The 576716-nt window shown below is 42.0% G+C and overlaps 3 protein-coding genes, 2 non-coding genes and 2 pseudogenes across 5 annotated transcripts; 2 read left to right on the forward strand and 5 right to left on the reverse strand.

Annotated features, from left to right (window-relative positions):
* Positions 1 to 474: 474 nt before the first annotated feature.
* On the forward strand, positions 475 to 23679 carry RNF20 (ring finger protein 20). The gene is made up of 20 exons (XM_075560253.1): positions 475 to 611; positions 1630 to 1784; positions 5579 to 5746; positions 5859 to 6006; positions 6145 to 6327; positions 8340 to 8458; positions 10688 to 10834; positions 11002 to 11079; positions 11275 to 11394; positions 13498 to 13677; positions 14620 to 14755; positions 15011 to 15132; positions 15541 to 15917; positions 17727 to 17844; positions 18390 to 18539; positions 19073 to 19285; positions 21246 to 21371; positions 21518 to 21658; positions 22277 to 22378; positions 22645 to 23679. Exons 2-20 carry the CDS (start codon positions 1656 to 1658, stop codon positions 22819 to 22821), a joined length of 2934 nt encoding a protein of 977 aa, XP_075416368.1. The 5' UTR covers positions 475 to 611; positions 1630 to 1655; the 3' UTR covers positions 22822 to 23679.
* A 1000-nt stretch (positions 23680 to 24679) lies between these two features.
* On the reverse strand, positions 24680 to 255408 carry GRIN3A (glutamate ionotropic receptor NMDA type subunit 3A). Its single transcript, XM_075560251.1, has 9 exons — positions 253875 to 255408; positions 191813 to 192417; positions 164660 to 165707; positions 92059 to 92204; positions 86875 to 86990; positions 77488 to 77639; positions 41141 to 41305; positions 39731 to 39807; positions 24680 to 33296 (listed from the first exon to the last, which is right to left on the reverse strand). Exons 1-9 carry the CDS (start codon positions 254571 to 254573, stop codon positions 32954 to 32956), a joined length of 3351 nt encoding a protein of 1116 aa, XP_075416366.1. The 5' UTR covers positions 254574 to 255408; the 3' UTR covers positions 24680 to 32953.
* PPP3R2 (protein phosphatase 3 regulatory subunit B, beta) lies at positions 53666 to 54598 on the reverse strand. The gene has a single exon (XM_075558997.1). The coding sequence runs from the start codon at positions 54244 to 54246 to the stop codon at positions 53734 to 53736; it is 513 nt and encodes a 170-aa protein (XP_075415112.1). The 5' UTR covers positions 54247 to 54598; the 3' UTR covers positions 53666 to 53733.
* Positions 220488 to 220631, forward strand: LOC142460611 (small nucleolar RNA SNORA48). Its single transcript, XR_012786785.1, has one exon. It is a non-coding gene; the product is annotated as a small nucleolar RNA SNORA48 (small nucleolar RNA).
* Positions 255409 to 276346: 20938 nt separating the features above from the next.
* Positions 276347 to 277205, reverse strand: LOC142458489 (transformer-2 protein homolog beta pseudogene; annotated as a pseudogene).
* Positions 277206 to 361177: 83972 nt separating this feature from the next.
* Positions 361178 to 361353, reverse strand: LOC142460333 (U2 spliceosomal RNA; annotated as a pseudogene).
* A 133247-nt stretch (positions 361354 to 494600) lies between these two features.
* On the reverse strand, positions 494601 to 494764 carry LOC142460264 (U1 spliceosomal RNA). Its single transcript, XR_012786508.1, has one exon. It is a non-coding gene; the product is annotated as a U1 spliceosomal RNA (small nuclear RNA).
* Positions 494765 to 576716: the final 81952 nt, after the last annotated feature.

Genomic DNA, 576716 nt, shown 5'->3' on the forward strand with positions numbered 1-576716 from the left:
TATAAACGTGCATATTTGTAAGGTAGAATTGGGATCATGATAGGGGGCTGGAGGGGGGAGGGAGAGGAAGCATTAAAGAACTAGAGCACTATGTATATATAACATTTCGCAGGTGCGTCTGAGGCTAGTTCGGCTGTCCAGGAGCGTCACGGGCCTCGGGCCTTCGGTGCTATGACCGAGCCTGTGTAGTCTAGACGCAAGAGGTCAAGGAACCCCGACTTTAACTCGGTGCCCCACGCCCCCAGCAAAACACCAACAATGAACAACGCCCGACTGCAGTCGTAAGGACCAATCCGCTTCTAAACCCGGGTGACACGCCCCCTCGGGCGGCAGCCCTAACGATAGAGACGAGCCACGCCTCCAACGCAAGGCTTCCTAGAGAAGCCGCGCGTACTCGGGCCGCCGGGCGCCCTAGCCTGTCGTCACTTCTGGGGCGACCGAGTTGAAGCGACTTCCGCTTTCCTTTCCCCTCTCCGCTTGGCCCCGCCTCCCGGAAGCGTCGCTCGCGCTCCGCGGGGCCCGGGTCAGGGGTGAGAGGTGGGAGGGCGGCGCGGGCCCGGTGAGAAACCGCCGCGCCTCGGCTCCGCGCTAGCGCTACTTGAAGGAACCAGGTAGGTCTCGGCTGAGGGCGCGGTCGACTTGTGCGGGCTCTCGGGGAGTCTCCGGTTTGGGGGCTCTTCTTCCCGGGCCGGCCACCGGCCATCGCCAGGTCTCGGGCCCCTGGCCCCGCGCGAGGTGGCTGGTAGCCTTTGTCGCCGCTCCGCTTTCCACCGTGCGGGCGCCTCCGGTTGCCGCCGCCTGGCCATCGGCACTGCGACGGCACAGCTGCTCTTGAGGCGAGCAGAGCGCTTTCGCAGCCATTGCGCTTCCCCGGAGCCCCGAACCCGCGCGTGACAGGTGGGGCAAATGCGATGATTAGCCAACTCCGAAGGGCAGGTGAAGCGGAAGCGCTTGGAGAACCCACTCTTTCAAGGGAGCCTCACGCCGAGCTTTAGCTTCCCAAGGGGTGCACCAACTCGTGGGAAGAGACTCTGGAAGTAGAGAAGCCGCAGGCTGGAAAAGGAGAGGTAGCGTTTCCGAGTGTCTGGCAGAATGCTACGCGCTTTCTGTGGCTGTGTCGCCCGTTCCTTAGCACAGTCTTAGGAAGTACATTCTGCTAGAACTAGTTTAGGAAGCTGAGGCCCAGACGTGACAAGCGAGGTGTGCAATGGTAATGACTGAGTGGACATCTCTCGAGCCAAGAACGCTTCAGCGCTGTGGTTACTCAGTTCGCTTTCTTCCGAATCAAACTGTACTTTCCTGGCTTGGCCATCGCAGGGAATGCAAAGAAGTAAGGGACAACGTCCTGAGATCTATTCTTGGTCTCTTCACCCCTCTCCCTCCTATTTGGAAACTTCTGTTCATAGCAGTCCAGCCCTGACTCTTCCTTCACAATTTACTTCCTTCCCAAGAAGAATTTGGGGACTGTATTGCTTGGGTGTACGTTAAATACCAATGGATATCCGTTAAAGGGCTGGCTGGGAAAATCGGCAGTTTTTGTATCAATGGGTGGTCGCATTGCAGACATTTTTTTAATTGCCCTTTTCTCTCTGTTTATCTCACCTCAATCTATGCATTTTTTCCTTCCAGGAAAGAGGCGATCTTCTTCTGACAGGATGTCTGGAATTGGCAATAAACGAGCAGCAGGAGAGCCAGGCACATCCATGCCCCCGGAGAAGAAGACAGCTGTGGAAGATTCGGGAACCACGGTGGAGACAATTAAGCTTGGTGGTGTCTCTTCGACGGTATGTGGAAACAGTGTTTCTCTCGTGATGGGAAATTCAGAATGCCCCTGAAGGAATGTAGTGGCAGGTATAAGAGGAACTAGAGCAACATCATTAAAAGCCTGGTGAGTGAGGGTCTGCAGCCAGACTGCCTCAGTTGGACCCGCAGCTCCATGACTTTTAAGCTGAATAACCATTTGGTATCTTTCTTGTACCCCTGTATCCTTGTCTGTAACATGTAATGACCTCTTTAGGTTGTGCAGCAATGATGAAAGTCTGTGTCAGGACTGACAATATTGTCTTAAAGTAATTGCCTCAGCAGTGTGTGCAGACTATTTATGGTTATTATCGAGCTAAATATTATTGCAATTAATGATGAGCAGAGAGGTGGTATCTTTGCTTTTATGTACCTGACAGTTTGATTAGACTATTATAAATGGAAAACTCGTAATGTTATATGTTGATTACATATCAAAATTAATGCATTTTCTATAGACAGGGTTCTGTCTTTTGGGGCTTAGCTACGGGAATATGATGCAAAATGTTTTAGATTTTTATAGTTTACAAAGCCACATGGATTCCTTGTTTAATGATGAGGCTGAGACTCAGAAATTTACCACCCTCTCCCTGCACAGCCCGGAGGCTAAAAGAATACTGGGAACACCCGGAGCACAGTGTCCATGAAGACAGTGCCATTTCTGAGGCCAGGCCAGACTACTGCCAAGAAGTGGTTTTGCCTCGCCATCGCCTCACAGTGTACACCTGAAGGACATCTATTCATTTAGTGCTTAGAATATCTATCGAGCATCTGCTCATTTTCAGACAGCGTGCTTTCTACTGAGAATAGACTTGGACTTAACTTTGTGGGCTTCTGTTGTAACACAAGGAGACAGCTCGTTACAATAAAGCTGGAGATGTCCTGCTCGCAGGGGTGAGCACGTAGCGTACAGTATGCACTTTCTCCAGAGGGCGCTGGGGAGGCACTGGAAGGTTTTAAGCGGCAAAGTGACCTCTCTGGCTGAGGTTTGGAGCACACTGTCGGGGAGCAAGTGCTTTAAGCAGGAGTCCATTTAGTAGAACAGTTCGCTCTTGCCCTTGCCCCAGCCCCCCAACCCCAGAGGTGGGAAACTGATGCATGATTGTGCCTCCATGTCTTGAAGCTGGCCTTGTGGAAGTGGTCAGTCCATAGTGCTTCCAGGTTCTGAAGTGAACCGGCTGAATGTAGGACTGAAAAAATGAAGAGATACCAAGGTATGTTAGAAGTGGGAGCCCTGGCAGTGGCAATGGTGCTGTCCATCATTCGTGTGCTGAAAATGGCTGGTCAGCAGGACGTGGCATGGGACACAAAAGTGTCAACTGCAGGTGGCTATTGTCCTAACTGATTATTGGGCTGGACTCTCCACGGAGGTAGTGCTGACAGGGTTTCTTGATGGATTGCATGAAGCATGTGAGAGAAAGGAGATAAGATCGCCTGAGAACTTGGGGAGGATGGAGTTTTCCATTTACTGAGCTGGGGATCCCATGAGAGGTGCTGATTTGGGGCTGGTGTGGAGGATGAATCCTGCAGGGGGGGTTGACCATGATTGTTTGAGGTAGGTAGTAGCCCTCGGATTGGATCAGCAGTTGGATCTAGTAATCTGGTTCAGGTGGGCTAAGGTTATTTCCTTGGACGTTATTGTTTGTAGGTGGTATTTTCCTAAGTGCAAGAGACTGAGGGTCTTCTCTAGGCACAGACAGATCTGTGTACCACGCTGTAGGTTTCTGCAGCGCGTTCACCTCCAGGAGATGAGAAGGAACGAGTCCAGAGATAGTGAAAGCGGGGCCTGTGGGAGAGTGGTTTCAGATGCCTGATGATGTTGAAGGTGTTTCAAGGAAGAGTTGATCGGGTGCTGCTCATGGCTTCAGTAAGGTGAGGACTGGTGATGACCGTTAGATTTAGTGCCCGGGAGTTCACTGTTGACTTAGCAAGCACAGTAATGGTGGGCAGTGGGAGCAGGACAAGGAGAGAGGACAGGAATGCAGGGAAAGAAGTGTCTTCATGTAAAAGTAGAGCAAAGAAACGGGGCAGTAGCCAGAGGGAATGTGGGCATGAGGGAAGGCTTTTGTCTGTTTTTCAAGTTAGGAAATATTACAACTTGCTTCTTTTTTGGTTGTTATGATTTGGTAGTGAGGCGAGAGTTGATGCAGCAGGAAGAGCGGACAGTTACTGATGTGATGTCCTTGGATGGGAGAAAGGGATTATAACGTAGATACAGGTGGTGGGTGGCGGCGGGGAGGTGTTGACAACCAAAAGGGAGGCAGGGATATGGGTTCATGCACGGTTGGCGGCTGTGGTTGTGGAGTTAGGTGTGAAGGTTTTCTTCTGATTGCTGTTGTGTTTTTCCCCAGTGAAATCAGAAGCATGACTTGTCTGAGAGTGAGGATGGGGGAGGAAGTTTTGGAGGTGGGAAGAGACGGGAAGGTATGAAGCAGTCTTCTGAAGAGCCAGGGACTAGAGATGTCGGGCTGCTGGGCAGCTCGGAGCACCCACTTGAGGATTGTGATCATGGACCTGAAAGTGAAGTTAGTCAGTCTGATGCCTCACTTTCCTCCTGTCACGTTCGGCTGGATGGGTTTTGTCGGCGTAGTTGGAGAGGCGGGCGCTTTCAGAGTTGGGGTTCTGGTTATCAGGCAGGTCTGATGAAGGAGCAAGCAGAGAGATGAAAGTAGATAAAGGGGGTGTCTATAATGAATTATGGAGTTTAAGTTTGGTAAAGAAGAAAGTGAGAGGAAAGATTGTAGGATGAGTGTCTTGTAGATCATAGTGGGATGGAAAATTGGTGGAACTGGGAAACTAGAGAATGAGATGGAAAAAACAGTTGGCAGTTGTGAAGAATAAGGTTTTGAAATTGCCCGGATAGAGAACGTGCAGATCCTGCTGAGAATGGGAATACTTGTAGAGTTGGTGGCTGAGGACAGTAGAGGGGATTTTGTCTGAGCATTGCCTTAGCATTGTCAACTAATCACTGGTTCAAGATGTTGGAAGGGTTCTTTACGTGGAATTTGATGGTTGGCAGAATGTGGCATGCGTCGTACTGGAGAAGGTGATAGAACAAGCCAGGCACTAGGTCCTCCACATGTGGGAAGTGACTGCACACATATATATATGCCCACAACAAGGCAGGGGCAGGTAGAGGAGAGCTAAGAGGTTCTAGGGAAGAGGATAGTCTAGAACTTCCCTTGGAGAACAAGGAATGGGAAGTCGGAATCTCGGGTTTCAGAGGTGGCGCATTTCCAGGTCAGACGGAGGTCAAAGATGTGGTTTTTGAAATGCATCGCTGAAGCCCAGGGAAGGAGATGATCACTGGAGTCAAGGCATCCAAGGAACGGACAGGCGAGGTACTAGAGGACGCAATGGTTTATCCACTGAATATTGAAGTCACTGGAGATGCTGGCAGTGATGGGGTAGACATGGAGCCCGGTACCCAGTCGTGGGTGAATGAAGGGGAGTCCTTAGGAGATTATCGTGGTGATGCGGTAGAGAGTGACCCAGCTGTATGGCCGAGCCTCCTGTGAATAGAAAAGTGATGTGGGTAGGGGTTGAAATTGCATAATGCTTGTGTTCCTCAGCCTCTCACAGACCCTTATTCCCAATCGTAGACCCATTCCTTCCTCTCACTGCACCTACTTTCTATCTACTTCAAGTGTTGTAGGATTTGAAAAGGGGGAATAACGTCACAGGATGTACCTAATGAATTAATGTGGTCTTGTTGAGTTTCATAGTAGCTTTGTCTTGATTTTTGTGTGGAGACTGATAAGATGGGTTTCCTGGGCAGGAGGAGTTAGACATCCGAACACTGCAAACCAAAAACCGCAAGCTGGCAGAAATGCTGGATCAGCGGCAGGCCATTGAAGATGAGCTCCGGGAGCACATTGAGAAGCTGGAGCGGCGACAGGCCACTGATGATGCCTCCCTACTGATTGTCAACCGCTACTGGAGTCAGGTAGCTAACAGTGCAGGCTGTGGTGTGAACGGTGAAGATCTATTTTACCCCTTTCTCCATTTCCAAAGTTGTCTCCTTCGGTTCATTAATGCTTGTGCATACCCTGTCCCAGTTTGATGAAAACATCCGTATCATCCTCAAACGCCACGGTCTGGAGCAGGGCCTGGGAGACCTGCTCACGGAGAGGAAAGCCCTTGTCGTGCCCGAGCCAGAGCCAGACTCTGACAGCAACCAGGAACGCAAAGACGACCGAGAGCGAGGTGAGTGCTGTCAGGACTCTGCCAGCTGCAGGCCAGCTGGGTGTTTTGAAGCAGAATCTTGCTTTTACAGGGAAAGGCGTCTTTCGATATTTGCAGTTTCATAATTATGGCGGGCTTCTTTTCCCCCCATGTCCGCAGGGGAAGGACAAGAGCCAGCTTTCTCTTTCCTCGCTACTTTGGCCAGCAGTTCCAGCGAGGAGATGGAGTCCCAGCTCCAGGAGCGCGTGGAGTCCTCCCGCCGAGCCGTGGCGCAGATCGTGACCGTCTACGATAAGTTGCAGGAAAAAGTGGAGCTCCTGTCCCGGAAGCTCAATAGTGGAGGTGAGGCAAGACCAGAAGTGGAGGAGGGGAGGGGCTGGAGGAGGAAGCCCTCCCCGTCATCTCTGTGCTCATCTCTGTGCTCGCGGACTTGTAGCAGGAAGCTTGCGTGCTTGCGCTTCAGGACATTCCCTGGACTTGTGTTCGTCCGCGGCCCTGTGGCGTGCTAGGACTTTATCAGTGCTTCCCATGGTGTTTGTACCGAGCCATGTGACCGCCCTGTACGAAGTTGAGGAGAGATTTTATCAGCTCCCTTGTGATGGTCTTTGATTTCAAAGAGTTGGTTTTTAATGTGCTGCTATTTTTTTGGGTTTTGGTTGTCTCTAATTCGTTTTCTGACAGAAGTTAGGTTTTAGAGTTGTTAAATGCTGTGTTTCTCTGTTTTAAAGGCAAAGTATTATATTCATGGAAAAGTAGCCATTTGAAATGAAAGCATTTGGAAAGTCACACGACTGTTCAGTACTAGTGCGGTAGTCTATATTTGTACTGTATGTGTGACAGGAAGGTTTAGCTAAGTTATATTTCTTTTAGTCATTTGTAACAAACGTTTTGCTCAAATACAAGTAAATGCCGTGATTGTATGTTTTTAAGAAATCCTGGTCTATTTGAATTGTGTTAAACATTAAGATGTTTAACTTCTGAAAGAAATGAGCTGAATGGAGTGGAGGTTGAATCATTGGCGCATGGATAGGGATTGTCCTACTTTGTAGTTTTGTTTTAAAGGCTATACTCAAAAACTCACTGCCATCAAATCCATTCTGACTCACAGTGAGAGACCCTGTAGGACAGAGCGGAGCTACTCCTCTGGTTTCTGAGAAGACACATCTTTACAGAAGCAGGAAACCTCCTCTCTCTCCTGGGGAGTACCAAACGGGCTTGACCCCCGACCCCCCTGGGCTTAGCAGCCCACCACCAGTCCACTCAGCAGAGTTAAAAGAAGCAAGCAAAAGACATGTAAACATTGGCTAGGAAAAGAATTGGGACTGACCAGTGACCTTTTTTGCTTCTTCATCAGGGTTTGTGTATTTCTGTATTAAAGAATAACAGATACTTAAGTACAAATCCGTAAAAGTCATTCCATCTCACTTGCGCAAGATAATCATAAATAATTTGGTTCGTGGCCTTCCACACTTTTGGAGTCACATATGAGCTGCGTGTCTCTGTGCTTCCAACTCCACTGTCTTGCGGTGCCCACCTCAACCCGACCGTGTTTCCCTAGTTTCCAGCCTGAACCTGGCTTCAGTGAGTGCGTACGTCATGCCGATTGAGTGACTGCGGGTCCTCCCTTTCACCTAATGTCAACAGGTCCTGTGACTGCTTCCTCCTCCGGCTCTCCTTGAATGGTTAGGTGGAAGATCCGCTTAACTCCTAGCAAGGCAGATAGTAAGCCATACACAGAGACTGTGTTAATGTTAAATGTTAACATTATTAATTACAAATGATATGAAGTAAAATAATTGCGATATCTTAAAAAAAAAACTAAAGCGAGTTGTGTGTTAAACAGTGCTTTAAATTACTCATTTTGATGGTATGCATTTTAAGGTAGGGTTTGAAAATTTAAAACATTCATTACAAACTTAAAAATAACTAAGCTGTTATTTAGAACGTAAAAGACAATGAAATGCCATTGATAAGCTGACTGCTAAGAGATACAAATAAATAAAATATCTACTACAGTGCCTTGAAGTTAGTTTTCTCCCATTTGTATATGGTCTATGATTCAAAAGACTTGCAAAATTGGCCTATTTTTCAAATCACTAAACATTTATCAAGCTGTTCTCCTTGCTTAGGATATCGAGATTGAGTGTAAAGAAGTACAATGTTGACTCATCTCTTTAAGCAAATCCTCTTCATTCTGAGTGTTTAACTGATCACAGGAAGATATAAAAGCAGATAAGAACTAGCCTGCGTCTTGGACTTGTAGGGGAGGAAGTGAGGTAACATGTTAATGTGAGGTGCCCCATTTTAAAATTCGACACTGAAGAGACTCAACTAATCCAGTTCTTCTTCCTCAGATAACCTGATAGTAGAGGAAGCGGTGCAGGAGCTGAATTCCTTCCTGGCACATGAGAACATTCGACTTCAGGAATTGACGGACCTTCTTCAGGAGAAACACCGCACTATGTCTCAGGAGGTACGTGAGCGCAAACAGAGATGACTGCTCTAGGTCACGCTGTGGCCAGCCCTGACTCAGAATTCAGAGCATTTCAAGGATTTTATCACGCTTGAAAGCTTTTTGTTACATGGAAGGGCATATAGTAGCAGCTAGTCTGAAGAAAGGTTCAGGGAAGAGAATAATGGGATGTTTTTCATTTATTTCTGTTGAAATGCCCATTTGAGTATATTAGTCTGGATGCCGAATGAACACAGTATCAAAGACTGAGTGCAGTGTGCCCGGGGTCAGCCCGAGTTGGTTGAAGTTAAGCAGAGAATGGGGCATAGATGATGGCCTAAGAACTTGTAGAAAGCAGGTTTTCAGTCCAAATTTGGGGCAAAAATAGCATGACCAAAGCTTGCCAAGATTTTGGCATTCATTCATTCTTCATTCATTCAAAATGAGCTAGATAAAGTGATAATAAATGTCCAAAGATTCTTCTGACAAACCTGACAGGCATTTTGGTTTCATTCAGAAGGATCACTTCTGAAACGTGGCCTTCCTTAGTTTACCTGCTCAGCTCGCATGTGAACTAGTGCTTAGCACTTCGACACTTGATGAGTATTGTTGCTAATGGTCAAATCATAACCATTTCAGTGCCAAGGAAGAGCGATCCCGAGTTGAGTGGCTTGGTCTAAAGGTACACAGCCAGAAAGTGACTGAGCTGTGGGCTTGAATGCAATTTTGTCTTAGCTTCAAGCACACATTCTTTGCTACCACCATGCTTCTTCCTAGTGCTAGTGCAGAGCTCTTGGTGGGCTGGTGGCAGGAAGTTTATCTAGGGTGTTGGTTGATGAACGAGGATTCTGAGACATAGCACAGTTGCTGCCAAGATGGAAAGGGCTTTCTTTTCTAGCCGTTCCTTAAGCTCAGCAGTACTAAGCTGGAGGGACATATTGTTTTGCTTAACCAGACTGAAGCCCAAGATTATGCTCGTGCTGACTCTTGGTGCTGCCAGTCACCCGGTGCTCAGCTGTGCTGTCCACTGGGACACCTGCACATGGCCTCGCCAGCACACCATTCTCGCACTAGTCAAACTTCTAAATTGAGTTCAATACTGTTGACTATTTTTTCCTAGAAAATAAGCATCCCACCAGCACCGGGCAGAACCGACCTGGCCTTTCTAGTACAGATCCAGAAGTTAGGCCATGTCATTTCCACTGGGTCATAAAGTTGACCCACATTCAAGACATGGGGCCTATAATTTGGGGATGAGGTCATATGGCCAATATAAAGGGTACATGTAGATTAATCTGAACATGTAACAATATCATGATTGAAATACTAAATTGCTTTAGTTATATAATCCCCAAGTAAATGGAGAACAACAGAGGTTTTTAAATGTTTGCGTAGTCCTGATGCTAGACTGTTCCAGCATCATCTGAAAAGGGAGAATAGAAGTTTTCCTTTTGTTCTACATGGAATATCACTTGTGAGAATGTGGGGAGCAGGGGCAGGGGATAAAGACAGCTTGTAATATACATTTATCTTTGCTGATATTTGGCAACACGACGAGATTATCTTTTGTCTTTTTTTTTAAGTACACATTTTCTAGTGGTCTTCCTTACAGAAGAATGGATAGACTGACAGTTTTATGATTGTAGCTGACCCAGGACTCTGAAAGAATCCGTGACTTCATTTTTGTAGCGGGTGAAGAGGAGCCCTGGTGGCGTAGTGGGTTATGCACTGCGCTGCTCACGGCAAGGTCAGCAGTTTGAAACCTTCAGCCAGTCCTTGGGGGAAAGATGACCCTTTGTGCTCCTGTAAAAACCTATTGGCAGTCTGAGAAACCCTCCGGGGCGGCTCTGCTCTGTCCTGCAGTGCTGCTAGGCGTCAATGTGCTCGATGGCAGCGACATTTTTGAAAGGATGAAGTTTCCTTTGTTTAAATCTTTTCTTCCTTGACACAAAATTCATTGCCTTCGAGTCGGTTCTAACTCATAGAGGCCCTGGAGGACAGGGTAGAACTGCCCCCGTGAGTTTCTGAGATGGACTCTTTAAAGAGGAGAGGCCTCTTCTTCCCCTAGGCAGGGAGCAACAGCTGGTGACCGCCCGGCTAGCTGCCCATCATGAAACCACTACGCCACGAGGGCTCTTCGTGACATAAGCGAGGGCCAATTTTGTGGGATTTGGGACTTTAGCTAGTGATAGAAAGCATACCTTTCGAACTTGGTCGTTTATTTCTCTAATCTGTTGCATGTTTTTGTAGTTCTCCAAGTTGCAGAGTAAAGTGGAGATGGCTGAGTCGCGGGTGTCTGTCCTGGAGTCCATGATTGATGACCTACAGTGGGATATTGACAAAATTCGAAAGCGAGAGCAGCGACTCAACCGGCACTTAGCAGAAGTCCTAGAACGGGCAAGTGCTGTTTTCCTCCTGGTATAGCGGTCAGACTTAAGCGTCTCCTTAGGAAGTATAATGTGGGCAGTGTTGCTTAGAGAAGGAAACGGACTTCTTTGAAAGTATTTGGTTAAGCAGACGAAAATCTTAAGGTTTCTCACTACAGAATCTTGTTTCTTTGGTAGGTGAACTCCAAAGGCTATAAAGTGTACGGAGCTGGGAGCAGCCTCTATGGGGGCACCATCACCATCAATGCCCGGAAGGTAAACTCATCGATTGCCTCAGGAAACCGTTATTTGAGCTGCTCTCTGGGCCTGGGGCCAGGGGCTTAAGATTATCAAGTGGCCAAGTAGGGCTTTTCTAGAAGAGGGAATCAGTGAACATTGGAAGCTTAGAAGTGGGAAGGATTTAAGATTTCTTTTCATACTCTCATGTTACTATTTCCTGTTTCTCTCTAGTTTGAGGAAATGAATGCTGAACTTGAAGAAAATAAGGAGTTGGCCCAGAACCGTCATTGTGAGCTGGAGAAACTTCGGCAGGACTTTGAGGAGGTTAATACACAAAATGAAAAGCTGAAGGTAGGAAAGATATACCTGAAGGGCAGTAAAACTAAACTCAACTGATCGACTCACATACCTGCTTGTGAACCCTCATCGTATGAGAGAGAGGAAAAATGCAGGCTTTGTTTGTATGTCTTTTTATTGACAGTACGGATTTGATGTTTTGTTTCATTTTATTATTTGTACTCTGACTTGCTCCAAAGAAGATTTTTTAAATCGTTTTATTGACCAAAGAAGGTTTAAAACAACTTACAAAGATGTACAGCTTAAGAGGCAATGCTCAAACAGAACAAACTGAATGGTTTTAAATTAAGAAAGGTGTATGTCGGCCTTGTACCCTTTCACGGTACGAACTCCGGCTGTGTGCTGAGCAGATAATCTGAGAGGCGGGGCTGTGTGATGGACACCGCTTCAGGGTTGTGGGACAGCCTGCTTCCTGAAGAGTGAAGGGGACTTGAGCTTACTGCAGCCTTCATTAGGGGTCACACCTCAATGGAGAGAGAACAAAAATCTGCACAACCTGATCAATGGGGAAAAGATTGGGATTGTCAAGGATTTCATTTTACTTAGATCCACAGTCCATGCTAATGGAAGCAGCATTCAGACATGAAAGGATACATTCCACGGGGAAAATCTGCTGCCCAAGACGTCTTTAAAGTGTTAAAGAGCAAAAATGTCGCTTTGAAGACTAAGGTGGGCCTGACTGAAACTACGTGTTTCCATCGTGTCATATGCATCTGAAGGTCGGAGTGAGGAAGGGAGCCTAGGGAAGACTGGCGCACTTGAATGGTGGTGATCAGAAAGCACACTGCATACAGCACAGCCGGCCGGAAGAACACACCTCTGCGTGCAGGCAGTGCGGCCAGAACGGAGGCTGGGAGACTTGTTCCGTGCACTTTGGCCATATTATCAGGGTGAGCCCACCCCTGCAGAGGGCGCAATTGGTAAAGTAGGCGGTCAGTGAGAAAGAGGAAGACCCCAGTGAGGTGGATTGATAGTGGCTGTGCCCATGGACTTAAACACGGGAACTGCTGTACAGATGGGCAGGACTGGGCAGTGTTTTGTTCTCTTGTACCCAGCGGAAAGCTATGCATCGGAACTGACTGGTGACACTTAACAGCAGCAGCAAGAGCAGTAAAGAAATACTCAAGGCACTGTAACTTAGAAGTTGTTAAGAAAAATGAGGGGTAGAGTTAACTCGGTTGAAGATCTGAAATAGGTTGAAAAAATACAGTCTTGCCAACAAGATGCTCATGGGAAGCATGCGTGCACATCCTGTGGGAGTCTTGCTCATTCGCGTGTCAGCCCCTGCCAGCGATTCCTAGCAGGCAGGACAGAGAGACACGGGATCAGTGAGCCCACCCGTTCCCAGCACGCCCAGCAAGCAGCGTGTTCTCCCTGTTGTTGTGGGAAGGAAGCGGGTCCTGGGATCTCGCCATCCCTGCTTCCAACATAGCCAGCTGCCTTTTATAATTTGATTTGTTTCCAGGGAAGTCTCTGAATAAAAATGTTTGACTTTGAGAACAACAACAACAAAACCTGGAGTTAAATTAATTAAGGCATTTGAATATTTAAAGCAAAACAGTTACTTAGGAAAGCGTAAAATGTACATCCTGACAGATTTCACAGTGTTCTTCTCATTCCTCTCTGTTTATAGGTTACGGCATCCTGCAAAAATACATATCAATTAAAAGAATTCCTTAAGGAAGATTACTATGTATCCAATATCACCTGTCTTTCTTTTTCTGTAATACACATAAACATCAGACCACCCAGGCCCATAGCTGTGAATTGCAGCTGCGGGCGCTGTGTGTGGGTGATGGACGGTGATGGCTAGGCTAGCCGCTCTGCTGATGGACCTACAGCGTGCCTCTAGCAAATCAGAAACACCCCTTTTCTCGAGATGAGAAACAGAAGAGAGGGAAATGTGCATCAGACATCACTCCCTCTCTGGTGGTCTGATACTATCTGGGGCAAATCTTACGTAACTAGAGGAATGGCAGGCGGTCCTTCATAGAGCTAGGCCTTCAAAAATGATGTAAGTCCAAGGTTTTCTTTGCCGTCTAGCGTCCGGGCACTGGCGCTAAGTTCCGCTCTGCCTTTCTGCCCTTCGGCCCTCAGTTGGACTTAGGGAGCGCGGTGGAGGAGGTGGTGAAGGAGACGCCCGAGTACCGCTGCATGCAGTCTCAGTTCTCCGTCCTGTATAACGAGAGCCTGCAGTTGAAAGCACACCTGGACGAGGCTCGCACCCTGCTGCACGGCACCAGGGGCACCCACCAGCGCCAGGTGGAGCTCATTGAGGTAACGTCTTTGCTCTGTCTGATGTAGGTGAGTTTTTCTGCCTCAGAGATTTCACTCTCTTGGGTTCCGTTTCTCTCTCGTTCATTCAACAACGTTCATAGAGTGACCGCGTGTCTCTACATTGCTGGGGGCTGGGCGTAAAAGATGGGAGAACAGAGGTCCTGCCCTCCAGGATCTTAGGGTGTAGTGGGGATGAAGGTGTCCCTCAAAGGGCAGTGTGGTGGAGTGGAGACACTGCAGAAGGTGCAGCGATCCAGGAAAGGGGTCTGATTTAGCTGTGGAGTTTTCCTGATTGCACTGCAGGGACCGAAGGCTGGGTTTAAGGTGAAATGGAAATGGACGCTGCCTGGTAGCTGGAATTGGAAAGGGCGTTCTTAGTAGTGAGAACAGTGCGTGTAAAAATGTGGGAAAGCGTGACACATACTTGTCTGCTGAAGCCTTATGCACATGGGGGAAAGCTGCATGGAGACCATGCCACTACTTACGTGCCGGTAGAGCTTGTAATGACTTGTGTAGACCTCTCTTTGGGTTTTTTAGAGGCCGACTCCTATTAGTCATTGATTTAGTCCAGTATACCCCCTACTTCTGAAGGTAATGTTTGATAGTAAGCCGCTTCACAGATGTCTATGCGTTGAAGTTAATCTGACGTGGTGACGTGCTTATGTACTACTTGTGTGGTTTAGTTCTCCAACTCAGTTGTTAACATGCTCCAAGCTAGCGTCCGTTTCCTTTATTTATTAAGTATCCTGCCAGTTCCCAACAAAGTATTTGGTAGCTGGCTGGTGCTCATTAATTGTTGATTGAATCAGAACATTTTCAGAATGATCGCTCTGTCTCTTGCCTCTTCCTTCCCCCTTTCTATCCCCGGTCAGGTTGAATTTAGAATGTGATGGATTTCCACACTTTGATAAGAGTTTCTGACTGGTTCCCTTCTCTGTGTAGCGAGATGAGGTTAGTCTTCATAAGAAGCTGAGGACGGAAGTGATCCAGCTCGAAGATACCCTGGCCCAGGTCCGCAAGGAGTATGAAATGCTGCGGATCGAATTTGAGCAGACACTCGCTGCCAATGAGCAAGCAGGTAGGCTTACTCGGCCCCACCCAGCAGTGCTTTCCTTGGAAGACATAATCGGAGCTCAGAATTTCCAAAGCCCTTAAGTCTAATCCTGTCATTCATTTTGGTTCAGTCTAGGGCCTCGTTTTAACTCAGGTTGACCCATTGTGTTTTCATTTTCTGAGTGGAATCTTTCTGGTTCCTGACATGCCCTGCACTTTGTCTCCTTGTGCCTTTGCCATGCTCACAGTCCCTCATGCCACTGCTGTTGCTGTGTTTAAGGCCCCATCAACCGGGAGATGCGCCATCTCATCAGTAGTCTCCAGAATCACAATCACCAGCTGAAAGGGGAGGTCCTGCGATACAAACGGAAGTTGAGAGAAGCCCAGTCGGACTTGAACAAGGTAACCAGAGGAGCACAGTCCATGTCACAGCCCTCCCCCTGCACCCACAGGACATAGCCACCCACAGATACCAGATCCTCGGATGCTCAAGTCCCTGATATGAAGTGGTGTAATGTTTGCACATAACCTACGCACACCCTCCTGTACTCTTTAAGTCATCTCTCGGTTATGTGTGAAGCCTTAGCCCCATGGAAAGGCTATGGAAAAACCCTTTTTGCTCCCTCTTAGCTTTAGAAGGCTTGCCTTGAGCACCTAATTGGTGGGTTGAATCTGCGGGTGTGGAACCTCTGGATCTGTAGGTCGACTGTGTGTGCTTTTCTTCAGTTGGAAAAGCATTCATGGGTAGGGAAAGCTCTCCGGACCCTGCACGTTCTAGGCATCTGTTCCGTTTTGCCCCCCACGTCCCAGACACGTCTTCGCAGTGGCAGCGCCCTCCTGCAGTCCCAGTCGAGTACCGAGGACCCCAAGGACGAACCTGCCGAGCTGAAACCGGATCCCGAGGAGGCATCCACCCAGTCCTCGGCATCGAAGGCTTCTCAGGAGGAAGTCAGTGACGTCAAATCCAAACGGGATGAAGAGGAGCGAGAACGGGAACGCAAGGAGAAAGAAAGGGAGCGGGAAAAGGAGCGAGAACGGGAGAAGGAAAAGGAGAGAGAACGAGAAAAGCAGAAACTGAAAGAGTCGGATAAAGAGCGAGACTGTGCCAAGGATAAAGAGAAAGGGAAGCATGACGACGGAAGGAGAAAGGAGGCAGAAGTTCTCAAGCAATTGAAGGTGGAACTCAAGTAAGAGCAATAGTTACAGTATCTGTGTCTGACCCCAAAGCTAAGGCTCCGTCGGACATCATGCAGGCAGGCATTGTTCATGAGGTCTGATTATTGTAAGGAATACTTTGATGAAAATGTGTAATGCTTTAGGTACAACTAATGTGGCCCTAACTTTTCATCAATTTTACAGCCAAAATAGCCTACATAGCTATTCTGTGGCCTGTTTTAGGGGTCAGATATCAGTCAAGCCATGACAGTAGCCTTTTTCTTCATGAGTCCAAATTAAAGGAAAGGTGTTAAGATTGTAAGTAACATTTGTGAAAATTAAGTTCTGCTACTTAGGGGATTTGGACAGATGACTGGCATTGTAACTATAGTTTCATTATGCTTAGTGGAGTATGTAATTTGAACAATAACTGATCTGTTTGTTTGGAAATTAACTAGTTTGTGTGCATGCCAGATGATTTTAAGAACTATTTAAGGAGTTTACTGTGATAGGCCTTGAAACAGTACCTTTGTCCAATTTCACGTGGTGTTCCTTCTGTGTAATTAATAACTTCTCTGATAGAAGTGGTTAGGTTCAGTACTTATTGCTCCCCAGGTTTCATGGTTGTCTCTTGATGGATCTCTGAATTTGGAGGACCACTGTGTTGGAAACACCTGAATTCCTCTATCTGTTTCAAAGTTTAGGAAAATTGCATCCTTGCCGTCTGACCAGAGGAACTAAATGGTGCCCACCTACCATTACTGAACATTTTGATCAAAGATTCTAGAAGAGTCTTGATCAAAAGCGGGGAAATGCATAACAATCTCAGACGAGATTGAGCACATTCAGGGTGGTATGGCCGTAGACGATGCATAACAATTTCACATTCTCATGGATTCTAAACTCTTGGGAGCCATGATGTGAGGATGAATTGCTGAAACGATTGTACTAAGATACTCTTTAAAATTAAAGCCAAAACCGTCCCCTGAAGTCTTAAAAGCAAACAGTAGTTTTAGCTCATAGGTCTGCCTTCAGCATTGTGATCTCTTAAGATCTCTCCGTGTGGGACCAGTGGTGACTCGAAAGGTTAGATAGGAACTGTAGTCAGCAGTGAACGCACGTTAACGAGGGAGGAACAGCTTAGAGAAGAGAGCAGAACAGAATCATTCTCTATGAATTATCTGTGTAAAAATGCCTGAATTGGGGCATGCTTTGTTACGTATCTTCTCAGCACCGATAGGAAAATACAATTTACAGCTTAAAAAAAAGATTACAGGCTAGACAATCTATAGGACGGTTTCTCTTTGTCACATGAGGTTGCTATGAGTCTTGATGGCACTTAGTAATAACAGAAATATAGATTTGATAGTTTAGTAAAAGCTGCAGTTTTCATCTTCATCTGATGGTTAATCAGATAACTACCATATTTAGGATTAGCAATATAATTTTAAACTTTAAAATTTTTCCCTTGCTCTTTTTAAGGGAGAAAACCAATTTTTTTCCAAGTGTTGTATCAGAATTATCTGATGATGATTTAATTGAAATAGGTTCCTCATGCATCTCCCGATAGCTTAGTTTCTAATAGTGAAGCCTAGAAATTTGCCTATTTATTATGATGGTTATTTTATAATTGTTGAAGAACTTTAAGGGAGAAATGATTTCTAGTGTTGAATATCCAGAAGTTGGTCTATGCAAATGTTTCATCTTTTAGTTGTGTGTTACAAAGTATACAACAGTTTTAAATCTGTGTGATTCTCAGTTTCCTTGGGCTGGGGGCACCCTTTGTTTTACCATCATCCTGTTCCCCTCCCCTGTCCGCTCCACCCCACACCTCATCACAGGAAGGTTCAGGAGAGCCAGAAGGAGATGAAGCTCCTACTGGATATGTACCGTTCTGCGCCCAAAGAACAGAGAGACAAAGTGCAGCTGATGGCGGCGGAGAAGAAGTCGAAGTCAGAGGTATTCTAGTCTGGTTTTACTTGTTATTCTTGTTAAAATCTCACATGCGGGTTTTTGGGTTGTTTTTTGTTTTTGAACTTCTGAAGGTTATTGTTTCTTTTTCAAGTTAGTATTTAACTCAACATTTTCTGCTCCTTCCAAGACTAAGGAATTTTCAGATTCTCCATAAGATATAATGACTGGGCACAGGGCTAGCTTTTCCAAGTCTTTTATTATCTTCTCTGCATTCAACTAGTGCTGTAGTGATTCTCTTCTTATGATTACTTTTTGGGAGGGATGTCTTATACTCACTCTTAAACTAGGGGCCAAGGTACCCCACTAACGTAAAGATACGTTTTTCCGTGCATTCTTACTCAAAACCATCGCCTCTGGAAGCATGAGCTGAAGTGTTGTTAAAACAGTGCTTTTATGTTGCAGATTAATGAGCATGTTAATTATCCTTTCTACAACACTGTAAAGGTTCTTTTGGTGTTTGGGTCATCACGGTATTAAGTTTTGAAATTGTAACAATTGTCTTCATTTTCTATAATTTTTTCTTCCTGTAGTTGGAAGATCTAAGGCAAAGACTCAAGGATCTAGAGGACAAGGAGAAAAAAGAGAACAAGAAAATGGCCGATGAGGATGCCTTGAGGAAGATCCGGGCAGTGGAGGAGCAGATAGAATACCTGCAGAAGAAGCTGGCCATGGCCAAGCAGGTGAGTCCACGGCCCTGGCGTTTTAACAGTATGAAGTGACTGCCACTGAAATTGGTTCTTCGGTTCCAGGCTTAAAATTTTTTTATCAGTATTTTTCTCCTATGGGTTTTCTTGATTGCTGACATTGAACTCTTCATTTTTGTGAGGCAGGAACTTTATTTTGAAAGGATGGCCAGTTCCAAAACGGTGCTTTGTGGGCTTTATCCTGTCCCCGCGGAAGTCAGGGGACGTATTGTAGTGTCGTCGTTAGGGGCCGCCGAGCAAGTCCTGGCTCATGGCAGCACTATGTACACCAGAACGAAGCACTGCCCAGCCCTGTGCCATCTTCACAACTGTGGGTGAATTCGAACCGCCAACAGTTCCATTAGCAGCCAAGCAAGCACGTAACCATTGTGCCACCAGGGTCCCTACAGTTTCTGAATGAACCCGGGGAAATGATCTGTGCTTATGTTTTTTGGAGTCAGAAATAAGTTGACTCTTTTTCGAACCCCTCCCGTGCGATTGAAACGAAGGGTTTGTTCTCCTGGTTGTAGGAGGAAGAAGCTCTCCTATCGGAGATGGACGTCACCGGGCAGGCCTTCGAAGATATGCAGGAGCAAAACATCCGATTGATGCAGCAGTTGCGAGAGAAGGATGATGCCAACTTCAAGCTCATGTCAGAGCGTATCAAGTCCAATCAGATACACAAATTGCTTAAAGAGGAGAAGGAGGAGCTGGCAGACCAGGTTTTGACTCTGAAGACTCAGGTAATTGGGAGGAGCAGAACTTTCCCTTCTGATAAATCAGAGTGCTTTTTCCATGAAGATACAGGTATAAAAATGATGGTTGTGATATTGCTTAAATAACCACCCCCAAACAACTGCTATCAAGCCAATTCTGACTCATGGATCCTTTAAGGCAGCAGTTCTCAACCTGTGGGTCGTGACCCCTCGAGTTGTCCGATTCATAGCAGTAGCAAAATGACAGTTATAAAGTAGCAATGAAAATAATTTTATGGTTGGGGGTCACCACAACATTAGGAACTGTGTGAGAGGGTCGCAGCACTAGAAAGGTAGAGAACCACTGCTTTATGGCATAGTTTCTGAAACTTACTTGGCTTACTGCCTCCTTTTCAGAACAAATAAAAATGACTTGGTGTCCCTCTGGCAATTAAAAACGTTTGTACTGTAGCCCATAATCCAGGATAAAGTGTAGGTCACGGAGTCTGCAGCCCGCTGGAGCATGCCAGTGCCCTGCAGGGGTGGGTTTGCTCCTGAGGCTGCAGAGCTTGAGGGAAGCAGGCGCCGCATCTTTCTCCCTCAGCGTGACCAGTGGGTTTAAATCGCCGACCTTTGGGGGTCGCCGCCAGTGCCACAAACACTGTGCCATCAGGGCGCCTCTTTATTTGTAGTGTGTCCAGGCTGACTAGAGAAACAAATTCCTAGACTTTCACATGTGTCCAAGAAAGAGCTTTATATCAGAGAGCATTTGTATGTTGAGGAAACATCCCAGTCCAGCTCAGGTCTCTAAGACAATATTATCCCACATGTCAGATGCTCGTCCATAAATTCTTGTTTAGACTCGTGCAGCACATGCAGTGATGCTGAATGCAGGGAGATCACAGGCCGGTGGGTAGAAGGTCTTGCGGATCTCGTGGCTGTGGAAGCGTCTCAACGCTGGTGCATTGTCTCCTCCTGCTCTCTTGTTCTGAGTGTTACACAGCCGGAAAGGGAAGGCAGAGAGAGTGGGTCTGGCCTCCAGTGAGCTATTTATCTCCATTGTACCCCCAAATGAGGCCCCCAAGCTGCGACCTTATTGACAAACTAGACTCCACCCCTTCACTCAAGCTGACAGGAGATTATGCAACTGCCTCATGTAGTGTGGTGAAAATTACTGCAAAATAAAATGTCCACCATTCGTGCACTCGTTAAGTAAAGTGTACGGCCCTACAGAGGAGGATCATGGAGCCCTGGTGACATAGCAGTTACAGGTTGGACTGCTAACCTTCAGATCAGCAGTTCAAAACCAGCAGCCGCTCTGAGGGAGAAAGACAAGGCTTTCTAGGCCTGTAAAGAGTTCCGGTCTCGGAAACCCACAGAGGCAGTTCTATCCTGTGCTGCAGGGCTGCGCTGAGTCAGAATCAGCTTGATGCTAGTGGGTTGCTTTTCTGTTTTCTTGTCTGAGTTTGGTTAAAACAGATATACTGTTACTATGGGAAAGTATCGATAGCATCATTAAGTTATTTGTTTTATGATCTCTCATATTTGTACGAGTGTGTTGTGTAGAAAGTTGCTGGAAGGCTACCTGAGAAATTGTCAGTGTTCACAGGATTTTAGGGTAGGAGTTTGTGGTGTGGGATTAGGAACGGGCTGTACTTTTGAGGTTCTACTTTGTGCATAAAGTTCAAATAGAACCTCTAGCCATTCAGAAAGAGAGACTTGAACTTTTGTTTGAACTGTAACAGCCCACTATGAATTGCCAGGCTTTAAGGAGTCAGTCACTGGAATTTCTGTCTAATAAATAGCATTTTCTCTGTTTGTTTGTTTTTTTTTTAATTAGGGGAAGATTTCTTTTTCAGCAGTTTCCAAAGCAGCTTTTAATTGTGGCTTGCATGTGTTTTGAAGTGTTGTGGGTAAAGTCAGTCGTAGTTTGTCGGCATGTGGAGTCATAGCGTAGCAGTCTTACTGTTTTCCTTCGCGCGTGTGAGAAGCTGGCGTTTCGTTCAAGGTGGACGCACAGCTGCAGGTGGTCAGGAAGCTGGAAGAGAAGGAGCACCTGCTGCAGAGCAACATCGGCACCGGGGAGAAGGAGCTGGGCCTCCGGACTCAAGCCTTAGAGATGAACAAACGCAAGGTACGCGGCACTGCTGGCTGGGAGGTCGGCCCGCAGTGAGGACACATCAGCACACGGGTATGGCGTCTTCCCGTGGCCCTGGGTTAAGACTGCCGCTGGAAGGAAATGGGTGTCAGGAGGTGATGGCGCGGGCACGTCTCTCGTAGGCACTGGAAGCAGCCCAGCTTGCAGATGACCTCAAAGCACAACTGGAAATGGCTCAGAAGAAGCTTCACGATTTTCAGGAGGAGATCGTGGAGAATAGTGTCACCAAAGAAAAGGACATGTTCAATTTCAAACGTGCCCAGGCAAGAGCAATGGCCTTTTTCTTTACATTTTGTCTTTTTGGCATTTCCTGAGCTTTGATGTGCTCCATGATACAAAAGAATACTGTGTGACGTGTGTCTGTCATTAGACTATTTGTTTCTAGAGGAAAGAGAGAGACTCTTCTTAATCCCCTAAACGTATGGCAGTTGTTTACTAAATGAAGGGAAGAGTGGATTGTGGGCAAGGTAGCAGTGTAACAAGAGTAGAGGTTTTTTGTGTTGAATAAGTTCGCTACCTTTTGAATGTCAGTTATTTTTCACATTGCCTTTTAATTCTTATTCCTAAGTCTGAATTATTTGAATCACATCTACCCTCAGGCTAAAAAGCTAGTTACCTTAAAATAAAATGACCGATTGGGTTGTTTCAAATTCAACCTTTCTGAACTCTTAGGCGCCAGTTTCACAAGACTGCATTGGGGAGAGTTTCATAGAGCTCTGCTTTTGAGACAGGATTATGGTTGCCGTTCTGAAACAAAGCATCTTCCTAAAGGCTAGCTGGATGTGCCAGGGCAGAGCCTGGCCGTGGTCGTGGGTATTGCCCTCAGAAATGGCAGGGAGTAAGGAAGTGTGTTCAATGGCTGTGGTGCTTCCCTGTTACAGGAGGACATCTCTAGACTTCGACGGAAGCTGGAGACCACTAAGAAACCAGACAACGTGCCCAAGTGTGATGAGATTCTGATGGAGGAGATTAAGGAATACAAGGTTAGAAAACTGCCCCTCTCATTTCCTTGTGTTCCTTGTCAAGGCTTGAAGGGGCCAGCTCATAAACTGAGAGACTACGTGCTCACCTTTTTTTCCATGTAGGTCATCAGAGACTGGGGTGTTTCTTAGGAGACTAAGGGGCTGGGTGGGGAGATGGTACTCTGGAGATCTTGGCAGGAGGTTTTTTCCTTGCTGGTTTGCTTGTGTGTGAGACCTATCGGCACATGAACCTATGTGGCTCCAACTCTGGCCGTTTGCTGTTTCAGGCACGCCTCACCTGCCCCTGCTGCAACATGCGTAAAAAGGATGCGGTGCTTACCAAGTGCTTTCACGTTTTCTGCTTCGAGTGTGTGAAGACCCGCTACGACACCCGCCAGCGCAAATGCCCCAAGTGTAATGCTGCGTTTGGTGCCAATGACTTCCATCGCATCTACATCGGCTGATCCACGTCAAGAGGAGGAGAGAGGCTGGCTAGACAGGCACTTATTCATTCACTACCAACCCTCTACCTCTTTCCTCATGACTGTCACCTGCTCTGCAGACTGCACCTCCGGGGCCCCCTCTGATAGCTGGTGGCTCTCGAGGATAGGGCTGGAAAATGCAAGACTTGGCTTCATGATGAAGTAGAAACAAACAACTCTTTCTTGTCTTCCCTGCCGGCTTTGTCTTTTTCCTGCCTTTAGACATCAGCATTGTCCTGCTCCGGGCCCCCGTGTGGCCCAGCTTGTCCATTCTTCCCAAATAAGTCACAATGGGGTCTTTGACTTGGAACAGGGGGCAGAGAAGAGGGGAACACTGCTGTTTGGGAGAGGAGTCTTTTAGAAATAAATTACCTGTGGGCACAACCTTTCCTTGGCTCGGTTAGTGAACTTTTTTGTGAAGTTGGATTATAAAGGGAGGCGAGTGTGCTACTCTTGCCTGGATGGGTTGAGGCCTTAATGAAATGACATCCATTCAATCCATTTCCATTCTCTAGGGAGTTAACTGATGATCAGCTGGCTTCCTTGTGAAACGTTACTGAGGTTTTGAATGTTTGGTTCATTAAAGACATAAGTTGCGTGAGGTCAGAGACATAGTTTCAAATCACATAGCTTTTTTTTTTTTAACCTTCGAATGAATCAAGATCAGAAAGGAGACAGGACTGGATGGTGGTGATGAGACCTGGTCCCGTGGAACTTGACACAGAGAGGCTGTGGTGAGCTATGTGGCTCTGTCTCTCCTCTGGACAAGAGTTTGATCCAGAGGGTCCTCTGTCACAACTCTGCATTTCACAAACGTCCATTAAAGCAGAATTCAGTTTGTGTTTGTAGTTCTTTCTGTATTTATATATATATTTTGAAACTTGTCATTTTAGGTATAATTGCTCCTCAAAAGATTGCTTAGTTCGTCTACTCAGTTGTCTTCCCTAGTTCACTATAGGGCTGAGAGATTGAGATTTCTTCTCCAGGGTGTGCAATGCTGCCTAGAGTTCGTGGATTATACATTTTGATAGCAGACTGTAAGCCAAGCGGTTTTAATAAGCCCCTGGTAGGTGTACATTTTCTTGGTTACCACTTGTCCTAGAAGATGGACAACGACCAATTTCATGTCCCCATCTAGTATCAGTAGTATGCTTTCTACAGAATCATATGGTCTGGTTGAGAAATGCGATCTGGTCTACCTGGGGAATGTTAAAAAGCAGAAGTCATCAAGAGGGCATGGGTGCCTTACTTCCCCTCTGCCTCCCTTTCCTCCCCACCTCCACCGAACCATCCTGAGGCTAGGGCCTGTTCCTGTGCCTGCTGCTTGCCAGGGCTCATGGTCTGGCCATCTCCCCGTTTGGAGGAAGCCACTGTATCATGGGACACTGGGTGTCGTGAACACTCCTCCAGTTGGAAAGAGCAGAGAACCTTTAGTGCCAGACCTGCTCTTGGTCCAGGCACCCCAGTAAGCTCCCAAAGTCATGTTTGGAGAATGACCAAAAATAAGTTTTTATTTTGGGGCAATTAGTCTTCTCTGACTGCAAAAGAAGTCAGTGAAGCAAAGCTCCCTAAATGGCATGTGAGGTGTCATTTAGGATGTTTGTACATTATCCATGTATGCTCCTTTCAGAGCTTTAAAAGAATTTGGAGCCTTGCAAATCCCACAAAAGTTAACTGTTGCTTTGGATCCTAGCAATTACAACGAATTCATATATATGTATGTATATATATATATATATATATATATATATATTTTAAGTAATGTTTATTAATACTGACTTCAACACTTGAGATGTTGTAGGGAAACCACTTGTATTTTCCTACAAGGTGGTGTTACCTTGGAAACAATCACCTGTGTGCTTCTAGACCCAGAGGGATACTCTGCTGGCAGGACGCTGGTTTCGGATCTCACCAATTCCCTCGGCGTGTTCTTGTGTGCCAGGCCCCGCCCAAGGATTCTCAACTGTGCAATATGCCCAGGATTCAGTGGTCCTGCCGAAGTTTTGACTATTTCTGGACACAAACTCTACTTCACGATGACAGCTACATGGAGGGTAAGCAGGCAATTGGTGGGCTGCATGGGTGCTGGATGAGGTTCAGAGAATAGCACATTGCTGCCTGGGATCACTGGGCCTCCATCTGTGGCGTCACGAAGGAAACGCGGGCTTCACATGGGGGTTTCCACCCACGTTTGTCTTCTTCCTAACTTTAGCTACTGCGGTGCTTTCCCTAGGGCACTTCACAAATACCAGCATGAGGATAGGGAAGAGAGCCTGTCTTCACGATCTCCCCGACCCAGTGTCTAGCAGAGGGCCCGGCACCCGCCGTCCAGTACAGACCCGCATGATTCTGTGAAGGCCTGGCCATGCTTCCCCTGCTTCAGAGTTTGTCTTCCAGGCCCAGCTTGTGAAGTCGTCCCTTGTTTGTTTTTTTCCAAAGTGGCAACAACTTGTCCTGGTACATTAGTCACTCTTCAGATACTGATTATCCGAAAATACGACAATTTCAGATTTCATTTGGTGCATTCTGAAACGAAGTCCCTAGAAGTCACCCCTGATAGCCTGGATTTCTCCGACTGGGGGTGTAGCACTGTTTTTCCCCGTCCTTTCATGTAAGGGCAGCAGTGAGGAACATTGCGAACCAGAGTATGTTCCACAGTAATAAGCACAGGGCGGATGTCGAATGACTGCAGTTTATGTAGCGGGAGGACTTGACGGGGTAGGAGCTGAGAGGCACCTTGGCATGACCCCTTTGTGGAGATGAGGAAGGGGGTCCCAGGCCACTCCATTCTGCCACGGGATCAACATGTGACTGTTAGACATGGATGTTCTTTAAGGAGTCCTGGTGGCACTGTGGGCTAGGTATTGGGCCACTAACCACAAGGTCCATGGTTCATACCTACCAACTGCTCCGTAGGAGGAAGATGAGGCTGTCCATGTAAAGACTTACCGTCTCAGTAATAGCCGTAGAGTGGTTGTTGCCCTGTAGTGGAGACCTCTTAACCGTAGGGTGGTCATCATCAAGGAGATAAAAACGGAATCATCTCAGTTATCTTGAAACTTCCTGACGTGTTCCTCCTGGACATGTCTATAGTTTCAGTAGGAAACCTTTCCACGCCCTCGCCTGGGACTGTTCTGCTATTCATGAAGAGTTCCTATCATTCATGATGCCAGAATAGAATTGAACCCCACAACCCCTTGCTTATCCTATCCTAGTTGGTATCTGGTGAGTGTATTATTGTTCCTAGAACTGTGAAGCATATTTCTTAGGGAGTCAGACTTGCCCAGGTCTGGCCCTGCCACTTATTAGCAAGTGCTTCTGTTTGTGAAATACTAATAAAGGCTTCAGGGTCCTACTGAGGATTAGCCGAATCAATATAAGCAAAGTGTGTAGCACAGGGCCTGGTACATGGTAAATGGTCAATAAGATATCATTATTGTTGTAGATAAGAAATTGAGCGGCTGTGGTAGTTACATAATCTGGTGTCAATTTGAGGATTAAGAGTGAAGAGATGGAGTCCACTCTTGTCAATTGGGTCATAGCCAATGAGACTTCTGTGTAGGCATGGCCTTTCCCTAAGATTCTGGAGATTTGGTATTTCTTCCTTGGAGGCGGGAGACACTTCTCTGCTCATTTCCTGTGACACAGCCTTGAGGAGAAGCCACATGGACCTACCCTGATGCAGCCCTGGGCGCTGGAGCAGTCCTGTGGAGACCCCTGCCAGCGCTGAGATGTTGACACCGCCACTGGATCCAAAGACTTTCTGCCCACTGGCCTGTGGTCCTCCTGCATTCGGGGTCATTGCATGTGTTTCGTGAGTCTGAAGAGGACTATATAGATTGGTATCGGACATGTGAGCTAATATCGGACTTAGGGGCTTCGACTGGGCTAGGTTGGTATGCTTTCTTAATGTACAATTACCCTTTATATAAACCTCTCTTATACACATATGAGTTTCTATGGATTTGTTTCTCTACCTGGATTAACTGAGTAATTTTTCCTCTACATATCTATTTTGTAGAGGAAATAAAACAGACTTCCTTCCTGGAATCCAGGCCACGTGTATTAATCTGCGTCTGTCTGTCTCTGGTTTGCCCGTTCTGATTAAATGATCATGACCACATCATTCCAGAACATCAAGAAGGTACCATTATCTGCCCGTTGCCCCACAAACAAAATACACTTGAATGACAGCCACTTCCACCTAGTGCTGAGGGTTCTGTAGGATGTCTGTCTTTGCCTTGAATTTCTGTAATGGTCCCTCTTGCCCTCAAGATGGGGATTCTATCTAGCTCAGAGGCCATACCTCTGCTGTTCACTTTTTGGCCCTTGGGTTTGTCGTTCACCTTGTGCTTTATGCTTCCACAACGCTATTTAAAGTACTTAAGCAGTTGACCAACTCTGGAACGTTGTGCATGCTACTTCTTCTACCTGGGATTCCAACCAATCTCTCTACCCTATGTGTGCGCGCGCACACACAAACACACACACACACAGGTGCCCAGGGTTAGGAGTCTTCTCTGTTCTCATAATACCCAATGTACATTTCTTTCTTTTTTAACGCCAATGTGCACTGACAGTTTGCCTGTGTCCCCAGCCTTCCCATTAGCGCATGGGATCAGAATTTCTTCTTAGTTTTCCATCTCCAGAAGCTAGCTCAATGCCCAGCTCATCATTGTACCCAGTAAATAAATGGTTAAATGATGCACAATGTCTTTGGGTAAGTTTTCAGTTGGATTATCTTATACTGAGTTTATGCTCTCGTGATTTGACTTGACTATATTCCAAAAGAATGAATGTGAAGAGGAGGTTGCCAGTAGTTAAAAGTGCCTGGACTGTCAGGAACGGCCAGATGCTTGAGATTGCGGGACTGCTGTGTGATACAGCTGGGCTCCCACCTGCTCCGAGGTGGACGAGAGAGCAGAAGGAGATACGGAAAGCCTATGTGAGACTTGGGCTGGGGTGGGGGTAGAACAGGCAGTGTTAAATAGACCGCTGCAGGTGTGGTCATAAGAGCTTCCTTCTCTATTCTTGGGGCTGAAGACCAGACAAGCATGGTAGGAGGCACGAAGGCCAAATGGCGGCAGGGAGGGTGGGGAAATGGCAGTTGGAAGGCAGTGATCTGGCTGCTCTAGAACTGCGCTGTCAGAGTACACCTCTCTTCTACCCTTTACAGCGACATTCTCTTGGGTAAGTTACATAATGTCTTGGACTCTTGGGTTTGGGCCATCTGTTAACTAAAGGTCATAGTCGTGCCTATCCTGTGAGGTGGTTTTGAAGATGAAAGGAGATCAACAACATGTACTTTGTAACACGTGTTGTATAAATGCCAGCTTCGGCGTTGCTTTTTGTATTGGCTGTGAAGAGGACAGATTGTGATGGGGACCATCCCTTGCTCACGGTCCCTTGTCCAGCGTCTGACCTATGAATGGAATGTGCTTGGCAAATGTTGAATTGAAGGAGGGTGGCCGAGGCAGAGGTTTTCGGAAATCCCTGAATGTGGTGTCATTTCCCAGTCTTGCCTTTGATTAAGCCATTTCACTTGCCTTTCCTGTTGCCTAGGCTCTGGGTTCTCTGGGTGTATTTCACGCCACTTCTCTAGAGCAGGGAAGAGAACAAGCATGAGCAGCGGCAGTGGGGAAGCACCCTGTAGGGCAGGGGTTGGTACCACCTCAATACTTGAATCCCCAGAGACAATGCCAACAGGACGTCCCATGTGAAGTTTCTATCCGAACATTTATTCCGCAGTTATGACTGGAGATGGCAAAGACCTGAGGCCCCCTACTCCATCCACATGGTTGGTTGTACACGAAAAGTGGGTGGAGCAAAACCGCCCAGTCACTGCATGCTCACAAGACAGCAGCTCTCAGGTCCTCCTGGAGCGAAGCCATCAAAACACAGGGAAATGAAGACACTGCCAACGTTCTTCACAAACGATAAGAAAATACTTGTAAGTAATTTTCATATAGCGATCAGGAACTAAAAATAACAATAATGAAACACACAGGGAGCCAGAATTACCCGGATGGCTTCGTGGGTGAAGAGGTACTAGAGTAACTCAACAGTGCAGAGTGAAGTGGTTTGATAACCAGAAAGCGACTTCGCCTGCGGGGGGCGGGGACGGGGGCGGGGTCTGTTCACCCAAAACACGTGAGGCAGGAGAAAGGGAGGCAGTCGTTTCTTTCCCCTTCATTGCTTGTCACCCCAAGGAAGTGCTTACTTGCGCCCAGCCTCTCACAGACATGGTGCCAACATTCCGAAACCTGCGACCTGCATGGCAGTACTCGGTTCTGATGGCAATTGCTCCATTGACCACTTCTCTGATCAGAACGGACACAGCAAGAAAGCCAGTGGCCTCACTTTCCTGTGTAGTCGTGCTTCTCCCCTGGCTCTAAGGGTGGGAAGGCGCCCCTGTGTCCACTGCCCGGAGGGAGACACATTCTGGGGCCCAGGCGGTCATTGCTATCTACCCAATCCAATCGACGCACCCAGGCATGCTTGGTCGCATGCCACCATGGGGGGTGTGACAGTCACGTCCTGCTCCTGGTTTCCTAGCACCAGAGCTTGGAAGCAGATTGGGGCCTTCCTGGTCTCATGGAATAACTAGGAGCTCACTGGACAAAGCTACGTTGTGCCCTTTCTCTTCCACACTTGATCTTAGCCAAAAGGCCGAGAAGCGATAGCCCTTTCCTTCCAAATACCACCCTCCGCCTCGGCTGACCCTCGTGCCTGCGGGGAGCTGCGTGAACAGAGGTGGAGCCGAACAGACAGGAGATTGTCAGAGGACTCACCGTTCCATGAATTCTTTTTACAAAACACAACACACTGTTTCACAAATTGCAAAACACTGGTCAAGTACTACTAATAAAAAGAACCATTGCTATTTAACATGAACAGGGCTTCTTGTTGCCACAAGCAATCATGGTTTGTCCTCCTGCGCCCCGGAACAGTGCAGTGTTGGGGGCAGTCCGCCTGCCCTCGGTTCCTGCTGCTGCTGCTGGCGGCAGCCTGGCCAGGAGACTGGAGGAAGAAACGTGCCTGGTCATCTACACGGCGGCGAGGCAGGATGGTCCGGCACGGGCTCACCACTGCTCAGAATGCCTCCATAGAGAAGCTTAAGGGAAACCCAATATACAAAAATCCAAACTTACAAAACAGATACATTAAGGGATAATGAACTGCATTACAAAAGGATTCTTTACAAAAAAATTCACCTCTCGGGGCCCTTAACTAACTAGCTTCTCAAGTACAGTCAGCATGGGAGTTGATTTATAAAAAGGTCCATGTATAACTTCTCAGGAGCATGGCTGTTGTGTGAATTGAGGTACACCTGTACATCAGCCTTCTGGTTCAGGGGTGTGCAGAGCATGTGGCCGGCGGAGTCTCTACAGCGTCCTTAGGTGCAGATGGGTGGGGATGGCTAAGGGGCATCATCTTCCAAAGGCAGTTGCAAAACTACTTCTGGCCCTGGGCCTGGGGTGAGAACACAGGGAGACAGGCTAGCATGTCAAAGCAGAATTTCTGTTTCCAGGGCTCACCTGCTCCCTTGCTGGATTGTTTCCTTGGTCAGGTTGTTGTGACTCTTAACTTGAGGGCCTGCTCACTTCTCTTACCAGTACCTCGGCCCAGCTCCACCCCCTGGGTTTTCTTAGACAACTGATTAACTGCTAAGGTGTTATCTAATTACAGCTTAAAATGTTATGCTCCCCTGCAGGAGCTGGCGAAAATGCCGGCATTGTATCCAGGTGGTGGTGGTTTTGTGCGGTCGAGCTGTTTCTGACGCATGGTGACTCAGGTGGCAGACAAGAACAGCCCCATAGACTCTCATCTTTACAGGACGGACTACCTGGTCTTTCTCCTGTGGAGCACCTGGTGGATTCAAACCTGTGACCTTTCAAAGTGTCAGTGGCCTCACACATAACAACTGTGCCATCAGGACTCCTGATCTGTCAGCCCGAGAGGAGGTGGTGGTGGTGTGTTGAGTCGGTCCCCGTGCACAGTGAGTCCACACCACAGAAGGAAATACTGCCCTGCCCCGTGCCAACCTCACAACAGGCCCAAAGGGATGGGGAGGCCTTTCTGATCCTCTGCACCTGTTGACACAGTGCTTGGCACTGAGATAAAGTCACTGTGGGCAGTGGACTTAATCGGGGCGGAACAGTGATGCTGCAAAGGCAAAGTAAATAACATAAATAAACAAGGAAGACAAAGCCTGCATGGTGTGGGGTGGGAGTAGGGTGGAAGGAAAACAAAGGAAGATGAGTTAGCAGGTACATGCTTAAATAAACAGAACAACCCCCCCAAAAAGCAAAACAAAAAACAAACCACCCCACACTCTCAAAAAGTTTCCTCTCTCCTTACTTCTTCCTACGCCTAGAGTAGCGAAACTTCCTGAACAGAGGTTCTTCGAGAGTAATCTTTGGACCTTAAGTATCACTCGTCTGCGGCTACGCGGGGGTTTCTGCGTCCACTTCCAGGATGCCCGCCAGCCAGTCTCTGGGGAGGGGCATGGCAAGGAGCATTTCAGGGAGTTCCCACGGGAAGTCTTGATACGCTAGCATTTAGGAGCTGCTGTTCTAGAGAGTTCTCCCATTCCTTTCCCGTTTAGCTGTTGTGCAGTGGGGGAAGGGATGCCTAAGTGGGAGTGTGAGGGCCTTATGGGAGGCGGGGTGGGGCTGGAGGATAATGGGGGGGGCGGGAGCCAAAGCCCATTCGGAGATGAGTCGGGGGAGCATGGGAGGCTGTCAGTACAGATGTGAAAGGCCCCTGGATGTGGAAGCTTGGGAGACTCGGACTTGGCTTTCTCTTCTGGGGTTCCTGCAGCTCACAGCTAGGTGGCTACGGATCTGAAAATGGCCTGGCATAGGGCTTTCAGATCACCTGCCTGTAAGCCACAGTGCCAGCTCCGGTGTCCTGGCATAGGGCTTTCAGATCACCTGCCTGTAAGCCACAGTGCCAGCTCCAGCGTCCTATTCAAAGGTTCTTTCTCTGCCTTCACTTTGCATTACAAAAGGCCCGTGCTACAGTGGAGATGTTGGGTGATAGGAGAAGCTCAGTCCTATTTACTTCTTAGCCAAGTTGCCTGGCTAGTGCAAACCTTTTGTTCTGAAAGCATCCGTATGTGTGAAATGCCTCTGTTCCCATCACCACCTCCTTGTCTGCTTTTGTGCCGGCAGGTCAGCTATTTCTACTCAGTGCTACTTGGATGGAGTCGAGGGCACTGGGGTCTTACCAGTTATTTTTAACGTATCCAGCCCTCCAAGCCTAAATTACTCTAGCTCCCACTCTACATCCCTGTTCGGAATATTGGGGCACATCGAGATCGGGGAGTTTGAGGAAAAGCTACAACCTTGTCTTCTCCTGTTATACACAAAGATTAAAACCACAACCCGAGGAAGCCCCGGTCAGAAGGGCAAGCTCATCCCTTGTTCACAGTGCAGAGCAAGGGCGTGAGGTGGCACCTGGGGAAAAGGCGAATGGGAGCCGCGGCTGCCTGGGGACTCAGGTCCCTTCCGCTAAACCGTCCCCTCTTCTGGCACGTCCATCGTGACTCCTGGCCGGAGTACAACTGCCCTGTGTGGTTCCACGGCTGACATCGTACAGAAGGAGGCTGCCGCACGGTTCCTCACGGGGTGCCTGGGGGTTTCAAACTCCCCCGGATCTGCGAGCTGTGGTTAGCATCCAAGCACTTTAACCACACTGCCACTACAGGCTCGTTCAGATGCCTTACCAGCAGTTCTCAACCTGTGGGTCGGGACCCCTTTCCTAACAGTAGCAAAATGACAGGGATGAAGTAGCAACGGAAATCATGTTATGGTTGGGGGGGGGGGGTCACCACCACATGAAGAACTGTAGGAAAGGGTCGCGGCGTGAGGAAGATTGAGAACCACTGCCTTAGCCTTACTGAGCTACCCCCTGTGAAAAAAGACTCCCATCCTGGAGGCCTGGGAAGAAAGTGCTGCTGCTGCTCCCCAGGCTCAGGAGAACAGACTGGACCTCTAAGAGGACCCGGAGCCCCAGCCTCCCCACAGCTGGGCCAATAGGTACAAAAGAGCATTCAATACAAAGTGTCTCCGAGGAGTGCCAAGGACAGAGAAGGGGCCGCTGTGACCGCCTAGGACTCACAAGTCCGGTTTGTCCTTTGAAACTCTTCCAGCTCTGTTTTCCTGCTCACAGCCGCCTGCAGCTCCTGGCGGATCACCTGGATCTGCCGCTCCAGCTCCGAGAGTTCCTGCCTCACCGCATCCCGGGCCGCCATGTGGAGGGCATCTGCTTTCCCGTTGGTGGTCAGGGAGGCAGGGAGCTCCTTTTGCCTGGGAGGGAGAGGGAGGTCCTGGGGGGCCCGGAGGCCTAGCTGGTTGGGGCCTCCCTCCTCGTTAAAGATGTATTTGCCCCGGTTGTCATGACTCAGATGGGAGGTATTCCACACTGCGAGCTGACGGGGCCCCATATTGGACCTAGGAAGCAAAGAGAGAATTGGAGATTTACCTTCCATTCCTCAGCTCTCTGCCAGCTGCTTCCCTGGTGATCAATAGGGAGCTTCCCCCGTTGTCCCCCCTCAAAGGGCTCAAGGAGAAAGAGAATGCTTAGAAATTGTTGATGCCGACCATTCTACGTCTGCTTGATATAATGAGCGTATGGACTGGCATAACATATGAAAGCACCCCAATGAAATGATTTATTTAAAAAAGAAAAAGGATCCAGCTGGCATGCACTGTAGAGAGGAAGTCACAAAGCCTTGGAGAGACTGCCTGCTAACGCGCCCTGGGGCCCAGAGTAGCCATCAAATCCCTCTGCTCTGGCGTTCAGGGTCTGTTCAAGACGGGGGTCTCATTGGAAGGGCTGCGGCACATTCTTTTATGACGAACCTCATGCCTTTTAATTCCCTTCTCTCAAGTGGGGGTCAGCAGGCAACACTGCCTTGAGACGTTCCAGGGCCATAAAGACGATGCTTTCTGAACAGGGAAAATCTGTGTGCTCAGCTGTTGGACTGTGTGCATGAGCCTGCTGAGAGAGCTTAAAATATGTCTGCTGCCTGGTCCCCAGGCCCGCCCCGGCGATGCTTGCTACTTGATTTAGGGGAGAATGGAAGCAGCACAGGCAGCGGGCTTCAGGAAAGTGCCCCATTACAGAGACGACGACATTATGTGGGTTGAAATGACAGGTTGGCCTGCAGCTTGAAAAAGAAAACCCTCCTGTTCTTGCTGGGATAATGAAAGTCAAATAGCAACTGATTTGCAATTCTCTTTGGGGCTGGCACGCTGCTACCTCCCACTACCTTCTCAGGGAGTTGGCCATGGACAGTGAGTGAGTTACTGCCAGGAAGGCCCAGGAGGGGCTGAGGCTGTTTCAGGAGCACACGTCTACAGTTAGATATAAGACCAGAGATGAGCCCCCCCCACAGCAGCTGGTTTCTTTTGATCTGGTTTCAGGAGGACGAGGAGAAGGAAGCAGAGAACCACCACAGTCAATCCGAGTATGTTCTGTTCCCGTCCTCTGACTTTTACCAGGAGGATGTGTGGGAAGGATAATTGAATCTTGATTCAGGCACATCGATAAGATTGGCCATGCAAACTGGCTGGCTGACCCAAAGATTCATGAGCAACTTGCTACTGATTAAAATGTTAAGTATTTTTTTTTTTAAATGTTAAGTATTGAGATGGTTTCGCACAACAAAAACAGGCCTCCGAGCCATTAAAAGACACGGACTCCAAGCTACCCTGCAGGGCTTTAGAATCCCTCATATCATTCAGCAGAGTACACCAAAGCGCAGTTTTCATGTGCTCTGGCTTGGTGAAAAGATTCATAATGAACCCACTTATAGCCCACCTGGCCTCAGATGGGACTCAAGGAGAAGAGGCCATCATGATTTCCTTCTGGCCACTTTTCAAGTATTCTCCTACTGAGTCTCAATGGTTTGACAACAGTCATCGCGCGCGCGTGTGTGTGCGTGCGTGCGCGTGTGCGTGCATGCGTGTGTGTGTATTATATGGCCGTAGTTTCTATGTGTCTCCACTGGGGGGAGAGGAAAGGGATCTAGGGGGGATGTGTATCAAGGACCCAGTGAGGTGAAAGATAGAAACTAACATCTAGTAATCACATGTCGAATACAACAAAGACTCTAAGTAATCATGTCTGATGGGTGTTGGTAGCAAGCAGAGAATACCACAAAGATGTTCATGCGTGTTTTACTGACTGTGCAAAAAAGCATTAGAAAAAGCCATGGATAAAAATTCCCATGGCAAAGAATGGGAATTCTGGAATGCTTTATTTGCCCTGTGGAGTCTGGACACAGACGGGAAGCACTGTTGGAACAGAGCAAGGGGATATTGCAGGGTTAAAAATGGAGAATGGGGCTTGGCAGGGTTATTTCCTTGCACCAAACTTATTTGATCTGTTTCCTGAGCAAATAATCAGAGAAGCTGAATTACACGAAAAAGGATTTCGCATTAGGATTTGAGGAAGATTTAGAAGAAGTCCACACCAACTTGAAAGCAAGCAGTACCAACACCAAGTTTAAGTTGCCATATGTTTTAACCAGTGGTTCTCAACCTGGGGGTTGAAACCCCCTTGGGGGTTGAACGACCCTTTCACAGGAGTCACCCGATTCGTAACAGTAGCAAAATTAGTTATGAAGTAGCAATGAAATAATTTTATGTTTGGGGGGTCACCACCACATGAAGAACTGTAGGAAAGGGTTGTGACAATAGGAAGGTGGAGAACAACTTAAGCCTTCCTCAGCTCCAGAGGGATATTCTATGTGCTATCTGATCAGTGAGTGGGCTATATTTCTCTCTCTCTCTCTCTCTCTCTCTCTCTCTCTCTCTCTCTCTCACACACACACACACACACACACACACACACACACACACACACACACACACACACACACACACAAACAAGGCCTCACAGATAACCGGTTACCATTGAGCATTGAGGTTTGACCCTTGAGTAGAGGGAGAACGGGGAGGGTGGGGGGCTCTAAGCCCTCATTGTGTTTGAAAAGTTACAGCTGTTGAGTTGCAGGAAGGTGGACATAGGAGATAGGGATTCAAGATAAGCCAGGGGATATAAACAATACCCTCCCCTTGGGTGGGTTAGTGCCCTGTGCCCCCACTACCCATTTCTTTTTAATTTATTTTTCTTATTCATTCATTCATTCATTTGTTTGTTTGTTTGTTCCTTCCCCTTTCCCCACCTTCTTTTTACTTGTTTACCATGTGTATCCCTGTATTTGATCTGGCCCCTGCCATATTACCTGGCCCTCATCTCCACAGGGAAAGAGGGACCAGACTTCAACCCAGTGCTCCAAGATGTGAATGCAACATGCTGGCGTGGAGTAGGGAACCAGTGGAGAGGTCTGGGGGGCTGGCCCCAATCCCAACTACTAAGTGGACACCTGCCCCTCCCCCCAGAAGAATTTATTTCAAAAGATGGCATTGAATCTGCAGCTCCAGGAGAGGGACATATCTGACTGTAGCACATGGGAGCAGATGAAGGGGGAGGAGGATAGCGTGGAGCCCATCCTGGCCCACCAGGCCTTGAGGACGATGTTCCCGACTAGAGCAGCCAGTCCACAGAGAGGACCACATTGCCGGCCCCACTATGAGACACGATGTCCCTCACTGACCTATAGCCCTACAGGGGACAACACTGGAGACACAGTGTGGGCATTGCACCCAATCTGATCCCGCCACACCGATTCAAAACACTAAGGGCTGCAACAGAACAGCAAGGGAGCGGAGTGGCGAGGTCCCCAGGGAATGCTGAAGGTGGACTTTGGGGTCAGGGGGTGTGCTCCCACAGACTGGATGGTAAAACACTCCTAAAAGCCAACAAATTATCCTTGAACTAACTACAAACTTTTCTTTCTTGTGTTTCATTTTGTTTGTTTTTTTGTCATTGGTTTGTTGTTATTATTTGGTTGTATGTTTTTGCTTGGTTTTGCTCTGTCTTGTTTTTGTGCATGTTATTATCTCCGCAGGTCTGTCTAAATAAGATAGTCTGGATGAACAATCTGGAGGAGAAAACAATGGGCCCGACAGTTCCGGGGGACATGGGAGAGGGGGAGGTGGGGGGAAAGAAGTGGTGTTGACAAACCCAGGGACAAGGGAACAACATGGGATCCAAATTGGTGGTGAGGGGGGAGTGGCAGGCCTGGTAGGGAATGATCAAGGGTAAGATAATGTAAAGAACAGGTATAGCTATAACCCAGGTGGGGACGGAGCATGGTAGTGGGGCAGGAGGAAAGTCAAGGGAAATAGAGGAAAGAGCTAGGAGGCAAAGGGCATTTATAGAGTCTAGATAAAGACATGTACATATGAAAATATATTTATATACAAGAATGGAGAAATAGATCTATGTGCATATATTTATAGGTTTAATATTAAGATAGCAGAAGGACATTGGGCCTCCACTCAAGTACACTCCATCAATGCAAGAATACTTTCTTCTATTAAATTGGCATTCTATGATGCTCACCTTCCCTACACAACCGCTGAAGACAAAGTGGGTGAATAAGCAAATGTGGTGAAGAAAGCTGATGGTGCCCGGCTATCAAAAGAGATAGCATCTGGGGTCTTAAAGGCTTGAAGGTAAACTAGCGGCCATCTAGCTCAGAAGCAACAAAGCCCATGTGGAAGAAGCACACTAGCCTGTGTGATCACGAGCTGGCAAAGGGATCAGGTATCAGGCATCAAAGAACAAAAAATCATATCATAGTGAATGAGGGGGGGAGTGCAGAGTGGAGATCCAAAGCCCATTTGTAGACCACTGGAGATCCTCTTGCAGAGGGTCTCAGATAGGAGACGAGCCAGACAGGGTGCGATGTAGCATGAGGAAAAATACAACTTTCCTCAAGTTCCTAAATGCTTCTCCTGCCCCGCCCCCCTCCTGCCCCACGATTATCATGATCGGAATTCTGCCTTGAAAGTCTGGCTAGACCAGAGGATGTACACTGGTACAGATAGAAACTGGAAACACAGGGAATCCAGGGTAGATGATCCCTTCAGGGCCAGTGGTCTGAGTGGCGATACTGGGTGGGAGGGGGGTGGCGAAGGGGTGGTAGAGGGAGGCAGGGTTGGAAAGGGGGAACCAACTACAAGGATCTACATGTGACCTCCTCCCTGGGGGACAGACAATAGAAAAGTGGGTGAAGGGAGATGTCGGACAGGGCAAGATATGACAAAATAATAATTTATAAATTATCAAGGGTTCATGAGGGAGAGGGCAGTAGGGAGGGAGGGGAAAAAAGAGGACCTGATGCCAAGGGCTCAAGTGGAGAGCAAATGTTTTGAGCATGATGAGGGCAATGAATGTACAAATGTGTTTTACATAATTGCTGACTCTGGTAATAGTTGTATGAGCCCCTAATAAAATGATTTTAAAAATAAGCCAGGGAGATGCTCTGCCTTAGCTCCTTCTGAAAATAACAGCTTCCAGAAGGCAGTCTATCAAAAAAAAAAGTGGCTAAGTGGAGTAGAAGGCACATTTGGTCCTCAGTGTAGGTGAGAGAGGCGAGGCGATGGACCACATCCCTCTTGGATGGCGCGGTTGAACTCTGTGTCTGCGATCGCTGGGAACCAAGCATGCTCTCAGTTTGTGCTGATGTCTTGCTGCTGTAGGGGCTCCTCCTGCTGCTCCGGCTGAGAATTCACGTTAACAATCATTATAGGAAAAAACATACCTATGAATGATGACAGAACAGCTGCAGCCCGATTGGTCTGCAGCTCGTCACGAACAGGGCCGCAATCTGACCGAGGAATGGCACACACGGAGAGGCAGAGGGGGCAGTAGGCTCAATGGTTGGAAAGAAACTTTACGAAACAATGAAGATGATTGTGATGAGTGAGATACAAACTGGGAGAAGATGAGGGCCACAGTCTCAGGGGAAATAGAAACAATAAAAACATATCCTCTTTTTTCCTCTTCTATTTAAAAATAAGAGGTGTGGATTTCAGATGGTAAAACTGCTCAGAAAGCCAAGTTTTGCTCTGGAGCAATCTCATCAGTGATGATGGCCCACCCTGAGGGTGGCCTCTGGAGATCTGGAAGAACCAGCAGGACACCCAGTCGAGGTTGGGGAGGAACCAGATCCCAAAGACTGACCTTTCAGGGACTACAAACAAGGCCATGGCCACCAGAGACTCACAGCCAAGGTACGTGTGGACCTTCCGTTTTCATACGTCCCCAGTTAAGCTCGCCACTTCCTATGGAGATGGATGAGGCAGACCATGTGTGTGGCATATCCTTGATATCCTGTGGAGGCCCAGGAAGGACTGGGGAGCGGACACACACCAACACAGGCTGTGTCACAGGCAATGGATCCCCTGCAGTCCTCAGGACTTAGATACGCCAGGGGCTCTTTTGAAGTCCCCTCCTGTTTTGCACACAATAGGAATGGACCACAGTTATCAAGGAGTTGCTTGTGTTCAGAGCTTTGTGTGTATTATTTCATTTTAGCCAAAATCTACATGACATAAGTACTGCCCCCAATATTTTGACTCTACTGTATTTCACTGTCCCTGTGTGTGTATACACCTGTTGGTGGTGTAGTGGTGACATGTTGGGGCTGCCGTCTGCAGGGTCAGCAGTTCCAAACCATCAGCCACTCCTGGAGACAAAGACTGGGTGTTTAACTCCCATAAACAGTTCTGGTCTCAGAAATCCTCCAGGGGTCGTTATGAGTCAGCAATGATTTGATGTCAGTGAGTTTGGTCTATATACATATAAATTTTATCTGCCCTATTTCTACCTGTGACTACATGCATTTAAAATGATCTTGTTTATCTTGAATCATCCCAAGTTCATTCCCCCTTTGAGCACAGCACCTCAGCCACATCGCAACACTTTCACTGTGGCAAATAGACAGGGACCTGGCACCAGCTCTTACCTTTTCTCCACATGCTTGGTCTGGAAGCACTGCTGCGTTTCCTCCACAAAGGACGTGTTCAGTGCTCTGTGCAGTCTCTGGGGGAAGACAGACACACAGGCAGAGGTCGTGAGAGACACGTGGGGCATGGGACAAACTATGTCCTGACTTAACAAACCTTGGCCTCTTCACAGTTTTCCAGGAATGCCCCCAAACAGATCCACATTCAGCCCCAATCTCGGAAGAACAAGAACTTGATTTATAGGTTGACAGCCTAGAAAAGCTCAGGGCTTGCAAAAAGGAATGTGATATAAAGTAGAGCTATCGCCGATAATGTGTAGCAAAGGGCAGTGTGTCACGAGTCAGAGGTGGGGCCAGCACTTCAAGCCTGGACTTCCAGAAGGGGAAGAGTTAAGTGAACCATCTTCCTATACACCGGAAGGGGTCAGTTGTCTGCAGAGTGTTAGGAGACAAAATATGTTTAGAAGACAAAAATCCTTCTTGGGCTGAGAGTAGGAAGAACGAGATTCCACTGTGAGCCAATCACCAGTAGTGACCCATCGGTGATTAAAATAGAAGAAAACGCACCAGGCAGAGCAGAATAACTGTGTTCACCGTAAGGTTCCCACTTGGCTCTTAACCTAAAGGTTGTCGATTGGTGGAGTAGTGATTACACATTGGACTGCTAATCACAAAGCCAGCAGTTCAAAACCACCAACCACTTGGAGGGAGGAAGGTGAGGCTTTCTATTCCCGTTAATATTTAGAGTCTGGGAAACTCACAGGGACAGGACCCCCTGCCCTCCTAGCAGTGAGCTGCCAGTTCTGCCGCTTTTGCCCCGTCCGTGTCCTCTCACCGGCAAGGGAAACCAAACCCACCGCCAAGAGGACATGTGTTTACCGTAACAGGTATAGCAGCGACTCAGAGGCCTCCAAGCCCATTAAACCCATTGCTGGGGGTTGATTAACTCACAGTGACCCCAAAGGACAGAAAATAACTGCCCCCCAGGGGTTCCATGCCCATGGGGCTACTGTTTATGGGAGCAGACTGCTCTCCTCGATGTCCCTGGGAGTGGCTGATGGTTACACCCTCGGCACTTGGTGAGGGATTGGCAGTTGGTAATACAAGAAAGAAGAAAATGTTCTAAGACATAACTCTTCTTAATAGGATTAACCCATTGACTTGTATGATACGTAAATTAGATGTCAACAAAAATGATTTTTTACAGAAGGCGAGCGGCATATCACTCAGGGTCAAGGGGAGTGAATGAGACCCAGGGAACTGGACCCTGCGCTTGGAGGGTGTCCGCAGTATCCTCATTCTCTTGTAACCAGTCCTTTGTCAATCGACCTGGGGGTCTGTAAGGGGGTCGTCCCATCACAGGTCGTTCTAAAGGTTAAGAATCTTGACCGAGAGCCCCGGGACACTCACCTGACTGGTGTGGAGCCAGTACTTCAGCTTGGACTTATTTTTGATTCGCGGCAGCAGGAGCCTGTGCACGATGTGTTCCCCAATGGTGGTCAAGATGGACAAGCCGAGTCCAATGCACAGCATCACGAAGAGGCCAGAGAAGTGCTTGATGCCCATTTGCAAAGTCTGGGGCAGAACAGGAAAGGAGAAGCCATGAACTTCACACTTGTCACTCTTGGACTCAAGAGTCTGCTTCTGGGCCCAAGGGAAGCTGGAGATGATCCGGTTCATCCCTGATCTGCCCCTCCCTGCGGTGAATGCTACAGACTACCCCGAAAAAGGACTTCAGCCTGTGTCAGGCTGAAGATGGCTGCAGAACACACTGCAAGGGTCCCAGTCACATATACGACCCAGTGTATGAATGTTCCCAGCAGCTGTCTAGAGAGACCCTGGGCCTATGTCACACACACACACACACACACACACACACACACACAGAGAGAAATATTTAAAACAGTAGGGCACTGACTAGTCATCAATGGAAAGCTCTTCCCTATGGCTATTGAATCAATCGGGCTTGGAGGAAAAGATGAGGTATTCAATAATTTTGGTGTTTAGAACTGGTAGGGAACACGGAGATATCTCGTTCAGCCTTCTTACTTTATAGATAAGGATCCTGGAACCAGAGAAATTAAGTAAGTTGAGCTGGCTACAAGTGGAGGTTTTCATGGAGGAGAAAGAGCTAGGACCTAGTAAACCTGCTTACTTTGGCTGGGTATGTCGCGTTGAGGTGGTGTCAGGTGCTGTCCAATCGGTTTCTACGTAAAGTGACTCAAACCACAGAAGCAAATTCACTGCCATCAGTCATTGCTGACTCATAGCAACCCCGTGAGTTTCCGAGACTGTCAATGTTTACAGAACTAGGAAGCCCAGTCTTGAAGAGCTGCTGGTGGTTTCAAACTGCTGACCATGCGGATGGCAGCCCAACACATCACCACTACACCACCAGCGCTCCTTCATAGGGACCCAGAGTCCAGCAAAAGGAAACCCTGCTTTGTTGTGCACCATCATCACAATTGTGATGCTTGATCCCATTGTTGCAGCCCCTCATCTCAGTGAGGGCCTTCCTCCTTTATACGACCCTCAACCTTACAAAACACATCGCCCTTTCCCAGGTACTAGTCTCTCCTGATAACAGCTTCATCGTGGGTGAGATGATGTCTTTCCAAGGAGCTGGTACTTGGCACTTGTTCCAAACAGCTTGGCTTGTTCTTCAGAGCAAGCACACACACATGTACTGGAAAATTGCCTTTGGTCACTTGTACCTATTACAGTGTGTATTGTAATATGGCTATTGTAGAATAATTCTATGGCTTATTATCTTACTGGATCAAGGTCAAATACAGAAATTCATTCCAGAAATTAACACTAACATTACCGAACATTTAGCCAAACTGTAAGAAGATGGGCCCAAGCTCACTGCTATTGAGTTGACTGTGCCTCTTTGGGTCTGTACAGAGCAGACTAGAACCTCCCTGTGGGTTTCTGAGACTGTAACTTTTTGCAGGAGTGGAGTCTCATCTTCCTTCCACAGAGTGGCTGGTGGTTTCAAACTGCTGACCTCATGGTTAACAGACCACAGAGTAACACATATGCCACCAGTACTTCTAAGTAGATGGGTAGTACTTGCTTATAGGCACTGCCAAGATGAGAAAGCAAGATGTAACTTATAATGAATCATGGTGCCTTTAAACACATACTTTTCCATTGCTATTGTGCACAACAATGATGATTCTCTTTTTCCTCTTATTACCTGAGAACAAATAGGCTGTACTCCATTTATAGAACACAGACCTTTCCTTCATGTTCTGTGCTTTACACCCACTCACTGTCATGAAAGCAGAGACTGCTTCTTGACTGGCCATCCAACATGTGTTTATGCACACACATAGCTAATCTTATAATAAAGTCTATAAATGACATTTCATGATTATGTCACACTGTGGGGACCTGAGCCTCACAGAGATTAATTTATCTACTTCTGATCATATAAGCTAACACTTAGGGGAGTCAGGTTCTGGACCCAGCAATACCTGAGGCCAAAGCCTTCCTGCTTCTCAAGCACACACCGTTTTCATTGGCCCTTGTTATGTGAGCTCACACTGCTGATCCTAAGGGGAAAGAGGAAGCTGCTGTCTCCCGTAAAGATTGACAGACTCGGAAACTCCATGGAGAGGAGGTGAATATTCACGTTAGCAGCGGGAACACAGTTTTTATTCAAACATCCACGATCACCTGGCTGTGAGCACCATCGACAGTGGTTTCCGCTCTGTCTGAATCTGGGTGTTGAAAGTACAGCCACCGTTGTCACCAGCTGTGCTTTCTAGAGGTTGGGATGTGTTTCACCCCATTATACACGAGATATTTGCACCTTCCCCACAGGATCGTGTGCAAACTTTTCCCCTCATAAAATACACCTTGTTCCGCTGAACACTCATCTGGTCCAGGGAGGAGGAAGAAGAGGAACCAAGGACCATCAGTGTCAGATGGTTGAAATGAATTTAGCTCGTGCAGACCGCAGGACAACTGCTGTTGCCAAGCAGGAGCAGACACGTCACAGCCAGAAATGTAATCAGAAGCCTAGTCGCAGGTTGTCAAGAGCCGTACAAATGACAGCGAAGAGAAAGCAAGCAGCCCTATGCTTTGAGGGCCTCTTTTCCTGCCACGGCTTCAGCTGCAACTTCAATTGATAGCTCACAGCCACACTCTTCCAGCGTCAAGCTTCCAGGAGAAAAGATGGGGGAGTCGTTTCCGGGGGATTCGCTATAGTCTAACCCCCGGCACAGACCACTTCATCTTTCACCAGCTCCCCTGAATCCACCAGATCACTTAGTCAGCTCTTTAATCACTAAGCAACCTTTCAAGACGCTTCATAACTAAACAACATCACTTGGCTTGCTTATTTAATTTGCTGTCATCAAACAATTGTTTCTTTAACAGTCGATTTACGGTTGCCTTCTACTGTAATAGATATTCATTGCTACACGGAGGGAAACTCGGTTTGCGTTTGAAAGTGTCCCCTGCGTGCATGGTAGTTTAAATGCTTTATATTTTGTAGAAACCCTTCGTGGCATGCTACCCACGACAATCCCTCCATTGAGCATTAAATATTAAACAGTCAGAGGTGGTGAAGGGTCTTTTAATAGCAGTCTTGTAATAACATATGGGGGCTCTTGCTAAGGTGGGGGGGTAGGTAGTTGTTCCATCTAAAGCAATGGGAAGGTTCCCACCATCTGAAATCTCACTGGCCAACACATTTCATGGAAAGGACGAGTGTCAGCTAGAGGGGCTTCTGTGCGTCACATGCTCCGTTGTGGTTTCTGCCCACCCAGATCACCAATGCTATACAGAGGCCACAGACCACCAATTGTTTTTACATCATTTTATTGGTGGCGTGTACAACTCTTATCACAATCCAAGACCACCAATTTTATTGCTACCGACACCCTGCACCTTTCCCAGAAGTGGATCCTGAACCAGAAGCTAATTAGCTAATAGCTGACTAGGTTGTCACACCTCCAGCAAGAAATACAGTTAATGTATTTCACTTACCATTTCTCATAGATGTTATGGGTCAAGTCCTATGCAACTACTCCTCCACTGGCCCCAGGCTATACTTCTCCAACAGAGCAACCAAAACCAATGGGAGGGAAATACATCAAAGAAAATGGAGTGATCAGTGGTCTCCAAACCACTGATGCACCAATTAAAGGAAAGCCTGATCATTGGATTTGGGCATGGGAAGGCCCGGATGACTTTGACGAGCATCGTTTGGCTAGCAGGTAGAGACAAAAGCCTGAATGAAACTAGCTTACACGAGAGTAACCAGAAGCTGAAAATAGACAGCTTTAAAAATATCATTTTATTGGGGCTTGTACAACTCTTATCACCATCCATCCATCCATCGACTGTGTCAAGCACATCTGTACATTTGTTGCCATCATCATTCTCAAAACATTTGCTTTCTACTTGAGCCCTTGGTATTAGCTCATTTTCCCCCTCCCTCCCTGACCACCTCACTCATGAATCCTTGATAATTTATAAATTATTATTTTGTCATGTCTTACACTGTCCGATGTCTCCTTTCACCCACTCTTCTGTTGTCTGTCCCCCAGGGAGGGGATTATATGTAGATCCTTGTGATTGGCTTTCCCTTTCTACTCCACCTTCCCTCCATCCTCCAGTATCGCCACTCTCACAACTGGTCCTGAGGGGTTCATCTGTCCTGGATTCCCTGTGTTTCCAGTTCCATTCTGTAACAGTGTACATCCTCTTGCCTAGCCAGATTTGTAAGGTAGAATTGGGATCATGATAGTGGGTAGGGGAGGGGAGGAAGCATTTAGGAACTAGAGGAAAGTTGTATGTTTCATCATTGATCCACTGCACCCTGACTGGCTCATCTCCTTCCCATGACCCTTCTGTAAGGGGATGTCCAGTTGTCTACAGATGGGCTTTGGTCCTCACTCCAGACTCCCCCTCATTCACTATGATAGGATTTTTTGTTCTTTGATGTGTGATACCTGATCTTATCGACACCTCATGATCACACAGGTCGGTGAACTTCTTCCATGTGGGCTTTATTGCTTCTGGGCTAGATGGCTGCTTGTTTATCTTCAAGCCTTTAAGACCCCAGATGCTATATCTTTTCATAGCCGGGCACCACCAGCTTTCTTCACCACATTTGCTTATGCACCCACTTTGGAACAGACAGTTCTTTTGAGGACCAGATAACTGGGTGATCGCTGTCATTTCTAGACTGGATGGGATTGGCGGGGTGTGGTTGGGCATTCAGGGAAGGATGTAGTTAGTCATAGTCATGTGCATTGCTTATAGCACAGGTGAGCCTGAACAATAAGACTTGGCAGATTCAAATGCTCATTTGTGTGTACAGGTGGGAGATGCATGCCTGTACGAGGTGTGGTGACCTGCTTGAAAGGCCACATTTAAAAAGAGAAGCAAAATAGATGATCTACTAAACCCAGGGAAACACTACATGAGCTGAAGTGAACGGTACTCACACTTTTGATTGAGCAAAAGGATCTGACTGATAGCAACCAGGGTCTGTTTATGTTCGCCATCTCTTGCCAAGTCCTGGAAATTGGTATTGCCCATATTGCTTAGGTGAAGCCAGCTCCCTCTGTTGCTGGCACTCCCTGTGACCCCGTCCCTCCAAGGTTTCAGCAACCATCTTTGAAGTGTTGGACGAGTACTTACCTTGCAACATGAGCTCCACTGTGGGGTTTTTGGGGAAAATTTTAAGTTATTCACTTTACTCACTCACTGCTTTTGAGTCAATCCTGACACATAGTGACCCTATAGGACAGAGTAGAACAGCCTCTATGGATTTCTGAGACTGTAAGTCTTTAGGGGAGTAGAAAGCCACAACCTTCCATGGAGGGCTGGTGGATTCAAACTGCTGACCATGAGGTTGACAACCCAATGGAAAACCACTGTGACCATAAGACTCCCATTTTAATTTATTAGAGACAATTGATAATTTTCAGGAAAATATTTTAAAAGATTAGCATTGAAGTGAATACTCATAATCATTTTTCTACCAAATGATGATTTCAAATGTTTATTTTTCTCTTCTGAACTACAGACATATACAGATCTTTCAGAGCTATAACAACAGGACATATAAGATGCACTATATTGGGGAACTTCAATGGCTCATGGAAACATGGAATGAAAAGACAATGGAATCTTTCATTAACTTAAATGAAAAGACAATGGAGTCTTTCGTTAACTTTTTCAAGGTCTCTCACACTTAAAAAAAAAATCCCTGGACATTATTTTCTAAAACTCTCTGGGTTTTCAGTCATTCAACGTGTTATTTTTAATGGCTTTGTGTTCTCATCTATTGTTTTTTGCATAACCAACTTAACTATTTTCAAGTAGTCTTACGTTTTATTTGTTTTTAGTCTTTATCATGATACTATTAATATTGGGGCAATTAAAATCTTTTGTGCATAATTGTTAAAGATGATTTTTGATTCTTTTTTTGAGCTCTGTATGAATTGATGAGGTTTTAGCAGGCCAACGAATATGAGTGGCCTCAGGACTTATAGGTAACTTTCAAGATGGGCTGACACCATTCCCAAAGCCCATGAAGAGGCCCTAATGCGCAGGATTCATACACCCTCACCCACCTGTGGTTTTGCAATGAATCACTTTCTCCTTTTTAGATATTCAAATCCATATTAATTAAACTAGTGAGGCTGGATATCCTTCCATGTTTACATTTCTGCCTCCTTGGTGTGAATCATCCCCTCATTATGCTTTCCAGTCATGGCATGGATTTTTCTTGAAAAAGCTATTAACCCTTCCCTTCAATATTTAGTTTTCCTGTTATCTTTGCTGTTAGAGTCTACTATGGAGGAGTTTGAAATGCTGTACATTGGGTTGTATTTTTGCAAGATGCACGAGTGGCGGGAAAATATCAGTCGGTGGTTACTATAAATATTTGTAACTGCTGCTGCATTTTTGGAAAATAGTGAAGAATTCAGTCCATCTGGAGCCTTTGTGCTAAAGAGTGGAACTCTGTAAGTTTATCTTCACTGGCGCTGTTCATTTTCTCCCCATCTTTTGGAGGAAACGTGTCCAGCAAACGGCTGCTGTCATCTCATCCTAGGGCTGCCTCCAGTGTTGTACCTTGGTTTTTACATACGATCGTCAGAGTTTTTAATAATGGCAAACAAAACAGTATGATGAGACTGAACAGACAGAAAACAAAAAATCCTAATCCATTGCCATGAAGACAATTGTCCAACTCAGAGCGCGCCCAGGTGTCATGGAGTACGACTGCTTGCTGAGGTTTTCTGGACTGTAATCTTTACAAGAGGAGATGGCCAGGCATTTCTTCTTTGGTCCCTTTGGGTGGGTTCAAACCTGTAGCTTACAAGCTCGCGGTTGAGCACAAAATGGCGGTGCCATCCATGGACGCCATATTGTAAGAACAAATACCATACAGAACCAACAACAATAACAAAAGTTAACATCTGAGGGCCGGGTTTAGCGTATGAGCTGTTGAATTGTGTCCTCTGGTCAAGACAGCTTTATTACGGCGACAATGTGCCTATAGTGTTATGATCCTCATGAAGTTCAGCCAATCTCTATAAGGTGGATGCATGATTTATACTGCAGTTGTGCTCTCCTCTCCCTCCCCAAACTATACACACACAGAGAGAAATTGATTTTCTCACAGTTTAAGAGGCTCAACTCACTCATTGCCATTGCAGTCTGGTTTCAGGGCTCTGGCTCTCAGGGAGGTGTGCGCTCCCTCTCTTGACTTCAGTGAAAAGTCCTTCTATCTCCAGCTTCACATTCCCGGTTCCTTAGCACTCTCTCCGTAGCATCTATCTTGCCCTCTCTCCTCTGTTCACTAGTTTAATATCTTTGTTATCTCAAAATGCATTGACTAAAGTTATTAGATCCTATTTGATTATTATAAAATAAACTCAACTCAGCCCACTGCCATCAAGTCAATCTGACTGTATATAGGCTTTCCCAGACTGTAAATTTTTCCCTGAGCCAATACCTCATCTTTCTCCTAAGGTGTAGTTGGTGAGGTTGATCCTGCAACCTTCTGGTGAGTGCCACTAGGGCTCTTTATAACAAAGACAGCCATAGGCATAGAAGTTAGGATTTACAACACTTATTTTTTGGGGGGCATGCTTTAATTCCTAACACATAATTCATGCCTATTTATTTATTTATTTATTTATTTTTGCACTGCTTATACATAAAAAAACGGGGACTTTGCATTTGTCTTCTGTTTGCTTCTTGGCAGAAAACTTCATCTTTTCTTCTTTTTAATTAATTACTTTTTTGGGGGGGCTCTTACAGTTCTTATCAAAATCCATACATTTATCCATTGTGTCAAGCACATTTGTACATATGTTGCCATCATCATTTTCAAAGCATTTTCTTTCTACTTGAGCCCTTGAGATCAGCTCCTCATTTTCCCCTCCCTCTCCCTCCTTTCCTCCCTCACAAACCCTTAATAAATTAAAGATTGTTATTTTCATATCTTACATCATCCTCTGTTTCCCTTCACCCACTTTTCTGTTGCTCGTGCCAATATATCAATCCTTTTGATTGACTTCTCCCCCCACATTCCCCTCATCCTCCTGATATCTCTATCCTCATTATTGGTCCTGAGGGGTTTATGTGTCCTGGATTCCCTGTGTTGCAGGCTCTTCTCTGGTCTAGTCAGATTTGTAAAGTGGAACGGAGGGCATGATAGTGGGGTGGGGGGGGGGGGAGGAAACAGCAGAGAGCTAGAGGAAAGGCCTACGTTTCGTTGGTTCTGCTCTTCCTTGTGACCCTTCCGTAAGGGGATGAAAACTTTATCTTTTCAAGCTTCTCTTTTGTGAGACTGGAGGTCGGATTTGATTACACTATCAGAAATACCCCAAGGCATATAGAAACAGTGTTGTTGGGTGCTGTTTCACGGGTTCTGACTCACAGATACCCCATGTGCAAGGGGAGGGTGCCCAGGGATGGCCGCCTCCTGGCCAGTCCTCTAGTCATCTGAGTCCCTTGTTGGCAGCCACTGTGTTAATCCATCTTGTTATGAAGGGTCTTTCTCTTGTTTATACGGATGTCCTCTTGTCGGAACTGGTCTCTCGTGACAATCTGTCCAAAGCACGTGAAACAAAGCCACGGCATCCTAACTTCTAAGCAGTATTTTGGCTGTATTTCTTCCAAAAGAGATGTGTTTATTCTTGAGTCAGTCTATGGTACTTTAAGTATTCTTGGCTAACACCATAATTCAAATGTATTGATTCTTCTGTCTTCCTTATTCTATGTCCAAACTTTCACATGCATGTAAGGTCACTAAAAATATCTTGGTTTGGGTCAGGCACACCTTAGTTCTCAAAGTAGCAACCTTGCTTTTCAACACTTTAAAGAGGTCTTGTGCACCAGATTTACCCAATGCAGTGTGTCATTTGACCTCTGAAGTGCTGCTTCCATGAACAATGATTGTGGCTATTTGGACAACGGTAAAAGCCCATTCCTTAGATGGCAGAATGCCCACACTGAGGGTTCAGTCTTGGAATGTCCACAAATGCTTCATATAAATATAGGAACCATACAAATGAAAGCCGGCGCAGGAAAGTAGAAAGGGGCTTAGAGTTTGGGGTCAGGAGGTCGAATTCAAGTCTGTGTTTTGCCACTTGACCTGGTGACCTTGGAGATAATGTTAAGTGTCTGTGAGCATCACCTGAACACCGGAACAGAGGGCGCCCACTGCACAGCCTGGCTATGGTGATGATGAAAAGAGGTAAGCAGACACAACTGCACCTGGCCCCCAGTAACCCATCAGGAAATGTCAACTGCTACCATCACTCCACATTTGTACTGAGCTAGATTTGTTGGCAACTAGCAATTAATTGAGAGATTAAAAACCAACAACAAATTGAAAACATTTGAACTTGGAAGTGAATGTGACCCTTCTCCCAAAATATTCATACACTCAGATTTTTCTAGAGCTGAAGCCAGAAATAGACTCTCAAGGTCATTTCCACAAAGTCTTGGGGTAGGCATTGTGAGGTAGACTCCAAATGGGCAATTAGCTTGGCACTCCCTCTCCATAGCAAATTTGAGCACGTAATTCAAACTGTCACAAACCCTTGACCACAATTTCAAACTGTCCAACGGTTTAGAATGCACATAAATAATGTCTCTCTTTAAGAGTCCTCTTGGCAAGCAGCACGCACGCTGGCTTTCCTCGTGGAGTATCATAAAGCGTCCTTCAGAAAGTCTTGGCTAGGGTAAAGGCTTGTTTAATTTTCTCCACTTCTAAAGTCAAGAAATCTACTGTCCCCTCCACAAATAAGGTGTGTGTGTGGGGAGGGGAGGGGGAACCCTCCCATTGTTCCCATTGTTTCCTTTTTGAGCTGGGTCCACACCTGGCCAACTAGTTTCCCAGTGGGTGTGCACTAAGATGCAGCAGGAGCCTATACACCCTCAGTTTCTCCTTAACATGCTGATATTATCAGAGAGGAAGCAAGAAGACCGAGGAATTAGTAAAATGAGTTCGAAGTGATCTCGGTATGATACATCTTTTTTGGAATCATCAAAATCACCCTGTGATACGGAGATTGTCTTCATTTTAATTTGAAGAAAGTACCCTAGCCCAGTAAATTGCTCCTGCTGGCGCAGCTATGAAGAAGTGGAGACGTGATAAAAGCAACCAGACATACACAAAACCTGGTGTGACTCGGTGCGAACCAGTGTGTCTGAGTGTGACTGTCCATTATCCTGCACTGTTGGGAGAACTCGCTGATTATTGAGCCACATTTCAGGAACCCATGGGAATGAAAGGGGCAGGGATTCCTATTCTTGGTGGCTAAGTCATCTATTATATAATCAGCGTGGCAGCAAGGGGTTTCTTGCCAGTGATTATATCCGTGGGCTACTTTTCCTTTATTTTTAAGTCTAGACTGGTTGCCAATGTCTTCAAAGTCTAGCGGGGGTCTTCAAACTATGGTCTGCGGGCCACATGCGGCCCGCCGAGGACATTTATCCGGCCCGCTGGGTGTTTTTGTCCATTTTGTTTTTTTAACTTCAAAATAAGATATGTGCAGTGTGCATAGGAATTTGTTCATAGTTTTTTTTTAAAAAAACCAAAACTATAGTCCGGCCCTCCAACGATTTGAGGGACAGTGAACTGGCCCCCTGTTTTAAAAGTTTGAGGACCCCTGGAAGGATAATAAAATTTATGGAAACGCATCACGTCCTGAGAAAAACTACGTGACATTTCTCGGACCTGGTGCTTGGGAGCCTCAAGCACTGTAAGCAGCCAATGCAGTACCCTGAGGAGGAGGAGCGGGTGAAGAAGTGGCAGCTGCTGCAGCCAGCCTGCTCTTAGGAAGCCAGCTGTGTCCCCAGACCAGAGTGTGTGTGACAGGCAGGGGGACTCAGTGAGCTGTGGGCACAGGCAGTGAGTGAGTGGTGTATCTGCTGACTGACCGACTGTCTCAAAACACATACTGTACTCTTCCCTCCATGGCGGGGTTCAAGGGACACGCACCTAATCACTGAATGCAGAGTGGAGAGGGAGGCACACATGTGGACTCTTGGGGAGCAGGCTCCAGCACAACCCAGGCGCAGACCTGCGTGAGTGTGGCCTGAGGGTTACATCAGGGACAAGGCTCTCTAAAATGAGGAAGTGCTCAGCTTCCCTGCTTGGTGGATGCAGGCAACCCTCCCCTCTGATGTGGAGACCTGCTTACATATCTCCGCATCTCTGGAAACCACGACATCCTCCTCCTCTTGGGCATCTTGGGGAGGGATTCCAGAAACCTCTATCTTTATTGCCTATGTCCTGGAGGGAAGACTAACTGTATGGGTCATCCTGGAGTGGGATTTGATTGTTGGCAATGAGAGATTTTCCCCGGAAGATCTTTGCTCTGTTCGCCTGAAAACCCCTTATCTGAACTTATGGCTGGAGGTAGATGGGCCAGCTACCCTGAAAACCTGCCTCTGTGGGGCTGACACGTGGTCTGGGCATCTCTTCCCAGAGTCTTGGAATCAGTTCCTTTTCAGGGTCTAGTGCACAGAGCTCCGAGGATCCTAGCAGACCCCTAATTCCTTTGAAATGGTCGGAGATTTCTAGAGGCATCATGGGGGTGGGCAGGGCCAGGGAGAGATGAAAGGTGCTCAGTAAAGAGTAAGACGCTTTGCACAGTAGGGCCAATGGGCACGAAAGAAATCAGACAGAAGGCGGGTCCGTGGGCGGGGCCAGCAGCTCTGCTTTCAGCTGCTAACCGAAAGGTGGCACACTCCGCTTGCACCCAAGGGGCCTCCAAAGAAAAGCATGCAATGCCCGTTTGAAACATCAGTCCTTGAAAAGCCTGGGAGCACAGTCGCATTCGGATGCCCTTGCGGTGGCCCGGAGTCAAAGTCGGCTCAGTGGCAACTGGTTTCTAAAAAAAACGTCATCAGGCAAACACTAGACAACATCGAACTCTCCATTAGGAGTTGGGTTGTAAGCTGAAAGGTCAGTAGTTCAAAACCACCAGCCATTCTGCTGTGAGAAAGGAGGCTTTCTCCTCCTTGGAGAGTTATGTCTCAGAAACGCACAGGGGGAGTAGGGCCACCCTGCCCTGTAGGGTCGGTACGGGGGCAAACAGCGACGGTGATTTGTTGTAAGACACGCGAACACCTGCGGAAAACCGAAGATTTGACTTAATTGTCTAATTGTCTCCGATATCGAAAACTTCGAGAGGTAAGTCCCCATGGTCTCGGGGAATCAAACCAAAGGGGAAAAGACGTTTATAAAAAGTCCTTTCTTCTTTTTTCCCTGCCCACCAATCTCCTGCCACTGTCATCCCTCCCCCCTACCCAAGCCCCACGTCCATTCCCCCGGGCGTTACGCTGAATGCAGTGAGAGGAAGGACTCAGTGACACTGCGGTTTGTTGTACTTTTCGTGTTAGAAAATAAGGCTTTGACAAGGAGGCACAATTCCGGGTCACTCAGAGCGGCGGCGGCGGCGGCCGGGGTACCGGGTCTCGCAGGAGGAGCGAGGCAGCAGACGGACCGGTCACAAGGCCAGCACCAGCTTCTTGTGGATTTCCAGCTGTCGGACCACCGCCGAGAACTCCTCGAAGGATATTTTCCCGTCGCCGTCCCTGTCCAGGAGGAGGATGGTTTTGTCCACGAGCTGCTGCAGCTGCGGCTCTCGCAGGTTGTCGCCCACCATCATCTTCAACACCTGGAAGAGCTCGCCGTTGGAGATGTAGCCGTCCTTGTCGATGTCGTAGATCATGAACGCGAACTTCAACTTCTGCTCCTCGTCGCCGCGGACGCTGAAGTGGGAGGCCCCCACGATGAACTCCTTGAAGTCCACCTCGCCGTTGCCGTCCGTGTCGAAGATGTCGATCACTCGCCCCAGCAGCGGGTTTTGCTGCAGCTCGGGCAGGGCCAGGAACTCGTCTACGCTCAGGGTGCCCGACTTGTCCAGGTCCAGCTTCCGGAAGCTCCGGCCCAGCCGCTTAATCTCTTCGTTGTCAAAGTGGGAGCATATCTCCGGGGGGTAGCTCTCCTCGTTTCCCATGGCTGGGCCACTGCCACGGCCACGGCCACCGGCTGCGTGGACAGGGGCTCGCGTGGGGACGGTTGGCACTCAGTTCTGAGACTCCGAAGGGGGAGGGACCACGGCGGGGGGCGGGGCAGAGACAGGAGAGACGGGGGAGGGGCTTGAGGGAGAGGGGTGAGGGGAAAGCTGGGCCTGGGCTGGAGCCAGGGGGTCCCCGGAGCACAGTGGGGGTGTTGGAGAGAGGAAGCGGTTCCTCACCGCGCTTCCTTCTTGCAGCCTCTCGGCGGTTTCCTCGACGACTTCTACTCCCCTGGAAATGATGTTCTTTATTTTATTGTGTGCCATGCCTTCAGCTCCCAGCCCCCACTTGGGTGGCAGCCCCTGGGTGGGGGATGGGGGGCAGGAACCGTTTTGATATTATTCATGGCAGAATCCCGGGTGCAGTGCCTGACCGACCCAAATCAAGAAACCCTATGAATCACAAGGCTATCTAGGCTCCATAAGGTGTCCTCGGCTGTACTCTACTGAGAGACTGCGTGGTGCGCATGGCATGTGGCCCTTGGAAACACCTTCCCCTCCCCCAGGTGCCTGGGAAGACAGAGGGGCAGGCAGCTACCTATGAGCTTTACAGAACTGGATCGCCAAGCCTTTCTTTCATAGTGAGTTTGACTCGCCAACCTTGAATTTAGCAGTTGAGGACGCATAGCTGTGTCATTGATGGTAAATATTTGTTGAGTGACTGAGTGAACGTCAACAGGGCTACTTGTGCCTAATTCACAAGTCTATCATAAGGCTTAAAGGAACCTAAATGTGGATGATTGTATATATGCGCACTCAGACACACACACCGTTCTGGTACAGGGGTTACCGACCGCTTTTCAGGACCGAGCCAGCGTCTTTCCAAGAAACTGGCTCAATATCACATGGAATTTCTTACCCAGATTCCCTGCTCAAACCACCACCTCGGTCATCCAGTTGGTTTCAATAGAGCAGAGCTGTGCCGTGGGGCAAATCATGGCAGGATCAGATAGACTCATCTCTCTTCTGTGAAAAGGTTAGTCGGTGGCTTGGAATCGTGCTCCTTGCTGTTAGCAGTCCGGTGCCTGGGTCAAAGTGCCATCAGGATTTCTTAGATTATCGGTAGATGCTAGCACACCCTTGAAAAATACACAGCGCACTGCAAGGGGCATCCTTCAAGAAGACACAGCCTAGGTCCGGAGCGCATGGCCTCTTTCACCACGTTACTTCGAATCCATCATTGAATGCTCAGTCCACTTTGTTGTTGGCCGGGTGCCTGGCAGCTGTCCTCACAGGACACGTGGAGAACAACCCTCTGTGCCCAGAGAAGCTTTCTGTGTGTTCTGAGAGTGCTGGTGGCCCTGGGCGACGTCATATTTCCCCACTTTGCTTCACCTGGATTTGCTCTTTTTGGCTGGAGATAAACTGCGCACACTCCCCCATATTCCACCTCCCTTTACTGAACCCATCAATTGCTCCGAATGCATAAAAAATAAGTTTGGTTTAAGAGGAATTCATTCCAAAGGGACGTCGGGGAACACAAGGCCACTAAATCAAACTGAAGACAAGTATTTCCTGGTTTTAAAACATATTGGCAGGTCCCCCGTTCTTTCATCCAAATGACACACCTAAAGGTAACCACATTGAACTTGGCACAGCTAAGCCACAGGACCCGTGCCACTAGCTAGAGCCATTGTCATTGTCCTCCATAAACACATGGCACGTCAGGGGCTTTCTATTACAGCTGTTCACTGATACTATGTTCAGGAGGGGAGGTCATTCCTGCACGCGTTTATTCCCAACAAAACCTGTTTAAACATGTCTCTGCGATCAGTGGATGGCTGTAGACATGTTCTCTCAGTCATACACTTGTCTAGGCCTCATTAGGGTGTCTTCAAAAGAATCGAGTCAAAACAGCGATTTCTAAGGGATCTGTTAAGTCAGTTAAATTCAAGGCAGAGAAGGCACAGCTCAGAAGGTTAAGATAAACTGTGTGTTTTGGGGACCCCAAAGGGGTAATTTTGGTCATGGTGGTTTATTGTGGAGAAGTTTTAAGAAACTGGAAAACTGCATGGGTGATAAAAAGGCCCGGACCGATGAACCAAGGAATTCCTATCCCTTCCCCCCATCATGACAGAACAACAAAACCAAACAAAACAAAAAGGAAGAAATCACAGGGAATCCAGAGTCAATTCCAGCTCAGCAAGCCTGCAGGACAGGGGAGAACTGCCCTTCAGGGTTCGCAAGACCATTTCTAAGTCTTGGAGGGCAGCAAGGCTGGCAAACCTCACCCCGTCCATGTGCAGCTCCAATCTGGCCCCTTCAGACTTCCTTTTTCTTCTCTGAACTTAAAAGAATATTTCAAAGGATCACAATTTGAGACCCTTGGCGATACCAAAATTGTGTTTTGATGCAGAATTCCCCAGGAAAAAGGTATAGAAACGAAAACACTGCCTTCAGAAGTGTATGGACCCGAACGGAGGCTGTGCTCCATTTTGATATTTCTGTTTTCTATGGTTCTGTAGTAATACTTTACTTGCCTTCACGTATAACCCCTTTCTCCAAGCACACTGTAATGTTTACTTGGAAACAACTTTGCCGTATGTATACACTTGTTTAGCAGCGAATTGTTAAAACGCACAGGACACAGTGTGGGCGTAAAGGCTTCGGATTTGTGGTGCTAAAGGGGCCATCTGCAAAGGTGAACTGCTGCTTCTCGGCAAGCCGATATACTTCTGAAGGCAGTTCTTCCATCTCTCGAAGTCCTTCCCTGAAGAATTCTCCACTCTTCCATGTACCCATGTCGAAGTGGCTGGTTGGCATCGTGGAGGGACCCAGATAGAGTTCTTTTAGGAGTGTCTTTCAGTTGGGAGAAGCAAAAGAAGTGTGGAGGGTAAGATCATGCCTGGAGGGGGACTGGGATAAGGCTTCCCAATGAAGTTCCTGAAGAATAGCCCCTGCTACCCTTCATGAGTAAGCAGATGCATTGTCATGAGGAAAACAATCCCCTGATGTGATCTTTCTCCATCACTTGTCTGGCAGTTGGTCATACTGCGGTGGCTTGTGTGCTGCTGTGATACTGGAAACGATGCCACTGGTATTTCAAATGCCAGCAGGGCCATTCAAGGTGAACAGGTTTCAGCAGAGTTGCCAAACGGAGAAGAGACAACGAGGAAGGACTTAGCTCCCCATTTCGGAGGAAGGAGCCACTGAAAACCTTATGCACAACCTTGAAACATTGTCAGATACCGAAGGCCTACTGAATGGAGCAGTACATTGTCCTCCGACCGTGTTTTTATTATTGCCAGCGGATGGGTTGGGCTGGAGGGCACTGGAAATGAAATTGAGGAGTAGCTGATTTCTTGGGGAGCAATCATGCAGACATGAATCTGTTAACACGTATGGGAATGGAGCCCTCGGGATCTTCATTTGTTGTTGGGGTACGACTCAAGAGATGGAGAAATAGATCTCTAAATCTTGGAATGGTCAGAACTTGGAATGGGCCAAGTATGAATCTAGAAATTGGAAGTGGCAAAAAATGATTGGAACACATAGATGAATATTGTACGCATTTGTGAGGTGAAATGGACTGATGTTTCCCATTTTGAATGAGAAAATCTTATGATTTATTATGCCATGAATGACACCATCAAGAGTAATTGGGTGGCATTCATTGTCAAAAAAGGCATTGCAAAATTAATCATGAAGTTCAATGCTGTCTGTGATAGGATTATATCACAGACAGCCTTCAAGGAATCCAATCAATTCAATACAACTGTAACTCAAATGCATGCACCAACCACAAAAGCTAGTGATGAAGAAATTGAAGAATTCTACCAACAAATCCAGTCAGAAGTAGAGCAAACATGTAATCAAGATGCATTGCTAATTATTGGTGATTGGTAGGCAAAAGTTGGAAACAAAGAGGAATACCAGTCAGAAAATACGGATTTGGTGATAGACAGGAAGCTGGAGATGGCGTGATGGAGTTTTTCAAAACTAACGACTTGTCCGTAGCAAATACCTTTGTGTCAGCAACACAAAAGGCAACTGTACACATGGACTTGTTCAGATGGAAGACACAGAAATCAAATTGACTACATCTGTGGGAAGAGGTGATGGAACAGTTCAATATCAGCAGCTAAAACCAGGCCAGGGGCTGACTATTGAATAGAGGATCAATTGCTCATGGGCAAGTTCAGGATAAAGCTGAAGAAAATGAAAACAATTAGTTGAGAGTCAAAACATGACCTTGAGTCTATGCCCCCTGGATTTGGAGAACATCTCAAGCTTTGATGCAATGAGCATTGACAGAAGAAGACCCGCCGTGGGAGGACATCAAGAGCACCCTTCATGAGGAAAACACAAGGCCATGAAAAAGACAGGGACCCCCTAAAAGTTCAAGTGGTGTCAGAAGAGACTCTGAAACTTGCTCTTTGTTGCACAGTAGTTAAAGCAAATGGAAGAAAGGATGAATTCAAAGAGTTGAATAAAAAATCTCAAAGGGATCCCCTCATAGAGGGGTTTAGGAGAGGAGATGGGTCAATTAGGGTACGAGGTAGTACCGATGAAGAACACAGCTTTCCCCCAGATCCTGGATGCTTCCTCCCCCCCAACTACCAGAGTCCTAATTCTACCTTGCAGGGCTGGATAGGGCAGAGGCTGTACACTGGTACATATGAGGGTTGGAGGTACAGGGAATCCAGGGTGGATGATACCTTCAGGACCAAGGGTGTGAGGGACGATGCTGGGAGAGTGGAGGGTGAGTGGGTTGGAAAGGGGGAACTGATTACAAGGATCCACATGTGACCTTCTCCCTGGGAGAGGGACAGCAGAGAAGGGGGGAAGGGAGACTCCAGATAGGGCAAGATATGACAAAATAACGATGTATAAATTACCAGGGGCACATGGGGGAGGGGGAAGCAGGGAGGGAGGGGAAAAAAAAAGAGGACCTGATGCAGAGGGCTTGGGTGGAGAGCAAATGCCTTGAGAATGATTGGGGCAGGGAATGTATGGATATGCTTTATACAACTGATGTATGTATATGTATGGATGGTGATAAGAGTTGTATGAGTCCCTAATAAAATGTAAAAAAAGAAAAGAGGAGAAAAAAAGAAAATGATTAGGGCAAAGACTGTACAGATGTGCTTTATACAATTGATGTATGTATATGTATGGACTGTGAAAAGAGTTGTATGAGGCCCTAATAAATTGTTTAAAAAAAATCTCAAAGGGCAGCTCGAGAAGAAAAACCAAACCAAATATAGTGAAATATGCAATGACCTGCAATTAGAAAGCCAAAATGGAAGAAGGCACTCAGCCTATCAGGAACTGAAAGAACTCAAGAAAAAATCCAAGCCTCAAGTTACAATCTTGAAAGATTCTAGGGGCAAAATATTGAATGATGCAAGAAACATCAAGCGAAGATGGAAAGACTACACAGTCACTGTACCAAAAATGACATTTCACCATTTCAAAAGTCAGCATATGAGGAAGAACCAGTGGTGCTGAAGGAAGAAGTTCAAGCTGCACTGAAAGCATTAGGCACAAAACAAGGCTCCAGGAATTGATGGAATAGCAATAACAATGTTTCAACAAGCTGATGAAGCACTGGAAGCACTCACTCGTTTATCCTAGGAAATTTGGAAGGCAGCTACTTGGCCAACAGACTGGAGGTGATCCAGACTTGTACCCATTCCAACAGATTGCTCAAACTACAGATCAATGTCATCGATACCACAAGTAAGTAAAATTTTGCTGAAGGTCATCCAACAATGGTCACAGCAGAACATTGACAGGGAGCTGCCAGAACTTCAGGCCAGATTCAGAAGAGGATGTGGAACAGGGGATATCCTAGTTGATATCAGATGGATCTTGGCTCAAAGCGGAGAATGCCAGAAAGATATTTCCTTGTTTTATTGACTATGCAAAGTCCTTCGACCGTGTGGACCATGATAAACTATGGATAACCTTGAGAAGAATGTGAATTCCAGAACTCTTCATTGCCTCATGTAGAACTTGTACATGGATCCAGGGCCCCTTGTGTGTGAACAGAACGAGTGATTACTGCATGGTTTAAAACCAGGAAGGGTGTGCGCCAGGGCTGTGTCCTCTCACTATACAGATTTAATTTATATGACCAGCAAATCACCACAGAAGCTGGATTCTATTAAGAAGAACGTGGCAACGGATTGGAGGAAGGCTTCTTAACAACCTGTGATATGCAGCTGATCCAATCTTGCTTGCTGAAAGTGAGGAGGAAGTGAAGCACTTGCTGATGAAGATCAAGGACTGCAGTCTTCAGTATGGTTTGCACCTCAGTGTAAAGAAGACCCAAACCCCAGATGTCATACCTTCTGAGCTGACCTCTCTGCTTTGAATTTCAATGGCCCAGCAGATCCTTGGAAGTCTGTGTTTTGATTTGAATGTTTTTTTGTGTGTGTGTGTGAAGGCTACAGCCAATCCCCTGAAAGCAGATATATGTTTAAACATATGAAGTAGACATATCTTTAAACATATTTCATTAGAATAAACACATGCATCTATGAATGGAAACCCTGGTAACAATGCCCCCCCCCTTTGGGCGTTCTGTGCCCACCTTTTTGTGTGTGTTTACCTTTCCTGTGCAGATTCCAGGAAGCCAGAGCTGGCCTCATGGGCTGTTCCAGGCACCCGTCCAGAGTCCTCTCTAATTTTCTCCTGAGCTTCGCCCTGGAAGTCAACGTTTACAACAGGGTTTCCCAAGTGGGAGACACCACTCCCCGAAGGGCACTAGGACCATCGGAGGGGGGTGCAGAAGTAGATCCCTAGGCTTCTTTCTGGATTACAGGCTATAGGACAAACGTTTTTTCATTGCCAGAGGGTGGGGGTGGGAGGGTTTTGGGGGAAATTTTTTTTTTCCTGAAAAATAGTGGTACCTAAGATTTGGGAACCTAAGATTTAGATGAGAGGAGCCACCGATGTGGAAACTCAGTAAGTTGCCTTGTTTTGTGCAGGGTACCAAGAAAGCACTGTGGAGAAAACACAGGCGCCAAGTAACCTGGTTCTAGCCCCACTTGTCCCCTTGTTAACTGCGAGTCCTTAGAAAAACAATGGCCGTCTCAGCCGCATTGGTAAAAGGCTCATCATTTTGTTTGCACTTATTGTTAGAGTCAGATGAGTTGGTGTATAAAGACATGCAATGTAAGAGGTGTCATCCTATCACGAGCGTTAGCTAATCTTATGGGGGAACAGACAATAGTGGGTTGATGGCACCCCTTCATGGGAATAATTCAAGTGGGCAGCCAGAATGGTTTTCCTCCAGCGTGGTTCCGGATACACAGCTATGCTGGAGACGGACTTTGTTCTCCAGAGGCTGGGCTCCCTGTAGTTCTGCGTTCATGTACTCTGCAGCTCCGCCGTCTTACCAGCCTCACGCCGTGGTCAGAATTTGCCTTCACTCTGGGCATTCACTGCTGTGGAGGGATCTGGGCTGTTGGGCCTTCCCATCCACAAGGGACTTCAAAGGGTCAATGGATGGTTTCAGAAGACACCAGGGGCCTGATGACCTGCCTACTGTACCAAGCCATTTTTCTCCCCTTGAAGAATTTTCAGGCAAAGAACCATGAGAAAGTGACGTGCAAAAAATTGGAAACTAGAACCCACCAAAGTGGAGGTGAACCTCATCTTCCTAGGAAGTCAGGGGGGCGTGTTTCCGAACTGTTATGGAAGCTTCCTCTGGAAGTGGGTCTCACTCCTAGGTTGGAAGCGCCCACCTTTCCGAGGAGTTGCCTGTCCTCTCTTTCACATTCGTGGGCACGGGAGGAGCGAGGCATGCCGCACACGGTGCCACCACACGGCCCCGGTTGAGTGCTTTACTGGGCACGCGAGTTCCCATCGGGAAGTATGTGTCTGAGGTTACTGTGGCTTTACATTAGGTAACGTAGGTCAGCTTCTAACTAGCTGCCCACAGCATGGGTGCTCGCGCTGTTTGGGGGCCCGCTTCCTTTGACCTTTGCCACGCTCCTATTTGCTTTTTCACGGCAGAAATTTGGCTCTGGCTGCAGGGGTCTCCCCTTGGGCTGTGACACACCTCGTTCCAGGTGTATATCCACGTAACAAGCACATATTGAGAGCCTACTCTGTACCAGCCACAGTGCTAGGGGCAATGGGGCTTAGGGGTCAACAAGACACAGTGCTCTGAGAGAGATACTTTAGGCTTTGGGAGTCTGTACATTAGTAAGGAGTAGGCCCTTAGGAAGGCACTTGGTTATTATTTTCTCATGTATACTCATGAAAGGATCAGGAGATTGCTCTTGAAGTTCTTAGTGCTTATTAAGAGCTTTGGAATATTTGCTTTTAAGTCTTGGTCTAACGGTTGAACAATTCTGTGATCCCAGGCAGGGACACTTATTTGTGTCTCGTGTCCTTATCTCTAAATCAAGAATCACCGCTTACGTGTAGCGTCGTCTTCAATGGGACAGGACAGTCCGGGGCTCCATGCCTAGAGGAGAACCAGTGGCTGGCCAGTCAGGAGAACTGTGCTGTGCAGGAGTCTCAGTGGCTGGCTCTTTGAAGTGGGCAATGAGGCTTTTCTTGCAAAGCACCTCTGGGTCCACGCCCACCTTTTGTTTAGCCCCCATCTGCACGGTTTGCACCGACCACTTGTACTTTCCAAGGACTTGGCCTAGCTCCTAGTAGGGACTCTAGTGATGGAAGCTGTAAGTATTACCTACTTTCCTATTGTCTGGAAAAGTTTCAGAGACGGTATCCTCAACTATTCATTTGCTTTGTCAACTGAAGCACCTATTATAGGAGAGAGATACAACAGTGACTTCAAGCATATTATCCTGAGCTGTCCCTGTCTTTCTGGAGCTGATGGTCTGGCAGTGAAGGGGGACGTGAACTGAGGGATCCAGTCCCAATGAGAAAAAGAGCCCCCTGTGATGATTCTAGGTGAGCTGTGGGGACTATGTAGTGCCAGGAGAGGCTGCCTATGTGAACTTTGACCTGGCCCAACCCCCCAAAGACAAATAAAGATACTGATCATCAAAGGCAACAATAATGATTTTTAAATGAGGTATTTGACTTAAGTCAGAACCAACTTATGCCAGAATGGAGCCCCTGAATTAGTTGAGGCCTCTTTGCATTTGGTTTCTGTCTGGTGGTAGAGAGAGCACAGATTTAGTCAGCAGGGTGACAGAACCAGAATTATATTCTAGAAGATTCATCATGATGGAGAGATTGAACAGACAGAGAACAGCCTTATACGTGCTTGTCTGGAAACTGAGGGTGTGAGCTAGGATGAAGGGATCTTAAAGGGAAAAGGGAGGCTGCAGTCTTATTGAGTGGAGGGACCCAGGGAGCAGGCAAAGGTGAGGCTCCGGATACGACTGGCACGGCCAGCCCAGGGCTGTGACAAGAAGATGCTTCCTCCTCATCTCACTTGTCATAAGATTCCACCAAGTCCTCCCAAGTAGATGAGGGCAGAGCGTCTTCGGAGGCTTGGCAGCAACAGAGGAAATGTCAGGGCAATGTCTCATCGTCTTGGACTTGGTTAATGCTGTTTCTGAGGAATGAAAACCATGGTTTTTCTGATATCCTAGAGTACTGCACATTGTAGTCACTAGATGGCAGGCTTCCCACATCTAATGCGGGCTCTTCAGGCAAGCTCTGGAGAGCCAGGAGGCATCCAGGTAGGTGCCTCTAGGGAGATGGAGTTCAGGGAAGGGCTGTTTTCTATCCGCCCTGCCCCACAGAGTTCAGTGTAAGGATGTCTTAAAAAATGGGACCAAATGTCGTTTCTCACAGTGGTCCTCATCAGTTCATGCACTGTCCGCTCTTTTCAGTTGCATAGTAAATGCATCATAAATATTCATTAGCTCACTGGCTTGAATCAGGAATAAAGCAAGAACTATTAACAGTATGCAGTCTTGGGTGTAATTTGTGCCCAAGCAGCTCTGGAAGGGTCTGAAAAAGGAAAGAGAAACACTTCATCGATGAGATATTATGGCCAGTAAGTAGTACAGGGGACCTTGATTTTTTTTTTTTTTTTACACAAATACCACATTTACTTGCAAGCTTGTGTTACATTTCCTGTGTAGATGATGAGTCTAGGCATGGGATCATTACATGAGCACGCTATAGTAGGAAAAACAAGGTGGCTGTCCTGGCTTCAGATTCAAACCTCTGCTATTTTCAGTAACCCAAGTAACAGTGGTGTGTTGGGTACTGGGCTGCTCACCTCAAGGTTGGTGGTTCAAGCCAACTAGCCAACTGGGAAGCTGGAAAATTCTACTGAAAACACCCTAAGAATAAGGGGAGTGCCAAGAAGAATTCAGTTGATAAACTACAATAAAACTTAGAAACTCAAAGGCCCTGAGATTAGAGACGGCTCACTCCCACGGAGAATGAACGGTGGGGAAAGAAAAGTCTATTAGAACCATCAAAATGACACCCACTGGCGCCATGACAGCTTACCCGCGACCTGGGAGATCGCCTGCTACCGCCAGCCTGACTAGATAAGTGAGGAATGGAACCCCAAACTATCAGAAGTCCCCTCACCCCCCTGGGACAATCATGAATATTCATCCCATTAGTTATTACACATTTGACAAAACAGAACAAATATCTTTGTACTGTGCTGCCCTGTCATCTCCACTCCGTGGAGATGGAATGATTTATTTCACTTTGAAATAAATGCTTGGCTCAAGTGAGACACTGTGTCCAGTGGTACTTTCCCACCACCGTTGGGCCACTGACCCTCCCTAAATGTGCCAAGGGAAGTGGAGTGGGGGGTCAGGGGCTTCTGGAGAGGCCTACAAGCCAGAGCTTTCTGGTCCCCTAAAGATCCACAGGCGCAGAAATGCTATGAGTCAGAATGGCACAACGTCAGCGGTGGCTGCGAGCGATGGTGGAGTTCCTGGTGGTGCAAATGACGCTTAGCTGCCACTTCGGGGTCTGGAGGGTTGAGTGCACCCAGGAGCACCTCCGAAGAAAGACCTGGTGCTCTGCTTCCCAAAGATCAGCCATAGGGTGGTGTGTGTTTGTGTAACTTATGGAACATACATGTGCTCAGACAGACCACGGGGTCACCACGAGTCAGAATCTCCTAACCACATGGGCTGGGAGAAGCTGCCGAGAAACAGGGCTACCTCGGCAGTGATGGCAGGGAGGGGAGACCACGATGGGGGAAGTTCAGGTCAGCCTGACGATGAAATACCAATGGCCACACTGACAAGAGAGCAGCCACGTTTGCTTCTTTAAAGGCAACCCCTCTCCGTGCTTCCCCACTCTCATCTGGAAGCGGAGCTGGAGGATCAAAACCCCAGGCTACACTGGAAGGAGGTTAACTCGGCACTCCACAAAGTACAACAGCTACAATCATGCGTTTAAAGTCCCCCAGTGAAAAGAAGGAGGCAGTGCTAAGGCAGATATCAACAGTATATAAAATGATGTCGATGCCAAGGAGATGGGATGCTCGCCAGAGCTCCTGCTTCTTTGCACAAGGCACCACCATCAGTTCTTGCATGTGGTCTATTCTTCACCAAATCCTTTCTCCTTTGTGTGCACTGCTCTCTACTGAGGGAGGGAAGGGCGAGGGGGCACTTTTTAGCCAGGTGATCTCTGTGCATGACTCCTTAGACATATCCCACCGCTGGGAATATGACTAGTACTTGTTGGGGCCAGTGGTGGCTGCAGATCAAGCAGGCCAGAGAAGGAGTCATGTGGAAGTCCCGGAGGAAGTCACTACAGGGGGGCCACAGAGGCCTACTCATTCAACCTGATGGGGCGCCATGTCTTAGCGAGTGCGGCCGAATGGCCTTGCTGACAGGTGGGGGAGAGCGTTACGTGTTGGGCTGCTAACAAACAGGTTAGCAGTTTGCACCCACCAGCCACGCCACAGGAGACCAAGAGGGCTGTCTCCTCCCATGAAGAGTGAGTCTCAGACAGCCACAGGCACCGTGCCGTTCTGCCCCATGCGGTCACTCTGCGGCGGCCTCTACTGGATGGCACTGTATTGAGCTGAGCTCAGGCCTTTGCTCCTGGAGCCTCGGTGTCAGAGTAGGTTACACGTGGAACTGTCACCCACAGGGCCAGCAGTTCGACACCACGAGGGGCTCCAAGAAGAAAGATGAAGCTCTCAAGGCCTGCAAAGATCCAGGGTCTCAGAAACCCACAGGACCAGGGCTGCTCTGTCCTGGAGGGTCCCAATGATGCCGAATAGAAGTGGCGGCAGTGAGTTCGGTTTGGGTTTGTTGCCTTGCTCATGCTGAGCATGGAGGCCTCTTCCCCGACATCAGCTGCCTCCTCCGGAAAGCGTTCCCTGGTTCCTTCCCGCTCCTGCTCAAGGGAATCCTCGCTGTCCCTGCTCTGCCTTGTGCCTTCTTTTATTGCTGCCCGGTGGCAGGGGGGTGTACGGGGCTTGATCACAACTTTCATCTCTGCATCGCTGCAGCTGGCGCGGAGCCTGGTGCACAGGAGTTCCACGCACGTCTTTGTTTTAACAGCCAAGCAGAGAAAGGCGGGGCCTTTTTGAGATGGGCCCCTTCATTGTACAATGACACCTGTACAGCTTTGTGCTTCTTCAGGTCTCCAGAAAGAGCCTTCTGGAGAGGTTCCAGCTGACCCTATGCTTAACTTAAATATTAAACCTAATTACGGAGGCTATTCTAAGGGATACGCTCAGCTGTCAAGGCAGCTCCCCACCTACACGGGCTTTCGATTTGGAGCAACCGGCAGTCATTAACTCTCCCTGCCTTGCCATGACTTCCGTCAGGTTGACGAGCACACAGTGACATTATGAATTGAACAGGGATGGGGCGGTGGGGGAGGGGCAGGGGGTGTTTGGATGTGACCTTGTCAAGAGCAGAAGAGACTGCATTAAAACACAGCTCCCCTACCCCCAATCCCCCATGCCTCAAGCCAGTCCACTGGGTTTTTAACAGAAATTAAAGAAAAACTGGATGGGAATCCAGCCGTCATTGGAGCTTCTGGATAAGATTTTTATGATTCCCACCGCCCCCCCCCCCTGTTTTCAATGTATATCGTTGGCTAGCTTCTTCCCCTTCCTGTCCCCTCACCCAAAATTGAGGGGAGCGTGGATACTAACAGATCGACGGTTAGTGGATCTGAGAGGTTCTTGGGAACCAGACCTGGGCAGTGCTTAGGGACGGAAAGTCTAGGTCGGTGGCCAGTTTGCTGTCCTTCTGAGGGTCCCAGGGTCTATGTCGTCAGCAAGTGAGGAGAGGACACCTCTGTGGATCCTCTGAGCTGGCCATGCAACTAGAAACCCCAAAACCAGCCCCAAGCAGTTGATGTCGCGTGTCAATTATGACTCATGGGAACCCTGCATAGAATTGGTCCCTTTACTTTAAGGCAGGGAAATAAGCTTCGGAGAGTTAAGTGGTTTGCCAGAGGCCATGAGGTTGGTAGAGGGCAGAGCAGAATACGACAGCTACCACGCAAGCGGCAGCCACCAGAAACCGGTCACTTTATTTACCTTCCTTCTGTTCCTCATTCCAGGTCAGAGGCCTAAAATATGGTGAGCTCTAATTTTCAGAGGAGAGAAATCCAGAAAGGATAAATAATACATGTCCATGACGTTCAATGCACTTTTTTTTGATATAGACATTTAGATACCAGGGTTATATTTACAGCGAGCATCTATACAGTGATCGTAAAAACCAACCTAAAATTTCAGGTTTTAGAATGCCCTAACAAGGAGCCGGTCTCATCCTTTCGGCCACAGCATTCAGGACAAGGGGAGGGAGGGGCCACAGACAGCTGACCAGCCAGAGGGGGAGACCCCAGGATGGCTTTAGGGTTGTACTCAGCCAGGAACCAAGGGGAACGGAACAAGAGCACACTGCATGGTTTCAAATTAAGAAAGGTGTTGGTCAAGATTGTATCTTCTCACTGTATTTTTTCAATGTGTACACTGAACAAATAGTCAGAGAGGCTGGACTATATTAAGAAGCATGCGGTATCAGGTTCGGTGGAAGGAGTATTAACAAACTGAGTTATCCCGGTGACCCAATCTTGCTTGTTTACAGTGAGGAGGACTTGAAATACTTTCTGATGAAGAACAAGGATTATAGCCCTCAGTATGGATTACAATTCATTGTAAAGAGGAACTAGAACCATACAATTAGGCCAATAGGTAACATCAGGATAAATGGAGAAAGGATAGAAGCTATCAAGGACTTCATGTAGCTTGGATCCACAATCAATGCTCATGGAAGCCGAAGCCAAGAGATCAAAGGACACAGTTCGTTGGATAAGTCTGCTGCATACGACCTCTTGAGAGTGTTGAAAAGCACGGTTACTTCGAGGACTACGGTGCGTGCACCTGACCCAACTCATGGTATTTTCAATCGTCTCATAAGCATGTGAACGCTGGACACTGAAGAAGACAGACTGAAGAAGAGTCAGTGCCTTTGAGTTATGGTGCTAGCAAAGAACATTGAAAGTACCCTTGACCGTGAGAAGAACAAAGTACAGCCAGAATGCTCCTTAGAAGGCAGGAGAGTGAGCATTTGTCTCATGCACACTGGACATGTTACCGAGGGAGAAGTCTCTGTTGGCACAGCAGAGAGTAAGCCCCCAAGAGGAAGCTCCTCCACACGATCGATTTCCACAGTGGCTGCAACACTGGACTCAAACATACGGGTTTTGGCGATGGTGCAGGACCAGGTAAGGTTTCATTCCATTGTACTGTGAGTCAGAACCAACATAAGGGCACCTAGCAATACCAACAGTAACCCAAAGTTACAGTCCGAGCCCACTCAGCTACACAGAGGAAGACACGGGTGTGGGAATGTCCGTTGCTAAAGGTTACAGGCAGAAAACAGCATGGAGCTTTTCTCCGATGAAACACTTGTGGTCTCCAAAGTCACCAACCACCAATAAGATCAGAAACAGAGACAGGCTAGCTGGGGCTTGATGGCAGGAATTATGTGAGGTCAGGGACAGATTAAGCTCAGGGACCGAGTGAGGGTCTGCGTGGTTGAGAGGTGAGGGCTGCAATGGGACTAGCGTGGACTCCGTGTCAGGAATTGAGCAGCGCCTGTTGTGGCTCAGGCTCCTTGATAATAAAAGCCTGGATGTTTAATGACTTCCTTTCAGGTTGCTTCAAAATATCCCCCCTCAGGTCCCTTCCCTGTGCCGTCTGGACCTCTCTATTCCCAGCAGAGCGCTCCCTCCACTTGCATGTTCATTTTCCTGCTCAGCACCCACTTCTTTCTGTCAGTCCTCAACAGCAATACAAGGATGCAGAATCAGAAAAACTGATAAGAACCCAGCGAGATATGCATTAAGCTGAGTTTTGACGAAGTTAAATACAATTTCCAAAGGCACAACTGCCTCTTCCTAGGCATGGCAGAGTCAGGGCATCTGATCCAAGGACCCTGGTCATCCGAGGGGCTTGGGTTTGCACACCTCTCCTTCCTGACCTGTGTGAAGCATGGTCTCTCAGTCTGCCTGGGGGCCAGACCTCGGTCTGAGGGAGCAGAAGTTACACAGATGCTTAGATGGTTAGGTTGTGGACTCTTTTTAAAACTAGTCAGTCCCTTGCCCACTTCATCTGCCATGGGAGGCTGTGCTGAATTCTTTTTAAAAACGAAATTTTATTTTAACAATATTATCTGCATATAATTCATATATCATACAACTCAATAGTTCAATCTCATGAAGAAGTGTTGTAGAGTCACCACCATAATCGGTTCTAGAACATTTTCTTCATTCTTCTACTCATCCTTATTAGCTCCCCACTTCCCCCCACCCTCCCCTGTCCTCTCCCCAAGGAACCCTAAATCCAGTTACTCTCTCTGCAGATTTACCTAGCTTGGATTTCATATACTGAAAAACAAGCAAACACACACAAACGAAAATTCACAGCAAAAATAAAACAGATAACAACCTACTTGAAATGAAAGCAGACAAGATGAAAAACTAGAACAGCTTTAAATGTATCGTAAGGGAGTTCACATGATAGGGAACTAAGTTTTAGCATAAACGTGTCTGCAGCAATCCACGTCCCAATGCACTGGGCACGACAGACAGCGAGCCCATTCACCTCCCTGGTCCATCACCAGAGGGGAGTCGCCGGGGTCTTCTCCCTTTTGTCCTTCCAGGTCTACTAATCCTTTCTCCATTCCATTTTGTGCCCAGAGTGACTGTCCTTTCTGAACAATGTCCACTAGGTCCCTAGACCCAAGACAAGGTTGGAAGATGGGGAGAGGCATTAGAGACTGCAGCCTGCTATTTATTCCCTGGCTCTCTTCATTCCAGGTCAATATGGGTTGGCTGTGTCCCTTACTAAAGTCAGACCACTCTTTCCTACGCTCCCCTGGATTCTAGGGGAAGCGCTCTTGCCTTGTCCCTGCAGGTCTTGGCAATGCAAAGGCTCTCACACTTCCCCTGCCTTGACAGACTACACCATCTCCACCGTTTCCTCAAACCACATCTTTGCAAACCGTTCTTTTTCTTTAACATTGCGATTTGGGTGATGTTTACAGAGCAAATAGTCTCACCATTCAACGATTGAAAGACATGTTGTTTTGTGACATTGATTTCAATGCCCACAATTTAACGGCGTCCTATTGACATCCTTCCATGCTTACCATTTTAATTTCTCACTTTCCCTATTCTTTCCTACTTTCTGAGCTCTCCCCCTGGGAAAACGATGTCCTTTTTATCTCTTCTGGTTGATTGTTCTCTGGAGTTCCTGTCCACCCGATCAGGGTTGTCTTTTGCATGTTGGACCTGGTGGTGGTGTTGGGTAAACTTTGGACTGCTAACAGCAAGGTCTTCGGTTCAGACTCAGCTGTTGCATGGGACAGGATGAAGCTGTCGACTTCCATACAGATTTATAGCCTTCGAAACCTTATATGGGATCTCTGTGACCCAGAAATGATTCTCTGGAAGTGGGCTTTGGGTGGGATTACTTGGCTGAAAGTTGAGCTACTGGGTGAGTTCTGTTGCGGGCCTGCAAGGTAGCTGAAGCCCTGTCCCAGGCTGTTTGAATGTGCCAAGAGCTCTGGGTCTTCTGCGTTCTGATCTTCCCAGCCTCGAAGATGCATTATTCAACTGCATTACCCAGAGGAGACTTGCAAAACGAGGTATCGTTATATATTTTAATAGTTCCTTAAAGGATGTTGAGAGCTCACTAGACCGTGACTTGCTGTCTTCCTTCCTTTCTCTGGTTTGTGAATAACAGATTTGACAAAACTCTGACCCAGAAGCTCTTAAATTCACTCAGGGGCTTGAAAAAAGTTGCATGTTTTTTGCTGAGTCAAAGGAAAATGAAGGAAATTGAAAACCCCGTCACACATCTCCCCCAGTGGAACTGATCGACAAGTCCATGGGCAGAGGTACAGTTGTGCCAGGAAGAAGCTGGGGAGATATCTGAGGTCAATTTAAAACTCCTCTCTGAAAATTGCTGGAGACTGGTCTGTCTGCAGAATTGGACCTGCAATTTTCCTAGGTGACTCTGGGGAGCAGATAAAGCCCTGGAATTAAAAAAAATGAGTTTATCCTTGAGAGAAGCCGTAGCTGGACAGCACTGGGGCTGCTGAGAGATGGGAAGTAGACAGTTCAAGGTCGTCACAGGAGACGAAAGATTTATGCCCAACTACAGAAGGGAAAGAAAAGGTATCTTTCATATCTTTTTACTAGGTTACTATATAATTTATTATTCAAATTAGGATTTTTTTTTAATGTTCAAACTCAAATTCGATTCATTTTAACTCACAAGGCAGAATCAAACTGCTCCCTCAGGTTTCTGAAGCAGAATCGATGCATTTGAATTCTGGTGCTGGCCTAGAATATTGAAAGTACTGTGGATCACCAGCAGAACAGAGGGATCTAGAAGTATAGACAGAATGCTCCTTCATCTCACATACTTTGGACATGCGCTATTGGGAGAAAGCAGTCTCGGGAGAAGGACATCATATTTGGTAAAGCAGAAAACCAAACTGGATTAACTTCCATTGACTGAGTTGATTCTGACTGATAGCAAGCCTGGAGGACAGAACAGAACTGCCCCTGTCGGTTTCAGAGACCCCAGAAGTAGAGCAGCTTCTCTGGACCTGAGACCCCAGCAGAGTGAACCGCCTGGATCCAGAAGACAGTTCTAACACCAGAGGAGCAGCAACAGAACCAGGACCCGAGTATGGAAAAGAGAGATGAACTTCCCAACCACGGAGCAAATGAAACCGAGTGCTTTCAGACTTGGTTACCTCTGGGTACTTAATTGGGGAAGGTGGGCTTGCTGGCCCACGGGAGTAAAGCTGAGCATCTTCGGACTGAGGCTGACTGGAGAAGGGTGTTACTGGGCACTTAACTAAGGGAACCGGGTTTGCTGACCCACGGATCTTGAGCCCAAAACCTTTGGGTTGAGGCTTCCAGTGGAGTGTATATGCCCTTTGGGCATTGATTAGCAGACCGGAAAGAACTTTGTTAACATGTCTTGATAAACAACAGTCCTGATCATTTCTCAGTGGCATTCCAATTTGTTAACTTCCTTAATAAACCGGAGAAGCAACAAAGCTCACATGGAAGAAGTACACCAGCCTGTGTGATCATGAGGTGTGGATGGGATCAGGTATCAGGCATCAAAGACTCAGAACAAAATATGATATCAATATGAATGAGGGAGAGTGCAGAGTGGAGACCCCAAGCCCATCTATAGACAATTGGACATCCCCTTACAAAAGGGTCACAAGGAAGAGACGAGCCAGTCAGGGTGCAGTATAGCACTGATGAAACATACAACTTTCCTCTAGTTCTTTAATGCTCAAGACTTCCCCCCCCCCATGACCCCAGTTCTACCTTACAAATCCGGCTATACCAGAGCATGTATACGGGTACAGATAAGAGATCAAAACACAGGGAATTCAGGACAGATAAACCCCTCAAGACCAATAATGAGAATAGGATACCAGGAGGGGAAGGGCAAGGGAGGGCGAGGAGAAAGGGGGAACCTATCACAATGATCTACATATAACCCCCTCCCAGGGGGCTGGACAACATAAAAGTGGGTGAAGGGAGACAGTAGTCAGTGTAAGACATGGAAAAAAAGAGATAAATTATTAAGAGCTCATGAGGGAGGGTGGGAGGGTGGGAAGGGGGACTGAGCTGATACCAAGGGCTCAAGTAAAAAGCAAATGTTTTGAGAATGAAGATGGCAACACATGTGCAAATGTGCTCGACACAATGAAGAGGTGTATGGATTGTGAGAAGAGCTGTACGAGCCCCAATAAAATGATTTAAAAAATGAACTATTCCTTTAAGTTTTCAAGTATGCAAATCATCATCGGAGCAGAAAGTATCAGCTTTCTCCCAAATATTCCTTACAGAGGGCAAACGTGTCAACCCTTCTATTATTTTTTACTTGCTGTGGTGAGTCTCTCTCTACAGGTTGACATCACTGAGCTCGGATTCTCGGAACAAACCGGCACACCAGGCGATGCCGCCCCACCACACCCGAGGACACGGCAGCTCCAGTGTGACAAACTCATTCGGTTGGTTCTTGGTAGAGCCACGATTAAAACCCGGAACTGTCTGGCTTCAAATTTATCATGTTGCACGTCAGATATTTTACATGGGAATACACTGGCTGTAGATTTTTAAGTGGTGTTACCCATCATTGGCAAGAGCTACTGCTTTGAGTGGTGCGTTAAGTCTCCAAAAACCGGTTCTTTTGGCATGTCTGGGTGGAGTTAGGTTTTGTGTCACCCTCTGGGCCCTTGCAGGCTTGACACTGAAGCCAGATGGCTCTTCCCGTAGACATCTCTGTCTGGCGGTAGCTGGGGGTGGTAACAGTGCAGAGGCACAACTCATTTATGTAGTTTTTCTGCATTCGGGACAGTCAGTGGGGGGCTCCTTTCGTCCCATCTCTTGATGTCCACTTGGAGAATTTTATCTTAAGTAGCCATCATCATAACAAATGGTAGATAATGCCAAATGATCGTTGCTTTGCATAATCTTTGCAGCGTGTTTGTTTCCTTTCTTGGCCAAATTAACTCAGCTGACCAGTATTAGTCCACTTTTATATTCTTTAAGAAGAGCCACGTAAATTCTTCCAAATTAAGATAAAAATAGCTACCTTCTAAGATGATGGTGAGGACCAATGTGTAGATGTCACTAGGACAGTGTTGTGCGTGGCAGGAAATAGAACATGCTGGTCGTCCCCACCCCCCCCCCTTCTTCTTGAGTTCAAATCTCTGCTCAATCATCACTGTTTCCATGCTGCCTCCCATGACCACTGCCGTCACTCTTGTCCTGCTGGGTATCCCTTATCTCTTCTTGAGATAATGCGACAGCCTGATGGCAGGGATCTTGTCTCTTTTGCTGAATGACACATCTAAAGTAGCTAGAATAATATCAGGCACATCGTGGGTGCTCAATAAATATTGTTGAATGAGCAAGTATATTTTACCAGATGGTTTAAGTTCACAGAAGCTGACTGAGTAGGCAACAAAGGATACACATTATACAGTTTCTTTGAGCCTTATCTAACATTAGCCCTTGAATTTTATAAGGATCAATATAAAAGCCAGAGGGAACTCTTTTTTATATCATACAAATGTGATCCACACTGTTATTAAATGTCAAAAAAACAAAACAAAGAAATTTCAGAGTTTAATACTAAAGATTGTCCAAAATCCCTTTCTTTTTTTTCTAATTAGAAAGTTTTCTGATCCATTTTATATTTCTTAGGGCCATGATTGCCAGGAAGAGTCTCAGTAAATTGAATTTTCAAGGCAGTGATCATTTTGCTCCAGCTCTCAGTAGAAATGATTTACTTTTCTTATGCAGATTTTAGAAAAGTCTCTGTCTTGGAGAAAAACCCCCAGCAACATTTTCTGTTGCTCGCGCTTTACCTACCTACCTACTTATTTTATTTCTGTTCGATGCTCTTACCTTCTGTTACCAGATTCTTAAGTATATTGTCTTTATTCATTTGTTTCACAATTACTGAATACAATAGAAAACCAACTCTCTTGCTCCAGGGCTCTTATAATATGATGAAAGAGAAATATATTAAACCATTAAAATCAGATGAAACATATATTAAATTTATTACCAAGTTTATAAATTATGATGTCTGAGATAATGATCAATGTTAATGGAAACAGCAGTCAAGAAACCAAAACAGTTTTGTATTAACCGAATCTGCTGCACAAGACCTCTTAAAAATGTTCAAGAACAAAGATGCCAGTCTGAGGACTAGAGTGCACCTGACGCAAACTGCAGTATTTTAAATCTCCTCTTATGCATGGGAAAGCTGGGGCATGGATGAGGAAGACTAGAGAAGAAGAAAAGTATTTGAATTATGGTGCTGGTGAAGAACATTGAAAGGACAAAGGATGGTCAAAAGAACAAACAAATCTATCTTGGGAAAAGTACCATTGAGGACGGATAGATTTCATCTCAAGTACTTTCAACAAGCTATCAGGAGAGACCAGTCCCTTGAAGAGGATCTTCTACCTGGTGAACTAGAGGGTCAGCAAAAAATAGCAAGACCCTCAAGTAGCTGGACTGGCACCAGGGCAGCAAGAGTGGGCTCACACTTGAGGCTGGTGCCGACCTGGGAGTGTTTTGTCCCGTTGTGCATAGGGGCACTGTGAGTCAGAACTGATTCAACAGTGTCTAACAACAACATGAAGCAATGGTTACACCAGGGAGGCATCATTCAGATTGGATGCAGGGACTATGGGCCAGCGCTGAAGAAAGGCTATTTGGAAGAGGGTTTGTAATGAGGAGGAGGAATTAGCTGGGAAATACCAGGAGAGCATTTGAAGAGGAGACATGTGTCGGGACCACCAAGCAAGAAAGCCACTTGCATATCTCCACCTGAACACTGGCCATCTGGTGAAGCTGTAATGAGCGAGGAGGAGACTAAGAAGCAGTGAGCAGGTCAGGCCCATAGGGCATTTTAAGACATGCTCAGCATTTCAAATTTGGCCCACATTACCATGAAAGGCCATAACCTGCCATGGAGCAAACAGATTGGCTCAAGGCAGGCGTGAGAGCAGAGAGCAGTTAGGAAGCTCTCGCGTGGTCCAGGTAATGGCATGATCCCAATGGCTTGGACTCAAGTGATGACACTGAAGCTGGCAGTAAAGGAGCAGATTTTCAACTTACTAGATAAGTGGAAAAGCCATGGCCTGTCGATGGATGCTGAAGGTGGGCTATGGGAGACCTTGCGGACCTTTGCCCGTTTCTGGAACAAGTAACTGAATGGACAGAGGTGTCATTGACTAAGAGAAGCAGAAAGAAAAGCCTACTTAGGAGGGAAGCTCAAGAATTTAGTTTCTGAAAAGTTAAACTTGAGATGTCTGTAGGGTATTCAAACAGACACGTCAAATAAGGAAGTAGATAGGTGGTTTGGGGATTCTGGAGAAGCGTCTGTGTTGAAATATAAATTTAGGTGGTGTTGGCAAGTACATGCTGTTTAAAACCATCTAGTGCATTCTGGATTTGGGTGCTGCTGTTTTATTAATATCGGTCTGGTTGATGTTGTCCTGGTTTATTTGGCTACTTTTTAAAATATTTGAGACCAGGGTTCTGAGTAGATCTTTTACTTCATCCACCATTCAAATCTGGCTCACCTTGCAGGTTTCTAATTATGTCTGAAAAGCAGTATCCTACAACAAAGAGAGCAGGATTTTGACAATTTATATGCCTTGGGAAAACCACTCCATAGCTCTGTGTATAGTTTTCCATCTATAAAATGTAGGGCAGCTGCTGCTTTTAGCATTAAACCAATAAAAATAGATAAAAACGATGATTCTGTAGTCTATGAGTTACTGGTTAAAGTATATATCCTTTTCTAAATCCACAAGGAATTTGTCATTTGTCAAGCATCCTTGGGAAGTGAGGCAGCTCCGAACAGCTCTTGAAGGATAATCTGAAGTCCACATCCTGACCATCAATTAATGGTTAAACCAAACACTGCTAATGTTAATCTCAGATGCCTTGGCTTTAATTCAGAATACCATGTCTGCTGCACTTGTAAAAGCAAAGGGAAAAGCAAAACAAATTAGACGTTACTTATCAAAATAGCTTCGCATTTAAATCTAAGACCAACTTGTCTCACTGGAAATTAAGAATAACCACTCATCCAATGGAGCTAGGAAAGGCCTGGTGGATCTCATAGCCCGGACTGCGAGACACCGGCAGGCAGAGCATACCCTCACATTGCTCAAGGTGGAGCTGCACCCAGTGTCCACACGTCCAGCAGCGCCCTCTCCTTACCTCGGTGACCGCGAAACTTCTCTTGCCACAGGGAACCACCTTGTACCACTTGTCATGCAGCACATCCATAAACCCGTGTGACTTGTATTGACTGATTAAGTCAGATATATTAGAGGTCAGGAGAGAGTTTGGCGGGAGACCAATGCCGTATCCTAAAGAAAAAACAACAACACAATCTCAGATGAACTTTGCAGACTGTTTTGCCAGGTTGCTTGCCTATGATTGCTATCAGACCTGACCACAAGGACGTAGTGAATTTTCAAAGGACTCAAAGTGTGGGGGAAGATATGGATTTGTACAATCAAACACATGGTATTTGTGACAAGGTACACTGATTTAGCCATTTTGGAAAACAGCTCAGTAATATCTAGTGAAGTTGAACCTTCACGTACTTCCAGACCATCTATTCTATGCTTGAATACATTCCGAAATAATTCTTCTACAAACCAAAGATATATGTATTAGAATGTTCTACACCAAGATATATGTATTAGAATGTTCTTAGAGGCACCACACATAATAGCGAACACCGGAAACAACCCAACTGTCTACGAGAGAATGGATGAACCAGGTATGAAATATAGAGCACTTCTATCTCCTTGGGTTCCGTATATGAGGATTCAACCAACTGAAAATCAGAAATATTTGGAGGTAGAAAGCAAGTAAGTGGGCAAAGCAACCCCTCAAAAGTGAAAAGGTCATGTAAAGTCCCTTTGATAGCACGGGTAGCACTGTGCGGCACCACATTCGCAGCATCGGGATGCTAACCACAAGGTTGGAGGTTCAAGTCCTCCAGCTGCTTCTTGTGAAGAAGATGAGGCTGGCCGCTTCTGTTAAGATTTAGTCTCAGAAATCCTATATTGGGTTGCTCTACATTGGACTAGATTCAACGGCAGTGTAATCTAGAAATCATTCGAAGTACAGGGGAAGATATGCATAGGCTCTATGCAAATACTCAAAACAAAAACAGCCCCCTACTTACTGCCATCAAGTCAACACTGACTCATAGCAACCCTATTGGACAGGTCGAACTGCCCCTGTCCCTGGGCGTTTCCGGGAATGTAACTTTTTGTGGGAGGAGAAAGCCCCGTCTTTTGACTTGAGGAGCGGCTGGGCATTTCCAAGTGCTGACCTTCCAGTTAGCAGGCTCACACGCCCCCACCATGCAACCAGGGCGTTAAAGAAGGAATCTGAAGCCTACATTTCTATGAGGGATTTTAGTCTTCTCCCTCGAGATGGAGGAACACCATCGGAATGTTAGTGTGAAATATATGAACTACAATGACAGAGAATAAATGTACAACCCTTACCTATACGTTACTGAGTAAGCAGGGTCAAGCTTAGAAAATGATGTAGCATGAATTCACCTGATAAATGTAGTCATTTAAAATAATACTTTTTAGGAACCCACGTGTAAACGATGACCCAAAGCCTCCGGAGCCCGGCCACTCAGGTGAGAGGAGGAGGGCTACGGGCTGGAGCCGGAGCACGGAGATGGACATGATTTGCTGTCAGAATTGTATTCAGTGGCTTGGACTCGCTCTATCCTCCCTTTGGCCCCAGAATGGCTTGATTTGCTTTCCAAACGGTTACTACACTGTTAATCTCCATATGAAAGCCAAATGGAAGAGGCTAATTAACTACATTTTGTTTTTAGCTATTGCATATCATAGTTGAGGAAAGATTTATTTCCCTTAAGATGATTGAAGAAGATAAATTAAGAAAATGGCTCACTTCTTTTTCACAGATTAAAACGAAACAGCTGCCAAGGATCCAAAGACACTTAATGGAAACAAACATCCATAATTATTTTATCTTGCCATTTATTTCCAAGAACATTAGATTTTTTGTTTCTTTTATGCAGAAACACAAAATCCTTTTTTTAAAAAAAACCCACGAGGCTGAGACGTATGGATAACGAATGAAAGAAAACAGTTAATAATGTAGAACATTTTTCTTTTTAAAGAACTGTATGATTTTTTTCTGGACAATTCTTTTCTGAATGACAGGAAGTCAAGGGAATGATGAAGGTGTCAAAGAATCATTAGAAGTTCCCATTCACTGAGCCATTCTCAGCACCTGTGTGCTTTGTAGCTTTTGTTTAAAAGGCAAGCCAGATAAGAAAAGACTTTTAGCAGCTTATTCTTCCACTGATGTTATCACTAGATAACACTTCTCTAATGGGTAACACGCAACCAGCTTTTTAAAAGAAATTTAATATTATAATGAATGTTATTGACAATTGAGTTCCAAAAACATGTACTGAGTGTCTACTGATGTGTCAGGCACCATTCTAGGCACCGTGCATGGTAAGCATCACTTTCATGCAGTAAAGTTTACTCAGTGAAGAGGCTCTAAGGTAAGTGGCCAGGGCTTAGCAATGAGCAAGGCAGACACGGTCGCTGCTGTCAGAATGTGCACTCTCTTGGGAGACAGATATTGAACAATGCCGGGCATCATGCTTTCTTTCGTTACAATTGGCATAACTGCTGTGAGGGAGAAGCATGGGGGCACCTGAGCATGTGACAGAGGGACTGGGAACTACCTGGTAGGAGTGAGATAACTGAACTCACTGTCCTTGACTCACTGGTGATTCAGCAACCCTATACGGCAGCGTAGAGCTGCGCCTGGGGGTTCTGAGACTGTAAATCTCCCCCTACCCCACTATATTAGAAGGTAATCTAGACACATTACCGTTCCATAGTCCAATCACATCAAGCAGTATTGCACAATTGCTACCACAATCAGTTTCCAACATTTCCTTCTCCTTGAACTCCTCGATATCAGCTCCCTCTTAACTCCCTTTCCCCCCAACACGCCCCCTGGACCCTTATTCTAGTTATTGTCTCTATAGGTTCATCAACCCTGTGCTCCATATACTGAAAAACACATAACGAAGACTCAAGAAGGCGACCCACAATGACAGAATACACCAGAGACAAACCCCAATAAGAAAACAAACAAACAAAAAGCAAACACAGAAAACACTGAAAAACAGAACAAGCCCAAAGTGTGTATCAGAGGAGACATCAATTGTTCAAGTCAGGGTTATCGTTTTAATCTACTACAGTCATCTCCAGTACTCTGTTTGGTAACCAGTTTATTTCCATCTCTTGAATTATAGTTAGAGGGAAATCACCAGAGGCTGGATCCCTGGGTAGATCCTGCAAACGTATTTTTGCACACCGCTGTCATCCCACACACCAGAATCTCATAATTCGGATACTATTCCCTCCTTCAGATTTGGATTAAATAATGTGCGATCCTTGAGTCATAGATGTCGGTGTGCTTCCTCAATGTGGGCTTAGATGACGTCTCACTTAGATGGCTGCTTGTCTTGAACAAGCCTGTAAGACTCCAGACACCATTCTATCTGATAGTCAGGCATCATCTGGTTTCCTCACCACACTATGCTATAGCACCCATATCTTCTGTGTTTCTTTCATGAAGGCAGGCAAGTTTCAAGGAAGGCCATGTCATAAGAACAAATTGTTCCTAGATTGGAGCAGGGATTAAGTGTGAGCTCAAATCCACTCATGAGTCTGTTTTATCTGCTCTGGTTCCCCGTAGAGACCTCCTTGTTAATGTTTGGCAGAGAATCTTATTGATCATCTCCTTGGAGCATAAGGACCGTCTGTTAATAGTGAGACTGTAAATGTTTATGGGAGCAGAGCGCTTCATCTTTCTCCAGTGAAGCAGTTGGTGGGTTCAAACTGCTGACCTTGCAGTTATCAGCCGAATGCATAATCCACTCAGCTACCAGTGCTCCACAGTGGGATGGTAGTCCAGATAGTTAGGCCATAGTCAGATGGGTTTTCCCTTGAGACAACAGTTTCAGCAACAACAGCATCATTGATAACATTTATGAGGGCTTATTACTACATATCAAGTACAGCCTTATAATAAACCTTTTACACACTTTTTTCCATTTTGTAGACCATGTATTAGACCAAGACTGGACACTAGACTATGGTAGATTGTGTAAATTACTCTCGGCTTCTAATCATAAGAACAATGGCTCAAACATACAATTGGCACTTGTTGTTCATACAGGCGTTATGTGTTGATTTTGACACGACTGCACTAACAACAATAAGAACTATAGCTAGCAAACATGTGTTTACCATATGCACTTGTGTCTAATCCCTAAAAGCACCCATACAGAGTAGTTACCATTTATGAGACGTAGCGTTTGAGTACGTAACCTGCTCAAGGTCACACACTTAGAAGAAGGCAAATCTGGTCGTTTGGAAGTAGGCCTGTCCCAGTCTAATGCGAACGCTCATAGAATGATGCCCCGTGGGAGGTCGACTTTCTCCCCTTCAATACAGCATCACCACAGCCACATTGATGCAATCCCTCCAAACCCAGCCATTCAGTAAAAAGTGACACTTCTTGAAAATGGTGATTTGTGTTTAGCAGACACACATGCACATTATTGCTGTCAGGTTATTAAACAAATGAACAAACAACCAACAGCTCTACAAACTTGGAATCGGTTGTGTGGCTTTACGATAATTACTCTCATCCGGCACATGAATGTGTCCGGTGAAGAAGCTCCTTTGACTCTCTGCATTGCCTGCTCTCAAAATCCTATCCAGTCCAATCATGCTAGCCCAGAAGAAGAGAATCATGATAGAATTATTGTTCATTTTTGTTTGATAAGCCTTTACTGCCCACCTATTCATCCGCATACTCATTCCACAGATACTTATTCTATGCCACATGGTCTAGGCTTAAGAAGCTTATGGTGGAATGGGGGGGGAGATGAGGCACACATGAATAACGACCCAACATGGTCGGACGTTACATGATGCTGTTTTGGAATACCAAGGTAAATGAGGTATGTATACAATAAAGGTAAAAGTCTCGTGATTGGAACTCCATGAGGAGGCGAGGGAAGTACGGAGGAATGAGAGACGGCTATGAGATCAGAGGGTGGGGAAGACACTCGGAGAGCAGACCGAGGTAGAGGTATTTCGGTAGTCGAGCGAATACATAGACAGAAAGCTCAAAAATTGGAAGCTAATACTTAAGATAAATCTCGTACATATTCTGAGAATAGAATGTTGGCACTACAACCAAAGTATTAAAATTACCCTAGGGGAAAAGCAAGGCTAAAGTTTCAGTGACATTTATAAAAAATTGTTACGCAGGAAATAATAAATATTAAATTACCGTACTCCATCATGTCTAGGTTAAATTGCAATCGACTGCTAAAAATACATTACGATCATTTAAAATTTTCCCGTTTAATATAGAATGTTAAGATTTTCATGTTTTTTCCTAGCTTTAGTTATAATTATTTGATAATTAAAGCAAATGAGGCACGTGGAAGCAGGAGAGAACTAGGGGGAGGAAACTGCACAGCAGAGGACTGCGTTAAACGAAGTAAAAATCCATTTCCTTCAGAGTTGTAAGAAAGTAAAACCTTGACTGTTTCATTTCTGTTTTACTTTTAATCTGTCGCTTTTCAAATTTGATTGTGTTCATTGGTTAAAGAATTCTTATTTTTCAAATTGCTGACTCCGCTCAGGGCAGCCCGCCTTGGTCTCTTTCTCATTAGAAATGCGGCTTCGCAATAAGACAAGGTTGACAATTTTGTGGCTGATGGATGAAGCAAAGTGGAATCCTTCAACCCTAAAGATGAAGGCATCAGACTCCCTGGAAATTGGATACAGCTTAATAGCCCAAGAGAACAATTTCCAGAATCTTTTCTTCATGGATAACTCAGCTTTCCTCACCCCGGAGTGGGAGGAACGCGATGTGGCTAGTACATGTGTGCTTAGAAATTGACCGACCAGCAGTATCTGTCCAAGGTGGGGCAGAAAGTAGCTCTTTCTGAAAGGAAGTCTCACAGAGGGTTAAAAAAGACTGTAGTAGACGGAGGTCCATTCAGCTTTGCAGTCTGTCCTTGGGACACTCCAGGCAGCCTCTCTTGGCCTCTGGAGCTCTGGCTGCGGGGCCCTGGAGGGGCTATGGGAGAAGCGCCGAGCTGCTAACTTGTCAGGGGTTCAAACCCATGAGCCAATCCATGGGAGACAGATGGGGTGTGTTCCCGTAAGGCGTGCAGTCCTGGATTTGGGTTACTTGACTAAGAGCACATTGTGATAACCCTAACTATGAAGAAAACTTAAAAACGTGATGAGAAGATTGTGAGAGCAACCAAGGTACATGGAAGGTATCGTGGGGCATTGGGTAGGTGGTTAGTTTCAAATGATCACTTCAGGATACTGGATAACACTAATTTATTAAGCATTTCCTGGTGGCATAATGGGTTGCCAGTTGAGCCACTAATGGCAAGGTCAGCAGTTTGAAACCATCAGCCACTCCAAGGGAGAAAGATGGGCATTCTACTTCCATAAAGATTTCTGTCTTGGAAACCCACGGACCCAGTTCTATTTTTCCCTATAGGGCCGCCATGAAGCAAAATGGACGGGACAGCAGTGGGTTTGGTTTTGAGTGGAGGCAAGCTTCTGCATGCCGTGGAGGCAGTCCCCTCAGAGATGTTCCATTAGTAGCCTCGTTACGCAGATGAGGAACCTAGAGAACACATGTGTTTCACCCAACTAATGCCACCCGACTAGACAGAAATGCTATTCCAACCCAGGCACTCGGCCTCCAGAGCCAGTACTCTGAGGACTGCAGTAACATAGTTACTTCTAAGCACATGAAAGAGTAAACTCAAAACAGACGATCCTTTGACCTCTGCCAGCTGGTTCTACTGCCTAGCTTTAGAGTTTGTATCCATTTATTTCTTGAACACATGTCATTGGGCCCCTAGTGTTTTGTATTTAATATGACTAAAGGTTTCCCACATGCTTTGGAATTCTTAAGAGTTTGCTCTATGGTGTACCTAAGAGTGCCCTTGAGGGGAGCATGCACTGTCACTCATTTGGCGTTACCTTTCTTTACCTTTAAAGCTTAAATAAACGCAGAATGGTGAAGGGGGGGTGGTGGTATTCAGAAGTCACACTGGGTTGGGATGATATCAATACTACATAGAGTGAATCAATGAACTCTATTTTCCCTCTTAAGTAAATTCCTTAAGCCATTTAAGTACTTGGAAAGGATATACAGATTATGAGGGTGCTTTCAATGAACTACATTAGAAAGTGAATGAAGTACTTGTTTTAAAATTTAACCTAACGAGTTATCTAATAGGTAACACATCATTTAGCCCCTAACTTTTATAGACATAGTGTTGTACCAGGACCCCGTGAAGGGTAGAGACAGGCATTTCAAGCATTCCCATGTGCTACATGGGTATTGTCCAGTAATGTGTTGACGGTTTCTATGTCTATGCAATCTATCTTACTACTAATAAAGTCATTTTTAGAAGGTCAAGCATCCTAAATGGTGTTAAAGGAAAGCACAAAATACTTAAGACATTTTCACTGAAAGGGCAATAGAAACCAAAAATACCAAGCTCCCTACCATTGACTCAAAGTGACCATGCAGGACAGGGTAGCACTAGCTGCTCGCCCCACTCCCGCCCCCACCCCACCGCCACCCTTACCCCCACCCCTACCCCCACCCCCACCCCCTCCGTGGGCTTGCTGGGCCAAGGAGACTTTCGCTAGGAGCTGCAGCATATTGTTGTTTGTAATTTGTAAGTCTCCTCCTTTGCTTTGCCCAAGCTCTGTTTTCAGGTTGCAAGCTTGTTGAAAAGGTCAGTGTTGATTCAAATTTCTGATTTGCTCCCCTGTTGTTTGGAGAAGAAGCCCACCAGGACAACAGCACTCTCCACTTACATCTGCCCTCGCTCCTCCTTTTCCCAGGGAGAACTCTGCCACGCGCCATTGTGTGTTTATGCACTTTGGAAACAATATGGTGTCTAGAGAAGATGGGAACTGCATGAAACTAAGTCTCATGAACACAGATGGAATTGTAAACAGGAAACCAGTGGGGAGTTAATTGTGTGGCATCTGGCACTGGGGTCTAGCAGAGGCAAACAAGCCATCTCCCCACTGTCTTCTGACAAGAGAGGCCTACCCCCTGAAGACAAAGGTGGAAAACGGAGTCCCTCATTCTTATCCCTGCTATCCATGATTCATTCTTATTAGCTGCTAATGGCAGAAGGGAACTCAATGACTCAGAGCATCTAGGACAAAGAGGAAAATGTAACATCCATCCCATAGCCCTGGATGCCACAAACATGGGAAGATTTCCATTGTTTCATCAAAATGAGGTTGTGCAAGGATAACAAATATTCGTTTGGTTGCTTCTTCTTTTTTCCCTTCTGTACTTTTACTGGCTCAGACTGTCGTCACAACAGGCCACCACCATGAGATGTCTCTTTCCCTGGTTCAGGTGGGGAACACTGGGACTGGAGGGGAGATTGCTTTCTACTAGAAGAAGGCAGGAAGACACAGCATTTGTTGTTCCGCTCTCATTCGCTCCCCCCCCCCCAAAAAAAAGACTAAAGGGAAGACAGAAACCAAAGCACCCGAAACCTGGATTGTCTTGAAAGGACGGTTAAGATACCGGAAGCACAGCTTTCTGGAAACAGGCTGTAGGCACTCGGATGGGATTGCTTCAAGGCAAAGTGCTTTCTGGCAAGTGAGCGAGGCTGTCTTGAGAGCCAGCATGTACTGTCAGGGGGAGCTGGGAATTCAGAGATGTGAGATTTGCTGGTTCAAACTATCGGGTCCATAGATCAACTATTGTCCAGAATGAAAGGTTCTACTGACAGTGCAATCCCTCTTTGATCCCGAAGTTTGATTGATTGGTTGATCAAGTTGGAAGCAAAAGTTTGCTACTCATGGGATGGAAGGCCAGTTTAAGGTCTCAGACAGGGTTTTGTTTAGGGTTTAAACTATGGAATGGGATATGTATGTGTATTTTAAAAATATCTATTTCCCACTTTTTAGAAAAGCACGGAAGACCCGTGAGATTTGGATTCTAAGCCTAGTGGTACCATCTCCTTGCATGAGCCTGAAGACTTGATGTCATCGTCCTTGGCTTTCTTGTGCATAAAACAAGTGGGTTGGATTAAATGGACAGTGGGTCTTTCTGGCTATAAAAGATAATCATTCTAGTGTGTGCAGCAGTCTCTTGATAGGCGCTAGTAATTAGTAAACAGATTAAATTTAAATCTGACTCCTCATTGATTATCCCGTGGGACATCGCCCAGATATTTGAAGCAGCATCTTTGGGGACCACGTGTTTTTTTTCTTTCCCCTTAAGCAATGGGCAAATTAATGCTTGTTGAGTAGGTGAAAAATTCCTAAATTCAGCAACTTAATAGCGAAGTGCTTAAGAGTTGGAAATGGAAACAAGGGAAGATGACTAGCTCTCTGCCTCTGGCATGGGCATTGGTGAATTGCTAGGTTTGCAAACTGAGCACACCCTGAGCAAAGTGGCTCAGGAATGACTGCTTCATACCTTCTATGGCAAATGGCTTCCCCACTGTTAGAAGTTTGCAGTCAGCATCTATTGACACTTCATAATCCAGAAGGGCTTTGTCCATGATGAAGGCGTCTAGTTTCTCCGGATCATTCCTATATTTAAGACCAAGAGAAGAAAAGATTCATGAGTGGGCAGGAAGTGCTAAGGCTGACAGTGGGCTTTTGTTTAAGGGACAGAGACCTGGACGCTGAGGTCTGCACAGACGAAGCTAGTGCTGACTCAGCCTTCCTGGCATCTCACTGGGCTGTCGAGTGCAAGCCAGCCAGGGGAAACAGCGCTCTTTTTGTAAAAATCATTTTATTGGGAGGCTCTTACACATCTTCTAACACTCCATCATTCAGTGGTATTAAGCACACTTGTACCAATGTTGCCATCAACATTTCCAAAACAATTTCTACTTGAGCCCTTGGTGTCAGCTCCTCTTTTTCCCCCTCTCCTCTCCCAATCTCCAACTCTCCTAAAATCTGATCAATTATATATTATTATTGTTCTTTTGTCTCCCTTCACCCACCTTTCTGTTATCCGTCCCCCTGGTGGGAGGCTATATATATATATATATCTCCAACCTTGTGATGGGTTTCCCCTTTCTCCCTCTTCCTTCCCCCCACCCCTATCTCCATCGTCCCCCTCCCCTCATGATATCGCTACTCCCACTACTGTTCCTGAGGGTTGTATCCATCCTGAATTCCATAACTCCCTATGCCAGTGAAAGGGGAAGCTCTGCCTCTGTAAAGACTGCCATCAAGAAACCCTCAGCTCCGCTCCACTCTGCAGCACGTGGGACTGCCCTGAGTGAGAAACAACTTGACCGCAATCCATTTGGTTTTTTTGCTCATTGCTTGAAATCCCGAAAGAAAGCCAAAGGGACTCTGACGGGAATGAGATATATAGACAAGTCTAATTTCTCTTACTGAGAAGTCACTGAGCGATGTCTTTGAGGGAGGGATTCTACTCATTCCTTTACATACATTTCATCACTAAATCACCATAAAGATCATGTGGTAGTTCTACTGTATCGTGTGGCAGGTGTTTACTACTATAAACGATGGTACTCTCTTAGCAAGTAAGACAATGGAGGCACAGAGGGTTCCAATAACTTGATCCACTTTGTATAACTAGTAAGTGCTGGAGTCAGGTGGTCTCATCAATCCGTATATGGAAATCCTTATTTTTTTTCATGATCACTGCCATATTCTTCAGAGGTTAGGCATTATTTAATGTTTAAGAGTAGCTGTATAGGAAATTAAAAAAAAAAGAGAGCGAGAGATCTGGACTCCTTGGGAAAAGAGAATTGCTGCCTCTTTAAAGCCCCATTTGTTAGCTTTTAACAAATGGAAGGGGGAGCTTAGATAATAGACCTCAGCAACCCAGCTTCTAAAGGAGCCAATAGTACCCAAATGACCATGGAGTTCCAGCCTACATATTCTCCTTTTTTTAAAAAGTTCTTCTTCTGATTACATTTTGTCAGTATCTTTAAGAATCCAAATATTTGAATACTTTAGTGATAAAATCCAAAAATCATATGCTGTCACACTGTCTGTAGAACATACAAGGGACTTCAAAATGTTCATGGAAAAATTTCATTATCTTTTAAAAAATCATTTTATTGGGGGCTCGTACAACTCTTATTACAATCCATCCATCCATGCATCCATTGAAATTGAATTATCTTTCATTTCTATTTTCCACGGCGTTTTGAAAGCCTCCTTGCCTTATAGATGATGGGGTACATGAAAACATAAACAAAAATAGGTGGTTGTAAATCTGGTTCATTGTAACTTTTTAAGTTGGGGACATTTCCCAGCAGGCAGTTCAGGCAGGAGTTAGGTAACATACACATCCCTGGTCTTTACCAGTGAAGGAATGGGCAGTGGGCTGGTCGTTGGGCACAGTTCATGAAAGTCTCCCCTACTTTTGAACATGGGTGCAGGATGGGCCTCAGGAAGTGGATAGGCTTCCACTTACCCAGAGGGCACGGGAGAAGATATTGAAGCAGGTACACGCTTCCAAAGAGGTGCAGTGACTCGTTTTAATATCTTAAATCCTTTTTGGAAAGGCTTTACTGCCGTGTTTCAAGGTTATACAAGTTATCCCAATAGATCTGCAAGGAGAAGACGTCTCTCTTTCACGTGAGCTCAGCAGCCTTCTCTGTGAGCCATGGATGAAGGTGTCAAGTTGCACCAGAGCGGAGTGGTTTCCAAACTCAGAGCCGTGTTTATGGCTCGGCTCCAGCAAAAGTTACAAAGACACCCAGGACCCTTTGAGGAGTCTTCGTCTGGCAGGAAATACATTTCCACCTGCATGCCTTTGGCTGGACTCCCACGGGCACATAGAAAATAGGTCAACTTCCCTTTTTAGCTTCCAAAGACCATTGCTTTCTCTTTCCGTCCTTATAGGAAGTGAAACGGTTAATCCCAAATGCATCCGCTTTCCCATAAGTAACTTTAACCCAAACAAAAACACCTCCGAGTCCCAGAGCAGTTTGTTTCCCACAGGGCTGCGGATCTGCCTGGTTTCCTGGGGCCTGCTGCTGAGCAGCCCTGCGGAATCCTGGTACTCGCCACAAGCTGAGGTGACAGGTGTTCTCCAAGCACAGTGTTCCTACCCCAGGAGCACACTGTGCCTGGGGAGCCGCGGAGCAACCAGCTACCACTTTCTAATCCGTCACAAATATTTGTGGTAGCAATATGAAAATTTTAAAAATGGAGATCCCATTCAGTTTTGAATACCAGTAATTCCCGAGGTCCCATCTCACTGGTAACCTTAAATAACTACTCACGTTTGGGGACTGCAAAGTGCAGTTAGCCGCGACAAGTCCCAATTGCCAAGCAAGGTGAGAGGAAATGAACTCACAGGCCCCTGGGTGGCTCTGAGTCAAACGGGTCAGGAAGTGGTTGGGGTGACTCAGGGATAATAAGTGGCCCCTAGACTGGCTAAGTCACCCTGTCCTTGGCTGGGCCTCCATGTGTCTCTCTCACTATAGAATCATACCCTGTCCCTCTTGGAGAACTTATTTAAAAATGCATATATCACAGGTAATAGACATATATTAACATACTAAAAGAAACGAATACTTTCATAAGGACTGTCATGTAGGACAACGCTCACCTGACAATGGTAGACATGGAGGGAAAAGGAGCGCACCCCGAGGACTCTGGGTGGGGAAAGGAAGAGACGGACAGTGCATAGGAATAAAACATAGGAGCCTGCGTGTACAGAAGCTGCTCTCTGCAAGTTAGGGAGATGGCATGTTGGGGTCATATACAGCTAGTGGCTGCTTGCAATCAGTGGAATGGCCAAGAGTGTGGGGCCGAGGACCAGACCGAATGTGGGGAGGACCGTGAGAGGGAAATAAGCGAACAGATCCTCTGCCTATCTTCAATTTCTTCTTAATCCACGAGTCCTCTGGGCAGATGTTAAAATGCAACTTCCGATGCAATAGGTTTAGGTGGTGCCCGAGAATCTGTATTTTTAGCGAGCTCCAGGCGCTACGGATGATACCGAAAAATGACTTCTCCTTTTGAACAGCAAGGACCCAGTCTTCCGTTACGGTTCCTAGACAAGCCTGCTGAAGTAGTTGGAGTCCAGAGTCCTGGCTCTGCCACTTGCTCACTGGGTTGCCTAGGAGAAGTCACTGCCTGAAGACCTCATCTTATAATGAGTGCTTCTCTTTGAACTCCAGTAAGGAACGCTGGTGGTGCAGTGGTTACACACAGGGTTGTGGCCTGTATGGTCGGCAGTTTGAAACCACCAGCAGCTCAGCGGGAGAAAGACTGGGCTTTCTACTCCCGTAAAGAGTTACAGTCTTGGAAACCCACAGGGGGTCGATCCGAGTCAGCATTGACTAGATAGCAGTAAGTGGGAGAAGGCCAACCTTTGGCATATAGCCTCCTTAGATGATGACTCAGGAGTAGGGGGAACTCATCTCATCCTTTCACACTTCCAGCACCGTCCCGTTTGCCGGCCCTTGCTATCCCTCTGCCTAGCAACCATTGCTAACTCTGACATTACCTCTCAGGCATAGGTTTTTCTGGATGGAGAGAATACAGAGGGGAGGCCGGGAGGCCAAGGAGCTCTAAACTCAGCATCAGGGAGGAGATTTCGTCTTTTTATGTTCTTGCAATATTAAAAGTGCCATTGGATAGTACTTGAACATCATATATAATTTTGCAAATCCGGGAGTACCAGGCTTCCTCTCGAGGATCTAGTTAAAAGTCCATAAAATTATTTAAGGGGCCTATTACTGGAGCTCTTGAGAAACACAAACCTCATATGTCCCATGCAATTATTTATATTTCGTCCTTCTTACAAAGAATCTGCGGCAGCGGGTCCTGTTGTCCGCTGGCTCAATTACTGTGGCTGACCATGAATAAGCCAGTTTCCTGATGCCGCACAATTCTAGGGATTGGTGGTCTGTATATCTGTCATTGTCCTGATGCCGTCAGGCAGGAGATAGAAGATTGCTCAGCGCCATGCAGTGGTGCTTATCAGGAGCAGTTCATTCCCTTCTCCCGGGCAGCCTCCAGAAGCAGAGCCAGAGCAGCACATCCTCCTTTGCTGCACATCCTCCTTTGCATTCAGCTGAACTGAATTACAGGCTCCAATAATCCACCATGGCAATGTGATTTCTCTTGATTGCTTCTCATAAATTCTGATGAGAAGTAGGATGCAGCCTGGGAATCATTGCCTTCTATCCTATTTCTTTCTACAGGAAATCTCTAAGATGGATTCTGTTTTCTTGTGGCAAGAAGACACATTCCATGGGCTCAGAATTTCGCTGTCAGCGAAGGCTTGCTCGGGACACTTTATCCTCTGGCCACAGTCCCTGAGAGTTTGATCATTTTGGCACCATTGTTTTCCCAAGTGATGTCAAGGCAGCATTTGCTTCCCCCACCATCTGCTACACTAATGACCCCACTGGCACTTTGAGCAAAGCTACTGCCAACTTGGCTTGATGCAGGTAACTAGTAATCTAGGTCACATAATGCAGCACCCACTCTTCCACATGGCCTCCTGGCTCGCGCACAGTGGGAAATGTTAGTGAATACGCTGGATGTATTTAGCCATTAAGAAACAAACAAACAAACAGCAAATACTGTGTCAGTAGCCAAATGAGTTCTCTTTAATGAGAATCTTTTTACCCAAGAGGTTGACACTCACTTTAGATACTCCACTCCATCCGGGGTGGCTGGTACATTGTACCTTCTCATATACTCATGCATCTCTGGGAAGCTTTGTCTCACATATTCTTCAGCACTGCTTTCCCGGACAGTTCCAAAGCGGAAGCCTTGAGAGGGATGATGGAGCTAAGAAGAAGAACAGAAACCTTCAATAGAAATTACTCTTAGAATGGATACATTGAAAAGAAATTCATTTCCCAATCACTCTTTGGAATCAAATCATGGTTTAAATTGGAAAAACCCACAGAGTGTAAACACATACATAGAAATGTGCAGACACAGGGATGTGTGCTCTTCTAGCCCAGTTTTCGCATCAGTAATTATTCTGTCTTCAGAAAAAAAAATTACTTCAGAAACAATAGGGAAAGAACACAAAAGGAAAGTCACAAGACAATCTTCTCTCTCAATCTTCTCCCTCACATTAAGAACCTCTCAGATTTCTTTACAATCTGTACACATAGAATTGGTCTTGTCACTGTACAGTGCAAGGCACACAGGGTATACCCCCAGGCTCACACATCATCTTATTTAATAAGCAAGAACGCCAAACAGCCAGGTTAAGACCTTGCACCACGAGACTACCATAGACACGATGCAGCAGCAGTACATCTCTTTTATGCCTATCTGACTTACTGCTATCCTGTACTTTGGGTTTATGGATTTGTTTTTGGTTTTTAAATGAAATGGCTTGTTACCTTAAATCAAGTGGATTATTAAATGCTGATTCATGCTGCATATCTGCGTGGCTGCAATGACATGTAACGTATGTAATTAGAAGTAACTGAGAGAGAGGTAGCAGGAGAGATCCGGTAATGTTGTACGTCTGCAGGATGGCAGAGCTCACAGGGAGGAGAGGATGCACATTTGGAGCCCGGAAGGGATCTCTCTGTCCAATAAAGCTAGAGCATAGGGAGCATTATTGCTCCATGAAAGTTGGAGAGACGAGTATATCCGGAATTTAAGATTTGAACAATTTCAAATATAAGACGACATTGAGACTGGACCTGTGGTGAAGTAAAATGGTTTCTTATGGCTCTTTGATCCATAGGCTTTGTAATTCCCACCCAGGGATGGGTTGGAGCATGCAATCAGGGTACTGAGGAGTCTAGCTTAGGGGTTGGTCAGTCTGACCATTTTCCTGGTTATGAAGATCAGCCTTCACAGAAGGAGGTGAAAGAAACTCCATGACCATCAAGAAAGCAGAGCCAGTAGCAGAGCGTGTGCAAGATTCCTGCGGGACATGACAGGCAGCAGGGGCACTAGCGACCCCAGCACTGAGCTCTCAAGTGCAGAGGAAACACCCGGAGACCACGAGACAGAGCCGTGGGCTTCTCACCCCACAGAACTCATACAGCTGAGTGCCACTGGGCAAGAGGCTGGCTTGCAAAGTGGGGTGCCCTTTGAGTATTTCTTAGGACTGAAGGAGCTTTGAAACACTTGTGGGCATGGGGCAGAGGCTACGGGACCACATGACTGAGAGAGGCATGTTTGGCAGCATGGCTGGGAAGAGGTGCTGTGGAAAAAGGACTATATTCATAACATTTCATAACACGTTAGCTTCCCTACGAAACCCCATCCTAGTGCGTATAGACTATGAATTCTGCGTGGCAATTGCCATGAACTATTGAGCCCATCAGAGAAGTTGAGTGTTATAAACAGCATGGTTGGTGTCAGAACAAGATCTATAAGAACGGAGGGTGGAGGCATGTCTGACTTCTGCGTCAGAGGAACTGCCCTTGGGGAGATGTGGAGTTGGATTCTCCTTCCCGTTAATGTGCCCAGAGGATGTCAGGCCTGGCCTCTATGCCATTTCATCAGGGCCATGTGAGGGAGAGCAGTGCGGCTGCAGTTGTTTCCGCTGACTTGCTTCTCACTCATCCTGCCCCATGCACTCCTAAAGCGGAATGAAGCACTGCACAGTCTTGCGCCCTCGTCACAGTCGGTCCTACGGGTGAGCTCCCTGGTGCAGCTATGCCGATCAATGTAGTTGAGGACATTCTTCTTCTCCCCCCCCTCCCCCGAGGCTCTACTTTACCAAGCATGGTTATCTTCCCCAGGGACTAGTCCCTCCTGAAAACATGCAAAGTCTTGCTAGATGTCACTTCTAAGGAGATAGTATACAGTCACCACTATTTTAGGACAGATTCTACCTCTGCAGGGAATGAAGATGGCTAACAGACTCAGCTACTAAAGGCCAATTCAGCCACTGAAAACTCCACGGAGCATAGTTCTACTCCAGCCCCCACCCAAAACCTGGGATGCACACATACTGACATGCATTCCATTGACTCAGAATGGATTTGACAGCGAGTGATTGGGTAGGAGCATGCAAGTAGGGTGCAGAGGATTCCAACTCAGGGATTGGTCAGTTTTGCCATTCCTCTGGTTATAGAGGTGAACCATCTCAGAATGGACTTCTCCATAATTGTTACAATGCTTTGTGTTACAGCACTGGTTCTGACCTGGGTCTGAAATCAGTGGGTGTGCTTCATGGAGGTTACGAAACTCCTAAAACTGTTGGCAAGATTTTGCATAAAAATGTGCTCCTAATTTTCTTCTATGAAGGGAGATAATACAGAGATTTTTCACAAAATAATTAGGTTGTCAGATTGTTTACCACCCCAAAGTTTAAGATGTCACTGGACATGGTAACAATATGGCAATAGTTAAAAAAGTATGCTCCATCCTTAGAATGCTATGCAATGGAAGATGAATCATATTTGTGAAACATAATTACCCAAATAAGTCACATGACTAAATGACAGATGAGAAAACGTCTTGTATTGTTTGATACAAATCAAATATGCACATTTATTTTGTATGTCATGATGATATTTCATCATATATATAATATATGATCACACATTTTGGAATAAAACATAAGAATGGCTGTTGAAGTGGTGGTGAAATAACAGGCATATTTGCTGATTTACTTATTAATTCATTCATTTTTGGGTCTTACACAGAAACATACATTATGTTTATTAGTAAAAGAAAGGACTTTAAAACCAGTTAAATAAATCAGTCATTTATTCAACTTTTGACGAGTGCCGAGTCTAGTTCTTAATAGTTTATTGGGGACCACAAAGAGAAATACCTGCAGACACTGCATAAAGGACTCCACCCTCTGATTTGTCATGGTGTTTCTTTGAATCTCCCAGGACTCAGTAGGTGATGGGGCAGAGCCTTAGGCTTAATGTGGTTATTCTATGCCCTGAACACATTCTGGGGTTTTATAACAATTTAACCTCAGTGAAACATCAACAAGAGCTGCAGCTAATATTTATTGAACATTCTTTTTCAATCCTAACAGCTTCATTTACAAGGAGGACTTATTAATGTTACTTCTTTTTCATGAAAAAAAATTTTATTGTGGTTTGGATGAAAGTTTACAGGGAAAATTCTTTTCCATTCATCAATTCACACATACTTTGTTTCTCTACGTTTATTGAAATGTACGTCCTCCCTGTGTTTCCCCTTCCCATTCGTCCTTCTTTCTGTCCCTTCTTGTGCATGTCTCCAGGCAAATTCTGCCCTTTTGGTCACATGTAGTTGATGATTTTCCTTGGTAAACCTGTGAATTGTTTGGCTAAAAGTTGATCCCTCAGGGTAAGTTCAATTCTAGGCTTGAAGGGTATCTAAGAGCCATGGTTTCAGTTTCACCAGTTTCTAGCAGACCAGTACGTCTTGTTGTTTTTATGATTTTGAGTTTTGTTCCCCCATTTTTCATCCACACTGCCCAGGACCTTCTACTGTGATTGCTTTCAGAGCTGTCAGCTGGGAGAGCACTTTCTAGTCTGGTCTCAAGGATAAGGGAGGCTGGTTTGCATCTTCCGTGAGTCCTTTGGACTCGTGGTTATCCTGCGTCCTTGACTTTCTTCCCTATTCTTTGCTTCAGACTACGGTTTCTCTTTTAAAGATAAGTAATTCAAGCTCACAAAAGTGAAGCCATGGCCTAAGGTCCCACAGCTGGAAGTAGTATGAACTGGTAAGAACCCCAGTCTGTCTGATTTCAATGCACAGTCTGTGGGATCCAGCCCCCATCTGGCTGGGTCCTTAGGGATGGTTGTGTGATTGAAGGAAGACATTGAGAGGCAGACAAACGTTTTAGGGTGCTCACCTCCTCCCTGGTTTCAGGAACCAGGTCTGGGAAAGAGAGAGAGACTGTATTCTTACACCAACTTATGTACATAATCTTGGGGCATGCAAGCCTCCCTAATTCCAGGTAACCACATATGTAACCCCAGGTCCCCGAGTTCATTACAGGAGTAGCCTAACACCAGTGTCAGGGCAGGTTAGGGAATAACACCTGTCTGCTCCTCTAGCTGAAGCTGCCAGCCAGAGAGCAATCAGCCAGGAGCTCGTAAGAAGTAACTGTTCGGTGGCACTATTACAGGAGGGGCTTGTGGGGATGATTTTTAATTGGGAGAATGTGACTTGGACCCTTCTCCAACTTACAAATGTGGAGGTCTTCCTCCACTCAGAATCCTGGCCTGCCAGACCTCTGTACCCGAGAAAGCAACCTTTCTCCTTCTTCCCAAGCATGAGCTCCTTTGTGCTTACCAACACATCTCTGAAGCCTTTCTGTGATCTCCTTTTTAGAGATGAAGAAAGTAAAGGTAAGAAAATCTGTTAGTTGCTCAAGGTCACAGAGCTAGTGCGGAATGTTGACTGGATTTAAACGCAGTTTGATCAGAGATAAAGCTTTCGACCACCGCAGGACTCCGCTTCTGACACTATGCTGCATGGTCTGGTCATGATTGAATTTGTTGCTCTTATGTACCACATGGTAAGGAAGGGGATCTAAACACTTGGGATCCTCACAGTAATCCTGTAACTAGATATTATTTTGGGAACAAGACAGTGAGACTCAGATAATCAAAGTAACAACCGAATTCTAACGGACAACAGGCAGCAAAATGCTGCCCACACGCTTTTTCCTAGCATCCCAGTGAGCTGTCTTCACGGGTGTCTCGCAACTCCCTAGCGTGACACTTGGCCCCTGGGAGGGGCTCTCTCCACGTTTGTCAAGCTCATTAATTGCACTGTTACTCTCCCATCCTCCTTTCGCTATTCAACTCTTATTCATCTTGTGACTCTCAGTGGGATCCTCTCTTCTCCAGGGAAGCGTCCACTAATTGGCTGCCTAGGCTACATTCTCCTTTTGTGAACCTTCCGATTTATGACTCTTTATTTTGTAGAGCTTACATTGAAGTGTGCCATAGTTTAATTAACAGCTAGGTGGTTAGCTTCTTCATTGGACCGGAAGCTTCATGTAAGTGGACTCCCATCCGTTTTAATTCACCATTCTGCTCTAAGTGCCTTCTGCGGCAGGGCTGCGCAGTCAAAGGCTGGATGACTGATGGGTTGGTACTCTCTGAACCAAGAGGGAGATGAGAACTGTGTCAGCCCATTGATCACCAGAGAGTTGAATACCTCCTTTTAGATGGGAGAAGGCATCCCTGTAGCTCATAAAGCAAGCTTTCTGAGTGAACTCTCCCTTGAAGGTAAAGGGCTATAATCTATAACCCCCTCCCAGAGGGACAAATAAGGGAAAAGTGGGTGAGGGGCAATGGAGGACGATAAAAGATATGGAAATATAACATCTCAAGGGTTTGTGAGGGAGGGTGCAGAGGGGAGGGAGGGAGAAAACATGGGGAGCCGATATCAGGGGCTCAAGTGAGAAGAGAATGCTTTGAAAATGATCATGGGACCATGTGTGCAAATGTGCTTGACACGCTGGATGAATATATGGATTGTGATAAAGATGTAAATATAAAAGTATTTGGGGGAAAAAAGACCATAGCATCATGAATTAAGCTACTCTCATTTTATAGCTGAAAAGAAGCCCTTTCAGAAATCTGTCTCCCCCTCCCTACACTGTGACAATATTTTAGAGAGCCCTGGTGGCAGAGTGACACACTGGGCTGCTAACTGCCAGTTCAGTAGTTTGAAACCACCAGGTGCTCTGTGGGAGGAAGAGGAGGCTTTCTACTCCCGTAAGAGTTACAGTCTTGGAAACTACAGGGGCTGTTCCACCTTGTCCAAGGGTCGCTATGAGTCTGAATTGACATGATAGCAGTATGTTTGGTTTTTGCTTTGTCTGTTTCTGGACCTCAGCTTTTGTGTTCTGCACATCAGTGCACCCCCACTTTCCAAGGCCCTGGAGAGAGTGGGCCACCAGCAGAAGCCAGTTCACAGGTCCGTGGAGGACTGGCCTTGGCCTCTTCCCTTTCTACACCTGCCTCCACCTCCCTGCTTGCCCCGTGGAGCTTGAATGCCTGGGGCAGAAATCAGTTCAAGTTTTCTTTTTTAAAAAAAGAATTAATTTTAATAAATCATTTTATTGGGGGCTCTTAAAGCTCTTATAACAATCCACACATCAGTTGTATTAAGCACACTTGCACATGTTACCAACATCATTTTCAAAAATTTTTTTCTACTTAAGCCCTTTGTATCAGTTCCTCTTTTGTCCCCTCCACCCCCACCCTCCTACCCTTCTGAATCCTTGATAATTTATAAATTGTTTTTATTTTCATATTTTACCTTGTGTGCTGTCTCCCTTCACCCATGTTTCTGTTGTTCATCCACCCAGGGGAGGAGAGTAAGGATTCTATGTCAATCATTTTGATTGGTTCCTCCTTCTTCCTCGTTTCCCCACACCTTCCCCCTACCCTCATGTTATCATTACTCACATTATTGGTCCTGAGTGGTTCATCTGTCCTGGAATCTGCGTGTCGAGAGCTCTTGTCTGTACTAGTGTTCATGTCAGATTTGTAAGATAGTGTGTGTGTCTGGGGAACATTCAAGAACTAGAGGACTATGAAACTGGCATTCCATGATGCTCATCTTCCTGACACGACCGCTGAAGACAAAGCGGGGGCATAAACAAACGTGGTGAAGAAGCTGATGGTGCCTGGCTATCAAAAGATATAGCATCTAGGGTCTTAAAGACTTGAAGGTAAATAAGCAGCCATGTAACTCACATGGAAGCACACCAGCCTGTGTGGTCACGAGGTGCCAAAGGGATCAGTTATCAGGCATCAAAGAACAAAAAATCATATCATTGTATACTCACCTTCCCAATATGATCACTGAAGACAAATGGGTACATAAGCAAATGTGGTGAAGAAAGCTTATGGTGCCTGGCTATCAAAAGATATAGAGTCTGGGGTCTTATAGGCTTGATGGTAAACAATCTAGTTTCTAAATGCTTCACTTCTATCCCAACTCCACTATCATGATCCCAATTCTACCTTACAAATCTGACTAGACCAGAGGCTGTACACTGGTACAGATAGGAACTGGAAACAGGGAATCCAGGACAGCGGATCCCTTCAGGACCAGTGCTGAGAGTGGTGATACCAGGAGGGTGGGTGGAAAGGGGGAACAGATAACAAGGATCTACATATAACCTTCTCCCTGGGGGATGGGCAACAGGTGTGTGAAGGGAGTGGGTATGATATGACGAAGTAATAATAATTGATAAATTATCAAGGGTTCATGGGGGAGGGGGAAAATGAAGAGCTGATACCAAGGGCTCAAGCAGAAAGCAAATGTTTTGAGAATGATGATGGCTGCAAATGTACAAATGTGCTTGACACAATGGATGAGTGTATGGATTGTGATAAGAGTTGTAGGAGCCCCCAATAAAATGATTTTAAAAAAAAGAACTAGAAGAAGGCTGTGAGTTTCAATGGTGCTACACTACACCCTGGCCGGCTGTTCCCTTCCTTGTGACTCTTCTCTGAGGGGACATCCAATTGTCTACAGATGGGCTTTGGGTCTCCATTCCGACCCCCCTCGTTCACATTGAAATGGTTGTCTGTTTTGGATCTTCTGATGCCCGATATTGGATCCCATCAATACCTCATGATCACATGGGTTGGTGTGCTTCTTACATGTGGGCTATTTGCTTCCCTGTTAGATGATCAATTGTTTAACTTCAAGCCTTTAAGACCCCAGATGCTATATCTTGTAATAGCCGCCACCTTCGGCTTTCTTCACATTTGCTTATTCACTCATTTTGTCTTCACTGATCGTGTTGGAAAGGTGAGCATCACAGAATTCCAGTTTATTAGAACAAAGGGTTCTTGCATTGAGGGAAGACTTGAGTAGAGGCCCAATGTCTACCTGCTACCTTCACACTTAACCTATAAATCTATGTATCCCTCTCTTATATATTAATATATTTACATATGGACATGCCTATGCGTATACCTCTATAGATGTCTTTTGCCTCCTAGTTCTTTCCTCTATTTCCTTTTTACTGTCCTCTTGTCCCACTATCATGTTTGACCTTCATTCTGCTCTCTGTACTTCCTCTGAGCTACACTGCACTCAACTGAATCACACCAGGCATTCTAGAAGACAGGGCTCCTCTAACATAAATAACAAGATGTGTTTCAGACTAATTGCTGAAGGCAAGCATTTTCTTGGCCTGACTGGCTGCACTGTACCTTGGGATGTTTTACAGACATCGCCACCTTTCCAGTTCAAGCTGCTCTCCCAGTCCATCTGGATTCCTTCGCCTCCTCTCCAATCCATTCAGAGCAATTTTCTTGAACACAGATCTATTCATAACTATTACTTGCTTAGCACTCACTGATGGATTTCCATGGTCCTTGATAAGGTCCACACTCCACACAATGCCTTTAAGCTGTAGCATGGTCTTCCTTCTGCCTTCCTTCTCCCACACTTTCTGGACCTCCCAAGCTTTAGCCAACTCTCTTCCAATAGGTCATACTGTTTACTTGCTCAGAGCTCTCACACACAGTCTTCCCTCTGCCTGGAATTCTCCTTATCCCCATCTTTGCTTCCTCTTTGTCCAGCTAACTCCTAAATTACTTCTTCAGGGAAACCTTCACTGACCCTGAGACCAAGTCAGGCTACTTGTAACACCCTCCCATTTCCCACTGATAATTCAGAACGCTCTGATAACACTGGCATTTCTTTGTTCGTTGTCTACCTTCCTGCTGGATGATGAGTCCAATGTGGGCAGGACCTATGCTTAAACCTACTGCGTGTGCAGAATTCCTCAACAAATGTAAGCCATTCTGATTATTGATACCAAAATAGATGCTTGATAAATGTTGGTGGGCTAAAAGGAATCATTATAATCAATATGAAATTCGCCTAGCTTTTATACATTGTAGATCTGATATTTTTCTTCATGCCTCATGTTGCTTTTCTTCTTAAATTTATTCCCTCTGTAATTGTTTATTTAATGCTTTCAACGATATATTCCTTTTTAATTTCCGTACATGGTATTCTACTGGAAAACTACCATGGGCTATGCAGCAGTCACAGAAAAATAGAATCAGAACAGGGATCTAAGAAGCAATTGATGCCACCTGATGGAGCAGTATAGGCTGTTATGTGTGACCACGTGGTGTGTCATTCCAACAGGCAGGGCCACCAGAAAGCCTCCACCCAGAAGGAAAGAAAGAGTATGCAAAGAGCTAGAGCATTGGAGCCGCACTGCAATCAGGACTAAGAAGTCCCACAGAGAGAAGCACTTCTTTAACGTTTTAGCTAAATACTTTACCAGATCTTCCAATCCTGTTTATATTTGTGTGTCAACCTGGTGAGGCCTTGGGGAAATGTTCAAGGTTAAACTATCTATCTGTATGTGAATTGTTCAGAATAAATGGGATACTGCATGCTACCTAGAGCATCTACATGGAGAATAATCAGATGGGCATTTCCCCGAAGGCAGAGAAATGACTCAAAACAAAATAGTAAACTCAAGAAATAAGCAAACAGCTATGTCCAAGGCAGATGTGATCTCAGATTTTAAAGTGATTTCAACACTATGCCAACTTAAGGTCTACATTTGCGCCCGTTGCATCCCTCTGAGCATACAGAAATGGAATGTATTCCCTGGACCGCACATATTGTTCTTTGGAGTTGAGTGCAAGGGCCATTCCTTTGTTGTCCAACGAAAATAGGCTATTCTAGGTATTAAGACCATAGTTCCTCCACTGTATCCTTATTTTATCTATTTAAAATCTGTAGCCTCTAGAATATCAGGTGGCTCAGGGTTCAAAGGGTCTTTAAGGGTCACCTATTCTAATCACCTGGTATACATAACAGGAAGACAAAATGAAACCCCCACTTGACGATATTTTGAAAATAACGATTGTGATTCATTAGATTTAGCCTGGGGTCTAAGATTTAAAAAGGTTCAAAATGATATCACCAGACCACACTCGTAACCTTACTATAATGCTGGTTAAGCCTCTACTAGCATGAAAGCCACCCCTTGTACTCTTGGAGTATAACTTCTGTCTATGAAGGGCGATTTGGTGACTCCACCGACCCTACTTCTTCCATTTGAATTTATACTGTTACAGCTACTAATGAAAGAACAGCTGATATTTTTGACTATGCATGAATTGGAATCCACTAGATGCCAGTGGGTTTAGAACAGTGCATTCTAATGAAATGGCTACTTTTATTATTCACTATTATCTAAGTGGAAATTGAGCTCCAGAAGATTTGGCATCTGTCTAATATCAGCAGAAAGTGATAAAGGTAAGATTAGAATCAGGTCTGTTTAACTTGTATCCTTTGCCCTTATTCATTCTGCTTTCTGAGGAATGGGCTTGACTCATTAGCCAAGTGTTGGCCAAGGATTTTGTCTTGCATGTATCTTGTAGATTTTGTCTTGTCTTGCTTCTAGGTATAAACAACGCTCATGGAAGCAGCAGTCAAAATATCAAATGACACAGTGGACTGGGTAAATCTGCTTCATGAGATCTCTTTAAGGGGTCGAAGAGCAAGGATGGCAGTTTGCAGACTGAGGTATGCCTTATCCAAGCCAGGCTATTTTCAACCGCCTCATATATATGAGTAACTTGGACCTCGAATAAGGAAGCCTGAAGAAGAATCAGTGCATTTGAATTAGGGTGCTGGCAAAGAATCTTGAAAGTACAGTGGACTGAAAAAAGAACACGCAGATCTATCTTGGATGGAGTACAACCCGAATGCTCCTTAGAAGCAAGGATAGTGAAAAAAGAGAGGCCCCTTAATGAGATGAATCGACACAGTTGCTCCAACAGTGTGTTCAAACATAACAAAATGATCAGGGTGGTACAGGAACAGGCAGTGTATCCTTCTGCTGTACTTCGGTTTGCTATGAGTTGGAACCAACTTGACAGCACTTGACAGCAGCAAAACAAAGCATTGGTGATACCTTTAACGAATACACAAATCTTGGTACTATAATTTCTGAATCATTTTGGTTATTATAGATACTATGGATTGAATTAACACACCCCTTCCCCAAGATAAGCTGAAGTCCTAACTCCTGGTACCTGTGAGTGCAATCTTATTTGGAAATGCTTTTGCAATGTAATTCATTAATTTGACATCACACTCAGTAGGAACAATGTCCTCATACATAGAGAAGAGCTATAGAGATTCAGAAGGATGACCCCCATCTCTCTCTTACACACACACACAGAGAGAGAGAGAGAGAGAGAGAGAGAGAGAGAGAGAGAGAGAGAGAGAGAGAGAGAAACTCACTGCCATTGAGTCCATTCTGAGTCACAGTGACCCTACAGGATTTCTGTGACTATAAATCTTTACATGAATAGAAAGCCTCTTCATTGGCCTAAGGAGCAGGTGGTGGTTTCAAACTGGTGTCCTTGCCACTAGCTGCCCAACACGTACCTCACTACTCCTTAGGAGTCTTCCTACAGAGGGAAATAACTATACAAAAAGAGGGCTAGATTAGCGTTATGCCATGATAAATCAAGACATTCCTGGGACTAGAAGAAACTGGGGGAAAGAGATGGAAGTGCCTACTCTTTGAAACACCAGAAAGAGCACAGACCCTCACTCCAGGCTTCTGGTCTCTGAGTTTGCTTTTAGCCCCAGAACTATATTTCTGCTACTTCACTGTTAGGAGCCCAGTGGTGTAATGCTGATGTGTTGTGCTGTTAACCCAAGCCAGCAACTGGAAACCACCAGCGGTGCTGAAGGACAAAGACGGGGTTTCTACTCCCCGTGAAGATGGGGTTTCTATTCCCGCAGGGGTTTCTACTCCCCGTGAAGATGGGGTTTCTACTCCCCGTGAAGATGGGGTTTCTATTCCCGCAAAGACGGGGTTTCTACTCCCCGTAAAGATGGGGTTTTCTACTCCCTGTAAAGACGGGGGTTTCTACTCCCTGTAAAAATGGGGTTTCTACTCCCCATAAAGATGGGGTTTCTACTCCCCATAAAGACATGTTTTCTACTACCTGTAAAGACGGGTTTTCTACTCCCCGTAAAGAGTACCAGTCTCTGGAATTCACGAGGGCAGTGAGTCCTACCTTGTCCTTTTGGGTCACTATGACTCAGCAGCAACTGAAAGGCAGTCAGTTTATTTCACTGTTGTGGGTGCCCTGGAGTCAGCTTCTACTCAGAAAAACCCTTTGTACAGAAAGGAGACACTGCCCGTCCTGTACCAGCCTCATCACTGATGTGACCTTTGAGGATATTGTTGCAGAAGCTGCGTTAATCCATCTTGTGGCGGTCTTCCTTTTCTTCAGTGAACCTTGACTTTACCAAGCATGATGTCCCTTTTCAGGGACTGGTCTGTCCTGTGAACACGTCCAAAGTAACCGAGATGAGGTCTTGTTGTACTCGCTTCTAGGAAGCATTCTGGCTCTGCTGCATTTCCTCCGTTCCGAGGCATATTGGCATCCTGCTTTCAGTGTCGCTGCCAATGCCACAGTTCACATGTGACCTTCCTTGTTCATATGTGGTGGTTGAAAGCATCATGGTCAGGGTCAGGTGCACCTTTGTCCTCAAAGTGCTCTCTTTGCTCTTTAGCACTTTAAGGAGATCTTGTGCGGCAGATTTGCCAAATATAATGCACTGATTTCTTGACTGCTGCTTCCATGAGCATTGATTGTACAGTCAAGTAACATGAACTCCTCAACAACTTCAGCCTTTTCAGTTTAGGATGATGTCTGCTGGTCCAGTTGTAAGGCTCTGGGCTTCCTTCTCATTGAGTTATAATATATACTGAAGGCCGCAGTCTCGGATTGTCATCAGTAAGTGCTTTAAGTCGCTTTGTTTTGAGCAAGCAAAGGTGCGTTACCTGCATATCACAGATTATTAAAGCGCCTTCCTCTAACCCTGCCGGTGTGATCTTAATCACACAGCCCCGCTTCTTTATTTCCTCGGCAATGGATTGATCAAGGGTGAAAGGATACAGCCTCGACACACCTTTCCTGATTTTAAACCTTACAGTATCCTTTCCGTCTGTTTGAGAGACTGTCTCTTGGTCTATGTATAGATTCCACGTGAACACAGTTAAATGCCCTGACATGTCCATTCTTCACTATGTAATTAGTTTTGACTACTTTGAGGTGGCAGCTCTTCCGCAGTCATATGGTGAGTGTCTCCCAACCGGAGGAGCACATCTTCCGGCGTTATATCTGACAATCACTTCCTGATATTCATAAGGTTTTCTGTGGCCAGTTCTTTCAAATGTGGGCTGCCAAGTTTTTTCCCTGGCCTGTCTTAGTCTGGAAGCTTTCCTGAAAGCAGTCCACTATGAGCGACCCTGTTGATACTTGAAATGTCCATGGCAGAAATCCCAGAAACAGAGCAACACTCCATCACCACGTACAGAAACTGACAGCTACGGGATGGCAGTGAGTGGAGGAAGTGAATATCTGTGTTAAGGTAATGCTGCAACCCCCCCCCCTCCCCCGGTTATTCCTGTTTTTTACACAGAAGCCACCTGCTTGGTTAAATTTGAGCAATTTACTGCCTCTTTCTTACATTTCAGTCTGAGACGCTCTATTTTGGGTCACTTACTCTCCTACCAGCAGCATTCTTCACATCGTGTCTGTCTGATCACCTGAATCTCTTTATAGATGAGGGGTCAGCAAACAGGCTTGCCACATAGCATTGGAAATAAAGTTTTATTGCAACATAGCCAAACTACTTCATTTATATAGTGCTATGGCTGCCTTTGCACTACAGTATCAGAGTTGAGTAGATAAGAAAGAGTATTATCTACCAAGCCTATGATATTTACTCTGGCTCTTTCTGACAACTGGTAATGCCACTATTAATCTAACTAATTCTTTAACTCCCAAATTAAAAAAATTCATTTTTATGCTAAAACTCCAGGAGGTGACACCTTTGCAGGTGAACACACAGAGGAAGGGCTGGTGAGCTTCATCAGGCTGCAGGGCCCTTGTGGGTCTAAGTGTTGGTTTGACGACATGCTTCCGTTCCAGCTCCACCAGGCAGGAGTCTCACACCTAAGCTCCTAACTATTGAAATTCTTTGTTTTCGTCTGGAATTTCCATCATAAAGCAGGAAAGCTCAAGGTAAACCAGAAAGGTAAGCTCTAGTCACCACCTTTTGAATGAAAGCATTAGTATAAAGCTTGGATTAATTTTAAATCCTGTCTGGGGACAGTGCCCTTGGGCCAGCCACTACAGACCAGAGGCTCTGAGAGCAGGCTGCTCACCCTGGAGGGATGACTGCCTCTTCTTCTTTGTCATTTCCCTCCAGTCCTCATCTTCTCGATCCTTTTGAAAGTCAGGTAGATGGGCTTTGTGTCTCTGGCATGTCCCCAAAGCTGACCTTATTTATTATTTTGGAATCATTTAACAATGTTTTTTGTTTTTTTTAAAGCAGTGACTGCCAGGGCAGATCCAACTCCGAACAACTCCATGTGTCAGAATAGCACCGTACCCCAAAGGGGTTTTGGTTACTGAATGTTCAGAAGTAGATCACCAGGCATTTCTTTCTTTTAAGTCACTCTGGGGTGGACTGTACCCACCATCCCTTGGAGGCAGCCGCCGATGGCACTGACTATTTGTGTCACCCAGGACATCTAGGCACTGCTAGCTAACCCTTACTGATTCCTTCCTGCTTTCCATGCACACGCACTGGGCCAACATCCTCATGAAGCCCTCACACCACCCCTCTGGAGCATGTATTATCACGATTCCCATTTTAAAGATGGGCAACTGAGACTTGGAGCTGTTAAGCATCTTGCCTTAGGCAGAATGTGGCAGATCAAAGAACTGAATCTGGAACCCAGAGAACTTGTACGATTAATCCTTTCCTTTCGGAAAGGCTCTTCCTTCTGGAGAAAGAATACACAACACAGGCATTCCTGAAGCCTAATGATCAATTGCATCCAAACAACTCGTGCCAACCTACAGAAAAAAGACACACAGCCCATTCCCGCTGGGTTTTGAAAACAAGGTGTTTATCACAGTTACAGCAATAGCAGCAAGAGCAGCAACATTTGAACCATGCTGTTTACAAAACCCGCTCATGTGTGTTATTCCATTCACGAGGCACTCACAGTCTGATGGCTTCAGCGCACTATTCAGAAATGGGACATAAACAAGCTAAATGGATTAGCCAGATCCCTTAAAGAAAGCAAGTTCTTTCCATGCCCCTGGGGGCCAAGTGCTGGTGCCCCATGGAGGCTGTAGGGGGAATGGACCCTGGTCCTTTTCTTGTCCTGAGACTCCAGCACCTGTGTAACACTCTTCTTTCCTTACCACAATCCAAACATGCATCCACTGTGTCAAGCACATTTGTACATATGTTGCCACCAGCATTCTCAACACATTTGCTTTCTACTTGAGCCCCTGGTATCAGTTCACCCCCTCCCACCCCATGAACCCTTGATTATTTATTTAAAAATTTTTCATGCTTTACCCCGACCACCCGACCACTGCCTCCCTTCACCCATTTTTCTTTTGTCCATACCCCTGGGAGGGGGTTATAGGTAGATCATTGTGACTGGTTCTTCCTTTCTACCCCACGTTCCCTTTATCCTCCTGGTATCTCTACTCTCATTATTGGTCTTGAAGGGCTTATCTGTCCTGGATTCCCTGTGTGTCCAGCTCTTATCTGTACCAGTGTACATGCTCTGGTCTAACCAGATTTGTAAGATATAATTGAGCTGGGGGGTATGGCAAGGGGGAGCATTAAAGAACTTGAGGGAAAGTTGTATATTTTGTTGGTGCTATACTGCACCCTGACTGGCTGGTCTCTTCCTTGTGAGCCTTCTGTGAGGGGATGTCCAATTGTCTACAGATAGGCTTTGTGTCTCTACTCCACGCGCCCCCTCATTCACAATGATATGATTTTTTGCTCTGGATCTTTGATGCCTGATACTTGATTCCCATTGACACCTCACAATCAAACAGGCTGGTGTGCTTCTTCCATGTGGGCTTTGTTGCCTCTTCGCTAGATGGCTGCTTGTTTATCTTCAAGCCTTTAAGACCCCAGATTCTGTATTTTTAAAAATCATTTTATTGTGGGCTCATACTACTCTTATCACAATCCATATATACATCCATGTGTCAAGTACATTTGTATCTTTTGATAGAAGGGCACCATCAGCTTTACCCATTTTGTCTTCAGTGATTGTGTTGGCAAGGTTAGCATCACAGAATGTCATATTATTAAGACAAAGTGTTCTTGCATTGAGGGAGTACTTGAGTAAAGGCCCAACATCTGTCTGCTACTTTAATACATAACATATAAATATATGTACATAGATCTATTTACCAATAATTATATATAGATATATTCACATATGTATATGCCTATATTTACACTTCTATAGATGTCCTTTGCCTCCTAGTTCTTTCCTCTATTTTCTCTTACTTTCCTCTTGTCCCACTATCATATTTGGCCTTTGTTCAGGTTCCAGTAATTCCTCTCAACTACATTGCCCTTGATCAAGCCACACCAGGTATCCTACACCCTCTTCGCCATCGATTTTGTTCCCTTGTCCCTGGGTTTGTTGAAACCTTCCTTCTTTCCCCTGCCTCCTTGTCTCCTGTCCCCCTCCCCTGTTGTTTTCTCCTCCATATTGTTTATCCCACCTATCTTATCTAGATAGACATTCAGAGACAATAATAAGCACAAAAACAAGGCAGAGCACAACAAAACAATGAAGGAAAACTAAACAAAAAACCCCAAATAACAACAACAACAACAACAAAAAAGAGAAAAGCCTGTAAATAGTTTGTTGACCTTTAGGAGTGCTATCTAGTTAAGTCTGATGGGGTGCCATGCCCTGGCCCCAAAGTCTGTTTTTGGTATTCCCCGGGGGCTTCATTACTTTTCTCCCCTTGTTGCTCTGTTGTACGCCCTTAGTGTTTGCTCCAGTGTGGTGGGGTCAGATTGGGCACCATTCCTACACTGTGTCTCCAGTGTTGACCCCGTAGCACTGTGGGTCAGTGAGGGATGTCGTGTCTCGTAGTGGAGCCAGGCCTATGGTCCTCTCTACATTGGCTTCTCTGAGCAGGAACATTGTCCTCATGCTTGGTGGGCCAGGATATGGTCCACGCTCTTTCTCTCCTTCCCTCTTCATTTGCTTTCTTGTGCTCTGCTCAGAGGTACCCCTTCTCCTGAGCTTTAGCTTCAGTGCTGACCTCTGAAGTGCATTCTTCTGGGGCAAGGGGTGGATGTCCATGTAGTTGTGATTGGGGCTGGCCCCGCAGTTCCTTGCTTCATGCACGAGAATGCTACAGTCTTTAATTCTTTCTGCAATTTATCTAATAAAGTAACTGAATTATAAATTATAGTTATAAATTAAATTTGTGTATCAATGTCTATGAAATGGCGCTACCAAACCAAAACCCACAGCCACTGAGTGGCTTCAGACAGAGGAGAACTCCCCCCTTTCGATTCCTAAGGCTGTAAGTCTTTATGAGAGCAGACAACCTCATTTCTCTCCCATGGGGTGACTAGTAGGTTCAAACTGCTGACCTTGTGCTAGCAGCTCAGTACACAGCCCGCTATACCACCAGGGCACCAGTATTTTTTAAATGGCACCTACTACAGTACTTCTGTAAAGGGCCTCTGGCAGCCCTTGGTATCTTTTGGTCTCATTTATGGTAATATAAGGGTATAGTCTCAAAGAGAAGGGCCTGACCTGATCCTCAGACAATATACAGACCAGAGAAAGCTTTATAGGCCTCCTGCAAAGGAATTGTTACTATTCTGCTCCTAATGTCCTATCTACCTCTTTGTTTTTCACTCTTTCCTTTCGTCCATGCAAGTCACGGTCAACACTGGTCTCCATGTGTTCTCATGCAATTCATTGGGAGCAAACTATTATTATTATTTGTTCATTAAGCAACGTTCAATGGTTTTAATAATGTCCTTGTTCAAGTCCTGCTTGAAATGGAATGACCTTGAGTGGAGCTCCATCTATCTCCCTTTCCGAATGATTCTTGGATTACTAGGCTGCTGACAAAGGAGCTCTGGTGGTGTCGTGGGTTATGTGTTGGGCTGCTAGCCTCAAGGTCAGCAGTTTGAAACCCTCATCTACTCCATGGAAGAAAGAGGAAGACTTTTTGCTCCCTTAAAGATTTTCATCTTGGAATCCCACAAGGGCGTCCTACCTTTCCCTAGAGCAGTGGTTCTCAGCCTGTGGGTTGCAACTCATTTGGGGGTCGAATGACTCTTTCACAGGGGTCACCTAAGACCATTGGAAAACACATATTTCTGATGGTCTTAGGAACTGACACACCACTGCTCTATCCTTCTCCGGGTCCGCCCACAGGCAGGTCTGCCCACATAGGAGTACCCAGCATGAAGACTGTGATCCATGCCACACCGTGCTTGAAGACAAAATTTCATTTATTTGTAATTAGAAATAAATATTTCACAATATATAATTACATATTGTTTTTGTGATGACTCTCCATGCGTTGATTAGGTTAAATTTGCCACAATGAAACTATAACCTGCATATTAGATATTTACATTATAACAGTAGCAAAGTTACAGCAATGAAGTAGCAACAGAAATAATTTTATGAGGAACTGTGTGAAAGGGTAGTGGCATGAGGAAGGCTGAGCACCACTGTCCAATAGGATCACTGTGGGTTGGAAATGACGCAATGGTAGTGCGTTTGGTGTGGAGCTGAGTGCTACCAACACTACTGGTGTTTCCAAGCCAAGAGCCAGGGAGCTGGGTTCTGCAAGAAAGATGGGTGGTTTAAAATCACAGGAAATTATTGCCTCAGTTTGGACCTTAAAACTCCTCAACCATGGAGTCAGCAGCATCGTGACCCCTCCAAAGACTCTAGGGAAGCACCTTTCCTTGCTTCTGCTGATAACTTGCTTCTGCTGAATCCTTCGCATGACTTGACGTTGGCAGCATAACCCCTGACTCTACCGCCCTACCCCCCTCCATCCCCATTGCGACATCTTGCTCTTCAGTCTGTCCAAATGTCTGTCTTCTTATAAGGACACCAGTCTACCACTCATATTGGATTTCATGCCTACTCGAATCCAGTATGACTTCATCTTAATTTGACTAATTATATATGCAAAGAGTCAAATAAGGTCACATTCTGAGGTTCTGGGAACAACTTATATTTTGGAGTGGTACAAAGGGTGCACTCATTATCCTAGTACAAATAATCATGATAGAAATGACAGTGATGATGATGATGATTAGCTCACCATGTTCCAGGCACCACTTAAAATGCTTTAGACACATCAACTTCTCTAATCCTTCCCCTACGAGGCAGATATTGTAATCATACTCATTTCACAGAACAAGCAGCTAGTTAGCTTGCCTGAGTATATGGAGTCCGTAAACATCAGAACTGAGCAGGAACTACCATGCGAATGCTTACACTCTTGACTACTATACGAAACAATATAGAAGTTTTGGGTTTGACCAGCTGTTCCCTTATGGCTGTGAGACTCAGTTTCCTTATCTGCAAAATGAGTAATTGGAGAGTTCACATATGAATCCAACAGCTCACTGTGGGAGCTCAGCAAATCCTAATAACCTATTAAAACTAGTCACTGTCATATTGTGCAGATTACGTGCTTGGCTCTCAACCTTCCTGTCTCCCTTCAGCCTTACTACAAGCCTGTGAGAGCGATGCTGTTATTAACTGTAGTTCATGGAAGGTGGAAATGAACTCAGTGATAGAACATTTTCCCAATCTCTTCAGTCCAGACAGCAGAGTCAGTTGATCATACACACTTATGTGCTTACTCTAGCAGCCGGTTATGATGGAAAACATTACTGGACAAGTGATTTTCAAAGGTAATTATGGTCATATTCCGGTTACTTTACAACCACAATTCCTTCTAAGATGCGATTCTATATTTTGGAAAAGGATAATGATAATCATTACGCAACATGAAGAATATGATCAATGATGCTGTAAAAATTGTTAAATTGGCAAATATGTACTGGTATGTGTATGAAAACCCCCCAACCTCTTCACCTACCATCTTATCACCACCACCCGCCCCCCCCAAAAAAGAGAGGTGATTCCAGTTAGTGGCAGAACTGGGACCCATGCCAGGGTAGCTGCGGTCGGAAGAGATGGTACAGAAGCTCCTTTGGGAAGAAGGGGGCGTCCTTTCAGTGGATGGCATTCGAATACAGTGGCCTTTTGTTTATATAATTAATTTGCTACCCAGCCAAACTTCAAGGTGGACAATGATGCGTGAGCCGTGGGACTAAGACCTTTCTCTTGAGTCACTGGCCGTCACCAGCAGTGTGCCACGCCCTGCAGACTGGGCGGGCAGGAAGCCTTGCTGAACTGAAAGTCAGCAATTCCAGGCTGAATAAATGCAAATGAACGAAGAGGCCTATAAATTTACCTTCAGTCCAGTGATGTAAGCTTCTTGGCCCAACTCGACCCACATCCTCATGGCAGAGACACTTTTCTTAATGCCAGTTTACACTCATTATAAAATTCAGAGGAATAAAATATTAAACCCCATACAACTTGGCTTTCATTCCATGGTGGGTTGGGTACAGAAGTACTAATAGGAAGACTAATGGAAAGGTCAATGATCCCAGCCTGGAACCCCGAAAACCAGCCTCGTAGGGAGGTTGGGAAGGCCAAATAGACAAACATATATCCAAGAGAGAAATTCTTCCCTTTTGGCTGATTTTTCACCAACGTTACCCCTTGGGGATGATTTGGGTTGTATTTAATCATTTTGCTTGCTAGGGTTGAATCATCAGTCTGTCTTCGCTCTGGAGTGATGCAGCCGTTATGCGGGAGGAGCTTGCAGAGGTGCAGGTGTGTGTTCTGCATGACTGCTGGAAGGAGGAGGTGGACACCTACCAGTCTTCTCCCGCTTTTCCCTGGGCGCACTGATCCTCAGTCTTTGCTCCGCCTACCACTGAGCTCCTGCTAGCTTATCTTTCCTTTCTGTTCAGCACAGTTGCTCCTGTGAAATGAATTACAGGAGCAACACCGCAAAAGTAGCCTTCTGCTTTGTGAGCCAAGCATCAGAGGGCAGCCGTCAGCCGCGTCAAAAAGGCGCTTTCTCCTTCTTTAGCAAATTGAAAACATTTTCATGCAGCATTAAAAACAAAGCCAAACAACAACCCCAAATGCAATGATTCATAAGTTTTGCAGCGGAGAAAAACGAGGATCGGCAAGATTAAGCAATCTGGCCAAGATTGGCCAGGTAAGGAGAAGTAGGTTATAAACACGTTTAACATATTCAATTTACATGCTGCTTCTGGAACTGAACCTGAATGTAAATCCAGACTCCACTGCCTTGAGTACTCCTCCCAGCAAACAAACTAGGGCCTTGAAGTTAGCGGTTTATCATTCTAAGCAGAAAGCGATTAGGTGCAAACTGGAAAAGTTGGTCAGCTCCCCAAGTTCTCTACGGACAGGCTGGTGGTACCTAGCAGATACTTCGTGTTTGATGAATGCCTGTGTGTACAATGCCAAGCAAGGGAAAACAAAAATTGACTCCGAACCTGAGACTCTACAAGGGTAATTAATTTACATTGAGTTTACAAACCATGTATTTAAAAAACAAGTTAAGTGTATCTGGCTAGTTTTAGAAAGTAAACACTAACTTGATTAGCTATTCATTCGGTCATTTAAAAATCATTCTCTGTTTTAAAACTGGTGTCCATTGAAACACAAACAAACGTTTTTAGGGGGAAAAACCCCAGGTTTAAAAAGATGTGCTTTTATTTTAAACCTAGAACCAACTCTTCCTTCTTTATCTTGGGTTTTGGTTGTTCATGTTATAAGAAATGGGGTCACTTGCAAAAGAACCATTCCTTCCTGCAATGCTAAAGTATCAGATGTAAAGTAATGTTTGGAGCATTTCGTTGAAAATTCTTACTTTACAGGGGAAGGAACCAGAGTTGACTAAAGTTAAATGACATAGAAGATTAAAGGCTTGAATTCTGGCACCATTAGGATCAGAACCTAGTTTCCTGGGCTTTTAAATCACACGGGCCACATCAGCAAATAAAATAGAAGATGACTATATAGATACGTAAAGGGTAGAAATTGGACAGAAATAGTGTTGAAAATCCAGATCAATGTTTGAACTCTTGAAAGGGGAGTTATGAAGAAAAACTAGCTTAACTTTTTGAAAAGTTTTAAAAAGCATATTTATTTATAGCCACTGGTAGCACCAGAATCTGTCTCATTGTAAAAAAAAAAAGCCAAGAGAAGTTTTATAAAAAAATATGTTTTTATACTTTTCTTAACTCTACTGCCTTCCTGAGAAGTCGCTGCTTTTATATTAGTGGTTATCAGGAGTACTCTTGAGCTTCTCTCTCCCCCCCCCCCCATATCTTCTATTGTTTTGCAATGGAGTGTGGGATTTACGTGTCCTTTTATGGATTACGGTCTATGAAAGCGCTAACCTGGTTTGAGGCTATTATTCTACCTCAGGAACATGAAATAGACATGTAAGTTTTATAGCATGAGTGGCTGATATGCACACCACAAGCAGAATGACAGCAGTTCCTGTCTGTTATCTGTTTAAGAACTTAAAAAATACCTTCCATACACTTCTTCCCAACAACCCTGAACCAGCAGAAGGGAGGATGGCTGTGTTCCTCACTTGTAGAGGAGGGCGCCTACCTCTTACAGTAAGTGGGTGTCGTCGATTCAGTACTTGAAGCTCCAGTTCTTCCGGCCTCCAAAATTCACAGCCATTGTCGTCTCATGTGAGCGGCTTCCCTCTCTCACTCTGGATCTTGACTGGGTCTTGACTCTGATAATTGACTTGGTCCCAGGAATGGTAGCAGACATCACTCACTAGTAGGGAGTCTTGGGAAGTGCTTGTACCTCTCTGCTTGGGCGATCGTTTTTCTGCTGTCCTGGAAAGGTCATGACTGAACGAGCCTTCCAGTAGGTGAGACAGGTGGAGCGGGGCCACATGACCCAGCATATTACCAAAGCCCTTCTAGACCAGTCAACAGCTAGCTGATGCCCAGATGTGCCAGTGAGCCCAGTCCAGGTTAGGTGGTCTCTGCAAGCCGAAGGCTCCATCAATGCCACGTGTTTGCATGACACTGAGGTTATTACGTGGCATTATTGTGGCAACAGGGAAGTGAAATAATGATAACATTTAGATTTAAGTACTCAGATATTGAACAAAGATCTCCTAGAACTTCTATTATTTGGGTAAAGTCTTAACCTTTGTGCATTTTCACATGCTGTCCCTTCTGCCTGCAAAGACCGCTTCCTCTTGGCTCCTGGGAAAACTCATATTCTCTCTTTAAAACCCAGGTTCCATACCATCCATCCTTCTAGAACTCATCATGATAGTCCCAGGAAATATTTCTGGGTGTCACATATCCCTGTTACATACCTTTATTATTTCATGAATCATACTGTTTGATAAGCTATTGACTTGTATGCATTTCTTAAAAGAGCATAGTTTCTCTGAATGATGTCAGGACCTTCTAGAGTGTCTCATTAATGTATATCAATTGGTAGAAAGAAGAACACAGAGAAACAAATGAACAATTTCTTGCTGAAAGATTAACAGGCACTTTTTTAAAAATTTGGTTTTACTGCCATCGCAGGATCTCCTGAGCCACTTAGTAGGGTCAATAAGAAGGGGTTAATTCACTGCATGTGTTTTAATATATTTTGTAACAGTAGTTAATCCTTATGAATGACAGAAGACCGTACTCATGTGGAGAAACTGGCAAATAAAAAGAAACCAATGGCATGAGATTCAAAGGCCATTTTTGAGAGGGTGGTCAAGGCTTTTGACGTCCTCCCTTCATCTCACTGGGTACTCAAGAGTGAACACATTTCTTTTCCTAGTGAAGAATTCTCATCATAACTTCATTACACATTTTATGAGGACAAGAATTGTGTGCAATGTCCTTTGTATCTCCCTCAGTCGCTGGGCAGAGAAAATAACTTGCTGGTTGACTTACTTATAGAAGATTAAGGGCACAATCAATTCCGTGTGTGTGTGTGTGTGTGTGTGTGTGTGTGTGTTTGCTCTCTTGGGTACCATCTTCTCCACTCCCAGAAATGAAAATTTATGCTACTTCTTTGGATAATTATTACAAGTTTTTAAGTTCTACACATATATTTCTTATGATTTGCTAGTACTTCTGGGCTTTTTCTGAGATTTCCCATTTAAAAATAGGTCAGAAGCGTTATTTATTTTCAAAGATGTGGATCAAAGCATAAATCCTGAACACCATAAGTTCTGGGCATAATTCTTCTTGGGCAAGTTAAGGGTATGCTTGGTCCTGGCCTACATAGCTAGAGATATGAAATAAGTAGCTAACGTGGGTGCCCAGCACTTTTATTTGATAGAATCTGTCCTTCCTTCATCTGGACGGCTACAACTCTTTGATTATGGACACGTGGGGAATTTGGAATCAACAAATAGTTACATGTCCACCGCTGTGCTCGGCGATCTTATGGGCATGCTCTCCTTATGGTCTTGGGGCAGTTCTGCCCATAGATGTTTTCATTCCTGCTTCTCAGGTGAGGAGCCTCAGGCTCCGAAGGTTTAAGTACCACTCCTAGGATTACACACAGTTCAGTTCAGTGGCAAAAACAGGGCCCAGATCAAAGGTTTCGGACTTGAAATTAGGATTTGGAGACCTTTGATATGCTCAGAAAATGGTGACCAAGTGTCTGTAACAGTCAGAAGGATCCTGGTGACATAGTGGATTACATGCGGCAGCTAACCACATGGTCAGCAGTTTGGAACCACAGGCCCTTCCATGGAGAAAGTTAAGGCTTTCAATTCTCATAAAGCTGTGAAGTCTCAGCTTTACTGGAAACACTCCAAAAGGCCAAAAAACAGTCCTTGAACTCACTACAAGCTTTTCTTTCTTGTGTTTTGTTTTTTTGTCATTGGTTTGTTGTTGTTTTGCTGTATATGTTGCTTGGTTTTGCCCTGTCTTATTTTTGTGCATGTTATTATCTCCGCAGGTCTGTCTAAATAAGATAGGCTGGATGAACGATCTGGAGGAGAAAACAACAGGACTGACAGTTCTGGGGAAACATGGGAGAGGGGGAGGTGAGGGGAAATGAAGTGGTGTTAACAAACCCAGGGACAAGGGAACAAGTGATCCAAATCGGTGGTGAGTAGGGTATGGGAGGCCTGGTAGGGCGTGATCAAGGGTAATGTAACCAAGAGGAATTGCTGAGCCCCTAATGAAGACTGAGCATGATGGTGGGATGGGAGGAAAGCCAAAGGAAATATAGGAAAGAGCAAGGAGGCAAAGGACATGTAAAGAGGTCTAAATAAAGGCATGTACATATGTAAATATATTTATATATGAAGATGGGGAAATGGATCTACGTGCATATATTTATAGGTTTAGTACTGGGGTAGCAGAGGGACATTAGGTATCCACTCAAGTACTCCCTCAATGCAAGAATACTTTGTTCTATTAAATTGGCATTCTATGATGCTCACCTTCCTGACACAATCACTGAAGACAAATGGGTGCGTGAGCAAATGTGGCTATATCAAAAGATATAGCATCTGGGGTCTTAAAGGCTTGAAGGTAAAGAAGTGGCCATGTAGCTCAGAAGTAACAAAGCCCACATTGAAGTAGCACACCAGCCTGAGGGATCACGAGGTGTTGAAGAGATCAGGTATCAGGCATCATCAGAACAAAAAATCATATCATAGTGAATGAGGGGGGGATTGTGAAGTGGAGACCCAGATCCCATTTGTAGACCACTGGACATCCCCTTACAGAAGGGTTAGTAATGATGAAAAATACAACTTTCCTCTAGTTCTTAAATGCTTCCTCCCCCTCCCAGTATCATGATCCCAATTCTACCTTACAAATCTGGCTAAACCAGAGGATGTACACTGGTACAGATAGGAACTGGAAACATAGAGGGAATCCAGGGCGGATGATCCCTTCAAGACCAGTGGTGTGAGTGGTGATAATGGGAGGGTGGAGGGTGGGTGGGTTGAAAAGGGGGAACCAATTACAAGGATCTACATATAACCTCCTCCCTGGAGGGCAGACAGCAGAAAAGTGGGTGAAGGGAGACGTCGGGCAGGGCAAAATAGGACAAAATAATAATTTATAAATTATCAAGGGTTCAGGAGGGAGGGGGACCGGGGAGGGAGGGAAAAATGAGGAGCTGATACTAGGGGCTTAGGTGGAGAGCAAATGTTTTGAGACTGTTGAGGGCAATGCATGTACAAATGTGCTTGACACAATTGATGTATGTATGGATTGTGATAAGAGTTGTATGAGCTCCTGATAAAATGATATAACATTTTTTAAAAGATTAAAAAAAAAAGATTTGCAGTCTCAGAAGCCTACAAGTGCAGTTCTACTTTGTCCTGTAGGGTTGTTAGGCATCAGAGTGCGTTTGGGGTTTTTATATAGTACAAACGTGATCACCTGGCATGGGACGACTTGTATGGGCCGTTTCCCATGACACCCTATGAATCTGTGACGAAGACAGACAAGAGAGATGGAGAAGGGAGAAGGCAAGCCTGAGGCCCTCTGGGTAGTTGGTGTACAACAGCAACGTTTGCGCTGCATTCCCAAGACAGTTCTCGTTCCTCAGAGCTCTTCCTCTGTGGACCTGTACTGCTCTGACGGCGGGCTCCTTCTGGGGTGACCAAGGATCTCAGGCAGTAAATCCTGTGCCATGTGCTGACGAGTAATTGCCATGCAATTCCTCACCTATTTGGACAGGCTAGTCGGCTTTCATATTTCCTACAACAAACTAGTCAACATGTCTTTTATGAGGTTGACTTCCTATCAGCATTTAGTAGTTATATATTCAGACTTTTTTCTGATATGCAGAATCGCTGGAAGAAAAAGGCTGCCGAGCAGTCATGAAACATGGCTTTTAAGGGGATGAACATTGCAGTTAATGTTACAAGACAGCTTCCATTATAAACCTGTTTCCCCATCTTTGTGATTTTTGTAGGAGGGTGTATGCAGAAGGAAGAATTTTCCTTCGAGCTAAAATTTGCCATGGCTTGAGTCAGCCCAAGGTGATCTTCAAAGATGAAAAGTTTTTACAATATTTCCATTTATCTTTGACTTATTATATTTGGAAACTGCTGTTCATTTTCACTCCAGTTACTATTAACATAAAAATTTCAAGTGTGAATGACTATGAAAACTTCAGTCACCACTGGCCTCTTGTCTTGGGTATGACACCGAGTTAAGATTTTAAAAGAATTATAATCCCCAGAGGGTAGATTTTTTCCTCTTTTTACAACTATATTAAATCATTTAGTCCAAAATGGTTACTATATTTCATGATTTTCATAGTTTGTTTTTCATGCTCGTGTAGCACATGGCTTTTCAGAGAGTAAATGCATGCTTAGATGGTTTTTACTACTGTTTCTGCATTCATCATAGACTCTTAAGTGACAAAACACCTTTCACATGGAGGAAGTTTTGATTTTTTTAGTCTGTCTATTTTAAGTGTGCCTCTTAAAAATTTTTTAGTGTGCCTCTTTTAAATGGCACATTATTGAGAATATTTCCCAAAACATTGCCTTCTTAGTGAAAGCTGTGCTGAGGAGCGAAATTACTAACAATCACCAGGAAAAAAACCAAGGTTAACTTCCTGTGTCTGAGGGTGTCTCTGTAGAACGTGGGGCATGGATTGGGAGAAATGCTTTCTACTACTGGTTGCACTTCTAATTAGTTTTCTCCTTCCTCCCAACTCTTCCTGACATACATACATACTGACATACATTCTGAAACACAGTCTTTCTTGTGTCTAGTTTTCATTTGATGTCGATAGCTTTCTCAAAACTCATTGCCATCAATGCCGGCTCACAGCACCCCAATAGGACAGGACAGAATGACTCCTGAGAGTTTCCTAGACTGTGACTGCTTACAGGAGTAGAAAGTACCTCTCCCTACCCCCATCTTTCTCCAGAGGAGTGGCTACCTGGTGGTTTCGAACTGTGGGCCTTGAGGATCACAGCCCAACGTGTAACCACCATACTCCAAGGCTTTAGATGATTCAATCATATTTAACTATGGTAAAACTGCGCCTAACCACCAAGCTGAAAAAATACATCCATATTGTAAAGTATGATACAAATGTGCTTTATACAATTGATGTATGTATGGATCATGGTAAGAGTTGTATGAGCCCTGCGGTAGTTTACTGTGCCAGCCTGGCTGATAAACACAAGTAGGATTAATTGAAGGGCAGAGAAATAAATGGCTCGGTGAGCCTTGCCTTGCTTGTTCTGTGCCTCAATTTAAAGGGGACACTACCTGTGGGATGCCTAGCCTGTGGACTGTGTTGCTGTAAGTTAAGGTCCCTTTAAGCCCACACGATTGGAATGTTCATCTCTGGAGCTGGGGACCAACAGTTGGTGACAGTTGTTGACCTGCCTTGGTGTTTGCTGCTTGGGTATTTATAGCCCAGCTCTTTACAGAAAAGGGACTGACAGCTCTCAAGACTTAAAGGACTTCTAGTGTCTCACTGCTTTATAATTTATAATTTAACTGTTAATTTCTTGTATTATCTATCTGTATATAATTTAATGGTTCATTTCTTGTGTTATATCTATCTTTATAAATATATTTATATATAATTACTAGCAATCTGGTTTTGTCTCTCTAGAGAACCCTGTCTAACACAAGCCCCCAATAAAATGGTTTTTAAAAAATGTAAGCTGGTATCATCACTGAAAATATTATCCTTTTAATTGTTTGAAATGATAATGAAATGTTGTTGAGAGATGACGTGTGTGATCAGTAATCCTGGGCTTTCCCCATGTGGTGGCAATCTTTATATTCTCCTCCCAAACAAACTGCATCTGCACAGGCTAAATGTTTCACATTGAATAACTTCCTGGTTTCAATTACACTCCTGTACCTATTGTTCCATTCTATACAATATTTCATGATCTTATCTGATTTTGTCACTCTAATTAGTTGTTGTTGTTTGGTGCCATCGAGCCGGTTCTGATCCATAGCAATCCTATGCACAACAGAACAACACACGGCATGGTCCTGTGCCATCCTCACGATGGTTCCTGTGCCCGAGCACATCGATGCAGTTCCTGTATCAATACATCTCACGGAGGAGGGTCTTCCCCTCCTCTGTTTCCCCGCCACTTTACCAGAGAATGGTCTCCCCTGAAAGCACGTCCAAACGATGTGAGAGGAAGTCTTGCCATCCTAGCCTCTAAGGAGCACTCTGGCCTTACTTTTTCCAACACAGGTCAGTTTGTCCTTTTAGCAGACCATGGTGCTTTTAATGGTCTTCTCCAGGCTTCCTGATCGATTCTTCCTTATGCAAGGTCCAACTTTCCCATGTGGCGGTACCATGGCACGGGTCAGGTGCACCTGGCCTTTAAAGGAACGTCTTTGCTCGTCAATATTCTAAAACGGAACTTGTCTTTTTATCTCTTGACTGCTGCTTCTATGAGCAAGACAAAATTCACGACAACTCCAACCTTTTCTCCACTTATTTTGATGTTACCTATTGGTCCAGTTTTGAGGATTTTGGTCTGTTACAGTGAGTTGTGAGACATACTGAAGGCTATAATCCTTGATCTTCATCAACAAGTGCTTCAGTTCCACCTCACTTTCAGCAAGCCAGGCGGTGTTCTCTGCACACCACGGATGTTCTTTAGCCTTCTTCCAGTCCCAACGCCACATTCTTCTCCATCTAATCCAGCTTCTTGGATGATTTGCACAGCATACAGATTGAAGACCTTTGTTCAATCAATCCTAGTTAGTTGCTCTTTTATGATTATCCCAAGAGTTTTTGAACCCTGAATAATGTCTTTTTTATGTGATTAGAGATGAGACACTTTATAGAAAATGGTTTTGTATTTTTTTCATCACAAACTCGGCTCTGGTGTATACGCACATTTATGTACATATATAGCCTATCTCACATTACATATATCATTCATGTATATGTAACCTAAAAAACCAAACCCACTGCCATTAAGTTAACTCTGATTAATAGAGGCTCCAAGGACGAAGTCTGTAAATATTGAGAGAAGCAGACGGCCACATATTTTTCCTGTGGAGTGGTTGGTATACCGTAACCTTTGGGTTAACCATATATGTATGTGTGTGTGTGTGTGTATGTGTATGCATAAAATTGTGTAAAGTGCCTCTATTTCTTACTAATATCCAGGTTACATCATTATTCTATCCAGGATTTCCTGTTTCTGTTCCACATCTTCCTCTTGTTGTTGCTATCCGGTGGAAAAAGGTCGACACCTGTGATTTCTCAAGGATTCCTTTTTTCTCTCACTCTCTTTAGCTGCCTTTTGAGTTCCCCTTTCCTGTTCGCCTTCTGTTTTCTGATGCACTATTCAGAGTTCAGCTCTCTGCTCACTTCCACGAGAGCCATCTCTGCCTGCCCTGCCTCCTCTGGGGCTGACAAAGGTCCTGAGAATGTACTGACACAGCGTTCTGGTCATCATCCTAGTGCTTGGCACATGGAATGGATGCTTATTGTCTGGTCCCCGGGCTATAGGGAGAGTCCCTGAGCATTTGTCTGTGGGTATAACTCTACCCTTCACCGTCGTGGCAGACATCTAGTGATTTATACATATTTATAGACTGGATGGATGAATGCATGGCTTGGCTGCCATTCTGATTTTAAAAAATAATTTCTATCTTTGGAGTCATTAGTCAATATGACTAGACATTTAATATAGTTTTCCCTATAATTGCTCTAGAGGACAGGCTAGTATGGTACTCAATGGTTGAAAGCATTCAACAACTTTTGCCCTGAGGGAGCTATAATTTCACCTTATGGTATCATAAACCACTCAAGGATTTCATGTAGTTACCAGAACCTTGGGCTGAAATTATGACCCTGAAAGCACTTGCTACCCATTAGTCACTTGGTACATGACACAAAGCAAAATATATTCAGCATTCTTGGACTTCCGTTTGGCTCTCAGTATATTGTCTCTTTGATTTCATATTTGACCTGAAAATTAGCTCCCTGAAAGTTAAACCATCTAAAAAAACCCGCGGTACATCACAAGGACTCGATGTGTATTGACCAGTAGTTAAATGAACATATTACACATTTGTTCTGATGACTAGTTTTCTCAAGCAACACCCCTGAAACGGGGAAGGAACTTTGGGGACCAGACGCATCCCCATCATTGTGTGTGTGTTTGAGTATAGTGTACTATGTAATGAAACTTGGGATGGAGCTGGGCACATAATTTAACCCCTCTGGACCTCCCTTACTGTGGTCCTCTAGTCTTTCTGCCTCTCAGAGGCGTGCAGGGTAACCAGGAGGACTGGCCTTAAAGTGTTCAGGAAGAGGGAGGGACTTTACGCTTGGTAAGTGCCATTACTCATTGTCATCTTATTGGAACAAAACTGTCACTTTCTAAAAGCATATAAAAAAGGAAAAGCAGGCCCTGGATCAGGGCCAAGCTTGTATTTCCAATCAGTAGCACCTCCCCCTCTCCCAGCACTCCACTGCTGAGAAGGAGCCATCAGATAACGCTGAGGGTGAAATTACATAACTAGAACGGCAGTGCCTGTCACTCCTCCGGAGATGCGGGTGGTTTGTCCACTGACTTACAAGATGCAAAGAGCAAGATGAGAAACAAGTTAATAACCGGTCAACGAAGAAGCCGAAAAGCTTGCTCCTCTCTCCCCAGAGAAAAGAGCAACAATAAAAAAGGTTTTGCAAGGCAACGCAGGGAGGAACCTATTTACAATGAGGAAAGCTAGGCAAAGAGGCCAGGGAATTGCTTCTGCAGCTTTTCAGAGGATAGATTGGTGCGTTGCAGGTGTGACTAGCTGGAGAGTTTAGTGCCAATTGTTTGACAGTCAGTGCGGGGGTGACTTCTGATTGGACAATGAAGAAACAAGTAATGGCTTCCGTATTTGCAGATTACAGCTGGCAGGCTGGGTCTCCCCAATGTTGAGGGAAAGACAGAGCTAAGTAGAAGACCAGTGTGGAAGTCACTGGAACATTGCACGTATTATTAAAGCATGAAGCCAATGATAGGATCTAAGTGTACTGTGGGTTCAGTGAGAGCCCTGAGCTTTAGTCTCCGCTCTGTGGGGGCTAGTGTGTTATCATGATGATGAGCAAGTGTCTGTGGAGCCTCCAGACTAAGGTGGCTTAAGAAGGAAGGTGTGACGATCTACCTCTGCAAATGTGGCAGTGACAACCTTGTGGATTACCAGGGTCCAAGGGCCGACTTGAAAGCAACTGACAACACAACAGCAACGGAGACAGAGTGTAGCCTTGGGACAAGCCACTGGTGCAAGGGAGAATGTAAGAGTGGAGCCAACAACAAGAAAGATCCTGTTTGGGGCTCACCCTTACTGAAAGCCCCAACCTAAGAACAACGAGTTCTTATGACATGGCCCTACTCAATACTCACCCTCCCGAAGCGATCACTGAAGATATGGATACTTTAGCAAAGTATGATAAAGAAACCACATGGTGCCCAGCGAGCAGAGAGAATGGCATCTGGGGTCTTTAAAGACTTGTCTTAAAACAAGTGAGGCATCAATGAAGTATCCATGGAAGAAGCACACCAGTCTGGACAAGTCAAGGATTGTAAACCATTCTGAAGGAGGGAATGCTATCAAAGTTTACAGAAGATTATGGAAGGCGGGGAAAACCCAAGACCCATATTCAGAGTCCTCACATGGATTAAGCTACTGGTGAGCCTTCCCTACCCATACTATAGGGATGCGAATAGCCTGGCTATCAGACAGAGATCCGTGTAAAGACGATTATGGCACATATAGGGAGGTTACGTTCTGGAGTCATAGCAGTTATTCTATGGGCTGCTAGCTGCAAGGTCAGCAGTTTGAAACTACTAGCCACTTGAAGGGGGAAAGGGCTCTCTACTCCATTAAAGAGTTACAGTCTCAGAAACCCCAGGGGCACTTCTCCCCGGCTCCATAGGGTCACCGTGAGTTGACATCAACTGGATGGCAGTGAGTCTGTTTGCTTTTTAGTCTAGTGGAGGTGATGGGGGGTGGGGGAGGGGAGGCATGGGTGGCCGGAGAGTTCTGGTGGCCCAACAGTTAAGCACTTTGCTACTAAGCTTCAGGTTTTGGGCTTGAGCCATCCAGCACTGCTTGGAGAGAAAGACGTGGTGAGCTACTCCAGTTAGAGAGTTCAGGTAAGACACCCGAGAGGGCAGGCTACTCTGGCCTGTGACATCATGCTGTGTTGGACTCCATCTGCAGGAGAGGGAAAAGGAGAAAGGTTACTGCTATTTCAGGGAGTGGTGGCAGGGCAGTAGGGCACTGCTGATGGGTGGTGGATGGAAGACCCTACGCAGACTAAGTCCCTCATCTTGTTTATGGAGTCTCCAGAAGGGCATGTTCCTGCTGCAGCCCATGTTTGGGCAGGGTGGCAGAGAAAGAGATGGGGGTGGTGTGTCAGTCTGGGTACTTTAGAGAAACAAATCCACAGAAACTCATCTGTGTAAGACTGAGTTTGATATAAAGGTTAACTGCGCATCAAGAAAATATCCCTACCCAGTGCTACCCAAGCCCGCAAGTCCAACATTAACCCATTAACCCATATGTCTGACTCCAATCCACAAAGTCCTCCTCCATTTCACAAAACACGCACTATGACGCTGACTACAGGAGGAAAGCTGAGTCAGTGAATGTGTAAGCATCTCAGTGCTGGCAGGGGTCTCCACATGGCTGCTCCAGCACCCAGGGCTTCATCGGGGTAGATCCAGTGGCTTCTCCTTAGGTATGTCTTGCAGGAAGTCAGCCTTGCCAGCAGAAGCAGGAACTGGCTAAGGCAGCTGCACCCTGGTGCGACCATCACAAAGCAAGAGACCCGAGAACTAGAAAGGCGAGGCTCACTGAGCCATTTATCCCTCCGCCCTTCAATTAACCCCACATGTGTTTATCGGCCAGTTTAGCACAATAAACTAACTACCTCAATCCACCCCTTGCCAATTTGGCACATGTACATAATTCTTTAGCCTCACAATTGCAATTAAGTAACACCTATACCTTAATCCTAGAATGCTGTGAATATGTTCCCCACCTATGAAAGTTTGTAAGCCCACCACTTCATGCCTTTATCTCCCCAATTTTGGGTGCCCAATTTAGGTGGGGTGGGTGGGTATTTAGCCTTCATGGACTTGTGTCTCTCCAGCTCTTTCACCCTGCATACAGTCGTACATTGTGTGTGTACAATTTCAAAGGCCATAGCTTCACCAACAGTTTCTGTCTTTGAATCATCTTTGTGGTGTGAGTAGCTTTCTCAGCCAAGTCCAAGGGTGGAATAACCCAGGTTGGAGCATAGGTGTACATGAAACTGTGTAGGAACATTTCTTGGTAGTCAGGTATCGCTGGGCATGAATTCTACCATTGCCATTTAGTACCTGGTTACTTGTGCACAGGTGACTTCACCTTTTTAAGCCCAGTAGCCTTTTTGTGTGCCTGTAGTAAATTTAAATGAGAGAAAAAAATCCATGCAAAACAATTAGCCTCGTCCCTGGAACATAGCAGGGATCCAATACCTATTCTTCTTACCATCATTGATTGCCATTGCTATTGTTAGGTGATGTTTCTGAAACGATATCTCAGGTCTTATTATGAAGCTCAGTGGGTCATGTACAATCCTGATTGGTCACTTTAAATGCGCCCCAACGACAAAAGAAAGAAAGAAAGAAAAGTCTGTAAACAGTTCAAGGTCTGTTTGTTGACCTTTAGGAGTATTTTCTGGTGGAGTTTGATAGGGTGTCATGCCCTGACCCCAAAGTCTATTTTTGGCATTCCCTGGGGACTTCTTGCTCTGTTCCCCTTGCTGTTCTGTTGAAAATCCTTAGTGCTTTGTCTCAGTGTGTTGGGGTCAGATGGGGTGCAATTCCCACACTGTGTCTCCTGGGTCAGTGAGGGAAGTCATGTCTCCTAGGGGGACTGGCCCTATGGTCTTCTCTGCGCTTTGGCTGCTCTGAGTGAGAATATCATCCTCAGGGCTTGGTGGGCCAGGATGTGTTCCACTATTTCTTCCTCGCCCTTCATTTGCTCCTGCGTGCTCCGATCAGGCATGTCCCTCTCCCTGAGCTGTAACTTCATTTTCTTTTGTTGCTTTGTTTTGCTCTGTCTTGTTTTTTGTGTATATTATCATCTCTGCAGGTCTAGCTAGATACAATAGGCAGGATAAACAAGCTGGAGGAGAAAACAATGGGACTGATGGATCCAAGGGACACGGGAGAAGGGGAGCCAGGGGGGAAAGGAAGTGGGTGTTAACAAACCCAGAGACAAGGGAACAAGTGATTCAAAATTGATGGTGAGGAGGGTGTAGGAGGCCTGCTAGAGCTTGATCAAGGACAAGGTAACTGAGAGGAATTACTGAAACCCAAATGAAGGCAGAACATGATAGTGGGACAAGAGGAAAGTAAAAGACATCAAAGAACAACAACAAAAAAATCATTTCATTGTGAATGAGAGGGAGTGCAGATTGGGGACCCAAAGCCCATCTGTAGGCAACTGGACATCCCCTTACAGAAGGGTCGCTGCGGAGAAGAAATGAGCCAGTCAGAGTGTAGTACAGAACCATTAAAACATAAAACTTTCCTCTAGTTCTTAAATGCTCCCCCCACCCACTATCATGGTCCCAATTTTACCTTAAAAATTCAGCTAGGCCAGAGGATGTACACTGGTACAGATAGGAACTGGAAACACAGGGAATCCAGGACAGATAAACCCCATCAGGACCAATAATGAGATTACCAATACCAGGAAGGAAAGGGGAACGTGGGGGACAAAGGGGAAACCAATCACAATGATCTATATATAACCCCCTCCCTGGGGGATGAACAGCAGAAAAGTGGGTGAAGGGAGAGATCTTTCAGTGTAAGACATGAAAAAAATAATAAATTTTCAAGGGGTCGTGATGGTGGGAGGGTCGGAGAGGGAGGGGAAAATGAGGAGCTGATACCAAGGGCTCAAGTAGAAAGCAAATGTTTTGAGTATGATGACGGCAACAAATGTGCAAATGTGCTTGACACAATGGATGTATGTATAGATGTAATAAGAGTTGTATGAGCCCCTAATAAAATGATTTAAAAATAATTTTAAAAAATCTTTAGCAACAATTAAAAATGCACTCCAAAAGACACAGCTATTTATAAGCCTATGTTCACTTATATTCTTATTTGTCAATAGAATGCTTTCTCCTGACTCTCTGTCTTCAGATTATGCATGAAAAAAGCTCTGGATCAGACATAATGTGAGGCGACATTGATAGGTCCTGTGTCGGTTGGCACTGCTAAAATTTTCTGGCACTTGGCATTTTGTAGGCAGCGGTTTCCTGATAAAATGTCACAGCAAGTGCATTTCTTTGTAAAATATTAATGGAGTCTGACAAAATGTCTTTCTGAGCTTAATCTATGAATAACATCACATTATGATTTACACGCCTGTGCAATTGGTGGGAGCCAGCTTGGTTCCAGTTGCAATTAGGAAATCTGACGCCAGCCTGGCCCACGCACCCAGTGTGAGTTTCACAGCAGAACTGAACTCACAGTGAAGATTCCTAACTTAGGATCAAATGTTCTGGTGACTGGATCACACTGACTCCTTGAGCTGATAAAGGATTGAATTTCAATTTGAGGCTGAATCATAAAAATCCAGTGTTCTGCTTAATTACCATTGTACATGTCGAGCTAAAATATCTATCTTAAAGAGAGAAAGAGCCCCTTTGGGAGACTGGTTGCAACTTCACACACACACACACACACACACACACACACACACACACACTCTCTCTCTCTCTCTCTCTCTCTCTCTCTCTCTCTCTCTCTCTTTCTCTCTCTCTTTCTCTCTCTCTGTCTCTCTCTCAATCACACACACACTCTCAATCACACATACACTCTCTCAGTCACCCACACACGTTTTCACACACAATCACACACATACTCTCTCTCTCTCTCTCTCTCTCTCACTCACACACACACACACACAGGTACTCTCTCTGTCTCTCTCTCAATCACACACACACACACTCACACACACACAAACTCACACTCTGTCTCTCTCTCACACACGCACACACACACACACACACACAGGTACTCTCTCTGTCTCTCTCTCACACACGCACACACACACTCATACTGACACACATATTTTCAGGAGATGAAAATGAGATTCCTCCCAGGACTAATCATCATTAACTCACTTCTCTCTCATTTCAAACATGTGCATCCATTTTATCGGCCTTAATTAAAAAAAATAATATCACTCTATGATGTAAGCACTCTGTTGTTAGTTGTTGACGGGAGGATTCAGAGTCATGGAGATGGCATGTGCGCAGAATAGAACTTCTCCAGGGGGTTCTCAAAGCTGTGGCTCTGACTCAGATCACCTCGCCTGTCTCCTGAGGGGACTCCTAGTGGGTTGGAAGCACCTGTCAATCTTTCTGCTAGCAGCTGAGGCCTTCATATCAGGCAGAGGCGCTCTCTCTCTATATATATACTCACATACATACTATCTATTCTATATGTATAGACATGGTACTTGCTAAGCATATAATAATGTAACAAGCTTATAAACCAATTTCTCCTTGATTTAAGAGAAATATATACAAAATTTGGCACATCCTTTGTTTGTATTCAAATGAAGCAAGTGATCTTAGACATTCATTAAAGCAAACCCAGCATGGTGTCTAATTGAAAACACTTTAGTGTAGTTAGTATGAATTACTGTATCTGTTTGAAAGTAATGAAACTGCAGTTATTTCCAAAATGCTGCAAAGATGCCATCCAAAAATTATTTTAGCAAATGATCACATGCTCATTTGTTCAGTTTCCCATTAATCAACTGGAATTAGCAAATTCAGTAAAGGAAGGCAATCCCCTAAAATTTCAACCCTATCGAATTCTTTTGTGCTGTACGTCTGTTCTGTACTGTACCACCAAATGGACCCCACCGTCAACTGCAGGGGAACCAGAATGACTAGGCCACATAAGCCTTATCTCTCTCAGATAAGGTGATTTAGCTGAGATTTATCTGAGGTGATTTCCTGCTTGAGCAGGAAGTCACTGATCCTTGTCTCTATTATGGATCACCTGGTCTTCGGTTTTCTTAGTGTTGGCGATTTAATTATACCCAGTCTCGTGATTCAAACACTCAGGCCATTCTTGGATCTAATTTAGAATCCATCTGGCTCTACTCTGCAGCTGAAAATGAGTGGTGCACCCACCGTCTACGTCTACCTCTATTCTACTGCACTCCTGTTGACCACTCTACCTGGTCTGACAACCAGGTCCGTTTATTCACCCAATTATTACCTACCTGAGGATTTGCTATATGCTTACGCTTTAGGGAGGCGGGTGTATAAAGGAGATCGGGACTCCATTCTGACAGTTTATAATTTAGTGGTGGATGGAAGTAGAATTTCAGCTTGATATTCCCTACCCATTTTCTCCTGCAATCTTCTCAAACGAGGGCACAGCAGGAAAATTACCAGACATCACAGAGCTTGCACAGGGTGGGAGTCAGAAGTGACACTAAGATATCTCTATACAAGGACTCTGCTCCTTGCAACGTGCTAGATTGACCCATCCTCAAACCTTGTTTCTATTCATTCCCTAGTTGATGGTATAAGAATAGTTGTGAATTTTCATACCACATACCTGGATTTTCAGATGGATCTCTGGAGAAGGCTATATCTTTATTCCAATGATTTTACCACTTTTTATTCCCTTATTAATTGCACAATGTTTATTGAGTAGTATTTACCGCTCATTCACTATATGATAGGCTTAGAGAATATAGCGGTGAGCCAGAGAGATAAACTGGGTCAGTTAACAAGTAAATGCATAGATTAACATGGTAATTATGAATTGCAGTCAATCCTGAAAAACAGAAACCAGCGTGGGAACAGAAATTTGATTGTGAAAATCCTTGTGGACAGTCTGGTATTTCAGAGATGAAACCATCTCAGCTTGGGAGTGCTAGTGTCTGAGTGACTCACTGCACCTGGACTTGAAAGGCTACAGAAGTAAGAGTTCCTGCAGAGAGTTCTCTCTCTTGCGTGACTTCCCTCATGTCTCAATTAATTCTGTTTTACTTGGCTTATTATTCACTTTCACTAAAAAATTACTGTCTGACCATTGTAGAAAATATAGAGCAACATAATCAGATAAGCGTTTCCTTTTCAGATCTCTCTGCTGTTGAAACACGCGCTTCCTTCTCTCCAGCCACTTCTCATTATGGCATGCACGGATGTGCACTACAAAATTGGAAATTCAGTAAATGGTCTTATATCCTGACTTTTCATTTGATATAATTTTTTTACATTTTAATAGCTCTTCAAAATCATCTACACTGATCATATTTTTATAGAAATAAGAATGCTATAATTTATTTATTGTGCTATTGTTGGACATTTACATGGTTTCTAAGTTTACAAGAAAATTTGAGTAAGAGTCCAGTGAATCTTTGCAGTAACCTGTTGTCCATATATTAAATTATTTCCTTTGGACAGATGCCTAGAAGTAGAATTCAAAGGTAAAAGGGCATGAACCCTTTTAAGGCTCTTGATACAAATGGCCAGATGGATTGATGAACATTCCACATCCGCTTACCCCTCCAACAGCCCTGTCTACTGGTGCCAGTCTTAATATTCTGTTTTTGGGAACCATCAATAAAATATTACTGATATGATAGGGAAAATATAATTTTATTGTTGTTTTAATGAACATCCCTTTGGTTATTCATAAGATGTAACTTTAAAAAAATAATTATTGGTCAGTTTTATTTCTAATATTTTGTTTATTATTTGATTTGAGCATAACCTGATATATACCTTGCTATGCTCCTGAAAAGATTTAAGACAGCTTATGTTGTGTGGCATCAAATTGATCCTGACTCATAGAGCTACTTTGCATGACAAAGTACACTGTCCACGAAATTCCGTTTAGAGTCACTATGCATTGGAATCAACTCGATGGCAATCAGTTTGACTCCTGTGTTTTGGTTTGTTTTTTAATCTCGATGGGAGAAGTTCACGGGGTCTTTTATCTTCTGGAGCTGTTGCATTTGGACTGCTGGCTTTTCTGGGGGAAGTCAATCACTAAGTCATTAAGCCACGATGCCACCGGGTGTTTAAAACACAAGAGTTTAACTTGAAATAGAGTGAATGAAGAACAAGGGATTAAAAGCCAGAACTAATTTTTAAAATAGATACCACAATGATTATTGATGTACATCTGCTATTGCTGGCCAATTGCCTCTAAACTTCCTGGAAGTAGCACAAAAAAGGAAGCTTGACATTAACCAGTTCACAGTGACAATGGAAGAGAGAAAGAAAGACTTGTGAGAAGAAGGGAAGAAGAGTGAAGTAGAAAGAGAGAGAGAGCGAGAGAGAGCGAGAGAGAGGAATTCAAGTTATATATAAATAATATTGGTATGCTTAAACCCTGGGACACTAAAGCAAGGTTGGCAGTTACACCTTTGTGGTTGATCCAAGGGAGAAAGTTAGGGTGTCTGCTCCCATAAAGTTTTAGACTGGAAACCCTAATGAGAAGCTCTACTTTGTTCTCTGGGGTTACTATGAGTCAGAATTGACTTCATGGCAGTAGGTACGGATGTGGGATATTATTATGATGTCAGCCACTAAACAGGATGCTTTATGTAGATTATTTTAATATTCATAGCAATTTAATGAGATGTGGTACTATAGGAGTATTAACTTCATTTACAACAGTACCTGGCACATGTGGATTGATAAATTAATATTAGCTTTTTGTCATTATAACTCATGTTAAGTACTTTAATGTCTACAAGAATTTTTTAGATTAAGTTGATTAAATTTATTTTCAAGATTTTGCAACAGAAACCTGAAAAAAAATCCCTTAGATTTTTAAATTAGAATTGTCTTAAACTTTTATCTAACCAGAGAACATTTGGCATCTTTAAATATATAGTCTTTCAGTGTTGGTGATATAGCAATTAGCTTATTCAAATTATTTTTATAATGTTGTACATTTTAAAAGATTGTGTCTTTCTCTCCCAATTTGCAGATGGTATGATTAGATATATATATTTATAACCCTAAGAACTTCTAAAAAGACTGTTGGAAACAATTGAAGGGTTTGGTAAAGTAGTAGGATATAAGATTAACAAGAAGAAATTAATTGGACTCCTATATACCAGCCATCAAGGAAACCATACCATTTATCAAGAAAAACATCAAGAAAACAACCATTTATAGTAGCCCAACAAAAGATGAAATACTTAAGAATAAACCTAACTAAATATAAAACACCCGTACAAAGAAAGCTTTAGAACATTACTACAAGTAACCAAAAGAAACTACAAAAATAGAAGAATAGCTTGTGTTCATGGACAGAAGGACTTATCTTATGAAAATGTCCATATTTCCTGAAACAATCTACAAATATAATACAATTCCAATCCAAATCCCAACTTGAGTCTTTAAAGAAATGGGAAACTGAATTACCAACTTCATATAAAGAAGGAAGAGACCTAGGAAAACCTCAAAAAGAACAAAACAGAAGAACAAGCACTACCTGACCTCAAAACCTATCACACAGCCACAAGAGTCTAAAAAGCTTGGTACTGGTACAATGATAGATACACATGCCCATGGGACTTAACAGAAACCCAGAAATAAAGGCATCTACAGGACGCCGACTTCCAACAAAGGATGCCGCCCTGCAAAATAAATAAACAACAACAACAACAACAAAACCAAAACATTCAATGGGAAAGGGACACCTTCTTTAATAAATGGTGATGGAAATTGAATTTCCGTCTGCAAAAGAATGAAACAGGACCCATACTTAGCCCTATGCACAAAAATGAACTGAAGATGGATTAGGGACCTAAATATCCACCTCAGAGCTTTAAGCACCATCAATGAGAAAATTGGGACAAACGTAAGGATCTTATTGCAGGGCATAATATACTACCAAATATAATAAAGGCAGCACGCACAGTGGAAGACAAAATAGGTGACGAAAATCTATTAAAATACAACATTTATACTCCAAGTCTACCTTACAAATCTGCCTAGACCAGAGCACGTACATGGGTACAGGTAAGAGCTGGAAACACAGAGAATCCAAGACAGATAAACCCCTCAGGACTAATAATGAGAGTAGTGATACCAGGAGGGGAAGGGGAAGGTGGGAGGAGAGAGGGGAACCGATTGCAATGATCTACGTATAACTCCTTCCCAGGGGGGCGGGGTGCGGACAACAGAAAAGTAGGTGAAGGGAGACACTGGTCAGTGTAAGACATGAAAAAATAATTTATAAATTATCAAGGATTCATGAAGGATGGTGGGGAAGGGAGGGAGGGAAAAAATGAGGAGCTGATACCAAGGGCTCAAGTAGAAAGAAAATATTTTGAAACTGATGATGGCAACAAGTGTACAAATGTACTTGACACAATGGATGTATGGATGGATTGTGATAAAAGCTGCATGAGCCCCCAATAAAATGATTAAAAATATAAAACATTTATGTACGTCCAAAGACGTCATTAAAAGTGTAAAATGAGAGCCCACCAATTTGGCAAAAATGTTTAGCAATGACATTATAGACAAGGGACTAATTACTAAAATCTGCAACAGCTAAATTAAAAAACCCACAAATGGTTCCATTAAAAAGTGAGGTAAGGACATGAATAGATGGTTCATCAGGGACAACACTTGAATGACTAACAAGTAACTGAAAAAATGCTCATGATCACTAGCCATCCTAGAGATGCAATCAAAACAACCAGGAGGTATCGCCTCACACCCACAAAAACCACCCATTTAGAAAGAAAACGGCAGAGCACTCTGCCGGCGGGTGTGTAAACACGTGCAACCATGGTTTTAGGACGCTGCCTAAAACAACTGGGAATAGAAGCACCATACAACCCGGCAATTCCTCGGCCCAGAATGTTCCCCAAAGAAGTACGAGGCAGTACACAAACAGGATAGGCTCGCCCATGTTCAGGGAAGCACAGTTCATAACAGTAAAAAGCTGGAAACAGCCTCAAATGCCCATCAGAAGAGACTCTGGTAGTAAACACAGTGGGATACTGCGCATCCCTTTAAAACAGGGATGAAACCATGAAACACCTTACGACATGATGGACCAGGAAGCCATTATGCTGAGTGAAGTTAGTAAATCAGAAAAGAACACATACTGAATGAGTCCGCTACTACAAGGGAAACATCACGACAAAGACAGGCTTCTGCTCTCGGGTCATGTCGTCTTCACATCTAGTCTCCCAAGCAATGCGGTTGCGAGCCTGCCTTGTGTCCAAGAAGCACATATCACATAGTTTATTGGTACATTTTAGATCCTCCTCTGACAGAGGAGGCCTCACCTCAGCTAGGGTCAAGAGGAGTAGGGAGGGAAAAGACCAATTCCTTGAAGGGGACCCCAAATCAAACAGTTACTCCCACAAGAGTGCTAAGCAAACCTTACTGGAAATTCAAACCAAGATCTGCGGTAGGGGAGCACATCTGTCTCAGAAAAAGGGATTGCACTTCAGTTGCTGGGCAATCTGCCCTACTTTTGTAGGAACAATGGGGAGAATGTGCCCAGTATTCCTTTTTTTCCCCCTTTGGGGGGCGGGAGAAGCATTAAAGAACTAGAGGAAAGTTGTATGTTTCATCGTTGCTACACTGTACCCTGACTGACTCGTCTCCTTCCTGTAAGCCTTCTGTAAGAGGATGTCCAGCTGCCTACATATGGGCTTTGGGTCTCCATTCCACACTCCTCCTCATCCACAATGATATGATTTTTTGTTCTTTGATGCCTGATCCCATCAATATCTCATGATCACACAGGCCAGGCTGCTTCTACCATGTGGGCTCTGTTGCTTCTCAGATAGATGGCTGCTTGGTTTATCTTCAAGTCTTTAAGACTCCAGACACTATATCTTTGGATAGCTGGGCACCATCAGCTTTCTTCACCACATTTGCTTATGCACCTACTTTGTCTTCAGCGATTGTGTTGGGAAGGTGACCAAAATAGAATGCCAGTTTAATAGAAAAAAGTGTTCCTGCATTGAGGGAGTACTTGAGCAGAGGCCCAATGTCCATCTGCTACTTTAGTACTAAACCTATAAATATATGCACATATATCTATTTCCCCATCATCATATATAAATATATTTACAAATGTACGTGCTTGTGTTTAGACCTCTATAAATGCTCTTTGCCACCTAGTTCTTTCTTCTATTTCCTTTTACTTTCCTCTTGCCCCACTATCATGCTCAACCTTCATTTTGGCTTCAGTGATTCCTCTTGGTTACATTGCCCTTGATCAAGCCCTACCAGGCCTCCTACACCCTCCTCACCATGGTCTTGGATCACTTGTTCCCTTGTCCCAGGGTTTGTTAACACCGCTTCCTTCCCCCCCATCCCCTTCTACCACATCCCCCAGAACCGTTAGTCTTGTTGTTTTCTCCTCCAGATTGTTTATCCCACCTATCTTTTCTAGATAGACCTGCAGAGATAATAATATTCACAAAGACAAGATAGAGCAAAACAAAGCAACAATGAAAAAAAAGCAACAACAACAAAAAGCCAATGACAAAAAACCGAAAAGCCTGTAAATAGTTCAAGGTTTGGTTGTTGACCTTTAGGAATGTTTTCTGGTGTAATGTGGCTCCCAGCTATGGCCCCAAAGTCTATTTTTTTCCAACTCTTATCATAATCTATACATACATCAATTGTGTAAAGCACTTTTATACATTCATTGCCCTCATCATTCTCAAAACATTTGCTCTCCACTTAAGCCCCTGGCATCAGCTCCTCATTTCCCCCTCCCTCCCTGCTCCCCACTCCCTTATGAACCCTTGATAATTTATAAATTATTATTATTTTGTCATATCTTCCCCTGTCCAACATCTTCCTTCACCCACTTTTCTGTTGTCTGTCCTCCAGGAAGGAGGTCACATGTAGGTCCTTGTAATCAGTTCTCCCTTTCCAACATACCCTCCCTCTACCCTCCCAGTATCGCCACTCACACAACTGGTCCTGAAGGGATCATCCGCCCTGTATTCCCTGTGTTTCCAGTTCCTGTCTGTACCAGTGTACATCCTCTGGCCTAGCCAGACTTGCAAGGTAGAATTGGGATCCCTAACTGGACACTAGTGGCAAAACCAGTGCCCCCATCTGCCACAAATCAGACCTTTTTGTCACACGCTGTTACAAAATCTCTTCAGAACCTCTAAATAGAAAGCTTGATGAACAGTGTGATCAGGTGGAATGAATTCCAAATGCACTACGAGTCGACATTTTTCTCAGTATGGGAAGTTGATGGATGTCCAAAATGAAGTTTGTCATCAATCGACATTTCACCTTTTTTGAAATGAGAAAACCACTCATACATTTGAGTTTTTTCCATAGCTCTGTCCTTTTAAGCTGTGTTCAACATCACAACAGTTTTTGTGGCATTTTTCCCTAGCAGGAAACAACATTTCACAGCTGCACGCTGTTCTTTTATATCAGCCATCAAAGAAAAGGAGGTTCAAGCATAACTGCTTTTATGAAAAAAATTCACTGTGACCAGAGAGGACCTTCCCAGGCAATGCCACTGGGTGCACTAACTCAGAGCGAGGTTTTCAATGCTTGAGGCTCGCCAGCAGGAAAGATGCATACTATGAGAGCTGTGCTCCACCCAGCACAATTCCATATTTTTTGGTTTTCGGGAGTACCCCCTTGTCCTCTCATCTATTAAATGTGGATGATATAATATGATGAAAAAGTCTGAGCTATTGTGAAAATTACCAACATGTGAGGCAGAAACACGAAGTGAGCACATGTTTGAAAAATGGTGCTTATATTCGCTCGTAATGCAAGATTGCACAAACCTTCAGTTTGCTAAAAATGGAATGTCTGCAAAGTATGACAAAACGAAGTGGAATAAACGAGGTAAGCTTGTATAGTTTTTGTAGGGCTTCGCTTTTTTTGGGAAGTGTTCTTTGAACAAAGGCTTCTACCATGTTCCTTGTCCTATTGTTGCTCTCCTTTCCCTGATTCTCCAATCTCTTAGTTTACAGTGGAGTGTTCAGGATTACATCTCTCTCCCTCCAGTGTCAGGGTCTTTGTATGTGCTTCCAAATCACCCTGAAATGCTTGCAACACCCCACCCCATGTTAGCCTGTTCACCTCAACCTCCTTCAGATCTCAGCTCAGAAGTTCCTGTCACGAGGGCTCTGGCGCCCCCTTCAGATCAGGTGTCCTTCGAGGCTCTCAGATGATGTGCTTCCTGCACTACAATGTAACCCAGTCCCCATCAAGCAGATTCCAACTCACGGCGATCGGATGGGCCAGAGTACAACTGCACACCATCGGGGTTTCCGGGGCTAAATGTGCAGCAGGACAGCTCCAGGCCTTTCTTCTGGGTAGAGTTGACTGACTTTTCAGTTGGCAGTCACGGATACTAACCACTTGCACCAGCAAAGTTCTCAATATGACTTTGAAGTAAAGCAAAACCATGCAGTCGATTCCAATTCAAAGTGATTCCTTGTGTTACGTAAAGAAATGCTTCCCATGGTTTTGCCGCGTCCTCGGTTTGCCTCCAGATTTCCTGCCTGTCTGTCTTAACTCTGCTTTGGGGAAAATGCTGCCCCACCGGTCTTTTATAGTTCATTGCTCCGAGGAGCACGCAGCTGAACAGTGATCTCTGGAAGGGGCTTCAGTTCTAAGATAGAATGGTGTCCACATCTCTATTAGACCAGTAAGCCTGTTGTTTTTCTCCTGCCATTTTCTCCCAACACATCTGGTACCTGCATTGTGATCCCATCAGGACAACATCAGGGGTGGGAGCCAGGAGCCACTGGTCTCAGGCTGTGGCGCATGTGATCCGTTAACCCTTTTGGATCATTATTTCCTTATGTCTTTTCTTTTCTTCACCTTTCCTTACTCGAATAGAAAAAGGTTAATAGTTGGAATTTAGATGATTAGTTACTGGGAAGCTTTTAAGGTTATGTTGTGCTGACTGCCCCCATATTGCATATTTTCTTTCCCTTTGGCAAACTAGATAGATCCACTACCTGTCTGTCAATTAGTCATCCTGAGGCTTGTGTGTTACTATGATGCTGTATTTAACTATGAAATGCCCCTGGCATTTCGCATTTCACATGCCAGCAGGGTCACGCAAAGGGAACTGGTTTCAGTAGAGCTTCCAGAATAAGAACAGACTATGAAGAACTATCTGCTTGATAGGAACTGGAAACACAGGGAATCTAGGACGGATGATCCCTTCAGGAACAGTGGTGAGAGTGGGGATACTGAGAGGGTGGAGTGGAAAGGGGGAACCGATTACAGGGATCTACAAATAACCTCCTCCCTGGGGGATGGACAACAGAAAAGTGGGCGAAGGGAGACAATGAACAGTGCAAGATTCATAAGGGAGGGGGGAAATGAGGAGCTGATGTCAAGGGCTTAAATGGAGAGCAAATGTTTCACGAATGATGAGGGTAATGAATGTACACATGTTCTTTACACAATTGATGTATATATGGATTGTGATAAGAGGTGTATGAGCCCCCAATAGAATGATTTCTAAAAATTAAATCATAAAAAATAACCTCCTTGCTATTAAAACAAAACAAAACAGAAAACCAAAAAACTATCTGCTCTTCGCTTTGGAGCAAGGAGCCACAAAAACCTATGCAAACCTTCCAACATGGTTAGGTACTGAAGGTCTAGTGAGTGGAAGCAGAACATTGTTGGGGATCGAGCTGGAGGCTGGGTCCCTGGGGTCAGAGGGCATTCATTCTACAGGAGACTGAGGAGGAGCTGAGTCCTTGGGAGTGGATTCCACCGTGGTGACGTGAGCTGGGAAAAGCCTGGGAGAAGAGCCTTCTGGATCTTCATCTGCGGAAGGGGCACGACTCATGATAAGGAGAAACAACTGCAACTATTTTCTGATGATTGAAACTTGGAATGGCCAAAGTATGAATAAAATATGAATCTAAAAAATTGGAAGTGATAAAAATGAAATGGAACACAAATAGATTGATATCGTAGGCATTTGTGAGCTGAAACGGACTAGTATCGGCCATTTTGAATCAGCAAATCACATGATTTCCGATGTTGGAAATAACACCATCAAGAGGTATGTCATGGCATTCATTGTCAAAAAGCACAAGCAAAGTGAGCCATGAAGTACAATGCTGTCCGTCATAGATTGATTATATCTTTCTGCCTTTACTACAGCTATTATTTAAATCGATACACCAACCATAAAGGTAGTGATGAAGAAATTGATGAATTCCACCAACAACTTGATAAAACCTTCCATCAAGGTGAAAATGGAATTCAAAAGCTGGAAACATTTGAATTGATCTAACATGACCTGGAATGTTACTCCCTCCTCACTGCTCCCCTCTCCTCCCCTCCTCTCCTTCCTGACCCCACTCCAATATGGTGGTCGCTTCACTGTCTCTTTGGGATTGATTATTCTGCCGATCTTGTATAGTTAGACAACACACACACACACACACACACACAACCATACAAATAGTTTCAAGCTTAAATTTTATCCTGACCTAGAGTAGATGGGTATATATGATGGGTATATATCTCTGTTAAATAGAGAGCTGGACCTGTTATAATCCATCAGTCCAACTGAAATGTATCCAAGAGGAATTACCAAGAGGTGAACAGTAGTGAGAGTGGATTAGGATGAAATAAAGAAGAAAAAGAGGAAAGAAGAGAGTAAAAATGATATATAGGCATAAATATAGATATGCATATATAAAAATACATAAATACAGGTGAATTTGTCTATGCACAAGGGGTTCCCACCCCCAAAAGACTAGAAAAAAGCTCTGCTGGGCAAAACTTTCGTCGTACACATTTTTCCCGTTAGGTGAGCATCTAGCAACTGGTTCTGAGTGAGTGTAACCAGTGGCAACACCTGAGAAGGTTCTCTCTGGTCACAGTGAAGATTTTGTAAAAACAGTTTCTCTTGAACTTCGTTTTTTTTGTTCTGGCTGATTTCAAAGAACAGCCTGTGGCTGTGAAATTTTGCTTCCTACTTGGGAAAAATGTCACAGAAACTGTTGTGATGTCGAACAAAACTTACAAGGACAGTGCTATGGGAAACACACTAGTGTATGAGTGGTTTTCTCATTTTTAAAAAGTGCAATGTTGTATGGCAACCTCACTATGAGACACGACACCCCTCACTGACCCATAGCCTACAGGGGACAACACTGGAGACACAGTGTGGGAATTGTGTACTATCTGATCCCACCACACTAAGGGCATGCAACAGAACAGTAAGGGGAACAGAGAAGTGAAGTCCCCAGGGAATACCAAAAATAGACTTTGGGGCCAGGGCATGGTACCCCACCAGACTCAACTGGAAAATACTCCTAAAGGTCAACAAACAGACCTTGAACTATATACAGCCTTTTCTTTTTTTGTCATTTTTGCTGTTGTTGTTTTGTTTTCTTTCGTTGATTTGTTTTGCTCTGTCTTTTTTGTGTGTGCATATTATCTCTGTAGGTCTGTCTAGATAAGAGAGGCTGGATAAACAATCCAGAGGAGAAACAACAGGACCTATAGTTCCGGGGGGATTGGGAGAGGGGAAGGTGGGTGAAAGCAAGTGGTGTTAACCAACCCAGGGACAAGGGAACAACAAGTGATCCAAAATGAGTGGCAAGGAGGGTGTCAGTAGCCTGGTAGGGATTGATCAGGGCAATGTAACTGAGAGGAATTACTGAAACCCAAATGAAGGCTGAGCATGATAGTGGGATGGGAGGAAAATAAAAGGAAATAGAGGAAAGAACTAGGAGGCAAAGGACATTTATAGAGGTCTAAATGCAGGCATGTATATATATATATATCTATATATATATGATGGGGACTAGATGTATGTGCATATATTTATAGGTTTAGCATAAAGGTAGCAAGATGGACATTGGGCCTCCACTCAAGTACTCCCTCAATCCAAGAATACTTTGTTCTATTAACCTGGCATTCCATGATGCTCACCTTCCTGACATGATCGCTGAAGACAAATGTGTGCATAAGAAAATGTGGTGAAGAAAGCTGATGGTCCCTGGCTCTCAAAAGATATAGCATCTGGGGTCTTAAAGGCTTGCAGGTAAACAAACAGCCATCTAGCTCAGAAGCAACAAAGCCCACATGGAAGAAGCACACCAGCCTGTGTGATCATGAGGTATCAAATGGATCAGGTATCAGGCATCAAAGAACAACAACAACAAAATCATATCATTGTGGGGGACCCAAAGCCCATCTGTAGGCAGCTGGACATCCCTTACAGAAGGGTCACAGGGAGGAAATGAGCCAGTCAGAGTGCAGTGTAGCAACAATGAAGCATACAACTTTCCTCTAGTTCTTAAATGCTTCTCCCTTCACCCCCGTATCATAATCCCAATTCTACCTTACAAATCTGGCTAGACCAGAGAATGTCCACTGGTACAGATAGGAACTGGAAACACAGGGAGTCCAGGATAGATGAACCCCTCAGGACCAGTGGTGAGAATGGCGATACCAGGAGGGTGGAGGGAAGGTGGGGTAGAAAGGGGGAACCGATTATAAGGATCTACATAAAACCTTCTCCTTGTGGGACAGATAACAGAAGAGTGGGTGAAAGGAGATGTTGGACAGTGTAAGATATGACAAAATAATAATAATTTATAAATTATCAAGGGTTCATAGGGGAGGGGGGAGGGGAAAATAAGGAGCTGATACCAAGGGCTGAAGTAGAAAGCAAATGTTTTGAGAATGATAAGGGCAACAAATATACAAATGTGCTTGACACACAATGGATGTATGTATGGATTGTGATGAGTTATATGAGCTCCCAATAAAATTATTTTTAAAAAAAGTTGTTCTGGAAATCCATCAACTCCCTGAATAGATGAAAATGTCAATAAGAGTCATGCATTTGTGCTCAAAGACCATTAAAAAGTTGGGGAAGTTATCTGAACTAACTTGGCACTTGATTCATTGACTTTTAATGGAAGATTTGGGAAAGAGAAGTGTTGCTGTGAGATTTCTGCCTTGGGTTTTGACTGAGCAGGAAAAACAGCGTCGAGTGGAAACATACCATGCATTGTAAAAACAGTTCTGAAGCGGCTCAGCCTTTCTTTCCCCAAGGTCATTACTGGTGATGAGATATGGTGCTATTCTTATGACCAGGAAAGCAAACATTAATCAAGCCAGTGGAAGACACCATGCCACCTTGCCCCCCAAAAGTTTGTCAAGTGAAATAAGATATCAAGAAGATGCTCATTTGTTTTCTCTAACGTGAGGGGGATAGTGCATTTGGAGTTTATTCCACCAGGTCAGACTGTTAATCAAGTTTTCTATTTAGAGGTTCTGAAAAGACAGGGTAGCAATCTTTTGTGACAAAAAGATCTGATTTGTGGCAGATGGGGAACTGGTTTTGCCACCAGGACAATGTACCTGTTCATGTTGCCATCTCAGTGTGCCAAGTTTTGGCAAAAACAGCATGCCTCACATGCTCCCCACACCTGACTCACCTGACCTCACTCCATGTGACTTCTTTTTGTTTCTGAGAATGAAGAGGGATAGGAAAGGACAGCAATTTGAAGATATAGAAGAGGTGAAGAACAAAAATGAAGGAGGTGCTGTCAGCTATCCAAGCAGATGAGTTTGAAAAATGTTTCCAGAATGGAATAGCAGATTTCACAAATGTATAAAGTGTAATGGAGAGTATTTTGAAGGTGATAAGGTTGTTTTGGAAAAAATTCAAATACATAGCTTTTGGGGGAAAAATTCCCGTTTTTTGGTGGGGCATCCCTTTTTATATATGTAAATAGAACCAGGAGGCAGATGGGACTCTACTTAAATCTTGTCTCAGTACAAAATGTTTGTTCTAATAATGTGGCACTTTAGACTTACCTTCCCAACATGATTGCTGAAGGTAAATGGGTGTACAAGCAAATGTGGTGAAGAAAGCTGATGGTGTCCAGCTATTTGAAGATATAGCATCTGGGGTCTGAAAGGCTTGAAGTTAAGCAAGCAGCCATCTACCAGGGTAGCAACAAAGCCCACATGGAAGAAACACACCAGCCTGTGTGATAATGAGGTGTCGATGGGGACAGGTATCAGAAGTTCAAAAACAGGCAATCAAATTGACGTGAAGGAATGTGGACAAAGTGGCGAGACACAGCCCACCTGTAACATAACTGGACATTTCCTCACAGAAGGGCCACATGGGAGGGATCATAAATCTAGGAAGCAGTATAGCACTGATGCAACATATAACTATCCTCTAGTTCTTTAATATTTCCTCCTATTACTACTGTGGTCTTTGTTTTACCTCATTAATTTTGTTAGACCTGTGTATGTTTATTTGTATAATTAAGAGCATTTGGTGCATGAAAACCAAGATAGATAAACCTTCAGAAACAGTACCAGGGGAATGATTTCCCTGAAGGTACAGGATGAGAGGAGGGAGGGGGGAAATGGGGAGCTGATAGCAATGATGACTGTATTACCCCACTCAAGGGAATGAATAACAGAATTGCAGGTGAAAGGATACATTAGATGGTGTAAGATATGACTAATAATAGTAATATATAATATAATATTAAGGGTGTCTGGAGGGTAGGGTGGGGGAGGGAGGGGGTAAAGGGGAGCTGATATCAAAGAGTTCATGAGAAAAGAAAATATTTTGAAACTGACGGTCATAACAATTTAAAAATTTTGCTTGATCTAACTGAATTATGGATTGCTATAATATCTATAAGGGCTCACAATAAAATGCTTAATAATAAAAAAAAGTTAGAAACAAAGAGGAAGGAACAGTAATTTAAAAATATGGACTTAGTGATAGAAATGAAGTTGGAGAATGCATAATAGAATTTTGCAAGACCAATGACTTATTCATAGAAAATTCCTTTTTCCAACAGCACATGGACTTCTCCAGACAGAAGACACAGAAATCAATTGACTATACCTGTGGGATGAGAGGATGGAGAAGTTCAATATCAGCAGCTAAAACCAGTCCAGGCACAATCACAGAAGACAAATGGGTTCATAAGCAATTGTAGTGAAGAAAGCTGATGGTGCCCGGCTATTAAAAGATATAGTGTATGGGGTCATAAAGGCTTGAAGTTAAACAAGAGTCCATCCAGCAGAGAGGCAACAAGCCCACATGGAAGAAGCACACCAGCCGGCAATCATGAGGTGTTATTGGGACTGGATAACAGACATCAGAAGACCCATAACAAAGAAACAAAAACATATCTTTGAGAATGAGAGGGGTGGAACAGAGACCCAAAGCCAATCTGTAGACAATGGAACATCCCCCTACAAAGGGGTCACAGGGAAGAGATGAGCCAAACAGGGTGCAGTAAAATAACTATGAAACACACAATATTCCTCTGGTTCCTGGAGGCTTCCTCACATCCCACTATCATGAACCCATTGCTTCCTCTCACTCCACAGCATGCACACAGGTAGAGATAAGAGATAAGGACTCAGGACACATGGAATCGAGGAAAGGAATGGGAAGCATGATATCAGAAGGGGGTGGAGAGTAAGGGGGAACCAATCACATGATCAACACATAACCACATCACATCCCCGTTACGGGGGGAGGAACAACAGAAACCATGGGGGAAGGGAGACAGTGGTCAGTGTGAGATATAAAAATAATAATAATTTATCATCTATCATGGAATCACAAGAGTGGGGGGAGGGAAGGAGCTGATACCAACGGCTCAAAAGAAAGTAAATGTCTAGAAAAGAATAATTGCAACACGTGTACAAATATCCCTGATATAATTGATGTATGGATTGTTATAAGAGTTGTAAGAGCCCCCAATAAAATGATCTTTTAATACAAATAAAATAAAGATAAAACCAGGCCAGGAATGGATTGTGGAAGAGACCACATCAATTGCTCATATGCAAGTTCAAGTTAAAGCTGATGAAAATGAAGAGATGAAAACAATTCCATGAGAGCCGAAATATAACCTGAGCTTATGTCACCTGAATTTCAAGATCATTTAAAGGACAAGTATGACACCTTGGCAGAAGACCTGATGAATTGTGGGAAGCATCAGAAACATCATTCATAAAGGAAGCAAAAGGCCATTAAAAAGTCAGGAAAGAAAGAAAAAAACCCCAAAGCAGACCTCAGAAGAAATTCAGAAACTTGTTCTTAGTCATAGAATAGCTAAAGAAATGTAAATGAAATCAAAGAGCTGAGTAGAAATTTTTAAAAGGCAGCTTGAGAAGACAAATGTGTAAAGGCAGAATTAGAAAACCAAAAGGGACATGCTCAGCCTTTATTTCAGAAGAACTCAAGAAAAATTTCAAGTGTTGAGTTTCAATCTTAAAACATTCTATGGGGAAAATATTGAATGATGTAGAAAGCATCAAGAGACGATGGTAAGAATACAGAGTTATTTTTTGGTAAAGCGAAAAGCAAAGTTACTTTTTTGGTAAAGCAAAAACACAAACAAAATAAAAAACTAGTAGCTATAGATATCCTACCATTTCAGGAGGTAACATATGAGGGAGAGCAAAAGGTGCTGAGGAAGGCACTTGAAGCTGCAGTAAAAGCATTAGCCCAAGACAAGGCCACAGAAATTGATGGAACATGCATTTAAATCTTTCAACACGCCGAAGAAGCACTGGGAACACTCACTTGTCTATGCCAGAAAACTTGGAAGAAAACCTGGCCAACTGGCTGGAAGAGATCCATATTTGTGCCCATTCCAAAGAATGGTGATTTCTAATATAATGTTCAAATTTATCACATACAAGTAAAATTTTGCTGAAAATCAGCCAACAAGTGTTGTAGCAGTCCATTGACAGGGAGTTTGCAGAGATTCACAGGAGGACTTGGAACAAGGGATGTGATTGCTGAAGTCAGCTGGATCTTGGCTGAAAGCAGAGAATATGAGAAAAAATGTTTACTTGTGTTTTATTGACTTGCCAAGACATTCGGTCGTGTGGATCATAACAAACCACGGATAAATTTGAGAACAGGAATTCCAGAACACTTCATTGTGCTGCTGCAGAACTTGTACATGAATGGAAAAAGGGAATATCGTATGCTTTAAAATCAGGAAAGGTGTGCATCAGGGTTGTACCCTATCATCATGCTTATCCAATCTGTATGGTGAGCAAGTCATCAGAGAAGCTGAATTATAGGAAAAGAATGTGGCATCATGGTCGGGAAAAGGCAATATGCTGATGACACCACAATGCTTGCTGATGAAGACCAAGGATTATGGCCTTCAGTATGGATTGCAACTCAATGTAAAGATGATGAAAATCTTCACAAGCAGACCAATAGGTAGCATCATGATGAATGGAGAAAAGGTTGAAGTTGTCAAGGATTCTGTCTTGCTTGGATCCACAACCAATGCTCATGGAAGCAGCAATCAAGAGATCAAATGAAAAGCTGCGCTTGTGTACACAATCTCTTTAGAGTATTGAAAAAAAAAAAGGTGCTTCGAGGACTAAGCTGCACGTGACCCAAACCATGGCATTTTCCATCACCCCTAATTCATGCGAAAGGTGGACACTGAATAAGGAAGACAAAAGAAGAATCCATGTATTTGAATTATGACGCTGGTGAGGAATATTGAAAGTACCATGGACTGCTAAAAGGACAAACAATCCAACCTGTTTTGGGAAAAGTATCGACAGAGTGCTTGTTCAAGGCACAGTGGGCGAGACTTCCTCTGACATACTCTGCGCATATTGTCAGGAGAGACCAGTCCCTGGAGAAGGACACCATGTTTGGTAAAAATATAGGGGCAGCAAAAAAAAGAGTAAGGTCCTGGGTAGAGAATAAATTCATAGACACTCATGTGTATAAGAAAGAAGTTTATATACAAGAGGAATTGAATATTGAGAAAATATCCCAGCCCAGTCCAGATCAAGTCCATAAATCCAATATTAGCCCATATGTCTGATACCAATCTATAAAGTCCTCTTCAGATTCATGAAACACATGCAATGAGATGTGAGAAATGCAGGAAGATCACAGGCCAGTGGGTGGGAAGGCTTGTGGATTCAGTGGTATTGTAATAGCATTTCAGTGCTGGCAAGGGTCTCCATGTGGCTTCTCCAGCTTAGGGCACTAGCTCCATGTGTCTTGTTAGCTGCTCTATCTCCCAGGGTGTGAGCAGAGAGAGAGTGAGAGTCTCCCACCTCCAAGGCAAAATACAGGAATCCTCAGAATCCTCAGGAGGCCATGCCCACACATTGGCTATGGCATGATTGACAGACTAGACTCCACGTCGTCATTCTTAATTCTCTCAAATCCCAAACTGACACCAGATTACGCAACTACCACCGCCCTCAAGGAAATGGAAGGACACCATGGCTGCAACAATGGTCTTGAGTATGGAACGATTGTGAGTGAGGACAGAGCAGGACAGGGTCATGTTTTGTCTTGCTCTGCTAACGTTGCTATGACTCGGAATCGACCCAATGACATCTAACAACAACAAGAACAACTACCTCGTTACTGACTGTGATCTTTACAGGAGCAGATCACCAGGGCTTTCTTCCACGGTGCTCCTTGATGGGGTTGAATCATCTGTTTTAAATCACGCTATCACCCAGGGACCACTCCATCACAACAGAAAGTTTAAATGACTAGCTGATCTGTACGCTCATTTGATTCAAGTTTCCCTTTCCCACTAAACCCCTGGGTGCAAGGACCGTATCAGCTCCACTCAGTGATAAAGTTCTAGCTACTGAGCATGGCGCCCGGAAAGAAGCTGCAGTTATTGCATAAATCAAGAATGAATAATCAAATGGTTTGGTGCATTTCAATTGTTGACCCCTCAACTCAAGAAACATTTTCAGTGTCTTGTTTACCTTGGACTTTTGGCACGTCTCCGTTCTTTGTGGCCAGCTTTTATGATTGGGATCTGTACGTTTTATTGGGCAGACATATGCTATTATATGAAGATCCATAAAGGCATATTTTATTATTTGGAGAACGGCTTCTCATTTCTTACTGTGGACAGGCCAGTGTCCTCTGCGTCAATAATTCTGGTTAAATCTTGCTCTGGCCTTCACACAAGGTCTATTTAATTTTTAATGGTTACTTGACTGTTCACTCGGAATGTTTTCCCAAAGGCTTCACTGTAAAATCACCTGCACAAAAATGACAGTTGGCTCTTTCTTACCCCTTTGGAGAAGCTGGCTTAATTTTTTTTTAAAAAATACGAGAAGTACAGATACTGGAAAAGAAGAACCAAAAAGGACTTTAAAACTGTCAAATAGCTTGCTTTGAGTGCCTATGTAGCCTTTCAAACAGGTCAATTCAACTCTAAGAGGGAGGTGGGGATTTATTTTTCAGTATATGCTGTACTTTGCAAAGTGATTTTCCGTCTTATGTTATAGGGCAGAAGAATAAATGCCACTGGCTGGAATTTCCTGTGAATGCTCAGATCGACTCCTTAGACTATAGAGGCCAGATGGAATCTTAGTTGAATCAAATAATAGAGCCGTTTGCATCCTCCTGTCAATCATCCCAAAATGCTAAGAGGAAATAACTTTGGATGATGAGGCAATGGGTGCTTGCTTCCATCTGTCTATTTGACTATATTTTCTGCCTTGCCTTTAATGAATAGTGCTAGGTTTATGTTGGAGAAATATCCAAATAAGCGCTATTAAATATATCACTCATAAATTCCTGCTTTCATGGTCTCCTGCTTCAAGAGCCCACCCGCTTTGAAGCATGGCACTTGGCTCCCAGGAGGGTCAGTGGGAGACTGTGAGAAGCTACATAGATTACGTTTAGTGTAAAATAAATTATTCTGGCAAAAACAGTTTAGTTAAGTGATGCTGGAACCATCCTTTTAAATTTCGTTTTCACAGCAGGCCGGTCCCTCTCCCTTGAGGTTATCTGCAGGAGCAGCTGCAACAAGATTCTTCTTCTCCTTTGACCCACAATCAGAAAACAGAACCCCGTCTCCCTGGGCTGTTTCACCATGTAGGCAATCACAAATGGGTCTGTCCTGTATAAGTCTTCGGCTTTTAATTTTATTTCTGATTGAATCTCAATCCTGAAATGGTGATAAAATGTGCTCTTAACAGTTTTATTAATTGTGTTGGATGGATAGCCAGCATGCTAAACAATTATGATCAAGAAGAAAAATGGAGCTATTACATCCATTGTAAGTTATCTGACAGCATGGTTTCAGATTAGCTATGCAGCCAGGGCTCAATTTACAGAGAGACTGTGTATAAATACACACCACAAATCTTCCTGCATAAGTCAACAGGCTTTCGCCCAAACACATATTCCCATCGAAATGTTTTCTAAGTGGTGTGAAGCATTCCAAATGGATACCAAAAAGCCCACAGCCAAAAGCTTGGGCTGGAATTCTGTGCAGCTTACACAGAAAAGACAGAAACACCATTACTGTGATTTTACATATGACGTACCTCAGGAAAGTGGGTTGAAGAAGAGATGCTTCTGAGTTGTCTTTTCAGAACTGGAGTCTTTAAGGGCTAAAGGCATCAATTCTTTGAATTTCATTGCTTAAGAAAATGTTTCCAGGAAGTCTGCAAGACGCCGTTTTCAGAGTTTTGGTGTGCACAACTAGAACACACAGTCACGGTGTGATCCTCTTGATTAACTAAGGAGGCATTCGAGGAGACGAGAAGGAGGCAGAGCATTCGAAATAATTCACGTGCAGGCACAGGGAAGTTTTGCTGAAGGTGAACTACCTGAAAGCTCCGAGGAGTGGAAATGGGATGAAGAGGGCAGTTGAAAGTCAAGTGCAAACCTTCCTGAGAGTGTGAGTTGCGGGGGAGGAGAAACTAGGATGTGTAATGAGACCGACAGCATGTTCAGGACGGAAGGCTGTTCAACATGTGAACAAGACTCTGCGCGACACATTCATTCTCTCTTATTTAGAATTTGGGACAGATATCCTAAAAGAACAACTTTGTGAAATCTATGTAAATGAATAGAAATGTTACCAAATGAGTTTGAGATACGGAAATGAAATCTTGGAAAGTACTGGGAAAAAGTAAATGACATGAACTCAGTTTCATTTTACACACACACACACACACACACACACACACACACACACACACACCCTCATTTGGACTGAACATGAACTATGTTTCTCTCTGATAACCACTGGTGAGCAGCTAAGCATGACAGGTGAAATCCAATCAATCTTCACCTCAAACAGTCAAAACTCAACCCATCAAATGACATTGGTTGGCCCGTGTGACTTTGCTCCATGACTCCTTATTCTCCTTATGGTTCACCTCACTTCTCCACGAAGCCTGCACTGTAACTCCCTGGGACCTGTTTTATGTTGGGTCTTTCCTCTGAACAGCAGTTCTTATTCCTACCACCTTTAGCACAGGGCATCTCTTCTCTGGCTAGGATTCTCCTTAGCTTCAGTTTCACCCCTAAGCTTTGTCTCCATGACTTCCAGTGCCTGTTGGATGGCTTGTATGCTCAAAACACATTTTAAGAGGCCCAGTATGGCCCTGAACTGATCACCATATTTTCTAGCCCCTACACTTTCCCCCTCCCTTTCCCGAATGGATTATCATCTTCTTAGACACTCACACCTGCAACTTTGCGAGTCTGACCCTTTGCGGCCGCAATTAATGGCCAGGCCCTGCTGTTAGATGACAACAGTATTTCTTGCGGTCGATCTTCCTTCGACCAGTGATCGGAGCCATAACATCAACTCTTTTCAATTTCGTTTCTTTCCCATTGTGTCCACAGAGTGCTGCTGAAGTAATCCTTGCACCAGTGTGCCGTTGCATTGTTCAAAACTGCCAATAGAGCCCTGTTGTTAGATGAAGTCCACATTTCCCAGTCTGATGGTAGAGATCTGAACCTATTATCGGAAGCTAGTTTCCCTTTAACAGACTGAGATTTCATCTCTTTCCCGTCATGTAATATATGCTGGGATTAAATGGCCTGGAAGAACAGGGTGGCCAACTCCGGCCCCTGGTGACTTCCTGTGCATCAGGGGGGAACTGTCCTCCACAGGGTTTTCAACGGCTGAGTTTTCCAAAGTAGCTCAAGCCTCAGGCTTTTGTTCTAAGGAATCTCTGCGTGGGAGCCACTCAGCCAGGCATATCAACCATTCTCACCACCTGGGGATTCCAACCAAATGGAGCTCTTCCCGATGGCCTGACAGTGCTGTGCTCTTTGACCTCTTCATTCTGCTCCTTGGCTTGGAATGTCCCTTCCTTGCCTCCTGTTCCATAAATCCAAGTCCTGAGTATTCCTCAAGGGAACGTGCGGATTTTATGGAGTCAGCTTTGCCTTGATGCATTGAGGTAAAAATGATTGTTCCTTTCTAGAATTTCCACTAGTTCACAGACACCCAAACTTCAGTATGTTTATAATGTTGGACTGTGTTTCTTTTTTCTCTCTTTGATTGGACTGAAACTGTGTTATTTCACGTGTCTACCCCTGAATGCCTCTGTATAATGCAGTGTACACAAAAGGGTGCGGCCCTCAAGGAGCTCAGCACTGGTAGGAGAGAAACGACCTTGCACGAGGGACTACAATACATTGAATACAAAAGCTGAGGGCCGTGAGGGGCTCGTGCCTGAAGGGGGGTGGAAATTATTTCTATCACATCTCTCTGTGGGAGCGTGAGCGTGTTACCCAGTCTACATCAGACCACATGGCTAGATGAAAACAGAAAAATTTATTCATCAATATTATACCCCCAAACTTCAAATGTCGATTATAATTAGCTAAACAATCTGGGTATCTTGAGATGGGAACAAAACATCTATAAATGAGTCTTTTAACAGAATCAGTTCCTGTAAAGATGATACCGTTATTGAGGAGAGGGGGAAGATGGCCGACAGGGACACCCGCATACTCTGAGAGCTCCTCCAAACAAAGCGGGATTGGCGACCAGGTAGCTGAATAGTAAGAGTCTGGTGAGTGAAATATCCCCCTGGGACAGCACCCCAGTCCTACCCCACGTATTTGTCCGGAGCAGGGGTCTAGGTCAATGAGGACCGGACTAGTGGGACATCTCTGGCCACTAAGCTGCCGTGAGCTCACTGGCGACCGGCTTAGGCTCCATCCCCAAACGGACGCCAGCCCAGAGCCACTTGCCTGCCCTGCCTACTCCAGCGGCCCACTCCCCACTCCCCATACGCGGATCTCCACTGGGAGAGAAGCTTTCCTCTCCCGCAGTTCCCCTCTCCCCGCAGGGCAGCAATCTGCCCTCCGGCCCACGTCCCTCCCTCCATTCATCCAAGCTCAGGGGAGCGGACCCGCGGGTTGTCTGGCGACCCCCACGGGGGACCATCCACCCGCACCGCTGCCGCGGACCTCTCCACCTGCCCTCCGTGCGCTGGCCTCCCACCCCCGCCCGCCCCCGCCAGCCCCTGGCAGCCTAGTGCCAGCTCCACTCCTGGCCGGGACCCTGCGCTGAGCACTTCCCGCCAACAGGAGCCATAGCCCAACCCGCGCCTGTCCCGGACCCTGAGCTTCCGCGGAGCGCCGCGCCCCGCGCTGCTGAGTCTGCCCACCAAGGGCCCCCCCCTGCACAAGGCACAAGAGTAGGTGCCCTCCCCAGGGTGCTGCGGGGACCCCGGCGGCCGCGACTCTGAGCCTGAGCAGAGGAAGGGCGCCATTGCCCCCTGCGGTTTCGCGCCAAGCCTCCTTTGCCGGCACCATTACCCCCTGCGGTTTCGCGCCAAAAGGGCGGAGAGCGAACACCATTGTTCCCTGCAGTGTCCAGCCCGGGCAGATCAAACACTCCACCTGCAGTCTAGGCTTTGCAGTCCCTGAGGAGCCCTCAGTGAGCTCCAGCCAGCTCTCACCACCTGGGGCCCTGTTGGGTCCCCAGTGCCAGCCCTAAGCCTGCCGCAGCCCGCCCCAGCCACCCCAGGAGACGGCACAGTGGCCTGAGCCTCCACACAATAAGGTTACTCCTGTCTCCCAGAAGCATGGGGCCTATTAAAGGATCAAGGAAAAATCAACAGACCACATCACTCCCAACAAAAAAATCAGAAAAACGAGGCACTTTAACAGACCTAACGTCACTCATAGAAGAAACAGATATAGATCAGCCACAAAAGGAAATCTTCAGAACTCTGCTTGCAGTAATACAGGAGCTAAGAGAAGAAAACCAAAATAAGGATGCAACGATAGAAGGGATGAAATGCACAATAGAGGGGATGAAGTCCACAATAGAGGGGATGAATACTATCCACCAAAAGGAACTGCAGAAACTAACAGAGGAGGTAGCAGAGGCCACACAAAAGGTCACAGAAGCTATATCTAGGCTTGAGGAGGCTGAGAACCGTATCAGTGAACTCGAGGACGCTCAAAACAAACGAAGCAAGCGAGAAAAACAATCAGATAGGAAAATTAAAGAAACAGAAGACAGCCTGAGATCAATGACAGATGCTATGAAGAGGAATAATATTCGAATAATTGGTCTACCGGAACACAACATAACACACAAATCGACCGCCAAGATAGCAAAGGAATTCCTGGAAGAAAATTTCCCCAACCTAACAAAGGAGAATCCGACTCTCATACAGGAAGCAGAGAGGACGCCGGCTAAGCTAAACACCAAGAAGAACACGCCAAGGCATATAATTGTAAAATTATCCAACTTAGAGGAAAAAGAGAAAATTCTACGAGCATCAAGAGAAAGGAAGACAGTCACATACAAAGGAGCGCAGGTAAGGGTATGCTCAGACTTATCAGCTGAAACCATGAAGAGGAGGAGAGAATGGAGCAGCATCTTCCAAATTCTGAAAGATAAAAATGCCTCCCCCAGAATCCTATACCCTGCCAAGTTATCCATTAAGATAGAGGGTAAGATAAGGGTCTTCCAGGACAAGGAAGAACTCAAAAAATATACTGCAAGTCACCCGACCCTGCAGAACATACTGGCTGACTCACTATGGCCAGAAGATCAAGCTCCAACTAGAACCTCCAGGAGACCACCATATATCCCATCTCCATCTAGAAGCCAACATGCCAGCAACACGTACCAGGACAACACGGTCTCAGATGGAAAAGAGGACAGGATAGAAACCCTCCACTCAAACGCAGTACACTGATATGAAGGAAGATAGGCAAAGACCCAAAACACAAAACAGAATATGGCAACCATGAAGCCAGAGATTGTAATAATCACTTTGAATACAAATGGGCTCAATTCATATGTTAAAAGAAAGAGGCTGGAGGATTGGATTAGAAAACATAACCCATCAATCTGCTGCCTGCAAGAGACACACCTTAAGCAAGCAGACAAGCATATGCTGAGAATAAAGGGCTGGCAGAAAGTTTACCAAGCAAATGGTAACTCCAAGAAGGCAGGAGTGGCTATCTTAATCTCCGACAAAATGGATCTCAAGATCCAAAACATAAAAAGAGACAAAGAGGGACATTACATAATGCTCAAAGGCTCAGTAAACCAGGAAGCAATAAGCATACTGAATATTTACGCACCTAATAATGGTGCGGCAAATTTCGTCAAACAAACTATTAAAAAAATGACAGAAGAAATCACGGAAACAACAATAATAGTGGGGGACTTCAACACTCCACTATCAGAGAAAGACAGGTCACAGGGAAAGAAGCTCAGCAAAGAGGCCAGAGAGCTAAACAATGTAATTAGGCAACAGGGCCTGATAGACATCTATAGAGCCTTTCATCCAAAAGCAAAAGGTTTCACATTCTTCTCCAATCCACACGGATCTTTCTCAAGAATAGATCACATGCTGGGGCACAAGGCCAGCCTGAGTAAATTCAAACACATAGATATTATCCAGACGTCTTTCTCAGACCACCATGCCATAAAGCTGGAGATTAATAGAAGGGCACCCAGAAAAGCAAGGGCCACCAATTGGAGAATAAACAACGATCTCCTGCGACATGAATGGGTTAAGGTCCAGATCAGAGAGGATATCAGGAAATTTCTAGAAACTAATGAGAACGAGCATACAACATATCAAAACTTATGGGACACTGCAAAGGCAGTTATCAGAGGTAGCTTGATATCACTGAATGCATACATGAAAAAAGAAGAAAGGCGTATGACAGATATGTTAACACAAAACCTCCAACAACTAGAACAGAGTCAACAGAACTACCCCTCCAATAGCAAGAGAAAAGAAATAATAAAAATCAGGGCGGAGTTAAACCAGTGGGAAGACAAAAGAACAATGCAAAGGATTAACGCAACTAGAAGCTGGTTTTATGAACGAATTAATAAAATTGACACTCCCCTGGCAAAGCTTACCAAAGATAGAAAGGAACAATCATCAATAGCCAGGATGAGGGATGAATCGGGGGCAATAACAACAGACCCCAATGAGATAAAAAGGATAATCACAAAGTACTATGAAGGTTTGTATTCTAATGAATTCAGAAACCTGGAAGACATGGATAAATATTTAGAAAAACAATCTATCCCTAGATTATCTGAGACAGAGATCAAGAACCTCAACAAACCCATAGCGAAGGAAGAAATAGAGAGTGTCATCAAAAACCTACCAAGGAAAAAGGCCCCAGGGCCAGATGGCTACACAGCAGAATTTTACCAAACATTCAGGGAAGAGCTGACACCGATCCTCCACAAAGTATTCCATAACATAGAGAAGAACGGCAAGCTCCCAAACTCATTTTACGAAGCCAGCATTACTTTGATACCCAAACAGGGAAAAGACCCCACAAGCGTAGAGAATTATAGACCAATATCTCTAATGAACATAGATGCAAAAATCCTTAACAAAATATTGGCCAATAGAATACAAAGGAACATCAAGCATATCATTCACCACGACCAAGTAGGATTCATCCCAGCGATGCAGGGATGGTTTAACATCCGAAAATCCATCAATATCATTCACCACATCGAGAAGAAAAAGGATAAAAACCATATGATAATATCCATAGATGCAGAAAAAGCATTTGACAACATCCAGCATCCATTCCTAATCAAAACACTCATGAAGATAGGATTGGAAGGTAAGTTCCTCAAGCTCATACAAGCTATCTATGAAAGACCAACAGCCAACATCATAGTCAATGGAGAAAAGACAAGAACAATACCACTGAAAAAGGGTACAAGACAAGGATGCCCCCTGTCCCCTCTTCTATTCAATATCGTTTTGGAGGTTCTGGCTAACAACATAAGACAGCGGAAGGACATCAAAGGGATCCAGTTGGGAGAGGAGGAGGTGAAACTATCGTTATTTGCAGATGACATGATCCTATACATTGAAGACCCACAAAACTCCACAGTTGGAATACTTACAGCAATAGAGGAATACGGAAGAGTAGCAGGATACAAGATCAATAAACAGAAGTCGGTAGGGTTTCTATACACATCGGACAGGGCCATGGAAGAGGCGATTAAGAGGGAAGTACCCTTCACAGTAGCCAAGAACAAACTGAAATACCTAGGAATATACTTAACAAAAAATACTAAAGACCTATATAAGCATAATTATAAAACCCTATTACAGGAAACCAAAAGTGACCTTCACAAATGGATGAAGCTCCCCTGCTCATGGTTAGGTAGGCTGAACATAGTAAAGATGACAGTTCTTCCTAAAGCACTCTACAAGTTCAATGCTATACCAATCCAATTACCATCAACCTTCTTCAAAGAATTGGAAAAACTGACCACCAACTTCATATGGAGAGGGAAGAAACCCAGAATTAGCAGAGAACTCCTCAAGAAGAAGGACACAATTGGAGGACTCGCCCTGCCTGATTTTAATGCCTACTACACAGCTACAGTGGTCAAAACAGCATGGTACTGGCACAATGATAGACACTCAGACCAGTGGAAAAGAATAGAAAGCCCAGGAGTAAAATCATCAGCATATAGACAACTGATCTTCGACAAGGGCCCCAAAAACGTCAAGTGGGAAGCAGATGCCCTCTTTAATAAGTGGTGCTGGAAACAATGGATATCCACATGTAGAAAGTTGAAACAAGACGTCTACCTCACCCCATGCACAAGAATACACTCAAGGTGGATCACAGATCTAGAAGTCAAACCCCAAACCATCAGGACCATTAAGGAAGGAATTGGGACTAATCTCAGAGCACTGGCCCAGGGAGCACATAGGCTCACTGCAACAGGGAAGGGGACACACACAGGTGATCTGGAAATCGACAAATGGGATCTAATAAGAATAAAACACCTGTGCACCTCGAAAGACTTTGCCAAGAGGGTGACAAGGCAACCCACAGACTGGGAGAAGATTTTTAGTAATGACACGTCAGACAAAGGGCTCATTACTAAAATCTACAACACCATCATGACCTGCAAAAAGAGGAAAACAGTTAACCCCCTAAGGAAGTGGGCAAAAGAAATGAGAAGAACTTTCACTAGAGAGGAGATCAATATGGCCAATAAATATATGAGAAAGTGCTCCAAGTCCCTTGCCATAAGAGAAATGCAAATCAAAACAACCATGAGATACCACCTAACACCCCTGAGGCTAGCCCAGATCAGTAAATCAGAGAGCAACAAGTGTTGGAGGGGCTGTGGTGAAATAGGAACCCTCCTCCACTGCTGGTGGTCGTGCAGATTTGTACAGACACTGTGGAAAGCAATCTGGCGATACCTAAAGAAAATGGAAATCGATCTACCTTACGACCCAGCCATCCCTCTACTGGGCATATACCCGGTTGAAGCAGCAAATAAAACACGACCAGTCATATGCGCTCCAATGTTTATTGCGGCACAATTCACAATAGCAAAGACTTGGAAACAGCCTAAGTTTCCATCGATAGACGAGTGGATTAGCAAACTTTGGCACATACACACAATGGAGTATTATGCAGCATTGAAAAGCACCGATGAGCACATGAAACACGTTATTTCATGGGAAGAGCTGGAAGGAATTATGCTAAGCGAGGTAAGCCAGTCCCAAAGGGACAGGTACAACATGAGTCCCCTGAGGTAAGTACAATCAGCATGACAGAAATGGGGCATTAATCCACCCAAGGGGAGGGTATTGTTTATATCTCCACAGGGAAAGTGGGACCAGACTTCAACCCAGTGTCGCAAGGTGTGAATGCATTATCCCGGCGTGGAGGACGGAACCGGTGGAGAGGTCTGGGAGGCAGGCCCCAGCACCATAAATTAAGTGGATTCCTGCCCCTCCCCCGAAAAGAACTTGTTCCAAAGGACGACATTGACCCTGCAGCTATGGGAGATGGTCATATTTGACCAGAGCACACGGGAGCAGATGAAGGGGCAGGAGGAGAGAGTGGAGCACAGCCTGGCCCACCAGGCCGTGATGATGATGTTCCTGAGTAGAGCAGCCAGTCCACAGAGAGAACAACATGGCTGGCCCTACTATGAGACATGATGCCCCTCAGTGACTAAGGGCGATACAGGGGACAGCACCGGAGACACAGTGTGGGAATTGCACCTGACCTGATCCCACCACACCGAGGCAATGCACTGGGGGAGTGCAGCGGAACAGCAAGGGAATGGAGTGGCAAGGTCCCCAGGGAATGCTGAAAGTGGACTTTGGGGCCAGGGCGTGGTGCCCCAACAGACTGGTCTGGAAAACGCTCCTAAGGGCCAGCAAAGATCCCTGAACTAACTACAAGCTTTTCTCTTGTGAACTGTTTTGTTCTGTTCTTTTTCAGTGGTTTGTTTTGGTTGTTTTGTTGTCCGGTTATATACTGTTGCTTTGTGTTCCTCTGTCTAGTTTTCGTGCATGTTAGTGACTCCACAGGTCTGTCTGAATAGGACAGGCTGGATGAACTATCGGGAGGAAAAACAACGGGACCGACAGTTCCGGGGGGACTTGGGGTGGGGGGTAGGGGGGGTAAGGAAGTGGTGTTAACAAACCCAGGGACAAGGGAAAAACATGGGACCCCAAAGGGTAGAGAAGGGGGAGTGGCAGGCCTGGTGGGAAATGATCAAGGGTAAGGTTGATTAGAGAAGAGGTATACTCTAGCCCAGGTGGCAATGAAGCATGGTAGTAGGGCAGGAGGAAGGTCAAGGGAGATGGAGGAAAGAGCTAGGAGTCAAAGGGCATTCATGGAGGTCTAGACAAAGACATGTACATGCAAATATATATAGGAGGTTGGGGAAATAGATCTTTGTGTCTATATTTATAGATCAAGTATTAAGGTGGCGGAAGGACCTTGGGCCTCTACTCAAACACTCCCTCTATGCATGAATACCTTCTTTTATTAAATTGGAACTCTATGATGCTCACTCTCCCGACACAACAGCTGGAGCCTACATGGGTGAACAAGTAAATGTGGTGAAGAAAGCTGATGGTGCCCGGCTATCAAAAGAGATAGTGACTGGGGTCTTAAAGGCTTGAAGATAAACAAGCGGCCATCTAGCTCAGAAGCAACAAAGTCCACATGGAAGAACACACCAGCCTGTGTGATCGAGTGGTCCCAAAGGGATCAGTTACCAGGCATCAAAGAACAAAAAATCATATCATTGACTGCACACCTCCATGATAGGATCGCTGAAGACAAATGGGTGCATAAGCAAATGTGGTGAAGAAAGCTGATGGTGCCCGGCTATCAAAAGAGATAGTGTCTGGGGTCTTAAAGGCTTGAAGGTGAACAAGCGGCCATCTCGCTCAGAAACAAATAAGCCCACATGGAAGAAGCACACCGGCCAGTGCGATCACGAGGTGCCCAAGGGACCAGATATAAGACATCATGCAAAAAAAAAAATATAAGTGTGTGTATGTATGTGTATTTATGTGTATATGTATATATGTATGTGTATATATATATTATATTAAATGAAGGGGGAAGTGCAGAGTGGAGACCCAAGGCCCAAGTGTCAGCCAATGGAGATCCCCTCATAGAGGGGCTTAGGAGAGGAGATGGGTTAATTAGGGTGTGAGGTAGTATCGATGAAGAACACAGCTTTCCCCCAGATCCTGGATGCTTCCTCCCCCCAACTACCATGATCCGAATTCTACCTTGCAGGGCTGGATAGGACAGAGGCTGTACACTGGTACATAGGAGGGTTGGAGATACAGGGAATCCAGGGTGGATGATACCTCCAGGACCAAGGGAGTGAGGGACGATGCTGGGAGAGTGGAGGGTGAGTGGGTTGGAAAGGGGAAACTGATTACAAGGAGCCACATGTGACCTCTTCCCTGGGAGAGGGACAGCAGAGAAGGGGGGAAGGGAGACCCCGAATAGGGCAAGATATGACAAAATAACGAGGTATAAATTACCAAGGGCATATGTGGGAGGGGGGAAAAGGGAGGGAGGGGGGGAAAAAAAGGAGGACCTGATGCAAGGGGCTTAGGTGAAGAGCAAATGCCTTGAGAGTGATTGGGACAGGGAGTGTATGGGTGTGCTTTGTACAATTGATGTATGTATATGTATGGATTGTGGTAAGAGTTGTTGGAGTCCCTAATAAAATGTAAAAGAAAAAAAAAAAAAGAAAATGATTAGGGCAAAATATGTACAGATGTGCTTTATACAATTGATGTATGTCTATGTATGGATTGTGATAAGTGTTGTATGAGCCCCTAATAAAATGTTTAAAAAAAAAAATAAAAAAAAATAAAATAAAATAAAATTTTATAGAGCATTTAAAAAAAAAAAAAAAAAAGATGATACCGTTATTGAGAACCGCAGTGGAAATGAATTTTTCAGTGATATTAAACATGGCCTAGCTCGTGGCTTGGTCTGTCTCATTAATGGTGTAGCGCAGAGTGGACTTTGTCCGATTCAGCTGGCATTGTTTGGTGGGTTGGGTCAGGTTTCATTGTTTTGTGCTCTGAGAGGTGGGGATGAAATGGTTGGTTCTCTTCTCTTAAGGTATTGTCTTACTGATGTTTATGCTTTACAGTAAATATTGTCTTTTTTAAGCCCCTAAAGCAATCCTTTCTCCAGACATTGCATGTATAGCACCTGTGACTTAATTATGGCCAACTGTGTTTCTGATGAATGAAACTCTAGTTAGTATTGTGTACAGCATTTAGATAAGCTAATAGTAGAGAATTTCTATAATGACATGGGAATAGGAGATTCCCCCTTCTTTTTGTACTATGGACTGAATTCTTTCCACCTGAATTTTCAACTTAAGAGACACCTTATCAATAGTCTTGCAAAACACCTGGTAAGCCTTTGGTGAGAATGGACCTGAGGGAGCTCTACGGACTTACTAAGGCAAAGAACAAACATAGGCCACGAATAGTGGGCAGCGTCTGGGTGCTGAAGAGTCACCAACGTCTCTCTTTGATGGTGACACATTTTTTTATGCTAAAGGACTTATTTGCATTCACTGAATTCCAGGTCATAGCACAAATCCCTGAGCATTCATTGAGAAGCAACACACCCCTTGTCCAGTCAGGGAGCTCTTGCTACTTCCATCTGAGGTTTGCAGGTTTGTGGATCAAATGGCTCATGTTCTTTGTGTTTCGGAACAGACCTTACATCTTAATCCAAACTCCCCAAGAATTCTCTAGAGCTCTGCCATCCCATCCCTTGCTGAAGACTGTGGCAAATGTCCCATTTACCGGCATTAACTTCATCTCCAGGCGCCGAAATCGATGTTAGGGCTTAACAGAAGTTTCTAATGAATGGTTCAGTCCTTTGAGGCCTGGTATGACAGGGATACTTGAAAAGTCATGGTGATTTTTCACAGTTTGAAAATGCTTAGCTTAGCTCACAGTGCCTAAAAGATGGTACATCCTGGGTGTGTCCATTGAACGGCCAGGTCCCCAGTTCCCAGTATGACTGGATGCCCATCCCATGCACACAGACTTCTGCTCGGAACCAGCAATCGCCTACCACGATGGCGCTGTTCCGTTGAGTCCGATTCCATGTCTACTAGGTTTCACAGTTTTCTGTTTCCCTACCACAGAAAAGGACTCTGTTTCAATGTAAAGAGAAGACAGACACGCCTGTCCATACCTGCCTCTCACTGTTTACATTCCCATTCCCATTCCCATTGACAATACATGCATATTCACATTCCTCCTCCCATCTGCTCTGAACAACAGGTGTGTAGGACATCACAGGCAGCCTGGAGAGAAACAACTTTCTTGAGGCTCCTTGGACATTGTAATGTGACCACAGGAGCCCTCTTGTGAACCCAAGGTGACCCCTGGCATAGCATTTCTTATTTTATAAAAAGACACCTGTCACCAACACTAGGTCCTAGGATCTAGGGGACAGAGGCACTGTGAGCTAAGCTAAGCATTTTCAAACTGTGAAAAATCACCATGACTTTTCAATTATCCCTGTCACACCAGGCCTCAATGGACAGAGGGCGTTGGCACCACAGGACTGGCAAAGGAGCAGCATCAGAAGATGCAACAGCCAGAGTCTGAGGCACAACACGAGACAGAGGGCTGGGTTCCTGGCCCATAGAGTGAGTAAGGCCGAGTGCCTCTGAGCAGGAGGCTTGCTTACAGAGGGGAACAACTGCAGACACTCAATCAGGGTAGCTGGGTTTGCTGACCCACAAAGCTAGAACTGAGTGCCTTTGGGTAGAGGCTTAATTAAGGTGGAGTGAGATACCTTTGGGGTGTTATTGGCAGTGCCAAATGAGCTTTATAGCAGTGCAGAGGCCAAGGTGTAGCATGGCGGAGAGGCCAAGGATCAGCGAGAAGTGTGCCTGCCAGAATTTCTGGGAAGAGACTGCAATGACTGAAGAATTGTATTCTGGGCATTTCTGATCCCGAATTGTAGCCTGTTAAATTCCTCAACAGGCTGCATAAAGAGGAATATTGTCTGAGTTCTGTGTGGCCATTGCAATGAATTATTGAGCTCAGAAGAGAAGGAAAGAGTGTTGTGGGAGAGACAGTTGATGTCAGAATTGGTGAAAAAGGAATCAGAATCAGCCTTCAGCTGCTGACCTTGATTCTCATTTCCCCTTACAGAATCACAGTAGTTTAGATAGCTTCGCAACACTTTTTTTTGGTCGGTCCTTTAAGAAAATGTTAGACCTACTGACCTTAGTATTTCTTTCAGAGTGAAAAAGTATGAGTTGTTACCTAAAACAAGGCCTATACTATTTATTTCCATTAATTCCCAAGCGAAGAATTTTGCTTTGGGTGAAAATGCTTTATACTAGCGGTTAGAAATGGCTAGTTCTTAACAAGTGTTCTTTTAGATGGTCCAAAAAACCCAAGGGAAACCTGCACCAATAGGTATTTTCATCAGAGAGGTTTACTTTGGCACACACACTTCTTACAACCCTTTACTCTTTGTGTGCCAATTAATAAAACAAACATTTGGTTCAACCAGGCAACACGTTATGGTTTGCATCTGTAATTGCCTAAGAGAACATTCTTGCGTTATAGAGAACACAGGCATTCTATAGAATGGCATGCATTTGGAGTTTTCATGAACAATAAAGAAAGCTAGAGTAAACAGAAGTATTACCTTCGGGTCATGTATTCCTGAAAGTTCTTCATAGATCTTCTCACCTACCATGACAGCAGCCAAGTTTGCCGTGTAAGTAGAAAGGCAAAACATACAAAAAATGGCCCAGAGGTTCATGAGAAACCGTCCAGTCCAGCATTTGGGGGGCTTGATGGCCGATGTTCTGCCAAACAAGAGAGCATAGCAGACATTCAAGGCTGAAGATAAGGAGAAAACCTTGCTTCTATTTCTTCCCTTGGGCGTCATGCCGAAAGGGCTCTTCCATTCATACAGAGTGAGGAAGATGGCAGTGATGTGCAGAGCCACAAAAATCCCCAGCCACATGGTCCAGTGCAGTGGCCACATGAAGGCTCCAATGGGAGCTGCTGTGTCTCGGGTCCTCACTAAGATGCCCAAGCTGGTGGAGAAGAAAGGGCTGGTGAAGTCTATCACCTGGCTTCGAGCAGTATTGATGCTGAAGGAAGTGACTGCCATGTGGGCTGTCCCACTCAGAAGATCTCCCACCAGCCCAGTCCAGTGCCCATTTTTCCAGGCTCCATACTTCCCATCCCCAACTATGTAGAGGTCAAAGTCAAAGTTCATGTCTTCTGCTAACTTTTCCAGCAGATCAATGCAATATCCATAGCAGCACTTCTTGAACGCCATGGGCACTGTATCGTTAGTGCTGTGGAGGCTGCTGAAAAGGCTGTCCAATACAGAGGAGTTCGTAGTCATGGGGTCTAGACAGAGTTGGCCAGCAGGGCACAAGCCTTCATCATCTACCTCTCGAGTGAAAACAAAAGGGTGCTCAATCAGGGTAACCACTCTCAAGTGCAGCTTACTTGGGTGCTGGAAGTGGGTTTTGTGCCTCTGGGACTGCTCTGGCCACAGCCCGTAGTCCACAACAATTTTCCCCCCCTGCCAACTGCCCAAGCGAGTCCACATTGGCTTTCCCAAAGGGTCGTGCTGCAGATTCCAGATGAAAAAGTTGTTTTCTGAGCTGATGATGGTGGAACCTTTCACTCTGATGGACCCACTGAGGCCTCGGAAAGTGGTATTGGCTAGGAACCTGGCAGAGAGGAGGAAAGACAAAAGTCAGGGAGAGAAGTGAGGTAGGAGACAGGAAGCGATGCGACTCTGCTTCTTTGTAGGAATATAAAGAACCATAAGCGTTGCCGACAATGTCTTTCAGAATAAATAAACGGGACTCTTTGCAGAAGAAGAGACCTATTCCACAGGGCAATTGAGAGATCTTACCCTCATGTTCTATCCCAAACCAGATATTTGACTCTTGGATTTCTTCCAAAGCTCTGCAGTCTGCATTATGCAATGTAGTATTTACTTTCTGTTGCAAACTGTCAATTATATATTCTCAAATTTTCCAAGTTATGGAGATCTTTAGCATCTTTAGCATGTTTATGTCGACTCATCAGTATATTTGATTGCAGCTAGATCTGCTCACAAATATTTGTGTTTCTGGGGATGACTTTTATAATAATTAAGCGTAAACTTTAGAAATTGCTTAACAATTGCATCTGTAGGTATAGAGCACAGCCAAAATCGTATCTGCAATGTTGCTCTTTGTGGAGTGGAAACCGTCATCCTCACTGTCCCTGGGAGGCCAGGCCAGTCCGACCTGCATGCTGGAGCTCGTCCACGACACGACGAAAAAGATGATAAATAGGCTTGTATTCTCAGGGCAGCTCCCAGAGACTCTCCCTCTAAGTCATTTAGAGAAAAAAAATGGGCTCTCACTTTAGAGAGAGCTGCGATCAGAAGCCAAAGGCAAGAAAATTACCAACTGCAGGATACACTCATCCCCAACCCTGAGAAGGAATCCTAGTGGGGCAGTGGTTTAAGCAGTCAACTGCCAACAGAACGGCTGACACTGGGACCCACCAGCTGCTCTAAGGAGGAAAGATGCAGGGGGTTCTTTGAAGCATCTCCAAAGATTACAGCCTTGGGCACCTGTGGGGTAGTCCCATTCGCTCCTTCAGGACTGCTATGTTTCAGCATTGATTCCAAAGTCAAAGGTTGGGTTTCTATTTTTGAACCGTGTGAACCAGGTCACCAGTACTGTGTTTGATCTGTGCTGAATAGGAAAGTCCTTGGTAGGAAAATACTCAGTCATAACCTCTATATATTTTGAGTCTGGGAAGATAAAGCATTAAGAGGCAACCCAGAAGCTTCTGGCATCAGTATGACTTTAATTATAACCCAAACACACTGCTAATAAGTCAATCCCATCTCAGAGTGACTTCACAGGACAGAGAACTAACTGCTTCTTTGGTTTTCCAAGACTGAAAATCTTTATGAGACCAGGCAGCTTCATCTATCTCCCGAGGAGTGACTAGTGGGTTCAAACTCCCAACCTTTATGTTAGCAGCTCAATTCATAATGAACTAAGCTACCAGGGATGCTTCATCCTTCATTATAAACTCAAAATCAAACTCACTGCCATCGGGTCGATTCTGACTCATAGCGACCCTATAGGACAGAGTAGAACTGCCTCTTCAGTTTTTTAGGACTGTAAGTTTTTACTGTAGCCCCAAGTAGCCTCATCTTTGTCTTGTGGAGTGGGTGGTGGTTTTGAACTTTTAGCCTTGAGTTAGCAGCCCAACTTATAATCCACAATGCCCCCCCACCAGCTCTTATCCTTAATAATGGCCTGTATTAAACCAAGCTCAAGGCTTAGGCATCAGACTCACCTGCACTTGAATATTGGCCCACTCACCTTCTGGCACTGACATTGGACAACTGACTCTAATCTTTAGTTCTATTTTTACCCACAAGGTTTCAAACGACTGATAGTCATGATGACAGTGCAGGACCAGACAATGGTTCATTCTGCCTCATTCATAGGGAGGTCAGCAGGTGTCAGAGGCAAATCAACGGCAACTCACAGCCAGTAGCTCCTCTTCCTTCACCAGGAAGCTGGGGCAAATAATACTTCCTCCATTACAGGCTTTGTAAATAATGCATGTAAAACGTGTGACGCCCTCTGACAAGAGACAAACGTTCTGGCTATGAGGGCTATTATTTAGGGCCCTGCAAGTGTGCCTTGGTCACAGTGCCAAGAATTTATATAGCTCTTTTTCCGTTGGAGGAGCCAAGTACTGCATTATGATGCATCCATAACGGGTACTCAAGCCCATTTCAAAAGAAAAGGAACGAAATTGAAATGTCGAATGTAACATACCAGGGTTTTTGTTTTAGTAGAAATCAGAAGGTACACGCCTAAAGTCTCAGTAAAACATCCACTCATTGCCTGTCGCAAACATGACTCTGCAAATAAAAATAGTCAGAAGTTCCACTCTTGCTGAAGGGACATGGGAAAGAAACCAAAAGGTGTAAAGAATGCATGAATTCTCATTGGAGACTGAAATGCATTTTGAGTTTAAGATGCTACATCACCGGCTGCAGGGCATGATGGTAATTATTTATGAGAGCACACCCTCGGGGGCTTTTACCCTTAAAATGGATCCTGCTTTGCAATAAGTAATGGAGTCTTCATGACCTTAGATTTGAGCACAAGTCTGTTTGTTTAGAAAAGTAGGGATCCACGTCATTAAAACATATCAGTCCATTGATAATTACGAAGAGAAGGGTTAATGCAAGTATGTTTCCATTGAGAAACCTATGTTTAGATCCATGAGCACACACACGTGCACGCGTGCACCCCACTCGCTGACACAGCCTAGTGAATGAAGCGGTGAGTAGCAAATAGCTCGATTTCATTTGGTCGATTTAGGGATCAGGAAAGGAAAGCGAATGTTGAGAAAGAGGGGCCCTTCATTATTTTTTGAATCTGTGAGGCTTCATGATTACACATCTAACTGGCTTTCAGACATGACACACGCGCCTCATGAGAGTAGAATGGCGTCCTCGGGGTGCTGCCAGTTGCTGGTCCGTTGATTCTGGCAACCCTGCATGTTCAGGGTAGAAGGTTCCAAAGAAGATTGACCCTTTGAACCACCCCGTGGCTGCATTCTCGCTGTGTGTGGTATATAACATTCAAGATGGCCTTGACTGAGGACAATGCTTCATTCTCTGAAGACAGTTATTTGTCATGGAAAGGCATCCTGATTGGGAATCTGAATGCCTTCAATGTTCCTGACCAGTCAATCGAGTGCTTATCTCACCAGGCCATTTACACACACACACACACACACACACACACACACACACACAGCGTTAAAGTTTATTGTGCCAACTTGGCCAATAAACACACGTGTGGTTAATTGAAGTGCTGAGAGATAAATGGCTTGGTGAGCCTCGCCTTTCTAGTTCTCGGGTCTCTTGCTCTCTGATGGTCGGAACAGGGTGCAGTTGCCTTAGCCAGTTCCCTGCTTCAGCTGGCAAGGCTCGCTTCCTGTGAGACATCCCTGAGGAGAAGCCACATGGACCTACTCCAATGCAGCCTGGGTGCCGGAGCAGCCGAGTGGAGACCCCTGCCAGCGCCGAGATGTTTACACTTTCACTGACTCCGCTTTCCTCCTGCAGCCGGCATCATAGTGTGTGTTTTGCGAGACCAAGGAGGACTTTGTGGATTGGTGTTGGACATATGGGTTAATGGGCTAATGTTGGACTTATGGGCTTGGGCAGCACTGGGCTGGGATGTTTTCTTGATGTGTAACTACCCCTTATATAAAACTCTGTCGTATACATATGAATTTCTGTAGATTTGTATTTTTAAATACCCAGGCTCTCTCTCTCTCTCTCTTTCTCCGCCCCCCCCTCACACACACACAAAACACACATTGCATTCCAGAGAAGTCTCATTTGGTACAGCTTACTTGTATCAATCTTATTTTTAATCTTACCATGAGGGAACATTCAAGTCATCTGGCTAATGGTGTTTACTCTAATCTGCCTTATGATCACTCTTTGGCAGGACCATGGGCAGCCACGGTTACCTCCTCCCTCTACTGGAGAACAGAGCGAAGCGCCAAGACCCCACTCTTGCTTAGACAGAATTCCCCCAATGTTCCTTCTGCTCTCACTCTGGACTTGGGGAATTTTGAAAGAATCTTTTTGGTAAGATATATTGACACAAATCCTGGGCACTGCTCCTAGCACCAAAGTCACAGAGATGAAAGCCACACTTGTTCTCAGAGACTCCGGATCTAGGTAAGGGGAGGAAGAGACATGAACAAACAGACAATTCTAAATCAAGGTCATGGGAGCCATGCTACAGGTCAAGCCCGGAGCACTGGAAAGGGGAGCAGAGGCGTTTGCACAGGCTGCTATTGGGGCGCCAAGGAGGCTGCTTAGCAGAGGATGTTCCAAAGCTGAGTCTCGGTAGAGGAATTACAGTTTCCTGGGAACAAAAGCTGGGGAACAATGCTATCAACCTAGGGACATATGGGTGCAAAGGTCAGAGGCCAGAGAGGACAGCTGTCTGGAAGCTAACCCAGTAGTGAGGAAGAAGGCTGGCGATGAGTGTGGAGATGGGTTACGAAGATTTGGAGGCCAATATGAAAACACCAGAGAGCCAGGGGAAGAGATTTTGAGGAGGTACAAGGTGACTTGAGTTGATTCTAGGATTTCCCCGACATGCCAGCTAAAGAGGATGTGGTTTAGAAGGAGGAAGGCTAAACCTAGCCCCACAGATGAGAAATAATGCTTTGTTCTACGCCCCCCCCCCCAACTTTCTCTGTCTCTGCTTATTTCATAAGGGGGTAGCGGTAGAAATGAAGAGATGGCACCATCAAGAGAGATTTAATCTTCAAGAAGACAGAGAATCTGAAAGGCCCAAATGCACTAGCATGAAGAAAACATGGTTTTAGGGAAGGTTATAAAAATAAGACGTGGAGTTAATATTTGAATATAAACCTAGTGTAAGACTATCGAGCAAGTGACTTTAAGGAAGTAGAACGAAACATTTGTTTATTAGAAATTGAGCGCCTGGATCACAAAGAACAACAATACTCCCCCAAACCAATTGTCAATGTGTTGATTCCAACCCACAATGTAGCCCCATGTGGTTTCCATGATTGCTGTCTTTCAGAAGCGGACACCAGGCCTCTCCTCAGTGGCACCTTTGAGTGTCTATGAGCCACCACCTCCCCATGAATAGTCAAGTGCACAGCAGTTTGCTCCAGCAGAGACTCCACTAGTCCCAGCATCCTCTCTGCTGATGAGGCTACGGCTCTATCTGGATGTGAACTCTAAAGAGAGCTTCCAGATTCTAGGATGTTATACGGAAAGAAGGCGAAACTATCATCAAGAGGTAGCAAACACATCAATGAGATGGGCTCGCAGGGTTAAAACCAATTCAAAAAAATAATATAGTAGGAAAACCAGGTTTGAGTCAGACTACTGAAGCTTCACAGGTTTGTTTTATATGATGGGATTTTATTTCCTAGAGGAATCGCAGCTATGAAGATTTCTGAGCAGAGGAATGACATAACCAGAAGTCTTCATTAATAAAATTGATTTGGAAACAAATAAAGTGTGGATATAGGCAGGAGGAGAAGGTGGCCAGGAGATCACCTGTTATGACTGCTGACTGCCAGGAGTCTGCATCTCTTTCACTTTTTGAGGGACAACCTGCTTTCCCATAGGGCTCTGCAGGGTGAATGCTTTTTGTTGTTGTTAATTAGCAAACCTCCCAAGTTACCACTCTGTTCAAAAGGATGAGGCACTCTAGTTCATTTGCATTGAAGTAACTTATTACTTCAGTAAAAGCTACCAATTATGCCGCTAATTTGGAAGATGTGTTGATGTGTGGAGGAGCGGAGATGAAATTCACACTGTGTAAATTATGTAAGGATGCCTTTGAAACAGTTCAATGTATAAACAAGATCAATGTTGGCTATATCTAAGATACATTTTAGGATCCATATTTGCCCACAAAATCTTGGTATGTAGTTAAAGGATTTTCTTATTTATTAAGAGAAATGAATGAAGACATTAACAAAAAACATCATCCATCCTATCATTTATTTCTCTAACATTATTGCATGTTGGATACTGGACTAGGTGCTGATCAGTGTACAAAACAAACAAAAATCTTGGCAGCTTATACTCTATTGAAGGAGACAGAATAAATGTGATAAATATTTAATGTGTATGGGATATTTGACAGAGATAAGTGTAAAGAAAGATACAAAAAGCAAAGTGAAGGGCTAAAAGTGTCAGGCTTGTGGTCATCAGGTGAAATTTTTTCTCAGAGGGGCCAAAAGGCCTCTCTGAAAAGGTCCTATTAGAATAAGGGGCAGGAGAAAGGGAAGGAACCGGCCACGAGGATATTGTGGGAACGAGCAGCCCATGCGCAAGGAACAGTTACTGCAATATCCTTGGTTGGCTCTGGTATGTTTGAGGGACACCCCGGGGGGTGAGAGGAAGGAGAGTTGAGAACATAGGATTTTGTAGGTCACCACAAGGACTTTGCTTTCCCTCTGTGGTAGAACATCACTGGGAGCAGAGAAGTGTCATGGCATTCTTACGTCTCACTTACCATCTGTCTATCTGTTGTTCTTTGTATTGTGCCATGATGCTCTAACCTAAGCCACTGCTATTTTAAATGTCAGCAGGGTCGCCCAGGGTGGATGGTTTTCAGCGTGGTGGCAGGCAGGGAGTTGGGGGCACAGAGGATTAGCCATGACTCAAAAACTAAGGCAGACTCATGACAGAAAGAACTATTGAACGGCGTCCTAAAACTTGTCATTGGTAATCCTGTGGATCTCAACAAAAAATTGTCTGAGCTATGAAAAATAAACCCTCTAGGCCAGCGATTCGATTCTCAACCTGTGTGTCATGACCCTTTCATAGGGGTTGCCTGATTCATAACAGTAGCAAAATTACAGTTATGAAGTAGCAGTGAAGATAATTTTATGGTTGGGGGGGGGTCACTACAACATGAGGAACTGTGTTAAAGGGTCGTGGCATTAGGAAGTTTGAGAACCACTGCTCTAGGCTATAAGAATACACTCGTGAAGATGGCATTGGAACAAGCAATCCTTTATTCTGCTATGGGGTTTTCAGGAGCGAGAGAGATTAGGCAGCAGCTAACATTTGAACACTGCTGGGCTGAGAAGAGGAGCTCTGGTGGCATGGTAGGTATACATTGGGTTACCATCTTCAAGGTCAGCAGTTAGAAACCATCAGCGGCTCTGCAGGAGAAAGATGAGGCTTTCTACTACTCAAAGAATTACAGTCTTGACATTGGGCCTCTACTCAAGTATTCCCTGAATGCAAGAACACTTTGTTCTAATAACCTAGCATTCTGTGATGGTCACCTTCCCGACATGATTGCGGAAGACAAAATGGGTGCATAAGCAAATGTGGTGAAGAAAGCTGATGGTGCCCAGCTATCCAAAGACACAGCATTTGGGTCTTAAAGGCTTGAAGATAAACAAGTGGCCATCTAGCTGAGCAGCAACAAAGTCCACATGGAAGAAACACACCAGCTTGTGTGATCATGTTGTGCCAATGGGATCAGGTATCAGGCATCAAAGACCCAGAACAAAAATCATATCAATGTGAATGAGGAAGAGGGTAGAGTAGAGACCCAAAGCCCATCAAAGCCAATTGAACATCCCCTTGCAGAAGGGTCACAAGGAAGAGATGAGCCAGTCAGGGTGCAGTATAACACTAATGAAACATACAACTTCCCTCTAGTTCTTTAATGTCCCCCCCCCCCACTCCACTATCACGATCCCAATTCTACCTTACAAATTCAGCTAGACCAGAGCATGTACACTGGTACAGATAGGAACTAGAAACACAGGGAATACAGGACAGATAAACCCCTCAGGACCAATAATGAGAGTAGAGATACCGGGAGGGGAAGGGGAAGGCAGTGGGGGGAAGGCAGTGGGGGAGCAAAGGGGAACCGATCACAAGGATCTACATATAACCCCAACCTAGGGGGACAGACGACAGAAAAGTGGGTGAAGGGAGACAGCGGTAGTTGTAAGACATGAAAAAAATATATAAATTATCAAGGGTTCAAGAGGGGAAAGGGTGGAGCAGGGGGAAATGAGCTGATAACAAGGACTCAAGTAAAAAGAAAATATTTTTTTAAATGATGGCAACATATGTACAAATGTATCTATGGATTGTGATAAGAGCTGCACAAGACCTCAATAAAATGATTTAAAAAAGAATTTTAGTCTCAAAAATGCACATGGGCAGTTCTACTGTGCGCTACAGGATCACTGTGAGCCAGAATTGACTTGATGGCCGTAAGGTTGGTGACTTTGCTGTTGAGAATTTAGCAAAGTGAGAGCAGGACAGAGACCAGTGAGAAGGCAATTTCAAGCACCTGGGTGAGTGCTGATCGTGGGTGAGCACCAATAATGTGTGAGCACTGATAAGGTGGAAGCAGTGGAGAAGGCGAAACGTATGTTGGGTTCTAAATATATTTTAAATCTGGAACTAATAGGATTTCTGATGTCTCAGATACGATTGCTGAGAAAAGGAGAGCCAAGGATACTACCACGCTATTTATTTGCCGGAGACATTGAAAAGATGAAAAGTTGTCACCGCTGGAGAGAAAGAAGGTTGGGATAATTATGTTGGGGATGGGGGAGAAATATCCAGAATTCAGTGTTGCTAAGGTTATGCTTGAAATAAGTTATAGTCATTTAAATGGAGATGGCAAATAGGCATTTGAATCTCTGATATTCAGGAATGAGACTGGACAGGATACATCAATCTGGACATCACCAGCCTAAAAATGGCATAAGTAGACCAACTGAAGTCACAACGGGACAATTTTAGATAAGAAGAGGTCTCAAGATTAGGCCCTGGGGCCATCCAACTTTTAGAGGGAACCCAGGTGGAAAGAAGTAGCAGAAACTGAGACGTAACTAGTGAGGCGCGAGAGAAGGCGACTGTGCTGCATTCTGGAAGCCAGGTCTAAAAGGTGCTTCAGGAGGGGCAGTGACCAACTGTGTCAAGTGCTTCTAAGAGACCAAATAAAATGACAATTGAGAAGCAGTCATTGGCCTTGAAAATGTGTAGGTCACTGGTGATTTCCAAAGAGTAATTTCTATAAAGTGTTGGAGCCTAGTGTCTATTGGAGCAGATTCAAGGGAGAATGGGTAGGGATAAATGAGAGATGATTCTTTAGAAATTTATGCTATAAAGAGAAGACATAATAAATAATGGTTAGAGGAGTGAATCAACTAAGCCTACATACCCTCCTGTGGACTGAACTCCGTCCTCCAACATACATTGTAAATCTTAACCTCTATGCCTAAGTCCTCACAACTGGACCAAAAAACATCATGATAAACAGAGAAAAGATTTAATTTAACAAACATTTCATGTGACTTGGATCCACTCCTGGAAGCAGCAGTAAAAAAAAAAAAATCAAACAGTGCGCTGAAAATCTGCAACAAACCTCTGGAAAGTTAAAGTGCATAGGTATCACTTTGAGGACTAAGGCGCCCCTGATGGAAGCCACTGTATTTTCAATCACCTAATATACATTTGAAAGCTGGACAATAAATAATAACGACCAGAGAACAATGTTTGCCCGTGAATTATGGCATTGGCGAAGCATACTGGAAGCACTCCGGACTGCCAGAAAAACAAACAAATCTGTCTTGGAAGAAATACAGCCAGAATGTCCCTTAGAAGCAAGAGTGGTGAACGTTGTATTAGGGACACTGGCCATGTTATTGGGAGGGGCTAGTCCCTGGAAAAGATCTCATGCTCGCTAAAGCAGAGCGCAAGCAAGCAAGAAGTCCTTCAACCAGACGGACTTACAGAGTGCCTGCCTTTGTGATCTGAAGCTTAACCACTGCGAGGGTGATGCAGGATTGGACAGTGTTCTGCTCCGTTATACACAGGGTCGCTAGGAGTTGGAACTGGCTTGGCCGGTGCTAGCAACCGCCACATGCCGCGATTATAGCATCATTCGAGAATGTATTTTTTTTGCCACATTAATAAGACAGAATTTGTGTAGAATGTCTCTTGAATTAATCTGTTTTGAGACATAAAAATTACTGAACAGGAGTTAGCAGATCCACAGGAAAGATGTAATTTCCTACTCCAGTACAGAGTTATAGTCTTGGAAACTCACAAAGGCAATTCTACCCTGTCCTATATCACCCCTTTGAGTCAGAGTTGAGTCGATAGTGGCTAGTGGAGCTGAGAGAGCAAGCCAAGATAGGGCAAGACAGATGCTAAGTCATATAAAGATCACTCAGAAGCAGAAGCTCAGAAGAAACAACAGGGAGAACACAGAGAAACCTTTGCCCTACAGCCAGCATCGTGGATTCAGATGACTAACCTCTTAAACGGTGGGAAAATAAAATTCTGCATGTTAAAGTCTACACTTTGTGGTATTTCTGTTATAGAAGTACTAGAAAAGTTAACAGGGCAGTTGGCACCAAGAAGTGCTGCTTTAGCAGATACCTTAAATGTGCAGTGATTTTGGAATTGGGTAATGGCTAGCGGCTGGAAGACATTTAAGGTGATTAATAGTAAAAGCCTAGAGTGCTCTGAAGAGACTGCTGGTAGAAATATGTATGTCAGAGGCAATTCTGGCAAGCCCTGAGAAGGAGCCAGGTGAGCAATAGAGAAAGCCTCTATAATCTGTCAGTGTACATGACACCGAATACATAGAAACATTGCTAGAAATATGGAAACGTGTTTTTGGTGAGGCTTTAAAGAAAATGCTTAACATGCGATTGGAACATAGAGGATGGGTGACATTCTGATTCAGTGCAAAAACTTGTTCGAATGATTTTCAAGTGTTTGGTGTAAGGTCAAATTTATAAGTGACGAACCTGGATACTTGCAGTGGTGGGACTCAAAACCTTTAGCAAACTGGTTCACTATCCTCATGACCTTATTAAGTATGAAAAAACAATCTATTGAAAGGTCGTTTATGATTCCAACATGTTCTCAGCACACCACTGTCAGGAAAATGAAAGTTAAGGAAGAGTAAGGAATGTAAATTTGTAACTTCCTCAATGGGCAGCGGCCACCTTAGAAAAAGCCCTGGCTACAAGTGCTAGGTTAACCACTGGTTTGCTGGACTCAACAAAAAATTAGGAATGGGGTCTGCTGAACTGGTGTGAACCGGCTGTAGCCCACTACTGGACACTGGTTGTGAAAATTTCTATACAAGGTCTTCAAGAGGCCACATGATTTTTATTATTTTTTTGTCCTTGCTAATTATAGTAAAATGTGAGCCCAAAGAAACTGAAAAATGAAAACAACATTTAAGAACTGGAAAATTCTTTAATACAAACTAAGAACATGTATCCTAGAAGTTTCATCAAAGGCATGGAAGTTCAATCTTTTGTTAAAAGAGCTTAAGCCTGTGACTGATGGATCTAACCAACCAGCACAGCGGAAACCCCATCATCATAGACTAAAGGGGCAGAGAAAGAAGGGGAGAAAGCGGTCTGATTTTTGGAATTATACAGGCAGGCAACGTGCCAAAAGAGGTATGTCTGTTTTCATCCTAGGAAAGAGAGGGACCATCCCCGGAGCAGTCCAACTATGAAAAGAATTGTTGGAAGAAACATGGGAAGGAGGCTCTGACTGGTCAAAAGGTGGGATCAGAGTTACTTGGATCTCAAAGGATGAAGCCACGGCGGGGATTAAGGGGAGGGCAAGAGACTGTCATTTCCAAGAAGCGGACACATGAGTCAGTCCTGCTAGGGTTAATGGGGTGGGGTCACCACTCAGATACAATAAGAGGGGCTGCTAAGGAAAGATAGTTGCCAGGTGAAAAAGAAGCCCAGGGCATTAGGACCTCCACCCGGAATCCAGGAAGTTCGGCCAACACCAGAGGTTGGAGGTTGGGGTTATGTCCAGACTATTTCAGAGAACAGAGGATTGTTTTTAAGCCGTGAGACACTTGCTTGGTGCCTGCTACCCCTTCTTTTCCACTAATGTCTCCCGTTTGTAATGGAATACCAATGAGAATGCCTATTCTGCCAGTGAATTTTGGGAGCAGGTAGCTTGTACTCTAAATTATATAGTTTCAAGAATGAAGAGGAATTTTGCCCCAGGATGAGCTATGCCTGAAATCTCACCCATATTTTATTTAGAGGTTCCAGATGAGACTTTGTACTTGGAGTTGATCTAAAACATTTGAAACCATGGAATGATGGTGCTTTGAATATAGAAAGGATATGAATTTTTGGAGGCCGAAAGGGTGGCATGCTATGGATTGAATTATGTTCCTTCAAATTATGCACTGTAAAGCTTATGCAACTTTGATGCTTGATGGGAATGGGTTGTCTCTGTTCTCCTAATGAGATATGATCAGTCTAGGGTATATCTTGAGTCAGAGCCTTTTGAGATAAGTTAAAAGAGATATTGATTTTTTTATATTGAGATATTTAAATAAAATTAAATACAAGCTTGAAAGTGGAGCTGGGGAAAAATGTCAAGCCACATGAAGATTGCCCAGTAGAGGCTTCGAAGGCGGGCATCAGAGAGACCAGAGAGAAAGCCTTCTCCATAAGGCAGCACCTTGAATTTACATGTCTGACTTCCAGCACTGTGAGGAAACAAACTGCTGTTTGCTAAAGTCACACATGTAAATAACAACACGATAAACACGATACATGTGTTATATACATTTATGTGTGTATGTGCGTGATGGAAGAAATAATCACAGGACTTTACGCTAATGGGAATGATCTGGTAATGACAGAGAAATTGATGATGCAGGAGAGGTCATGGAGAACTCTGGGGTGATGCCCTTAAGAGAGTGCGCGAGGTTGTGAGCTAAGGTGCAAGGGGAGGGTCAGGCTTTGCTATGAGACTAGTGTGACAGAATGAGGATCCCAGAGGTAGAGGAAGGCGGGTAGAGCTGATCAAGGGAGTCGGTGGAAGTACTCTTCAAAATTGCCTCAAAATGTTTAGGGCATTTCAGAAGTAAACTATAGCTCTCCTTGTACTTTCCTTCTCGAATTCATGTGAGAGGTTTCGCTATTAAAAAATGAAATAGAAACTATTATGTAAAGTAAAAAATTAAACAAGTTATTTTCATTTAAAGCGAGGGACTTCTATAAAAATGTGTTAGATGAATTTTAGTAGAAATGTTCAATTTTTTCTCCTACTTAAATTTGTCTGGGTAAACTGAATTTTCTGTAAAATTCTTTGGATTGATATTTATATCTATATCTAAAATTATAATTATTTAATCACCTTTTCAATCTCTTCTACTTATCTTTCCACTTCTTTGGGTCAATATTGGAGAAAGTTTTTGGTTTTGTCTCCCCCAGGAATAGCTTCAAGTGCCAATTTAAGGGTCTCTTCAATTAATTTAACTTTATATGATATGAATTCCTTCTTTTGAGCCTCTCCTAATTCACTTCCTACATTTTATTTACTTGTTTTATAGAAAAGATGTTTTTCTCCATAGCTCCTTCTTTAGTAATAAAGACATTTAAAGTTATGAGTGAACACAACAGATACACTTTTTTCATATCAAAATTTCTCCTTTGCTCCATTTTTTTATCTTGGAGCTGTTTATAATTTCTACGTAATTAAGATTTATCATCTTTTTCATGATCTATTTTAAAATGCATTAGGATCTAATTAGAGGAAGTAGTCCATGAATTTTTTTCATTTAAATATGTGCTGCGATTTCCTTTGTGACCAGGCCCATAATTACTTTTTGTAGACGTTCAATGGACAAGCGAAAAGAATTAATTTTAGTTGTACTTGTTAAATGAAACTTTTTGATGATTTTGCTCATGCTTTTAATTTTTCTAGAGTTTTCTGTGTGCATGGAGATCTAACAAGTGGCCTATAGAAACCTCTCACTCTGTGTTTATGTTCATTGATGTTTACACTAGGTTCTTCTGTGTATGTATGTATATGTATATATATATATATCTTAGCTGCCATATTGTTTGGTGCACACATTTTTAATTTATACAGTCTATCAAGTTAAGAGAAGATTGGTCTGCTCCTTTTTAGATGTGCTTCAATGTAAATAGATGTAGCCTTTTAATTGTTTTTATTTTTAAAGGTGAAGTTGTGAAACTTGTGGCCTACTGTAGTTCAACAATTGTGTTAAATCATCTATGACAAGATCTTGAATAATCATTTAACACAGTATTCAAAAGTTAAGTGATTGCGTAATCAGAGCTTCCTGAACGAAAAATTGATGAAAACTCTGGTGGCAACGAACCTATATTCTGGAATCCAGCCACTGGATGAAATCGAGTAGCGGCTGCCTTTTTGGATGAGGCGCAACATCGGGTCCCTAGCTCCACACAACCTGCTCTCTTGCCTTGAGCCTGGTACCATGCCACTCATTATTATTTATTAGAAGTCTGGCATTTTTATTATGACTTCTATTTTAGGTGGTTATGTTATTTAAATTAATCGTGATGATATAGGTGTAACATTATTGACAATATTTATATTTGTCAATGGTAACAAAAATGATTTTTTACAGAGCTAATCTTCAATTATGAAATAAATATTATTGGCTATAGACTGTATCAAGTAACTTGATACAGTAACATCTTTTTTTTCTCCCCACCAGAAAGGCTATGTATATCATGGGAAAGAGGCTGCAAACCACAAGGTAACTGGTTAAAATACACTAACCAATCTATAGGGGAAAGATGATGCTTTCTATTGCTGTCAAGATGTATAGCCTTGGCACTAACCCACCCAAGGGGAGGGTATTGTTTCTATCTCCACAGAAGAGGGAGCGAGAGACCAAGCTTCAACCTGATGCGCCAAGGCATGAATACAACATACCAGCATGTACCAGGGAACCAATAGAGAGGTCTGGCGGGCCGGCCCCAATCCCAACTATGTGGATCTCCCTACCACCTGCTCCAAAGAATGCACCTCAGAGGACAGGACTGAAGCTACAGCTTGGGGAGAGGGGCACATCTGATTAGAGCACACAGGAGAAACAAAGAGGGGTGGAGAGGAAGGGGAACCCATCCTGGTCCACCACGTCCTGAGGATGATATTCCTTCTCAGAGCTGGCAATGCAGAGAGAGGGCCATAGGGCCGGCCCCACTATGAGACATGGCATCCCTCACTGAACCATAGTGCTATGGGGGACAACACTGGAGACACAGTGTGGGAATTGTGCCCAATCTAAACCCATCACACTAGGGCAAAATACTAAGGGCATAGAACAGAGCAGCAAGGGGAACAGAGTGATGAAATCTCTGGGGAATACCAAAAATAGATTTTGGAGACAGAGTGAGACAACTCATCAGACTTGACTAGAAAACTCGTAAAGGCCAACAAAGAGATTTTGAACTATTTATAGGCTTTTCCATTTTTGTCAGTGACTTTCTTTTCGTTGTTATTTTGATTTGGGTTTTTGTTGTTGTTATTGTTTTGACTTCCTTTGTGGTTTAGTTTGTTTTTTTGTGCTTATTAATGTCCCTGCAGGTCTATCTAGATAAGATAGGCAGGATAAACAATTCAGATATGAAAGGTATGGGACAGAAGGTTCTGAGGGGTTATGGGGAAAGGGGAGGTGGGAGAAAGGAAGGGTGGGGTGAGGGGTAGAACCAACTCAGGGACAAGGGAACAACAAGTGAACTAAAATCAATGGAGAGAAGCGCGTAGGATGCCTAGTGGAGCTTAATCATGGACAATGTAGCAGCAAGGAATTACTAAACCCAAATGAAGGCTGAACATGATGGTGGAACAAGAGGAACATAAAAGGAAATAGAGAAAAGACCCAGGAGGCAAAGGACATTTACAGAGGTCTAAATATAAGCATGTACATATTTAAATATATTTATATATAATGAGAAGGGAATAGATCTATGTACTTATATATACATGTTAAGAATTAAGGTTGCAGATGGACATTGGGCCTTGACTCAAGTGCTCCCTGAACATAAGAACACTTTGTTCTAATAATCTGGCATTCCATGATGCTCACATCCCCGACATGAGTGCTGAAGACAAAATGAGTGCATAAGCAAATGTGGTGAAGAAAGCTGGTGGTGCCTAGCTATTACAAGATATAGCATCTGGGGTCTTAAAGATAAACAAGTGGCCATCTAGCTGAGAAGCAACAAAATCCATATGGAAGAAGCACACTAGCTTGTATGATTATGAGGTGTGGATGGGTCAGGTATCAGGCATCTAAGACCCAGAACAAAATCATATCCAATGTGAATGGTGCAGGGGGGTGGTGCATGGAGTGGAGACCGAAAGCCCATCTGTAGACAATTGGAGAGCCCCTCACAGAAGGGTCACAAGGAAGAGATGAGCCAGTCAGGGTGCAGTGTAGCACTGATGAAACACACAACTTTCCTCTAGTTCCTTAATGCTTCCTTCCACCCAATATCATGACCTCAATTCTCCGTTACAAATCGGATTAGAACTAAACATGCACACTGCTACAGAGAAGAGCTTGCAACACAGGGAATCCAGGAGAGATAAACCCCTTAGAGCCAACAATGAGAGTAGAGATACCGGGAGGATAAGGGGAAGGGGGGGTTAGGGGGGATCGATCACATGTAACCCCCTCCCAGGGGGAAGAACAACAGAAAAGTAAGTGAAGGGTGACAGAGGATGATTTAAGATATGAAAATAATAGTTTATTACTTATCAAAGTTTCATGAGGGAGGGTAGGCAGGGGAGGAAGGGAGAAAAATGAGGAGCTGATATCAATGGCTCAAGAAGAAAGAAAATGCTTTGAAAATGATGATGGCAGCATACGTGCAAATGTGCTTGACACACTGGATGAATGTATGGATGTGATAAGAGATGTAAGAGTATTAAACAAAAAGATTTACAGACTTGGAAACCCACAGGAGCAGTTCTACTAGGTCCTAACGCGTCACAAGGAGTCAGAATTGACTCAATGGCAGTGAGACGTTGTGTGAGCTTTAGTAGAAAGCTACCTACTTTGCTGCCATTTCTGATAAATCACTATATTTATGTGTATCATTTTCTTATAATTGAAAAATCCATTTTATGTTATGTTCACTTTCTTATTTGTAACTTAGCCTTTGGTCTTCATGAGATTAAAAAGGAGATTTGTCTGTTTTAGTTATTTATTATTTTTTTTCAAAAACAAGCAGCCCTTGGATGCACTCATTCTGATGCTTTGGTGTTTTACTTTCTATTTTAATTAAGAAATTTATTTTTTGCCTATTCCTCATGATTATCATTTTAAGCAATTGGTTTATTTTCTCTTTTAAGAATTTAGTCACTGTCATCTATTAATTTGGCTATGAAAGTGCTTAGATCACGTGTAAATGATTTTAATACAACATGTTCAAGGTACCAAGTACAACATAGGGTGTTTGCTGTGATTGCTTTCTCTGTAGCTAATATTTGTGTTCTTTTATTCTGACCTCACTCCAAGCTCATTTCAGAGTTTGCTTTCTTATCATTAGTGATTTGAGCTACCGCAACATACAAATGGGCTGTTACATTGAAAGCCTGTTTTGTGTACTAGAATACTGTCATTTTGGGTAAATATTATATGAACTAATTGAACAGAACACTAATTATCTGTAGAATGTTAATGGCAATGTCTATCTTAATTTCTCTGATTAATTACATTGTTCATGTGCAGCTTTATTTTTCATTAACTTGCTCTAAAATTTACTAAAGTTAAATGAAAATCTACTGCAAATAATGTCATTTACATAAAACATTTAAGACCTCTTGCTTCCTGATTATATTATTCAGTGTATTGTTTTACCCACATTGTGTTTATGACAAACCTGTATGTTTTCCTAGTTATTCAATAATTTCACTGTTCTCAACTTTCATTTGAAACCTATTCATCTGACACTAACTGAAAAAATCAGAGGTTCAAAACCACCAATAGCAATGTGTCAGAAGAATGGGGTAGCTTCCTTCTGTAAAGATTTACAGCTTTGGTAACCCATGGGGCAGCCGTGGTGGTGTCAAATTGGGCGGGTGTTACAAACTGGGTGGCTACCTGCAAAGTCAGCAGTTCAAAACCACCAGCTTCTCCGAGGGAGAAATGTGAGGGTCTCACTCCCGTAAGTAGTTACAGTTTCAGAACCCCCCAGGGACACTTCTGCTGTCCTCTAGGGTCACTATGAGTCAGAATTGACTTCATGGCAGTGAGTTTGGGTTTTTGAGTTAGAATCAATGCAGGAGAAGTGGGTTTGTGTTGTTTAACTGCTTCCACATACCCACATGTCTTTTTCTCGTCTCTTGTTTATAGGCTATTTGTGAGTTTCTTTTTAGTTGGTCTTTTTGCTACTTATCCACTCATCTCTTTGAATCTCTTACATTTCTCATTTAAAAAGTGTTTCAAACTGGCCAATTGTCTCTGCTTTCCCCACTACACAGTTGCTTTCCTTTAATTATGTTGGTAGGTGAGAACATCTACTTGGTTTAATATGTATATTTTCTCCTTGAAAACTTTCTTTGTGTTGTTAAATGACTAAATAAATCTATATGTTATATCTTACCTATTTCTTATGTCTCAAAAATGAGCTGAATATCTATTCTCACGATCATCTGAAGATATTTACAATTTCCCCTTAGGAATGAGAAATTAATTAATCAGTCATAAATCTCGATAGAAATTTATTTGTGATTTTGCCTATGCTTGATTAGCAGTCTTGCTCAGAACAGTCTCCAGAAGGCCCTCAGCTCTTCACAACGAACCACAAGCTAACTGCCTTCCATGAGCCCCTCAGACTCCCAAGGACCCTCTGATCGAGCACCCATGTCCCCTGGGTTTCCAAGACCGCAAACCTTTATGGGGGCACACAGCTTAATCTTTCTCCCGAAGAGTGGCTTTTGGATACGAACCATTGACTTTGTGGTTAGCAATTTGGCCCTTAACCAATGGTACCACCAGGGTTCCTTCCTGCCATCTAATTCTTGCCACATTGACTGTATGCATATTTCAGATATACTTGCTTTGTGCATTTATTATAAATATGTTTATTAGGCACTTTAAATTTAGCTCCCACTCAATCAGTACATATCAGAACATGTATCTCAATGAAGTATGTATATGTATGTATATAAAGACACTAGTATTCCTTCTCTAAAACATCCAGTTAAGTACAATATTGATTAAAATCTTTTCAAAATCTTACACTCAATTCTATTCCACAACTCTATAAGATTTCTCCACTCAGCTGAATTATTAGTTTATATTTTCTGCAAGATTTATGTTGGTATTTTGATCCATAGGCAATCTTTCTACTTGCCAAGACTTTTCCTATTTCTGTTGACTCCTAATTTATTTCAATTTTGTGTCTCCTTATTTTCTTAGAACTCTAAATCATCTCTTCTTTCTCCGGCATTCATAGTTTCTAGCATCTGGGCTAGTCTATGGTTAAGTCCTGATCCTTTCCATGTTCTTTATCTTACTACCTGTTCTTGGACTTTCCCCTTTCCTCTCTTCCTTTGCCTTTCTCTTTTCCTTTTGGTCCACTCCGTACAGTTAGCAACCCAATTCGTAACCATGACGCCACCACGGCCGCCCCATGGGTTTCCAAGCCTGTAAATCTTTAGGGAAGGCAACTGCCACATCCTTCTGCCACATTGCTGTTGGTGGTTTTGCACCTCTGACTTTTTTAGTTAGTGTTCTCTGTGGTCCCTTAACACAAAGGTTCATGACTAGGTTGCAAAATGAAGGTTGGGAACAATGGAATTATTGAATAACTAGGAATTATAGAATTACAAAGGAAATGCTAAGTGATCTGAACTGTCAGTAAGGAACTTCATCTTATGTGAGCTTTTAACTATTCTGTTGTGGCTACTTCAGCCCCCATTCTCCCACCCTGTCTTCAAGTCCATTTTCCTTACTTCCTTTTAGTTTTTACATGTCTCTTTACCATCTCATCCTTTTCTCATACCCCCAGGGGATCTTTCTCTGTTAGTCTGGCCCAGGGGTCAGCAAACTGCAGTTGTGAGCCATATGCGGTTCTTTTGGTACCTGAATGTGGTTCTGAAGTACAACTGGGAAAAAAAAGGATATGATTCAGATCATGGTGATTTTATTTGTTTGTATTTATGGGTCTCCAATAACTTTTAAATTATTGTGAGGGACAGGATTGGCTCTTCTGTCTCCACAGTTTGCTGACCTCTGGCCTGGCCAGTTGCTATTAGTTCAGCCTCCATTGTGTTGAAGGCGCACATTCCCTGCCGTAGATCCCTGCGGCATCTGCCTCCCTGGAAGGCCAATGTCGATCTGTCTATCTTAGCCACAAGGTTGTTCTGTAGTCCAAGTCTATAGGAAAATATTGCTTTTTATTTTTTTCTCCATCCACAAGGCAATTTTACAAGTTACACTGGAGATAATTCCTTGAACTGCATATACAAGGACCCCTTCGCTGTCCTCTCTCACTTTCCATCTGGGTGCCTGGGTGTAAGGGGATCCAGTGGCACACTGTTAAACTAGGCATCTATCGACCGGAAGTTTGGTGGTTCTAGCCCGCGCCATAAGACACAGACCAGCGCGTAGGCTCTAACAAAGGTGGCGAACCCTGGGTGGCATGGGGTCATTACGAGTTAAAGACTCCATGGCTCCTAACTACAACACCAACCCCGGAGCATACATTTTGGGCTGTTGATTGACTTTACTACTGACTTATTAGATTATCGAGGCCAGAGGTTTCGATACTTATCTCCTCATTCTGAGTGCCGTATTTCCTCATGGCTTACCATTAGGAATGAGCCTGTTTCCTCCAATACTCTGCTTCATTACACTGCAGATGGTCAGGCTACGTGAGATTTCAGCATTCATTTAAGCACCTATCACACTGAGGGATTGTTGAATGTTGGGCACAGCACAGTGCCTGGCCAGAGTCACTGTATGGCAAATGCAATTAAACACATGTTTTCTGCTCACATCTGACATGTATCTCCTAAAGAACTCTTCATCACTCTGCCAGAAGAATGGGGCTCCATCAGCCAGGAAACATTTGCATTGGCAATTTACAGATTGTTTGAAGCATTGAAACTCCAATACATTTTCGCTAGAATAATGGATAGGATGAAAAGTAGAAATTAATTCGATGGGAACCTCTCTGATGATAAAGAATTTAATAGGAATTGGTAATTGCTAAATTCTAGCCCTGGATTCCACACATTTGAATGACTGATTGTATCATCTGTTTAAAGCAGCATATAACGCTCATCTTTTAAACAGATTTCTATCAGTTAATGGGCAAGAATAATTTAATATATTACTCTTTATTAATATGCTATACAAATTAATCACTAGAATATATGTTTTGCTAATATCTGCCCAAGTCAGTCACTTGCAAATAAAACTGTAGGGTGGAGGGAGTGTTCTGGCTCTTGGGTCAGATCTGAACACAGAGTGTGGCTATGTTCCTATTGGTGTGCTTGAGAGAGTCACCACAGTAAGACATCAGACACGGGCACAGCATACTCTTTTTCTGGTGTCTGTGTGGCTCAAGTGGTAGGACACTAGCATTTCTCTCTTCACTTCCATCTCTCACTGTCTAGTTCTGTCCTTTGAGTGCTCCTACATCTTTGTCTCCATCCTTGGCTGTGAGCTATCACCAGTGACTCCTCTTTGAAATTATAGTCTATGCCCATTTTCTGGCACCCGTGGCCACTCTGTGTCCTAACCTCATTGGTGATGAATCAGTTCCAACCCACGCCAGCCCAGAGGGACCACAGTAGAGTTTTGTCCCATGGGATTTTAAATGGTTGATTTTGCGGGGGAAATAAACCCCCAATCCTTTCTTCCTGAAGACTTCTGGGTTAATGAGAACCTCCAACCTTCTGATGAGCAGACAAGTACAAGGACTGCTCACAGAAATGCTCCAACTTAATTCACCCTGGTTCTCTGAATCTAGTTCCAATGTCAACCAAGTGGCATATACCTTTCCAGGCTTGTCAGGTGCCTGGCAATGGGGGCATAACACAGGACACATTTATCAAGCCACCCTGAAGGGCTGAGGGCCTGGAGAGCAAAGTGGCCTTGCAGACCGAGCCAGCATACAGAGCAGAATGGCAGAGTGGCCCGCTAGTGCCTCACACATTTTTGAGGCATCTCCGAATTGTACAGTAGCTGCATATTAACTATGAAAGTTAGAGAAAAAAAAAACAACCCCCAAATCCCAATCTCCTTTGTGGCAAATGAAAGTTTGGAAGCTCTTCTAATGTGGCAAGATTCCCCTGAAATCTGCCGTATCTGGGATACGAAATGACCTGCGAGCTGGGTTCATCAAAATAAGGTCCTAAGGGAATACACATTTCCTACAGCCTCTTACTTGAGGCCCCAAGATTCAGTGAAGTTTTAGATGCAGCTCCTGGCACCACGAGTGACATGGGAGAGGTGAGATCAAAAGGAGTCCATCAAATTAGCCTAGTGACAATATTTCCTTTTGGAAACATCTAGAAATACATACCTGAAGTGTTGGTCCCTGAGCTTAACGAAGCTATGGTTTCTAGAAGGATGAACTCATCAATGAGCCAAGCAGAGCATGCTCATTTACCTTAGGGCTCCAGGGAGCTGCTACCACCAGGATCCTGGCTGCCATGTTCAATGGAACTAGCACTTTCAAAACCCAAGTAGAAGCATACAGGTTAACTAGTTTGGCTTGGTAGAGGATCTTACAACAAGAAAACTCCTCCCCGTGTATCCATGCCCCCTCATTTATATAATGAGTGAATATAAATTATTAAGTAATAGGGGTCCAATAAAGGAAGGTTTATATTAATTCTGATAGAGCCTGGGATCTAAATTAGATGAAATGGTTGAAATCTTTTCCTACAAGGTATAGCTGAATGGCCTTAGGGGTGCCGCTTAGCTTTTTGAGTGGAAATCCTAATAGACAGAGAAATTAAAGTTCACAGAGTTGCAATAACTCTTCCAGGATCACAACTTCAGGAAATGATAGTGATGTGTGGCAGGGGTTTCCGGCAGAACTTGAGCTCGCGGCCTCCAGTCTTCTGGGGCTCACCTGACATCTGACAGGTAGTCTGTCGCAAGAAAGGATTCCTGTCAGCTACAAGCCGGTGCTGAAAACGTCATGTTTTGGGTGGTTTCATGAACATTTTCAATGTTCACAATTCTGTCAGCCCAAACGAAAGGCTGCACCCCGGTAGCTGACATCCTCCATTCTTGGCTCATTGTCCTGGCGACTTCCGCCGTGCAGGGAGGAGTAGGGGCAGCCTCACGAGGCTTAGGGACAATTAAGAAAATTACTGTATGCAGGCGCGACTTATGGGCTGAGAATAAACTCACTTGCTAAACGACTGCGTTAAGCAAAATCAATAAAGATGATGGAAACTCCATGGAGGTCTCATGGCTTCCAGCAGCTGTTCAGTTATTCAGAATCAACATTCCTTCTAGGCTTTTGCCCCCTTCCCTTGACCCCCTTCAGAACGCTTGGAAACGTTCTCTTTCGCTGTAGTCCCCAGGGAGTTTTCGGGGCCGGGGCCTGTTCTCGGAAGCTCTTTGAGTCACTTCTCAAGCACACCCAGAAATCTCGGCCCCGACCCCGACACATTACGGATTGCTGCCAGGCTCCAAACCTCACCCGCTTCCTCTTTAAAAAGTAGAATAAACCCCGTGCACAAACAGCAACCATGACAGAGGCCACTCATTCATCTAACAGCCCCCTCACCAAAAAAACAAAAAGAGGAAAAGAGAATCACATGGGGAGCATTGATAAGAACTGAACAGAGTTGTTTTCTTACTTTAGACAATATTTTATTGATCGACCAACCCCCCATTGTCCTGCTACAGCAGCAGATGATGGAGGGTGCCAATAAAACATAACACTTCCTTGCCTTCCTCTTAAGCCAATTTCAATAACTATCCTTTGAGGCCTGCTGTACGCAAGGCATCAGATGAGGCTGAATCATCGTGTCTCTGCTTAATGGAATTTATATTCTAGCTCAGAAGTCAGACACATAGACAGATAATGATGATGAAACGGGATAAGTACCTCCATATGATTTCATGTGCAAAATGCCATGAGACCTCGTGGCAGGAGGCCCAGCATTTCATACAGATTATCTTTCAGGTGCCAAGCAGAACAGTATGATCTTTATGAAATAAGCCCAGCCCCCAAAAGGCGCACTCAGCCAAAGTCAAAAGGTTCTCCTCTTGGTGGCTTCTAGACAGTTTTAGGATCCAAAGAGAACCAGTTTTATTCTGTTCTTCATTTTACACGGGACAGAAAGATACTAAATAACTAATGTCATCTTACAAAGTGATTTTTTTCTGTGTCTGCTGTTACTAACAGTCCTTTCAAAAGAATGGCCTCTGGAAATTATCATCAAGGTTTGCTTGGATGTTTCTCAACACAGAAAATGTTTCCAATCTGAAGCTAAAATATTGAGCCCTGATTATGTGCTACTAAAGAATTAGTGGATTATATCTGAATAGCAGTATAAAATATGATGTGGAGACGTTAATTTTATAGAAATTGAAATACGATAGTGAAATAACGGAATGGTCAGATGATGATAAACCATCTCATGTTGTCATGATTAGAGTCCCACAAATTAATTTTGAATTAATTCATTGGATTAACATAATCCTTAAGGCATTTATAAAGTATGTGCCTTGCACATAGTAGGTATTCAATCTAGAGTACGAAAGAAGGAACCCTTAAATACATATATAATTAAGGCATCCTGGTGGTGTAATGGGGACATGTTGGGCTGATAACCACAAGGACAGAAGTCCGAAACCACCAGTCGATCCACAGAAGAAAGATGAGGCTGTTCTTGCCTGTGCGCTCCCTGCAGGAGCAGTTCCACCAGTCTTATAGGGTCGCTCTGCATCTGAACTGGCTCTCTTGCTGTAAGTTTGGTTTTAGGTGTGATTAAATGGAAAAGGTTTACACGTTTCTCAGTCCTTATCAAACTGTCATGTCTTCTCCACCAGCAAGACCCAGTGAGGCTGCCTGGGTTCCTCCCTCCAATACAACCAGACGGCCTTGTCCTGAGAAAACTGACTGAAAATGGGCCTGAGCCTAGAGCTAACTCTTCACTTCTGAAATAGCAGTGATTCTCTGACTCAGCTCAGCATCTCTGACCCATCGGTGGCTCTTTCCAGAAGAAATTCTAGATCTCTATGAAATATCCCTTAAGGATATTTCTAGTTTCTCAGGGATCACGAACATAATTTCTATATGAGGAGTTATTCTTTAAGTTAAAGGCATACCTAGATCTAGTTCTGGAATGGTTTGAAGAAGCAAGATCTATAGTAGTAATAATAATGATTATGATATCAACAATAACAACAGCAGCAGTCTATCTTGTGGAGTTCTTGGTACAGTCTATACATGCCTGTCTTTCTCTCTCTCTGCCTACCTAATTACCTATCTATATGCCCAATCTATCACAGCAACTCCATGGCAATAGAATAAACTGTGACACGCATTCTGTACAAGGGAAACCGAGGCTCTGAAAAGTTAAGCACGTTCACCAAGTAGTAAATGGCAGACTAAAATTCAAGGTCAGATGGTCTGACTCCAGAGTCCTTGGCTTTATATGCTATTCTGTTCTGGTTTACATGCCAAGGGCTGAGAAGAGAGAGATGTTCATTTACTGCTTGACTCGTGGTTTTCAATTTTTAATCTCACTAAATCATCTATAGATTTACAGAGATTTATCTAAGCCTAATGCTATGGAAGACAGTGGGCAGAAAAGTAGCACTGTGGTGCATCGACTATTAGTCCAAAGAGGTGCTAGGTATTTTTCCTATACAATCTCATAGCACCGCTCATCTGGCACATCAAACTATCCAGGAGTACCCCAGTTTACTCATCAGAAAACGGAGGCTCTGACTTTAAAAATAACAAGAATATATTTTTTAAAAGCAAGAATTGAAAAGCAAGACTGTGGCCCACTACATATGCATTATAAGCCTATAGTTCAAATTAGAGATTACTGTATACACTTGTGTATGAACTGAGTTTTTTAGCACATTTTTAATGCATTTTTTGTGGTAAAATTAGGTGCCTCGGCTGATATTCGGGCAGGTTTATACTAGAGTATATACGGTTTGCAGTTAATGATCCCCACAGACATCTTATTAGAGTTTAGATTTACTTAGTCAAGATTTTTGCAAAGCGAATAGACAACAAAGTTTACTTCTGTCTGTTCCTGTCGAGACGTACAGTCTCAGAAAACCTAAGAAGCAATTCTACTCAGTCCTATAGGATTGAAATGAGTCAGAATTGACATGATGGCAGCAAGATTGGGGTATGGCCCTATGAGTGGGGAGGCCAAACAGGCCTGCCATCCTACCTTGATAAATATTGTCCCGAAGTGATATTTGTAGTTTTCACATCCATGCAGCTCATCGTGCTGGGAATGAGAGCAAGCTCCGGCTGGATCATGGTGGCGGTGGCGACCGCTCTGGCCACCAGCTCCATAGCATCTTGGACGTAGTACTCAAAGACAGACTGCGTTGTTTTCCCATGAGCAATGAGCCCCAGGGGCAGACCATCGGTCCTCAGCTCCTCCACGTTCTGGGAATCCCCCAGCACCCAGTGGAGCTCGGGGTGGGTGAACCCAAAGTGGGTGCCGATCTCAAAGATTTGGCGGATACTTTCCATGCTGCAGCCAAACATCACCATGGTGGGCGTGCTGTCCTTGATGCTCTCAAGCTGGACCTGCAGGAAACCCATGAGGTCGTCCGTGGAGGAGAGGTTGGTGGTGATGTTGATGATGGACCCGAGGCGGAACTTGGGATTATTCCGGGTACGGAGGAGGAAGTCGGAGATGTTCCAGTCTTCCTGGCACAGCAACAAGCTAAAGTTGTACCAGTTGTTCATGGTCAGGACTGAGACAGTGACCTCAGCATCAGAACTTAGTGAATTTTCTAAACTCAGTTGTAGGTGAAGGGGATTCTGTATTTAAAGATATGAAAAAGAAGAATTAGAAAGCATTGGCCAAAGACTATTAACAGAGGGTGTTTTAAAAAATATTCTTTATACAACATAATCCTTTCATCTTCCCTGGCATATACAAATGTCCCTGGAGAAGATTCCCTCTTGGGGAAAGTTTTGCTTCTTGTCTAATTGAAGAACGTATTATTGACAACTGATTCCTTGACAGGTTTTCTCAGAGTACCAGAGGACAGATGGCTCCTGGTGTACGTGCCGGAGGTGACACAGTCATGCAGTCAGCCTGTGATTTTTATCAGGCTTCTCCACTCCCACACAGGCCCCTTTATGCATCCCATTTCTTAATATTACCATTATGATCTCATCAGTTAAGGGCCACTCTCAGGTGAGATAACTGAAATAATTTTTTTGGCTTTCTTTGAAATGAAAATTTTCAATAAATCTTACAGATATAGCCTAGCACAGTGCACATGCTTGTGTACAGATGCTATGGAAAACAGATGTAACCTTATTTCTTAAACCTCTTCTCTCCCCATCCTTGGGAAAATTAGTGATAATGAATCTAGATTAAGTATTCAGTCCCATATTGAAGACTTGATTGCAAATACACTCAGTCTGAATTCTCGCTGCGGAATATGTGCCATTTAAATACGATTTTTAAACTTCCATCATCATTTCATGTACTTATGGGGCTTGCCAGCCCATGAAGGAAAAATACCGAATTTGAAAATTACATTTATCAATCACATAGGTGAAGTGGAAATAGTCTCTCAATAAGTAAAATAAATAGTTGATTTTGCGGGCAGACCTTTGATCCATTCATTTACCACACCGATATCCTGAGAATGGGTAGTACAGCGTCTTACATATCTTAGAGGCACTATAAATATTGATTAAATTGAACGCAGCGTGTTGCCGTTTGTGAGAATGTCCTCAGCACTTAAGTCAGTGCTACGTGTAAATAGAGGGAAGACCTTTCACAGTCAGGTTTAACACTCTTCTCCACGGAGGCGGGGTGGGGTGGGGGGAGTGGTAGATTCGCGTTCCTTCCCAAAACTGTGTAGCAGGAAATAGGAATTGAGCTGAGCTTCCAACTCTTCAAAGGATCAAAGAGATTTTGATAGGAGTAGAAGGCATTCGCCTGAATCCATATTCAAGAACTTTAAAACTCAGCTCGCCTCTGCAGATTTCCATGTTTTTTTTTTCCAGGTAGTGTTTAGTTTACTAGAAGGAAACCATGGCCAAAGGCATGAATGGAGAGCAATCATGGTGGTCAGTCGGAGGTAAAAAATCAAATCTATAGCCAGGACTTGGTAATCCCAAAGTGCAGAGAACTGCCCCATAGTGTTTTCAAGACGGTAGCAGACTACTACATCTGTTTTCCGGAAGCGAGTTCGAACTGCCACCTTTTCAGGTGGCATGCCTGTCCCAACCACCAAATCAACAGTGCTTCTTGGTTGGGACCATGACAGCAAGAAATGTGCCGAGAGTGTGACTACGGTGCTTCCATATTAGGCTTGACAGGAAAGGTTTTGGAGGATTATCTCTGGGCATCATTCACCAGGGAATCTAGATTAGGGACTAAGGGTTTGAGTTGAAAACTAGTGTTGATAAGCGGGGCAGTGAGGAAATGTTTTATTTTATTTTTTAATCTGTCTGCGAGGCAAAAGAGTAGGGAGGTGTCAAACACCAGAGAGAGCCTCTCAGAGGTGGTCCCTAGTTTTCCAGACCAGCCTTGTCACTTTGGCTTTTATACATGCAATATGCTCCAGAGGATTCCTCTCTTCCTCTTTTAGTTTATTTCCTCCACCCCCCCCCCCCTAACTCCTCTGCCTTAACCCGCTTCTCAAAACAGAGAGCAAGGGAAGGCAAGTGATGTATTTAGCTGGGAAGAACAAATTATTCCCAACTCTTTTCTTGGCCTTGGCTCCCTATTTTGCTGCCAGTTTTCTTTCTAAAACACAACGATGACCATGTCATTCTTCTGCACCAAAACTCCTGAATCACCCATACGGCACATTTCAAAATCACTGGTATGGCTGAAAAGGTCACTCCCAGTCTTAGACAAGACCCCCAGCAACCCAAACACACTAAGGCAAGCCACACGGGACAATGTGTGGTCCCATACAAGAGGCACGCACTTTCACACCTAGACAAATTGGATGATGCTGATCGTTTTCCTGCATTCATATTCAAAGTTTTCAAAATCCATCTCACTTAGGAAGATTTCCACAGTGAGTGTGTGTGTGTGTGTGTGTTAGTGTTTACTAGTGTTTCTGCTGATGATCATTTCTCTTCTCACAACATGAATTCCCACAAGGGTGAACTGAGTATTTGCCGCACTTTGCTCCTCTGGCTGCTGCCCAAGTAGCATGACACATCTCTCATCTGTGTCACGGGGGCACTTTGATCACCCCTCCAGTACAGAACTCTCTCCACTAGATTATGACTATTTGCTCAAATGTTTATCCTCCACTAGACTGGACACTTCCTTAGGACAAAAACCATATCTCAACCAGTTCTGCTAGCAGAGTGAACAGTTCATCGGAGATCCTACTTGTCAGATGCGATTTCCCTTCACTGTAAGCCTTGGGGGATGGTCGGTGTCTCTTTCCTGAAAGACTGGGCAGAAAACCATTTCTTGCAGAGCTTGAATGCTTATACTGTGGCTGCAGGTGGCACAAAGGACCATCCAACAACTGCCTCCAGGGGACCTCACTAAATTAGTGAGGAATGAACTCTAACGGAGGCAGGGGTGGGGCTGTGGTCCATTTGCTGGACAGAGAAATGAAATTAGACTCCTCAGATCAAGCATTTAGCCAAAGACAGAGAAACACATGTGTTTGACACAGAGCGAGGCACGGGGTGAACTGTGATTCCACTGAAGTGTAATGATTAATCCATATAATCACACTAGTCCCTAAAAATAACTCTATTGAGAAATTGCAGATGGTGCAGTCAATCTTTCACAGACTTAAAGGACCCAATTCTTCAAACAAATGTTATGTAAACAGTAGTTTAGAGACACCAAGTTAAATGCCATTAATCTAGCAGCCTCAGATGCAGCAGCTGCCAATTTCTCTCCAAAAAATGACAAAGGTACACGCACACACACACACACAAAGAAATATGTAAAAACTCATAATACTAATATTCAAAGCTGATAGTGAAACCTCTGCTAAAATTTGCATCAAAATCAAACCAGACCAATGAAACTAAATTGAGAATCAAAATGTGCATCTGACATTAGTCTTTCATTTGCATGTGCAGATCCGTGACCCGAAAGAAGATGTAAAGATTTTTTTTTAATTCACATGATTTGCTTCCTAACTCAGAGACCCAGAAACAACAGCCTAAGAAACTCGAATCCTCTTTCTACTATGCAGATAGATTGGAACTCCCTACTGAATGCATTAAGTCGATAGTAATTGAAATACATATTCAGGCTTAGGAGAGGGAGACAAAGAATAAGAATGAAAATAGGACTGGTAATTCTCATTCCCCTAATTGAGTGTATCCTTGAGGCAATTCCCAACAGCGTGGGGCAGGACGCATGGACTGGAAACGGCAGTGTCGCTGGGCACTGAGAGAGCTTTCTTGCAACAAGTCAAGTGAGAAGTTAGAGGAAGCGCGGGTTCATCAAAAGGCGATGCAGTGGTTTCCGAGCGGCAGAAAGCCACTGAGTGGTGGAGAGAAAGCCTGCTTATCCTGCTATGAATCCGAGCGTATTTTAACTAATAAAAGCCAACGTTCCACTGATACACCATCAGACCACAATGGTAGGAAACTTGGAAAACCAAAAAATGGCAGAGCCCTGGCCTTAGAGGATATTCAAAGACAACAGAAAAGCATATTTTCATAAAACAACCATAATTAAGCTAGAGCAGCACGAGTAAAAGACTGACCAGCAAACAGTAGAACGGATGCTATGTTATACACAAATAGTATGTAGATTTAATACAGAAAGTTAACCTTATAAACAAAGAAGAACAAAGAAATACAGACGACACATCATATTTGAGATTAGGAGTTGGGAAAAAAGATGCTGTAGCACAACGATGCTTAAATTCCGAATTCAGTCTGAAGCCAAAGAGGAGCCCTGGTGGCGCAGTGTGTTCGTGCTGAGGTGCTTATCGTTTGGGACCTTCCAGGTTCCCTGAGGCAGAAGGATGAAGCTGTCTGCCCCAGGGAGAGATGTACAGCTCCTGAAACCAGAAAGGGCCGTTTTCCACTGTGATGTAGGGTCCATATGAGTCAGACTCGACTCCATGGGAATGAATTTAGTTCCACCAGATATTTTAAAACGTCCTAAGCACAATATGAAATAATTAAAAGATAAATCAATAAGGCAAAAATGTCTCTGGCATCACAAATATAAAAAGAAATAGATTAAACAATGTATTATATTATATTGCTGGCATTAAACTTCCTCATAAAGAAAAAAATAAAGGAAGATGCGAAACAAGAGAATATGTGCAGCACATTGGCTAGACAAACAGTTCAGGTTCACAAAATATAAAGAAAATGTACTAATCGATAAGGAAACAGAATGCTTAACTAGGAACTCAATCAATCAATAAAAAATAATTTCAAGTTCCTACTATGCACCATGTGCTCTATTAGGCATTTTCTGCAGCCTGTAATCAAGTGGGTGAGAGATGAATCATATATATACCTAGAGAAGTAAATATTTTATATAATTATAGATTATAGAAGTCACTCTCAAGGAAACAAATAAGCATAGCAAGTGTGACAGAGAGGAAAACATGTCCTAGAAAAGTTTAATAATTATGATGAGTAAGGTCAAGTTGATTCAAGAGTCTGTTTTTTAATTAATTCATTTTTTATAATAGAGACCTTTGGGAAACAATAGCATGTGTATTTGACAATGAAAGCTCATCACATCAGTAAGCACTGATGCTGGCTCATACAAGACCCTGTAAGACCGGGCGGAAATGCCCCATAGCATTTCTAAGACTGGAATCTTTCCTTAAGGAAGCAGAGTACCCCCTCTTTCTCCCTTGGAGTAGCTGATGGGTTTGAACCACTGACCTTGCAGTGACCATACCGTGACTCAGGCCACGGTATGTTTCAAAGCTGGCTCTTTCATGTATGAGCCGTGAGGCCGTCTAGACATCATGTAGGGTCTCGGAGTCATAAATTCCTCATTTCTAACAGGAGGACAATACTCCCTTCCAATCCGGTGGACACATTCTGAGATGAACGCAAACGCATGGTAATAAATGGAAAGTGCTGGCATGGAGTGAGGAGGGCCCAGTACACATTAGGGATTACAACTTTCTCAGTGTTCATTCCTTGTGTTGGAACTGCTTCCTGAACTGCGCTTGCTAAAGTAACCGCAAAATAGTTTCCTCTTTGCTATTGCCCTTTCCTCTATTTTAAGTCCATTTTCACACAACAGTCTCTGCCATGGATATCTTTCACAAACTCCAATGGCCCCACTGCCTAGCAGAGCAGCAGCTGCATGGCACACTGGGCAAGGCTATTACTGGGAAGATTTTGTGTCCACACTAGGTTCCCGGAACCTGCCCTCCCTGGGGTAACTAGTTCCAGCACCACTTCACAAGGAAATGTTGGCACCAACTGCTGGAGATTCTGCACTCTGACCACACCATCAATCTTTGTTCTTGCTGAGAGGACACATTCAGCTATTTCCTAGGTCAGTAAAAATGTCCAAAGGAGGGTTGGTGCAGAGAAGAATTTGCCAGAGAGCTCTGAGGTATTCCCTGACGGGGGAAAAGAGGGAACGAAGTCGGGGTTATGTTCAGAATGGAAAAAAGATGAAATCTTCTCTGTTCTTGGCTGGGCAAGCGAATGCGTTTCAGTTCACTTTCCAGGCCAAAGTTCAGAAAGCCCAAGTGAGCGTAATATTTCCACTCCTTTTAGCTGAGATAAAACTCTCTTTCTTTCCTAAGGCTGCTGATTACTACAGAAGTTCAAGAGCTCAGAACAGGTGTCTGATCTCTTCTCAAAGAGGCTGGAAAGCTTTCTGTTTCTCATTACCCGACACCTCTTTGGAACTCTATGATGGAGAATATTATCTCATTCTGAAATGAAAGCTTAATCTTTTAGCATCCCGGGCTTTTAAATAAATGAACTATTTTTAGGGTTGCATTAACAATTCAAGCAAATGAAAGGCGTAGTCCCTGCGAGAAACTGTAATGTAATAATAATACAAATGAAGAGCCACTACCTGCTGACGTCCCTAGTGCCTTCTTACCACTGCTTTAGCCTGTGCTCACGATGGCCGCAAGAGATGACAACAACGATTCGCCTTGTTTCACACACGGCAAAGTGGAAGCTCAGAGAGAGTGAATCTTGTCCCCAAGGCCGCACGACTGCTAAGACATAGTGTGGATGTGGAACCCTCTCCCCTAGAATGTTCCTTCTATGTGCGTGGTAAGAGCAACATAGGAGGTAGGCCCTGGGTATTTTCAGATATAATATTTTTAGTTCTAATTACCTCCAAGGGATCCTAAGTGCCCGTGGCACGAAGCCACTTTTAACATAGATCCAAACTTTAAACAAAAAATATCCCCCGAAGTCTTCTTAAAATCAAGCAACAGCTTAACTAGTGAAAAATGTCTGCCTGGGGCACTATGCTCCTGTGAACAATCCTTACCTGGGATGAAATTGACCGGAGCAATTCAAAAGACGGGATCGGGAACCTAGGGGACAGAGAGTGTATGTTCCTGGGGGAGGAGCACCTCACAAGAGGAGGGTGAGGATATTTGCACAAGGTGAAGGATGAGATCTGGAGGTCACTGCATTGTAGACTTGTACACGTACACTTAGGGATTGATGTCTTTTGCTGTGCATGTTCTCAGTACCAATTATTAAACAAGCAAGAAAAGGTGGGCCTGGGCACGGTTATAATCATGTGCCCGTGGAGTCTTTAGGGCCTTGCCTGCTGCCCAGTGAGACAATGGCTTCCCAGGTATTTTCTCCACTGGCCGATATCCAGTAAGTCCATGACGTGATAAGAAATCGTGCTTGTTCATTAACCAGCCCCCACCCACCCCCCCAAAAAAAGCCAGTTTCATAGCGAATGACAACAGAGAGGCTGGAAAAGGGCACATGAATGTTTCATGTAGGTTTTCAGAATCTCATCCTGGAAACTATAACCATGATATATAAGGATGCCAACAAGATCATGGAATAAATCTCTCTGAGGGATTTGAGGGTATGCTATATAAAACAATAAATAACAGAGTAGTGTAATGTTAGATTGCCGTTGTGTAGGTACAGTGCATGATGTCATATCCTGGGCTCACGGTGCAGTTGGCACGATGTGCAGATCACGCTGCTGTGCTCTGCTTCACTGCAGGAATATGGAGGAGGGGAGAGGGCAGGAAGCTAAGGTTGGGCTCACTTCCTGGAGTCTGGCAGACGCTGGTTGCTATAAATGGAACTAGGTCCTTCCCCTAAAATATATGTCAACTCGGCAAGGTTATGATTCTCCATATTACATAATATAATTATTTTATGTGTTGTAATCACCCGCTTCTGTGATAGTAAGGAGGGAAGATTAGAGGCCTGCTAAAGAGGCAGGATGCAATCTCACAGGATTAGGTAAGAACTTGAGTCTCTTTTTGAGATAGAAAAGGGGTCAAACCAGGGAGCAGAGGTCAGAGGGACCTGCTACCATGAAGAAAGAAGAGCAGAAACAGAGTTTGCCCTTCAGGCCGGGGTCCCAGTGCGGGGACCTCCTGGATCCAGGGAAGAGTGGTACCCGGGCCGTGATATCATGGAAGAACACCCAGGCCACGAATGCTAAACGGAGACAAGGGCATGCTCCTGAAACAGCGAGTACACAGAAGGTCTTCCTCTAGAGGGAGTGTCCTGCATTTAGACTTCTAATGGCCGACATCATGAGGTTTTCCGTGACTACCTCTCAGAAGTGGGCAGTTTATTCCTTCATGATTGGAGGACGGCGAATCAAGAGCCTTCCCTAGGCAGATGATACAACTTGCTAAAAACGAGAAGGACTTGGAGCATTTGCTGATGGAGATCAAGGATTGCAGCCGTACAAAACTCTTCGCCTCTATACCAATAGGTAACATCATGATAAATGGAGAAAAAATGGAATTATTGAGGATTTAATTTTGCTTGGATCCACAACCAATGCTCGTGGAAGCAGCAGTCAAGAGTTCAAATGATGCATTTCATTGGGTAAATCTGCTGCACAAGATCTCTTTAAAGTGTTGAAGAGCAAGGATATCATTTTGGGCACTAAGATGTGCCTGATCCAAGCCCTGGTATTTCCAATCACTACATATGCATGAAAGTTGAACATTGAATAAAGAAGACCAATGAAGAATTGATACATTTGGATATGGTTCTGGAAAAAATTATTGAAAGCATCCTGGACTGACAAAAGAACAAATATATTTGTTTTGGGCGGAGGAGAGCCAGAATGTTCCTTGGAAGTGTGGATGGTGAGTTTGTTCGTCTCGTGAATTTAGGGAATAAAGAGAATAGACCATTCCCTAAAGGGGGACATCACACTTAGCAAATGGGAAGGATGGGGTCGGGGGGAAAGGAAGGCCCTTGACAAGCAGAATGGAGCCTGTGGCTGCAACAATGGGATCAAGCACAAGAACAACTGTAGGGACGGCGCCAGAGCAGGTGGTGTCTTGTTGGGTTGTGCGCAGGGCTGCTGTGAGTTGGAGGCAACTCAACAACACCGACCGCACCACAAAGACCCGGGGGAGCAGTCTGTTTACTAAAACCACCCACCTGCAGCATCTGTGTTATAACAGCACTAAATGCTTAAGACACAGGTACCAGCACAACCCTAGTCAGCAGGAAAAAGTTGCGCTTGGCACACACTAGGCTGTTTCCAAAAGACAACGGCCTGATTTATTCATTGAACAAAATGTGTTAAAAGCCCATTCTATGCTAGACAAGGGATGCAGAAACACACGTCTTTGGGTAGAAGAAACAGCAGAAGCATGTATGTGCTACTTTTCAGCCCATCCGAACTTGCTGAGCCCAGTGTGATTTTCAGAAAAGGAAGTTAATTTCTTCCACTGTACCCTCAAGCTTGCAGTTTTTCCTCTCCGTCTCGTTCCATCTAATTAGCGAAGCTCAACTCCTTACTGATACGCCATCCTGATCATGCCTTTTGTCCTTGATGATTATACTTCGTTTCTCTCACTTGACCCTTGGTGACCCTTAAAGCCTTTGGCTGCCAATCACTCTCTGCAGCCTATTCCTCGTCCACTCATGTAGAACATACTCTGGCACCTGAACATGGCCAAATGTGTGCTCGGGGGTTAGAGGACTATGATCGTGAATGTATGGCTACAGAGAGATTAGTAATAATAGGATGGTCTAGAGCAGTGTTCTCAACCTTCCTAATGCTGCGACTCTTTCATACCGTTCCTTATGTTGTGGTGACCCCACCAATCATAAAATTATTTTCATTGCTACTTCATCACTGTAATTTTGCTACTGTTATGAATCAAGCAACCCCTGTGAAAGGGTCGTTTGCTGCTCAAAGGGGTTGCGACCCACAGGTTGAGGACTGCTGGTCTAGAGAAAGCTGTCAACTCAGGCGAGATGTCTCAGCACAGAAAACGTGAATTCAGGGACAGGCAACATTTTGGAAATATGGATCTTTGCCATCAGAAATGACTTACCATCTCCATCTTGCAATACAGTTGAACATCTTGGTTTTTGGCTCATAAGGTCACTGCAATTCCCAGGAAAGTCTACAAGTGAGAATGTGATGGAGAACAGATCTTGGGGTTATATTGCTCTGTCATTGTCTAGTTGTGTGTGTCTGTGAGAGAGAGTTTGTGAAAACCCTTTAGCCTGAATAAATGTCGTTTTCCTCTTCTGTGCAGTACAAAGGGCTCTTGTGACATAATGTGCCAAACGTTGAGTTGCTAACCACAAGGTCAGTGGTTTGAAACCATGAGCCACTCTTCAGGAAACAGATGAGGCTGTCTGTGCTTGTAAAGATTTAAAGCTTTGGAAACCCAAAGGGGGGAATTCTCCTCTGTTGTGTAGGTTCGCTATGCTTCAGGATAGGCGGGATGAAGGTAGGCTTTGTTTTGGAGTGCCATAAAAAGAATATACTCTACCATGAGAAGTTAGTGAGATAAATAACACATATATACAACATCAGCACATAGTAAGAACGTCAGCAAGTGGTAGTGTATAATGACGATGTTGGGATTTAGGCAAGTTACAACAGGGGGACTGGAGTTTCAGGATGAGAGTGGGAACACATTCAGTTCAGTTGGGAAACCCTGGCACAGCCGGTCTTTGCTAGGTAGTCAGAGGCTCCAGTAGAGCATGGGATCCAGCTGGTCTTTGCCTTCGTGGGTTTTGAAATGGAGATCTGACTGTCGTTAATGTCAGGACAAAAAATGAGGTATTGTTTAGGAATAAGGCAGTAGGACAGTGACATAAGAAATAGGGACCAGATTACTTCTTAGGTCTGAAGTCAACTCAAGTGTGGCTTCTTTGAATCAAATTTGGAGCTAGGTTAAAAGGAAGAGTGAGTTTTATAGTCTGAGATAAATATCTCCACAACTTTCCCACCTACGTTTTAGACTAGCCCTGGAAAATGGAGCAAGACGGTGTGTGCGGATGGCCATCAAGGGACCATAGCTGAGTGGGAAGGGAGGAAACATTTAGAAGAAGCCAGAATCTGACAATTAGGAAAGCTTCGTTGCTTTGCACTAGTTCCTGGTACATGGTAAGTACCTGGTAAATGTTAGCTCTACTACTATTATTGTTGTTTTTAATAATAATTAGTACATTTTCTTGTGCTGGCACAATTTTTTCCTGATGACTACACAGTGTTCTAATGTCACTACCAGTCATTTTGTCTGGCTGCAGGGCCATGACATACTAGAGCAGTGGTTCTCAGTCTTCCTAATGCTGTGACCCTTTCATACAGTTCCTCATGTGATGACTCCCAACCTTAAAATTATTTTTGTTGCTTTTTCATAACTGTCATTTTGCTACTGCTATGAATCGGGCGACCCCTATGAAAGGGTCATTCGACCCCCAAAGGGGTTGCAACCCACAGGTTGAGGACCACTGTAGGAGGGTTTCCATGTCCACTGCATCAAGAGGATCTGAGCTGGCAGGAATGTTGGAGTTCTTGTGCGTTTTCACAATATGCATTTTCTCTTTCAGGGGCAATTTATCTACTATCTCTTTTTCTTGTGTTTGTGTGCCTGCACACCATCCACTCCTTGTAGCCCTTCTATGCTTTGAGCTAGAAAAAGAGCAATAAGGAGCAAAGACACGAAGGGCCATACAACGAGTCCAATGGATCCACTTTAGTCGCATGGAGGAAGTTGAGGATGGACTTGAACTCAGCACTGCTTTGGAGAATCCCAGATTTCTGCTTCTTTGTCAACAAGCTGTTTCAGGGCAATGTGCACTTTGATCTTATGCATGTGAAAGTGTTTTATGAAGTAGGGTTGCTATTGCTCATTGTCATTGAGTCGATTATGACTCCTAGCCACCCCATTTGACAGTGAAGAACCGCCCCTTGGGGCTTCCTCGGCTGTAGCTTGTATGGGAACAGATTGCCAGACCTTTCTACCTTGGAGCCAAACTTCCAGTTAGCAGCTGAGTGTTTAACTGTTGTGTCACGGAGCCTTATAAAGTGCTGAGCACTGAAAACGCAGACGACTTATGCATGGATCCGTCTCTTAGACAGATGGTGGGAGGAATAACACAGGAAGGAGGACAAAGGAGGCATAGCTGAAGTAGAACAGCAAAATCTGCTATCATTTTCAAATTCTATGTGAACGTTTCCTCTTTTATATAACAAAGGACCTGATTGTTTGTTAAAGTTTAAGGACTTTTGGAATAAAGATGTTGGTTCAAGAGCAATTTTAGTTCTTATTCCACTGCCTCACTTTTGATCAACCTAAGTAATATTTCAATGAAATTCATATTTCTGTGTATCAGCAAGCAGCTGATTTATAAGATAATTAAAACTTATTGAAGTATTCAAATGATTGTTATAGACACTCTCAGAGATAAACTCTGGCATATTTTCTTATAATGGGAACTACTGAAATGTGCACTAGATAATTAAACTGTCTAGTATGCAAGTTAAATTTCCTATGGAAATTTGATTACTTTATGTCAATACAGCTGAAACTATTATTAAGAGATGGCTTATGCCACATGCTAATTTGCTTTATTACATGAAGAGTAAAAACTCAGCTAAATGCTGATTATTTTTATTTTTAAATACCCTCCAGAACTGACACCACAGTTGACATGAATTTTCTTTTTCCTCTCAAATCTGTGAGCAAGTTTTTTATTATCAGTAGAAGCACATGTTCTACAAATTTAAACCACTGTCCAACTAATTGTGATGTACTTTGCCTTTTACAGGCTTATCAGCCTCAGTTAATTCTACAACAAATAAACCACTTTAATCGAATGAACCCAAACCTTCGAGTTGATTCTGACTCTGCTACCCTGCACAGGATTTCTGAGAATGTAAATCTTCACAGGAGCAGGCAGCCTCAGCTGTCTCCCACTCAATTTCTTACGGGCTTCTGATTTCATTTGGGAATTATAAACAAGTATTGCCTTGCATTCTTTGTTTGCTGACCTGACACTGACCAGCTTAACGCTAACAAATAGTATTAGTATGCCAATAAACAACATCTCGGTAAATTTCTATTTCAGCATTTTATCTCAAAACGTGTGATCTGCTAATGATGATTAAGCTTTACTGCAGTGACATTTTATCACTTGAATTGCTGGGAACACATTAGTATAATTAATATCTGTACCTTTCAAATCCACGTTCAAAGTAAGAAGGCATTGGAGATGTTATATTTAGCTCTTAATATCTCTGATCACAGAGGCAATCGTTCCCATGGACTGGCGACCAAATACAAAGGCTCTCTGAGCAGCAGCTCTGGGGGTCTCAGGTCCGGACAATGAGTCATGAATGAACAGGTTTACATTTTTTCAGGAAGATCGATCGATGTGAGCAATGGGACTGAATATGAGAAAGTAAAAAAAACCTCGCTGGCTAGTTTCCATTTCCATGATTCGGGTTACATTTTATCCCTGTGGTGAACTCACTTGTCAAATCATTGTCAATAGCCATTCAACCTCAGGATAATCAGACAGGGCAGAAATATGAAGGCTGAACAAGCCACCAACAGCCAGTTAGTTCGCTTATGATTTTATTATTTATTTGGTTGGGACGGGACCTTAAAGTTCACCCAATGGAAGCTCCTGTATAGCTTATGGAATGTCATAAATTATAGGAAAGGAATAAATTACAGCCATCTCTTTCTCTCTCTCCTTTTACAAAGGTTAATAATTTATTTAATTGGGGTTGTCTGTCATTATCTTAGCAAATATGACTAAATGTATGAATTTATCTCAGTTTAGTTTTATCTTCTGAAATTTGAACTACCGATTCAGGTTCAGTCAAAATGTCCTTCATGAGATGTATAAAGAGTATACTGACTTATGAATTTGTGAATTGTTCTTCTCCATGGTGAGAGACATTCAATAACAGCATTGCTGAGAGCACAGATATGTTAATTACTAATATATTTAGTGCTAGGAGGAATCAAATCAAATCAGATAATTTTCTGGATTTACATCTGATTTATGAAATGAGCTCTCTCTAGAAAAATTTACTGTCCCTATATATTCATTCTTTTAGCATTATTTAGCATCGATTGGCATTATTTTCTTTGAAAACAAAATGGGAAGAATCTTCAAAGAGGACTATTATATTTTCTTTTTTTTCTATTATATTTTCTAAGTGAGTCCATGGTGTATAAACCCATAAAGATGACAGGGACTTTTGAGAAATCGTTATAATTTGCAGGGAGGTAATAAAAACCAATTGCCTAAATTGCCAGTATCCCCAAACGCTAAATCCACCATATTGATGATTTTCTCTCTTTTTCTGGTCAAAGCAGATCCATGACTCTCATTCTCTAGCCCCTTTTGGGAACAGCAAGGCGCCATCTGGTCCTGCTCCTTCAGTTGCCTAAATACATGTGTTTCTGATTACTCTGTACACCATTCCCCAAGCCCAGAAGTCCACAACTGCTCCAACCTATCTTGCCTCCACATCCCTGGGCAGATGGTTTCTCTGCCCAGAAAAGACACTTACCTCTCATCCCATCACCGACTCTCTCATCATTCAAGGATGTGTTCTCTGATGTGACATATCCTCACAATAGGTAGTTTGCCTTCTAACTGCTGCCTCGCCATGCTCTGTACCCACCAACAAGTTATGACACGGCACAGTCATTGCAAGGAGCCCCGGCTGCTCCCTGAGGAAGCACTTTGCTGCTAACTGAAAGCCTGGCCCTTTGAACCCACTCAGTGGCTCTGTGGATGAAGGACCTGGCCGTCTGCCTCCCCACAGTCACAGCCAAGACCGCCCTACAGGACAGCTCTATGCTGTTCCATGGAGCCACTAAGGGCCCAAAGGGACTTGGAGCCCAACACTGATAACAACGGGGGAGTTGTTACACTTCCCGGGCGTGAAAATCATTTGGGTTTGACTGCTAACCCAAAGATTGATGGCTTCTCCCCACTCAGTGGCACTGGGACAAAGTACTCATGATGTGCTCCTATCAAGACATGAGCCAGCAGAACTCCTGGGGGCTGGGCTCCTCTGTAACACATGGGGTCACCATGAAACAGAATCCACTTCATGGCCCCTTTGTAGTCATGGTGAGTTGATGACTCGTCCCTCTCTGGACTGATGGGGACAGCGATGCTTCCTTTTATAGTTCAATCCCGAGTAAAAGGTACTCAGAAAATAACACTCACCGTGAAGGTTTATTGGCAAAATGAATAGATGAATGAATACATGTTGATTTGTAGTTAAAGTTAGACAGAAAAGTCTGACCTTGAACCGTGGTGGGGGTTTATTTTTTAGGAGTCATTTTCCTTCCGATTTGAGTAATTATTACCTGCTTTCTCATAAAATTTTAGCCTTGCAGATGGCACAAAGCTTTCTGATGTCAATCAAAAAAGTGGCACCTGAATGCCGAGAGGATTGACAGAATTGCTCAAGCACATTCATGCCCGAAGCGCTGGTTAGAAATGCATGTGAATCTTGATAAGCACACACTTCATGTGTGTCAGTCCATTTTCTTTACCCTGAAGCCAGTTTGGGGGAAGTTATTTATTGTGCCTTATAAATTATTCATAATTGATTTTGTTTAAACACGAAACCTTGATGTGTTTAAAACACATTTCTATATACAAATGCTTCAATATTCAGGGAGCTTTTCATTTATTTATCGGCTGTCTAACTCAAAATACTGTTACTTAATAGGAGAAATGACCTTGGACATTGTTGACTAATATGGAACGATGTCCTAACATGATGACAATGGAAGTTAGACTAAATGAAGCAGATTATGTTAACAGAAAGAAGCCAGATAAAGGAAGTTGATGGCAGTCCTTATCAGGATTCAAAATCCTTTCACTTGAAACTTCATGGTGGTGGAGCAGATTCCAACGCATAGGGAGCCTGTGAGACAGCGGAGCACTGCCCCTCGAGGTTTTCAAGGGTGCAAATCCTAATGGCAATATCTTTCTCTTGTAGGAGAGCCGGTGAGTTTCATCAGCTCACCTGTCAGTTTACAGCCCAAGCAGTTAACCACGGTGTCACTAGGATTTCTTAACCATACAAGAACCACTTGTAATATGCGCAACTACCTGCCTGTTTTAGATGACAATGTAATGAGGCTCCGTTCATGGGAACTTGAAGACATCTTCGATAAGGGCCCTGAGGATGGGGAAGGCAATCTGGGCAGCTACAGCACCGGTCTTCTCCTCTCAGGTCCCCTCCCTTACGCAGGCCAAGCTATTGCCAGCTGTGTCATATGCCTGTGAAAACTGGACCATGAACAGGAACGACCCGGAAAGAAGAGAAGTGATGCATCTGAATGATGGTGTTGACAAAGAATACTGAAAGCCCGAAGGACTTCCAGAAGAAATAAATAAACCTGTGTGGGAAGAAGTACACCCGGAATGCTCTTTTGAAGTAAGTCTATCAGGACGTCGTCTTGCTATCAAGAGGAAGCAGTTCCTGGAGGACTTCATGCTAGGTCAAACACAGCGCCAGCAATAAAGAGGAAGACCCTCGGGGACGCTGACGGGCACAGTGACAGTAACAATGACTCAAAGGAAAAACCCGTGAGATGGCAAAGGCCTGGGTCGTGCTGTATTTGCTGTGGCCACGGCTGGAACTGACGAGAGATCCCTAACAACAGCACCTGCCCTGTTCAATCTGGTTCGACATGGAGGGTCCATGGTAGAAGCGCAGGAAAGGAGTTCCAGTTTTCGCCAGGAAAGAAGGTAAAATCACTATGGCTTGAAATGAAGGGTGACCCTTCTTCAGAATACTAAAAACAGAATTATCGTGTGGCCCGGCAACTCTACCTGTGAGGATATATTCAAAAGAATGGAAAGTAAGACTCAAAAAGAGAGTTAATCATCAATATTCACTGCTGCATTATTCGAGCCAATAGGTAGAGAGATAACCTAAATGCCTACCAGCAGATGAAAGGAAACAAGTTACACATATAAAGGGCCACCTAAAAGGTTTATGGAAAAATTCAATGATCATTGAATTCCATTTTTTTCACATGCTTATTGAAGTCCCCTTATATACAATGAATATGCACTCAGTCAGTAGGAGAAATGGAATCTTGATACTTGGATAAAGCTGGAAGGCACCGTGCTGAGTCAAGTCAGTCAGTCATGAAGGACAAAGACTGCATGGCCTCATTTATATAAACAGACAAGAAAAGGCAAATGTTCAGAAATCAAAGTTTATTAACAGTTACCAGTGGGAGAGAAAGCAGGTGGGTTAAAGGTGGAGGAAAAATCTCCTTGGTTAAGGCAGACTTTTACAGGCTATTATTGTGCATCTTCTCACTACACTTGTTCAATCTATAAGCTGAACAAACCACCAGAGAAGCTGGATTATATGAGGAATGTGGCATCAGGATTGGAGGGAGGCTTATTAACACCCTGCAGTATGCAGATGACACAACCTTGCTTACGGAAAGTGAGGAGGAACTACAGCACGTGCTGATGAAGGTCAAGGGCTGTAGCTTTCAGTATGGATGACAACTCAATGCAAGGAAGACCCAATTCCTCACAACTGGTCCAATAGGTAACGTCATGATAAATGGGGAAAAGGTTGAAGTTTTCAAGGAGTTTGCTTTGGAGCCACAATCAATGCTCATAGAAACAGCAGTCAAGAGATCAAAAGACGAGTTCCATTAGGTAAATCTACTGCACAAGACTTCTTCAGAGTATTGAAGAGCAAGGATGTTAATTTGAGGACTAAGGTGTGCCCAACCCAAGTCATAGAATTCTCCACTGCATCACAAGCATGTGAAAGTTGGACACTGAATAAGGAAGACCATAGAAGACTCTATGCACATGAACTGTGCGGAAGAAGAATAGTGAAAGGACCACGGACTGTTAAAAGGACAAACCGATTTGTAGTAGAAGCGAGGCCAGGGTGCTCCTCAGAGGCCAGGATGGCGAGACTCTGTCTTACATACAGACTTTGGACATGTTGTCAGGAGAGGCCAGTCCCTGGAGAAGGACATCACGTTTGGTAAAGTGGAAGGGCGGCAAAAAGAGGAAGGCCCTCGAGGAGACAGATGGACACACTGGCTGCTTCAATGGGCACGGGCATGGCTGTGAGGACGGCACAGGACTGTGCAGTGTCTCATTCCCTTGTACACAGGGTTGCTATGGGTCATAGCCAACTTGGTTTCAGCTAACAACAACAACAACGGCATTGTATGGTTGTCAATAAGTTGCACATTCGTAAAAAGTTGAATCAATCAAAGTTATGTGATACATTTACAATGCCCAAATTTGTTTGTTTGTTTTAAAGGGAGATGCTGGATGTACAGTCAAATGCCTATGGGATTTGGTTCTTTGATTTGGAGGTTTAGGGTCATGGCTTCATGGAACACCCAGTTAATTGGCTAATAGATCACATATCTTTTATAGCATATATTAGTTGTGTAGTCTATGGGATCTTAAAAGTTTACAAGCAACCATCCAACTCACAACTGGCCTCTCTTCACGAGGAGAGGCAGCGGAAGAAGGAGAGGCAGGAAGAGGAAAAGGATGTGGAATGTGTGGCCAGTTGCTTCCATGAACAACTGCCTCTTTTACCATGAGATCAGGATAACTGGATGGTGTCCATCTACCATTTATGCATATTTTGATCAAGAATTGTGTACAAGAATCCAGATCAAAAATGGAAAATGAAAAACAGGATTTCAAATGATCATGGACTCTAAACCTAATGGAGACATGTGGGTTGGATGAGCCCTTGAAACTACTGCCTTGATAATCTTTCAACTTTGTATCAAATAGATCCCTGAAGTCTTCTAAAGTCAAACAAAAGTTTAGTGCATATTGTAAAAAAGGATTGCCTTGAGCATTATGATCTTTGAAGAACTACCTATATGGGCTCAACGTTACATGAGCAACTTGAAATACTAGATAGGAATCTAAAGGGATAGTAAGTTTATGTTCATAAGGGAGACACAATTCAGTTAAGAAGGGCACACAACTAAAATAATATAACCGCTGTCACAGAATTATATGCGTAAAAAACGTTGACTTGTGGTTTACTGTGTATCTTTTCAACAAGTAGAACAACATAACATTTAGGGGGGAAATTACTGTCTGGAGAGCCCAATAGGGGCAGACAAACCCCGTGGGCCAGTTTTGCTGTGTCACGGGATGATGCTGTCAGTTAGAATAGAGCATATGGCCCCAGCAACCACCACCCTTTGTCCAAAAGAAATTCTGGCCACCTGCTCCCCAATTTGCTGCTGAAACTTTGTAGATCACAACCGAGTATTGCCTGACTCACTTGCTTTGGACATGCATTGGGAAAGGTCAATCGCTAGAGCCTTCCCAATGACTTAGTGAAGCCAGCCAGAGGCAGAGAGACTCTCTATGAGATGGATTGACACAGACATGCCAAAGACTGTAAGGCTGAAGCAGAACCAGGAGCATATTCAGTCATACTGTCAACATGAGTCAGAGTTGACTTAATAGCTGTTAATCCACCTACATCTCTACCCCAACTCCAGGCACTTCTACCAAACCCATTTGTCTCAAAGTCTTCCCAAAGGCATCTTGTGACCCCCGACCAATTGCTCAGCCTTTACTCCTTTTTTTGTTTTGTTTTTCATATTCCTTATTAGATAATCCATCAATGAACTCTCCTCACGTGGAACAATGTGACAGTTTCCATCACTAGACCCCCTGCCTCCACCACTGCCTATATGACAATCAGTTCTACACTGATAGAGTTATCTTTCCAAAAAATCTAAATTTTCATTTTCCTATTGCTTAAACCCTCTTTCAATAGGTTTCCATTTCAGGTAAAGCAAAATGCAAGTTCTTTATCCTGTGACCTAAATGATCATACCCTGTCTATTATTCTAAACTCACTCACTCAGGCACTCCCTCAGCCCTGGCTGTACCCATCCACTATGCTCAGACTTCCTATCCAGTCTCATATTTGCTGTTCATTCTGATGGGAGCACTCTTCCCCTGAGATCTATCCATGGCGGATTCTGCCTCAACAGTCAAGTCTAAGCTCAGATTTTTCCTCTTAGCTCTTGCAGGCATCAAAACATTTCAGTCTATTCTGATAAAACCAGTTCCCTTTCTTCAGAGCATTGGTCAATAACTAAAATTATCCTATTTCTTTTTATATGTACTTGTTGACTATTCTGCACCCTCCACTCCATTAAAATTAAGTTCCTAGAGAGTCCTGCCACTGTTATCTTCAGAATTTAGAATAAGGTTAAATAGCATTCTTAATTGATTAAGTTTATTGACTCTAGATATCTCTGTATCGTGGATTCAGTTTTACCTTTCTTGAGAGACGTCATGAAGGAAGCACGGAAATATGGGTGGTATAGCAAACTATGGTGAAGAAATTAGATGGTGTCTGACCGTCCCAGAAAGAACAGTACCTAGGGCCTTGATGGCTTGTTTTCAAACGAGTCGCCATCTAAGTGAGTCTTCAACTAAGCCCACTTGGAAGAAGCATACCCACACGCATGATCGAAGGCTTGTAAATAATAAAATCTGAATCCAAAGGAGGGAATGGTATAAGAGCCTAAATTGTGCAGTTCTGGTGTGCAGAAGGCACTGGAGGACAATGAAAGCCCAAAACACATTTGCAGGATCCACCCAAGGAATAAGCCTCCAGTGATTTCCCTCTGACCATAATTGAGGGATGGGAGTAGCCTAGTTATCAAACAGAGAGGATGGTAGAGATGATTACAGTAGATTAAAGTGAAAAATATTACTTGAATGGTTAAAACCTTATCATTTGATCTTCACTTTGAACATGATCTGGTTTTTAATGTTTTCTGATATTTTTTCCAAATGGGTTAATCTCTGTTGTCTTTTGTTATTGTTGTCCCTCTGTTATGTGTTTTTCTATATTTTTCACTCAGGATGGGTGAGTCTACAGAGATAGTAACTAGATTAAGGCTTTCTGAGGGTGCAGGGGAGGGGGAGGGTATGTGTGTGTACTGCAGGGTTAATATCAAGGAGGATAAGAAGGAAGAAAATATTTTGAAATTGAATGTAGTAGCGACTGTACAACACTACTGTAAGACCAAACAATTGAATGGTGTGATGTCTGGATTATGCCCTAATAAAGTGGTTTGAAACAATAACAACACAAATTTATCCTCCTACTGAAAACTGCAAAAGCAGTTATAAACATTTGGATATAAACATTTGGATATAAACATTTGTCAGAAATTGTCTCAGCCGAATATTCAGGGAAGCTTGACTTTGGATATAAACATTTGGATATAAACATTTGTCAGAAATTGTCTCAGCCGAATATTCAGGGAAGCTTGACTTTTCAAAATCTTTCTTTTCACTCCTGCCTACCGTCCCTGTCATTGACTTCCTCTGTCTCCACTCTGCTTCTATCTTCATGTCTATCTTGGTTTCTAAATCTCTTTATCTAAATATATGACTCGTTTAGGGCTCGATCTCTATTGCACGTTCTTGTTTAAGCACAAGGTGAAGGGCTTCCTCTAAAATGAACATAATAATGGCAAGTGACTGCGTTTGCTGAGCACTAGGAACCATTACCATCACATCCAAACAGCTTGCTGCTTTGCCTACTGTCTGAAAAAGATGAGGTATTCTAGTTCTTATTAAAAAAGCAAAGCAGAACAGAAAAAGCCCAGTACAGCACAACTCTACTGCAAATGGAAAGGCCTGTGGATTAAATCATGTCTCCTAAAACAGTCTCATAGGGTTAGTCCATTCTATATCTTAAAGTGATGTGATACCTAACATTAATCCTACATAATTTTGGGTATATGGGATACTATTCACTGGACAATAGATCTTGAACTTATTGCTTTGTTCTGAAAGTATGAGCCCTAGGAGGCCTGATGATGTAGTGCTTGTACATTGGACTGCAATATGCCCCAGAAGCTCTGCAGGAGAGAGACTGGGCTTTCTACTCCCATAAACAGGTAGTCTCGGAAACCCACAGGGGGTTGCTATGAGTCAATATTGACTCAATGGCAGTGAGGTATTCATTTTTGGTTTTGTTCTGATTTATTATGAGCCCTGGTGGCACAATGGGTTACTCATTTGACCACTAACAACAAGGTCAGCAGTTCATAACCTTGGGGGGAAAAGGAGCCTTTCTACTCCAGTAAAGTGTTATAATCTCAGACAGCCACAGTGGTGGTTTTGTCCTATCCTGTAAGGTCGCTATGAGTCAGAATTGACTCAATGTCAGTGAGACTGTTGTTGCTGTTTGGACTATGTGCCCAGCCTTGTGATATATATACTGGAAATAAAATTGAGTAAAACAGACATGTTTTGGTAAATATTAATAAAATAATATGAATAATAAGACTGACAGCTAACATTTAGTTGAGGAATGCTTACTGTGTGTCAGACACTATTCCAAGAGCTTTAGAACTATTTACTCATTTAACCTTCTGAATGACGCTATGGCATAGTCTTCATAAATACTTCATTGGGATAACTACTGATCTCCCCTTTCACAGAGGATACTAAGGTCATGCAGGTAGTCCCCAATTTGCGATGCATTCAAGTAACAACAGGCTACATTTTTGACTGTCTTCTGTTTTTGTTTTTCCCTCAACTTATCTTTAGTAATAGGTACTACATACAATGTTGCAGTAGGCAATTTGATGATATTATTATTCCCAATGCCACCCCTAAAGACAAATAAAGGTAATATTTATAACCATACTGATAATAAAAGGCAGTAATAATGAAAAGGAAAAAGAAAAAAAGACTTTGACTTCCATAAGAACTTGGTACATTCTGTTATACTCACCTTCCCGACACAATCATTGAAGACAAATGAGTGCATAAGCAAATGTGGTGAAGAAAGCTGATGGTGCCAGGCTATAAAAAGATATAGCACCTGGGGTCTTAAAGGCTTGAAGATAAACAATCCTTTTAGACCCTAGATGCCTTCTCTAGCTGAAAAGCAACAAAGCCCACATGGAAAAAGCACACCAGTCTGTGTGATCACCAGGTGTCGATGGGATCAGGCTGCAGGCATATAAGACCCAGAACAAAACCATACCCAAGGTGAATTGGGGTGGGGGGAGGCATGGAGAGGAGACCCAATGCCCATCTGTAGACAATTGGACATCCCCTCACAGAGGGGTCACAGGGAAGAGATGAGCCAGTCAGGGTGCAGTATAGCACTGATGAAACACACAACTTTCCTCTAGTTCTTTGGTGCTTCCTTCACCCCAATATTATGACCTCAATTCTACCTTAAAAATTGAATTAGATCAGAGCATGCACACTGCTACAGATAAGAGGCTGCAACACAGGGAATCCAGGATAGATAAACCCCTCAGGGCCAACGATGAGAGTAGAGATACCAAACGGATTAGGAGAGGGTGGGGGGAGAAAGGGAGGATCGGTCACAAATATCAACTTAGAACCCCTCCCAGTGGGACAAATGGGTGAGGGGTGACAGATAACTATGTAAAATGGAAATAATAATCTATAACTTATCAAAGATTTATGGGGGACGGTGGGCGGGGAAGGGATGGGGAAGAAATGGGGGCTGATTTGGGGGGCTCAAGTGGGAAGAGAATGGTTTGAAAATTATGATGGTGGCATATGAGCAAATGTGCTTGTCACACTGGATGAATATATGGATTGTGATGAGAGATGTAAGAGCCCCAAACAAAAGTATTTTACAAAAGAAGAACTTGGTACAAAGTCATTGGATGAAAATTCTATCATAAATTGGATATTGTACTCATCACATAATCTGGTGTCAATTTGAGACTTGAGAGGATTAAGAGTGAAGGGGTGGAATCTAGTCTGTCAGTTGGATCATAGCCAATGAGGCCTTTGTGTGGGCCTGGTCTTCTCCTGAGGATTCTGGGAACCTCTGCATCCCCTCCCTGGAAGCAGGAGACACACTCTTTCTGCTCACTCTCTTGGAGACACTCTACTGACAAGACACATGGCACTATGCTGATAGACCCTGTGCCCTGGGAAATGGAGGAGCTACACTGAGACCCCTGCCAGTGCTGAGTCTTCTACTACCACTGGATCCATAAGACTTTGAACCCACTGGACTGTGATCATCGGGCATCCAGCGTCATTGCTTGTGTTTTGTGAGTTTGAAGAGGACTTTATATGGACTAATATCGGACTTATGGACTTGATCTGGACTGGGCTAGGATGTTTTATTGATATTCAACTGCTCTTATATATAAAGCTCTTTCTGAAACACATTTTTGTGTCCATGAATTTGTTTCTCTAGTCTACCTAGACTAACACAGGTACTGTGGGTTTCAAAATCAGACTCTAGAGGCTGGACTTAATCATGGCTATTTTACTTCCTGGTAAAGCTTGATCATCAAATGAGAAGCAGAAAAATCCTAATCCTAATTGTGGTAGTTGTTAGATGCTGTCAAGTCGGTTCCAATTAATCCTGAGGCATCCTCACAATTGTTCTGGTTGATCCCATGGCCGCAGCCGTCGGGTCAGTCCGTGTTGTCAAAGGCCTTCTTCTGCTCTGCTGCTCTTCCGCTTTACCCAGCACGATGCCCATGTGCAGGGGCTGGTCTCTCTTGACAAGAGGTGCAGAGTGTGTGAGACAAAGCCTTGCCCTTTTCGCTTCTAAGAAGCATTCCGGCTATGCTTTTTCCAAGACAAATTTGTTTGTTCTCCTGGAAGTCCATGGTACTTTGAATAGTCTCCGACAGCACGACAATTCAAATGCCTCCATGCACCTCAGTCTTCCTTATTCAATGTCCACTTCACATGCACACGAGGCAATCAAAAACTACCATGGTGTGGATCAGGGGGACCTTAATCCTCACAGTGAAATCCTTACTCTTTAGCACTTTAAGGAGGTCTCGTGCAGGACATCATTTCATTCTTAATTCTGCTTTCATAAACTGATTCATAGATTCTGGCAAAATGAGATCCTTGACGACTTCAATCTTTTTCCTTTCATAAGGACTTTGTCTGTTGGTCCAGTTGTGAGGAGTGTTGTTTCCTTTACTTTGAGTTGCAGTCCATATTGAAGGTTGCAGTCCTTGATTTTATTGACAAGTGCCTCCTCTATATAAATAGAGGAACCATAAAAACAAGAGTTTTTATGAGAAAGGGTTCAGAGTCGGGTCAGTAGTTTGTGTCAGCTGCATAATTAATAACTGCGATAAATTCTATGTACTTAGGGTGAGGAGTGTGAAAAGAGGCTGTTCCAGTGTGACATAGTCTGGCTAATTGGGGAAGGTTTGTAAAAACGGCATGGAGGAAGCGTCACAAGGCAACAGGAGAATCAGTATCAGCTTCCATGGCCCAAGGTTGCTATGAGGTTGGGGTCCGACAAATCTCCTTTCTCTAACCTTTCCACCAATTCAGACACCAGCTCTCCCTCCCAAGGCATGCTCTACTTCTCTGCCGGGTTTCATAATTTGTCGCAATGGTGACACAGGCCTGACTTACAGCTATAGGGTTTCTTAGGAAAGTAATAAGTGACATTTCAGAAGCGACTTAGGAAATTGATCTTTAATTAGGAAAGCCTCTTTTCAGTTATGCCAACCCCTTTCTGGTCCACAGTGCCTCTCGGCTCAGACTCTGACCTGCTTAGGTAAATGTTCCCTAGTGCCTGGAGTACCCTACTCTTTCGGTAGCCCAAAGGCGCTCCGCTCTCTCCTCTGCAGGTTGCACGGGCACTGGAACAGGCCTGGAGCCCGCTGCGCCATCCTCTCTGGGTCTCATGGTTCAGCAGGAGCCATTTCTCTGCATCTGCTTCTTCCCACCTTGAGCTGTCTTTGGCATTACAACTCATGGGTCTAGTGAGTTCTCAGCACAAGGTCTCTGTAATCAAGGGATGTATACACGCCCCTCCCCTCTCTTCTTGGTGGTGGTAATGAGGTTCCCATCCCATGCTACCCCTTGCTCTGGGGCGATATTGATGAACCCCCTTCCTATGGTTCTATATGCTTTTTTTGGTTGTTGTTGTTGTTTTGGCCTGGATCCATCCCCAGAGAGGTTCCAGGCACCTCATTTGTATTCTTAGCTGCCTATCCAACCCCGTTAGTGGGCCAGAGGACCTTACTCACCTAGTCCCACCCAATTATTTGGTGGAAGTTGTAGGGCCAAAGGAAGAAAGGTCATTGAAAGAGATGCATCACTCCACAGGTGAGAGCTGAAATCAACAGGATTTGATGCCACTGTTGTTCACTCTTTCTAGTCCTCTGGAGCCCTGCTGGCCTCATCGCGGTTATGCACTGGCTGCTAATGTAGAGCACGGCAGTTTGACCTCAGCAGCCACTCTGGGAGAACGCTGGGTAATCTGTGTTCACAAAAAAGACAGTCCCTGAAACCCGATGGGAAGCTCTACTCTGCCCTATAGAGTGACTATGAGTTAGAAACAACTGAATTTGTACTCAACAGCAAGGAGTTTGATTTTGTTGTTATTGCTATTAGCTCTGCTCTGTCCTGGTATCACTATTCTTTTCAAAGGAATGCAGAAGATCCTCATTGACATATTGGTAGCTGATACATCCTTCTTTTCTACTTCCTCTGATATAATCAATCTCTGTTGTTTCTCAACATAATGCAAAGCCAGAACAGTGGGGTGTGCAGCAGATGTGCTTAAGCCACGCCCCTGAGCGGCCAGGCTTTGTTTATATGATGAATGGGATCTTCTGTCACCTTCAATAGAAAGATGGCCTGGGAAGTGAACTATATTAAACCCAATTCTTTTTGTGATTCATTCTGGGAGCTTTTAGATAAAGCCATAGTTTGGAGAGGGATTGGGGGTGTTTAAGCACAGTATCATCAAATTATGTCATGGGACCACTGGAATGATTGCTATTTCTGCACAAAACTTATGCCACATTATAGATTCTACCATTTCAGGGAAATGGTGCCTCTCCTTTGAATGCTGCTCATTAGGAACCACCTCCTGACTGCCCGGGTGGCAGAGCACAGGAATGGGCTTCCAGGGAAGGAGAAGGGATCATGAGCTTTTTCTAAGCAACAGCTCACGGAATTCCCTGGAGTTTCCACTTGTTCCTTGAACACAGACTCCATTCTTCATCCTAGTACTTATCTAAACACGTAGAGCACCACACACAAGGGAGACCAAGAGAAAGAACGAGAATGAATGTGGTGGCAAATGGCCAAGTGTTTACAGTCTTTCAAGTCCAAGTAGATGGATCTTTTTACCCCCCCATTTGCAAATGAAACTCACAGATTTCAGAAAGAAATCAAAGAGTTCTAATGAGGTGGTGTGACAAAATCAGCAAATGAGAAGCAAGAAATATCCTGGCAGCAATTAGTCAGCAGCCACTGAAATTTGCAAAAGATGCCTGTATCTCCCAGGAGAGTAAACAATCGTGATGGTGAAATGTCAACTGTGGAAATAGCAGGATAAAAATGCAGTGCAGACTTTCCCAAAAGTGTATTTTGTCTTATGGAGTGTCGCATTATGCGCAATAGTTCAGAAGTAGCCTCAGGGTTGTAGCTACATCAGCAGAAATTTCTTAACTTCTCTGTCCACGCTAATCATTAATGAACCAAACTGAGCTAGCTTAATTTATTATCCCCAATAATTGTGTATGTCTAATTAGTTAAACAGTGGAATTCAAACCCATCTTCTACAAAGACCCAATCGACGGTTCCCTTTTATGGCTAGTTTCTTGTATGATCTGGTGTAGCTTTGAAAAAGCCCTCCTGTTGGCTTTCCTTCCTTCTTTATGGCTTCTAGGGGATCAGACTGGTCTACGGGCATTCCACCCTGGACACGCCTGCTCTCACCTCAAGTACCCCAGACTGGCAGCCTCTCAGACATAAGAAATGGCTATCAATGGACGTCACATTTAGAACATGGATCAGAATGATCAATGTGCTTGACTGTCGAGTTCTTGCCAACCCCTTTTTTGTTCTGCTGTAGCTTTTCCCACTGGGTTGACACTGCATATGTTCCTGCGGTGGTAAGACAATGGGAAGGCATGTGTTTTCACCCTGAACTTTGACTGGCAAACTATCTCTGGCTTTGGAGTTAGTAGATAGTGAACTCTGATTGCCCGCTTAGGATCCTGGGTGGGGATCTTGGGATCTTGGGGTGGGGCTGGGGGGAGATTTGTGTTAGACTCTTCTTCATGCTGAATGTTTCTGCTGGGGAAGAGAGTGGGAGGGAACATTCCGTCAGAAATGCTCCCTGTTCTTTGGCAAGGCTTTCCTCTGAATATACACAAGCTGCACCCTGAAGTTTACCAGGAAAGGAAAAGGGACTCCTTGGTGTAAAAGGTTGTGGGGTGCTCTGAACTGAATTATGCCCCCAAGGATATGCTGACGTCCTGATTCCTGGTACCTTTGAGCATGTCCTTGTTTGGAAACAGCGTCTCTGATGATGTCATAATTCAAATGAACATGAGGTTATACTGGAGTAGAGTGAGTCTTAATCCAATATGAGTATGTCTTAGAAAAGAAAAGCGATCCCCTGGCTATGGGCAAAGAGACACCTGATTGGTGGTGGTGCTCTTATATCAGTCAGGGGCAGAGCAGACTGGCAGCCCTTTGTTCATCCTAGCTTGATGCCTAGATCGTGGCCAGAGCTGTTTCATGCCTAGGGCACATTAAAAAAAAAAAAGAAAAAGAAAAGAAAAGCGACAGAAGGAAGATGATCGTGTGAAGATGGGGCAGCGATGTACTTGCAACGCCCAGGGCGACTAGAAACTGGGAGAGGCAAGAAAGAGCTCTGCCCTAATGTCTTTGGAGAAAGCTCGGCGCTGCTGACCCTCTAACAAGACTGAGTGCCTTCAGGGTGGCATGGCCACAGACCCTGCCACTCTGAATTCAAAATTTTAGCCTCCACAACTATAAAACAATGCATTTCTGTCAGTTAAACCACCCACTCTGGTCCTTTGCTATACCATCCCAGGAAACTAACAGGGGTGTGTGGAGGAGGAGGTCCATGGGGATGTACAATAGACAAAGGAAGATGGTGACTAGTATAACCCAGACGAGGAGTCCAAAATGAATTGGCTAATAAAATACTTGTCATTCAAAGGCTCCTGAGACATGTCAGTGACTGATTGCTAAAAGTGGTCAATTGACCATTAAGTGAATTATGAGATCCACATTTACGACTTGAGTAACAATTTGGACTTTTGGATTTTCAAGGATTTAACGATATTCACTATGAACCATGCATTGTCCAGTGGGAGTGAGACTGGCCTCAGGTGCTCTGGAAAGGTCCTTTCCAATCAGAAGACGCAAATTTTATGATGGCTTTATCCAAACCCAAAACTAGCTATCATCAAATCAATTCTGGATAGGTTTTTAGATAAAGCCCAAACTCATTGTCTTTGTGTCAATTCAGACTCCTGGCCACCCTACAGGATGGAGCAGAAATGCCTCTGGGTTTCCTGGGCTGTAGCTCCTTAAGGGAGTAGAAAGCCCCATTCTTCTCCTTTGGGGGAACAGTGGGTTTCAAAATGTTAACCTTGCAGTTAGCAGCTCAACACATAACCAGTCTGCCACCAAGGGGCCTTGGGTTTATAGACAGAGCCTATTAACGTATATTTTGCTCTATTGGCAGTGGGGAGAGGTGTGCTGTACTATTGTTACAGCACAGACCAAAGGGAAAGCTCTATAAGGAAGGAGTGGCGGGCTCTATCGCATGCTCCCCAGGAGCCCAGGCCATGCCTTCATGGTGTCTACTTATATCATTGATGCTGTTCTCAGTTGTCCTTGGCTGGTTCATGGTGACCCCATAGGTGCGGAGCAGAGCTGGGCCTTATAGGATTTTCATGCTGTGACCTTTCTGAAGCAGATTGCTGGGCCAGTCCTTCAAAGTACCTCTTGGTTGGCTTGAATCACCAACCTTTCGGCTGAAAGTGGAGCATTTACTGTGTACACCACCTCAGAACTCCTCTGTTTGGAGTGGCCAGTCGATAACAGCACAGAGATCTGGAGTTAAATTTATCATCTGTGCTCAAGCGTCAATCTTCAGAACTAATGAGGTGGCAGTTTGTCTCCTACATGTCTGTGGCCCTCTCAGCATCTTTATAACTAGATGAGTGAGCAGCACGTTCTAAAATGGTCAGATCTAGATCGGCTATTGTCTCTGAGACATGTCTTAAAAGCCTTCGAAGCAACTCTGCAGACGCTCGCATACAAGTTGGCAGTAAATCCCCAATAGATGACTTTACCCTAGGACAGAGTCTATGAATCCCATATAAGAGTAGAATGCTCCTGTTTAAAATTTTAACTGTTGTAAATGTTTCCAAAAGCCTCTGGACAGAATTGGAGGGGTGATAACTCTCAGGCAGGTTCAAATGCTCCCAGCACCCTTGGCAATGGACTCACTCGGCAGCGTGCTCACAGTTTCCCAGCCGGAACTGAGGGCTGCAAGGGCTTCGGTTTTTGTTTCATTTTTCCTCTTTGGAAATTGATTTTTACTGGGAAGATGGTTTGCTTAACATTTCCTCAGCCTAAACACGAATAAGGGGACTGAACGGTAAATATGTTAATATGTATTCAAGGGCAAATGGGGCTCAGAAAGGTCAAATCACCTGCTCTGTAAAGAAAACGAGTCATTATTCACCCATTTTAGCGGCTTCAGATGATACTAAACAATGCCTTCAGATGCCAAGGGGTCATCTAAAAGCAGCGTTTGAGATGTACCATGTTTTGAACGTGCTTTCTGCATCTGGGATCTTTGGAAGACCAGCCCTCGTTTTGCTGAGGACACACAGACCCAGGTCAGGACGTTTGGGTTTTGAAGTTGATGCCACGGCAGTTCACATATTTGCTATCTAAGCTCCCAGAACAAGATTTTCTGGATCTCCAGGGATCCAAGACAAACAGGACTGGACTTGGAATTAGAAAACTTCATTTTAATATTTGCTTGGCCAAAGACGTTACTGGAGGCTTGGTTTTTCTCATTTGTCATTCTTGAGGCTATAGGTTGTGACGTGTGTGTGAGGGTATACGATGAAGGTTACTTTATAAGTTGGAAAACCCTCATCAAATAATGGGAGTGACTGTTTTTGTTGAACAGATTTAAACAGAAGAAGAACAAGAAGCTGGTGCCCTGGCACAAGACACCAAGGAAATGAGACACTTTGCCCTGACGATGCTGACTTCATTGCTCTTGCAGTTGTGAGTGGATTCGAGAACAGGGGTGGTGTTGACACGATGTGTGCATGGTTTGGTCTAGGAACTCACTGCTATCAATCGAGTCAATGCCAACTCACAGCAAACCTATGGGACAGGGTAGAAAGACCTCCAGTGTGTTTCTGAGATGGTAACTCTTTATGGGAGTAGAAAGCCTGTTCTTTCTCCTTTGGAGTGGCTAGTGGATTCACACTGCTGACTTTGTGACTCACCACCCAATGCCTGACCTCTATGCCACCAGGGAACTTTTGTGGTCAGAAGGCTTTTCTAAAAGGTTTGTGTGGGAATCCCACACTTCAAACTTATTCTACACATAATCTGATGGTTTTCTTCTTCTAAATTGTCTTCCATAGAAATCTTTTATCTTAGAAATTCTGTGAGCATCTCAGCGGGGAAGGGGTGGCGTAGGGAGCAAATACAACGGGATTAAATGGAAATAGTAGCAGCCTCAGTGCAATTTTTAAAAACAGAAAGGTATTTTTATAGAAATGATAATTAGGAATCCTGGCAGAGTTGGGATGAATGAGTAGAAAATAAGGAGCTAAGGTAATTACAGCTGTGTTTCAACTATCGAGAAACCGTGAGTGACAGGTAGTAGCTGGTTTATAATTCAGCAAAATTCTCTATATAAGAGAATTACACTACTTTTATTCTTAGTCCCAAGCATAAATACAAATTAAGACAAAAAATACCATTTATTATTATATGGAGCATGCCAAAATATGTGCAAACTTTGATAGTCTTTTGAATCATCAACAGGTACACTGAGTTTAGCAAATGATTGCTATCCTAAGCCTATGTTCAGGAGCCCTGGTGGCTTAGTGGTTACCCGTTGGGCTGCAGTCTGCACGGTCTGCATTTTGAAACCAGCAACCGCTCCGCAGGAGAAAGGCAGGGATTTCTACAGCTGTAAATAGTTATCGTCTCAGAAACTCACAGGGGCAGTTCTAGCCTGTCCTATAGGGTCACTAAGAGTCTGTATCAACTGAATAGCAGGTTTAAAAAAAAATTTAATCATTTTTTTAAGTTTACCTTTGAGAGCAACTAGTTTAGTGACCTCAACTAGTTTAGTGACCTCAACTAGTTTAGTTTAGTGACCTCAACTAGTTTAGTTTAGTGACCTCAACTAGTTTAGTGAACTGCAGCAGGAGGATGCTTTCTACTTGCCATCCTGCCTACAGTTTCACATTGTGACTCGAGGGTTAGACGTGTTTATGGGAAACATGTACAATCAGCTTACCCAAACCACTTTGCTAATGGAGAGGATACTGGGGAGCTGGTGATGAGGAACCCAAGGGAGGAACTTTACCCAACAATTATAATGACATTACATGGCATGAAGTCAATTGGCAACCAGACATTGCTCCGGGCAATCCAAAAGACAAAGTAGATGGCCGGAGCAAATCATTCATATTAATGTATTTCTTCTAAAGCTCCAATTGTCTGTTGTGACGATCTATTTAGTTTGTCTGGATTGGAAAACTGCCCAGTCTCCACAGCTCTCAGCAGTTGTGTACACAGGCCTCACATACTAAGTTCAATGTTGTGAAATAATAGCTTCATTGAGAATAAAACAAAATCAAACAGTGTTGAGCAAAGAGACATCAATCACTCACAACAGCCACTTGGAGTAAGAGGAAACCATAATGCGGACGCAATCCACTGTGGGAGACGGAGATGGCCAGAGGATTTAGAGTTTCACAAACCAGAGCCCAAGGCCTTTGACTCATGTTGTGAGCGGCGTGTTTGCCATCAAATCCCTGGCAGCGCACAGTGGTTCTATAGCACAGAGTACAATGGCCGCCCAGGCTTCCCAAAGCTGTGATATTTACAGGAGCAGGTTTCCAGGCCTATTCTTCTGGGAGTCACTGCGTGGGTTCGAACTGTCAAACTTTCAGTTAGCAACCGAGCTCTTGATCATTGCATGACTAGGGCCTCCTTCTGTCTGAGTTTGGAAAGTTTTGTTTGTTTGTTTTTAAATCTCCCTAGCCCTTAATTAAAAGAGGGTTGGTGGCATAGTAATTTATGCACTGGGCTACCAACTGCAAGGTCAGCTCTTTAAACCCATGAGGCATTCTGAGGGAAGAAGAGGAGGCTTTCTCCTCCCATAAGGATTTACAGCCTCCATCTAGCTGAGAAGCAACAAAGCCCACATGGAAGAAGCACATCAACCTGTCTGAGCACAAGGTGTAGAAGGGACCAGTTATCAGACATCAAAGAACAAAAAATCATATCAGTGGGGGCCCACTTTCCTGATACGATCACTGAAGACGAATGTGTGCATAAATAAATGTGGTGAAGAAAGCTGATGGTGCCCGGCTATCAAAAGCTATACGTCTGGGGTCTTAAAGGCTTGAAGATAAACAAGCGGCCATCTAGCTCAGAAACAACAAAACCCACGTGGAAGAAGCACACCAGCCTGTGTGACCACGAGCTGTCGAAGGGATCAGGTATCAAGCATCAAAGAACAAAAAATCCTATCATTGAACATGTGGGTGAGTGCAGAGCTGAGACTCAAAGCCCATCGGTAGCCAACTGGACACCCCCTTACTGGAGGGTTGTGGGGAGGAGATGAGCCAGTCAGGGTGCAGGGTAGCAACGATGAAACATATAACTTCCCTCTAGTTCTTAAATGCTTCCCCCCCCCGCCACTATCATGATCCCAATTCCACCTTACAAATATGGCTAGACCAGAGGATGTACACTGGTACAGATAGGAATTGGAAACCCAGGGAATCCAGGACAGATGACCCCTTAAGGACCAGTGGTGAGAGTGGTGATGCCTGGACGGTGGAGAGGGAATGTGGGGTGGAAAGAGGGAATCCATTATAAGAATCTATGTATGGCCTCCTCCCTGGGGGATGGACAGCAGAGAAGAGGGCAGGGATGAGATGTTGGACAGTGTAAGATATGACAAAATAATAATAATTCATGAATTATGAAGGGTTCATGAGGGAGGGGAGAGTAGGGAGAGAGGGGGAAAAAAGAGGAGCCGATATTAAGGGCTCAAGTAGAAGGCAAATGTTTTGAGAATGATGATAGCAACAAATGTACATATGTGCTTGACACATTGGATGTATGCATGGTTTGTGGTAAGAATTGTATGAGTCCCCAATAAAATGATTTTAAAAATAAATAAAAATAAAATTTATAGCCTCAAAAAACCCTGGGGAGTTCTCCATGCCCTGACAGGCTGCTATGAGTTGGAATCAAGTCAATGTCAGTGATTGTTATTGTGGTTTGTTTATCCCTTAATCTAAGGAGCCTTGGTGGTGTGGTGATTAAGCATTCAGTTGCAAATCAAAAGGTGCATGGTTTGAGCCCAGGAGGCACTCCATGGGAGGTCAGGTAATCTTTGTAGCCTGCAATACCTGGAAAGCTTTAGTAAGAATCAAATACAGTAATGCACACCTTGCACATAGTGATGTCTCAATGAGTGGTAGACCTTTTGCGAGATTCACGGTTGGCAGATTTCAAGGCTCAGCTATAAATCCACCTTTCTATCCTGTGCTTTGGGATGCTGCAGCTAGTACTTGACAAACCACGCTTCTGTTTCTGAGCAGAATCCCTGGCAGGTCCTATGTCGAAGCATCACTAGAGGGAGGTTGCTAGCCTGGAGAAGGGGGCTCCTTCTCCCGCGTGCTCTGGTCAGTGCCTGGGGTGTTCTGGTCAGTGCCTGGGGTGTTCTGGTCAGTGCCTGGGGTGCTCTGGTCACTGCCTGGGGTGCTCTGGTCACTGCCTGGGGTGCTCTGGTCACTGCTTGGGGTTCTGTCTGCTGGTGACTCCTGCATGCTATACCTCACAAGGCAGCGTCCCTTTCCAAGCAGCGGTGGGTCCTACCTAGAGCAGTAGCTGGATCCAGGGTGAAGCTTCCTGCACACTGGCATGACTACCTGCACAGCCACCTGGCAGTCAGCAGCGTCCACTAGGAAGCAATGACCCTCCCTAGAAGCAAGCACATCATCCATCAGCTGAACGGCAGCTCCTTTCCCGGAGGTCTGCATCTCAGCTCTCAGAGCGGCTTCTCGAGAGCTTTGAAGTTTCACCATTTCCTATTCCAGTGGTGGTAACTGCTCCCAGAATTCGTTATGTTCATTCTCCCCTAGAATACTCATTATCCATTCAGTTTCCTAGCCTAATTTACACGTTCATACCTAGTTGGCAATTCTTTATATTAAACTCTCTCTCTTCAGATAGCTGGGGTGCTTTATTTTACCCAGGGCAGCTTAGGAAACAATCTTAGTTTGTGACTCAACTTCCCCAGTGATTTTCATCCACAGGAGATCCACAGGAGAGCAACTTTCTCCCTGGACCTCCCTGGTTCCAGAGTGTCATGCTTCAGATAGGCTTGCAGGCTTTCCGTCCTGTGGTTTTCCCTAAGTCACAGCACTAGGTGGGAGAGGTGAAGTCGTGCAGGCAGTCCATAAGAAATGGCACCGAGGCACGGGGAGAAAGGAAATGAGTGACTGCAAGTTCAAACCCAACCTACAGTGATGGATCCCTTTTCAAGGACTTACCCAGGGAATTCCAATAAAATGCAAGGTCTGATCTGATGCAGCGCCCCTCAACTTTCCTCTAAAATATCAAATAAGATGCACAATAGGAAAGCTCATACTCTACAATTTTCTATTGACAATCAGTGTGCCACTAGAATGAAAGGGTATTGTATGGACTACAATATTGGTGGAATTATTATAAAAACTGGTGGGGGCATTTGGAGATAACAATAGTTGTCTCGAACATTTAGTATGTGCGAGGTTATTCCTTAACACTGTTTAGAAATGACTCCCTTTATTATCTTTATAACTTAATTAGATAGGCCCTATCGTCTCTGTCTTATAGACGAGGAAACAAAGGAATAGAGAGGTAAAGTGACTTACGTTGCATTGAGCATTACGGAACAGAGCCCTGGTGGTGTAGTCGTTACTTATGTGCTGGGCTGCTGAGCACAAAGTAGGCAGTCTGAAACCACCAGCCACTCCATGGGACAGAGATGAGACCTTCCGCTCCTATAAAGGTTTAAAGCATGGGAATCCACACGGAGAGTTCGACTCCATCCATAGGGTTACTGTGAGTCAGAATTGATTTGACGGCAGTAAGTACATACAAGTATAGTGAGTGGCCGTATTGGGATTCAAAGCCAGATACTCTGGGTCCTCTGACTCTTAGCTCCAGCAATATATGTAATAGGGTATTACGTTTAAATTCTGTCTCTTTGATCATTTAGTTCAACTGGACGAGTCACTATGGCTTCTCATGGAGCACACCGAATCAGCCATAATGGCATTTTAATCATTTCCACACCTCTGCTTAGTAATTTTTATTCTCGAGTCCTGATAGAAACTTCATCTTTTCAAGAGGAATGTGTATGGGAGAAATGCAGTCGCCTTAAGAAAGCCACCACAGCAGGTGGCAGAATCAACCACCACCCCAGTAGACAAACCAACCGGCAGCTTTTTGTTGTTGCTGTTTTCTGTGTACTCCTTTGGTTCAGGTCAAAGGTTCTCAGATAAGAGGGTACATCAGAATCATTTGGGACATCCTGAATACACACAAGCCTATGTCTTGTAAGAATTTGAGTCAAGACATGGAGGATCTGTCTTGATGGTGCATTGGCACAGGACCACTGGTTCTGAATATTACAAAGCATTGGGGGGGGGGGAAAGTAAATTCTAGTTCAGGACAGCAGAGGCAGGTCACGTGATCAGTGACTGCTAAAGACTATGAGTTGAGGTAGGTCATGTGTACAACCACTACTACCCAGCTGTATTCATTAGCAGGGGGCTCACTCAGCGTATAAATCAGGGAAATGAACAAAGAATCTGAGCATCCTGTTGGCTGCCAAACAGACACTACAGATGAATGTCTATTGTTTCAGAATAAAAACCTGATAAAATACGACAACAAAGTGACATGAGCCCTATATAAATGCTGCACAATAAGGTAGAGGAAAAAGGGGGTGTGTTCTACAAGTATTTATCTAAGAAGCTCAAACAAAAAATTGAAATATATGCAAGATGACACGATTTTGAAATGAAAATGAATAGTGTTAGATGGGCAAAAACTAGGAAAAAACCAAGTTTCAAATATGTGTGAGAAAGAGAAACGATATAATGCACATTACTAAACACTGAATTGATGATCTGGAAGACAGTAATAAAAAGAGGAAACCATCCAGGATATAGCAGAAAAGGACCAAGAATTACAAACACCAAAGGAAAGGAAACATTGGATCTACTTCTTAGTGCTGTTTTATTCCTATTATCCAGTGTAATTATTAGCAATGAGTGAGAATCCTCTCATTAGTTTGATATCAATGTTTTGATCACCTAGGTAGAGGGACGGAGGATAAAGCATCAATCTCAGTATTACAGAATACCTTCAAAAGAAATCAGAACAAGGATAGAAGCAACTATCAGAAGACAGAACTGAAGGGAAAAAAATCATGAGCTTATAAAAACACAATAACGATAACACCTCAACTTGATGGACTCTCCTCATTCTTAGTAAAATCAATAAAAATGAACTCTATCTAGACATATTTGGCAATAAAGCAAGGACAAACAACTGAATATCCAGGCAAATATAAAAGGGGAAAAAGATGAGTTTAAAAGGAATAACAATAAATATCACTGACTTTTCTTTTCTGCTATGTTAAATGTCCCCAAAGAGTCAAGTGATATCTGAGTTCGTCTGGGAAACCATTTTATACCTTGTTAATGTGCCTTTTTTATTTGTAAGAAAAAAATATGCTGGGATCTATAAGGATGTATACTTATTCATTCATATGCCTCATTTTAAAAGTATCATTGAAAATGCTCCAATTAATTAGTATTTATTTTTCCCTTTCCGAAATCTGGACTAAGGGAAAAATACATCAAGTGCACAGATATATTATATCTTTACACTGGAACATTTTGTGTAAAAACATTGTTTAAAAACTTACGTGGCAACTTTGTGGCGTACCTAAGGGAGTAGGCTCATGTGCAGCTAATACAAAAATGGTGCCAGTGAGTTTCCCAGATCATGGGAAAAGAACACCATGCTAAGTAAAAGTGAAAGTTTTATGACAAATCTTTTTTTTCCTTTTCTGTTATTCTTTCCTGAATCCTGGGACGTTTTTCTTTCTTTTCAAAGAGAAAATTATGTGCTGCAAAATATTAGGAATAGTACAGACAGAAACAAACAAAACCAACAAACCGGAACGTGAACGTACATTTCAACTTGAATGCGTCTGATGTGACAAACCACGGGTACATACATGTCAGAAGCAGCAGCTAATCCACTTGCTACTACCTATCCGACTAACGCAAGCCCGCCGGCACGCTCTCCTTGCTGTTGAGTTGATCTGCCGCACGAGGGCGCCCTAGGGATCCTAGGGCCAAGGGCACTGGTAACCTTCCTGTTAGCGGCTCAACCGCCATGGGTTTCTCCAGGGAAGAAAGAGGAGGCTGCCCTGCTTCCTCAGCGACCCACAGTCTAAAGACCATCTGGAAGTGGCTACGACCTGAGTTACAGTCTCAGAGAACACAGTCGACACGAGGCAATATGAACTCAGCGAGTTTGGGTTTTGAAGGGTTGTGATGCTCTCGGTGACAGCCGGCCGGGTAATCTGTATGGAAGCAGACTGTCAGGGGCTTTCGCCATGGCGTCCCCGGTGGGTTGGCACTACCAGCATTTAGCTCAGTGGTTGGGGGCAAACAGTCTGAGGCACACGGAGACCTTGGACAGTGTGTGTAGGTCTTGTGTCTACTTTCTGGATGAAGTCTCTAGGACTCATTCCTGGGCCAATTTACAGGGATTAGACTGTATGCTTTTTACATGCATTATCTGAGTGCCTTTTAATCTCTTTGTTCTTGCTTTCAAATGAGGCTGGCCACCTCATTTGTACCTATCCTCCGTATATGTGCTTATTCCAGGACTTCCAGCAGACCGTAAACCTGCCATACGTGTCCTGGTTATAAGTCTACAGCACCTTCCATCGTTTGCCAGGCACTAAGGCGTTTCTGGTGACTGTTTGCCAGTTTAAAGGGCCAGGGCATGGAATAGGTCACAAGTGTCAAATGGATGGCCCTCCAGCCATAGCAGGCCTACAGATTGTTTGTTGAAAATTGAGTTTGTTATCAATATTTGGGGAGATTTGTACATTAATAATGAAACAAACTCGGTTTGGCTGCTTTTAAAACCTCGGGGCATCTGGCGGTGTCTACAAGAGTACCAGCTGGTTGCAGCACCGTGGTGGCCGCTGCCTGCTTGAGAAAGGCCAGACCTCCTCCATTATCTTCAAATCTCACTACTCCCTCGTGTAGTATATAGGACTGGTTCTCACATCTCAGTCATCTTTTTGGCCCCGGTTGGTATCTCTGGCGATTGTTCCTCATACTGAACTGTCAACTTATGGATCACTTTGGGAGTTCCTTTTTAAAAAACTGGTTATAGGGATATATCAGCTAATTTGGTAGAACTTGGTGAGGCTGGAGATTCGCACTTAAAACGGACATAATGCAATGTTGCTTCAGGTGGTTCCTAGTCATGTTTTGAAAAATCACATCAGGTGAGGTGGTCTCAGAAAATGATATTCAGAAGCACCTGTGGACCAACCACCTGGAGTTTTCTGTCTTTTTTAAGATTGACACCGGTGCCCCAATCCCATGGATTCTGATTAAAGAAACCTAAAGAATCTCTATTTGGAAAAGCTATCTGTGGGTCACCAACAGAAAGAGGCCACCCCCCTAGGGCTGAAAGACTAAGGAATTACACCGTGACTGACGTGAAGTGAGGCCAATATGAAGCCAGAAATAGAACTGGCTAATCTCAGCCAGATCTGAACTCCTGTCTGACTTCTGATACCTTGTTTGATGTGAGATGACAAGATAAAGTGCTTTTCTCCTTTTCACTGATGATTATTTCCAGTAACTTTACTTTTCATCCATGTTGACTTTCTCTAATTTTAAATGTCAAGGATCTTTGACTACAGGATAGAGTGAAATTGACCGAGAGAGAGAGCGAGAAAGAGAGTGAGAGATAACATTTGGGAAAGAAGTGGCTCAAAGATAGAGAAGCAATGTCACTTTTCTGTCATGTGAGCCTCCAGGAAATTAAAAAATGATTTGAGGAAAATGAAGACAGTATGAAAACTTTAATAGAGTAGTAGAAGCAGGGTTCCTATTCTGTACAAAATCAATTTCTCCAAGGATTTCCTCTTCCAGCTTAGTCCTGCCTTTTATAGGAAATTTCAGCGGGCATGAACTATGCAATTCAACATTCAGTGAAGGTTTCCTCTCATAAGTGGTGCACTTTCTTAGGTTTGCAAATCTACCCTAGCAAAGCTCAAAGCCATTGCCATCCGGTCAATTTCAACTTCATCGTGACCCTCTAGGCCAGAGAAGAACTGCTGCTTAGGATTTCTGAGACTATAAATCTTGAAAGGAGCAAACAGCTTCATCTTTCTACCCTGGAGTGGCTGGTGGGTTTGAACCACTCACCTTGTGGTTAACAGCCCAGCACTTAACCCACTGTGCCATCATGGTGCCGCCACTTTGACAGACAGTGGGTTTATGATACACTGGAAAGGATGGGAGTGAACCTTGCAGTTTAGTCAATATTCACTGGCCATCTCTCATCAGCTAGGGGCTTAAAGCTAAGTCTATACTAACAAACAATTCCACTAGGTCAGTGGTTCTCAACCTTCCTCATGCCGCGACCCTTTCATACAGTTCCTCATGTTGTGGTAACCCCACCTGCCAACCATAAAATTATTTTCATTGCTACTTCATCACTGTCATTTTGCTACTGTTATGAATTGGGCAACCCCTGTGAAAGGTTCGTTCAACCCCAAAAGGGGTCATGACTCACAGGTTGAGAGCCGCTGCACTAGAGTGTGACTCGTCTAGGAAAGAAAAGTGCACAGCAGCACACGCACACTGAGGTGGTTAACTGAGGAAGGGGGAGAGTGGGAATCACTGAGGGAGGGGGAGGGCGGGCAGTGAATCATGCATGAGAGAGGTGCTATTTGAGTGTGGACAGGTTCGAAGGTGGAACAGGAGCTTCAGGCAGATACAGGCAGAAAGTACATTTGAAGCAGTAGAATTGGCTTGTGCTAAGGCTCAGGAAAAATGTGTGCCTTTGGGCATCATTACTGCACAGAGTGTAAAGGGTGAGTTAGAATCATGAAGAAATAGGAAGCGTTAAGTATGGACCAGGCAAAGAAAGGCCTTCAATGCAGAATGTAGGCGGTTCACGAGACCGTGCTAGGTTATTTGCGGACTTGACATTAAATAACAGTGAATCGCATAATGAAAAAGTTAATCCCTTTCAGTTAGCTTTGCTCCTTGTTCAGTGAAGGAGAAACCCTCACGTTGGTGTTAGCATGCCTTCAACACTTCACGTTTTAAATGGGGACTCAAGCTCAAAGCCTTTGAGAGGCCAGGGTACCTCACCAGAATCGTTTTATTTTCATTTGGATATTTATTCTTATTCATTGGCAAGTGATACCGGATTTTAATTTTGCTAGTGATGAACTGATTTTATATATATATATATTTATTTAGATGGTGTGTTAGGGTTTTCTAGAGAAACAAAATTAGGACACTTATGATTAGATAAATAGATAGATAGATACAACATAAGAAATAAACAGCTAATTAGTCCACAGAGCAGTACAACTGGCTCAGTTCAACTCACTTCCATGAGACAGTTAATACACTGGCAGTCCTTCATCTCACAAGGACTGCTGGGTTACAAGTCAAGGAAACAGACAGTTGAGTTTTATGTAGAGCAATATAGGCAGTCCGGCTACAGGCAGCAAACAGCAGGGCAGGTCACCAACAGTCAGCCAGATGACAGGGTCCGACAGTCCCCAGCTCAAGAGATGTATACTCCAGCAGTATGGAAAATCAGGTATTTCAGGAACCTCAAACTATAGCCACACAATCCATGGGTTGGGTGTCCCGCAGGTAGTGTAGCTCACAAGTTGAGACAGAGAATTTGCTAAGGGAGCGGCACCCTGGTTCAATCATCAGAGAGCAAGAAACAGAAAGGCGAGACTCAGTGAGCCATTTATCTCTTTGCCCTTCAATGAAGCTGCAACCTTATTAATCCCACATGTGTTTATGGGCCAGGTAGGCACAATAAACCTACCTATCACAGATGGAATAATGAATGCTATTAAAATTAACATCACTAGGAAGATGAAAAAATTATGATGGCGGTATGTAAATGACACTTAAGAGGCATCGCTACATTTTAGGGGACAATGAATGGATTTGAGCAGGCTAGTGCACTGGTCCTCTGGGGGTAGTTGGGAGTCTATTGGAAGGACCAATCACTGAGATAGAGGGATCAGTTAGGGAGCAGAGAAATAGGCTAAGCATAGAACAGAAGGCCAGAGTCTATCTGATGATCTATTCCTGAAATTTCCTACTGTTATTTTTTTCTCTAATCCTGCAAGAGAGGGTTTTACTGGTTTCTCTGGCCGGGCTGTGTGATTCTTGAAGCTGGAGATGTGGTAGCCTTTAAGGGGTTGCAACCAGCAAATGTTAAAGGTAGACTTGAATGAAATGGAGACTAGAGTGGAAACTGATCCTAATCCACTATGGAGCATTATTTAGAAATGGATGCAAGATGAAATTTAGCTAGTGCATTTATGTGAATCTGCATTGGCTATCCTAACTTTACTATTTGATCATGAAAATGTCTCCATTCTAACCTGCATCCCGCTGTCACCCTCCTTCCCTGTTTCCGCTCCGGACATTCATTTTCCTCCCTCTGCTCTTCCCAGAGTTGAGGTGGGAAACTGAGTCCCTTTCCTGCCTATGGGCACATTTGGGATAAACCCATTTTGAATGACCCGCTAGGGACTGCTCTTCCATTCTGCTCTCCGGCAGCTATTGAGCATGGAGAAGCGAGGAAAGACCATTCTGATCCCATGCAGAACAATGAACTAAGGGCACAGCTGTTTCTCCCGCCAGCTTTCAAAACCTGGAAATGGCAGTGATATTTTTAGTCATAAAAAGAAACCTCTTTTAATAAAATTTCTCCCATTTGCTTTCAAATTTGAATCTGTGTTTCACTGAAATCTGAATCCATTTTTAAAGGCAGCATAAACCTACCACCACCAAATCAGCTTTAACTCACAGCGACCCTCTAGGACAGAGGACAACTGCCCCGCAGAGCTTCCATGGCTGCAAATCCACGAGGAAGCGGGCTGCTTCATCGCTCCCTGGAAGAACAGTTAATGTGTTTTGAACTGCCAATCTTTTAGTTAGAAGCCCAAAGATTTAATGCACCACCAGTGCCAAGAAACAAACAAACACATCAAAAACCAAAAAAACCCAGGAACACCCCCCAATAAAACTAATGAAACCCCCAGCAATAGTAGGCACTTAATAGATAGCTTTTAATTCAGTGACCATAAACTTACAATGACGGCTCAGAGAGGTTTTCAAGAACATACAAATGATTCTGCAAGTATAAGTTGTATCCAGGTTTTCTGGTTCTTCTCTTGCTCCACATTCCCTCGACTCAAGCAGAAAGAGCCTTTATAGATGGTGCTTGGTGGCTCCAGAGCTCTTAATCAGAGGGGGGGATTATATCATGGGTCAAAGAGGCTTTTGTGGCATGGCCTGAGGTCTTATCAGTCACAGATAACATTGTTTCAATGGAAAAATCAATTTTGAATTGGAGCAGAATTCATTTGCAAATCTTGAGCACTTGAGTATGTATCTATCTTTTTATACAGCTGTCTAATAGAGAAATGCTTTTTAATAGAATGATTTACATGTATTGATTTTTAATAAACTCTTACATACATTTCAAGTCCAATTTCTTGCCCTTTCTGGTATCTCAATGGAATAATGTCCTGAATGATAAAGGCTTTGCATTCATTTTTTGGAATACCTTGAGGATCACACTTAGTAAGTTTGCTGATACTTCTGGACCGGTGCCTCTCTCTTTTTTTAGGGGAGCGACAAATCAGAAACTTGGAGTGGGGGTGATTTGAAAGGTTTGGCAGAATCTTCCACACATAGAAAATCTGATGTGTTCTCTTAATACATCCCACTTCAATATTGAGATTTATTGTGGCCATGTGTCATTGTTATGAACGTGTGAATGACTTTTATCCTTCAGGAGTATCGGGCTTGGGAACCGATTGAGCAGGGCGGAGCATGCAGGGCAGCACATTGCACCGGATAGGTCTTTGTTAGATGAATGAGTGAAGGAATAGATGAATGAATGTTGCCGAACAGCGATTTATCTAACAGCAGCATCCAGAATGGTTTGGAGAATTGAAGCTGGAAATATTGAGGTGATTCAAGACCACTAGCGGAGGACATGTAACTCTTTGCCAGAATTAGAAGGAACGCATGGGAATATGGGAAATACGCGGTGGAAGGCAACAGAACTCATGAGAAGAAGGAGAAGTCCAAGATGCCATGAGAATCTTGTCACGGGTAAGACCGAGAGAATGGAATATCTAGTTCTAAATTCCAGGGGACAACTGTCCTCAACACATGTAAAAGGGCAACTTCAGGAACCTAAACCTTGGGCCATGCCTTTAGATGGGGGTATACAAAATACGGTTATTTTCTGTAATTTTCACATTCGTTGTGAAATTCCACCCACTATGATCCATAGTGCCAGCCCTGCCTTCATCCATTTACTCAACAGATAGTCACTGCTGTGCTCTTTCCAAACCAACGGGCCTTCGCACCTGATGCTCACCTGCTTGCGGTGCTCTTCGCTCGGACGTTTGCAAAGCTCACTCTCAATGCCGTATTTGAATCTGTTCTGAGTGTCACCTCCGCAGTGAGACGCATGTGGCCAATCAGGATCATTCTCTACTTCTTTTCCCTGCTTTATTTTTCTGGACTGCAATGGTCTCGATCTTTTTTCTCTTCTGAACTTGTTCCTCTGAGGGAATTTCCAAAAGTTCACAGCAAAATGGGGACAAAAGATAGTGAAAAATTTCCACAAACTCCTTTTGAAGCCCCCTTGTATTTATCTGTTTCCATGTCTTATTGCATGTCTTCTCGATAGAAATCAGAGACTTTGCTACTTCATGTAGTAAGGTAGGAGAGTATTTCAGGATCCATGCTGAGCACCTCAAAGGAGCCATGGTGGGAGAGTGGACTAGCAGTCTGACTGCTGGCTGAAAAGCTAGCAGATCAAATCCACGACTTGCTGGGAGGGAGAAACACGAGGCTTTTCAGACAATAAATATGTAGCTATAACCTTGGAAATCCCAAAGGGCCATTCTCTGCCCTATAAGGGTGATATGAATCATAATTGACTCAGTGACAGTGAGCTTGGAATTGAATTGATCACTTACCTTTGGAATCTGGTCATTTCTGGTTGGATTAGGAAGAACATGTAGTAAACCAGTCTGTATACTGGGTCAAGCCAGACAGATGTCTGGAGAACTTGAACTATGAGACACACATAGACTAAGAGATGAGTGGTGTTGATTATATACTGTTTATATAAAGGGGAAGCAATGCAGCCCAACTGTCTGCATGGATTTTTGTGCCCTGTTATTTTCCTGTAGAATTTCAGCAAATCCCCTTTGGAAAGTTATTGAATTTCTGTTCCTTGTAACTGCATGTTTTTTGACCATGGTATTGGATAAAAGTTTCTTGAAGATGGAAATATTCAATGTATAGTACTGTAGTCATTGAGTATGTGAAAAGTGGCTGCTGAGGAATGTTTAATTTTATATAATTTGAATTACATTAAAGTTTAATAGCCATATATGGCGAGTGGCTATCAGATTGAGCAAGCAGTCAAAGACAAGCATAACCATAAGTAAAATACAAAAAAAGAGGGGGGAAAGGAAAGGGAAAGCATGATAGGGAATCTCAACAGAAAGTGGACCACGACATCAAAAACTACAAGAATTTTAAGGAGGGCGGACTTGATAGGTTATTTATTTTTGAATGGGAAAAAATGAATTTAAACAATTTTTGAAGAAAGATGAAAGAATTCATTCAAAAGCCAACTTCTAGTCATTCAAATTAATGAAGGAAAATATTAATGTCATGAGAAGATGACATTTACAACATGTTGATTTGTTAAAAAAAATCCACAAAGTAAAATGCCTCCGGCCCACGGGCCCCCAACCCCCATTTTGTAACACGTGTCTACATCTCTGGGTTGTGGATTTATGGGCGATTTTAATTTTCCTCTTTGTCATTTTGTTATTTTTCAGAATTATCCACAAGGATCATATTTTTTGTTCATAATCAAGAATAAAAGAATGACATGGTTAATAAAATGAAATAACTTCTGTGTCATTATTTCAACAACCTGCACTCACTTTGTGTCTGTGTCCCAGTCTGTGTTGGCAATTCTCACAATATTTCAAAGTTTCTATAATGGTTCTACATACTTAATAGACTCAATTTTATGTTGATGATCTGGAACAGAGCCTCCGGAATTTTTGAAGTATGCCTATATAATGACTGGTGCAGACTTTGCATTTAATGACTGTTTTATGATGAATGACTAAATTAATTAATTCTGGTACATGAAAAAATGACTCCGCCTTTCCACGGTGATTATGAACCACAGCGAGAGTAAACACAGTTACTAAAAATATGAACCATTCTACATTTCAATAATTGACAAGAGTCACTCATATTTTTCTCTCTCTCTCTTTGACCAGTTTTTGAGATAGCGTTCCTCATGGTTGAGAACTGCAGGTACAGACGGGCTGGGAGCAGAGCAAAGGTTGTTGCATTTCTTCCTAGGAGACGGCAGGAGGTGGTCTTCTTCTGGAGCGATCAACCTAGAGTTCCTGCCTTTCACTTTCCTTGACTCAAAAGAACAAGAAATGGACCCAAGGCTGCTTGGAATTCATTCTTGGTTTGTGAGACTGGATTCTTTATGATGCTCTATTTTCCAATATTTTAGTGACCACTAGGCGGCTCTCTGTGCCCAAGACCAGGTGTAGGCACCATGGATTAATTCGTTTGGATTTATTATTTATTTTTAGAAATACTTTGAAAAGTCTTATTGTACTTGTGCTACACATTGGTGTTGTTGTTAGGTGGCACTGAGTCGGTTGAGACTCATAGTGACCCTATGTACAACAGAAGTAGACACTTCCGGGTCTAGTGCCTGGTGTTATGTTTGAGCCCCGTGTTAAACTTATGTTCCCTTAAGTATATAACACAATGTATGATATGCCCTTTATTATAACAGCTGTGTGTGCATGCTGTGAATACTTCTGTATTAATACTTCTACTAAGTATAGTATATATCAGTATATATGAGGAACTTGTACATAGATCAAGAGGCTATTGCATGAACAGGGAATTTTGCATGGTTTAAAATCAGGAAAGTTGTGTGGCAGGATTGTATCCTCTCACTATACTTGTTCAATCTGCATGCTGAGCAAATCATCAGAGAAGCTGGATTATATGAAGAAAAATGTGGCATCCGGACTGGAGGAAAGCTTATTAACCATCTGCGATAGACAGATGACACAACCTTGCTTGTTGAAAGTGAGGAGGACTTGGAGCACTTGCTGATAAAGATCAAGGACTGCAGCCTTCAGGATGTAACTCAATGTAAAGAAGACTAAAATCCTCACAACCAGACCAATAGGTAACGTCAGGATTAATGGAGAACTGGTTGTTGTCAAGGATTTTGTCTTCCTTGGATCCACAATCAGTGTTCGTGGAAGCAGCAGTCAAGAGATCACAGTACGAGCTGCACTCTGTAAGTCTGCTGCACAAGACCTGTTTAGAGTATTGAGAGGCAAGGATGTTACTTTGAGGATTAAAGTGAACCTGACTCAATCCATGGCATTTTTCCATTACCTCATATGCAAGTGAATGTTGGCTACTGAATAAGGAAGACCGAAGAAGAATCTGTGCATTTGAGTTGTGGTCAAGAATATTGAAAGTACAATTGATTTCTAAAAGGACAAACCGATCTGTGTTTGAAGAAGTAAGGCCAGAGTACTCCTTAGAGGCAAGGATGGCAAGACTTCATTGTACATACTTTGAACATGGTGTCAGGAGAGACCAGTCTCTAGAGAAGGACAGCATGTTTGGTAAAGTAGAGGGACAATGAAACACAGGAAGGCCCTCAACAAGGTGGATTGGCACCGTGGCTGCAAAGATGGATTCAGGCATAGGAAACATTGCAAAGATGGCACCGGACTGGGCAGTGTTTCATTCTGTTGTGCACAGGGTCACTGCAGGTTGGAATTGACTCTATGGCACCTTACATCCATCCATCCATCTATCTATCTATCTATCTATCTATCTATCTATCTATCTATCTATCTATCTATCTCAAATATACTATATAAGTGGCTTTACTAAACAGTACATAGAAGCAACTTCTTTCTTTGATGTTTAATTCTCTGCTTAAGAATTTCTGGTTGGAAAAAAAATTAAGAATTTCTGGTTGGGATTGATCAAAAAGAATTCTACTGCTGAGTCAGATTGTGACTCCTTTAGATAAAGTCATGAGAAATATCGAGATTTTATGGAAATAACATTTTTTCATTTCTTTTTTAAAACAGTTTTAATTGTATTTCACTTACATATTCTATAATTCAATAGTTCAATCATATCAAGAAGAGTTGTACAATCTTTACCACAATCAATTTTAGTACATTTTTTTCTTCCTTGTACTCATTGTTATTCATGCAGTTTTCCCCCAATATTTGGCAAAAGTATGCACAACAAAATATTTCCAATTCAATAACTTCTACATGTATGATTCAGTGCCATTGATTATGCTCTTTGTGTTGTACAATCATTATTGATATCCCTCTCCAAATAAAATTTTTATTTTTCATCTAGTGTTCATTAACTCAACCTTTGTTTAGATTGTATTGAAGCCTTCAATAAAACCTTTTCTCAAAAGGTCAGATAAAACTGTTCAGCCCCAGCTGTCGACCTTGCTTTGGTGAGGTGCCATCGAGCCAGTTGCAGCCCGTAGAGAGGCTATGTTGAGCAGAAGGAACACTGCGACATCCTGGGCGGGCCACCCGTGCACTCATGCCTGTGCCTGGGTCCATTGGGTTCACCCATCTAGTGGAGGGCCTTCCTCGTTTTTTGCTGCCCCTTCACTTTATCAAGCATGTCTTTCTCCAGGGACGGGTCTCTCCTGACAATATGTCCAAAGTACAGAAGAGGAAGCCTTGCCATCCATGCCTCTAAGGAGCACTCTGGCTTTACTTGTTCTGAGACAGATATGTTTCACCCTTTAGCAGTTCTCAAAATGCTTTGTCCTAAAACTCCAGCTAACCATCGCCCCTAACTGAGACAATCATAGTAGCAACACATGTCTAAGATAGCCATAAGAATTTTCTCAAAGAGCTAGGATAGACTATTATTCAAAACCACAGGTATGCATTGTTTAATGCCCAAGATAGATTCTTAGAAATAGGATAGCATGTGATTTCATAGAGCGAGGCTATTACATTAATGGAAAGCCTAGAACATTAACTTTCATAAATGAAAAAGCAGGGAAAAGTTTTGAGACTGTACTACATGGCATAAATATACTGTCACACATAACTGAAAACACACAAACAGTATAAGACAAACTAGAAAACTCAAAACCAAAGTCACTGCCATGGAGTTGATTCCAACTGATAGAAACCCTAAAACCAAAGACCCCCCCAAACAACCGCTAACCAATCAGACAAACAAAATCCCCCCAAACTCAAACCAAACAACTGCTAACCAATCAGACAAACAAAATCCCCCCATGGAGTCGATGCTGACTTAGAACCACCCAACCTGTCAGAGCAGAATCCCCTGTATGGATTTCTGAGACTGTACATCTTTACAGAAATAGGAAGTCTCATCTTTCTTTCCAAGATCAGCTTGTGGTTCTGAACTGCTGACCCTGCAGTTACCAGCCCACCTCCTAACCTACTACGTCATCAGAACTCTGGAAATAATCCTAGGACCTTCTAAAAAGTAGACACTTACTCATCTAAATAGTTCACCAAGTGAATCAAAAGAGAAGCCACAGACCTGGAAAATAAAAGTTTGGCAGTTGCAAACTGGGCAGGGATTAATCTCTAAAATTTATAGAAAACTTCCACACCTTAACAAAAAGACAATATAATTTAAAAACTGGCAGAGATACAAACTTTACCAACAAATACATTCAGATGGACATCAAATACTTAAAGCTATGATGCCCAAAATACATCCATTAGAAAAATGCAAATAAGAACAATGAGATATCACTGAACCCCAGCACTGATAACAAAGTTAAAAAAAATTAAGGCCAGAAAACAATAAATGTGGGTGAGCCTGTGGAGAGATGGAAACCCTCACGACTAGTGGGACTGTGAAGTGGTGCAACCACAGTGTGGGCACTTCCTCAAAGAGTCGGAAATAGAAATACCACACGATATAGTAACCGTCTACTTGATATGCATCCCTAAAGAATACAGAGTCACAATAAGAACAGACAGATGCACATTCATGTTCATTAAAGGATTATTCATAATAGAAAAACATGAAAACCCCCCAAATGCCCATCCATGAAAGACTGGAGAAACAAAATATTCAAGATAATACTACTCCATCTTAAAGGATAGCCCTGGATCTGCAAAACACTTTATTATGTGGATGAAACATGCAGGACATACTGAGTGGAATTCATCTATTGCAAAAGGAGAAATATTGATGAGGCCACTGTAGTAAAATATCAAGAAAAGGTTTTCCCATTAAAGGGCCAGGAGATGGGGAAAGGTAGTTCACAAGCCAGAGGGAAGACACGTTTGACTTGGACAAAGTAGGAAGCACCATCATAGAAGAGGAATGTTGGAAAAAAATGATGGCAACATTGGAAGGCATAGGAGGGAATGCCGGAGCGAAAGCCAACAGCGGAGGAAACGACTACATACTCACTCCGATAATAACAGTGGCCTGTGAGAGGCGCCTGGATAGACACCCCCCGCCCCCCCTGCCCCAGGTGAACGGAGTACGAGGTATCTGGAAACATCCCCAGGTAGGTAGACTTGACAGAGCACCTCAGCATTGATGTCTCCTGCAAATATAGCCACACATGTAGTAGATTCGCCAGGAAGGCAGAGTGAGGAGAACTTGTAACTGTTGTCAGGGGTCATCGAGTCGGAGCTGGCTCACGGAGACCCTGTGTCCATCAGAGAGAACGCTGCCTGCTCCGTGATCCTCACACTGCCTTGTTTAAACCCGTTGCTCGGCCTCCTTGGCAAGTGCTCTCAGTGAGGGTTGGCCTCTTTTTCTCTGACTGTCCACTTTAAGAAGCACTACGCTCTTTTGCAGGGGACTAGTCCAGAGACACAATCTAATACCTTGAGGGAGTGAGTCATTGGCCTGCGGGAGTCTGTTAGATTCTCTCCATGTGTCTTCCATCCAGCCTGGGAGTGACCAATCCTTGTGCCTTAGATGGTAGCTCTGACTGCCCTCTTGACTAAGCATGATGCCCTTTCCCGGGGGACTCAAAACCTCTCAAGAATGGCTCATTAGCCCTGAGCCTTCAGAACATAGGTCAAGGGACACCAGGTCAATTGGCATAACATAGTCCACAAAGACGGTGTTCTACATCTCACTTGGGTAAGTAGAAACTGGTACCTTAAAAGCTCATGAGCGACCATCTAAGACACATGGAAACGATTAGTTAAATGGACTAAAGGGCCAAGACATCGGTCTCCATGACCTTGAAACTAGATAGTAGTCAGTTACTACTATCACTGTTTTGATATTGGAGTCGGAGAAAAACACAGAACAAAACTCAAAGGCATAAAAAAATAGCAGGCTCATTAGGCAGACAGAGCTGGGTGGGCTCGCTGGGACTATAACCTCTTGCCACCCTTTAGATTTGGCAATGAACTCATGCCCACAGTTTAACTGCAGACAGACAGGAGGCACACCTGTAAGGCTCACAGTAACACCAGTTAGGTATGCATACTTTGGAATAATCAACCCTTTTCCATCTAAAAGGGCAGTATTTACCCAAGGAAAGGGTTCAGACTGATAAATAAAGAAGGAGGGATGGAGACAAAGAAACACGGAGGAAGTGGGATAAGTTAGGTTACATTATGGGGACTGCAATCAGTGAGATGGAACAAAATATGTATGAACTGCGGAGTGGAAAACTGATCTGCTCTTTAAACTTTCACCCAATTCACACACAAACAGACCTTTACGGGAGCCCACTTCTGGTCGTCCTCTTCTTCATTGCTGCTACTGTTGCTGTTGGAACTACTAATGGAGGCCAGCAGGATTGGCAGTGGCCGCAGTGACAGGAGGGGAGCGAGAGGAAATAAGTAGAGAGAGCGAAGCTTGCTGCCTGCCTGCTAGTCCACCTGCATGCTCAGCAGGGGCACCCAGCCCAGTACTCCACCTGCTGCCACCGCCTGCCCACCAGGCAAAAAGTCTGAGAACTCAAGTCCAAAGGTATGCCTTCTACCTGAGCCATTTCTATCCCCTTGTGGACCAGTGCTGCAAGAGTCAGGGGGGTTGGGGGGGGGGGCTTTACAGCCATTGAGGGGGAAATAATAAGCATAAGGAACGCGGTTTTCCATTTATAAAACAAACAACCAAGAAAACCTTAGGGGACCCTGAACTTCTGTGTAGTCAGATGTCCAAACAGGTGTCCTGTGCACAGACTCAGCTTTGCTAAAATAGGTGAAAATATAAAGCTAGACTGTAAATAGTAAAGGAAAACAACCTTTGAATATAAAAATACCATCAACTCAAAATGTCCATGCTTCAAAAAACAAACAAAACATGCCTAGTCTCAAATTTTGAGCAAATTTAAAAAATTGAATGCTTCTTCATCACTCCCTTCTGGTCTTCAATGTATGCCTAGCATGACAATAATATTATCTTTCATCGCACCCCACTGTTTTAAAATGTTGAAGCAGATGCATGTTGGACTGCAAACCCAAAGTAAGTGGTCCAAGCCCACTAGCAGCTCCACAGGAGAAAGCTGAAGCTGTCTGATCCCCTAAAGATACTAAAACCTGAACACCTCTATGTAACGTCACTCTGAGTCATAACTAACCCACAACAGTGGACATTTTAACTAATTAAAGACTTGGAGTCACTTGGTGGCACAGAGGGTTAAGTGCTGGTCTTCTTGGGAATCAAAAACAACACATTAAGAATGACCTCTTAAAAATTTTTTAAAAAAACCCAAAACATACTTCAACTGGTTTTCTATTAGGCAATTCGTACGTCTTGTTTTGTGACATTAATGGCAATCCATACAGCAGACCAGCGCTCTTCCCATTTGCTCTTTGCGTTTATATTTTCCATTTGGACTTCGATGATTCTCATGACAGTGACCAACATCTCCCTACCTATCATTGGCTCAATCTTAACTTTTTCCAAAGTGCTTTTACTTTTCTATTTGATTCTAAAAACAGTTCTGGCAACTACTTGGCTCTTTAGCCGATTCTGACTCATGGTCACCCTATGTGCCAGAGTAAAGCTAGATCTACAGGGTTTCAATTACAGACGGAGATTTTTGAAGTAGATTTCCAAGTCTTTCTTCTTGCATGCTCTTTCTATCACCTGTGGACTACATCAGATGGCTGTTACCATTAGAGAATGACTTCTGAATCATCCCAAAGGATATGCTGTAAATTATAACCTGTTTGCCTATGGTTATAATTCCACTAGGGAATGAGTTGTATTTGCTATGTAAATGAAGCAGGTTAGAACAGGGTCTAATATTCCCTGAGAGGATGAGTTGCTCAGGTTGGGAAGTACTCAAAATATGAGTGGGGCAGAGGTGCCTCTTCAAAATAGAGTCAACCTTAACCTTGTGGATGGAACAAAGCTTTCAGGACCATCATTTGCTAATGGAGAAGGGTTCAAAATAAGAAGCAACTAAAAATAGCCATTAACAATCAGAATGTGGAATCTCTGAACTATAAGTCTAGGAAATCTGGGAGTCCTCAAAAATGGAATGGCACACATAAAAAATCAATGTCCTGTGCATTAATTAAATGAAATGGACTGGTATTGCTATTATGAGTCAGAAAAATCATAGTTTCCTATTTCAGGAATGACAAATTCAAGAGGAATGGCATTGCATTCATCCTCAAAAATAATATTTCCAGGAGCTGATACCAAGGGCTCAAGAAGAAAGAAATTGTTTTGGAGATGTTGATGGAAACATATGGACAAGTATGCTTCATACTATTGAATGTTGAATTGTTATAAGATTGGTAAGAGCCACCCCCCAATAAAATGATTAAAAATAACATTTCAAGATCTACCTTGAAGTACACAACTGTCTCTGATAAGATAATTTCTAATCACACCTACAAGGACATCCAGTTAATACAATTACTATTAAAATGTATGCATCAACCGCTAAATCCAGTGATAGAGAAATTGACAAGTTCTAACTTTTCAGCCTGAATTTGATCAAACATGCAATTAAGATGCATTGCTAATTACTGAGAATGAGAATGAGCTAGTCAGAAAGAAAGCGAAAAGATCAGCTAGTTGGAAACATGGCCTTGGAGACAGAAAGGAAACTGTAGATCACTGGATAAAGACTTCTTCAATGAAAACACGTTTTTCTAAAAACATAAATTACTACCATACACAAGGACCTTGCTAAATGGAATACACAGGTATCGAATTAAGTACATTTGTGTGAAGAGACAACCCAGTATCATCAGCCAAAATGAGGTCAGGAGTCAATTATGCACCAGATTACCAATTAATCATATGCAATGGCAGATTGAAGTTGAAAAATATGAAAACAAGTCAACAAGGGTCCAAATACAACTTTGAGTATATTCCACCTGAATTTAGAGACAAGCTTAAGATTTTTTATGTACTGAAAAATCATGACTGATGACCTAACGAGTTGTAGGATGACATCAGAAGTACCACGCAGAAAGAGAGCAAAAGGTAATTAAAAAGAGGAGAAAGAAAGAAAAGACTAAAGCGTATGTCAAGAAGACACTCTGAAACTTTTAAATTTAGAGTGGCCAAAACAAATGTCACAAAAGAACTGAATGGAAAATTTCAAAGGGCATCTCAAAAAGACAAAGTTAAGTATTAAAATGAATGAACAAAGACTGAATTAGAAAGCAAAACAGGAAGAATCCATTCAACATTTCTTTTTTAAAATTATAAATCATTTTATTGGGGGATATTATAGCTCTTATAACAACCCATACATCAATTGTATTAAGCACATTAGTACCTACGTTGCTATCAACATTTTTAAAGCTAGAAAAACTGAAGGGAAAATTTCAAGCCCTGACTTGGAAGGTTGAGGACTCTTTGGGCAGAATATTGAATGATGCAAGAATTCTCAAAAGGAAGATGGAAGGAATGCACAGTCATTGTACCAAGAAACTTTAAAAGAAAAAACAATCTCCAAACATCAGCTGAATACCAACGGAACTGTTTTAACAAGCTGATGCAACACTAGAAGCATTCACGAGTGTATGCCAAGAAACTGGGAAAACAGTAACTTGGCCAACCATGAAAGTCAAGAAAGGCATGCATCAGGACCGTCTCCTTTCACCAGACGTACTCCGTCTGGGTGTTGAAGAAATGATCTGAGCTGGAGTGAAGAAATAACCTGAGCTGGAGTAGGTGACTAGCACAGCACCAGATTAGCAAAAGGCTGACTAAATCCTGAGTAAGAAGGTGACACAACCTTACTTGTTGACGGGACTTGAAGCATTTGTTGCCGATGAGAATCAAGACCGCAGTGTGTAGCATGAATTTCAATTCAATGTTAAGAAAACCCAAATCCTCACAACTTGTTAAATAGACAACACCATGATACATGGACACAAGATTGACATTAGCAAGGATTTCATTTTCCTTGGATTCACAATCAATGGTCAAGAAATCAATAAAACCATATGTTCCACTGGGCAAATTTGCTGCATAAGACCTCTTTAAAGTTTTAAGAGCAAAAAATGTCACTTTGATGACTAGGATGCACTCTACCCAAACCATAGTACGTTCCATTGTCACCTCATATACATGTGAAAGCCAGACAATGAAGAAGAAAGACTGCAGGAGAAATTATGCATTTGAGTTACAATGTTCGTGTAGAATACTGAAATACCATGGACTTCCAGAGAACAACTGAATCTGTCTTGGAAAAAGTACAGTCAGAACCTTCCTTAGAAGAGAGCAGACCAAGAGCTAGTTTTCATATACTTTGGACAGGTTATTGTGTGGGACCGTCATGAGTGGTGAGGGCGAGGGACAGCAAAACAGAGGAAGATACTCAGCGCAGATTGATTGCCACAGTGGCTGCAACAATGGGGCCAAACATTCCACTTGTGAGGAAGGCAAAGGACCAGGTCATGTTTCATTCTGTTGCATGTAGGGTCACTATGAGTGCAAACTGACAATGCTGGCACCTAACAGCAACATATCTCGTGTCAATTTCTTTTGAAACATAAAAGGGATTTAGCCAGCAAGCAAAACAGAGATGGGAATAAATATGCCAAGCCACAGTGCCAACAGAGATAAATCATTCCCCTATGGCTGGCACCCTGAATTCAGGCTTCTAGACTCTTCAACTGAGAAAATAAATTCTATTTGTGAAAGCTAGCTTCATGTGGTATTTCTGTTATAGCAGCACTAGAGTATTAAGACCCACCATTGCCATTATGTTGATTCAGGATCATAGCACCCTTTAATGTACACAGGTTTTGAGGTTGTGAATCTTTACAGATGAGCAGAAAGCCTCCTCTTTCTCCCACAGAGTGACTGAGGCACTCAAAGTGCAGACCTTGCAGATAGCAGCTCAATTGGTAAGCCAGTACATCACCAGGGCTCCCACGGTTACTAAGACAGGTACCTTCTTCAAACAGATAGGCATGGAGGAGGAGCTAGAGTCCCCTGTCCAAGAGTGTTGCTTCTGTGGGTTTGGCATTGGGCTGCTAACTGCAGGCCTGGTGGTTCCAAAGCACCAGTTACTGCATGGAAGAATGATGAGGCTACCTGCTCCCATAAAGAGTTAGTCTCAGAAGATATATACAGAACTATAGTGGGTCGGAACTGATTCACTGGTGGTGGGTTTGATTTTTTGGTTTTGGAAGAAACAGAGGTGGTCTGGGAGTCCTTTGACACAATTTTATATACTTTCCATTACATTGAACTCTTCATCCAAAGTGGTTGGAGGGTGATTTATAAGATAAAATCCAATGTCAAAATTACCCATGTATACTCATGGATAAGCCAAGTTTTTCAACACATTTTTAATGCAGTCTTTGTGGTAAAATTAGGTGCCTCGGCTGGTATTCGGGTCGGCTTATATATATGAGTCTATACAGTACTGTGTTTTCTACAGAACCAGAAGATAAAACATGAAGGAATTAGACATTAAATGTGGTCTTCAAATGATTCAGATTAATGCCAGTAATAATGGCCACTGAAGACTCAGAGCAAATCTGCAGTTTACATTACGATGTTGTGACTAGGCCAAAGAAAGGTGGTTGAGATAGACAATGAAGGATATTTGCTAAGCTCTTCTGCATTTTGTTACGTAGACAAATATTGTGAATAATTAAAAAAAACCAAACCTAGTACCTCATACACTGTCAAATGGACCCCGGGTCTGTCTTTTTCAATAGTCACTTATAAAAGAATACAGCTAAGGAAAGTTTTGCATCACTTGACATTTAACTTGAAATCATTTATCTTCAAGTCAGCAACAATTAGGTACTACTATTAGCAGACTGCATTTTCCCCAGAGGAGAGGATTGTGCTTTGCATAGCGCGAGTCAAGGAAAACTAACACAGTTGCGCCCAGATACTTTAAAAACAAACGCCCTTTACTTATCCCCTCTTAAGGAACCCAAGGTATGCATTGGCATCATCTTTATGGCCTGTGGAACATACAAAAGTGGTTCTCTGCTATCCAAATTCTACTAAAGAGGCTTTAACACTTAGCCCTCTACTGGCAGAGAAAAACAGACCACCTAAAACACTGAAATCTGCACGAAAAACCCACTATTGGTGTGTTAGTATGCATGCCTCATGAGCTAATGGGCGAAGTTGTCCTTGGTGCAGTGAGCAAGAGTTGAAAAGAGTGTAGCCATTTTTCAATTGCGTGGATTTGGATGTAAGTGAATTATAGTGCCCCATTAACCACCGCTAATAGAAACATTATGGAATTCACATGAGAGAAAAATCCTAGGGGGGGAAAAATCTGTATCTGCTGCTACATCAGCAGGTAAATGTTAAGGAGCTAATTTCAGGGAGGACAAAAACCCAACCTGGGAGGAAAAGAAAGGACAACTGTAGGAATGTAAGGTAATTAACTCTTTCATGAAGGTGGCGATATCGAGTGCCTATCTACATTGACCACCTCTGTTATTAGTGGGAATCAGCTATCCCACGTTCAGTGAGTGTTGCCCTTTAGTGGGGGCTTCTATAACTCGTGAATATGAAGAAACAAGATTTCATTCCATTCCATCAATTTATGGATAACTCTAACACCAGATTCCTTGGGACATATATGTCCCACTAATTTTATCAAAATGCCTATTACATAAAAATTCATGTTAGTTTCTTTCAAAATGCCTAATGACACTAATGACAACACATGATTTCAACAAAAATTCCATCTTAAGAGGGTTAAGTGTACACAGAGGTGGGTCCATATGCAGCATCATTATTTAAAGGTCCCAGGGATAGAGTTTAGAATAAGGGCATGTTCATTTGAATAAAATTGGTTAGTCTCAGAGATTTGAGTGTAGTAGTGAAATAAGAATGTTTGGATCGAGAGCTGCATTGATACATTCTATACGTAATGTGTTTACACTACACTTTCATTGCTTAGACAAGTTTTCCATTAATTTACTTGTAATGGATTTCCCTGCCTGAAGGAAGTTGCTGTCTTCTAAGCCCATGATCTGATGTGTTTATATCCTGAATAAATAGTGTGTTGAATAAGACTATTACGTCGTTCTTAGTGGCTGGATCATCCCAGTGCCATCCTTCTGCATTTACAGCCTGAGGCTGTGCGTTATCAAAACCATTACTTAGAACCCGAAGGCTTTATGTGTCATAAGTCAGCAGCCCAGAAGGAAGTGGGAAAAGCAGCTGTAGCTATTCTTCTTCTAGAAACAATTTTGATATTTGCTTCTGTGAACAGTTTACTTGGATGTATGAAAAAGTTCACTTTCTTCTAAAATACTTCTCTCAAGCACTGGCACAATCAACCAAACAGGTCACTGGGCAGTTGACTCAAAAGAGTCAGCAGCTCGATGATATCAATTAAATCAGTCCTATTAAATGTGCAAAATAACTCTGGTGTCCCTTTCCTATTTATTCAGTTTTTTAAAAAAAATCATATCAGTCTATTAGACAAAAGACCACTTATCAGGAGAAGCAAGAAAACACTCTGCTTTTATTTTTGCCGAAAGTAGAGTATGGTCCTACCCTAAAATTACCTATTACAGCGAATTGGCATTGAAATGGTCATTCTTAATATAGAACGTTAGAGGATGACATTCAAGTGCTACAGTAAGAGCAAGCCAAATTAGATATATGTTTGAATTTCAAACACAGAGGGAGCAGAAAGAAAATGCCTTCAGCTGGGCAACCCAGATCTAAGTTAATATGATAATCTCGCTTTTACAAGACGTGCACCATGAAGGTACTAGTGACAACAGCGATTTAAAGTACATTTGTGGGTTGGAGTACAGAATTAAATGTGCTCGGCAGAGCGTTTATTTTATTGTCAGCTTGTAAGGGCCGTCTCGGGAGGATTCTGCTCCCCAGTGGTCTTAAAACTTTGACGTCTACAGCTTCTAGACGCTGCTTTTTATGATTTCTTTGCTCCCCTCGTGGTAATGTGCTGCTGTAGTGCACGCATCCATCATGGGCCACAGACAATTTCCTTTCTAACCAAGGGACACTAATTTCGGGGAGATTCTTGCCATTTGAGACTCTTGCCAAGCAATCTACAAATGGAAAGGAGTCTGGAGACTCCTCCTGGCGTTTAGGAACTTGGTGTTCCTAGTGAACCCTATTGGCAACTGATGAAATATTAGGTAATAAAGAAGCAGTGATGAGAAGCAAGCGGTGCTGATGCCTGCATTTCATTAGATGTGATTCTGCATATATATTAATAACGATGCATCCTATGGATGCAATTTCGTGTTTATAACACTTTGGCCATTGGCAGTATTGCGCACCTGTGTTTCCCGTGCCTTCCCATCTGCTGCCTACAGTCATTCAGATTCAGGTGACAGAAATATTTTAGATAAAAGTTAATTAGCCTGTGCTCTGCAGAGCCAGCCTCTACAGCTCAGCACGGAATAAGAATCTTCTGGGAAACTACTGCAACTAGCTCAGACCCACCTCTCCCAAGGGGAAACAACCGTAAGATTAATTTCTCTAGAACAAGAGATCTTTAGTACTCCCTTGATATTTTATGCATAGGCTCAATCAAACTTGTGACTTATACATTACTCTTTGTCATTTGAGTTTTTATATCTACATACATCAAGAGAGACCGCGAGAAATGAGAAATATTTCTCCAGCTAAAGGTGTAAAGTGCAAATGATACAGGCAGAAATCTCCCAGGGTCTGGGCTCTCTTCACTGAACATGCCCCAGGCATGATGAAGCTCCAGAACACCCCTTAGTTTCTCAATCTTTAAAATGGGTCCAATGCCAATGGCCTATTTGCACCATAGCTACTTTGTGCCATGTTTCATAAAGTTTGCTATTATAATAAATACCTAAAATGCAAGAAATTCCTGTTGCTAAAAGACTCCATTCTCCCCTTATCTCTTCATCATTATTTTCCAATAGTTATGTTCCAAAACAACTTCTTTGACTCAAAGTATATTTGATCATTTTTGTTTAACCCAGAAGAAACTCAATCATTAGATCCCTCTTGCTTTATTCCGAGATAATGTGAACAGAACCGGGTTGAACACAACCACCACAGCACACCTGCCTCTGGATGGCACTACGAGGTAAAGACAATGAAATAATCCTCAAACGAGCACCCCCCCCTTTCCATTCATAAGCTATTTCTAATACATGCTAGTCCAAGTCTCATCAACCACTCCTCTTCACCTACTGCTTCTGTACTAGACAGATTCTCTTTGCTGAACGGAAGTGAGAGGGAGGTGTTTTCTTTCTTATGCCATTGTCCAAGGCCCAAGCCACACCTTCTAAAAAAGTCTGGTGAAGCAGGCCCTGTTCTTTCCACCAGCAACTGTGAGAGTTCATCAGGGAGGACCAGACCTGGAAGCAGAGACAGGTGTGCCCATGCCTCATCCCAGCCCCTACACTAGTCTTCAGGACCTGGGCGCTCTCCACCCTTCTGAACACAGCATTCCACACGTCTGTCTGCCACAGGCTAGATTGCCCCCAGTGGCTCACTTGCATAGACTTTTGGCATCCTCTCTCCAGCTTCCTTCCCCCTATCCCTGACCCCCTACCTCACACATAGCTTTGACCTGCACTTCACATAAACTTCATGTCACTTCCTCTGTAAGTCCCCCTACCTACCACGTGAGGATAGGGTCTGGTCCTGGAACAATATCAAAGTTTTCCAGCCCCAAGTCACTCCGGACTTCAGTCTGCTCCTTGTCTCCCCCTTCCCGCCTCCGCCCCCCACCCCGCCCCGCTCCCACCCATGGCCCCCGCCCCCGCCAGCTGCTGTCCCAGCCCCCAGCGTCGCCAGTCTCCACTCCATGCGCCAGACTCCGCTCACCTGACTCTCCCGCGGAAACTCGCGGCGCAAGATGCTGATCACCGGGATGTGCAGGACAGAGCTGACCAGGTCCAGCTCCAGCATCTCGCCTTGGCTCTGGGGGAAGGCGAGCAGCGCAGACACCCCTTGCACCACCACGGTGTGGCACACGCTCTGCAGAAAGGAGAAGGGGTCACTGCTCCACTGCGAGCTAGGGGACGAGAAGGGCATGAGCGGAAGGTCGCCCAGGCCCGCCTCGATGGCCATCACGACTTCCAGGGACAGGTTGTAGGGCAGCAGTCCCTCCACGCGGTTCAGGTTGTCCACAGCGAAGAGGAGGGCGTCCCGCGGCCACAGGGTCTCGGCCCCAGCGCTCTCCCCAGGCTTGCGTGCGCCTGGCGGACCCCGGCCAGGCAGGGCGCTCCCCAACCAGCGTGCGCCCTGCGAGGGCGCCGGAGCCCGCCACATCCCCAGGCCGGGCTCATCTCGCGGGGCGCCGGGTCGCCCGCCGTCCTGAGCGCGGCTGGCGGCGCTGGGGGCTGGGGTCCAGGGCTGCAGGTGCACCGCGCCCACCCTCACCGCGTGCCCGATGCGCTTGAGGATCTGGCAGGGCTGCGGGTGCGAGGAGGAGCTGGGCACCCGGGCCAGCACCAGGGCGCAGGGCGGGGGCAGCAGCAGACAGACCCTGCTCAGCAGCCACCACAAAGTCAGTCTCCTCATTCCGGAGACCCGCGGGAAGGAAGCGCGCCCCCTTTTGCGCCCCGCTCGCCCCTCGGCGGCCGCCTCCTCCGGTGTCCGCCCCCCAGGTCCCGCGCGCTGCTCACGGGAGCGGTCCCACGAGCTGGCGCGGTCGCCGGGCCATCCGAGTTGGGGCGTTAGCACGCCCAAGGCTGTCTCCGATGCCGCTGCCGGCCCCTCCGCGTCTCATCCTCTGCCCGCCCGCTCCCTGCTCGGAGCCTGGCAGGCGGGCGGGCCAGCGCCGGTCACCCGCGGCTCGGGCGCCTGCTCCCGGCGCGCCCCATCTGCAGGGCGCCGCGGGCGCTGCGTCCAACCCGGCGGGGCGGCGGAGCTGAGAAACGGCCGGAGATCCGAGGGCTCGGCGGTGACAAGAGGGGGGGTCACACACTCACGGGCAGTCTTTTCCCTTCCTTTTCCGTCCAAGCGAAGACCACTTGGTTCCCGGGGGAGCGCGTGGGAGAGGGCGTTCACGCCCCGGGGGCGCACGAGAAGCAGCCAAGCCCGTCTCGCTCCACCGTCGGCCACTCGGTCGCGGGCTCCCGCAGTGCTGGCTTCATCTTTCTGCCTCTCACTACTTCTCTCTCCCTTTCTTTCCTGCTCTTTCCGCCCAGTCGCCGCCGCCGCCACTTGCTTCCTCGGAGGAACGACGCGACTGGCCAGCAAAGGGTGGTTCGGCTCTGAGCGCCAAAGTTCTCCCCGCCTCAGCCGCGCGGCGCCTCCCTGTTGCTGAGCCCTGGCGCCAGCCAGTCGCTTGGCTGCGCTAAACGCCCACTGATGGTGAGGTTCCCGCGTGGCGCAGCCCGCGCCCCTGGAAAGCCCTCTCCCCTCCCAGACTGGAAGTCACAGTTTCCGAAATTCCCGGCGACCCAGGGGCTGAGGACTGAGAATTAGGAATTTGAAATCTGAAATCCAGCCTTTGCTGGAACAGGTTCAAAGAAGCCTTGTCATTAAGGAGTGTCTTTTCCATATGTTGCCTTGAAGATGTTTGCAGCGAAGAAGGGCATTAAAGAAGAATCCTTTACTCGTTTAATCTCATCTTCCTTCATGTCAGCATAGGAGGTTTTGCAGTTTTTAAAGGTTTTTAAAAAGTATCTATATAAAGGATCCCTATTTCTCAGGTACTCCGAATTAACACAAAGTCAATTGGAAGCAGTGTTTTGCATATGCAACGAAGAGATTCAAAATGCAGCACAGTAGTTCCTAGTTTAAATGATTTCATTTGCCAGGTCACACTGTGAGGTCAGTGGGTCCTTTGCCGTTTTTCCTCCAGGAGCTTGCCTACGTGGACTGAGGAAACTAGAGGCTTACAGCCTACGTGATGCAGACAGTTGATTTAGGACTGTATTTTACATCCCGGTGGTACCCGATACAGTATGGAAGAAGAGTGAGAAAGCTCACCACAGAACAAGCACTGGGGTCAGCTCCGAATTCCAACACGACGTCACTGAAACCATAACCGTGGCAATTTACTTCTCCTGGCTTTATTTCCCTTGGTTGCCTCCATCCTTGGGACGAAGCTCACAGTCAGCAAGTCAATTGTGACAAACAGTGACCCTGTAGGACAGAGCTGACCCTGTGGGTTCCTTACAGGGGCAGAAAGCCCCTTTGGTCCAGGGGCAGCTGGGTTTGAATGCTGACTTTGCAGTTAGCCACCCCACTTGTAACCTGCTATGCCAGGCAGAACCTATAGGAAAGGAACAAATCTGCCTCATAGGATTTCTGAGGAGGTAATACTTAAGCAGACAGCCGCATCTCTATTCAACAGAGCAACTGGTGGGATCCAGCAGCTGACCTTTCAAGTAGCAGCTCAGTATTTAACCCACGGCACCACCATGGCTACTCCTGACATGGCTCTAATTTAAAAAAATCGAAGAAGGTTGCAAAGTGAACTGTGTTTTCCTCAGTACAGACTAAAGCCATTTCAGAGCAAAACTTAGCAGATGCTAAACAGAGTTCTTGCAAAGGAGCTTCCCCTGCAAGGGAAAAATGCTACCTCTAAACCAACAATCCCCCCCCAGGGTCTCCCTACCCCACCTCCCCCCCCATCTCACCCCCACCCCCCACCCCCCACACACCCTGAGAAAGCAAAAACAACTCACAGCCTTCTAGTTGATTCTAACCTGTTGGAAATCCTCTGGCCCCAGAGGAATCTATCTGCTGACTGGGGTCCAAATAGAAAGTAGTATTCTATGGCCCTTGCATTGAAAGAAGGAGCCCCGATGGCCTCATGAGTGGATTCTGTATTTAGCTACTCACCACCGTGTCAGCAGGGTGACCCCACCAGAGAAAGAGGTTATTAGGAGTCAGCATTCAATCAGTGCACGTGAGTCTGAGTGTCCTCCATGCCAGTCAGTACTGGAGGACTCTACTGTGGCTATATGTGAATTAGACATTCTGTTCTGAAGTACTTAGTTTATAGATGCTTCCGTCTACATTCCAAGCTCAACTTCCATTTTGAATTTTGACCTAAGTTCAAATGCCCTCTGCGTTCTTTCTGACCATTAAACCAGCAATGTAGATAAAGCTTAGACACATTGGGGTAAAAGTGAGGGAGGGGCAGTTTTACCCTCAGAAGTCTATTTGAAAATACTAGATCACAATGCCCAGTAAGAGTCGAAAGGGGCAGCCTGCCAACAGGCTTGCACAGTCGATTCTCGTTGGTCAAGTCCTGGGTCATACTCAACCACCACTACCATGGGCCGAGTGGTCAAAGTCCCAGAACCAAGCCTACAGGGGTTTTCAAACCTGAAATGATGATGGTAGCAGTCCAGCCTGCAACCACTAAGCCTCCTTCTGTAATAAATGAAAGGTGGGCGAAGGGGTGGAAGTGAGGAGACAGTCCATTAATGTACAAAAGATCCTGTTATTATAAAATCATGACTATCAGGTTAGTGTTAGAGTTTCCACCATATTTTTGAGAAATTGAACAATTTGCATGAAGTCACATAGTCAATGGTAGTTTGGATTTGAAATCCTAATTTTTCCCAGCTGCATCACTGGTAGCAAGAATGCCAAATTTAAAAATTGGCTCACCCAGAGAAGATGAAGCTGCTTTTATTACCTGATGCAAATGAGAGCTACTGATGTAAGAACCCATGCCGTAGAGTCAAATAAACAAAAATTAAATCGAAATCATCACAATTTAAAATGTACTTCTATGCACATCTGTGTTTCCTGGGACCCACAACAGACAGGCTAAAAGCTAAGATATTTTGGAGATAGCCCAGGGAAGCCTATGGTGAATGGTGTTGTGGGAGTTAGAAACTTGCTTTTTATCGCAGCACCATTCCCAATGGGTGTGACATTTAACCACCCAGAGCCCGAGCCTCCTCTTTTGTTCAGTGGCTGTGGTGACAGCTCTTGGCAGTTGTCTACATAGACATGGCAGTGTGCAGACTCACGTGACCCTTTCAAGTTCCAAGGGAATGGGAGGCTTCTTGGGTTATAGGCTCAGTCCCTTTTTAAATAAAAGCTTCAACACTGTCTTTTCTTTGCCTTTATAGTCACATCTTTCAAGTTCAACCCGTATGTAACTGTTTTTGTGGATGGCATTCATATTAAAAGGCATATCTCTAACTCTGGGTCAGCTTTTTTAAAATTACATTTTAATAAATCATTTTCTTGGGGTTCTTACAGCTCTTATAACAATCCACACATCAATTGTATCAAGCACATTTGTGCATATGTTGCCATCATCATTTCCAGAGACATTGTCTTTCTACTTGAGTCCTTGGTATCAGCTCCCCGCCCCCACCATCATCTTACTCTCGTAAACACTTGATAATTTATAAATTGTTTTTATTTTCATATTTTACACCATCCACTATCACCCTTCACCCACATTTATGTTGTTTGTCCCCCCCCCAGGGGTGGGAGAGGGGTTGTATGTTGATCATTGCAATCAGTCCCCCTTTCTCTCCCTGTCCGCCCACTTTCTCTCTACCTTCATGGTATCGCTACTCTCATTATTGGTCCTGAGGAGGTTATCTGTACTGGATTCCTTGTGTCCAGAGCTCTTGTCTGTATCAGTATATATGTTCTGGTCTAGCCAGATTTGTAAGATAGAACTGGGGTTGTGATAGTGGTGGGTAAGAAGCATTAAAGAACTAGAGGAATGTTGCGTGTTTCGTTGGTGCTTTACTGCACCCTGGCTGGGCTGTCTCTTCCTTGTGACCCTTCTGTGACGGGGTGTCCAATTATCTACAGATGGCCTTTGGGTCCCCATTCTGACCCTGCTCGTTCTAATCAAAATAGTTGTTTGTTTTGGGTCTTCTGATGCCTGATACCTGATCCCATCAACACCTCCTATCACATGGGTTGGTGTGCTTCTTTCATGTGGGCTTTGCTGCTAGATGGCCTCTTCTTTAAGTTCAAGTCTTTAAGTGGGTCAGCTTTTTTATGTAGTAGAAGCGCTGTAGGTTTTACCAATATTCAAATGAAAGACGAAAGTCCAACCCTTACCTAACAATTAGCATGGATACAACAAATGGTGCCTTCTCTTCCTCAACCTCTTTGTCTTTATTTTCAGAGTTGCTATTTTGACGGTAATCTTTATGGGGAGAAACCGACAAAAATATATACTGTTTCTAGAGGATCACGGTGTAATGTTTAATGAGGTACTGGATCTATAAAACTCAAACTGATTTCTAAAGAGTCAACTATCTAAGGTCTAATTCTGCTATGCTTATCCCCCACCTGCCAATGCCTGGAGTTACTTGTCACCTTATAACCATGCCCTCCAAAACTCACTGCCATCCACTCAATGCCAATTCCTGGGAACCCGATACACTCCGCTCGTGGACGTTAATTTTGGTGACAATCATGTCCTCCTTTTTTGTAACCCCTTTTAATTGTGAATTAGGTGGGGGTGGTTATATTTCAGACCATCCATTTTGTATTCAATTACAGCAACTACTAATAATTAACACTCCATACCACCACCCCTCCTCCAGCCAAAGAAAAAACACCGAACTTGACTTGCTCACTCCCCTTGTCCTTTTTGTGGATTACTGTCTTCCCTTATCCTCCTTAACACCTCTCTACTGTCTGACCCGTGGTTTCACCTTCGGTTCCTTTGCCCCACCCTGTAACCTTCAAAGTCTGCTTCTTTTATATGAACACCTTTTTCTCATTGTTTCTTCTTATAACCGTGGTTTTATACAAGATTTGTCCTTTCATGCATGGCTAATCTCACTCATCATCATGTTCTGCACATTCATCTACTCCATGAAATGCTTCACACTTTAGTCGCTATTCTTCAGTGATGCATCATATTCCACGGTATGTATGTACCAAAGATTATTTATCCATTCTCCCATGGATGGGCACTTCGATTGCTTCCAGTTTCTTGCCATTGTGAAGAGTGCATAAGTTTGTCTCTGCTGTGTCTCTTTCTTCTTTGGGGCCCATGCCCAGCAGAGGGGCTGCCGGATCACATGGAATTCCTATTCCCAGTTGTTTGAGGTGGTGCTATACGGCTTTACACAAACGGTGCACATTTTTTATAGTCCCACTAGCAGTATATGAGGGTTCCAATCTCTCTTCATCCTCTCCAGAATTTTTTATTTTTTGTTTTTCATATCTTCTTTCTAGATTTGCTGTTAATGCTGGTTTAAGGTAGTATGTTATCTTTGTTTAGATTTGCATCTCTCTGATGGAGATTGAGAGCATTTCTTCATGCTTGTTGCCTTCCAGGATGTCTTTTTGAGATAACTGTCTATTCATGTCCTTTGTCAATTTTTAACTGAATTATTCATTTTTCTCTTCTTGATGTGTTGCAGGTTTCCAGAGATTTTAGAGCTTAGTTATTGCCCAATGTATCATTGCCAAAAATATTGTCCCAGTCTCTTTTCACTGGTTTGATAAAATTTCTTGGTGAGTCTGAGTCTTATTTTTTTGAAGATCCCAGTTATTTATTTTATCTTCTGCTGCAGTGTGTGCTGTTTGTTATGTTTGGTGATACGGTTTTACTCTTTACTGGGGCTCTTAGGTTTGTCTTTGTTTTCTCATTGATGATATTTATAGTTCCATGAACAATCACGCTCTATTAGAATGGACAGATAATTGTCACATTGGTGAGACTATCGGTCCTTCCCAGTTTAGCATCAATTATTACCTTTATTGTTGTAAAAATTAATACGGCCTGTTGGAAAATTTTTGAGGAGAAATGGAGAGAAGGAATTAATTTTCCATTATAAATTTATTTTCCACTTGGATATATAGGGATGAACTCAAGTATCTCACTGAAGGAGTTTTCGACAGCCAAGGGACTAGAAACAACCAATGGAGTCTTAGCAACAAAGAGTCTGAAGTGCAGTAAGAGAAGGGAGAAACAAGTCAACCATGCTCATACTCTGGCTTTACTTCTACGCAAGAAAATTAAAGGTGACATTTCTTCTACATTATGTGATCACCTATACTCAGAAAACGAAGTTCAAGTTAGGGCTGTTATATATGAAAACAGAAACCAAACTCACGGCCGTCTAGTTGATGCCAACACATAGGGGCCCTAGAGGAGAGCTTCGAACTCTCCTGCCAGTCTCCACCACCTTAACTGCTATGGGAACAGAAAGCCCCCTGCCCTCCTCGGAGCTGCTGGGGGGCACCAAGCCAAGCTGCTGACCTTGTGGATTGCAGACTGATGAGGAACCACTGCCCCGACAGGGCGTAGACAATACCTCAGTTGTCTGTCTCTCCGCTGTAACAAGGGCATTGTGAGCTCCTTCTACTAGTTGTTGTCAGAGGACTCAGTTATCAGTAAGCTCTTGGCCTTTTCAGCATCTACCAAGAGTACAAGCTGAGTGCTTGGATCTCCCCATGCCTCTCCTAAACTGCACACTAAGGAATCTCAGTTAGGGTTTGGAGAGGCCAGAGTGGCAGTTGTCGCTTTCTTTTGTTTTTAAGTGGTGTGTGTGTGAAAATCATTCCAATGTAGTGTTTATCCAAATGAGTTATAGACTAAAACATGGCCCAGCACCTGTCAAAGCCTTTTGTTTAAGAAAGATAGTTTGGGTTGCTTTAGAAAGAGACTTGAGGGAGGTCACTTGGGGGATGCGTCAGAAATGTGAAATCCATTGTTCCAGAGATTATGGCTTGAGAAAGAAAACAAAGAGCCCTGGTGGCACAGCGCTTAAGCACTCAGCTGCTAACCAGCAAAGGCTGGTGATTCAAAGCCACCAGTAGCTCCTGGGGAGAAAGATCTGAGAGTCTGTTTCCAGGATGATGGCAGACAGAGGAAACCCTGTGGAGCCATTCTGCTCTGTCTTGTGGGGTCATTTTGAGTCAGAGCTCTACTGCAGTGAGTCTGGTTTATTACATTTTTGTCTTGAAGGGTTTCCCAGTGACAAACCCTTGGCTTACATGATGCCATAATTCACTGAATGGGCTTTGTTATCTTCATTGTGTACATGAGGAATTGATGAGGTTCAGTCATTTGGCTAGATCTGAGTTTGGATCTACTAACTGCAAAGCCATATTCTTCTCACCTTCATTTCGAGTGTGAGTGGAAGCATTATGGTCAGACTGGCTGACTCTAGAAACACTATTCTAATTAATACGCAAGCATGCACAGAGGCACCAAGTCTCTTGATTTTTAAAAAATAATCTTTCTAGATGAATAAATGCAAACTCCAATAGTTTTAATATTTAAGGACATCGTAGGAAATTATTTTCTTAATGTTTAATAGTACCCATAGATAAGCATGGATAGATAGTTTTCTAGTGTCTTATTGGGCCACAAAACACCTTGTCAGATTTCTTTTGTCAATTTCATATGTGACATGAATCCTGCCTAGGCTGCAGCTGTCATTAGAAATAGTACCTTATAACTCAGGATGCTCATTAGGGTCTCTGTTCAACAACCATATACTTGGGGTGTGAAGAAATATTTAAATATTTGAAACCTGGATGGTTTAGCATGGTGCCTTTGGAATAGTCTCACTGAATTGTGCATGTAAAAGATGTTGTAATACCCAATGTTTCATTGTGTGTCTATATCAGAATACAATTTTTTAATCTTCATAGTTCAAAGGAGCCTTCCCTCTGACTGGAGCCTCTTATTTGTATAGTCTGATTGAGTAAGACTTCTATCTTGATCACAGAACAAAAGGAGTTGCCTGATAGAAGTGAACTCATTACAAAATGAGTTTGAATATATTTCAGATTGAGATGTATGAGTTTTTGCTAAACAGATTTATCCTTTGTTAAATAGTCATTCTTGAATGATAAAACTGATACAGGCATTTAAGAAAATTCTCATGAACTTGTTGAATGAAGCAGTATCTTCTTGGAAGTGAACCACTTTTTAAAAATTAAGGGCCACCATCTAGATCTTGTTATTAAAGGAAGAATCACCACTTCCTGAATGTGAAATGCCTTCCAAATGCCTTGACCTTTGTCTTGTGGAATGCTATCATTGAGCATCCCCCCCACAGCAATGCCACCAGGCTGAGCAAGCCTGAGGTGATAGCTGCCCTGATTAGAATTTGTCCAAATGGAACGCGGCCAAGAACCCAGTGGGAAGCCATATTCATCCATTAAAAATGTTGATCAAACGAGGCTGATGTGGGTGAGACTCTACTTATGTAATAATGGCTGCTTTCTTCTGGATTGGGATGACACTTTTCCTTTGAAGAGCTTAAATCAGGTTCTCAACATCCACCTTGCTCCCCATCCCCCCAGCCCCTGCCCTGTGCTAAGGAAAAATGGAGGCAAACATAAATATATTAATATCATTTTAGACAATTATGAATAGCTGATGCCTGAGGCATCCGTTGATAAACGAAGAGCTCAAGGTTTCACAGCTTAAGGCAGACACAGGACGGAAATCCCATTTCTCTGATGGCAATCAGAACTGGGTGGCGACATGCCCTGCTATGACCTTGGATGGTGGCAGATGCTGTGTACGCTGCTTTTCCCGCTCTGAGCCTCCCTTCTTCTTCTGTTTGTTTCTGCTGTGTATTGACACTAGGCTGAGGACGAAATCTTTCTGATAACAAACGCAGTTGCTGCTCATTTGTTTAGAGCAGCCATATCAGCTTCTTCATGTTTTCAGTAACTGACAATATGTCTGTGCTAGCCATGGATTTTCAGGGACCAAATCCACTGAAGTGGACAGCCTAGTCTTTCATTAGAGTCTGGAAGCACTGCCGAAACCTGTTCCCTTTGGGTGACTGCTGGCATTTGAAGTACCGGGGATAACGTGTTCGCCATCACACCAACACAGAAGTCACCAGAGTCCGTTAAACTAACAGGCTCCCAAAGACAAATGGCGAGGATGACAAAGAACTGGGCAGTGTTTTGTTCTGTTGCGCATCGGGTCACTGTGCGCTGGCACCAACTCCATGACCTCTTACCACAACGAAAGATCAGCTTTAACCATTCCTCACATTTCCTCACAGTGGGAGGGATTTGGAATTTTCTCTTGCCCGGATATGGCTTCTTCCTGAAGTCCTTCATCTAGTTGGTGCAATCCTGTTTCTGCGGAGCTTTGAAAATGGTCTGCAGCAATGGCAATCTTCCGTTTTCCAGTGGACCGGCTATTCAATCTCCCTCTTTACGTTTCCCTACTAGCTGCCTGCTGCTTTCTAAATCAAGCTGTGATTTTCCTGGTTTATCAGCCTCTCCATCATGAGGATTAAATTTGCTATTACTGATTTCTTTTTCCCTTTCTTCTTTTTTTAAACTGGTATCTTCCCTAGTGCCCAAATACATCAGCCTCCCTCTGGACGGGGGTGGCTGGAGTGGAAGATATCAGGCAGTGCTAGCAACTCATGCTGAAGACACTTACGGACGGATGGGGTGGGCAGGGGAGGCTCTTATACATTGTTTGATTCTACTTCTACCGTTTGCAAATGATTAAAAATGTCAATAGAGAGTACATACACCATTTCATTCTGATTCTTTCAATACCGATAAATCTGACTTGTTGACATAGTTGGGGACACGTTTTAAAGAAATGAAACTAGCCAATACAACCTTGGGCTATATTTGTCACACAAGAAAAATACGATGATAATAGGAGAGTTATTCTGAATCTACTGAGTGCATTAGGAAAGGCTTTAGCAAAGCATTTGTGTCTGCCTGGGTAGACTAGAGAAGCAAATTCACAGAAACTCATATATGTATGTATGTATGTATATATATAGTTATCTTTTATATATATGAGTTATATATATATGAGTTTTATATAAAGGGTACGTGCACATTAAGAAAGCATCCCAACCCAGTGCTGTTCAAGTCCATAAGTTCAACATTAGCCCATATGTCAACATTAGCCCATATGTTGATTAGCCAGCAATCCACAAAGTCCTCCTCCATCTCACAAAACACATGCAATGATGCTGACTGCAGGAGGAAAGCCCAATCAGTGGGTGTGTAAGCATCTCAGTGCTGGCAGGGGTCTCCATGTTGCATCAGGTTAGGTCCATGTGGCTTCTCCTAAGAGATGTCTTGTAAAAAGTGAGCCTTGCCAGCTGAATCAGGGAACAACTAAGGCAGCTGCACCCTGGTCCGACCATCAGAAAGCAAGAGACCTGAGAACTAGAAAGGTGAGGCTTACAGAGCCATTTATCTCTCTGCCCTTCAATTAATCCCACATGTGTTTTTTGGCCAGGTTGGCACAACAAACCTTAACTATCTCAGCATTTATATACAATGTAAGGAAGAATATAATATATAGAAAATGTAACTTAGAATTTTTTGTATGTTGTGTTAGATTGAATTATTTATCTCAATTCTTCTTTCCTTCTTGTAGAAGTTATATGACCTCATGCCAAGTGAAGTATATTTCTCCAGGCCTTTACTTTGGGCTTGACCAAAGCACTGCTCTGGCTAATGGGATATTAGTGGGTCAAATGTAAATGTACACTTGGAATGTGCTTCCATATCAGGGCTTGCTTGCTCCAACCCTTGTTGTTTAGCCAAAGGAGAACATTCTTTGGAAAGATGCTGGCTCAAGATGTATGAGAAGTGTTCAAATCCGTTCTGGAACCAATCACAGCTAGGAGCCCAGTCGAATTGACCTCAGCTTAAATCAGATGATTTCTAGTGATCTGCAGTTCCATGAGTGAGAAATAAATGCTATATTTTATGTTGCTAAGATTGCTATGCTGATATGGTGGTCATCTATTGTGTGATAACGTAACTAATTGTTATTGCTTGGTACTGTAGCTTTGGTTCCTACTCATAGTGACCCAGCATACAACAGACTGAAACAATGTTCTTATGTTTAAGCCATTAATGCAGCCCCGGTGTCATTCCACATCGATGGCAGCCTTCCCCTTTGGTGATGCTCTCCTACTTTACCAGACATGAAGTCTGTGGGGAGAACTAAACCCCCCACAAAACTTCATTCAGATGCACCGTGTCCACTTTTGGGTATCCTGTGCGGTGGTGTAAACAACATCATTGATTGCTAACTGACAGGCTGGAGGCTCGACTCCAATCAGAGGTATCTTGGAAGAAAGGCAAAGTGATAGCCTTTTGAATAATTAACTGTTGAAAATTCAAGGGAGCGCAGTTCTTTTATAGTACACATAGGTTCACCATGTTAGAAATAACAGAGAAGTACATGGGATTTCAGAAATAGAAAAAGGAGAATGTGAACATTTAGAGCCACTTCAGCCTGCTTCACACCACACGCACACACCATTTGTCAAAGTCAGATAGAAATTTGTACACATTATGCTAAATAGACAGGATTTGGGATGGCAGAAATGTTACTTGATTTCTCAGCGCTGAAAATCACCAGCTTTCAAATTTCCATTTCTACTGATGATGAAAAACTTCAAAGGGTAAATTTACGGAAATTCGGTCTCTTTGGATTTAACACATTCCCTGAGGGTTCTTTTTATTTCCCTGTTCTTTCCTTTTCTAGGGTGGTGTGTTAGTCTGGGTAAACTAGGGAAACAAATCCACAGGAACTCATATGTGTAAGAGAGAGTTTTATAGAAAGGGTAAGTGCACATAAGAAAACATCCCCACTCAGTGCTGCCCAAGCCCATAAGGCCAACATTAACCCATATGTCCAACATCCCAACCCAGTGCTGTCCAACACAATAAATCCAATATTAGCCCATATGTTCGATACCAATCTACAAAGTCCTCCTCAATCTCAGAAAATACATGCAATGATGCTGACTGCAGGAGGAAAGCTGAATCAGTGAGCAGGTAAGCATCTCAGCACTGGCAGGGGTCTCCATGGGCCTCCTCCAGCACCCAGGGCTGCATTGGGGTAGGTCCATGTGGCTTCTCTTAAGGGATGTCTTGCAGGAAGTGAGCCTTTCCAGCTGAAGCAGGGAACTGACTAAGGCAGCTGCACCCTGGTCCGACTATCAGAAAGGAAGAGACCCAGGAACTAGAAAGGTGTGGCTCATGGAGCCATTTATCTCTCTGCCTTTCAATTAATCCCACAAGTGTTTATTGGCCAGGTTGACACAATAAACCTTAACTATCTCAGATAGAAATGGGCTTATGAATACTTCTCATGTTAGAGGAGGAGAGTTGGTACTTTGGGCACTATTTCTCTCCTCCAGTGGCTCCTGTGTTGGCTCATACCATTTACTGAACCCTGCCTTCTGTGTCCTCCTTATTCCAAGTCTGGGCTTTAGCCCATTGGTAAACACCTCTGTATTTCTCTCAGAAAGCTATGGGGCTTTTCTGATATTTGTCTACTCAACAATAAGGGGTGTGGGATTTGATGAGGTTGCCCAGGAGGCACGATCTAAGCACTTTTTTCACCCACATAATTTAAGGTCTAACGCTGTTTCCTCTTTTGGTCTTGGATTTTATTCTTTACAAGTCTTGGGTCACACAGGCTGGTGTGCTTCTGTGTGGACTTAGTTGTTACCTTCCTTGGAGGACTGTTGATTTTAAGACAAGCCTTTAAGACCCCAAATGCTATTCCGATATGTGGCTGCCATCTGATTTTTTCACCACATTTTTCTACAGCACCCATATCTTCAGTGATATCTTCATGATAGCAAGTTCAAGTAGGACCACGCCATAAGGACTAATTGTTCTTACATTAGGTCTATGATTACGTGTGAGCTCTAAATTCATTTGTGTATCTATGGTTTGTTTGTATATGTCCCTGATCCACTTCAGAGATATCAATATTGTTTTATTGAGGGTTATTAAAAATCATTCCAATGGGGCATATTGTAATTCTATTGATAGTGTCATTAATTTCACCAGTTATAGACTTTTAGATATTGTTTGGAAAAAGAAAGTATACATGTATAGGACAGCTTTATAGAGCAGAATACATGGATTGTTGATGATGTAAAAATAGCAACAACAACAACTCAGGTAACTGGACACTATGTATGCAAACAATGAGGGTTGGAGATAAAGCAAAACTTTCAGTAATTTTTGATATCAATTGTAATAATTCAAGCCAAACAGTCAGAAATGCAAACACATGCTTGCTAGAAAAGACGTGTCATAAAAAAGTAAATAGAGCATGGAAATAGCAAATATATGATCGACTCAAGCTCCCACTCACTGGGCGCTCTCAAAGCAAGAGATCTCTGTCAAGAAGTTACCCAGACACTTCTCAAGTCTCGCGACCTCCAAATCTATAACATTGGGTAGATTTGGCTCTTTTTACACTAGGGTGTTGCAGCCTGAAGTCCAAGGGCCTATTTCAGCTTCTTAAATCTGCTACTGGTGAGTTTAAGAAGTCCAGTCAGCTTCGTAGGGTTCCTAAGCTTCTGCCTTTTGGTATGGAGAATGTCATGCACCTTAAAAGGTCAGAGTCTAAAGTCCTGGTCCCTATAGCATAAGGCCTGGGTCAGCAAGGGCCAGATGGATATTAGGTCCAAAGTTTGGTTGCATTCTTTTTTGGAGGCTTGGCTTGTGAAGAGCCAATTTCTACGCCAGCTCTGGAAATTATGCCTTTCCATATTGGTTGCCTCTGTAATAGCTTTATAAAAATATATTCAGGAACTGAAAACAAAGACATGAATCTATCGTCTCTCGTTTCTTAAATTAGGCATTAAACTTTATCATTTTGATAGGGGAACAGGTGAAGAATTACAAATGAAATTATACAGAGAACATATCAGGTAATATTCAGGATATTATTTTGTAGAAGGCATAAAGACAAGGACTGCTCTCGTTATTTAATGACTGCTTCTTGGAAGCTGCAAATTGATATTGAGAAAAATTACTTTTTACTGAGGTTTTAGTTAGGGATAAATAAAACCCCATGGGTACAAATCAGAGTGCACATGACTCCACTGCTGATGCTTTGAAGAAATAGGAATGCTCCTATCCTGACAATCAAATCAAACTATCAATTCCGTTTGATGAAATGACCCACTACATGAATATTAAGGCTAAAAACCAAGAAAAACGGGAAGACAGAAAGGAACATAAAACAGTTAATACATATGCAGGACAATTCAAACATTTTAGAAATCCAGAAAGCAACAACATAAATATTTAATAATAAAGGAATAATGTATTTACTTATGGAATATTATCCATATGTAATTTTAGTCAATTTTAAAAACTGATTAATATGGTAAATCACCTACAAATATGAGGAAATTAAGTATGGACTACATGCACTTTAACATAACTGCAAAAATCCTCATTTCCATGTTGATACAAATTATAATACAAAAATAAATAGTTGTCATTTCTTTTACATTAATTATATATATTTATGAAGTTTAATATGAAAATAATATGTGAATAGAGTTATAACTAATATATCAAGCAGTTACCCAGACACTTTTCACATCTGAAACATCTTTAAGAATCAGAAAATAAGCAAATACATATCCAAGAGCCAAAATAGACTCAGAGTGCTGATACTCTGAAGTTCACACATTTTATTTATAGAAAAACCTTCCAACTTTCACTCTGAGCATTCTAATGAGCCTGATTCCTATATCATAACAGAGCAGAAGAGACGGAAAATCTCATAAAATTTAACAAATAGTAGTCGTAATAATTATCCAAAGTCTTGTACTCTATAAAGTGCATTCCCATGCATTGTTCCATTTGATTCATATAAAGACCTTGGTGGATGGGTCTTGTGTGCGTGCTTCTGCTACAGAAGAGGAGCAAGGCTCCAAAGTGTCTGCCCAAGATGGCACAGCTTACACTGAACAATTCGGACTCACAGAGATGCCATGTCTTGCAAAGCACTTCTGCCTTCCTCAGTGGTTGTCAGGCGGTGACCTTTTACGCAGGCCTGTCCCAGGAGTCCTGGTCACAGAGTGGTTACGTGTTGGACTGCTAGTAAGGTCAGCAGTTTGAATCCACCCGCTGCTCTGAGGGAGAAATATAGGGATGATACTCCTGCAAAGTCTTGGAATTCCTAGGGAGCAGTTCTAGACTGTTCTGTAGGGTAACTCTAGTGACTCAATGGCACTAACTAGAGCCTCTGCGGCATCTGTGGGTGGGTTTGAACTACTAACCTTTTGGTTACTAGTTGAGCACTTAATCATTTGCACTATCCAGGAACTCCTTAGCTTACATCTTCTAAATCTGCATTCTTAATCTTTTTAGCAAACTGCAGTTTCTGCCTTAAAATTGTAAGCCATGGTATCTGATGTATGGTTGTCCATGGTTTCTGGATCAATCACTCTTGGTTTTGCTTCCTAGTTTATCTACTGTGTGCTACTCCTAAGCCTCAGTTTCTTCACTATACCTATAAAATGGACACAATAGCCATAGGGCTTTTGTGATGATTCAATGAGAAAAAGTAGGCCAAGTGATTGGCTTAGTGTCTACTATGGAAGAGTTTGTATTAAATGTTTACAGTAAATAATATGTTAGCTTAAACCAGACTGGGCTTACCTATTTCTACCATCGTGTGAACCATTTCTTGATATAAATCTCTATAAACAACCCATAACAGTCTCAGTACTTTTGCTTCTCTAGAGAATGCAAGTCCAGACACCGAGCTGCTAACCTTGATCGAGGTCAGCAGTTTGAAACCCCGAGTCACTCCTTGGAAGCAAGATGGGACTTTCTCTCGTGGGGTCACCATAAGTCAAGATCAACTTGGCGGCAGTGGGATTTTGAGGGTTTTGTGGCATCCTTTCACCGCAGTGCAGTTTCCTACATTGAATAGATCGTGGCTTCTTTCCTTCCCTTGGTTCCTTCTCTCTGAATCCTCCTCACTCTCTTCCGGGTGCTTTTCATTTCAACAGTGTACTGGAAAAGTTCGGTGGGAGGGAAGAGGACCATTTATGGAAAAGCTGCCAATTTCATTGCAGAACTTCATAATGAAGGGAAACATCTGGGACTTTGCTCCGTGCTTCTTGATGTTATGGATATTAGGAAGAAGACAGGGCCTTGGGAAAATGTCCATCAACAATTTCCATCGTGGGAACACACTGTAGGACGTATATAAATCACACAGTATGCTTTGAGATGAGCTCAAGGCCTCCCTGTTCCCTGTTCAGGCTGTGATGAGACTTACTGAGGTTAATAATGTTTTCTAATGCCTTTGAGCCAGAATAGGTGGTATATATTTTTTTAGGTTATTCTGGGACTCAAAAGAATTGCTTAGGGAAATAGTTTTGGTACTGATAATTCTTATTCACTTTAAAATAATATTTCATTGTGTTTCTGGTAAAGTTTTCCATTGACAATTTTCGCCACTCGTTCAGTGACTTCAATTACATCTATCACAATATAGTAACATTTTCTTTAGTTATGTCCCGTTTGTTCTCTTCCTGGTCCTCTAGTTTCCCCTTCCTTCCCATCTTTATTTTGGGGTAGCTACTGACCTTTTGGTCTCATGCTGATGGTTTTTAAATAGGGTCCTGATCTTATGGGTAATAATCTTTGTGTGCCACTTTACTATTTTACTAAAAGGTAATCTCAACAGATAAGGTTAGTTCTAAGATGGTCTGGAGGAGTCTTCTGTTCTCTACTATTTCAATTTTCCTGGCTTTCTAATAAGAATTTGGATTCTGTCCTATATTCTTCTCATTTTTCTAATTGGCACCAACTATTGTGAGCCCTGTCAGAATGGTCTATGGTGATAGCTGGGCACCATCTAGTTCTTCTGGTCTCCAGTTTGGGCTCATGGACACTTGTTTTTTCTAGACACGTGCTTATGGTTACCTTCTTATTGTTTTGCTCCTGATTAAGTAGAGACTTGTAATTGTGTGTTTGATGGACAGACCCAAGCTTGGAAAATCTCGGATGTCACTCCCTTCCTTTGGATGCAGATCATGTTTTTAATGTACTATCTGATGGTAATTAACCAAGTTGTCCCAACCAAGTTGTGCCTTTAAACACAGAGAGCAATATTAGAAGGTGTTTGCTTAGGTCTATATTCATATTTATGTCTATATTCATATTATGTCTTCTATGAACATGCTATATGTTTATAACCATGTGACATTTATACATCCCTACAAATATTTCTAAGACTCCATGGTAGCACAATGGTTGAAACATTGTGCTATTTGCCAGAGAATTGGTGGTTTAAACCCACCAGCCACTCCATGGGAAAATCATGAGGTTGGCTGTTATTTTAAATACTTACAGTCTTGTAAACTTTACCGGGCAGCTCTATTCAGTCCCATAGGATCACTACAAATCAGAATTGATTCAATAATAGTGGGTTTATTTTGTTATAAATATTTATATCTGTTCTTACGTTTGTATAAATTTGTAAATACCTATATGCCAATTTGTCTAAACCCATCCATCTGTGCTAAACACTTGTTTTTACTTTTGTTGTTCTATGTGCACGACATCCTTGATGCCACTTTTCCCATCACGAAGAAGAAGCAGCCTTTACTTCATAAAACATGCTTTATTCCTCCACCCCTCCTCTTCCTTGGTAGTCAACAATGATCATTGGTCTTTCTAAATGTATCGATACTTTTCTTATACAAGTGGGATCAGACAATATTTGCCCTTATATACATGACTTACGTTACTTAGCATTCTGCCATATTACAAGTTGTTTTGTGAACTCATCATTGTATTAAACTGGTTTCTCTAGAGAAGCCAAAACAGCAATGTGTATATATATATATGTTCATATTTATATCAAGAAAATGACCCACACAGTTGTTGAGGGGAGCAAGTCTGAGACCAGGCAGGTCCCACATTTGTAGGTCAGGGGCTTCTCCTGACTTGAGTTGCTGTGCAGACTAATACACTCAAAATTAGCAGGAGGATCACAGTCTCATGGCTACAGAGGCAGATAAACCCCAGGCCATTAGATCAGGCTTGTAGGTACAGCATTGAATGAATTCAAGTTTGACAGATCAGATGGCAGACTTTTGGGAACTCCCAGGATCAGCAGGCAATATGGCAGGCCATCCACTGGAGGCTGATGAGTCAGATGGAGGATCTAGACTCAGCTGAAAAAAAAGCAAGCTTTCCCACAGCATTCTTATTTTGGAAGAAGCCCACACTCTCAAGGAACTTTTCTTTTAATTGTGTCGGAGCTGTCCCCTAAGTAAGGGTGTTGCATTCCTTAATGATTATCTTTGGTGGAAGTGTGTTAAGTCAGGTCATGGAGGATGAATGGGTGTCAACTGCCAAAACACTGAGAAACCTGGCTCAGGCAAGTGGACCCAAGACCCTAACCACCACATTTATGATTGTGTAGTGTTACATTGTCGTACGTACTACAATTCACTTTTCAAGTCATCTGTCGATGGACACCTTGGTTATTCCATCTATTTTCTATCGTGAATAAAGCAGCAAAGAATATAGGTGTGCACATTTCTGTTCATATTAATTTGGGGGCTTTGCTGTATATACCATTAAGCATTGGGCCATTAACTGAATGGTCAGCTGTGTTAGACCAGGTTGACTAGGGAAATTAATCCAGGGACACTCATATATGTGTAAGGAAGAGATTTATATCAAAGAGTAATTGTAGATTAAGAAAACATCCCAGCCCAGTCCAGATCAAGTCCATAAGTCTGATATTAATGCATAAGTTCAAATACTAGTCCATAAATCCTTCTTCAGACTCACACAGCCACATCCAATGATGCAGAATGCAGGAAGATCGGAGGTCAATGGGTGCAAAGTCTTGTGGATCCAGTGGTGGTGGACGTATCTCCAGGGCTTGCACTGGCCTCAGTGTGGCTTGGACAGCTTGCCTAGTAACTCAGTAGCAGGAATGTGAAGCAGAGAGAGAAAGGCTTTCACAGGGCTCAGCAAGTCTCCCCATGGTGTGTCAACAGGAAGACAAAGGCAGAGAGAGAGAGAGAGAGAGAGAGAGAGAGAGAGAGAGAGAGAGAGAGAGAGAGAGAGAAAGAGAGAGAGAGAGAGAGAAAGAGAGATATCCAGAATCTACCATAAGAAGGTTATTCCCACAAGGTGGCATCATTAGGATGTGACCTGATTGAGAGATAAGACTCCATCTTTTCACTCTTAATACCCTTAAGTTGACATGAGATCATGTAACTAACACACCAGCAGTCTGAGTCCCCCAGCTACTCTGGGAGGGAGAGATAAGGCAGTCTATGTCCATGAAGATATACAACCTTGGAAACCTCTTGGAGTGGTTCTACACTCTCCTGTAGGATCACTCCACTATGAGTCTGGGTTGAATGGACAGCAGTGGGAGGTACCAGGAGTGGGAGGACTTGTCCATAGAGCAGTTCTATTTCTGCTCCTTTGAGAAAGTGCCATGGCGTTCTCTGTAGTGTGCCAATTTATATTCCCATTAGCTAGGAATAAAGCTTTCAGTTCTTCTACATCATCACCACATTTGTGCATTCTCTCTCTCACACACACATGTATATATTGGATTGCAGTTTTGCTTTGCCTATCTCTAATACTGAACGATTGTGAACATCTCTTTCTGTGTTTTCTTCTTGCTTGAATATCCTCTTTCCTGAAAGTTTTGTTCATCTCTTTTGCCTGTTTTGTGATTAGATTATTTTTCTTCTTGTTGTTTTGTTTTAGTTGTCTATAGATTTTAAGGACAAAATGGACTTGAAATAAAACTCTATTACAAGAGATAAAGAAGGACATTACATAATAATAAAAACAATCTAGCAAGAAGACATTACTATTATAAATATATACGTCTAACAGTAATGCACCAAAATACATAAAACAAATACTGACTCATATGAAAAGTGAAATAGACAATTCCACATAATCCCATGAAATGAATACACTACTTTCAATTACATGAAAAGAACATCTAAAAAGATCACCAAGGATATTGAAAAATTAAATAAAATCATGAGCTAATTGGACCTGATAAACATATTTAGAACACCCGATCAAGATCAGAACAATACACATTGTTCTCTAGCACACATGAATAATTATCCAAATAGACCATGGGCTAGTACATACAAAAGTCACCAAATTAAAATTTTTTAATTGTTCAAAGCATCTTCTCTGACCATAAAGGTATGCAGGTAGAAATGAACAACAGAAAAAATAATTAAAAAGTTAAATACATGAAACTAAACAATATACTACTAAAAGTTATTAGAGCATTGAAGAAATCAAAAGTAAAATAAAAATTTTTCTAGAATCAAACAAAAATAAAAACACAACATATCAAAACCTGTGGGACACAGCAGAAACTGTATTTAGTGGAAGATGTATAGCAATAAATGCTTGAATTTAAAAAGAAGATTTGAAATCATTAACTTAAACTGCAAATTTGAAGAAATAGAAAAAGAAAAGTAAAGAAGACAGAAACTAGCCCTTCCTTCCTGCCCCCTCCCCAAAGCAACTAATAAAGGTCAGAAATAAGGGGAAATAATGGAAAAAATAACTAAGCCAGAAGTTCATTCTTTGAATGGATCAATCAAATAGGCAAACCACTGGGTAGATTGACAAAAAGAAAACTTTAGGAAGTAAACAACCAAATAAAAAATTAAATTAATCACATTGCAAGTGAATCAAGAGAGATCAAGACAATCAGATACTATGAAAAATTGTATTCCAAAAATTTGCAAACTTAGATGAAATGAACAAATTTGTAGAAGCACAGCAACTACCCATATGAACACAGAAAGCTTAACTAGACCCATTACATAAGAAAAGAGCTGTGTTAGTCTGGGTTGACTAGAGAAACAAATCCGTAGAAACCCTCTTCTGTGTATAAGAAAGAGGTTGATATACAAGAGCAATCGAATATTTAGAAAACATCCCAGCCCAGTCCAGATCAAGTTCATAGGTCCATATGTCTGATACCAATCTATAAGGTCCTCTTCAGACTCACGCAACACAGACAAAGAAGTCAGACACTAAGAAGACTTGCTGGTCACACTGGAGAAGAAAACCAAACACTCAGAGAAAAGTTGACAACAACCCTACTCCTTGTCTTTGACAACATACTTTCAATGAACTCGAGGACAAATGGGTATTTCTTTTAAACTTTACGACCAACAATTTACTCCGAGCAGGTCTGCTAAGTCTTGAAATGCTAGAAAGAAAAATCATACTATTTTCACTTTTTGGGGGGCCATTTGGTAGCAATTTACAACACAGGCTTTGATTTTCAGAATACCCTGGATTCAGTAGAAAAACCCTCTGAATGAAGTTTAGTACAATAGAAGCTTCTTAGCAGTCAAAATTTAGACTGTAAACAAATACATGCAAAAACATACTTATCTGAAAACACTTAACTTTGAACAAAGCCCAAACTACACAAATGCAGAATGAAACCAGCATTTCAGCTCCTCTAAAAGTAGTCATCCTTAAAGGTGTAAAAGCCATCTAACTCCGTCACTAGGCACTGTTCACTTTTTCACAGGAGACAATAAAAAAGATATTGCCCACAATCAATATCCCAACTCTAGGGCATGTTTCAGAAAGTCTTCAACTTCATGGTTTAGTAGCTGCGAGGAGGGACGTGATCTGTACCCTCCACGACTACAGTAGGGGACGGTGACGTCTTCTATAAATTTGCTCCCGGTCTTGAGCGGCTGTCCCTCCTCCTCTTCCATCTCCTCCTCCTCCGTATGGTCTGTACAGTAGTCCTCACGGCGTGAACTGCCCATATAAATGCCAGGCGCTGGGGTGTGTGGTCTTTTTGTAATGGAGAAATCAACTCTGATCCTGCAGCCATCAAGCTCCATTCCCGTGGCACGCTCTTTAGCTTGGCCTCACCTACATTTTCAAAATATGTAAAGGCAAATCCTCTTGAACGCCTAGACTGCTAGTCATGCACACTAGACACATCAGCAACGGGGCCATATTTAGAGGACACGTCTCTAAGGTCTCTTTCTGTGGTGTATAAGCTTAACCCAAACTCTCCAAGACAACAGTTGGGTTCAGGGTTTTCCCGATTCCCAACAGAATGCCTGGGAGTAGACGTGGGAGGACTGTGGCCATGCCTCCTGCTATAGTCTCGACCATAACACCTGCTACGCGATGACTATGCTTGGCAATGAGACCGAGGCCTTGATCTTGTGAACTTCTTCTGCACCTAGACCTAGACCTAGATTATTCAGATCTGGACCGGGACTTTGATCTGGAACGCCTGGAATCTTCCTTGGAGTGAGACCGTGCAGAGGTATGCCTTGCCGATTTCCCAGATCCAGGAGCACTTCCACTTCTGGAAGCAGAACGGGATTCCCATTCGCTGTAGTTCTGCTCGCCGCTGTCGCTTGTGACTCCGGGCTGCAGTCGCCGCTGCATGCGCTGCGCTGCCTTCAAAGCTTCAACCTCCTGGGCCACTGGGCCATAGCAGCCCCAGCTTTCAGAGCGGCTCAGAGACAAAGCCCTCCACGCTGTCTCCTCATAGATGCCGGGCGGGCATCCAACATAGTTCTTCAATGGGCTAGAAGTCCATTCGGTGGAGCAGAAAGCCTTGTTTTAAAAACGCGGCTCGCAAAACTGGATATATGCCTGCAGAAAAACAAAACTGTACCTATACTTCACATCACACACAACAACGAACTCCAATTTATCCAAAGAATTAAATGTTAAACCTAAAACTACAACCTTGCTGGGAAGCCACCTAGGAAGAATATTATGGGATCTGGGTTGCTAACCGCAAGGTTAGCAGTCTGAAACCAACAGCCGCTCCCTGTGGGCACGTGCGGCGGTCTGCTCCCGTGAAGAGTTCAAGTCTCAGAAACCCACAGGGGCACTTCTTCCCGTTCTAGGGGGTTGCAATGAGTTGGCATCGACTGAAGGCAGGGAGTGCGCGCATCGGCCGTAAAACAGGATGATAAACTTTCCAACAAATGCATGAATGCTGCTGCTGTTAGGTATCATTGAGTCGGCTCCAACTCCTTGCACCCCAACGCACAACACGTTTACACCCTGTCCAGTCCTGCGCCATCCTCACCATTCCTGTAGTGTTCGAATCCTTGGTTACTGCCACTTTGTCAGTCCATCTTGCTGAGGATATCCACCCCCCCCCCACTAAGCGCCCCCCCTTCAGGATTCTATACCAAACGTGATGTCTTTTGTAGGGACAGGATGGTTCTCATTTAAATTAAGGTAGCAATGTTCAATAAAGATCATGTAAATCACAGCATATCAAAAGCTTTCAATTAAAAATAAAAATGCTTTGATTGCTTTTATTTTCCTCCTGGCGTAAGCATTCATATGCATTCTAAGGTCCATTCAAGCCACTTGTTCCTGAATTATTTGCATTCAGCTGAATGCTGGTAAGTAAGAGTTATCTATCAAATTAACATCCATGTTGTGCCTTTGTAAACTTAGTTCTTCAGCAGTAGGGGGGGAGGGGAGTAAAAGTGATATATTGCACCACGACTGAAGTTTTGGTCTCAGCTGAAAATGTACTAAGTTGAAACTTGGTAAATAGCTAATAATCCCCAGATACAAATAGCTGTTAACATTTTGCTGTATTACAGGTCTAATCAGTTACCTATATCTAAAATTTTTTTTAAATTTAAAGATCTATTTCCCAGTCCCAATGACTCCTCATGATCAAACCGGTGGTGTGCTTCTTCCATGTGGGCTTGTTGCTTCTCAGCCTGACGACCGCTTGTTTAACTTCAAGCCTTTAAGACCCCAGATGCAATATCTTTTAATAGCCAGGCACCACTCACTTTCTTCACCACATTTGCTTATGCACCCCTTTTTTCTTCTGCGATTGTGTCAGGAGGGTGAACATCTCAGACTGCCGATTAGTTAGAACAAAGTGTTCTTGTATTGAAGGAGGCTATGAGCAGAGGCCTGAAGTCCATCCACTACCTCAGTGTATTGCCGTACAAATACATGTACCTAGGGCAATACCTCTATTTTTGTGGATTAATGTATTTACCTATGTACACTTCTATGTGTATGCCTCTATCTATACCATGCCTTTCTGCCCCAGTCAAGTTGCAGACAATATGGAAAGATTGTTCAGCAGCCCCAGAAAATCTAACTGAGGAACGAGGGCCATTTGAATCATGAAAGTAGCTGCCGATGAAAATACAGCTGCTGGTTCTGGTTTGTTCTGTGTAGGAATAGGGCGTCAGCACAGCTGAGTTTGCTGGACTTGGTTGAGAGAAGAGGTTTCTGTTAGTTGCTGTGGTAAACTCCTGCTCTTTCAGTAAATCACCTTCCTGATTCAGCAAGGCTCTGTAGAAACATGAGTGGTGTTGTGGGAAGGCTGGGCTTTAAGAAATCTTGAGTCACGAGTACACGGCGTGACAGTCCCTTTCTCTGATTAGAAAGGGAGGAAAGTTTTTTCCAGCATGTTTGCAGAGACTTAAACTTGTGCTTTCAAATCAAATCCAAACTCAGAGCCATCGAGTCCATTTCAACCCACACAACTCTGTAGGGCAGTCTAACTGCCCCGGGGCGTTCCTGAGACGAGCACATTGTGAGAGTCAAAGCCTCATCTTTCTTCCAAACATGTCCTAAGTGACACAAATGGTAAGTGCTGGTCTGCCAGCCAAAAGGGTGGGAATCTGACCCTCACCCGAGACAGGTTGCAAGGCCTTGAAAACTCGATGGATCTCTTCTACTCTGTACACTTGCGGTTGCCATGACTTGTAATTGACTTATTGGCAAGGAGCCGCGACAAACTAATGATTCCTCCCAAGAGCTTCATTGGGGGTATGGAAAATACTTTACATGTGGGACTTCTTTGCAAAATGTTTCTTGAGTCCTCGAATTTAAATTTTTATCACTATGAAAAATAGACCGAATCATACCCAAATAGAAGAGCCTGGGGATTTCATCATGGGCAAACGTCTACTCATTTTCTCCATGGTTTGCAGTTTGCAGATAACAGCTTGTGTTTGCTCTTTTTTTCCTCTTATGTTTCTGCTTTGTTAGTATCACTTCAGTATGTTACATATTTGGTTAGCCAATTAGTCTAAAATAACTTTATTGTTGTATGTGGAAGCATTTGGGTGTAGATAAAAAAAAAACAAACCACAGGCTTTCCCCCCGCCTAGCATAATGTCAATAAAAGGTGACTTGAAATTAATATTCTAATCATACTTGTGCAATTGTCAAGTGAGATGATACCACTTGCTAGAGCCTGGGTTGACACATTTAATCCATCAGCCAGAAAAGAGTAGCTCATGGCACTATTGTATCTGGTATTGAAACCCAAGGACTTCCCCCTTGGTTAATCCTGTGGTCCTATGTATGACTCTTTGCATAGCCTATAAGGCTGGATGACTGATGGACACTTGGTAGATAGAAGGGCAACTGAGACACAGCAGCTGTAAAATCGCTGCCTCTCTTGGGCTCAACCAGGGATTAACTGAAAGTAGTGACTATATTGTCCCCATCAAATTTAGGGAAATTACAAGATCGTCACCCACTATGTGTTTAACAGCTTGAGTTTTAAAGTTCCTATTATGAGACATTCATATTTGCTTGTGCATATGTTAAATCTAGATTATTTTGAGGTTGCTATTCCATTTCTGGGACCAAATAAAGATGTAGGGGTATTTTAAATTAAAAACAAATTATATATTTTCTTGGAAACTAATATTGGCATGTTTTATATTTTTGTCTATTTTCAGTCAAAATACATAAATTGATACCTCATGGCATTTAGTTTCTTAGTATGGGGATTTAGGATCATGGTTCAAAAAAAATCCCACTCAATTGGTTTATTATGTGTTTAGTGTTTCTGTTCTGTTTTCTAGAACATTGTGTTGTGTAGGATGTCTTAAAAGCAGCCATCCAAGGTACAATTAGTCCCTATTCACCTGGAACAACAGAAAGGAGATTCAAGAGGAGGAGGAGGAGAAGGAGAAAGTGGAACACAAAGCTAGTTGTCTCCGTGAGCAACTGCCTCATTTGCCAAGAAACTAGAACCGGACGGTTTTCAGCATGGTTGAGCGTGTTTATCAAAGATGTTCTGAGAGTCGAGGTTTTGTGTTAACTTGGTTGGGTCAGCATTCCCACCAGTTTGACAGTTAACACTAGTAATTCCCCACAACCTGACCTACCACCATGTCACCAAAGCCAATCAGCTGTACGCCTCCAGAATGGGATAAGGTTAGGGCGGAATACGCCCCCTTTCCCTAGTCACAGCCCTGAAAGAATTCAAAGGAAGCTTCTTAGGGGGTGTGAGCTCCTTTCAATATAGAGATGCTTTGGAAAAACTTGCTTTTCTTTTTGCTGGGTCTGGATCTTGCATCAGGTTCATCTGCCACTGGTTCTTTGAACTTTGGCCAATGGCCTGCCATGCTGCCTGCTGGTCTTGGTCCTCCTCAGAGGCCTGCCCTCTGACTGTCCAGCTTTGATTTACTCGCCTTTCTAATCACAAGCCTGTCCTGCTAACCTGGGATTCATTTGTCTCTGCAGTCACCAGCCTGTGGTCTTTTTTGCTGATCTTGGGCTCATTGGGTTTTGAAGCTACTCAAGTCAGGAAAAACCTCCAGCTTCACATCTGATCTACAGGTGTGGAACTTACCTGGACTTGGACTTGCCTTCTTCTGCAACCCTGTGAGCCATTTTATTGATATAAATTTATCTCTATCCATACATACATGTGTCACTGGTTTTGCTTCTTTTGAGAACCCAGACCAAGAAAGATGCCATGGAAGAATCTTCATCAAAAGGAGGAAAGAGTCAAACAGAATTTAAAATTTTCATAGGAAAAAAAATTCATAGGATTAAGCATTTCTGGAGCCATGGAGCCTGGATGAATCTCTGAAACTATTGCACTGAGATAGTCATGAAATCTTAAATAAAAATATTCCTCAAGCTTTCTTAAACCTAAATAGCAGTTTAGCTTAAATAGACAAGAATGTCTCCCTTAAGCATTATGTTCTTTTAAGATCTTTCTATATGAGATCAAAAAAGCCCTGATAATGGAGTGATCAAGTGCTTGGCTGACCAAAAGTTCAGTGGTTTCAATCTACCAGTCACTCCTAAGGAGAAAGATATGTAGTTTGCTCTCATGGAGAATAAAACCCTGAGAACCTTATGGAGCAATTCTACTGCATCCTATTGTGTTTTTAGACTACACAGCACTGGGTTTATATGGGATCAAGTTGATAGAAGGAATTGAACAATTAGACGCGAACCTTAGGGACAATGAATGCATGTAAATGGGGGGGGGGACAACTCAGAAAAAGAGGCTGAGGATGGTTACACACCTCAAAAAATGCATTCAAAAGTACGGACTCATACAGGTAGAAACTTGAACTAGTGAAGGTTTTTGCTATAAATTGTCTCAAGAACAACAAAAATTACTAGAAACAAAACAAATGTGAAAGTAAATAAATGGACTCTATACTCACTAGGTAACACATATTTTAGTCGGTTTGCAATTAATAAATTGAAATGTTAAAAGACCTTTGAAAAATGGCAGATCGGGAAAGTTATATATCAAGAGAGATGCTTTGATCAGAACATAACAGACAGGGACAGAATGAAGAGCACGCCCTCATCGGAGAGTCTGCTTTCCTGCTCTAAAGAAATAGAGGGCATGCTTCACTGTGAGAAGCAAAGATTTTAGTCACTGCTGTGGAGTCTTTTGGTATTGTAATTGCTCAAGTTCTCCAGAAAGTGGCCCTCTGTGAAACACGGAGTGTGAGACATTTAGTGCGCTATGTGCTGCTGGGTGGCCCCAAAAGGGGGTGTGGGAAATAGGATAAAGCAAAGGGTCAGGGCCAGAGGACTCTGCCAGCTTAACCAGGAGCGTTAGCCTGAGGAGGACCTTTCAGAGTTGAACCAAATTAAGATCAAGGGATAGCGCTTTCCTGCCTCCCTCATCTATCAGTCGTTGGAATGGGCTTGCCCTGGAGAGGACGTGAACCTTTGTCCATGCTTCTTCATCAGGGAACAGTGTCTTAGTCTCCAGCCACCAGTCACCAACATTCTTGACAGCTGCAGGGGTGATAGAACCTGAAGGCTGAGGGCGATCTAGGCACCATGCACACTATGGTCACCGTGTTCTGCTGAATGCAGAACAGGTTAAATATTATGATTATTGTCATTCTTGGCAATCAGAGCTAATGCTTTCCGAGAGCCCCTTTCCAAAAGACATTGTGCTGAATTCTTTACACAAGGGGTCACTTTGAGCATGACCATCCTATAGGAAAATATAAAGCACAGTTACAAACCCAGACTTTGGGAACCAATGTTCTTGGGTTAAACTCCAGCTGTACTTTCTGCTTTTTAGCTGTTCAATCTTGAACAGGATTAAACTCTGAAATTTACAGCTGCTACCTTACAGAATGTTCAGGAATGTCAAATAAGACTAATAGTATAAAGCACTTAAGCAATGCCTGCCCCACAATTTGTACTTAAGAAATGTTAGTTACAATTATTATTTTATAGGGGCAGCTTTGAGCAACTAGGTAAAGGTCGGGCCCATGAAACACACACAATTGCACTTCTGAGGCCACAACCGCTTTTGAATGTTTTTTTTTCCATAATAAAAAGCTAGGCATATTTGGTAGGTCTAATGTTTATGAATTGGGTGTTAATTGCATAGTCAGCAGTTCAAAACCACTAGCCACTCTGAGGGAGAAAGAAGATACTTTTTATTCCCATAAAAAGTTACAGTCTCCACAATCCACAGGGACATTTCTGCGCATCTTTATGGTTGCTATAAGTTGGAATTGACTCGATGGCAGTGAGTTTGAGTTTTGTTTGTTTTTAGCATATCTAATAATTCCAAATAGAGAGGGTCAAACTGAGTGAAATGTACCCACAAATAACCTGTTGGGCTGACGTTGCAGCAAGAGTCTAACTTTAAAGGGAACATAATCATTTCTTTATTTTTTTATTAGAAAACAAGGAAACCAAACCCATTGCCATCCTATCATTTCTGACTCCAAGTGACTCGGTCGTGTTTTAAAGGCGGTAAATATATTTTAAAAATACTTTTTCTATTTATATACTCATTTCATAAAATTTGTTCTACTTTTGGTGAAATTCTACATTTTTCCCCTTTGGTAACTGGGATTTTATTGGTTGTTTTGAGGATCGGTACGGAGAAATTATAAACAATCTGGACATAATTCTTTTTTGTTGTTGTTCAGAGTCACACTGGCTGTATTTCTGATGTTTGGGGTTGGCAGGGGGATGTTCCCAGAAACTAACTCAGCTCGGGATCCACTGCCAAGTGAAGCCAAGAGCTCTGCTCCGGATGTCCAGCCTACTCAGGGATCTCTGAGCTGCTGGTGGGTGTCCGGCCCATTCATGGGTCTCCAGTAAAGGAGTTTGCAGCCTTAACTTTCTCCCATGGAGAAGCTGGTGGGCTTGAACCTTGGAGCTCGCAGTTAACAGTCCAACACTTGTGTTCCAGGTCTTCGACTGGCCTCTGGGATAAAGTAGTTAGCAAGACAAACATTGCTTCTGCTCATGTGGATTTACGGTCAAGAGCAACGTGTGTGAAGTTCTATGGAAGAGAAGTCTCAGCTGTGGGGCTATGAAAGGGGAAGTGAGCTTCAGAGTTAGTTAACACTAAAGGACCTGCAGTAGTGATGACAAAACTGTCACTGTGGGACTGATAACCTGCATGACATCCTGAGGATGGCTCCATTTCCTCTGGCCTCTAATGCAACTTCACAGTATGGAGCAGCGAAACACAAACATTATATGGGCTCCAAAAAAATGGTAAAAATTGACTAGTCCAGGTGAACCATTTCACGTAATGGCGCTATGCCCCGAGAGAGCATGGAATGGGAGCCAGTACTCTGCTATCCAGCCAGTTGACTTCAGTTTCTATTTACATCTTATAGTATGAACATTCTATCCAGCTGGAAATGATTCTTGTGTTCAGATACTTACTTTTCAGAAACATGGCCTCTAAACATAAGCTATTTCATCTGTGCTGAATTGAAAAAATAGCAATCTGTTCCAATCCTGGAGGAAACATTTCCAGTGTTGAGCTTATTGGTCTCCAATGTAGAATGGAAATACACCCAGGCATGGTAAGTTTTCTGTGATTAAAGAGCTTTTCAGTGATCGTTTTGAGTATATACAATTTATGCTTTTTGTGCTGCTGTTAAAATTTCACTTTTAAATAAGATGTGCCGTCATGATACTGTAGCATTGATCTTCAGTTCATTGACACCAGAGCCTAATAGAATTGGGTTCCAATATGTTCTCTACTAAGTGGCTGTGTGGCATTGGGCAGTTCATTTTCCTTCCCTTTAAAATGAGATTGGCCTTACACCATGTGGTTGTCCATCATCCAAAAGACCAAAGAACACGTTAAGAACAGTTTTGAACTAAAATGTGGTCTGCGATTAGTTAATATCCATACACCTGCCAGGACACAAGTTAAAATGATTATAAACATGTATGTACTAGCCACTAATCCAGTGATGAAGAAATTGAAAAATTCTACCAGATCTTCAGTCAGAAATCAGTGAACTACGCAATCAAAATGCATTGATACTTATCGGTGACTAGAGTTTGAAAGTTGGAAACAAAGAGGAAGGATCTTTGTAATTAAAAACATGGCCTTGCAGATAAAAATAAAACTGGGCATCACGTGAAACAGTTTTGTTACACCAATGATTTTTTCATTGAAAATATATTTGTTTTCAACCACAAAACAGTAAAGGTCCACATGCACCTTGACCAATGGAATACACAGGAATCAAACCGAGCACGTCTGTGGGAAGCGAGCAGGAGAAAGACGAGGCTTTCTACTCCTGGAAAGAGTTCTAGTCTCAGAAAATCTCAGGGACAGCTCTGCTCGGCGTTAGAGGGTCAGCAAGAGTCAGAAATGACCTGAGAAGGGAGGGTGGTGAGGCTTGTCTCACATGCTTTGGACGTGTAATCGGGAGGGACTAGTCCCTGGAAAAGGACCTCATGCTTCGTCAAGTAGCGGGTCCTCGAAAGCGAGCCAGACCCTTGACAAGATGGGTTGACACAGTGGTTGCGACCGTGGTCTCCCGCGTAACCACACCTGCGCGGATGGCGCAGGCCTGGCAGTGTTTGCCTCTGCTGCACGCAGGGTCGCCGTGACTTGGAGCCTGCTCGGTGACCCCACCAACAACGTGCACCTGCTGAGAGAATGCATCGAACTGTACGCAGAGTGTTAGCACCGTGATTCACTCAGCGATAGCTAGCCCAGTAAGAAAAATCGGTATTCATCAGAGAACTATTTAGACTCAGAATTTATATAAAGGCTAAAACATTTTTGTGTGCTGACCTGATATTAGAAGCCAATAAAACAGAAAATAGTGGTATATAAAACAGTGATTAACTTTAATTTTGGAGGTGGTGCTGGTTTTGAAACTCGATGGACTATACATACTATCTTTGGAACTTGGGACAGGCTATTTGACTTCTCTAAGTCATTCAAATGTAAAATGGTGCACATAATAATTCTACCCCACATGATTGTTTGGAGGATTAAATTAAATGGTCCGAATAATGCACTTTGCTGAGTTTCTGGCACATAGTATGCACTCGAAAGTATGAACTATTATTGTGAGGAAATATCGCATACGTCTCTTTTAATCTTCACAGAGATGCATCCTCTCAGTAGAAGAAAGGGCACTCGGTGGCTTGCGACAACCATGAATTGCCATGTTTAAGTTCAGAACCTGCTTCTTGCTCTCCTCCCACTCACCTGATTCAATCTGGCAAAGAAATGGCTACAGTTCCTGCTGCTGATATAATTTTATAATCGTACAGATTTGGAACTCAAAATTAATCTTATAACTAAAATTAATAACACAAACATGACAAGTGCAGAAGGTCACAATGCCAGGATGAGGCTCCAGAGATAATTCAGATAATGTGTCAAACCAAAGGATTCAGACAGAATTTTAAAGAGAAAAAGAGCCATTTTTCTATAGATGTAAAACGTAGACTAGAACAACAGACCTCTCATTGTGGGTCTCTTAGCTTGCCGGGTGGCATCTATCACCATGATTTCCCGTCCTGGTTTAGAAAAATAAACGAGTACAAATTCTTGTTTTCTCATTAATGTCACACCCCCCCCCCTTTTTAACTACTTACAGAGGCCTCTTGATTTTTACAGTTTTAGCAGATTTTTAGGCAACGGGAGACTTTACACATAGCAACGACGAGGAGGATGGCACAGGGCTGGGCAGTGTTTCGGTCTGCTGTACACCGAGAGTCGGGATAACTCGAGGCCCCCAACATCATCAACAACAAAAGATGGCCTGCCTTGCATACCTGGTGAAGCTGTGCCCCAACTCTGCTGACCATAGCGAATATAAAGTACTCTAGGCAGCTGCTTTCCTGCGGAGTTTTCTGACCCAAACTCTTCACCTTGCCACTGAAGGACACTGCCTAGATGCAATGCCGCCTCTCCGCTTCCCTTCACGGTTGGGGTTCCCGTGCTCTCTTGCCTTGCTCTCCTTTTGGGGTCCCCTGCTCTATTAAAGGTTGCTTGAATTTTGAGGGTCTTTTGGAGTGCGGAGCTCTGGGGGTGTCATCGGTTGTATGCTGGGCTGCTGGCTGCAAGGTCAGCAGTTAGAAACCAGCATCGGTGGAAATCCACAGCAGCCGTTTCGTCCTATCCTATAGGGTCCCTATCCGTGCAAATCAACTTGATGGCCCTGTGTTCTGAAGTAAGGGACTGCCCTTGCAGGCCACAGCTGTCAACTTGTTGGCCCCAGTAAGTAGCTTCTTTTGATACACTGCCACCTTGTGGTCATACCCCTTTACTGGCGCAACCCTGAAATCCCTGGACTCATTTGTTGATAAAGGCAGAATGCGTTTCAACTCAAAGCAACCCCATGTGAGAACATTTCCCTGGCTCTAATAGTTGAGAATGCAGACCTCTAGGTTGTTCTCCAACAAAGAGACTTGGTAGGTACCAAAGGCCAACCTTTTGGTTGAAAGTTAAGCATGTATTTAGCCGGTGTGACACCAGGGCACCTATCTGCACACATGGCCGATACCTAACAGTTGGTCTATGTCTTTGAACCCAAGAGTCTAGTATGATGAGCAGATACTTAGTATCATCTGCAGAATGATCAGAGACCCGGAGTCAGAGAGCTTATTGAATATCATGCCTGTTACATTAATGAAGTTAATGATAGTTTTGACATAGTTCATCTAGATTATAGAAGTTCCCACTCAGTCTCCAGTTCGGATCTCCTTCCCTTCTTTGCATTTAAGCCTGCTCATTATCCAAAAAGTTTCCAGTCTTAGAAAACCTATAGAAGGTTGCCATGAGTAGGAATCAACTCAGCGGCTGTGAGCTTGGCTTCTAACAGCAAGGTGGCGGTTCAAACCTGTAAACCACCCCTGGGGAGCAAGATGAGACTGTCTGTTCCCATCCACATCCACAGTCCCAGAAACCCTATGGAGCAGTTCTCTTCTGTCATACAGGGAGGGCTACCATAAATTGGAATGGGATTAAGGGACTGTGTTTGTTTTTCAGGCTTTTATTATCCACTGACTCATAAAAGAGAGGAAAATAATTTCAAGAAGATTGACTCGATCACCCCTCCTCTCCTGTTTTCATCCTGTACTATTCCTGTACAATTCCCAGCACTTGGCTAGGTCTTGTCTCACTCTTGACAATTTCTATGAAGAACTCTTAACTCTCAGGTCATCCTCAAGGAGTTTGGTTTTCATGTTCGTGGATCTCCCTGCTTCGAACATCCTCTGCGAGGACACTCTGTCCCAGTGTGCCCTCTTTGTACCCTCCCATTCACCTACACCCACAGCAAGACAACAGAGTCAAGGCTGCTGGTTAGTAACACCAGGTAGACTTTTTCTTTTCTGACCTCTCTTGGGAGATTTCAAGCCATTACTCACCACTGTCATCTTCATTCACATAGCAAGAATTCCTCACATATGAGTCTTTGTTTTTAAGCGGTTATTGCTTATATAACTCCAGCTTAACTCTGCATGTGTAGAGTTCTTTGCATAATCTTCCTCCTGAAAATAACAATCATCATTATTTATTATTACACAGCACTTACAATGTGCTGTGCCCTAGTCTAAAAGCCATAGATACATCAAACTCACTTAATCCCCACAGTGACTCTCTCTGGTAGATAATGCTCCTATCTCCGTGTTCACATGAAAGCCACAGAGGAGTTAAGTAATTTGTTAAAAGTCATTGGAAGCATTATGAAATGAAACATATACAGGGCTAGTACATAGAATCTCAATCACTGGCAATAATGACTCATGTTAACTTCAGCTAATAGCTCTGGGGACACTATTCATTAATGAATGATGCAAGATACAGTTGTCTATAAAGCTTGTCTCTATTTTCTGAATTTATTGCCCCATCCTTCCTCTAAAAATTTAGTGCTTTCATATGTGCTTTTTTGCAGAAAGAATTCCTAATAGAACATGTAGAGTAAGAAGGTTATGTGACTCTGAAGAAATGCAAATGCCCTGTAAGCCGAAGAAAAGACGCTCAACATCACTAGTGATCAAGAAAATGCAAATAATAACAATGAGACTTTTTTTCATCCAAAATATTAGAAAACTCATAAAATATTGATAGTTGTGAAGTCATAGAGGACTGGAAGGACCATTTATATTTTGTTGCTTGTTGTGTAAATTAGTATAGTCTTTTTGAGTGACAATCTGGCAGTAGCTAATAAAAAATTAAATATGTAATTTTCAGGGCAATTCTCGGGATCTCTCTGAGGGAGATATTCAGATGTGGGCATTGTAAGTAGAAAAATGTCCACCACAACCTTTTTACTAAGAGCACAATCTATCAATTGGCAATTAGTTGAGTAAAGTGTGAGTTCTGCATTCATAGAGAACCAAGTATGCAGCAGTTTTAAAGAATAAGGCAAATATAGTTGTACTGATGTTTGAAGTGCTCCAAGACAGATTATGTGAGAAAGGCAAGTTTTAGAATAATAAAGATGCCGTTAGTCAAAATGAAAAATAAGCACAACACGATGTATGTTTATGCAAACATGTGGCATAAGCATATGAATCAGGTAGACTAGTAGTCAGTTACCTGGAGGAAGGCATCCAGAAAGTGGAGAGACTATTTTTTAAGTGTCTACATGTTTACACATGAATGCATTCATGGCTTTTTGCGTGTCCATTTTAAAATTAAGTAAATAGAAAATGTATTACTTTTTTTAAACTGAGAGTTTATGTATTTCATATCACTCTTTGTTTTATGTGCTTTCAAAGAGGCTTTCAGGAGGTGTGTTAGTTGGGGTTGACTGGAGAAACAAATTCATAAACACTCATAAATGTGTAAGAGAGACTTTTATATCAAAGAGCAATTGTATCTTGAGAAAACATCCCAACCCAGTCCAGATTAAGTCCATAAGTCCGATATTAGCCCATATGTTTGATACCAATCTAGAAAGTGCTCTTCAGACTCATGCAACCTGGCGCAATAATGCCCAGTGCAGGAAGATCGCAGGCCAGTGGGTGGAAAGTCTTTTGGATCCAGGGCAGTGGAAGCATCTCAGTGATGACAGGGGTCTCCACGTGGCTCCTCCAGCTTTAGGGCTGTGGCTACATTAGCATAGCTCCCTCAGGCTTGTCATCAGAAATGTCTTACAGAGAGGATGTATGTCCCGATTCCAGCGAGCTAATTATCTACATAGCACCTCCAAATGACATCAGCAAGCTGTGACCTGATTGGCAGGCTGAACTCCACCCCTTCACTCTCAAATTGGCCCCAGATTATGTAAGTACCATAGAAGGCCCAATCTTTCCCATTTACTCAGCGATTCTACGGCCAGAGCAGGACCAATGTCAACAGCTACTTGGCATTTCAACATCACTACCAAGGCAAAGCGAACTTAAACACGAGGGCAGTTGCAACACTCAGCACAATTCATTACAACAACCCATTGTCCTGCTCAGTCCCATTGTCCTTGTCTATATACTCAATTACCCAATATTGCAGTATGTTGGATCCACTCTTAACCCATCGACACGGCTCTACCACTGAGGTGCCAAATAGACTTAACACTAACGAGCCCAGTAGCAAGCCCTCTGATTGTGCTTTGTATTGCCCTTCTAAACTACCCGCATCAAGGAGTATTCGTCAATGGAAATGGAAGAGGGTGGGAGGTCAGTATAGAAAAAGGAACCAGTGTACATGGGTTCAACTGTCTATTCCAGAGGCTAAGCTGGGGGTAAGGTGAGATGCGTTCCATGTTGTAGACCAGAAGTTTTCTAGGGCAAAAAACAAAGAAAGAAAGACACGGACAGAGTGAGGTTGATGCCAAGGACATGGATGAGGGCAACACAAGAAGGTCTTGGTAATTAAAAGCATTGGACATGTGTGATGGAGTGAAGTTTCTTAATATGGCTCTTCCATCCATGTCTCTCTCTCACCAAATGGTTGGTGGTGAGTGAGCAAATAGGGAGTATCACACTCATAGAGAGGATTGGCCAGTTTTAGTTGCCACCTCCTTGGTTTTAAGGCTGAGCCACGTGGGCAGGAAGAGAGGGAATCCCAGAGCATCAGAAGAAGAACTCATTAGAGACCTCATTCAGAAGTGACTGAAGCTCAGATGAGAGGCACAGAGACGTTGCATGAAGACTATGGGGCAGAGCAAAGGAACCAGGCCACGACCAAGATCAAGGCAAGGAATCGTGAGCCAAGGAAACCAGAGACTAGAGTGCCGAGATGACGGGACTGTGAAGCACCGTGACAGGCTTTCTGGTCCACGGAGGCCGAGGCCAAGGAACTGTGTGGCTGAGAGATTGAGAACCAGAGAGACACTTGGCTTTAGGCTGAGGAGAGGTGTTGCTGAGGAACAATGACTAGTTACTGTTACTGATTGTGACTGTGGCGACCTACAGAATTACTTGATACCCTCCCCTGCCTTGTAATGAGTTATTGATCTCAGCATAGAATTAGAGAGAAACATGGTTGGTGTCAGAAGAGGGTAAAGAAGGAGGGAGGGTGAAGGCATGTCTCACCTTTGCCTCTTGGTATTAGAGAAGCCAGAGGAAGTCTGATATGGCCCCGCCCATCTCCTCATCATTACACAGCATGATTACCAAAGTGACCTGATTCTGCTAAATGGCCTACACACTTTTCCCAAACCCCGAGTAGTGGTGACATGATATTTTATAGACATAGCCTCGAATCTTCTATTACAGCTCTGAAAAGTCCTATGTCTTTCTTCTTCTCTTCTCTCAATACTTGGGTTACTTTTTGACTTGGATGGCGGTGAGAAGGACTGCTGCGGGGGAGGCGTCCTAGGCCTGCAGGTATGCTCTTCAGGATTCCAGGCAGGAGACTCTGTCCAGGTGGCTCTGAGCATCCAGAGGAATTGATGATAGCAATATTCTTCTTATAGACAAGGAGCAGTAGGGGTCCTGGCTATAACATAGCCAAGGTAGCAGTTTGTAGATGCCACAATTTCCTTTTACACTCAGGAGTTAAGAATCTTGAAGTCCCCAACTTCTTAATTAATCTAAGGAGAATGAAGAGAAAGATTTCATTCATTCCGGGTCTTACAGGAAGCGTCATACAATCAAAAGAGCTGATCTCTGGTGACTGTAGGAATCTCAGGGTGGAATACGGCAGGGAAAAGTAAGACTTACGGAGAACATAGCTGGAAACCTTTGATCCTGCTTGGAAATTCTTTTTTCAGAGCTACACTTTGGAGGGTGCAGGTCGCTTTAAGAGAAGGCGTTCCGTTACAGCTGCCCTTTGCAGTGTTTCAGTAGAAGCACGGTGACAATTCCTCAGGCTTATCATAGAAAGGATGAAAGAAGCAGATAAAATGGGAACCTTAGATAGCACCCCAAGAGAGGGTTTAAAACGATCCAATGTTCAGTGTCAGCCAAACATTATATGGAACAATGAAATAGAGTACATTTTGAATTTTTTTAAAAAGCTATGCATTTGACCATTGACCTGGATAGTAGACCTTAGGTTACTCGTTTAAAGACTACTCTTGGAACCTTCAAGTTTTCTATAAAATTCGCTAGAGGTAAGAAAGTGCTTATTTGTTTGTTCTTACCGTGAAGACCTTATTCCTATAACTTAAAAAAAAATCTTCCTACATGCAAATCTCCAATAAAGACGTTTTTGTACCTTTTAGAAGCAGTAATCTGAAAATAAACATACAGAAAATATGTTCGTGCTGTTTGTATAAACAATCTTTAAAATAATTGGAAATATTGAAGATTAGGGCATTCCCAACACTTGTTCTTTTATCCATAGTCACTGAACTTTGTTTTCTTTCTCATTTAGATTTAAAAGATTTGGTCCCACACCAGCGTCTCAGAATGTACATGTTAACATGATTTGGAAGCAATAGAGTGCTTAGAAACCATAGTGATTTGTGTTGTTAAAAGATTTTTTAAAGTAATAACAACTCTTGAACTTAAGCTCCACTCTGGCAGAAGCTTGATTAAAAAGAAAGCATTTGTAGCTTGAAAATCAACTTATTTTTTTGTGCTCTACGGATAATGAAAGGAGCACTCCGCATAACGGGCTCTCCGGGTTTAATGGAATGCAGTGCGAATGGAAGGCAGTCCCACAGTGTATCACGTTCCTGGAATTTAAAAACAAGGAGCATCCTTTGTGCTCGGAAAATGTAACTTGTTTGGGCCACCCGCTCTTTGTCTTGTTTCCATCCCACGTTGTAGGACCGTTTTCAAAGACAATCAGAGGGATAAAAATGAGTTTTTAGTCCCCACTAGGAGGCATCTCAATTGAGCCTGCATTCAATCATAATGTGAGCCGAAGAATTTGCTCTTTGTACCTAATATATGTTGGCGCTTTCTTAATGGAATTGGAAAAGCCTCTAAATGCCTGGTTTGCTTCTTCACAATAATAATGTATTTGCAGGGCAGGGATCATGTTCCTACATTAGCAGGAGTGTCTGTGGTCAAGTTTGAAGTAGCTCATCTTTACTGAATGCTTACTTACTCTGCACCAAAGGAGTACTGATTCTGTTAGGTTTCACGGATGAGAAATCCCTCGGTCCTTGGCTTCCCACGAGAAAGAATTCACGCTGAAGTCTGGTTTGTGATCCAAGTGGGCTTTTATAGAGGGGAAAAGTTTCAGGCTGGATTTACAGTAACTGAACACACGCACCCTCGGGGAGTGCACATCCACCCGTGGCGGCCTGAGGTCGAAGACTGTGGCAGGACAGAGTGGAAGGTGTAGGAGAGCTGGGGGAAAAGAGCCATGGCCTCCAGGTTCTGACCTTTAGGGCGTTTCAGGGAGGTGTGGTCGATGGTACTGGTTGACCCCATTGGCAGGATTAAGCCCACCTGTCCTAGTTGGGCCCACCCAGGTGTACTGCCTACCTATGCGTACTGCCCACCTGGCTCAAGGGCCTGAAGTAGCGCATGTCCTTTAGCCTTTATTGGCTTCCAGCTTCCTGTAAAGGGCTGAGGGATTGGGGTTTAGGGTAGGGTAGGGTAGGCTGGGCTTGACATATAAAGGAACAACCCCTGGTTCCTGTTCTGCTACCAAACAATACCCCAAGGTGAAGTGCTTGACCGCTAACCCAGGCTGATGATTTGAATCTTTCAAGTAGCTCCACAGGAGAAAGATCTGGCTATCTTCTCTGGTAGAGATTACAGTCTAGAAAACGCTGTGAATTGAAATAGACTCTTGGTGCCTAGAATTGCAAAACTATACACCAATTGTCTACCACCCAAACACCAAAACCAAATGCATTGTCAAGTTCATTCTGATTCATGCCCGCCCATGTGTTGCGGAGTTGACCCTGCCTCACAGCATTTCCTTTATGAAAGAACATTGTGAGGCCTTTCTTCCACGGAGCTGCTGAGTGGGTTGGATTGCCAGCTGTTGGGTAGTAGTCAAGCACAGAGTTTTTGCATCACCTAGCGACTAACTATTTGCCAACTACTCTCCTCTTTACTTCTTGATATATCTCTATCTCTTTCCCTGGTTCAAACCCACCAGCTAGCCTGCAGGTGAAATAGGAATGGTCTGCTCTGGGAAAGATTTACTGTCTCAGAAACCCAAAGGGTTTCCCTTGCTCCTACTGAACAATTATGAGTCAGAATCTATTCAATGGTGACTTGTTGCTGTTGTTGCTGTCCACACAACAACCTTAGGAGGCAGTTACTACTACTTTAACTTGTGTGTGTATATACATACTAGGGGGGGGGACACCTCCCTCCCCCCCGCCCCTAAAGAAAACGAGAAAAAAAGCTCTGCCTAGTGGATTGTAGTATGCATTTTCTCCTGTAGGTGAGCATCGAACAACTCACTCTGAATTAGTGCACCCAGTGGTGTCTACTGGGAAGGTCTCTCTGGCCACAGTGAATTTTTTAATAAAAGGAATTGCACCTGAACTCATTTTTTGTGATGGCTGATTTAGGTGACAGTGTGTGGCTGTGAAAAGTTGTTTCCTTCTCAGGAAAAATGCAGCAAAAACTGTTGTGATGTTGAACACAGCTTACAAGAAGAGCAGCTATTGGAAAAATTCAGTGTATGAGTGGTTTTCTTGTTTCACAAAAGGTGAGATGTCAATTGATGACAAACCTCAGTCTGGGCGTCTGTCAACTTCCCAAAGGGACAAAAACGCCGACTCATAGTGCATTTGGAGTTCCTTCCACCAGGTCACACTGTTAATCGAGCTTTCCGTTTTGAGATTCTGGAAGGATAGCATAACCAGGTGCAGCAGAAAAGGCCTGATTTGTAGCAGACAGGGGACTGGTTTTTACCACCAAGACAATGCACCTGCTCATGCAGTCATCTGAGGGCACCAGTTTTTGGCAAAAATCAGCATGCTTCTCTTGACTTCTTTTTGTTTCCCAAATGCAAATACCAGGGGCATGAAAGGACAGTGATTTGATGACAAAGACATGAAGAAAAAAATGAGGGAGATGCTGTCAGCCATCCAAACAAATGAGTTTGACAAATGTTTCCAATAATGGAATCACAGATTTGACAAATGTATTAAGTGTGATGGAGAGTAGTTTGAAGGTGAGAAGGTTGTTTTCTAAAAAAATTAAATACATAGCTTTGAAAAAAAATTCCTTTTTTGAGGAGGTACACCCTCATATATTTCAATGATGTATAAGTTGAATACAGCTGAAGACATGCAGTGTTTGAATGACTCATCTGGAAAAGCCCTCCTCCCGCCCCATCTACACGTTCATTTTACACTGGTTTGTCCGTCATCTCTTTTATGCAGACTCTGATCCATTTTCCAAAATGGAAACCCATGGGATCACGTTCGTGTATTATCCGACACCGGTAGTGGTCTCTCAAGTTGCCTAAGAATATCATCCCCCAATTTTAGACTCGGCTATAGGGCTTCCTTCTGGCTGTGGCTCCCTTTAATAAATGTGTCCTCTCTGGTGGGTGACAGCTATTATGTAATCTATCAGAGGGATGATGTTAATGACGTGTAGCCATTCCCTTTCAAGGGTACTTAGTTAGGACATTTGAGATGATGTCTTTAATCTTCAGCTCTTGGATATTCGTGGGGTATTCATTTTTCTAGAAGGTACTATTACCACACCCTTGATAACGTCTCCCTTTATTATGATGCCAGTTATTGGACCATCTGTGAGACTTTTGGTTTCCTTTTTCATTGAGTTTTTTTTTATGTTGCTCATCACCGGGGCACTTATTTTTTTGTGCTTTAGTTTTTTTTGTTTTGTTTTAAATGTTTTATTAGGGGCTCATACAACTCTTATCACAGCCCATACATATACATACATCAATTGTATAAAGCACATCTGTACATTCTTTGCCTGTAATTTTTTATCTTCATCTGCAAGTGCTTCAAGTCCTCCTCACTTTCAGCAAGCAAGGTTGTATCATCTGCATAGTGTTAAAAGCATACCTCCAATCTTGATGTAACGTTCTTCGTCTGATTCACTGTCGATGGTTATTTGCTCAGCATAGCCATTGAGTAAGTATAGTGCAGGACTACAACCCTGCTGCCCAGCTTTCCTGCTTTTAAACCTTTCAGCATGCCCTCGTTTTATTTACACAGTTGCCTCTTGACCCATGTACTTCTGCAGAAGCACAACGAAGTGTTATGAATTCCCACTCTTCTCAAGGTTGTCCATAGCTTGTTATGACCCACAAAGTTGAATGACTTGGTATAGTAAAAAAAAACACAAGTAAACATCTCGCTCGTATTTGCTGCTTTCAGCCAACATCTATCCGATGTCAGCAATCATGTTCCTTGTCCCACATCTTCTTTTAAACCCAGCTTGAACCTCTCATAGCTCCCTGTCAATGTCCTGCTGAAACCATTGTTAAATGATCTTCAGCAATGTTTTACTTGCACGCGATATCAATGATATTGTTCTATGTTTGCACGTTTTGTTGGGTTATCTTCGTTTGGAATGTGTAGACATTTGGATCCCTTCTGGTCAGTTGGCCATGTAGCTGTGTTTCAAATGTACTAGCAGAGGCATGTAAGTGCTACCAGTGCTTCATTAGCTTGTGGAAACATTTCAATGGGCATTGCATCAATTCCAGAGCCTCCCTTTTGTCTAAGGCTTTCAGTGCAGCGTGGACATCTTCCCTCACTACCCTTGTCTCTTGATCATGTGCTATTTTTGAAATGGTTGAATGGCTACTATCTCTCTTTAGCACAAAATTCTCTGCATTCTTTCCGTTTTCTTTTGGTGTTTCCTGCATCATTCAGTACTTTGTCCACAAAATTTTAAAATATTATAACTCGAGGCTTGAATATTTTCTTTAGTGCTTTCAATGGAAGGTCTGGTGAGCATTGTTCTTCCTTGTGATTTTCTAATTCTACATCTTTGCACATTTCTTTATAATATCTGACCTTGTCTTCTCCAGCTACCTTTGAAAATTTCTACTCAGCTCTTTGACTTTATCATTCTTCCATTTGCCTTAGCTACTCTACAATGAAGAGCAAGTTTTATATTCTCTTCTGACATCCACCGTGATCTTTCTTTCCTTCCTGTCTCTCTAATGACCTTTTGCTTTCATCAAGGATGCTATTTTTGGTGTCACCCTGAAGCTCATCATGTCTTCTGTCTTCACTGTTCCATGCATCAAATCTGTTCTTGAAATATTCTCAAAATTCAAGTGGGATAGATTGACAGTAGTATTTTGGCTCTCATGGATTTGTTTTAATTTTCAGTCTCAATCTGAACTTACATATGCACAATTTGTGTTCTTTTTCATAGTAGGTCTCTGGTCTGGTTTTAGCTACTGATATTGAACTTCTCCATAGTTTCTGCACACGGATGTAGTAATTTGATTTCTGTGCATTTCATCTGGAGAAGTCCTTGTGCACATGGCCTTTTGCGTTTAAAAAAGATATTTGGAGAATTGTTGATCTCATAAAATGTTGTCATTCAATCTCCAGCTTTATTTGTATACCAAGATCATATATATATATATATATATATATATATATATATATATATATATATATATATATATATATATATAAATCATTTTATTGGGGGCTCTTACAGCTCTTATAACAATCCATACATCAATTGTATCAAGCACATTTGTACATATGTTGTCATCATCATTTTCAAAACATTTCCTTTTTGCTTGAGCCCTTAGTATCAGCAACTTTTTCCCCTCCCTACCCCGCCCTCCCACCTTCATGGACCACTGATAACTTATACACTATTATTATTTTCATATCTTACACCATCTGCTCTCTCCCTTCACCCACATTTCTGTTGTCCCTCCTCCTAGGGGAGGTGTTACACGTTGATCATTGTAGTTTATTCCCTGTTTCTCCTCCTCCTCCCCCACCTTCCACCTACCCTCATATATCGCTACTCCCATTGCTGTTCCTGAGGGGTTTATCTGTCCTGGATTTCGTCTGTTTAGAGCTCTCATCTGTTCCAATGTACATGCTCATGTCTAGCCAGATGTGTAAGGTAGAACTGGGGTCATAATAACGGAGAGGAAGCATTAAAGAACTAGAGGAACGTTGTGCGTTCTGTGAGTGCTATGCTGCACCCTGGCTTCTTGCTCTTTTCTTGTGACCCTTCTGTGAGCAAATGCCCAATTGTCTATAGATGGGCTATGGGCCTCCACTCTGACCCCCTTCATTTGTGTCAATATATTTGTTTGTTTGGGGTCTTCTGATCCCTGATACCTGATCTTGTTGACACCTCATGATCACACAGGCTGGTGTATTTCTTCCATGTGGGCTTTGTTTCTTCCCTACTAGATGGCTGCTTGTTTAACTTCAAGCCTATAAGACCCCAGATGCTCTATCTTTTAGTAGTTGGGTGCCACCAGCTTTCTTAAGAGCACATTTGCTTATGCACCCATTTTGAATCACTGTTCCTTTCTCTTTGTTTCCAACTTTTGCACTTCAATCACCAGTAATTATCAATGCAACTTGGTTCTATATTTAATGAATTTCTGACTGAAGACATTGGTAGAGTTATTTGAGTTTTCCAATTCTAGCTTTTGTGGTTGGTACAGAAATGTGAATAATGAATAATAGTCATATTTACTGGATTTTCATTTATGCACATAGATGTTATCCTATCACAGACAACATTGCATTCATGTTAGATCTTGAAATGTCCTTTTTGACAAAGAATGAAACACCTTTCCTCTAGAATCTGTCATTCCTGGCGTAGTAAGACATGTGATCTTCTGATTCATAATGGCCAATACCAGTCCAATTCAGCTCACTTACACCTGAAACATCGATCTGTATGCATTCCAGTTCATTTTAAGTTTCCAATTTTCCTAGATTCATACTTTGTATATTTGAAATTCCAATTATTAATTGAAGTTTGCAACTGTTTCTTCTCAGTTTGAATCGTGCCCAGGCAGCAAACGAAGGTCTCTAAAGCTTTACTCCCCAAGACTTTACTCCATCCATATTGTTACGGTTGGTTATATCCTGAGACGGTAACTGTCCCTCAGTCATATTTTGAGTGCCTTTGACATGAGGGGCTTGCTCACCTGGCACTATTTCAGAAAATATTCTGCTTCTATTCATTTGCTTTTCAGTCTCTGACAATGTTTCAGTTCTATCCATAAGGCTTCCAGAGGCTGATTCCTCAGAAGTAGAGAGCATCTTGCTTCTTAGTTGTCTGTGCTTAGTCTGGAAGCTCCTCTGAAAACTGGTCACCTTTGGTACCCAATACCAGTGACATAACTTCCAGCATCACAGCAACACACAGCCACCACAATACAACAAACTGACAGACGAGTGGTGTTTTAGTTGCTTTATATATATGTGAAAACTGGATATTGAATAAAGAAGACAGAAGAAGTTTTGACACACTTGATATGCAGTGCTGCCAACAAATAGTGAAAGTATCATGGACTGCAAAAGAACGAACAAGTCTGTCTTGGAAGTTGTAGAGTCAGAATGCTCCTGAGAGCAAAGATGGTGAGTGTTAATCTCATGTTGTGTTAGTCCGGGTACTTTAGAGAAACAGACCCACAAAACTCATGTATAAGAGAGAGTTTTATATAAGGGTAAGTGCACATCAAGAAAACATCCCAACCCAGTTCTGTCCAAACCCACAAGTCCAACATTAACCCATAGTCTGACACCAATCCACAAAGTCCTCCTCCATCTCACAAAACACATGCAATGACGATGACTACAGGAGGAAAGCTGAGTCAGTGAATGTGTAAGCATCTCAGTGCTGGCAGGGGTCTCCACATGGCTGCTCCAGTACCCAGAGCTACATCGGGGTAGGTCCATGTGGCTTCTGCTCAGGGATGTCTTGCAGGAAGTGAGCCCTGCCAGCTAAAGCAGGGAACTGGCTAAGGCAGCTGCACTCTGGCCTGACTATCACAAAGCAAGAGACCTGAGAACTAGAAAGGCGAGGCTCACTGAGCCATTTATCTCTCCACCCTTCAATTAACCCCACATGTGTTTATCAGCCAGGTTGGCACAATAAACTACCTCACATGTGCTTGGACCATATTGTCAGGAGAGACCAGCATTAGTGAAGGACATCCTGCTTGGTAAAATAGAGGGGAAACAAAAAAGAGGAAGACTCCTGATAAGATGGATTGATAGAGTGGCTGCGACAGTAGGCTTACACATAAAAACAATTGTGAGAATGGCACAGGACCCCCCTCAGTGTTTCACTGTGTCATACCTAACACAGCACTATTATGATGCAGAATGCACTCAACAGTACATAACAACAACACCGCTATTCACTGTCCTCAAGTGAACGGTAATTCATAGCATCTGTATAGGACAGAACAGAACTGCCCTATGGGATGCTGAGGCTGTAAATCTTTACAGAGCAGAAAGACTTACCTTCATGCAGCAGAGGGACTGGTGGTGGATTGAACTGCTAATCCAACAGTGAGCAGTCTGACATGTAGCCCATACGCCACAACAGCTCCTTTTAATAATAGCGCTGTGTTATAGCTTAAATTTGATATTGATCCTAGTAATATTTTAGATTGAATAATAATTGCTCAGTCATATATAACTTGCAATTTTTCAAGTAGTTTTAAAATCTCTTATTTTTATCATCCCATTATCCTTTTGAAGGAGATGGAGATGATATCCCCATTACCCTGCTTTGCAAATGAGGAGTTTTACTAACTACTGTTCTGAGTATTCATTGCATGGGTCTAATCTCTGCAGAACAGACAACCCTTTGGAAGCAAGGCTTTTTGATATCTGGCTCTAAGCCCTCTGGCCTTAGTTAATGAGGTTGAGGGATGACATTGATCCAAGGTCAACCAATCAATGAACTGGCGTGGTGCACAAATACAAATTAAGCCCATCAGATCCTAACTATGGAGAAAAATTGGCTGAGTCACATAGAACCAAAGTTATTAGGGTATAGAAACCATAGGCATTTGGCACAGGGAGTATAAGAAAAACTTTGAGTAGAGGGTGACAGAACTACTGAGAAGGAGTAGACAGGGCAGCAGAGTGCAGTTGAAGCATAAAAATAAGTAATCCTGAGAGAAAAGGGGCAAGAGATTCCTAAAACTATCATGGACCCAAAACAAGCCTCAAGTTTCTGTTGTTCCTGAGGACTCCATCATGCCAAGTCTTCCCAAGGCACTCCTACTGCCTGCAAGAACTTGAACGCGTTGCTATTTGCTGTAACCACAAGGACTGTGCAGTGGTTAAGCATTCCGATGCTAATGGGGAGGTTGGTGGTTTGAACCCACTTGCTCCTCGGTGGAAGACAGGTGTGGCGATCAGTTTCTGTACAAATGATAACCACGGAACTTAGCGGAGGAGTTAGAGGGATGCTATGAGTTGCCGTTGATTTGAAGGCAATGAATTTTATGACCACAGAACTTATGAGAAGAGTGATCAATCATGGAATAGAAGTTTTATGAAAAATTCAGGAATATTACTAGGATCAGGCTGAACCGAGGCTCACCAGAAATGATGACAATAACGGAAGTCCTAAGAGTAGGATCCCCGCAAGGAGGAAACTAACAAGTGACCCACTAGACAGACTGGGATATCTGGTTTGGTTCATGAGCATGGACCTACGCAGAGTGAGTCTGGCCATGAGATCACACCGTCAGGCAGTGGGTGGTGTGTGTCTGCTCTGAGACCTACTCACTCTTCTGAACTTAGTTCAAGGTTGCAACATTGGATGAAGTCTAAGTAGCTTCAGTTGTTCTTCATCGGCGTCATCTCTTTCTCTGCTATTTAGCATAATATTTTTAGCCATGTTGGTCATTTTCAGTCTAGGGAAAGACCTTATTAAATGCCCTTGTTGCTGCCTGCACATCCTCATCTCCTCAAAATAACGTCTGTCTTTCTTCACATTTCCGGTCGAAGGGGCCTTCCTCAGAAAAGCTTCCGTGAAGCCATCATTATCAAACACACCCCTCCTCTATTTTATCTGAGTGCTTTGTAGTGTTTCCACAGTCCTTCACAAAAATTCTACTTATATTTTAACTTTCACATTTGTACGTTCAGTATTTCTTTCTCCACTAGATCATAAGTCATCCCTTGGCAGGGATCGCGTTTACCTCTGCGACATCTGTATGCCCAATACCTAGCCCTGCTAGCATGAAATTATTCTTAGTAACATTTGATGAACCAACAAGTACATACATGGGAAGAACATGTATGTAAGAGTAGGGCTTGCCAGTTCATTATTGAACCAAGTATTTATTTCCCTTCAATACAGGATCCCCCCCCCCTTTGTACAAAGCCGCATTTCTTTTAAAACTACTGCAAGTCTTTTAAAAGGCATTTTAAAAGTTTATATTCAAGCAAATGTCTTTTCTTGTATGATCTTTTCTTGGGTGCTATATGACTATCATATACTATTACATTCTTAATGGCTATCTTAAATAGCTGTCTTTTCAATAGTTCTTCAAAAAGCTCTACAAAATAAAACCAGAACATTTACAATGCTATTTGTTCCTGATGTCTCTTTTTCCTTGAAACACTCTTCATTTCTTGATTTCAGTGGGAAATCTGGGTGGCATTAGTCAGTGTGACTCAGAAGTTTCTAGTCGTTTAGAATAGGATTCTAATCCTGATAGTCTCGTTTACGATGTTCCAGTAGAACCCAGCATGTCAAGAGCCATTTATCTGTTTTTCATATCAGATTCTATACCAAATTCACAGCTGGATCGATCAGAAGGGAAGGCAGACATGTCAAAGAAACAGATGTTGGCATTGTGAAAACAGATGCTGTATGCTTAATTCTATATGCCTAGGAAAAAAAACCCTGTTATTAAGATTCAGCATCTGCCTTTTTAGAGAAATTATTCACCCTCCACCAGGTTGAAAGTAAGTCCTACTGTTCAGTTATGTGACTTTTTTGGACTCAGAATGTTATATTTTTGTAAATCAAATCAATAAACCAGATGCAAACTCTTTCAATATTAGACTTTCACTGTGCCATATGCAAGTAGATTCATAAGTGAAAAGTTTCTTAAATGAATTGCATCTAATTTATGCTTCTGAAACACTCTCTTTCCCCTACAGAGTCTGGCAATGACAGGGATGTTGCTATAAGACTCCCGAGAAGCAAGCTTGAAAGGGCTGCTCCGGTTTCTGAGAAACCGAAGTCTGAGCCCAGGCGGGTTCCTGAGGAGACCTTTGATGGCCAATGAAGGGAGACCTATCCGCCTATCCGCGTGTGCTTTGAAATCCTGCATCCTTGATAAGGTCAAAGACACAGAGCTAGTTTCCCTGGGAACCCAATTACAGCCCTGCTTGGCTGAGAGAAATTAGACGCTGCAGGCACCAACAGGTGTCAGGGAGCCATTTCTTCAAGGACAGCAGCCCGGTGACAGCACTTGAAAAGTGCTTTCCTCGTCGACTCTGTGAACCCTACAAGTCAGTCCTTCCATCTCTATTTTGACAGCTGGCCTGGCCCTGAACTATGTGGCGCATATGTTTCTTCCCACCCAGGAAGCCCTGGTCACCTCGGGATCTTCTCATCGGTGGCAGCTCAAAATTACCGTGATTGGACGATGAAGCAATGGATGGCTGTTCATTAGGAGGCAGACGAAGGGCAAGTGCCGTATTCATCAAGGCACCCGCGTTCCCACTCTAATGCATTTCTATCACGCCGGCGGAGTTTCAGTGCAGGTCCCCTTGGTTCCTAAGACGGAAGGTTGGAGAATCCCTTTAACTTCATGAAGGCTGGCTAACAAAAGGCGCTTAGGCACTGAAGATGGGTTGATTCGCTTTCTGATGTCCCATAGGCTTGGAGACTAAACAAACAACTCACCCCGCTGCAAACAAAACTCCCTGTCGTTGGTTCGATTTTGACGCGAAGACCTTATAGAACAGGGTCAAACTGCCTTTGTGAGTTTCTGAGGCTGTGTGTCTCTCTCTCTTTCCGAGACTGTGTTTCTTTACTGGAGCAGAAAACCTCGTCTCCCGTGGAGAAGCTGGGGCTTTTGAAGGGCTGACCGTACACTTAGCAGCCCAACGTGGAACCGCTACGCCACTAGGGCTCCTTCATAAGCTTGGAGGCACGGCTATCAAACCTCATGGTGTCCCACAATCTTTCCCACATGGGTTCTTTGAGTCTCCTGGGATTCCATTTAAAGAAAGTTCAGAAAGAAAGGGCTCTTTATTTGTGGGTTTGACATCTAGATATTGCTGTCAAGTAGGAGAGTCAGGGTTTGACAATGATTTAGGGAGTGAAGAAATCCACAAGCAAGAAATCTGAGGGCAAAAGAGTATCCCCTTACAGAAGGGTCTCGGAGGAGACAAGCCAATCAGGCTGAGATGTAGCAACGATGAAAAATACAACTTTCCTCTAGTTCCTAAATGCTCCCCCCCAACCCGCCCTCACCACTATTATGATCCCAATTCTCCCTTGCAAGTCTGGCTAGACCAGAGGATGTACACTGGTACAGATAGGAACTGGAAACACAGGGAATCCAGGGTGGATGATCCCTTCAGGACCAGTGGGTTGAGTGGTGATACTGGGAGGGAAGAAGGTGGGTGGGTTGGGAAGGGGAAACCGATTACAAGGATCTACATGTGACCTCCTCCCTGGGGGATGGACAACAGAAAAGTGGGTGAAGGGAGACATTGGACAGGTCAAGATATGACAAAATAATAATTTATAAATTATCAAGGGTTCATGAGGGATGGGGGAGCAGGGAGGGAGGGGGCAAAATGAGGACCTGATGCCAGGGGTTTAAGTGGAGAGCAAATGTTTTGAGAATAATGAGGGCAATGAATGTACAAAAGTGCTATGGATTATGATAAGAGTTGTATGAGCCCTTAATAAAACTATTAAAAAAGAAGAGTAAAAATAAACGCTATTAGAGAAGTCAGAAGGAAAAAAAATAGAAATACTTCGACTTCCCTTCCTGGTGAAGCCTGAATTGGAAAGTTGGGAGGTCTGAGATCTGTAAGTTTGTTCAGATGCGAAGGTCATTGAAAGAAATCACTGACATAAGGACTATTGTAGTGGACTGCCCTATCAGGAGAGTTCAATAAGAGAATGTGTGGGAAATATCCAGGAGTGTCTGCTAACAGAAGGCTGACAGCAGCTTTAAGAACAAAAAACAGTCCAATAAAATATCAAATGTGAGGCTCACCGGTTACACAAGCATTTCTTTTAGCATTTGATACTGTGAAGTTAGTTCTATAACTGTTGAGTTGGTACTAGTCGTTGGTTTGTATAGAAATGGCTGTGACCACTTTAGAAAGGCCCCTGGTGCTTTTATCCAGCTTCACCTGGTGGGGCTGAAGTCAATTGAGGGAGAGTGGCAGGTTCCGTGCATTCTCTATTATATAAAGAGAGTGGCAGGTTCTGTGTTTCTCTATTATATAAAGAGAAAGAATGCAGACACCAGGTGTGTACTTTATTTTTTTGTCTTCCAAAGGGCAGTGGGCTCTGGCCATTTGCTTTGGCTCCCTTTTATACAAAGGGATACTGGAGAAAGATGTACTCATAGCTTGCTGAGTGAGTGAGATGGCTCCACAGAGGGGCTAATATTTTGGCGAAGGCATAAAGGATAAGCTAGCATTTGCTAAATGGTATAATACAGAGAGGCTCAAGCAAACTGTATGCCAGGAATCTACAAATTCTTCTGCAAATTTGTCCTTTTAAGGCACAGTCTGGTCATGCTACATCCCGGCTTTGAGCCCTCTTTTGCCTCCACAATGCCAATTCCCTCTTGTTTTGTGGTCTATTGTTGCTTTCTCCTGCATCCCTCAGTTACACTGGCTTCGTTTCTGTTCCTTGACACTGCAAACCCTTATTCTTTACCCTATTTTCTTCTTCCAGAATGTTCTCTTTAAAAAGTTGGCTCCTTTTTATCATTTAACTTTTTTAATATAAATTTTCACTTAACTTATCCTAAAGTACTTTCTCCAATTTATATTGCCTTCTAATATTAATATATCTGTATCTGTTTTAGTCATAGCCTTTTGTTTCTCTCTGAATTTATTAATCCTGTTACTTATTATTTCATGAAAGAGAATACAAACACCATGAAAATAGGGATGCTGGAGTCTCAGAAAACTTCCTGTTGTTAATACATAACTGTCACATATGGTACACACTCCACAAGTGCTTATTGGATGGAAGAGGGAAGGATGAAGGACTGAATAATTTTGTAAATTTGCAAGGCATCTATGTGCATATATTTATAGATTTAGTATTAAGGTAGCAGAAGGACATTTGGCCTCCACTCAAGTACTCCCTGAATACAAGAATACTTTCTTCTATTAAATTGGCATTCTATGATGCTCACCTTCCCCACACAATTGCTGAATACAAAGCGAGTGAATAAGCTAATGTGGTGAAGAAAGCTGATGCCCAGCTATCAAAAGATATAGTGTTAAAGGTCTTAAAGTCCTGAAGGTAAACAATCGGCCTTCTAGCTCAGAAGCAACAAGCCCACACTGAAGAAGCACACCAGCCTGTGTGATAACGAGGTGCTGAAGGGATCAGTTATCAGGCATCAAAGAACAAAAAGTCATATAATTGTGTGCTCACTTCCCTGATACGATTGCTGAAGACAAATGGGTACATAAGCAAATGTGGTGAAGAAAGTTGATGATGCCCAGCTATCAAAGGATATAGCATCTGGGGTCTTAAAGGCTTAAAGGTAAACAAGCAGCCATCTAGCTCAGAAGCAACAAAGCCCACATGGAAGAAGCACCAGCTCTGCGATCATGAGGTGTCGAAGCGATCCGGTATCAGGCATCATCAGAACAAAAAAATCATATCATTGTGAATGGGGCGGGGGCGAGTGTGGAATGGAGACCAAAAGCCTATTTGTAGGCCACTGGACATCCCCTTTTGGAAGGGTCTTGGGGAGGAGATGAGGCAGTCAACGTGCGATGTAACAATGATGAAACATACTACTTTTCTCTAGTTCCTAAATGCTTCCTCCCCTTTCCCCCCTCACTATCATGATCCCAATTCTACCTTACAAATCTGACTAGACCAGAGGATGTACACAGGTACAGATAGGAACTGGGAGGGTGGAGAGAGGGTGGGTTGGAAATGGGGAACCGATTACAAGGATCTACATATAACCTCCTCCTTGGGGAACAGACAACAGAAAAGGGGGTGAAGGGAGACGTTAGACAGGGCAAGATATATGACAAAATAATAATTTATAAATTATCAAGGGTTCACGAGGGATGGGGGAGCAGGGAGGGAGGGGAAAATGAGGAACTGATGCCAGGGGCTTAGGTGGAGAGCAAATGTTTTGAGAATGGTGAGGGCAATGAATGTACAGATGTGCTTTACGCAATTGATGTATGTATGGATTGTGATAAGAGTTGTATGAGCCCCTAATAAAATGATTAAAAAATACTTTCAATAGGGGCTTTTACATCTCTTATCACAATCCATACATTCATCCAGTGGGTCAAGCACATTTTCACATATGCCACACTGTTTCAAAGCATTCTCTTCCCACTTGAGTTCCTGATATCAGCTCCCAGAAATAAGCTTTAAAATCTAGACACAAGCCGAATAATTAGGGCTGTATGCTGTGCTAGGAACTTCAGATTTCATTCTAGAGGAGTAGTAAAAACATTGAATAATTTTTAGAAGGAAGGTATCCTTCATAATTTTGCTTTAGAAAATATGATTTGGTTTTAGTGTGAAAGGGCGAATTGAGGAACAAGGCTGGGAGTAAGGAGAGAAGTTAAAAGTATGTTCCAATACTCTTTGAAGAAGGGATGAAGGAAGTATTGCCTGGTGGTGGGTTGTAAAAGTTGTGAAGTCATACTGAATAGATTTGAATAATGCCTTCATATTTTTTCATCTGTGAAATCTTGGCAAATTACTTGAGCTCTCTGGGATGGATATGAGAACGTGCCTCTCACATCTTTGACTGCAGGGAGTGAAACAGCCCCAGCAGCAGTGCTCTGAAATCCATCTCTGTGTTCCCACTGAGACCATGCTTGCCTGGGCTACTCCCATCCAGGGAGTGAGCACAGTGGGGACATGAAGGCAGGACATTTCCTGGGAGATACGACTCCTCTGATCTGAGAATAGGATTTGGGATTCTTCATCTGTTTTTCTTTTATAATATTATTTTATTGAGGTTTTTTTGGGGAAAATTTAAAGAGTAAATTAGGATCCCGTGACCATTTCTAGCAAACTGTTCAGTGACATTAGTTATGTTTTTAGCAATGTGTACACCTTCTCATTTCAATATTCTTGTTTCCAGGCTCCCTCATCTTCCCCGTCAACCTTTGGGCCGTACATAGATGGCTTCTTCTAATGGAGCATCTCACTCACATGTAATCTCAGGGGATAGTTTCACTTCAAGGTTTAGAGTATCTCAGGGTGGTCATATCAGAGAGTCCTCTACACTCAACAAGTAAAGTAAGTCAAGATTTTTAAAAAAGAAGTTGAGTTGTGTTCTCATTTTTCTCCTGTTTGTCAGTGTCCATTCTGTGGCCCTGACCAAGATAGTTCATTATCCAGGCACTATTTAATTCTTGGGGCCTCAGGGTAGAGTCCACTTGCTTTTTCAAATGAACCTAGGATTCACTGCAGTCTAAGAAAGACCTATTCAGTCTTCCTTTCTATCCTCTTGTGATGGGGTTAGGACTGAATCCTGGTCTGGCACCCTTCCCGTGTCCGTCTGTATCCAATAGCATTTTTTCTCTCATGGCTGTTTTTCTTGTGACTGTCTAATCTTGTCCTGGTTTTGGCTTCTTCAGTTGGATTGGCATACTTCATAAATCTTAATGTCCTCACTGATACAAGGAGAAGATATAATACCTATACCATAAGTTACTGTGAAGATCCAAGGAGAAGGTATGTCAAAATAGTTGGCAAATTTTACTGATTTATAGATCAATAAGCATTACATTTGCTATTTTCATTGTTTAAATGATATTTTGAGAGGGAACATTGTAACTGCCTGGATATTTGGAATAAAGTAGAAGAAAGACTGCTCTGAGCTTTTTGATTATTCACTATTAAGTATCTATTTGAAGGGGCAACCTTTCACAAAAACCAAGAATTTAGGAGAAGAACTTCATTTGAGGGAAAAGGGAAAAACACTGGTGGGTTTTAGGACAGGCTCCTCTTGAGTCTTCAGTAGGCTATCTTGACTCACGTGATGGAATGGACACTGGACTCATCAACTTGGCGCTCAGAGACCTCTTTGGGGTCTAAGTTAGGGTGTAGGTGTCGTCAAGGTCTATCAAGGTCTAGCTGACGATCCAAACTAGGGGAGTGAACCAGGACTGCTAGGGAGGAAACCAAGACCGAGAGAGGTGCAGGGAAGAGCCGTGCATAAACTGCCCTGAAAGGGGCAACAGGTAAAGGAGAGAGAAAATGGTTTTGTAATGTGACAAAGCAATAAATAGAGAAAATTGTGGGTGACTGGGAGCAAATAATTCAAATTCATACTTTACACCATATACCAATGTATACATTAAGAAGATCGATAGTTGTTTGGTGCCCAGTCCTTTCAGACCCATAGCGACCTTATGCATATGCACAACTGAACAAAACATTGTGTGGTCCCGCGTCATTCTTGCAAATGTTCATATGCTGAGCCCATTGCTGCAGCCACTGAATCAATCCATCTTCTTGAGGTTCTCCCTTTGTTTTCTTCTCCTCCTCTATTTTACCAAATATGAGGTCCTTTCCTAGGGACTGGTCTCGCCTGACAACATGACCAAAGTCTTTAAGATGAATTCTGGATATCCTTGCCTCTAAGGAGCACTCTGGCTGTACTTCTGAGACAAACTGGGTTGTCCTGTTAGCAATTCATGGAACTTTCAACATTCTTTGCCAGCAACACAATTCAAAAGCATGATTCTTCTTCTGTGTTCTTTGTTCAGTGCCTAACTTTCACATGCATATGAGGCGATGGAAAATACCATGGCTTGGGCCAGGTGCACCTTAGTCCTCAAAGTAACATCCTCAATGTTCAGTGCTCTAGAGAGGTCTTATGGGACAGATTTATAAAATTGTGAAATATCCATGTGCAATGAGATATGAAAGGAACATCAACCTTGTTCAATACGATATTCAAAGTTAGTAAATAAATGAGCAAAATACACAGAGGTAACTCACAAAAAGCAGAGTCAATTATAAGCAAACATATGGAAGTTTCTACCTCATTAGCTATCAAACATATGGAAGAGTAGTCAACCTCTTTAATTATTCAGGTATAAAATTTAAAAGAAAATGTATGGAAGTAAAATTTCTCCCTATGAATGTGGCAAAATAACACAACCTGAAACAATTATTGTAAATGTCTTTGATAGCTCATAGTTTAGCCAATTTTGCATTTATTTATTCATTCAACAAATATTCATTAGATATTTACTATGTACCAGATAATGTTTTAGGTTCTAAGAATACAGTGAGTGATGAACAAGATAAATTAGGACTTCCTTTATAACATTCTCCAAAATGTTCCCTTCTGTTTCTCTCATTAATATTTCCTTATGAGTTCAGTCATTCATTAGATTTTGCTTAAGGCGGTGAGTAAGATTTTCACACGATTGGCTTTACCTTTCTCTGTCTGACAAACACAGTCATCTGAAAAAAAGGTTTTATTATCAACTTTATTATGCAGAGTATAAAGCAGTGAGTCATTTTGGGAAAACTGAATAAAGCATTAAAATGATGAAGCTAAGACCTAAGCCCAGAGAAAAGATCACAGGCGTACCGATAAGCAAAGGGGGTTTATATTACTAGTTCAAACATAGCCCATTTCCAGTAGCACTAATTTAATATAGTGTGTCATATACATATTACATGAGCAGGTACCCCCCAAAACCCCATAATTGTTTTTCAAAGCTATGAATGTATTTATTTATTTATTTTACAGAACACCTATCATCTTCAGAGTACTCTGCAGTACACTTAATACATTTGTCAAATCTGGATTCCATTCTTGGAAACATTTTTCAAAACGCATCTTTTTGAATGTCTGACAGCACCTCACTCATTTTTTCCTTCACTTCTTCTATGTCATCAAATTGCTATCCTTTCATGTCCCGTTGCATTTGCAGAAACAAAAAGAAGTCTCACGGAGTGAAGTCAGGTGAGTAAGGTGCATGGGGCAAGAGAGGCATGCTGTTTTTTGCCCCAAATGGACACACTCAGATGCATGCATGAGCAAGTGCATCATCATGATGGAAAAATCAGCCACCCATCTGCCACAAATCAGGACGCCCCCTTTGTTTTGTCCCACACGATTAAGCAATCTTTTCAGAGCTTTTAAACAGAAGCTTGATTAACAGTCTAACATGGCGGAATGAACTCCCAATGCACTGCGAGTGCACATTTTCATCCCTTTGGGAAGTTGACAGATGTCCAGAACAAGGTTTGCCATCTATCGATATTTCACCTTTTTGACACGAGAAAACCATTTGTGCACTTGAGTTATTCTGATAGCGTTGTCCTTGTAAGCTGTGTTTATTTTATTTTTTTAATTGTAATTGCAAATTTATTTTTTATAGTTTCTACAGTTTCTATTTTCCTTTAAACTATCTTAATCTGTCTTCCTGCTGTGACCTATTTCCAGTAATGCATATTCAGTATAAAAATAGTAGATCAAATCATATCAAAACTCAAGTTACTCCTTGTCGAGCAGAAAGAGATATTTGCATAACACTGCAATCCACTCCTCTCATACTAATTGTTAAATTTCCATATATCCTGACAGTATTCTGCCATTAAGTGTTCACATTTAAAACTTGTTTTGTAGTATTGTAATAAGATCACACCAATTTCTGCATCATTTTTCCCAAGCAAGAGACAAAATTTTGCAGCATCATGCTGTTCGTTTAAATCAGCCAGCACAAAAAATGAGGTTGGAGCGAAACTGCTTTTACAAAAAAATTCACTGTGACCAGAGAGAACCTTCCCAGGCGATGTCACTGGGTGCACTAACTCAGAGTGAGTTGCTTCATACTTGTCTATTGGGAAAAATGCATATTATGAAAGTTCCAGCAGAGCTTTTTCCATTTTTTGTACTCTATCATATATATAATGTATATAAAGAACCTTCAAAAAGTTAATGAAAACTGAAATGAAAAGATAATTGAATCTTTCTATGAAATTTTGAATCTCTACTACATATATACTCAGAATTATTTTAATTTCTTTTTATTATTACTAATATAGTAGGGAATTTCTTCATTTGATTACCTGTGTTTTTTTCTTTCTATGAAATGTTTACGTGCTCTTGATCAATTTAGTTGTCCTTTTCATATGAACTTGAATATATCTTATGCTAGGAGACTTCATGGCACAGTAGTTAATTCACTGTACCACTGCTAGCCATAGGGTTTGCTGTTCGAATCCACCATCTACTCGTTGGGAAACTGATCTTTCAGTCTGCTTTCCTAAAGATTTACAGTCTGGGAAATCTACTCTTTGGGAAACGATATATCAGTCTACTTTCTTAAAGATTTACTGTCTGGAAATCCTATGAGGCAATTCTACTCGGTCCTGTGAGGCTGCTAGCCATTGAATTGTCTCCACAGCAATGGCTTTTTAAAACGTGCTCCGCTTGTTCTTATTAAGTGCTGTGGAGTTCGCTGTGACTCACGGAGATCCTCCGGACGACAGAGCAAAACATTGTGTGGTCTTCATGGCTGTTGTGTTTGAGGCCATCGCTTCAGCCACTGGTCAAAACATCTCACCGAGGGTCTTCCTCTCTTTCACCGACTCTCTACTTTAATACGCGTTGTGTCCTTATCCAGAGCCCGGGCCCTCCAAAAACAAGTCCTGAATAAACGGGAGGAAGTCTTACCAAACTTCTGTCTAAAGAGTATTCTGATTGCCCTTCTTCCAAGACAGATGCATCATTGTTCTGGCAGCCTAAGGGATATTCAATATTATTTGGCAATACTGTAATTCAAAGGCCTGTGCTCCTCCGAGGTCTCCCTTGTTCACCATACAGCTTTCACCTGCCTATGAGACATTTGAAAGGATCATGACTTGGGTCAAGTTGACTTTAATCCTCAAAAGGACATCTTTGGATTTTAATATTTTAAAGTGATTTGGGGCCGCTAGGTAAGGGCTGGACAACTAACTGAAAAAAGAATGTTCAAACCTTTTAGGCACTCCTTAGGAGAGTGGAGTCTAACAATTTCCTTCAGGAGTCCCTGTTCTGCATGGGATCGCTATGCGCCACATCAACTCGATGACGGCGGGATGTCTGGGTTGGGCAGCAGAGTTGCCCAAGTGCAATATGAAGACGAATCAAAAAGTGTCGCTACTAGGGCTTCCATTCATACACGCCTGAGTTCATTCTAAGTAAAATGTGTTTAGACATCTCTGCGGTTAATGTTTAATTGTAGACAAATTCTCTCAGGAAGAGGCATCTCTTCGTCTTGTTAAAGTGTCCTTTCAATGATAACGTGTTTTTTGTGCCATGGGGAAAATGATTTTGAGGCAAAGCTAATATAAAAATTGAAGCAAAACTTGAATGGACATTTTTTCAAAGCATTGAAGCTTTGCAAAAATGTTAATGGGAATCTTTCCCATATAAAGCAAATTTGTAGATTCATAAATCATTAAAAAAATTGGGAGAACCTGACAGATTAGCCAAGTGTCCTCCTGAATGAAGGAACTGTGACAAAGCCCAGAAACGGATGGAAGAAGGCCAAAGAATTCCCACTGATCTGACAGCTCGAGAAGTCGGGATCTCACATGGTTTGAGGTTGTCAATCTTAAGCTAACATTTGGCGTCAGAAAGCCTTCCGTGCAATGGGTGCTAAAAACAACGGGCACCCTGTGTTTCAACCACCTTTTAAGCAAGAGCAAAACGAATGAAATCAATTTTATGGAGTGGATAGTGACCGGACACGAGGCTTGGATTTATCAATATCATCCAGACCGCAAGGTCTAATTAAAACAGTGCTCTCCAAAGGGATCTATTGGACTTCTTAAATTCAAAGCAGAGACGTAAGCTCGGGAAGCACAACTGGCTGTTTTATGGGGGATTGCCAAGGGGCTAACTTCACAGAGTTTATTGAAGAACACAGGATAATCATGGAGGCTTATCATGAAGAAGTTTTAAGACAATTGAAAACTGAACTGGTGAGAAAAAGGGCTGGAAAGTTACAGGTGACATTTTTTCCTTCAATTATACAATATAACTGTTCATTTTTTTTACAGGGCAATGAGGGTGGTCTGAGGAGAATCCTCTTGGGAAACCTAATCCCATCCACTTACCAACTCTGAATTTTGCTCTTTCAGATATTTTTAGTTCCTAAACTCACAGAACATTAAAAAAAGAACACAAATTGATTCCCTGCAGAACTCCAAAATGCCATTGCTACAAAGAGAGCTGGCAACGCTATCTTCGGAAGTGTATAGATGGAGGATATGTCAAGAAAACATAGCTTCCCAATTAAAAATTTTTGTTTGATAAAGATGTCTCAGGAAGTAGCATTGACCTTTGTCAAAAATCTCATTTTGTATCTACCGAAATGATAATGCGCTTGTTTTTCTTGTTTTGTGTTTGTCCTCTGCCAAACATTTGGTTTTAAAATATTTTTTCCAAGTTTGTAGCTCATCTTTGCAAGTTCCTGATAGGTCCCTTTACTAGAAAAATAATTTAATTTTGGTAGAGTCAAATTAGTTTATTTATTTTTTCTATAATTTTGTATATGTTGATGGATTTAATTTGCTATAATTTTGTTGAATATTTTTGCATGTACATTCATCAGAATATTCAACTTAATTTTATTTTATTGTGATTTTTGTGTCTGGGTTTGCTGGTTTCATAAAGGGAATTTTGGCTTCATAAATAAATTGGGAAGTAGTCCTTCCTTTTTATTTTTGGAATAATTAAAAAATAATACATATGACGTTTTGTTTAAATATTTGGCAGATTTTAACAATACAGTCACGGAGGCTCATTTTTTTTGTCTGTGTGTGATTTTAGAAAAATTACCAAATCAACTTTTTTATTTATTAAAAGTTTAGTTATATGTTAAAAAAAAGATGTCTGTGAATTTGTAGCAATACTTTTTACCCACTAATTCACTTGATATTTTGGATCCCAGTAAAATGAAATCACTGACAACTTCAATACGTTCTTCATTTATCCTGGTGCTGTTTATTGGCCTAGTTGTAAGAAGGTTTGGTTTTGATCAAGGTATACGAATTTGTGGTTTCATCATGTTGTGGTAGAATCCACAATGCAGGATTTGACCTCCATCAGCAAGGGCTTCAAATCCTCTTTGCTTTCGCAAGCCAGCCTGCTTTATCGGCATATTACGGGTTGCTAATGAGTCTTTCTTCAATGTTGTCGATGGTGTTCTTACTATCCTCCAGCTTCTTTGATTGCTTTGTAAGCACACATGTTGAATCAATGTGTTGAAAGGATGCAGTTCTGACACACACCTTTCCTTATTTTAAATCATGCAGTCTTCCCTTGTTCTCTTCGAAGGACTACCTCTTTTTCTATGCACAGGTTTTTCATGAACATAACAACGTGTTCTGATATTGCCATTATTTGTAATATGGTTCATTTGTTATTAATTATAAAGTTGCATGGTGGTTCCTCAGGGTAGATTTTTAGAAGATATTTTAGAAAATGATTGAGATATTCTTCCTCTTCAATTTGTCATTCCTGGAATAGTAGACCATATTATAGTTCGATTCAAAACAATATCAGAATCAATCCATTTGTGCTCACTAATGCCTAGGATATCAATCTTAGTCACATATTTCATTTTATGTTTGACAGCTTCCAATATTCCTAGATTCGTATTTGCATATTTCATGTTCTGATTATGAATAGATGTTCGTAGCTTTCATTCTCATGTTCTCTGTGCAACATCAGGAAATGAAAGCCCCCAAAGCTTTATGTCACCCTGCCATTACAATCGGTGCTACCTGGGGGAGGCAGCTCCTCCACACTCATGTTTTGTGTGCCTTCCAAACTGAATAGTTCACTTCCCAGCACTATGCTAGACAATGTTCCAGTGGCATCCAGAAGCTGTTCCCTGGCCATTTTCCATCCTACCTTCTTTCCTTCCTCTGTCTCTTCCTCCTCCTCCTTTTACTTTTCTTCTAGAAATAGAGCAAAAGGTCCCTCTTCTTATTCTCTATTACTTAGGAAGCTCCACTGAATTATATTTACCAGGGGTGACCTCACTAGCTCTTGAAATTCCAGTAGCATCCTTTCCAGAAGCACCACAACAATATGTACAAATGACAACTGAATGGTGAATTCTATACTTACTGACCCTTTAATTCATACTGTTGCATAGACTCATAGCAACCCTATAAGACAGAATAGAACGGCCCCCGTGTGCTTCCAAGACTAACTCTTTTTTGCTGCTGTTGTTCTTAAAATCATTTTATTTGGGGTTCATACACTCTTATCACAATCCATCCACCCATCCATGTGTCAAGCACATTTGTACATTTTTTGTCATCATGATTCTCAAAACATTTGTTTTCTACTTGAGCCCTTGGTATCAGCTCCTCATTTTTCCCCTCCCTGCCCACCATCCCTTCCATCATGAATCCTTGATAATTATAAAATATTATTATTTTGTCAGGTATGACACTGTCCAACGTCTCCCTTCACCCACTTTTCTGTTACCCATCCCCCAGAGAGGAGGTTATATGTAGATCCTTGTGATCGGTTCCCCCTTTCTACCTCACGTTCCCTCCACCCTCCTGGTATTGTCACTCTCAGCACTGGTCCTGAAGGGAGCATCTGTTCTGAATTCCCTGTGTTTCCAGTTCCTATCTGTACCAGTGTATGTCCTCTGGTCTAGCCCAACTTGTAAGGTAGAGTTGGGATCATGATAGTGGTGGGGGCAGGGAGAGGAAGTATTAAAGAAGTGGAGGAACCATTAAAGAACTACAGGACAGTTGTATGTTTCATCGTTGCTGCACTGCACTCTGACTGGATCATCTCCTCCCTGAGACTCTTCTGTAAGGGGATGTCCAGTTGCTTATAGTTGGGCTTTGGGTCCCCAATCTGCACTCCCCCTCATCCACAATGATATGATTTTTTTGTTCTTTGATGCCTGATTCCTGATACCATCAACACTTCATGATCATGCAGGCTGGTGTGGTTCTTGCATGAGGGCTTTGTTGTTTCTTAACTAGATGGCCATTTGTTTATCTTCAAGCCTTTAAGACCCCAGATGCTATATCTTTTGATAGCCAGACACCATCAGCTTTCTTCACCACATTTGCTTATTCACCTGCTTTATCTTCAACGATTGTGTCAGGAAGGTGAGCATCATAGAATGCCAGTTTAATAGAGCAAAGTGTTCTTGCAATGAGGGAGTACTTGAGTGGAGGCCCAATGTCCATCTGCTACCTTAACATTAAATCAATAAATATATGCACATAGATCTATTACCCCATTATCATATATAAATATATTTACCATGTACATGCCTGTATTTAACGGTCTATAAATGCCCTTTGCCTCCTTATTCTTTCTTCTATTTCTTTTTACTTTTCTCTTGCCAAGACTAACTCTTTATGGGAATAGAAAGCCTCCTTTTTCTCCTGTGAAATGGATCATAGTTTTGAACTGCTGACCTGGTGGTTAGGAGCTCAACATATACTCTTGAGTTGGCATCTCTTCATAGTAGTGAGTTTTGAGGGTTTCTTCCCCTTGATTTTGTTGTTACTTAATATATTTTCTCCTTGTTTCTGACTTTGTTTAAAATGCAAATTGATATAATGTCATTATGAATTGGAATAGACTCAATGGAAATGAGTTTCAGTGAATTTGATTAGTAGACTATTTTAATTATAATGAACTTGAAATTTTAAATCTTTTCTTAGTGGTCTGCATCTCTGGGCTCTTTTATGAAGTATTTTCTTATCCCACAGTCATAGAGTATCTACGTTATTTTCTAGTCACTTGATGGTTTTGCTTTTCACATTTATCCTGAAATTTTTAAGAGTCAATTTTTACATATAATGTTCAGAAGCAATCCGATTTCATTTTTTTCCATGTAAATAAACTATTGTCCTTGAATCATTTGTTAAATAATATGTCCTTTTCTACTGCTTTCCAATACAATCTGTGTGAGACATCAGATATGTGAAGGTAAGATATGCTCTATTCCATTGGTCTATTTCTTTAGCCATGCTAAATCACTACACTGCCTTTAAACCTATAGCTTTAGAAGATGGATTTGTAAGAAGTATGGCAAATATTACACCTTGGTTTTCTTTCTACAGGAATGTTTTGTATAATTTGGATGGTTTGCACTTCCATATGAATTTAAAAATCTGCTTGAGAAAATCAAAACAAAAACCCTGTCATAATTTTGATTTAAATTTCACTTCAATTTGAATTGTCCCTTTTATGATTTTAAACTTTCCTACCCAAGAACATGGTTTATCACTTCATTTAATGGGGTTGTCTTTAACAGCTTTAAATAAACTTTTATAGTTTTATCTATAAAGGGTCTGCACATCATTTGTTAGGTTTATTCCTGGATACTTTATGTATTTGTTTCTATAATAAATGGTCATATTTTTAAAGCTACATTTTTCAAACTGCTTCCCTTAAAAACAACACTGGGCTCTAGATGAAAATTTATAGAGCAAATCAGTTTCCACTCTATTGTTTCTACATACAGTACTCCCTGTCATTTGCTTCTGCCTCGAGTGCCTCATTTCATTTTGTCCAAATTTCGACCCCTTTGGGGAAAATGTTGCCCCTATGATCTCATATAATTGATTATTATAAGGAACATGCTACTCTTCCCCCATACTTTTAACATTTTAGGGCCCTACTATTTGGTAGAAGGGTGGATTTCTAGCCTGACTTCAGTTCTGGCTCAGAAGAGTATTAGGGGGCCACAAACTTGGGGTTTCATCCAGTCTCTGTAAGTCAAGTGACTTCAATTTTTTGTTTTACATTTTCCCCACCACTGGATCTGGGCCCCTCAATTATGATGCCTCCAGAACAGTCAATAGTGGTTGTTGGCACTAGCTCATCCTTCTGCTCTTGAGGCCATGGAGATTGCATTTAATGTGGTCTATTAGTCCTTTGAACTAATTGGTTCCTTAAGTCTGGTTTTACGTGTTGTCCTTTCCTCTGGAGGGGAAGAGAACCAATAGATGAATCATAGATGGCTCCTTGGAAGGCTTTAAGAACCCAGGCTGTCCTCATCAAAGTAGCATGTAATGTCTTTAGAAATGATATTTTACCAATTGTTTCAGGTGTTCCTTGAGTCTATGTTCCTTCAACTTCAAGTCTAAGGACTTGGATTTCTGAAGGGTTTGGTTTTATCTAAGGAGTTTTCATAATCGTGCCCCTTGTGTGCACGACTGTTTCTATTAATAAACATGCAGCACTTACAGTCGTGTACGTAGAAATATCCGTAGCCAAATGTCTATCTAAATGTGGTTGTGTTCCCTACACCCTCCCACATATACTTACGTATCTATTTGTAAGGTATTATTTGTTAAGAAATTATTTTTGCAGGTTTGTGGATGCTGTAGTAATTCTCACAGCTGCCCGCTAAGGTTGCTCTGTCTTCAGTCTTCCCTTGTCTTGGTTGTGTGGTGCCGACTTCTCCACATTGTGCAGTACCATTCTCTTCTCCACTATTAGCGCAGATCCTAGTTAATTACTGCTCTCCTTTCATTTTCTTTCCCATCTCTCATAACCATGAAAAATCTTTTGTTTTATTTCCCTTTAAAAAACAATAGTGATCTCATATAAAATGTGTCCTTTGGGAGTGGCTTATTTAACTCCGTCTAATGTCCTCTAGATTCAGCACGGTCATTTATCATTGCCTAGTATTCCATTGTGTGTATGTATCAGTTTGCCTATTCATTATTTGATGATGTTCATTTATTTGCTGATGGAAAACTTAGAAAATTACTTCCATCAATTACCTATTTTGAATAATTCCATTGTGACTAATACTGTGTACATATGTCTATTCATGCCATTGTTATAACCGTAAGACATATACCTGGAGTGGCGTTGCTGGATCATAAGCTGCTTCTATTTTTAGCTTTTTAAGGAAGTGGATTAACATTTTTGATACTGTTGTACTGTTTTATATTTCTACCTGAATTGTAGGTCTCCTAATCTCTCCACAATAGTTGTTCATATCTTTGCATATTTAAAAATGGAACTATTTAAATTCTTGTTGTTAAGGTGTTGTGGCAAAGGGATATTATGAACCATCTGACGATGCCATCATCTTGGGCCCTAAGCACAAATTGTTTCTAGTGCTATCCCTCTGTCCACAATGGAAGGATAGAAGGAAATAGGTCACTGAATGGGGTGCATCGGTGGCTTGACTCTAGATGGTCAAAGGCATAAGCCTGACTTGAACAGTTAAAACTTGTCAGCAGATCCCCCCTAGGGTGCATATTGGTCCTAATCTGGTTTCCAAAATCTTATTTATTTGGGGGTTGTATTGTTTTGCTCAGTTTTTTATTTTACATATTACGGGGTATCTCAGGAGTGCTATGTCATTGGGGTCACCCTCTTAAAGTTGTGGTAGTTGGTTTTTTTTTCATTTTTTGGTGTATGAAAACCAGGACTGATGAACCTATAGAGTCAGCAAGTGGACTAAGGGTTTTGGGGGGAGGAAGGTACAGAGGTGGTGGGAGGGTGAAAGGGTGATGACATCACGGGGTCTATGTAGAAAAAGAATATTTGGAGACAGATTGTGGTAGTCAATGTACAATTCTGCTGGACGATATTGAACTATGGAATAATTTCACACATGTATTAATCCCAATTAATAAAAAAGAAATGCAACTGGTTTTTATTAGTGAATCCTAGATTCGGCAGTATTTCTATCAATTTGTTTGTAGAATCTTTTTAGTTTTTCAACAGAGCTAGTTACAGCGTTTGCAAATTCTGACCACGTGTTTTCTCTATTTGCTATCCTTATCGTTCGCGGCTGTCAAGTCAGCAAATGATTTCACATGTGAATGAAATTCTGTCTACTCCTGGATTGTCTCCATGAGCAGTCGGGGATCAGACTGTTGTGATTTGTAGGATTTCACAGATTGGTTTTCCAGAAGTATATGTCTGGGCAGTTTTTCCTGGTTTGTTTAGTTTGGAAGCTCTGCTGAGATCCAGTCAGTGTCACAACAGTAGACTGTCTTTAGTGATGGACTGACAGGTGGGGCTGTGCATGAGACAGGCATGGAAGGGGACAAACCCACTGAACCACTGATGCCTCCTGGCAAGCACTATTATTACTATACAACTTGAAATCAGCATCATATCTTTTCCTTAAGTCATTCTGAAACGCAAGCAATTTTTCTTGAGATTCTGTTAGAAATCTTATTTTAAAAGCAAGATCTCTGAAAGGGTGCAAATTATCTCAGGGCTGTGCAGTGGGTGGTGGGCCATGATCCCCAGTCTAACTCACAAATGGTCTGGGAAACAAGGAGGGCACTGAACTTAAGCCAAAATTAAAAACAAAATAAAAAAAACCCAACCTACTGCCCTGGAAGTTATTTCTGACTCATCACTCACTCACTCACTGCCATCAAGTGATGCCAATTCAGAGTGACCTCACAGGATAAGGCAGAACTTCTCCTGTGCGTCTTCAAGACAGCAATCTTTATGGGTGTAGAAGACACCATCATTCTCCTGCAGAGCAGCTGCTGCTTTTGAACTGCTGACCTTGTGATTATCAGTCAATGAGCCATCAGTAATAAGGATAGGATAGAATGACCCCATATCATTTCGGAGACCGTTTATTGAAGCAGACGGTCCTACCTTTCCCCCACTGAGGAGCTGGTGGGTTCTTGCCATTTGGCTATCAGCACAATGCTTAAACCATAGCACCACCAGGGCTCCCCATGACTCCTCAGACAGGTGTAAAGACCCAAAGGGAGATAGCCAGCAACACGTGGGGGCGGGGAGGGGGCGGCAAGTAGAAAATGACAATACAAGTTTTGTCAGAAGCTGGTTGTGGTGGTTAGATGATTTTATGTCAACTTCAATTTTTATGAAAGTGTAGGTGGAGTCCAACTTGTCAATCAGCTGAGGATGCCTCCTTGTGGGTGTGGCCTTCTTATAAGAAGAACCTGGGAACCCCCTCTCTCTCTGTGACTTTGCATTTCTGCTTGCAGGGGCTCTGGCCCCACCACTGAGACTTGTCGGTGCCCTGCCATGCTTCCACGGACTTCGGATCCAAGTGGCCCTGCACCTCCCTGACGGCGATCTTCCTGTTTCCTGCTTGATGCTACACGGGTTTGAAGAGGAATTTATGGACTGGCATCTCCTTTACAGACTTGAGTTGGACTGGGCTGTGACGCCTTCTTGATGTAAAGCTCTTTCTTATACCTATGAGTGTCACTGGATTTGTTCTCTAGATAACACCGCCGACCACACTGGTGAATACTCAAGTATCAGCACCTGGGCCAAGGCTTATGGAGGGATAAAGAGACGTAAGATTTTTTGGATGCTAGCTGAACATCTCCCGCCTGTCTCCTGCTACCCCCTTTTTTAACTCGACAGCTGACTAAAAGCAGCAATTGCTCTTCCATCTTAGCTTCTTGGTCTCTGGTCCTGGAATGAGTAGAACATATTATATTTACAAAGTCGTTAATAGAACATCACTTCTCACTCAAGTCACTACCTAAACTAAGGACCAAAGCAAAAAAAGACAACCGCTTGGTTTGTTCATCATGAAGGTCTCACAGGCCAGAGGAAGCAGAGGAGCCTGAGACACTCACTGGAAGGTAAACTGAGGGGCGTGGTCATTAGCATCAAAGGAGTGCTATGCTGGGGAGAATGATCGGAAAGGGAATTTCCTTGGAAAACGGGGCCATTATATATATTAGTTAGGAGCTCTTGTGGTGTAGTGGGTTATTTGTTAGGCTGCTAACCACAAGGTCAGTAGTTTGAAACGACCAGTCACTCCAAGGAAGAAAGAGGAGATTTTCTACTCCTGCAAAGAATGACAGTCTCAGAAACCCACGGAGGCAGTTCTCTTCTGCTCTGTACAGTTGGAACGGACTCAGCATCAATGAGTTTATATGCATATTCAGAGAGCCAAAAGCCTGAGCATGGTACATATCCAGAAAGACTTGAGGTGGTAATAATTTATGTATTACCGCTATTGTTTGTAGCTTGTATTACCTCTTGCTCATTTTGACTTCTTTCTTCATCATTTTTGTTATGAGAAACTATTATTAGATTTCCTTAGTTATTTGTTGAAATTCTACAGTGGGAAATTCTATGAACGGGAAGCATAGGGTTCTATTATTAGGGAAGTTTTATGTTTGCTTCTTTCAAGTACTTAGGTTAATTTTTCAAATGAAAATCCTTAGCTTATAATGTCAAAATTACCAGATGATTTATATTCAGCCCCTAAATCCACCTATATGCATGCTGGTATCTACGCCTTACCCAGTAAAACTTTTTGTTTGTTTGGCTCATTCAAAGGCAGATGCCAGTTTTATTTCTTTGTCTCTAATCATTCCCAGTCCACCCTGTCCGTGAGGGCGTAACCCATGTGCTGAGCCTTGTGGACTGCAGTGTCTGCATGTATGGCATGCAGTGTTGCCCTCAGTCTGCCTCACGTTCCCCTCTGATAGTGGGTTTCCACTGTCTTCCTCATGTCAGCAGATTTCCTTACTTTCTCATAGGCTCCTTGAATTATTTAAAATGTGTCTTTTTTACCTTCCTTTAAAATTGTAACAAACATATTTAGGTATTAATGATAGCATGTATTCAGCATCTTTATCCTATGGGCAGAAATAGAAATTCTATAAATTATTTCCAACATTTAATTTTCTTTCAGAATGCATTCTTGGGAGCCTGTTATTGTGCTTTCAGTGAACGTTCACACAGTCAGTCAGTTTCTCATTCAATAATCCATACATAAATTGATCTATGACATCTGGTGCCATCCCCTCAGCATGGTGGCACTCTCGCCATCTCCTCTCTGGGCTTCCCGCTTTCCAGGGGCTACTCTCCTTGTTCTTTTCTGCCTTTTGGTTTTGTATGATTGTGGTAGTTGGATGGTGTTATGTTAATAAGACACTCCTGACTAGAGCTGGAATCAATCTTGTCAATCTAGTGGTAGCCTGAGGTCACTTCCTTGGAGGCACAGCCTTTGGTGTGACAGTGAGGGACTCTGGGGAGTGCCTCTCTCTCTCTCTGCCCTCTGCTGTTCTGCCTGCTGGAGCACTGCCTGCCTCAAGGGGTGGCCCTATGTTGGCTGCCAGACCTGACAACAGGTTGTGCCCTGCCAGGTACCCATGAACTCTGGATCTCCATGACACTGCCCCCACTGGCCTGTAATCTTCCTGTTTTATGGTTCACCTTCCTGCAGTGGACAGTGAATTTCAGGGGGACATTCCTCATGGGCATTATTTATTGATTGTATAGTTGTGCTGTTGTTTGGCTAAAAGGTGATCTAAGGTGATCTCGTGGAATAGCTTCCGTTCTAAGTTAGGAAGGCACGTTAGGACTGTAGTGTTAGGGGTTCCTTCAGACCTTATCAGACTGTGAAGGCTGACCTTTGGATGAATTTGATTTTTTGTTCTATATTTTTCTTCCATTCTAACTGGAACCATCTATTGTGTCCATGGCCAGAGGGGTCAGTAGAAATATCTGGGTACATTCTAGTTCTTCTGGCCTCAAGCTAAACAGGCCATTGGTTCTTGGGGTCATTGATACTTTGGACTAATACCTTTCTTTTTTTTCTCCAACAGTTTTATTGGCACACAAGTTGCCTATCATTCAATTGAATAGTTCAATCATTCAATCATATCAAGGAGAATTGTACACCATTACCACATCTATCTTAGAGCCCCCCCATGATTAAATCGCCTTTAAGACAAGTTGTGCAATCACATTCAGTTCAAGAGCTCCCTCCGTCTTCCGCCTTCATTATTTCCTCCCCTAATCCTCTTTCCCTCCCTATCGCCCCCACCCCTGCATTTCCCATAACCCCTTGTATGAGTGATTATCATTACGCATCCACTGTTGTGCTTCACAGCTGTGAAACCCAATAGAAAACAATAAAGAACAACTTGTACTAAGGTGATAAGGATAAGATCATATTAACATAAGACAAAAAGACAAATAATGCACAAGAAGGAGAAAACCCCCATCAACATTCAAAAAGCCAGGGAAGAAATTTCCGTCATGGAACAACTAAGTTATTTGCACTCAGAAGAAATTCAGATCGTGTCTATAGGGAGGTCAACTGGCCAAGTATTGAGTTAGATCTGGCATAATCAAGATTACAAACATAAGGCTGTTTATGATTCTTGCCTTTGGCTAAAGCGGATCGGCCAGCAGCGCAGTCTGTCTGACAAGATACTCTGCTGAGGGGGTTTGGGATCCCAGTGTCCTCCGTAGTCTACAAATCGGGTGTTCGTAAGTTTAGCTCTGCTACTTTTCACCACATTCGACTTTTGTAATTGTCATCTTTGGAGCACTCACACCGGAGTGCTTCTTCTGTGTGAACACAGCTGGGCTCGCTTAGAGGGCTGCTTGTTTGAATACAAGCCCTTAAGACCCCAGACACTATTCTGATTGATAGCCTGCCTCTTTGCTCCAGATGGAAAGAGACCAATAGCTGTAACTTTGACGGCCACTTCCAAGCTCAAACTAAGCTGTAGAACGTTATCATTATGAATTTGTTGTGCCAATGGACACAGCTATCCCCTGAGACTATGGTTCTCAAACTTCAAGTCCAATATGTAAACCTCACAATGTGCTTGATAATATTTGTTCCCACCACTGTGTCTCCTTTGTGCAGTTTTATCTGTGAGGATATATACAAGATATTCAAATATGCATAGAGAATATCCACAGCCATACCTACATATGTGTGTGGATAAGTTGTACTTCCATGCAACCCTCTACAACCTTTTAACATTCATATCTACCTATAAATCCACTCACACATTTCTGTTACGTTTGCTCTTGCAGGATTGTGTCATCGTCACGGGGGTCGTCCTTTGTTCTTGCTTGTCTCTAAGTGGCTTCCTTTGCCTGGGCCCGATCGTGCTGACTCCTCCACAGAGTGTCCCTTCGTCTCAACATCTGTCTACTACGCGGCCAGTGCTGCTCCTTGTCCTTCCCTCTGCCTCTGGTAACTATGCAGAGTTCTTTCTGTGTGTAGCTCTACCCTGGCCTTGTTACAACAGTGTCCTCAAATGACATTTGTCCTTTTGTGACTGAATTATTTCCCTCAATATAATATCCTCCAGATAAATCCATGTTGTGAGTTTTGTGGATTCATTTTAATTCTTCAATATTTCATAGTGTTCCATTGTACATATATACATGATTTATTCATCCATTTAACTGTTAATGGGTATCTTTTTTGATATTGTGGCTAATGCTGCAATAAACAAGAATGTGTGTACATCTATTTGAGTAGTACTTATATTCCTAGGATGTCTCCCTAAGAATGAGATTGTAAAAATACGTTTTTATTTCTAAAATTTTTAAGGAAGAACCATATTGTGCATTACTACTTGAAATCCACTGAGGGTGGTGAGATTTTTGTCTCTCCTGAATTGGATGTTATCAGTTCTTGGAGAAGAACATTATTCTTTTTTTTTGTTTTACCTTGTGCTCACTGTTATTTGTATAGTTATTTTTTCTTTTCTTTAAAAAATCATTTTATTAGGGGTTCATATAACTCTTATCACAATCCATACATATATCAATTGTGTAAAGCTCATTTGTACATTCATTGCCCTCATCATTCTCAAAACATTTGCTCTCCACCTAAGACCCTGGGATCAACTCCTCATTTTTTCCCCTCTCTCCCTGCTCCTCCCTTGTTATTGACCCTTGATACTTTATAAATTATTCTTTGGTCATATCTTGCCCTGTCCGACGTCTCCCTTCACCCATTTTTCTGTTATCCATCCCCCAGGGAGGAGGTTATGTGTAGATCCTTGTAATCGGTTTCCCCTTTCCAATCCACCCTCCCTCTACCTTCCCATTATTGCCACTCACACCACTGGTCCTGAAAGGATCATCCACCCTGGATTCCTTGTATTTCCAGTTCCTATCTGCACCAGTGTACATCCTCTGGTCTAGCCAGATTTGTAAGATAGAATTGGGATCACGATAGTGGGGAGGGAGGAAGCATTTCGGAACTAGAGGGAAGTTGTATGTTTCATTGTTGCTGCATCACACCCGGACTGGCCCATCTCCTGTAATAGGATGTCCGGTGGCCTACAAATGGGCTTTGGGTCTCCACTCCACACCCCACCACTCATTCACAATGATATGATTTTTTTGTTCTGATGATGCCTGATAACTGATCCCTGCGGCACCTCGTGATCGCACAGGCTGGTGTGCTTCTTCCATGTGGGCTTTGTTGCTTTTGAGCTAGATGGTCGCTTGTTTACCTTGAGCCTTTAAGACCCCAGATGCTATATCATTTGATAGCTGGGCACCATCAGCTTTCTTCGCCACATTTGCTTATTCACCCTTTTGTCTTCAGTGATCATACCAGGGAGATGAGCACACAATGATATGATTTTTTTTTTGTTCTTTGATGCCTGATAATGAATCCCTTTGGCACCTTGTGATCACAAAGGCTGGTGTGCTTCTTCCATGTGGGCGTTGTTGCTTCTGAGCTAGATGGCCACTTGTTTACCTTCAAGCCTTTAAGACCCCAGACGCTATATCTTTTGATAGCTGGGCATGATCAGCTTTCTTCACCACATTTTCTTATTCACCCACTTTGTCTTCAGTGATTGTGTCAGGAAAGTGAGCATCATAGAATGCCAGTTTAATAGATCAAAGTATTCTTGCATTCATGGAGTACTTGAGTGGAGGCCCAATGTCCATCTGTTACCTTAATACTAAACCTATAAATATATGCACATAGATCTATTTTCATATCCTCATAGATGTATTTATATATATATATATATGTATTTATTTAGACCTCTATAAATGCCCTTTGCCTCCTAGCTCTTTCCTCTATTTCCTTTGACTTTCTTCTTGTCCCACTATCATGTTCAGTCTTCATTTGGGTTTCAGTAATTTCTCTTGGTTACATTACCCTTGATCATGCCCTACCAGTCCTCCTACACCCTCCTCACCACTGATTTGGATCACTTGTTGTTCCCTTGTCATTGGGCTTGTTAAGACCAGTACCTTTCCCCCACCTCCCCCTCTCCCATGTCCCCCTGGAACTTTCGGTTCGGTTGTTTTCTCCTCCAGATTGTTCATCCAGCCCATCTTATTTAGATAGACCTGCAGAGATAATAACATGCACAAAAACAAGACAGAGTAAAACCAAGCAACAATATACAACAGAACAACAACAAACCAATGACAAAAAACAAAACAAAACACAACAAGAAAGAAAAGCTTGTAGATAGTTCAAGGACTGTTTGTTAGCCCTTAGGAGGAGTATTTTCCATTCCAGTCTGTTGGGGCACCAAACCCTGGCCCCAAGATCCACCTTCGGCATTCCCTGGGGGTCTCACTGCTCCATTCTCTTGCTGTTCTGTTGCACCCCTTTAGTGTTTTGTCTTGTTGTGGTGGGATCAGATGGGGCTAAATTCCCACACTGTGTCTCCAGTGATGTCTCCTGTAGGGCCATAGGTCAGTGAAGGGTCTCATAGTGGGGCCGGCCATGTGGTCTTCTCTGGGGACTGGCTGCTCTGAGTGGGAACATAGTCCTTAAGGCCTGGTGGGCCAGGATGTGCTCCATTCTTTCCTCCTCCCTCTTTGTCTGCTCCTGTGTGCTCGGATCAGACAAGGGGCATCATTCTTGGTAAAGTGGAGTCAGTGAAAAAGAGGAAGACCCTTAATGAGACAGACAGACAGACACAGTGAAGACCACAGTGGTCTCAACCATAACAATGGTAAGGGCGATGTAGGACTGGGCAATAGTTCATGTTGTTGTTGTGGAGGTGGGAGGGGCTCTATGCATTGGGACCAACTCGATGGCACCTAACAACCCCAGCATGCTGTTTTCCATAGTGGATATGATATTGATAACCCACCAACACTGTATAAAATTCCAGTCTCCTCAAAATCTTGCTAGCATTTGTGACTTTATATTGTTTTCATCAGTGCCGTTATTGACAAATGAGATGACATCTCATTTTAATTTGGACTTCTTTATCAAGGTTAATGACTGTGTGCATCTCTTCATGTGTTTGTTAGATACTCGGTACTTGATGAAGTAGCTAGTCATGCCTTTTGCTTAGCTTTACATTGAATAGCTTCTTCTTTTGTTGTAGAGTTGTTACTATTTTCTATAGATTTTAGGTATCAGGTCCTTGTCCGATATATCATTGCCAAAAAAATTTTCCCCAGTCTTTAGGTACTGGTTTCACTCCTTTAATGAAGTCTTTTGATGAGAAATCACTAGTTTTCAGGAGCTCTCAGTGACCTAGTTTATTGTCTGCTATCCATGCAGTATTAACTTTGTCTAAGAGTGATTTATGCTATACGTTAGAGTTCCTAAATTTGTTTCTATATTTCATTCCATACATTTTTTCATATTTAGATCTTAGGTTTTGGATATGGTGTGAAGTATAGGTCCTATTTTATATTTCTGCAAATGAATATTCAGTTTTGCCAGCACGTGTGCTAAGGAGACCATCTCCCTCCCATTCGATGAAGTTCAGCACTTTGTTCGCGGAGCAGCTGTCATCAGTGGATGGATTTCCTCTGGACTCGCGATTCTGTTCCATTGGCCTACGTATCTTTTGTGTCAGTGCCAAGTTGTTTTGATTATGGTGACTGTAGATGGTAGGTTCTGAGGTCAAGGAGTATGAGGTTTTCTATTTTGTTTTTCTTCTTTTGTTTATTTTTCTTCTCCAATAATGTTAGCTATTCAGGGTCTCTTCCCTTTCCACATAAAGTTAGATGTTAGTCTTCCTCAGTTTTTTAAAGAATGTTGCTGGAGTTTGAATTGGAATCGCATGTTATCAGTAGATCGCCTTGGAGAGTATTGACATTTACACAATCTTAAAATTTCTATTCCTGAGAGTGGTATGACTTTATCTTTAACAAGTCTCTATCATGGATTGTCTTGTATCCCTTGTATCATATACACTCACACACACACACACACACACACCCATATATATCATATACACACACATTCACATACACACATACATACACACATATCAATTTTGGTGGTCCATGATTCCCATGGGTAGTTACCTAGTTATGTAATTTATGAAGCGTATATCATACTAATTATGTGATCTGATGCGGTCGGCCAACCTGTTGAGCAGGAATTAGCATATGGGCTGTCACACTCTCACTCAGGCCACACTCTCATCTTATGTGAGGAGGAGCGTTACCCTGGCAGGGTGGCCTGCTTAATTTTTCACTTCACAAGAAGCAGAGGTGGGAGCACAGAGAGAGATGGGAGCAGAGAAGAAGGGACATATTACCATTAAGAAAGAAGAGCCAGAACAGACGATATTTTGGCCTCATAGTCCCTGCTCCGAGAATTTCCTAGACCCAGGGGCAGATTGCTACCATGTTATCTGAGAGCAGAAGTTAAGAGGAACAAGGATCTTACTCCAGAGCTTACACAGAGAAGGACTTACCTTAGGGCAGCGGTTCTCAACCTGGGGGCCAAACGACCCTTTCACAGGGGTCGCCCAATACATCCTGTATATCAGATATTTGCATTACGTTTCATAACAGTAGCAAAATTAGTTATGAAATAGCAACAAAAATAATTTTAGGGTTGGGGGTCACCACCACACGAGGAACTGTATTAAAGGGTCGCAGCGTGAGGAAGGTGGAAAACCTCTGCCTTAGAGCTAGTTCCTTGAAGTTGGACTTCTAGCCTCTCAGATTTGGAGAGTATTACATTTCTGTTTGTTAAAGACATCGACTTATGGAATTTCTTGCCAGAGTGCTTTGTAGTTTTCTCTATGTAATGTTGTACATCTCTATTTAGATTCATTCTTAAGTATTTTATTGCGTGCGTGCACGCGAGTGATCAATTGTTATCCTGATTTCTTTGTTGGAGTTCTCCTTGGTAGCAGAAGATTCAAAGTAATTAAAAAATTTTTTATCCTGTACCCTGTACTATTTTGCTTAATTTTTCTATTACCTTCGGTCACTTTCTTGTGAAGCCTCTGATTTGTTCAATGTATACCCATTTGCATACGCTTTTACACATTCTCATCTCCTTGCTCTAGGAAGAACCAGAGGCCTTTGGGGGATGTTTCCCCCACTCTTGATTCTCAATGCTTTAGGATTCACCCGGTAGAAGCACTTTTGCAAGTCTCAGTAACTTTGATGACGGAGAAGGAAGTTTGGGATCATAGAGTCTCAGGCAGTACACGTGGTCCCTGGAAAGCATGCATGGCCCCACGGGGACCAGGAGCACTCTGAGGAGCGCCCAAAACCACGTGGACGATGGCCAGCAAGAATGTGTCTCATGCTCCCTTCAACAGCGCATATATGAAAGCATGTGTGCCTCAGTAGAAAGCAAATGTTGAGAATGATGAGGGCAACAAATGTGCAAATGTGCTTCACATACAATGGATTGTCATACGAGTTGGTCAAACCCCCAATAAAATGATTAAAAAGAGAAGAATGAGAGGACTTGCAGTACAAGGTTGAATAAGAGTAGTGATAATGGGTCTCCTCCAACAACAACGTTTTAACCAAAATTTCAGAATAGAAAAGGTACCTCTATTACTATAAGGGAAAGGTAAAAATACACAACTCTGCCTCATGTACCACATCATGACCACTGTCTTTTATTACATGGCTGGTAAATGAAGATTGATTTAGCACTTCTAAAATACTTTTTAAAAATTAAAGGAAACATAATCTTTTATGGCATGTGAAAATTCTATGATATTCAGTTTTCGGTGCCAACAATAAAGTTTTATTGGAGCACATTCAAGCACCCTTGTTTACATGTTGTCTGATTATTTTTACATTACAATGCCAAAGGTGAGTTGTGACAGAAATCATTTGGCCCATAAAATCGAAAATATACGTCACTTGGCCATTTAGAGAGAGTTTCCTGACTCTTGCTGTCAAAAGGTTAACTAAGGCAATACCTTTCGGCTTACCCAGTGCAGGGAGTTAAAGATACAATTGCAAAGAAGAGGATGTTTCTTCATCAATTCATGAGCGTGGGTCTTTATTTACTCCAAGCTATTTCTTGTTCAAACATGTCTCAGATTCTCTTTAGTGTGGGTGATCAATAAGTTCATGATACCAGTCACACTATTTTTAGTGCTTTGCTTTCTTCAATATGAGTTATTAAGATTACATTAGCTACATGGCAGCCAACGGAGCTTTGAACTTGCTGGGTTGCTGCTTCCATTTCCATTTGTCTTTTTTTTTTGTTTTTGAAGACGTAAAAGTTCCATAGAGTGTAGGATTTTTCTATTTACTCTGCAGAAGCTTGTAGCTGGAGAAGAAAATAAGTCTAAAGTGGATAAACATTAAAACAGTTTTTACCCCCTAAGAGTTAAAGTCATTTTGTCAGATAATTTAAAATAACTTTCTTCCTTTGGCAGAAATAAGACTTCCAGAAACTGATAGTGAACTTATCTGCTTGAGGGATGATCTGATTATTTATTGTACAACATTCACAAATCATGATTCCTGAGACAATTTTTCAGAGTGTATTTTTAATTCTTTCACTCCACTTACAGAGATTTCTAAAGCAATTTGTGTGGAGAAACTTGTTAGAGAAGTTAAATAACATCTTTCCTCCCACATTTTGCTTTCCCAGCAAATGATAATGGTATGAAGTCGAGACCCCTTGGGGATACTACCTATTGTCTTTGAGTTGATTTCAACTCACATTAAACCTACACCATAGAGTAGAATGGTCCCCATTAGAGAGGAAGCACACTGCCAAATCATCCATGCCGCCCCCATCCCCAGCCCCAGTTGAGCATCTGATAGCTTTGAATCACCAACATTCTGGTTAGTAGCCTAGAATTTAACCACCGCGCCACAGGATTGGCGAGGATAATTACTGAGGACCCAATATTCTTTGTCTGTACTTTGATTTAGGATTACATCAGACAATTTGGCTGCAAGAGGCTCATTTCTGGGATGACTCAGGGTAATGAAGCGGTACAGCAAAGCGAGCCCGGGAAGAACTACCAGCAGGATAAGTTTCCAGGAAGGATAACAGCATTGTAGATCCAAGTTAAGAGAGATAAACAGATACATTTTAGGGTCTAGGGTTAGCCACAGAAAAAAAGACAGACAGACAGAAGAAAAAAGGAGGGAGGGAGGGAGGGAGGGAGGGAGGGAGAGAGAGAGAGAGAGAGAGAGAGAGAGAGAGAGAGAGAGAGAGAGAGAGAGAGAGAGAGAGAGAGAGAGAGAGAGAGAGAAACAATATAAACACAACTGAGTATCTCCAGGGAAGACTGTGGTCTGCCCTTGTCAGAAGCAGGTGTATTTTGAATGGGGGCAGGATCTAGCTTCCTACCTCATCCTTAAAAAAAATTGAGAATAATTTAGATGAGATTTAATACCTATTAATTTAGTGCCTATAATCAGTATGCTGTTTTAGAAGCAGGATAGCACAAAATGAATTTTGTATGCTTTATGAAATATGTATTTACCAAACGCAAATATATAAAAATAATTCTCTGAGAAACATGAAGCAGCTCCTGATTTAGTGTTTGAAGGGGAAGGAGGGCAGGAGTCCTGGAAGTGAACCTCCAGCTAGGATTTCCTTTAATTGTAGATGCCTTTTCCATTCCTTTATTTAAGTTGGTTAGCTTCAACTAGTTTAGAGATTTATAATTCTAGTTTCAATGCATATTATAAATAGGGGAAACTGAGGACTAAGTCAGCCTTTCTGTCCATTTGCCAGCAATACTAACATGCAGTCCATTGTCCTATTACCAGCATCCCTGGCCTCAAGTAGTCCACCTTACCCATAAATTGTGGTGACCAAAAATGTGTCTGGGGTTGTCAAATGTCTCCCCTACTCTCCCAGGATGGATGGAGGGAAAACTTAGTTCCAATAGAAAAAAAATTGGATTTAGACAAAAGGAAATTGGAAACATTCAGATACATGCGTTGCAATTCATTTCAGTTGCTTTCAGGAAAAGATGATACTTTAAATAAAATCTGTGAATGAATTCAAATACACTGAATAGTGTGAATAATAGGAACTCCTTTTCTGCTTTGTCTTCTCATACTTTTTTATTAATTATATACACAGAGCTGGCACCTTTACTCACAGATACCCACTTTGACTTGGTACATTTGAAGTAACTGTAGTCTGGGCTATATATGTAGATTTGGGAAAATAATTTCAAAATAATTTTATAGAAGAATTCCTAACTATCTACCCTGTGAGTAAGGGACTTGATTTCCTTTAGAAAGAAATTCAACAGAGACTAATAAATGCACATATAAGAAACATAACCCTAAACTCTCCAAGGGCTTTATTAAGTAAATGATATATCCTGATGCTGATGACAAAGATTACTTTTTGTGTGTCAAGCACTGGCCTAAATCCTTTTATGCCTTATGACCTTTTATATGATGTTTTAAAATTCACATATAAATGTTTGTAGTCCCACACCACTCCCTGGTAGGAACTAAGTATACGTATGTTCATAACCAATTGATCTGAATTTTACTAGATATGTGCTCTGGGATCAGTTATCCATCTTGAACTTTTGTTTCTTCATGTTTGACATGAAAACATCAGACCTACTGGCTGTGAGATTAGAAAACACGTATAGAAGATATATACATATTGTCACTTGGGTTAGAATATTATGAGCGCTACTTAATAACAGACATAATAAAAGAAGAATAAGTTCTTATGACATGGCCCTGACCAATACTCGCCTGCAATTGGAGATCACGGAAGACCTGGATGTGTTGCAGAGTGTGGTGCAGAAACCAGGGAATTCCCAGCTATCATGAAGTCCTAAAGGATTGCTTCCAAACAAGCAGGCAGCTCAGTGAGGAATCAGCTAACTCCATATGGAAGAAGCACGCCAGCCTGTGTGATCCAAATGAACAGTGAGATCCCAAACTGCATGAAGGGACTGTACCACTGCCTCAAGGCTAAACACCCAGTTTTCAGAAAGCCACGCATGATAGTGGTAGCCCCAAATCCACGTGCAGAGCCCCTGCATGAATTGAGACCCCAGCTAAATTCCCAATGGCCATGGATTAGGAATGTCAACAGCCGTAACATCAGAGAAAGAATATTGTAAAGTGGATTTTAACATTTATATTTAGGCTGGAGTGTAACAGCTTGCTATTTGATCTCCCTCTGGATCTAATGTGAACTTATTCTAAACTTTTTATATTTTTTCTCTTTAATATGCATTCTCTTAGATTGAGGTGTTCCTGCTTTATGCGGCCATCGTTGCTGGGACCTTGTTTGTTGTTTGCCCTGGTGCTGTGTTTATCTATATTGGGAATTTGGGATGTGTGGATTCATGAATACAGTAGTTGGATTAATGATTGCCTGATTGCAGAGAAGGGAGGGAGGGGGATGGGGAGTCAACATCTGTGGCAGTTATACAATTTCATGTCAACTTGATAAAAGGATGAAGGGTTGGAGTGTAGTCCCTCTTTGTGGGTGTGGCCTTCTCATGAGGATTCTGGGAACTCTCGATTTTGCCATCAGAAGAGATGTCTCTCTCTCTCCTAAACCTTTCTGTTGACAAGCTACATGGAGCCATGCTGATGGCAGCCAAAGTTCTGGAAATGTGCCCACTGCCATTGGATCCACAGGACTTTCCACCCACTGGCCTGTGATCATCCTGCATTAGGCATCATTGCATGTGCTGTGTGAGTCCGAAGAGGAATTCATGGGCTAATATTAGAGAGATGGGCCAATATCAAACTTATGGACTTGATCTGAACTGGGTTAGGATGTTTTACAGACACATAATTACTATTTGACATAAAATTTTCTCATACATAATATGAGTGTCAGTGAATTGGTTTCTTTAGTCAACCCAGTCTAAAATAACATCAATGGGTACAAGAAGGGAGGAAAAAGGCTTCAAAGTTGAATGTGGTGATTGATGTTTGCACACCCCTTCTTGATATGGCTGAACTATTGAATAGTCTATGTTAATTATAGCACAATAATAAAAAAAACTATGTGAGATAAAAATGTATTTACCCATTGGAGTCCTTAAAACTACTTAAACAAGTATATAGATAGAAATCTTTTGTTTGGTCTAATGCTGATTAGAGCAGTATTTGATACAGAGAAAATGGAAATAAATATGGAAATTAAAGATATTTCAAAATTAGATGCATTAAATTATACCTGGACTGTTTTTTAAAATAGATTTGTTCTTAATTAACTTTTTAGATTATTTGGTGGATGTTCTCCACATCCATAGTATTGTAATTTTTTCTTGAGGAAGCTAAAAGAATTCCTCAATTCCTTCCTATTTGCTTTCTCTTGAAAATGATCTCTTGTTTCCTTTGAAGTGAGACAATGGTAAGTCAGAGTAGGAGCCAGACCTGATAAAACTTCCACTTTTTCTTAGTTTTTGCAGAAGACAGAATTAGTCTAGGTAGATCAATGTGCTTCAGATCAGTGGTCAAAGTAATCTAAGTCTTGAGAATAAATCAAGGCATCTTCCAAAGAGAGTGATCTCTAAATAGATAATCCTATCTCACTGTGATGTTATTTAATGTCAGAGTTGATTAACTATATATTATCAAACAAGTAGGAAAACAGCTTAAGATTCCCCCAGAAGTTCCACGCAAACCCCAAATGATCTAACTAGCCAGAAACTGCAATTAAAAGAAGACAAAGAAGAAAGCAGATAAGAAGAAGAAAAAGGAAAAGCTAAAAGATGTCATGCTTTTACAGATTACCTCATTACAGTTTAATCGACTATAATCAGGAAAACTGTTAAGATGATATCATGCTTTATTTCCAATGGGCTGGACAATTCCTTCAACTAGAATAGAGCTTCCCCGGATTTCCTCTAGCAGGTGAAAGTGTACTGATTATCACCGAATGTTGTGCATCTTCATTTTCTCACTTTCCTGCAAAGCCTACATTTCGATGTAAGCACAGATACTTGTATTAGGTTTCCTTGGCCGATACATTTTGTCTGCATATTTTAAAAGTACAATTATGGACAATAATTGAAATGCTCTGAGGTATTAGTAGAAAATATATGTATGTGATGACAGACTATCTTAAAATGGTTTAAAATAATGATATTTTGAGTAAATTTTAAAAAAGGAAATATATATATGAAGGTAAATAAAAATATTGCTCCAAAATAATAGAAGCATTTATTAAACAAAATACCCAAATATATCATCATTTCTCTACATATCCTCCATCTAGGGCTATATGCATCATAAAGGTAGTGTTTTTCTCTCTCCCATGTGGCTAAGGGGTTATGCTTTGTGCTGCTAACCACAAGGTTGGCAGTTCAAACCCACCCACTACTCCTCAGGAGAAAGATGAGGTTTTCTGTGATCAGAAAGATTAGCAGTCTTGGAAATCCACATGTGTAGGGTTCAATTCTATGCTGTCCTACAGTGCTGCTATGAGTTGGAATGTATTTGATGGCTGTTTGTTTGTTTTCCTGGTTAGCCCTTCTCTGACAGTTTTGCCATCCTTGAGGGACTAAAAAAAATCACTTTTAAATATTATTTTTTTAAAGTTTGGGGAACAATAGTAATCTGAAAGGGAAATATCGGGGGTCTAGAGTGGTGAGGCTATTATCCCATTGATTTCTTTCAGCTCCCCTCCAAGTATGAGCAGGTGTATTGTTGTGATGGAAAACGATGAAATTCCCTGGCCGTTTCCTCACCAAGTCAGTTTTCACTTAAAACCTTTTCCTTAACGAACTTCCATGACTGTCTAATGTTCTTCAAGAAAATCTCCCCAGCTTGCCCCTCGGGCATCCGCAAGTCATCACAACCTAAACGCACATCTCTGTCTTCAGTTGAGCTGGCTCTGTCGATCCCATCTGAAGCCAGCATTTGACTGGACCTCGCTCTCTGGATCATAGTGGTATATCCAAGCAGAATGCTAGAACACAGGTTCTATAAAATTATCCTCATTCACTTCAGCCTTGCTTAAAAGCCTGATGGAAAGCTCCACTAACTGGCTGAGCCAGCTGAACTAAAGTTTTAGTGCTCTTTTTCTGAAGGTATTAGGACGGAACGAAGACAATGCCTTACTTACTGAGAGTGCATGTTGTCGACAGCTGTCCAGGGATCACAGAGACCTGTTTAAACATATTTTGTTACTCGTGTAAAACTGAAATGCTAATAGGTATGTACTTTTATTTGACCTCATGTGTATGAGGGTGGGTGTGTTGTATACATGTGTTTATAATTACATATATACATACGTACATTTATATGATATACCAATATACATACTTATATATATATATACATGCCTATTTCTATATCTCTGTAAATAGAGACTATTTTTTCTTGAAAGTAAACAAAACAATAATCAACCATTACTTTAGGGAAAGAAAACAAAGGAGTGGGTGTTTATATATAGGTATATGTGTCTGTGTATGTATATGCATATGATTTGTTTTTAATCAACAATACAGAAGAATTATGGAGAATAGTTTTACTTTACATGATTTCTCTATTGAAATAGGTGGTAAATTTGACATTGTTATATTTTCAGGATTAACTATAGGCTTCAAAAATCATACTCTCGTTTGTAACAAGATTGTTCAGAATTTTACTAGGTAAATTCATATCATGTCTTGAGTTTAATTCTTGTATGGTGTATCTATGGAAGTGATGGAAAATTTACAATAACTCCACATCACTTGGATTACCTGGAATGATGATTGCATACATGGTCCTTTAGTCTTAATTTCATGCTGTTACAGTTAACTGGTAGTTTCATAAAATCATTCTTGGTAGGTTGATGTTGTGCACTACTGAAATAGGAATATATACTCTCTACTGATGAGCTAACAGCTTCATCAACAGATCTTCTGTATTCTGAGAAGTGGAAACTCATCAACAATATGTTGTTGACCCACGTGGCCTGACTTCAAGTTCGAGAAGGTCACACTGAAACTCACACTGTAGTTACATATCTATGGATATGACTTTCTGATATTAGGAGCGGAGAAAACAATAATACTGAGAAACAGTTGTATTCAATTCTTTTTTTATTAATAATCATTTTATTGGAGGCTCTTGCAACTCTTGTTACAATCCATACATCAATTGTATCTGACATATTCATACATATATTTCAGCGTTCTTTTCTGGACTTTTACTTTCCATTGAACCCTTGGGATCAGCTCCTCCTCCCCCGCCAACCATCGTGGCCCCCTAATAAACTATAGATTGTTAATTATTTTCAAATCTCACACTGACCTCTGCTCCCTTCCCCTCTGGTTTCTGTTGTTCTCCCTGCTGTATGGGTGTGTGTGGTTATGTACCATTCATTGTGATCAGTGTCCCCCTTCCCCCTCTATTACCCCTTTACCCCTACACTTTTGTTATCTCTATTCCCATTCCTGTTCCTGGGTTCCATGTTTTGTGAGTTTTATCTCTTGCCTATATGTATATTCAATTCTTTTTCAGAGTCTTTTGAGTCTATACAGCATGGATGGTTTCCAGTGTTGCTTAGTAGTCACCCGGCAGTGTGCTGTATAGAGTTAAGTGTTTGCACTTCAGGGCCAGACAGATGTTTGCTCTCTTCTCTACTTACAACTTAGAAGCTACATAACCTTGAACAATCTTTTTAACCTCTCTGATCCTCAGAGTCCTCATCTATAAAATGCAAATAGCATTACGTTACTGAAGTTAAATGGACAATTAATTTGAAACACTTACTGCTCAACTATTATTGGCTATTAATATTTTTATTGCTCCACACTTTCCTCATATTTATAAAAACTTAGTTTTTACAGTCAGGAATTTTTTAAAGTGCTGTCTAAATGGCTCAAAACTCAGGTGATGATAATAATAATAAAAGCTGACATCCATTGGATCCTCTCCAAGCATCTTTATTATCTTATTAGAGTTTTTACAAACTTGGAATACTTATGGCCAAGATGTACCATCGGGATCCAGTTTTACCGCCTGTCCATGTTAACTAGAACATGGCATGTTGTTCTTGCTAGGTGCCGTAGACTCAGTCCTGACTCACAGGGCCCTAAGCACACCTGGCCCTGCACCATCCTGTGCTTGAGCCATTGTTGCAGCCACTGTGTCCATCCATATCATGGAGGCTCTTTCTTTCACTGCTCCTCAACTTGAAATGTTCCTCATCCATTAGGTGTTCAGTCCAACTCTTCGTTCTTCTTTTTGATGTTCCGGGTTCCAGAACTATCTTCTGCATCTGTTTCACTAGGCTTGTGAGCCTTTGCTGTAAATGGATGGCTTAGTTTCTAGATACCATGTAATTTTAGCCCTCACACCTAACTGACATTTCTTAGATTAAATTTGTCAAGTATCATCAGATTCTTCTATTGTAAGGTTTATTCCAGTATTACTTGGCACTTAAGAAATGGATGAACACAGCATAAAAACACACCAATGCTAATAATATCCCACATTTATTATATGCTTGCTATCTTTTACATGTACTGTTTGTACTATGTTGCTATTAAACTGGCAACATAGAGGAGGTGCTCAATAAATTTTATTTCCATTCTTAGAGTATATACAATATAATATTATGCCAACATGGTATGAATAAACTGCTTATTTAGGAAAGTATTTTTGGCACAATGTGCTAACTTTCTCTAGTCTATGCTTAATTTTATTTTCACTCATTTGAACAATAAAATAAGTAGTGAATAGTTTAAAATACACCATAAAACTTTGAACTACAAAACTATGCTTTTGCTTTCCTCTCAACCTAAGCTGCTTAGGATTTCATGTCTGCTGTGGAATTAATTGAGTTTTATCGGAATAATGTACTTTCATATTTTTATGGTCTTGGATGCCAAAGAGTTAAACAGTAAATTTTCTGAGCTAAATCATGCAAAAAAAAAAAAGAGTTTAATAGCGAGTTACACAGGAGGAAATGTGGTGACCTTATTTCTTCTTGATGCGTTATCCATTTCCAGTTCAGAGCCAAACTTAAAGTTCCTCTTCCTGCCAAGAAGAAGTGGGGTAACCCCCTGTCCATTACACAGCAGAGCAGAATACTGATTCCGCAGAACACAGGCAGTCAGCCAGAGAATAAGGAAACAGGCAAAATAACTTGTTCAGCCTCGCTTAGGAAGAAGCAGATAGAATTCCCATGGGAAAAAGTAATCGGTAGCAAACATTCATTAGATGATATTGGAAGGGCTATAAGGACTCTTGTAGTCACAGTTACGTTTTGTCAGAGAATGAGGTTGAAGATTTTCTGCAATTAGTAATCAGTGTCCCGCTGTAAGGAAGCAATGAGCCCATTAGAAATCAAGCCCTCAGCCAATTACAGACGAGTATGCATGAGGGATGATGTAGAGCACAAAGACTAGAATTAGCCAAAAATAAAGGAAGGGACTAAATCCAGAACAGACTAGAAATCAGAATATGCTTGTCTCACCAGGCTAAGTGTGTTTTCCTAGTTTATTGCAAGGCATGTGAACATTCATATCTTTCCTTTGTTCCATCTTCCATTATTTCACCAATCAACAAACATTTTCTTAGCACCTACTGTGTGCCAGCCTAGCGCTAGATGCTAGAGAGAAAATGCGGCAGAGCAGTATGGATATTACAATCTAAGGAAGGAACCAGATTAATCAAATGCAAATGTGTAAAGTGCTCTCATCATAGGCTGTTGGCTGTAGCTATTTCTTCTCTCAGGAATAGTCTTCCCTCTGCTGCCAGTTTATTTACTGCTCTCCCCTGGTTCGAGCCACTGCGCAAATCTTGTATTCCAAATAAAACGTACCCTGATCACCCTATTAACTTCACAGCCTCAACTCATCTCATGTTTTGAGCACTCTCAATCTTTGTACTACCTTTGTTTGTTGTTAAGTTTACTACCTCTCCTGTGGCAGTCACCTAATCTGGTGTCAATTTAAAGTTTCAGAGTGTAGGGGTAGAGTCTAGGCTGTCAATCTGGAGCTAGTCAATGAGACTTCTGTGGGCATGGCCTTCTCCTGAGAATCCTGGGAAATCTAGGACTTCCTCCTTGGAGGCAGAAGAAACCTCTCTCTCTCTACTACTCCCTGGGAGACATTGCAGCAGACAAGCCATGCAAGCAGATCTCGGAAGCCAGAAAAGCCACAGAGAGACCCCTGCCAGCACTGAGATGCTTATAATGCCACTGGACCCAAAGACTTTCCATGGCTTGTGACCATCCTGCATTTGACTTCATTGCATGTGTTTTGAGAGTCTGAAGAGCACTTTATAGATTGGTATCAGACTTATGGCCTTATGACCTTATGGCTAATATCAGACTTATGGCCTTGGACTGACTGGGTTGGGATGTTTTCTCAATGTTCAATTCCTCTTGTATATAACTCTTTCTTATACACATATGTGTGTCCATGGATTCATTTTTTTGTCTACCCAGACTCACACATTTCAACATACTATGTGACTTAGTCATTTAATGTTTTGTTGGTTCTTACTCTAATGCTAGAACATAAGCTTTTTGAAAAAAAACAAAACAACCTGAATTTAAAGTATAATTGTGATTTGGGTGATAGTTTATAGAGCAGATAATAATTCATACATATTTTGTTTGATGATGTCGACTGAAATTCCCACCACATAGCAGCCTGCTCCTCATGTCCTCTAGCTCTTCTTGTCCAGCCCTTCCTGGCTTCTGAGTGGGATTCCTGGGAAAAGGCTCTCCTTTGGATAGTTCCCTGGTGATATTGTTTACTTCAGCTCATTCACTGCCATCGAGTTGATGCGACTCATCTGGACCCTGTCGGTCAAGGTACAACTGCCCCTGTTAGTTCCTGAGACTGATTCATCTTTATAAGAGGAATGGAAAGCCCCATCTCTCTCCCATGGAGAGCTGAGCCATGGGATCAGTCCCAGGCTTGAAGAACGGCTGTGGGCCATAGTCTTGGGTGTCCTGCTAGTCTCCATCAGACAAAAGATTAAAAATATTTATGATTTTGAGCTATGTCTAATATTTTTCATCCGCTCTGTCTGGGACCTTCTGCAGTGATCTCTGTCAGAGCTGTCATCAGTGACAGCTGGGCATCATATAGTTCCTCTAGTTTCAAGTTTGGAAGATGAGGGTTGTGTGGTCTATTAGTCCTTTGAACTAATTGCTTCCACACATTTAAATTTTCTTTGACAAAGAGGAAGTGTTCAGTATTTGTTAAATGAAGGAATAAGTGGGATGATCCAAATCTATCAAAACATCTTACAGTTGGTCAGAAAGGTTAAAATGACCATAAGTCACTATATTCACTTAGCTCCATCATAAATGTATATTGTTTCCTTTTCATTAAATTGATTCAGGCTTTCAATTTCCTTGTCTAACTTTTCTACCAATTCTCAAAAATTAGAAAACAAAAATTAAGGTAACACTGATCTGATTCTTCTTTTAAATTGTGGTTCCCAAAGTTGTGCCAACCAGGAATATGACCTCTATATAAAATGTAGCCTTAATGTCGTTAATTTTTATGTAAAAGTACATTTGATACTAGACACTAGAATTATATAGCATGAGGTTGTATGCATTTTTATTAGTCTCGGTACTATAGAGAAATAAATCCACAGCAACTCATGTATAGAGAGAGTTTTATGTAAAGGTTAAGTGCACATCAAGAAAACATCCCAATCCAGTGTTGCCCAAGCCCACAAGTCCAACATTAACCCATTAATCCATATGTCCAACACCAACGCAGAGAATCCTCCTCCATCTCACAAAGCAGACGCAATGATGCTGACTGCAGGAGGAAAGCCGAGTCAGTGAATGTGTAAGCATATCAATGCTGGCAGGGGTTTCCACATGGCCGCTCCAGCACCCAGGGCTACATAGGGGCAGGTCCATGTAGCTTCTCCTTAGGGACGTTCTGCAGGAAGTGAGCCCCGCCAGCTAAAGCAGGGAACTGGTCAAGGAAGCTTCACCCTGGACCGACTATCAGAAAGCAAGAGAACCAAGAACTCGAAAGGCGAGACTCTCTGAGCAATTTATCCCTCCACCCTTCAATTAATCCCAGATGTGTTTACTGGCCAGGTTGACACAATAACTCAGCATTGTTTTCATGATCTATCACAATGCTCTGTTAACTTTTGATTTTTAGATCTTTTAATATATATAATTCTATTGCAATGCTTGCTGACTTGATTCTCTCCATTTCCATATTTTAAAATTGTAATTTATAAAACATTTGCATGGTTCCCTGAGGAGAATATTTAAAATCATGTTTGTCTTGGAAAATGTAGGTTACATGGGCACCATCCCTGCGAGGGGAGTTCTGGCATAGCATTGAGCATTATTACGTGCCACAATCTGGAGATTTAAAGATGAGGACGCAGAGGTGCCTCAAGGAGTGGCTTGGCCCCGTTAGCCTGGGAACTGAGCCATTAGAGTTGCTTCAATGCAGCCAAGTTCTGGGCCACCATGTGGAAGCATTGTTTAAGGAGCCCGGGAGAGCTAAAATAGTCCTGGTGGCTGCGCCCCCTCCCCCGTCTACCAGAGTTCTCTCAAGAAATCTCAGTGAAGTTAAACACATATAACCACGTGCATACCTAAATACCTATACATGCACCCAAACCAAAACTGAATCCACAGTTATCAAGTAGATTCTGTTTCTTAGCAACCCCAAAGGATAGAGTGGGACTGCCCCTTTGGGTTGCCAAGGTTTTAAATCTTTAGGCAGCAGTCAACCTCATCTCTGTCCCCTGGAGGAGCCCATGGCTTCCAACAATTGAACCTGCAGGAAGCCCACCCCCACCCCCCCACCCCCCGCCAAACAGGGTTCCTTATGCATATGTATATACAATGTTAAATAAATGAAATATGTGGGTATTTCCATCCTATTCTGCAGATATCCTATCTTGCACTGTAAAAGTAATATGCAGGAGGCCTTCGGGTAGGCGTCTTACATTAAAAGGGAGTGTGTCTGCTCTCAGATTCTACAGGAATGTTCCCAACCTAGAGGTTGAGTTGCTTGTCAACAATTCACATTGATCATGGCCAAAAGAGGGCACCAGAGGGTCACAGACTTGAAGTGATTCAATGTCAGCACAGAGTACAAAAATCAGAAGTGAGAAGTTTGGGTAGCTGGAACAAGAGGGGTGCTTTTAGAAGAAACTAGCCCTTAGGAGAGAGACTTAACAAGAAGAGAGTAAGAAAACCCCCAGGTTTCTAATGTATGATTAAATGAGCATTAGAATCTTAAAAATGAGGGAATAAAGTACGTAAGGGACTTGCTACTTGGACAGGGGGTAACTTAGAATGCTTGTGTTTTGGATGCCAAGAGCATCCTTCAAAATCCAAACCAACCTCCTATTCTGCTTCGTATATAATGGATACCCAAGATTGATTCGGAAATGTAGCCTGTCAGTCATAGAAAGGACCAGTGAAGAGATGGGAATATTAAAGGGGGGAAGGAATGGCCTCAAAGGAGAAGAACTGGGGCTAATGAGTGGGAATTATAGGGAAGCATGGATTATTCCGCTCAAAAGAACTTTCTGCTTCTGTCGTTTTGTAGTTTCATATTATGCCACTCTCCCCCTTGTCTCCTCCTCTCTGGCTACACTAGCTTCCCTTCAGTTGCTCAGACATGCCAACCAGTTTCCCACTGCTTCAGTATTCACGTGGTTTGGCTTTTCTTTCTTTCCTAGACCTCCCCTTCAGTGTTCTTTTTGCCCCTCCTCGGTGTTGTTTCTTGGTCACCGCGGCTGTCCTCTCTCACAGCATCATGCCTGCTTCTATCACAAACCCCGTTTCCATTTGTAATTATGCGTTTATTTGCTTCTCTCTTGTTGATTGTCCCCCTTTCCCTCAGTGCAAGCACCGCCTTGACTTTCATTCCCAGTTTTCATCTAGCAGCATGCTTGGCCTGTGGAGGTTGTCAATAATTGATTGCCAGAGACACTCATTGAACGGATTATCTTGGAAAGAAGGGAGCTGCCCATCTTGAAAGGTATTTAATATGGATTAGAATGCCATCGACTAAGATGGTGTGTAAAGGATTCGAGGATCAGATAGATTGTTACTTTAAAAAGACCCTAACTTGTGAAGCCCACTCTCTATTTCAGTTACATCACCCAGGAAGTGTGTAACATGAAGGACTCTGAAATGGTGGCACCAATGAGCCCATTGCTCATCAACATGAATAGTAAGAACAATGTGGCTGATCAGGAAGTAACAAAGATTGTGCGAAGGCATTCATAAAAAGTAGAAACTGTAACTCGTGTTTATGTAAGTCAACAGATGGGGATCATAAATTCCTAGGGAAGAATTTGGACACAAATACAAAGCACATAAATATCTTATGAGCTTAAAGGCTTGAAAGTAAACAAGCAGCCATCTAGCTGAGAAGCAGCAAAGCCCACATGGAAGAAGCACACCAGCCTGTCTGACCACAAGGTGCAGAAGGGGCCAGTTATCAGACATCAAAGAACTAAAAATCATATCCATAGGTGCCCACCTCCCTGATAAGATCAATGAAGACAAAGTGTGCATAAGCAAATGTGGTGAAGAAAGGTGATGGTGCCCTGCTATCAAAAGATATAGCATCTGGGGTCTTAAAGGTTTGAAGATAAGCAAGTGGCCATCTAGTTCAGAAGCAGCAAAGCCCACATGGAAGAAACACACCAGCCTGTGTGACCACAAGCTGTCGAAGGGATCAGGTATCAATCATCAATGAACAAAAAATCATATCACTGTAAAGGTGGGTGAGTGCAGAGTGGAGACTCAAAGCCCATTGGTAGCCAACTGGACACTCCCTTACCTGAAGGGTTGTGGGGAAGAGATGAGCCAGTCAGGGTACAGGGTAGCAACAATGAAACATACAACTTTCCTCTAGTTCTTAAATGCTTCCTCCCCCTGCCCCCACTATCATGAATCCCAGTACTACCTTACAAATCTGGCTAGACCGGAGGATGTATACTGGTACAGATAGGAATTGGAAACACAGGGAATCCAGGACAGATGACTCCTTCAGGACCAGTGGTGACAATGGCGATGCCTGGAGGGTGGAGAGAATGTGGGGTAGAAAGGGGGAACTGACTACAAGAATACACTTATTGCCTTCTCCCTGGGGGATGAACAGCAGAGAAGAAGGTGGGGGTAGACGTCGGACAGTGTAACATATGACAAAATAATAATAATTTATGAATGATGAAGGGTTCATGAGGTAGGGGCAGTGGAGGGGGAGGGGGAAAATGAGCAGCAGATATTAAGGGCTCAAGTAGAAGGCAAATATTTTGAGAATGAGGATGGCAACAAATGTACATATGTTCTTGGCACAATGGATGTATGTATGGATTGTGATAAGAATTTTATGAGCCCCCAATAAAATGATTAAAAATATATATCTTATGAGCTTTAGTAAGTAGCACAGTACTTGGTATATACAATAATCAATGAATGTTTGATAAATAAAAAAGCTTTTAGGAACTGAACCTCCATCTCCTTTAAAGAATCTACCCAATTGGAAAGTGTGCTTTGGCGAATGCCTTTTGCTTGGTACAATTTTCCCACTCACAGAGGTGCTACCTGTACAGCGTGTCATTGCAGTGCAGAAAGTGACACACTCATGACGCACTCATGAAGGTGGCCATGCTCATCACTGATGCGTGTTGATGCAGACACTGCTGAAAACATTTCCAGTGGTCTGAAATTGCCTAGGACTTGCTGTTTTGTATTGTCATAATTGAGATTTACATATTATCAGTAATAACGAATGTTTATTTAGATGGTAGAAATGATTTGTATAATAAACTTTTTTAATGTTTCTTACATGCTTCAATCATTGAATATCAACTACTTGAACTAAATGCTTAAAATATATGGTTATGTGGAAAACAAATTGTGAAAGAGTATCCTAGTTTAAGTAATTCATCCATTTTTATTTTTGACAGAAAAATATAGAAAATATTTTTGTAGTGAAACCTCTGTGAGAGCTATCTGAAGAGTTACAAATGATTTAAAATTTTTTTGTGTGGTTTCCAGTTTTTGTAAAATACAACCAACATTTATTAGTTGGAAAAATAGGATAAAACCTATGGGATTAAAACAGTTTGAAAGACAATGAGGGTATTCATGCAGATGTTAGTGAAAACACTTTGCTCAACATGTTACTATTCGCTGCATTTTGAAAATTCTGACTGGTAAAGGTGTTTTATCATAGAACCACATCTGGTGTAGAATGAGAATAACATTCTCTCTACAAAGTGAGAATGTTAGTGACCATAATTACAAAATACCTCTCCAATACATAATTTTCCTGGAGCTTATAAGGCTATTCTTCGATTAATCTTCAATATATTACATTGAGGATTTTGCCTATAGACCTGGGTGAGCTTGCGCTTGATCCTTTTCACTTCACATCTGGGAATAGCGAAACACGGAGACACAGGACATTAGATGATATTCTTACTGAAACAAAGCTGGAAGGCTTCTCCTTCTCTGTTCTGAAAACCTCTCTAATGGCTCTCAGAATAGATTTTTAAAATGTTATAGACAATTCCCTGTAGTTAGAAAGGAATAAGAGAAATATTTTTATCTGATGGTCGCTGTGTAAACCAACAGTAAACTATGGCACACCCATTTCCATAGGACATCTCCACAAGGAGTCCCCAGGGTGATGTAAATGATTAACATACTCATTACTAACTTGAAGGTTGGGGAGTCATTTTCACCTAGAGGTGCCTTGAAAGAAAACTCTATCTAATAAAAAAGATGGCTATTTGAGATCCCCAAAGAACAAAGTTCTATTCTGGCAAATATGGTGTTCCTGTAAATTGGGGGATTGACTGAATGACAACTGGTTACATAATTTGCACCGATTTACCCTGGCATAGACCCATAGTGTTGCATGAGTTACAGAGAATTCCTAGTTCTTTGCTTTAATTTCAGAGTAAATGTATTTTCCTTTGATCCAAACTTAGAAAACTTTGAAAAAAATAGCTGCTGTAGCTACTTCTGACATAGAACAGTTTCTGTCTGATACAGAAAGTGGAGCAAGACTTATTGAAGACATTTCCATCGGACTCCCCAGGGTGGTAACCAGTGAACACGCTCCGGCTAACTGGAAGGCTTGGGGGTTCTTATTCATCCACAGGTGCCTTGAAGGAAAAGTCTGTCTACTGAAAAATCAATGATTGAAATCCCCATGGAGCTCTATGGAGAACTAGTTTTTGATTACAGAGAAAAACTTCTGGGTTGAGGACTGGAAACTATTATCATGTCCTTCCTATATTATATGAGTAAACATTGGCCTCAACCTTCAATAGAAAGACTTAGAAATGGCCACAAATAATATATATTCATTGCAGGCAAACCAGCCACAGTCCCTACTTGTTAGGGTGGCATACACTTTTTAGTAAACTGACCAAATAAAAATATTAAGAACACAAATGAAGGAAGACTGCATTGAAACCAAGGAGCCAGGGCCAGTGCACTTTATTCCCAGGTGTACGCCTCTGCGATGTTCTCCAGGAACCTGACAGCAGCGCAGGGCAGCCATCTAGGGACACAGAGTCGTGGTTGAGTCACGCATTGAGCGTCTTGTCTTCAGCCTTACAGGACTGGACGTTTGCTTTAACAGAACTCTGAGCTAATTAGACCTTAAGAAATTGCATTGTTTCAATAAAGAGAGAGAGAAATAAACTTGAACCCAACTCACTGCCATTGAGTCAATTCTATCGCATAGTGACCCTATAGGACAGAGTAGAACTGTCCCATGTGTTTCTGAGATTGTAAATCTTCACGGGATTAGAAACCCTCCTCTTTCTGCCCTTGAGTGATTGGTGGTTTCAAACCGCTGACCCTGAGATTAGCAGTCCAGTGTATAATCCACTAAGCTGCCGGAGCTCCTTGATGCATAAAATAAACTCTAAAGTCATGATTTTATAGTGGCCTATCTACAAGTCCTACAGTGCTGGTGGTATAGCAGTTATGAGTTGGGCTGTGATCTACATGGTCAGCAGTTCAATACCCACCAGCAGCTCCATGGGAGAAAGACTTGGCTTTCTACTGCCGTAAAAACTTACAGTCTCAGAAACCCCCAGGGGGTCAATATGAGTCAGTATTGACCTGATGGCAGTGATCTATAAGTCAGCAGTTGAGCCCACCAGTTGAAAGATGTGGCAATCTATTTCTGTAATATTGTTCAGCTTTGGAAACCCAATGCGGCACCATAGTGGGCTTGGTTTTGGTCATAAAAAATATAACTGTACCTAGGACTGAATTATTCTTGTCAACATATGAGTGCACTTTTCCCTTGTAGACAATAGACAGAGATTTCAATGTTTAGTTGGAGGACTTGTTGGATGAAAATAGACTTGTTTAATTTTAGGGAATTTATCTCCTAAATTAAAAGTAGGCTACATTCGCTTATCTAGTCTTCCCTAACTGGATCATAGATAGCATAAACTATTACGTCTATTGTTCTACCATCTCTATACCTTGGGTATTTACTATTTTAAAAATAGTCTTTCTGTAGTTATTCCCTATCATATTTTTACCTTTAGAACTATTTAATTCAATAATCCATATACTAACATGACACGTACATGAGGACACATAAAAATATTGGCTATAGTCAAACTTGTACATACTTGTTGACTTTAGATAAGTTATCCAAGTAAACCAATTATGTTAGTATTTTTACTTTGCCTTCAAAGAAGGATACTTTTGTGCCATGGGCAGGGGGCACAATTTTGAAGTCAGGGCTAATCTCAAAATTTTAGCAAAATGCAAGTGGACGTATATTTTAGTCTGGGTACTTTAGAGCAATAAATCCACAGAAACTCATGTATAAGAGAGAGCTTTATATAAAGGTTAAGTGTGCATCAAGAAAACATCCCAACCCAGTGATGCTCAAGTCCACAAGTCCAACACTAACCCATTAACCCATATGTCCAACACCAATCCACAAAGTCCTCCTCCATCTCACAAAACACACACTATGATGCCGACTGCAGGAGGAAAACAGAATCAGTGAATGTGTAAGCATCTCAGCGCTGGCAGGGGTCTCCACACGGGTGCTCCAGCATCCGGGTGCAACCATCACAAAGCATGAGGCCTGAGAACTAGAAAGGCGAGGCTCACTGAGCCATTTATCCCTGTGCCCTTCAATTAACCCCACATGTGTTTATTGGCAAGGTTGACACAATAAACTAAATACTTAGACATATTTCTAAATTACCGAAATTATTCACCAAGTTTAGAAGCATGGTCTAACACAGTGTCCCATATAAAACAATCATTTTTAGATGCATCAAGCATTTCAAGAAAGGTGATTGTGTTATGTTGGGTTCTATAGAGAAGCAAACACAGTGGTTTGTATGTGTACGCATAGAGAAAGATTAGTATTAAGAACTGACTCATACAGTTGTGGAAGTGGAAAAGTACATTCTATTTCCAGTCTGTGGGTCAAGTATGTATGCTAGAGATTTTTCCTGGCTCATGTAAACTTCAGGGTGTGATGAATATGAAGAAGGAAGATGGAGTAGGAAGACTGGAAGACTGGTTTGTGCATGCAGAGCTTAAACACTCTGAGGTTGGCCAAATGAATCCAAGGTTGACAGTCCACGGATGGCGCCTGGGGTTGGCAGACAACTAATGGGAGGTCAATGAAGCAGATGTTGGTTTCAGACCCAGCAATAGGAGTGAACTAGCTTCTGGGTCAATCTCAGAATAGGCCACCCCCATAATGAAACTCTCCTCAATGGTATCAACAGTGTGAACAGATTAAGGAGGTGCTACTCCCTTTATTGTCCTTCAAACTGCTTGGCTGCTTCACAGAAGGCCCCATCATGGAGTCGACCGTACTACGTTAGACTGTAGCACGGGAGCATCCTCACCCACTCAAGGTGACATAAAACCGAACTGCAATAGCCAATCTCGATGAATGAAGAAACTGTGACCTATTCCAGAAGCTGGTGGGAGCATTATCACTGGTACAATTGTTACTGAAGTTGGAATCCTCATGGTTGGGCATTTCCAGTGTTAAGTGAACATCTTGCTCTCAGCAAGCTTCCCACTTAGTGGATGTCAAAATTGTCGCAAGAAGGCCACCTAGCTGAGGGGCTGACCAGTTTCTTAAACAAGATGTACTTGAATGAAGATGATTTTATGGAATGAATTATAGTTGAGGCTAGGCCGGGGACTTGCCAAAATCATCCAGAGAGCAAGGGCCAATCTGAAGAATGACTTCTAAGGGCATCTGCTAAATGAGTTAAATTTAAGTCTTTGTTCATAACAGTTAAAAAATTATTCAAAAGAGGGAACATTGATACATTTTTTAAGGGAGATGGGAAAAAAAGGGTGGATAAGAATAGGGTAAGGGCCATTTGAGGGTTGAAGGGTTGTCTGGATTTTTGAATGTGAAAATTCTAATCTAATATGTAAATTCACATTTAATTCACAATAAAATGGTAAAAAAAATCCAGAAAAACAGTATGCTTACCAGTGCTTATTACACAGAATTTTAAAGAAAGTTGAAAGCTATGGTGAGAAATATGCCAGAAAATTTTCCCCAAGGTGTGTTTTTAACTCACCAGTTCTTTGATGGCAAAAAAGATGTCTATCGTTCTGTAGCATACTTTAGACTTAACTTTATGCATGTGAAGTTTTAAGGACTTCATCTTGCTTAGATCCACAGTCAATGCTCATGGAAACAGCAGTCAAGATACCAAAAGCCACATTACATTGAGTTAATCGGTGGCACCAGACTTCTTAAAATGTTTAAAAGCAAGGACGTTACTTTGAGGACTAAAGCGTACTTATCACAAGGCACAGTGTTTTCAGTTGTCTCATCTGCATGTGAAAGTTGGATGTTGAATACAGAAGATGTGAGAGAAATCAATGCATTGGAATTGTGGTGCTGGTGAAGAATATTAAAAGTGTCATGGACTGCCAAAAGAAAAAAAATCAACTTATCTTGGAAGTACAGCCAGAATGCTCCTCAGAACAAAGATGGCAAGACTGCCTCATTTACTTCAAACATGTTATCAGGAAAGACCAGTCCCTGGAAAAGGACATCATACTGGGTAAAGTCGAGGGGCATCGGAAAAGAGGAAGACTCTCGATGAGATGGAGTGGCACAGTGGCTGCAAGGATGGTCTGAAACATACAATGGTGCAGATGGTGCCGTCCCAGAGAGTGTTCCATTCTGTTTACGTACGGTCCCTCTGAGTCAGAACCAGCCTAACAGCACCTCACCGCAGCAACAACTTGTGTGTGTACACATACAACCACACGATTGCACCACCGGATTTCCTCACTGGTCCCAATGGTCATGCTGTTGCTGAAAAAAGGGTTTTTCTTTCTTTTTTTAAAAATTAATTAATTAATTTATTTTTTTACATTTTATTAGGGGTTCATACAACTCTTATCACAATCCATACATATACATATACATACATCAATTGTATAAAGCACATCCGTACATTCTTTGCCCTGATCATTTTCTTTTTTTTTTAAATCTTTTTATTGGGGCTCATAAGGCTCTTATCACAATCTGTGCATACATCAAATGAGCAAAGCACCCTTATACATTTGTTGCACTCGTTACTCTCATAATTCACCTTCCACTTGGGTTCCTGGAATCAGCTCGGTTTCCCTTTTTTTCCCCCCATCCCCCTCCCTCCCCGATCCCACCCCTGGTCCCTTGATAGTTTATAAATAATTATTATATCTTATCTTACACTCCCCGGCGTCTCCCCTCACCCGCCTCCCCCTTGACAATCTCCCAGAGAGGAGGTTACACATAGATCTCCGAGATCGGTTCTCCCTTTCTACATGCCCTTCCCTCCTGGTGTCGCCACTCCCACCGCTGATGTTGAAGGGTTCGTCTGTCCTAGATTCCCTGTGCCTCCAGATCCCCACTGCACCGCTGTACATCCTCTGGTACAACCAGGCCGCATGTGTAAGCAAATGTGGTGAAGAAAGCTGATGGTGCCCGGCTATCAAAAAAAGATATAGTGTCTGGGGTCTTAAAGGCTTGAAGGCAAATAAGCGGCCATCTAGCTCAGAAGCAACAAAGCCCACAGAGAAGAAGCACACGGCCTAAGCGAACACAAGGTGTTGAATGGACCATGTAACAGATACAAAGGAACAAAAACAATCAGTGTGATCACCTTCCTCACATAATGGCTGAAGACGAAAGTGTGCATAAGCAAGTGTGGTGAAGAAGGCGGATGGTGCCCGGCTACTGAGAGATATAGCGTCTGGGGACTTAAAGGCTTGAAAGCAAACAAGCGGCCATCTAGCCCAGAAGCAACCGAGCCCACACGGAAGCAGCACACCAACATAGGTGACCATGAAGGACAGAGGAGACCAGGTCTCCAACATCAAAGATGGGGTGGTGGTGAGAATCACATCACCGTGAAAGAGGGGGAGTGCATGATGGGGACCCAATGCCCACCTGTAGAGAGCTGAACACCCCTTCCAGAGGGGTAGTGAGGAGGAGGTGGGCCACACAGGGTTCAGTGTAACAACAATGAAACTCAAAACCTTCCTCTAGTTCCTGAACGCTTCCTCCCCTCCCAATCCTACCTTGCCTTGCGGACCTGGTTGTACCAAAGGGTTTTTCTTTAATGAGGTAAATATGTATATAGCAAAGGTTTGCATTTCAACATTCTTTATGTATAAAATTTAGTGACATTAATCATAGTCTTCGTGCTGTTCAGGCAGCGCCAGGATCTGTTACCAGCTTTTCCCATCATCCTTAACCCTGTGTCTTCTCAGCAATGTGTCCTTTACCCCCCTCCCTACTAGCTTGCTCTGGTGACCAGACCTTCGGCCTGTTCTAGATATTTGACATAAGTGAAATCATGCATGCGTCCTAGTTTAGTCCACAGAATGCTTACAGGTGGAAAACAAAAACTAAAGCTCTTCTTCCCGGCCGAGGCAACCCCTTCCCGGGGAGCATGACTTAAATAGAGCCAAGGCTGGATTTTATTGTCCTTCCACTACTTTGGACGAGCATTTTTGCACAGAGTACATTTTACACAACTGTCTAAAGAATTGATAACATTCTACAAAATTGTTAAACAATGACATAAAGGAGGGAGACTGGCTGGTTTTTCAGAATTTAATTTTTTGTGTTTACCCGAATGTATGGAGTAGCGAGAACTTCTTAGTACCAGAAAAAAAAAATAAGATGGACTATTGATTTGAAGTACTCAGTGGCGTTTAGGTTAGTGTTGGCTATCTAGTTTACGTCGTCTTAATCTAGTGGTTTCCATATCCACATAAATCATGCGAGCTAAGCCACACCAAACTCACTGCCCCCTGGGTCAGTTCCAACTTAATTTACTCCATCCCCGTTGTACTGTCTTGTAATGTGTTACCCTCTCTGGGGGCAGCTTTTGCTTGTGAGACTTTCCCTTTTTCTCCCATCTTCAGATCTGCTTGTCAGTCACACTAAGAAGCTCTTACAGCACAAGGTCAGCCCTGCCTGGTTTCAGGGCAGCTGTGTTCTTAGGCAATGTTGCTTTCCAACATTTGTGATCGATCTTGTTTGGGTTATGATTAAATTGTCTTTTTCTCCCACAGCAAACCAGTTGAAACAGAACTTTTGGATGCTGACTCTTTAGGATTCAGTTGTTTATGGTGGAGAGTGGCTTGGATTTAACCCCACCTCAAGAGGCAGCAGAAAACATGGTAAAAAATCCTGACTACCTCTTCTTTCTGTCAATTCATGAAATCTCTCCTGTGGTTGTTATTGGTGATGGAGTTGATTTTGACTCAGAATGACTCCACAGGACAGGTGGAGAATTGCCTCATACATTTACTTGGGGATTCTTAACCTTTCATATCATGCAGGATTGTAACATTGCTACCACATTCAGTGTACAAACATCCTTTTCCTTCCTGGACTCCTTGACTTTTTCTCCCTTTTAATAACCCACCCCACACACACACACCAAACCTTATTTTACTTGCTGTCCATCAATCCTGGGGTTTATATATTGAAAAGCAGAAAATCATATGATACAACTTCAAGAGAGTGACTCCTAATGATGTAACACCTCGGAGATAAATTCTAATATGAACAAATAACAAAACTATGTAATTCAAAGGTATTTTAATTTTTACACAAATGTTCAACACCCCTGCGATATATTTCAGTTGTTGTTAGGTGTCATTGCATGTGTTCCAACTCACAGCCACCCTGGGTACGACGGACCCCCCCCCCCCCCCCCGGGTGTGCTCTCCTTGCAGTCACTGCCGTGGCTGAGTGATGGTGGCAGTCAGGGTGCCCAGCCTTCTCCTTGAGGCCTTCCTCTTGGGTCGACCGCCACTTTACCAAACATGACCTTCTCCTCTAGGGAACGGTCCCTCCTGACATGTCCAAACCCAGAAGATGAAGGCTCACCATCCTCACTGCCAAGGAGCGTGCTGGAGCTACTTCTTCCAAGACAGATTTGTTTGTTCTTTGGAAGTCCACCGGACATTTAATATTCATAGCCAACACCATGATTCAAATGTATCAATGACTCTGTGATCTTCCTTATTCATTGTCCAGTCTCTGCACGCATAGGCTATGATTGAAAATACCCTGGTTTGGGGTACGTTCACTTTAGTTCTCAAAGCAACATCTTGCTCCCTAACATTTTTAAAGAGGTCTTGTACAGCAGGTTTAATTCATGTGCTACATTGTTTGATTTGCTGGCTGCTGCTTCCAGGAGCATTGATAGTCGGTCCAAGTAAGATGAAATTCTAGACAAAGTCAATATTTTCTTTGTTTAAGAAGATGTTACTTATTGGTCTAGTTGTGAGCATTTTTGCTTTATGTTGAAATGTAATCCATACTGAGAATTGATTGTAGTCTTTGATCTCTATCAGTATGTGCTTCGAATCATCTTCACTGCCAGCCAGGAAGGTTGTGTCATCTGCATATTAGTTTGTCAACGAATCTTCCTCCAATCCTGCTGCTGCCTTCTTCTTCATGTGGTACAGCGTCTCAGAATATTTGCTTAAAATACAGACTGAATCAGTATAATGAAAGGATACAACGTGGACATACACATTTCCTGACTTTAACCCACAGGGCAGCCCCTTGTTCTGTTCTTACAATTGCCTCTTGAACTACGCACGGGTCCCACACGAGCACAGGTATAATTATCTGGAATTCCCACTCTTCATAATGCTATCCATAATGTGTTATGATCCAGACAGCTGGATAAAACTCCAAAAAACACAAATATATTAGTTATACATATATATGCATGGATTCATATATATGCATACATGTGTGTGCTTACACACACCAGGTTTGCTACACACACACACACACACACACACACACACATTTACTTCAAAACTTAAGATGTTTCCTATGATCATTTCTCCATTGGAGGCTGATGCCACAGAGATCATTCGTAGTAAGAATTTGCACCTTCAACTGTGAACATCTTCGTTTGAGGTGAAATCAGGAAATACATGGCATTCAGCAGTGTGTGCTGGAGGCATGATGCAATGGGCATCCCCGAGGGGAACACTGCCCTGGGAGAATTTTAATATAGATGCATGCAAAGGATGGAAATTGCAAACCTTGGCAAAAAAAAACCCAAAACAATTGCTTTACTTTTCTAGCAAACTGATTCTCTGGACTCATTTCAAATCAATTTCTTAAATTGCTATGACCATTTTTATACTGTCTACACTTCCTTTCAGGCCCTCCAGCTTTCCTCCAGCTAATCGTCCTGTTTTTCAAATTTGGATCTCTATCTCCTTTGGTCCTGACAATTGACCAAACACACATTCGATGCCTGGGGCCAAGGCTACCTCATAACCTGGCTATAAAATACAACCATATCCTGGTTCCCTGAGGCTTCCTCACTCTCCACTAGCATGACTCCAGTCCTGCCTTTCACTGTGGGCTAGAATGGAGCATGTGTGCTGGTACTGATAAGAGATAGGAGCTCATGACACACGGAATCCAGAAACAGGACTAGGAGTAGTGATACTAGGAGGGCAGTGGGGAGGTGGGGAGAAGAGGGGAGGAAGGGGGAACCGGTCGCAATGATTGACACTGAACTCCACCCAACCCCCAGGGAGATGAACAACAGAAACAGCAGTTGATGTAAGATATGAAAATACGGTAATAATTTATAATTTATCAAGGGGGCACCAGGGGGGGGGGGAGTGGGAGAAAAAAAGGAGCTGAAACCAAGGGCTCAATTAAAAGTAAATGTTTAGAAAATAATGATGGCAACACATATACAAATATGTTTGATATAATTGATGAATGGATTCTTATAAGAGCTGTAAGAGCCCCAATAAAACAATCTTTAAAAAACAGAACAATCCCCCTAGTCACCCCACTAGTCATTTCTGCTTAACTTATGTACTTTCTAATCATGGACCAAGATGGTAACTAGTACTTTCTCTCTAATGACTTAGCTACTAATCATGACAGGAAAAAAAAAGCGTATTGTAGTTTATAGATTGTAGATGGTAGATTTTTAGATTTTTCTCAGTTTTTCACTACTATAATGCGATGAACATTTGAAACTTTATTAAAATTTTAAATTATTTCCTGTTATAATGAAAATTTATTTTAAAAAATCATTTTTGGGGGGGCTTGTACAACTCTTATCACAATCCATCATCCAGCTATTGTGTCAAGCACATTTGTACATTTGTTGCCATCATCATTCTCAAAACATTTGCTTTCTTCTTGAGCCCTTGGCATCAGCTCCTGATTTTTTTCCCCTCCCTCCCCGCTCCCTCTTCCCTAGGAACCCTTGATAATTTACAAATTATTATTATTTTGTCATATCTTATCCACTCCTTTCACCCACTTTTCTGTTGTCCATCCCCCAGGGAGGAGGTTATATGTAGATCATTATAATTGGCTCCCTCCTTGGAAAGACATACTCTTAATAAGATCTGGTAGGCATAGTTCTTCAGCAGCAGGTGGTAATGGGCGACTCAGGTGATCCTCTACAAGGTTTCATAGCTTAGCATGAGTCTGCTAACAGCATCCCAACTCCTTGTCACATTTTTTGGGGGGACAGTTATCTTTTAACAAAACATCAACAAACAATAAAAACTAAACACAGGGACGTGAACCATTTATTTTGCATTGTAAAGGAAGAAATTGATTGCTGCTCAACTAGTATTTCATTTTCCTTAGACTTAGACCTCAATGGAATTCCTTTTCTATGTATTGATTTATTTTTCTTCCATTTCCCCCCTCCTTCTAGAAGCAGAATTTCAAGTGCAATGACTTTAGTTATGAATAGAACAGTGGAAATAGCCTGAGCTCCTAAATTTGAAACTCTGGGAAATCTATTTCAAAATCAATGAGCTTGATGTCAACATATGTACAGATATGCTTGATACAACTGTTGTCTAAATGGTTATAAGTGCTGTAAGATCCCACAATAAAATGATTTATTAAAATTAAAACACACACACATATATATAATTGAGCTAAGGACCTACGTTTGCAATTTCTTGCTTATCCCAGATTTTTAATCACCTCAACCTTTTGCAAGATGTTGTAATTCAAGATCTACATTTCTTATTTTTATAGGGCCAAACAGCTTGAATTCTATAGGCTATATAGAAATAAAATACTGAATATTTTTCTGATTCTTGATAAGATTTTCAAAATCTTTCCATTAAGTTTTCAATAATTTATACCATTCACCAACAACTTATGGAATTACAACCCTTGTTCCACAATGTTAGCTATAAAATATCTGAAAATTATTTTAACATTTTGTTATTAATAAAAATATTTTGTATTTATAAGAACTGTGAATTTATTTAAAATGCTCAATTGTAAAATCATTGTGATAAAAAAGCAAACAAGATAATTGTCAGGCATCTAATAGTGTTTTAAGCAGTATAAGTGGTTAAGCAATCAATTGACAATTAGCCAAAAGATCCGTGGTTTGAACCCACCCAGATGGGGCTCAGGATACAGACTGAAGGATCTGCTTCTGCAAGGTCGTGTCCTTGAAAACCCTTGGGCGCAGTTCTCTGCTGCAAAATGGACTCTCTGTGAGTAAGCATCACGTTGAAAGCAATTAATAAGAATCTAAAGTATATTTTTTCCTATTATTCTCCTCCAAGCAATTAAAATGAGTTTGAGAGATTTCAAACCACATCATTGTGAATCCTATGAGGCAATATTAATGTTTCCTGATATTAAATAACTCCTTAGAATTAGCATAAATCCTACATTAAGACAAGATGAAAAGTAAACAAGGTAATTGTAACTTGGCACAATTTTTAAGTGTATCAAGAGAAAATGGAGCCCAAGTAGTGTAGTAGATGCACTGGGTAGCTTTCTTCAAGGTCAGTAGTTCAAACCCACTGGGTGCTCAAGGTGGGCTCTCAGCTCCCAGAACCACTTACAGTCTCAGAAACCCAAAGGCGCACTTCTACTTTTTCCTACAAGGTCCTTATGAGTTGGAATAAACTCAATGGCAGTGAATTTGGTTTTTTTTTTCTTCATTTTTTCCTCCTATTCCAACTCCCTGCTCCAAAAATCCATTTAATATATTGTCCTCGGATAGAGGATGTATCAGATATTAAACTGATAAGAACACTTGATCTCAGCCAAAAGGCCGAGAAGCGATGGTTTTGATTTGTTTATAAAGAGAAAGATCAAGGAATGCTAAGGGAAGAGGATTTTCTCAAATACATAATCCAATCACCTCATGATCCAATCATCCTGGAGAGAGAACTAGGATAAGAGAGTTCACAGAATTTTCCCAAGGATTTTTGGTGGAAAATAAATGACTAATTTCTGTAGACTTAAATTTAAAAAAATTATACTAATGGTTGTCCCACCCAATTCTTGACCCCGTTGTTTACCATGCAATATATCTGATGACCACTTACTGTAAAAATAGATATATTTGTGTCCTTTTCATACGAACAAATACATATATGATTTTAGCTTTTGAAGAGGCATGAAAGAAAAGATCTTAGCGCTATGCTGGTGGTCACCTTGCTCCCAATGAGGCTGCTTCTGCTGGTGTGGTCCATGTCAGTGTTCTTGAGAGAGAGATGGAGTCATTTATTTTCAATCTGCACAGAGGGGAAGATTTTTCTTAGTGTTTATGTTCTTTGTTTTCAGAAAGGGGCATTCATTCAGGCTAGGGCTAAGCTCAAAAGCCTGATATCTACATTGTTTTGTTGTTGAAAAATAATCCTCCATTGAATCCACCTTTATCTCGATTTTGGACAGCAGTTTGGTCTGGTTTGTGTGTCACTATCAATCAGTGTTTCCCTATCAGTAACAAGTCAGCCAATGTCATTCTATGTCAGAAGGTAAATGGCACTATCCACAGACATTGCTGGAATATATTTCAAAGAGTGTACATATATTTACAGGGGATTTGAAGCATTCTTCACATTTATAGCCACTTAATGCTTGCTTTAATAGTGAAGTTAGCCTCGACCATAAACTGGGTCCTTTGGAGAAATCTACTTATTAGGAAATCGAGTTCACTCTTTGAAGGGATCAGAGGTGCCGGTATACTTTGTTATGATTTTGAGTTGTCCCCAGGTGAAGACTTTAAAGAAAAGATTCCAGCTTCCACTGAAATGTAGAAATTGATGGCTGTACATTTTAGCACTGTAGACTTTTTCCATTACCTTTTTCTATAGAGAGTCTTGTCAGTGGGAGCTAAACAATATGCATCATCTGATGTTTTCCTCTAAAACTCACACTGCTGAAAATGAATGTCATGCTCAGGGTTTTCATAGAAATGTGTTATTCTACCTTCTTCTTTCCCTTTTTCATTTTCTGAGGGTAATTTTAGACATGATAAAAGGGCCAATTTAACTTTTCCAACAACAAAAATGTTTGACAAACCTCACATTTCTTTAAACCTTTACCTTTTTAGGTCAGATAAACTTATTGAATACAGGGTCTAGAGCTGTGGAGAATGACAGGAGTCCAGGTACCTCTTACAGTTCATTAAAGATAATCTGCATTCAATTCAGCCTTTATGATGGTGAGTACACTGAACAAAGTATTTGTTCACTAATAAGAGCTGGACAATTCAACGGTATTTATTTTTAACTCTGAGGCAGGACAAATACGTGTAAGAAAGGCTACATGTTTATTATGTGGCATGAAGGTTTTGAAAATAAACCAGAAATATATTCCCCTGTTTCTTACATATGCAGTTGAAGTTTATCTATTATATTTTTCTCAAAAGGAGACCAGAAAATGTGAACACTGATACAAGTGATAATGCTTCGTGACTTATAAAGATTTATTTTTGGTGGTTTTACATCCTTTTCCCTTCTTTATTCTCCCTTCATCAAACTATAGTTTTTAATGTGAGATTTATGGAGATAAAAAATAGAAATGAGGAAGAAATGAGTGAGGAGGGAGCAACGGTATGTACAAGATTGCTGAGGGTGAAGTGGAAAAGAGATCAGAAGTAAATCTAAGGCAATGGCTAGAAGTCCCGTTTGTTGGCGTCTCCTCTTATCAGGAAATATAAAGGAGCGTAGCCCTTAGAAATTGCTGCCTTATAATGTTCACGTCTCATGTCTGAATGCCCTATCTCCATGTAGGATCATGCATTAGTCTAAGGTTATGCCACCAGTGCTCCCTCTCCCTAAACACAGTGTTTTAAAATCATACTTTTATTTTGCTCATGATTTTGTATTCCCCAAATTAGGTTCCATGACGCCAGAAAATCCCCCTGCAAGGTGCCGTACTCCTGTGCCTGGCCAGTTGGTTTGCTGTCTGAGGCTCAGCAGGATTTTCCAGTTTGAGACTGTAGTTCCTCACTTGATGGGCTTTCCCATGGGATGCCTCGGGCTTCCCCACAGCGCGGTGACTGACATTTCCAAAGACACAAGAAGCATAAGGTCTCCCTTTCATAAGGCCCAGGCCTGGAAACAGACAAAGGGGCACGTCTGCAGCATTCTATTGGTTCAAGCGATCCCAAGTCACCCACAGAACTCAGAGAAGGGGACAGAGACTCTCCCTCTCTATGGGGCAATTAAAATGGTGAAAGATGAAATATATATCTGTGACTCTTGTGATATGATCCAGACGTTTAACTTTACGATTTGGTTCGTTTACTTTGTCTAACTAGTACCTCGTATCCGTATCATTAACGTTCCTTCATGGAACTGAAAATGATTTTGTATTACGCAATTCAGGGAGGAGGCAGGGCGTGAGAGGTGCTCCCCACACTTTGCGACAGAATAAACAATCCAGGATTCTCCCCTGCTGATTGTTTCACTCTACGTTGTTCATGTTACTTCCCTAAAGCTGTTTTCCTTTCATTGCAGAAACGCTTGACTGGCCAACCGGACACTAGCTGTAAAGAACGAAGGGGAGAAATTGCTTTAGAAGATTCCAGGGCAGGAAAGAGTGTTTTCTTCTGTCTGGAGCCACTAAGCGGCAGGTACCGAGGGCTGCTGCGTGCTGGAGATCCCAGAACAAATCTGATCGCACGTAAAGACAAGACAGGCTTAAGGCCAAGCTACAGGGTAGAGCTGTCAGAAGGGTTTTTACAGCGAGTCACGCAGTGCTGGTTTGAACTCAATATTGTGCTTACTTATGGAAAAGAACATTCATCATGATTTCCCCGATAGCTCTGGGCTCAGTGCTCAGCTCAGTAGATTTTCCTATAAGGCACCCGGAAAATCTACCTTTATTTTCTGTCTGTATTAGTTAATCCAGTTAAAAAATTAAGCGGCTGTTTTACACATGTGTGAAAGCTGAAAAGTGACTGACAGACCCTGGCTGCCCAGAGATTGGGCTTAATATTCCTGGTATAATGTGGTGATTCTTCTGTTATCTAGGAAGGCAACCAAGATGTTTTTCAGGGGTGAGCGGTGCCTTGCATCTCCACTCAGGAAATGCAGTGTCTCTGGAAACATGCATATTTTTCTGAAACCTGGGTCCGGCTGAGTAAAGAAAGGCTGGCGGTGAAAAGGAAGCAGGAGATGCATCATTGTCCATACACTTGTTTTGCACCAGCAGACTTAGAGGGAAAACCAAGCAAGTTCGTTCATGGCAAAAGGGTTGGTTTTTTAAAGAAAGAATTAAGTGGCTCATAACAATATCTTTGAAATGGTCTCATTTATAACTGTCGAAAATTTACCCTTAAGAGTGTCTGACAAAAAAATCATATAATTGTGAATGAGGGGTGTGAGCAGAGTGGAGTCCCAAATCCCCTTTGTAGGCCACTGGACATCCCCTTACGGAAGGGTCTCAGGGAAGAGATGAGACAGTCAGGGTGCAGTGTAGCAACAATGAAACATACAACTTTCCTCTAGTTCCTAAATGTTCACCGCCCCCCACTATTATGATCCCAATTCTACCTTACAAATCTGGCCAGACAAGAGGACGTACACTGGTACAGATAGGAACTGGAAACAGGGAATCCAGGGTGGATGATCCCTTCAGGACCAGTGGTGAGAGTGGTGATACCAGGAGGGTGGGTTGGTAAGAGGGAACTGATTACAAGGATCTACATATAACCTCCTCCCTGGGGGATGGACAATAGAAAAGTGAAGGGAGACATCGGACACTGCAGGATTTGACAAAATAATAATTTATAATTTATCAAGGTTCCATGAGGGAGGGGTGAGCAGGGAGGGAGGGGGAAAATGAGGAACTGATGTCAGGGACTTAGGTGGAGAGCAAATGTTTTGAGAATGATGAGGGCAATGAATGCACAAATGTGCTTTACACAATTGATGTATGTATGAATTGTGATACGAGTTGTATGAGCCCCTAATAAAATGATTTAAACAAAGAAGAAAAAAAGAGTGTCTGAAATGTAAAAGGGGCAGGAGGAAGAAACTTGAGATATTCACTGTCTACTGGGCTGGTTCCAAAGGGCTCATCTCTCGATTTCTGTTGTAATGGCGTGGCTGGGGCTCTGACAACCGTGGTCTCCCTTTTGCCAGCTGGCTTTTATTTAATGACAACACCCACAGCGGTGGAATTCATTCCGACTCTCACAGTGACCCTATAAGGCCTAGTAAAACTTCCCCACAGGGTTTCTGAGGCTGTCCTCTATGGAAAAGGCTGACACATTTTTTTTAATGAATTTTAACACCTACCTTTAAAAAATAATATTATTGGGACCCCCATACTGCTCTTATAACAATCCAGACATCACTTGTATCGAGCATATTTGTTCATGTGTCGCCATCATTATTTTCTAAACGTTTACTTTCTATTGAGTCCTTGGTATCAGCTCCTCCACCATTGTGGCCCCTTGATAAATTACTATTATTTTCATATCTTACACCGACTGCTGTCTCCCTTCCCCTATGGTTATGTGTCGATCATTGTGATTGGTTTCCCCTTCCTCCCCGTCCTCTCCCCTCCTGGAATGGGTATTCCTGCCATTCCTGCTCCCCGATTCCGTGTATCCCGTGTTCTTAGCTCTATCCTACCATTGTTGTTGTTGCTAAGAGTGTTTTAACCTCAGCACCGCTACGGCTCTCTGGGGTCCAATTACCCATTAAAAGCAACAACATTGCTGTGTAGAGGATTCAGACACATTTGAAAGACAATATCAATATGGGAACTGGAGAGAAATTACAAAATACCATAGAAGGAGGGTAAAGGGCCTTGCTTCTTTCTTTTTGTTTCCTGCTTGCAGTCCCTGGGTGGTGCAAATGGCTAACTCATAGTTCGGCAGTTCCAGACAACCGAGAGATGGCTTGCCTTCCTGCTGATCTACTTCCAAATAATCATCCATTGAAAACTCCACAGGGCCGTTTTATTCTGACCCATGGGGTTGCCATGACTTGGAATAGATGAGCTGTAAACTGGTTTAAACTGGTCAGGGTTATCCTTGTCATGATACTGCATGCAGAGAGTAGTGTTTGGTTCTGGTACCAGCAGATGGGTCCAGTTTCCATTCCTTGTTTACATTCGTCTCTGTCCCCTCAGAACACCAGCACTAGCAAGCTGGTGGCATTCCTCAAGGGTCTGAATTCCATCTCTGGGTTTCTGAGGTACCAGAGCGAGCAAGCAGAACCTCTTCTTATATTTCTATATCCAGTTCTTATATTTATACCCAGTTCTTCAGGACCCTTCTTGCAAACTTCGGATTTCCCAGGTCTCTCACAGTGATCACTTCTGTAGTACTACACAACTCACTTTTTGCTGTTCTAGTCCTGTTATTCGATTAATCAGTCCTGAATATTAATTTTCTGTCAACATCATCGATAACTGTGTGATTGCTACATCTAGTTTGCAGGGATGATTACAGTAGGTCACAGTGCTGGTCCATAGTTTAACTGTGGGTGGACAGGGCTTGACAATGTCCTGTTTAATCTGATCTGAGACATAGCAGTCATATTTATCAGTCCGTAGCATGGTTGATTATCAAACATTATTAATGTGGATTTTAAGTGGAATGGTCGACATTTAGTTTGTTGAGAACTTTGGGATCCCATGGAGTTTCTAAGGATCAACATGTTTCCCAGCAACTTCTTTTTACTAGTCCTTTTACTCTTTCCAACCGCCGCAAGTGTAAGCCCTTGGTCTACTAGCCTACACGTATGCACCAGAGAACTCCATCTTGCCCTCGGCTCCCATTCATACTCTTTCTTCATGTCAAGGGATAGATGAAACAAAGAGGAATAAGACAGCATGAGAATTTAGGGTGTGGTTTCATTAAAAAGACATGTGGTAGGATTTTCAGAGCACAGATTCTTGGAATTTAATTCATAGAATGCATCTGTCAATTGTTTTCTGCTAGAGATACATATGAGCTCAATCTTGAAAGATGAACTGGAAATAATCAGATTAAAAAAATGGAGGAGGAGACATATTAGAACTAGATCAGACGAACCTAACTATCTGGTTCAAAGTATCAAACAAGTGTTTGGCAAAGCACAAGGAAAGGACATCAAATTGGCTTTCCTGCCATATCCATTTTCCAGGCTCACAAAGACTGATAGGAGACTGTGTTTCCATAGAGGTACTCTTAAATATGTATCACAATATAGAGAATTGTAGTTGTCACTCGTGTATTTGGTTTATTTTACCATGCTTACTAATTATTTTGAGGACATATAATTTATTTTGCCAATTAGGCGTTAAACAGGGGTTATTTTAAATATAAATTTGCATTAATCCCCACCAATATTTTATATAACTATACGTGAGCAATTTAATAGATGTATATGAAACTAATAAATAAAAACCAAAATAAAATGTAAAAGATTTACAACCTTCTATGTGTCATGGAAATAGCACATCGACATCCAAAAAACATATGTATACCTGTTTTTGGTTGATGCTAATTGCTTCAAAAGGAAATCCTCAAGCATAGATCAGGAGTGAATTTTCAAATATCATTGGAAGACAATGGAACCCTGTGGAATGGTGGATGACATGCTGTTCTGCGAACTACAAGTCAACAGTTCAAACTCACCAGTTGATCTTTGGGTGAAATATGACACTACCTTCCCTGTAAAGATTTCCAGCTTTGGAAACTGTAGGGAGAAGTTGTGTAATGTTCTATGGGGTTACTTTGAGTAGAAATCCGCTAAACAGGAGTGGCTTATTGGCTTTGGTATTTTTTCTCTTAAGCTGGCATAGAGGATCTTGACTTATAATGAGATGATTTGGTTAATATTTGTTATTTTGAAGAAATCCAGCTTCTTGGTTGTACCCTGATTTTAAAGTGGAAATCCTCCCTTCTTGGTAGTGAATGCCTCGTACCGTGGAAGCTGAAGGAGACACCTTTATCATCTCTCCAGTCCCAGAAAGCCAGGTGCTAACACTATGACACACGCTTGGCCAAACAGGTGTTCTCTTGCAGGACTTTGAATCGTGAGCAAGTGATCACACAATATTGTAACTGGTAGAGTGGTGTGAACTTCTTTGGCTCTCTTCTGCGTATACCTCCAGAGTTCACTCGATACCTTGTCAAGCCTAATCCTCTGATGGAAACTACCCTTATCATAAATTCTGACATACTGCCCATATCATTTTCTGATGTTTGTATAGATGGTGACATAGAGGAAACTTTTGTTAAATATATATAACTTAAACCCTCCGTCAAACGTAATTGTAAACCTCTCTTCAAAATAAGCCTAAATCCTGTGCATGAGATTTCTGTCTATAAAAAGAACATTTCTATCTTTAATTTCAACCATCTGTGACAAGTTTCCCGTGGAACACAAAGGTTCTGGCAGGTGCGAGAAGTATCTGCAGGTGACACACACACGTTTTTGGATGAGGATTTCAGGATTCCCTCATGGATATGATGAGCTGTCCAGATGGTGTGCTGGTAGCCACTCGGCAGAGTCCTTTAACAATAACGATTAACAGATAATTACATCTAATGTCTTGAAAGGAGTCCAGTCGCATTGGTCTGGTCAGAAACCCATCCCTGCCTAAATCCAGAAGAGAGCAATGAGCTCCAGCAAAGCAATTGGGTGCTCATTTTCCATCCCCTCTTTTGCCTCTGAAGAGGGTAAAGTAATGTCCAGGGTGACTTTTGGCAACTAGATTGCTCCTGGAAGCTGCCTAAAAAGTGGGCATTGCGAAGTCCAAAAGCAGCATAATTGGCTTTTGTCCCGTGAAAAGCAAAAAATCAAATTGCATAAACATCCTCTGTTTGGATGGAGAAGACAAGAAAGGAAGCTAGGAAAACCTGAATTAGACAGTTAATGAAGCTTCCACAAACAACTAGGCCAAATACCTTCAACTTGTGTACTCAAAATGCCACATGTTGTGTCTCTCCATATTTTTCCTCTTTAAATAAAATGTAATACTTTGTGGAATATGCATACAAACTCTAGAAACTAGCATTATAATAAAAGTGTTCAGTTCATATACCACTAGTTTAGAATTCATAACAGTTCTCTTAAAAACTGCCATGGCATGTACATTTTTATTGCATTTACTTTTCTATCTGACTGATATCCCTGCGCATGTGATATTTATAATACCATGTACTTTTCTAATGGGAGACAACTGGACATCATGCAGATTCTTCCCTTCCACAACTATATCTTGGTGACACTCTTTGCGGAGCCCCGAATCTAGAGAGTCACTTTAGCAACATATGGCCAAAGGGTGAAATACCATAGAATGAACTATCAATCTCTGGGAAAGAATCTCAAAACACAGTGAAGAATGGCAACATCTTAAGAGTCTATGGTTGTGTTGTTGAAAGGCGTGTGTTGGTCTACCTAACTCACCCAAGCTCCTCTATTGGGTTCCCACTTCAGCCCCCCCCCGCCGCCCACAAGGAGGGAGATGGGGAGCTTTAGACAGAGTCACATTGTAGCAACACTCTCGACAAAAGGCTATTGGAAATTTTGGGAAAAAATAAAGTTCTATTTCTCTGATATTTCTTGTATTTATTATAATGTTTGATAGAAATTTATAAATTGAAACTTGGATTTATTGATTTTCCCCAAGTATCAGTCAATACAGGATAGGCTAAAATTTCAGGTTTACGCTACTTGTATATTAGGTTGGGTGGGGATGGCTTTGGTCTGTCTATTTATTTCACTCAGATACTGTACCATATATAATGTTGGCAATAACAACAGGAAGCAATGGAGATTAGTTTACGTAAATATTTTGACTCACATTTTATTGTCTACTGCAAGTCACATGGCCATGCCTAAGTTTAAGGATGTGGAGAAATTAAATCCTGTTGTGTTATGGAGTGACAAAAACTAGAAGTCCTGGAAATATCGATGGGCAGCACCCATGTAACACGTGGTGTGACAGGCAACGCCATGTAAAAACACTGGTTGTCAGAATTTTTATTTCATGGTTTTGCTATGATGAGGGAACTTTGCCTACATTCTTTTTAAAATTTGGGGATTGTACAATCATTTCTTGTGACTGTTTTATGGGCACTTGAAATGGAATTAACTATAGTCAGTATCTATAACTTGACATCTTTCAGTTATAGCTATTTTAAAATTAATTTTATTTAGTTGTTTAAAAATAGTGTATCCATTGTATTTCTATAAACTGAGAACAGAAAATGATAATCTATTATTAAAACTATTTCTGTCTACTTATTGTATATTCTATCATTTGGATTCACAAATGTCAATTTTTTATGTATGTTCAAAACATATACCTTCAATATAAATTATGCCTTTTATATACCGTACTATAGTTTTATAATCTTATGCGTTGTCCCTGAATATCACCTTCTCTGATATTAGGATCATAATCTCAGGAGGGTTTCTTTCAGACACATATTCACGTTTTGCCTCTCTACCATTTCGAGGACATGGATGACCTGCACCTGCGTCCTATTGCTCACACTCTCTTCCTTGAAAAACTGCTTCGGTCTTCCATAATAACCCATCATTTAGTTTTCTTTGTGCCTCATTATCTTCTAGGGATCCCGGGTGGCAAGCCTGGCTGTTCACCGTAAGAACATCAGTTTGAAACTCGCAGCCTCTCTGAAGGAGAAAGCAGAGGCTTTCTACCCACATAGTCTCAGAAACCCAGCGGATCACTGTGTGTCGCAATCCATTCAATGGCAGTGGGTTTTTTGAGTTCACTATCTTCTGCTTTCTAATTTCATTGTTTTTATTTATTTGAATCATTTTATTGGGGGCTTTTACAGCTCTTAGCATAATCCTCCATCCATCCATCCATTGTGTTGAGCACATTTGTGCATATGTTGCCATCCTCATTTTCAAAACATTTTCTTTCTACTTGAGTCCTTGGTATCAGCTCATCACACCCTGCCCCCCTCCCCCCGCCCCCAGTCTTCCATCTGCTTTTTCAAAGCCACCTACTTGGTACATGGCTAATTACTTGTCATCCCAAAGTTCTAAACTAGTTGAAATAATCCAAACTCAGTCCTTATCTCCTTATCTGTCCTCACTCTTTTGGGAATATCTTTCTATTTTATATGAGACATTTGGTAATGTCTTAATGCCATCCATTTATATTAGTTATGAGCCAATAATGAGACAGAAAGCACTCCAGTTATTTCAACAAAGAATTTTAGCATTGTGAATTTTAAAATAGATATAGATTTAGTTATATAACCAATAATTTTCAGTCTGAGAATCTGTACTGGGCAGCATTTTCAGTGGGCAGGGCCTTCAAACGTAGAGTTGAATTTGTTCTGTGTCATTTCCTAATATAAATTTTCTCCCCTGGGAATAGGAACTATATATTTCTGCCTGAGAAAGGACTGAGGATATTGACTAGATTAGCTATTCACCTCTACAATTCTTGTGTTCTTCTTTTTAAACATTTTCACTTATTTGTGAACTAGTAAGTAGTTCTGACTTACAGTAAGGAGAGGTTAGAGCTCCAAGATTAGAGTTTGGCCATCAGTGTAGAAATGATCAAGCTCGTTTGCCTGCTTTAGATCCTCAGCCTCTCACAGCCTCTAGGGTCTCCATAACCTCTGTACCAGCTCACTAGGAGCCTCTTGGAGTTTGGGACAAGTTATAAGTGTTCATAATATGGTCCCTACACCACGGGTGTCAAACTGGCGGCCCGCGGGCTGCATGCGACGCCCGAGGTAATTTTTCATGGCCCACGATGGTTTGAAATAAAATGAAGAGGGCAAAAATTGTTAAGAAGAAAATAACGCTTAGGGGAGATCGAGCCAAAACCGTACACACAATCTCCTCGTTAACCCTTTAACTACTGAAGACGAGTATACATGTGACCCAGTGCCTTTCCCGGGGGCCTGTGGACCTGTAAAAATGCACTGACTCCGTTCCGGCGACGTTTGGAAGCTATATGTTGCCACTCTCAGTGTCACGTCATGTAAACAGATCCCAGTAGCGAAACGGTTAAAAAGAGCACTCTGGGCTGTGCTGTCATGAATCATACCTCGCGGCAGCGCTAATGAACATTGTTAGAGGGAAAACAGCATTGTGCATCATGTCTCTCAGCTGTCCAACAGCTTGTGTTTTTTATTAATTACTTTGTTATATTTTCCGTTTTCAAACTAAGAGGTAAGTGAAAACTAGTAGGAGGAAAGTGCTGGCAAGTTTTGGGTAAAAAAGAATAATTTTAGTTTTATGACTGTTAAAATCAATGTTTAAATAAAAGCAATTATATACTGTTTTAATTATCCTATCCATATTCCTGAATCCTCACTTCAAAATATAAATTTAACAATGTTTGCAAATGTGATGTGGCTTGTGTGAATTTTGCCTGTTGCACCAAATGGCCTGGTTTTAATTGAGTTTGACCCCCCTGCTCTACACCCATGTGCTCCTTGGAAACGTGCTGGTCGGGAGAAGCATTTTTCACTTTCTAGGAACAAATGTTGATTGATAACTCCTTTAAACACTAAATGCTATTAAAATGTTTTTAGGGACATTTAAAAAGAAAAGCACATATGATACAGTCTCCCAAGATGATATGACAATTGGTCCCTCTTCTGCTGGAGCAACACAAGGGAACTCAGGAAGTGGAGCAGAAAATGGTCACCAGGTATAATTGCTTTCTGCTTCTGCTGCCAGTCCAAAGTAAATGGTTGGTGCCTGAAGGCTTTGATTCATCAGTCTACAGACAAAGGAGGAACCCTTGTAGAAGAGAATTTCAGCGTCTTGTGACAAAGTAGATTGGACACTGGAGAAGCCCTCAAATCTCATGATTAGAAACTTTTCATAGTCTTGAATCAAAACTATTTCATGAAGTCATCTTTAAACCAAATAACTCTTGTTGATTGAATAAGGATTGGCTTGGGAATTGTGCTTTTTAAAACAGAAATTTCTATATCTTGCCCTAAAAGGTAGATGAGAACTTTAAAGGGCAGAAAGTCTAAGTTAATGTTGATGAAGCAATATTGGCAGAGTGAAGGAGAACAGGGACATACACTGAGAGGTATGTAACCATTGATAATAATCTGTGCGTCTCAATAATGTAGAATGAGTGTATGGTTTGTTGTGTATATTTTAGAAAAGTGTTAAATTATGATTTTATTTTCTCTTACTCTTTTATGTCTTTGTGACTGTTTTTAAATTCTAAACTGTTGTAATTTTGTCCATTTTTACGATGCTCTGATGTTCTCTTTCAATTATCAAAATGCACTGTGTGCAGTTGAACATTCATGTAAATGTGAGTAACTGAAATAAAGTACTGACCAGTGAAAGCTATTATTAATAATGATATTCTCAATGCCTCTGTTCTTCTCAAGGGCTTGGTTAAATACTAGCTCGTCTAAGCCTCGTCACAATCTCACAAAATAAAAGTGGGATTTTCTTGATTTTATAATTGGGAGCACTGATGCCTAGAGATGTTAAATGACAAGCTCAAGGTCATATTTCAAATTTCAATTCTACTTTTTTGTAAGGACTGAGCTCGCCATCCTTTCCTGCTGAAAGACTCTCCTTTCCTTATTCAAGAGCACACTGCGCTGCCTTCACGGGTGAGGTGAATGTTCTTTCGGCAACAGCAGAACTGGGTTTGGCCTACTGAATTGGGCCCTTTGAAAGCTAATGAGGTATTAGGCTGCCTGAGAAACTGGAGGTAAAAGAATTCTTCCGGTTTTTTATATATTGTAAACCCAGAGGAGGTAGGGCTCACAACTTGTCTTTGTATATTGTGAGGTACAGGGGAGGAATTAATAAATATGAATGAAAGATTTGCCTGTTGGGTATTTTTAATTTTTAAGAGCTGCTTCCAGTAATTGTCATACTCTGTCCTTGTTTTAATCAGGGACATGACGCACCTTGAAGTCGCTAATCATCGTCTGTTGGTGAGTTCATCTGTGGTTGTGGGAACTCATCCAACGGGAGGTTTAAAAGTGATTGAAGAAATCATTCACTGCCCTCGGCTCAGAGTTTTTGTTTGTTTTTAACCTATTTCTACTCATGAGTGCCACTCTTTCAAATTCTCTAAGCAGTTGGATTCTGTGTCTTTCTCAACCTTCAGCATTTTGCTGATCTCTCCAGCTCTCTCAAAAACCATGGGCTTAACCCATTTCCTGCTGCTTACTGACCTCAGATTCCTGTCTTGTAATTCTAAAGTTGCAAGACTTGTAGGATTCCTGACCCATTGCCCTTTCTCACCCCCAATTCATGTCTGACTACACATCTAGTTAGAATTGAAAGCTCTTCAATTTGCTCTGGTTTGATGATCTCCATCTCATCAGTGCTTGGGACAGATGATTTATGCTTTCATTTGGTTTTTTTCTACAGTTTTTGTAAAAATATTGTATTGTTTACTTCCAGAGTTATCTAAGTTACTAGAAAATGGACATAAAATTAGTAGTAAAACCCCGAATGATTGCAACTATGGGAAGGAGTTGATGGTGTTTCTGAGGGAGAAACCTATAAATGAAAGATTTCTTCCCTTTAGGAGATAGATCATCATTGGTCTGAACACAACCGGGAACATACACTCAGGAGAGATTTCAAACGTCTTTGCATCCCCTATGCCACAGTTGTAGTATGGGGTCAAGTCTAGAGGAGTTGAAGAATCGAAACATAAAGAATGGTGTCTCAACTCCAGCAGGTGGCAAGGACAAACCTCCAAAAATGGTTTCCAACGATGGGTGTGGTTTTAGGGCTGGGCAGTGTCTTGCTAAACTGGAGTGGCTGCTGGAGCAAATGGTGAATGAATGCACTCCTCTGCTAACCAGAAGGTTGAGATTTGAATCCTTCCAGAGGTATCGCAGAAGAAAAAACAGACATTGAAATCCCTGTGGAGTTTTACTTGGGCACATACATATACGGCTGTCTTGAGTCAGGACTGACTCCGTAGCAACTCATATCTCAGTCACCTACAGCTCCCTTGACCTTGTGCAGGGTATCCTACTGGAGCAAAGCCTAGAAACATGCTTTTCCAACAAATCCTCCAAGTTCTTCAGATGCAGCCAGCCACAGATTGGTATGCGAGCACCACTGCTCCTAGTGGCTGGAAGCTGCAATTCTATAGATCGTAATCCAGAGAAAGTAAAACTTTAAAAGGTAGTTGATATTGACTATATTTAACCAAGTCCCACAAAAGAGCAATTGAGGAGCGATAGAAATAAATTCTCTGTAATTATCATTAAAGACCTCGATGTACAAATTTCGACAACCTTACCACATTAGCGTTGGAAACCCATCCTGATCCTGGTGACATCAACAAAATAGTCAACAGATTAGAAGGCACACATTTTCCTTTTCAAGCCCTTGCTGGTAGATTCACCAATTTCCTATGAGGGTTGAATTGAACACTAATGTGAGACCCACAATGTGTTGTTTATGATGATTAAATTATATCTTTATAGCTTTTCCCCCTTCATTACACACCTTTTATCATTCTTTGCTCATGGTGATACTCATCACAATTACTATCCTCCTCCCTGGGGGGTGGGCAGCAGAGAAGTGGGTGAAGGGAGAATTCAGATGCTGCAAGATATGACAAAATAATAATAATTTATGAATTATCAAGGGTTCATGGTTGAGAGGGGAACAAGAAGGGAGGGGGAAAATGAAGAGCTGATACCAAGGGCTCAAATAGAAAGCAAATGTTTTGAGAATGATGATGGCAACACATGTACAAAAGTGCTGGACACAATGGATGGATGTATGGATTGGGATGAGTTGTACGAGCCCCCAATAAAATGATTAGGAAAAAAAAAAAGGCAAGTCCCAAGGTAACATATTTCTCAGTCTTTTTCCTGGACAGGAAAAGCATGACAGGGGCAGGCATGGAAGTGGCAGTTGTGGCCAGAACGTAGAAACTAGAGTGGGGAAGGGAAGAAAAACAGAAGCAGGAGGCGGCTCTTCTTTCTGCTGAGCGTGTTTGGTGCTTCAGAGACCTAGAGTGAGAGGCGCAGTGGGAGAGCTTTCCAAACCCACCGCTCTGGCCACATCCACGAATGAGGATTTTGTACAAAGAAGCTGCATCCTCTGGAGAGACTCAGTGTCAGGGAGAAAATGACAAAAAAGAAGTTCACAAACGTGAGCTTGCCAGGCCGCTGCGGTTACAAGGCCGAGGTGCGTTTCCTGCTCTTCGTGAGGCTATTTTTGAGCAGGAACCCTCGTCCGTGGTTTTATCCGTTTGTCGAAGTGCGCAAATAAACAGTGCCGGGCAGATCGCCCTTTTCTTTTCAAGATATATGGATACATCAGAAAAATTCAACAGCCCTAGGGTTACTCCGCATGGGAGTGCAAGCAATGTGAAAACACAATCGTTAGCTATATTTTGTTCTTTCTCTCTTGGTAGAGGACATGCCAGCCGTCAGACAGTGTCTCCCATAGAGAAGATGCCTGGACCTTTGTGGTCAGGATCTCCGCCAAAGGAAGGGTGTCACCGTGGGCGAGGGACTGGCCATGAGGGACATGCCCAGAAAGGTCAGCGATGCTCAGCTCTCCTATCTAGAAAGGAACGGTGCACACAGTTCTAATTAAGGTTGCCACTGAAACTCTCGAGAGTAAACTTTGGGGATATTTTCCATCATGAGAGTCTCAGAGATCGCACCCCTGCCCAGCAGAAATACTGGCAAAGTTCAGTTACTGGGGATTAGAGGATCCCAACTGGTAAGGTAAGGGACGAGGAAGTTTAATGAGAATTTGAGATATCCAGGTTTTATCAGAAAGGAGTTTTTTTCTTTTAAAAATAATTGAGTTGGGATTTTTCTTCCATCCTTTGGATTTCCTTTTATTATATCAGTGCTACCAACACATTTTCTCCTCTTAGAAATTTTACTTTTCAAAAGTGCCTGTGAAATGTGTCTTGAGGACAAAATCCATATTTGTTGGAAACACAGAAATTGATACTAAAATGAATTAGGCCTGTGTTGAAAATTTGATACTTAATTTACACATTATTCAACAAACTGTAGGCTGGGCCAGGTGTTTCTTGTTGCGTGACTAATTAGTCCCCTGTGCCTCTGTTTACCTTCTAGCTGAAAGCAGTGTGAGATAACTCAGTTCTCTATGACCTTGCAGCTGAAAGCAGTGTGAGATAACTCAGTTCTCTATGACCTTGCAGCTGAAAGCAGTGTGAGATAACTCAGTTCTCTATGACCTTGCAGCTGAAAGCAGTGTGAGATAACTCAGTTCTCTATGACCTTGCAGCTGAAAGCAGTGTGAGATAACTCAGTTCTTTATGACCTCTGTGAGATTCTTTAGAACTTTGCATGTCTTTGTGCTTATCTTAGGATATAGGGCTGTTATTATTCAAGTGTTTAGAAAGTGTATCTAGTTAAGTAACACCTGCATAGATAAGAAGTTCAGAATGTTTTTTACAGCAAATTCTTTGATGGTTTTGTAACCATTCCCTTGTAAGAAGAGTATAAAAACCAAGCTTTGAATATACTCCTTACTTCAGTCCATCAGACTGTTGTCCTCCCAACCCCATGCTTTGTACATGTCTCTTTCTTTTCCTCTCATCCGTACGCCTCATTTCAGATGCAGCTTGATGCGGGACGGCTGGTGTAGTCGCCGGCAACAAACAACGATCGCCTCCTGTAGGCGGGGCATTTTCTACACTCACAATTGACTGAAAAGGAAGTTTCAAGCTCAGAGTTCCTGAGCACTGATGCGACCGGCTCTGGAGGGGACAGAATATGAGGCCTTCGCATTAGGATTTAAGAAAGGCTTATTAACAGCCTGCTAGCCACAGATGACAGGATCTTCATTGTTGAAAATGAGGAGGACTTGAAGCACTTGCTGATGAAGATCAAAGATGTTAATCTAGATCGCAACTCAAAGAAAACTCAAATCCTCACAATTGCACCAATTGGTAATATCATGAGAAAGAGAGAAAAGATTGAAGTTGTCAAGGATTTCATGTTGCTTGGAGCCACAATCAAACTCATGGAAGCAGTAGTTAAGGAATTAAACATATTTCATTGGACAAATCTGGTGCACAATACCTCTAGAGTGCCGAAGAGCAAGGATTTCACATTGCAGACTAGGGTGGGCCTGGCCCATGCATGGTCTTTTCAATGGGCTCATCTACCTGTGAAAGCTGGACAGAGAGTAAGGAACAGTGGAGAAGAGTTTGAATTATGGTGCTGGCGAAGACTATTTCTAGTACCGGGCACTGCCAGGACAAACAAATCCATCTGGGAAGAAGTACATCCATAATGGCTCCTTGGAGCGAGCGTGGGGAGACTTCCTCCCACATACGTTGGACATGTTGTCAGGAGACACCAGCCATAGACATGCTGTTTGTCAACATGGAGAGTCAGTGAGAAAGAGGAAGACTGTCAAGGAGATAAATTGACACAGTTGCAACAATGAGCTCAGGCATAACAATGATTTTGAGGACAACACAGATTCTGGCGGTGTTTGGTTCTGCTCTCTGCAGGGTGCTACGGGTTGGAAAGAACCACATAGCAGTACCTAGCAAGACGGGCCTGGTCCACACCACTGCATCTTCCCTCATAAATGCCCGTGGTCTCTTGCTTTGCGTGGCTCTGCATAGTTTTTCCTTACTTTTCATCCACAATGAACCATTAAAAAATATCCACTCTTTTTCTTTTTCTAAAACTGTTTTAGTTCATCTAAAATGTATGTTCTATATTTTCTTTGCTACCTAAATCTTGCTTATTCATTAATAAATTCCATTTGACTTTAAATTAAGACCAGCGATCTGTAGGCGGTTTTCTTCCCTGCTATAAGCGACTTTTGTTAAGCTATAATTATTTGGTCAATTTTTTTTCCAGGCTTCTCCTCATACAGAGATGATTAAAATGAGTTCTTAGTTTCAAAACATACAGGGTAATTTTTTCAAATGCCAATTTGTTTTCTAAAATTCAGTCCAATAAATTTCTGTATCATGTCTTTATGTAGATTCTAACCTCTGACTCATTTTTATTGCTTATCTCCCTTTCCTCCTCTCTAGTCAACAAGCTTTTCCATGAAAATGAAACATAGCATTGGAAATAAACCTACCCAGATCTTATTTTAGAAAGAAAAACCTCAAGTTCAGAAAGATGGCGTGATAGGGGCACCAAATTATTAGATAGCACTATAAATACTCAAAACCTATACTCTTGACTCATTTTTTAACAAAGAGCTTACTATTACACATTTCTTGAAGTCTAAATTACTGAAACTCTCACATACCTATTAAGGAATTACTTCGTTCAGTGCTTTGTGAAAAGATGAGAATTTGTGAGAGTCTTTACTATTTGCTTTTCAATCCGCTGCATTGGTATTTTGTTAATAGAAATGTAGACAAAAAGCAAGGTTGAACATGTGACTTACATTTTTATAAGTGGAAATTTTCCCTGGGGAGGCATACACTCAGAAGTTCTTGACCACGGTAAGTCAACAGCATCCTTCTTCTAATCCACCCCCCCCCCCACAATGAAAGTGACAAGTTCAACAGAAAGTGACCAAGTGAAGTAGAGAGACATTTATTAAGCTTATCAAAGTAGACATTTCAGGTTAGTTGGCACTGATGTCCAATGCGCACGGGCCATGGGTAAGTGTGGTCCAGTCCACATAGAGCAGGCAGATGAGGAAGCATAGATGAGTCTTTGCTGGCTGAGGAGCAGGTTGATATAATTCTACTCATTTAGTAATAGATCCCCCCCCCCCACATACACACACCGTTTCACATCCTGAAAATATGAGAGCTGCCTTTTAAAATTGTTAGTCTGAGGTTGGGATAGTGTCAAGCCTTTGAATAGGAGGTGATAAAAGTCATTTACTGGGTAAAATTGGCAGGTTGGGAAGTGTAAGTCTAGTTATCTTCTCTAGAAGTGGTTCTCAACCTTCCTAATGCCATCGTCCTTTCATACAGTTCCTCTTGTGGTGACCCGCCAACCATAACATTATTTTCATTGCTACTTCATAACTGTAATTTTGCTACTGTTATGAATTGGCGACATTGTGAAAGGGTTGTTTGAACCCCAAAGGGGTCGGGACCCACAGGTTGAGAACCATTGTTCCACAGTAAGATGTAAATGTAACCAACAGTTTAAAAGGATAGGCATAAGACAGTATCTCTAGTTACTTACCAGCAGCGATCTTCCAGGACATCTCTTAGGGTGTGGCTGGGTCATCAATGGATTGGTAGAGTACTTAGAAAAAAGTTACAGCCAGCATCTCTCTTCTTTCATCTTTTTATAGCAAGTTTCCCCATTTTCTCTTTCTCTGGCATATGAGCAGTTCACTGGTTGGGAGTGGTGAAGGTGCTTCAGGTTCAAGAGAAAATGGAAGAGTATAATTGTCATAATAGATATGGGGATAAGTCAAAAACTCACGTTACAAAATCATAAAAACCCTTGTTAAACCTAAATATCAAAATATGAAGCTATAGTTTCTCCAGATAGCCTCCATCTGGGTTCCCATGTGTCTGAAGGGAACGCTGTCCTCCAATAGCTGAATAACCATCACGCAAAAATGCCAGGTTGGGTCTCTTCAAAGGTTTCGAATTGTATTCCTTTTCTATGAGTTTTAGAAACACAAAGAAGTCTGACAGGACAATATCAGGGCTGTGTGACAGATGGAGGCAAGTATTCCAACAAAATTCCCAGAAGATCTCCCTCACTCCCTCGAGGAACAAGCAGGTGCATTGTCCTGATAGGGACAAGTGTTCCTTGGTGTAACTTTTTTGGTCTTTGCCTCACTGATCCAGTTTTCCATTCTCTTAAAACTTCACAATAGGGCTCATGATTGCCCTGTGCCCTTCAAGAAAATCTACCAAGGATTTCGAAATCCCCCACCCAAATAACACCCCCCAAACCCAAACAAATAAGCTAGTTACCATAACCTTCTAAGCTAGCCTCCCTGCCTGAATTGAACTGGTCTAGCAGATCCCTTGCTTAGAATCCATTGCTTTTGTTGTAAACTTGCTGTCTGGATGGTATTCATAACTTTAAAAATCGTCTTACATATGACTGAACTCCTCTTCACTGGCTTCAGTCTCGTTTACAAGAGTCACGGAAAGATCAGCTCTTTGAACTAGCTGATCTACATGCAGCACTTTTTAGGCACCCCTCCCCCTCTTTACTGAAGACACAGTGACGCAACTATGACAAGTACATTCCTGAGAGAAGTTATCTGCGGCCATCCACTGATCAGAGGCATCTGTTCAAACCCGGTTCCTTTGCCGTAAATCCATGCAAAAAGGAACTGAAACGCTAGGAGCAATATCATTTTTTCTTTATTCTCATGTTGAAAATGTATGTTTGTGTGTGTGTGTGTGTGTGTTTATGTGTGTGTGTCCACATCCGAACACCTCCAGCTCCCATGGCTGATTATTCCAAGGCAGAAGTCAGACATGATTCCACCCTCCACTTTCCACCAATCCTGACACCAACCATTCCTCCTATTGCAAGGAATACACAGAATGCACAGGCAATGGTCACGACGGTGGGATTTATTAGAGAAGTGAACAGGTTAACAGGCTAAGTCAAGTGAGAAATGCTCAGCATACAGTTCGGTCAGGGAAGTGTCTTCTCTGCCATGCTTGCAAGAAGGACTTTCTGGCACTCAGCTAGTTGGTCTCGTCTCTGCCTTGTGTGGGCAATATTACAACCATTCTTGCAGGCCTGCCCAAAGCCATGCCACGCCATGCCACGTCATGGTAAGCTTCAAGCTGAAGGCACTCAGCTGCAGCTCTGGGAGTGAGTAAACCCAACTTCACCAATTAAGTGCTCAGAGGAACCCTACTCTCCACAAACTCACTCCTTCCCAAAGCACTCAGCTCCACTCACTCTGTGGCTTTGGGATTCCACCCCTGTGCTGCAGGCTCTGCCTCCTGGTTCTGTTGCTGCTGCGCAGCTGCTCTGTTGTCATAAAGGTTCAGCGTGCTGGGCTCTTGGTGTCTCGAAAGATGTGTTCTACGCCTAGCTTTGCCGTGGTGTTGGCAGTGAAACCCCCTCCCCTGCTCCTGAGATGGCTGCTTTTATACTCAGCGGGATGCCAATCACAATGAACCCTGTTCAAATCACCCACAGCTGAGTGGTATACTATCACCAGTATATCCCCCCCACCCCCCACCCCCCCGCCACCGACCACACACACAAAGGCTAGGGCTAGATGAACCACACTAAATAATGCACTGTGTTGCAGTATGGAATCCTAAAACATGAATTGCTACTGCATGTTATAAGCTTTAGAGGAGACAGATCACACAGTGTGTCAGGTTCTGTGAATATACCACCATCGCAGAGTTCAAAAGTACAAACGTTACAGCCAGAAACAATAAACGTTTTATCCTTGTGTTTGGAAAATCTTTAAAGATTGTTGATGTCTAAAACCAGCAGTTTTCAAGGATACGATTGAGGCGTCTGTCATCTCCATCAAAAGACCCGTTCATGCTAGCTGGAGAACCATCGTTTTGATGCAGAGTGATTGTATGTTAGTGCCCAATGCGAGGGCAGGAGCAGCAGAGAAGGAACTAGCAAATCGTCCTCAGGACAGCGCTTTACTGCTATGAGCACCTACCCCAGGCTAACTTCACCCCACATCATGACAGTAAATGGCCACAGAGAATCAAAGGTACAAAAACTTACAAAGGATTCCGACACCTTTAGCTAACATAATATTTGAGCTGACAAGAAGCTTAAGGGCGATGAAGGGTAATTGTGACAGCTCCTCCACCCGTGTTATCCACACAGTCTTTAAATTCGGATCAGGCAAATGCAGAGCTACTGTATGAAATGAAAATATGTGTCCATTCAACCCTGGCCATGATGGCAAGACCACAATAACACGGTGGACTCTGACCAGGAATGGGTGCTTGAAGGACCCCGGAAAATCCCACGGAGGCTAAGAAGCAAGCTGGGGCAGTCTGGACAGTCTTGGAAGGAGAGAAAGGAAAAAGTCATTTTCTCTATTAAGTAATTAGACGTTATCTTTCTGCCTCCACTGTGGAGCATTGGTAAGTTAGATGGAGAGGCTCCCAGGGTGCCAGCCTATCAAAATCTTCATAACATTAGAAAATGGTTCCAACGCGTGAAGAGGGATTGATGACCCCTTAAAAATAAAATTTTATAAAATTTAGGATCCTTTTTAAGATTCAGTAAACTTGGAAGGATTCTAAGCTATTGAAGTGTTAAAAATATCTAAGCGATTGAGCCAGCGGCTTGCCTACCTCATAGGAAAAGGAATGGTAGCGTGTTGGGGACAGTGTCTGTATGTCCAGATCCTAACTGTCTAGGTAAGAGTCACATAGAAAACCTTCTTTGAATAAACATGGGTGAAAAAACATAGTGTTTGCAAGCTAAAATCATCAAAGACTTCTTGATATTTGTATGTATTAGGCATACTTAAAACAACTATCTGGGAATAGTATAAATTTTCTGATAATAATTAGGCGATATAATTGATAGTATATATGTGTGTGCACATTTACATAGATATCATAATTGATCAGAGCTCTGAGTGGAAGGGGTTGTACTAATTAAAATCATTATTAGAGGAAAGTCACACAAATGTGTACATTTAACTAGACTTTGAATAGATAAGACAAATTGTGATCATGCTAGCAAAATTTTGAGATAAAATTTAGCAACTTTTAGTCAATACGGCATTTAAAGAGTCAAGTTAAGGAAAAAATAATTCATGCCTTGTCATCCATTGTTCTTTGTCATTTTCCTTTCAGATGTTCCTTATAGGCGGTTCCCTCAGTTTCAGTTGTTATGTTTATTTGCAGTATTTTATGTGTCAGTCAGTTACTCTAAATACTATCTGTGTTGACCAATTCACAAGTGACTGTTTGCATCCCACCATCTTTGGCAAGGATTAGAGTACTGTGAGATAAAATCAGACCCCAAACCAAAGTATGACCCTATCTCGCAGCAAATCATTGTCTCTGCTGTTCCCCTTTCTCTTTATCAGAAAGATAAAGTTTGAAAAAGGGATAAAGGCACAGGAATGACCTTTTATCAGCAAACGGGCTTGAGTTCTAAATCACCGCGGTGAAAAAGTGGACTAGAGCATGTTTGCTCTTTCCACTAATCATGCCCCTCTGCAAATGCAACCCCTGGAGCGCACCACCTTCGGGGCGCTGTGCGAGGGGACAAGAGGAAGAGGAGGCTGATAGGTCAGGAGTGGCTCACCAAGTCCTTGTGCCCCCATCGTGCTTCCCGTTGAGATTGCAGCCGAACAAGCTCTGAGGGTATTCATGAGAAAGAGGAGCCAAGGCAGGCTGCCATGTTTTGGTTCCATTCTCCCCTCCCGCCACTGTGAACTGTTCCGGAATATGTGCCCATCCTCACCTGCCGCTAACCAGGTCGGTGGGTGAGGGGGGAAGCAGTTGCTCTTTAGTCCGACAAAGATACTGGGTTACTGGAGAACTGACCATGAAATGCTAGCAAATTGCCAGGGAGATGTAATCAATTAATTTTTCAGGATTAATCTTTGAGAGGGAGATTTAAGAGCACACAGGTGGACAGTAAAGGGAACATAACGAATTCCTGACCCTCCCATTGACCACATAATGGGCAAACAGTACACCTAGTTTCAAGGATGAGCACATAGGGACCAGAAACAAAATGCCCTCGAACTCCACAAATACTGGTCCAAGCCCTTCTATGGCACAACCAGGGGAAAGTATTCAAACACAGGCACAAACGTGACACAAATTATTGTAGTGCATGGAAATAAGATGTAAAAGCTGTCATTTTATAATTTCAACAATTCAAAACATGAACGCAACGAAAGGAAATAACAAAGCAGAAATAAAGCAAAAGACAAATTTTTAACAAGAACCAAAAGGGAGTAAATACTAGGACTGTAATAAAACTGTCAGGAAGAATTAAAATGTGCATTTAGATATAAAACGAGAAAAACAGACACCCCAGAGAAGGAAAGCGAATGATGGTCTGAGAACAGGTATTTGAGAAATGTCCAGGGTACAGAGGGACAGGATAAAGACACAAAGATTATGCTAGCACACATGAAACTCGAGAGATAAAGGAGCCCCAACAACACAGACATGAACAGGAGTCCAGAACAAATGGTGAAGAATCAGTAATCAAAGTTGCGTCTGCAGAAAACTGCCCTGAAGAAAGTGTTGAGTCTGCAGAATAAAGGGTCTCACTATGAAACAGGCAGCATTCATGAAACGGAGCCAATATTTAGACAGATCCTGCTGAGATATCTGAATTTCAAAGGATACAAGGAAAAAAATTTGCACAAACACCTGAAAAGGAAAAAAAAAATTAGATTATCCTTGTCAGAGGGAAATTAACTAAGTTTAAGATGCTGTCATTGCTGGAAGGCTAAGAAGTAATATTTAATATTTAAAGCTACATGGAGGAAAGCGCTATACATAAAGACCTCACTTGCCAGCGTTTCGTCTTTCCTGGGCAATCACAGTAAAAAGACAGTCGACAGTATTCTTGGGCGCATAAGGCCTACCACCCAAGGTCTCTCCCTGAAGACAGGTTCCCTCTAACTGGGAGTTGACTCAGCAACATCATCATCATCATTTTAAAAAAGCCCTGTAAGAATGATTAAGTTCTATTATGGAAGCACAGCTAAGGCACTGTAAAATATGTTAAGTGAATAATTTTATAAACATAATCAAAATATAAAATTTGAAGTAATTTTTAAAGGGTCATTTTATTGGGGCTCTTACAGCTCTTATAACAATCCATACATCAATTGTATCAAGCATATTTGTACTTATGTTACCATCGTTTTTAAATAAACATTTATTTTATAAACATTCAACTTGAACCCTTGGTATCAGCTCCTCCTTTTTTTGCCTCCCTTCTCCCTCCTCCCCTCATGACCCTTGATAAATTATAAATTATTATTATTTTCCTATCTTATACTGACCACTGTCTTCCTTGCCCCACGTTTGTGTTGTTCATCCTCCCCCAAGGTGGGGGGTGTCATGCATCAATCATTGATATTAGTTCCCCCTTCCTCCCCTCCTCTCTCCACCTTCCCCTGCCCCTCCTGGTATTGCTACTCACAGTGTTTTATTCCTGGGGGGGGGGTTATCTTATCTGGATTCCATGTGTCCTGAGCTCTTATCTGTACCAGTGTACATGCTCCAGTCTAGCCAGTACTGAAAGGCAGGACTGAGGTCATGATGGTGGGGGGTGAGGAAGCCTCAAAGAACCAGAGGAATATTTTGGTTGACTCATCCCTTCCTTGTGACCCTTGCGTGATGGGATGTTTCATTGTCTACAATGGGTTTTGGGTTTCTTCTCCCTGATCCCCCTTGTTCCAGTAATATGGCTTTTAATTTGTTTGTTTTGAGTTTTCTGATGCTTTTACTTGATCCTGTCAACACCTCATGATCACACAGGCCAGTGTGCTTTTTACAGTGGGCTTGTTGCTTCTCTGCTAGATGGTTGCTTGTTTAACTTCAAGCCTTTATGACCTGAAACACTATATCTTTTGGTAGCTGGGCACCATCGGCTTTCTTCCCCACATTTTCTTGGGCACCCATTTTTTGTCCAGCCATCATGCTGGGAAGGCAAGCATCACAGAATGTCAAGTTGTCAGGACAACGTGTTCTTGCATTGAGGGAGGGCTTGAGCAGAGGCCCAATGTCTGTCCACTACTTCAATGTACTGCCATATAATATATGTACATAGACCTTTACTTTTTAAAGAGAGGCTAAATAATGTAAGTTATGGAAATGTAGTAATAAAAACTAGGGTGTAAAATTCATTATCAGGCAATGAGCTCGGCACAGTAGTAGAAACAGAGGCATGAACATTAAACCAAAGTCCAAACTCACTGCCATTGAGGCAATTCTGACTCATAGTAACCATATGGACAGAGTAGAATTGGCCCACTGGGTTTCTGTGGCTATAAATTTTTACAGATGCAGAAGCACTCATCTTTTCCCCTTTAGACAACTGATGGGCGGCTGCTGGGTTTGAACCACTAACCTTGTGGTTAGCAGCCCAACTCATATTGCATGATAGTTGGATAGTATTAACTTTTACATACTTTTTTTTGGTTGTTGTTAGTTAAAGGATCATTTGTTGGCTTTTAGGAGTGTTTTCCAGTCCAGTCTGTTGGGGCACCACGCCCTGGCCCCAAAGACCACCTTCAACATTCTCTGGGGACCCTGCCGCTCCATTCCCTTGCTGTTCGCTGCACTCCCCAAGTGCTTTGCCTCGGTGTGGTGGGATCAAGTCAGGGGCAATTCCCACACTGTGTCTCCAGTGCTGTCCCCCGCAGGGCCATGGGTCAGTGAGGGTCGTCATGTCTCACAGTGGGGCTGGCCATGTGGTCCTCTCTGTGTACTGGCTGCTCTAATTGGGGTAATTGTCCTTAAGACCTGGTGGGCCAGGATGTGCTCCACTTTCTCCTACTCCCCCTTCATCTGCTCCCGTGGGCTCTGATCATATATGTCCCTGTCCCGGAGCTGCAAGATTCAATGACATCCTTTGAAAGAAATTCTTCTTGGGGGAGGGGCAGGCGTCCACTTAGTATTTGGTACTGGGGCCAACTTTTACATACTTAAAAAATATCTGACCACCTTGCTGATGACCTGATGAAGTTCGTTTAAATACACGATCATTTCATTTGTTGTCTACGTATTCCTTTACAGCTGCTTCAGTTCTGAGTTCTGCTTTTGTTTTCCCTATAAGTTTCACAGGAAAAAGCAACAACAAGAAGCCTGCTATGGAGGCTGTCTCTACACACACGTATTTTTAGAACGAACATGATGCAGAGTTATGGAAACTGCTTCGCCTTAACCAAACGCTTTGGGGAATGAGTCACTGGGTTGGGAAGATTAGGATCTCAGTCTCAGGGGACGTCAAGGTTAATTAGTATAAACAGTCCACAAAACCAAGGTTCTCCCTTCTATTCTGGTGTGTAGTTAGCGGGCTCTTAAAAGCTATCAGAGGTGCAACTGTTGGTCTCTCCCTAGCTGGCGCAAAGAAGAGCAAAGGGAACGCAAACCTCAGGGAGACAACTTGCTGAAGGACACAGGGAGCATTCGAATTACAGCCTCAGAACCCTGGGACAAGAAGGCCTAGATGGACCTGGTTACCACCGCTGACCACTCTGTCAGGACTATATGTTGGATCCCAGAACTGTTTTTGACTTTTCTTTTGCTTTTTGTACCCCAGATTATCATGAAGAGCCCAAGGCAATGATAGAATGTAATATTATGCTTCAGTTCTTTATCCAACGTTCTCAAATACAAATATTAATTAAAACACCAACCAAACCTACTGCTGCTACTGGAAATGACTAGCAAGCTGTGCACCCCAGAGCCCCCAGTGATCAAGCTTGGCTCTTTTTCTTGTTTATTGTTAGGCCTAATTGGTCTCTTACAATTATCACTAGAAGGTTGTTTTGGACCTGAAGGATTCAGAGCAGATTCTTAATGCTTGATTTCCTAGGACTGTGAAGGGTGAAGGTATTCAGCTGCAGCCGGGTAACACACCACTCTGTATGGCAGAAAGATTCCCTTTGACTGTCGATTAGTTCTTTGACCTGCGTTAACAATGTCCATCTAGCAAGCATGTGCTAGTGTCATCTTGGGAATCCAACGCTATTCTTTCGTAGACTTACTTGCCGGTAATTACAGAGGCTTATCATGGTCACTGTTATCCTGGTCTTGTGAGTGACACATGATTCTAATTAGGAATCAGTCTGTGCATCTAAAATAGCAGGAAGCAAACTCACGCAGACTCCAAGAGGCAGTTTTGCAGAGGAGAAATGTCCTCCTGGCTGCAGGAGTTCATCTCTGATCCTCAGGTCTCACAGCCCGTGCCCACCTGGGCTGATACTGGGCTTCCTCTGCATCCCTTCAGGTGAAGGTCAACCTCTCCTGGGCAGATACCGCCATTGCTCTCTCCTCTACACAGGCTTTGACTTGCCAAGCTTTCTCCTTTTGTCAATTATATGATTCCCAGATCTTCCTCCCCTATTCAGATCCTCATTGTTGTGACCAGTTATCTTCTAATCTGCAGGGTCCGTTCTGTTCACCATTCCCAGAACCAACTAGAAGGAACCCTGGTAATGTCGCAGTTGGGTTGGGCTGCCATCCACATGGTCACCAACTCTAAACCACCAGCAGCTTTCGGGAGAAAGTCCTGGTTTTCTACTCCTGTAAGCAGGTGTGGTTTCAGAAACCCGCAGGGGGGTTGTTATGAGTCGGCATTGACCTGATAACCATGACTTTGTTTTTGAGTTTTGAGAACTAACTAACCCTTCTTGAAAGAGAAGTAGTGAAATAGCTCCTACTCCGCACTTGTCATCTTAACACTTGTTATTGTTGTTAGGCGCCCTGAAGTCAGTTGTGATTCATCGTTACGTTTCTATCTTCAACAGAACAAAACCCAGTCAGCAGCGTCCTGACAATCTTTGCTGTTTGAAGCCTTTGCTCGGCTTACAGTCATTGTGTCAACCCATCTCATTGAGCATCTCCTTTTTTGTGGACCCTCAACTTTTCCCAAGGATGATGTCCTTTTCCAGGTTCCTCCTGATCTCATGCCCAAAACACGTGAGATAGAATTTCACCACCTTCATTTCTGCGAGCGCTCTGCTCAGGCTTCTTCTACGGCAGGTTGGTTCAGCCTCTGGTAGTCCATGCATCGTCAACATTCTTCTCCACTAGTATAATTTAAAGGCACCAACCTTGCTCTGTCTCTCTTATTTATTTTCTGGTTTTCCATATGCTGACATTTTCATCACTGGAGTTCTGCTCTCATAATCAAGTTTGTGTTTTGATAATCTGTCAAACACCTCAGGGATGGAAGTGCTGCTAAGCTCTTCCAAGCTTGTCTCTTGTGTCTTCACCTCCATTCTGGTGGTTGAGTGCCGTTCTGTTGACAGACTTTCCTGGCACTAACAATTTCAGGCCTCCAAGAAGTCTCTGTTTCTTGCTCTGCCAGCCCACTGAGATGCTCTGCTGTTTCATTTCGGATCTTTTCTGCTAAATATAGATGTGCATTGGGGTTTGACCTGACCATAGCCTTATGTTCTGTTTGGGTATTTTGTCCAAAGCATGGTGGTTGCCTCTTATTAGTGTTTAACTAGCTCTCTCCCCATCTTTGGGGTGAGAACTCCAAAGTCTCTCAGCTTTGGGCCCAAACATTTGCCTGCTGCTTTCTGTGAGGCCTTAGAGAATTTTTAACTGCACGCACACAGACTTGATCTTCTTCAAGGCCCCAAAGGGAAACTCCATGTCTAATTCTCTGTGTTGCTTCTTTCATTCTGGTCCCTGGCTCAGCGAGTTCCTTCTGTCTATGCATCCTGCTCTCTGATTTACCTCCACAGCTCAGCAAGATTTTTACATTCTTTCTCAGTCAGTGCCCTTTTCCATGCTTGGGAAATGGGTTTCAGTGGAAACCCCGAGCTGATGTGGAATGAGCCCTCCGTCTCTGAAGAGTCATGGTCTGTGCTGCCTGTCATCTAATGCTTCAGAATGATTGCCTCATATATTTTGTGCAATCTTGTGGTTATTGTTGACAGAAGGGTAAGTCTGAAGTCCACTACTCTGTTCTCCTCTGGCAGAGGCCAGTAATGGTTACAGTCCTTTTGGGATCATTTTGATTGTTTATTAATCATGCACAAATTTCTGTTTGTTCTGCAACTTCTTATTATTTATGGCAGGAACATTTTCAGGGTGCAGCTAAACTTGGGAATTCTGATATCAAGTTATGTTCTTCTATATATGAGCATTAAAGTATCAGGGCATTGAGATTGCTCTTGTGTGTTTACTCATCTTAGGTCCTCTTTGAATGGCTGGCTGGCACCGCTCCTGCTTGATTTATGTCATTGCATAGCATTAGATTATGTTTTACATTATACATGTGATTGGAGAAACCTTTGATTGTACTAGGATTTGATGAGAACTAAATCCTTTCCCTGCCATTTTACATGGTTTATGTCTAGAAACATTTTCGACAGATGAGCTGCTCATCTGAAATATGCATTTGTTGGCCATGTGCATTACATGACAGGTTTCTGACACTGCAGCCTTGTTGCATTCCCAAGATGACACCAGTGCATGCTCTCTAAGTGAGTCAGCCGGTGGGTGATTTTTCCTACTCCAGGATATTTAGCAATAACTTCACTCACACAGAATTAACTGTGTGGAGAAACAGTGTGGGACTTGTGCCTTATCTGAACCCACCACATCTGGGTGAAACACTAAGGGCGTGCAGCAGAGCAGCAAGGGGAACAAATCAATGAAGTCCCCAGGGAATACCACAAATAGACTTTGGGGCGAGGGTGTGGCACCCCCCCAGACTTGACCAGTAAACACTCCTAAAGGTCAACAAACAGACCTGGAACTATTTATAGGCTTTTCTTTTGCTGTTGTTGCTTTTCTCTTTTGTTGCTTTGTCTTGCTTTTTGTGCTTATTATTGTCTATGCATGCCTATCTAGATAAAATAGGCAGGATAAACAATCTAGAGGAGAAAGCAATAATTGGACCAATGGTACCAGGAGGACCCAGGACAGGAGGAGGTGGTGGAAAGGGAGTGTCAGCCAACCCACAGACAAGGGAACAACAAGTGATCTAAAGTAGATCATGAGGAGAGTATAGGATGCCTGGTGGGGCTTGATCAAGGGCAATGTAGCTGAGAGGAGTTACTGTAACCTGAATGAAGGCCAAACATGCTAGTGGGACAAAAGGAAAGTAAAAGGAAATAGAGGAAAGAACCAGGAGGCAAAGGACATTTAGAGGTTCTAAATATCGCCATGTCCATATGTAAATATATTTATATATAATGATGGGGAAATAAATCTATGTACACATATTTATATGTTAAATATTAAGGAGATGGACAATGGGCCTCTACTCAAGTACTCCCTCAATGAAAGAACACTTTGTTCTAATAACTTGGCAATCCCTGATGCTCACCTTCCCAACATAATTGCTGAAGACAAAATAAGTAAATGTGGTGAAGAAAGCTGATGGTGCCTGGCTATCAAAAGATATATCATCTGGGTTCTTAAAGGCTTGAGAAAAAAAGGAGCAGCCATCTAGCTGAGAAGCAATAAAGTCCACATCAAAGAAGTACAGCAGCCTGTGTGATCATGAGGTGTGGATGGGACCATCAAAGACCCAGAACAAAAACCATATCATTGTGAATGAGGGTAAATGCAGAGTGGAGACCCAAAGTCCAACTATTCTTCCTCCCCACTGTCACGACCCAAATTCCACCTTACAAATCCGGCTAGACCAGAGCATGTACACAGGCACCGACAATAGCTGGAAACACAGGGAATCCAGGACAGATAAACCCTCAGGACCAATAATGAGAGTAGTGATACAAGGAGGGGAAGGGGAAGGCTGGATGGAAAGGGGGAACCAATCACAATGATCTGCATATAAGCCCCTCCCGGAGGGATGGAGAACAGATAAATGGGTGAAAGGATTACATGGGTCAGTGTAAGACATGAAAAAATAATAATTTATAAATTATCAAGGGATCTTGAGAGAGGGAGGGGAAAAATGAGGAGCTGATAATAAGGGCTCAAGTAGAAAGGAAATGTTTTGAGAATGATGATGGCAACACATATACAAATGCGCTTGACACAATGGATAGATGTATGAATTGTGATAAGAGCTGTAAAATAACCAAATAAAATAATAAACTGTGAACTATATAAACATATCGTACTAAATTCAAAGTAACTGCAACTGCGACTAAATGTCTTCTTACCTAAACCCTCCAAGTGACCCACTATCATCGCGTAGATTTTGAGTTAGAGTGAGCCTACGTAGGCTTATGGCAAATGTGTTACTGAAACAGAGCAACCTAGTGGGTGTCAACTGCCAGCCTTATGGTGAGTAGCCCAATGCTCAGCCCACAGTGTCAGAGGGCTCCTTTCAAAGAGGCGACAGCCACTGTGATATCACTGAACAGGAGGACCAAGGTCATGAAGGGGAAGCCAGAGTGGAGAGGCCAAAACCTTAATTGAAGGCTTTTGAAATGCCTTCATTTTGATAATTTTATAAAATAAATACCTGTGGCTTTGAGTTTTCAATTGCTGTTTAATTCATCACCACCAGTGTGGCAGTTTAAAACAACACATCCTTTTTACCTTGCAGTCCTGGAGGTCAGAATTCCAAAATGGGTCTATCATCAAAGTGTTGGCGGGACACTATCTTTTCAGAAGACTTCGAGAAGAATCTGTTTACTTGCTTTTTTCAGGTTCGGGAGACTGCCCACCGTCCTTGGCCCGTGGCCACATCATACTGCCCTTTTGCTTGCTGTAAGATATTCTTATCTCCCTCCGATGCCTTTCTCTTACAAGAATCTTGTGATGACATTGAGCCACACAGATAATCGAGAATAATCTTCTTGTCTCTCAGAAATCTTACTCACATCTGCAAAGTTTGTTGAACGTTGGCATATTTATGAGTTTTGGAAATCGGTGGGTGGACATCTTCAGGGATCACTAGTCTGCCGACCACACCAGGTGAACACAAGCTTGAGGGGCCTCTCCATCTTGGAAGAGGCTTGTTCAAATGAATGAAAGGCCCTGTACGTTGTATTAATTTCATAGTAAATCGACTTCTAGTACCATCTCATGAAGGATCTCTGTGTCTATCCAGACTCTCCTCTGAATTCTGAGTCAAAAAAAGTGTATTCAGTGGCTTTTTGACATATCTTTAAGCTATCCCCTTTACAAAATAACCATTCCTGCATGTAACTTCTGATATCAATTTACAACTGTAATTCGGACTGAAATGACATTGTCACTTAGAGATGTCCCAGACCTGTCTGACGAATTTATCCTCTGATTTGATCACATCAAGCAGATCTCTGAGAGTCCAGATATCTCAGCATAGGAAACACTTGCACAATTGCTGGGAATGTGTAGACCTTAAAAGTGAAAGAAATGGTGTTGGAGCCAACCCAACCCAAACCTAAACCTCACCCATTGCCATCAAGTCCCTCCTGACTCATCGCAACCGTATGCAGCATTTCCAAGACTGTAAGTCGTGGAGCAGACAAGCTTATCTTTCTCCTGAGGAGTGGCTGGTGGTCTTGAACCACTGATTTTGCAGTTAGGAGCCTGATGCCGAGTCCACCTAGGTGCCTGTTGGAAGACAATAGAGTATTTTAATTAAAATAGGATTTGGGTAAGCGTTACACCAGCAAAGATTATACATACTAGCAGGCACTTCATTAGATAGATAACTACTGAAATGATTTTGGCACAAATTTTTGAAACCTATTAGTTGATGTGAGTTAACCGTTGGCTGCTAACCCTGAAAGTCAGCAGTTCAAAACCACTGGGTAGTCTGTGGGAGAAAGATGAGGCTCTCTGCTTGTATAAACATTTACAGTCTAGAAAGCTTATGAAGGGTTGCTAGGGGTTAGAATCAGTTTATTTGTGAAGCTACAGCTACTTCACTGTATGTTAATTGTGAAATTGAACATAACCTCTGAGATTAAAACATAAAAACAGTAATAGTAAAAATTTCAAAGTAGCTCTGTCCGCTCTTCAGCATAAAGGTTGCATAAAGAAGACATTATAAAAACACACGCTCATGCACTTTCTTTTGTATTTTTTAAGGTTGAGATGATCTAGTAGCCTGACATAGTTTTCCCTTATTATTTCCCCTGCAACCCTTCTTAGATATTTCAAAGATGAAAGTACAACTAGTGTTGTAAACTTGAAAAACATGGATTTAGAACTTTACCTTTGGTAGAGGAAGGCTGCTAAAATTTTACCTAATTTAAAAAATATAGTAATTAGTAGATACCCCCTTTCTTACATAGGAAACATAAATCAGGAGAAATACATAGATTTATCCTGTGATAGAAATTCAAATTTTTGGTAATTATTTCTAAGTATTTAGATATACCTTTCATGTATCAGACTTGTTTGTACATCAGATAAAGTCTTTGGGGAAGTCCCTGAAAAGCTAATTAGGTCAGCAAGAGATCATTATTAATTTCAGTGAAGATACATATTTTCAAGGAAAATTTATATTTGCCATTCCAAGAGAAAAGACCTAGATAAGTCAGAGCAACAGCGCACAACTCCAGTGAAATGGTAGTTCTGTAGACAGATGTCTACCACCCATGAAAGTTTTTAAAAGGTTATACAATAATGTGGCTTGGACCCTATTTGCGATGCACTTCTCTTATTTGTGCCTTTTCATTAATTCTTTTTTTAACTCATTTTATAAATGCTTCATCTCTCATTCTGGTCATGTGATCCAAGTGAGATTATTCTTAACTGTGAATAATTTAAAATAAAGTGACATTGTCTCCCTTTTCCTCCAGGGTAGGGAGTGGGTTATTTGCCTCAGTTAGGGACATGACACCTAAGCTTTGGGGAAAATGGAAACTTCTAGGTGGCAAAACTCTGGATTTATCTTTTCCTAGGCAATACATGGTGAAGTGGTGAGGTTTGGAACTGCTGTAGTCATTTGGCAATTGCAGTCCTGTGAAAGCCTGCGCTGTCGGGGTGGGGAACGTGGATCACTGCACGGCAACTCAGGTCGGAGCCGATGTTTTAAAGGCCATCCACGATAGAGGATAAGAAGGTAAATCCTTTGGACTGTGTTACTTCGTGGTCTTTATTGACCACTAGAAATATCTTTGAATTTTGAAGTCATTAGGCTTCTACATTTCCTTTATTATTAAAGATAGAACAAAGTTGAGATTTTGTCGCTTACAAATAAAACATTCTTCTCATATGCAGAATTTGGTACTAAAAGCAGCGTAGGCTGAGTGGAAAGGAAGTCTGGGTTTATGTGGTGACCAAATAACTGGCTAAATCATCATTTGATTGTTTAATTGTGTCTTGGAATGTGTACCATTTATCTACTAGGTTGTAACTTAGGGACATTGTTATATAGAAGTCCAGAAGAGTGGAGTTAATTTAGTTTCTTCTATTTTAAAAAGCCAAATTAAAGGAGTTGTGTAAGTGCAGGCAAGGGAATATACAAAAGCTCCCAATGCTTTCCTAGGTGAGGTTGCTGTGCTTCAAGACGGCAACCAAGGTTCACTCCCCAAGGTAGAAGCTTGGGACACAGCAGTAGACAGGACAGGCTTGGACAAAGTCTGATGCCCTGGTCTCCTCCCAGGCACATCTACTCTATACACTCAGGCGAACAGAGAGGTGACCATCGCCCTGGAGAACAAATGGAGAGACTGCTGTACGTAGGTCATGACGGTGTGTGTGTGGAGTCAGACTTGCTCCCTTTGAATCTCAGCTTGGTTATGTCGAGTTAAGTGACCCCGAGAACCGCACCGTACTCTCTGCCACAGTTTTCTCACTTCAAAATGAAGATAACGGCCCCACTATTTAGCACAATTGAGAACAGTCCCTGTTTCAGTCAACCAAAACCAAATTCGCTGATTTGATGCCAACTCACATTGACCCTGGCCTGCTGGACACTGGTGGAACTTCCTCTGTTAGTTTTGGAGACTGTAACTCTTTACAGGAGTAGAAAGCCCTGGTTTTTTCCTCATAGAGTGGCTGGTGCTTTCAAACTGCTGACCTTGAAGATTGCAGCCCAGGCTGCTACCAGCGTTCCTTTAGGGTTCAAGGTAAATGCTATGTAGGTGTCAACAATTATTACGTTGCTGAGATGCAGCCTATAAACGAAGGAGAGAGAAGTGACGCCTCCCCATCCCAGCCTCAGTTGGGTGCTGTTCTGAGGCAGGGACCAATAGAATGCTCTTCCCTTGGGGTAGAGGGAATACATAGAGAACTGATCACTGCAGCACTAAACCTGACAGGACTTCCTAAGAAACAGAGACTCAATGGGCTCCAGGTTTAGTTAATTTGCTTATGGAGTTGTCCAGACACGATAGATGGGAAACGAATTCACATTTTAAAGGATTTGCATCACTAGAGAAATTTCAAGTTTTTCCTAAACCAGTCATTTATTCGTCAACCCTGGTGGTGCTGTCTATTAAGTGTTGGACGGCTAACCACAAAGTCTGGTGATCCCAAACCCATGTCTGCTCTGCAGGAGAAAAGTGAGGCCATCGGGTCTGGTAAAGATTACAGCCGGCACAGGGTGGAGATGAGCCCACCTTGACTTCATGGTAGTGGGTTTGGGGTTTTTATTTGTTTGTTTCTACTTAAATCAACAAGAATACCCCAAAAGTCAAAATCCCAGAAGGAGGTTTCCTTGCCTCCTGTCACTAAGATGTCTAGGGAGATTCTCTTAGCGACTGAACAAAGGACAGCCAACTGGTTGACCTAAGAATTCATTTTTGTGGTTGGGTTTGAGATTTATTGTTATTACCTTCTGAATGATATGGTATGTGCTACATACTATGGGCCACTATGTTTATTACCAACCCAAATTCTTCCAGGATGGCTTAGTCATGGACTCCACTATTTTCTCCCTACCATTGACTATTGGAATGTTAGTAGTGGTTTCACTTTCCATTGAACTTTCAGCTTCCAGATGTTAAGAAGTTATATTCAGACCTGGCTAAAAGAATGATATTTTTTTTTTGGCTTTGGAGGAATGTAGACAATCAATGCAACTTTTGGTTGCTTCTCCTTGAAAGCGACGTACATAGACCTGAGAAAAATAGGAAGAAAGGTGACTTGTGAGGATATTTGGCTATTATTTTCAGTTCCAGGTACCGTTCTCCTCCTTTCAGGTATAGTACCCTACTTTTGCCTTGGGAAAATCTCTTTCCTAGTCTTAGTCATGGCTTGAGTCCAAGAGAGTCCAGCTGATTGGCGTATTTACTTTTCCCAGCCACAGAACCCAACCATAGCCTGTGCAAAGAGGGAGGAGTCTGCTAAGACTAATGTCAAGAGGAACTTTCTCTTATTTCCATACAAAATGACTGTGCATCTCATATATAGAATTATTGAGTGTTTTCCAAATAATTTCCAAAGATGATTTTAAAAATGTTGATTTGGGTTTTTAAATGATCAATTTTGAGTCTTCCCCAGGGACTGGAGAAGGCGGAGGGGGTGATACCTGAGAATGGAGTAAATGCGGGTAATGCGGCCACAGACTGGATCCTGGGGAGCGCTCACTCTAATGACTCCATCAAGTCTCCCTTGAGACTAGCCTTAACTCCCACATTTTCAAATGGGGAGCCAGTAAATTCTGCATGGTAGAATGCAGTGGGTACAGCCGACCTCTAGGACAGGACTTCCTAGATTCCAATCCCAGCTTCACACTTACTCATTAGGTGACTTTGGGGTGAAATGTCTATTTTAAAATTTTCTCATCTGTAAAATGAGAACAATATGTCTACCTCAGAGGGCTGTTGTAGGGTTAAATGGGGCAAAATAGGCCTTTGCACATTATCTCATACCTAGTAAGCTCTGTATAAATGTGAGTAAATTTTCATAGTGTACAAGACATTTGAGTTGGGGTCACTTGCATCTGAGTCTCAACAGCTTATTTTTTCTTGTCAATAATACCCTTGGCACTTATATCTGGACAAAAAATGCTGAAAAACATTGTACTAGTATGCTTTCGAAAGATACATGTTAGTTGCAAATTCATACAATAATACGATCTTCATTTTAACCCACAGTGTATCCCCTCATCCCAATGCAGCTTCAGCTTTGCTCGTATTGTATACTTTGGTCGTGCACTTATATAAACTCTCAGGTGTTTAGAATATAAGTTCAGTTAAAACTTATAAGGGGCGTACTCTCATGCTTCTGTCAATTCTCACAGCTCTTACACGAGTATAATTCACGTTGATCCTACTTGATCATTTGAAAAGTGCTGGTGTCGTGTCTTACAAAAGCCTTGAGAACAGAAATGGATACTCAGCAGCTCCTGTGCTCCACAGTGACCCACAGCAATTTCCGGTGAATTACAAACATCCTCCCTGTTATTGAGATGAGAAAGGTACATTTATTCGTACCTGCTCATGATAAGGTCTTATTCTTATATGTTAGTGATTGTTTCAATGGGTAATTCGTTATACCTTTTAATTACTGTCAGATAAATAGTTCAAGATCAACTGTGTTAAAACACAATTCACTTTTTTGGGACACTCTTCTATATTGATTTGGCTAACAGGCAACAATTCTATATATCAAATCAAGTCATTCCATTACTCTGGAGTACATTTTGAACTCGCCTATCTCGGAGGGATCGTCAGGAACTCTTGTAGCTAAATATAGATATTCTTTGTGTAATAAGTTGAATGAATGAGCAACATAGATAAAAAAATCAAATAAATCAATAGGCCCTGCATGTCAGCATTTTCCAAAGAGCATTATGTGCCAATTGCTCCTCCCTTGTCAATCTCACTCTAATCTAGCTCTGCCACCAATATTTCCCAGGGACCATTTTTTATTAATGTCTCTGACAACACCTATGTTTCCAAGTCCAGTGCTTACCAACTGTATCATCATCCTTGTTCACTGACTATCTTGTCACCTGATATTTTACCTTACAGCAATTAAAAAAAATCTACAGTCTACCTTTTGCATTAACATCATATATGTGGCAGTGATGAGACACCCAAAGGCTGAGGTGAGACTTTCGCTGGCTCTGATACTTAAGTTTCTGTATCAACCTGGCTTGGACCATGATTCTCAGTTGCTTGGTAGTTGAGAGTTGACAGTTATGCAATGATACAATTGGGCAGTTTTTACTAATCCTCCAAGTTGTGTGCTCATTCTCCATTTTTGTATAACACTGATTTTATCATAACAACCTGTCTTTGGAACCTGGCCACGTGGATAAGGAGGGGTGGGTGCTCATGGTTCTTTGCCCTGCATTTCTTTGGCCTCAGCATGTTTGGCATTACAGATTTCTCCATGTCACTCTTCTCTTGTTTGGGTGACATCGTTCTTTGGCCCATTCTTCTGTTTCCTTTTTTGTTTCCCACGCCTTTAAACTCATCTCCAAAGGGTTGAGCTCTTCAGTGTTTAGTAAGAGCCTGTTTTTCCCTTTGTATGATTTACAGGGTAGACTTTATATGTTTTCACAGATTTATGTACCTAATCTATATGTTGATGACTTACAATTTATATTTCTGGGTCCAACCTCTTCTAGATCTCTAATCTTATCCATGCAACTGCCCACTTGACACCTTCATTTGGATGGTTTATAGACATCCCAAATATAGCATCAGTCTTGTGACTCTTGTTCCAACTATAGTTTTCTTCATGTAAATTCTGCAGTATTTTCCTTTTACTGCTTAATCCCAAAACCTACGGAAGATCCTTTATCCTTTCCTCTCCCAAACTCTCCACTTTCCATCCATTAATATGTTCTGCTGGTTTTACCCATAAATTATGTCTCATATTGCATTACTCTGTACCTTCTTTTTCAGTGCCATCAAGAGACCCTGGAGGACAAGGTAGAACTGTAATGCCAGTTTCTGAGACTGTTAACTCTTCACAGGAGTAGAAAGCTTTGTCTTTCTCCCAAGGAGCACCTGGTGGTCTCAACCTCAGACCTTGAAGTTAGCAGCTCAGTGTGCAACCACTCCACCACCAAGGCTCCCTTACAGCATTGCGATCCTAACCCTATCATATTGTCATACTTGAACTATTCAATTACCTCGTGACTGTCCTTCATCCTATACCACTACACCTGCAGGTAACCTATGACATCTAGACTTATCTTTTAAAAATCAATTTTGTTCCTTGTCTGCCTGTGAAGATTCCAATGAATTTCAATTATACCATGAATTAAACTCAGCTTTTATATATATTTGTTTTGAAGGCAGTATAAAATGACCCCTCCTCACCCCTAGAATTTCAACCCCTAGCTGTCATTATACTGCCTTTGACTTTCTCTCCCTAAATTTCCTCAAATTTTGGGTGCTTGCACATTCTATCCTTTCTCTATGCGATTCTTTTTGTGTGAAATTTCACATGACTGGCTCCTTCTGAGATTAATCACTGCCTTCTAATGGTGGTATGATCAATTACTTTTTCTGATTCATTGTTCATCTTTTGCTCTACCATAAATTTGTTTCTTTCATTGTATTTAATATTTAATAATTTTATTTATTACTGAAGTTTGCTTGATTATAATGTCTCATCTCTCCCCTTAAATTTTAAAATCTGCAAATTAAAAAATTTGATCTAGTGATTAGCACATGAAAATATTTTAAGTATTTTAAAACATATAATGAAGAATTGGACAAATGGATAAGGTTTTGACTTTTTAACATCTGTCACATAAGCAGGTTCTGATGGAAGTTCAGTGCTTCTATTTCTCTTTTAGTTTTTATTATTGCCTGCTATAGAGCCATGTTATGAACAATCAAATCATAACACCAACAAATTACATGCCACAACATTGTAGGCGGTCCATATTAAGACCAAAAAGAAGAGTATGGTTTGTAATTGTCTGAATCAGGGACCACCTACATAAATATCTCAATCCGAATAGAGCTCTAGGTAGTTTCAAGTGACCTTCATAAACTTTCAGAGCTGATTATTTAAACAGGTGTTCAAAAAGTATCACCTTATGTATAACCAGTCGTGTGAGATTTTTCTCCTCTTTTTCTGAGCAGCCTAATTGACAAAAGTAGAAAAATTATCCAAGCACAATTACAAATAAGCCCCGCTAAAGCCAAACTACTGCCGTCTATTCATTCCGAGTCATAACTGTCCTATAGGATGGAATTGAACTACCTGATACAGCTTCAAAGGGAGTAAGCTTTAGGGTAGCCGGTGGCACACTTTGCTTTTTTCACAGAGTGGCTAGTGGCTTGGGAGCACTGACGTTCTGACCAGAGGCTGAAGGCTCACCCACAGAGTCTCTAGGGCATTAGGTAGTGGGAAATTATGACAAAAATCTACTAAAGTAAAAAGTGTGAGAACTGCACTTTTGACCTAGACTACAAATGATGTTGAATATGATTTCCGCCACCAACAGCTTCACATTTAAAATAGAATTCATGGTACCTGTCTCTACTTGCCTTCTGGACTGCTCGTGGAAATAAAGAAAATATACGACATTTCTTTGAGGAAACACACCGTTTCTGGTGACTTGGCCGTCCTTGATGCTTTTTGCTACGTGTAGATGCATGTGCCACTGTCACACGTGGTGTGGAGAAACCTCCTGGGACCTGAGAGTTTGGAACTCTCATACACTGTTGGAGGGTCCATTAACACACACGTGCCGCACGGTGGAAGATGATACAGCGCTACGTCAAACACCCAGGAACAGAAATTCTGTAAAGTCCAGGAATCCCTCTGCTGGGTAAATATCCTGAAGAAGAAAGAATCATAAAACGAACAGATCTGTGCACCCTATGTTTCTGGTGACACTGTTCCCAACAGCAAGAAGGCGGAAACAACTTAAACGCCTATCAGTTGAGAGGATAAACAAACTTTATTACTAAAACAGGAGGAAACCAGGAAGCATGTCAGAGCAGGGAGGTGGTCCATCACAAAAGGTCACATAGTAGATGAGCTCCCAGTGATAAGGGAGCAACAGCAGCCACACCGATAAGAAAAAGATTTTTCTACCCAAGGGAACTGACTTTGGAGATTGACAAGGAGGGAAGGGCAGCGAAGGGAAGATAAAGCACATGGCTAGATGGTTGATAACGTGGGTGACACGAAAGATGGCCCACAGGAAGGAGCCCTGATGGCATGGTGGCTATGTGTTGGGCTGCTAACTGCAAAGTCCTCAGTTCAAAACCACCAGCCTCTTCAAGGGAGAATAATGGGGCGTTCTGGTCCTGTAAGAGTTACAGCCTGTGAAACGCACAGAGCAGTTCCACCCTGTCCTACAGGGTCACCGTGAGTCGGTATCAATTCAATACAGTGAGTTTGAGTCCACAAGAGAGAGAAGAGAAACCAGCAAGCAGGCGAAGAGTGAGCTATTAGCCTAGGGCATGATTAGTAGTTGAATGCAAAATATCTAACCTGAAATGTGAATCCCCGCCTAGTTTACTGTTAAAAAATTACAATTCTCCATTTGGATCCTAGGCCTAGGCTTGACATCTTTTGTTAGCAGAGCACAAGGGCTAAGAGTCACAGACGTCTCCTCATGAGTTTTGGGGAAAGAACCATGATAGAATTGGACTCACCTATTTAGACAGGACCTTTTCAGATGAGGGGTGCTTCTTTGAGGGTACTGGTGACAAAGGGGGGACACACTGTAGGTTTCTCATTGATTTCCTTGGAACGCAGAACAAGTCTGGGGCTATGAGCACTGGAAAACTTAAGAGCAGCAGGATGAATGTCTTTAGCAATGACATTGGGATTTTCAGGCGAGGCACATGGCAGCAGTGTGAGGTGTCTGTGCCAAATGACTTAGTGAGGTGGCGGTGGAAGGGAAGCAGAATCCAGAGGGAAGGCAGACAGCATGCTTCCTGGACTGAAATGACTGCAGCTAGCACAGTGCAGGTTCAGATAATTACTACCTTTGGAATGTTCCAGAAACAATTCTTTTCAGAAAGTGAACTCTGGTGTATGAGTACTTGGATTGGCTTCTTCGTCCCCGGCATCTGACCTTTGGTGAGTACCTAATAACTATTTCTTGTGGAATGAATTCAGGATACTTCCATCGGAGCTGATTCCCAATCATCAATTCAGTGAGTACCTGAGTTACTATAACATGACCGTTAATGTATTTGTGACCGAATGACAGACACAAAATGGTGAGTTATAACATCTGTTTTGTAGGTGCATCTCTCTAGTTCGCAGTACTCTTTAAAAGTGGCCTTTCTCTCTCTATTTTTTTTTGGAAGGGATGGAGGACAGAGCAGAGACTAGGGTGTGGCGTGCTCATGTTCTCGGCAGAGGCAAACCCAGTAGATCTGGGCAGTGGTTGCGTTTTCCCATGAGGAGCGATGCTGCTGCGTGTGCCTCAACCCTGCCCAGGCTCCCTGATCAGAAAGAGAAAGGCCGAGGGCACCCTCAGGGTCCTCCCAAATTCAGCTCTGCTTTTCTATGATTCTCAAATCCCAAAGCACCAAGGCTAGGGCAGTACCGAGGCGTCTTTGAAACAAAACCTTCCTTGTGTCCCTCTGTGCCAAGCCCTGCAACCCCACACCCGCTCCCCCTTCACCGCGCCCCCCACGCAGGCGGTCCCCAAGCATAAGGCATTTAAGGTGTTTGTTTAAAATGCAAATACATTACCTTGGAGGGGAAATGTATTAATCTATTACCGGCCATTAACACTACAACACAAATTAGTTTTTCAGTCAGTCACTGAGGAGGCACTGCCTCAGGGAATGGTTCATAGGAAAGATTTGTCCATTTTTTCCCCATCTTAGATTATGATTTATCGTATAAACAAAAATTACAGCCGCAATAATAAAGACATCTAAAACAAGGATTAAATTCCTTCCCATGGTCCTACGATGGGAACATATCAAGTTTTATTTGTTTGAGGCTGTTCAGCTCCCATCCAGATTCAGGATCAAGTTCACCTCAAAAGTTTCCCCTTTTTTTCCTGAATAATACTGACAACCATTTACAGGAGGAGCCCAGGTAGCTCATTGGGTTGAACACTGGAGCGCTAACTAACCAAAAGTTTGGCAGTAAGTTTGGAAGTAAGGGGAGGCTGTCTACTTATAGCCTGAGAAACCCTAACAGGGCAATTCTACTCTACGCTATAGGGTGTCTGTAAGCCAGAATCAATTAGTTAGCAGTAGTTGATTGGTTTAGTATTGACTGATTACTTACATTACTCCAGGAACTGCTTGACAAACTATTAGGATATTAAGTAATGTCATTTAAACAGCAGCTCATGAAGTAAGCATTGTTCAACCTCTTCTGAAAAATTGAGGCACAGAGAAATGAAGTACCTTGCAGGAAGTCTCAAACCCAGGAAGTGGTTGACTCAAACCAACCACTGATGTACATGTTCTTCAGCTGTGACTCTATCTTCCTTGGCCAACAAGGAAAATCAGACATCATGTGTTAATTCACTTGTCCTACTTCCCATCAATAATACATAGGAGGCAGAACCAGCATTCCAGTAGGCGGCCTTGTGTCCTCCTAACTGGGTCAGTTGACTACCAGCTGGCATGGAGTCAGATGGAACATGAGGTGACCCCATGTGTGTCAGTGTAGAACTGTACTCTGTAGGGTTATCCCAGAGTAGAGCACCAGGCCTTCCTTCCAAGACCTTTCTGGGCAAACCCGAACCCCCAACCTGTTGGTGAACAGCCAAGCACACAGACTGTTTATAACACCCAGAGATTCCCACTCAACTGCCCTGGAGCGCTAGTCTAGTTGAAACACTCTCCAGCTGAATCAAAACCATGACATCCATTTTAAATGGTGGAGGCTCAAAAAGGCTGGCTAATTTGCTCAAATGCAGATCATAAATGATTCATCGAGGTCTGTGGACTGCAGGCCCAGTCCTTGTTTCCGTCCTTTTTCCACCTGCCTCTATGAAAAATTTTCAACACAGTTTTAACAAAGAAATATGATGGATATATGTCCTGCTTTGTTCATGTTGTTTAACTCACAAGCACCTTCTCTTGCTTTTAGGTTGTTTTCATAATTATCATTTTATTGACAGCCCAACAGTACACTGGGGTGACCAATCAGAAGGGGCTTAAACTCTAGTTTTTATTTAAAACATTCTGCTATTCTAATGAATGTCATAATAAAGACAATGTACACTCTCATTTTTCTTGTAAACCCTTTCTTCAGGAATGGTTGGGTATAGCATTTCTCATTTTGTTTGATTTACCAACGGTGGTTCAGTTTCTTGGAGAAAGTGGAGCATCAGCTCCATGGAGACTCCAATAGCCACCATTACTTTCCCTAAAGTCCCCGTGCTGAAGAGCTTTAAAAATTTCCTCTCTGTGGTTGCTTCAACCTCTGACAGCAAATCAAGCTCTGCTATATATTTGGGGCAGAGTGCACACTAGTAGCCTGGCCTTCTACCATCTCGAGGCTCCTTCCTTAGGGGCGCCATGTGCAAGGATTCAAAGCTGCATCTCAAGAACATCTAACACCGTATTTTCCACTGGAACTACCTGCTGAAGGAAGAACATATTTGGGGGACCACCAAATCCCTTGAGGCCCTGCCCTAATTGTGTTTATCCAAATGGGCCAAGAAATACAGATGCCTGATCATTAGTTGGACATCTATTTCTCCTTCTTAATATTGTCATGAAAGCAATGCAATGCTTACAGTCCTAATATCACCTGTCCTCCAGAATACACATTTCTTGAGAGCAAGAATCATGCTTTCATTGGGTTTCAGTATGGATCCTATACCCAGGAGATGCTCAAATATTAATTGACATCCTCTTATGTATCGGTGAGGGCAAAGTTCCTAATGCTTTGTAGTCAGCTAAGTCAAACAACCACTTTCATTAGAATGAAAGATTGATGATTATGGAGAGTTTGTGTATTTTGGATTGCACTACAGAAGTAATTTATTTATGCTAATCATAATGTCTCATTCCATAAAACTTTCAGTGAGTAAAATATTGATTTTTAAAAATAAAAGTCACCTTGAAAATATAATGGGTAGATCACAGTGCTACCGGGCCTCTTCTCTTCAGTAGAGAGTTAATAAAACAAGCATTCTTTCAAATCATCTAATCCCACCACATAAATTTGAGGAAATAACTATTTTGGAAAAGTGTTAATATAAATTCTGCTCTATTTCCCACCCCCCACCCCCTAGACTTACTGGTATTTAGAAAGAGGCTAAGGCCATCTCAATGTCTTCTTTTAAGAGTATCTATTAAATTAAAACAATTAGAGTTAAAATATTGATGCCAAGATAGAGGAGACTATTCACATATCCTGGGAGCCCATCTGGTATGGCGGTTACCTATTGGGCTGCTAAGCTCAAGGTCTGCAGTTTGAAACCACCAGCAGCTCAGCATTACTCCTGTGGAGAGTTTGAATCACAGAAGCCGCAGGGGTGGTTCAGCCCTGTCCTACAGGGTTGCTCTGAGTTGGCATGGACCTGATGGCAGGGTGAGAGTTTATTCATATACCCAACCTGAAACCATGAGTTTTGTATCAGATGCAAAATATGAGTTGTACTCTTGAGAAATTCTATAAGAGGGCCATTTAAGTTATGGCCACTATGAATAATTTTGAGAGTACATTATGCATTATATATTTGTTTACATCACAATTACATACTATTTGGCAACTAAAAGTGAATTATGATAGGTGGGAGGTGATAAATATAAACAAACAGTAGCAACATATAGATATAAAAAAATAGTGATACTAGGGTAAGTCACAAAATGTTGCTACAAAATCATATAAACTTTATTAAATATTAAGATATGAAGCTATAGCTTCTTGGCACATCCTTTTTTGGAATATATTAAAATATTCTTATTATGATCATTTTTTATATGTACACATAATTCAAAAAACAATTTCCACAAAAAAGTTAAAGAACATTTCTATCTTCTTAAAAATTTTTGGTGTGCGCTACTCCTATTGCCGGACAGCCACTGACTTGCTTTCTATCACTAATAACAACCACTGAATAGACTGAAGTATCCCAGAGCAATGATCAGGTTAAGAATGTTGAACCTACTTGAATTGAAATCCTATCAAATGGACCAAATGCTCCTGGGGGTCAAAGTAATAGGTATGGGGCTTTCTCATTACAGCATAAAAGGTTCGTGACTATTAGGAAACCAAACCAGACTCACTGATATTGAGTTGCTTGTGACTCATAGAGAGGTGGAAAGAGATAAAGAGATGGGCTAGGATCAGCAACCCAACCAATATGGAACTGTGAAATGTCTCGCTCTCCCTAAATCTATTTGATTGAACTTGGTTTTTAAGGCACCCCCTAAGGAGGTTAAAGTAAGTGAATTACTCAGAGAACTTGTCTGCAGCCACCTCCTGAAAGTAGAAATATATGGAAACACATTTTATTTAGACTTAACCCACCATATAACTGGAACCTTTTATGTACCCTCCTCCATCAATGTTTTCCATCAATAAAAAAGTGAGTTACAAAGCATAAAAATGTTCTCAATTAGATAATTCCTTGATTTCCACAACTTTTAAAGTATGGGAAAAATTAATAGGCATAGTACATCAGATTTTAAAATTTCTACTTTATTGAATAAAAGTAAAGTTCAGAAATATGTTTATCACTCCTGAGGCTTCTCCACTGTAACAGAGGGAGTGCTCATGAACAAGCTTGTGTTCCTTGGTGCTGAGGTGTTGGTTTTGACTCATATGCTATCTGTGTCTCCAGATATCACCAAAATATTGGGTCAATGATAAAAGTGTAATGGTTTTCAAACTGCATTAAAAGAATCACAGGGATTTATGGGGGAACATTACTGATTCTGCAGATTTAGAGAGAGGCCAACGCATCAGCTTCGCTCTCCTCACTCCTTACTACTAGCTCTGCCATGTTTGTCCGCTTTGTAAACTGACTTCCCATGTCGGCATTCTTCGGAAGGCGGTGTGAAGGGTGAAGAAGTTAGGCGTTTATGTTAAAACATGTCTGAAAGCGTTTGTTCTCCTTTAATGCAGTTTTATAGACACCAGTTCCCTTTGAACTTCTTCTGGCATTCTAGATAAAACATAATATTAACCAAGATTTGAATGATGATGTAAATCAATCTATAGAGTGAAAGAATGCTAATAGAGACCAGACGGATTCTATTTGGGTGTTTAAATGATCTGATATAGTAAGAGACAGAGACAAAGTAGACAAGGACCAGCAGCCTAGAACAGCCAGCAAATCTTACGCAGCTGGGAAATGAAAATGAATGTAAGGACTGAAAGTTTGGGGTGCGCCGAGGGGTAGGGAGGGGGAAGTCATAAGATTATATTTTCAATTTAGGCTTTGGTCCAAATACTTAAAGTAGGAAATGATTTATTTTCAACATTGATTTTGGCTCATCTCAGCCTGGAGTTTTCCCAGATTGGGATTATAAAATAGGAAAAGAAGTAAAACTCAAAACCCAAACTCAAAGAAATATGGAATGTAATAAAGTATGAAGCTTTCCAAAGAACCCACAGTTTTCTTTGTAAAGTAAAATTTGCTCCTTCAATGAGTTATGCTTTCAACAAATATTTGTTAAGACTCTACAACATGCCAAGCAATTCTGGGTGTCACGTATTACGAAGAATGACTTCATTCTCTGTGTTTCAGAAAGGGAAAGGGAAAAGGCTGAACACTTTTCAACCCCACTTCCATCCTACTCTCTTCTGGATTTGTATAATAGCTCCTAATATCAGTAGTAGTATTATCCACATCCTTCTCCTTTCTATTTTTAAAAGTACAGTTATTTTCCTAGTACCACCTCTCTATCAGTTTGATGGCTTGATATACTGAAAGTTCTACCATTGGTATTCCAAATGGTGGACAGATTTCAGACTAAAACTAGGAAGAAAGGGTTGGTGTTCTACTTCCAAAATCAGCCAATGCAGTCTCTATGTACTGCAAGACAATATTGTTCACAGTAATGCTGGAATGAGCCCTCTAGCATGGAAGACACTCAAAACACAGTGGACAAACCATGTACGCAAGTATACTAAATATCTTACAGTTGGTGCAGAACAAGGCAATGTTTCTTTTGGCTCTACATAGGATCTTGATGAGTTGGCATCAACTCAACGGTAAGCAACAACAGTGTTGTAGGTGTTATTCCCTATAAGGTGACAGCTTCATGTTTAAATGTTTAAAGCTTAAATCATGCCATGCTATGAAGATCCTACAGTGCTGCTACACAGCAGATGCTCAAATGTGTTTGGTGAATTAACATTTCAAAAGCAAGAGCAATCGGTAGAAGTTAAATGTTAATAAAGCATAGCTCTTTCATCTTGCCTTATTCCCCCCCCCCCCCCCCCGGAACTGATGCGCTGGACTGTGGGTCCAGGGAAAGACAGAGTTCTGGGCTGAGATTCCTCTGCTCTTATCCTCCAGTGTCTGGGCTTGGCCTGTTATTCCTGGATCCAACCTGTGTGCTCTAGCAGCCCTCTCTATTTTGAGACAAAACCTTACTCAGAAGATTCCTGTCTTTCATTTATTCATCAGTATAGAGGAAGGGGACCTCTACATTCACAGTCACTCTCAGTTTGACTTCCATATTTTCTTCATCTACAGCTCTCAAACCAATTGTCTTCGAAGGAATGACTCAGGGATTTAAGCCCTGAAAGGGTATCACATCTAGTGACCTCCCGAGGCCCCAAACTAACAGTAATTGGTGTATCTATCGATTTGAAGAAGCTGATTGATTAGTATAAAGGGTTGAGTTTTTCTCCCCCAAATATAGAAATGCCTTTACTAATTTCCTTTAGGCATAAGCATTTATTATTTTTGACAGGATAGAGCTTAGATTTCAAAATAACTTTTTATTAGACACTCTTTTTATTAGACACTCTGGTAGGTGAATTTTCTTAACTAAAATGGTATTTGAAGTATTTTTGGAAGAATTTGTTTGCTTTTCCTCTAAATATCAGTGAATGAGTAGACAATCTTGGTTGTTCTAGTGAACTGCGTATATGTGCGTGCTTCTGAGTTTAGAGGTCATCTTGATCCACTCCAGAGAAGATGTTAAATTAGCATAATTTCCTAGCAATTTCACTTTAGGGATATACTCAACCTTCTCTGCTTTGTCCTCTTCACAGCTTTTTGTGCTGTCCTACATTACTTTTTGCTGGAAACTTTCTCAATTTGTCTGATTTCTTCCTACAAGAGCTAAAAAAATTTGGAATGTGCACATTTTAAAGAATTACCATTTGTATACAGGCAGGAACAAAGACAGATAGTCTACCAAGACAAAAATATTCAATGTTATTTTCCCCAATTATTCTATTGTTTAAGCCATGCATTCTTCAGGTGGGCTGCATAGTTGCTATGGCGTTTAGGAAGGCTGGCATGTTCTTGTGTGGTTTACCTTCCTTACTATTCTGTAATTGGTGGAGACCATGAAAAGAAATTTTTTTAACACAGTGGGGGAGAAAAAGAAAGAAAGAAATCAACAACAATAGTCAATTATTCTGCTATTTGAAATCCAGAGGCAGGCTGAAGTCTTTAGAAGCAAAACCATATTCTTCTAAGAAATACTGTAAAATGTTTCTGCTTTCATCTCCAAAAGGTTTCCATCCACAAGCTGTTCATTTCATATGACCCTGCTCCTTTCTGCTTTGCAGTTAAACCTTTGTTCAGAGCTGTGGGAAATCACGTCAAAATCAAAGGCTCTCAGGAGGCAATAGGAGAGACGAATGTAGATGATGTGCAGGGTAACCACACTCGCCAACTGGAGCGTCCCCTAATGAGACGCACTCTCGCGCCCCTGTCTTCCCAGAGCGCTGCCTCTTCCTGCCATGCTCTTGGTCTTCTCTCCTGGATAAGTCCTGTTTCTTTCTCAGGACACAGTTCCGACACTGGGTCACCAGGTTGCCTTCCCTGCACTCCCTGTCTTATTCTGTCCCTTGCCTCCATCCAACCCAGTGCCCCGCGCTTCCTGCTCTCACCACAGACGTCTCTGCGCTGTGATGGCCTCACTGCTTCTCAGCTCTGAGATGCCAGGCCTGCTCAGTGCCCGTCTCTTATGCTTCGAGTGCATTAACGTACGCGGGAGAATGATGCCTGGCTCTCCGAAGGGAGGAAGGGGCTCTCTGAAGAGAGAAGGGTGCTTGTCTGAGTTCTGGAAATAGAATGTTGGCTGTGTGGGCACTGGGCATGGCCGGTCTCACGATCACTTCTTCATGCTAAGCCTCAGGCACCAGTGTGGCCTTGTCAGCGGGAAGATGGGGCCGTGGGTGGGGATGAGGTGCCTGTCTTTCTTGAGTGGCACTGAGGTTGAGTTGAGGAACAGGGGCCTGTCGGACGGCTTGTGTGATACAGGAAGGGGCCGCTGCCACAAAGGTTGGATGGATTGAGGTGAGGTGAGGCGAGGTGAGGAGCCGAGTCTTTCAGAGGCAGTGGCCAGACTTCAGATCAAGAAGTAGAACAGCAGTTGTAACGCAGAGGGAAGCCTCTGTCAGAAGGTGCCACCCAATTAAAAGTCAAGAATAATCACGAGGCCACCCTTCCCTCACCCCTGGCGGGCTTGTTCCACGGGACTTCTTTCCTCGCTCCCTGGAATCCTTTGGGGGAGAAAAAATAGAAAAGGAAAGTGACCCGAGAGACCATTGTTTTCCTTAGGCACCATTGTTCTTTCAACTCATAGTGACGCCATGGGACAACAGAGAACTGGCCTACAGGATTTTCAGGGCTGTCACCTTCATGAGAGCAGGTCCCCCTGCCTTCCTCCTGAGGAGCCCCAGGGGGTTCAAATCACCAATTCTTCAGCTAGCAGGCTTACCTGTTGCACTGCCTGGGGTCCACTTGAGAGATGAAATACATTTGATTCAGAAGATACTGAAAATAATTCAATGGGACTCTCTACAATATTGCTTCTCACCAAAGTCAAAAATAGATAGGACAAAAGCACTGTCCTCATTGTTTTCGGGAATCAGGTTGGCTTTTAGGTAAACATCAACTCAGTTTAAAAAATCGTGTATTTCCACACATTCTCGTTGAATTGAGTTAAATATGCAAATCAACTTTACACGTCTTCCCAATGTAATGTAAGCTGATATCATTACTCGAATTTGGGGCCGGTTGTACCCTGAACAATGCAAAACCAGCTTAGTCACAACAAGTGAAGAAACAGGAAAGAGATTAATCATGTATACATAAGCAGGGAAATAACAGTTTTAGTACTCCCTAATGTCACCTTGTGAGGTCTCCCTAACAGTTTTCTATAGTCAACGCCAGGCAACCCTTGGTAAAATACCAAGTGCTCCCTATCTCCACAGTGGGGTTTGCAGCAATCAAAGCTGGGGTACCAAATTATGAAATACCAAGTGCTCCAAAGTGTGAAAAGGGGAGATAATGTTTATATAGGATGACTGAGGGTAACCCATGAGTCACAAGTTCAACTTTTTTATTACATATTTCAGCACCAGTAAATGGCATAAACAAACATTTTTCCAGGATTGTGACGAGCCCATCTTTGGTGTCAACGAAACCTCCCATCAGTGGTGTCTCTTAAAGTGGCCATGACTTCTTATCTTACTGGGTAGACCCTTGGGAAACTTTTTGGTTTTAAAGAATATGATGCATTTTTCTACAGAATGCTGGGTACTTGAATCAGGTAGGACTTTTGCCATCCAAAAGCCCAACGTGGTGTCTAGGAGAAACTGTCTACTCTTGAGCATTTATTCGGTTGTGAGGCTTACCTTAAGGGACATAGGCTACACATGGCACAACACAACTGATGGCTGCAGTATTTTCTCAGGATTTTATTGGTGGGCATGCCATGTGAACTTCGTAAGGAAAGATTCCTCCAATACACGTGAAAATGAAAGCGAACAAAGAATAACAGCATATTTAATGACCACAAAGCTTCTGCTTACACCAACAAAGTAAAATTGAGAATCGTGTCAATTATCTCAATTATTCAGCAAGGCTATTATGTCGGTCAATTTATACACAATTTTCTTTAAACAAAACATGCACATTTCCCTAAATGGGCAACAGCTGTCATCTTCCCACCTGTGCCCCACTGAAAATTTCTGCATTATTATGCCGATGTCATTTCCCCAGACAATGCATATTCCTACTTTTCACAGAAATTCCCCAAAAGCAAAGTGGAGAATGAATGAGGGTAGGGAGAATAAATGTGTATTCAGGAGACCTGATTAAATAATTCTGCTGATCATTTCCTGCCTCATTTAGAAAGGCAAAATGAAATAGAAAATTGAAGCAATTATCTGAATAATCCAGACTCTCCGTCTTGGGCCTTCACATCTCTCTGAACAGGTATGACTGAAAGGTCTTTGCTTAGGATCCTGTACACCTCTAGATCCCCTCCTAGCTTCTGTGGGACACATAGGCTTGGCTTTACTAGACAGCATCGTATTTAATTTGACATTGTGGATGAGAAGGGGGAGTCGGGATTTCTTGATCATAAGTGAGGCCGCAACAGCGATCCCGGATATTCTAATTAGAGAGGCTGTCATTCGAAGAGTCTCGGGAAACTGCTGAACTGTCAGTGATCACTTGGTCCCTCAGTTTTAGTCTTCCTAAATATTATCGTGTCTCTGGAGGAGTGCTTTGTGATTTATAAATTTATAAAATGCTTTTCCTTATCACCCAATCTCTATCTTTCCATCTCCCTTCTAGACCCTCAACTGCCCAGCGGATGTGTTTGGAATTGGGACACACTATGGCATGAGCATTGGGCTCCTAACCTCAAGGTTGCTGTTGGAACCAGCCAGTTGCTTGGTGGGAGAGATATGAGGCTGTCTGCTCCCAGAGAGGTTGGCAGTCTGGGAAGCCCTATCTTGTGTCATCAGGAGTCAGAATTGACAGTGGATTGTGGTTTAGTTTGGTTTCTCCATCATTATGTTCCCTGTGATCTATTTCTCATCTTTCCAGATTCATTTCAGAAATCATCTCTCCCATACTGTTTCCTCACATAGCCTTCTGCCTCCTGTCCACTCTAGGGAAACACTACACATTTCTTTCTTTCCGCTTACCGAGTATTCAGTAACTCCTGAAACAGAAACCGGACACGCTGTATGCTAATGTGGTTCTTTCCTGGGCCTTCCCTTTAGACTCTGAATTCCTTCAGGGGAATGATTTCTTTCCATTCATTTCTGTGCGCCAAGATCTAGCAACACTGCCTGGTACAGGAAAATACCAATGAAGGATTCTTTTTTAAGTCAAGAAAAGAGATCGAGCTGGTAAATGTTCATAGTTTAATTTTCACCCTGATAATTTTCTGTTTGGCAGCGAAGAGCAGTGTACTTGAAGGTGAAAACCTGACAAATGGAGGAGTGAGAGATTGTATCCTAGAAACGTGACCCCAAGAGAATATCTTTCTGCTTGGGGTCCCTGTTGGAGAGAACTGGTCCTCCACCGGTACCAGCTTTCTGAAATTAAAAGAGCTATCTTGGTGTCATGAAGGTTAAGTATCAGAACGCTAACTGGGCAGATCAATCAATTTGCCACATGGGGTTTCTATGAATTAAAATTGACTTGAGGGTGACTACCAATAACTAACAATGGTGATCAGGATGGAAAAAACTCATTTCCATATGGCATTTAAAAGCATTGACTGTAAGAGTTGGCCTGCTATGATGCACAAGACCTCTCTAGGCATGGAAAAGGAAGGGTCTTACTTTGAGGACTCAGGTGTGATTGACCCAAGCACGGTATTTTCAATTGCCTCATATGCATGTGGAAGTGGGACACTGAATAAGGAAGACTGAAGAATAATTGATACGTTTGAATTGTGGTGCTGGAGAAGGATACTGAAAATACCACGGTCTGTCAAAAGAACAAACTGATCTGTCTTGAAAGAAATGCTCCCTAGGAGCACGGATGGCAATACTTTCTGTTATCAGGAGAGACCGGACCCTCAGAGGGACACTATGCTTAGGGCAGCCAAAGCAAGGAAGGCCCCTCACAAGATAAATGGACATGGTGGCTGAGACCGTGGGCTCAAACGGAAAGACAACTGTGAGGCTGGAGCAGAACCCGGTGGTTTTTCGTTCTGTTGTCCATAGGGTCACTCTGAGTTGGAACCCAGTCCACCGTACCTCACCCCAGCCACACCAGCGACTACTGCTGCCAGTTGGCTAACTCCTCTTTGCCTCGTACATAATCTGAAGATAATTGTACTCATCTCCTATGTTTCATATATGGAAAGCATTAGATTAGAACCATGCTCCAGTGTTTGCTATTGTCCTGTAGGCTTTGTTGTTGCTAAAACTGAGGAAACCAAGAAAGCCTTAATAAATGTGAGGCTGATGTATGAATTCTTTCAAATCAAGGAGAGAAATAAGAACTTGGTCCCTAGGGGTGAATCATATGAGAACTGGATGTGCTGTTTGTCCTTCTGGATGAACTTTAAAAGATCATCAAGCAAAATCAAAGACTTCAGGCAGTAACCAAACAGGAACTCGCTCCTTTCCAGGGAGGATACTGATGGAGAGGTACAGCACATTTTCTAGTTGCTGGGAGCAATTTTGGCAAGGAAATGATATAAGCAGACATCATTTCGAGTAAATACTCCCTTTCCAATAGTCACTGAACAGCTATTAAACATGCCTCCAGATGAAAATTTACAGCCAAACCCACAGATAAGATTCACAGCACTTTGGTTTGGCAGGGGCCTCCTGTGGTCTCACAGAGAATATTTAGAGAACTCTTAACTTTGCAGGGCTATGTCTTATTTAAGTGATATTATGCATGGTAAAGACTGGGTTGAAGCGAAAGAGAAGTAAAGCATAAGGGCGATACAATCAAATCCCAATAAACTGAAGTTACATGCCAGTGTCGGGAATCACCAGAGCATCTCGGAGCCGCACCGTTGAAATAACACGTCCAAATTAGGCAATTAAGCCAGGTCCTCCTTTGAGTTTGTGGAAATGCATAAAGAGAATGCTAGTGTTGAACAGCACTACACAGGGTGTTGCTAGCTCCTGCTGGGCACTGGTGGGATCCCGAGTGAAGCAAGAAATAGTACAGCAAATACCCCAGGTTGAAGAATGACATGGAGACTGCCTATTGCAGACAGTTAAAAGGCAGCATGGAAGATGAGACGCAGCATTGGACTCAAGTCAGCAAACCCGGTCCTTGTCTCCCTTCTTTGTTCTTGGTAGCACGGTGTGAAGAAGTTAGGTAATCTCTGGGCTCGGTTCTGTAAATTGGACGGCATTACACCTGTCTGCTTTGTAGGCCCGAGGTGCGACTCAAACAAAGCAAGGGCTGTGCAAACATTTTTGCAACTTGAAAGTCTTAAAGAAATTCAAGTCATTCCCCAAGACCATCTTAAAAAATGAACTCCCACATCACATATTTCCTGCACACGGAGCCTACATTTTTGTTATTCTGAGGAAGATTGAAAATGGGCGGTGCATTTGCATAAAAGGGATAGAGTCAGAGAAAGTAATGGAGCCAGGAACAAAATGGTGAGTGTTTACCAAGTGAGCAAAAACAATTGTGCTTGGTTTTTCCTACAATGTACCCTGGGAGGCTATATAATTGAAAATTTCTGACTCTCAAATGAGCACAGGCAATAAGCTTTGAAGAGGCCTTGCTTAGCATGAGTTCTTGGGATTACACTCTCAGACGTTCAGGGGAAATTGAACGGATGGCTGAGGGCACCATTTGGAAGCAGTTTTCCTCTGGCTGAGGAACTCGGGAGGGTGCCAGCTGGGATGGGAGGTGTCCTGCAAGCTGCCCGGTGGCACTGTCGCAGGGCGACCCGAGCTGCGGCACTTGTTTTAGACACTGTACCCCTGACTAAATTGGGACTGGACCCAGCCAAACCACAATCAATGTTCAAGATTGGTACTTTTTCATCCGGAAGCAGATGTGTAACTGCTTCCCTCGTGGTATCTGGCTGACAGGCCATAAGTTAGGAGGTGCTGGTGTGGGGACATTTTGAGATGGGTGATTGATCCGAAGTGCCATAGACAGGTCTTGCTTTGGAAACAAACATTCAGAGTATAGCTCCTGTCGAATGCACAAAGAAATAACCACGCGGACTGAATCCATTTTCAGAAACCTGAACACTTCTGGGGAAGGGAAAATGTGCAAACTCTCACCCCTTCACAGTAAAACGACCCCAACTATCCAAAGCCAGGCAAGAAAAAACCATAGCAATGAAATTAGAAATATTGCCAAGAGCGAACGTTTTAAGACTATTTGTCAGATATAATGCAGTTTAGAACATGTCTAAAGATTGCTCCAGGAAGCAGAATATAACTTACCCTTTAGTTAATGCTCTGGGGCTCTGCCAAGCCACCTTCGCTGGATAGTTTGCGCTGCCAAAATGCCCTTCACTGGATATTTTTCTCTTCACAAAATATGCATCCAGGAGTTGCTGTGATGCTTGGCTGCTAAGCACTCCCAGCTTCAGTCTTTGTCCTAATGCCTCTCCCACCACCTGCAGGAGAGCCAGTGATCAACAGCTGATTGACCCATGGGCACCGGGCTGGCTCTAGTGCCTCCACACAGAATCAATTCTGAGAATTTTTGCTCCAGTGATTTCCAAGGGACCATAATTGCATGTCGCGGTTCTTTTACAGATGAAAGACCAGGTGTTGCCTGTCCCCTTTCCTTGCCCCTTGTCTGCTCTATTCATTCTCCTTATGAAAATAGTTCCATGTAAGAAATCATTTCCACGAGAATCCCTTTCTTGGTCTCTGTTTCCATGAAACCAAATGTTTACAAAGCTCGGTTATCAGAGTGGCGTGGGGTCGTGGAAGGGAGGTGGAAGACCACTGGGGACATTCTGCAAACATCTCCCAATTTAGATGCTCCAGCGATTCCAGCTAGGTTCTAGGAAGGATTGAGAAAATTCCACTTTGCAGTTATTTTCTTTGCCACAAAGTTAAACCAAACCCACTACCATCAAGTCTATTCTGACTCAAAGTGACTCTAGTTAGAGTCTCTGGGGACTATACATTTCTTTGGGAGCAGACAGCCTCCTCTTCTTCCATGGAGCAGCTGGTTTGAACCATTAACCTTGCAGTTAACAGCCCATCACCACCAGGTCTCCATTCCCTGACATACACCCATATATTCAGAGAAAAGTTGCATAATCAGTGTTGTTCACTTTATTTTCTGAAATGATTTTCTAACAGCAGTGCTTTGATTTGGGAAATAAATATCAGTACTATTTAGCTAGTGTTCCCTAATAAATGCACCCTTCATCTCTCAGTTTGTTGTTCTGTGAAGACTTTATGTATTGTTGTGATCCTGGGTGCTAGGTCACCATTATTTCAATACAAGCAAGATCATCCATAAGGGACCAGTGTCAGTTTTAGGCACTACCAGCCTAAAATAGACCAAGAAGAAGAAACTGGTGCTATCCTTCTCCAAGACTGGCCAGTGAAAACTGTATGAACGGCAGTGGATCACTGTCTGGTATACTGGGGACGTGAGCCTTTCAAGGGGGAAGGCATGCAACAATACAAGCAGGGAAGATCTGTCTCTTCAGCGCAGCATCCATTTGAATGACATTGTGGGAGCAAAGCTCTGGAGACTTTCATTTGCTGATGTGACGTGAATCAAAGTGAGAAGAAACAACCGCAGACATTCATTGATATATGGAAGATGGACTATCTGAAGTATGAATCTAGGAAAATGGGAAGCTGTGAAAAATTAAATAGACATCCTAGGCATGCGTGAGCTTGAATGGACAGGCACTGGCCATCTTGAAGAAAAGGGGTGAAACCTAAAAGCAAGACTCTTAGGAATGTGGACCATAATAAAGTGTGAAGCATCCCAAGGAACCAAAGTCTCTCTTTGTCTATAAGAAAGTGCAATTTATTCTATCAATGAGCTATTATCTCAACAAATCTTTATTAAGGTTCTACAATGTGGCAACAAATTCTAGATCCAATATATAACAACACATGGCCTTTTTCTCAGCAGTAGAGATAGTAAACACTGTAAAATGAAGAAAATTAAAACAGGATCATGAGAACTCTGAATATATCCCAGTTGAACTTAGAGACCACTGTGTAATAGATCTGACATACTGAACACTAATGACTGGAGACTAGACTAATTGTGGAATGATACATCAAGGACTTAAAAAAAAAGCAAGAGGTCATTAACAGTATTGGAAAAAATGGCCAAAACTGATGTCAGAACAGACTTGTTCTTGCTAAAACAAATGGATGAAATGATGATGTCACAGAGCTGACCAGATTTCAATGGGTGTGGTAAGAAGGAACAATAAAGGTTTACACTAAAGTGTGCAAAATTGGCGTTAGAAAACAAAGGAAAGGACATTCTCAGCATTTTCTGAAAAAAAAAAATTAAGCCTCAAACTGCAATATTGAAGAATTATTGGGGCAAAATATCAAAAGACATAGCAAGCATTAAAAGTAGAACTAAGGAATACAGTTTTGGGCCCAAAAGAATTGGTTGACATTGAACCACTGACAGGTGTTGTTATATTATATGGCCAAGAAATGATGATATTAAGGCAAAATGTCCAAGTTCCACTACAGACATCAGTGGAAAACAAGTTTCCACACATTGACAGAATACCTATTTATATATTTTCACAAGAAGATGCACCACTGAGAGTTATTATTCGTAAACAAAAAAAACCAAAATAAATAAATAAAAGGAAAACAGTTACCTGACCAACTCACTGAAAAAGATACATATTTGTGTCCCATTCAAAGAAAATTCCAATAGAATGGGGAAAATATTGAGCAATATAATTAATATACCATGTAAGTAAGGTTTTGCTAAAGATTATTAAGAAAACAATTGTAGGGAAATGTCAGAAATTCACACCAGATCTATAAAAACAGATGAAAGGAAGATTAGCATTGCTGATGTCAAATGGACATTGGCTAACATGAGAGAATATGTTTACCTGTATTTTGTTGAATGTGATAAATAATTTTCCTCTGTCTATTATAACCAACTATGGATAGAATTGAGAGTTATAGGAATTCCAGAACACTTCATCAGGCTAATGTAAAGAATATACATAGACCAAGAGGCTGTTATGCAAACAGTAAGATACTCAAAACCCAAAGCCAACCAAACTCAATGTTACTGAGTTGATATCAACTCATTTAAATCAGGAAGTTTGAGGTTTGTGTGCCTTTACCATACCTATTCAACCTATGTGCTTACTGAGTAAATACTCTGAGAATGTGAACTTTATAAGAAGAACTGCATCTGGGTTTGAGGAACACTTATTAAATATGATATGTATATAACTCAACTTCTCTGTCCAAAGGAAAGAAAACTTAAAGCATTCTTGGGTGAATCCTGAAGACTATAGTTTTCAGTATGGCTTATAAAAAACCAAAATCAAATTCACTGCCACTGAGTCAATGTCAACTCATAGCAGCCCAATAGGGCAGGGCAGAAATGTGTTTCTGAGAATGTATATGTTTATAGTAATAGAAAAGTCTGTCTTTCTCCCTAAGAGAACTGTGGACCTTGCAGGGAAGAGCCCAGTGCTTAACTGCTATGCAACCAGGACTACTTAGCATGGGTTATACCTCAATCTAGAGAATTAAAAAAAATCCTCACATATGGACCAATAATGGGAGAAAATACTGAAGTTCTCAAGAATTAAATTTACTTGGATCCACAATCAATGCTCATGGAAATAGCAGTTAAGATATCAAACTACTCCGTACCAAGACCAAGAGGAATTACTGAATCCAGAATGAAGACTGAATTATGGTAGTGGGACAAGAGGAAAGCATAAGGAAATAGAGGAAAGACGTAGGAGGCAAAGGGCATACATAGAGGCCTAAATATAGGCATGTACATATGTAAATATATTTATGATTATGGGGAAATAGACCTATGTGCATATATTTATAGGTTTAGTAGTAGGGTAGCAGGTGGACATTGGGTCTTCTCACATACATTCCCTTAATACAAGAGCACTTTGCTCAGCTAAATGGTCATTCCATGATACCCACCTTCCCAACATGATCACTGAAGACAAACGTGTGCATAAGCAAACGTGGTGAAGAAAGCTGATGGTGCCTGGCTATCAAAAGATATAGCATCTGGGGTCTTAAAGGCTCAAAGACAAACAAGCGGCCATCTAGCTCAGAAACAACAAAGCCCACAGGGAAGAAGTACACAAACCTGTGTGATCATGAGGTGTCAAAGGGATCAGATAGCAGACACCAAAGAACAAAATCCATCATTGTGTGCTCACCTTCCTCACATAAATGCTGAAGATGAATGTGTGCATAAGTAAGTGTGGATAAGAAGGCTGATGGTGCCCAGCTATCGAGAGATATAGCGTCTGGGGTCTTAAAGACTTGAAAGTAAACAAGCAGCCATCTAGCCCAGAAGCAACAAAGTCCACATGGAAGAAGCACACCAGCAAGTATGATCACGAACGGTCTAGGGGACCAGGTATCAAGCACCAAAGTTGGGGGGCGGGGAATTAGATCATCATAAATGAGGGGAACACGTGATGGGGATCCAATACCCATATGTAGACAACTGAACAGCACTTACAGAGGGGTAGTGGGGAGGAGATGAGTCACTCAGGGTACAGTGTAGCATTGATGAAACTCACAACCTTCCTCTAGTTCTTAAATGCTTCCTCCCCCACAGTAGCATGATCCCAATTCTACCTTGCAAACCTCATTAGACCAGAGGATGCACAGCTGTGCAGGTGGGAACTGGAAACACAGGGACTCCAGGACAGATGAACCCCTCAGGACCAGTGGAGAGAATGTCAATACCGGGAGGGAAGAGGGAAGGTGGAATAGAAAGAGGGAACCGATTGTAAGGATCTACATATAACCTCCTCCCTGGGGGATGGGCAACAGAAAAGTGGGTGAAGGGAGGTGCCGGGTAGTGCAAGATTTGATAAAATAATAATTTATAAAATTTCAAGGGTTCATGGGGTTGGGGGAGCAGAGAGGGAGGCAGGGGGTGGGGGAGAAAAAATGAGGAGCTGATTCTAGGAGTCCAAGCAGAGAGCGACAACTTTGAGAATGATGGGGACAATGAATGTATGTGTGCTTTACACTATTGATGTATGTGTGGATTGTGATAAGAGTTGTATGAGCCACAATAAAATGATTTAAAAAAAGATATCAAACTACATTTAGCCCTGCACAAACTGTTCCAGAAGACCTGTTTAATATATCATGCCCCATGGGATATATAGCACTCACTTATATTTTCTGCCACTGAGATTTATCTCGGTGTCAACATTGGGTAAAAGTTAGACTACTAACCACAAAGTTGAGGCTCAGACTCAGCAGGAGAGAGAGGAGACTATTTGTTCCTGTGAAGATTTGCATCAGAAACTAATATCGGGGCATTATGAGCCAGAATCACCTTAATGGCAGTGGATTGGGGGTTCAATGAAGGAGCTTTGGTGGTGCTTGGGGATAACTGTTGATCTGCTAACTGCAGGATGACTGGTTCAGAACCACCCACTGTTCAGCAGGAGATAGATCCAATTCTATAAAAATGCACCCTTTCCAATCGACTCCATGCTAGTGGGTTTTGGGGTAGGGCTTATGGAAATAAACTATCTCCACCTCTTCACTCTTCAGTCTCAAATTGACAACATATTATGTAATGACCACAAATCAATTCCTAGAGAAGGTTGTGCTGGGTCAAGTAGAGGGTCAATGACAAAAAGGAAGGCCCTCAGTGCGATGGGTTGACACAGTGGTGGTAACAATGGGCTTCAGCAGACAAACATCTGTGAGGCTGATGCAATACCAGTTATGCTTCATTCCGATGCACAGAGGTCTCCATGAATCTGAACTGACTTGACACTCAACATCAGAATAGCAAATGACTCCACATGGAGGGACATAAACAACATGTTTTTATCTCCTCACTTTTGTGTGTTGGGAATCTGAGCATGACTGAATTCTTCAGAAGCTTGCCCCACAGTAATCAAGGCTCCACTGGGGAAGCATTGGCTTCCACGCTCAATTCATTGCTGACAACATCCAGTTCCTTGAGGGCGGTCAGACTGAGGGCTCAAGCACCTTGCTGGGCGTTGTCTGGACGCCCCCTCGATTCTTGTCAGATGCGTCTCTGGACATGGCAACTGACTTTATCAAAGTCACGAGGAAGATACCTAGAGAAAGCCCTCTGACAAGGTAAAAGTTGAAGTCCCAGGAAACACAATCATGGGAGTGTCATCCCTGCCCTTTTGCTGAATTTTATTTCTTTGAAGTAAGTTGCAGGTGTCTTGCACACTCCTGCAGAAGGGATGATACCTGGAACCAGAGATCATGGGAGTTTGTGCTGCTACATTTATGAACGTGGAGAAGAGAGGTTTGGAAAGGACTAGATCGTGGGAAATATGGGAGAATGTTATAACTGAATTTTGTCCCCCTGAAATGTGTGTTGAATTCCTGGCTTGCATCTATGGATGTAATCATCTTTTGAAATAGGGCTTTGCTTGGTTAAATTAATAAGGCTGTACCAGAAGAAGGTGAATCAGAAACCTAATAACTTCTGAGTTATAAAAATACCAAAATAATAATAAGCATATGAAAAAATGCTCACAATCACTAGTCATCAGGGAGATGCAAAGTAAAACCACAATGAGATGCCACTTTACATGTTCAATGCTAGCCAAATTAAAAAAAAAAAACCAAACATATCAAATGCTGGAGAGGATGTGAAGGGATTGGAATTCCTAAACACTGCTGGTGGACTTGGAAATACATTTAGCCACTGTGAAAAATGACATGGTGATACATAAAACAACTGGAAATTGAAATCCCATCTGATCCAGCAATACCATTAGTGGGCATATTCCCTAAAGAAATAAGAGGCACAACATGAGTAGAGGTGTGCTCTCCTGTGGTGATGGCAACACAGTTCATAGTAGCTAGAAACTGGAAGCATCCCAAATACCCATCAGTGGAAGAATGGATAAAGAATGGATAATGGAATCCTATGCATCCCTAAAAAACAGTCACGAAAGCATGAACCACAGCATGACATGGAAGGACCTGGAAATCATTATGCCAAGTGACAAAAGTCAATCACAAAAAAGGACAAGTGTTGTATAAAAGTACCAGAATAAACGCAATACACATACTTGGAGGAAAACAGAGAGCATATGAGGATTATCTACATATCAAGACATGCCAAGGAACTAAGGGATGCCATGGTTACTGACAAGGAATGCCATCACTTGGCTGAGGTCCACATCATGCTTTTAGCCTTCAGAACTGTGAGAAAACAAATGTCTGTCACTTAAGCTACTTACTCCTGGCATTTGCATTATGGCAGCACGAACCCCGATGGATTAGTTCGTTATGAAACGGCCTGCTCACCATAAGATAGGTGGTTATGCATTGATCTGCTAACCACAAGGTCAGGAGTTCAAACTGACCAGCTGCTATGAAGAAAACAGGTGGGGCTCTCTATGCTTGTAAAAATTTACTAGTTTTGGAAGCCCAAAGGGGCAGTTCTTTGGAGTCAACTCGGTCACAGTGAGCTTGGACGTAATGAAAGGAGTCTTAGTGGCACTGTTGGGTACGCACTAGGCTCCTCGACACAAGGCCTGTGATTCAAACCCACCCGCCTTTCTTGGGGAATCGATAAGGCTGTCTGATCCCATAAAGGTTTATAACCTTGGAAAACCTATAGACAGTTACTTTGCATCAAAATCAACTCAATGATGGTGGTTTTCTTTTGTTGTTGTTGTTGTTCGGTAACCAAGACAGTGAATAAATTGGTGGTGAGGAGGGTGTGGGAGGCCTGGTAGGGCATGATCAAGGGTAATGTAACCAAGAGGAATTGCTGAAACCCAGGTGGGGACTGAGCATGCTAGTGGGATAGGAGGAAAGTCAAGGGAAATAGAGGAAAGAGCTGGGAGGAAAAGGGCATTTATAGAGGTCTAGATAAAGACATGTACATATGCAAATATATTTATATATGAGGATGGGGAAATAGATCTATGTGCCTATATTTATAGGTTTAGTATTAAGGTACCAGAAGGACATTGGGCCTCCATGCAAGTACTCCCTCAATGCAAGAATACTTTCTTCTATTAAACTGGCATTCTATGATGCTCACCCTCCCAACAAAACCACTGAAGACAAAGCGGATGAATAAGCAAATGTGGTGAAGAAAGCTGAGGGTGCTATCTTTTGATAGCATCTGGGGTCTTAAAGGCTTGAAGGTAAAGAAGTGACATCTAGCTCAGAAGCAACAAAGCCCACATGGAAGGATACACCAGCCTGTGTGATCACGAGGTGCCAAAGGGATCAGTTATCTGGCACCAAAGAACAAAAAAACATATCATTGGGTGCACACCTTCATGATATGATCGCTGAGGACAAATGGGTGAGTAAGCAAATGTGGCGAAGAAAGCTGATCATATACGGACTATCAAAAGGTATAGCGTCTGGGGTCTTAAAGGCTCAAAGATAAACAAGCTGCCATCTGGCTCAGAAGCAACAACGCCCATATGGAAGAAGCACATGATCACGAGGTGTCGAACAGATCATGAGACGTCAAAGGGATCACAAGATGTCGAAGGGATCAGGTATAAGGCATCATCGGAACAAAAAAATCTTACCATAGTGAATGAAGTGGGGAGTGCAGAGTGGAAACCCAAAACCCATTTGCCAGCCACCGGAGATCCCCTTGCAGAGGGGCCTACGGAAGGAGACGAGCCAGTCAAGGTGTGATGTAGCACCGATGAAAAATACAACTTTCCTCTAGTTCCTAAATGCTTCCTCCCCTACTCCACCCCCACTCTCAAGATCTGAATTCTATCTTGCAAGTTTGGCTAGACCAGAGGATGTACACTGGTACAGATAGGAAATGGAAACACAGGGAATCCAGGGCAGATGATACCTTCAGGACCAGGGGAGTGAGTGGCAATGCTGGGAGGTAGAGGGAGAGTGGTTTGGAAAGAGGGAACCCATTTTAAGGATCTACATGTGACCTCCTCCCTGGGGGACAGACAACAGAAAAGTGGGTGAAGGGAGACATAGGACAGGGAAAGATATGACAAAATAATAATTTATAAATTATCAAGGGTTCATGAGGGAGGGGACAGTGGGGAGAGAGTGGAAAAAAAGAGGGCCTGATGCCAAGGGCTTAAGTGGAGAGCAAATGTTTTGAGAATGATGAGGGCAACGAATGTACAGATGTGTTTTACACAATTGATGTATGTATGGATTGTGATAAGGGTTGTAGGAGCCCCTAATAAAAATATTAAAAAAGAAAGAAAGAAATTTGATGGAGTTTTATTCCTGACAGAAATTCCACCCTATATGGAAAGCTAAAAAATGAAGGGGAAATGGGAATATCTTTGCTGGAAAAATCTTTTCTCTAAACTTAGAGTGCTCCTCTGTCATTTTCAATAACTGTTGAAAATACTTTTAGGGAAACTGTTTGGGTGCTATGGGTAATAGTGCCAATCCTTCCCCATGTTCTTGAAACCACTGAATGACTGAATTAACACCAGCCCACACCATTACGCTTCCAATTACTTCCCGGGAGGACACTTTTAAAAATATAGGGTAAAACTTAATGATGTTTTGAATCAATAGAGATTTATTATCAATTAAAAAACAGTAAGTCTAATTTATTCTTTAACCAAGCAACAAGCAAGCAACCAAACACAAACAAAAACACCACTTGCAAGTCCTAGTAATGACATATCCAACAATAACAGTGTGAAAAATTTCATTTTATAGCAAATATTTTCTTAAGATTTACCCAAGGAAACCAAACATTTTAGGTTCTGTTTTGCACTAATGTTAAAAATAGCAGTGTGTCTGAAATAATATGTATGCTATAAGTATTGGAAGCTAAGTGACCAGTACATCCTTGTTCAATGTCCAACTTTCACATGCTAATGAGGCAATGGGAAATATCATGGTGTGGGTCAGACATACCTTAGTTTTCAAAGTGACATCTTGGCTTTTTAATATTCTAAAGAAGTTTTGTGCCAGACATTTACCTAATGCGGCTCTCAATCTCTTGACTGCTGCTTTCACGAGCATCGATTGTGGATCCAAGCAAGACAAACTCCTTGACAAATTCAACCTTTTCTTCATATATCATGATGTTGCCTATTCGTCCAGTTATGAGGATTTTAATTTTCTTTACATTGAGTCATAATCCATACTGAAAGCTGTGATCCTGGATCTTCATCAGCAAGTGATTCAAGTTCTCCGCAGTTTCATTAAGCAAGGTTTGTGTCATCTACATATCTCAGACTGTTAATAAGTCTTCTTCCAATGCTGATGCACATTTTTTGTTCATGCAATCCAGCTTCTGTGATAATTTGTTCAGCGTACAGATTAAACAAGTACGATGAGAGGATGCAACCCTGACACCCACCTATCCTGATCTGAAATTTCAGTATTCTCTTGTTCTGTTTCCACACTTGCCTTTTGACTGATATGCAGGTTCCACATGAGCTTGAAGAAGTGTTGTGGTATTCCCATTCTTCTCAAGGTTATCCACAGTTTTTTATGGCCGGCACATTTTAATTTCTTTGCATGGTCAATAAAATACAGCAAACTTCTTTCTGGAATTCTCTGCTTTCAGCCAAGATCCACCTGACATCGCTAATGCTATCCCTGTTGCACATCCTCTTCTGAATCTCTGGGAGGTTTCCTGCCAATATACTTCTGCAACCGTTGTTGAATGACCCTCAGCAAAATTTTACTTGCAGGTGATAGCAGTGATATTATTGCATAACTTTAGCCTTCTGTTGGATCACCTTTTTTGGAATGGGAACAAATATGGATCTCTTCTGGTCAGTTAGCCAGGCAGCTGTCTCCAAGTTCCCTGGCATAGACAAGGGTTTCCAGTGCTTCATACGTTTGATGAAACAATTCAATTGGCATGTCATCAGTTCCTGGAGTCTTCTCTTTGGCTAATGGATTCAGCGCCCCTTGAGCTCTTTCTCTCAGCACCGTTGGTTCTTGCTCACGTGCTACCCCTCCAAATGGTGGAAGAGTGACCAGTTCAGTTTGTGCAGTGGTTTCATGTATTCTTTCCATCCTCTCTTGAGACTTCCTACATCGTTCAGTATTTTCCGCATAGGACCTTTGAAGACTGAAACCTAAGGCTTGAGTTAGTTACATATAGTGACTTATTTTTTGCACTCATGTAGGTGAAAAAAATCTTACCTAGGAAGAAAATACCTAAAGTCTTGCTTTTTCTCTCAAAATTCTAAGTTACTCCAGAAATTCCAGCTTCTGGTTTTCAGATGAGATTCCAAATGCATTTTTCTTTGTTAGAAATTTCTTTTTTTCTGCTGGAAGAGGGTAGAAGTTTATCTTTGAAGAAATGAATTTTTACCAGGAAACGCCTTAGTGTGTGATTTTTCATTAAGTAGTGATATAATTCAATAGTGAAATTTAATTCCAAGGGTGAAGCATTTCTTAAACTTAGGGAAATTCACTTTTTGGGTTATTCATTGTGTGTGTCTTTTCTTCCACTCAAATGTGGGGTGTTTGGGATGGGCCCTCCAAGGCTGCTACCATTTCCTTCATCACCGCTCTTTCCATGAGATCCTGTTGATGCTCCATAGTCAAGAACATGGACCTTTTAACAACTAACATTGCCTCTGATTCATTTATGAAATTTAACACGAAACTATGATTTTTGCAGATTTAAATGTTTTTATTTTCTGCTGTAGTTGAATCTCTTTAAGTGCCTTTCTGCTTTTTACTAGAAACAAACTGTTCTGAGTGCTCTTTCCACCCTCTCTCTGAATGTTTGGGGCCTCTTGTTGGTGGTGGTGGTCAGGTTAACCACATAATTCATGGTGCCTTTATGCACAATGGAAAAAAACGCTTCTTAGTCCTGGGTCATTGGACCATCATGACCCATAGGGTTTTTATTGGCAGGACTTTCTTCATGAAGCCCATTAGTTTTGTCTTCTTCATTTGTTTGAATCTTATCTTTTGGGTGTGGGGTCAGTTCTGCTGGTGTGGGAACTGCGGTAGTCTCCTTCCCCAAAGCCCAGTGCCGTAAGAGTTGATGCTTTTTTTATAGCTTCCATGAGGTTTCGAAAGATAAAGGTTCTTGGCTGCAATATCTGGGACAGGACCTTAAACTTGGTTTCACATGGAATTACCTGAAAATCAATTACTTTTACAAAGTATTAGCCACAATTCAAGGAGCTCTGGTGGCACAGTTGTTATGTGTTGGGCTGCTACCTATGAAGTCAGCAGTTTGAAACCACCAGCTGCTTGGAGAGAGAAAGATGTGAGTTTCTACTCCTGTAAGGAGTGACAGTCTTGGAAACCCACAGGGTAAGTTCTACCTGGTTCTACTTCACTTGATATTAGCCAAAAGGCCGAGAAGCGATCTACCTGGTTCTATTGGGTCACTATAAGTCCTAATCAAGCCCAAGGCAGTGAGTTTGGTTTTGGAGTCCCCATTAATGGTTGAATTCATCTAGCTTCTTAGTCATTGGGCTAGATGTAGGGATTTTGCTTTCATGTGCACATGAATCCTTAGGAATATCCTTGAAATACAAAATCTGATTCAAGAAGTATAGGCAATTTCCAACTTGCCATCACTAACAAGCTATCTAATGATGCTATACTCTTGCTTCCAAAATTAGCCAGTGGACTGGTTCTCAAACTTGACTGCATATTGGAATCACTTGGTGAACCTTAAAAATAGTAGTGTTCATCTTGCACCCTTAGAGATTGCATTTGCCGTGGGGTGAGGTGTGGGGGAATTGGAATTTCCCAGCAGTATTTGATTGAGAGGGTCAACTCGGCTATTGGCTTAGTTTTTCTGAAGCCCTTCAAAAGTAACCATGCCCTCAGGAATCCTCTGCAGCTACACCATCCTCCTCTAGTGTGGAAGGTGAGAGAAGTCATTTCCCTGGGGTCTTGTTGCCATATTGAGGCTCTCCTCCATTGCAGAGGAAAAAGGGATGCAGATCTGGCCTCTCTGTCCTGATCGGAGCAGAGCCCTTGGCCCGTGCTTCATTTAAATCTGTACGTTTTGAGAGTTTAACATTTTCTGACTTGTTTTACTTTTATAAAGCAAACTTTTATTTTGCTACATATAAAATATCTTCTCAAATGCCTTTGAGAACTTTAACTAGAACGTCTTCCTTTCTTTGTTCCTTCTCTTTCCAAAAGCAATAGTTATTTTTAAACATCTTGTCTTTTCTCTGGAATGTTGCAGACTTTCCTCAAATATACCATTTGCTCATTTTTAGAATAAGGGGGGAGAAGACTGACTACCTTAAGCATTGGAGGTCATTAAGACTTGTTGGTAGGCAGACTTTCTTTCAATGAAATGGGTGAGAATAATCATTATGTTAGCAACCCCCTACATAATAGAATGGGGAGGTGTTTGTCTATTAGCATCACCTAGATTGAGCTGTCCTTTACAGATACCAATAGACTTCTCAGAAGTTGAGAATTGTGTCAGGGTACAAAAGAGACCCCTATGTCAAATATAGTTTAACAAGAACTTTTTGTAAATCTTAAATGGGGCCAAGACGAGACAAAGACATATTATCCAGACGAGGGAGACCATTAGTCTGAGGCCATAATGGCATCCAAGAGCTCATGGTCACAAAGTTGCTTAAATAAAGCATGGAACTCAAAGAAAACTGCCTTAGATTCATGATACAGATCAATCCGTCAGTTACAAGTGGGACTACAGAAGCAGAAATGGGAGCATGATTGGGACACATGCATTGTGTTAGAAGAACTTGCAAGAACGGTCAAGGGCCTTCTGATCAAGGCAATCAGGTCATGACTGAGAGGGCATGTTTCATGATTGGTGACACACACACCCCGACACACACACAGTAACTATCCCAGTAAGTGATCTCCATAAATGACAAACCCAGGCAAACTCAAGAGAAACTATCCCTCCTTGGGTTGGCTTGGCGGGGAATGGAGGTAATTAACCTTGTAATGCACTCTGCTTGTGGGGAAGCAAGCAAGCAACCAACCAACAAAGCCCCAAACAAACTCAGTGCCACAGAGTCAATTCCAACTCACAGTGACCCTAAAGGACAGGGTAGAGCTGCCCTTGTGGGTGTCAGAGGCCAACTCTTTACAGTAGAAAGCCTCTTCTTTCTCCCACGGAGTGGCTGGTGGTTTTGAAATGCTGACCTTGTGGTTAGCCGGCCAACGTATAGCCAGTATACCACCACGGATCCCTGCCTGATGGCAGGACTATCTAAATCTTTGGTTAATGATCAGAAGGAATTAGTTGGTGGCTTAATTTGCATGGATGCTCAGCAAATAGATTTTGGGTTTTCATTGTCATCCATCGCCTTCTGAAAACAAAGTGCTCAGAATTTAAGTCCTAATAAAGTATCAAGATACAGGCCAGTAGAGTCAGGCAAGGGAGGAAAATTCTTTCACCAATATCTGTACATAGACATTCAACGACTGCCCATTGCTATTGCGTTTACATATTCCCTCCCTTAGTCAAACTCACAGGAGCCTTAGTGCGAGTGTCAGTTAGACGTCAGACGGCGAATCACAAAGATCTAAAAAGTTCAACCCCTCCCGAAGCTCTGTGGGGCAAGTGTGATGCTATCTACTTCTGTGTAATAGGGTTGTTGGTCAGAATTGGAACTCTAGTGGCATAGTGGTTCTGCATTGGGCTGCTCCCCTCAAAGTCAGCTGTTTGAAACCACCAACCACTCCTCAAGAGTAGAAAGACAAGCGTTTCACTCACGTGAATGTTGTAGTCTAGAAGACTCACTGGGGCAGTTATACTCTGTCCTGTAAGGTTGCTATGAGTCAGAAATGACTCGAGGGCAGTGAGAGGTATTTTGGAGTTTCGGTGTTAGTTTGTTTTGATTCGTCAGAATTGAATTGACTCAATGACAGTTGGCTTCACTGATGTAGCCATACATGCCTTTTACTTGTATTTACTAAGCAGATCAACTTTCTTCTTTGTTGATGCTCACAAAGAAAGTGATGGCTTCTTTGCTAAACCTATGAATCTGTGGAGATCCTTCTCTACCACCCCCTTTTTTTTGCTGAGCACTCTCTTCCCCTCTTATTCATGATACTCTTTATGCGTTCCTTTGCCAGCATAAAGGAATCTGAAGCAGAGAGGAGGATTTTCCTTATTGCATTAGAAACACTACAGCATCATTTAAAAGCCTATTCAGTACCCTATTTTGCTGACGCCTGATATTTCATTTACTCAGTTTATTCTATTGTTGGTATTCAATTTTTTCCCAAAGTTTTACTATTGTCAACAATTGTATGATAAACAGCTATAAAATAAAATCTTTAGATCAAGCCCTACAAATATAACTGGTAGGGTAATTTTGGCACATTTACTTTAGATCAAGCCCTACAAATATAACTGGTAGGGTAATTTTGGCATATTTAGCATATGTGAATATGTCATGCACACATTCTCTCAATCTAGAATGCATCAATTTACAGCGTCCATTCCCTGTGCTCTTTTCAACTCCAGGTAAGATAATGAAGTCTTTAATCTTCGTTAGTTGTTTGGCAAGTTAAAGACTGTCTCATTTCAATGATTCTTTTGGAAGAGACTAACCGCTTGATATCAATAGCATTCCTCCATGCAAGTCAGTTACACTCTGTCCCTTGGCCTTCTTAAGGCCACTCCCTGGCACTTATTCAAACTGCATTTATTAGTCGTTGCCACGATGTTTCGGGGCCCTGTGATCAGGGGTAGACTTTTCTCCACTATCCTCTCTGCTTATACAAGTGCCTGGGAGTGCGCTGTTTAAGTGTTTCCTGAATAAGGAATATGAGGGAAAGCATACTCTGGAGAGCGCATTTTAACAGGCACCTCAGTCTATTTTAATGACTCAGTTTGCAAGTATTTGTTTTTCTTTCATTTTTATAACCCAAACTACTCTCTACAGTTGAATACAATTAAAACCACAACTCAAGCACCAGGGGATTATAGAGTAAGGGATCTTCCTGTGATTAAGAATCTATTCTTTTTTTATCTATGAAAGCAGAGAGAATCTTCTGGTAATGATTGCATGTGTTAGCATTTAGCTTTATAGCACCAAGTTCATTGCAAGAATATGCACATTTTGCTATCTTTTGTCTTTATCATAAGCTCTTTAACCCCATGCTGATCTCAGGATATCTTTCCCTGTGATTTTGATGGTAGGAAATGGAACTACCAATGCTGTACAGATGTCAGGGAACCAGCCTTGCAGACAGCTGGAAGAAACAGGTGTACAGAAATCCAGGGACTATTAACGTATCTAATTGAATAAGTGTTGGTAGTTACAAAAGTAATTAGGAATAAAAGAAAGTGCCTAACAAAAACATTGCCGGTAATCACTGCCAACTTAAAATTTATTTTGTGAGGCTCCCACAAACACTGGAACGTTTTATATTGAATATTACCTTTTGTCTTGTAATTTACATGGGTATCTTTAATGAACAGCTCTTTTATCGTTCCACTGAGTCTTTCCAGGGTATGTTGCAAGTACCTTTGAAACAGCAGTATCAGCAATTTAGAGTCGGCAGGCTTCCTCCTGAATATTTATAAAAAGATTTCAAAAGTATATTTACCAAGTTTCTTGTGAGACCATGTTGTCTTTTAAAAATTACTGTTTTCTCTCATCCTAGAAACTCTCTTCTTTTAAAAGAGCATGGAATTTTTTATGTCATGAATTCATTGTTAGGATTTCTACATTTAACCTTATAAATGATTCTATATAGCATTTTTAAAAACATCATTTTCTTGGGGGCTCTTACAGCTCTTATAACAATCCATACATCAATTGTATCAAGCACATTTGTACATATGTTGCCCTCCTCATATTCAAAACCTTTTCTTTTGTTTGAGCCCTTGGTATTAGCGCCTCGTACTTCCCTCCATCCCTCAACCTTTCACCCTTATGAACACTTGATAAATTATTGCTATTTTCATATATAAATTATTATTATTTTCATATCTTACACAGACTGCTGCCTCCTTCACCCACATTTCTATTGTTCTTCCCCTTTGTGTGTGGGGCACTGGGGAGGGAAGGGGGAAGTTATACCTCATTCCTAGGTGATCAGTTCCTCTTTTCTCCCCCTTCTTCCTTTACCTTCCTCCTATCCTCTTGGTATGGCTACTCCCATTTCTGTTCCTGAGGGGTTGACCTGTCCTGAATTCTGTGCACCCAGAGCTCCTGTCTGTACCCGTGTACATGCTCTGGTCGAGGTGGATTCCTGAGGTAGAGCTAGCATCATGATATTGGGGGTGAGAAGTCTCAAGGAGCCAGGTGAACATTATGTCTTGGTGCTATGCTGCAAGCTGGTTGACTCCTTGTGACCCTTCTGTGAGAGGATGTCCAATTATTTACAGATAGGTTTTGGATCTCCACTCTGACTCCTTTGTTCTCAACAATATGATTGTTTTTTTTTGAGTCTCCTGATGCCTGATACCTGATTCCATCAATACCTCATAATCACATGTGCTTGTGTGCTTTTTCCATGTGGGCTTTGTTACTTCTCTGCTAGAAGGCCACTTGTGTAACTTTAAGACCCCAGATTTGCTTATGCACCCATTGTGTTGGGAGGGCGAGCATCACAGAATGCCAGGTGAATAGAACAAGTGTTCTTGTGTTGAGCGAGGGTTTGAGTAGAGGCCCAAAGTCCTTCGACTTCCTCAATACATTGCCATATAAATCTATATAAATAGGTCAATACCTCCATTTTCATGAATTAATATAGCCTGAAGAGAGAGCAACGGGACTGATGGTTCCAGAGGGGCTTGTGAGGAGGAGGAGGCAGGGTGAAAGGAGCAGTGATCAAACAATGCCTTGGATAGGGGGAACTTTCCTCTAGTTCTTTAATGCATCCTCCCCCACTCTATCATCATTCCAATTCTACCTTGAGAGTCTGGCTAGACCAGAGAATGTACACTGGCACACATAGGAACGGGAAACACAGGGAATCCAGGGCTGATGATCCCTTCAGGAGAGTAGTGATACCAGGAGGGTGGAGAGAGGGTGGAGTGGAAAGGGGGAACCGATTACAAGGATCTACATGTGACCTCCTCCCTGGGGGATGGACAACAGAAAAGTGGGTGAAGGGAGACATCGGACAGTGTAAGATATGACAAAAGAATAATAATTTATAAATTATCAAGGGCTCATGCGGGAGGGGGAGCAGGGAGGGAGGGGGCGGGAGGCGGCAAAAATGAGGAGCCGATGCCAAGAGCATAATGTTTTGAGAATGATGATGGCAACAAATGTACAAATGTGCTTGACACACAATTGATGTATGCATGGATTGTGATGAGTTGTATGAGGCCCCAATAACATGATTTAAAAAATAAAATAAATGATGAGGGGATGGTGTAGGGAGCCTGGTAGAGTTGGAACTACAGTAGTGCAGCTGAGAGGAATTACTGAGAGGCAAAGGAAGGGTGAGCCTGATTGTGGGGCAGAAGAAAGGTAAAAGGAAACAGAAGAAATATCGTGGAAGCAGAACCATTGATAGAGATAGAAACATAGTTGTTCACATATGTCCATATAGCATTTTATAGCATTTTCTTAATTATAGCAGAATCATGGGTTTATTTTATTTTTTTAACCAAGGGAAATAATCCAGGTAGAAAAATCACTTGTGATGCAACACATGGAGCTCATGTACAAACATTTTATATATTGTGGCATATTTTCATCGGGTATTTAAAAGTTTTGTGTGTATTTGTGTTTAATAGCTTTACTTAGGAATCATGGGCCTACTGTACTTGAGTATTATGTACATTTGATAAGTTTTGATAAGTATAAATATAAGTGAAATGATCACACAATCCATATAAGGAATATATCTCTCTACTTCAAAAATTTCCTTATACCCTTAGGTAACCTCTTTTTCCTTTCTAGTCCAGTTCTGTCCCCATCTCCAGACAACAGTATATAAGATTGCACTTGCTAGAATTTTATAAAACAGAATTTTACGTCATGGGCTTTTTTTTTTTTTGGCTTTTTGCACTTAGAACAATGGTTTTGAGATTCCACCATGTCTGTATATGTATCCACACTACATGTCATTCTGTTGTTCAAAAGTGCTTCTGTATGGACTTATTACATTTTGCTTACCCATTCATCTGTGATTAGACATTTGAAGTGTTTCTAATTTTTAGCTATTAAAGCACAGCATTAGAAAGGCTTGTGTATACACTTTATTTGGCTTTATGCTTTATCTTTCCTGGTTAAATATCTCAAACTAGAATGACTGCATTAATCCTGAAGGCCCAGTGGTTAAATTCTTGGCTACTAACTTAAAGGTAGGTGCCTTGGGCCCACCAGCTGCTCCATAGGAGAAAATCAATGGTGACATGTTCCCTTCAAGAGCACGGCTTAACAATCCCATGGGCTAGCTCGCCTCCGCTTCATAGGGTCTACGAGTGAGAATTAACGTGGCAGCATACAACAACAACATGTAACTTTTGCAAAGCTGCCAAATTGTTTCCCGAAATAGTTACATCTTAAGAATAGTTTATTAGAAATTTATATGCGTACACACGCTCACTGATGTCTTGTATATTCATTCAATTATAGTCATACATTTGTAGTAATAAACTCTTGAGGGATGCTGTGTATGTCAGGGTCAAATCCTTGCACCCTGCTTCTTCTATCTGTATGTTGGACCCATAATATGAGACGCTGGATGTATGAGGAAGAAGATGGCATCAGAATTGGGGGAAGATCCATTAACAGCCTGGGATATGCAGACACGGTTTTACTTGCTGAAAGTTCAGAGGTCTTGAAGCATTTACTGATGAAGGTAAAGACTTCAGTATGAAGTAAACCTCGTGATAAAGAAAGAAAAGGTGCTCATAACCAACAAACAGCAACAAGATAAGTGGAGAAAATATTGTAGCTGTCCAGGCTGTCACTTAACTTTGATCTGCCATCAATGCCCAGGGAAGCAGCCATCAGGACTCAAACCACTTTCTGCTGCCAAACAAAAACAAAAACAAACAAACCGAAAACCCATTGCCATCCACCAAGTTATGATTTGCAGTTACACAACATAGACTTGAATCAAGGACACTGACATGCTGTCTCGTGTGCTTTTCTGCATGGTGTCAGGAGTGTCCAGCCCCTGGAGGAGGGTGTCATGCTTTCTCAGAGACGGTCAGTAAAAAAGAGTAAGATGGATTGGCATGGGGATTGCAATATTCTTTATGACTGGGGGTATATGTGCCACATTTTGTGCGTCTAGTCATCCACTGATGGTTACTTATTGAGGTTAGTTAGTTTATTGTGCCAACCTGGCTGATAAACACATGTGGGGGTTAATTGAAGGGCTGAGGGATAAATGGCTCCATGAGTCTCCTCTTTGTAGTTCTTGGGTCTCTTGCTTTGTGATGGTCGCACCAGGGTGCAGCTGCCTTAGAAGTTCCCTGCTTCAGCTGGCAAGACTCGCTTCCTCCAAGACATCCCTGAGGAGAAGTCACATGGACCTACCCCGATGCAGCCCTGGGTTCTGGAGCAGCCATGTGGAGACCCCTGCCAGCTCTGAGATGCTTACATGTTCACTGATTCAGCTTTCCTCCTGCAGTTGGCATCATAAGGTGTGTTTTGTGAGATGGAGGAGGACTTTGTGGATTGGTGCCGGACATATGGGTTAATGTTGGATTTGTGGGCTTGGGCAGCACTATTTTCTTGATGTGCACTTACCCTTTATATCAAACTCTTATACATGAGTTTGTGTGGGTTTGTTTCTCTAAAAGTACCCAGACTAACACACTTAGGCTCTTCCTGTCTTTTTGCTATTGTGGAAAGGGCTGCAATGAACATAGATGCACATACACCTGTGTCTTTGTTATTAGCTCTCTCACATTAATATCTTGAGGCAAGCTTGCTGGGATCATAAGAGTTCAATTTTCAGTGATTGGAGGTAGCACCATGCAGTTTTCTGTAGTGATTTTACTACTTACGATCCTACGAGCAGTGGGTAATGGCTCCATTATCCTCACATCCTCGCCATCACTTGCCACAGTCTGTTCTATTTATGTATTTGTTTGTTTTTTTTTTACGAGTGCCATTGTAGAAGGGGTGCAATGGTATCTTATTTAAGTTTTGATTTGCGTCTCTCTCAGCCTAGTGATGTAGTGGTTTTGAGTTGGGGTGCTGTGTCAGTCTGGGTAGACTACAGAAACAAATTCCTAGAAACAAATGTGTATAAGAAAGAGCTTTATATACAAGAACAGTTGAATCAAGTCCACAAGTGTGATATTATCCCCTATATCTGATACAAATCTATAAAGTCCTCTTTGGACTCATGAAACACATGCAATGATGCTGAATGCAGGAAGATCACAGGCAGTGGGTAGGAAGTCTTGTGGATCCAGTGGCGTCATGAGCATCTCAGTGCTGGCAGGGGTCTCCACATGGCTTTTCTGGCTCCAGAGGTCTGGCTCCAACAGCCTTTCTCCGTCTGTCTTCTCCACAGGGATGTTTCATGGTGAGTGAGTAGGGTGGGGGGGGGGGAGGGGGGGAGAGACTCCAGCCTCCAAGAAGGAATTACAGGAGTTCACAGAATCCTCAGGAGAAACCCATGCCCACACAGAGGCCTCGTTGGCGATATCCCGATTCACAAACCTGACTCCACCCCTTCACTTTTAATCCTCTCAATTCCCAAATTGACACCAGATTATATAACCACCACAGCTGCTATCTGTAAATCAGCAGTTTAAAACCACCAGCTGCTCCTCTGGGGAAATAAGAGACTTTCTAGTTTCATAGAACTCTACAGTCTAGGAAACTTACAGGCGCAGGTGTGCTTTCTTCTGTGGGGTCTCTAGGAGCCCGAACTGACTGGATGGAGGAGAGAGTTTAATGGCGAGTGAAAGTGAACATTTTTCTTGTGTTCATTGACTGCTGAATTTCCTTCTCAGTGAAATGTCTGTTCATGTCCTTCACCCATTTTTAAATTAGCTTTTTTTTCCTTTTTATTATTGAGTTGTTGAAATTTTTATGTCGTGTAGAGATTAGACTCATCGGATATACCATTTCCAAAGATTTGTTCATACTTTGTAGATTTTCTTTATACTCTTTTGATAAAGTCGTTGGTTGAACCAAAGTATTTACTTTTTATGAGGTCCTTGCTATCTAGTTTGCCCCTGCTGCTTTTGAATTTGTAGTTTTAAGATTTTCTAATCCTAACTGGCTTTGTTTGATTTGATTATGGTGTGTCTTCTTGTAATTTTCATTGTTGTTTTTTTTTTGTTTGTTTGTTTGAGATTGGGTGAACTTCTTGACTCTGTGATTATATTCAACCTAAACAACCTCAACTCAATACCATCAAGTTGATTCTGACTCACAGCAACCCCACAGGACAGGCTAGGCCTGTCCCCGAGGGTTTATGAGACTTTAACTCTTTATGGAAATCCAAAGTCTCATCTTTCTTCCCAGGAGCTGCTGGTAACTATGAGCTGCTATGAACTTGTGGTTGGAAGCCCAAAGCATAACCAGTATTTCACCAAATTTGTAGTCTTTGTGGCCACTGAATATATATACATATATATAGTTCCATATGGTTATATAGACATATTTTCTTCTCTTATCTCCTTTTTGGTGTCACCAATTACACATATATCAGGCTGTTTGAGTTTGAGTCCCATAGCTCACTGATGCTCTGATCAAATTTTAAAATTCATTTTTGGTCTGTATTTTGTTTTAGATATTTTTCTTTCTATGTTTTCAAGTCCATTACTCCCCCCCCCCCCCCGTATCCCATAAATCACTTCAGAGAATTTTAATATTTCACACATTGGATATTTTTCTCAGAAATTTCATTTAGATCTTTTTATTGTATTTTCTTTATCTAACTTAAAATATACATACATATATATACACAAGTGTTATAATTTTTTGTGCTAACTCTAACAATAGTGTCAATTCTGACTCAGTTGACAACTGAAATTGTTGCGCTCACAAACTGGATTGTACCAAGTTTTCATTTATGGTGTGGGCAGGAATAAGCTCTGAGTCCTGGTGCTGGAGTGGGATGTAGATTGACCTACAGGGCCAGCAGCCACCAGCTGTTTCACAGGAGAAAGATGGAGTTTTCTATTCTGGTAAAGGTTTGCAGTCTTGGAAGCGCAGGGAGTCACTTCTACTCTGTCCTGTAGGGTCACTATGAGTCATAGTATACTCAATGGCAATGCGACACCAACAAATTGCCTTTTCCCCTTGTTATGTATGTTCTTAATATATTCTTAGTTCCAAACATAGTTTCTAGAACACAGGAAATGGTTATGAAATATTTTGGAATAAACCTTTATCATTTCTGTCTCTTAAATCTGTATCTCAAGCCTGACTGTTACTCTTGAAAGCTAATTGCTGTATTCCACGACTGTCTTGACATCTCAAATTACCTATATAATATGCATTTCAAAATTAACATGTTTTGAATGGGGCTCCTAGTAGCCTCTTAAAATATTCTTCTCATTTCCTTCTTCTTAGTAAATGGTAACTTAATTTTTCATCTTTTTCATGCCCAAACTTTGGACTTGACAGCCTTTTTTGTTTTACTTTATATATCTAATTCATCAGCAAACTGTGTAATCTCTTGAACCCAGCCACTTCATCCCACCTCCACAGTTATCCAAGCCTCTGTCAACTCTACTTTGAATTAATGTAAAAGCCTTTCAACCACTTTCTGCTCTTTGCCCCTTTTAGACAATTTTCAACAGAGCAATCAGAGCGATTTTGTAAAAATGCAATTCAGGTCACGTCACGCTGATGTTCAAAATCATCTAATAGCATCCCTTCACACCAAATAAAAGCCCTAACATCCCCGACCAACACTTCTATACATAACCTGCTTCTTAGTTAACATACTCACCCTAACTGCTCTGTTTGATCATTTGGGTTTAGCTAAAATTTCTCACTTTCTGGAAATGCTCAGTGTAGTCCTGCCTCAGGCATTTATACTGCATATTTTCTCTTTCTGGAAAACTCTCCTCCTGAGATATCATCATGTCTCACCATCTCATGATTTTCAAGTACTTTCTCAGTTATTAAAATTTCAGTGAAATCTTCCATTACTATTGCTTCTAAAAATTTATATCCATGATTCCCTAACTCAATTTTTCTTGTCTACATCACTGATAAATTTTTCCTTAGTACTTGCCACCATATAAAATATTGTCTAATTTTTAAACATATTTATTAAATGGTCCTTCCACCAAATTTAGACTTCATGAGGGAAAATATGTTGGGCCTCTCTTGTTCAAGTCTCCATTCACAATTCTAAAACAGTGCCTGGAATATGACAGCTGTACTAATTCTTAATTTTACGAGATAATAAATTATTGAATATTTTAGAAGGTTAAGGAGATGGTACATTATCATGCATGCAGTTAAATGCCTCTCGTGTTTTTGAAGTTCTCTCTAAGGTTTTGTATATAGATGAATAAATGAACTAAATGTGTACTTTCGAAAATAGTTCTGATGGAAATATGAGGAGTATATTTGTGGCAGGGAAAAACTAGCGGCAGGGGACCAATTTTTAAAGTTTTTTTGGTAATGGTTTCTATATGTTGGGTTTTCACATTGTTGTCCATGTTAAAGTAAGCAAATGAAAATGTAAACCTCCAGGAATATTGATTTTAGGGGTCAGAGGAGGAGATGAATGGGAAAATTGAAGTAAAAGGAATAAATTTCTAAATGCATCTGTACATTTGTCACACAACTTATAAATGCATGATAATACACAATAATGGAATGCATATAAGAAATAAACAATTGTGACCTTAAGTACTAGCTTTCGCTCCTATAAGACTGTAAGCCAGTGGTTCTCAATCTGTGGGTCGCAGCCCCCTTAGGAGTTGCATGACCCTTTCACAGGGGTCGCCAGACTTCATAACAGTAGTGAAATGACAGTGATGAAGTAGCAACGAAAATACATTTATGGTTGGGGGGTCACCACCACAAGAGGAACTGTATGAAAGGGTCGTGGCATTAGGAAAGTTATAAACCACTACTGTAAACAAACAACAATCACTGTGCCTCTTTCCTCATTGAATTTTGGATATAATTATTGCTTGTGAGTTCTAATTTTACAGCAATGAACCTAGATTTTCTGTGTCAGGGTCTCTGAATCAGAAGATCACTTTTTCCCCACATTTTGTATTGGGGAATTCTTTTTCATTATATCTGTGCTAATATTTCTTTTCTGTGTTCTCTGTAAGTTATTTTGGTAATTCTATTACTTAAATAATGATGATGATATTGTTATTTGGGTATACTTTTATATTTGCATGTTTTTAATTTTGTTCCACACTTTAAGAGGTCTCTTTAATCTATATCCTAATTTGAATTGAAAATTTAATTTTGTTAATCTTATATATTTTTAATTTCCCAAGGACTCTTTCTAGTTTTTTTTGGTATTTATTTTCTTAGCATCCTGTTTATAATTTATGAATACCATATTGTCTGAGTCATTTTTAGACTACTACGTAGAATATTTTAAATTTATTTGCTTTTCCTTGGTTTTCTCTATTTACTTTCAGATACTTTTCACTTCTGTTAATTTTGATCTTTCATTTTCATGTTGTATTCAGTTGTCCATTTACTTTTAATAAGTAAGTTCTCCCTACCAACCCCATCTAATTTCTTTTAAACAAACATTGCCTCCACTCCCTCATCTCAACTGGAACAAGAACTTTGCTGTAGGCAGCAGGGGTAGATGACCAATAAGCAAGGTAAGCATGACTTCACTTGTGCTTACTTCTAACAGTTTGCATGGATTTTACCACATGAGGTGGTAAAGACAAAAACTTGTTCACTACAGATTGGTTAGTAATTGAAGGAAAGCCAGTGCTTATCTTGTTTATTACGTAACCCGACACCGACAGGGCAGGATTTAAGAAGGGTTGTTTGTGCCCCTGTTGTAGTTAGGTGCCCCTTGTGTTGACTCAGACATGTAGCGACTGTATGTAACAGAAAGAAACACTGGCTGGTCCTGCGCCATCCGCCAATTGTTACGTTTGAACCATTGTGGAGTCATTGTGTCAGTCTACCTTATCAAAGTCTTCCTCTGTTTCACTGACTCTCTTCTTGACATGCATGTCATCTTTTCCCAGGGACTGGTGTTGCTTGATAACATGACTGAGGTAAAGGAGACGAAATCGCTCCTACTCGTGGCCTTTCTGCCTTACTCCCAAGCCAGATTTTTGTTTCTCTGACAATCTGCAATACTTTGAATATTCTTCTCGAACACAATGATTCAGATGCATCAATTCTTTTACAGTCTCCTGTATTCATTGCACAAACTTCACAAGCATATGAAGTGATCGAAAATACCATGGATCGGGTCAGGTGTGTTTTAGTTCTCAAAGTGGCAGATCTGCTCCATAGCACCTTAAATAGTCCTCAGGCAATGGATTTACACAGTGGAATGCATCGCTTGATTTCTTGACTGGTGTTTACATGAGCATTGACTGTGGATTCAAGTAAAATGAAATTCTTGACACTTTTCATCTTTCCTGCATTTATCATGGTCCCTTTGGTCTATTGGTCCAGTTGTGAGGATTTGGGTTTTCTTTACATTAAATTGAAATCCATATTGAAGTTCACCATTCTTTGATCTTTATTAGTAAATACTTCAAATCCTCCTGGTTTTCAGCAAGCATATCACAGGCTACTGAACCTTCTTCCAATTAGGATGCTGCGTTCTTCTTCACGTACTCCAGCTTCTCGGGTAATTTGCACATTATGCGGATCGAATAAGTAGGATGAAAGGATACAACCCTGGCACGCACATACCATCCTGATTTCAACCCACTCAGTGTCCACTTGATCTGTTTGACGAATGCCTCTTGGTCTCTGTGCACATTGCACATGGGCACAATTAAGTGGTCAGGAACTCCCACTCTTTGTGATTACATCTATAGTCTCTTCTTATCCGTTCAGTTGAGTGCCCTTGCATAGTCAATAAAACACAAGTTAACAGCTTTCCCGTATTCTCTTCTTTCAGCTAAGATTCATCTGATAACAATAATGATAGCCCTCATCCATGTCTCCTTCTGGATCTGGCTTGACTGTCTGGCAGCTCTCTACCAATGTACTGCTGCCACACATTTTAATTATCATGAGCAAATTTGCACTTGCTTGTGATAATAATGATATCGTCTGATAATTCTGTAGTCTGTTGAGTCACCTTTCTTTGGCACAATCAAAATAGATATTGCCTAGTCAATTGGCCCAGCAGCTACCTTCTAGATTTCTTGGCTTCGACCAGTGAGTGCTTCTAGTGCTGCATTATTGTGTTGAAACATTACAATTGACATTCCATCAATTCTTGGAGCACCGGTTTTTCCCTAATGTCTTCAGTACAACTTGGACTTCTTCCTTCAGTACTATCAGTTCTTGACAATTCCTACCCCAGTTCTTTTTGGTAAAGTGGCTCTTTATTTCTTATATTTTCTTTTGATGCTTTCTAAATCATTCAATATTTTTCCCATAACATTTTTTCAATATTGCAACTTGAAGCTTGAACTTCCTTTCCTCAATTCTTTCAGCTTGAGAAATACCGAGTGTGTTATTATAAATTGATATACTTGAATAAGACTCTGAAAAAGAGCAACTTATTGTAAATTGTCCAATGAAGCTTGCAGAAAATAGGGTTATAGAGTGATAACAACTTCCTACCTTAGGACGGTGTTGTTATAAATTATTGCAACTCCCCACAAGTGGGAACTTGGCTTGGCCACATATCCCCTTTGTAATCTGATGCAACACTCCATTATGTTGTGAAGCCTAACCTCTCGGATGTTAATAAGGCAGGTGTAGTGCCAGTTATTTTAATGAAGCAGGAGTCAATCTACAGGTTTGGTTGCATTTAGAGCCAATTTGTTTAGAAGTCTAAAAGGAATCAAATAGCACAGATCATAAGGGCATCAGGAACACCGAAAGAGAGGAAGTGGAGTCCATCCTTCAGACACAAGGACATAGACCCAGGAGGAGTTAATGCCAAGAGATGTGGAAAGCTCCAAGGGTTGCTAAGCCCAAGGAGATAAGGACTTATCTCAAAAAAGAGACAAAGAGAAAAACTTTTCTCATGTGGCTGGCACCCCTGACTTGTATTTCTAGTCTCCTAAACAATGAGAGAATTAATTTCTCTTTGTATTTCTGTTATCACAGGATTAGATAACAAGGACAGGTATTGTTAACATAGATTACAATATTCCTTCAAGAAACTTACTCTGATTATTTAATGATAAATGAATGCTTATTATTAAGCGATAAATTGGACAGCCTGATATGGTTAGGAATTAAAGGAAGTTAATTTGTTATGATGAAGGTTTTTATGCTTTGTACAATGTCAATATAAAATCAATTTCTAAGCTTTGTAAAAGAAACTTAGGCTAGACTGAGTGTATGGAATGTGTTTTGTTAAGAAAAAAGATAGTGTTTTTTTTTTTCTAAATTGAACTAACGTGGTGGTTTCAAATGAGAAAAAGAAATACAGAAAAAAACATTGGATAGATGAGGCAGGTTGCAGAAGGTTAGAGTAAAGTTAAATAGAAACGTATGAGTTTATCTACAAGATCAATAAAGAAGATGCTATGCTAAAGAAGGAAGATTTAGTGCTTACCAAGAAAATAATGTTAGAAGGAAAAATATAAATATTTTTGGGCTTTCAAAATACCTGAACCAACTTAAATGTCTGTAAATAAATTAAGATGACTAATTCTTGACTCTGATCATGGGCCAGAGAGGGTGAAGCAGGTTCAGGTCCCCTCAGCAGAAGTCTGTGAGGTCATATAGTTTTAAGATAATTTATATCTGGTGAAAATATTTACAATAAAATGAATTATAGCTCTCTATTCAGTTGCTTAATAGAACTATAGTGGTGTAGTAGTTAAACCTTGGGCTGTGATCAGCATGGTCGGCAGTTCAAAACTGCTAGCAGCCCTGTGAGAGAAAGGCTGAGCTTTCTACTTCTGTAAACAATTACAGTCTCAAAAAACCATGGGTCATCGACATGAGTTACTATTTACTTGGCAGCAGTAAGTTAAAGTATGCTGTTCATACTGACTCTAATTGTTAATTATCATCTATCTTCAATCCAATAGTTGAAGGAACATTTTCACAGGCCAAAGATTTTGATTACTGAAAGCCCAAATCCCCGATAGTGTTCTATTGCACCATGTATATTAAAAAAATAATCTCAGCTAAAAGATTTGTGGAAGTGTCATTGAAAAGGATGGCACTCAGTCTTACTAACCCATCATCATAATGTGCTACTGCATTTCAGGGAGTAAAATCGATGATTCACCTCCCCAATTAAAAAAATCTGCTGCTCCTGAACAGATTGCTCAACTTACTCAGGGGGTTTAACAAAAATGGAGGTTCTCCAGTACTCAGGAGAAGATCACTATGACAGAATTGAGGAAGCTCCTCAACGAGATGGACAGACACATTGTTGGCAACAATAGGCTCCAGCGTAGGAACAACTGTGATGCGGGTGCAGGACTGGGCCGTGCTTCATTCTGTTATGCACGAGGGGACTAAGGGGCGGGACAGACTGGATGACCCTGACAACAGCGCCAACGACCTGCTCTAAATCCACCACCCGTCACTTTGTTGTGTTTTGTTGGCTGGTGTTTTGCTGTAATATTAGAAACTATATTACCGGTATTTCAAATATCGGCAGGGTCATCCATGGCAAACGGGTTTCTGTGAAGATTCCATATTAAGAACTGACTCTGAAGAAGCAATAAACAATATTGTGATTAATGGAGAGCAGATGAAAGTTGTCAAGGGCTGGATGCACACTCAGGCTCATGTATGTGATCAACAGTCAAGAAATCAACCAGCATGGTGCAGTGAGTGTATTGGCACGAGACCTCTCTCATGAGCTAAAGAACAATGCTGTCGCTGGAGATTAGGTGAGCCTACCTCAAGCCATGATTTTTTAATTTCCTGATGTGCATGCGAATGCTGGGTAATACGAAAGGAAGACTAGAGAAGAATGGATGCAGTTGAATTATGGTGTGGTTAGAGAACACAAATGTGCCAGGGGTTTCCAGAAGAACAAGCACATCTGCCTGGGAGGAAGCACAGTCGGAATGTTCCTTAAATGTGGGGTTGGTGAGATCACACTTCACGTACTTTGAGCACAGGATCAGGGCAAAGCAGGCCATGGAAAAGAACAGCCTGCCTCGTAGAGCAGTGGTTCAGTGACAAACAGGGAGACACTTACATGCTGTCCGCAACACTGGGCTGAAGATAAAAACAGCTGTGAGGACGATATCAGCCACGCTGCCTTTTATTCTGTGGCACTTTGGGAGATATGAATTGTATCGGGTTCAAATACACTTAATAGGATTCACAGGGCTCAAAGTAACTGATAAGATTTTTGATCACACAGAAGCTCGACAGAAGCCCCTAAATTTAAGAGTAGCACTGTATAATGAAATAGTTGGTTTTCTTCTAGTCCAACAAGCATGCTATGCAGTGGCCAGTACTTCCTTCTGCACTGGAATGAGCATTCTAGAAGTAGAACAAAGTATCAGACAGATTCACAAAAAGGCCACCTAGTATCAACTACCCCCTTATGTGAAATCCCTGCTTTTTAGATATTTTTAGCATTACCCTTAGGGATTAACAATCCATGCTTTTGAATTTTGGTGCTGCTGGAAAATGTTGAAAGTACCACTGGCTGCTACAAGCAGACAGGGAAAACGATGGCCAGAATGCTCTCGAGAGGCGAGGTGGTGAGACTTCATCTCAAGTACTTTGGACATGTGAGGAGAGATCAATCTCTGGAGAAGGACATGAGCCTTGGTAAAGCAGAGGTGCAGCAAAAAGAGGCAGGCCCTCGACAAGATGGAATGACTCAGTGGCTGCAGCAGCGATCTCAAAGCTAAGAACAATTGTGAGGATGGCGCAGGGCCAGCAGGGTGAGATGATTTGGTGTCAGAATAGATAAAGAAAGATAGAGCATGGAGGCATTCCTGACTCCTCTTGACAATAAGGAAGGCAGTGGAGGTCAGATCTATCCACTTTCATTGCCACAGAGGATCCAGTTATGGAGTTGATTGCACTGTGTCATGTGCACATCTCACCCTCAGCACTTGATTTCAATCATTCATTGCAACGGACACACAGAACTCAGCCAATACTAGGCATTAAGGGGCGTTATTAAGGAAGTTAATAGGTTTCCACAAGTCAGGATCACCAAAAGTAAGAATACAGGCATTGATCCACAACAACACTTCAACTTAGTGAGGAGCCAAATCTCTCTCCAGGTCTCTCTCAGCCATGTGGTCCCTTGGCCTTTGGCTACATGGGCTGGGGAGCCAGCACCCATCTTGCACTACATCACAGTTCCATAGTCTCAGGCTAGATGAAGGGATGGTGCCCCATCGTCTTGGTGCTGCTCTTCTGGTTGTCTGTGCCAAAATCTCTGGTGCATATAGTCCCAGTGGCCTCCACCACTTCAGACCGAGATCTTGAATGGGCTTTTCCATATGGCCCTGAGATCTCTCTGTGTGTCCCAAACATCTTTTATACACCAATGAATGCTTTTGATGGAGGTGTCATTGTCTTTTGACTGATCCCACCTCCGTGGTCCACAGCTCTTTAGTCTCTAGTAGAGTTTAAAGATGCTGCCAAGGAAACAAAGGGTGTGGCTTGGTTTATACTCTCTACTAAGATCTGGGTTTAGCCCTGCTAAGGTCAGGATTTAGCTCCATCTTAATCCTGTAGGAGAAATTCCCTCCAAAATGGGATCATAACCATGGCCACATAATCCAGAATTATAATGCATCATATTAAGACATATATACCTAGAAAGACTGCATTAGTTTATCTATCTATCTATCTATCTATCTATCTATCTATCTATCTATCTATCTATCTATCTATCTACCTACCTATCTATCATCTATTTCCATCAACATAACCACAGAATTTTAAGAAATATTTAATATTTTCCCCCTTGTGCTCACTGGCTTTGCTTCTCCAGAGAACCCAGACAAATATAATGACCAAGAAGCCATATGTATATAGATAAGATCTATGCTATTGATGGAATCTTGGTGATGTGGTGGCTACTTCTTGGCCTGCTAACCAGAGGGCCAGCAGTTTTAAACCACCAGCTGCTCCATGTGAGAAAGATGAGGCTTTCTACTCCTACAGAGAGCTAAAGTCTCAGAAACTAGTAGGGGCAGCTCTATCCTGCTTTATAGGTTTGCTTGCTTGCTATGAGTTGGCATTAACTCACTGACAGTGAGCTTTTTATGTTTTGTATTTAGTTCTGTTGGTGGATAAGGTCTTGCTCAAAAGATTTCCCACTGACACAGAATCAAGTACTTCCTCCAAAAGAAGCTAGTCTTTCCAAAAGCCTATTCAAGATTGGGTGCCAAATGCAGATGTGATCAAACAGTGGCTAATGGCCAGAACTTTATAAAAGATGGTTTCTTTAGTTTTAAAAACATGCACCCAAAACATGTGGCGACCCAAAAGGTAATTGACCTAAAGCATTCTTTGTGGAAGAAAGTATACTATCCTGTGTAATTAAAGGATTTTGTGAAAATCCTTTATCAAAAGGAAGTAATGTATCAAAATCTAAAATCTGAGTCACTTGATGTGTGTGAAACCTTAACTAAACTTTAAGTCTTAATATGACTCTGTAGTCCATATTGATGGTAACATTTGCCCCCCGCTTTTTTAACATTTTATTAGGGTCTCATACAACTCATCAAAATCCATACATATATATACATCAATTTTATAAAGCACATCCGTACATTCTTTGCCCTGATCATTTTCAAAGCATTTGCTCTCCACTTAAGCCCTTTGCATCAGGTCCTCTTTTTCCCCCCTCCCTCCCCACGCCCCCTCCCTCATGAGCCCTTGATAATTTATAGACTGTTATTTTGTCATATCTTGCCCTATCCGAAATTTCCCTTCCCCCCCCCTCTCTGCCGTCCGTCTCCCAGGGAGGAGGTCACATGTGGATCCTTGTAAATGCCGTTGCTCCTTTCCAACCCACTCACACTACTCTCCCAATTTCGCCCCTCACATCCCTGGTCCTGAAGGTGTCATTCACCCTGGATTCCTTCTGCCTCCAGCTCCCATATGCACCAGTGTACAACCTCTGCCCTATCCAGTCCTGCAAGGTACAATTCGGATCATGGTAGTTGTGGGGAGGAAGCATCCAGGATGTGGGGGAAAGCTGTGTTCTTCATCGGTACTACATCGCAACCTGACTGACCCATCTCCTCTCCTAAACCCCTCTGTGAGGGGATCTCCAGTGACCGACAAATGGGCTTTGGGTCTCCACTCTGCACTTCCCCCTTCATTCACTATGGTATATATTTCACATATACCTCGTGATCGCACAGGCTGGTGTGCTTCTTCCATGTGGGCTTTGTTGCTTCTGAGCTAGATGGCCGCTTGTTCACCTTCAAGCCTTTAAGACCCCAGACACTATCTCTTTTGGTAGCCGGGCACCATCAACTTTCTTCACCACATTTGCTTATGCTCCCGTTTGTCTTCAGCGATCGTATCATGGAGGGGTGCAGCCAATGATATGATTTTTTGTTCTTTGATGCCTGATAACTGATCCCTTTGGGACCACTCGATCACACAGGCTGGTGTGTTCTTCCATGTGGGCTTTGTTGCTTCTGAGCTAGATGGCCGCTTTTTTATCTTCAACCCTTTAAGACCCAAGTGACTATCTCTTTTGATAGCCGGGCACCATCAGCTTTCTTCAACACATTTACTTGTTCACCCGCTTTGGCTTCAGCAGTTGTGTCGGGAGGGTGAGCATCGTAGAGTGCCAATTTAATAAAAGAAAGTATTCATGCATTGAGGGAGTGCTTGAGTAGAGGCCCAAGGTCCTTCCGCCACCTTAATGCTAAACCTGTAAATATAGACACATAGATCTATTTCCCCATCCTCATATATATATTTGCATGTACATGTCTTTGTCTAGACCTCTATAAATGCCCTTTGACTCCTAGCTCTTTCCTCCATTTCCCTTGACTTTCCTCCTGCCCTACTACCATGCTCCGTTCCCACCTGGGTTACAGCTATACCTCTTCTTTCCATAACCTTACCCTTCATCATTCCCTACCAGACCTGCCACTCCCCCCTCACTACCATTTTGGGTCCCATGTTGTTCCCTTGTCCCTGTGTTTGTTAACACCACTTCCTTACCCCCCCACCTCCCCCTATCCCAAGTTCCCCTGGAACTGTCGGTCCCGTTGTTTTCCTCCAGATAGTTCATCCAGCCTGTCTTATTTAGACAGACATGTGGAGACAATAACATGCAGGAAAACAAGACAGAGTAAAACAAAGCAACAGTATACAACCAGACAACAAAATAACAACAACAAACCACTGACAAAGAACAAAACAAAACATATCAAGAAAGAAGAGCTTGTAGTTAGTTCAAGGATCGTTTGTTGGCCCTTAGGAGTGTTTTCCAGTCCAGTCTGTTGGGGCACCACGCCCTGGCCCCAAAGTCCACTTTCAGCATTCCCTGGGGACCATGCCACTCCATTTCCTTGCTGTTCCGCTGCACTCCCCCAGTGCTTTGCCTCGGTGTGGTGGGATCAGGTCAGGTGCAATTTGCACACTGTGTCTCCGGTGCTGTCTCCTGTATCACCCTTGGTCACTGAGGGGCATCATGTCTCATAGTGGGGCCAGCCATATTGTTCTCTCTGTGGACTGGCTGCTCTAGTCAGGAACATCATCCTCACGGCCTGGTGGGCCAGGCTGTGCTCCACTGTCTCCTCTTCCTCCTTCATCTGCTCCGGTGTGCTCTGATCAGATATGTCCCTCTCCCTGAGCTGCAGAATCAATGTCATCCCTTGAAACATATTCTTCTCAGGGGAGGGGCAGGAATCCACTTAATTTTTGGTGCTGGGGCCAGCCTCCCAGACCTCTCCACTGGTTCCCTACTCCATGCCGGGACGTTGCATTCACACCCTGCAGCACTGGGTTGAAGTCTGGTCCCACTTTCCCTGTAGAGATATAAACAATACCCTCCCCTTGGGTGGGTTAGTGACCCATGCCCCACTCCTCTTTTCTTCCTTATATTCATCCTTTTATTTTCCTTTACCCCCCTCCTCCACCGTTGTCTACCATGCGCATCCCTGGTTTTGAACTCATCTCTGCCATACTACACAGTCTTCACCCCAAAAATGTTTGTAAAAAAATGCAAAAGGGGCATAGGGGGAAAACTACTGTATACATTTGCCCCTTTTAACACCAATTCTCCCTTCAATGTTCAACCTTTGTGACTTTAAAGAAATTCCCCTCCCCCCTCCATCAAACACATGCTGAATAGCAGAGCATGTGCTTGAGAAGTCTTGATTTATTACAAACAAATCTTTTGTATGATAGAATCCTAGGAAAACACATGTTCGAGGAGGCAGTTTTAATAACATGTTCTAGCAAAAGCAAGCCACACAATTGTCTTTTGAATATCTTGTAATTATCTAGAGGCATACATGTTTGAAATTATGTACCCTTATCGTGCAATCGCAGTTATTCTTTATCCACCTGCTGAGCCCCTGATTCCAAAACGCTTGGCTCCACCTTCCCTGATTTCCTGGAAACCAGTAAAATATTAAAGTCTTTGTTTACACCATAAAAACTTTTGTATGTGCATTGAATTCCCTGTTTCCTATTCATGGTTCATTCAGTTCTTAGTTTAAGCCAATGTTGAATCCCCAGTAAATCACTCCATTTTACTCAGAAATGGTGTTCAAGTTTTCTCTATTATAGTTCATTTAATGTAAGTGGTAGTGATGTAAGGAATTTTCAAGCAGAAGCATTAAAAATCATTGCATGATCTCACGATCTTTTCTCCATTTATCATGAAACTTGATTATATCTCAGTTTGAGTAAGTGAGTCCTTTTAACATGGGTCCTGAAATGAAGCACATAACATGAAAAATTAGTTACCACACCGTCTACCTGCAATATGCACAAGAGATAAATATCCTTCTTTGAGATTTTAGAGCCCTGTTCATATTGTTATTATTGTTATTATTATTATATTATCTACATCAACCTAAGATAACTCATAAAAATGGCAATCATTTCAAATAAATAATAAATAATAATTAAATAGCATGCATAAATAAGCTAAAATTCTAATGTTGCCGAGCAGTGGATGGCCTTTTCACTTTCAAAGGCTATTTTCTTTTTCTGAGCTGATCGAGTTGACATCAGGTGTATCTCACAGAAAAGGACCAAATGAAACAATCTCTAGGGTAGCTAGAACATAAAATAGAGCCATAACAATAATATTTCAATAGGTCAAGAAGAGATATTTGAGAAAATGAGGCAGCAGCTAGGAAGTGGAGTGCCTGAGTTTTATTACTGCATAATGTTTTTTCACATGTTTCAGTAGAGAAGGACGGAACTCACCTGAAATTACTGCTTGATTCAGGATTCATAAGAGAAGACTCTCAAGGACCTGAGGAAACTTATAAAATAAAGGGGAAGTTTCATAGTTTCAAAGAAAAAAATAGAAACTTATATTTTTCATTTATATAAAGAGCTATATCCTCATATCAACGCAATCAATGGGTTTTGCATAAGACAGGTCAAGCCTTTTTTTTTAATTTTAACAATTTATTAGGGGCTCATACAATTCTTATCACAGTTCATACATATACATACATCAATTGTATAAAGCACATCTGTACAGTCTTTGCCCTAATCATTTTTTTCTCCTCTTTTCTTTTTTTACATTTTATTAGGGACTCATACAACTCTTATCACCATCCATACATATACATACATCAATTGTATAAAGCACATCCATACATTCCCTGCCCCAATCATTCTCAAGGCATTTGCTCTCCACTTAAGGCCCTTGCATCAGGTCCTCCTTTTTTTTTTCCCCTCCCTCCCCTTTCCCCACTCCCTCATGTGCCCTTGGTAATTTATACCTTGTTATTTTGTCATATCTTGCCCTATCTGGAGTCTCCCTTCCCCCCTTCTCTGCTGTCCCTCTCCCAGGGAAGAGATCACATGTGGATCCTTGTAATCAGTTCCCCCTTTCCAACCCACTCACCCTCCACTCTCCCAGCATCGTCCCTCACACCCTTGGTCCTGAAGGTATCATCCACCCTGGATTCCCTGTACCTGTCAAGCCTTTTATGTATAAATGGATAAATCAGCATTTAAGACAGATATATGGTTGGTGGGCAGACTACATATTAAATACGTAGTCCCATAAGAAAAGACACTGTATACAGAGATCTCTAAGTGAAAATAAGGGCAAAGATGTGTTGAACTTGAGTTTGTCTACCCCAACTACAGGATCGGAAGCCCATTAGCCAATACACTGTTGGCGACTCTGCCCGTAGGAGGGAGGTCTGGCATCCTTTGCCTCAGTGTTCACTGCAGATGCCACTTCCCCTCACCTTCTCCCGAATTAGATGTCTTCTCTCTGGCCTCAGTTTCCTGCTGATGGTCTAAATGGGCTCGTTTTCGATCTGTCATCTTATGTAAGAGTGTCTCCCGTCTATCTATGGCCCTTCTCACATTTGAAAAGTGTGACCTGTAGTTCATTTATAGGTAACACTTTGCAGAGAGCAGGGCCAAGGCCATATGTGTGGGATTATATTACAACCTATTTTGTATTCATACTTCGGGTGTATTTATTCAACTAGTTATTTTTCCCCAACTTCTTTGAAAACAAAGCAAACAATGGGATAGGAGAGAGAATGGAAAAAAATGTGTGTCTTCCTGGGAATTCTGTTAGAGTTGTGTCAGGCTGTTACCAGAGATTCATAGCACTGGGACACAGGTTAGCCGTTCAAAATCACCAGCTACTCCATGAGAGAGAGAGATGAGAGTTTTCTACTCTCATGAACATTTACCATGTCAGAAACCCACACAGCAGTCTTTTGCCGTTTCTATGACTCCGGGTTGACTTAATGGCAGTGAGATGTGGAAAGACCCAGGGGCTGTACTCTTCAGCTCGCTTCAGACTGTAGTGGCAGGAAAAGACATAAACACATTTCCTATACGTCTATCTTTTCATTTATTGTTTGCCTTCACAACATCATAAAAGTAGTTTCAAACGGATGTAGGCAGGCCCCTCAGCACTAAGAAGATTGCCTTAATTTTCCTCACTTAAAACCCTCCAGCTTTTCATCTGAGCTCATCGAAGTAGAAAGAAAGTCAGTGTGTTGGATTTTGCCTAAGTTGTTATCATAGTAACACAGAGTGTTGGCAAAAGAAAGTTCCTGACAGAAGCAGAGGTCCCTTTAGTATTTTTTAATTTACATGTTCATTAAGTATCTGGACCAGAGGACAGAATGACCAGTATTTATCATAAGACCAGCTAAATAAATATATGACACCAGGAAGTATTTAGCTTGAGGCATCTTATCTAGATGTTTGTATCCGTAGCTATTTCGAAGGACTCCATTATCTAGATGATTTCAGGCAGGGCTATCACAGCACTGTGAATTAAAACAGCTTGACTGGATTATTATATATTCATTGCACTCCCAAAAATTAATGGTAATGACCAAAGCCAATGTCGATATAATTTTAGGTTTCACTAAAGAGGATTTAATCTTCCTACAAATCAATGAGATATTATCCCCAAATAGTGGAAATGTGTCCATATTCTTTGACCAAGAATTTATCCAAAAGGGAGCAGAAAGTCAATTTGAAGTCATCCATTTAATCACAGTTTGTTATTGCATTGAAATAATGTAACAACCGCAAATCTCACAGAAACTCCTGAGCTGATGAGACAGAACATTAGGACATTCTGTGTTGGGGAAGGAACACAGTGGAGCTTGCATGTCTTCTGAAGTCTGGCACCATCATCCCTAGAGAGGCTTCTGCCTTCTTCTCAGACCTGCGCACCTTCTCGACAGATGATGCACTTCTCTGAAACTCATGGCACAGGGGGGACTAATTTGTTTTAAAATATAAATGTGGAAACAGACATTACTTGCCCTGTGGGGGTTTGTGGCAAACGAACACGAAATGTTAATTTCTTGGTTTATACAACTGATATTGCCACAACTGAGTCCATAATTTTTCTCAACTGGATGCATGCCTCTGATAAATGCCCTCAGAACAAAGGCCGTCCTTTCCCTCAACCTTGTAGAGGGCCTTGTGTGGCACTGTTCAGCAATGTTGTATCCAACATTCAAGCTACATTCATAATAGGACTTAGCCGAGAAAGGTTGAGCATGGTGTCTTTTTGTCTTTCTGTAACAAAGGAAGAGGTGTTAAGTTGCTTACATTGAGTGCTTTCCAGAACTGAGACAACAGAGCTAGACCATCTATTTCAGAGTCCCTGTGAGAAGCTAAGGAGCCCCGGAGACGTAGTGGTTACTTGTTAGGCTGCTAACTGAAAGGTCAGCAGTTTGGATCCACCAGTCATTCTGAGGTAGCAAGACAGAACTTTCTACTCCTGTAAAGAATTACTGTCCTGGAAACCCACAGGGTTGCTATGAGTTGGCATTGACTTGAAAACACGGAATTTGAGTGTTGGGTTTGGTGGGAAGCTACAACGACATGGTAGGCACAGCTGCAGATCTGCTCCCTTCCCCATGCCTGTGGCTGAGGGGGTGGCATTGTAGGCCCAGTTTGTGTAGTCCTGCCGTCACGCAGGTTAGACTTTCCTCAAAGGACTGCTACGTGGGAAAGAGGTGTCTGGCTAGTTCTTTACTGGTTGACTCTGATTCTATGTACTCATATATCTGCAGGAGACAGAGAACTACCCAATTTCCAGGTCAGAGATGGCTATCTTTGGAATAGTCCCCAGACAACGGAGAGATATCAAATTCACTGGTCCTTTATGGACCTTCTCTAATTGCATTTGAATCACTGACCGCCACGGCAGGTACACTTAGGCTCAGAGGAAAGGCAGCTCTGTAGCAATATCGGAGACTTCAGTGGCTACTGGGGAAGGTTGGGATGGTGGAGAGGGATGGAAAGCAGAACTGGGAGCAAGGGAGCTTGACTTTGAAGTTGCCAAGCATATTCTTTTCCTGTGTTTAAGGCAAGCTTGCAGTTCCTCTAAAATCCAGTGCACCTGAATGGAGGTCAAATTGGGATATGCTGGCTGCAGAGGATCTGCTGTCTCATGCTACCCGCTTAGAGGAGAGTTATTGAAATCCCAAGATTTGAGGATAGCATCTCCTAATCTTCCAGGTGGGGCTGGGAGCTATCATGGTGATTCAACTGAAGTCTGGGCTATTCTGGGGTCTCAGGAGCTGGGTCTGATGAGGGGACTAGCCAAGGAGGTCCATGGCAAAGGTCACTTCTATAAGAGCCAGGTATGGTGGCCCCCCTTAGTGTGAAGAACATTCCCATTGGTGGGTGGGAAAGAAAAGTGCAAGATGTTTATGAAAATTAGTAATGGTCACGTGCAAGGGACTATCAGGGGATGGCCAGAATCCTGAGTTACAAATTTTAAAAGGGGAGTTATTTATTTATTTAAGCACTTGCTAATTAAAAGAAGCATACACACACACACACACACACACACATACACACACACACACATACACACACACACGCACATAATACAGGTAATGTACAATAATTAATTAATTAATTATTTTCTAAGTAGAAAGGATGACAACTAAATGCTTACTTCTCAAGCTTTAAGTATTTTTCTGTCGATTCTGAATCATGTGACCTTGTGTGTTTCTGTGTAGCACTGGGCTCCATCAAGATTCCACCGACTGTGATTTTTTGCCAGTAGATCTACAGAACCTTCTTTTGAGGTGTTTCTAGGCAGATCTCAACTGACAGCCTTTTGGTTAGCAGCAACACGCTTGAAAGTTTGCACCACTCAGAGGTAACCGAAACCAAACCCGCTGTGACGGAGTCCATTCGGGGTCAGAGTGACCCGGTGTGGCAGAGTAGACTTGCTCCATCAGGACTGGGAGGCGGTACCTTTTTATGAAAACGGACTGTCCTATCATTTCTCCATGGACCCCACTGTTCACACAATGATCTGTAGCAGGACAGTGAACTGAGGCCACAGGTGCCAACAGCACATACTCGGACGCTTAATTGCCCTCTAGAGAGTCCGGGTCATACTTGGGAAGGATAACCTGTTAAGAAGGATTTCCCACAATTAAGCAAGATAAAGGCTTTGTTACAACTGAAATAATTAAACCCTTCAACGAGCTCCCATTGAAATGATAATATTGTCATATTTTCTTGGAGACTTACAAGGCTCTTTTCATCGTTTCCCGGGTCCCTTGTTGTTCACAGCGTTTCATTCAGTTTCTGAACTATCCAGATTCCCACCAGTTTGGGGAACATTGTCATGTTGTAAAGGAGGTTTTCCCACAAACCTCAGATCTGTTTCGATTTCTCATGGTTTTTGGTCATTTTCCTGACAACAGGATTTATGTACATTCTCTGTGCTCCTCCCCTGTCTTTATCTCATCCACACCCATTGCCTCAACTCGAACCTCTGTATGGTTTCCAGGGCGGTAAGTCTTCATCACCGCAGAGAGCCTCAACCTTCTTCTTCTTCGGAGCTGCTGGTGGATTTGAACCATGAACCCTGGGTTAGCAATTCAATGCTTACCTGACAGTACCAACAGGGGTCATCTTTCTCCCACATAATATTCTTTTTATTTAATATATAACACGTTGTAATTATAAATATATATTTATTCAATAATGATCTGCATTTCTTAACACACTAAAAATCCATGAAGGCGAGGACTCTGAGAATTTAACCACCGAATAACAAGGGCCCACGTGAAGTTCTTTTATCATAGTAGTATCATATCATAGTAGGTTCTTGCTATTAAAATGTTTGATAAACGAATAGTGCTTATTGATGAAACTGCAACCTCATTTTAATTTTCAGACTGACATAACCAAGGGGAGACTTGGTTACATAACTGTTGTTTATAGAGCATTTATAGGCTGCATCTCCTTATGTATTTCCTCTGTGTGTACGGCACGTCATACTTTTAAGAGAGACTTGATATCCATTTGCCATGTGTCTAATAACATATAAAGCCGTCTTGTTTTTCAGCACTTTACGGATTATTTTTGCTTTAACTTCTGTTCTACAATGCCTCCCCTTTGGTCTCTTTCTGCTTTTAGACGTGGGCATTACCTACTGACTTTGAATCCACCCATGATGCTTACTGCTCTGGGGGCTGTTTCACATTTTTCTACTTCAACACTTAGAACTCTCGAAGGACTTTGGATTGCACTCAGCTTTACGACTGCTTCTATTTCTGGTTCTCTCGGATTATTACCCTAGCTTAGCAAGGGTCAGGGCCTGAACCAGAGTGCATCGTGTCTGATCCTTGTTTGATCCCTCACTGCATTCCCCGGCCTGATGAGAATGCCAGAAGTGTTTCTTTCTCGAGAGGAGCAGGTGTCAGTGAGTAGGTGTATGTCATAATTACGTCTCAGGGGTCTGTGCAGTAATGATGATTTACTCCTTCTCACACTGCCTCTTCCTTCATTTGTCTCTTGATCAGATTAGACTGCTTCTGCCTTTTGGACTTGGGTAAAATGCCACATGATAGGGCATGGATTTGGGCTTCCAGGTACCACTCAGAAGAGCCAGATCATGGTATGTAGTGATACAGGGGAGCTGTGATTAGATTAGTGAGAAATTCAAGATGGGGAAAAACTAGGCAAAATTCCCATTTTTCTCTCTTGTAGACTATTCTAACCAGTATAAAACTACCGAACAAACCAAAGATAAGCTCACGTGTGTTTACTTACTAATCTGTGAACAATTTTAATTTTTCCCCATCACATCAAAGATCCTGCTGCTGGGTATGACTGATATCTGCCTCTCAGCCAGTCCTGCAACAGCTTCCTACAGAATCCAAGCCTCTCTTGCACTCTCTGATTCCTGATGGGGAAGGGATGGCATACCCAATAAGAGGAGTAAGCATGGCTTTGTTTGTCCTTTTTATTAATCTGAGTGAAGAGTTTCACATGCTAGTGACGAGGCTCATGTTGAACAGTTCACTAAAGTTAGCAAGTCAGCTTAACATACTTATTGGGTGATTCTGACTCCAGGACCGTTTCTTCCTTGCAGTCCTTCTGAAACAGTCTGGGAAGTCGAATTAACCTGTTGACCTGTCTATAACTGCTCCATGATCTGCTCTGTTCTTGGCGGCTTATTTCAAAGGGGAAGTGGGTGTGATAACACACACACGTGGTGTTGTATTTCGCCCTTTCTGCCTTCCTTTCCATTTTTCTCTTGTCCCTGCCTCCCTGGATGACCACCTTCCACATAGAGCAGTAACTGTAACCCTTTCTTCTGGAAAGCTTAAACTGGGAAGTGTATCCAGAATGGGTAATCAGGGACAAAATTCCAGTGATAATGACTAGCAGCAGTATATGAAGTCAAATGAGAGCGTAGTAGACTCTTAGGTATAACTTCATGAAAAATGGCCCACGATGGTGTATTTTAGGTTTAGACCTTTATACTTTTCCAGAGGATGTTCTAGGAGCCCTGGTGTCAGAGTGGTTATATGATGGGCTTTTAACAGCAAGGTCAGCAGTTCAAAACCACAAGCCACTCCATGGGAGAAAGAGGAGGCTTTCTACTCCCATGAGGTTGTATTCTCAGGAAGTCTGTCCTATAGGGGTGCTAGGAATCAGAATTCACTAGCTGGAAGTGAGTTACAGTTGAGTTAGTGTATGTTCTAATAGGAATTGCAAATGCCTTATGTGGTTTAGATATCAAATTTTTAAAACAAAGCAGAATATGGTAAAATAAAATATGTAAATAATAATCTGGGTTCAGACTTATCCAAAAAGTTGTGTTAGCAAGCAATGGGACATTGTCCTTCACTCACATAAAAATAAACATCTTTCTTTTTTCAATATCTCAAGATTTCTTTTAAGTAAAACTACCATATCAGTTTTGGCTACGAATTCTTATATTCAGAGGCTGGACATTCTCTTCTTTGGGGTGTCTCCAGTTCCTAGAGTAAGTTAAACTGTGCAACATCAATGTACCAATTACAACGTTTAAGTCTTCAGTTTTAATTTTTCCCCCATATGAGGCAGGAGAAAGATGATTACAGATCTTTTTGAGTGTTAATTGTGTCATCCAAATAAGTCTCCCCTGAATATTAGAGATGGAAGTCTATTTCTGATGCCAGCACTGATTGACCTCCATTATATTACTCTCTGAGTCTAAAATACTTCTCTATATAAGTCTAATCAGAATAATTGCCTATGTCCCTAGAGTTCTGTGAAAATTAGATAATGTCAGCAAAAGTGCTTTTAACTTCTATAGTGGTATTATGACCTTTCTTCTCCACTTAGAACAAGTCTGAAAATAGTTCCAAGATAACCTCTCATTAAAGTTTGGGGTCTATTTCAAACCAATGAAATGGAAGAACAGTAGCTATAGACTGACTCGGAAAACTGAAAGGTCGAGTTTGGGAACTGAAAGGAGTAGGAGAGCCGCAAAAGAGAGGTATTAAACTTCGGACACAGACCTTGGCTAGTGTGGTAAAGTTTCCTCTCAGGTACACTAGACACATTCGGTCTCTCAGAAATGATTGTGATAGGCAACATTATCAACATTTTAATTTTGTCCTTGAAAGAGGATTCTAAGTTAGATGACTCTCTTAGCCTGACTTGTTTTCTCAGGAACTTCCTGTATAGTCAAACAAGTTCTTTAGGGTTTTAGAACTCATAGTGGGAAAAAGAGGCAAAGATAAAAATGAGAGTTAGTGTGGGGGACAAGAAACTTGGGATACAATTGCTTCCAAGGTGGTTTGAGACATTCAAACAATAAAGTAACTGAAATGAGGGAAGAAAGTGCTAAAGAGGGGAAATATCTGATTATGATTATAGATTTTATTCACACATATCCTTTTTAGTGGGTAAAAGTATCAAGTAAAAAATTTGAGCTATTATGAAATTAGTCTTTGGCTGAAGAATTGTATTCGGCTGAGGAATTGTATTTCTTGGGTTATTTTTTTTCCTTTAAAGAATGCTAATATTTTTTACAATGAATAAGGTGTCAGGTAAATAGACTGATAAGAATAAAAAAGAATAGACCACTAAATAACAGGGAGCCTAAGTTGTTAATGTTGCTATTAGGAAAATCCCTACCGGATATTTTGGTGACATTCAGACATTTGGGGGACATTAAGATGTTCTCTTCTCATAAACAGTTACATACTTAGAAACGCACAGAAGGACTTCTACCTTGTCTATAACAGTAGTTCTCAACCTGTGGGTCGTGACGCATTTAGGAGTCGAACAATCTTTTCACAGGGGTCATCTGATTCATAACAGTAGCAAAGTTACAGTTATGGAGTAGCAACAAAAATAATTTGATGGTTGAGGGTCCGCACAACATGAGGAAGTGTATGAAAGGGTCGTGGCATGAGGAAGGTTGAGAACCTCTCTCCCCAGAGTCCCTGTGAGTTGGAATGAACTCAGCCCCAGTGCATTTGGTTTGGAAGGAAGACATCACCATTTCATAGGAAGGGGAACAATTAAATGGGAAATTCCAAATACAGTTTTAAAATCAAACACACAAAAATAATTTTTCATCATTGTAAAGGAAAACTTCCAAAAATGTATCAATGATTTTAATTATTGTTATTTTTTTCTACTTGCTTCTTTAGGGCTTCAGAAAGCATTCCCTACGAGCCTAGTGGTGTTTCAAAAGTTTCCTTTGAGAAAATTTAGTTATGTCAGTATCTCAAGTCTGCATAATATAAAATTATTTTAAAAATGAATCATTTGATTTCATTCACAGTCATCTGCATTGGAATGCAGGAGAGATGATATTCCTCAGCTCATAAGTTTCTTCAGGTGAATGTTAATTAAGCTGATGTAGAAGAGGCTGGAAATCTACCTGCCATATACATTGTGTAGAGTACATGACCATCATATAGCATTAGAGTAGCCCTCAAATAAATATTCAAGTCATAAGCTTATGGCTCTATGAATGTGTTTCTACAAAATTTTTATTTTAAATTATATATATATATATATATATATATATTTCCCTCAAAGGAAAAAGAGTATCATCAGGGTTCATATTCTAATTCTGCCACTTAAGTTTCTTTGGACAACTTGTTTTGACATTCTGTGCCTCAGTTTTCTAATCTGTAAAATACAAATATACTGCAATTATCTATCAAATCCATTCTAGGTTTGCTATGAGGCATGGGTAAGTCAATATGTGTAAAACATTTTTATATCGCACACTTGGAAGCCCACAGGAGGCCATCTACCTTGTGCTATAGGGTCACTGTGAGTTGTACTTAACTCACTCACAGTGAGTTTGGTTTGGAACAATCATTTAGAACAATATTTAGTCCATTGTTCATGGTGTATGTTGCTGGGTTTAAAAAAACAGTTTTATTAACACTTCATCCATGTCATACAATTCAATAATTCAATTCTATCAAGAAAAGTTGCACAATTATCCCCACATTCAATTCTAGAGCACATTCTTCTTCCTTGTACTCATTGTTATTCATGTAATAAGTATTTTCTCTGATTGTGGCAAAAAGATCCAGAACAAAGCACTCCCAAATTCCACAACTTCTATATGTATATTTCAGTGCCATTGATTATGCTTTCATGCTGTACAACCATTATTGATATCCTTTAACAAATTATTCCACCACCAATAACATAAACTAAGTGCTGGTTTTTATTAATGGTTAAGAACATAGATTCTTGAGGAATAGCTCCCTGAATGTGAAGTCTGGCTTTGACAGATACTAGTGGTGTGTCCTTAAGCAATTTGTTTAGTTCATGTATCAACATCTGATCATCATTAAAAGGGGGTCTGGGACAAACTCCACCTCTAGGGTAGTTATGAAAATTCAAGGACTAGATATACACTAGGCACCCAAATAAGTAAAATTTCATCAGATGCCAACTATATGAATCATCTAAATATATTTCGATTACTTATATTATGAGGAACTATGTATGCTACATATAATGGAATTAGATAGATAAAATCTCTATTCTTGTTATACTTAGAGATAATTTTGAGATCCATATTTTAAATATATTCTGCTTCAATTTAATGAGCAATATAAATGAGAGGACCTGGGAACTATGAGAATATACAGCAGAAAGAACATGTATATTGGTCAGTGATGGCTTCTGAATGTCTGATGAACGTCATTGAACTTAGTGAGAAGCAATTTATAAGATAAAGGTAGTGCCTGTGTCTCTGTGTGTGTCCAGGGGGTGATATGTTGACAGGAGAGTGTAGGTTAGGAAACTATTTTAGGCAAGAGGATAAACCTGATTAGCAAGGATCATGGCACATCGGAGGCTCTGAAACCAATTTCCAATGCCCAGAAAATGTTATCTTTGCCGTCCAGTTGATCCTGACTTGTAGGGCTCCATAGGAGACGTCCCTGGGCCTGTGCCACGTTCACGATGGTTGCTATGCTTTAGGCCATTGTGACATCAGAGTGCCAATCCATGTCATTGAGGAGCATCCTCTTTTTCACTGACTTTCTGCTTCTCCAAGCATGATGTCTCTTTCCAAGAGTTGGTATCTCCTCATAACATGTGCAAACTATTTGGGAGAAGACTCACTAGCCTTGTTTTTAAGGAGCTTTCTGGCTGTCCATCTTCAGTACAAAGTTGTTTGTCCTCTGGAAACCCATTCTGGACCTTTCCATGTTCTTGGCCGACACCATAATGCAAATGCAGCCATTCTTCTTAGGTCTTCCTTCTTCCTTGCGCAGTTATCACACGCAGAGGAGGCAATGGAAAGTATCATGACCTGATATTCACCTCAACGTGATGTCTATGCTTTTAAATACTTTAAAGAGGCCTTGTTCAGAAAATGTGCCCCATTCAATAATTATTTGATATCTTGAGTGCTGCTTACATAACGTCGGTTGTTATATGTCCTGTAAAATGAAATCTTTAACACAGCCAATCATCTATCTGTTTACCATGATGCCATCTATTGGTCCAGTTGTGATGATTTTGGTTTTCTTGATATTGAATTGCAATCCCTATTGAAGGCTGATTTTAAAAATTTTCAACAGCAGGTGCTTGAAATCCTCCTCACTGTCTGCAAGCAAGGTTGTGTCATCTGCATATTGCAGGCTGTTAATAAGCCTTTTTTTCCGTCACGATGGGAGCATTCTTCACATGGTCCAATTTCTGAGCTGATTTGCTTAACATACAGATTGAATGAGTATGTGCAATGATACAGCCCTACCATACACCTTTCCTGATTTTAAAGCACTCGGGACTGTTCCATTTGCACACCTGCCGCCTGGTCCACAATCAGGTTATGGAGCATCATAATGTAGTGTTCTAGATTCTTCTTGATGTTACCATACTCTATTATGATCCACACAGCCGAGTGCTTAGACTGTAGAAGGGATACTGACAAGAAATTGAATAATTGATTTAAGCTTGGGTTTTACCAGAATTTCTCCAGGAACTCTTGTATTGAAAATATTCTTTTTCCTATAGGTAACTGGTAGCTACTGAAGTGTTTTAAATATTGCTATGTAATGACTATGGTGGTGTAGTGGTTACATGTTGGGTTACAATACGCATTATTGGCAGTTCAAATCAACCAGCCACTCAACTCCTGTATCTCTGAAACCCACAGGGGCCATTATGAGACAGCATTGACTCAATGGCAGAGATTGTAATGACAAGGATGACCTACTGTTATTTACTCTTATTTTTACTTTATGATTGATCTTCATAATCCTATGTACATTTTAAGTTAAGTAGCTAATCAAGACTTGATTTTTAAAACTGAAAATAGACTATAGGCATTTCCCACGTTTCCCTACTTTCAAAGCTGTGTTAAAAAAATTCCTCTTCTCATTCCTTGGGCGCAGTAAGAGCACATCAAACTGTAAGCTTAACTCTTTGAATTGCTTTATCTTTAATCCACAACTTTTCCCCTTGCATGAAAAATTATCTTGATGTCTCTCTTTAAAAATCCCATCCTAATTATGGTATATTATTTTTAATAGTTTATTGTGATTTGAGTGAAAGTTTGTGTATTGGTGTCCATTCAACAATGCACACACATTTTGGTTTTTTTTTACATGGGTTGCAATTCTTACAATGTTACAGTGCTCTTTCCAATTCTTCCCTGTGTTTAGTATTGTAATTAGTCCTTATTCCCTATCCTTCCCGGCCTTTGATTTCATAACTGTGTTGAATTACATTGCATATATGGACCATAGTTTATTTAAACAATATGCTGCTACTGGACATTAGACTGACTCCAATTTTTTTTATAGAGAGAATACAGTATCAAAAACATTTCTACCTGAGTCCATACCCTCTGCTATCCAGGCCTAGAGTTTGATCCCAAGCAAAGAGTGTAGCTTTTTCACAGGGAAAAACTGTTGAATATTTTAATTCTCCAAATTCATTTCAACTTAGGGAAGTGGCTGGTCATAAATACACTGTATATTAATATTTCAATGCTACATAGCTTAGGAAAGAGGAGTAGGAGTTGGTTAGGTCACTGGACATGTTTGCTTCTATGCTGTCAACACACACTGTTGCATCAGACCTATTTTCCATTTTTGATTTCTATTGGCCGTGGTCCAGGGCCAGTTCTGTGCTGCCCAACTTCGTATTTAGCTACTGTCCCCTTTTGGACAACCCTCCACTGTGTTTTTGCGTGGTGTAACTGCTATGAAAACCCTACGGCCTTCGGTCAGCCTTGCCTTCAAAGGCAATGCCCTACAACTCAAACCAGAGTCCCATGAGCATGTGATCAGTGTCACAGGTGTGCTTCTAGGCAACAGTTCTTCAAAATTCGTGGACAATTTTTAAAAGGAAGACTGAAGAGGAATTGATACATTCAAGATGAAGAATGCTGAATAGACTAGAAAAATGAGTAGATTTGGAAGGAATTACAGTCAGAACAATGCCTCTATTAGCAAGGATGGTAAGATGCTGCCTGTTTGGTTTTGACATGTCATCGAGAGGTGACAATCACTGGAGAAGGACAGGCTGTGTGGTAGGGAAGAGCTAGTGGAAAACAAGGAAGCCCTTCATCCTGTTAGTCTGGCCTGGTGATTGCACCCGTGAGCTCAACCAGCCGCATCTGTGAGGACGATGTGGGCCCAGGCTACGTGATTGGATCTGTAACATGTGTATATCAGTTTGCTATGAGTTAGAACAATAGCAACTTAGTTTGCAAGGGGGTTTCCTATTCCTGCTTCTTAGTCATTTCCATGAAGATTTTACAGATAATGCTGAGCTCAGTTTCCTTCTTTCCCTCACTCGCCACCACATTCAGTAACTGTACTTATGAGAGTTTTCTTGGCAGTATTTAGAAAATAAAGTTTTCAGACATTGACTTGGGGTTCATTGCTAAGTGCAAGAGTGCCGTGCAACCTTGGATGGACCACTTCCCTTCCCTTCCATTTGCATACGTTTTTGTAAATAGACGTGTTTGACAATGAGGCCACTATGGTTACATGATAATGTAGAAGTCTTTAGGCCACGGAATGCCTGCTACACGCTAGACCATCATCATTTATCTCAGAATTCTTCCAGTTAGACAAAGCCAGAAAGGTTTCTTTTCTTTGAAAAGCTAATATTATGACCTCGATCCTCAACACATTCATTTCTTTCACAAACACATGACTGCACATCATGGAAGCTCTTGGGTACAGAGAATAAGTCATTGTCCTTGAGGAGCACTTAGACTCAGGAAGGAGAAACCCACGTAAAGAGGGCCATTATAATTCAGCATGGAAAATGCCATAACAGACAAGGACCAAATTATTAAAGGAGGTTGTGTTTTTATGTTCAGATGAGGTAATTGCACCTTGATATTCTCAGCACAAAGGCTGTATTTAAACATAGATTTTAGAGGCAGATAGATAAGTATTTGAATCACCACTCCATTATTGCCTGGCCTTGGAAAAGCTAGTTTAATTTTCTCTAAAACTTAGATTCCTTTGTGAGGGGAAAAAACAAGGCAGTTAGCAATGTGTGAGCAAGGCTTTTGTACGAATGATGCATAATGAGTCTAGCAGAGTGCCACTAATACTAATACTAATTATAACATCTAAAATTGTGGTGATTATTGCACAACTCCTATTAATACGATTGAATGATATGATTTGCGACTTACATGTCAATAAAACTGTTAACCAAAACAAAATCACAAAATCACTGTCATCTAGTTGCTGCTGACTCATAGCGACCCTAGAGGACAGGAGAGAAGTTTCTGAGACTGTAACTCTCTATAGAAGTAGAAAGTCCTGTCTTTCTCCTGCTGAACACTGGTGGCTTTGATCAGCTGGCCTTGCAGTCGGCAGCTGAACACATAACCCCTATGCCACCAAAGCTCCCTTTGAAAGGACCAACAGACATCTAAATAAAGGACTATTCATGATGTGCTTATTCAACAAATATGCACTGAGTGTCTTCTAGGGTTTAGAAATGAAATACGCTCTTCTCACAGAAATTACATTCTGTGAGAATATGGTGATGTAAAAATAAGCAAATATATAATCCATATAAATTCTGGCTGTCACAAAAGCCATGACTATAAAATAATACCCTAAGACAGAAGTCAGTGGGGAGTTGGGTGGGAGAGGTAACTCTAGGTCCATTGGCTCGGAAGGGTTTCTCCGAGAACTAGGCATTTAAGGTCATACTGAAGACTCAGCTATGATACGGACAAAATGCTCGTTCCAGAAAGAGAACTGTAAGTCCCTTTTCTTTACCCCGTCGTTTCCACCCTTTCTCTTATTACTACTTATTTTCCATCTTACTTTGAATGGAGAAGAATTATTATTAGTATTTGATCTGAGTAAAGCATATATATATATATATATATATATATATGCCCTTCCATTCCTGGACTGTTTTCGATGTATAGTAGACTTAGATACTAAGTGTTTTCAGTTGGTAAAGGTGAAATTAATTGAGTTCACAGGGAAGCTCGGTGGTTGTTGTTATGTGCCCTCAAATGGGTCCTGTGTCATTCTCACAGTCAGTGCTATGTTCGAGCCATTGTTGTAGCCACTGTATCAAACAATCTCATCACGATTTCCTCTTTGTCCTGCCCTTTGATCACCAAGGCCATATTTTCCAACTACTATTGCTTCTTCATTTTTCAAGTTTCTTACTGCAATGGCCAATGATTACCAGTTGTCAATAATTGTCACTGCATCTTGGGAAGTTATAGAGATTTTATAAAAAAGGTTTTAGAGACTGGTTCTGTGGGTAAAGATGCACTTTTTATACAGTAATACTTCCCAATCTTTCCTCAATATTTTACTTTCTTATTCATTCTCCAAATTTTGATTTTAAAAAGGCATTGAGGTAGTTACTTTATTGTACCAACCTGGCCAATTAAACCCATGTGGGGTTAATTGAATTGTTGAGAGATAAATGGCTCAGTGAGCCTCGCCTTTTGAGTTCTCAGGTCTCTTGCTTTCTGATGGTCGGATCAGGGTGCAGCTGCCTTAGCCAGTTTCCTGTTTCAGCTGGCAAGGCTCACTTCCTATGAGATATTCTTGAGGAGAAGCCATATGGACCTACCCTGATGCAGCCCTGGGTGCTGGCGTAGCCGTGTGAAGACCCATGCCAGTACTGAGATATTTACACATTCACTGACTCGGCTTTCCTCCTGCAGTTGGTGTCATTGCATCTGTTGTGTGAGATGTAGGACCTTGTGGATTGGTGTTGGACATATGGGTTAATATTGGACTTGTAGCCTTGGGCAGTACTGGATTGGGATATTTTCTTGATGCATACTTAAGTTTGATATAAAACTCTCTTTTATACATGAGTTTCTGTAGATTTGTTTCTCCAAAGTATCCAGACTAACACAGGCATCACTTACCAAACAATTACATTCATTAAACTATAAGAGACTATTTGCTTTAAAAATCAAAACAAAACAACAAAGAATCAGTGTCAACCAGAGCTTCTGGTTGAATCTGATTTCCAGGAGAGGAAATTCAAATGGAAGGCAGGATGGTATTTATTCTCTGTGTTATTGAGGCTAAACACACCTCTTTATAAAGCTTATCGTCATAAAATAATACTGCACGTCGCAGACCTATGAAAACCCCAACCCAAAACCACTGCCATTGATTTGACAGTTACTCAGAGCAACCCTACAGGACAGGGTAGAAGTGGCCGTCTGAGTTTCAAGACTAACACTCTATGGGAGTAGAAAGTCCCACCTTATTCCCACAGGCAGCTAGCGGTTTTGAGTTAGACTTTGCAGTTAGCAGGCTTCCCTTGAGGATCTATAACGTTCTGGATACCTTGAGATGAGACTCACTTGTTCTGGAGAATTATAATACTAGAGTTTGTTATCAAGGATTAAAATACCCAAACTTTTAACAATCTTTCCTCAAGATGACCTCTTTATATGGCTTTGGATAAATCATTTACTAATATGCATGTGAATAGTTCATACAAGACATTTAAATTTGGTTGTGTGAGAGACTGAATTAAATTTTCCTCCACATCCCCCTGGATTGTAAACCCCACGGCACAGACCATGCTTATGTTTCAAGCACACAGAAGTAGTTCAAACTTGTTCAGTGATTTGAAAAGGACAGTATGCATTACGTTCTGATCTGGGAACTCTGTGGTAAACCTGAGGGTCTGTGATTGATCGCTGCTTGAGTTTCACCCTTTTAAAACTTTGTTTTCTGAAGAATTTTTGAAGCACTCCAATGCAAAGCGGGTCCAATTGCCTAGTACAGGCTCTGACTCCATTTTTTTGAAGTTTTATTTTTTTGTTATTTTCAGTTGTAAAGCCTAGCTTTTTGACCTTCAATGAAGCATTTATCATTTGAGCATTTTAATATTTTATCTTTGTTTCATTTGCTCCACATTTTATTGGAGTTTTATGGGGAATTGAAAAGGTCAAAACAAAGGAGCAGCACAGTTGACCGCAGATTTCCCAAATAGGCTTCGTTTTCTTGATCGACTTCTTAACAATCCTATTGGCTTTTTAAAAACAGATAACCCTCTCTACTCCCATGGGGCCACTTGAAGAAATGCACTTCATTGTGCGAAATAGAAACAAATATCATTTCTGGTATGTTGGTCTCTTAACTGGCTCTCCTTCACCCGGTTGCAAAGATATCCCCTCTCTCCATTCCCGATGATGTAGGGAGTTACACATTGGAGGTTAACTGCAAGGTCACACATTGGAGGCTAACGGCAAGGTCAGCATCTTGAAACCACCGAAAGATGAGGCTTTCTACTGTCCTAGAAGGTGGAATCAACTCAATGGCAGTGAGTTTGGGTTGTTGTTTTAATCAATTCAATCTGTAAAACTCTCCCATGAATGCATAGCCCTGGTGGTCCAGGGGCTACGTTAAACTGTGATCTGAAAAGTCAGCAATTCGGAACCACTAGCTGCTCCAGAGAAAGGCGGGGCTTTGTACTCCTCTAAAGTGAAACTCATGAGGGTAGTTGTGCCCTGTCCTATAGGGTCTCTATGAGTCAGCATCTACAGGACATCAGTGAGTCTGAGAGGTGGTAAACTAGTGTACTCACTGCTATTGGTCCTACCACTGGAGTTATTTGCAGATCAACATCTAGTTGTGTTTTAATGATATTTTTAATATTGCATACATTAATATAAATGGGGAATTGTAGGTTCTAATAATATTAAATAATTACTAAATCTTACATGCATAAAGTATTGAACTGGAAAAAAGGAAGCCAATGGAAAGATACAATATAATCATCTCCCTAAAATATGTGTGGACAACACACTGTAAGAAATATTTAAATCCAGAAATGTGTTGCTTGGATTGCTTCAAGATTATCATCAAGTTCTTCACTCACTTTGAAGAATGTATAAATTACAGAGCATGTATTATTAGTTTACTTTTGGCAATGGAAGTTCACCAGTGGACCAAACTGAAAACAAAATAAACTTGGGTCCTACATAAGAAAAATATGTTACCCATCAGCAGCCAACCGGACACCCCCTTACTGAAGGGTTGTTGGGAGGAGATGAGTCAGTCAGGGTGCAGGGTAGCAATGAATAAACATACAAATTTCCTCTAGTTCTTAAATACTTCTCCCCCACACTATCATGATCCCAATTCTACCTTACAAATCTGGCTAGACCAGAGGATGTACATTGGTACAGATAGCAATTGGAAACACAGGGAATCCGGGGCAGATGACTCTTCCAGGACCACTGGTAAGAGTGGCGATGCCTGGAGAGTGGAGGGAATGTGGGATAGAAAGGAGGAATTGATTACAAGAATCTACGTATAGCCTCCCTGGGGGATGGACAGCAGAGAAGAGGGTAGGGGGAGATGTTGGACAGTGTAACATATGACAAAATAATAACAATTTATGAATGCTGAAGGGTTCATGAGGTAGGGGGAAGTGGGGAGGGAGGGGGAAAATGTGCAGCTGATATTAAGGGTTCAAGTGGAAGGCAAATGTTTTGAGAATGATGATGGCAACAAATATACATATGCGCTTGACACAATGGATGTATGTATAGATAGTGATAAGAATTGTATGAGCCCCCAATAAAATTATTAAAAAAATATACTATAAACTTGCATTTATATAATTTATGTTAAGTAGAAATGGTTAAAGAATGTATTTATAACCTTTAAAAATGATTGCCATGTGACACTGACATTTGATCTCCCTTTTGACCAATTGCATAATTGTCATAGTTTTTAAAAATTATTTGCTGCTTTTTTTTATTGGGACTTTTCTCTGTCTTATCTTGTCCTTATTGTTTCTTATTATTGTTGTTACTTTGGTCTTGTATATTTTTCTGTATATGAATTCAAGGATCTACAGAGACAGTAACTGAATTAATAGTTATCTTGGGGCAATTCAGGGAATATTGTGGATAAAAGGAGAAACTAACAACAATGATTATAAGAAAGAGGAAAAAAGAAGAAAACATCCTAAGAGTGATTGTGGTGATGATCGCAGAGCTACTATTGAGTTAAATGATATGCAAATTCCATCCCAATAGAATTTTTTTAAAAAGAAAAAATAATGACTTTTAAGTGGTCCTGGATTTATTAAAACAGTGACATTATCTTATTTCAATATAGCTAATAAAGAGAGCAGCAGGAAAATGTGTGCAGTGAAAATATAAGATTTTTTATTGGAAATACAAGATTTGGATTAAAATCACAGTTTCTGACATGTAGAGATGATATCTTCTAGATCAGGTTACTGGTCTCAATAAAACCCTCACTTTTTAACTATAAAATATACATGATGCAAGAACATTGGCAGCCGATAGGACCCGGGTGCCTGAACAGCTGTTCCTTGGGTCTGCCACTGCAGGTTAAGAGGAGGAGGTGCAGTGAGAAATTCGCTAGAAGCAGGCAAACAAGGAATAATTTATTAAGGGTATTGCCACCAACATCAAGAAAAAAAGGAACAAAAACAAGAACACCATTTGCAACTCATTCAGTAGGCCTTTTGCACAGGATCTGCAAGGCTAAGTGGGAAACTGATAGCCATTGGATGGCTAATAGAGTGCACTGATGCACAGGGGACAAAAGGTGAAGCTCTCCCCTCGAACGGTATGAGGCTGCCACTGGTCAGGTGCTACAGAACGCACATCCACAGTGACAGGCGTAGTGACCTTCCACTCCTTCCTCTCTTACAAGACATCACCAGGCTTGTTTTCCTTTTTCCTCTACCAAAAGTGTGCCCCCTTGGCTCTGCTGTGCACATCTAGGGATGTGGAGCAGTATGTGGGAACAACTTCAAGAGAGCGAGTCTTAATCTGGGTTCTCTAGAGAGGCTAAAACCAGTGAAGCACACATATGTAAATATAGAGATTTATTTCAAAGAAAGGGCTAGCACAAACGTGGAGGCTGTCTTTTTCCAAAACTGTCAGGTGTCAGAAAGCTGGAAGCTTTTCCTGACTCTGTGGTTGCAAGGGCCAGCAAACCAACACTTGGGAAATCAGGTTGAAGGCTACTGGATCACATTCCAAGAACCATAGTTGGATGCAGGATCGAGACGAAGAGAACTTTGCTTGAACATTCATATATATTGAATGCAGACCATGTACCAAGGAAACTCTCATCCCATCCGACCCCAGCTGAGAATCATGGCCTAGCTAATTTAGCACATGACAATTACTATACCACTCCTGTCAGTTTGGCAGCTATACATGTCTCCATAAACCATATGACAACTATAAATAAAGGCAATTATAAAGTCATTCTTGTACCCAACATGATGCAACTAACATGTACAATTGAATGTGTTCTAGGCTCATCTACATCTTCTGTTTTACAATAAAGGACAGGGTAAGGGAGGAAATGTTAGTGTGTTAGACTGGGTTGTCTAGAGAAGCAAATCCAGTGACACTCATATATATGTGTAAGAGAGAGCTTCCTATTAAAAATAATTATATATCATTTCATCCCAGCCCAGTCCAGATCAAGTCCATAAGTCCAATTCTGGTCTTTAAATCCAATACTAGTCCAAAAGTTCTTCTTCAGACTCACGCAGCCACATTCAATGGTGCAAAATACAAGAGCATCACTGTCTGGTGGGTGCAAAGTCTTGTGGCTCCTCCAATGGTGGTGGCAGCATCACAGAGCTCTGGAAGCTCCCAGTGTACCTCTTTAATAGGACGGTGAAGGCAGAAGGAGAGAGAGAGAGAGAGAGAGAGAGAGAGAGAGAGAGGAAGTTTCCAGGATCCTCCTTATGCGAAGGCCATGCCTTCCAGGAGGTACCATAAGGCTGCGACCTGATTGACAGGCTAGACAGCACCCCTACACTCTTATATCTTCAAGTTGACATGAGATTATGTAACTACCACAATTAGATATAAGTAAACACAGGCATACATATACATGCACACATATGTTGGTGTCTGATTCAGAATAATAACACTATGTACAACACTGTCTGGTCCTGCACCATCCTCACAGTAATTCTTATGTTTGATCCATTGTTGGAGCATCCTCTTTTTCACTGCCCCTCTACTTTGTTAAGCATAATGTCTTTCTCCAGGGACTTGTCTTTCCTGAAAATGTGTACAAAGTCTGTAAGACACAGTCTCGCCATCTCTGCCTCTCAGGTGCCTTCTGGCTGTACTGCTTCTGAGAGAGATCTGTTTGTTCTTTTGGCAATCCATGGTGGTTTCAACAGTCTTTGGCAGAACCATATTCAAATACATTGATTCTCTTTTAATATTCCTTCTTCAAATGTCCAACTTTTACATGCTTACGAAGCAATTGAGAATCTCATGGCTTCAATCAAGTGTTCCTTAGTCCTCAGAGTAATGTCTGTGCTTTTCAATACTATAAAGATGTCTTGGGAAGAAGATGTGCCCAATTCGACTGCTGCTTCCATTCATATTGCTTGTGGATCCAAGCAAGACGAAGTCCTTGACAGCTCAATCTTTTCTCTGGTTATCATTATGTTACCCATTGGTCCAGCTGTGGGGATTTTTGTTCCCTTTACATTGAATTGTAATGCATACTGAAGGCTACAGTCTTTGCTCTTCATCAACAAGCGCCTCATGTTCTCCTCACTTTCAGCAAGCAAGGTGTGTCGTCTCTATACAGAAGGTTGTTAATAATCCTTCCTTCAACCCTAGTGGCACATTCTTCTTTATATAACCCAACTTCTTTTATGATTTTCTCAGCATCTAGCTTGAATAAGTGTAGTGAGAAGACACAACCCTGATGCACATCTTTCCTGATTTTAAACCATGCAGTGTTCCCTTCTTGTGTTTGAATGGCTGCCTCTTGGTCCATGTACAGGTTCAGAATAAAAGTTACCATGTGACATTCTTAACTTTGAGTTCGATGGAATTAGTGTTGTGTCTGAAGTTTCCTTACATTGGAACAAAGAGTTTTAGAACAATAGTACATAGTGTAGGGGCCAGGAAGTGGGTTGGAAGGAGGGGGACTGAAAACACAAGTATTTATGGGGAGATAATTCTAAGCAACAGTGAGCGGTTCCATTGGCATTTCTATCCTTTGACTTCTGGGCCTGCACATCCCAGTAATGGGAGAAATACCACCATATATGACATACTTAGAGCACAACTTCCTGGAGGACCTACCTGGTGGACGCCTTAGTTCTGTCTTTAAAAGATCATTCATTGTTCTATCAAGCCTGCTGTATAATAAGGGGCCTGGTAAGAACTGTGAGTCACTCCCTTTACATCAGATTTTTTAAAAAGAAGAATCTTTTACTAAGAATCAGAGCACATAATATTAGCCATCATAATACTAGGAACCAGAGAACATAATATTAGCCATCACAGAACTCTTGCTATTCTCAGTGATATTTTATTGCACTATTGTCAGTAAAACTACTCAGAACCATTGGTACTCAGAACCATTGGTACTCAGACCATTGGTACTCAGACTATTGGTACTCAGACCATTGGTACTCAGAACCATTGGTACTCAGACCATTGGTACTCAGAACCATTGGTACTCAGAACCATTGGGGCCCATGATTCTTTATTAAGGTCCTCTCACCTCTCTCTCTTTTTTCCTCAGACATTTCAACAGCTCACATGAGCCCCGATCGCATAGTGACTATGCAATGGGATCTAAACCACAAGTTCAGCAGTTCAAAGGCACCAGTCATGGTGCAGGAGAAAGAGGAGGCTTTCTAGTCCTGTAAAGAGTTATAGTCTTGGCAACCCACAGGGTGGTTCTGCTGTGTCCTAGTGGGTCACGGTGAGTTGGAATCGACTCACTGGCACTGAGCATGGAGTCACTTCTATAGCTAATTTCACAAAATATTGAGAGAATTAAATGTGATAACACATATCCCTATTTGCAGATAATATGATCCCATACATAGAAAAATAGAGCGTCTACAAGAAAGCCAGCGTCACTAGTAAAAGAATTCAGCTAAATGTTAGATTACACAATCGATACAAGCGTCAGTTGGATCCCTCTACACCAACAAAGAAGACTCTGAAAGGGAATTTGAGAAAATGTATCCTTTGCCACAGCCACCCAAAAGATAAAATACGCAGTAATAAACCTGGTTAGGGATGTAAAAGCCTTCTGTATAAAAGAAACTGACTGACCAGAAAGGAAAAGAGGCTCTATAAATAGATGAACACATCATGCTAATGACAGGAAGGTTTAACATTGTGAACATGTCTGTACCACAGAATTCATCAACAATTTTTAAATGGATGGAAACACAAATAACCTTCTTTATATATAAAGAAAGAGACCAAATATAAACAGAAAACGAATAGACTAGGAGGCCTCACACTCCCTAATCACAGAACCTACAAACAGCTATGGTAGTCAAAGCAGCTTGGTACTTGGTACAACAACGAGACACAGACCCGTGGAATATAATTGAGGACCAGAAGTAAGTCCATCCACCTGTGGACACGAGTCATTGATAAAGGACCAAACCCCATAAAATGGGGAAGAGACACTGTGTTGGTCTGGGTAGACTAGATAAACAAATTCATAGATGCTCATATGTTATAAGAAAGAGCTTTATATACAGAAGCAATTGAATATTGAGAAAACATCCCAGCCTAGTCCAGATCAAGTCCATAAGTCCGATATTAGCCCATATGTCTGATGCTAATCTATAAAGTCTTCTTCAGACTCAGGAAACACATGCAATTATGCAGAATACAGGATGATCACAGGACAGTGGGTGGAAAGTCTTGTGGCTCTAGTGGTGTTAGAAACATCTCTGCACTGGGCCTGCATCTCCCTGTGGCTATTCCAGGTCCAGAGCTCTGGTTGCATCAGTGTAGCTCCATCAGGCTCATTGTCAGTAATGTCTTGCATGGAGTAAGCATGTGACCCATCTCCAAAGAGCTCTTTATCTAGCACCTCCAAATAAGGTCATAAAGCTGCAAATTGATTTATAGACTAAATCCCACCCCTTCACTCTTCAGTCTCAAATTGACAACAGATTACATAGCTACCACATATCACCCCTTGTCAATTTGACATTTTTACACAACTCTTTAGCCATATATAATTTAAAAACAAATAATAAAATTGTATCTCTACCTAACAGGATGAAACTCAAATTCATACAGCTCAATGTGTCATCCTTATTTAAACATATTATTTTATAAGTGATAAAACAAAAATATCCTATACTTGTGTAAACATCTACACCCTAGTCCTATGAACATATTTCTATGAATATATTCCCCCACCTATGAAAGTTTGTAAGCCATCCACTCATGCCTTTATCTGCCCCATTTTGGGTATCCAATTTCTCTACGGTCCACTTACTTTAACCCAGTGCTCTAAGGAGACAATCATATTATTCGATGTGAAGAATCTTCATTCCAGTTGGAACCTTGTGAATTCTGCATCCATAAGCAAAGTCAAACCAGGCAGGCTATTCAAAAGCCAGCAGCAATATGCACAAGGTCACAGGCTCAAACATCTTGTCTTCATCTTGTTGGGTTCTGGTCAACTCAATGAGTGGTCAACTCTCATTTAGCCCCACCAGGGTGCCCATGGGCTGCCTTTCCTTTAGGCCATGAGTCCCATCACAAATTATCAACAACCCTAGTCCCTTTGGGCTAGGTCATGAACTTCAAACCAGTCAACCCACTCTCATCTTCTCCTCTAGTGCCTGTAAACCAGGTCCATGGGTGTCCGTGGCCAGACTCAGCCTGTCTTTTTACTGATGCATTTCTCCCACTTACATTGGTGATCACCTAGCAAACATTTCAACGTGCCCACAGGCTCCATTTAATATTTCATACCTAGAGCAGAGCATTTCTTCAGGGATCCAGCTTTCCCAGCATCTGACAAAACCCACTAGCTCAAGATTCCAAAACCAAAGAGTTCCTCTTTGTCCAATCTGTCAATAGTCCCCTAGGCATGTCTCTTGGAATGCACATGACCTGAGTACTCCAAAGCGCTGGGTGGGGCTTAACATTTCTCAAGTAGCCATCGAGACACAACTTTTGGTCTCTTCCCCTATGGAGCAAAGAGTGGCAAAAACTAACTACTCAAGAAAACAACTAGTTCAGTGGACTAATGTACCACAGGAACCACAACCTCCACTATTGTGAAACCAGAAGAACTAGATTGTGCCCAGCCACCACAACTTACAGCTTTAATAGGATTCACATAAAAGTCACTAGATAGAGTAGGAGAAAAATGCTGAAAAATATAAATATCATAATAAAACACTTACTAGTCTGACAGAGATTGGAAGAACCCCCAAGACTATGGCCCTTAGGTGACAAATCTGGAATTGAATCCATCCCTCGTGGTCACCTTTCAGCTAAAAAATGGAAAACCCTCTAAAGTGAACAATAGCAATTTTGATTGATACCACACGGGCAGTATTTGTCCTAAAGCAAGATTCATAAAGCAGGAATGGACAGGAAAGATGGGTGACCACAAACAAGGACCCCAGGGAGGAAGTAGAAGAGTGCTGTTACATTGAGGGGATAGTAATTAATGTTATGAAACAAAATGCATATAGCTTCTTGAATAGAAAACTCGTTTGTTCTGTAAACTTTCACCCAAACCAAAATAAAATGAGTCAAAATGATTGGTATGTTCAAATTATATCACATATACATACATATATATTATCAAGTAATGTATGCATATTTAATTATTCAATCTTGAAAAGACATTTTAAAGAAGAAGATGTGAAGTTTGTCTCACTGTCATTATATATCTATCTATCTATCTATCTATCTATCTATCTATATATATATATATATAAATTGTAGTAGTGATGCCATGCTGTTTTAATGCTGTTAAAAATTAGTGCCTATGTAAGATATTCCTAAAATATATGCCTTTTTGCTGTTGAAATGTTATTCATCAGTTACATGAACTGAGTACACAAAAAATTGATACTAGGTAATAAAAGCACACTATAATTGTAACCGTTCCAGTGATTCTTTCAAAATGTAAGTAGACCTCACAGGACAGCTATGAATAATAAACACCATTTATTATTTAGTGGAATTTGGAAGGCATTGCCCAGGAACTGTAATTGACACCACAAGGTTTCTTGCTTCACAAAGTCCTGCAACTGTTCATTATGTTAAAAGTCTATTCATAATCTGAACTTGCTGAATAATGCTGTTTGCTTGTGAGGTGCAATAAAGTTGGTTTCATCTCCTAGTGACCCAATGTAGCACACCAGAGAAAAACACTGCCAACTTCTGTGCCGCCTTCATGATGGCTCTGTGCTGCACGTTGCTGCAGTCATGGTGTGAATTCCTTTTGCCAAGGGTCTCTCTCTCCTTCTGCTTCCCTGCTACTTTACCCAGCACGATATCCTTCCCCGGACAACATATCTAAAATATGGGAGACAAAGTCTTGCCATCTTTGCCTTTATGGAGCATTCTGGCTTCACTTCTTCCAAGATAGATTTGGTTTTTTCATTTGGCAGACCATGGTAGTTTCAATATTCTTTGCCAAACATATAATGTAAATAAGAGGGGCATGGGGCGGTGGGGGCGGGGGGACTTCAAAAAGTTCGTGGAACGATGAAAAGTTAGTGGAATTTACCATGAACATTGTGATGTTTCCTCATAATTATGGTATTTAAGTTTATCCTGCGCCTAGTCAAGATATAAATATCTGTATTACGGTTCTACCTCTGGCCACTGGATATCACTGACAGTTCAAATCAGGGAATAAAATCTCATTATAACTTCCAACTTCAAGTCATTCTAAGGGCAATGCATGATCAACTCAAATTCTTCTTAAAGTTAGGGTCAAATTCAAAAGAAGTTCACTTTCTAAGTCACCATCCAGTGGACAAATTTAGAAACATGGCCTATTCTAAGAAGGGAACACTAAATTCCTGAAGTGTATAGTCTACTATGGCTGTTTTAGAAGCCACTGACCTAGACCCACTACTACCTTCTTTATTCCTTGCCTTTCAGATGAGACATCTACTTTCTGAATTTCTAATTTGCCTGGGTGTTTCCTTGGGCAAAGCTCTACTCTTTCTAGGGTATAATCTATTAACCATAGGACTCAAGTCAAGTATTCTCATTTCACCATGCTCGCGCCTTATTTTCCTTTTACTTGGGCAATACTGAGCATATGCATTCCCGTAAGAAAAAGTCTTGCTTCTACATATGAAGGATAATTTTGTCCTATGCTTTCTCAACAGAACTATTCTATTAGAAAATAGTAATATAGCTATTCGGATAATTCTCAGGTTTTGAATTACTTATGCCAAAACAAGTTGTATTCTCATAATAGTTTCTTGGAAAGAAGTAAGAGTAATGCATGGCAGAGCCTCTAACTCTTGACAGTAATTCTAGGTCTCTATTATAGAATGTCCATGGAGCCAGAATGTTCCTTAGAAGGGAGGCCATTGAATAAGGAAGACTGAAGAAGATTCAATATAATTTAATTGTGCTGTTAGTGAAGAATGTCGATCTGGACTGCCCAAATATCAAGTAAATCTGTTCTGGAAGAAGTACAGTCAGAATGCAATCAGAGGTGAGGGTGGTAGGAATTCATCTCATGTACTTTGGATATGTTCTTAAGAGAACACTAGAAAAAAGACATCGTGTTTGGTAAACGAGAAGGGCAGCATCAAAAGAGAAGGCCCTTGATGAGATGGATTGACATAGTGTCTGCTACCAAAGGTTCAAACATACCATCAATTGTGAGGATGTTTCAGGACCCAGCAGGGTTTTGCTGTGTTGTACGTGGGGTCACTGCTGTGAGTAAGAACTGAGTCAACATCTAATAATGATATGGACATTTTATGTCTCCAAAAGGACATCCAACTTTCCGCAGGCACAGCTCAAGTTTGGAATAGAGATAGTTCTCCAAAGACAGACCAATGGAGCCTTTGCTTTTAGCCTGGAGCTGTTGAAGTTCCATGATGGATATAGAGAAGCGCTGGGAAGTTTTAAAAGCCATTTCCCAATTCTCATACACAGAAATTCTGGGGTTTATAGGCCCAGAGATAACATAGCAAATAAGTTTAAAATGAATAATCAAGAGGCTTTCAATTCTGTAGATGATAACAGATTATGGACAACGTTGCAAAGAAAGAGAATGCCAGACCATTTTTCCCATTTTTAACTTCTATAGACCAAGAAGCAGTGATTCAAACAGAAAAATGGGATAGTGAATGAGTTCAAATCAGGAAAGGTGTGTGAAGGGACTTATTCTTTCATCTTATTTATTTAATCTATAGGTGGAGCAAATTATCAGAGAGTCTGGCCTATATTAAGGAGAAGGCAACATCAGGGATTGAGGAATTCAACAACCTGTTGATACACCCTAATTTGTTGAAAGTTGAAGAGGACTTAAAGTGCTTATTGATGAAGATAAAATGTTACAGTCATCATAAATAAAGTAAAAATCTTCCTAACAGGACCTCTAAATTAAATATTATTGTAATACACAGAAAGGATTGGCATTGCCAGGGATTTCATTTTACCTGCATCTACAGTCAACATGCATGGAAGCCACCATCCAGAAGTCAAACAGTGCATTGGGCAAGTATATTGCAAAAGACCTCTTCAAAGTGCTAAAAAGCAAAAATGTCACTGTGAAGACTAAGGCCCACCTGATCCAAGTCATGTTTTGTTTGGTTTTTCTCATCTTCAATCTTGTCTGAATGTAAAAGCAGGCATGAGTGAGATCAAAGCATTGTTGCTTCACTCGCATGTCGGTGGTGGTGAAGAATATTGTATATACCATACACTGTCAGGAGCAGACAAATCTGTCTAGGAAGAAATACAGTCAGAGGGAAAGCCACTTACACTTGAGGATGACAAGACCTCATCTCACATTCTAAAGAGATCTTTTTTGGAGGGACTCAACTCATACCATACTTGGTAAAGTAGGTCAGTGAACAAGAGCAAGATCCCCAGTAAGACTGACTGACACCAAAGCGACATCTTGGTCAAGCACAGCAATGGCTTTGAGCCTGGTGCAGGGCTGGGCAGCATTTCATTTTATTGCACCTGAAGTTACTATGAGTCAGACGTCACCAGGACTCAATGGCTCTCTGATAATAACAACACTTGCAAAAAGTGTCAGTGTCATTCTGAAGCATGCTTGGTTTGGAACCCGTGCACACGTTGTTTCTACCTTGTCATGCAGAGCCAGTTCCCCACATGCCAAGCTTTCAGAAGACTCTCCTTGGGGATTTTCTTATTTCCCAAGATTAGACTGCACTAAAATTGAATTCAAATCTCCTTCTTCTGAAAAGTAGTATTTTTCATGTTGGGTTTTGCATTGACTTGACGGCTGGGTGCTTTGATAATCCTTATGAAATATTAACGTTCTCCCCGCATCTGACTCCCAGTTTCTTGTGTTCCTCCCCTCCCCACTGCCCTCCGCTTCTCACCGGAAGACAGCCTGCCAAGCTCACACACTAAGAAAGTTAGCTGGGTCCTGAGGCGGAGGCAGTTCTGGTGACACCTTGAGTCCTGCGGTTTAGATACGCAGTTGTTATGTAAAAAAAGACATCAGTGTGCTATACATGGGTTGTCAGGAGTGGGAAACAAGTTGGTGGCAACAACAAGAGCATGACATTTGATTTACTTATTTTTCCTACTGCGTCTTTAAAAAAATTCAATCTTGCTTCAACATTTTATCCTACTTTAGTATTTAAAAATCGGGAATGAGAAAAATATGTTCTCTGGTCTTTGTTAGGCTACAGATTTGCTCTGTTATCTTGGACAAATCAGCATTGCCTGAAATTGGTCCATTCATCCATGCATGCATTCATTCGTTCAACAAACACTTGAGTGGATACTATGCATGCTAGGTTCTGTAACAGGGCAACAATAGACACAGTTTTCCAATGTGCAAATTGTATGGACTAAATTAGATTCTATTCAAAGTCCTCTTTAGTTTCAAAACAATGAATACAGGATGAAATTCACTTTCTCTTCATAAGAATGAAAGAGGCAGCGTGGGTCTTCTCTGGAGACCTGAGTTACAATCAGCTATTTGAGGAAAGATGTTGAAGGAAAGCAACAATTCCCTTAGAATTACTATAGGTCCTTTGGTGGCTGTAATGGAAAATGAATCAACTGGCATTTGGAGCTTGAGGGAGAGTTTCTGGAGGATTGCGGACCCCAGGGCTCACTCTTACACAGAACGGCACATTGCTAAGAGTTGTCAGAGCAACAGGAGCAGTGGAAACTGTAGCTGCAGCACTGGACATACAAGTGACCATTTCCCAGTCTTGACAGCAACTAGGGAAATAGTCAGAGGGAATCAAGTCACATCCATGCCCTAAGGGAAGTTTGAAGTGTGCGAACCAGTCTTGTGTGAGTTTTCGCTCTGTGGGATACCCAGAGCCTCTAGTTGAGGCCCATCTTCCAGTGGGAGAGCTTGCTGGTTAGCAGTACTCATGTCCCGTGACCGTACCTCTAAAGGGTACTGTAATTCTGTAACTCAGAAATACACCATTTTGTCAGAGAACATGCTCTTGAGCCAAGGCTGGGCCCAGCGCTCTCTTACTGAAGTGAGAACTCCTCAAACCTGGAGCTAGTGGCCTTACAGAAGGTGCAACATCTTTATGACACTACGTAGGGTAGAAACCAAGCTGACCAAGGTTAGTCCTGTGCTCTGGCTTGTCCCTGAGTAACAGACCTGCTTCTGGTTGCTGATTCACCTCTTACGCAGATGAGGAAAAAATATTCAATATGAAAAGATCCAGTGACTGAGTTCAAGCTGTGGAAATGTCTGTTTAGTATTATTTTCAGCTTTGTCAGTATTTCAGATGCACAGCTTATTAATTGTGAATATTCAACCCCTGGGTGAAGTATTCACCGTAAACTCAAACCAGCCACTGGAAGATTATAATAGAAGGAGACCGTACATAGAAGGTTTTAGAAAAATAAATTTCTACAAATAGCCAGGAACATTACGTAAAAGACATGAAAACAGAAAACACAGTGAAAAAAGACATTCATTTCCCCTTGTGTTGGTCCTTATTAAAAAGGTCCTCTCCATGCATCCCTCCCATAAGTACTTAGTGTACCAATTACCGTCTAGGTGCTAGGAGTAAAAACATGAGTAAAATAAACAAAGTCTTTGATTTTTAAAAGTTTGCGTTTGGGGGATGGCACTAGAACTAATTTATTCCTTGGACAAAATCAAATAGTGATAAGTATTATAAAGACAAGTAGACAAGTTATTTTATGATGGTGATCAGAGAGAAAGGCAGTAGTAAGATTAGCAAGTCTCTCTGAGTTGTTAACATTTAATCTGATGTCTTAAAAATGAAAAAAAAGAGAGATCACCTCTACTACACCAGTGATAGGTTTTCCCAGGCACAAGGAATACCAAATCCAAAGATCCTGAGACAGGAACAAACTTGGATGGTCACAAAACAGAAAGGAGGTCAGGATGGAGACAGGGTCAGTGAGCGTCCAGCAGCATGGTGTAAGAGTAGAGAATGGTTCCAGACGACTCTTTGAACAGTGGTAGTGGGTTAATGTTTGTTGTTGTTGGGTTCCCATGTGTTGATTCTGAGTCTTAGCAACCACACACAATGAAACACTGCCCAGTCCTTCTCCATCCTGACAACAATTCTTATGTTTGAGCCCATTCTTTCAGCCACTACGTCAATCCATTCTGCCAAGGAGATTCCTCTTTTCCTCTGCCCCTCAACTTTCCCAAGCATGACATTCCTTTCCAGGGACAGATCTCTACTGACAATATGTCCAAAGTACATGAGACAAGTCTTATCATCTTTGCCTCTAAGGAGAATTCTGGCTATATTTTTTTCTAAGACAAATCCGTTTGTCCTTTTGGCAATCCATAGTACTTTCAATATTCTTTGACAGTGCCATAATTCAAATGCATCATTTCTTCTTAAGTCATCCTTATTCAATATCCAACTTTCACACACATGTGAAATGATAGAAAATGCCATGGTTTAGGTTAGGTATACCTTAGTTTTAAAAGTCACATCTTTTCAACACTTTCAAGAGGTCTTGTCAATATGGTCACATTTTAATACACATATAGACTGATTATAGTGGCAAAGGAAAGAGAAACCTAGTGGCTAATAACTGGATTATTGGCTTGACCAATCAGGTTAATGGGCATTTACAATTTCATGAGATAAGAAAAAAATGGAAAGAGGAACAGATTAAAAGGAGTTGTGAAAAGAGAATTCTGTTTTGAATATGAAAAAAAATGTATCCATGGAATGGAATAAAATCTTAAATGCTTCCAAATATGCATTTTAAATTAGAATATAAGGAATACCATTTTTAATCTTGTGAGAAGAAGGTGATAGGAACTATTGATATGATTGATTATTCATAAAGGAACAAATTGACAGTTCATTCTATTACAGATAAAACCATTATATATTGGATCATACTCCATGGTACCTAACAACCGAGTCCTGTCTTATAATGTATAAAATTTAATTTAACAATTTAAATGTACGCTTTAAAATAACTTTCTGTACTATCTATTCAGTGTATTTCACTTAGTGGGGACGCACACTTTAAAATGGTTGCAGTGAAAATATGACCTTCTGTATACATTCCCAAACAGGCCAGTAGGCAACCGGAAGGTGCTTTGCTGTGCATGAGAGCAATGAGGGCTTGTACCTGTCCAGGCACCCACATTAGACAGACCTGGTGACCTCCTCCCCTACAGGTTCCAGCCCAGAACCCCTATGGAGCAGAATTCACTCTGTCACATAGCCTCTATGAATCAGAAGCCACTTGACTGTACCTAATAACAACAACATACTGTACCAGAATAAAAAACATTCCAACAAAAATTCTCTTTCAACTCATGGTTTTGGGACAACGAACTACCTATGGAGAAAAAAATAAATAAAACATACCCCGTCATGTATGTCATGTACAAATTAACTCACACGGATCACAAATCTAATTATAAAACCTGAAGCTGTTGAATCTCATGAATAAAACATAAGATAAAATGTTTGTTACTGTGGGTTCTACAAAGATTTATTAATAGGATATGCAATGCTAAAATTGGGGAGAAAGATAAAATTATTTATAATTTTGAAACTTTGCTATTAAAAAGTACCTCCCTCAAAAAACAGTTCCAATTAAGTAAAATGAAAAGATTGGCAATTGGTTAGGATATTTCTGACAGGACTCTTGTATGTAGGACATAGGACAAAAACTCACAACTTACTTATAATGAGGAAAATAACCCTACTTTTAAAAGGAGAAATATGTAAACAGACAATACTAACACAAAAATGCTAAATATAAGAAAAATTTAAAAAGTCAACATCTCTAGTCATCATGAAAGGCAAATCAGTGAGAAATCACTACACACCATTTGGATGGTACAATTAAAATGCCTAAAAATACCAAGTGCTGACAAGAATGTGCAGCAACTGAAACGCTTTACGTTTCAGTGTAAAATGCGTAATTGCACAGCTACTGCATGCAATCTTTTTTAAAAGTTGGCAAGAATTTACCACACACACGAAAATTCTAGAGAAGTGTAAACTGTAGTGATAGAAATCAGATCGGTAGTTGTCTAGGGCCAGAAATGAGAAGAAACGGTGTAAAAAAATGTTAGAATGATGGAATGAATCAATATATTGATTTGAGTGGAAGTTCTATGGCTCTCTAACAATTACTAAAATTCACCAAATGCTTAAAAGAGCAAATATTAGAATATGTAAGTGAGACCTAAAAACTCCCTAAGCAAAAGTGTAAAAGACTGACATGAATACATACTTCATACTTACATCTATTTCTCCATCTCTATGTGAGTTTGATGGGAAATTGTTGTCAGTTGCTTTTGAATCAACTCCAATTTGTGATGATCCCATATGGACAGAGTAGAACTGCTCCATAGTATTTTCAAGGTTGTGACCTTTCTACAGAAAAACCACCCAGCCTGTCTTCTGAGACTCCTCTGGCTGAGGTTAAACTACCAGTCTTTCAACTAGTAATTGAGTGACTAGATGGCATTGTGGGTTACAAATTAGCTGCTAAACAGCCATTCCTAAGCTGAGATATGAATGAAGCTGTATACTCCTATAAAGATTTTAAGTTTTGAAAACCCAAAGGGGCGATTCTACCCTGTCCTATAGGGTTATTATGAGTCAGAATCAACTTGATGAAAATAAGTTTGAGTTTTGAGGGACTTACTGGTAGGAAATAGCAAAGTCTGATCACTAAAGACAAATGTGTGCATAAGCAAATGTGGTGAAGAAAGCTGATGGTGCCTGGCTATCAAAAGATATAGCATCTGGGGTCTTAAAGGCTTGAAGGTAAACAAGCAGCCATCTAGATCAGAGGCAACAAAGATCACATGGAAGAAGCACACCAACCTCTGTGATCACTAGGTGTCGAAGGGATTAGGTATCAGGCATCAAAGAATAAAAAATCTTATCATTATGAATGAGGGAGAGTGCTAGGTGGGGACTCAAGACCCATCTGTAGGCAACTGGACATCCCCTTATGGAAGGCTCGTAGGGAGGAGAGGAGCCAGTCAGGGTGCAGTGTAGCAAGGATGAAACTTACAAGTTCCCTCTAGTTCTTAAATGCTTCCTTCCCCCTCTCCCTCCACTATCATAATCCCAATTCTACCTAACAAATCTGGCTAGACCAGAGAATGTACACTGGTACAGACAGGAACTGGAAACACAGGGAATCCAGGACAGATGAACCCTTCAGGACCAGTGGTGAGAGTGGCAAAATCAGAGGGTGGAGGGAAGTTGGGATAGAAAGGGGGAATCAATTATAAGGATCCTCATATAACCTCTTCCCTGTGGGACAGACAACAGAAAAGTGGGTGAATGGAGGGAGATGTTTGAATGTGTAAGACATGACAAAATAATAATAATTTATAAATTATCGAGGGTTCATGATGGAGGGGAAAATGAGGGGGTGATTCCACGGGCTTATGTGGAGAGCAATGTTTTGAAAATGATGAGGACAACGAATGTACAAATGTGCTTGACACAATGGATGTGTGTGTGGATTGTGATAAGAGTTGTATGAGCCCCCAATAAAACTATTAAAAATTAAAAAAAATAACAAAGTCACACACAAGAAAAACGATGTACAACACATTTCTCACATAAACAAACACAAAACCTGTTCCTATTCTCATAGTAACTGAAGGTGTGCTAGAAATTCACTCCATAGAGTGCTGAGGGTTGTAATTATTTGGGAAGGAGCCCTGTGGGATGATTAAGTGCTTGACTGCTAATTGATAGGTTTGCAGTCTTAACCCATCCAGCCTCTCTGTGGGAGAAGACATGAAGATCAGTTGCCATAAAGTTTATAGACTATGAAACCTGTGAGGCTGTCCTGCTCTCTCTTAGGGTCCCTAAGAGTCAAAATCAACTAGAGCAACACTATTTAAACATTGGTTTTAAATTTACTTATTAACAGCTCGGATATATTTTAGATAATACATCCAAATCGAGTACTGTACTTTTATGTAGATAATCATTATGTTACCTTTTTTGTGCCAACTATGCCCTCCCTCTTCTTGTGAAGAATTTATGGAATCAGTCTATTTTAACTTTTTTACACAGTGCTCTAAAAAATAGCATAACACATTTACCAAAATACCCACAAATCAGTTGTCAAAAAATGTATAAAATGAACATTATTTGTGTAAACACACAGTATAATTTCATTTTGCTAAAAACGATGATAATCAAAAACCCCACATGGTTTACATTCTTCTCTTTCACAGTATATAAAACAGAGCTTTTAACTGTTCCAAATGGTTCAGTCATGGCTTGTGGAATGCAGGTTGCATAGCAACCTAATCGTAATGGACTTGATAGCACTGAGAGGATTTTGGCACCAGTCGGAAACAGGCAGCAGTGCCCGATCAAAGGGCACTGTTGACACACAGTCGAAGCAGTGTATGCTGCCCTTCTTTTCAACCAGCAGTAACTGAGACATTGGGAACAGGTTCGAAGCCCTGAGGTAGAAAGATAGTAGCAGGTTTTTAAACTTGGTGACCTCACAAAGTAGAATTGAGTGTGGGGAGGTCGTATTAACTTTTTTAATATACATCTTTGTATTTATATCATTCGGTAAAAAAGAAGTGTGACTTTTGTATAACTATAATTTTAAATAATAAAGAAAATTATAAAAAACCAACAACCTGCATACCCCATTTCTTTGATTTTAAGAAGCTATGTTTTGTGAAATGATTATTCACCTAGGGTGAGGAAGCCTCAAAAAACCAAAGGAATATTATATGTTTCATTGGTGCTATACTGGTTGACTCATCCCTTCCTTGTGACTGTTCTGTGAGGGGATGTCCTATTGTCTACAGATGGGTTTGGGGTCTCTGTTCCGACCTGCCTCATTCTCAACATGTTTTTGTTTGTGGTTTTCTGATGTGCATTACCTGATCCTGTTGTCACCTCATGATCACACAAGGCTGGTGTGTTTCTTCCATGTGGACTTGTTGCTTCTTAGTAAGTGGTCACTTGTTTAACTTCAAGTCTTTAAGACCCCAGACGATATATCTTTTGATAGCCAGGCACCATCAACTTTCTTCACCACATTTGCTTATGCACTCATTTTGTCAATGATCATGTTGGGAGAATGAGCATCACAGAATGCCAGGTTGTTAGAACAAAGTGTTCTTGCATTGAGGGAAGGCTTGAGCAGAGACCCAAAGTCCATCCACTTCCTCAATGCATTCCCATATAAATATATGTACCTTTGCCAATAACTCTATTTTTATGAATTAATATATTTACATGAGTACACACCTATGTTTATACCTCTATCCATAGTATTGCTTCCTAGATCTTTCCTCTGTTCCCTTTTACCAATACTCAACTCTCTTCTCCTCTTCATGGTATCTGCTGATAGGTCTGAGCATATTCTTACCTGAGCATCATCGTATGTGACCACCTTTATTGCTCTTAAAACTTTCTCTTTTTCCTTGAAGTTGGATAATTTAATTATGTGCCTTGGTGAGTTCTTCCTGGGGTTTAATCTAATTGATGCCCTCTCTGCTTTCTGTGAAATATTTGATTCTCCTTCATTAAGATGGGGAAGTTTGCTTCCAGGAATTTCCTAGTTAAATTAACTGTTGACTTCTTCATTGTATCTTGTTCTGGAAGACCAATTACTCCTATTCATAGCATCTGTCATTGTTCTCAGGTTTCTTCCATCTCTTTGATTTTCTTGTTTGACTATCTTTCTCATTTGTTGAAATATTCTTGATTGCTCTCAAGATCAATGGTATGAATCTTTGCCTCTTTGTCTTTTGGGTGAGGTTCATTATCTTGTGGTTTGCTTCTGTTACCTTAGCCATTAGTTCCTGTACTTCCTTTTGGTAAGTGTACTTCATCCGCTATTGCGGACTTCATCTCCTCTATCATTGTGTCCTTAATCTGCATTGCTTCCCCATATCCTGTACTACTCCATGCAGCATCCTGAAGATTTCTTCAATGTCAGTTTCTTCTTTGAGCATCATTAGTTTTAGGGCTGTTGCATTTTTTCTTGCATCCTTGTTCAACATGTTGGTGTATTTTGCTGTCTCTGTGTCATTTTGGTAGAACTGGATGCCATGTTCCCGATGAGACCAAGGGGCAGTGAGTTCTTTCTCTGTGGGATTGGTAAGAGTGACTTTTGGGACTACCTGTGGCCTTTCAGGATGGTGGGCCAGGCTGCTGTGTAGGTGAGGTAACATGGCAACTCAGTGACCCACTGCATTTGGGGACCTCAGAGGTGGGTTTAGACTGGTGACTGTAGGTATGCCACTGGGCCAGGTTGGGATGGGCCTTCAGCATGGACATGGGCCTGGTCTGGCCTGTCTGGCCACAGTTTGCAGTCTTTTATAGACTCTCTGTGGAGCCCAAAACTGGTAGGTCCGGTTTTTGCTTGGACTGTGGGTTTCAGCCCCTGTTTGTTTTCCTGTTTTGTTATGTTAACTTTTCTCTGGGGATTAGAATTCTGCCTGTATTGTTATATTAATACTATTATAATAGGCCAGGACCAGGTTTCTGGTGGCTTAATTTCAAAGTTACACCAAAGAACACAGCCTGGAATTGTAAATCTTTTAAAAAAGAAAAATATATATATTAAAAATCTTTTTTTATAATGGGCTTGTTGGGGTGCCAGGGTTTCACAGCTATGTCACGCTGTCTCCCAGGGAAGAGGTACCAGATTAGCATAGTGACTTTGGATATGAATTACCCCTCCCCACCCCAAGTTGAACTCCTGTGTTACTCTGGGCTCTCTTCTGCACAGCTATGTCATGGGTAAATATCCCAACGGCTCTTCAATTGCTGCAAATTAGTGACTAATTATCTATGTTACCCAGGCTGGCAGGCATGGAGCTGGGGAGAGGAAGAAAGGGGATAGCCAATTTAGTTCTTCATTCCTGCCTGGGGAGGGAGGGATACAAAGCCTGAGAATGTAGAAGCGGGGTGTGGATAACAGAGAGAGGGACTTTGGTGTGAGGTCTTGTGACTAGTTCTCAGTGGCTCTCTGTGAGCCCGACACTATGACTACCTTTAGACAGTGGCCTGGTAAAATTACTGCACGCTGTGAGTCTCAGCTCTTGGGTGCAGGATGGGGTGGCAGATGCCATCCCACTGGATCTGGTGAAGGTTTAGTGGAGTCCCATGGGAGATACAGTGAACTTAGGACATTTCAGTGAGTTCTTGAATTTTTCCATAGGCAAAAATTTCAGGGGGATGGCTCAACCAGACTATAGTTCACTGAATCTATTTTTAGCACCCAGCCTCCCAATACTGCCTCCTTTCTCACTTTCTGATTTAACAGCAGGTGAACTGGACAGATTACTCTACTTGGATGCCATCTTGATTCCATCTCCAAACAAATTCAATTTTTATACTATTTAATTTTAAAATTCTTTTAAAAAGGGCAATAATGTGTGTGGAGATACAAATTTGTAAATTATACATGAATGCATTTCTGTTTATGATACGGAAGAGAGAGTGAAAAGAAAGGAGTTAGAGGAGCAGTTTGGAGGAGACATGTGTAGAGACATCCATAAAAGAACATTTGAAACCAGTGGAAAAGAAGCATCATTTAGGGAAGAGACTTCTAGTAGAGCTTAAACAAGAAGTACTGGTTACACAGTTCTTAAAGTGCTAAGCTGTTCATTAAAAGGTCAATGATTGGAACCAGCTGCTCTGCGAGAGAAAGATGTGGCAATATCTTACAATAAATATTTACAACCTTAGAAGTCCTATGGGGCTATTCTACTCTGCCCTATAGGTTTGCTATGGAGATTATTTAGGATGATGTAAAAATACTGTGTGCTATGCCACACATAGACAAACATCCATGTTTTCTGTGTAATCTCTGTTGCTGAGTGTCCTTGCAGGATTCTTATTTATACTGAGCCTATAGGACAGAGTAGACTTGACTCAAAAATTCCCCTAGGGTGTCATTGTTTTATGGGAACAAATCACTAGTACTTTTCTCCAGAGGAACCACTAATAACTTTAAAATACCTATCTTTGGGTTAACAGCTAAACATTTAAGCATAGTTCTACAAGGGATGCTTATACAATTTCTACCAAGAAACAAAACCCAAAACAAATCCATTGCTATTAAGTACAGTCCAAATCCAAACAAGGCTGTAGGACAGAATAGAACTGTCCCACAGGGTATCTGAGGAGGTTTTATGCAAAACAGATCGCCACATCTGTCTCTACCTCCCCCCCTTTATCTATCTATCTATCTATCTATCTATCTATCTATCTATCTATCTATCTATCTATCTATCTTCTATCTATCTATCAACAGGGGAGAGCACGAACACAGTCCCCCACTACCACAAACTATGCAGTCGAGTTTCCCACATTTGGGGAAATTGCAGGGATCAGCATATTCGGAGTGCAATGGTTAGGCCTCGCCCTGGGAAAACCACCTTCGTGATCATGGTCTCTCTCCTGCCGGGTAAGTATATTGCCACATCTGTCTCTTGCAGAGTAGCTAGCTGGTTCCACCACTGGACCTTTTAGTTAGCAGCTGAGTGCTTTAGAACCGTGCCATCAATGCACCTTATATAATCTCTACTGAACACACTTTGAGCACTGATGCTTTGGGTAGTGATTTGTTTTCTAGGTCAATGATTCAAGGCAGCCAACTCTGCCACAAACTCCATTCCCACTCATAGTGTGGTAGTGACATAATCTGGTGTCAATTTGGGACTCCAAGAGTGAAGGGGTGGAATCTCGTCTGTCAATCGGGTCATAGCCAATGAGGCCTTTGTGGGCATGGCCTTACACTGAGGATTCTTGGAAAACTGGTATTTCCTCTCTCCTCTGTACTCACTCCCTTGGAAGATACTCTACTGACAGGACATATGGAACTACACTAGTCCCCTTAGCTGGAGAAGCCACATAGAGACCCCTGCCAGCAATGAGATGCTTACACTGCCACTGGATCCAAAGACTTTCTACCCACTGACCTGTGATCATCCTGCATTTGATGTCATTGCATGTGTTTCCTGAGTCTGAAGAGGACTTTATAGATCGGTATCAGACATATGGGCTAATATCCGATTTATGGACTTGCACTGGACTGGGTTGGGATACTTTCTTACTGTACAATTACTCCTTGATATAAAACTCTCTCATACACATAGGAGTGTTTCCATGGATGTGTTTCCCTAGTCTACGTGGACGAACACACATAGAAAGTTTATATAGAATTTTGGAGGAGGCTATCCATCTTTATAGAAGCTAATAGCCTAATCTTCTCCCAGCATCAAGAAGATGAGATGGATTTGAACTTCCAACTTTATACTTACCAATCCAAGGATAACCTGACAATGTTACCAGGGCTTCCAATTAGATATTGGTCATGAGGCCCTAGCACATCTGGGTTACAGTAGAATTGAGGCGATACAGTCTATGTTGCTACTACGACAGTTTTTCTCATTCATGAAATGGGAATGTTCAAAGAAAATCATGGATCTTTAGTTCACTAAATTATACACATTTCATGTAAAAATATTACAGGAGAATTATATGCAGAATTTAAATAGTGGATTAAGACAGGATGTGGGAGGAAGGAGTTAGAGCCACTTGAATACATTAATCTATCTTGGCTCCCAAATTTAATTGTAAAGGCTTAAAAATGTAATTAAGTAATTTAAGGAGTGTTTACTCCAGCTGATTTCTCCCATTTTATGAGGCAACAGCATGCACAGCAATGAACAGGACCAACCAGAAACTAGGTAGGCTACAGTTCCCTACAATTTGGGTAATAAACATAGGTCACAGTAATGGTAAGCATCGCTATTACTATTTTCTATTCTCAGCAACTTAAATTGGTCATTAAATTATGGTTTGCAGTTTCATTATTTAAGCAACTTTCTGTTGTTTCCTCCTCTAATCATGAAAACAGTATACACTCACTGCAGAAAATAAATAAGAAAGTATTTTTTGGCTCTTTTATTCTAGTATTTTTCTCTATGCAGGGTAAGAGCTCAAAAATGTATTTTGTTTCTATTTAATGTTATTAGAATGAAAAAATAAAGCCTACATTTTATTAAATCAAATAGACTCCTTCTAAAAATATTTTCTAGGGTAATAGGGAAAAAAATCCAAGAGTTCTGCCTCAGATGAGGGAAATGCAAAACCCAAAAGTTGTCACTATAGAACACTCTAACCAAAGGGCAACATTATTTATGCCTATTCATTCTCCATGCACCATTAAATCAAAATTCTTTTGAGTTTATTGGCTGCTAATTATTTCCATTAGCATTTTCTATTGCCTCAGAGTGGGGTGGAGGTGAGGGCAGAGAATAAGTATAAAATGCTTAATACTTAGATCTGTTGTCACTTTCGATTGACTTTATTTTATATATTAATTCTTTTTAAAAGTTTATTAACATTTTATATTAAACTTTTCAATTGCTGTGTATATTTTGTAAAACAAACACTTATTTTTTATTTTCAAACTTGTAACATTTTAAAATATTTTTACTGGGAGAAATATAGTTACAAGTTTAATGAATAGTTATAAAATGAATGCCCTTATAATCAGCTCTTAGATCAAGAAATAGAACATGAGAGGCATCTCAGGAAGCTATAATTTTTCCACTCTATCTAACTTCCCTTCCTCCCCACCATGGGTAGCCATTATGCTAACTTTTCACGTTATTTTTTCCCTGACTTTGTATGCAAATCTAGCACATATCTCTCTGTTCTGAAACAAGATAGCTGCATTAGACTTTATGATAGTAGAATAAACCAGGTATTATCTTACTTCTTGAATATTTAGCCCAATACTGTCGTCTCAACATTGAAGCACTCTGAAAGTATACGTGGTGTATTTTATTTTCTATTCTACTATTTTATTCTGTTTATGTATTTCCACTGATGTGACCATTCTATTGTGTTAGCAAGGAGTTTGGGGGATGCACTGGTTAAAGAACTTGGCTGCTAACCTGAAAGCCATCTATTGGGATCGAGCAGTGAACCATGGGAGAAAGATGTGGCAACTGACTTTCATAAAGATGACAGCCTTAGAAACCCGATGAGGCAGTTCTACTCTGTCTTTCAGGATTTCTCTGAGGTGGTATCCACTCCATGATCATTGTTTTGGCTTTACAATTTTTTGGAGCCCTGATGGTACAATGGTTATATATTTGGTTGTTCATCAAAGGATCAGTGGTTAAAATGCAACAGTAGCTCCAAAAACCAAACTCATTTTCATCAAGCCAATTCTGACTCACAGTGACCCAGCAATACCATTTGGAACTTCCCCTGTGGGAGTTGAAGTTTGCAAGACTGTGACTCTTCACAGAGAGATCAATGATTTCAAACTGTGGATTAACACTTAGCCACAACAATAAGCTCAACAGATCAAAGATTGTGACAGTGGTACAGAACCAACCTAGAGAGCTGAGTCTATGTCAGGGGATGGGGCGAACTTTAGGTTACAGTGAATCAGAATGCTGATCCAGTGGTAACTAGCAACAACAAAATCACCGTAGATCATTGCCAGACTATGTATGCTGCCCTTCTCTTACATGTGGGTGTGCATTTTTGCCTAAGTCAGATCACACTGAGAAACTGTCACTCACGTGTGTATCACTTTCTGTTAATGCTTTGCAACGAATCTTGTCTAAGCCCAGTTTATTCAAATATTCTTGAATAAAAATGTGAAAATGCATATATAGGATAATTCAAAACAGAATATGATTATCTGATTCAAGTAAGTTATATTTAAAATTTTGGTTTTTGTTAAAAACGTTCTACTTCTTCCTCAGAGTTTTCAATTCATTAAACATAGTTTTCAATTCATTGCCTTTATCTGAGCATGGATTCCGTGATTTTGAGGTGCATTTATGTCTTAATTGCTATCTTGTTTCTTTAGAATAGTCTCTGAGTAAAAGATGAGTCAGAATACATATTTAGCTATTAAAAGAAAATTCTCTAGTTTCTGGCTTTTATACATATTAGAAATGCTCCATCTGTATTAACTTTACTCAATAACTTATTAAGACAGTCCAATTTGTTTTTCCACTTTGTGTTTGTTTCCAGTTTAGGTAACATTAGCATGAAGTCTGACATTGTATTTAGGTTTATTGAATAAGTGAATAAAATTTCAGGGGTTTTGGTTTATCGCTTAACCAAAAATCAGAGTTGAAAAACAAACTATGCATTGATAATGTGCTTTCTTGTTATTGGCATGTTAGTATCTATTCCCTATCCTTCAAATGAAAGAGAGAAATTTAAGTGAGACATAAAGAGGAAGAAAATAAATCTAAAGTAGACACAGATACCAGGATCTCAAACTTCAGTAGGACAAAGAAACAAACATCCTTATGAGTCACCTGATTTAAAAGTCTAATTTCCTTTTTATCATAGCCATATTTTTATACATATAAACACATCATTAGTTACAGGGTAAGGGAAGGTACTTTGTAAAGCTCGGAGGGAATTGAGGATAGAATGTCTTTGGTGCGTTCTGATGGCATAACAGCTGTGACATATAGATCATCGACTGCAGGAACTTGAAGGTAGCCCAGTGATTATCTTCACAGCCCCTTTCATCATAGTGATGACAGAAAAATTAAGATTGAGAGAATGTTGTTGACTTATCCAAGGTTACCCTGCTTGAGAGTGGCAGAACCAAGCTCAGACCTCAGGTGTTCTAATTCATGTCACTGTTAGCCTATTTGACACAACTCAGGAAATGTTAGCCTAGAACATTCTTGTCTTTTTGTTCGGCCAATTTGTATCAGTCCCTCATTCTGCATCCGGCACCATGCTGGACATTATCTATGCAGAGGTGGATAAGACAGGATCTTAGCAGCCTCGGTGGAAGTTAGTGATTCCTGAGAAGTTAGACACGTAACAAGAAAGAGGTACTACTCTGGACTGTGCTAAGTGCACTAACAGGGGCCTGGACAAAGTCCTGAGAAATCCCAGAGGAGGGACTAACCAAAATGTTGATTGCCATGCAGTTGTCGTCTTGCTTGAAGTCATTAAACATTTCTTTCAAGGCAGGTATGTGGGCAGGGAATGTGTCATGTAACCTAAGAGACATTGATAAAAATGACTTGATTATTCAAAGTATTTCTAGTTGTACTGTAATGTACCCATTTGTGGGAGTAAAGATTACCTTTGGTTTGATGGCTTAAGAAGCAATGAATGAATACTTTCCCCCATGAATTGATCCCCATTAATAGGTGCCCTATAAGACAGAGTAGAACTGTCTCATAGGGTTGCCAATACAGTAAATATTTACAGAGCAGACGGCCACATCTGTCTATTAAAAAACAAACTCCAATATGGGCCCAGGGATACAGAATTATTTTTTGTTTGATGAAGAAAAAATAATAGCAAAATGTATTTCATCACTATACAGGGGCAAGAAGAGGGAATTCCCACATGTATTTGTGAATAGTTGTTTATTTTGCCTCTCTGGTGCACAACATTCCCCACTGTTCATTTGTCCATGAGACTTTATCAGAGCATAGAACACAAAGAATGATAGATGTGCTCTATTTACCCATCTTTTTTTTCTCCTCACTAACAAATGTAGACAGATTGAGCCAGACATACTTCTGTTCAGTTTCTTTATCTTTGTCAAGTTCATGTTGCAGAATTTTGTTTCTGTCTTTCCCCCTCATTTTACTCTAATTATGGGCAGTTTTAGAGTTCCCATGACAGATACCTTCAGCCTACTCTGATTTCTTTGCACCTTGAAAACAGCACGTCTCCCATGTTCGCTGTGCCTTTCCTAAAGTCTTAGAGATCTTGTCCAGCTCATCTACAGGCAGTCAGAAGTGCAAGGAATAATGCCTCTAGGGAAATCTTCAATCAAAGGGGATGCTTCATAGTTCACCTTTCTGTCTTCTGGTGGGAAAATTCCATGATGCCTTCTACACAGATAACCTAGGATGGCCCCCCAAGCAATTGAGTCTTATTTACCCATAACAATTATTGTTAGCTCTTTGTCATCACTATGATAAAGGGGCTGTGAAGATAATCTCTGGGCTACCTTCAAGTTCCTGCAGTCGATGATCTATATGGCACTGCTGTTACTTCATCAGAAGGCACCAAAGACACCAACAATATAAAAACATAAACACAAAATAAATATAAACCTCTGACTTACCTCAGCACATCGGTGCAGAGTAGATCTGCTCTGTAGTCTTGTCAAAGATGTATCCTTTCAGAAGCCTATTCCCAGGTTTGTTCTCTGAGGTGCCTTTGGTGGATTTGAACCACCAACCCTCTTTCCAGTGCTTGAGAATGTAATCATTATATTGCTCAGGAGTCCTGCCCACACACCTAGACAACAAAATACAACTTCCTTCTTCCTGCCTCACACTCTTGCTTCCTCCCTTCTGATTCCTATGATTGCTTTCTAAATAAACTACATACCCCAAATCCTCCTGGTGGACTGCTTCATGTGAACTCCTTTTTGGATCATTTTCTATAGCTTTGGTCAGAATGTGATCAATATTGCTTTGACAGAAGTATAGCTTCTATTTTAGAACTATGTCATTGGCATGTGCTTTGTATAGCACCATTTAAAATAATTATGCATCCATAATTTTCTAACCTGTTCATTAAAAATTGTACCAAATCTGTTCAAAGATATGGTACAAGCTAGCAGGAACTGCAGATTAAGGAAATGTAGGATGAGCTAAAATACTGCTTTTTGCCCTAAATTTTGTTTCTCCAGAGGACCACATTGAAGAATGAGCGATTGTGACATGTTTGCAGTCAGTCTACTCGTATTACTGTCCCAACAGTCTACTGTTCGCTTAGAAACTCTCAGTTGGAGGTGAAGGCTTGACTTTATATTTTTTCTTTCCACTTATAAAAGTAGTAAATGCCCCTTGTAGAAAATCTAGACTATCCCCAAACCACAAATGAAGATAATAATAATCATGTGTAATTCCATAGTCCAAAGAACAGCACTAGTAATATTTTACTTTACAGTTTTGATTGTATACATGGAAGAAAACAGTAGGAAGATGAAAAAAAGAGGAGGAACAAAACTATACTTCTAATTTTATGTTTAATATTTTTGTTTAGTAGTATTTTATAATATCAGTAAACCCCTTAAATCCTTTTAAATAGCCCACTTATTATTCTTAGTCTGTGATTTCCCAGTATTCCATTATTGCTTTAACACTTGGATAAATATATTTTGTTTACAGATATACTCGTCCTTGATATTTTCCTTGTATATTGAGTGCCCTAGAAACGGAATAACTGGATTAAAAACATGTATGCACTCCTATATAGTATCTTGATACTCATCATCAAATATATTTTTCAATTTTCACTGCTTTGCAGAGTCATCTACATCAATGAGTGAACTGTGTAGTTCCAGGGGTCCCCTGTTTAGAAGAACCCCCTACTTGGCGTAAGTCCACTCTGGCTAGCTTTTAATTTCACACTGTCATTTTTACCAGATGCCATCAATCAGGTCTCTTATCCCGGGTCAGTTGGTTGACCAGGACTGAAATAAGTATTACATTGAAGGAATTTTGTAATGCGGAGAATGGAAAGGTATGTGTGAACAATGATTCAAAATGTTCAACATTAAACTTGAAGTCAAAATGAAAATTTCCTGTGTGTGTTTTTGCTTCCCATTTTCTTCCTAAGTAATATATATAAATCTAATCAATGTCCTTCTGTTGTTATTTTTGTCTCAGAGGAGGATTTGATTACTGTAGATCTTCTCACAGGATGGAGGCAGTGCAAGTGTGAGCAGCTAAGACACAGCCATGTAATGCTTTGGCTGTTCTTGCACTTACATGGAGCATGGAAATAATATTAATGGCTGAGGAGGGAATTACCTCTATACCAATTCAGTTTGGTTAGATGGAAAAGATTGTGCATACCATCTGTACTACTTTGTCTCCTGGGACAATGTTATGTATGGCAATTAAGAAAACACAAATAGAGAAAATATGACTAAATCCGCATGCATAAAACAATCACTTGAGCAGTACCTGTAACATTATATCCATATCTATATTTTTCCTAGTTACACGTGTTAAAATATTAATTTATAGGGAGTTGCTACAGTTAGATGCCTTCCAGTTGGTTTTGACTCACAGCGACCCCACACACTGCTCAGTCCTGGCTAGCTTCCAGTTGTCCCTGTGCTAGAGCTCAGGGCTGCAGCCCCCTGTGCCAGTTCATCTCATTGAGGACCTTCATCTCTTTGGCTGTACCTCAACTTTACCAAGCAGGATGGCCTCCAGGGACTGGTTTCCCCTGAAACATGTACAAAATAGGTAAGATGAAGTAGTAGTATATGATAAATTTGATTAATCTTTAAGCATACTTATAGATTTTCAGAAATACTTTAGGCTACTCTTAATTTTATGTTAGTTTGGTATACATGTTCTGATATATGATGGTGCTCTAAAATTTAAGCAATTTATCTGAAGGTAGAAAAGAGTTAATTTTTTGTTAGCTAGCAATTCAATTTGACTGATTATCTTCAAGAATTTGTTTCTTAATTCAACACTGTATATCCTATATCATATTGGGTATTGGCAAAAACCCTTTTTTAGTTGTCTATCAAAATCTCTCCTTTTTTTAAAGTATCATTATAATGAATTATTTTCTAGAAGTTTTATCGGCAAGTGCTTGAAGTCAAATTATAAACATAACCAAGCAATAGATGATGTAGTGGCCTATGGGAAAATTTATGTTTAGCTCTTGGGTGTGAGGTGCCCCTCTATTGAGAGGGTTATGGTGTGATCATGTCTTAATAAACCACTAAGCACTGATACTGACAAATAAAACAATATGCCCATTTCATTAGACAACCCAAGCCTGGTATTATATTCTTCCAAGAATAAGCATTGTGGTTGCAGATGAGTTTTACTGTGTTTTCAAGTATTATAACACAAAATATCAAATATTGACAATATCTAACCTAGAAGTGGCAATGATTGTTTCATGTAAGAACTGCTTCATTATAGTTCTACATTGTAAGGAAATATATAGTAAAAGATACCTAAAAATTTAACTCAAAGGTTAAAGTTGACTTCGTTGTTTTAATTTAAATTCACTAAAGTAGGATAACATTGTTTGGCCAGCTTTATGAACTTGACAAATTACCTCAGAACATGTAAGTGTGGGGAAATACTGTTCAGTGAAACACTCAATTAATGAAGCTTGAGTTAAGTCTCATGTTTTATATAAAAATTAATTGAAAATGTATTGTAGATCTAAATGTAAAATATGAAAGTATAAAATTGGTGGAAAATAAAACACTGGAAAAATCTTTGAGACCTGAGGCTCAAAATTTTGTTATATTTGAACTCAAAAGCAAAATCCATACAAGGATACTTTGCTATCTTAAATTTCATAAAAATTAAAACTTCTGTTCTTAAAAGATCTAATTAAGTGAATTAAAATGCAAGCTATAGAGTGGGAGCAATAACTCATACCACATGTCTGAAAAAATCTCAAGTATTTAGAATGTACAAAGAGTCTTCAAAATTTGACACTAATAAAGGAAATATATTTTTTGAACTGATAAAATTATAGAAATGGAAACAGGAATGATTGCCAGGGTTTCAGGAGATGTGGGTGGGAAGAAAATGGGTAGGAATATAAAGAGTATGCTTTGATTGAATCATGTCTCCCCCCCACCCACCCCCAAATATATGCCGATTTATTTGTCAGTAAGTAGATACTTCTCCTCCACATGACAATGCGATATAATTATCCTACATGTTGTAAATCCCCAACCTTAGTGTTTTAATGGGACAGAATGAGTGGCGGTTGTGTTAATAAGACATGATACAGCCACAGAATTAGGCTGTATCTTGAGTCAATTTCTTTTGAGATATCTACAAAAGTAAGCAAACAAGCAACGATTAGAGAGACTTCAGGCCAGCAGAAAGAAGAGCCTGGTACGAACCATGTCCTTTGTGTTGAAACCCTCTTTTCAGGGAAAGGTTGCCACCCAAACACCTGGAGATCGCTAAAGGATGCTTGTCTCCATATTGGTGGAGACAAGGACCTGTCCCACAGCCGAGAGAGAGATTCAGACTTCTCACTTCCTACCTGGAAGAGAATCACTTTCTGTTGAAAGCCGTCCACCCTTGTTTCTATTATAGCAGCATTCGGTAATGAAGACAGGTAATCGGAGCAACTGTTGTGATGGAAAAGCTCCGCCTTGATGTGATTGAAACTGTTGTTATCATTGAGGGAAACGAATAAACAATAACAGAATTTCCCTTTACTTTCTCTCACATTTGCATTTGAATATATAACTATTTCAAAAGAAAAATTAAAGAAAGTTTAATGAAACACGTTTCCAATGTTAGCATTCATTCATTTTTTCAGTAATGAGCTATCGACCCACCACCTGTGGTTTATGCTCTAGGGCCCTAGATATGAAATAACTCACATTTGTTCTTCAGTAGCACATTATGATGGAGAAAACAAAATTATGTAAAGACAAGTAAAATTCAGTTGGATTATTGCTAAAGTAGATCTGCGTGCCAACTGCAGGTGTTGCACAGGGGTAACTAATCTCATCTCACCGTGGTAGAGAGGAGCTTTAAAGACAGGTTTTTGAGAAATATTGCGTGATTTATGTGGCAGGAATGTTGAGTGCCTGTGTGATTGATGGTTGAGAAGCAAACATTTGAAAGACATTTTGGAAGCTGACAATGTAAATCCTTGAGGTGATGCTGCTAAAAGTTTGGGCTTTATTATATATATATATATATATAATCTGTAACACTCGAAACATTCTAAATAGGTAACTCACATTCATTTATTTATCTTTTCAGTCACTCAATAGATACCTTCTCAGTATCATATACTCTGTTCTCATCTCTGTTCTAAGCATCTATTGTATGATTTGGAAACAATTTTGAGGGGTTATTCTTGAAATAGGTCCTTGGATGGTACAAATGGTTTGTGCTCAACTCCTAGCCTAAAAGCCAGCAGTTCAATCCTAGTCAGTGATCTACTTCAGGAAAGCTTAAAAGCAACCCTACTTTGTTGTCATCCACCTATTTGTGACTCATGGGATTTCTGGGAACAAAGGTTTGGGATTGCCTGCCAGTGATTTGTCCCTCACACAGAGAGCCAGGTTGATTTGAGAAACTGGACTCACTGCCATCAAGTAGATTCCATCTCATGCTGACCCTTTGGAACATGGTAGAACTCCCCCAGTGTATTTCTGCGACTGTACCTCTTTATAGGAGTAGAAAGTCTCATCTTCCTCCTGAGGAGCAATGGGTGGTTTCAAACTGCTGACTTTCTGACCTTGCTATTAGCCCAATGCATAACCGTTATGTCACCAGGGATATCGATCTATCTCCATCTATCTGTACACATTTTTATGTAAGTTTTACAGAGAGATAATTCACCTATGTACAATTCAATGGTTTTCAGTGTATTTGCCGAATTGTTTATTTCAGACTATGTTTATCACTCAAAGAAAACCTCCGAGCCCATTAACTGTCAGGATCCTTTCTCTTTGTCTCCAGACCCTGCGACTCTCTCATTTCCTTTTTGTCTTACAGATTTTCCTTTTCCGGATATTTTATATCAGTGGGCTCATAGATAATGTGGCAATGTGTGACTTTCTCCTTTTCCTGTGTATAATCCTATCAAGGATGATCTATGTTGTAGCCTGTATCAGTGCTTCTTTTGGAATTAAGGCTTGGGATCAATATATTTTACTTTAGAATGCCAATTAGGGAATCAGCATTGTGAGGGCTAGTCACCTTCAGCCGAAATAACAATATGCTGATGTTTTTTTGTAGATAAAAATTTCACCCATTTACATAGGTACTTAATCTGTTTGCCAAATCAGTTTACCTTCTCTGTTATACTGCTTACCACATACATGCACCTATAACTAGTCACATGTATGTGTAAATGTATATATATATATTTATCTATTTAAAATGTAGCTAAATCAGATTTAACTATACTTATACTATACTTATTATTATTAACTATACTTATATCTACATCTCCAGCATTTTTCACTTCATTTACAAGATAATATTACTTTATAAATATACTAGGTTAATGAATAAATAACTGGATGGGAAAAGGCAGACAAGTCTAAAGTTGTCTGGTCCAAGTTGCTCCTAGATTTCACATTAGACGGGCAGGAACCATTGGGTTTCTTGATATATACAATCAATGGTAAACTAGACAAATGTGTTATAAACGTGATCAGCAATATTAAGGAAATAAAGTGTTTGTTGTGGTTGCTGTCAATGTGTGTTTTTAAGTTTAGTTATAGACCAGCAGTGGTGCAGATACTACTCATTCACCTCTTAATACACAAAACGTACAGGACAAGCCAATCAAAGAACAGACGGCACCGATGACGGTGTACGGGAATTGACCCAAAGACAACAGAAACTGAACGAATGGCTGCTTTTAAGAACTTCCTGCCAGACAACGGGTTTATCTTGATGAATAACTGAGAGAAAAGCCAGAATTTTCACAGTGAGGTTTCTGTACCTGTATGGCCATTACATTTCTCTATATCCTCCCTCTAAGGGAACCGAGGGGGCACAGCCAGCTGTGTGAAATAGTGGAACCACTGGGAGGTCAGCAAAATGCAATTCAGATAAAGTGACAAGCCTTCCAAATACTGCCAGGGATCTTCTTACGGAACAATGATGCTTTCAAAGGAGAATAACAGCTCTTCCATGTTTTTAAGGAATCCAAAGTTACTATAAAATTAAAGTCTTGACAGAAATCCCTGGTAGTTCCAACTATTCTGCAATTTTACCAGACAGACTTTTTATTTTGTAAGCAATGACTGTGCTAAAATGTCAGCTGAGCAGGGGAGTATTTGATGTTAGCTTTGTGGATGATTCAGCTGCCTTTTGTTATTTACTTGGGGAGCCCAGACTAAAGATTGCATTTAAGCTGAAAGGTGATCCTAATTTGCATGCATAGTTGGTAATTTTTGTCAAAAGTGCTTTTCAAATCCAATTAAAAATTAAAAGCACTAAAAAAGCATGCAAAGAGTATATTACATTGCATAATCTACTACCCTGGTACAATGATTATTAGCTGGAATTTATTCAATTCAATTCTTTAAAATAATGTGACTGAATGAATCTATATTTAGATTCATTATATTAGAATTCTCTAACGTTTAGATAATGCAAACAGAGCTCTCTATAACAGTGTGGTGTTTGAATGTGGCGCGTATTTGTTGTTGTTAAGATGCCATTGAACCTGCCCTGACTGGTAGCGGCCCAGGTATGTCGGAGCATAGCACTCCCAGCCCTATACCAACATCACAGTTATTCAAGCTTGTCATTGCTGCCGCTCGGTCCTTATGTCTTGTCTAGGGCCTGCCTTGTGTTCACCACCCACCCATTTTACCAAGCATGCTGTCCTTCTCCAGGCTCTGGTCTCTACTGACAACACATCCAAAATATGTGAGAGGCCATTTTGATCTCTAAGGATCATTCTTCCAAAACAGATCTAGTTGTTCTTTTGGAAGTCCATGGTACTTGCAGTAATCTTCACCCACACCACAGTTAAAATGCATCGATTTGTCTTCTTCCTTAGCCAATTTCCAAATTTCACATGCGTATGAGGCCATTAAAAATACCTTGGACAGGCACACCTGAGTCTTCAAAGCAGTCCCCTCTTTATCAACATTTTAAAGCGATCTTGTGCAGCAGACTTAGCTAATGCAATGCATAGCTTGATCTCTTGACTGCTGCTTTCATGAACATTGACTGTGGATCCAGCAAGATAAAATTCTTGACAACATCAATCTTTTCTCTGCTTATCATGATATTACCTACTTCTCTGCTTATCATGATATACCAGTTGTGAGGACGTTTTTGTTTCATTTGCCTTGTGTTGTAATTCATACTGAAGGCTACCCTCCTTCATCTTTATCAGCAAGTGCTTCAAGTCCTCCTCATTTCAGCAGGCAGGCTTATATATCATTCTCATTTTTCTTAGATACACGTTTCAAACATTCCAAGTTCCAATGATTAATTGTTTTTTTGCTGTTGTTTTTTTTCCTTGTGAGTCATGCCTCATTGGGAAATGAAGGGCCCGAGCCTTTCCTCCCACACGCTTCACTCCATTCACGGCATTTTGGTTGATCCTATTTTGAGAACGCAGCTCCACTCAGCCATATTTTGAGGACCTTCTGACCCGAGGGGCTCATCTCTTGGCACTCCCTCTGACTCTGTTCCACTTCTGATTGCTAGTCTTTTAGTAACTGAAAACTGATCGCCAGTTTTTTGTCATCCATCTGATGGGGCCGACAGCCTATTCTTTCTTCAGTGGCTGTTGTGAGTTTGGAAAGTCGACTGAAACCTGGTCACCCTGGGTGACCCTATTGGGTGATTGTTTGTGATTAGAATGCAAACAGGAAAATGCGTAAGTAAGGATCTGTTGGTATTTGAAGTGCCAGCGACATAGTGTCGGCATCAATGCAACAATCGAGTCACCGCGGGACAACAAACCGAAAGAATGGTGGGATAAGTATATAGAGACCGGTTAGAGATAATCTTTTTATTTGCAATCAACCCAATTGCAAAGAGCATCTATTAACTATAAATATTCATAAAGCCATGAGCTATTCATATCATGTCCCTGATTATAAAAGACTAGAAGGCATGGAAATTGGCCTGTTGGCTTTCAATTCAGAAATTCTATCGAAAAAAAATGCTTAATGGAAAGTTAGCATTTGTGGTTCCTGGTTCATTTAGTTAAGTTTAATTACCGGTTGTTTTCTATGTGTCAGGCTCTCCGCTGGATTGGACACATTGGAAACTGTGGCACTAAGACTACGGCTGCCTACACCGAAGTCTAGTTAGGAAGATAAGCATTTCCCGAAGAGATCACACTCACTGCCATCAAGTCAATGCTGCCTCGCAGTGACCCCCTGTGGGTTTCTGACTCTGTTAGCTGTTTACAAGAGTAGAAGAAAACCCAGTCTTTCTCCTGAGGAGCTGCTGATGGTTTTGAACTGCTGACCATGCCGATTTCAGCCCAGTGTTTAACAATTACACGACCAGGCTCCATTTCATAAGGGATGCTACTGTATAACTTCAATGGAAACAATGAAACAATGAAACAATTAATTATGCAGGGACATTTTTCTGGAGGATCTGTATCTGAAATGAGATTTAAATGGTAATAACTGATTTTCCAGACAGGTATGGAGGAATGATGGAAGTTATTCTAAGCAGTTGTCATATGAATCAACAAGAAATATTAAATAATATGGTAAACTCCAGGATCTAGGAAGTACAACCAGTGGTGCCTAAGCTGTATCATTTTGAATTAAAAAGAAGTGCTTCAACTCTATAATTATTAATACTTTTCAAAACACTTCAGTTAGAGTGGCCTATTTTAAAAATGTATCTAGGATTATGTTTTATAACATACACCAAAATTTTATTTATTGGCATAGTTGCATGCTGAAATATGAATGAATATTACATTTAAACATTTTGATTAAACAGGTTCTAGGAGAGTAGCATATTTTAAAATTTGTAGTTTAAAATGCAAGATGCATCACGCTTTTCAAATTCCTGCTTTGTCAGTTAACAGCTGTGGGACCATGGTCAGGTCACTACCTCTGTAAACATGCATGAACAAAATGTGTCAATTACAGTCCTGTTCTCCCCATTCCCATTCTAAAGGGATTTGCCTAAATATAACCTCTGCCGTATGGGTGGCCATGCTTTACATGGTTATGTATAGCATTGCCTTCTGTTACAGATTGCACTGTGGCCTCCCAAACTATTTTCTGTAAATTATAACTCCTACAATAAAATGTGGACAATATTTCAAAATGCTGCATAAGGTTGAAGTTGTAAAGGATTTTGTCTTGCTTGGATCCACAATCAGTGTTCATGGAAGCAGAGTTAAGACATCAAAAAACAAGTTGTTTTAGGTAAACCTGCTGCATAAGACCGCTTTAGAGTACTGAAATGCAAAGATATTACTTTGAGTACTCAGGTGCACCTGATTCAAGTCAGGATATTTTCAATGGCCTCATATGCGGGTAAAAGTTGGACACTGGATAAAGAAAACCAAAGGAGAACCAAGCATTTGAATTGTGGTTCAAGAGAAGAATATTGAAGGTGCCATGACTTGCTAAAAGGACAGGCTGATCTGTCTTGGAAAAGCCATAGCGAGAGTGCTCCTCCGAGGCAAGGATAATCATAATTCATCTTGTATCCACTGGGTCTGTGGTCAGAAGGACAGCATGTTTGGCAAAATAGAGAAGCAGTGAAAAAGAGGAAGACCCTGGAGAAGATAGATTGGCCCCGAGGCTGCAGCAAAGGGCTAAAACATGGGAGCAATTGTGAGGATGGTGCAGGGTCGGGCAGGGTTTTGTTCTGTTTTGTATAAGGTCACTGTGGATTGGAATGGACTCAATGCACCTAACAACATACCGCCTGCCCCCCTTCTACACACACACACACACACACACACACACACACACACACACACACACCAAGAAAATAAGTAAATAATCTCACTGCCATGGAGCTTATTCTGATTCATAACGATCATATGTAGGGTTTCTAATCTTTATTGAGGGGACATCTTTCTCTCATGGAACAGCGCTGGGATAGGTGGGTTGATTGTGACAACCTGGCCAATAAGAACATGAGGGATTATTAAAGTCTCAGTTTGATTAGAGGGGCAATGATATAAATGACTCTGGAAGACCTACCACTCTCGCTCTTGCTCTCTAGTGATCTGACCAGTGTGTGTCTGCTTTAACTAGTTCTTTGCCTTAACTTGTGAACTACACTACCCATGAGCCACTCAGCCCATGGATCAAGTCACTAGAGTTTGAGGTTCCTTTGAGACCTGCTTGACCATGCTGCTGGTGTATACATCCCTTGAGCTTGGGACTGTAGGCTCCTGTTCTCTGGCTGACTGTTGATGTCCCACCCTGCTGTTTGCTGTCTGTGGCAGGACTGTCTGCATTGCTCTGCGGAAGACTCAGCTGTTTCCTTGACCTTGGACCCAGTAGTCCTTGTGAGTTGAAGTACTTCCAGTATATTAACTGTTCCACAGAAGTGAGTTGAACTGAACCCTTTATACTGCTGCGTGGACTAATTCCTTCTTCTTGTATCTATCTATCTATCTATCTTCTATCTATCTATCTATCTATCTATCTATCCATCTATAAAATCATAAGTGTCTAAGTTTTGTTTCTCTAGAGCACCCTGTCTAACATAACCACCTACCTTGTAGAGGTAGGTGTGCCTCTACAAGATACCAGTAGAGGTACCAGTGTAGAGAGTTTAAGCCAATTACCTTAGAACAATAAAGGAAACAGAGACAGAAAAGATAGGTGCCAAACCACAGGGAGATAATCAAGGAAACAAGAAACTGACAAGGACTTCCCAAGAGCCCACAGAGAAAGAAAGATTTCCCTAAAGTTCAACTTCGTTATCTGCATTCTTATCCTTCTTTTAAGAAAATATTCTGATTATTTTTATAATTTATGGATGACTGGCAGGTTGTTTTGCTCCTGTGAGCTATGTCACTGATATTTCAAGTACCAGAAGGGACACTCAAGGTGAACAGATTTGAATAATTTCCAAAGTAAGTAAAGATTACAAAGAAGGGCTAAGCTGCCCACTTCTGAGGAATTAGCCAATGAAAACATTATGCCTACACTGCTAGATATAGTGCAGAAGATCAGCCTCTTAGGTTTCAAGGCATTCAGAATACTGAAGAAGAGCTGTCTTAAAGTTAAAAACCAAATCAACTCAAACTCACTGCCATCCAGTTGACGCTGACTCAAAGCCATCCCACAGGACAGTGAAGAACTGCCCCTTCAGGTTTCCAAGACTGTACGTACTCTTTACAGGATTCGAAGTCTTGTTTTCCTCCCACAACTGGCTGGCTGTTTCTAATTGCTAACCTGTCGGTTAGCAGCCCAACAGGTAACCACCACTCCAGAGTCAACCTTACTGAAGTGGATGAAGTAAAGCTTTGGGGACCTACAGTTGCTGAGGGGTTAGACTCAAAATGAAAAGAAATGACTGCAACCATATCCTTATAATTGCTACATGAAATAGATGAAGTGTGAATCTCAGAAAATTGGAAGTCATCAAAAATGAAATGGAAGACAGAACATTGATATCCTAACGTTAGTGGCCTGAAATGGAGTAGTCTTGGGCATTTTGAACCAGGCAATCATACAGTTTACTATGTTGGGAATGACAGATTCCAGAGGAATGCTGTCATGGACACCCACAAAAGGAATAGTTGACGATCTGTTAACAGAACCAGGGAATATCACATGGTTTAAAATCATGAAAAGTGTGTCAGGATTGTATCCTTTTGTCAGAATTATCCAATCTGTATGCTGAGCAAATAATCCAAGATGCTTATGAACAAGCGTCAGTAGGTAGATAACCAGACCTTGCTTGCTAAAAGCAAGGAGAACTTGAAGTACTTGTGGATGAAGATCAAGGACTGCAGACTGTAGTTTGTAATTATTGATCAATGTAAAGAAAACCAAAATTCTCACAACTAGATCAATAGATAATGTGATGAATGGAGATTAAATTGTCAAGAATTTCATTTTACTTGGATCCACAGTCAATGCTCATGGAGGTAGCAATGAAGAAATCAAATGGCATCTTGCACTGGGTCTACCTTCTGCATAGAACCTCTTTAAAATGTTCAAGAGAAAGGAAGTCGCTTGGAGGACTAAGGCACCCTGGGCCCGAGCCATGACACCTTCATTTACCTGATATGCATGTGACTGGTGGACTTTGAGTAAGAAAGACTGAAGGCGAATTGATGACTCTGAATGATGGTGTTGGCGCAGAATATTGGGAGTACCACGCAATATTAGAACAAATGGATCTCTTGGAAGAAGTGCAACCAGAATGCCCCTTAAAATTGAGGATGTCAAGACTTCCTATCACACACTGGGACGTGTTATCAGCAGACCATTTCCTACGAAAAGGATAGTATGCTTCAGAAAGTAGAATGCCAGTGACAAACGGAAAGGCCCTCCACATTCTAGATTGACATTGGCTATGACAATGGGCTGAAACATGACTGGGAGGCTAGCACAGGACTGACAGTGTTTTGTTCTGTTGTGCTGTTTTCTATGGGTCAGGACATCATTGAGGGCACTTAACAGCCACAATGGGGATATGTGAAAAGCACATGTTTGCGTTAACTTGCCTCATCAATAGATAACAAGGAACATGAAGCGGGAAGTGGAATACTTGCACAATATATGATTTTTACAGAACAGAATAAACACATCTCTTGATTTTCATTATAGCAAGTTTAGACATACATTCTGAGAAACGCCTTGTAATTAATTGAAAGGCCATGGACCCTCGGGTTTGAGAGAGAAATGTTGAATTCTAGTGCATTTCTATCTCCTCTCTACCATTTTCTATCTTAAATCATTACTGAGCTTCAGTTTTTCAATGGACAAAGAGCTGGAAAGTGAACAAAGAACTGTTCTATTGTTTTGCTACTTTTTAATGAGTATATGTATTCGTTTCTGCTAAGGACTTTATTGCCAAAGCTCTATTTTAATGCTCAAAATAAGATTGCGATATCTGAAACCCTCTGCTAGAGTAAGAAACAAGTTCAGAGAGGATAGGTCATTCAACTCTGTCACTTGACGAGTGACTGCTCATGAACCCACATGAAGTGGATTCCAAATGACTCTGTGTCTCTTAGTAACTTCTATAATTATTGCCTTCACATCTTTCAAAATTGTGATGAAAACTGAAAGTGATAATATGTTGAATGACTAGCCTTCCTCGGAAAGAATTGGTATCTAACAAATGCCAATTCCTGATTCCTTGCCATTATTTCCTGCTATTTTATTTAAAGGCCTTAGAGACTGGAAATGTATTCACAAGCAATGCATTTTACTATCACTTCTCTTCCCCGCCAAATCATACAACAGCAAAAAACTTAATGAACCACAGAACTCATTTATAGGAGATTTTAAAAAACGGATATGTCTTTTTCTCAAGAAAATGAATTTAAGTAAAACCTTTAAAGATTTTAGCAATTAATTTTCTTTTTGCCCTTTTTTTTTGATGAGCCGCTAGGCTTATTTTCTAGAACATATCTTTGGCTTCTCCATCATTCTCTCAGTGTGCTTGGCTGCTACACAGAGACACCCCCAGACACGGGTAAGGCTAGTTTTGTGGCTGCCAGATTCTCTGGGGGAGAAAAAGAGCTTTGCTACGTGAGATGCATTTAATGCAGCACGGTTTTGAAAAGAATGAGAAAAGAATGTGTGGCTTCTCTGACAGTTCAAGTTTTCAGATTTTAAGTTTCTGTAGTAACTAAAGATGAATGAAATGTTAGAGCCAAGAAACCTCTGTGAACCAGCCATTTGTATTTTTCTTCTTAAATTAGAGCTGTGTCCATCTAATAAGACACACCTTAGCCCTTACCACAAACTCAGTGACTGTGCTATTTCTCAATTAGCTTAGATGCTTGGAGTCACACATCAAATAAAGGAGCCTCCATACTTTTTGGGTTACTTGATAGAATGTAATGGAATGTGAGTTATAACAGGAAATGACATTTCCTCTTTCTACCTGGGTTCATCTACCTGAGTTCATCTACCTGTGTTCATCAAGTCCACGGTTTAGCTGCAACTAAGATCAAGATCTGAATATAAAAATAGATTTAAATATTCCATCAACTCTCCCCCACCCCCCAAGAACAAGTTAGAAATCCTGGCAACACAAGAAGAGTTTTCAGGTGATTTAAAAGTTGTATGTAGCTGTGGTCATATCTGGCAGTGAAATTGGATGAGGCAGCCTTATGCCCATTTTCATCCTTGTCTGTGTGAAACTCTGAGCCAGTGAGAGCAGCTGATATGTTTTGGGTCAGATTGAAACTGTGCAGGTTCAAGTGGTTTTTTCATGCCCATAACACCTACAAGTGAAATGAAAAGTAATTAAATTACACCTTTCCAGCTTAGTATCTGTGATGGAAATAGAAGACAGGAAATAACTCATATGAAGCCATGATGGAATCAGTGGGTTTGAAATCTAGTCTAAAGCATATGTGTTAATCCATTTTCTTCAAAAATACTTCAATACATGTCTAGTGGTTTCCAAAGATATTTTTGTATTACCTTTGACTTTGTAATTCATAGCACTCCTGGAACTGCTCGGTGTATGCACAGTGGGACCAAAATAGGACATCTAACCCTTCGAACAATCATATCAACAGCTAAAGCATTTTCTAAGAACTTGAACCAAAAGCCAGTGTACTGAAGTCCAGAGGACTTACTACATTGGAAACTAGTCCTTAAATGAAAACAGTAACAAGCTACTAGGATGTCAGAGACTTTGGGAAGAATCTTCCCAGATGATATTCCCCCTGGAATACACAGAGACCCTTGTGTTCACTGACCTCTTGGGGTTTCCAGTTTTCGAAACAGATGACAGCGCAGTCAACGTCTCACCATTCCTCCTGCTACTCGGCATGGCAGAATGTATTACTCAAGCGAAGTCTGCTCATCTAGACCACTTGCCCTATGTGGACATGCCCAAGCATGCTCTCTACAGATTCAAATGGGGCGGGGGCAGTGATCACTGCGGACTTACAATATCCTGCAGAGGCCTTGAGACCAGAGCTTAAATCCCGAATCCACTTTTCCTGGGAGATGTTACACTGGAGCGTTGAGTTGCTCACAATTGTTGTTAGGGGCGGTTGAGTTGGTCAGACTCATAGCAAGCCCCGGTACAACAGAGAGAAATTCTTCCTCGTTCTGCATCATCCTCACACTTGTGGCTATTTGACTTGCACAGGTATTAATTAAAGGACAAAAACCCCTCCTTGTCCTCTGAGATGATTTCCTGTCGTGATGTGTGCAAAGTAAAACCGAACCCCGCCCGGTTTTCAAGGCCGCAAACTTTTGGAACTAGATCACTAGGCTTCCATTCTGAGTCGGTGGAACACTTCGCCATGTGCGTCTCCCAGCAGCTCCCAGATGCCAACAAGCGGACGTTTAATTCAAGTTCTGTTTTGGATCCTTGTGTAAGCTCCCCGGGGAACTCAATATGGAAGTGGCAGTAGCTTGGCTTGGCGCTGGAGTGGAATATTACGCATGTGTGGACGTGGTACTGTAGGAATGCTCTCTTAACTTTATTCACAATGCTGTTGACCTTGTCTATGGCATATAATAAAGTATATTTGCAAAAATGTTCATATGGCTTTTAATCATTTTTGTTTAAAGAGTCTTCTGCCATAGAAAAACTTGATTGGGATAGGAATCCTATTTGTTGGGATTTCCCGCCCCCTTAGTTATTTGGTAGCAGGTTAAGAGATGCCTTCCCTATTATACAAAACTAAATGCATCTTTCTATATTATTATTCATTCTTGTTCTTTCATTACTTTTTTAAAAAAGCCTCCGGTTTCTGCTCTGTCTGGAATTTAGTTTTGATTGGTATGTGAACGAGATCTTTCTTAATTGCTCCACCCCTCCATTCAATGTTTAGGCATTTGTCCCGAAATCTTTGATTAGAGATGGAGTTGAATTTTGTATTTGAAGAAATGGCTCTCACCGAGAATAGGGTTGATGGCTGCTATTCCTAGCTGTTACCATGTAGGGAAGTCACAGAGAAGAGCTGTTTTCTGAGAGGCAGCTTCTGTTTAACAAAGATGGAGTTATGAATGAAATATTTTTTTGTAAATTTTAAAAGGCATTTGTAGGATATATTTACATTTACCTAAATTAGGAGCCCTGGTATCACAGTGGTTATGCATTGCACTGCTAACTGCACGGTCAACAGTTTGAAACCACCAGGTGCTCTTTGGGAGAAAGATGGGGCTTTCTAATCCCCTGAACAGTTACAGTCTCAGAAACTCACAGGGGCAGTTCTGCCCAGTCCTGTAGGGTCCCTGTGAGTCAGCATCAACGCTATGGCAGTGAGTTTGGTTTTAGTATAATTAAGAATTTCCTAATCATTTTTCTCTTTGTTTGCAGTGTTTAAACTGTTGGGAAAAGTTCACATTCTTCAGGGGAATGTTATTTTTTACAAACTAGACAGATTGAATAGTAAGATATTTATGCATTGTTTCTGAAAGTGGGTAATAACATTAACTGGGGTTCTCTGGAATGATCTGGGGGGGCTACAGAGGCAGACACATGCCTACACTTTATCCTAGATTATGGGCTATTGCACGAGAGTTCTTAGTTAATAGTGAGGTACAGAGAATTTTTTTTCCTGTAAAGGGGACTGTTGGAAAAATAAGTTTGGGAACCTAAGGAACAGTTTGAAATGTGCTGCTTATGGCTTCTTGACTTACATAAGTTGTAGTCCACTGCATTTTTCCCAAGCTCACACCATCATAGTCAAACACAATGAAATAAACTTTAACAACTGAAAAGGAGTAAGGGGGCCGTTTCTTGAGTGCCACAGGGAAAAGAGGAAACGACCTCCCATGATCTTTTTTTGATTTCCAGGAGGAAGATGAGACTCTCTGCTATGATAGAGATGGACAGCCTGAGAAATTGAAAAGAGCAGTTTTTCTCCACCCTCCAGGGTTGCTGGGAGTCAGAATTGATTCCACGCCAGTGGGTTTTTTTGGAAGTTCCAATTTCAGTTCTCCATGGTCAATGACAGGGCTAGAGAAAGGTCTGATGTTACCATGTCTTGGGTCTATATCAGTTTAGGTGGCTTGGTTTATTTTTATTCAAAAGTTATTCATTTGGGGCTCTGAGCAGAGATACTATTTACTGTGGCTTCCTCTCCTTTGCTTTATCTTGCTCCTTCTCCCTCCAGATGATGCTCACCAATGCGAGGCTAGCTCTCAACTGCTCTCCCCAAGGCTTCAACATCAGAGACAGCCATGGGTGGTTTGGTTTCTTGATGTTTTGTCTATCCTGTAGATCTAAGATCTGACAATTCTTAAAAATCAAAGAATATTTTGGGGCTAAATTACAAAGGTTAATACCCTGAACACATAGATTCTAAACATTATTACTATTTAAATCCTTAGCGAAACCTTAGTATATACTTCTATTTTTAAAATAGGATAAATAATATTATTCTGCACAGAGAAATATCTAACAACTATATGCAGAACTTTAAAAAATAATCCTGCAAAATGAAAGACATGCTATTTCTATCCAGAAAAATAATGCATTTTATTAGAAAGGGGTAATGTCCCACAAAAACTAAGTAAATCCAGTAGACTCTTCATAGAGTTAGTTAACAGGGGAAGTGATGGTAGTAGTTTCTTAAACTAGATGAAAAACTGAGATGAGAAATTTAAGTACCATTTATTTCAAACTGTTCTCAATACTTGGCTTTCCAGAAAAGAGAAAAATGCATCCCAGAGCCAACACATTTCACCAGTTGAGTTTCATTATAAAAATGACAAAAACGTACTGACTTGGAAATATTAAAGGCGACATGATGGGATGTAGAATTCTGTTAACAGTTGTTATAGCGAGAGAAATTTCAAGCAAGACAAGAAGAGACGTGCAAAATGGAAAGTTTCAGAAGCTCTTAAAAATAAAGCCCCCCAACAGTTTTCCCAGGGTAAAACCCATCCTACGTTCCCAATGCTCACCTTGTGTGACTTGGCAATCATGATGTCTTATGCCAGCCTTACTGGACTAAAAGGGACCGTTAATCGGGGTGGCCAGAGAAGACTCAGTACCCAAACTCCCAATGCTTATAATTACTTAATTTTTTTCAGGGCAAGGAAACGATATATGAAGACTATTAAAGATATTCATCCAAGGAAAACCTGTTTCACAAGAAGAGGGCCACTTTGTAAAGGCCATATTATCAACGCTCTCTCGCTCTTGGACCAAGAGCCACGGATTTATCCATGGAATATCTTCAAAGCAAGAGTCCAGAATGGAATTTTAGCTAGGATCTCTCAGTGCCCACTAGGTGGTGAAAAGACCTGTTGGCAGTTGGCACCTACCCATTGGCTCTGCAGGAGCCAGGCCTGACTAACTATCCCTGTAAAGATTACAGCTCAGAAGACCGTATGGGACAGTTCTCTGCCATCACACGTGTCTTTTATGAGTCAAAATAGACTCAACAGCACCTAAGAACAACCCTGTTCAGTTTTGCATGGTCTTGTTAGGTAAATAGCCCTAATAGAAAAATCTCTTGAGATGGGTGGTCGCTCAAAGAGTAAGTGTACACCTTTATTTTCATTATTATCAGGAAACAATGCTGATTTGCTTTGATGAGTGACCCTAAAGTGCCTGAGGCTTAGGGTTACAAAGTAAAATTATTTATCAGTATATTTCATTATTTGGATAGGCATCAGCACTTACAATAAAACCAAACCCGAACCAAGTTCACTGCCATCAAGTCCATTTTGGCTCACAGCAACCCTAAGCTGAGGGCCATGCCAGACTAGTTGGAATTAACCATCACCCTACACTTGCAGGTAGTTATGAACTTCATTACACACCAGAAATGTTCCTATCACTGTGACACGCTGAAGCTTTGCCTGAGAACTTGAATGGCATTGTTTGAGTAACTGTTCTTTAGGATTTATCATATGCTAATTATGTTAAATTTGGGGGCCAGGGAATTTGGGAAAAGGGCAATCAGAATGTTTCTTACATACAATGATGGCAAATGTTTTTCTCATGTGCTTTGAACGTGTTACTAGGGAGGACTAGACCCTGAAGAAGAACATCGCGCACCTGGTTAGTGAAAAGAGGAAACCCCCGAGTGAATGGCTAGATGCTGTGGCTCTAACCATGGACTCAAATACATGAGCAATTGTGAGGATGTCGCAGCACTGGGCAGGGTCTCACTCTGCTGTTTGTAGGGTCACTATGGCTTGGGACCAACTGGTTGGCACTGAACGATAACAATAATCTCCATGAGGCTTATATGAGGGGTATCCCCACAAAACCCATTTTTTTTCAAAGCTATGTACTTAAATTATTTTGCAAAACAACCTTATCCTCTTCAAAGCACTCTCCATTACACTTATTATACTTGTCAATTTTGTGCGTCCATTCCAGGAAACATTTTTCAAGCTCTTGTGTTTGGATGGCTGACAGCAGCCCCCTTTTGTTTTTCTTCATCTCTTTAACTTCATGAAATCACGGTCTTTTCATCTCTCTCTGTGTTTCTGGGGGGGGGGGAAATAAGAAGTCTCTTGAAGCAAGGTCAGGTGAATAAGGTGTGGGGGGCAAGAGGCATGCTGATTTTTTTGCCAAAAACTGGTGCACTGAGATAGCTACATGAGTAGGTGCATTGTCATGGTGACAAAACCAGTCCCCCATCTACCACAAATAAGTCTTTTTTGGTCACACACTGTTATGCTACCTATTCAGAACCTCTAAATAAAAAGCACAATTAATCGTCTGACCGGTGCAATGAACTCCAAATGCACTATGGGTCAATATTTTCATCTTTTTGGGAAGTTGATGGACATCCAAGATGAGGTTTGTCATCAATCGACATTTTACCTTTTTGGAAACAAGAAAACCACTTGTACATTTGAGTTTTCCCCCATAGTGCTATCCTTGTAAGCTGTATTCAACATCACAACAGTTTCTGTGGCATTTTTCCCGAGAAGGAAACAAAATTTCACAGCCACATGCTGTTCTCTTAAATCAGCTATCAAAACAATGAGGTTTAAGTGAAACTGCTTTTATGAAAAAATTCACTCTGACCAGAGGGAACCTTCCCAGGTGATGCCACTGGGTGCACTAACTCAGAGAGAGTTGCTCAAAGTTCACCTCGTGGGGAAAATGTAAATTAGGAAAGCTCCACTCCTCCCAGCACAGTTCTGGTTTTACGGGGGTACCCCTTCACATTCCTTCAGACAGTATATGGCATGGTTGATTCTTTATTTGGGGAGGGAGGATTTAAGAAAATAATTTATTTTATTGTGAATTAGGTGGCTGTGGGATTATATTTCAGACCATCAACTCTGCCTTCAACAGTTCATACCACGTACCAATCCATCATATTCTCTCTGTTTGCACTTCCCCGATTTCTCTTCTCCTTTTTCCGAACCTCCATCTTCTGTTTCACCCAATTTAATGTATCAACTTTCTCATTTGTTGCTTCGTTTTCCCACGCTTGCCCTGGAACCTCCAAAATCTGTTCCCTTTTGTAAGTCTTTGTTGTGATTTTTCTCCTTTTCATAGTGATCTAAGACAACATTTGTCTTTTTGTGAGAGGCTAACTAACTTCCCTTAGCATAATATTTCCAGACCTATCCAGTTAGAGGGATGTTTTGTGGTTTCATCACAATTATGAGTGCGTAGTATTTCATTATGTATATGTACCAATGTTTCTTTACCCATTATTCTACCTTTGTACATTTGTGCTATTTCCATTTTTTCTGGTATTGGGAACAGTGCTGGGATGAACATGGCAGTGTGTATGTATGTTCGTCCTATGGCTATAATTTTTTAGGGTATATACCCAGCATAAGTGTTGCTAGAGCATATGGAATTTCTATTCCTAGTTGTGTGAGATAGCACCATCTTGCTTCCCACTATGGTTGTACATATTGCATCGTTGACTTTTGACATCTTAAGCAAGGTGATTATATTACTGTTTTCTAGGTTTGAACATTGGCATATGACATGGTGCCACTTTTAAATTTATTGCCATTACATTACAAATCCACACTCCTTTGCCTTGCTGATGCTGCACACACATCATCACCAGCGGGCACAGTGTGGACATTTGTAGATGTAGGGTGCTAAAGGGGTGTTGAAGTAGAGAGGGGCTTCTCTCTTTGATCTTCTGTATTGGACCTCTTCCTGACTGCAGGACTGGGTTAATGTAATATATAGAACACCCAAGGAGCGCACCCCAATGGCTCCAGTGGTACTTAAGTAGTTGCTTTCATGAATTTCCTAAGCATTACCACTAATTTCCTCGCAGCAAATTTAGCAGCAACCTTGTGAAAAACTTCTGAGCAATTTTTTTGGGAAATGTAGATGGCTTCGGGGGGGATGGGGGTGGAGGAGGGTGTTCCAAGGCCACTCCAGCTGCCTTCTGGAAGTTTCTGCACTGATAGATAATCCATAAGCTCCTTGCCCTTTGCTTCTGTTTTTTTACAAGGTCAGCAACAATAGTGCATGCAGCTTACTAGAAAATTATGTGAGTGTACCAGCAGGGTACTCTCTATCTCTAGTCTTATCCTCTAGTTCTTGGACAGGCTTTCATCAAGGCCAACCCAGAAAACTTCTCTGCCAACCAGTGAACAGTCATGTTCACTTCTCCAGTGGGATTCGAACCCCTTCTTCTTGACTTAGGGAAGACTCTCCTATCCCTACTTCCAAGTTTGTTCTTCTCATGGGTATATTCATTTAGTCCTAGAGTATTCTTGAGTATTTTCTTTTATTTGCTCTTAGTTAATTCCATATAAAAATTAGTAATACTTTATATTCATTCTGTCACATCTATTTATGACTTCTACGGAAATAGAAAGGCTAATGTAATTTAGAAAAAGACTAATGTGAATTTAGAAAGCTTATTCTCACAAGATCACAGAGATCATTCCACCAGCCTGCATGATAACAAGGTGCAGAAAGAATCAGTTATCAGGCATCAGAGAACAAAAAATCATATCATTGTGGGTTCGCCTCACTGAAACGATCATTGAAGACAAATAGGTACATAAGCAAATGTGGCAAAGAAAGCTGATGGTACCTGGCTATCAAAAGATCTAATGTCTGGGGTCTTAAAAGCTTGAAGGTAGACAAGTGGCCATCTAGTTCAGAAACAACAGGTCCCACATGGAAGAAGCACACCAGCCTGTGCAATCACGAGGTATCAGAGGGATCAGGTATCACGCATCATCAGAACAAAAAAATCATATCATTTTGAACGAGGGGGAGTTCAGAGTGGAGACCAAAATCCCAACTATAGGCAATTGGATATCCCCTTACAGAGGGGTTGCATTGAGGAGAGGAGTCAGTCAGGGTGCAGTGTAGCAATGATGAAACATACAACTTTCCTGTAGTTCTAAATGCTTCCACCCACTATCATGATCCCAATTCTACCTTACAAGTCTGGCTAGACCAGAGGATATAAACTGATACAGATAGGAACTGGAAACACAGGGAATCCAGGGTGGACGATCCCTTCAGTGGCAATACTGGGAGGGTGGAGGGAGAGTGGGGAGGAAAGGGGGAATCAATTACAAGGATCTACATAGAACTTTCTCCCTGGGGGACAGACTAAAAAAAGTGGGAGAAGGGAAATGTCAGACAGTGCAAGATATGACAAAACAATAATTTATAAATTATCTAGGGTTCATAAAGGATGGGGAAGTGGGAGGGAGGGGGGAAATGAGGAGCTGATGCCAGGGGCTTAAGTGGAGAGCAAATGTTTTGAGAATGATGAAGGAAATGAATGTACAGATGTACTTTATACAATTGATATATGTATGGATCTTGATAAGAGTTGTATGAGCCCCTAATAACATGATTAAAAAATGACAATGCGTTACTTCATTAAACTCATTTCAAGGAGGTATAATACAACTTGATCCCAGATTATATAATTAATTTTAAAAACTCTTCCAAATGCCTCAGATGTTTAGAATTTAATTCCCTTTTCATGATGTAAAAAATTACAGTGATTGATAGAAAGTGAAGGTAGAAAGACATTAACTAGAGTCTTAAGAGAAATAGGTAAAATCTATCATTTATCTCTCTCCATTATTTATGGGATATACATATGTATTAATTATTTCTTGAAGATTTCTCTCTGCATTCACTGTTAATTAACATCAAGGGTATAGTTTGAATTTTCTTTTATTTCCAGTAGCACTAGATTAGGTGAGTACCAGAATCACATAATTTTTGTGGAAAGGTAAATAAGTTTTACAAGCAAATAAAAGAAATTAACTATCTATATATGGATAATCCAATTGATAAGAAATTAAATCTGGCTATAAAATTGCTTAGAACAAAAAGACAGAGAGTAAATACTTCATCCTGCATAGTAATGGGAGGTAACATAACCATCTGGACAGCTTTGATGCATTTAATAGGCTTCCTTTCAAAATCTTGGTAACATGCTAAGCACGATAGAGAAAGCCTGGATACAGTACTTGATCATTGTCCTAGAGAATCAAGAGAGAACCAATGACAGGAATCAGTGAGAATGACTGACACCTAGTGAATTTTGTGGTGAGGAGAGACAGTAAGGTACCTTCATCATAGTGACTTTTTCATTCTGCAGAAAAAGCAAATACATCTTCCCTTAGAAGGTGTCTGCTACTGTCACTACGGAACAGTACTTCCAGGCTGCTGCCTCTGACAGATGAGAGTCAGAGTTCTCAGGCCAAAACGATGCAGAAATAATTACTTCTAATTATTGGAACATTAAAGTGCAGTTCTGATGCACCATTAGGGTTTTCCCAAGGGCCTAATTTTATTCTTTCTCTCTCTGGAGAAAGAGTAATCAGGGAGTCAGCCATTAGCAAAGCATTAAGTACATATACTCCCCAAAGAAATGTTACTCAGACTGGAGGAGAGAAAAAGAAAACTTATACTGTATGCTTTAAAAATAAGGCGACTATTAATGCAGAGCTCTGGTGGTATAATAGGTTATACTTAGAGTGAGCTAGAGTTGTCTAGGCCCTTTGCCTCTTTTATTCTTTCCTCCCTCTTCTACACTGAGATGAAAGCAGTTCCCCCACCCCCGAAAAGGAACCTCTTCACCAGACTACACCTTGAATATTACCCTTCTGTGTTGTATGTCTATTTACTGGTCATGTTATTTACACTGTCTTCCTTATATTCATATTGCATAGATTTTTTGGAATGTTTGCATTTTCATAGTCTCCTATTTGGAAGGAAACACTTTTTTTCTGATTGTATACTTGCCTCTATAGTATTCTTTCATAGAATTTTTCAGTGTTATATCAATTGCTTTCATATGTTGATTATTGATTTTATCTTTTCCTCAACCATTATTATATTAAAATTTTCCATTTCAGGTTTACTAGGGTGAGAGAACATTGTCAGAGATAGGGGCAGAAGGAGACCCCCTCAGGTCACTGGCACTCAAGCTATGACTGATGAAGAGCTGCATTCTCAAAGTACAGTCAACCAAAATAACATGAATGGAATAAAGTCTGTGGAAGTAACGTCTAAGGGAACTTCATTTGCTGATGGGGAATGACTTAAAAGGAGAAAAATAGCTTAAAATCTAGTAAAATTAGAATTGCTAATGTATGGATCTAGGGAAATTGAATTCATGAACAATGAACTGAAATGCATAAGTATTAATTTCCTAGGTATTAATGAGCTGAAAGAGACTGATATTAGCTATTTTGAATCAGAAAAGTCATATAGTTCACAATGTTGGAAATTATACAATCAAGGAGCTTTGTGTTGTATTCATCCTCAAAAAGGACATCTAAAGATCTATGATTAAGTACAACAGTATCTATGATTGGATGATATCTAACTACATTTGAGGAAATCAATCAATACAATATTATTTAAAATTATGAATGAACCACAAAAGCTATGATGAAGAAATTAAAGAATTCTATCAACGTCTTCTATATGAAATTGATCGAGCATACAATCAAGATTCAGTGATGCACAGCTGCGGAAATCCCGCCCAACTTCTTCTGGGGAATGTCCTGCCTGAGTGGCTAAGGAAACTCCAGCCCATCCTTTGTGGCACCTGACTGAGGGAACTTCCTCCACCTGCCATAGTGCCTCACACAGCCTAAGGCATCTGTACCAACACTCTCTGGCACTCCACACTGCCACGGAACCTCTGCCCAACTTCTGTGGTGATCTAGCTGACAAGGCCAATTTTGCCCACTATCTGCGGTGCTCCACACAAAAGTGGCACACCCACCATCCTTCTGCGGCACACCTGTTGCAGTAGGCAACCATGCACATCCTCTGTGGTGCCCTAAAGTGCTGTGGGACACACCATGCTGGCTTGTTTTGAGATCACCCAGTGCAGCACCATCCTTTGGGTCCACAACCTCCCAGTCAGTGCCCCTTGAGAGTACCATCCAACTTGCCTCAGAATAAAACAATACTGGCTGACTAGGGAAAAAGTGAAGTCACAGGAGGATAAGCAGTAAGCTGATCCGATAGTGCAATTAGCTGTGAGCAGTTCTCAGAAGCATTCCCATGAGTATCCCAGAGAGAGCCCAGTGCTCTTCAACTCTGGAGAATGGCTCTGGGATTGTCTAAATCAACACAACACAAACAGCAATCAGCCCCAATGACCTCAATGAAAAAACAGGAGAAACAAAAGGCAATGTCTGAAGATATCCTGAACCTAACTTCGTGCAGAGAAGAAGCAAAAATAAATCCTCCACAGAAAGAAATTTTCAGAAGGCTGGTTGGAGTCATACAGGATATGAGGGAATCAATAAAGAAAATGATGAAATAATCAAGGAGATAAAGATCATACCAAGTATAATTCTGATACTGAAATCAGACAAGGATCCCACAATTATTGAAAACTACAGAAAAATATCCCTAATGAACATTGATGCAAAAATCCTTAACAAAATACTGACCAACAGAATACAAATGTATATAAAACAAATAATTCACCATGACCAAGTGGGATTCATATCAGGGATGCAGGGATGGTTCAACACATGAAACACCATTAGTATCAATTGCCATATTGACATGGAAAATTATGAAAACCACATAATAATATCAATAGATGTGGAAAAAGCATTCGACAACATCCAACATCAATTCCTTTTTAAGACACTCAAGAAGATAGGAATGGAAGGGAAATTCCTCAATATAATACAAGCTATATAAGAAAAATCTACAGCCAATGTGTTAGTCAATGGAGAAAAGTCGAATACAATCTCGCTAAAAAGAGGGGCAAGACAAGGATGTCCCTTGTCCCCATTCTTAGTTGTCATCGTATTGGAGGTCTTAGCTAACAGCATAATGCAAAGAAGAGACAGCAAAGGTATTCACCTGGGGAAGGAAGAGGTGAAACGATTATTATTTACAGATGATGTGATTTTATATATGGAAAATCCCCAAAGCTCCAAAAGGGGAGTACTGGAAGCAATAGATGGATATGCCAGAGTGGCAGGATACAAGAACAACAAACAGAAGTCTATCGGATTGCTATACACATTGGACAAGACCACAGGAGAGGGGATCAAAAGGTAGCACCCTTCACAATAAACAAGCACAAATTGAAATACCTAGGGATATACCTGACTAAGAAAACAAAAGATCTGTATGAGGAAAACTACAGAATACTATTTGAAGAAACCAAGAGCAATCTCAACAAATGGAAGAATATCCCATGCTCGTGCATTGGAAGATTCAATATAGAAAGATGTCAGTTCTGCCCATGGCACTATGTAAGTTTAATGCAATTCTGATACAATCACCATCATCTTTCTTTAAAGAACTGGAAAAACTGATTACCAACTTCATATGGAGAAGGAAGAAGCCCAGAATTAGCAGAGAACTCCTCACAAAGAAGGACAGAGTGGGAGGGTGTGCTTTATCTGACTTTAGCATCAATTATAAAGCCACAGTGGTCAAAATCACATGGGATGTGCCTCGGTGTGGTGGGATCAGGTCAGGTGCAATTCCCACACTGTGTCTCCGGTGCTGGAACAGCAAGGGAATGGAGTGGCAAGGTCCCCAGGGAATGCTGAAAGTGGACTTTGGGGCCAGGGCGTGGTGCCCCAACAGACTGGACTGGAAAACGCTCCTAAGGGCCAGCAAAGATCCCTGAACTAACTACAAGCTTTTCTCTTGTGAACTGTTTTGTTCTGTTCTTTTTCAGTGGTTTGTTTTGGTTGTTTTGTTGTCTGGTTGTATACTGTTGCTTTGTGTTCCTCTGTCTAGTTTTCGTGCATGTTAGTGACTCCACAGGTCTGTCTGAATAGGACAGGCTGGATGAACTATCTGGATGAAAAACAACGGGACCGACAGTTCCGGGGGGACTTGGGGTGGGGGGTGGGGGGGGTAAGGAAGTAGTGTTAACAAACCCAGGGACAAGGGAAAAACATGGGACCCCAAATGGTAGAAAAGGGGGAGTGGCAGGCCTGATGGGAAATGATCAAGGGTAAGGTTGCTTAAAGAGGTATACTCTAGCCCAGGTGGCGATGAAGCATGGTAGTAGGGCAGGAGGAAGGTCAAGGGAGATGGAGGAAAGAGCTAGGAGTCAAAGGGCATTCATGGAGGTCTAGACAAAGACATGTACATGCAAATATATATAGGAGGTTGGGGAAATAGATCTTTGTGTCGATATTTATAGGTCAAGTATTAAGGTGGCGGAAGGACCTTGGGCCTCTACTCAAACACTCCCTCTATGCATGAATACCTTCTTTTATTAAATTGGAACTCTATGATGCTCACTCTCCCGACACAACGGCTGGAGCCAAAGTGGGTGAACAAGTAAATGTGGTGAAGAAAGCTGATGGTGCCCGGCTATCAAAAGAGATAGTGACTGGGGTCTTAAAGGCTTGAAGATAAACAAGCGGCCATCTAGCTCAGAAGCAACAAAGTCCACATGGAAGAACACACCAGCCTGTGTGATCGAGTGGTCCCAAAGGGATCAGTTACCAGGCATCAAAGAACAAAAAATCATATCATAGACTACACACCTCCATGATAGGATCGCTGAAGACAAATGGGTGCACAAGCAAATGTGGTGAAGAAAGCTGATGGTGCCCGGCTATCAAAAGAGATAGTGTCTGGGGTCTTAAAGGCTTGAAGATGAACAAGCGGCCATCTCGCTCAGAAACAAATAAGCCCACATGGAAGAAGCACACCGGCCAGTGCGATCACGAGGTGCCCAAGGGACCAGATATAAGGCATCATGCAAAAAAAAAAAAGATATAAGTGTGTGTATGTATGTGTATATATGTGTATATGTATATATGTATGTGTATATATATATTATATTAAATGAAGGGGGAAGTGCAGAGTGGAGACCCAAGGCCCAAGTGTCGGCCAATGGAGACCCCCTCATAGAGGAGCTTAGGAGAGGAGATGGGTTAACTAGGGTGTGAGGTAGTATCGATGAAGAACACAGCTTTCCCCCAGATCCTGGATGCTTCCTCCCCCCAACTACCATGATCCGAATTCTACCTTGCAGGGCTGGATAGGACAGAGGCTGTACACTGGTACATATGAGGGTTGGAGGTACAGGGAATCCAGGGTGGAGGATACCTTCAGGACCAAGGGCGTGAGGGACGATGCTGGGAGAGTGGAGGGTGAGTGGGTTGGAAAGGGGGAACTGATTACAAGGAGCCACATGTGACCTCTTCCCTTGGAGAGGGACAGCAGAGAAGGGGGGAAGGGAGACCCCGAATAGGGCAAGATATGACAAAATAACGAGGTATAAATTACCAAGGGCATATGAGGGAGGGGGGAAAGGGGAGGGAGGGGGAAAAAAAAGAGGACCTGATGCAAGGGGCTTAAGTGGAGAGCAAATGCCTTGAGAATGATTGGGGCAGGGAATGTATGGATGTGCTTTATACAATTGATGTATGTATATGTATGGATTGTGGTAAGAGTTGTTGGAGTCCCTAATAAAATGTAAAAGAAGAAAAGAGAAAAAAATGATTAGGGCAAAGACTGTACAGATGTGCTTTATACAATTGATGTATGTATATGTATGAACTGTGAAAAGAATTGTATCAGCCCCAATAAATTGTTAAAAAAAAATAAACATTTGCCAATTCAAAAAAAAAAAATCACATGGGATGGGTATAGTGACAGATCAGATGAATGGAAAAGAACCAAAAACCCAGAAATAAAAGCATCAGCTAACAAACAACTGATCTTTGATAAGGGCCGAAAAATATCCAATGGGAAGCAGATGTCCTCTTCTACAAATGACACTGGACAAAACGGATATCTGCCTGCAAAAAAAATGAAGCAAGACCCTTACCTCACTCCTCACACAAGAATAAACTCAAGGTAGATCACAGACCTCCAGGTAAAACCCCAAAGTATTAGGGTCATCAATGGAGGAATTGGGACCAACTTGAGAACTTGGGCTCAGGGGGTATGTAGGCTATCAGGAATAAGGAAGGACACAAATGCAGATTTGTCACAAATTGACCAGTGGGTATACTGACAATGAAACACCTGTGTACATAGAAAGAATTTACCAAGAGAGTAATAAGCTCAAAGGCTGGGAACACATCTTTAGCAATAACTCATCAGACAATGGCCTTATTACTAAAACCTACAATACTCTGCTAGTTTCCAAAAAGAAAAAAAACTAATTGCCAACTGAGGAGGTGGGCAAGGACCTGAATGGAATTTTCACAGGGGCAGACATCTGAGTCACCTATAAACTTATAAGAAAGTGTTCCTGATCATTAGCCATAAAGAAATGCAAATTAAAACAACTATGAGATACCACCCAACACTCTCAAAGATAATAGCTCAATTCAAAAAATCAGAAAGCAACAAGTGTTGGAGGGGCTGTGGGGAGACAGGAACTCTCATCCACTGATTGTGGACCTGTAGGTATGTACAGCTACTATGGAAATCGATTTGGCGATATCTAAAACATGGGAATCAAGCTACCATATGACCCAGCGATCCCCCTACTGGGCATATACACAGAAGAGGCAAGAAACAAACCATGGCCAGACTTCTGTGTCCCAGTGTTCAACGTGGCTCAGTTCACAATTGCAAGGAGTTGGAAACAAGCCAAATTTCCATCAACAGATGAATGGATTAAAAAACTGTGATATATACATTCAATGGAGTACTATGCATTGCAGAAAATCAGTGATGAATGCATGAAGCACATCACTGCATGGGAAGACCTGCAGGAAATGATGCTAAGTGAAGTAAGCCAATCACAAAAGGAAAAGTACAACATGAGTCTGCTGAGGTAAAGCTTAAAAAAGGAAAAGGGGCATAGGGAAAAAGCTACTGTATTCATAAATTCCTGGGGTGATGTCCAGGTCGTACGACAGTGGCCAGACCCAATCCAGGGATGCATATGGTAGCCAACTAAAAAGGAGGGGGCAAATAAAGAAATGGGTAGTGGGGGAATAGGGCACCTACTAGTGAGCCCACCCAAGAGGAGGGTGTTGTTTATTTCTCCACAGGGAAAGAGGCACCAGATTTCAACCCAGTGCTCCAAGACGCGAATGCAACAAACCGCATGAAACAGGGAACCAATAGAGAGATCCCCAATCCCAACTACATGGACAGCTACCCCAGAATTTACTTCAGAGGACAGCACTGAAGCTACAGCTCTGGGAGAGGGACATGTCTGATCAGAGCACACAGGCGCAAAATGAAGGGGGAGGAAGAGAGAGTGGAGCATATCCTGGTCCACCAAGTCCTGAGGATGATATCCCTGCTCAGAACCGCCAATGCACAGAGAGGACCTTAGGGTCACTCCACCACTGACCCACAGCACTACAGCGACAATACTATAGACACAGTGCAAGAATTGTGCCCTATTTGTCCCCCCCGCCCCCGCCACACTGAGGCAAAACACTAAGGTCATGCGACAGAACAGCAAGGGGAGCAGAACAACCAGGGATTACCAAAATAGATTCTGGCACCAGGGAGTGGCACCCCATCTGACTCCACCAGAAAACACTCCTAAAGGTGAACAAACAGACCTTGCACTATTTATAGGCTTTTCTTTTCTTTCTTTTTAAACATTGTTTTTTGTTTTGTTTTTGTGTATATAATTATCTCTGCATGTCTATCGAGATAAGATAGGCGGGATAAAAAATTTGGAGGAGAAAACCATGGGACTGACAGGTCTGTAGGGACATGGGAAGGGGGGAGGAGGAAGAAAATAATTGGGTGCTTACAATCCCAGGGACAAGGGAACAACAAGTGATCTAAAATTGATGGCGAGGAGGGTGTAGGAGGCCTGGTAGGGCTTGATCGAAGGCAATGTAACTGAGAGGAATTACTGAAACCCCAATGAAGGCTGAACATGATAGTGGGACAAGAGGAAAGTAATAGGAAATAGAGTAAAAAACTAGGATGCAAAGAGCATTTATAGAGGTCTAAATACAGGCATGTACATATGTGAATATATTTATATATGACAACAAGGAAACAGAGCTATGTTCAAATATTTATAGGTTTTGTATTAAAGTAGCAGATGGATATTGAGCTTCTACTTAAGTACTCCCTCAATGCAAGAACATTTTGTTCTATTAACCTGGCATTCCATGATGCTCACCTTCTCAATGTGATCACTGAAGACAAAGTGGGTTCATAAGCAAATGTGGTGAAGAAAGCTGATGGTGCCCAGCTATCAAATGATATAGCATCTGGAGTATTAGAGACTTGAAGATAAACGAGTGGCCATCTAGCTGAAAAGCAACAAAGCTCACATGGAAGAGACATACCGGTCTGTGTGATCACAAGGTGTCAATAGGTTCAGGTATCAGGCATCAAAGACCCAGAACAAAAACTCATATCATTATGAATGAGGGAGAGTGTGGAGAGGAGACCTATCCCCTTACAGAAGGGTCTTGGGGAGGAGATGAACCAGTCAGGGTACAGTATAGCACTGATGAAACATACAACTTTCCTCTAGTTCTTTAATGCTTCCTCCTCCCAACTATCATGACCCCAATTCTACCTGACAAATCTGACTAGTCTAGAGCATGTACATGGGTACAGATAAGAGCTGGAAACATAGGGAATCCAGGACAGAAAATTCCTCTAGACCAATATTGAGAGTAGCCATATCAGGAGGGTAAGGGAAGGTGGGGGGAGATAGGGTTGAAGCTGAAGAAAATTCAAACAAGGCCATGGGAACCAAAACACCAGGCTGTGTATGTTGTTTTGTGAGGTGCTGTGGAGACATTTCTGATTCATATAGACCCTTAGGGCAACAGAATGAAACACTGCCTGGTCCTACGCCACCCTCCCAATTGTTCTTATGTTTGAACCTGCTGTTGCAGTTATGGTGTCATTCCACCCTGTGGAGAGCATTCCTCTTTTACATTTCCCCTCAACTTTACCAATCTTATGTAGTTCTCCAAGGACCAGTGTCTCCTGATAATGCGTCCAAAGTATATGAGACTAAGTCTCACCATCCTTGCATCTAGGGAGCATTCTTGTCGTCCTTCTTCCAAGATAGATTTGTTTGTTCTTTTGTGAGTTCATGTTGCTTTCAATATTCTTAGCAAGCACTGCAATTCAAATATATCAATTCTTCTTTTGTCTCCCTTATTCAATGTCCAACTTTTACATGCATATCCTACCTGAATTTGGAGAACATCTCAAGAACATATTTGCTGAATTGAACACTAACGACAGACGACCTGACGAGCTATAGAAGGACATGAAGAACATAATTTGTGCAGAAAGCAAAAGGTCATTAAAAAGACAAGAATAGAAAAAAGATCAAAGTGGATATCAGAAGAGACTCTGAAATTTGTTTTTTGTCACAGAGTAGCTAAAACAAATGGAAGAAATTATCATGCCAAACAGCTTAACAGAAAATCTCAAAAGGCAGCTCTAGAAGACAAAGCCAAATATTATAATGAAATTTGTAAAGACGTAAAATGAGCAAACCACAACGGTATGACACACTCAACACATCTTCAAGTGAAAGAACTCAAGAAAGAAGGGAAGCCTTGAGCTGTGATATTGAAAGATTTTTATGGAAAAAATATTGAATGATGCTGGAAGCATAAAAAGAAGATGGAAAGAAGACAGCGTGATTACACCAAAGGAACTAGTTGACATTCCAACATTTCAGTAGGTAGCATGTGAGCAAGAACCAATGTACTGGATAAAGAATTTCAAACTTCACTGAAAGCATTCTATCTATCTATCTATCTATCTATCTATCTATCTATCTATCTATCTATCTATCTATCTATCTATCCATCCATCCATCCATCCATCCATCCATCCATCCATCCATCCATCCATCCATCCATCTACCTACCTATCTATCTCTCCAGAAATTGATGTACTACCAGTGGAAATGTTTCAGTAAGCTGATGATGCCCTGGAAGGACATAGTCGTCCAAGCCAGGAAGTTTGGAAGACAGCAACTTGGCCAACTTACCTGAAGAGAACCATTTTTTCACCCATTCCAAAGAAAGGTGATAAAGCAGTATACCCAAACCGGAGCGCAATATCATGAATATCACATACAACTACAATTTTGCTAAAGATCGACCCAACAATTGTTGCAGCAGCCCATTGAGTGGGAGCTGCCAAAGGTTAAGGCTGGAGTCAGAATAGGACATGGAACAAGGCATATCATTGCTGATGTCAGTTGGATATTGCCTGGAAATGGAGAATTCCAGAAATATTTTTACTTGTGTGTTATTGTCTATCCTAAGGCGTTAGGCTCTGTAAGCCGTAACAAACTATAGATAGTCTTAAGAAGAATGGGAATACCAGAACACTGCGTTGCCCTCTTGCAGAACCTGTACATGGATCATTTATTCAGTTGACTGAACAAAACAGGGCATACTTCATGACAATCACCAGTAATTATCACTGCACTTTGTAAACAACTCTTACAAATGTACAAATGTGCTTGACACAAAGGATGTATGTATGGATTGTGATAAGAGTTGACTGAACAAAACAGGGCATACTTCATGACAATATTACAATAAAGGATTATAATCAAAGGCAAGATGGTTATGCCCCAAGGGGATGATCGATAAGTCTGTCTACCACAAATTAAAAAGGTTGTTTTCAAAGGGAGCCAAAGGAAGACAAAAACCAAAGCAAAACAAACAAAAACCCAAAGATCTAGGAATGGGTTTTGGACTCTCACTAAAGCCCAGGTCCAATTTAAAAACAATTAGTGCTTACATCATGGCCCTGCTCGATATTTGCCCTCAGGAAGGGAACAAAAGTGAGATGGGTGCTATAGCAAACTGTGCTGAGGAAATGAGAAGTGCCTGACAGTCAAATAAAATAGTGTCTGAGGTCTTAACGACTTGTTTCCAAACAAGCGCCCATCTAAATGAGACATCAACTGAGTCCACATGGAAGAAGCACACCAACATTAGTGATTGATGGGTATAAAATGATACAATCCTAAATCGAAGCAGGGAATAGTATCAGAGCATGCACTGGGAGAATCTGGTTAGCAGAAGGCTCTGGAGGACAGTGGGGGCCCAAGATACATCTGTGGGGTCTACATAGGAAATAAGCCTCCAGTGATTTCTCTCTCTCCCTAATAGAGAAATAGAAGAAAAGTACTTACCAAATAGAGCGCTTTGGAGAGATGACTACAGAAGATCAAAATAATAAACTTGACTTGAACGGCTAACCTTTATCAGTTGGTCCTCCTTCTGATGGACATTAGTCCTGATCTGGTTTTCAACATTTTCTGCATATTTTTGCATTTTGTTCTTTATTGGGGTTTCTCTCGGGTATGTTATGTCATTGGGGTAACCCTCTTGAATTTTTGTTACACGTTTTCTGTTTTTCTTTTAAAAAATCAGTTTATTGGGGGCTCATACAATTTTTATCACAATCCATACATACATCCATTTTGTCAAGCACATTTGTATATTTGTTGCTATCATCATTTTCAAAACATTTGCTTTCTACATAAGCCCTTAATATCAGCTCCTCATTTTCCCCTTCCCTCCCCCTCCCACATGAACCCTTCATAATTCATAAATTATTATTATTTTGTCATATCTTACACTGTCTGATATCTCCCTTCACCCACATTTTTGTTGTTTATTCCCCAAGGAGGAGATTATATGTAGATCCTTGTAATCAGCTCCGCCTTTCTAACCCACCTCCTCTCCACCCTCCAGGTATCACCACTCTCACCACTGGTCCTGAAGGGGTCATCTGTCCTGGATTTTTTCAATATGAAACCCAGGCAGGATTGATGACCCCATAGGGATAACAAGTAGAATAAGGATTTCTGGGGGACACAGTGATTGTGGGGGGGGGAGGGGTGAAGAGAGCTGTCAAGATGTTCAGGAAGGAAAGAATGTTTTGAAACTGATTGTGGTAGCAATTGTACAATACTTCTTGATGCGATTGAACTATGGAATTATATATCTGTATTCATTCCTAATAAAGTGGTTTTGAAAAAAATCAGGCAAATTATGTGTGAGGGTTGCATCCTCTCCCCAAACTTATTCAACCTACATTTTGCGAAAATAATCAAAGAAGTGGAGTATATTAACAGCTTCTAATGTGCAGATGGCAAACACCCCTTGTTTGCTGAAAGTGAGGGGCATTTGAAACACTTGCTGATGGAAGTAAGGATGGCAGTACGGATTATAAGTCAATGCCAAAAGGCCAAAGAGCTACTGTACCAATAGGTAACATCATACTAAGTGGAGAAAAGATGGAAGTTGTCAAAGATTTTGTTTGCTTGGCTCCACCATCAACACCTCTTAATATGTTCCAGTTTGCCACATCACTCCAGCTTACTTATTTATTTATCATGCTGCATGTTGTTCTTTTAAGGTGCCAGCATGTTGATTCTAACTCAACCCCACCCTACGGAAAATAGAAGGAAACACTGCTCAGTCTTGCCCCAACCTCGCAGTGGTTGTGATGTTTGGACATGTTGTTGCAGTCACTGTTTCAATTCATCTCCTGGATGAATAATCACCCCCTCCCCTCCACCTGTTACTACCCTTTTACTTTATCAAGTAACATGTCTTTTTCCAGGGACTGTTCTCTCCTGATACCATGTCCATAAAAGGACATCTTTCCATCTTTTGTTCTAAGGAACATTCTGATTGTACTTTGAAGAACGATTTGTTTGGTTCAGCACTACACGATACTTTCAATGTTATTTTACAACAGCCTGATTCCGATGAATCACATTTTTTCAGTATTCCTTGATCAGTGTCCAATTTTCACATGTATATGCGGTGATTGAAAATGACATGGGACAGGCATACCTTCATCTTCAAAGTGCTGTTGTTGCTCTTCAAATGGTTAAAGAGGTCTTGTGTAGCAGATTTGCCTAATGCAATGAATGCATCATTTGATTTCTTCACTGCTGCTTTCAGGAGCATTGATGGAGATACAAGTAAAATGAACTCCTTGGCTACAGCCGTCTTTTCTCCATCGCTTATGATGTTGCCTATTGTTGCAGTTGTGTGGATTTGGGGCTTCTTTACAATGAGTTGTAATTCATACTGAAGGCTGTCATCCTTGATTTTCATCAGCAAATGCTTCATGTCCTCACTTTCCGTATGCAACGTTATGTCATCTGCACATCACCCATTGTTAACGAGGCTGACTCCAATCCTGATGCCACATTCTTCCTCATATCCTCCAACGTCTTTGATTATTTGCTCACCATTGAGATTGAAAAAATGCCGTGAAGCTTACAACCAGGACACACACCTTTCCTAATTTTAAGCCATGCAGTGTTCCTTTGTTCTATTTCAAAGGACTGCCTCTTTTTCCATGTATAGTTTGAGCATGGACACAACGAATTCTTCTGGTATTTCCATTCTTCTCAATGTTATCTTAAGTTGGTTCTGATCCACACAATCGCAGGCCTTTGTACAATCAATCAAACACAAGGAACTGTTTTGTTCTGGTAGTCTTTGCTTTCAACCAAGATCCACCTGAGCCCAATAGTGTTGTCCCCAGTGCCTACTTCTCACCTGAAATCAGCTTGAATTGCTGGTAGCTCTCTTTCAACATACTGCAGAAACATTGTTGAATTCTTTGGCAAAATTTTGCTTTTGTGTATGATTAGCAGTATTATTGATAATTTCCACATTCTGTTGGGCCACCTTTCTTTGGAATGGACACAAAGATGAATCTCTTCCATTTGCCTGTCCCAGAAGCTGCCTTCCAAATCCTTCTGAGTTCCTCATTTTATTCTCAATTAGATGCCAGTTAGAGAATAGAATGTACAGGAATGGTAGGTAAATTTTCTGCATGAATATAGAGTTTTACAACCCAAAATTTCATTATTTGATTATTCCTTATCTTTACCCCAATATAGCCTCCTGTTTGACTTTTTGATTTTCATAATCTATCAATTATGAACCCGTGGATTGTCTTTGCTAATTCTGCTGCTTCACTTCTGTTTTCAATCAGTTAACAAGTATTACTGATCATTCTTTGGAATAGCTGAAGTATTAATGTCCTGAGAGCTTCCTCTACAATCATCATATAAAATATTATTAAATTATCTTAATGGAATTGTCCTCTTACTTTGTTAAATCTTTAGGGAATACAAACTCTTTAAGGATAGTTTCATAACACCTGGATGCTGCCTAACTTTCCAAAATTCCTTCCAGTCTTTACCACTAACCTTCTTTCTAGTCAGACCAATCACTCCATATCCCTTAGACTAATATCATCATAAATTAAGCAAAATGTTTCAGAAATAAAACAGGGATTCACATTGTATTCCCCCCCCCCACCCCACACCACACACACATATAGAAACAACCAAGGGAATTTAATGGAAAACATAATGAAAAACTTTAAAAATGGAGTTTTCAGATACAGATGTTAAAGTGATACAAAATATATGTGCTATCCTTTATTTCTTGGCTTTGCTTTCTCTTCTGTAGACTTCATTCATAGGCTACTTCCCTCAAGGAGTAACATTAGCCACTAAGGATTTGAATCCTTTAGTTTAACAACTCCAATAGAGAATCCTTACTTTTCAGTAGTTTTAATAGCAGTTCCATGACTTGGTTTTGTTTGAGGTTGAGTTAGTTAAAGTTTATTGTGTCAACCTGCCAATAAACACATGTGGGGTTAATTGAAGGGTGGAGGGATAAATGGCTCAGTGAGCCTTGCCTTTCTAGTTCTCAGGTCTCTTGCTTGCTGATGGCCGGACCAGAGTGCAGCTGCCTTTGTCAGTTCCCTGCTTCATCTGGCGAGGCTCACTTCCTGCAAGACATCCATGAGGAGAAGCCATAGGGACCTACCCTGATGCAGCCCTGGGTGCAGGGGCAGCCATGTGGAGACCCCTGCCAGTGCTGAGATACTTCCATGTTCAATGACTCAGCTTTCCCCCTGCAGTTGGCATCAATGTGTGTGTTTTGTGAGATGGAGGAGGACTTTGTGGATTGGCATTGGACATAGGGATTAATGTTAGACTTGTGGGCTTGGGCAGCACTGGGTTGGGTTGTTTCTTGATCTGCACTTACCCTTTATATAAAACTCGCTCTTATACATGAGTTCCTGTGGATTTGTTTCTCTAATGTACCTAGGCTGATACAGAGGTTGAGGGGACAATGGTGGGAAATGACTTTAAAACATACTGAGTGATGTGGCCTAAAAGCAGAAGAGAACAGAACCCCAAGAATAACTCAGGTCCTATAATCTGAAAAGGCAAAAGCAAAAGTAATTTCCACTATGAAGTCACTGACTTCCTAAAGATCATGGATATTGTCTTAATCATTCTTATTTTTCTAATAATAGAGTGCCTATGTTTTTACAACCTGCAAGTAAAGTGTAATTCATTCTTAGTAGATGTTTTACGAGACACATTAGGTTGTTTTCCATGCTTAGACTTTTACTAGACGGACCTGCCTCTTTAGATGCCTTCCTCTTTGCAGTCCTTTGAGTCCTCATTATATTTCAAGCACATTCCAGCTACTTACGAAACTTTTAAGTTTTCTTCTATTTTAACACACTTGTAACTATATGCTGAGTTATAGTGTTGTTTATGTTTCACATGTATTTTCTAGTTACAGAAAGGAATTGAAAAAAATTAAAGGCAGGAAATTAATCTTAAATGCTAACGAAATTTTTATGGCATTTATTGTTTTGTTTCACCATGTGGATGAATTGAAACATATCAACTGAGCCAACAAATTAATGATGGTGTTATAGTGATAAGAGATGAAAACTGAGCCATGTTGCATTGTTAACTTTTTATACAAAGACTGTACTTTTAAAAGCCATAAAGCAAAAATCAATTTAAAATATAAGGAGAAATGGACAAATGAAAAATTGTCTTTGGAAATTCTAAACTTTTTGTTAAAACTATAAATGAATCTACATATTTTAAGGCTGTTGCTTAATTGATAGATTCATAATGCTGTGCCTTTGATAGAATGTTTTCTTTTTATTCTCTGTGGGAATAGCTATCATATCTTTGTGTTTGATATCTTATGTTGGATCATCATGTCATGGTTTCCATGTATGTTATCGTTTCTGCCTGATGTTTTGAAGCTGTGTTTACTGAAACACAGTTGTTATACCACCCCCAATAATTTCTCCCCTGAATAGTATGTTATTTATGATATAGGTCCCTTTTTCTTGTTCACCCCTTCCAAAAAAATAGGATTCTAGATAGTTATGTAAAAACATAAACAGTATATATCTTGTCTCTTCCACTTATTAGAAAAGAAACGTACCTTACAACATAGCATTTAGCACAATAGGTTTTTATAATGAAACATTTTAAAGTATGGCTCTGAATAGATATCACAGTATAACACAATGTAAAATAAACGGGAATTGTGCATTTATTCCCCGTCCCCTACACCCCAATCTTGAAACTGCTGTCTTGGTATGAGTGTTTCATTTTAATATTTAAATTGTATGTTTAAACCTGTACATATGAAAGTTTATTCTTTTGCACATATTGTTGTTGTAGCGCCTGTTGTCTCGCTGTTGCATGCTGTCCACACATGGGTTAACTTTCAAATAGCAATCTAGTCACTGATAGCTGGTGAAAGGAAACAGCACTGAGATACAGGGAGCCAAAGTTAGAAGGCTAGAAGCCTCTGTATGCTATGTTACATATACACACGTTCTTAAACAAGTGTGTAACTGCCTCTTGTGTTCACATGTCCACATTAGTTTATGTTCTCACACACTTACCAGAGTATGAAAATGTAAATTCACAATCCCATTTGTCTTCCGAAGCACAGATCTTGTTCTCTAAGTAGTGCTGAACAGATCTTATTTTTTATGATGAGGCTCACGTTCCATTTAATTAGATGTCCTCCGATCACGGCAAGTCTTCACGTCCACAGAGACTTTACAAAGTTTGGAGTCAGTGTGCGTTTTCCTTCCATTTCTCCAGTTCTAATTAGAAGGCACCCATCCTTCAAAGGACGTGTTTTCTCCCTCACATTTCTGAGAGGGCAGCATATGAACTTGGAGTTACAGACTGTTAACAACACACTGTTTAGCGATTACTCTCCCACCCACATGTATCAAATGAAGAGGAAATCGGGAACTTTGCTGAACTTGAATTTTTATTCATTAGTTTTATCTTCAGGCTATTGGTCTGCTGTAAAACTGCAAGTTGACTCGGGCCTCTGCACCACCGTTCAGTTCTTTAAATTTACGGAGCATCCGAAGCCATGTAAGTGTGAGCTGAGCTAGCGCTACAGAGTGTCAGCCTGGATCCTCTTGTATTTTCCCAAAAGACAATTTAAAAGTACTTCCTCTTAAAGTCAGATCTCAAAGACTCACCCAAAGCACCTTTTGGGCAATTTAAATGGTCAGTGTCTAGTGAATAGACCAGGAAATATTGATATTCTGTCATTGTCATAGTTTAAATTACCCTATTTGATAAACAATTATTCTGGATTAACCTGGAGAAAACAACAACAAACAAATAAATCAAGCAAAGTACTTTTTTAGACTTCCAAACGTTAGTAAGAAAATCAGATCAAGAGACTATGTGCAGACTTTGGCTCTTGCCAAACGTAGTCATATTACGTCCTAAATGGCAAACTAACACATTTATTTTGAGATTTGCAATCGCTAATCCTTCATATTCTGTCTCTCTTCCTTAGGGTTGTGTTTATGCTTCAATCATTAGAGTTTTACGTTTTTTTAACCTTTGAAATATACACTAGAAGCAAGGCTCAAAAGGGCCCGCTGAAAAACTGTGAAGGCACGTTCAAGAGATATTAGGCTAGATATTTGAACATTTTAGAATAATTTATATTAGTCTCTTTTGTAGTACTAATAATTTATATTCGCCTCTTTTGTAGTACAGTTTTCAATTTACCAGAAATATTTACCAGAAATATTGATTCATATAATAGGGGAAAAAACAATATTAATGCCACCTTCAAAGTCCTTAAAACATAACCTTGATTCACAACAGGTGAATAGCTATCAATAGATAAATGAATAAGCAAAATATGACATATCCATGCAGTGGAATATGATTCAATCCTAAAAAGAACTGAAGTGCTGATAATGCTATAACATGGATACATCTTGGAAGCAATAGATCAGATCCAAAGAATAAATATTGCACGGTTCATTTATATGAAAAAAGTAGCATGTAACTACACAGACAAAAAACTTTACTAGTAATTACCAGGAACCGGGAAGAGCATGCATTGACAAGTTATTGCTTAAGAACTGAGTTTCTTTTTTGCGTTCCTCAAAGCAGTAATAAATAGATAGTGGTGGTGGTATGATAAATATAATTAATGATACTGTATCATACATTTAAAATAGTTTAAAATGGTAATTTTTGAGGCATATATTTTATAACAATAGAAACTTTAAAATAAATAATGACCTTGAATTAGAAATTCTGATTTATTTTGATTATCTAATTAATTCCAAGTTAGCCTTATCCAAGAATTACCCTATGAAAGTATACTATGTAATAGAACAATTTTCATTAATCCTTGAAAAAAAAGACAATCTACTATGCTGAGAAAAAATGTTAGTTCAATTTGGAGAGAGGTTATGTATTATTCTGAGACTATTCTCTTACTTTGATTTTACATCTATGATTTGAGCCTGGAGGCACAGTGAGTTATGAATTAGCCTCCTAGCCACAGGTCAGCAGTTGGGAAGCACTAGCAGCGTCTGGGAGGAAAATGCAGCTTTCTGCTCCATCCGGAGATTCAGTCTTGAAAACACACAGAGGCAGTTCTACCCTGTCCTGTAGGGCGGCTGTGACTCAGCATCGGCTCAGTGGCAGGGAGTGAGTGAGCAAGTGAGTGAGGGATGGCATTGCACTTATTTTCTTTGCATAACCTTATTTACTAAAATAAAAGGTAATCTAATGATTTTTTCTTAATTATGTTTTAAAACTTTTTGGGGGTACAAAGGACATAGAGTATGATTCACTCACTCCTATCAAAATAATTCTGACACATTCCCTGAGGATTCCTGAGACTGTAATTCTTGAACAACATAGAAAGCTTGGTCTTTCTCCTAGAGTACGATTAGAAAGAATGAATAAATTTAAATATTTATCCATTATAATTGCACTTTTGCTGTTATATAATATTTTTCGAACTCCAATTTACAATATTTTGTCTTTTAGAAGTTTCATAGTTTCCATTTTCCATGTAGATCAATGTTCCATTTTGAGTTAATTTTGGTTTAAGGTGAGAGAGAGGAATCAAAGTTCAGGCATTTATACATAAATAAACAATTGTTCCAGCATCATACTGTAGAAAAGATTATTCTTTCTCCATTGAAATGTCTTTGTAACCTTGCTGAAAATCAGTTTTGCTTATGTGGAGGTGGTTCTGGAAATTCTGTTCTGTTTGATTGAATTATTTTTATTAAAATGTTTTATATAAAAAGAAAGTATTAAAACATTTTTAGCGATATCACAACATTTGAATTACATAAGATTTATAAGAATCATTGAAGTAATGTCCCCCAAATTAATTTTATCATAAGGATAATATACTTGCCCATATTTAAAATTTGTATGCCAATCATTGCTATGAAGATCTTAAGTAGAGTCTTCTATTTAGAGATTACATTGTTGGAAAGTCCCACAAGAGGTTTCCTTCCTATTTCTACTATCTCTTCTTTCAGACTTTTAACTTCTTTTAGTAATTTTAGCTTTAGGTATAAGTAGTTATTGAAATGTTCAATTTCATATTTGTATGACATATTAGAGGGATAAGTTTGCATTGCCACCTCTTGATAAAACATTTAATTTTATTCAACTCTTTTTTGAATTGTTTTTATAATGTACTACAAAAAATAATTTCTCATTCATATGTCACTTATTTATTGAACAACTAATCTGTGTCTGCTGTGCTAGATGTTGACATGACATAAATAAGAAGCAGGCATTCAATAATACAAAATCTACTCTCATTATGATTGATCATCTAAAGAGGGGAAAATGTAGTATTTCCCCTTTATTATAATAAAGGTTGGCATATACAGAACCATCTATGTCTGTGTATTTAGTATAGCTACAGACAGAGGATGCAGATATAGATATATTGTATGTAACGGTTGTCACAAAGTTCAGAAAAAAGTTATAATCCTTAAATACAATGGCTACAATGCTAATGTATCTGTTTTCTCCTCTTTTCTTTGACCTTGATAGTAGATGAATTTTGGAAAATAAATTCATTTAATTGAATATGCATTATACAGGTAGTTTCTTCAAATCTCATTACTTTTTAAAAAGTTGGGATTTAATACATATGACATCTAATTCTATATTTTACTTACATCAAGAATTATATAATTTCTACCACAGTTTCCAACCATTCTTTTATTTTTAAATGGAATCCTTGAAAATTGTCTCCCATTTAGCTACCTCCCCCACCACACACACACTGTACCACTTGTATAGAAAATCAAAGGCAGTAATCTGACCTGGACAATTAAAACTTTGTCAGTTGACAACCCCCTGTGGTGCAGGTTGGACTTAATCTGGTTTCCAAAAGTTTCTGTATTTTTGGTTTGGTTTTTGTTTATTCATAGTGGACTTTAACTCAGAGGTGTTAGCTCAGTGGAGGTCCCCTTCCTTTTGAACCTGTGTTATATGATTTTCCAGTTTGGGGTTTATGAAAGCCAGGATTGGTGAACCTAAAGTGGCAGCAAATCTCATCACTTTTTAATCTCTGAGAAAGGTAAAATAAGTATTATTCCAAATGCTAAAGGTGGAATGATGACGCACAACAATAAAGATTTTTCAGTGCTATGATCATAGAATTCCAGAACATAGTGTTTAGGTTTTGATTTGTTTCCCCCTAAAATTTATGTTAAAGTCATAACCTCTGAACCTGTAAACAAGACCTTTCTGGCATTCTTATGGTAAGCTAGTGAGCTGACACAACAATAGAGTATGTCTTAAACCCATTCCTTTTAGCTATTGTTACACTTCGCCTGATTGCCTCTGACTAAAAGTGAATCAGGTAAAACTGCAGGAAACCTGCCTGGTTCTGCACTACCCTCAAAATTATTGCTAAGTCTGAACCTATTGTTGCAGCCGTGTGTCATTCTATCTCGTCCAAGGACGTCCTCTTTTTTGATAATACTTTGCTTTTCTAAGTATGATATCCTCTCCAGAGACTGGATTTTACTAATAACCTGTCCAAAGTACATGAGACAAAGTCTCACTAGCCATGTCCAGAGCATTCTGGTTGTACTTCCTCTAAGGCACACTTTTTTTTTCCTTTCAGGCAATCCACGGTATTTTCAATTTTCTTCGCCAACACCATAATTCAAAAGCATCAATTCTTCTCTTGTCTCCCTTGTTCATTATCTAGCTTGATACGAGGGGGTTACCCCCAACCAGAATTTTTTTTCAAAGCTATGTATTTAAAAAAAAATTTTTTACAAAAAAACTTTATCACTTTCAAAGAACTCTCCATTACACTTACTATAGTTGTCATTTCTGTGATTCCGTTCTTGGAAACATTTTTCAAACTTATCTGGTTGTATGGCTGACAGAACCTCCCATGTGTTTTTCTTCACTTCTACTTCATCAAATAGTTGTCATTTCATGTCCCTCTTCATTTGAGGAAACAAAAAGAAGTCGCATGGAGTAAGGTCAGGTGAATAAGGTGCGAGGGACAAGATAAGCATTCTTTTTTTTGGCCAAAACTGGCACACTGACTGGCTGTGTGAGCAGGTGCATTGTCGTGGTGGCAAAACCAGTCCCCTCTCTGTCACGAATCAGGCCTTTTTTGGTCACACACTGTTATACAATCATTTCAAAACCTCTAAATAGAAATCTTGATTAACAGTCTGACCTGGCGGAACAAACTCCAAATGCACTACAAGTTGACATTTTCGTTCATGTGAGAAGTTGACGGATGTCCAGAATGAGGTTTATCATCAATTGACATTTTGCCTCTTTTGAAACAGGAAAACCACTTGCACACTTGAGCCTTTTCCATAGTGCCGTGCTTGTAAGCTGTGATCGACATCACAACAGTTTCTGTGGCACTTTCCCCCCGAGCAGGAAACAAAATTTCACTTGAACCGCTGTTCTCTAAAATCAGCTATCACCAAAATTCACTGTGACCAGAGTGAACCTCCCCAGGCTACGCCACTAGGTGTACTGAGAGTGAGTTGCTTGATGCTCTCCTAATGGGAAGAAATGTGTACTGTGAGACCTCTGCTCTGCCCAGCACAATTCTGGCTTTTGGGGGTACCCAGTCATATGTGTGTGTGTGTGTTTAATTGAAAAATACAATAATTTGAGGAGCTTGAAGTGGATGAGTTGAAACAGAATTTGTGTAATTTTTTTCCCAAAATGATAACCATATTTTTATTCATTAAAGGCTGGTACATCTGTAACACTTTTTTTCTATATTTTTTACTGTGTACTTGGAGCACTTCTTTTGAACAGTATGCTTCATAGTGTTTTTTTGTATAAATCATATATAGAGAAAAAACAATCTCTACCATAGAATGTCTGTAAACCGATGATTTGCTCTGTAATCTTTCTCTTCATGCACAATAAGCAGTTTTAAGAAAGAAAAACGTTACCTTACCTTAGTCTTACCTTTAGGCTTACCTTAGTCTTCAAAGTGTCTTTGTTACTCTTTAACAGGTTAATGACGTTTAATCGTTTCCAGCAGCTATTTATTAAGAAGGGAAGGATAGGCCCGGATATGCAGGGAGAAGAGATTAAGTGAGGAGCTGTGTGGAAGCCAGGACTGTCCGAGGCTACATTATCAATCAGACAAAAGACAACTCTGTGGAGTAATCTATGGCTACAGAAGGGGAGAACCTCAAAGTCACTGCTTGAAATGGTGGTTTCCATGGACCCTGGAGGACCGAGTAGATTTGACCCTGTGCGTTTCCCAGACTGTAACTCTTTTCAGGGGTAGAAAGCCTCCTCTTTCTCCTCGGAGTGACTGGTGGTTTTGAACTGCCTAACTCTGTGGTTATTAGTCCAACTTGTAGCCCCTATACCACACACTTCACTAAGACTTGCAAAGAAGTGTGGTTCAGCCCACCAAACAGCCAAGGACTTGGTGAGTTTGGCCAGAACAGAGCTGGTCTGGAGTCTTTGGGCAGCCAGGAGACAACATTCTAGAGTATAGGTAGGAGAGCAAGCAATTTGTAACTAGGGTGTCGATGTACTGTAATAGTTGAAATCCGGTGCTAGTGGGGCCGGGTTTTCTTGTTTTGTTTTTTAATAGTATACGGACGATGTGAAGAAGTCTGGGTAGGAATGCAGACAGGGGTCTCTTAGAGAACATTGGCCATGCGAGGGTGTCTGGGTGTTTGCTGAGGTAGAGATGGCGTCAGCACATGTGGGCCCTAGTTTCTGTGTAAAAATAACTGTGGAAAGTTTATGGCTTGGTTGAGGCGGCAAGGTCCCAGAAGAACTGTATTATGGGACAGTGCGGCACTGAATGTCCCTATCCGCACACTGATGAACCATGTGCACACCAGAAAGTGCAGGACAGTCTCATTCTCTTGGAAAGTCCCTTATTCACCTTATGAATTCAGCATCATGCTCACTTAGTGGCAAGATGCTGAAAGGAATTCCCCTGTGTATCATGGTGCATATTTTGTAGAACATGTTAGAAACTGCGAGGCAATAAATTGATAACTGGCACATTGCCACATATTTAGGTTACAATGTGGAGGGAACAAAAAAAAAGAAAAAGAGATTTTGGATTAGATTTTGTGGTTGAGCAATGTCTTGAGCAGGCTTTTGGGTGACCATGCATCTACATTGCTACATTTTAAAACTATTACTAGCAAAAGGCAAAGCAAATGAAAATAATATCAAGAGAAAGAGAAATTGCTTAGTAGGTTATTTCTTAATTTCAGGAAGTCAGGATTTGCTTGAAGTTAAAATGCCTAAGCCAATGCCTTATTCCTCCTATCTTCTGGAAAACTGTAAATCATGACAAGAATGCATTCTTTACTAAGAGAAACATGAGTTTCCACACTAAGTTTCCTTCTTGCCTACAGGGTACTGCCCTGATTAGATTTTCACAAGCACTAGACCCATTTTCTCCCTGGGTGAATCTTGTATTGCTCTCCACACCTACATCATAAATCCTGGAATCTAAGACTGCATTTTAATCCTTGGCTTATATCCTTTCTGAAAACGAGAAAGTAAACGTGGTACTTTAAAATTGTTAAGAGATTTACTTGCTTAAGTTTGTCTTGTAAACTATGAAAACCTTGCTTTAAAATGTTTCTGAAAGTAAGGTAGTAGTCCAAGGCTTATTAAACAAGTTATCTGCAGACAGGAAAACCCAGTTGACTTTGAGACTTCACATCTGAGCAAAGGCCTTGCTATTTTTAGGTCCATTGAGTGATAGCCCTGCACCTGAAGGAGGCAGTGTGGGAGCGCAGGCATGGTTTCACACAGAAGTAAGTTCTCCGAAGGATCCAAATACTTTATTGTAAGTGTGAGGGCATGTTCGGGAGCATGCAACTTGGGGTACAGAGCTTCAATCTTACAGAATAAGTTTTTCTCCTCTGGCACTTGCCAGGAACGAGTTACAAATTTCAGGCACGACATAAGATAGCCAATAAGGGAAGAATCTCTTTAGACGAGTTTCATGTTTTGTGTCATCTGGTTATTGTCCCAGTAAAAGAGATGCAGACGATTACTTTATCTTTGTAATTGTATTGTGGTGGAGCCAGGAAACCTTAGGGGTGTGCCTCTGCAATCTTATGGACTGAATTAATTCTTGATGATGTGACCTCTTGGTAAAAGTATTTTTTAAATGCAATGCATTGAAACAGAACAGAGCTTCCAGAAGCACCTCCGTATGTAGCAAACTGATTTTCAACAAGATTGCAAAGGCAATTCAATGGAGGAACGAGGAGTTTTTTCCAATGTATGTTACTGGAAAAATGGTTTATTTGTATACAAGTGCATGACCTTGGATTCATCTCTCTCATTGTAAGCCAGAATTAACTCAATGAACATTGATCTAAGTGGAACATTGAAAACTAGGAAACTTCTAAAAGACAATTTAGGAGAAAACCTTGTAATTTGGAGTTAGACAAATATTTATTATATAATAGCAAAAGTACAGTTTATAATGAAAAAATAGACAAATGTTTAAATTTATTCAACACTTCTAATCTTACTCAGGAAGAAACATGATGGTGTCTACATTGTTCAAGGGTTACATTCTCAGAAATCCTCAGGGGAAGTTCTACTTTGTCCTGTAGAGTCACTATGTGTCAGAGCCATCTTGATATCAACCAGTGAGTGAATTTTACTCTGTGTCCATTGTACTCCAACAACGCGTTTAAAAAATAACTGAGAAAAATTTCATTGCATCACCTAACTCTTCTTTTAGTAAACCAAGTCATGAGAAGAAATTAATTATAATGCTACCACTCATTCTCTGTCATTGAGTCAAGTCTAAGTCACAGTAACCTTAGATGACATAGTAGAACTGCCCCTCTGGGCTGCTGGGTCTTAAGTGTTGGTCCTTAATCAAATAACTTATCTGAATCTTTCAGTTTGGCATGTTCATTGGATGTGTATTTCTAAATCCTCATTGTAGCTTAGAGTTAGTTTGTCATTTTGTGAGAAAACAGACAGTACATACGTACACACACACCTTGCTTTCATGGATCCTTGCTTATGTGCTCAGTTCCCTCTGAGCTTGTGTTACTGACCCATCAATAACCCTGCCCACAGTTCATTTCATGCAATAGTTTCCTGTGTTTCAATCAGACACCCTAGAAAACTCAGCAGACAACCCCGTATGCCTGCACACTTAAACATATTAGCAGCAGCTTTTCTTTGGTCCCAGATGGAAGGAAATGATTGCCAATAAACAGATTTTTTTCTTACCACCCATTTTCAGTCATAAGCTGCCCTTGACCATCATTTCAAATCTCAGGAGTTTGGGAGGAAAAATATCTTCAAAAGAAAAAAAATGCATAGGTAGATAATAGAAAGTGCAGATAAAAGAGAGAATTCCTCGCCTCGGGCTCCTGAGATTTGACGTCCTCTTCAATTATTGCTTCCAGAGCTGCCTACCTTGTTAGCGCCTCCTCTCCTTGAATCTGAAGCTGTTCCAGGACATGATGCTCTGTGTCCGGAAAAGCACCACGGAGAGCGCACTTAGCGCTAGTGCTCCTGGAAATGCATGTGCTTGTTTGGAAGGCTTTGCCTTTACATTTCAGAACGACGAGCATCACCACCTCCATCTGCCTACTGCATGTCCCTGCGAGGTGTGCTGAGAAAAAAGAGGATGACACAATGCCCCAAACAAGCGACGCTATTTGCATCCATGCACTGCCACACTGTGCTCAGTAGAGAGCAGATGGGTTTTCATATTAAACTTTTGGGGAAATCCTGTGTCTGTTTAAAGAACCTTCAGGTTTTTTTTTTTTAAGGTATGAAACTTTACAGCCTGCTCCAAAGCTGAAAATTATCTCTGAGGATTGACAACTATTAGTCTTCTCAGTAATATTAGAATGGAATTCTGTGTGAGAAGCAGTCCATTCTATTTTCAACATATTCGCTTTCATTACTTAGGTTTAGAAAATGTCTCCCTGTCCTTCGAAAGTTAAATCCAGAATTGGAGCGCAGCACGTACTTAGCGGGTTCCTGTTAGTTACACTGGAATGGCTAAATGCTCCTTTCTAATGCTTTTTTGGTTTTATTTTGTTTTGTGAATCTGTGAATTTACTCAACTACAAAACAAGTAGTGATTTGGTTTAAAAATAATAGCCAAAAGATAGTCATTCTGAATTTACCATTGGAGTATCGGTACAATGTGACAATGTGACCCATTATAAAGGACTCATGGTTAAATACACACGAAAAGTAAATGTAAGGTATTATATTTGCTTAAAATATCTCAATCCATTTAAACAGGGACATTTTAACTTTTTCACCTCATGAGTTCTTTCTAGTGAAAAGAAACCCTTAAAGTATGCACACACAAACACTCATTTCGGGACTACTGGGAATGACCTACAAAGGGTAAAGTCCACACAGTGTCCTAGAACAAAACCCAAATTCATATGAAAGAAGAGACTTACTGGTCTGACAGCGATTGGTGGAAACCTTTCAGTCACACTTTAAACTTAGGAAGGAACTCACCTCCACGACTAAACTTTCAGCCAAAGAATAGATCGGCCTATAAGGGGAACAAATAATCAGAGAAGCTGGATTATATGGAGAAAAATGTGGCATCAAGATTGGAGGAGGTTTATTAACAACCTATAATATGCAGATGACACACCCTCACTTCTGAAAGTGAAGACTTGAAGCATTTTTTGATGAAGTGCAGTGATTGTAACCTTCAGTATGGATTACAACTCAATGTGAAGAAAACCCAACTCCTCACAATGGCGCCAATTGGTAACATTATGATAAATGGATAAAATATTGAAGTTGTTAAGTATTTTGTCTTGCTGGGATCCACAGTCAATGCTCATGGAAGCAACAGTCAAGAGATCAAAAGATGCATTGCACTGGGTAAATCTACTGAACAAAACCTTGTAAGAGTATTGTAAAGCAAGATGTTACTTTGAGCATTACGGTGCACCCGATCCAAGCCATGGTATTATCAATTGCCTCATATGCATATGAAGGTTGAACAATGAATAAGGCAGTCTGAAGAAGAATCTGTGCATATGATTATGATGCTGGTACAAAATATTGAACGTATTATAGGATTTCCAGAAGGATGATGATTCTGTCTTAGGATAAGTACAGCCAGAGTGCTCCTTGGAGGCAAGGGTGGTAAGACTTCCTCTCATGTATTTTGGATATACCAGTCCCTGGAAAAGGACATCATGCTTGATTAAATAGGGGGGCAAAAAAAGAGGAAGGCCCTCAGTGAGATGGACTGTCATAGTGGCTAAATTGTAAAGATGGCACAAAAACTGGGCAGTGCTTCATTCTATTGGGATGGACTTGCTGTGGGTTGCAACCAACTCCATGGCGCCTAACAGCAAAAACAAACGGTGACTTGTCACACCAGGGAGGCAGTCCATTTCAGAACAATTGACAATGCAAAATCAAAAGGGCAGTATTTTTTGAGAAGTAAAGCTCAGAAAGCCAGAAGAGATAGGGCAAAAGGAAAGAATAAACATATGAAGGATGGAGGAAGAGTGCTGCTATATTTTGGGGACTGAGCTCAGTGTCACAAAGAAATGCATATATTCATATGTGGGATAATAGAGACGCTCCCCCAGCTTTGTCTCCCCCAAAGAATGCCAAACATCAAGGCCTTTTGCTAGCATATGGGGGGAGGTCAGAAGCTTAGAGATATCCTCCCTGAAGGCAGTCAGTCACCAGACTACCTTGGCCACCATTCCCTGCTGTTAAGGACAATGGGCTACTTCTCCCCAAAGGCTTGCAGTCCTCTATTTGGTTCCTGTAGGTGGAGTTCACACCCTACTGATAATGGTGCTAGGGAATAGATCAAACCAGCTCTGTGACATCCAAAGTCAGCCTGCCATCCAGAATCTACAATTGGCCCATCTTGCCACGTGTATACCCACAATCCCTCCTCTTCCTATTATGTGTATACCCCTAGATCACATTCCTCCCATTACTGTACTACCTATAGCACAACCCCTTCCTATGATGTATGTCTTCATCTGTAATTAGGGGCCTTGCATGTCCCAGAGAATATAAAAGACTTGGTTAGCATTGAATACCGCTTTCTCTCCAGGAGGACCATCAAGTGAGGCTGAGGTGAGTATGCTACCATGAATTGTGTCTGACTCCATTACTTCAATCTCTCTTCTCTCTCTCATGCTCTCTATGACTTCACTGTAATCTTTACATATTATTGCTGTACAATTGCACCTACTGGGCCCATGAAGATGTGTTAGTGGCTGGATTCCCCTTTTATTTATATACATATATATATGAAAACCAATTTTCTCTGTAAACTGTTACCCAAATCACAACTAAAAGTTAAAAAAGACAAAATAATAGAATTTTTTATTATTAATCTAATTTGTATGTTTTAGATAAGTATTGTGGCTTAATTTCTTTTAATATGCATGTTTACCATTGATTTTTCTTTTTCATTGATTTGGTAGTTTGAATACTTTGCCTAGCTGTGCATGTTCTTTTTTTTTGTAAAAAGGTTAGAAATATCAATTCTTTGCCTATTATATGTTTCATATATTTTCATTCCTGTTTATAATAGCTTGAATTTAATTTATAGTGTATTTTGACATACAAAATATTTTTAAAAGTTTGTATACTGAATTTTATTTTTTTCCCTCTTCGTAGCTTTTGAATTCCCTGTCTTGCTTAGACAGAATTATCTCAAGAGTTGTGGCTATACAGTTTGCTAATAACAATACAAAGTAAACACACCTATAATGTTCTTTAAAGTAAATGAAATAATCATAAATATGTCACCATATCGAATTCAGTTTAGAACAGCTCTATTATAATGATAAATGAACACCCACTTGAAGGATTGATTAGCACGGCAAGAAGCAGAAATCTTTATATAAAGCAGGCTTTGAAGGAGATGCTATTATCCCTTGGGACTTCATTTAAACCACACACGTCCTGGTAGCAATGAATTTTTTTACCTGTGTGAATAGGATATGGAGCTAAGGGAAAACGTCCCCTGTATTCTTTCTCAGTTTACTTAATGTCGACAGCTCCTTGCGGAAGTGCTCTGGAAGGGGAGATGTCTGCAGAGCTTCATTTAAATCAGGATCCCTCAAACTCTCTGCCCGTTCCACACTGACATTGTCATGGCATTGATCCTGACTTGGAAGGGGCTCATGTATGACATAGAACTGCTCCATAGGGGTTTATGGTTGCTATCTTAATGAAACTTATCACTAGGTACTGGGGAAGAAAAGATCATTTTCTTCCATGATACTTCTAGCTTTGAATAATTTTTTTATTTCACCTTTAAAGAATCCCACCCACCTTCATCCTGTCCTCTTTCTGGTGTCGGAACAAGCCCTGTCTGTCTGTATGTCATTGGTGAGCTGGTACAGGTCTGAGAAGTAGTCTCTCTACCTCCAAGCTGCAGCTCCTGTAAGGAGTGGTCAATGCTGTAGCATGAGCTGTGGACTTATTCAGGTCCACTCTGACCCTGAGATATTTAACGGAGAGTTCAAATAAATGAGAGGAGCTAGGCAGGCTTTAATGAACCCAACTGCCCAAACACGATGGAGATTCCCTCTCCATAGTAATGTGTGTTTCTGTTTAAAGATACCGTATGCAATACGTATTATCGATTCAATGTTATTGAAATCACTGCCAATAGTACTGAAACTCATGTCTGAACAGACATTTTCTCAAGAGGGCACATCACAGTGCTCTTCCACTGAGAAAGACAGCGCTTTAATGCTGTGCTCAGGGTACTTAAAAAAAAAACCCCAACAAACTCTTAATTTTCACCCAAATCACTCAAAAAGTGATTTGGGTGAAAATTAAGAGCAAATTAATTTTCCATTCAGTAATTTACACACCATTTGTTTTGTGACATTGATTGCAATCCCTACAATGTGCCACAGTCCCTAAGGTTTCATCAGTCTCTATCAGATCAGTAAGCCTGGTCTTTTTTTGTGATATTGAGATTTGTTCTATATTTTCTACTATTCTACCCAGGAGCTCGTATTTTGATCCCTCTTAGAATGGTGGGCCACCGTATCTGGTTCTTCTAAGTTCTAAGTAGTGGAGGCTGAAGTTCACATGGCACATTAGTTCTTTGGATTTATTGTTTCCTTGCACACTTTATTTTCTTTATTTTTTTCTTTGCTTTAGTTTGGGAAAGAAGCAGTAGGTGTATGTTACATAAAGGGCTGCACACACATTTTACGACCTCACTAACTTCTCACCAAGGCAGGAGGTAGAGGGTTGTCTTTGTGGACTCTGCTATAACAATAGACCTTATTGACTTGGGGCACTTTAAAAAAATCATTTTATTAGGGGCTCATACAACTCTTATCACAATCCATACATACATCAATTGTGTAAAGCACATTTGTACATTCATTGCCCTCCTCGTTCTCAAAACATTTGCTCTCCACTTAAGCCCCTCACATTGGGTCTTCAATTTTTCCCCACCCTCCCCAGTCCCCCCTCCCTCATGAACCCTTGATAATTTATAAATTATTATTTTGTCATATCTTGCCCTGTCCGACGTCTCCCTTCACCCTCTTTCTGTTGTCTGTCCCCCAGGGAGGAGGTCATATGTAGATCCTTAAAATTGGTTCCCCCTTTCCAGCCCACCCTTCCTATGCCCTCCCAGTATCGCACCTCACACTACTGGTCCTGAGGGGATTATTTGCCTTGGATTCCCTGTGTTTCCAGTTCCCACCTGTACCAGTGTACATCCTCTGGTCTAGCCAGACTTGCAAGGTAGGATTCTGATCATGATAGTGAGAGGGGGGTGGGAGGAGGAAGAATTTAGGAACTAGAGGAAAGTTGTATTTTTTTATCATTGCTACATCACACCCTGACTGGCTCGTCTCCTCACCAAGACCCTTCTGTAAGGGGATATCCAGTGGCGTACAAATGGGCTTTGAGTCTCCACTCCGCACTCCCCCCTCATTCACTATGGTAAGATTTTTTTGTTCTGATAATGCCTGATAACTGATCCCTTTGACACCTTGTGATGGCACAGGCTGGTGTGTTTTCTCCATGTGGGCTTTGTTGCTTCCAAGCTAGATGGCCGCCTGTTTACCTTAAACCCTCCAAGACCCCAGGCGCTATATATTTTGATAGCCGGGTACTGTCAACCTTCTTTGCCACATTTGTTCATGTACCCATTTGTCTTCAGTGGTCATATCATGGAGGTGAGCACACAATGATATGGTTTTTTGCTCTTTGATGCCTCATAACTGATCCTTTCAGCACCTTGTGGTCACACAGGCTGGTGTGCTTCTTCCATGTGGGCTTTGTTGCTTCTGAGCTAGATGGCTGCTTGTTTACCTTCAAGCATTTAAGACCCCAGACGCTATATCTTTTGATAGCCAGGCACCATCAGCTTTCTTCACCACATTTGATTGTTCACCCTCTTTATCTTCAGAGGTTGTGTTGGGAAGGCGAGCATCACAGAATGCCAATTTAATAGAAGAAAATATTCTTGCATTGAGAGAGTACTTGCGTGGAGACTCAATGTCCTTCTGCTACCTTACTACTAAACCTATAAATGTATTCACATAGATCTATTTCCCCATCCTCATATATAAATATATTTTCATATGTACATGTCTTTATCTAGACTTCTATAAATGCCCTTTGCTTCCCACTCCTTCCTCTATTTCATTTACCTTCCCCCTGTCCCACCATCATGCTCAGTCCCCACCAGGGTTTCAGCAATTCCTCTTGGTTACATTACCCTTGATCATGCCCAACCAGGCCTCCCACACCCTCCTCACCACCGATTTGGATCACTTGCTCACTTGTCCATGGGTTTATTAACACCACTACCTTTCCCCCCACCTCCCCCTCTCCCATGTCCCCGTGGAACTGTTTGTCCCGTTGTTTTCTCCTCCCATTGTTCATCCAGCCTATCTTATGTAGACAGACCTGCGGAGATAATAACATGCATAAAAACAAGGCAGAGCAAAACCAAGCAACAAGATTCAATAAAACAATAACAATAAACCAATGACCAAAAAAACACAAGAAAGAGAAGCTTGTAGTTAGTTCAAGGATCGTTTCTTGGCCTTTAGGACTGTTTTCCAGTCTAGTCTGTTGGGGCGCCACGCCTTGACCCCCAAGTACACCTTCAGCATTCCCTGGGGACCTCATCGCTCCATTTCCTTGCTATTCTGTTGCACCCCCTTAATGTTTTCCCTCAGTGTGGCAGGATCAGATCGGATGCAATTCCCACACTGTGTCTCTGCTGTTGTCCCCTGTAGGGCTATGGGTCAGTGAGGGGCGTCATGTCTCATAGTGGCGCTGGCCATGTGGTCCTCTCTGTCAACTGGCTACTCTAACTGGGAACATCGTCCTGATGGCCTGATGGACCAGGATGTGCTCCACTCTCTCCTCCTCCTCCTTCATCTGCTCCCATGTGCTCTGATCAAATATGTCCCTCTCCCGTAGCTGCAGATTCAGTGCCATCCTTTGAAATAAAGTTTTCTGAGGTGAGGGGCACCTAGTAGTTGAGGTTTGGGCCGGCCCCTAGAGCTCTCCACTGGTTCCCTACTCCACATCGGCATGTTGCATTCACATCTTGGAGCACTGGGTTGAAGTCTGGTCCCTCTTTCCCTGTGGAGATATAAACAATACCCTCCCCTTGGGTGGGTTAATGCCCTGTGTCCCCACTACCCATTACTTTTTTGTTATTATTTTTTTCCTTTCCCCAACCTCCGTTTTAGTTGTCTACCATGTGTATCCCTGTATTTGGTCTTGTGCCTGCCATATTACCTGGTCCTCACCCCAGAAATGTTTGTATACAGTAGCTTTATCCCTATGCCCCTTTTGCATCTTTATTTTTAAAAGTTTACCTCAGCAGACTTTGAATTCTTTCCAACCTTAAACCAATGCTATCTTGAGGTCTGTTTTCTCTTTTTGCCCTCTGGGTAAGGTTGTTTTATGGTGGTGGTCTCATTTATGCTTGGTGAGTGTTGTTCTTCTGCCCATACTGAGTCAGCAAGGATCTTTTGTAGGGTTGGGTTTCTTCTAATGTATTCTTTGAGTTTTTCCTTGTCTGGGAAGACTCTTACCTCTCCATCTATCTTGCTCTATAATTTGCTTGGATAGGGTATTCTTGGGTTTGCATTGTTTTCTTTCAATTTTTGGAATATGTTACGCCACTCTCTCCTCTTCTTCATAGTTTCTGCTGATAGGTCTGAGCATATTCTTATTTGGGAACCTTTATATGTGATTGCTGTTTTTCTCCAGCTGCTCTCATGATTGTCTCTTTTTCCTCATAGTTGGATAATTTAACTATTATGTGCCTTGGTGACTTCTTGCGATTCAGTCTAGTTGGTGTTTTTTCAGCCTCCCAAATGGTTGCCTGGTTTTCATTCATTAAGCTGGGGAAGTTTTCTTCCAAGAATTCTCTCACTATTGTTGCAGATGACTTCGTAGTTGTGTCTTCCTCCAGTAAGCCAATAATTCTAATGTTCTGCTTCATAGCATCAGACATAGCTCTTAAATTTTCTTCAGCTTCTCTGATGATCTTATTAGATTTTTGTTAAAGTCTGCTTGGCTGTTCTTCAAGTCATTGATGGAAGTTCTCTGCTTCTGCCAGTCGAACCCAAGGTTCGTGTTTCTGCTACTGGTTTTTGTTATGTCCTCCCTAAGTTCCTGTGTTTTCCATTGGTTTATGGCTTTTATACCCTCTATCATTTCATCCTTTTTTCTGTTTTGTTTCCCTCATATCCTGTATGGCTCTAAGTAGCATTCTGAACATTTCTTTCCGTGGCAGCTCAATGTCTCCTTTTTCTAAGCATGTCATTATGTTCAGCACAGCTTCTACCATTGCCTTTTGTTTCTCCTGTTTTTTTGTTGAGGTTCTAGGGGCTAATGGTTGTTTGTGTTGCACTGTTTTAGAGGATCCAGGTGCCATTTTCCAGGGAGTCAGAGAGCACTGGCTCTCTCTGGGAGAATTTTAGGAATGCTTCTTCAACCTGCCTACAGCTTATTTCACTATGGAATTAACCTACCACTTTATCCTCCTGAGGCTTACCTCTCAGGGGATTGACCCAAAAGCCTGGTTGGTTGCCTGCTTTGGTGTTGTGGAAGTTGGGCAGAGGTTCCTGCAGCAGCTTGGAACTTTGAGGAGTGTTTGCCAAGCTACCTTAGGACCCCACGCATACAGGCAGGAATTCCCCGGTAAGACGTTGAGCAGAGTATCCCCTGGTGGAGGTCAGCAGGGCTTTCTCAAACCTAGGGCTAGCTACACAGGGTGGAGTTCACCTGGCTGGGTGTGGTGCAGGCGTAAATACCCTAAACTAAGGGGAGTGAGCTGGAGGTTAGCTGTAGTGTTTGAGAGACCAAGAAAGAGACAAAGAGGAGAAAAAAATTAGCAAGCCCGCCGAGCCTGTGGGGGCTGGGACTGGAGGGGGTATCTAGTGTAGAGATGGAAAGAGATGCCACATGTAGCTGATTCCCATCTCCACCAGTGGAGCTGCAAGGCTTTAGTCCCTGCCCCGAGGAGATAGTGGCAAACTGTGGCTGTGTTGAGAAATGGCCCCAGCGCAGCCCTCCCAGACAGAGGGGGGAACACAGAGAAGAGATGGAAACAAGAGCAACACTGTAATTGAACCCTGATCCCTGCCTGTGGAGCTGCAAGGGTCCAGTTCATGCCCTGAGGCAGAGGATGGCAAACTGTGGCTGTGTTGAGACCAAGCTGCCCTACCGGCTCCAAATAGTCCCGGCTCACAGAGACAGTGATGGGGCCAAGGTCAAGTCCCAGCTGACCTCCATTGAAGTAAGCCAAAACCTCCCAGTCCCTCAAAACTCCATGGGTCTGTGCCTACTTATCTTTATGATGCTCCTCCTGTGTTCCAGCAGTGTTGAAAATTCCCTCTAAGCGACCCTCCTGGGCTGAATTTTGTGGAGTCCCTCTGGTATATGTCACTCCATTGCCATCTTCCCGGGAGTCAGAGGCACTTTTTAAATAGCAAGTTCACCAACAAAACCCCACAAAAACTAGGGGGAAAAACAAGCAGTAAGTAGCGTACATAATAGATACTTATTTACAATATGGGAGCTGAAACAGAAAGACAGAGCACCACCTTTCTGACCGGAGGAGGGCCTGTGCATTGTAGCCTTCAGGGTGGTGTGCTGTATTGGGTTACCCTTGCTACTTCCTGGCAAGGCTATTCGTTTGAAACCACCAACCACCACTCCAAGAGAGAAAGAAGAGGTCTTTTATACTTGTAATGTTTTACAGCAGTTCTCAACCTCCCTCATGCCGTGAACCTTTCATGCAGTTCCTCATGTTGTGGTCACCCCCAAACCATAAAATTATTTTCATTGCTACTTCATAACTGTCATTTTGCTACTGTTAGGAATCATAATGTAAATATCTGATATGCAGGATGTACTTTCATCGTTACATATTGAACATAATGAAAGCATAGTTAGTAATCACAAAACAACATGTAATTATATATTGTGATATATTTATTTCTAAAGACAAATAAATTAAATTTTGTCTTGAAGCATGGCATAGTGTGGGTAACGGTCTTCACCCTGGGTACTCATAGGTGGGCGTATCTGCCTGTGGGCGATCCGCCTGGAGAAGGATAGAGTAGCGGTGTCTTGGTTCCTAAAGCCATCGGAAATATGCGTTTTCCGATGGTCTTAGGGGACCCCTGTGAAAGGGTCATTTGACCCCCCAAAGGAGTCACGACCCACAGGTTGAGAACCACTGATTTACAGCCTTGGAAACACCCCACCCCCTAGTGGGCAGTTGTATTCTGTTCTAAAAGAGTTGCTATCAGTGAGTGGCTTCAACTCCATGGCAGAGTTTGCCTGTATACAGGAGTGACCATAAATCTTTCAGGAATGATTTTTAGAATTATAAATCCACTTTGTTGGAATGAATTCCCAAATGCAGACTCCACCAAAAATAAGAAATGACTAAATAGTTATGTGTGGGATATGAGGAGAGGAAGAAATGATCACTTGAACCTCAAATTCTAAGTTCTTAGCTTTCACGACCCAACATCTTTGGAAATTCTGAATTAATTTCAACAGCCCCTTGCCAAACTAGTATTAGGTCTACTGTGAAGTTATCAAAACATAATTTAAAACATACATAAAATGGTTCATTTCCTTGTTAGATGCTAATCTCTGTCCAATTGTTCACTTTTCACCAATGAAAAATATGAAGTGATGTACAAATATTCTCTCCATTACTGCTCTGTATTCTCATCAAAGAACATGACAGACTCTGCTCTTATTTTTCTCAGGAAACATTTTCAGAATGTTACATCGAACAAATTTGGACTGTTCTTGTTTCTTTATACTTTGGCTTCTTTAAAGCTAATCGTTTTATTTCAATTGCTTGATCCTTAACTGTAATGAGTACCACCAGATGTGCCCTCTTTTGGGCTTTCTTGACATAGCTAAGCCCATGTGAACACTAATTAGAGATACCAGGATTGATCACATTATCTCTCCTACACAGTTTTCACCACTACCATAATCAGATGTTACCTATGATGATGATAGTACATAGAAGGTGCAGCAGGAAAGAAATGATGAGTGTAGATTACTCTAGTATCTGTTGTTTTAGGGTGCAGAGTCCTGTGTCAGGTGGGCTGAGAAGTCTCGCATGCTCAGTAAAGAACATGATCTGGGTTGGATCTCTCCCCTTTTACGCGTCCTCGCATTCATGCATAGTGCATGATGTTATTTTCTCCTGATGTTGCATGGATGTCACATATTCTTATTAACTTTAAAATTGTTGAGGATGGCATTATAATTTTTTTTCTGTTGAGCTTCCCAATCTCCAGTATGCCTTACAGTTTTAATGACAAAGACTTTCAAACGGCTGAAAATAGGTTTATAGAAATATTCTATCATAATTCCAAGTTATTGGATTTCTGTTATTGCTTTCCATCAGGAGTATTGTTTTCCATTCTTATTTCTAAGTTTATCTCTTAGAATTTTTATTTTGATTTTCAAAGTTTTGTTTTTAGCTTTCAATTTATGCCTATATTTCCCATTTATTAAGCAGCATGCTTAATACAAACTTCTCTGAGTGCATATGAATTCTTATCCATTGTTGTCAGTGGATATAGTTTCTATCCTTGCTTATTTGGAATGTATTGAAATTTTTCATGTGGCTTAGCTGACTTAAAACGCTCAAGTCTTTTTATCTGATATGAAATTTAAAAACATATTTTTCCTGCCTTATCTGTATTTAGCTTCTTATTAACTGCTTTTAATTTTATTTATCTATTTAATCTGTGAAGTTTTAATAACCCACTGTAATATTCTTATTTTTTTGAATAATGCATTTCATTTCATACATTTCACAACTATTGTCTTTTGTCTATTCCTGTATACTTATGTGTATTTTCCAAGAGCAAGACATTTTTTTGCATAATGTCAGTGCAGTTCTCAAGATCTGGAAGTATAATAGTGATACAACAGCGTCCACACTCACCGTCTTAGAATCAGAATCAACTCACAGCGGCCCTACAATCAGAATCAACTCATAGTGGCCCTACGTAGTTTCCAAGGTGGATAACAGATCGCCTGATCTTTCTTCCCACACAGCAGCTGGTGGAAAATGTAAACCAGTTTCCCCATTGCGTTTACTTCTAATGCCTCTCCAGTCTCTGCTAGTCTGAATCAGTTCCTTCTGGCTGTCTTTGTGACCTTGTTATTTTAAGGGAACACTGTATATATAGTTATGTATTATTTTATATATTATTATTATCATTAGGTATTTATTATACATTGTTGGTAGAACATCAGAAATAATATTCTATTCTCATGGCATTATATCAAGAAACATCAAGATTATCCTAATCCTGTGATGTTAATTTTGCTCAATTGGTAAAGACGGTAATTGCCAGCCTTCTCCATTGTGACATTATTGTATTTACCTTTATAATTAACCTTTTGTGAGATGCTTTCAGACTTTATAAATTCCCCATTTTCATCTAATTTTCAGCTACAAGATTTTTGGCAATAAAAAATTTCTCACTTCACTATATATTTCACAGTTATTACTTGGTGTTCTACTATTTTAAAAAGAGCATTTTCTTTTTTTCCTTCATTAGTTAATATTATTTTTCACTCATGAACTATTATTTTATTCATACATTCAAGTGCATTGTTATTATTATTTATTTTGATGCTCATCTGTCTCAGAGGTAAGCAGTGGATATGGCTTCTAAATGGCTGTTGTATTTGTACTTGGTCCTTCATTCTTAAAGAGTAGCCATGGTGGCATCGTGGTTACCCTTTGGGCTGAGAGCCGAAAGTTTCAGCAGTTCGAAATCATCAGCCAGTCCATAGGAGAAAAATGAGGCTTTCTTCTCCTGAAAACAGTTGCAGGCTGCACCATTCACAGGGGGCAGTTGTACCTAGAGGGTCACTATAAGTTGGCCTTGATCCTGATGGCAGTGAGATCATCTTAAAGCATCTCCTGATAGTCTCATACAGGAAGATACAAAGCTGTTTCTTTTCATTACACATACAAAAGTGAAAGACTTTGAAAAAAAAGCTATAAATAAAATATCACAAGTTTGTTTAACCTTACAGTCAACAGCAGTGAGATATACACACATGATCCTACTCTTACAGGGTTCACAATGGTAGTATTGATAGTTGTTTAAGAATTTTTTTGGTCACTTAAAACAACATTTATAAGAATGCATAAAACACAAGTGTACAGCATAGTAATTACAAGAATCCTCATGCAATTAATTAGTACCTCAGTCAAGAATGGACAGTTTATTGCCCGGCATCCCCCCCTCCCCCTTCATGATTAAACTCATTCTCTTCCTCCCATCCTGGATTTCATGACAGACACTCATTCGCCCCCCTCTCACGGTTTACTATTTTATACACCTCCTGGGCCTGTGTATTTTAGCTGTTTTGTTTTGAATTTTATCTAAGTAGAACCATACTATATATATTCTTTGTTTTTATCCTGTTCATATAACTTATCTTTTCCCACAAACATTAGGTCTGTAGAGTCTGCTGCCCTTGGTGTTGGACGTTTGCCATGCTTCTTATTGTTGGCTACTAGAAGCTATGGTGCTATGAGCATTATGTTCGTGTTTCTTGTGTACATGTGCCTGTGCTCCCGTTGGGTAGATAGCCCGAGGAGATCTGTTTGCACCGTCAAATAAGCATTGGACTGCTAACCTCAAGGGCAAGTGTCCAGAGCCAACAGTCAGTCCTTAGGTGAGAATATCTGCAGACATACAGATCAAGCACTTCAGAAACGCCATGAAGGGTTCTACAAGTCAGGGTTGATATGATGGCAGTGGGTTGGGTCATATACCTAGAAGTGGCATTGCTTAAATGACTGAGGTTCTACCCATGTCATAGGCTTGTCCACCCCGAGAATGATTTCCAATTTTGTTTTAGAATTTTTGCCAACATTTTAAATTTCTCATGCATTTTAGCACACCCATGGGAGTTTTAGATAATTGCCATTGGTTGGCACCTTATCTTCTACCTGTATAATTTTCTCCCTGAATACCAAGTGACTTACTCCTGGACTAATCAAAATAAGGCAAATGTAGGTTTTTCATGTGTCTATCACCAATCTGTGGTCACTTGGTATACAGAGAGTACAAGATTATGAATGTAATTAGCAGCTCTGACCAGCTAGAAGCTCAGACCTCAAATTACAGTAATAGGATTTTCTTTTCAGAGAGAAAAAAAGCATAAGAAATTCAGGACACAAAAGGTGAATAGAAGGAAATTAAAGTTTTCACATAGTATTAATTTAATCACAATATCCTCACATTGGTATGGTGACAGTGGAAACTAAATACTCATAAGTGTCAAATCTGGATTGATTTTTCCATTATATTATAATTTATTTATCAGTGGCTGATCTTTATTATCCAATAATACTCTTGACGTCCTCTACTCTTGAAGTCAGCAGGTTTGTAGTTTTGATGTATGACACACTGAATATGTATGGAAGCAGAGCACTTTCTCTCTCTCTGTCTCTCTAATAACGCTCAGGCACAGCGTGGCTGTGAGTGGGTGTCCACAGTAAGATAGTTTTAGATTTTTAGTCTAGCACCAAAAACAAAACATATCCTTGGAAATTATTTCTCTTAAAATGGGACTGTGAACATTACTTAATTTAATTCCAGCTATCCTGATTGAGGTTTGGCAATTGTGAAACAAAGGATATGAATCTGTAGATTCTCAAAAGTGGCAAAAAACCAATCTATTTGTTGTTATTATTTTTCAAGAAATGGCAAAAATGGAACAAAGTCTTGCTTTTCTAGTGAAAACACTTACATTATGACTATGTCCTGCCAACTCCGAATTGAAATCCTCCAACTCATAATTATAGTCACACACCAGTAGATAACAGATTTATTTCCTTTATTATTAGTCCACTGTATCTGATTTGTCTCATAGCAAACAGAGTAGTCTTGGAAGTATCTTGAAAGTTAGTGAACATTTTGTTTCAAATCATACCCATTTTTAGTTTACAAAGAGAATTTTTAGTTTACAAAGAGAATTTTGTAAATATATATAATAAACAGATGTCATTCCTAAGCAAGCCAGGGCTTTTAAAAAATAATGATTAAAAAATTAAAACTGGTCAGATACAAGATACCTATAGGAGTACCATTTTGTAGGCATGTGCTTGGGGGTTAGATACTTCTGGCAAGTGAATAAAACCAGGTTTTGAAAATGCTTATAATGGAATGAAGTAAAATGGAGGCCAACAGAAAAGCTGAAGTTAAATGATGGGATAAAAATTGTACTAAGTATCTAACTAGAAGCTGGTGGTCCCAATTATCACACATAAGCAGATGAAAGGAGCAAACACTGGAGACCGAAAGAGGTCAACTCTGTGTCAAGATTAGAATTTTAGGGTCAAAGGTAACCAAAAAAACACATTTATTTTTTTATAATCTAGAGGACAGAAATTCAAGGTGGGTCTCACTGGGCTAAAACCAAGGTATCAAGACTGCATTTAATTTGGGGGACTTTAGGTGAGAATTTATTTTCTTCTTGTTCCCATCTTCTAGGGGCTGCCAACCTTAGTTGACCGATGGCACCCTTTCATCTTCAAAAATGGCAGTGAGCTGTCTAGCTTCTCTAACATGCCGTCACTCTGACTCTGACTCCCACCTTCCTGGTCGCTCGCGTGCCTACCCAAAGAATCCCGAATCATTATGTCATTGCAATGCCAGTTGATTAGCAATGTTTACTCTACCTGTCATCTTAATTACCTCCTAACCCTGTAACATGTGTACGTAGCATCGACATGAGCTGGGAAAGACCTGATGGCGCCTAACAGCTATATTTCTGTGTAATCAACATCCATGTCTATCATCTATATCCTCGATATCTCTCCATCATCTATGTCTTTCTACATTCAGAATATATACGAGGAGAAGTCTTGCCATCATTGCCTCTAGGAAGCATTCTGGCTGTGCTTCTTCCAAGACAGATTTGTTGGTGCTTTTTTGCCGTCTTTTCAATATTCTTCACCAACACCGTAGTTCAAATGCATCGGTTTTTCTTTGGTCTTCCTTACTCAATGTCCAAATTTCTTGCATATGAGATGATTGACAATGACATGACTTGGGTGAGGAGGATGTTAGTCCTCAAGATAATGGGCTTGCTTTTGAGCACTTTAAGGTGATCTTGTGCTGAAGATTCACTCAATGCAGCTTTACTGCTGCTTCCATGAGCATTGATTGTGAGTCCAAACAAGATGAAACCCATGTAATTCCAATCTTTGCTCCATTTACCATGATGCTATCGACCAGACCAGTTGCAAGGATTGGGATTTTCTTCACATTGAGTTGTAATCCAGACTGAAGTCTAGAATCCTTCATCTCATCAGTAAACGCTTCAAGTTCTCATTTTCAGCAAGACTTTGCCCTCTGTGTATTACAGATTGTTGACGAAACTTCCTCCAATCTTTATGCCTCATTCTTCTTCATCCAATCCAGTTTCTCTGATGATTTGCTCAGGATACAGATTGAATCAGTATTGTGAGAGAATGCAATAATGACCCATACCTTTCCTGAGTATAAATTATGCACTATTCTCTTGTTCACACAACTACCTTTTGATCCATGTTCAGTTCCTGTATGAGCACAAGGTAGCATTCCTGATTTCACATTATTATCAAGGTTATTCATAGTGTGTTATGATCTACATAGTTGACTGCCTTAGCATAATTAATAATACATAGAACATCTGTCTGGTATTCTCTACTTTTAGACAAGCTCCATCTGATGTCAGCAATGATGTCACATTCTCTTCTGAATCTAGATCACATCTCTGGCAGCTCCCTGTTACTTAAATGCTGTAACTATTGTTGGATGATATTCTGAAAAATTTTATTTGCAAATGGTATTAATATTTTTGAATAATTTGAACATTCTCTCAGGTAATTTTCTTTAGAATTGGTCATTCTCTTCCTGTCAGTTAGCCAAGTATCTGTTCTCCAAATTTCCTGGCATAGACCAGAGAGTCCTTCCAGTGCTCCTTCAGCTGGTTGAAACATCTTATTTAGTATTCCATTAATTCCTGGAGTCTTGTTTTTGACTAATGTTTTCAGTGTAGTTTGAACCTCTTCCTTCAGTATCATTGGGTCTTGCTCATATGCTACCTCCTGAAATGGCTGAATGTTGACTAGTCCTTTTGGTACGCTGACTTATTCTTTCCATCTTTAATGCTTCCTGAATCCTTCAACATTTTGTCTTTAGAATCTTTCAATGTTGTAGCTTGAGGCTTGAGTTTTTCTTTAGTTTCACTTTAAGATATACTGCACATACTCTTCCTTTTTGGTGTCTAACTCTAGATGTTTGCGCACTTTACTATAATATTTCATTATGTCTTTTTGAGCTTCCCTTTAACGTTTTCTTCTCAGCTATTTGACTTCATAATTTCTTCCATGTGCCTTAGTTATTCTCTGATTAAAAGCAAGTTTCAGAGTTTCTTTAGACAGCCATGCTGATCTTTTCTTCCTTTCTGGTCTTTTAAATGAACTTTTCCTTTCTTCCTGTATGATGTACTTGATGTTATTTACAGCTCATCAGATTTTTTGTCATTAGTGTCGAGTGACTCAAATCTATTCTTGAGATGTTCTTAAAATTCAGGTGGGATATTCAATGGCAGATTTTGGCTCCCTTTTGTTTGTTTTAATTTTCTTTAGTTTCAACCTGAACTTACGTATGAGCAATTGATGGGCTATTACTCACTCGATGCTGACCTGGGTGTAGCTGTTGATTGTGAAATTCTCTAGCACCTTGTCACACAGATGCAGTCAATTTGATAATCCATCTAAAGTTTGCCTTTTCATTTTGAAGAGAGGTATTTTCTATTAAGTTGTTGATCTTATATGATTTTATTATGTGATATCTGGCTTCCTTTATATCATCAAGACCATATGTCTCAACTACTGTTCCTCCTGCTTTGTTTTTAGCTTTTACATTCCAATCTCCAATAATTATAAATATTCCTTCCTCATAGTCTGTTCTTAGTCTAGGAGCTCTACTGAATCCTGCTCCCTTTCGTGGCATTTGAAATACCGGTAGCTGCCGACAGCATAGCATCATGTAAGCCACCACAGCATGACAAACTGACAGACAAGTGGTAGTTATTGTAAAAATGTGTGTATATATAAATATATAAAAGCACATGCATTTACATCTGTTCAGGGCCATTGTTCTGCCTGCTACAGATACTATAAATGTTTCTTAAATGATTGTGGTGTGGATGCCTTCTTAAAATTATAAAACTAAACCAATCAGCCCAAATATCTTTATTATTTTATAGCCACCTCTCACTCATATGACCTATGAGCTATTATTCTGAGCAACTATATTAACTTGAGGTGAAGAAGGACTAGATTGGGCCCCTTTTCTATGTTGTTCAGGTGGTAGACATTGAGTTCATGTATGTTTTCCTCTTCTATTTTCAAATGCAAAGCATTCTTTCAACATTTTTATGATTATATTTCTGTATACTGTATATACTCTCTCTGGTTTCCTTGAAGCAAAGCCGATGAAGAATAACAGTGTGGCTCATAATTTACTTATTTGAATACTCACATTAAGTAAGTGAGAGGCTATTTCACTTTGGTGTTGACACTTAGAGCCTCATTCTGACTCACTCATATAGTATTTTGATTACTTTAACACTCATAAATTTCCAAGCACTGAGAAATCATAGCTAGCAATATCCGTATAAATTAATAGACAGTCAAAGAAGAATTAGCGAATCGCTCAAAGACAACTCCTATTTCAATGTTTCTCAAGCCTTCCTCCTCATAGAATTAACTGGGAAGCTTTAAGAAATACAATGCATGGAACCTACTGCAAGCCAATTCATATAGAATGCCTAGGGGTGGCCTTAAGCAGTAGTCATGCTGGAAAATCCCCCAAGAATTTTGAATGTGTAACCAGAGGAATTATACTGTCTAGACTTTTCCTGATTTTTCCTCTTGTTTGCCCTTCTTCCTTTCTCTTTTGGACTTGGCGGAAGATTACCTTTACCACACAATAGAAGGAGTTAATTGGAAAACTCTGTTTTTATTGAGGCTGCCAGGCCATATTTCCTGCAGAAAACCAAACTGATTAGTTCCTGACAGTAGCTGTTTGCCCTGGCTCTCTGAATGAACAAATAAATAAAGGTGCAGACACATTCAAGCTTATAAAAGATGGGCATTTTCTTCTTTTTTTAAAAATCATTTTATTAGGGGCTCATACAACTCTTATCACAATCCATACATATATCAATTGTGTAAAGCACATTTGTACATTCATTGTCCTCATCATTCTCAAAACATTTGCTCTTCACTTAAGCCCTGGCATCAGCTCCTCATTTTTTCCCTTCCCTCACCACTCCCCCCTCCCTCATGAACCCTTGATAATTTATAACTTATTATTTTGTCATATCTTGCACTATCTGACATCTCTCCTCACTCACTTTCCTGTAGAAAATAAGTGGTTTTAAGCTATTCAAGTGTCTTATATTTATTGATAATAATGTTTTTAACAGAGATACTGTTAGGATGCTCAGAAACCACTATCGAATTTGCCATTTCAAGTCAAAAGTATATTTGTAGTGTGAGCAATTTACATTTATCTTTTTAGCACTTGAAACTGGCCAGATTTGAACTACTTAGAACTGACTACATAGCAGATTACTGTCTTGTACAACGTCTGAACATGAATCACATTAAAGGCGCCATGAGGTGTTACAGAATATTAAGTGTCTCTTGTGTCATGGCATCTCTGAGTGCTTTTTATTGGGAGACCTTCATGTTTAACAAATATCAGATGGAAATGGCAAAGTGGTGATGGACTATTTTATTACGGACCATTCTGAATGGCTGAAACATCATTTTGCAGATGTAGAAGAAAGAAAAGTTAATTTCTCTGTCTCACATATCTACATCCAACAACTTAATTTGTGTCTTTTCATGCCATTAAGTTTTCTTGGTCTATATCAGTTATGCGATGATGGATTTTGTCCATCTATTTTTGAATATGTCATTCTGCAAAATAAAAATCATACACAAGTCTTCCTGCTTTTGTTGGATCTCCTGCAAAGTGTGATTTTCTCTTTCAGACGGTAGCAATGTTCACAGAATAAGAGCATAAACTGAAGACATGTGATAAAGTTGTTTGTTTCTAGGCTTATCTTGGGTACTCAGGCATCAGCCAGCTGAGATCTTGGTTGCAAGATGAGGTTAAGAATTTTTGCAGAAAGACACTTGCTTAGGGCTTGAGGTGTAGTTAGATTTTCAAGCCTCGGTATCAAAGCTATAGTGAAAGAACGGTCTCTTCTTTACTGCAGTGCATTTAAAGGAAAATGAACTCACCGAGGCGAGTTAGCGTGTATAATCATGAATGGAGGCAATAATGTCTGATATATCTTGTTGCTAAAGACCCCGAGATGGTATTCCAGCCTCTACAAGGGACAAGTTCTAAAGTTTCAGTGTGAAATGACCTAAATAGTTATTTAACTAAAATGTGATACCATAGAAGTTTCTATAATAAAGCAGAGAACCAGGACAAGTTTTTCAGACCAAGCTAACACAGGGATTATTGGAGTAGAAATTTAAAAAAATTTTTTTTTCCTGCCAGTTACCAGTGAATACTGAGAGCCTGTGAAAGTTCAATAGGAAGTCATGACTTAGCCAGCAAAGAGAAGCATTCTGAAAAATGTATTTTCTTCTAGAAAATGGCTATGATGTTTAATATCTCCTTTGGGTCAGAGCAGTAGCTGTGGTGCCAAGCTCAGGAAAAACATCGGATGTGGAGAAAGTTGGAAACAATTCTGAGAGGCCCATGTGTGCACTTCGTGAGCCCCTCTGGAATCAAAGATCGATATTTGGAAGTAGTTCCGTTTCTCTGACATTGTTGGGAGAGCTGTTACTGGGGATTTGCTTCTTTTAGCTCTTGTGATATTGAAACATTCTTCAAATTGATGTAGCCATGGTAGCAGCATATTTTTAGGAAAAATAATAAATGTATTCAAATTAATCAAATAGAAATTATGACTTCAGTTTTGCCACTCACTCACCTCCTTAGTCTTAGATAAATTACTTACATTTCTGCTCTTGAATCATGTGTATTACTTCTATGAAATAAAAATAAAATGCTGTGTATGGTTAGTGCGAAGATTAAATGTGTATAAAACACAAAATTTAGTGTCTGGTTCACCGGAAAAACCATATAAGTTTACTGGGAAGTCTCTAAAAAATACTTTTATATATACTTTTAAAAAATGAAAAACATTGAATTTGAGGTAATTCTTACTTTTGATAAATTTCTCACTAGGCCTATTGTTCTTGATGGAAAAATAAATTTATAAGCTGTTAGTGTTCTGAATGTCTGTTATTAGTCTAAGTTGCAGTTTCCCTGGATTACGAATAATCCAACATGGATTTTGATATTGAGTGTGATGTCAAAAGATCCTTTAATTTACTGAAGTCCACTTTATTTTCTACCCATTGGATAAATGTTTATTTCCTTTATGCTGTATGCCAAACATCATTTAAGTGATATAGAAAAATACATTTGTATACTAATCCAAAGCACAATTGAAATCGTTTAGTTAGTAATTATCTATCTATCACATTATTTCTGTCTACAGTCTTTGATTTATTGAGTCTTCTTGTTATTTAAAACAGTACCTGAGTTTCTGCAATATTTATCTTTACCATCGGCCATGTTTGCTCCCACATAGCCAGTATTTTTCCTCTATTATTTTTCATACACACATCTTATAATCAATAAAAGATTGTGAAAGTGATTCAAATGAGATTAAAAACAAAAACAAAAAACATAGATCTAGGAATGGGTTTGGATTCACACTAAATGCTAGCTTCAATTTAACAACAATCAGTTCTTAAATGCACGGCCCTGCTCGATACTCAGGTGCTCATCTTCAGGAAGACAACACAGAAGATATGGGTGCTATAGCAAAGTGTGGTGAAGAGATTAGATGGTGCCTGACCATCAGATAAAATAGTGTCTGGAGTCTTAAAGGCTGGTTTCCAAATAAGTAGCCATCTAAGTGAGATATCAACTAAATCCACATGGAAGAAGCACACCAACATCAGTGATCGAAGGATTGTAAATAATATAATCTGACATCAACGGAGGGAATAGTATCAGAGCCTATATTGTGAGAATCTGATTTTCAGAAGGCTATGGATGACAATAAGAGCCCAAGATAATTTGTGGGATCTATGTGGGAAACAAGCCTCCGGTGATAACAGAGGGATGGGAAGAAACTGGCTAGCAGACAGCGCGCATTAGAGAGATGATGATGGAAGTTCAAAATGAAAATCTGCCTGAACAGTTAAAACCTTGTCAGTCTATCCCTTCTCTGAAGCATATAAGGCCTGATTTGGTTTTCAATATTTTCTGTATTTTTTTTTTACTGTCTGTTCATATTGGGGTTTGTCGCATATGTATTTTGTCATTGGGGTAATTTTCTGGAATTTTGGTTTTGGTTTTTCAGCATATGAAACTCAGGATAGATGAACCTATATAGAGAGCAAGTAGAGAGTAAGGGTTCCTGGCAGGTACAGTGGTGGTGATGTCAACGAGTTCCAGAAGGAAACAAATGTTTTAACACTGATTGTGGTTGCAATTATACAATACTGCTTGGTGTGACTGAACTATGCGATGTTATGATATCTGTATCAACTCCCAATAAAATGGCTTTGAAAAAAAATAATAAGCCCAGAGAGCTTACATTTAATTCTATCCCCAGTCTAAGAAGAATTAGTTCTTATGGCATGGCCAGGTTGCTATGCATTCTCATGAAGAGATCACTGAAGGTATTGGTGCCATAGCAAAATGTGGTGAAGAAAATAGATGATGTCCAGCTATCAGAAAGAATAGCACCTTGGGTCTTAAAGACTGATCTTCAAACAAGCCGCCATCTAAGTGAGACATCAACAAAGTCAGCATGAAAGAAGCACATATTCTGTAGTAAAACCAAATTTACAAGGAGAAAATGTTATCAGAGCTTAAATTCTGAGCACCTGGTTTGCAGAAGGCCATAGATGATAAGTGGATGCACAAAATCGATTAGCAGGGTCCACACACAGAGTAAGCCTCTGGTGAACTCTCCATGTGTTATCCAGGGTTCTCTAGAGAAACAAAACCAGGACACTTATGAATATTATGGGAAAGAATGTAACAGCTAATTAATCCACACAGCAGTACAGAGGGCTCCGCTTAACTCACTTTCGTGGAACAGTTAATGTACTGAAGGTCCTTCAACTCTGATGTGATCTCGAGCTCCACTGATGTATGATGCATGGCAGAAAGATCCATCAGCAGTATGACGAAGCAGGTCTCGTAGGAGCTGCAAACTCTAGCTATACATGGCAAATCAACATGACCCATAGGTTGGCTCAGCCCACAGGTAGTGCAGCATATCATTGAGGCAAAGAACTAATTCAAATAGGCAAAGAACTAGCTGATCTGATCACCAGGGCGAAAGGGAGATAGGATGCTGAACTCAGAAGCTTTTATCTCAGTTGCCCTCCAATCAAGCTGTAACTTGATTAAACTCTGCCTACATGTTCCTTTGGAGGCCTAATTGGCACAATAAACCTAACTATGACTGTTCATCCCTTGCCATTTTGGCACTAGGTTGCTGGTTGATCTCCCCAACAAAAGATCCCATATCTTGGTCTCAATGTTGGCTTCTGCTGATGACAGATGGGGCTCTCAGCAGAGGCAGTGGCCAAGTCAGCCTTGAAGAATGGAAGTCCGTGTTGCGGCTCCCATGCATAATCTCCATCCCTGCCACCATGTCCACATGTGCCCATTAGGCAATAACAGGAATGGAGGCAGAAAGAGGAGGACTAGTCTTCACAGGGTATGTCACCTTATCCTCTTGATTGTTAAAATCCTACTCTTTAGAGATAACCCTTTGGTGAGCATTCACATGAGATACAATTATCTTTACTTTCTTGGTCCTTTCATAGAGGTCTGTCCACATACCTCTTTCAAACACATCCTTATCACCCATTTTATAGTCCGTGTCCATGACCATTAGGCACAGCCTATGAGTCAGTATACAGTTGCACAATTGACTATTACTCCTTCCAGGCAACCTGAACAGCCAGATGCATTGCTCAAAGTTCTGCCCGTTGGGAAGATTTATCTTCAGTATTGTCCTTCAGGGAGATTCCAGAAAGGGGCTGTAGTGCTGCTGCTGTGGGGCTTGCATCGCTGTGGGGCTTGCTGAGTGGGGCTTGCATCGCTTGCAGAGCCATCTATAAACCAAGCATGAATTTTCTGTTCCTCAGTAAACTCATCATAAAGACCTCCTCATGAGGCAATAGGTGCAAATGGAGAAAGAAGGTACTGTGACAGGAGTGGAGATGGTGGGCATTTGGGCCACTTTCTCATGTAGCTTACTTGTACTGTCAGGTCCTGCTCTAGTCCAATCTCGTATATACCATTTCCATTTTACAATGGAGTGTTGCTACGCACGTCCAATTTTATGACTCTGTGGTCAGACAATGCCCAGTTCATGATGGGCAGCTCAGGCCTCATGGTGACTTGGAGGCTGTTGGTGAGGTGCTCAGTCTCCACTAAAGCTCAGTAATAGGTCAGCAGCTGTTTTTCAAAAGGGGAGTATTTGTCTGCAAAGGATGGCAGAATTTTGCTCCAAAATCCCAAGGGTCTACTGTGATTGGTCAATAGGGCCTGACAAAGACTCCACACTGAAGCTCTATCTATAACTGACACTTCTAGCACCTTTGGGTCAGCTGGACCATATGGTGCCAGTGGCAAAGCAGCTTGCATGGCAGCTTGAACCTGTTGCAGAGTCTTTTCTAGTTCTGGGTCCTACCCAAAATTGGTGGACCTTTGTGTCACTTAAAATAAATAGACCAGGTTGTTCTGATTACTATGGAAACCTTGCTTCTATTATGATATCCATGACCACCCTATCTCTGCTGATTCAGTGCTGACACCTGCCCCTACTACTATGGGGCTCAATCAGCCCACTGTAGGCAAATGTCATAGTTCAATGAGGGCAGTTTCCACTGTTAATCCCAGTGTAAATAAAAGAAGAATCGCAGGCATCTCCAGAGATGCTGGGGCCTACGTCACAAACTTGTTCCTTATGGTTTTGGAGAAATGTATGTCCTTGGGGCACTCCTTTTGTAGGTCTACAATTTTATTCTGATAGATTCATTCTAATATACCAATTTCACTAATCTTTTGAATGCCTTCTTCTCCAGTGTACAAAGGTAGGTCAGGGACCACAAGTTGGTTTAATCTAGGCAATCTGGCCACCCATGTTCTAGTGAACCAACCAAATACACTAGTAGATTTTCTTAACTTCTCTTGCTGAGACATTGAAAGAATAATCTGTGCTTTTGGGGTCCATAATAAGAAACTCTGACTGGTCTAATATTACATTCCTGGCACCAGTGTCCCACACCCTTAGCGGCCATTCCCATGGACATTTCCCAGGCTTCTATTTGTACTATTAGAAACGTTGAGCAGGTTTTTATGCGTATAGCGCACTTTCTGAATGTTAATGTTTCATGTGGACTTATGGCATTGACTACTTAGCCACAGTGTCCCTGGGAGTGAAATAAATGGGAAACCTTCTAAATATTTATGTGACCTATACAAGTAGAAAAATGCTGCATCAGGTGAACAGCAGTTCAACTAAAATCACCAGAATAGAGAGTCACAAATCTTCAATCAAGGTCCAGATGTGAGCCCGTTCACCGACCCAGGATTCCTTGAATGAGGTCTCTTTGAAGAGGATCCTGCTAGATCACTGAAGGTTTCTACAGTCAGTCCTTCTTCTAGCCTTCTCAAATGGGACCTGTGGCCTTTCACAAGAGTGACTGCTCCCTGGGGGTAAGGAAATAATCAAATTTTTTGAGGATTACTGGACACTGGCTCTGAATTGACACTAATTTCAAGAGACCCAAAATGTTTTGAAAGACCACCATCCAGAGTAGGGGCATATGGAGGTCAAGTCATTAACTGAGTTTTAGCTCAGATACATCTCACCATGAATCCAGTAGACCCCCGAACCCATCCTGTCATTATTTTTCCATTTCCATATGCATCTTTGGAATAGACATACTTAGTAACTGTCAGAACTCCCAGATTTGATCACTGAAATGTGGAATAAGGGCTATTATGGTAGGAAAGGCCAAGTGGACACCTGCTTT

Source organism: Tenrec ecaudatus, chromosome 10 (genome assembly GCF_050624435.1).
Source record: "Tenrec ecaudatus isolate mTenEca1 chromosome 10, mTenEca1.hap1, whole genome shotgun sequence".
Classification (NCBI taxonomy): Eukaryota; Metazoa; Chordata; class Mammalia; order Afrosoricida; family Tenrecidae; genus Tenrec; species Tenrec ecaudatus.

What these genes read in the sequence shown, in the direction of transcription:
- PPP3R2 (XM_075558997.1), bottom strand. Translation starts at nt 54,246, where the DNA reads ATGGGAAACGAGGAGAGCTACCCCCCGGAGATATGCTCCCACTTTGAC.
- GRIN3A (XM_075560251.1), bottom strand. Translation starts at nt 254,573, where the DNA reads ATGAGGAGACTGACTTTGTGGTGGCTGCTGAGCAGGGTCTGTCTGCTG. An exon ending in GAAGTTTCGCGGTCACCGAG is followed by an intron (nt 41,306 to 77,487) that starts GTAAGGAGAGGG and finishes GTTCTGCCCCAG; the next exon opens with ACTTTGCAAATGGGCATCAA. An exon ending in ACCAAGCATGTGGAGAAAAG is followed by an intron (nt 33,297 to 39,730) that starts GTAAGAGCTGGT and finishes TTTGCTTCCTAG; the next exon opens with GTCCAATATGGGGCCCCGTC.
- RNF20 (XM_075560253.1), top strand. Translation starts at nt 1,656, where the DNA reads ATGTCTGGAATTGGCAATAAACGAGCAGCAGGAGAGCCAGGCACATCC. An exon ending in TCAACCGCTACTGGAGTCAG is followed by an intron (nt 5,747 to 5,858) that starts GTAGCTAACAGT and finishes ACCCTGTCCCAG; the next exon opens with TTTGATGAAAACATCCGTAT. An exon ending in CAATTGAAGGTGGAACTCAA is followed by an intron (nt 15,918 to 17,726) that starts GTAAGAGCAATA and finishes ACCTCATCACAG; the next exon opens with GAAGGTTCAGGAGAGCCAGA.